The 576,716-nt window shown below is 46.0% G+C and overlaps 3 protein-coding genes and 1 pseudogene across 6 annotated transcripts; 1 reads left to right on the top strand and 3 right to left on the bottom strand.

Annotated features, from left to right (window-relative positions):
• Positions 1-109,318: 109,318 nt before the first annotated feature.
• RWDD2B (RWD domain containing 2B) lies at positions 109,319-222,653 on the bottom strand. Of its 2 annotated transcripts, none has more exons than XM_086934022.1 (5): positions 222,633-222,653; positions 145,990-146,220; positions 145,832-145,899; positions 124,742-125,107; positions 109,319-109,789 (listed from the first exon to the last, which is right to left on the bottom strand). In XM_086934022.1, exons 2-5 carry the CDS (start codon positions 146,203-146,205, stop codon positions 109,549-109,551), a joined length of 891 nt encoding a protein of 296 aa, XP_086790148.1. In that variant the 5' UTR covers positions 146,206-146,220; positions 222,633-222,653; the 3' UTR covers positions 109,319-109,548. The 2 variants fall into 2 exon arrangements, with proteins under 2 accessions (XP_086790148.1, XP_086790150.1); XM_086934024.1 differs by lacking the exon at positions 222,633-222,653 and adding an exon at positions 216,047-216,268.
• LOC147696930 (mitoregulin-like) lies at positions 153,364-153,727 on the bottom strand. The gene has a single exon (XM_086933259.1). It carries the CDS (start codon positions 153,567-153,569, stop codon positions 153,399-153,401), a length of 171 nt encoding a protein of 56 aa, XP_086789385.1. The 5' UTR covers positions 153,570-153,727; the 3' UTR covers positions 153,364-153,398.
• On the top strand, positions 216,297-567,874 carry USP16 (ubiquitin specific peptidase 16). 3 transcript variants are annotated; one of them, XM_086934020.1, is made up of 18 exons: positions 216,297-216,658; positions 275,619-275,712; positions 301,444-301,625; positions 313,879-313,982; positions 336,620-336,735; positions 350,827-351,023; positions 382,834-382,929; positions 403,743-403,876; positions 406,250-406,337; positions 416,955-417,039; positions 435,354-435,445; positions 444,547-444,603; positions 456,794-456,958; positions 485,781-487,101; positions 511,736-511,839; positions 527,198-527,284; positions 552,193-552,349; positions 567,499-567,874. In XM_086934020.1, exons 2-18 carry the CDS (start codon positions 275,652-275,654, stop codon positions 567,621-567,623), a joined length of 3,171 nt encoding a protein of 1,056 aa, XP_086790146.1. In that variant the 5' UTR covers positions 216,297-216,658; positions 275,619-275,651; the 3' UTR covers positions 567,624-567,874. The 3 variants fall into 3 exon arrangements, with proteins under 3 accessions (XP_086790146.1, XP_086790147.1, XP_086790145.1); XM_086934021.1 differs by having other exon boundaries at positions 216,591-216,699; XM_086934019.1 differs by lacking the exon at positions 216,297-216,658 and adding an exon at positions 216,931-217,019.
• LOC147696928 (homeobox protein Hox-A9 pseudogene) lies at positions 411,409-415,147 on the bottom strand (annotated as a pseudogene).
• Positions 567,875-576,716: the final 8,842 nt, after the last annotated feature.

Genomic DNA, 576,716 nt, shown 5'->3' with positions numbered 1-576,716 from the left:
AAGCAGTTGAAACAATACATGGGCACAGGTGTGAGGTGATTTTTTACACCGGGGGTAATTGAGTGGAGAAAACCCTGAAGGAGGTTAATTCTAATATGGTATTCTTTTTTTTAAATAATTCTTTTTATTAACAGTCATTGACATTTACGTACAGTACGAAGGATTAGGCAAGTGTGCTAACAGTGGTGACATACAGCATTCATTGAACTAACAGTGTTTCCCATTGGAAGCAATGGGGAAGGGACAGCATCAGGGTCAGTTCCACGGGGTGGGCTACACACATTCCCCCTATACGTATTCCATGGGTCCCAGATTTTGGACCATTTTCGAGGGCAGCCTCGAGCAATATAATTTCTCCCTGAGCATGCACCAATTGAGGTCTTTTTTCCAGTCAGAGAGCGTGGGTGCGTGAGCGGCATCCAAAGCTGTGCTATGCTCCTTATCTCTATTGTAAGCCCCACAGTGACCCAAAGTGTTTGGTGACTGTTTACATTTGTGGGTTCCCAGATGTTGAGAAGACATCTACTTACTTCCGGGCGGAGAGGAACTGCGAGAACCTCGCTGATTACCTCATATAGTTTTCCCCAGTAGGCTTGTATATAAGTACAGTCCCAGATGATATGAATGCATGTGCCCAATTGAGTGCAACCCCTCCCACAATTGCCTCCCCCAGCCACTCCCATGTGGAGTAGATGGGTCCCCGTCACATAGACCCTATGGAGGATTTTAAGCTGTATCAGTCACAGGGGCGCAGTGATTGCAACTATTCTTGGGGAGGACACTGCCTCCTGCCACTCCTCATCGTCAATTATCATACCGTCATTCACCCATGTTTCTCACAGTGCGTGGAGGGGGTCCTCCGTGTTATTTATTAATTTTTTAATATATTAGCAAAATGGTCTTCTCTGGCAAATGGCTGTCGGGTATTCTGTCTTCCAAGGGAGATGCGTCAGGGGGTGTGGGACCCTGAAGGAAGGAGCGATCCAAGTGCGTGACACACCTGTATGTAGCGCAAGCGTTCCGAGTCCGCTAGTTCATACTGCTGCTGCAGTGCGGTAAACAATTTGATCTTGTTCTTATCCCAGAGGTCTTGGACACGCGAAATCCCTTTAAGCTCCCATTTTTCGAACCCTTTCGATTTCCACAGGTCCCCCAGCTGCTAGAAATCCCACAACAGGGTGGCCAGTGTGAGCTTCATCCCCCAACCCAGTGACCCATTAGCAGCGTGCCACACAGCAGTAGAATTTTTAGTAGGGCCCGTGAGGGGATATCTGTCTGGCTTGGAATATAGCACCCGATTGAAGGTTCCCCCAGGAAGGAGACATCTGTCCATAGAGTAACCCGTGTCGTCTACGCAACCATAGGTACCATGATTTGTAGCTGCGAGGTGCGCCGCCCAATAGTATTTTTTAATGTCTGGTAGGCTAATTCTACCGTCATACCAATTGGGGGTAATTTCTGCAAAAAGATTCGCGGTTTACCGTCCCACAGGTGATTTCTTTGAAGCCCCTCAATTTTCCTAAAGTATGTACTGGGAACAGCATCAAATGAGTTTTGAAAAGTGTATAAGAATCTGTGTAGGGACATCATTTTAAAAAGAGCTGCTTTGCCCAACAGTGAGAGAGGAAGAGCTTTCCAGCTCGTTATGTCTCTTTTCAGTCTTTGCAGCGGCGGGAAGAGATTACGGATGTAGCAGAGCGTCCGATCCAGGGAGACGAAAATCCATAGGTATCTAAACCTGTCCAATGCGATTTGAAGGGGGCAGCCTCATGGTATCTGGCGTGGGTCGCCCCTGAAGACATAGAGAAGGGGTTTTTGCCAGTTTACGTTGAAACCGGAATATCTACAACATATATTCAGGATGTCAAAAACCGCAATCAGAGATTTCTTTGGGGTGGCACGGTATAACAGAATGTCATCAGCATAGAGGGAAATTCGGTTCCCCCAGTCCAGGGACCAGTGAAATGCACGGATGACCGGGTCCTTCCCGATCCAGGCCGCAAGAGGCTCAAGGGCCAAAGCGAACAATAGGGGAGAGAGGGGGCATCCCTGCCGTGTCCTCCGACTGAGTTGAAAAGTCTCTGATTTTTGTTGTTAACTACTACTTGTGCTAAGAGTGCACTATAAAGGAGGCGTATCCATTGTATAAAACTCGGCCCAAATTCCAGCTTAGTGAGTGTGGCAAAGAGAAATGACCATTCTAGGGTATCAAACGCAATAGTGGCGTCTAGTGAGACAATTATTGCCTATTCTTGTATGGTGGACGCTTTGCCCAAGACACCATGGACCCTGCGTAAATTCAGTGCCGTATTTTTGTGCAGCATAAAGCCGGATTGGTCCAGGTGGACTAGGCCTCCAATAACTTTAACCAGTCGATTAGCCAGCAATTTGGCCAACATTTTGGGTTCAGCATTGAGAAGGGAGATAGGATGGAATGATGGAATGATGGCCATTCCATCTTGGGTTTACCCTCCTTATGGATAGTGACGATAGAAGCTATCCTTTGGTCCAACGGCAATAGCCCCTGCTCTAAGCTGTACACGTACATAGCTTTTAAGTAAGGGGCCAGTTTGTCTGGCCTTAATTTGTATAGTTCACTGGGGATACCGTTGGGACCCAGTGCCTTGCCTGAGTTTAACGTGTGGATTGCAAGTGCTATTTTATCTTCGGTCAGAGAGCTATCAAGAAATTCACAGTCCTCCACCGAGAGAGAGGAGAGAGAGATGTCACAGAGGAGCTCGGCAGCATCACTTTCATTGTATAGTGCTATTGAGGTGTAAACGATTTGAAAGTGATCAGCAAAATTGTTAACTATTTCTTCCGGGTCCATGATGGGGGGCATATCTATTCTATGGAGCTCAGGGACCAGCCTGCTGGCCCATTCTTTTTTGTCAAGCCATGCAATTAGTTTTCCTGCCTTGTCACCCAGGTCGTAAAGTCTACCCATCTGGTCTCTCCCAAGTGTCTTGGCCTTTTCTGTCACCAAAGCTCTATAGCTGTCCTGTTTGAGGCGAAGCGTGCGTAGTGATATCGTCTGTCAGGTCTTGCTCCAACATGTAGAGCTCTGCTTCCGGATCTGAGATATCCGTATGCTTGTCCTTTTTATCACCGGAGATCAGAGACAAGGCCTGCCACGGATCACTGCCTTAAAGGCCTCTAACAGTGTTTGAGGCGTGTCCACCGTTCCTATGTTCTCCCCGAAGTAGTCGTCCATAGCTTTGAGCAGCTCTTTTCGAATTTTGGAGGCACGGAAATACCATGGATTGATGGGGGCGATCCTACCCACCCGTGTATGACTAAACACTATGTGTACCCCAAGTGGAGAGTGGTCAGAAATTCCCCTAGCCAAGTGTCTGATTTCGTGAATATATGCTATGTGTGATCCAGGGACTATGATGTATTAAAGTCTAGAAAGGCTAGCGTGCGCGCCGGAGTGGAACGTTTATTGCATTTTGTCTGGGTTGTAAGCTCTCCAACCGTCTACAAGTCCCATTGCTTCGAGGAAGTCAGGCAACCAACAGGATGACTGCCCAAGCACGCGGGGGGATGGCGATCCAAAGTGCCTGAAAGTACTGAATTAAAGTCACCCCCTAGCACCAGCAGACCCTCTGGTAAAGCCAGTAGGATGGCACTTATGTCTCTGAATGTGGTGGCCTGTAGACCCGGCAGAACATTAAATATTTGCTAATTTTATAGCTCATTCCATTAGAACCGCCTAGATCATCCAAAGATAGGGATGCTGGGTAACTTGCCACTGTTGTAACCAATTGCTGAGAGGTCATCCGGGCACTCAATGAAACTGATGCGGAGAGAGGGTGGAGGGAGGGTGTGGGTGGGTGGGGCTGTTTAATTGTTTTATTTGTTCCTTTATAAAATTGATAGTCATTGCGGGGAGTGCTCAGTCATCACTAATGCTTGAACTTATCGCAAGGTCGCCCTCCGGCATGTAAACCTGAACGCTGTGTATCTCTGCTCCTCCCTCGCTCTGCGGGCACCCTGATGTACACGTCTAAGACACCACACAATAAAAATGATTGATTCTAAAATGAGTGTGATGGATTGACCCTCCCAAATACCCGTGACCCCAATGTAGCGGCCCCGATCGTCAATCCAGGTGGAAGTTACTGTGAGAGGCAATGATTTCTTGAACATAAGCCCACTCCGCGTGAACTAGATGTGAAGCCAGCGTGGGCAATCATGGTGTAGCCATATTGGTGCATGGCCTTGCACGAGTTCCCAACTAGATGAGTTTCTTGGAGCATGACAACATCAGGCATATGCGTTTTGATATTTTGGAGCACTACGCTACGTGTTACCTTGTACCCCAGCCCGTTAACATTCCAGCTTAAGATCTTAACATTTCTGTCCTACTGCGCCCACATTAAAGCTTAAGTAGTTTTCTGTGTCTTTAGAGATTCCAGTCGGCCTGTACTGTCAATGAGAGAAAATGAAATCAATCATCCAGATAATACCCCACCACCCCAAACAAAACCCCAACCCAACAATCCCCACCCTACTTCCCTGCATTCTGGGCACCCAACTGCCCAATTAAACCTGCAGAGCGCCTGTTGCCCCAACTGGTAAACTAAAAGAAGAAAAAGATGGGGTACAGCACCCGTCCCGTTGCCACCGGGATGGGCTCCAGACCAAGAGAGGCTCCTCCAGCCCTATGTAGATACAGGATCTCGACGAGGATCCAGTCACTTCGCAGGTGCGATTGCAAGTCGGCAAATCTGGTATCAGTCACATTGCCGGACTGCGGTGCAGTCTCCACGGTTGGACTGTCCAGAGTCACGATCTACTTGGCTGTCTAGCCACTCCGAGATCATTTCTGGTTGATCGAAAAACCAAGTTTGTCCCTCTGCCTCCACCCTGAGTTTCACGATAAACAGCATGGCATATTTGAATCCTCGATCTCTAAGTCGTTTATTTACTGCCAGGAACGATCTTCTCTGTCTCTGTACCAGCTGAGTAAAGTCTGGAAAGAAAGTTATGTCAGCATTCTCGTAGCAGAAGGGGGCGGTCTTTCTTGCGTTTTGCAGGATGACATCTATGTCTCTAAAGTTCAACACCCTCGCTAGCAGGGGACATAGAGGGGCCCCAGGTCTCGGACTGCCTCCCGGCTCCCCGTGCACCCTTTCTACAGCAAAAAATGTGCTAAGTCCTTTAGGCTGTAAGTGTTTTGGGATAAGTTCTTCCACAAAGAGGTCCGACGTCTACCCCTCCGCCTTCTCAGGGACCCCTAGTATGCGCAAGTTGTTTCTTCTAAGGCGCCCTTCGTAGTCATCCAGCTTATATTCTGCAATGCGCACAGGTCCTGTACATTTTCCAGGAGGTGCGCTACATCTTCTACAAGACTCGCCACCGTAATTTCGACCTGTTTGATCTTCTCAGTGGCTTTGGTCAAATCTGCCAGGATGAGATTCACTTCAATTGAGAGTGTGTCCATTTTGTGCTTCAATGAAGTTCTGATCCCAGCTATAGCCTCCATAACATATTTTGGCGTCAATTCCTGGCCTTCTACTCCAGTTTCAGTCATCAGCCGAGCCCCGGGACGCGAGTCCGGCGGTGAGTCTTTAGGGACTGCGTAGCGGTCCAGCTTATTTGATTGGACTGTTTTTTGGCCCCTCAGACCGGTTGTTTTCGGCTTTTCAGAGGTTGCCATTTTGCAATTGAGGGCCGCGGCATGCAGGCCTCCACCCTCCTCCAGCACCCAAGTGCCTCGTGGATTGAGGGGCACTGCGTAGGATAGCGATAGGCTTTTTTTTTTCTTATCCCGCCCGATGAGTTAGCCAAGAGAATAGTCCCATATGGCCGGGCCTGTGAGTCCCACTGGTAGGGCAATCGCAGCCCAAGCCGACGTTACCTACTGAAGAGGCGGCAGACTGGGTACTAGATCAGACCTCCCAATGTCCAGCAGTGTGGGGGCCGTTCTTGCCTACTGTCTACGTCTGTCTTTATGGTGCAAGGGTGAGGGGGAGGGACGAGCACACGATCACTCAACTCCCGGTGTCGGGGAGGGGGGGGAGTCAGGCAAAGCACTGGCACCACAAATCTACCCCGATCTCCATCGCCGCCCCCAGGAACCTCCTTACCTCTCCGCCGTCGCACCGGAGGTGCGGGAATCGCCGCGTCTGCCTCCGGGCATACAATGCATAATCCAGTCTCAGCTGGAGATTCTTCTGGCAGTACACGCCCCTCCCAAGAGGCAGGAGGGCTCCACCAGTCGGCTTCAGGCAGCAGTGATCTTTTATTATAAGGGCCGCTCGAGGCTCCGGGGTCGCGTCGTCTGTCGGCCACCTCTCCTTGTCCCACCGCTGGTCACAGTGAGTACCCCAGGTCCCGGCTCACGAGGACGCACAGGCCTCACTGCAGTGATACTCGTAGTTTCAACCCCGGACCTCCGCATGACACTGGAACGCCCAGGGGGGAGTCCACACCCCTCCGTTTCTCAAATCTGGGATCGGGTGTCGGATCGAGGTGGCGGATAGATGTGAGGGAGTTAACGAGGATGGAGCTCTTGGTTTATGTGACCATCTCTCTGCCCCGCTTGGCCATGCCCCCTTAATTTGGTATTCTTGTTTGTTTTCCCCCTGCGAGGGACGCATTACCTCCAAAAAGTTAATGGTGAAGAAGTCACTGAAACCTGAAACCAGGGAGATGGACTGGGGGGGAACTGTACTGATGGAAGACTGTCTTACATTGGGCAAAGTTCTAAACCTAAATAAGCAATACAACTCCTTCAACCTGCAACTAGTGCTGGTGGTCATTGCTTCCTCAAGTTACAGTGTTGTCAGAAGTGAGATCTTTGTGTCAGCCAACGTGATGCAATCCACATTTATGAAAGATATGATCAAACAGCTCGCTGAAGGCCAAAGACATTTTAAGCTGGTAGGTAAACAGCAGGCTCAAGCAGCTGAGCAAGACCACAAACATTTACAAGTGGCCCTTAAAGGACAGGCCATCTTGATGACTACCAATTAACAAGTGCAAGATATGACCAGGTCCCATACAACCAATTCGATTGCTGGTGCCAGGATACACCCAAATGTTCCTTGCATAGTTTTGAATTATTACCAGGAAGGGGATGATCATGATTTTTTCTTCACTAAATTTGAGAGGGTAGCTTCTACAGCGGCATGGCCTCCATAACGATGGGGAGAGTACAGAGCACTGCTGTTGTTCAGGGCCTTACAGTCCGCTTACCAAGCAGCCAGTCCAGATAAGACACCCTCTTATGCCTATATGTAGAAAACCATATTGGGAAGAGTAGGAGGTGATCCGTAATTCTATAGGGTTAAATTTCGTAAAGAAAAATGTCTTGCGGGGGATATTCCCAGGGCACTGTATTACAGGGTACGGGACCTAGGGAATCAATGGCTACAACCAACCACTGCCACACTCACTGAAGCATTTGAGAAAGATTACCTAGAGCAATTCCTCGAGGCCTTACCCCTAGGCACCAGGGTCTGGATCCGGCAAAACCCACAGCTTTCAGTGTCTACTGCCATCAATTTGGCATGTGACTACCACCATTCCTCTGAATTTAAAATACAGTTCAAAAGAGGCAATACCCCTAATGCCAAAGGTACCTCTAGATTAGGGTCCGATTCCCAAATACAACAAAACCACAAAGTAAAACTATACCTGCAGGGAAGATGCAAGGGTCACCATGCTTCCATTGTGTTGAATGGTGCCATATAGCTCACAATTGTACCCAGAAACCCCAAGCACCTGAACCTATGGAGCTGGGATACACAGTGGACAGACCGGTTTTAAGTATGGAGAGCAGTGGAGAAGCCTATAGGTAGAGGGTCACAGTGGATAGAAAAGAGTTGATGGATACTGGATGTCACTGCACTGTGATTAAACAACAATTGGTCCACCCCTCTCAAAGGCAAGATGCAGAAAGAATCTCAATTACTTGTGTCCATGGGAATAACAAGACATACTCATTAGCTCAGGTACTGTTAGCAATTGATGGGGAACACACCCTGATGAATGTAGGATTAATCCCAGTACGAGCTGAACAGTTGTTAGTGGCCACGGATCTTCCCAGATTTCAGTAATTGCTTCACAGGCCAGAATGGATGGAACAGGAGAAGGGGGCAGGGGGTTTAAAAAATGCCGCTTTGTCAGAATCTGAGTTAGAAGTACATTCCCCCGAAAAAAAACTAAAGGGAGAGAAGAAGGGAGAAACAAAAAAATGTTACCGAGTATAATACTCGGTAACATCTCCTGTAGTTTCCATCCTAACTTCAGACCCTATCCTGAGAAAGGAATTGAACCAAGCGCCCATGAGGTGGACCAAAACCAGGTAGGTCTCTGTTTTTTCTTAAAGAAAAGTTTGATATACTGAGTGGTGAAATGTGGGGAGAAACAAGTGTAGCAATTACTGGTGCCGGGGGCTTTCTGTGGCAAGTGTCACACTTAGCCCATAGGGTACTGGGAGGGGGGCACTGTGGAAAAGATAAAACTGAAACCGAAAAATATCTCTTGGATATTGACTGAGAATGCACAGAGATATAACCAAATTATGTGCCTTCTGAGAGCTCTGCCAACAACCCACCTAGAGAAGCGCAGGCCCCTTTATTACTCGGTACTGCAATCTTTGACCATCAAATCATGCATGATATAAAATTCAATAAAACGATTTGTTAAAAATTACTGCCAATCGGACCCACACAAAAAGAACAATACATGAATATGTCAGCATAAAGGAGTAAACATCATATACCAGTTATCAGTAAATGAAACCAAAAACGTAATGCAATATATATTTATGTATCTATTACAGAGGGAGCATTCACGACGCTGTAGTTAGAGTTCGAATGTGAGTTGTAAAGAAAAGGCCAACTTTTATTTTAGCTACAAATTTGCAGCGCCTCAGTTAATCTGTACTAAACTTTCCCAAACAATTGCATCTAGGAGGGGAATGGGCTTTTAATGCCCACTCGTATTTGCGATTCTGAAAGGGTCGTAATAATGTGTATGAGTTGAAAAGACTTTTCTGACTTGTTAAATGGCTTTTGTACATCGTAAAAAGGCCTTTTCCTGTCACAAACCATGAGATTTTTGGTTTGCACGGATTGCGACAAGAAAAGGGGTTTGCATATCTTGCCTTCAGTCAGAAGCATGATATACCAAGAAGTCAGCTCCCTCTCACCCCTTCACAGAACATTGAGCGTTGATAACATGAACTGCCATCCCAGTACAAGTGCAGTCAGTCAGTTTTGTTACTTCGAGGGTGGAGTCATACAACAGGGAGAGGCTCAGCAATTTCCTTTCTCTTTTGTTATCAAATCTTTTTATTTTATGATTATCAGCATTGCCACATAGAAATCAAACTAGCAACGTTATCTCATCAGATACCAAGGCAACACGATTTCAGAGTTGGGTAAAGTTCATTTAAGCACCCAACTGACTGGCCAGCATTGCACAGTGCGTTATACAGCTTCATAAAGACAGCAGCATTTCACTAGGAGGGACTCATTATTCTTACACTACTAAGGTGGTGCCCAAATTTGGTGAAATTGTTAAAGTATGAGGGTGTTTGTTTATCATCAGGGATGACTGATTCTTTAACGAGCCTCGTGAATTTTTTTTTCACTCACTGAAGACGCGCAAGCAGGCGTTTGCCAAATAATACAAGCATTGGAAATGCAATAGGGCTCGCATTATAAAAGTAGGAGCTATTGGTCTTGTAAATGATTTTTTTTTGTGTTGATTTTTGAAATAGCTAAATGGATAGCTTTGTCATTCACAACGCCAATAGTTTTAACTTTTGTGAATGTGACACCTATCGCATTTGGAATGCAACATGTTTTGTATTTACGTGACTTTGATGGCAGCTCTTGTTGTTATGCCACATCTCTAGAGAGCAGGAGAGTGCAGCAGGGGAGAGAAGCACAGCCCTGCAAGCTGAGCGTCCTCCCATCGCACACCCATCTGTGGCTTGAGTGGTGTGAGTGTGAGGGTGAGGGGTGTGAGGGTGAGGGGTGTGAGTGTGAGGGGGATGAGGGTGAGGGGTGTGAGGGTGAGGGGGTGTGAGGGTGATGGTGAGTGAGGGGTTGTGAGGCTGAGTGTGTGTGACGGTGTGAGGGTGAGGGTGTGTGAGGGTGAGTTAGGGAGTGCGAGGGTGTGTGAGTGGGTGAGTCTGAGAGTTAGGGGGTGTGAGGGTGACTGAGGGTGAATGAGGGTGAGGGGATGAGGGTAAGGGTGTGTGAGGGTGAGGAGCATTGATGGTGAGAGGTTGCAAGGCTGAGGGTGGGTGAGTGTGTGTGAGGGTGTGTGAGGATGAGGGTGTGAGGTGTAGTGAGTGTGAGATTGTTGTGAGGGGTGTGAGGGTGTGAGGGGAGCTAGAGGGTGAGGGTGTGTGAGTGTGTGTGAGGGTGAGGGTGAGTGAGGGTGTGTGAGGCTGAGGGTGTGTGACTTTGTGTGAGGGTGAGTGAGGTTGAGTGAGGGCGTGTTAGGCTGAGGGTGTGTGACGGTGTGTGAGGGTGAGTGAGTGTGAGTGAGGGTGAGTGAGGGTGTGTGAGGGTGTGGGTGTGTGATGGTGTGTGAGGGTGTGTGAGTGTGAGTGAGGGAGTCGGAGGGTGTGTGAGTGGGTGAGGGTGAGAGTTAGGGTGTGTGAGGGTGAGGGTGTGAGGGTGACTGAGGGTGTGTGAGGGTGAGGGTATGAGGATAAGGGCGTGTGAGGGTGAGGGGTGTTGATGGTGAGAGGGTGCGAGGGTGAGGGGGGTGAGTGTGTGTGAGGGTGTGTGAGGTTGAGGGTGTGAGGTGTAGTGAGTGTGAGAGGGTTGTGAGGGGTGTGAGGGTGTGAGGGGATCGAGGGTGTGTGAGGGTGAGGGGGTGTGAGGGTGAGGGTGTGTGAGTGTGTGTGAGGGTGAGTGAGGGGGTTTGAGGGTGAGTGCGTGTGATGGTGTGTGAGGGTGAGGGTGAGTGAGGGTGAGTGAGGGGGTGTGAGGTTGTGGGTGTGTGACGGTGTGTGAGGGTGATGTTGTGTGAGGGTGATTGAGGGTGTGTGAAGGTGTGTGAGAGTTAGGGGGTGTGAGGGTGAGGGTATGAGGCTGTGTATGTTTATAAGTAATTTAAATGTGTCTTTTTTTTTAATATGTGTTGTATTAAATAAAATGTGATAGAGCTTCCCTTTTGAATTGTCCTGCCTTATGTGTATGTTTTTATGTAATTAAACTGTGTGTGTGTGTGTTTTAATATGTGTAGTGTTATGTGTGTGTTTTGTGTCTGTGGACTCCCGTATTAAATGTATTAATTTTAAAATGGCCGACGCAATGCGTCACCTTGACGCTTCCTACGTCAGCGTTCTAGTTTTTTTTTGTGTTGTCACTGTTTACTTTTGATTGACGTTTATTTGTAGCCAATCAGAGCGCTACGTTTTTGACGTAGCGTTCCGATTTGCTTACGTCGACGTTGGAATTCCCCAGAAGATCGAGAATCGTGGTGCGCGGAAGGCGTGTGCTTGTTCGTGTGCTGGTGCTGCGTCGTTTGACAGGTAAGATTTAATTTCTAAGTTATTTTGTATCTAATTTAATGTAGTATCTATAGTATGTATAAATTAATTCATGTTTATGAGTGTATTTATATAAATAGTGACATTTTTTGTTAGCGATTGTGCTATTTGTTATTTATTTATTTAAAGAAAATTTAAATCATTTTTTAACGTTGATATGTAATGTATATGTTAGCGACAACTCTAATTTCATTTTTTTGTAGCTGTTGTTTGTTATTTGACGTACATGAACTTTTTTTTGAACTTCTAAGGGCTATTTCGTTTCGAGTATATTTATGTATGCGGTTTACTTTCTTTTTTTTTTGAATACTTAAATGCATTGTTTAGATTTCTTTTGTTACTTTGAGTGGAATACTTTGTTGTAGTTTTGGAAGAATTGCAATTAGGCTGTGAAGTCTCGTGCTTTTGTGATTACGCACTTTGTTTGTGTTTTTGATTTTTTCTGGCATTGTTTAATGGTTTATTTTCCCTTACTTTAGTAAGTGCTTTATGTTGTGAATTTGTTTCCTTTAGCTCGCTTTGTCCACTTTTAAATTGTTGTATTATTTGCTGTGTATTCAGATGTTTGCCTATTTTGTGTGCATTTATGATCTTTGTGAAAGAAATGTTTTATTTTACAATCCCTTTCTTCATTTTTGTGTATTAATTGCTGCACTGTCCTTGCGTTGCATTAAGTTTTAATTTTTGAATAGCTACAAGTGTGTAATCCGATTTTTACGTATTAAAATAAATGTTGCCTAACGTTATTTATGTGTGGAGTTGGAAGGTGGAGTTGTAGTTGGAGGGTAGAGTTATAGGGTGGTATTGTAGTTATAGGGTGTAGTTGGAGGGTGGACTTGGACGGTGTGAGTGTGAGGGTGAGTGGATGTGAGTGTTTGGGGGTTTGAGGGTGTGTGATGGTGTGTGAGAGTGATTGAGGGTGACTGTTTTAGTATGAGTGAGGGTGTGAGTGTTGTGAGTGTGTGTGTGAGGATGAGGGGGTGAGGGTAAATGTTGCCTAATGCTATTTATGTGTGGAGTTGGAGGGTGGAGTTGTAGTGTGGTATTGTAGTTTTAGGGTGTAGTTGGAGGGTGGACTTGGATGGTGTGAGTGTGAGGGTGAGTGGATGTGAGTGTCTGGGGGTTTGAGGTTGTGAGTGAGGCTGAGCGTGTGTTGGTGAGTGATGGTGTGTGAGGGTATGAGTGTGATTGAGGGTGTGAGGTTGTGAGAGTGTGAGGGTGTGATGTAGGGTGAGGATGAGTGAGGGTGTGTGAGGCTGAGGGTGAGGGTGGGTGAGGGTGTGAGTGGTTGTGATGATGCCTATAAGTGATCATTTTTTCTCCGTGAATATTGTACACTTCAAATGTATTAATGTTGTGAAGCGTTGTTTTAGAAGCTAATCAAGACCTATGTAATGTTGATTGATGCTGTTGTTAACACTGAATCAAAAAACAAACACATCAGTAACGTTTTTTATATAATGCATGTAAAAAGTTATCATTTTTTTGTAAGGTACACATCAATTCGCACTGCAAAAGCTTGGCTTGCATTAACATAGATGCGCAGTGATTTTGTTTGTGTTTGCTCATTAGAGACAATGTTTACCTCCTTTTAAATTTCCGACTACAGATGCGCATTAATTGTGGCAAAGTATAAGTATGAAGCCACCTTTAAAAATTGTATTGTTTTTGTTGTGTAGTTTGAGTGGAATACTTTATTGTACTTATGGAAGAATTGCAATTAGGATGTGAGGTCTCGTGCTCTTGTGATTACGCACTTACTTTGTTTTGTGGATTCTTTCCACCATTGTTTAATGGTTTATTTATTTCCCCTTACTTTAGTAACTGCTTTATGTTGTGAATTTGTGTCCTTTAGATGTCATTGTCCCCTTTTAAATTGGTGTATTACTCGCTGTGTATTCAGATGTTTCCCTATTTTCTTTGGATTTATTTTTTTTCGTAAAAAATGTTATATTTAACAATCCTTTTCTGCGTTTTTATGTATTAATTGGTGCACTGTCCTCGCGATGCATTAAGTTTTCATTTTTGAATACCTACAAGTGTGTAATCCGATGTTTTGTTATTGAATTAAATGTTGCCTAATGCTATTTACGTTTGGAGTTGGAGGGTGGATTAGTAGTTGGAGGGTGGATTAGTAGTTGGAGGGTGGCGTAGTAGTTGTAGGGTGGAGTTGTAGGGTGGTGTTGTAGGGTGGTGTTGTAGGGTGGAGTTGGAGGGTGGACTTGGATGGTGTGAGTGTGAGGGTGAGTGGATGTGAGGGTCAGGGGGTGTGAGGGTGTGTGATGGTGTGTAAGGGCGAGTGAGGGTGACTGTGTGAGTATGAGTGAGGGTGTGAGGTTTGTGAGGGTGAGGGTGTCTGAAGATGAGGGGGTGAGGGTAATGGGGTGTGAGTGTGTGTGATGCTAGGTGTGGGTGAGTGAGGGTGAGTGAGGGTGAGTGTTGTGAGGGTGTGAGTGTGTGAAGGTGAGTAAGGGTGTGCGAGTTTTAAGGTTGAGTGTGTGACTGTGGGTGAGGGTGTGTGAGGGGGTGTGATGTTGAGTGATGGTGTGTGAGGGTGAGTGGGTGAGGGGGTGAGGGTGGGTGAGGGTGAGTGAGGGTGTGTGAGGGTGAGGGCGTTGAGGGTGAGGGTGTGTTGGTGAGTGATGGTGTGTGAGGGAGTTTGAGGATGAGTGAGGGTGTGTGAGGGTGAGGGTGGGTGAGGGTGTGAGTGGGTGTGAGTGAGAGTTGTTGTGATGATGGCTATAAGTGTTTATTTTTTCTCCGTGAATATAGTACACTTCAAATGTATTAATGTTGTGAAGCGTTGTTTCTGAAGCTAAGAGACCTATGTAATGTTGATTGATGCTGTTGTTAGCGCTGAATCCAAAAACAAAGACATCAGTAATTTTTTTTATATTATACATGTAAATTTTGTCATTTTTTTTGTAAGGTACACATCAAGCCGCACTGCAAAAGCTTTGCTTGCATTAACATAGATGCGCAGTCATTTTGGAGGGTGGAGTTGTAGGGTGGTGTTGTAGGGTGGATGTGGAGGGTGGACTTGGACGGTGTGAGTGTGAGGGTGAGTGGATGTGAGGGTCAGGGGGTGTGAGGGTGTGTGATGGTGTGTGAGGGTGAGTGAGGGTGACGGTGTGAGTATGAGTGAGGGTGTGAGGGTTGTGAGGGTGGACTTGGACGGTGTGAGGGTGATTGGATGTGAGGTTCAGGGGGTGTGAGGGTGTGTGATGGTGTGTGAGGGTGAGTGAGGGTGACGGTGTGAGTATGAGTGTGGGTGTGAGGGTGATGGGGTGAGGATGTGTGAAGATGAGGGGGTGAGGGTAATGGGATGTGAGAGTGTGTGATGATAGGTGTGGGTGAGTGAAGGTGAGAGTTTGATGGTGAGTGAGGGTGAGTGTTGTGAGGGTGTGAAGGTGAGTGAGGGTGTGCGAGTTTGAAGGTTGAGTGTGTGACTGTGGGTGAGGGTGAGGGTGTGTGAGGGTGAGGGGGTCTGAGGGGGTGGGAGGGTGAGGGGGTTTTGTTGAGTGATGGTGTGTGATGGTGAGTGGGTGAGGGTGATTGAGTGTGTGTGAGGGTGAGGGTGTTGAGGTTGTGGGTGAGGGTGTGTTGGTGAGTGATGGTGTGTGAGGGAGGGTGAGGATGAGTGAGGGTGTGTGAGGCTGAGGGTGAGGGTTGGTGAGGGTGTTAGTGGGTGTGAGTGTGAGTTGTTGTGATGCGCAGTCATATTGGAGGGTAGAGTTGGAGGGTGGAGTTGGACGGTGGAGTTGGACGGTGTGATTGTGAGTGGATGTGAGGGTCAGGGGGTGTGAGGGTGTGTGAGGGTGTGTGAGGGTGAGTGAGGGTGACGGTGCGAGTATGAGTGAGGGTGTGAGGGTTGTGAGGGTGGAGTTGGACGGTGTGAGTGTGAGTGGATGTGAGGGTCAGGGGGTGTGAGGGTGTGTGATGGTGTGTGAGGGTGACAGTGTGAGTAAGAGTGAGGGTGTGAGGGTTGTGAGGGTGAAGGGGTGAGGGTGTGTGAGGGTGAAGGGGTGAGGCTGTGTGAACATGAGGGGGTGAGGCTAATGGGGGGGTGGACTTGGACGGTGTAAGTGTGAGTGGATGTGAGGGTCAGGGGGTGTGTGGTGGTGTGTGAGGGTGAGTGAGGGTGACGGAGTGAGTATGAGTGAGGGTGTTAGGGTTGTGAGGGTGAAGGGGTGAGGGTGTGTGAGGGTTAAGGGGTGAGGGTGTGTGAACATGAGGGGGTGAGGCTAATGGGGTGTGAGAGTGTGACAGGTGTGGGTGAGTGAGGGTGAGAGTTTGAGGGTGAGTGAGGGTGAGTGTTGTGAGGGTGTGAGGGTGTGAAGGTGAGTGAGGGTGTGCGAGTTTGAAGGTTGAGCGTGTGACTGTGGGTGAGGGGGTGTGAGGGGTGTGAGGGTGAGGGGGTGATGTTGAGTGATGGTGTGAGGGTGATTGAGGGTGTGTGAGGGTGTTGAGTGTGTGAATGCGTCTGGGGAGGGGGGGAGAAATGGGAGCCAGGCTGTGTGCGTGGAGAGAGAGGGGAGTTGCTTGCAGCTGGGGGCTGGTGAACAGATGGCGAAGGCTGGCGAACGGAGTTGTGCATGCTCGCTTGGAGTCGTTGATTTTTGCAAGTTGCAGCCCGTTCCTTTCTGCTGTTACTCCATTTGTATCGAGTTCCGAGGCTGCATAGTTAAGACCAGGGCTTCAAACTGAGCTTGCAAAGGGAAGCCGCTTTGAAAGCCCCCTCAGCCCCCCACCCCATCAAGGCACACGAAACAGATAGAGGGCTGCCATTGTATTTTGATTTTGTTGGGCTCACCAGAATTCGAACGCTGCCGTTCACTACCACACATCTAGGGTAGTGTATTTTTTGTTTTCGGTACAAGGCTAATTAATGTGTGTTAGTTAATACAAATTCTTTTAAGAACATGATGCTTCCAACATGTTTTAGTATTCAATGCGAAGATGTCAAATGCGGGTTTAAGACGAGACACCGCCGTAAAACTGCAGGGAGAGAGAGGGGAGGTGCTGGCGGCTGGGGAGGGAGAGGAGAAATGCGAGCCTGGCTGTGTGCAGGGAGAGAGAGGGGAGGTGCTGGCGTCTGGGGAGGTGGAGGAGAAATGCGAGCCTGGCTGTGTCCGGGGAGAGAGAGGGGAGGTACTGGCGTTTGGGGGCTGGGGAACAGATGTCGAAGGCTGGTGAATTTTGTTTAAAAAATAGTCTGTTTCAGTGGGCAAAAAATGAGTTGTGCAGGTTTAAGGGTTTAAGACGAGACAAGGTTTAAGGGTTTAAGATGAGACACGGCCGTGAAACTGCAGGGAGAGAGAGGGGAGGTGCTGGCGGCTGTGGAGGGGGAGGAGAAATGCGAGCCTGGCTGTGTGCAGGGAGAGAGAGGTGAGGTGCTGGAGAGGGGAGGTGCTGGCGTCTGGGGAGGGGGAGGAGAATTGCAAGCCTGGCTGTGTCTGGGGAGAGAGAGGGGAGGTGCTGACGGCTGGGGACTGGGGAACAGATGTCGAAGGCTGCCGAATTTTGTTTAAAAAATAGTCTGTTTCAGTGTGTAAAAAATGAGTTGTGCAGGTTTAAGGGTTTAAGACGAGACACGGCCGTGAAACTGCAGTGAGAGAGAGGGGAGGAGCTGGTGGCTGGGGAGGGGAAGGAGAAATGCCAGCCTGGCTGTGGAGAAATGCGAGCCTGGCTGTGTGCTGGGAGAGAGAGGGGAGGTGCTGGCGGCTGGGCAGGGGGAGGAGAAATGCAAGCCTGGCTGTGTGCGGGGAGAGAGAGGGGAGGTGCTGGGGATGGGGATTGCCGTGGGAGGGAGCCTTGTCGCTTTCATGTGCACGCGCTTATAATGTCAATGCGCTTGCGCATTGGGCTTCAATTTGACGGGCTCTGCAAGGAATCGCCATGGAATCGCAAGTTGGTTAAAGTCTGTTTAAGCCCCCATAGTCTCGCAAGCTCAATGCGCATGCGCATTGACAGGCGAGACCTAAAAAAAAAAGCATTGGGGAGCCAATACGTCTTGCCTATACTATAGCTATTGGTAACATATTTTAGCCATGCTCTACATCAGTGCGGCTGCTGTTCAACGTGGCTAAAAGTTAGTGACGTGGGATGGGTTTGATTGGAGTACGGTAGATTGGGGTAGAGTGGAATGGGGTAGATTGGGGTAGAGTAGAGCAAGGTGGGGTGGGATAAAATGGGGTAGATTGGGGTTTGATTGAGGTAGACTAGAGTGGGGTCGATTGTAGTGGAGATGAGTGGGATAGATTAGAATGGATTAGATTGATGTGGAGTTGAGTGGAGTGGGGGACTAGAGAAGATTGGCATGGTAGATTGGACTGGGGAAGATAGGAGTGGAGTGAGGTAGACTGGAGTACACTGGACTGGAGTGGAGTAGAGTAGATTGAGGTAGATTGTAGTGAAGTGGAGTGGGGTACATTGGGGTATATTGGAGTGGAGAAGAGTGGATTGTGGTTAGGTGGGAGTGGAGTGGGATAGACTGGGGTAGATTGGAGTGGAGTGGGGTAAGTGGTGTGGATTGGAGGCGCATAGAGTAGAGTGGCGTGTTGTGTCATGGAGCGAGTGGTGTAGAGTGGAATGGCTTGGAGTCACGTGGCGTTTTGTAGAGTGGAGTGGCATGCAGTAGAGCAGAAGATCATAGAATGAAGTGGCATGGCGTAGAGTGGAAGGGCATAGAGAGGAGGCCAGTGATGTAGAGTGGAATGCAGTAAAATGGAGGGCCATACTGTTGAGTATGCATGGTGTGGCGGCGCACTGCCATTACAGACAATACATTTTCAATTGAAATAACCATTACATTTGCACAGACATACGGTTTTACTGCACAAAAATGATAATGTGTGGAAATGTCATCACCTACTGTAGTGATGTGTTTTGATCGTATTCAAATATTTTTCCATCACACTTCAGAATTACAAAAAAATGATTTGTTTGTACTTTCGTAATTCTGACATATAGTTCATTTTTATTGTGTACTAGTAAAAATAACATCCTACGCTCTCTCGTCTCACAGGGCTACTCAGCAGGTTTGTCACATCAATTCTCTCACTTTGAAGTCAGAGAAGGAAAAGTAAACACCAAGCTCCCTTGAAAGACAGAGCCTGACACTTGACCTCTGTCTTTACCGCACAGCAAATGTGACAACATAAGAACAAGATTTAAAGGCCTGTTTCCAGAAAGCGGGTACTTGGAAGGATACAGTATACAAGGGATGCTCATGGGAAGGGCAAACTGAAGCTGGGCAGCCTAAAGCAAATAAAGCCAGCAAATAGATAGAAAGCAACTGTGAGTTACAAACCACAAATCCAATAGTATGCATTTGTGAAATGTATTCCCTGGGTTGCTTTCAGAATGCCCACAAGAAGCCATAAGCAAACAGGCTTTGACCTAAATAGTTTGTGTTTAAGACAGAGACTTCCAGTAAAGGGTTTCCAAAGCAGAGTATATATATAAATATATATATATATCCACAACAAGATACCTGCTGCTGAAGGAAGCCACGCAAGAAGGTAATTGGTTTGTCACATTTATTGAAGGAAGGAAGCAGCGTGTAGAAAATGGCGCTAATAGCCAGAAAAGTCCTGCCTGATGCGTTTCGTGCCTGTAGCACTTCATCAAAGGCACTGGACTATGAAGCGGATAGCAAGGCAGTTTACGGCACCATTTTTAAACACTGAAGTCCCGCCCCAAGGGGGCGTGGCCACTCCTGTGGCCTGATGGTACTTGTGGTTACCAGTCTTTCTCGTTTAAGCAGTCTTGTCGTGTCCTTATTGAAAAAAAATTGCCCAAGTGGGTTGTGCAGCAGCAATCGCGTTCACGCTGCTAGCGTGAACACGACAACCAGCGTCTTCTCCCATTTGCCGAGGCTTCGGTTGGCATCTCAGCTGGAGGGCTGTCATCAGCCCTGGGGCTCCTCTTCACGGCTCAGGCAAGCCGCAATCCAGGCAGCTCACAGGAGTAACATTTGGCACTACATGGTCCATGAGGCCGCGGGTTCGGCCACGCCCAGATGGGCGAGACTTGATTCATCATAAAGTGGTGCCACAAAATGCCAGGACTATGCGGTATTCCAGTGCCTTTGAAAAAGTGGCATGGACACGAAGCACGTCAGGCACAAGCTGGATTGATTGTAGTGGTGTCTGACATTGCCCTCGCTGTACCGGCAATAATTGATGGCTGATACTTTACCTGTTGTGCGGCTTCTCCTTAAACAGGCAACTGTGAAGTTGGAGATATATATATACATATATATATATATATATCCAAACCAACTCCTCCTAACTGAAGATATATATAGCAAGAACGTCGTCTCCACATCCAATCTTCTGGACAAACGAAAACGGACCCAGGTAAACAATTTGCAGTAGTTTATTTCTTCAGTGTACCATGTACCGCCATGATGCGATTCGGGCCCAATGAGCCCTTGATCATATATATATATATATATATATATATATATATAAGTTCAAACGTTCAATTTCTCCTCACTAACAACGAAAAGAATGAAGGACGCTTTAGGATTTCGTAGAGGCCTGCTTTATTTCGGGTTACAGCATAACCGGTTTCGGCATTTGGCATTCGTCAGATGCTCCCAGAATTGCGTGCTTCTAAGGTTTCAATGGGCTCCACTAAAGATGGATTACAGAGGCCCGCCTTCTTCCGATCCCGCCCACTTGTGCCGATAACGGGGACTACCAGTCCCACAATGCTACTTGTTGGCAGTCCGGTGTTGGGGGAAGCCGCTGTGATTTTCTTGCTTTCTCAGCCTCTGCTCCCATTCTCTCAGCCTCACAACTTGCCTCGCGAAACAAAGGGGAGACACCAAAGAGTCTTCAGCGTCTCACCTGGATCTCCAGGCCCGCCGTACTCCAGCAGCTTTTGGCACCAGGCGAGCTGATGAGGCGGGTCACGGCTTTAGTCCAACGCCTTGGGTAAGTTCAGTAGTTGCCCTTATGTCTGTGTCCTGCTTCTTTGAGAGGGTCCTTCATTTGCTCAGGGGCAGAGCAAAATATGTAAGTTCAATTTCTCCTCACTAACAGCGAAAAGAATGAAGGACGCTTTAGGATTTCGTAGAGGCTTGCTTTATTTCGGGGTACAGCATAACCGGTTTCGGCATTTGGCCTTCGTCAGATGCTCCCAGAATTGCATGCTTCTAAGGTTTCAATGGGCTCCGCTAAAGATGGATTACAGAGGCCCCGCCTTCTTCTGATCCCGCCCACTTGTGCCGATAACAGGGACTACCAGTCCCACAATGCTACTTATATATATATATACCACAGGTTTGACGAAGATCAGCCTGCGCCTCCTTTCGATGGCGGGCCTCGACGGGGTTTCGTCTCACCCCAGTCAATCCAAGAACACGCTGTCTCAAACTCCTCACCAGACAACAAGTCGAGGCCCAGTTTGCATTTCAAAATGAATTTATTTAGGCAACAACACCCAACGCGTTTCGCAGCCTTCGCCGCTTGCTCACGAGTGACAGGTTGTGTTTTACAAATAAAGATATACACAAACAAACGGAAACTTAGTCATGTGACTTACAATAAAAAGTGAAATCAGACTCAAATTTAACATTGCTTTCATGTCAGATAATACACTGATACAATTGTTAGTTTTCATTGCATCACAATTGCATTCCAGTATTTTGGATTTACAGAAATAATTTAGCCATTTGCGAGATTCAGAACAGTCTTAACTTTTTCCGGACTGCTTGTCCCATAATTCATCTTGATGGGCTAGGAAAGTATTCCCCACTCTTTTATATATTTCGGACATCATTCTTCACTGAATTGCTTCATTCAGTGGAGTGCATTATATAGCACACAATTATTGTGGGTTGACATAGACAAAACGACTTCTAACGAGTTGTAGGTAATCGCATTTCTGATGTCTAGCCCCTGTGGGCAGGTCATGTACTTTGCTTGCATCTTAGTCCAACTCATTGACATAGTTAATAAAATATGCTGACCTCTTTGCACATTTCATTAGCATAGACATCAACAACCAATATTGAGGCATACTGATTGAGCCCAAGTGGGCTGGTAACCTTAAATCGGTGTTAAGTATTTCTCACTCTAATCATTACAGTTCAGCTTTCATTGTGCTTATTGCACTCATGTTCACTCTTCACTCTTGTGGCTTTCAAACGTATTCATACACTCTGGAATGCAACAGAATCTTGCGTGACCTGAAAAATGAGAGAGTATACCCATTAAAATTTAAAATTTAGTATCAACATTTTTGCACCTAATGTCATTACTTCATCATTAAAAAAGAAACATTCATTTCCATGATTTCATTATATTCAGCAAAATTCAATTTGAAAACTAAATCGACACTAGCACATTATTCCCCCAGGTGAGATGCCAGCCCTTCATCAGCATTGTGTCCTGATGGGAAGAGTGTCTGGAATTTAATTATAAACCTAGATTCTAATCTTCTCAATTCTCTCACCCGGTCACCACCTCTTTCTCTCTTAGGTATACAATCTAATACCACAAATGATAATAGGTTCGTGTTTTGGTTATGCTCATTGTAGAAGTGGCGGGCAATTGGATATTGTTTGTCGAGGTGGTTTATAGCCCTCAGATGCTCAAGTACTCTTTTCTTCGCTTTATGTATGGTACTCCCTATGTAACTCAAGTTACATGGGCATCTGAGGGCATACACTGCATATTCAGTCTCGCATGTCAGGTGTTTCAGGATTTTGAATGGACTGCTGCTGGCTGACAACTTCACTGATTTACAGTTGGTACTGTGTCTACAGGCCTTACATTTGCCACAAATATAAAATCCCTGTATCGGACTTGCTCTTTTAGTTGATAATTTAGGTAAAGTCGCCGGGCTTACCATGTCTTTGATTGATCTCCCTTTCCTAAAGGTGATTTGTGGTGTCTCACTTATCGCCTTTCCTAGGTCTGAGTCTGTTTGTAAGATGCTCCAGTGTTTTTCCAGGCATTTCCTCACTCCATATGCTTTATTGCTATATGTGGTTACAAATCTCACTTTTTCGCTGACTTGTGCTTGCTCATCGATAGTATCAATTTTTAACAGATCATCCCTAGTTCTCATTCTTGCTTTGGTGCAAGCTGTTGATATGTGTTGGTCGCTATATCCTCTCTCTTTGAATCGTTTGGTCATAACCCTACATTCATTTTCATACCCCTCCACTGTACTGCAGTTGCGTTTTGCACGCAGTAATTCTCCATATGGGATACTTTGGATTAGACTTTTGGGGTGGCAGCTCCAAGCATGTAACATGCTGTTTCCTGCTGTTACTTTCCGGTGCAGGGATGTCTCGATTTAACCATTCTCTACTTTCATCATTACATCTAGGAATTCCATTTGGGTCGGATGTACTTGGTGTGTGAATTTTAGGTTCAACTCATTGGTATTGAGACTCTCAACAAAGGTATCGGCTTCTTCTTTAGTACCTTCCCACACACAAAACACATCATCGATAAATCTTGCCCATTTTTTTACATGTTTGCCGTATAGGTCATGGGGTCGGACAACATGCTCCTCCCACCAACCTAGAAATAGGCACGCAAAACTTGGGGCAAAACAAGTGCCCATCGAAGTCCCCATTAACTGTCTGTACACCTGGTTGTCAAATAAAAAGTAGTTTTCCGTTAGGCATCTATAAATCATATCTATGAGTACCTCAGTGTGCATCAAATAGGAGATCGATCTCTCACCAAAATAGTGTCTACAAGCTCTTAAGCCCAATTCGTGAGGAATGCTAGTGTATAAACTAGTTACATCTAGACTCAGCATCAAGTAATTGTCATTCCACTCAAGGTTATTGATCATACGTAAAAAATCACCAGTATCCTTGATATAGGATGGTAGCGCTTTCACATATGGCTGCAGAAAATAATCAGCATACCTTGATGAGTTCTCCAGGCCAGATCCTCTGGAAGACACTATAGGTCTTCCAGGGGGATTGTCCTTGTCCTTGTGGACTTTCGGTAATAAATATAATACCAGCAATTTGGGAAACTTACAAAGTAGGTAATCATACTCATTCTGTTCTAGCCAGCCCTTATCTCTCCATTCTTGTAGTTTTTCCTGATATTCTCGGTTTGATTTTTCAAAACATGATTTGGAGCTTCTTTCGTATTGGTTCACATCACTTAGCTGCCTTAAGCCTTCTTTAACATATCTGTCTCTCCCCCACACCACCACATTACCACCCTTGTCAGATTTTTTGATCACTATTTTAGGGTCATTCTGTAATGTCTGGATCGCGGAAATCTGCTGGGATGTTAGGTTTCCTTTTGTGTTTGAGGGAGTATTACATAATTTCTTAAAACCGTTTTTTACTCCTCTTTCAAATACATCCAGTGCTTCATTTACAATCTGTGGCATAAATATAGATGTGGGTTTAAAGTGACTTTTGCTGCTAAGGTCTGTAACAATGTCATCATTAAGTAGGTTCAAAATTGGATCTCTATTGAAATCTACTTGATCCCCAAGTTCATTCAGCAAGTGTAATGTGTTAATGTCATTTATACACAGATTACTAACCTCATCTTCACATATATTGTCTTTCCCAGTGTTCACTTTCGTGGAAAACCATTTCTTAAGTTTTAGTTTCCTTGTGAAGTAGAAGAGATCTATTCTTGTTTGTGTATAGTCATATTCATTTGTGGGGACAAATGTAAGTCCTCTTGCCAAAACGTCAATTTCCTCATTTGTCAATTTCCGATCCGATAAATTCAAAACAGTTTTTTTCTTCATTTCTGTTTGCTCCATTCTTTGGTTCTTTTTTGCCACCGAGTGCGAGATCCTACCGGACTCTCCATTGTTCCTTTTGGCGTATCTTGCAGCCGTTCTACGCCTCTTCCTCCGCGTCCACGACCTCGTCCTCTTTGGTTGCTTGTTCCCACATTCTCTTGTGTGGTTAGCCTTTCCTGGGCCATCATAGCGAATTCCATTAACATTTTGTCTTTTACTGACAGATTCTGGTTGAGGGCAGACTCACTTGTAGTGGCTCTGGATTCTGGAGTTTTGTCCACATAGTTAACTTCTTCTTCAGCACTAGAAGTTTTTGCTGCTGTCGTCGTATTCGCTCCTTGGCCTCTCAAACGGTCGAATTTTTGGGCGAATGTTAGGATCTGCCCTTTTCATAATCAACAAAGTCTCTTAAGAACTTCCGTTGTTTCTTTTCCTTTATGCCTCTTTCGATTTGTTCCAGTTTGGCTTCAATTTTTGCCATATCTCTGTCGAACTCTTCTGCTTCGCAGAGTGCCTTTAATCTCGCTGTTACCTCTTCAATGACCTCAGTAAATTTCTCACAGTCGCGGTTAGCATATTTTACCAATAATTTCAACATTACCATTGAGCAATGGTGATTGTTCTCAGCCCACTCCTCTATCAAGTCAGGGTCTGGGTCGCTGAACGTTGGGGTAATAAAGATCCGGAGTCCTCGAGGCACTCTTCCTGCCTCTATATACTTTTGCAGTGTAGTGGCTTCCCACCACTTATTTTGCTCCAATTTCAGATATTTCCATAGAAGGTCCCATTGGGCTTTTTTAGACGTGTTACTGCCCGACGTGGGGTCCACTGTACTTACATCACTCTGTGCTAGTGAGGTCGTTTCAAACATTTTATTTGCTGCTTCATTACGTTTTTCGTTCCTTGATGTCGCCATTGTATTATAACGCACGTAGTGCGTATTCACTTTTTTTCTGCGGACAGCCGGTCAATTTTGTTTGTTCCATTTGTTTGTATATATCTTTATTTGTAAAACACAACCTGTCACTCGTGAGCAAGCGGCGAAGGCTGCGAAACGCGTTGGGTGTTGTTGCCTAAATAAATTCATTTTGAAATGCAAACTGGGCCTCGACTTGTTGTCTGGTGAGGAGTTTGAGACAGCGTGTTCTTGGATATATATATATATATATATATATATATATATATATATATATATATATATATATATATATACAAACAGAGTCCTGTGAGTTTGGCTCACCACGCGTTCTCCTCCTCCAAGTACAGATCTCTCAACACCAGAAAGTAGTGTATTAAAGTGTCTTTATTCTCCCCTCTCCATCAGCATGACGCGTTTCAGCTGTGTAACAACAGCCTTGATCACAAGGCCTCAAATTACCAATGGGGGTGTTTATGTACTGTGTTCATTATGGACAACATCAAACATGTGGGTAATAGATATAAAGGAAATACAAGTGCAAAAATTCACGATATATACAGTGATTAGAACAAAGTACTGGGATTAAATTTCTTAAATAGCAAAAACTCATTTTCCCAGAATCGCATGATAATAATGACATTAAGCAAATACTGCCAACTTTATGTACATAATGCTATAAAGTGCAAGTGCCTACAAAAGTTCTAATACTGATAATCAACTCATCTCTTTAGTGACTACACATGTTGTTTACTATCCAACCATGTGCACTTAAGAGAGAAATTATAACATAGATCAATCTATCTTCCTATGTCTTTGAATATAAAACAAACCCACATGAAATTATGATGTCACCTGAAAGTGCTAAAGTGCTCAAAATTAAAAAAGTGCATAAATTGGGTGCAATATGTACATAGTGATAATGCATTTTAGAGTGTGATCAATCACATATAATGAATCTAAGCAACTGTACATGCGCAAAAATTTCATATATATACACAGTTAAAAACACAAAGCATACCTGCTGTTGCTTCGAACCGACTAAAGCCATAGTGACTTATTGTCCTGTGGTACACTAAATTCATGTCAACTATTACCACACTCCGGTAAATGAGAAACAATCTAAAAATAAGAGGACTTTACCAATAAAAATTGGGTTTTGTTCTGTTACAAAGTTTGGAAAAAACTAACTAAATTCGTGAGACTAACATTACAGTGTACTTTTATGGTGGCATCGGGACATTCCTTTTATATCTCAAACCTTGACATTATGAATCAATCAATGAATATATTCTCCCCAATAGTGACCCTTAACCGCTGTATTGATCAGATGTCAACACTATTGTAGGTTACCAGTGATCTCTCAGAGGAAGACCTGTAAGTCCTCCCCCCTGTTTAACCCATTCGGTATCCTAGTGTCGAGTAGTACAATGTATTTACTCTCAAGCTGCCTTAAAAGTTTTTCTCGATCCCCACCCCGTATGTTCTTCGGTATGGAATCGATTACAAAATATTTCAGATGGTTCATATTTTTGGCATGTACTAGTTCGAAGTGGCGGGCAACCGGATAAGTGACATCCGAGTTAACAATGGCTCTTAAATGTTGCAGTATTCTATTAAAAACCTGCAACTTGGTGCTGCCCACATATTTCAACCCGCACGAGCATTCTAAAACATATACCGCGTAATCAGTGCGGCAAGTATATAACTCCCTAAGAGGTGTTGGATTGGGGTTGAATGGCGATCTAAATTCAGTGGTGTTGACCCCGAACTTACATGCCCTGCACGAAATGCACTTGTGAAAGCCTTTCTTATTTGAAACCCATATTTTGCTGCTCTTAACTTCCGGACTGCTTCTGACTAGAGAGTCTCTCTTGGAGGGGGGCCTCCTAAAAATAATGGGAAGGTTCTGTTGGAAGTAATGGTGCTAAATTAATGTCAGTTTGCAATATAGGCCAATGTTTTTTAAGAATGCCCCTTATCTTTCTTTCCTCTGTATTGTAGGTGATTATCAAACTGATGGTATTGTTTTCATTACTTAATGTGTTTTCCTCAACTGTGTCAGCACCCTCAACTGGATTCACCAAATATTCCTCCCTGTTTTTGCTATTAGCCTTATCCTTGGCTGCCAGTAGATCTTTAATATGGTAGCCTCGTTTCTGGAATCTCTGAATGGCCTCGTTCTGACAGATGACTAAGTCAGATTCAGAGCTACATATCCTGCGCATCCGTATAAACTCCCCATAGGGGTTACTTCTTATTAAGTGTCTCGGATGGGCGCTGGAGGCGTGCAAAATGGAATTGCCCGCCGTGCTCTTTCTGTGAAGTCTAGTTGCTAGGGCATTGTTCTGAACGTAGATGTCAACGTCCAAGAATTGTATGTTGGTTTTACTTATTTGACAAGTGAAGTTTAGGTTTAGGGTATTATCATTCATGGCTCTCACAAACTCCTTAGCTGACCTCTCATCACCTTTCCACACCAAACAGATGTCATCGATGAACCTCCAATAATGAATAATATTACTGGTGTAACCAGGGATGTGCCTGAGGACATGTTCCTCCCACCACCCCACGTGTAAACACGCGTAGGTGGGGGAGAAACATGCCCCCATGGCTACTCCCCTCTGTTGCTGATAAATTTCGTTGTTAAACAAAAAATAATTGTTAGTTAAACATAACATTATCATTTTTATCAGCATGTCATTATGATTTTTGAGACTGAGGTTACGTTGGTTCAGATAATATCTAATTGCATTAAGACCATCTGTATGTTCTATACTGGTGTACAAAGTACTGATATCAAGAGCCACAAGAATATATCCTTCTTCCCATTTGACCTCATTCAGTTTTGTGAGGAAATGTCCCGTGTCCTTAATGTATGAAGGTAATTCAACCACAAAATTTTGAAGGAAAAAGTCGACATATTTGGAAATAGCCTCAAGGAGACTCCCCTGGGCTGATATAATGGGTCGACCTGGTACAGGAGAAACAAGTTTATGGATTTTTGGAATGAGATAAAATGTCGGTGTTAACGGATTGTCTTTCTTCAAAAACGCCAATTCTTGTTTACTCAAAAGGCCTTCTCTTTTCCACTGATTCAGTTCCTTGTGTACTAACTCCTTTAAGTTGCGAATTTCACAGAAATTGCCTTTCCTGTAGCAGGAGATGTCTGACAAGTGCTGCTGTGCTTCTTCCATGTATTGGTTTTTGGGCCAGATAACAATATTGCCTCCTTTGTCGGCTTTATTGATTATTAGGTTGGAATTACTTCTCAGCTTTTTCATCAATGTCAAGTATTGTTTTTCCATATACTTGATTCTTTTGATTTTTCTGGATGTTTTAATTTGCAATCCCTTCAGATCCTCCGTAATCATATCATTAAAAAAGTCAATGGCATCTTTAGGCATCAGGGGAATGAACGTAGACCTAGCTTTGAAAGGGTTTTGCTGGGTGCATTGATGTTGATTCCTATTCTGTCGCATCTGTCCTGGGTAGAACTGGTGCCAAAGTTCTCCTCTAATGCTAATTCATGAGCAGTTTGTAATGCCCCAATATCTGCAACCTGAAATAAAGATGATGGTTGCGATGAGCTGCTGATGGAAGTTGCTCGTTCCTGTGCATTAGTAAGTTTGAAGTGCTTCTTCAATTTTAATTTACGAATAAATTTAAAGACATCTATTCTGGTCTGCACATAATTGTAAGAGTTCTTTGGGCAAAAGGAGAGACCTAATGATAATAATTGAATCTCAGCTTTAGAAAGGTCAACTTCCGAAAGGTTGATAACTGTGTTGTCAATGTCATTATCGGTTGATGATATATTACCGATTATAATCTCATTAGCGTTTGATGTCATCTGGTTGGAAATGATACTTTCTGTTTCTACCATTTCTTGCCCCTGCCTCTCTTTGCGAAGCCTCTCCCTCCGGCGTTTCCTCCTTTCGTTGCATTTGTGATTTTTGTGTTTTCGTTTTTGTTCCGTTGTTGCTGGGTTTTCGGTCGCAATGTTTTTAATCTGTCCTCGATTAAAAAACCCAGTTCCTCCGATGGTGCAAAATGAGTTGGTACACTTGAAGACCCCCCCCGCTGCCTGCTCATCTTCCGAACCCACGCTGCTTGCATTAGAACTAAGTTCAGCCTCTGAAAGACCTGCTTCACCTCCTTCATTTGTTGTTTGCATGGTGGGTTTGGGAATTAATGCCTGTCTTTTCATTGTATCGTATTTACGTGCAAACGTAAAAATCCTGCCCGTTTCGTAATCCTGTTTGTCGCGGGTGAATTTGTAATGTTTGCGCAGGCTAATGGTTTCTTGATGCTTGACTAATCGGGTATCTATGTCTTCATGATATTTTTTAATATACTCCTTATCCTTGTGCATATCCAATTCATTATTCAATATCTCAATCTGTTTCAAAATGTCATTCCTGTCAATTTCTGCATATTTAATTAAAATGCAGATCATGTTCTTCGATGCTTCCAAATTGTTAGTGGCCCATTCCTTCAACATAAGGGGGTTGGGGTTCTCAAATGATGGTGCTATGAGTACCCTTAAACCTCTTGGGATTCTGCCCACTTCCAGATATTTCTCAAGTGAGCGTTTTTCCCACCATTTAGTAGTCTCCGTTTTTAGCAGTTTTTCCAACTTTTTTAACTTGCCCTTTAAATCCATGTTAGGGTTGTTACTATCCGTGGTTATATATATATTCTGTGCATTCTTCACCACCACCAAAGCAAGAGTTGCTTCGTCGATTTCGAGCCCACGGAAGCGGGTTGCATTAAATCAAACTCCAAACCTTCCGTTTATATTCATAGAAGGAAAACTAAGCGGTGTGCGGTTTTAAGAAAATGTATTCTTAGCCACTCGAAACACGTTTGACGAGTGGCTAAAGAATACATTAATTGATATATTTTTTTATACTGATTTACTATATTGTTTTAAAGTATTTATTTTTATATATATTATTTTTTAAATTACATTACATATTTTTAATATAAATTGGATTTTTTTTTAAAATATTGAATTTGTAATATTTTTTTTATTTTATATATTTTTGTATTTATATATATGTTATATAGCAGGCAATGATATCCTATGGAAGGCAAGTTACTGGTAAGTACGGTTAAAATTACTTTTCAGGATCAGTACTGGGCTAAAAGATGCAGCACTGAGGTCTCTCCTGATAACAGGTGAGTACATCAGAATTCATAGTTCGGCTGATTTTAGAGGAATTTTTTAAAGTTCCAAAACTCCACACTTAGAAGAATTTTCAAGTGAAACCAGTCAATGTTAGCCTATGGAAGGAAATTCAAGTTACTGTAAGTATGGTTAGAATTTCTTTTCAGGATCAGTAGTGGGCTGAAAGATGGAGCACTGAGGTCTCTCCTAATAACAGGTGAGTAAATCGGAATTCGTAATTCGGCTGATTTTAGAGGAATATTTGTACATTTCAAAAATAGACACTTAGAAACTTTTCTGGTGAAAACCATGTAGGAAGGTGGATATCTGACTATGGTTGCCCCCAACTTTTTGCCTGGTGTTTTGCTGGTTTTTCGACTTAGTTGACCTGGGGCCCTGCTATTCAGGACTAGGCATGGGCGGAAAATCCGTTCCGCTCGCGGATTTTGCGGATTTTCGGGAAATCCGCAATCCGCGAGATTTGCGAATTTCCTGAAAAATCCGCAAATCCGCGAGCAGCGGATTTTGCTCGCACTGCTCGCACTGTTCGCGTGAGTTCGCGCCCCGCGAATAAGTGCGAAATTGCAGAAATACGATTTTAGCAAAACTGAAAGTAACTACTTACCAGGTTCAAAAGTTCAGGCTCATCATTAGTAGCCATTTCCTGTAGTGCTTCCTGAGGGGCCCCTCCAGAGTTCAGTTGCCAGTTGCAACTATTATGTGACCCTGCTCTGAACCTCAGAATAGTTACACATATGCCACAAAGGTCCTGAATTACAGCTAAGGGAGACAAGCAGGAGCCAGGCTGGAAGTTAAAATCCATTAATCAGCCCCTAATTCATTATTGTCAGTTGGGGCAGGGCAGGTGTTGTAACTAATTTTGCAACAATGAAAGCACTTAGCAAGTGCAAAAGATCACTAATCAGGGCGCACTAAGGAAGCAGGTGCCAGCTAAAAAAATATTCTGTGACACATTAATCAGCCCCAAATTAATTCAGGTCACTTGAGGCAGGGAAGGTGTGCTTTGCTTTGCCAAAAATAATGTACACTGGACAACCAGAGGGTGTGGTGATGAAACAGAGGGTGGCATGGGTGGGCCAGAGGGTGGCATGAGTAGTCAGAGAGTGGCAGTGGTGACAGAGAGTGGCAGTGATGAAGAAGAGTGTCCCAAACAGGTTGGACACGTAGAAACAACAAGTTCGCAAAACTTGCGACCCGACAGGTAAGTTCGCAAATTGCGAAATTGTAAAAACCCTCGCGAACTGGCAGAAACACGGGCGAACACAAAAAAAAAAAAAAATCCGCAAATTCGCGGGAATTCGCGGATTTTGCGGATTGCGAGTTTACAAATCCGCAAATTCGCGGATTGCCAATCCGCAAAATCCGCTCATGCTTATTCAGGACCCCAGGCCCACTGCTCTCTCTGTAAAATGGATTCCATGTACTCTAGGTACATATCTAATTGGATACTGAGTCACCTTATCAGCCCCTGTACAGTGTACCTTAGGTACCCAGGGCATAGGTGCACTCAGGGCCTACCACGGGCTGCAGCATGTATTATGCCACCCCTGGCTGGCCATCCAAATCTGACACAACTGGCTGATCAAACAGCTGGGGCAAGGTGGTGTAATCACCCTTTGCTTTAGATATAGTATCCCTATATCTAACCCTAAAATGGACACATATCTTCCTATCAGTCACTCCTATGGCAGGCCTTATCAATCCTGAAGGCAGAGTGCTTGGAATTATGTGAGATGGTGCTCTGGCATGAGCTGAGCCCGTTTGCAGCTTGCGGAACCAAGTCCTAATAGCTGTTCCATGATAACGCTATACCATATACTCTTAAGTGCATTATGAACCTCGCGGTCAAATGCTAACTTCGGCATAGCATTATCAAAACATGTCGAGTAAGGTGTCATACGAATTGGAATACTAACCCCTCGCCAATTCTGGCGACGGGGTTAGCATTCCACCCTTCTAGAGGGACACGACATGTATGTAACTGTGAACCCCGGTTAAAGTTAACTCGAGCCTCAGCATCACAAAATGGATGCTGCCACCACAGACACAAGTCTGACCTCCTGCTGCTGGGAGTCCTTCCAGCGAGGGAGGCTCGGACAAAGGGTTTCCTGCCTTGGGAGGTGCTAGCACCACCCCAGACAGGATTTTGTGTATTAGGTAGGACAGGGCTGAAAGGAATGAGACATGCCTGGGGCACACAAGGTGTCCCTGTGCATACACCGGTCAGAACCAGTTCCTGGGGCACTCCAGCCCCAGAGCTGGCGCAAGACCGGACACCCCCCTTCCTGGTCCCACCCAGAGGAGGGACCTAGTCGTAGTGCAGCCCCCTTTAGCGGAATAAAGGTAGGAGCTGGTCCCATTCCAAATCAGATTAATCTTGACAACTTCCACGAAGAAACTCTTGACCTTCGACCTCCTGATTACCAGAAGACTGAAGAATCTCCCCTATGGTCAGGGAGTGACCATCCTGCTTCGCAGGCACCATCAAGCTCCTGTGCGGTTTGCTGCAAGTCCTTCCATCCCGGAATCCGACGACTCAGCTCCACAAGACCCGGACCTCCAGACTCCTTTGACCTCTACCCACATCCACAGCACAGCTGGGACCCATGGGTGCGACGAGCAACGTGGAGACGGCCATCTTGAGAAACCTGCACAGCGCTTCCAGCACAACCGCCGAGGGATCCTCGAGTGAGTGCTTTAGGGTCTGAGAAGCCCCACACCGACGCAGCTCCTGCACCAAAGATCAGCCCCCCAGCATCCACGAGATCTGCGTGGGGCCCTTTTGCCTGGTTGCTGCTTGTCCTGTTGTCTGGTCACTTGTCGGCTGGCTCGTGACCTCTGAGACGACGACCCGAAGAATCCGACACTGCTGGTCTGGTCCCCCAGACTGGCCCTTGCTTCCTTGTGACAGAAAAGCACCCCGGACCCTCCTGGTCCGCACCAGATGCCATCTTTGTTCCACCGCGTGGCTTGCACTTGCCAAGGCCTGTTGACCAGATCGACGATCCAACACCGCCATCAGCAGCAGACTACGTGGGACAGCCCGTGCCTCCAGCCTGGTTGCGAAGAACAGCTCCTGGTACGCGCAGCTACAGAGAGAAGCGACCCTTCTTCCACCTGAACGCGGCAACAGCTTCTGGTTCCCTCCTGGTTCCAGCACCGTCACTGGCTAGTGACCGAGACTCTGTCCCCTTCCCTTTCAGGACTTCTTCTTTCAAGTTCCATCCTTGGAACCACCGGACTCCTCCATCTGGCTGCCTGCCAGCAACTCCTTGTTTCAGGCATCACCGGGATCAACGCAGCAAACCCGACACCACTTCAGCCCTATGCACCCGCAGCCTGTGGGTTAGGTAACTAAAGCTCCTAGGTGCTGAAGTCTGTGTTCACTATCCTAGTGTTCAGGTCCACTGTTGTTTTCCCTCCATCCAGCCGGGTTCGTCCGGAATCCGTAACTTTCTAAACTGTAGCATCCATAGATGTTGGTACGCATCCCGCGTGAGAGTTTCCACTCTGCACGTGAGTCCCGTGGGTCTCCTGCTCCTTACTTACCTAGTTTGTAGCGTAGTCCCAGCGATCCTCCAGCCTCTGGATCTCCTCACAGTATTTTCTTTCCTCGCATTCAATTGTTTTGAGTATATGGTTTGTCGTGCCCCTAAGGCGCACTTGTAAATATTGTGCGAACTCGTATTTCCTTTTTAGTATTGTCATGTGCTTAGCCCTCTGACCTCATAAAGAGTTCAGAGGTGTATGTTAGTTAATAAATATCTGTTTATTTTCATAACAACTTGTGTGGTGTCCTATCATGTGGTATTCAAGGGGTTATATGTGGTAAAACAGCTGGCTTCACATGCCAAGCCTAAAGACTGCTTTTTTCCACGCTACTAGGATAGCTGGTCTATAAGGTTGACTTTACAACCAATCACCATAAGGGTTGTTTGGACTGATACAAGGTGATCACTAGAACTAGTGAGCATCATATATCAGGCCAACTTCTCACATTGGTGTGCAGCGGTTGGGATTTGAGCTTGCTGTTGTTTTTACCAAATATAATCTTGAGATATCATTTGAAAGATCACATAAGGTACCATAGGTACATATAACAAGCTTAGAAATACTCTGAGTTCTACTGAACCAGCTGTTGTAGTAGAAAGGGAGTAGCACACCCTGACTACAACTCTTAGCAAGGGATCAATAGGTAAACCCATAGTGTAGGTAAGTGCACCACTTACACCTCACTAGAAAAGCATGTCTACCACAGGAGGGAACACAGAGGCCCCCCTTGTGGTTGATGACCTTCCACAGGTCACTTCCAGATATGCAGCCCTTAGTTTCCAGGAGATGAGACAACTGTGTACCTCCAGGAAACTAAAACAGGGTTCTAACCCTACCACTCCTTTTCTGATAGGTCTCTTAGAGACATATGATGCCAGAAGGGCTTCCAACACAGGCCCCTCTAATCCAGATGGGAGCATGCCCCCCTTAGAGGGAACCCTTGGTGATCCTGACCTTAACCTCCATGGAGCAGAAAGTGAAGAGGAGGAAGAGGAAAAGGAATTATCTGGGGACGAGACAGACAAAGGTCCAGTAGTAGTCAGTAGGCTCACCAGGACCAACTTAAGCATACATGAGAATGGAACTGGGGGACTCCCAGGCCCATCCTCAGGTAGGCTTAACCTTGGGAATAGACGAGTTAGGTCTCACTCCAGAGGCTCTAACAGATCTATTCACACCCATGTCTCTCAGGCATCTTCTCAGAGAGGGATGACATCCCCTCAGAGAAGAAAGCATAAAGCTAAGATAAGGGAAGTCAATCTGAGGATTGAGAGGGAAGAACTTGCCCTTGCCAAAGAAAGACTTGCCTTTGCCAGAGAGCAGAAATTGAGTGGGGCAGACCCCACTATTGGCAGCATTATCATTAGAGATAAAGACAGGAGTTTTGATACTAGACACCTGAGTAAAATAGTGCCCCCTTTAAACAAGGGGATGACATCCACAAATGGATGACTGCTTTGGAGAGGGCCTGCACTGTCCAGTGAATCCCCCAGAGTCAGTGGGCAGCTATACTGTGGCTCTCCTTTGAAGGTAAAGGTAGAGATAAGCTCCTCACTACTAGAGCTGAGGATGCTAACAATTACCAAGTCCTGAAGAATACACTGATTGATGGGTTTGGCTTAACAACTGAGCAGTACAGGTTGCTGTTCAGGGACACCCAGAAAATTCAGTCTCAGGATTGGGCTGACTTTGTTGATTGTGCCACTAAGGCTCTAGAAGGCTGGCTACTGGGAAGTAAGGTTACTGATTACACAGGATTGTACAATCTAATTATGAGAGAGCAAGTCTTAAATAATTGTCAGAACCAGTTATTACACCAGCACCTGGTAGACTCTGATCTGACCTCTCCACAAGAATTGGGTAAGAGGGCAGACAAATGGGTCAGAACCAGGATTAGGCCTAAGAACCAGGGTGGTGACCAAAAAAGAATCAACCAAGCCTCAAGAGAAGGGTGGGAATAAATCTTCTGATCAAACCACATCAGGGCCGCAAAAATCCTCTGAAAAGGGTGGGTCCCAGAATCCTTCCAATACCCAAAAGAAACCTTATTGCCATACCTGCAAACAGGTAGGCCATTGGAAAACTGACAGCAGTTGCCCAAGGGCCAACAACAATAAGGAGAACATACCCCCAAGTAACACTTCCAAGCCTCCTGTTACTACTAGTAGTAATCCCCCAGGTGGTGGGAGTGCCCCCAAGAATTTGGGTGGATTTACTTTGGGAGTTCCTGGGGACTCTGGCCTAACCAGGTCCCCTGACTTAGATACTCTTGTCTGTGAGACTGGCATGGGGTTTGCCAACTTCACAGCTTGTCACAACACTTTGGACAAGTACAGACAGGAGCCCCTCTTCAATGGTTCAAAAGTTGAGGCCTACAGAGACACAGGGGCTAGCATCACCATGGTGACTGAGAGCCTAGTCCCCTCAAGGCAACTTATACCTGGAGCCACATACCAGGTGACCAACATTGATGGAGCGCAGAGAGATCATCCCATAGCAGTGGTCAATCTCAGCTGGGGAGTTGTCACTGGCCCCAAGAGAGTGGCAGTGTCATCAAATTTGCCTGTAGATTGCCTACTGGGGAATGATTTAGAGATCTCAACCTGGGCTGAGGTAGAGCAAGAAACCCATTTTAAAATGGTAAACCTCCATGGTAAGGTTAGTGGGGCAGTGATAGCCACAGCCCCAGTCCAAGATGTCCTCCCTGAACAGGTCAGGAGGGCTGTGCCAGTCACAGCCCAATCTCAGACAGATTCCTTCCCTGAACAGGTTGGCAAAGCTGTGATGGTCACAGCCCATACCCAAACTGAGTCCCTTCCTGAAAAGGTTGGTGGAGTTGTGATGGCCAGAGCTCAAACTCAGACAGATAATAGTGTTGTGAAGCCTGAAACTATGGATCACTCCACTCAGACAGAGAGCATTGAGGAGGAAGAGAAATCTCCCCCCCCCCCACCAGACTTTAGGAACGGATCAGCCTCCTCAGGGAACTGATCTGACCCATTGTGAAGAAACTGCCCCAGAGGTAGTCAGGCCTGGCCTGGCAGAGCCCCTGATGTCAGTGGACCCTTCCAAGGTGGGACCCAGTCTGGAGCAGGTAACCTGCCCCTCTCTACCCTGCCTCAGTCAGCCTAGGGCTTTAGAGGTTAGGGAGGCCAGTGGTGGACCCCTAAGGGCCCCCTGTCCAAAAGAACTCCCCAATCAGCAGATTAAGGGCACTGAAGCTAGCAGGCCTAGCCAAGTGAAAATAAAAAAACACTCCTGAGGGATCCCCCTTAAACTTAGTTAGGGACCTCCCACAGATGGACACTGTTGGGCAGAGCCAAACCTGGGACCTAAAAACCCCAAACTTGACCTGTCCCTCCAGTAAGCCAAACAGAGGGACTCAGCCTCCAGCTTTAGGTAGCCAGAGGTTGACCCTGAGAGCTCACAGCAACTCAGTCCTGGAAAGAAAGGCACATATGGTGGATAGTGATTGGAGGAAGTTGAGCCCAACATTAGTGGAGCCTCACTTCAGTACTCCATCCCAGCACCAGCCTTTTACTTTGCCAAAACACACCACAGGTAGAGATTCCCTATGGTGGAGACCCTCAGATACCCTTAGGGTGAGGGATTGCTTAGTGGACCATGAGATAGGGGATAACCATGCCAGTGCGTATACCACCTCATATGGCCACTCAGGTAATGTAGGCTTACCTGGTCAAGGATAGCCTTATCTTCTTTCGTTTGGGCGGGGGGGGGGGTTATGTAGGAAGGTGGATATCGGACTATGGTTGCCCCCAACTTTTTGCCTGGTGTTTTGCTGGTTTTTTGACTTAGTTGACCTGGGGCCCTGCTATTCTGGACCCCAGGCCCACTGCTCTCTCTGTAAAATGGATTCCATGTACTCTAGGTACATATCTAATTGGATACTGAGTCACCTTATCAGCCCCTGTACAGTGTACCTTAGGTGCCCAGGGCATAGGTGCACTCAGGGCCTACCAGGGGCTGCAGCATGTATTATGCCACCCCTGGCTGGCCATCCAAATCTGACACAACTGGCTGATCAAACAGCTGGGGCAAGGTGGTGTAATCACCCTTTGCTTTAGATATAGTATCCCTATATCTAACCCTAAAATGGACACATATTTTCGTATCAGTCACTCCTATGGCAGGCCTTATCAATCCTGAAGGCAGAGTGCTTGGAATTATGTGAGGTGGTGCTCTGGCATGAGCTGAGCCCGTTTGCAGCTTGCGGAACCAAGTCCTAATAGCTGTTCCATGATAACGCTATACCATATACTCTTAAGTGCATTATGAACCTCGCGGTCAAATGCTAACTTTGGCATAGCATTATCAAAACATGTCGAGTAAGGTGTCATACGAATTGGAATACTAACCCCTCGCCAATTCTGGCGACGGGGTTAGCATTCCACCCTTCTAGAGGGACACGACATGTATGTAACTGTGAACCCCGGTTAAAGTTAACTCGAGCCTCAGCATCACAAAATGGATGCTGCCACCACAGACACAAGTCTGACCTCCTGCTGCTGGGAGTCCTTCCAGCGAGGGAGGCTCGGACAAAGGGTTTCCTGCCTTGGGAGGTGCTAGCAACACCCCAGACAGGATTTTGTGTATTAGGTAGGACAGGGCTGAAAGGAATGAGACATGCCTGGGGCACACAAGGTGTCCCTGTGCATACACCGGTCAGAACCAGTTCCTGGGGCACTCCAGCCCCAGAGCAGGCGCAAGACCGGACAAAGGAAAGGGGGTGTAACCACCCCCCTTCCTGGTCCCACCCAGAGGAGGGACCTACCCGTAGTGCAGCCCCCTTTAGCGGAATAAAGGTAGGAGCTGGTCCCATTCCAAATCAGATTAATCTTGACAACTTCCACGAAGAAACTCTTGACCTTCGACCTCCTGATTACCAGAAGACTGAAGAATCTCCCCTATGGTCAGGGAGTGACCATCCTGCTTCGCAGGCACCATCAAGCTCCTGTGCGGTTTGCTGCAAGTCCTTCCATCCCGGTATCCGACAACTCAGCTCCACAAGACCCGGACCTCCAGACTCCTCTGACCTCTACCCACATCCACGGCACAGCTGGGACCCGTGGGTGCGACGAGCAACGTGGAGACGCCCATCTTGAGAAACCTGCACAGCGCTTCCAGCACGACCGCCGAGGGTTCCTCGAGTGAGTGCTTTGGGGTCTGAGAAGCCCCACACCGACGCAGCTCCTGCACCAAATATCAGGCCCCCCTGCATCCACGAGATCTGTGTGGGGCCCTTTTGCCTGGTTGCTGCTTGTCCTGTTTTCTGGTCACTTGTCGGCTGGCTCGTGACCTCTGAGACGACGACCCGAAGAATCCGACACTGCTGGTCTGGTCCCCCAGATTGGCCCTTGCTTCCTTGTGACAGAAAAGCACCCCGGACCCTCCTGGTCCGCACCAGACGCCATCTTTGTTCCACCGCGTGGCTTGCACTTGCCAAGGCCTGTTGACCAGATCGACGATCCAACAGCGCCATCAGCAGCAGACTATGTGGGACAGCTCGTGCCTCCAGCCTGGTCGTGAAGAACAGCTCCTGTTCCGCGCAGCTATAGAGAGAAGCGACCCTTCTTCCACCTGAACGCGGCGACGGCTTCTGGTTCCCTCCTGGTTCCAGCACCGTCACTGGCTAGTGACCGAGACTCTGTCCACTTCCCTTTCAGGACTTCTTCTTCCAAGTTCCATCCTTGGAACCACCGGACTCCTCCATCTGGCTGCCTGCCAGCAACTCCTTGTTTCAGGCATCACCGCAGCAAACCCAACACCACTTCAGCCCTATGCACCCTGTAGCCTGTGGGTTAGGTAACTAAAGCTCCTAGGTACTGAAGTCTGTGTTCACTATCCTAGTGTTCAGATCCACTGTTGTTTTCCCTCCATCCAGCCGGGTTCGTCCGGAATCCGTAACTTTCTAAACTGTAGCATCCATAGACGTTGGTACGCATCCCGCGTGAGAGTTTCCACTCTGCACGTGAGTCCCGTGGGCCTCCTGCTCCTTACTTACCTAGTGTGTAGCGTAGTCCCAGCGATCCTCCAGCCTCTGGATCTCCTTACAGTATTTTCTTTCCTCACATTCCATTGTTTTGAGTATATGGTTTGTCGTGCCCCTAAGGAGCACTTGTAAATATTGTGCAAACTCGTATTTCCTTTTTAGTATTGTCATGTGCTTAGCCCTCTGACCTCATAAAGAGTTCAGAGGTGTATGTTAGTTAATAAATATCTGTTTTTTTCATAACAACCTGTGTGGTGTCCTTTCATGTGGTATTCAAGGGGTTATATGTGGTAAAACAGCTGGCTTCACATGCCATTCAGAGTTTAGCCTAAAGACTGCTTTTGTCCACGCTACTAAGATAGCTGGTCTATAAGGTTGACTTTACAACCAATCACCATAAGGGTTGTTTGGACTGATACAAGGTGATCACTAGAACTAGTGAGCATCATATATCAGGCCAACTTCTCACAAACCACACAATAGATTCCTATGGAAGGAAATACAAGTTACTGGTAAGTACATTCAGATTTACTTTTAAGGGTCCGTACTGGGCTCAACGATGCAGCACTGACATCTCTCATGATAACAGGTGAGTAAATCGGAATTCGTAGTTTGGCTGATTTTAGAGGAATATTTAGCTCAATAGTGAAGGAAGGGGGTGGGGCCTGAGGTGACATGTGTGCAAATACGCCCTGTGGCGCGTTTTAAGTTGGGGAATTAATTCCTCTTCAATCCTGAGGTCCCCTGTGGGTTACTAGCCCACCAGGTACCTCCAGTATGCACCAGGGAGCTGCGTTGCAGAGAGGTGTTCAGAGGCCACGCCCCCTTTTTACAACACTCTGCAAGGCAGCTCCGTGGCACTTACTAGAGGTACCTGTTTTGGAACCCCCCTTTTTTCTCGGCCCCCGCTTGACGAATCACCCCCAAACTTATAGGGAAGGAGCGGAGCGCCCCATCTTCTTTGAGAATTTCCCGAAGATTTGTCAACCGGCGCCAAAGTTATTCCAAATAGAATGTTGCGGATTTCCTATGGAAACTAGGTCCTAACTATAACTACCTACTGGCGACCGCCAGAAGGTAATATACATACATATATATATATTCACAGAACAAAAACATAGATTTTAGGAAAAGTTATAGTTGGTTGGACATTTCACTCGTACAAAACCAGAGAAATTCCCCCGTTATAGTTAGTTCAGCTAACTATAACGTGCGCCCCCGCAATGCACTGCTGATGACGTCACATATTACATCACTCACGACATGGTGAGAGGTAGACAAAGGCCATGCCCCCTTTCTCCACCACTATGCAAATGTGCTCCCTGGCACGTTGTAAATTGGGGGATTAAGTCACCTTGAATCCTGAGTGTCCTTGGGGTCCAACTAGCCCACCAGGTACCTCCAGTAAGCGCCACAGAGCTGCGTTGCAGAGAGGTGTAAAAAGGGGTGTGGCCTGGACAACCTCTCTGCAATGCAGGCCTGTAGCACTTACTGGCGGTACCTGGTGAGTTAGTTGGCCACCAGGGGCCCTCAGGATTGAAGGGGAATTAATTCCCCAACTTAAAACGCGACACAGGGAGTGTTTGCACACATGTCACCTCATACCCCGCCACCTCCCTTTACCACTGTGCAAACGCGCCCCGTGTCGCGTTTTAAGTTGGGGATAAAGTCACCTTGAATCCTGAGGGTCCTTGGGGTCCAACTAGCCACCAGGTACCTCCAGTAAGCACCACAGCCCTGCGTAGCAGAGAGGTGGAAAAAGGGGCTTTACCTGGACCACCTCTCTGCAACGCAGCCGCTTACTGGAGGTACCTGGTAGGCTAGTTGGCACCCAGGGACCCCCAGTATTGAAGAGGAATTAATTCCCCAACTTAAAACACGTCACAGGGTTTGTTTGCTGAGTGTTGCTGGGAGGGGCGGGGCCTTGGTGATGCCGGTCTTTTTTTAGGGCTCGCAAGTGAAGCGTAGCGAAAAGCCCTTTTGGTAGGGTTTCAAAAATGGACCTGGAAATTCCACACAGCTTGTGCGTGTTATTTCCTGGGTCCATTTTGACTGGGCTTTGCGTGCGTTCTGTTTTTGAACAGAACACGCAATAGGCCATAGGCGGTCGCGTAGCTCCGCCTATGGCCTATTTGTGTCTGTTACGCGCACCAAAGCCCATATGTCTTCAATTATCGCGGCCAGACAAGGCCGCGACAATTGAAGACATATGCTCGCAGTGGCGCACGCGCGCGCGCACCACTCGCGAGCGGCTTTTTTGGGGGGATCCATTTCACGGCAAAGCAACTAAACACTGACGTCTTGTTAGTACTTGGCAACAAAGGAAACTTTTGAATGTGATCGCTGTAAGTTGATGGCAATGAGCGAAACAACAGCTAGAGTGGGATGGGCTAATTCAACATGTGTCAACTTGCCGACCCCAAGGCCGCGCCCGACACCCACCTCACCAAGATAGAGACCCTGCGCTTCGCACACAACTCCATCTGGGCACTGCCCGAGATCCTGCGCCTGGCCGACCAGCAGGAACCTATCAGTATCGCAGAGGGACGCAGACTTCAACAAACAGACTGGCACTCGGTCCCATTACTTAAGCATTTGCATACTGCAAACACTCTGCAGTGGAGTGCACGTTCATACTGGACTCTGTGCGAGAGTGTCTTGCTAAACGTCAAGCTTCTTATGCACTAAAGAATGCGTATACACCTTTGCATAAGCTGCAGTAAGTGTGTTATGTGCAAAGTGCAGCACGGTATCGTGTCACTCAATGTGCAGTGATTGCGTACAAGGTTCATTGCACTGTTGATTGCTACTCCGGGTGCAGGGCAGACTATGCTCCTGTGTATGAGAAGAGATGTGATGAACGGTGTCCTATGCCGAATGCCACTTCGCGTGCATTACTGGTGCGTTAATATACCGTTCTGGATGTGCCTCTGTGCGTGGCTGAATAGGAAGGGACGAGTCTGTACTTTTGAATATACCCCTGAAATGCCTAATGTAATGTTAATATCAGTACTACAGATATGATGTGTAACGTGTCCCATTTTCCACTGCTGCATGGAAACGCAATGTGTGTATATTCAGTACTTAAATGTACATTACCGAATTTGTTGCACAAAGTCTGCAGGGCTTAGCGAAAGATAGATGTGACAAAATCCGTGACGTGTTAACAGACTTCATTTTCCAAACATGGGCATTCTCTATTCTCATATTAAAAAGCCCACCGCTATTGCCCTCCATGCATCCGTAGCAATCGGAGTAAAACCAGACAGACCCCTAAATCTGTTATCCACTGCTAGGCCAGCCACAGAAGGTTTGATGCTGACTCAGACCGGATGGATGGGTGGAATAAAAGCATGCAGGGTGGGCGAAGGAGATTGCACAGTTTATTATGGACTTGTAAAGCAAAACATCTTGTGTCAGAAAACGAGGTAACCGGGCCTCCCAACAGAAATGGCCTTTAAGGATGATAGTCCACTTCCACCTTGTTTTTTTTGGATCCATTTCACGGCGAAGCAACTAAAGAAAACAACCGCTGACGTCTTTTTAATACGTAGGATATTTTTCCGAATAAAAACAAGTTGAGAGTTGTAATTAGCGGTCATATCAGGGTCAGGCAAACACATTCTGTCACTTGCTAATGCGGGCCGACCGACTCATCGCCGCAGGGGACCCTCACAAGAGGGCGAACCCCTTAGTGCCACAAGATGGCAAGCGCAGCAGCCCTGTAGGTCGCCAGCTTCCTAGCTGCAGGCGCGTCACTTCCGGCCGGGTGGGGGGGGGTCTCTAGCCGGCCTCATTGTCCTCCTCTTACCTCGATGTTGGTCGTGCCCAGGATCGCCTTAGCTAAGGTGAGCCATTTTCCCACTTCGTGCCTGCTTCCCCCATTATGGGAGAGGAGCTGGGCCGGGCGGCCTGCATAGGAGCGGGCCGCTGAAGCTGTGGCAGTTGTAATATTATGGCGATGTGGAATTTTGTGTACTTGTGTTTTGGGGGTCGTTTTCTGGGCATGGCGTTAGGTACTCCCTCTCCGGGTGTCTAGCGGGGTAATCTTCTGGTCCTCTGCATTTATCGTTGGATGATTTCTGGAGAGTAGGGGTGGGGGTTTCTTTATTTCCTTTTCATACCGGCACTGGCCTCCTCGGTGCAGAGGAGTAGGGGGATGTTCTCGGCGACAGGCGGTTGCTTGCCCGGTTTCTCCCCCCCCCTCCCATTGATTAGGTATCTCTGCGGGTAGGGCAGCGGGGTATCGGCCTCACTTGCGGCTGCCGAGGCAGTGAGGCTGAAACTCCTTCTTCCTTGTGTCTCTTTGCCGGTGCCCCCATATGCTCACTGCTACACCCCACAGGTGGCAGGGTCAGGGGGCACGTAGTTTCCTGGACTAGCTCTCTCTTGGACTGCTGGTCGGACAAGTCGAGGCCCCGGGAGGAAAGGTCGACCCCGGGGCGGCCATTGCCCTTCTCCCTCAGTCCGAGGGGCTTTATGTGTTTTTAGGGACTTGTAGGGGGATACTGTGCCCGAGCTTGGGGATGGTGATGGCCTCAGTGCATGGGTAGTATGTTTTCGGCATGTCGGGAGCAGTTGCGTTACGGGGGTCCGGCGCACGTTGGTAATGGTGCCCGGGCGCGGCCATTTTGTTTCGCGTCCATTTTATTTAATGGGGACAGGCACGTCGGCATTCTCAGAGAGAGATCAGTGTGCACGGGGTTCAGGCTGCAGCCTTGCGGAGTCGCTTTTGGGCTTTTTAGTGGTTTGTGCGTGGTTGCTTAACGTTTGGCCGCCCACAGGGACACTGTTCAAGGAGTGCACGGACCTGCCCTTTGGGCCGCGCAATACACGGACAGCACCGGGAGCGGCGAGAGATGGATTTGCTCTCTTTATATATTGCCGGCCTTTTACACTGTATTTTTTTGTTTCGTGCCGCTTTATTCGGCTACGTCCCATTATGTCAGTGTTTCTCCTATGCACCTCTTGCTGTTTATGAGTCGTCTTTCTGCCCCCTTTTCTTATGTCCTTTTCGCGGGGCTCGGGATGTCTTTCTTTGGGAATTTACGAGCAGGGCAGGCTCTCTTTTCGCAAGCGGCAGATGTTCTGCCTTGCCTCTTCTCCAGGGACAAGTCTTTCGGTGTCATGTGCGGGGCTGTTCCCCCCCCCCCCGCGTTTGAGTATCCGACCCGATTTAGGGCCGGAGATAGACTTAGATGCAGTGGGGGGGTGGGGGGCCCAGGCCCTGATGATGAGGTGCAGCGTGCGGCTCACACACGGCTGTGCGGAGACAGCGTTGGAGGCCTCTCCTGGTCCACGGCTGCACACTTTGGTGTGGGTGTGGCAGATGGGCGCGTGCACCGAATTCCATACTGGGGAGCCAGGTCAAAGCGCAGAGCAATGCTCTTCCTACTTCGGGGGCAGGATCAGAGGTTAGGCGCTTGTTGGTACAAGCAGCCATTTTGGAATTCTCCTTTTCTTTTCGATTTCCTCCCTTTGGTGTACTCAGCCAGGGTTGTGGCGGGTTTTCACACCCCCAGGCCTGGGGCATTTTATGCTTTGCCCGCTTTGGTGGTGCCCGCGAGGCTGCGCCTCACGCTTCATCATGGCGTCACCTTCTCACATTCCGGGGTGACGGTCACGTCACACAGCAGGTAGCGCAGAGGAGGATGGACTTGGGGGGTAGTCCACTCGAGCCTGTGCGTGATGTTCGGAGGGTGTTAACTTCCATCCGGCGATCCGCCTAAGCCACAGATCAAGGGTATCCTTTTGGGGGCACGGTGCATGCCACATACGCATACCTTATGTGGGGGATATACTCGGGAGTACAATGCGCACCTTCTTTGCGCTGTATAAGTGCTGTCCCCCTTTACCGGTCACTAGCCCTGGGGCGTCAGGGGTAAAGTAATAGTGGTGGACAGGGCTTACAGCATTTAAATGTAAAAAACGGGCCTAACATGTGTGTACTTGCAGGAAGTGTGTACCTTGTACTGCTGCGGAGGACTGGCCGGAGGAAAGCTGAGCTGTGGATTCACGACGCCAGAAGCTGAAGGAGCAAAGTGGATTAAAAAACTCAGCAGAAGGAATGAAAAGAACGTTATGACAATTTCTTTTATCTTTCAGGAGTCAAAACAAAGCAGTCGGCGCAACGGACGATGGGATTGTCCTGGTGGCAAAGTTGTTGGGCAGAATCAGGTATATGGTTAAGGACCCTGTCTGGAAGGGGGCAGAGGGGGGTGGATTGCCTGCTAAAAGCGAGATGGAGCCGACAGAGGGTATGTCCGTAAGAGCGTCACGTTCAAGTGCACCAACTAACGTTGATTATTTCCCTCCGTAGCCCCTTTCGCCCTCGCTCGCTGAGTTTCCACCGCATCGTGCGCACGATGTATGAAGTAGCAAACAGTGTGTCACAAGATAAAAGTGATGTGTACATGTTACAAGAGAGTCCCAAAATAGGTTGAAGGATATTACTGCAATATATGGCAGACTCTCAAACCACAAGTCTCGTGGAAGACTCTTCCATAGTCAAGGAGAATAGAACTTGCAATAATAAGAGGTCCTCCATCAGATATTAGAGAGGGCACGTATCGCATTTGGAAGTGTCTTTATAGGAGGAGAACGTTGAGGTCAGTTTGAAGGCCTCGGGTGAGGAGGTGTTCCGGGGTAGAATGGTAAGGGAACGAGGTAAGATGTGATTAGCAGTCATTCACACCTAAGTGCAATGGTCAGTATCAGACTTAGCAGTTGGATTTTGGCTTAGTTTCAAGACACAATACTACATTTCTGCCTTTGGCGCTGGAAGTACGCAAGTGTTTGCCCCACCCAACTCCTTATGAGAAGGTAATTTGGTCAAATTAGTTCTCGTAACTGACATACAGGCTTGGCCTGGGTAGCGTGGGGGGCATTGATGGCCCCTGCATCATTGCAGAGAATATTTATTGGTATTGAGGGGGGCAGGGCTTCTAAGGGATATTACTGTCCCTGTTGTTGGGGAGCGCAGGTTATGCCCCATGGAACAAATACTTTGGTAGTTTTTTTAATTTACTAGGAAGATATTGGGGTTTCGCTCGGTAAGCAATGGCAGACTGTGGGCAAATCTTGCAACCTGCAGGGGAGAGACTCAATTCCACTTTCTCTTGCCTTTATAAGACCCAGCATTTACACAATTTTGTCATGCGTTTCAGGCCTGGTAGTTACTGCCTCCGGGATAGCATTTATTTCATTGCCTTGGCTCAGATGCACCTGGGAGCCTCACATCAGAGGCTGGGTAAGAGTTTATCACTCTATACTATTATGGGGCATGTCCTTTTGACATGTACTAGAGGTTAGTACATGTAGACAGTTGGCTAATTTACCCAAGCATATGTTACTAGCAGGCGATGCTTTGCATACACTTGATAGAGCTCATAGGAGTGCACTTACACTACGGAGTACAGCTAGCAGTTTTGTGTTAACAAGCTTTGGATTGCTCTAATCAGCTTTTGGTGAACCCCGTGATGTTGCTCTGCGAAAATATACCTGGTCATAATATAATACTAAAGTACTTATTTCCTGACATAGCAATCCGCCTGTTTCGCACAAGGGGGAGGGGCCCTTACATTTTTGCCCGCCTAGTGTTGTGGGGTACACACTTGTCACCAGGTAACTTGTTAACCCCACAAGGTGAGAGAGTCTGCCTGGACTTCCGTAAGTGCGACTAGGGCCCGCCACTGCTATTATCAGCAGCAAGTTCACTGGCGCTCTATTTTACAAGGTGGTTGGTTATGGTGCGTGGCACCATCCCTCTTTTGTCACTACAGAGTACTGTCTGGCTTTCAGAGAAGACCGCTAATACTGCCCCGGGGTAAGTCAAAAGCTTTGGTGACTTTTGCCTTGGTTTTATTGGTTTGCGTAAATACTGGTGCCCAGAATAGCTAGACACTTGTGGCACTTCGGCCAGATAGGGCTGTGTCTTAGCAGGAGGGCCTGCAATTGATATTGCTGGGTTTCACTTGTAGGGTCCGGACGTGGGCAGGAATAACCACAGTCTTATAATGAACTGCTGGGTTTCACAGGCAGTGGAGGGCCCTTGGCTAGGTGCACTAGTAATAGTTTGGCCCGAGTCACATTTAGTTAGTAGTTAGTCAGGACCTAGGTTGGGAGATCCTAGGCAGTATCTCCACGCCGGGAAGTACACAGTGACAAAATAGTACTGCCCAAGTTGCCCATCTTTACATATACATTTGTTAAAATTGTTAATATTGGGTCCAACGAGTGCCTAATCAGGGTGACGGGCCAAGTGACAGACATTATTATTTCCCGGCACCCCGGGTCTGGCTGATACATTAAGACTCTAACTGGTTTATTTCTCCGTACACAGGTGGTGCGTTGGCCATGTGGCGCTTGTTTCCTTACTTCACTTGAAGGGTCCGGTTGTGGGCAGAAAAATTCAAACATTTAACAGCTTGGGTGGACACGCAGTGGAGGGGACCTGGCTATTTTCACTGGCAAGCCTACACCTAAGACAGTATTTTAGGTTGATTATACAGGTATTAAAGTAAGGTTTCCCCTTGCAGTTTCACACACCAGGAAGCACAAGTGGTGAAGTATATGTTCCCCCCGTTACACAACATGTATATACAGTTATATAGGTTGCTTGTTGAAGCTTCATATGGTCCAACAAGTGCCAGGCAAAGGGGGACGAATTGTACAAGTGATAAACACGAGGGGATACTGTACACAATGTTAGAAGGGACATGCCTAAGCTACACGCATACTGGCCTTTTACTCATGTCAGAGGTTAGCGGCCAGACAGTGGGCGGTCCAACTTGGGTTTTTGGGTAAAGTTGCATGCATGCACCAAGAGTTGGATCCCCAAGTTCATCCCGGATGGACTTTATGTCCCTTTATTTAGCCAGGCCTTGGCTGTTGTGGACAGCTAATTTGTTGGTGGGGTGCAGTGCCCTATCGGGGCGACTAGTCAAGAGACGGACATTAATAGTTTCTCGTCATGATGTACTCGAAGGGAGATTATCTAAGTAGGTCACTACCAGCCTTATAACCATATGGAGACAATAGTGATATGCCTAAAGGTAAGCCTTGTGTTGTAGAAACGTGTTCCCAAGGGAGGTGCTTCGTCGGCCTACACAGGCAGGTGATTTCCGCAGGGACTTGCACTACCTAGGTGATCACAGTAAGGGCAAGCACGCACCAAGCGATGGATGCTCAAGTCCATTCGAGGCAGTCATTTCACCTGCTTATGAGCCAGGGAGCTAAGCATTGGGGGGAGCTGCCGGTTAAATTATGGGTTGCGGTGCAATAACCTGAGGAGCAAGTGGGGTCAACTTAATTTGGCTATATCTATGGAAGAAGGTTGTTTTGGCGGTCCGACTGCCCCAAATAGGGCCAAGTGTTCCGTTTTTATACGTCGAAGAAACTTGGACACCCGTTGCTATACCTCTTTTCCCAGGGCTGCTTAGTTCCTAAGGTGGGAAAGGGACTTTGTAATGCCCCACTAGGACAGGGATAGCAGCCCACACAAGCTGGAGCCTGAAAGGAAGAGATAGGTTAGAGACTAGACGGAGAGCGCTGTGCTCAACACCCCCTCACCAAGGCAGCGGGGGGTATCAGGCTGTAGGTGTCTTTGAGGGGCAGGGTAGGCCATTATAGGGCCGAAGTGGGTGACCCAGCTTTGGCGGGGACACAAGTTGGGTCCCAGCGAATCCACCAATAGGATGATAGCTTAACATATGACACACTATCTTATAGTTTGGCACCATTACTGGTTTAGTAGGTGGATAACAGGGTCCGGGCACCTGTAGGTTGGCACTTCACGATAGGGTGCAGTGTCTATTGCCGGACACCATCTCGTATTAGCTCAAACCAGTGTGTCACCATTGCGATAGGCACCAGGGATAATTTAATATTTATAAAGTTGTCTGGTCTATGTGGCAAGGTATGAAACAGGGATAAAGGCCACAATGTCCACACAGGCGATTAAGCCACCTATGGGGGGCAGGTAAACTTCAGTGGTAGGATATCACCCCTGGCTCCTGAAGCAGGAAGCTTGGCAGGGGAGGCGATGGAGCCTGCGCGCACAAAGTCTGCGTTATGCGTACATTAACTGGGCAGAGGAGACTTGGCCTCATCAGACATGAATGCTACACGCCTTCTTCTCTGGGTGTGTCGAGAGCGAGGGGTACACCTGCCCAGTATAAGCATGAACTGTTTCTTGCTGGTTAGGGGAGAGGCCCTAGATATAGCAGGATGTAAGTAGGAAAGCCAGCATTGGTGGGACGGACCTGGCTGCGTGGATTTTATGTGTGTTTAATAAAAAGTAGTTTCATACACCACTTCTCTTTATTTACCAGGAACAACGGTCTGGGTGTTGGGCCACAAGGGTGTCTCCAAGTTGGCTCTGTGGGCTGAAAGCAGGAAGTGGAATCATGGGTTTAGCAAAACTCAATTTGTTTGGCACGGATTCAATGGCTTGCGTTGGAATGGGGTTCTGGGATTTTGAAACAGGAATTACAGAGGAGCCCCCATTCCCCAGACTTGCTTGTACTGCACCTGGGAGGGAACGACCTGCCTATTTTAGGTAAAAGATTCCTGCTGAGGGACATGAAGGTGAACATTTCCAAGATAAGTAACTTATTAGGATCCTGCGAGCTGTGGTGGTCTGAGATCACACCACGCCTGTTTTGGCTCGGGGCACGCTCTGGGCAAGCGTTGGAAGTAGCGCGAAGGAGAGTTAACTGCGTTATGCGTAAATTCACTGAGCTGATGGGCTTTGGCTTCATTAGACGTGGGGAACTCCACGCCAAATCCACGGGATGCTTCGATGAGGAAGGAGTTCACCTCTCCAGGGTAGGCATGGATTTATTCCTGTTGGACCTTCAGGAAGCCCTAGTATCAGCAGGCTGTGTATAAGAAGGTGAGCTCAGGTGGGGGGCCCTGGCTGCGACGGTCGCCACATCCAGGGCTGTGGCGGAGTTACAGGATGATCCAGAGACGAAAGGTACTCAGGAGTACCCTATTCAGAAGCACAAAGCATGCTGAGGCCCAATATCAGGATAGACTTTAGTCAGTCTCTTCTTAATATTCTAGAGCCCTACTTCGGATCTGCCAATTTGACAGTTCTGGGTGACTTTCCTTTAGATAACCCTGATTCCAAAGATTCCTTAGACCTTTTGGACTCACTATCTGCATGTGATCTCATGCAACTGGTCAAACACCCTACTCATCAGGTGGGTCATATACTGGATGCGGTTTTCTCTAATGATGATAGGCTCAAAATAGACAATCCCATCCCACTGGCTTGGTCAGACCACTTTGCTGTTCCTTTGGAGCTTTCGGTCGCCTTGACGCCTGCAAAGACTGGTGTCCCTAGTCAAACCAAATTTAGGAGGAACCTTAAAAAAATCACGAGCACCTCGTTGGCCCGACTGATGCAAAATGACAAAACTGACCTTTTTGAGGATATCAATCTAGCCGCTTCGGAATTGTCCAAAGCCATTAGTGCAGCAGTTGATGTGCTGGCTCCTCTCTCTTCTTGCTATTCCGCGAGAAAGAAACCCTCTGCACCCTGGTTTTTGGAGTCTCTCAGGCTCATGAGACAAGGGTGCAGGAAGCAAGAAAGGCTTTGGCGGACGAGTTGGAACCTTAAGGAGAGGGAAAAACACAAGAAACTCCTCAAGGAGTACAAAATGGAGATCATTAGAGTTAAGCAAGAGTACTTTGCTAGCCTGACAATGGCTCTCTCCTCTCCCAGGGATCTTTTCAAAATAGTGGACTCGCTCTGCACGTTACAGATGCAGGACCCTGTAGTTAGCACCCAGGAATTCTGTGATGAAATCGCATGATTCTTCCACTCGAAGATTGCGGACATCTATTCGAATCTTGAATCACAAAGATCTGTCACCCCCTCCTCCGCCCGTCCCCTCTTTTCTGCTCTCGAAGGAGGTTTCTCCCACCACCTCTAAGAGTCTGTCAGAGTTTCCGCCTCTATCCTATCAGGAGCTTGACTAGCTCTTAAATAAGACAAGGTCGGGGTCCCCATTGGACCCTTGTCCCCTTAAAGTCCTGAAGGAGTGCAGAGACCCCTTACTCCCCTTTTCGCTGGACATCATGAATAGGGCTATGAGAGAGGGCACTTTTCCATCTCAATTGAAGAGTGCGGTGGTCAAGCCCCTCCTAAAGAAGCCTACACTAAATCCCGAGGTGCTTAAGAATTATCACCCCATTTCTTTGCTTCCAGCTCCGGCAAAGATGCTGGAGGCGCATCTCAATCAACATCTGGCGGCATTTCTTGACTCCTCGGGTCTCTTAGATCAATCCCAACACGGCTTCAGGAGACACCATAGTACTGAGTCAGCCCTTACGGTCGTACTGAATAACATCCGCATGGAGGTAGACCAGGGACATATCACCGTCCTGGTCCTTTTGGACCTCACAGCCGCCTTCGATACCCTATCTCCCTCGGTCTTAACAGCTCGCCTGAGGGAGATAGGGGTGGAAGGGGCGGCTCTGAGTCTGCTGGCCTCATTTTTGGACCAGAGGGTACAGAGAGTTAAGCTGTGAGGGTTCCTATCTCCATCCCTACCTGTGCAATGTGGGGTCCCACAGGGGTCGGCACTAAGTCCGACCCTGTTTAACATCTACATGACCCCGCTTGCCAGGTTGGTTAGATCTTTTGGGATGGAGGTAGTCTCTTATGCTGATGACACACAGATCTTGGTGTCCCTCTCCCATTTGGGTGGCTCGTCACCGTTCAACTTTAGGAACTGCATGGAAGCAGTGTCCCAGTGGATGATCTACAATTCACTAAAGTTGAACGGTGAGAGGACTGAGATCTTGGTGTTTGGCCCTAACAATAACATCTGGTCACCTGAATGGTGGCCGCCTTCGCTGGGAACCTGTCCTACTCCTACGGAGTCAGCACGGAACTTGGAAGTATTGATTGAACCCGCCCTCTCCATGACTTTGCAGGTTAACAGAACTGTTGCTACCTGCTGGGGCATCATTAAAATACTCCGAAAAATAAAACATTACCTGTCCCCTCAGGCGCGGAAGCAAGTGGTGGTAGCACTTGTCGCTTCGCAACTTGATTATTGTAACGCCTTATACATCGGCATGAATAAGAGCCTGATACAGCGTCTTCAGACTGCCCAAAATGCGGCAGCCAAATTTGTTCTGGACGCTCCCAGATTACCGTCATCAAAGGCAGCCAGGAAGGCCTTACACTGGCTTCCTATTGAAGCGAGGATTATCTTTAATACGCTATGCCTGACCCACAGTGCACTCTCTGGTAAGGGTGCGGGGGGTTCAAGAAACTGCTGCTACCCTATGTATCGGGCAGAGTCTTACACTCTTCTTCAAAGAACCTGCTGGTAATACCTCGTTTCGGTAAGAGTAAATGGGGCAGTAGGGCTTTCTCTTCAATTGCCCCTAAGTTATGGAATACCCTTCCATGTGAAATTAAATCTCAGTCTTCCCTTTTGCTTTTTCGTAAAGCACTGAAAACATGGCTGTTTGCAAGGGCGTACCCGTAGTTACTCTTCATTTGTTCCTATGGTTTTTCTGTTAGGCACCTTGATGCCTTCGGGCTTAGTTGCGCGATACAAGATTCTTTTCATTTCATTTCATCTCCCCAGGAGATCTGTGCTGTGGACCCTGGGGTGCGACGGCGCCCCGTTATCCTACGGGCGGTTGGAAACGTGGACAACCGGGTATCACTTGAACGCTCCGCCCCTCGTAGGGGGGGGGTGTGAGCAAGAGGGTGGACCAATGGTTCACCGGATATGGGAGGGGCTATCCTCTCACCACAACCGCTAAGCACCGTCTGGCCAAGGCCGTGGGGCTAATTGGCCTATCAGGTGGCAAGCTGCGAGGGGCGGCTTGCCTTTGGATCGTCTGTAAGATAACCCACCATGTTTTGGCATAAGATATGGTAATAAACCTGCAGCTACTTTTTCCCATCAACAAGTTGTCTTGGCTGTTTATTTATTGGTATACAATATGTTATGGGGGGGGGCTGGTGTGCGGGCCGATATTGGCACTATGCGGGTCGACCGACTCGTCGCCGCAGGGGACCCTCATAAGAGGGCGGACTCCTTAGTGCCTCAAGATGGCAAGCGCAGCAGCCCTGTAGGTCGCCAGCTTCCTAGCTGCAGGCGCGTCACATCCGGCCGGGTGGGGGGAAGGGGTCGGGGTACTTAAGGCTTCCCCCTCCCTTTAGGCGGCCTCTTTGTCCTCCTCTTCCCTCAGTGTTGCCCTCCCTTCTGCTTACCCTTCATCTCAGGAGGCGGGGGGAGTTTTGCTTTTAAAATCTGGTATTTGTGTTGCAGGCGGAGTTACAGGACGATCCACAGGTGAAAGGTACTCAGGAGTACCCTATTCAGAAGCACAAAGGGTGCTGAGGCCCAATATTCCCAGGAGATCTGTGCGGTGGACCCTGGGGTGCGACGGCGCCCCGTTATCCTACAGGCAGTTGGAAACCTGGACAACCGGGGGTCGCTTGACGCTCCGCCCCTCATAGGGGGGGGGCATGAGCGAGGGGCGGCTTGCCTTTGGATCGTCTGTAAGATAACCCGCAATGTTTTGGCATAATATATGCGAATAATAATGCAGATACTTTTTCCCCATCAACAAGTTGTCTTGGCTGTTTATTTATTGGTATACAATATGTTATAGGGGGGCTGGTGTGCGGGCCGATATTGGCACTATGCTTAGTATTACATGAAACTGAGTCGGCGGTAGCTTTGAGAGGCATTGCATTACAGGGACCATATTTTGTTTTATCTGCCCACTTAATCTAGACCAGCATAGTTGTAGAGATGCATATGTATTCAAGAAAGGCAGTGATGTTTGTGAGTGTACAAGCACGGGTTGAGATGACCTAATTTGTGCTGTAGTAAGATAGTGACACTCATGCAGAGTGTGCTTTCACTTCCGGGTCAGGTATTTTCACAGTTGGAACGATCATGGAGCTGAGCTGCTGTCAGGAATTACAGCATGGGGAGGTGGACATTTAACTTCCTGCAGGAACGTGTGTCCGTATGCAATCTTCCTTTCCTGGACACTTAGTGGAACAAACCACTGTGTGCATCTTATTTCGTGGCACAGGTGTGTATGTGTGTAATGTCATGTCATCATGTATGGGTTTAAACTATATTTAGTAACCAAACACCTACAAGTATGTGACTCGCCTTCCCCTGGTTCAACCTCAGCATTGTTGTAAGAGCCATAGGTTCGCAACTTTGCGCTTCTCCATAGATGATAACAGCCCCCTCCTCAATCCAAGCTTGTTAACATAAGCTGCAGGATATTCTGTGGGATACCAGTTTTCAGCCTGCTTCTGTTTTTTCCCTTGTGTTCTTTTTTAATTGTCTCCCCTGCTGTTACTGAGCGGGAGGCCCAGGTTTAGCGTTCCTTCTTCCATCTACTCCCTTCTTGCTCCTCCGGTTTCTGTTTCTCTTCTCCCTCATGGGGTACTCGTTTCTAAGCTGGAGGCTGTACAGGCGCACGCCAAATGCACCAGGTACTGGGAATTACAAGGCAAGATTACTTGTGTCTTATTGATACACACCCTGCTGTCTGCCTCCGAAGGGGGGCTTGGGGGAGGGCAGCCGACCCCTGAGAGGTCTCCTCCCCCGGGCGGTTTGGGAGATCTGGGTGGGGCCTTCCTTCTAGCAGTTTCCATTTGGGCTTCTTTTGGGCTATTTTTGGTTGGATTAGGAGCCCAGCCTATAAAGGGGCGGGGCTCCCTTTCTCGGGCACCATTTTGGGCTTAGGTGACCTGGTGGCCGGTTGTTTCCTTAGCTAGTTTTTGTGTCAGAGTTTTTGGTAGTTCTTAGTCTCTACTTTTGTAGTGATTTCTATTTGTTATTATGGCTGGAGAGGATTATCGTGTACTTGAAGCTATCCGTCTTCTCAGCGAGGCGGGTCGTTTGGACCTGGTGATAGGAGACCGGGTGCAGGCCGAGCCTCCGAGTCCTCAGCGGGAGGCATCGGCGAGGGTGTCGGCTGCGGTGGCGGCGTGTTTTTCACCCAAACGACGGAGACAGGACGGGGTAAGTGAAAGAGGCCGTTCTAGAACTAGGAGAGCGGGTGCGAGGTCACGCCGTGGGAGTGACTCAGGGTCTTCTGACCCGTCGAGTAATTTGGGCCTTTCTGTGGGCGGTGTGGGTTTGGAGGGTGAATTTCAAACTGTGCCGGTGGAGGTATCAACGGTCGATATTCGCGACAGGGAGGCCTCTGCTCCTGTTTTGCGAGGCCGTCGTGCTTCCAGACAGTGTGGTTGCACGCGCCGCACTGCTTCAGCCTCCGCGGTGCCGGTTACTGACGTCACTGGTGGAGGAGGGGCGGAGGCCATTTTGGATTTTGAGTTAATGGCGCCGCGACCGTTACAGGGCGGTCAGGTGCAGGTTGTGTCCGAAGTTGTTGCTCCCCAGAGTGTTATTCGTCAGACCGTATCTACAGCGCCTGTGGTGGTTACATCGGATATTGTGGGTGCTCCTTCTATCTCACAGCCTTTGTCTTTGCTGTCTGGTCCTGCTATTTCTGAGAGATCTGGTTTGGTTGTGAGTGGTACTACGGATAGGGACCAAAGTAGCCCCTTGTTGTTTTCCCCTACGGTTTCCACTAGGGGGGAAGTGGTTTCGGTTTGTAGTGGTTCTCTGGGCGAGGGTGAATGGGCGCAGATGGGGGTTTTGGAGGGGGCTGGGCGTGGGGATGGGTCTTTTCATGTAGGGGATTCTATTGGTGTGGGTCTCCCTGCAGCGAGGTTCCGTTCTTTAGGAGTTTTGGAGGGTTTACCTTCTTGGGGGGAGGGGCGTGGCGATGCCTCTTTTCGTCAGGTTTGTGGTGAGGGTGGTTCTTTTCCTAGTGTGTCTGGTGAGCTTCAGTTTCCTGGATTGCAAGTGGGTAGGAGGGTTGGAGCGAGGAGTGCCTTGGGGGAGCCGAGGGTTCAGGATCCTATATCTCAGGGTCCTGCTTCAGAGATTATACAGGCATTGTTGGACGTTAGTTCTGATGAAGACGTCTGCGGGCCTTCTCCTTCTCCTCCGAGGTTAAGTGCTGCATTAAAGAGGAAAGGCGCGGTTGGTTCTGTGGTTTATAGGGAGGCTGGTCAGGGTTTTGGTGGTAGAGTAGGTGATTTGTCTTCAGTTCCTGGTGTTGTGTTTGGTAAGGGACCCGGCACACCAGTCCGGCCTTTTTCGTTGCAGGTTGGAGTTCGCCCGGGAGCAGCAGACTTGGCAGGGCGGCAGGCAGCCCAATCACGCCGAGAAGTGCGGGTGGAGCCTGGCGCAGCACGTCCCATACCAACGAGGGATCCCGCCGTGGCCATCCCACGCAGGTTCAGCACGACCTCGATGGCCCCAACGAGGGATTTCGACATGGACGATTTAAACAGGTCAAGCGCGACCTTCCCAGCCTCAGCGAAGGAGCCCAACGCCTTTCATGAGAGCGGGTCATGCACGACCTCTCTTGTGCCTCGTGGTTTTCGTGATTCTGCATTATTTTTTCCAGGAAATCAGGAGGTTGTAAGTGGTAATAGCGGAGGAGCGTACCGGCGTGTACAGTCGGCCTCCCCGCCAAGGTCAAGTGTGAGGGCTAGTAAGGCCCATGGTCGTTCAAAAACGGTTGAAACAGTTCAGAATACGGTGGTTATACCTGCTCCTTCCCAGTTGGATGAATCATTAATTTTGGACTATGACGAGGACAGCCCTGAGGAGGGCGAGGTGCGGGAAGTGGTGTCTCGGGGGGGGGGCATTCTAATGTCTCTCACAGTGTGTTGCAGGCACCGGTGGTGCGGAGTCGTGCAGAGTCGTCAAGGCCACGAGTGCTCGGCCCCTCGGTGAGGGCTCCTCGGAGGGCGGATGACGGTTATCGTACGGAGTGGAGGACGGAATCCAGTCAGCCTCCTTTATTACGCCCAGGTGAGAATGTGGTACATTCTGTGCAACCAAAAATGGTGTCTATTGGGATTGGTGTGGACTTGGTCTCTAGTGAAAGTGACGGTAAACTGTACAAAGGTCGTATAGTTAAAGACCAAGGTGTGGGCACAAACGGTGATGATATAAGTACAAGCTCTAAAGTGGTTTGGGCACTTCTAAAAATGTGTTACACAGTAAAGAGCTGAAAATTAAAAAAATGCCGTATATGGGGGTTACTAAGCCCTTGGGGGCTCATTTAATGCTCAGCACTAAAGAACGTATTTGGAATGGTGAGTATGTGGAACTGCTGAAATTGTTACATAGGGAGGTTCGGGCCAAGGAAGGCTCTAAGGAGGAAGAGTATGAGCTGGCTAAGCGCCCTAAAGTTCCGTTAAATATTGAGAATTGGACGGCGGCCTTTTTAATATATGCCAGCGTCTATTGTGAGAAGTTTCCTGAGCGCTGTGTGTCCTTATTTAAATATATGGATGTAATTCGAAAGGCTCAGATTACAAGAAATGATTTCGCATGGGCTCAGTATGATGAGGAGTTTAGGGCGCGCATGGCTTGGGACCCGGAGGCAAAATGGGGGGAGTTGGACACCGACCTTTGGCAGCATACCATGGGTTCGTCTGCTAGTGGTAGAACTATTTTTACGGCTAGCGGTTTTCCTTTAGTTTATCGCCCCTTTCAGGCTCGTCCCACCCGGGGAGGGGTGGGAGCCAGTTCTACCACGCAGTCAACTACAGGCACGTGCTGGGATTTCAACAAGGGGGTGTGTAACAGAGAAGTCTGTAAGTTCCGGCACGAATGTTCCCAATGTGGCAGGAAAAATCACCCTTTGTCAAGATGTTGGGGTCCCAGGCCTTCCGGAGGTCCACAAGGTTCACAGCAGGGTGCAGGAGCTTATGTCGCGCCACAGCAACCCCCAGCTCCCTGGGGAGGGAAGTCATCAGCCGGTGCTGGGCCCAAAGGCTCGTACACCGGTTAATGTCATTAATTTGGCTGCCGCTTTGCAGGACTATGTGCCCGCGAGGCTGCGGTCGTTTTTGTTATCTGGTTTCCAATTTGGTTTTCGGTTGGGTTATGAGGGTCCTCGTTTGAGACGTTGGTCAAAAAATTTGAAGTCGGCAAGCGAGCATCCTGCTATAGTGCAAGCGAAGTTGGACAAAGAAGTGTGTGAGGGTAGGATGGCAGGTCCTTTTGATGATTGGCCTTTGGTGAATTTGATTGTGTCCCCTATTGGAGTGGTCCCCAAGAAGGAGCCTGGGCAGTTTCGGCTCATCCAGCATTTGTCCTGGCCAGAGGGTGAGTCTGTGAATGATTTTATTGACAATGACGCTGCCTCTGTGTCTTACTCTTCTGTTGATGTGGCTATGCAACTAGTTGTAACGGCAGGCCCTGCTGCTTTAATGGCAAAATGCGATATTAAATCTGCATTTCAACTGCTTCCAGTCCATCCTGAAGACTGGAGTCTTCTGGGCATCCATTTCCTTGGTAAATGGTACGTGGACAAAGCACTGCCAATGGGTTGCTCTATGTCATGTACATTGTTTGAAACCTTTAGTACGTTTCTGCAATGGTTTTTTACTCAACGAAGTGGACATGAGTTGGTCACGCACTACTTGGATGACTTCTTCTTTGTGGGTGCAGCGAATTAATTGGACTGCCACAATGCTCTGACAACGTTTCAGTCATTGATGAATCATTTGGGTGTACCATTGGCTCCCGAAAAGACCATGGGTCCTTGCGCGACCATGTCTTTTTTGGGAATTGAACTTGACTCGCATTTGATGCAAGCTCGTCTCTCCATTGAAAAGAAACAGAAAATGCTGGATTTGGTGGGTGCAATGTTGGGTAAGGAAAAGGTGTTGGTAAAGGAGATTCAAGTTCTGCTGGGGCACCTTAACTTTGCTTGCAGGGTGGTCAGGGCGGGCAGGACTTTCTATAGGAGGTTGGGTAGAGCGCAGTCTGGTCATTCCCTACCACATCATCGAGTGAGGCTGTCAGCGGGGGTCAAGGAGGACCTGCGTATGTGGATTTTCTTTTTACATTCCTTCAACGGTGTGCCTTTATGTCGTGAGGTGGACTGGTGTTGGGATGTGCAAATATTTTCTGATGCAGCAGGCAGTGAGGGTTTTGGACTATACTGGCAGGGGAAATGGTGTGCTCAGCAGTGGCCGGAACACTGGAAGAATGGAGGCAGGAGTATTGCCTTTTTGGAATTGTTCCCTGTTGTGGTGGCTGTTACGTTGTGGGGTCAGGATTTGGCCCACAAAAAGGTGCTTTTTCGCATTGGCAATATGGCTGTGGTTCAAGTGATTAATAAACAGTCTGCTAAGGACCCTCAAATCCTAAAACTCCTTCGAGTGTTTGAGCTGGGATGTCTGAAGTATGATATTTGCTTTCGGGCCCTGCATGTTCCTGGCGTGGACAATGACATCGCGGACGCTTTGTCTCGTTCACAGTGGGAGAGATTCCGTGGGCTTGCTTTGGAGGCAGACGAGGAGCCGACTCCCATGCCGGACCATCTGTGGACGGTAGGCAACACAGGGTTATTCAATTGGTTCTAGGCTCCCTGGCTCCTTCCACTAAATTGGCGCATGAGTTGGCCTGGAACGAGTTTTTGGCGTCGGGTGCCTGTAAGAGAGAGCTGGCTTGGCAAAGGTCTGAAGATGTTGTTCAGTTCATTTTGCGTCTCATGGACAGGGATTTATCCAGAGTTACCATTGCTGGCAAGCTGGCAGGTGTTTCATTTATGGGAAAGCTGTTGTGGGGATATGCCCCGTCGGCTGGGGAGTTGGGTAGGAGAATGTTAGAAGGGTGGTCTCGGGAGCGGGGTTGTGTTCGAAGCCTTCGGTCCCCTTTATCGTGGCAAAAACTGTTCCATGTTATTTCTGTACTGCCAGTTGTATGTACTGATCGAGTAGAAGCTTGTTTGTTTGCCACATTGATGGTGTGGATGTTTTTTGGTGCGTTCCGGGTGTCTGAGCTGCTGGGAAATAAAGCTTCTCGAGGTCTTCTGTGGGGGGACGTTCAGTTGTCAGTTAGGGGAGTCCATGTTTGGCTCTCTCATTCGAAAACGGATCAGAGAAGTTCTGGCAAAGGGGTTTGGTTGGAGGCGGTTTCCCCTCCGGAGACGTGCCCTTTACGCTGGGCTCATTGCTGGAAGGAACTGTCGGGTGGGGTTTTGGATCACCCGGTTTTTCGTCATATGAATGGTTCCTTGGTGTCTAACTATCAATTGCGCATGGTACTGCGTAAAAGTGCTGCGTCATATTGGCTTAGACGATACGCTGTATGGTACACACTCATTCAGGATTGGGGCGGCCACAGAGGCTTTTAATAGGGGTTGGTCGAGGGAAGATATCATGGGCCTGGGGAGCTGGACTTCAAACTGCTTTCAGCGCTATGTCAGGAGCGAATCTAGTGGAGCGCATGCGTCTTCTTCTGTTTTGCCTGTCTGATACTGTTTTCTTTTTCAGGTTCCGTGGCTGGTCCTCGCGCTGCTTTCCTAACGGTGTGGATCGTGGGCCATTCGTTCGTTAAACGGGCGCAAGTTCAAGCTCGACAAAGTTATTTTGGAACATTGTTAGGTTTTAATGACCGCTTATTTAACATTGTGTGGAAAGGTAAAGGGGGCATGTTGTGGAAAGAATTAATCCCTGCTCTCAATTCCTGGATGGTAGGTGGGGTTTGTCCTGATGTGCTGGTTCTCCACCTGGGTGAGAACGATTTGGGTTCAGTGAAGGGCGTTGTTCTTCTCAGGGCAATGAAGAAAGATCTTTCTTTGATACATAAGCAGTGGTCTGGGTGTCATGTTTTATGGACAGAGTTGGTCCCCAGGAGGGTTTGGAGGAACGATGTGAAGCCGAAGGCGGTCGATAAATCCCGTAGAAAGCTTAACTTGGAAGTTTCTAGGTTCTGTAGAGACCTGGGTTTTGGGCGTATTGTTCACAGCGATATTAAGTATGATGCAGTGGAATTTTTTAGAGGTGATGGTGTTCATTTGTCCCGGATGGGGATGGATTTGTACCTCCTGGAGTTGCGCGAGGTCTTGTCTCGTTGTTTGACGGTTCAGCATTTTGTAGGTGAATAGCGCGTTGGTTAGTTGTTTTGCTGTTTTTCCTTTCCCCCCTTCCTCTCCCTGGTTTTCCCCCGTTTGTGCTTGTGGGTGGGGGGGCAGAAAGGTGGGGTTCTTTCCCTACTCGGTCTTTCTCCCCACTGCTTTCTGGGTGGCGGTTTATTCTGTAATTGTCAGTTTTGTGACAGGTTTGGACCCGTTAGTTGTGAAGTTGGATTTTGTTGGGGGAAGTTTTATACAGGTTGAGGTTGTGTTCAGAGAATATGGGTCGGGGGATATGGATCAGTTGGTTTGTAATTGGGGTTTTGTAATTAGGATTTGGGTAATGTGATGTTATAATTTTATTGGGGTTTTGTATGGTTTATTATGTGTTTGGGTATGTACGGGTGGGGGCGGGTGTGATGGAGGGTGAGGGGTGGGGGCGGGGTTTGGGGATTTGAAAATATCAATAATATACTGAGTGTTTGGAGGGTCCAAGGGGAAACAGTTTATAGACACACTAGGTACCTTGTCCCCCAACTTATATAGCGAAACAACAATGGAGGTACCTACAGTCTGAATGAGAAAAAAGGACCCAAGTGGTGTCCAGCAAATGTGCATGCAGACCAGATGTTGATCTTACAAAGAGACAGTATTATGTCATGACAAAAAGAAAAGAAAGTAGGAGAGGAGAAGTTACAAAGTCTGTTAAGACTGGAAAATAGTACCCATCAGATTTGAAAATATAACAAACAAAATTGGTTATGGTTTTAGATTGTTAGGCTGTTGCCGAGGTTGTGGTATTTGTAAATGTGCACCTGTTCCAATAAAGCGGCCTTTTTCACACTCTATTGGTTGTCATGGTCTGCTCACTCTCCCCCACCCCTCTCTCCCAAGGGGGACTTGGGGGAGGGCAGCCGACCCCTGGGAGGTCACCTCCCCCGGGCGGTTTGGGAGATCTGGGTGGGGCCTTCCTTCTACCAGTTTCCATTTAGGCTTCTTTTGGGCTATTTTTGGTTGGATTAGGAGCCCAGCCTATAAAGGGGCGGGGCTCCCTTTCTCGGGCACCATTTTGGGCTTAGGTGACCTGGTGGCTGGTTGTTTCCTTAGCTAGTTTTTGTCCCTCCCTCCCTCCCTTAATTTCTGGGCTCTTCTTTTCTGCTTTTCTTCCTGTTTTAATTATTTATTTGGCGGCTGATTGTAACAGGTGGACATAGGGTTTTAGCTTTGTTTCTTTGTCGCTTGGGACAGGTGCGTGGCGGTTTATTCTGTAATTGTCAGTTTTGGGACAGGTTTGGACCCATTAGTTGTGAAGTTGGATTTTGTTGGGGGAAGTTTTATACAGGTTGAGGTTGTGTTCAGAGAATATGGGTCGGGGGATATGGATCAGTTGGTTTGTAATTGGGGTTTTGTAATTAGGATTTGGGTAATGTGATGTTATAATGTTATTGGGGTTTTGTATGGTTTATTATGTGTTTGGGTATGTACGGGTGGGGGCGGGTGTGATGGAGGGTGAGATGTGGGGGCGGGGTTTGGGGATTTGAAAATATAACAAACAAAATTGGTTATGGTTTTAGATTGTTAGGCTGTTGCCGAGGTTGTGGTATTTGTAAATGTGCACCTGTTCCAATAAAGCGGCCTTTTTCACACTCTATTGGTTGTCATGGTCTGCTCACTCTCCCCCACCCCTCTCTCCCAAACACACTTGCTGCTCTAAGAAAGATATGTAAGCATGCAACTGTAAAATGGCGGCTTTCAGCCTCCTTCTGTTTATTTTCTCCCAAGTTCTCTTTTTTTTTTTACTACGCCACATACATATAGTCATAACACATGAGTAAACGACATTATCATTTGCAATGCGCTGACTGTACTCTGGTACTCTCTGCCCTATCCTGACTTCGGACAGTAAGCTTGTGCTCTCTGCCCTATCCTAACTTCGGACTTTACTCTTGTGCGTTCTGCCCTATCCTGACTTCTGACTGTACTCTTGTGCTCTCTGCCCTATCCTGACTTCGGACAGTAAGCGTGTGCTCTCTGCCCTATCCTGACTTCTGACTGTAGTCTCTTGCTCTATGCCCTATCCTGACTTCTGACAGTACTCTCAGGCTCTCTGCCCTATCCTGACTTCTGACAGAACGCTCGTGCTCTCTGCCCTATCCTGACTTCTGACTGTAGTCTCGTGCTCTCTGCCCTATCCTGACTTCGGTCTGTACTCTCGTGTTCTCTGCCCTATCCTGACTTCTGACTGTACTCTTGTGATCTTTGCCCAATCCTAACTTCGGACTTTACTCTTGTGCGCTCTGCCCTATCCTGACTTCTTGCAGTACTTTCGTGCTCTCTGCCCTATCCTAACTTCGGACTGTACTCTCGTGCTCACTGCCCTTGTGCTACCTACCCTTTATCCTTTGTGCGCCCTCTGCTACTTGCCTACCGTCACATTCCCCCTCACGCCATCTGTCTCCTTCAATCTCTGCCCTCTGCTCACTGCCCACTCCTCCCGGTTATTTCAGCTCTCGGACTCTCTGGCATCTTCACTGTCCCTGTCCGGTCTACCCTCTCCCCGTCCTCCGTACCGGTTCTACCCTTGGGGCCTCTTCCACCTCCCCTCTCTGCTTCCACCCTTTATACCCTCAGGGTTCACTGTGCACTGTCCCTTCACATGCTCTCTGCCTCTGATCACTGTCCCTGTCCTGTCTGCCCTCCGCGCCTGTTCTACCCTTGGGGTCTGTTCCACCTCTCCTCTCTGCCCCTTGGCTCTCAGCCTTCACCCTTTATACCCTCAGGGTTCATTGTGCACTGTCCCTCACATGCTCTCTGCCTTCGATCACCGTCCCTGTCCTGTCTACTCTCCCCTGTCCTCCGTGCCTGTTCTAACACTGGGGTCTGTTCCACCACTCCTCTCTGCCCCACAACGGTCTGCCTCTACCCTTTATACCCCCAGGGTGCACTGTCCCGCACGTGCTCTCTGCCTCTGCTCACTCTCCCTGTCCTGTCTGCCCTTCCCCTGTACTCCGTGCCTGTTCTACCCTTGTTTTATGTGGCGGCTGCTGCTGAGCCATGTTCCAAGTATTGCCTTTTATCACAGATGACCAGGGGCCTCGTTCTTCTTTGCATCTCCCAGAAGTGCCAGGTGAGAAGACAAGACTTAGGCTCACATAATTAGTGGCTCGTTAAATTCTGGTGTGGGAGGGAGAGGAAGGGAACCACACCCACCCACACACACAAGCACACACACACAAGCACACGCACAACCCCCCACACACAACCACACACACATAAACACACCTAACTACACACACAACCACACACACACAGAACCACACACACATAAATACACACAACCACACCTAACCACACACAAAAACACACACATAAATACACACAACCACACACAAACACACACAATCACACACACAAATAAACACAACCACACCTAACCACAGACACAAACACACACAACCACACACACAACCACAAACACATAAATACACACAACCACACCTAACCACACACAAACACAACCACACACACAAATAAACAGAATCACACCTAAACACACACACAAACAACCACACAAACACAACCACACACACACACACAAATACACACAACCACACCTAACCACACACAAATACACACAACCACACCTAACCACACACACAAACACACACAACCAAACACACAAATAAGCACAACCACACCTAACCACACACACATACACACAACCACACACACACATACACATAAATACACACAACCACACCTAACCACACACACAAGCACACACACACAACCACAAGCACACACACAACCACAACCACACATGCACAACCACACACGCACAACCACACACGCACAACCACACAAACACAACCACACACACACAACCACACACACGCAACCACAAACATGCAACCACACACACAACCACACACACACAACCACACAGCATCAGTGCACAATTTCTACAGGCGCACACAGCACCAGCCATCAGTGCGCACATCAATTGTTAATGCATCCACAATTAACTATTGTAGCAATCGCAGTATGGCGCACTTTACTTTTAAACATATTCATTTAAAGCGCAGCATGCCACCATTGCTACAAAAATAAATGCATATTTTTTTGGCCTACAATTTATAGACTTTTGTTGCAATTGGTGTTGCTATATTTTTTTTCAATGTGTTTACACACATCTTTTTTGCTTATTCAGATAATAGTTATTGCATATCCCTTTCATGTTTACCTAAAACTTTTACGCGTCCTTTGCAAACAGCCACACATTTCACACTATCTCTAGACATTCCAGGCCCCACATACTGTGACCTTTTATTACTCCTACAAGATAACTATCTTTTATTGCCTTGTATTGTATTTAAACACAGAGGGGCAACATATCCGCACCTGTAGGAGCAAGGTCAGTAAGGGGTGGAGACACATTTAAAAACAACTGTAAATGTAAGGTTAAGAACAAGCTCTTGTAGCGGATGCCTTAGCATTTAGCTACCAAACTATCTGTCTGTGTGTCTGTATCTGTGTGTCTGTGTGTGTGTGTGTGTGTCTCAGTATTTATGTGTGCGTGTCTGTCTCTGTGTGTGCGTCTCTTTATGTATACTCCTCTGTCTGTGTGTGCGAATCTGTGTCTGTGTGCATGTATCTGTCTTGTGTGCATATCTCTGTCTGCATGTGTTTTTTGCTGTGTGCGTGTTTCTGAATCTGTGTCTGTGTGTGTATCTCTATGTGCGTGTTTCTGCCTCTCGGTGCACATCTCTGTCTCGGTGTGCGTGTCTCTATCTGCGTGTATTTTTCTGTGTGTGCGTCTCTATCTCTCTGTGTGCGTCTCTATATGTGCATTTGGCTCTGTAAGTACGTCTCTTCTCTGTTTGTGCATCTTTGTTTCTATGTGTGTCTCTGTGTGTGCGTCTTATACGTGTGTCAGTCTCTATATGTGCGTGACTGTGTGCGTCTCTGTGTGTATGTTTCTATGTGCGTGTCTGTCTCTCTGTGTGCGTTTGTGTGTGTTTGTCTCTATTTTTGTATTGGTGCATGTGTCTCTCTGTATGTTTGTCTCTGTGTATATGTCTACTGTTAGCCTCACTGGCAATGTAAACATGGCAAGGGAACGCTATAATACACATACTTACTCCATTCCCTAACACACACAGTACACAAGCCATCAAACATATCCAGCTAAATATAAACAAGGCCAAATTCTCTAACTCTAACTAATGCGAGACCTGTTGCATTGCAAATGCTTGTTTTTTTGTTGTTGTTTTTTTTTTAAGAAGGGGAGCTGTGTGCCCCCCCCCCCTTCCTTTCCTAATATATGGGTCCTGGGAACCCCATCCCCCAGGGCCTGAACCCTATTTTTTTAGAAATGGAAGGAGGCTACGTGGCCCCCCTCCCGGGGCCATATTTGGCCCCAGGGACCCCATCCCCTGGGGCATGGCCAGTGTTTATTTTTTTAAACCTATATTTGAAGAGGGGCTGCGTGGTCCCCCTCCTCAGGCCATTTATGGCCCCGGGGACCCCATCCCCCGGGGCCGGCCTTTGCGTGTTTTATTTAAAAAAAAAAAATAGACATTATGAGGGAGAGGGGCCGCGTGGCTCCTTCCCAGGCCACTCCTTGCCCCGGGGACCCCATGCCACGGGGACTCCATGACCCGGGGCCTGGCCTCTCGTTGGGGACCGTGGTGGGAGCCCCAATGCCCCCATGGTTCTAGCCGGCCCGCTGCCTCCTGCGGGAGCTGGAATTGCTTTTCCACACGGGGAGTTGCTGGTATGCAGCTCCCGTGTGGAAAAGCAATCTAGTTTGGATTTTGGAAGAGAGAACAGGTTTCCTGCTCTCTCTTCCAAAACCCAAACCTCAGTTTGCTATGGCAGGGCGGGAGCTGCCATAGCAAACAGCAGTGTCCCAGGGTGGGCACCCCGGAACAGGGCAGGAGCCGGGTCAGGGAGGTGGTGGTCCCCAGGGCCATCACAGCCTCCAGGAGGGGGGCCGCCCGGCTCCCCTCCCATCCAATCACAGCCCAGGGAGGTGGAGGTCCCCGGGGCTCGGGGTCCGTAACGGACCCTTAAATTTGCATTTTAGTACGCCAGGGAAGTTGCTTTGTGCCCCCCCCCATTCACAAATATTTGATAAAAGCCCCTGATGAGGCGGTCCCCGGGTCTTGGGGGCCTCCAAGGACCCCAATTAAAAAAAACAAGGCCCAAGGGGGTGGCGGTCCCCGGGGCTGTGTGTCTCTTGCAAATATTTCAGAAAAGCCCCGGGGGGTGGCGGTCCATTTCTCCATGCCCCCGGACTTTGCCCCCTCGTGTGCTAAATAATAACGAAGCGCTGTTTTTTTTAGTTTCGGCCGAAATTCGCGCTGGGTGCGCGTATCTCGATTAAAAACATTTTTTCTTTTTTTTTGGCCCTGGGGGTCCTTGTGGGACCCCCTGAGCAGGCCTAGGGGTCAGGGTGTTTATACCCTGCCCCCTTTTCTTGTGTTTCGCGTTTCTTTTTCTGTTTTCTTGTGACTCGGTTCTACCGAGTCACAAGATGGTTGCCAACACTTCCTGGTTTGGAGTGTTGACAGCCAATTAGAATAAACCTTGTGGTCAGGAGAGTCTACAGATCCACCGTGGCCATAGATATCTAAAGTTTTTTTTTTTTCTCAGCAATTACTAAACGGATTTACACCATTTTAAAAAAGGGCGCTTTCTGAACCAAGCACTACCTTTTTGCCTAATTGGTGTAATTCCGTTCAGCAGTCCCAGTCGTAGCCGTGCCTAAAGTTCCGTATGGGAAATTCATTTTTTGACCTCTTTTTTTGTAGTTTCTCAGGAACTACTGAACAGATTTATACCATTTAACAAAAAGAGTTCTTTCTGAAACAAGGGCTACCTTTTTGCCAAATTTGGTGTAATTCCGTTCAGCAGTTCGGGCTGTAGCTGTGTTTTAAGTTTCCTATGGAACATAACATGGAAAAAACACGTTTTGGGACCCCCTTTTTTCTCAGCCCCCGCTTGCTGAATCACCCCGAAACTCTCAGGATAGCAGCTGATCGGAACGCCCCATGAGTTTTGAACATTTCGCGAAGATTCATCAACTGGCGCCAAAGTTATTGGGAAAACAAAAAATGCTTTTCCTATGGAAACTAGGTTCTACCTATAACTACCTACTGGTGACCACAAGTAGGTAATATATATTACCTACTGGCAATAGCCAGTAGGTATATATAGTTAGGATTTTTTCTCTATGGAACTTTTGAAAATTCTATGTCTAATAACTTTGGCGTTTGTGGACGGAATTGGCTCAAATTTTCAGGAAAATGGCACATTTTGTTTCTGAGCAGCCCCTGAAAATTTGGGGGGGTTCCGTCAAGGGGGGGCCGAGAAAAAAGGGGGGTCCCAAAACGCGTTTTTCCCATTCATTTTTCCATAGGGCATTTGGCCTCACTTTTAGCTCAAACGGCTGAATGGATTTGCACAAAACTTGGCAAAATTGTAGGGACTGTTAGCCCGATGTGCCTTTGCTGGGTCTCAATATATGTGCTCCAGTGGATTTTGAGAAATTAACGTTTAAAAAAACAGATATATCTGTGACAGCGTCCCGGATAGCGCACCAGTTCGCGTACTTTTCGCGTAACGGAGCTTTGCGAAGGGAAGCTGATTGGCTCTCCGGTGTCTGTCAACATTCTAAACAGTCCGGAGCGGCCGCCATCTTGTCTCTCGGTAGGATCGAGAGACAAGAGGAGGCCAAAACGAAGGGGGAAATGAAGGAAAGGGGGCAAGGTAGACCCCTCCTGACCCCCTAGGATTGATGAGGGGGATATTAAAGTGCCCCGCGGGGCAAAAAATAAATAAATAAATAAATTGCGATTTTTTGTCGTAGAGGCGCAAATCGGTACGTGAACCGGGCAGCTAACCGGGCAGCTAACCGGCAGCGTAACGGGAGTCTGAGGAGAAGCTGATTGGCTGTCAACATTGTAAACAGTCTGGAGCGGCCGCCATCTTGTCTCTCGGTAGGATCGAGAGACAAGAGGTGGTGAAAAACGAAGGGGGAAATGAAGGAAAGGGGGCAAGGTAGACCCCTCCTGACCCCCTAGGATTGATGAGGGGGATATTAAAGTGCCCCGCAGGGCAAAAAAAAATAAAATAAAAATTGCGATCTTTCGCCGTAGAGGCGCGTCCCGGTACGCGAACCGGGCAGCTAACTGGGCAGCTAACCGGCAGCGTAACGGGAGTCTGAGGAGAAGCTGATTGGCTGTCAACATTGTAAACAGTCCGGAGCGGCCGCCATCTTGTCTCTCGGTAGGATCGAGAGACAAGAGGTGGTGAAAAACGAAGGGGGAAATGAAGGAAAGGGGGCAAGGTAGACCCCTCCTGACCCCCTAGGATTGATGAGGGGGATATTAAAGTGCCCCGCGGGGCAAAAGAAAAAAGAAATTGCGATTTTTCGCGGTAGAGGCGCTTCCCGGTACGCCAACCGGGCAGCTAACCGGCAGCGTAACGGGAGTCCGACATCTTGTGTTTTTCGAGCGTCCGGTTTGCGTACCGGGTAGCGTTCCGGTAAGCGTAACAAGGGGAAAACCAAGAGAAACAGTAAAATAAAATTTAAAGGGATAGATTTCCACCAAACTTGGCAAAATTGTAGGGACTGTTTGTTTGATGTGCCTTTGCAAGGCCTCAAGATATGTGCACGTGTGGATTTTGTCTAATTAAGGTTAAAAAAAAATATATATATATCTGTAAGCGTGCTCTGGCGCGCTTACGTTACGGGTTTTGTTTGCGCTGCAGAGACGATACGTCACGTTTATGCGATGCGTCATGAGGTGTCTCACGTGGCTACGTGATGGCTACGTGATACGTCACGTAATAAAGAATATATTTTACAGCTATAGATATTAGCTTTTAAAAAACCAATGAAATTCACTGAAAAAAACATAGGTTATAGACCATATATAGTTAGGAATTTGCATTTACAAAACCATGAAAATTCACTGAAAAAACCATTGGTTATAGACCATATATAGTTAGGGATTAGCATTTACAAAACCTTAATTTACTCGCACAAAACCATAGAAATTCGCATATATAGTTAGTTGCAATAACTATATATCGCGCACCCGCAATCCACTGCTGATGATGTCACATATTACATCATTCATGACATGGTCAGTGACATCACTGATGACATCACTGATGACAACTCAAATGACATCACTGATGACATCTCAAATGACATCACTGATGACATCTCATTTGACATTACTGATCACATCACTGATGATATCATTCATGTGATAATACGATGAACCTCTTCAGACTCTAATATAACCTTAGATACAATCAGTGTAAACAGACACTCACAGACTGTCACTCATCCATGCAGTTACTCACACACCTAGTCAGTCATGCAAAGAATCAATCACACCTCCATTTCCTCAACTATACAGTTATACACACCTTACTTAATCAAACATATACTAACACATATTTACTCTCTTATACAATCAATGATACAAGTTCACAATGATCCATACAGCCACTCACACATTCACTGGCTCTTATGCACAGTTATTTATATATGTCAACTCTTACATGTACTGTGTTTTACATATGTACTTACTTTGACATGTAGCACTGAGAAATCCAATCACTCACCAATACACTCATGCAGACAGTCAACCGCCCATACAGCTGTTTCCACATGCACTTTTGAACCCATACATCTAGTAAATCAACTGCTCACACATCTATGCACAGAGTCACACACCTCCCAGCCACCCCCACACACACACTCACTCTCCCATACAAATATTTGGGCAACCAATCAATAACCCATATAGTTACTCATATAGCTACTGATCAACACATGCAGCAGTTTACAGAACTACAGAAATATTGATGAACAAATTAAGACAGTTTAGTCACTAACCCATGCACTCAGTGAGACTCATTTAATCATTCTCTCATACAGTCAGTCATGCACCTACTAAATCCTTCATCCAAACACTTATACATCCACTCATTCTTCAATATGTAAGACATATTTTAACTTTACAGAAACATACAGTCACTGGATGTTGTCATCAGCAATGTCATTTGAGATGTCATCAGTGATGTCATTTGAGATGTCATCAGTGATGTCATCAGTGATGTCACTGACCATGTCATGAATGATGTAATATGTGACATCATCAGCAGTGGATTGCGGGTGCGCGATATATAGTTATTGCAACTAACTATATATGCGAATTTCTATGGTTTTGTGCGAGTAAATTAAGGTTTTGTAAATGCTAATCCCTAACTATATATGGTCTATAACCAATGGTTTTTTCAGTGAATTTTCATGGTTTTGTAAATGCAAATTCCTAACTATATATGGTCTATAACCTATGGTTTTTTCAGTGAATATATATATATATGTGTGTGAAAATATTGATGGTACACTATACAGTACTCAATGTGATGATTTGAATGACATGAGTAAAACTGAAATAGCAAAGTGGTGGGAAGGAACCTCACAACAGAATTATTTGGACAAAGACATGGTATCACGTGGATTACATATATACACAGTACCGTAATGCGAATCCCAAATCTCAAAGTGGCGGTAATACAGAAACCATCCACTTTTTAGAGAATTTCAGGATATTAAGGAGGGTCAGAAGATAATAAAACAAACACCGAAAGGAAGAAAACTCAAACTAAAAAAATGGTACTATCTGAAACAAAATCCTGAAGACAGAAGTAGAAGCTCACACATCACACATGAGGCCAGCAATTTGACTATAGGTGATATTGACATGTTTATCACATTTCTCGAGTTAGATACCTATAAAATTGAGACTACTGATCAAACCAACCTATCAGACTTCCTTAGAATCATTGGGTATCGTGTACAATCTTTCACCCCTAGTAATTTCCATCCATTCATTACATTTCTACTTCAAATGGCATATGACACAATTGACACTTTTCACAACAAAACCATAAAGGAAATGAAGAAATTGAGAAAGAATAACAGATAAAAGAATGACAATTTAACATACGAACAAAGAAAAGCTATTGCTACTCCAGCTAAAGATGAAAATATTATAATTCGCCCTTCAAATAAGGGTGGTAATATCGTTGTTTTACCCAAAGACTTGTACATCAAGGAAGCTGAAAAGCAACTTAACGATAGGACTGCAGGACGGGGATATGGAAATAGGCGTCCTGCAAGTCCAATTCTACCATTCAGTCTACGGGGTCAAGGACAGACAGGAACTCAGCCAACGTGAGCATCTTGAACTTCTCTTTCCAGAGGAAGTGTTTGAGGGCCCTGAGGTCTAAAATAGGATGCAGACCTTTGTCCTTCTTGATTACCAGGAAGTAGTGGGAGTAGCAACCACAACCTTCTTCTGGCACAGGGACCCTTTTAATAGCTCCCTTGGCAAAGAGAGTAGTAACTTCCTGGCAGAGAAGGGCCAAATGATCCTCCAACATGCAAAGGAATGATGGTGGCATTGAGGGAGGGGTAGTTTTGAAGGGGAGGGAGTAGCCCCTTCGGACTATGTGCAAAACTCACCTGTCTGACGTGATGGTGTTCCAGTTGGGGAGGTCATGGCAAATTCTGCCGCCCACTGGCCTCTGGTGGCCCTGAAAGGTTGAACTAGGAGGCTGCTGCAGGGGGCTATGGGTGGACTGTCCTGCCTGCTGGCCCCCAGACCTGCGACGCTGGGTCCCACATCCACGTCCATGCACAGGCTGGGCAGGTGGCGTGAACAGGTGACTAGACTGGGTCGACCGTAGCCACAAAAGGGGTGAAAAGCAGACTGTGTGGGACGAGAGGTCGCTGCGAGGCCCAAGGATATGGCCGTATCCCTAGAATCCTTAAAGCACTCAAGCGCGGAGTCTGCCTTATCACCGAAAAGGCGAGGCCATCAAAGGGCATGTCGAGTAAGGTGGATTGGACTTCCCCCGAAACACCAGACCTCCTCAAACAGGCGAAGCATCTCGGGCTACTGACGTGGTAACCGTTCTGCCCACTGAGGCGGCGGAATCCAGCCCACATCTGAGTGTGAATTTTGCTGCATCTCTACCCTCTGCCCCTGCACGGGTGAGAATGGCCCAGACTTCCTCCGGGCACTGTGGCAGCACTTGTACAACTGTATCCCACAATGTATGGGTATAACGGCCCAAGAGGCATGCAGTATTCACAGATAGCAGCGCTAAGCTGGCGGAAGAAAACATCTTCTTCCCAAGGTGTTCTAGCTTCTTGGAATCCCTATCTGGTGGAGCAGTAGGGAATGCGCCCTTAGAGGAAGAGGCTTGGACCACCAAGCTCTCTGGGGTCGGGTGTTAAGAGAGGAAAAGTGGGTTGCCCGGGGGCGGGCAGGGGTGTCTGCAATCATCCTGTCCACAAGAGCCCCTTTGCTGGGCTTGGACCAAGTGCCCAGAAGGACATCCGTGAGGGCTTCATTAAAGGGCAGAAGGGATTCCGAAGAAACTGCTGCAGGTTGAAGCACCTCTCTGTCAAGAGGTTAGTCCTGACTGCCACTGTAGGAAGCTACAGGCCCAAGGCCTCAGCCTTGGACCTGTAACTTCCTACAGCCCCTATGCAACACCACTGCAAATAACGCTCCCTCCTCCATAGCAACAGTAGGGGGAGAAAGCATGCCAAGGTCTGGGGAGGTAACCAGACCATTGGCGTCTCCCTGGTCCTCTTGCCAGTCCGGCTCATCAATCTAGTCAGATAAAAGGTCAACAGAACCCTGTCAGTTCTCCTCACCCTCTTCTGGTTACTATTCAGGACAAAAAGGAACACCAGGGATGCACAGGGGCACAAAAATATCGTCCGGCGCTGGTTGCGGCTCTGTGTCAAAGTCGGTAGTGAGGCTGGGGCCAGCGCCGGACAGGGGCACAACCGGCGCCAGGGGTGTTGTTGCCTGGATCGGAGCTGGGGAAGGTACTGTGAGGTTGACGTGTCAATCCGGGTCCAAGCCTGAATCCTAGAGGGCCCTCCGGCTCTGGAGCCGCTGGCATCGAAATCCCAGGGCCCTCAACTGAGTCCGTGGGGCACAAAGGTGCGCCGGCAGAGTCGGGCTGCCCAAAGATGCTGTGACGCGCTTTATTGAAAATTCTAACCTGGGCTGGGGACGCTCTTGCACCGGGAAAAGGCGGAAAGTGAGGAGCTGTCCCAGGAGCAGGCTCCGAAGATTGAGCTGGAGAACGACGACACTCTGGGTCCCGAGTCACGTCAGCCAACGGACGGGGAGAATGCAGAGTGACACCGCTTCATCACCTTCATCTAGTGCTTCGACTTACCCGAAGATCTTGAAGACTTGGAAGAGGAATGATGGTGATGGCTCTGCAACCGGTCCTGAGTCTTTCCTCTTGACCAGGACCTCGAACGACGCAGAGTCGACTGCTGGGCCTCCAAGAGCTTTCAGGACCACTCCCGCAAAGACTTAGGATTCATGGCCTGGCAGTCAGAGCATGACTTCGGCTCGTGGCTGCGCTCCAGGCACCAGAGGCACACAAGGTGGGGGTCCATGGGGTCCATAACCGACATCAGGTGGGTACAGGCTTTGCACGGCTTGAATACGGTCCGATGATGGGACATCCCTCGTACACCAAGAATCGAAAGACTCAAAAAAAATTCATCAAAAAATGAGGAAAAAACGTAGTAAAAAAATGGCTAAAGTGGTAGCTCTCTCCGGATCTGCACAAGGCTGACCGGAAAAAGAAATAACTGACGTCAGCTCGCTGAAACGGCATCTAAGTAGACACTGCAATGTTATTCCAGCAACCACGACGCCAACAATGGACGCGGAGTTGACCGACGGCACCTACCGACGCGCAGGGGTACTAATGAGAAAAATATTCTCCAGATCCAGTCTGACGCCTGGGGTAATTCTAAGGTAAGGAATCTATAACTATATTCTCTTTCAGATAAAATGTTATGTTTAATAGGACTCTGTATAGGCAGAAGATGGGGACTGCAATTGGAACCTGCTTTGGCCCCCAGCTTTGCGAGAATCTTTATGGGCTGGTGGGAGGAGCAGGTTTCCATCACAGATGAGACTGCCCAACTTATAGAACAGACCATATTATGGCTCAAAAACATCGATGACCTCTTCATTGTATGGAGAAGCCAGGAGAGATCAGCTAAGGAATTTGTACAGAAACTAAAACTGAACCTAAAGCTTGACTTCACTTGTAATATTAGCAATGGCAATATTGACTACTTAGACATCAATATTAAGGTTGTAGCAAATACACTGGTAACCATGCTTCATGCACTAAGTGGTGAACCCCACATGCTCAAATGGAGTATCTCCTCTCAGGAACTCCTTAAAGCCAAACGCAACTGTAGTACGGAAGAACTTTACCTACACGAGCAAACAAATATGGTCAAGAGATTCAAAGAACGGAGGGTTCCCTGGGTGGGTTCTGAACTAAGCTGTGGAACGGATCAAAACCATTAGTAGAAATCAGATTTTGTTTGAAAATAAAGTTAATAAATCGGTGACAAACCGATATGCATGATCACTACCTACAACATGAAATGCAAAGAAATAAGGAGAATACTGTAATCTAACAGAGACATATTTAAATGTGATCCCACTTTTGATAATATCCTTGATGATAAACCTAACATCACATTTAGGAAAGGATGCTCACTTAGGGATAGTCCAAAATGACATAACTACCAAAAGAGACACCCAAACCCAAGAACTGAAAGGTTTCTTCCCTTGCGGCAAATGCAAAGCTTGTCTCTACAATAAAAGTGTGAAGGAATTTGCAGTACTCAATATTAATGGCACCAAAAATCATGCAGTTTTTGACGTGTAGTACACAATTTGTTATTTACATTCTCACTTGTCCCTACAACAAGAAGTATGTGGCGAGTACTATCCATGCTGTCAAAAAGTGAATACTTGAACACAGGTGGGCTTTCAATAACAATGATCCCCATTATCCCATGGCTAGGCATTTTAAGGATTCACATTTCAGTGACAGGACTAAACTTACATATTATGCCATAGAGCATGTACCCAGGAACATCAGAGGGAGCGATACAACTACCATTTTCAGAAGGAAAGAGCCAGATAAATCATAAACCTGGAAACTAAATACTCTGGTGGCTGGAATACAGAAGAGGAAATCACAATACATCTCGGAGAGAGCTGATGTTCTAATGTTCAATTCTGTACAATTGGGTTATAACCTCGTATTTGTAGTTCCACCTCTCCCAAACAAAACCTCTTCCTCACTCCCTCGAAACCCCCAAAAAACATGTGGCGAGAGCATTAATTTACCTGGGTGCCGATCGCTCACTCACTTGAGATATTGGAATTGGAATTGGAATCGGTATTTATAAAGCGCGACTGTCGCTTCGGAAGAAGCATCCTGGCGCTGACTGGAAGGTGTGCGGAAGGGTGAAATTAGGCAGGATTAGATGGTGTCCCGCACATACTCGTCAGATAGGCTGAAGATCCATGTTTTCAGTTGTTTCCTGAATTGGCTTTCATATTTGTGATGTCATGCATATACGAGTATAAGTCAGGATTTAAGAGAGATGGGTCAACCCTCCTTTGTGTATAGTTTGGATTATAGTATGGGAAGATGAGGGTCCGCCCCATAAAAACTTTTCATTCCTTCTTAGTATTGATCTGTGATGAGACTAAAGATAGTATTGATCTGTGATGAGACTAAACAATACAAAACTCAGAGTATGATCCATCCCCAAACTCCCCAGATGGACTCACATCACTCCACACCTCAAGAAGCTACACTGACTCCCGCTTCAGAAGACATGCCAGTTCAAGATGTTGACCCATGCATACAAAGCCCTACACAAGGAAGGACCAGCATATACCACCAAACGAACAGACACCTTCAATCTGATTCCCTCTCCCTCGCATACATCCCCCGTTTCCGGCGAGCCAACAGTGAAGCAGCAAGCAACTGCACTGCCTTGAGACCCTCACACCACGTTTTCTAAATGTTGATTGATTGACTTTAATTTCCCATTTTTTATTAACCTGAGATTGGTTTTCAGCACACTTTATATATTGTTGGAACTTTTCTACCTATTTGGTATAATGTCAAAACATTACAAGATGGCACTGAGTTTGCACTCCGTTTACACAATGTTAAGTACTTCTTCAATGTTATCACTTCCTGGTTGAAAGGGTTGTATCCACAAGAGAGAGAGAGAGAGAGAGAGAGAAAGAATATATATATATATATATACTGCCCGAAAAAAAAGACTGTAAGCCCTTGAGGGATGGAGCATCGAAGCTGGAGTCAACCGGCGAAATAATCCCAAGTAAGCCACAAAATAGACTTACATATGAACAAGGCCACTGAGTTGGCCAAAATACATTTTGCTGGAAGTTTAGCTTTTCCACGTACAGGTGAATGAGCATCTATTTTGTGGATTGCTCGGAATATATAGATTTTTTATATATATTATATATGTATAACACAAAGAAATTAATTGTAAAACGGACCTCCCATGTTACACGCAATATATAATGTTCACAATCAATAACTGATCACAAATGTTGTGTGGTTTATGAAAACGCACAAGATCGCTACACTCCTGCCATAGCATGGGAGCTCTATAAGTACTGTTGGCAATGGCCAACTAAGTGGCAACAAAAAAAACTTACAGGGTGAAAACTAGATTCTAAGACAGCTCAATAAAAATTCTTAGTCTTCACAGTTAAGTTTTTTGGGTTACAGTTAGGACTCAATAATTGGTTGAACTTTATTTTTTTCTGTTCCTTTACGCCCTTCATGTAGTAGGTTAATCTACTGTGTCTCAGGGCACAAACCATAACAGTTTGGTCTATCTGCAGAGCAACTTGATATCCTTTAAACCCTCATACCTTGGAACACATAGTTCAATACCTTTAGAAAATGTTTCAGCTTATCTTCCAGGTGAAAGTATGCATGCTTGATTAAACAAAGTGACTCACTCTTATCGCAACAGAACTCTGTATATTTGCCAACAGTGCGGATGAAGAAAAATGCCTCCACTGTGAAGTTCCTACGATGGCCCATGTGCCTAAATGCGTCCATGAACAACAATGGCCTCAGGCTGTCAAATGCACATATTCTGATTAATTTAACACATTTATACAGCACACACTACTATAAATGTGTCTTGGTGCTTGAAATCCGTGCTGCCTGTGGAGACTAGGTAGATCAGTGGGTAGGACGACATCTCGACAGATCCTCTCATGGATAATTAAAGAGAGAGGTTTTGAGGAGAGCGCGAAATGTAACATAGTTGTTGGCATGTCTGATTTTATTCTAGAGGACATTCCAAGAAGAGGAGGATAGTACAGAACAAAACTCATTCCCCTTTATTTCCGATGTTGGCCTCTTCATATTGAACTCGTCTTTTCACTTAATCTTAGCTTTCTGGAGTGAACCAGAGAGTGCATTTTGGAGAATAGAGACCCAAGTTCTTCCTTTTGAAGACCAGATGCGGAGATTTATAAAGTATACTTGGTCCTCCACCTTTAGCAAATATATCACCCACTATCAAAGGCATAGATGCGCCTAAGCAGACCCCTGTACCAGACTGACTCATACATTTTCTGCAGTGGGCAATTTATTCAATAAATCTGTGAGAATTCCTGTTTATCGGTTATTAGTTTAGTCAAGACAAGCATTTACAGATCCAACTGAAATATCCAGAAATATGTTGCAGGACCTTCCTTACTTGATATGTTGCCTTAGTGAATCCAAGAGGAAAGAGGGGATCCTTGAGGGACCCCGCATATCAACATCCTTGGGGCAGCATCAAATTATATACATGTCTAGGCACAAAATTCTGCAGATTTGTAGCTTTGAACAGGTTTCTTCTTCCATGAAACAGGTCACAATAGCACCATAGTAATATGTTGAATGCACCCAATACCTCCATGAGCACCAGAAGAGCAAGCTTCCCCAATCAATCAGTAACCAAATGGAATCCTCTAGGTCTTGCAGTGCAGATTATGACCCATTAATGGGGCGGGACATACCTCCTCCATCAAGCCTTGGATCTCCAACCATACCTGTAGACGACAATGTGCTAAAGCAAGATACCTGCTGAGTTGAAAAGTCTTCGGTTCGTTGTGCCTTTAGAAAGAACTGTAAGCTGCATTCATCAAAGACAGAGAAATGCAGCACCCTATTTTGTTAGGTGTGTGGGCGCCAGAATTTGTGGAAAGTTGTTTTTTAGAACCAAAGGACTGGAATGAGTATAGTATAGTGATTTTTTTCCCTTTTTTTGAATGCTTAGGGTTGCAACTCGGCCTCACTACAATATAAAACCAAAAGCAAAGCACCAACAAGATCAAGTTGTGTAAGCAATGACTCCACCCCGAAACATCTTTTTATTCAAGTAGGAGTGGTTATGTTAATCACAGCAAATCATTTCAAGTAAGTATTCACTCCTGAGGACATCAGTTACCCGATCTTCCTTTTACCGGTATCTACTCCCTGGTGTTCCTTTCCTATGCCTTCCCCTAGACCATTGTCGTAGTTTGACTTCTCCTCATGGTTACCGTTTCAGGCTTTGGGCGGCAAAATATTAAATTCTGCTTCTGTTTAAGTATCTGGGTCCTGACAGTCTGTCACCCTGTATTTGGGGTGGGTTTTGAAATTGTACTTTGGCTCTCACACGGATGCACCTGTATCAATCAGAATCTGTATCCTTGTCCTCATTGCATCATCAGAGCAGGTTGTCTTCTCATCCCATTCACGCCTCCTCACAAGCTCAAGAATATGAACATATGTCTTTCGTATGGCTGGGTCTGAACTGGGGTGGTGAAGTGAGCTAAAGAAAGATACTGATCTGTGACTGGGGGCGTGTCTGAAAAGTTTCAGCGCTCTGCACATCATCTCCTGGTGTTTGCTTTGTCCGCCCTATGTTAGCAGGATATATGCCCAGACGTGTGTCCCTTGCTCACTTTGCCACTGGATTCAAGCTAGCCTGCCTGATGAGGGTGTTACACCGAACCCGGTCCCAGGATGCTTGTTTCCGGTCCAGGGAAGACCTGGCTGGGCAGTTCGGGCTCAACTGTTCCCATGAGGCACAGGGTCAAGCCTGATTTGTATATAGCTATGTCAGAACTGGGGTGACGAAGTGAGCAAAAGAAAGATGATGGATTCAACCCAGATCTGCAACTGGGGTTGAGTATCGGAAAAGTTTCAGTGCTCGTCCTTCGTCTTCTTGTGTTTGCATATGTCTTTCATCATCATCAAACTTTATTCAGATCATAAAATCATAACCATAAAAGTGGTAAAACATTTAAAATGCATCACAAACAAATAAAAAAGTTCGGCAGGTTCAAGTTATTATTTTCCTTAATTTATCTGTCACAGTTAAGAAACTAGCAACAGCATAAAAAGCATCGATAACCGGTAAAAGTTGAAAGCGCATCAAAGCAGGTCACACTTGTGTGAAATTTAGCCTCCCAAACAAAGGGCTAGAAACCTTGTGAAGGTTTTTTATAGTTTCTACAAAACATGATAAAGTGTGTAGTGTCCTGAATGGAAGTGCCGTCACACCCACAAGGGCTGAGTTGTCTGTTGGGTTCCGGCGGGTTTGTAAACCACAAAAGGCGGTGGAACATATTAAACCCAAAGCGAGATAACTAAAAACGGAGGTGAACATTTGAAACTACCCCTTGATACGACTGCATTAAAAAAGTTGTTTTCAAGATGATGTAGTCTCTTGTAGTAGGTTTAATCACCTCCTTCTGTTCCCTTATTGAACCTCTTCCCCTGATGTAGTTGTTGAGAATCCATGAGAGGTCCGCTTTCACAATCTTATGTGGGTCCACAAAAAGGTTATTTATCCCTATCTTACAACAGTGGCTCACATACTTCAGCCATGGGATCACATGCCATCTGTCTAAAAATGGACAATCTTACAGCACCATCATATTTAGTTTGGACTCAGGTGGGGTCCAGATAGTAAGCCTTCTATAAGGGGACACTGACTAATATTATAATTCAAATAGGGCAGTCCCAATTACTGGTGTTTGATATAAGAAGGTGTGCACTGGGGTTCGCCTAGCAATCTTTTGCAAAACTTATCGTCAATAACCTGAATGAATCAGCTCCCATGTAACTCTATACATCACCTCCATACATGGCAACTCCAACACATTTAGCCTGATACAATTATATCATGGCCTCTGAAACTTTTTTACCCAACCTGGAAGAAAACCCAACAGGCATTTGCAATGCATTAGGTGTCGCATTTACAAGAGTTATTTGTAAGAGTTTGAGCTATTGACATTGTAAATAACAAAAGCTTAAATTCTCGCAAATGCGAGACCTGTTGCATTGCAAATATTTTTTGTTTACAAGTGCCCCGTGCCCCATGCCCCGCTTTCACGTAAATAGAGGCCACGCTCGTTTCTTTAGATGAGCCGCGTCTAAAGAAAGGGGCACAGCCGCCATTTAAGTGAAAGCACGGTATAGGGAACTTTTACCCAAAAAAACATTTGTTAAGGTGACAAATGTTTTTTTGTACAAGTGCCCCACGCTGCGGTTTCACTTTAATCACGGCTGTGGATCTTTCTTTAGACACGGCTTGTCTAAAGAAAGGGTTGTGGCCTCTATATTAACGAGAAAGCACAGCATGGGGCACTTGAAAACAACAAAGAAAAGTGATTATTTCTTTTTTTTAAACACGCAGCCGTGTTCTGCACCACAAATAAACCAAAGGTGCAGCCGAAACTGTGGCATGCCATGCTATACAAAGAAGGTTTTAGGAGAGATCGTGTCTTGCCTATGCAGCCATGGCTCAACCTAAAAATGGCCCCTACTGTCCTCATCAGAGTGTATTTCTTGTTCATCAGAAGAAGACCAAGTACTATTACAGTCAAAAGTTGGCCCGATGTATGGGAAAGAGGGGACCCTTTCAAAAATATGTCCATCTGCAGAAAAACTGCATGGATTTTGTGGACTTGTGGACTATTGTCATAACACATGGTTTACTATAATTTGTGGACAAGTCTAAATCTGTCATAAAAGTGACAAATGAAATTATTAATAGCTGGATGCCTAGTGTGGTACAGGACAACAGGACACCATCGTAAGTGCATAATAGGGTGGGTATAAAACATGACCCCACCAAACGAGGAGTCTGTATTCCTCGATAATAGGGAAGATTCCAGCTCATTAATATATACAAGGTAAAAATAAATTGAGCCAGAATGCAACCCTGGTGCACTGCCCAACTAACTTTGAATGACTTGGTACAGGAGCCATCCATGTTCTATCTCATCAGTGTAGACATGTTCTGGTGCAGATCACTTAAAACGTACACTATGTCGGGTTTCGCCTACATTGACAGCATATTTGGCCATAGCTTGGCCCTAGTCACTCTGTTGAAGGCAGATGTAAGGTCCCTAAATGCAAGGTGAAGGTGCCCTGACCATGAATTCACTTATTTGCTTACAATCAAGTGCAGATTCAAACACTGGTCACTAATACTAAGACCCGATCTAAAACTGAACTGCAAGTCAGAAAGAACCCAATTTTCCTCTGCCCAAACTGAAAGTCTATTAAGGATCATCATCCCTACAACTTTGACAACTGTATCTATCAGAGACATGGGGCCGTAGCTTTGCAAGGCTGTCCTGTCATTCTTTTTAAAAATAGGGATGATGCCAGGTGAGGTGGACAAAACTTAGGTGGGCCCACCAGCACCGCTGCATTGATGCAATCGACCACAATTGAGGACCGGAATACTGGTTTACTTACAAAGAGGTCAACTGGGATCTCATCAGGGCTTGGAGCCTTATTTCTCGAGGGCCAGAATGGCATTGTTTACCTCCTTAATACCCACAGACAATGTAGTGAAAAACCACTCGGCTTGTTACTTCTGGTAAAGCGTCATCACCTAGAGTATAGATCACTTTGAAATGGGCCTGTCATAAATCTAGCGGATTGTGGGAAGAAACTGAACTCTTATGTGAGGTGTTAAAGAGATGGCGATTAACAGCTGCACAGCATTCAGTAAAATGTTTGATGCAGAGGCTGAAAGTAGATCCTACTAGGCCTCATCCTAAATTTCCTTTTTTCTCCTAAGAATTTGGGATTTGTAATACCTCCTGCAACTAGCAGTGAGGTTTTTATCTCTGGGGTTAATTTTCAGGGCCTGGTGAAGTGTTCTAAGGGCCGTGATACAATATTTGTTAAACCATCTCTGAGTAGCAAGGTGACCCATGAGGATAGCAGGAACAAGGAGTGGACGACCGTCGCAATCACAGATAAGGCCACTTTAGCCCGGGGTCACTCCGTTGGAGTAACCAGGCGCTCTCCAAGCTAAAAAATAATAATAATAAAACCTCCAAATGATTGTAAGATCCTCTGCGACACTGTTCTAATTCTGAGGTGCATGTTTCCCTTAAGTGTGCATATAAAGCAGCTTGGATCACTTTCGATCACCTTAACCTTCGACCTTGGTTACTAGACGTGATATCTAAAATGTTGGCCTTGCAAGTGGCTCTCTTAGGCAGGAGGAAACACAGCAGATCAGGATGATATGATTATGATCATAAAACCCAGGGGGTAGGGGGCAGAGACACCCACTCATCTTAATGTTAATACCAGTGAAGCGTCTTCGCCTAGATTATAGATCCCTTTGTAATGGGTTTCTCATAAATCTAGTGGAAAATAGGAAGAAACTGAACCCTCATCTGAGTGCGATTAACAACTGGCCAGAATTCAGCACAATGTTTTGATGTAGAGGCTGAAACTAGATCCTGTCTGGCCTCATCTTTAATTTCCATTTTCCTTCTTAACCTTCAACCTATGTTACTAGTTGCGAGATCTATAATATAATGTAGTAGCTGAAATAAGAGATAATACCACAAATACGACTCTGTCAGGACAAAAGATAGCAAAGTTTATTGAGGACCAACAAACAATGTATTAACGTACGGCACGGAGACATCAGCAAAGTCACTGAATGTCCAAAGATGTGATGTTTCTGACAGTCTTTATAGGCCCAAACCGCAAAGGATGCAGCATCATAACATATTTAGCACAAATTAAGCATAGTTCATTTGACCAATTATCAAAGCCCTAAGCAGTGCTATACCATTTAAGGTCCGAAACATACTGTTGCTGACCACGTGTCCCAAGTAGGCAGTTTCTGGGACTTTCCACTGTAATGTAAGATATCAGTCTGGTACAATTCCAGTTAATAATTGCAACATAATAGTAATTGGATAATCCACAGAGGCCTGTGTTATGGGGTGCACTGTCCACTGGCCCACTATTGCGTGATGCAAACTATGCTCTCAATTTTATGTGTACTTTCCAACCAATTCGTATCAAGAAATATTTCAAGAAAATGTTTTCAAAGATTAAACAAACGACTGTTGATCATCACATTGCACAATCATTGTAAAGTAATAACATCAAAAGCTAAACAAAAACAGAAATGCCATAAATCAGTTGTTTAGTTTTCCTTCTTCAAAAACGCTTTTATTCTTCTTTTTTCGTCATCAATTACGTTTGTTTGAAATCTTCAAACAACTCTTCAAATATCAACACATGAAGACATATCCCAATGCATTTCGGCATGCACCTTCGTCAGGGGTATGCTCTACAAATAACATTAAAATCTATCACTATACATAAAATGCTAGTGAGTTGTTTGCACTTTCTAATAAAATTAATTCATTATAGATCATTTAATCCACAGAATGTTTTAGCAGAAACCAGAGAATAACCAGCTAGGTTCTCACATGTAGTGTATTCCCAATTATCATGCTCGCAAAAGTGTGCAAGTGACTGAAAAAAACAAAAAAGTGTGAAACTAGAAACGACAAAGAACAAAACTATACCATGCACTGTCAGTGCCCAAAATAATATTCACCAAAAAACCGTGTATGTGCCCAGGTGTCACAAATCATGCCTCTAACTTATTCACACTCCTACCTTCACTGACCACAATCGAACGGGTAAGCGTGGTGTACCAAAATGATTGTTGACTTTCTTACGAACTTCTGCAAGGAAAGTAATGTCGTCCGTAAACCTCTAAGTTGCCATGTCTATTAGTAGGTTTATCCTGTATACGTGACACCTAATAGTCACTCACTTGTTTCTGAAGCTATGTCCAAATTTAATGACCGCAACGCTATTTCCTTTGTCTCTTCCCCTTTTCTGAAATACAATAATAATGACGCTAAATAAGCTTACTATCCATACTCCTGATGGAACTTAAAAAAGGTTCTCTGCCTCACTAAAACGCCCAGTTCTTACCTATTTTGTCGTATGCTTGTCCGAAAAGTCTGCCAAACGCTGCCCCAGTGAATCCGAACAATCTCAGAGTGCCTATACTTGGCGTCTGACGTCACCATAGGTACAAACACAAAAAACGGACTAAAAACCTACTCCCTCTATCCAAGATGGCGTGTGTTTACACACGCTTGTTCTAAACAAACTCAGATTGGATCTCATGACATAACTTCTCTCTCGTTCACTCAAATTCTAATTGGTACACTGGACTACTGTCTAAAAATAAATAATTTAAACCGTTAACGTGTGTGTAAGCTATTCTCATAAGTAATCCTGTAAAAATCCCCTAATATGAAATAAGTGCTTGTGAGGTTTTATGAGCATGAAATCTGATAATGCATAAATGTGATTGTGAACCCGTACAGAAAAAATCAAGTATTTAATTCAGTACATTTACATTATATTTACAAAAAGCAAATCATCTCTATCTTATCATTGAGTCCATAGGGAATCAGTGTCCTAAGGGACTTTATCCAGTATGTTTCTCTTTGTGCCAATAGTCTTGTTACATCAACATGTAACCAATCTCTCTAATACAGTAAATCTCAGCTGAGGTATTGTATGACCATGTTCTTGCCAATGTACAGCCAAACAAGATTTCATATTCATAGTAGGTATCATACTTTTGTGCTCGGTCATCCGCACCTTCACCTTCCTTGAAGTGCGCCCAACATAAACAAGTCCACATGGACATTTAATTACATATATCAGAACACTAGAGTTGCAATCAGATGTGTGTTTAAGTGTTATCCTTTTACCAGTTTGCAGATGTGCAAATGAGTTTCCAACCAACACGTTTCCACAATGTCCACAGTTCTGACACTTCATCATGCCCTTCTGACCTAGATCTTTTTCTTCATGTCTGCGACCTTTCAGAATTTCTTTAAGGTTCCTCGACCGTTCCGGCCTATTGTGGCAGGTTGTGGGTCATTACATGAGCCATTAGGGAAATATCTGGATCATTACATGCAACCTTTAGTGCAACAATGGTCAACTTTTGTAAAATACACCACTGACTGTTTAAAAAAATTGCAGAGAGTAACCTTCTCTGCTGATGATGAACTTTGGCTGTGTACAGTTGATGTATCAGCACTCTACACATCGATCCCACACATGGAAGGGTTAGAAGCAGCAGAATGGATGCTTTTGAGACACGAATACGAGGATTTATTCACTCCTCATACTGCACTTTTTTGTCGCACTCTTCGGTTGAGATCACTTGGTGTTTGCACGATTCTCACCAATTTATGTGTTAAGTGTTGTCTATGTTCAGCTGTCTTGATTAGATGTTGTGTTGAGAAATGTATTATTTTTTCCCCCTCCCTCATGCTCCGCCCTGTGTGGGGTACACCAGGGCGTATTGTAAGCAGGCCCAATGATGAAGCATGTCACATACCTTGGTATGTGAGTGAGGGCAGTTTTTTCAAATAGAGCGATTTGCCCTATTGGGGCCCTCTCTGTTTGTTGTGTATATATGTATTTTTATGTTACTTACTCTATCCACCCCTTTTGTGTGTACAGTTTAGGTCCTTGGGGGTTTGGGGTGGTAGAGTCTAAACTTATCTGACCCTCGCCCCTCTTTTGTGATTGAAATTAGCTTTTTATGCACAAATTACACCAATCTTGACCATACACCTTCTGCGTACATCAAACTTTCTACATTCCCTCCCATCTTAACCCCTAGGGGCCATCCAATATCATGTCGATCAACACATTAATGCTCAAATTATCCCTATATAATCTTATTAAACATTCTGGTACTGTGATCCATAAATCTCTTGCCAAACTGTCCCCCCAACAGGGAATTTGTTTAGCCATAATGATAGAATTACTAATCAACACATTTGCTCCTGTGTGAATGCTAAGCCAATGGGCGACTTGTTCTCTGGGTAAAATCTTCTGTTGCTCCTTCCTTTAGGTACTGAACATTCCCCAATACCACAACGAAAGGGGAAGCCTCGGGTTAAACCTCCGACCGTATTGCCAATTTAGCCCAGACCCAAGTTGCTTTAGCAATCTTGGGTACAATGCTGGAACATCACAAAGAAATCCCTGGACTGAGGTCGAAGGGGCTGGGGAAGAGTACCAACGTCTGAGAGAGGGCAAGGCATGTTTAGGAAGCCGGTGGGTTCTAATGCCATTTGCTCAACAGCCTGTGGTGGCAAAATCATATTCTGTGTTTTCCCTTCACACAACCCACTTACACTTGGATGAGTGGCAGGGTTAAGTGATGTGGTTGCGCCAAGATTTAAGGAATCAGAATATCCCATCCACATGAAATTAATAGCCACTTTTTCAATCGCCTGGAGAGGCATTCATACAAGCATGGGTTGAATAAAGCCTCAATCCTACCCAGCAGATTGTCCTTTAAGGCCTCGAGGTTTGTTGTATCCGCTGGTTTGGGCTCTCCACTAACTTTCTTACTTTGATTTAGGATAGTCTCTAATTTACTTGCAGCATCCTTTGGTCTTTTCTCCTCTCTAATATTTGATAGCAGCTCCCTCCTTTTTCTTTTAGGTTCTAGTGGGCCTGGGTCATGAGGCAAGGTATTGCCCATACCCCCTTCCTCCTCCAGAGGGCGATGCACAGTTATACTACTTGTTAACTTGGCACCCTCCTCAAATTCAATAGTATTGGACCCGGACCCTGGCCCAATGGCAGGATCTCCCGTAGGAGTTGGAGAGACTGTATTTAAGTCTGTGGGTGCTACAGCTACATTTAGGCCAAGGTTCTTCTTCAGCTGTAGCAAGTTATTTGATAATAGCCCCACCTGTAGCTGTCAAAAAACCCATAATTGTACTTTTATTACTGGCCCCTTGGCAGGTGGAAAGAAAGGTGGAACAAGGAGTAGGTGACTTAAGAACACCACTGGACCAAGCCTACCCTTCTTTTGGCCTTTTTCTTACTATTAATTTATTGTGAGGGGCTTGGAGACCTTGCATTGTGACCTGAGTTTGGAAATATGTCTTTCATTCAAAAACATCAATGCCCCATACAAACTGCATCACACTCTGTTGCCTCTAAGGTTGAACACTACAGTATTATCAGCAGAGACGGTCCACCCTAGAGTGACTAGTATGTCATGTAGTGTCTGACACAACAGAAATTGCTTAAAAGAACCCTCACACACCAACCTGGTTGGTGTCATGCTTCATCATTGGGTTCGCAGTTGGGCAGCCGAATGCCACCTGACAGTGCTGCGACACTTGATTACAGTGGAGCTGTTTTTTTGTGTGTGATGAAGTGGTACGAGTGGTGATGTTTAAAAATACCTCTGGGGGACTCACTATACCAAACTTTGCGCCATATGTAGGTGGCCCATTACAGGTCAGTAACGGTGAAATCCGTTAAATTTCACCATTACCGACCGGTATTTAGGCATTTGAGATGTAGGGAGTATTCAGTATTAAGGAATCGGTAAATACTGATTCCTTATTGCCTTGCATTTAAGGAATCGGTAATACCGATTCCTTAAATGCAATGTAGGTAGCACTTAAAACAGTGCACCTGTCCTCAGCCTTAAGGAATCGCTATTTACCACCATCTCCTAGTTGGTGGTAAATAGCGATTTCCTTTCAAAAAGCACTTTTTTGCTTTTTGAAGTGTGCCCTGTGGCACACATCCATGCCCTTAGGACATGTATGTGCGCCACATGTGCACACATGCACATTTCAGGGGTGCCAGTGGGTGTCCTTTGGACACCCTTGAAGTACTTCCCCTTAATACCGAATCTAATACCGAATTCCTTCGCATTCATTCCTATGGGCTTCCAAGCCCTTAGGAATGAATGGGTAGGGGATTCCGTATTACCGAATGGGTAATAAGGAATAATAATGATTCGGTATTTGTTACCGAATTATTCCCTACATATGAAATACCGATTCCTAAATACTGAATCAGTAAAATTCGGTATTTAGGAATCAGTATTTCCCTATTACCTACATTGGGCCCTTAATTCTTAGTGGACCAGGGTAAGGTTAAAAAAATAACATGGATAATCTTTTTGGACTATAAGTGTCTGAATTATCCTTAGGTCAGGTCGACATGTTTCAGCTTTATAAAAAAAATGTTGTAGGCTTTCTTCAGGACCTTATCAATGTGGTGAATGGTGAAAAGTAAAAAAGTGGGTGGTGAAAATTAATGACCACGTGTGTAACGCATTTTTACACACTCGCTAAGGTGTGTTTACCATGCGAATGAAAGCTAACCATAATTGTTGGTTTAGCTGTAAAAAATCGTGAGTCACTGGATTTCCATGCTTCTACGTGTCCAGGGCGGGCGGAGTGCATACTCGGTGCTTGTATTGTGGCGCTCCTCCGCTTCCGAACCTACTACGGCGTCCTCTGGACCGGAACGGAAAGTCCTAGATTATCAGTCTCATATTTTAACCATACACTGGAGTGTTTTCGTTTGGTGTAGTCTAATCTTGCATACCAGAAATGATTCTATTTTATCTTCTTTATCGTAAAATCATTGCCTCATGGATAGAAGTGCTCGTTTTGCGAGGGTGGTTGTGTGTGCCTTTAGTTGGCCTCACACCATGGCTGATTTGTGTTTCATGGGTTTGTGTTTCGCTATGTGTTCTAGTTCTTTTTATTTCAGTAGAAAGGGTTTGTTCTAAAAGTCACACCTCCCGTGCTCTGCCGCGGTCTATGGTGATAAGTACCTCTCTTATTTCAGTTTTAAAAGCGTCCCATAGTATCTGGGGGAGGTGTCCCGAGTGGCGTTTTTGATGGAGTAATCCACTATGGTAGGGTTTATAGTTGCCCTATTTACTGGGTCTCTGAGGGTCGAGTCGCCAGCATGGAGGACCCATATTGAGGGAAATGCCCTTTCTCCATGGTAGAGTCAGATTGGAGTGGTCCGAGATGGAGAAGTAGGATATTGACACAGATTCTAAGGTGGGGATTAGCTAAGGGATGATGAGGAGATAGTCATTCAGTAGTAGGTGGCATGAACATGGGAGAAAACAGAATAGTCCTTTTCACCAGGGTGGGTTTCTATTAGTCAACAAGTCGAAGGTCCACTAGTTGAGGGCAGACATTACACCTGCACCTTGGCAGAAAGTGTTTTTTCTGTCTAGTTCTGGGTCCAGCGCCATGCGAGGTACCACCCCCCTCCACACTAGGATGTGACCACTCGCAGAGCATAGCTGATCTGGCAGGAGTTTGCCTAAGTACTTATCCTGTGATGTGTTAATGACGCACAAGTTACTACTTGTGTAACAATATATCTGTAAGAGACATTAGTTAGTGATAGATTCCTTACCTTAGAATATCCCCAGGCGTCAGACTGGATCCGGAAAATTTTGCATAGCAATACCCCTGCACGCCGGCAAGCGTCGTCCGCGGCTCCGCGACCGTCTTCGGCGTCGTTAGCGCCGGAATGACGTCGGAGTACTTAGACGCCGCCCATGCGCGCTAACGTCAGTTCTGATACACAGCTTTTCCGCGCCAGATACGCAGATCCATGATAGAACCAACACTGGTGCCATGAAACTAGGGCCCTGAAAGGGGATGACCTTAACCCTAGATACTGGTTCGCACAACGGGGAGGATGGGTGGGTCGGTAAGGAATCTGTCACTAACTAATGTCTCTTACAGATATATCATTACACAAGTAGTAACTTGTGCATCTGAAAGAGACACGTTAGTGATAGATTCCTTACCTTAGAAAAGATACCCCAGCAATACCGGTGGTGGGTCTGCGAACCAATAATCACCTGGAGGACAGAAGGCCAAAGAAGCCATCCCTCCGGACTTGTCTGTCCAGGCAATAATGTCTTGCAAACGTGTGCAGCGAGGCCCATGTAGCTGCCTGGCAAATATCCTGCAAGGGCAATCCTCGGCCCAGGGCAGTGGTAGTCGCCGTGGCCCGGGTAGAATGAGCCCGTAGTCCCACAGGGGGTTCCTTCTTTGCCAAGGAGTAACACTCCTGGATACACAAGATGATTCACCGCGAGATGGTCCGCTTGTGCATCGCCTTTCCCTTCTTAGCGCCCACGTAACCAACAAAGAGTTGGTCATCCACCCGGAACTGGCATGTGCGATCCAGATAGTAAGAGAGCACACGTTTGGGGTCCAGACGGTGGAGCCTCTCTTCCTCTTTCGAGGGATGCGGAGGCGGAAAGAAGGTGGGCAAGGTAATGGACTGCCCGAGGTGGAAGGCCATGACAACCTTGGGCAGGCACAAAGGTCTCATCCGCAACACAACCTTGTCCGGATGAACAGAGAGGAAAGGAGGTGTAGAAGAAAGAGCCTGGAGCTCACTCACTCTCCTGGCCAAAGTGATGGCAACCAGGAAAGCATTCTTGAAGGTAAGAAGGAGGAGAGGACAGTTATGGAGCGGCTCAAAGGGAGCACACATTAGGTAGGTAAGTACAAGATTCAAGTCCAACTGGGGCATCACGAAAGGAACAGGAGGGAACATATGAGTGATGCCCTTTAAGAATCGGTTTACAATGGGGGACTTGAACAAGGAAGGCTGATCAGGTAGCCTTAAGAAGGCTGAAAGGGCAGAAAGGTAGCCCTTGAGAGTGCCCAGAGCAGAGCCCTGCTGGGCAAGAGAAAGAAGGAAGAGGAGAACCTCAGAAAGGGGTGCAGAGAGTGGATCCACAGCCATTGCTGTGCACCATGCCACAAATCTGTTCCACCTGCAGGCGTATACCGACTTTGTGGAGGGACGCCTGGCTGCCAGAATGACATTACAGACTTCGGGAGGCAAGTCAAATGGCCTCAACTGTCGCCGCTCAATCTCCAAGCTTGTAGGTGGAGACTGGACAGGTTCGGGTAGAGGACCGTCCCCTGCTGCTGCGACAGAAGGTCCTCCCAAAGAGGTAGACGAATCGGGGGATCGACTGACATGCTGAGTAGCTCGGGATACCAGTATCTTCATGCCCAGTCCGGAGCCACAAGGATAACCTGGGCCCGGTCGCGCCTGATCTTCTTCAGCACTCTGGGCAGAAGTGGTATAGGCGGAAAAGCGTACAATAGACCGCAACTCCACTCACGACGAAAAGCGTCCCCGAGCGAGTGCTGCCTTGGAAACTCCAACGCGCAGAACTGATGACATTGCGCGTTCTCTTCTGTGGTGAATAGATCTAACCAAGGCTCTCCCCACTGCTGAAAGAGGCCTTGCGCCACATCCGAGTTCAGACGCCATTCGTGATCCATCATGCACAGACGGCGGAGTTCGTCTGCCTTGGCGTTCAGGGAACCTGTCAGGTGTTGAACCACCAAGGTAGAGCCTCCTGGCATAGGGTCCACGATCCCACCCCGCCCTGTTTGTTGCAGTACCACATGGCGGTGGTGTTGTCCGTGAACACCTGCACTACACTCCCCCGGACAGAGGGGAGGAATGCCTTCAGTGCAAGTCGGATCGCCCGCAGCTCCAGAAGGTTGATTTGGAGCTGGGACTCCGCCAGAGACCAGAGACCCCTGATCTCCGCCTCTCCCATGTGGCCTCCCCAACCCAGGAGGGACGTGTCCGTCACAACTACGTGCTCCGGGTGGGGTAGGGAGAGGGATTTGCCACTGACCCAATCGCGGTCCGTGAGCCACCACTGCAGCTGTTTTGCAGTGCCTCCGAGATCAAGACATGGTCGGACAAGTTGCCCTGATGCTGGGCCCACTGAAACTTCAGGTCCCACTGCAGAGCCTGCATCCACCACCGGGCGTGATGCACCAGAAGGATGCAGGAGGCCATCAGCCCCAGAAGCCGCAGCGTTAACCTGACCGAGACCCGGGATAAAGGCTGAAAGATCGGAATCAGAGCCTGAATAACACGAACCCGCTGTTCGGGTGGATAAACCCGAAACTGCGCCGAGTCCAGAACCGCTCCGATGAAGAGGAGCTTCTGAGATGGACACAGGTGTGACTTTGGCACGTTGATGGAGAACCCCAGCAGATGCAGGAGATCGGCCGTAGTCTGGAGGTGGCTGACGACTGTCCGGGGCGAGCCCGCCTTCAACAACCAGTCGTCGAGATAGGGAAAGACTGAAACCCCTAACCTGCGCAGATGAGCTGCGACCACCGCCATCACTTTGGTGAACACCCGTGGGGCGCTAGTAAGGCCAAAGGGGAGCACGGTAAACTGAAAGTGCTTGTGGCCTTCTGTGAACCTGATGTAACGCCGGTGGGCCGGCAGGACGGGAATATGAAAATAGGCGTCCTGCAAGTCCAACGCTACCATCCAGTCTTCTGGATCCAGGGCAGCTAAGACCTGAGCCAGAGTCAGCATCTTGAACTTCTCCTTCCGGAGGAAGCCGTTGATGTTCCGTAGATCCAAGATAGGGCGTAGGCCCCATTTGCCCTTCTTGGGTACCAGAAAGTAGTGTGAGTAACAACCACACCGTACTTCTGGCCAGGAACGCGCTCGATGGCCCCCTTGGCCAAGAGGGCAGTGACTTCCTCTTGCAGAAGTTGCAAGTGATCCCCGTCACGGTGGAATTGCGGTGGCATGGCTGGAGGGGTCGCCTCGAAAGGGAGGGAGTAGCCCCTTCGGACGATTTGCAGCACCCACCTGTCCGACGTGATGGTGCGCCAGTGGAAGAGGTGATGGCGAACACTGCCCTCCACTGGCGTCAAATGGCCTGAAAGCACGGACTAGGAGGGTTTTGAGGCAGGTGCTGCGGGGGAAGGTGTGGACTGGCTGCGCCGTTGTCCCCGACCGCCGCCACGGCGGTTTCCACGGCCGTCACCGCGCTGTTGGACATTCTGCGGCGCGTGGCTGGCAGCACGTGTGGGGGCGCCCCTTCCTTGGCCATGAAAGGAGCGAAAGGCACCCGTTTGCTGGTGAGGGGCCGAGAGGCCCAAGGACTTGGCCGTAGCCCTGGAGTCCTTAAATCGCTCAAGCGCATGGTCTGCCTTGTCGCCAAAGAGGCGACGGCCATCAAACGGCATGTCCAGCAGAGTGGCCTGGACATCGGCCGAAAAGTTGGCGGACCTCAACCAGGCGTGCCGTTGAACCGCCACTGTCGTTGCCATCGCCCTGCCCAGTGAGTCCGTGGTATCCAGCCCATACCGGATGGAATACCATGCTGCATCTCGACCCTCCGCAAGGGTTTGGGTGAGTTTTGCCTGGACCTCCTCCGGACATTGTGGCAGCACGTCCGCGTCCCACAGGGTGTGGGTATAGCGGCCCAAGAGGCATGCAGTATTAACTGACCGCAGTCCCAAACTGAGGGACGAGAACACCTTCTTCCCGAACTGCTCATACCTCTTGGATTCCCGATCGGGCGGGGCCGTCGGGAATGTGGGAATGCGGTCTGGGAAGTGGAGGCCTGGATGATCAGGCTCTCGGGGGTGGGGTGGGGTGGGGTGGGGTGGGTGGACAAAAAGCAAGGCGGGCGGTAGCGTCTGGCCACGTTCCTATCCACAGGCGGACCTGTGGCGGGCTTGGACCAAGTGCGCACAAGAACGTCACACAAGGCCTCATTAAACGGCAGCTCACTGAAGCTTGCCTTCGGTTTAAGGACCTCTGTGAGGAGGTTAGTCCTCACGGCCGCGACAGGGAGCTCAAGGTTTAAGTCCTTGGCTGCCCGTATCAACACTACACTATAAGCAGCCCCCTCCTCCGTAGCCACGGTGGGAGGGGAGACAAATCCAGTGTCTGGCAAAGTGTCAATGCCACTGGCCTCCCCAAGCTCATTTGTCCAGTCCTGTGGTGACTGGCACTCCCGTGCCAGAGGGTCCTCAGACCCCTCCCAATAACCCTCGTCACCCATCTCCTGTAGTACAGGCTCAACAGATGGGTCCTGCTCATGGAAATAGAAATCTCCAAATGCCGTCGGATGCGGCGCCAGAACCGGACCAGGGGTAGGATCGGGGACGGCACCCATAGCAGGCGCCGGGGGTGACACCCTTAGGGCCGGTATCGGCGATGGCCCGGATCTGGAAGCGGATCCAGAGAGGGCCTGCGGCGCTGGGACCGAAGTCGCCGGGGCCGAAGCACCCGATGGCGTCGGAGCCGAAGCATCCGACCCGCTAGGACCTCCAGCCAGGGCCGTTGGGCCCGGAGGCGCCACGGAACCCGGCTGAGGAGGGAGGGACCTCAAGGCCATGAGGTACCGCTCGATCCCCTCAGGCGTCGCGTCTTGCCCAGGGACCCGAAGGTGTGGGGCAGACGGCGACCACTGCGACTTTGGCAGAGCCGCGTGGGTGGTGTCACCCGAACCCCACATCGTGCGAGCATCGGGGTGGGTCGGAGGAACGATGATGTCTCTACGACCTCTTATGCCTCTTACCTGAGGACTTGGATCCTGACGACCGATGACCACTCCCGGAGCTGCGAGGGCTCCGACCCCGCGACCTGTCCCTCAACCTCCCGTGGGACTGGGACCGGGACCGGGTGCGGCGCGGGGCCGACTGCAGGAGTTCCAGTCGCTTGCGAGACCGCTGTCGCCTAGCCTTAGTCGTCGGGGCCTGGCAGTCGGGGCAGGCGCAGTCGTCGTGGTCGAGGCCTAAACACTTGAGGCACCGGCGATGGGGGGTCTTTAACCGACATCAGTCGGTCGCACCTGGAACAGGGTTTGAACCCGGGCATCCCTACCGGCACCGTTTGAGTCCAAGACTCGAGTAGAGAGATGATCAAAAAGATCAAAAGGTTTAGTCAAAAAAAGACTAAGGGGGAGCTTCTCCGGATCTGCGCTAGGTGGCCCGGAAAAAAGAACTGACGTCAGCGCGCATGGGCAGCGTCTAGGTACTCCGACGATGTCATTCCGGCGCGAACGACGCCGACGACGCCGGACGCGGAGCAGCGGACGACGCCTGACGGTGTGCAGGGGTATTGCTACGCAAAAATTTCCAGATCCAGTCTGACGCCTGGGGATATTCTAAGGTAAGGAATCTATCACTAACGTGTCTCTTTCAGATATAAATGTTTGTGAGAGTGGTGTTGCCTTTGGGTAGAATCCATTTGATGCAACGTCCTTTGGAGTCACAGGTAAAAGAGGAGGGTTGGTGGCCAATATGTGGTTTACAGAGGATCGGAACACCTAATGATTTGGAGGTGGGTGAGTCTCGGTATTGGTGGGGGTATAGTGGGTGAAGTATGAGTTTATGGTCTTCCTTAAGGAGGCGATTCTCTTGGAGAAAGATATTGGAGTCTTGTTGGGGAAGATATCCCCATACTTAGTGCCTTTTGTTGCGTGAGTTGAGGCCCTGTATATTAAGAGACAGGACTGTGAGAGTGGGTTGCGTTATGTTGACAGGGGCAGTGGGTACGGTAGTAGTGTGTTGAATAGTATTGCATTTAGGGAGAAATTGGATGGTCAGGCCTTGATATGCAAAATTCGGTAATGCACCAGAACTACCACTTAATTTTATGTTAAGCACATCTATTTAGTCAGTTGCCGGGGGTCTTTTGGCAACTTTTACTAATCGCCTAGCATGGAGCCTAAGTTTGTAATTGTGTCAGTTGTTTAAATTGTCCAATTGATTTCATCTCTGTTCTTCGTCAGCTACAATTAACTTCACGCAAGAACCTGAACTTATGGAAGTCTGATATGGTTTAATTCAAGCTACACCCTCTTGACATTGCTACGACCATTGAGCCCTTCATGGCAAAGATCTTAAGTGGCAATTGTTTTTAAACTTGGTGTAATTTCTTTTTCTGTTGTGGATCCACAATAAACCCAGTCACAGTCTCAGATACCAATACTACAACTTTATCTTTGATCTGCATGTGCCTTCATTTTCCCCTTTTGCACCCGATTTCTCTTCCTGACCTCATCCACTCTTTTTAAGTTCATACCACAACCCTTATAGGCATATCTGAAACTTCGAATATAGCATCCGTCCTCTAGGAGACATTTTGGTGCTATGCAGGGTGTTCTTATAATTGTTTTAGAATTAGTCTCAGTGCATAGATGAAGCTAATGCCATGCCCTTATCTTTCATCCGCTACATGGTGGTTCATTCTCTGTTTTTCCAATTTTGGGATGTCTAAGACTGAAATAAATTATACAGCATGTGCAAGACTGCTGATTCACTCAAGGACAATTGCCACTGAACCACTGCACTGCATCTGAAATAGTCTGCTTCTTCTACAAAAATGCATGAACCTGCAAAACACTTCTTTCTTCAAAGGTGGACCTGTTAACCATATTTCTTCTTGCTGGCATTGATGATATGAATAAATATTGTTTGGTGGCTATTGGCGCACCTTAGAAGGAAGGGAGTTTTTAATTGCAGCCGCAAAGCTGTGAAATAAACTAAATGTTCTTCTGTGTAGTGAGCCATCCCTTAATAAGGTTTAGGAAAAGCTTGAAAGTCCGGTCGTTTTCAAGTGTTAAGTTTTGTAATTCACCGATGATTAGCACTGATGCTCTGTTCCAACTGTTAGGTTGGTGCCAAGATACTTTTGGGTGAATATCACGCCTTAGAAATGCACAAAAATGAAATTAAAAAAAGTATGTTGGTGGCTTCACTGGAAGCTTATGGATGAAATCCTTCACTTGGGTTAGAAGGTTGTTTTTAGGGACAGTGGGGTGCATGCTCCTTTTGGTTTCAGCAGAGGTGGTGGTACATAGTATGCTGGATTACATATGTTCTTTGGCTTGTGGATTATTCCACCATTACACTCTTAATCATATGACCACCACTCAGTTTAAGTGACATATTTGTTTAATGGTCCACACAAATTAGAAGTACTGCTTGGGCCCTCTTTTATGTCATTTTCAGTACATGAACATGCAGGATTGTTTCACTGCTGGAAGACTGGTGTTAGTAGGATCCAGTGCAGAAAGAGGCATTTTTTTCTAGTGAAAAATAAGCAAAGCCTCATCCTTCGTAGAAGAGGAGACATCAGAATAAACTGCCTAAAAATGGAACGTGTCAGAGAAGAGTTTTGAATTGTAGATGGACAAAACAGGAACTGGATATGGTGGTGAGTCGCACCATGAAAAAATGCACTTATACTACAAAGTCGTTAAAATGTCAGTGAAGCTTTTTCAAGCCCTGCTTGATGATCTAGGTAATTCCCAAGCACTTGTGAAAAGGGGAGAACAATGTGGCAGAGTAATGAAAGGTCAGGACCGTTTGTAAAAAGAGATATGGTAATCAGGGAAAAATGAGCTCAAAGTCGTACAAAAATCTTCAAAATAAAAATAGTGAAACGGCTATGATTATATGAGCTTGTTAAAATATATATATATATATCAATAAATGGCCTTTCATTTATCTTGAGTTTACCATCTTTCAATCAAAATCAAAATCCACATCCCAATTTTTAATTACATCATGGCGTTAATCAAACCATTTCTTAAAGTCCCCAGGAAAGGTGACCAAAACTGTGTTGAGCGTTTGTCATTTCACAACAAAGAGTTATTAAGCGATGATCCCACCAGTACTCACTTTAGAATATTTGGCAATTAAGACTATTAAGCGTTCTGCGAAGGACAGATCTCCAAATCTGGTATTCTGTGGACAGATCTGGAATCTCAAAAGATCACTACCAGACCTCTCCCAACCCTGTTCACGGTGGTGAATGTGGATCTTATACCAGCTATGTGAAAGTGAATCTATAACGCAGTATTTGTGGATAGGCCACATTTAACCTAACCATAGGGGAACCCAAGTTGTCTTTGTAATAGGACATGGAGCTTACTTTTCACCATGCACTGTGTATTTAACAGACAACAGGAACATTGAGAAAATATAATGTGCGCTTTCTTGTTACATCAGAAGTGAGATGACTATTAAGATTAAGATAGCATACACTGAATCCTTCTGGTAATAGATTACAAGACAGGTTGCATAGTCAATAAGTGATATAATATTTTCCAGCAAATAGAAAAGACATTATGAATATTTATTTTTATTGGCATTTCAGTATTTAGTCGCAAATATGTACATCTGCTTATTTAACTTTAGAGACGCGATGAAAACCTTTACTGGATCTACCAGATTTACTTCAGAAAATAGATTTGCATTGTAATAAATATACATTTCTTCAGAAATGTTATAAAAATAGACATTTACCACGGAAAACGATTTGAGCATGGGGGCCCATAGATCAACATTTTCCTTAAAAATGATCACTGGGACCCCATTATGGACTGGTGCCTTGCCACTTGTGCTAGAGCTACATGCTCATGCTTAATGGCAAGATGGAACTCAGACGCCATCTCCCTATCAGGTCGTATCAAATCTTGGGCACCCTGTTCTATATGGGCCTCACTCCCGGAAGTAAAAACTTGAGAAAAGTGAGCAACCCAAGTTTCAGCCGAAATTAAGCAGTCAACATTAGACGAGGTGCACAGACAAAACTAGGATCGAGTAACTTCTTCCCCAAAAGGTTTGGGATCTTTTTACTCTCCTGCTTTTAGGAACTCAGTCAGGGCTGACTCTCTAAGCTTAACTTTCCTAACCCTGATTGTGGCTTTGTAAAATGAACGAGCAGATTTATTATTTTCCCGATTTCTTTGGCAAGATTTTAGGGCCAATTTCAAAGACCTATAGGCTGCAGAGCAGGGTGAATTAAACCGTCGTAGAGTGGGAGAAACGGGGCTTGCCATTCAAAGTCAGTGATAAGGAAAATGATTGGCATGTCCTAGCAAAACTGTTTATTTTCACACTTGAGGGTATAAGTGGATAAATCATTTGTTCCAAATTTTAAGCCAATTTCGACCTCAAAAACAGGGTTGGGTTAACAGCATCCCATTTAATAAAGAGACCCGTTTGCAGAGAAAGCAATAGGAACTGGGTCCAAGATCTTGCCTACACCTGTCTGCTGACAATTGAAAGTAAACGTAAGGTGATTGTGGTCATTCAAAGAATTTGGCAATACTCTAAAGGCTGATATCAGAAAACTGTAAGGTTTCAACATTAGCACAAAATCAATAATAAATGTGGGTAGGGGAATCAAAACTGTGCACTCACTGTCAAAAAGAAGGCTGCTGATAAAAATCATCTTATTCATGGCGTCCTCATAAACTGTTCATGGTTCAACTCTTGATTGAACTGGTCCTCCAAACCACAGACCGGGGCCCCACAAAAAGGACACAAGGTACAGTTAAAATCACCCACCCATAACAGACAGCAGGCGCTCTTATTACAATTCAATTTTGCCACATGATAGACCAGCATGTCTACCACATCTGAAGAGAGATGGTCAAACAGGTTGTAGTAAAAGTTCACGATCATTAAGTCTACTGGATCTAAGCTCGAAAAGAACATAACTTTTGGAACCAAATGAGTCGAAAACAAAAGCTTTACCCTAGAACAAGAAATATTAAGTGGACAAATAAATGACAAGCCCACCCTTTGCTCTCCCAGCCAGGGATGGTCTTGCAGAGGTGCAAAAGGATTGAAAGCCATCCACATAAAAGTTCTTAGTGGCCCATATTTATTGCAGACTGATTATTTCAAAGCCCTAAATAAAAGAGACCCAATCTTATTAATTTAGAATAGATCCTTGCGGTATTCTATGCTAACAATTTGAACAATTTGTAGGATACGTGAAAACGGATGGTCTTCAACTTGGGTACTGTGTTTTGAGGGGGCCCCACTGGCGAGGAAAGGGCAACTGTATCCAAGGATATATGCAAAAATGGGGGCATAGGCCCTCCTTTTCTTTTTATATCAGATGTCAGAGAAGAAGTAGGAAAGGTTAAGGACTCCATGTGAGATACAAGTGTCTGCAGGGTCAGTTATAGATAGGAGATCGAGATTTTTGAATTTATGCTCTGGACTTATAATATTCCCTACAGAACTCTTTAACCCATTCCGTTCTTCCCCAGGAATCAGCAAATGAGGCCTAGGGGGCTCGAATTCAATAGAGGGGCCAGTCTCTATGGACCACAAGGACCCCCTCTCCAATACAGTATACGAAACAACCCCCTGCAGGCTGGGGTGAAGCCAGGCCAAACCAAATCCTCCAGGAAGGCAAGAGCATCAAAAGAGTCACAGACTTCTACATTAAAGGTTTGATTCTCCACCCCTGGTTACGAGGGACTCCTTTGGATGAATCTGGATAAAAGAACCTCTGGCCTAAAGAAATATCCTAACAGTTGAACCTAGATGAACTCTAAACAGCGAGCTGTGAGTAAAAGTACATTAATAATGATTAAACCATCTTTGAAAACTAAAGATTGATGCTAGTACAATCCCCAACGACTTCCTGCTTCTTTCCAGGCCCGATTAAGGGAATTCATCTATTTTTACCTCCTTAGAAAAATCGATGTGCCACCTGGATTTGACCCGAAGCCAGTGGGCTACCTTATTCTTTAAGGCCCAAGTGTGAGGGGCTAAAACTGGGATGTCTTGCAGCACTAAAACATATGGTGTGCGGGCCGGTGGCAGCTTGGGGAAGCTATTAGCCAGCCTATGGCCCGTAGTTTCCAGGTGGCCTGTAGGTTCCAAAGGTCCTTCCCCTTGATTCCAAGTCATCTCCCTTACTGTTGGTTTAGCTAGAAACTGCCTATCCTTGCCCTTGTCCACTAACTGATCCCAGGCCCTGTGCTTGTATTGGTTTTGTATCCTCGTTGATGGAATTTTAGACAGCACTGACGGAGGGCTAGATACTCTAGGATCCAAAGGCTGGGAGGTGAGGCAGCTGGGTCCATTATGATGGTTGCGCCATGGGAGCGTTATTCAATTTGGCCAATTCTTTCTCAATACCCTGTAGGCGGGTCAAGATCAGGTTCAAACTGCCTATCACCGAAGCCAAGTCACGGCTGGAAAAATCCTTGATGAGCTTGGGGGCATCATACCCCCCCCCCCCGCCCGATGGATTAGGGCCTGGTCTAGGGCTATGCACTGTATTTATTTGTCGCGAACATTGCCTCTTTGATTTGGAACCACTTTCTCTTGTCCGAATGGCCATTTATCTTAACACCATTTACAAGTTCATGGCATGACGATTGTGACCCTTCAGACGGCCTGGCAACCCCAGTCTGGGCACCAACGGTGTCAAAAACCCCTCCTGAGGTGCCTGGCCTCACCTCCGGCCTCTCCCTTGGCATGTTTGTGTCAATATCCGTACCATCCTCTACCAGAGATACCGCAGGTAAATTCTGTAAAGTCACTAAGTCACGGGAGACAGAAAGGGACAAGCGCTGTTCTGCAAGTTCAATTCCCCTGCTAATCACTCCTACCTCCTGCTGGAGCTACCCTGCGGCCCCGCCCCAGGGTAGCTCCTGGGGCGGGGCCGCAGGGACTAACTGTAGCCGATTTGCATTTTAGTAGGCACAAATTAGCAATATGGCCCTCAGTAGCGAGTTGAGCTGGAGTGTCTGCGCTTTGCCTGTGTCAGGCAGTCACCGCCACCACCACCCACAGGCATCCCATGTCAGCAAAGACCGGAGTATGAACCAAACGCTCTCCAAGTGATAAGTAGTGAGCTCTAGTAACTTGGGGGCAGAGTTTTAACTCTCCCTCCCCTGGTTACTGGCTGATCCGGTTGCTCTTCTCTTTGTGTTGATGTAGGAGGCCTTGGAAAGGATCTTGGAGCACAAAGGAGCGAGATACTCTGTGCGGATCCCCCCACACCCTGCTGCTTGCTGTCCTGTACTGACGAACCAGTCTGCTCCCGGCCGCACGCCCAAGACTCACATGGCTCCCCATGTGAACCAGACACAGAGGATGAGGCAATAAAAGAAGTGGGCTGTTAGTTAAACAGAGAAGGCACGGCGGATAATGGTTCGGAATACCAGGACTCCAGCACCTCGGTGACTGGCTGTAACTCCTCACGCCTCTAAGGCTTCCCAAGCAGCTACTCGCACGGCGTCCTTACAACGGCGACCCAAACTGTGGGCAGGCACTGCAGTGGACATTTTAAGGAAAATGTAGATTCCTGGGCCCCCTTGCTCACAAACGTTTTTTGTGCTGCCATAACTGGGCCTTTAATTCCCACTTGGAAAGAAGCAGTCATTGTGCCCATTTTTAAGAAAGGGGAAAGAAATAATCCCTTTTGTTATTGTTCAATATTCCTGTTGGACTCAACTAAAAAGATTTTCGTCAGGGTTCTCCTGGCTAGATTGGAAGATTGGGCCGAGACAGATAATATAATCTCAAATGTACAGTATGGATTTAGACAGGGGACTGGCATAACAGATCAGTGCTTAAATCTTTCTCTTTTAATCGGCAAATATGTGCAAGCTAAATACAGCACCTTACATCTGGCCTTCATGGACTAATCATGTGCTTTTGATACTATTTATCACTCAAAATTGTGGAAAATCTTGGTGAGTTTGGGGGTTGAAAAACCCTTAGTTAGGTTCTTACATCATTTATACTGGGATACCTCTGCGTGGATTTGTTATTCTTCTTCTGGAGAGCACAGTCGCCATAAACTGTAGTCAGGGAGTCCGGCAAAGCCATATTTTAGGTCCATTTGTATTCTCAATTTATATAAATGGACCTGAGTGGCACATTCTTTTAAAGAGGGCATATACACCGAGGGTGGAAAATCGTTTGATTCCCACTGGTTTGCAGAGGCTACTGGATGATTTTTACAGAATTTATGACCTCCTTTGATTTAAAGGTTAATCGGTCAAAGTACTTTGTTTTAATCTGTGGTCATTAAAGCACCAAACAAAAAAATTATCAGATAGAGGGATCAACAAACTTAAAAGTTGACAGTTTTAATTATTTAGGTGTTCCTTTTGACTCTAGGCTTAAATGGGGTCCTTTGTGATCATTAAGAACCATTCAATTTACAAGAGCAACTTAAGGAATATTTCGTTTTGCATCAAAACTTGGGCACAGGCCAGTAAAGGAGATGCTTGCTTTGTATCAATATAAATGCCTCTCAGTTGCCTCTTATGGGGCAGGGGTGTGGGGGTACTGCAATAGCATTAATTTGCAGAAATTGCAAAACAGCTTTCTGCATAGATTACTTTTAGTGCCCTTAGGCACAGCTATCTTCTTTTGTCATAATGAGGTTACTTTGACCTACTTAGAAGATCTATTAAGACTGGCTCCTATTTCCTTGTGGGATAAATTGTGGCAATCACATGAGCTGGGCCTCCCTGAAAATATAATCTCAGATTGTATGGCCCTTGACAAGTCTGCTTGTATTCCGTGGCTAGCCTACAAGGAAGCAATCAAAAAAGCCAAAATGGATTATTTCACAACAAGAATAGATGCGCCCAAAAACTTCTCTAAGGCGCTTTTTAAAACGGTTACTGTCCTTTCTAAACGGCAGCAGGGTAAACAGTTCACACCAGACCAATATTTCTGTAATAATATTGCAAACTTTTTTAAAACCACAGTACAGTCAGTCTGCGCCCAATTCAACTGAAAATAATGATAATACCACTGATGAGAATCTAACGGTCAGTAGCTTGTCCAGATTCTCGACTCCAACAATAGAGAAAGTTAATAATCTGTTATTACTGACCAGATCAGGTTCTCCTACTGACCCATGTCCTCCTGCCACTTTACACCTGGTCTCCGAACAGATCATTACACATTTAACCCCTCTTTTAAATGAGGTGAGTAGTTCTGGGACTTTCCCCCGGTTCTTTGAAAAAGGCATGCATTAGGCCTATTTTGAAGAAACCCTCCTTGGATCCCACTGAGGTGAAACACTATCGTCCAATATCTTGTCTACCAATACCGGCTAAAATCTTAGAAAAATCAATTAACATGGAACTAACCCACTACTTAGCTTGCAATAACCTCCTAAATTCCACCCAACATGGCTTCAGCCCTCGCCACTCCACAGAGTCCGCCCTAATTATGGCCACAGAGGAGATTCGTAGACAGTTGAATGGGGGAGGGGGAGAGGGGTGGGGGGTAGAGCCATCCTTATCCTACTTGACCTATCAGCAGCATTTGACACCGTTAACCATACGGTGCTAATGCGGCGGCTGAAGGCAATAGGTATCAAAGAGACGGCTCTAACCCTACTCTCCTCCTTCATGGCATCCAGGGAGCAGAGGGTCTGTTTGGACAATCTTAAATCAGAAAACTTCTGCCTCCCTTGTGGAGTACCACAAGGATCAGCTCTATCACCAACCGTGTTCAACATCTATGTTACCCATCTGGCCAAACTAATCAGAAAACACAGTTTCACGTTGATCTCATACGCGGATGATATCCAGATAGTTATATTTATCTCGCATAGGGTTGAAGTTACAGCTGTTTGCTTCCACAATTGTCTGAAGTGTATTATGGGCTGAATGAATTTAAATTTCCTCAAACTTATTACAGATAAAACAGAGGTCATAAAGTTTTGGCAGGGTCCATCAATATGGAATCAAACGTGGTGGCCAATTGAGGCAGGTAACTTCCCCTTTCCATCTACTAAGGCAAGAAGCCTGGGAGTAATGTTTGACAACCAGTTAAACTTGTAATTAATTAATTAATTGTGGGTTTGTAATGCGCTAGAATCGACTCCCGAAGGAGTATCTCTGCGCAGTAGACCGCTGGGGAACCCGTCCTGGCTTTCCCTGTGAGAGGGTCCCTACTGGGTATCTCCAAGGTGAAACCAGGCATCCCCGGCGTATGTGGGGGGCCGTTGTGGAGATGAGGCAAGCTAATGCCCGGAGTTGCCGAGTGTGATCCCTGGTTAGAGTAGGCACCGAGATGAGAATTATCGAGTCCGCTGACCCTGGTCCACGACCCTGCCGCGTCAGGAATTGAACCCTGGTCCCGGGTCGTCCTCTGCTCTTGGGTCTGCCGCTTCTAACCAGTGAGCCACACCACTCCACACTTTGCAGGACAGATCAATCACCTGACTTCCTCATGCGTCTTTCTATTGAAGATTCTGAGTAAGAACTTGCCTTTTATCCTCAGGACCTCAGGAAAACGGTAATAGGAGCTTTAATCCTCTCAAAAATTGACTACGGCAATGCATTATTTTTGGGAATCAAAAGTATCAGACTGCCAAACTGCAGTCATTACAGAATGCCGCATCACAAGTACTTCATAATATCCCTAAAGATCACTCCATTTCCGCTAGCATTAGGCAGCTTCATTGTCTCCCAATTCAACTGCGTGTGGAATTTAAAGCTCTTTGTCTGGTACATAAGGCGTTGTATTTTGGGGGAGCCATGGACATGCAGAAACTATTTCTCTGGTATTCCCTGTGACGGAATCTTAGATCAGCCAATACAGGGCTAGTTCAGATTCCCAAGATTCAAAAAGCCAGATGGGGAGGGAAAAGCCTATCCCACCGGGCAGCCAAACTGTGGATCAAGCTGCCGATTACAATCAGGCTACAGCCTAATAGGCTTCACTTTAAGGTAATGGTCAATGGCTATTCCCCCATAAATAAACTCTGATACTGAGCCCTGTTAATTGCGACACGTCACCCCTTGCGCCAAGACGCCTCGGCATTTGTGCGCTTTATAAATACGACATTCACCTACTTACTTTACTTACTTACATTAACAGTACTTTTTCAAGCTTAGGAGTTCCAGGTCTATTTACAATCCCTGAACTACTTTGCCCGCAACGAAAGCTTGGGTAAGGTCTTTATTTTTTTACTCACTGCCGTAACTTAAGCCAAGCTAATGCTCTTCGGATGTCTTCTCAGGAAAGATACCTCATTCTATCCCCTAATTTTGAGCTACAGTTGTTCTTAACTCGCAATCCAGACTATATCTGACTAGGCTACAGCTGTGCTCTTTACATTTTTTTTTTTGATTTCCAACAACAAGGTAGCTGGTTCGATAATTTTTCCATATTCCCTGGGACAATCATTCAACCCAATCTATTGTACAACTTATGCTTTTTCATTTCCTTTATAAAACGGCACAATCCTGGTTTTTAGTACCACTATTACGGCCTATGAATTTTAGATACTATAAACTGGGCTTTCAGTACCTACAACAGTTAGATTAAGTAGAAATGTGTTCTGCAATTCCTAATTGTATTAGAGGTGCACTTAGTGTCAGGATAAGATATTCCTGAATGAGCTGCTTCTTTTTTTTGAGGTGGTGTTTCAAATATACAGTTTTTGGTGTATTATGAACTGTTAGTTTAATGCACTTTGGAATTTTGTAGTATTTTATGATCAACATTTACAATTGTCTCAACCGGTTTTAAAAATAGTTAGACAAAGGTAGTTCAGTGTGCTGTACGTGCCAAAACAACTTTGATCCACACAAATACTAAGAAGTAAAACCTATAAGGTATATTTAACATATTTCAGTTTCAAAACCCAAAGACAGGAGACATGTGATTTCAAAACTAGTGCAAGATGTTCACCCAAGAATGCCTATTTGATACAAGTGAGGAGTCTATTTCACATACTAATTGAAAATGAAAGACTTAAAATGTTCTCTACTGTTGAAAATGTTGCATTCCTTCATATGAAAACAAATATAGGTCTGCCATCAGAACTGATTTGATCTAAAGGGTCTGATTTATCAGGCCACTTCTGCATGTGAAAGATATTCATAAAAGGTGACCTTGAGTTGTACATTCTTTTACAAATGAGTAAATCCTACTCAAGAGGTTGGAAGTGTGTGTTTCACAGCGAGGTTCCCCAAGAAAATTTGGGAATACTCACAAACTGGAACGTATACTCGAAGTCATCGCTGACCCCATTCCCACATCAGAAATCAATGAAGATATACTTGTGCCAAGGGCAGGAGCAAAGCTTTTCCTGGATGAGAGGTAACATCCCCAGTATGCCTGACGGTACCAGTAAAAGGGGTTGGTCCAGGAAGAAAAAATAATTCCTGGTGAATGCAAAATATAGCCCTATAGCACACTCAAGCACCTCACCATAATCAACTCAACAATGCGTAGACTTGCATAGTGGGGAAATGCCTCCAACAAAGCGAATAAAAGTAATGCACAAAACTTTCCCCGCATTACATATGGAAAGCTGTTAATGATGAGGCTTCGAACATCACCTGGAAATGTTTTGTGTAATCCATACAGTCAAATATGCACTCATGAGAGATTATTGAACTGTAGGTGCAGATTTACAACTTTCAGTCTGTATTGGCCCCACAGCATCTAGAAAAATGTAATCTGGACTGCATTAATGGGAGGTATCATCACTCCAGCAGTCTAACAAGACTAAAACAAAAGATTTGTACACCGCTAATCCCACCTTGATGCACCATCAAATAAATAATTATTACAATTAATTATTTATGAATAATTGTTGAACTGTTTGAGCCTCTCAAAATAAAAATACTTGCTCATCCTCTGTATTTAATCTTGAATTCATCTATTACGGTGGTATTGTACATCATATTGCCACTTTTCTTTCAAAGCAACTTTTCTTAGAATGATAACAGCAGGTAATAAGATGAAAATAAAAAATGTTCATCATATAAAAGTCTGATTTAAAGTTCTGTTTAGTACAATTAGGGATATGCTTTGCCATAAAAAAATATATTAAATGGATACATATTCTAAATCAGATTACTGCCCTTCAATTCCAAAATACATAGGAAAGACGTCAGCACATCCTTTTTCGTTTAAAAACTGATAAAGCTGTCCGAGGTCCATGTGATTTCCTCTAGTCCCATGCACATCAAATATTTTTTCTTCAAAATTGGAAAATTTTCTTTGCTTCTGAATTTCTATGTCATCAGACAGGCCATTCAGGGGAAAGTCTTCTCTGTGACGAATTAAAATTCTCTTCCATGTCAACCGTCGCACTCTGCAGGGGGGGGGAATAAACGTATTAAAATGTATACTTTTTCTATAACAATAATGAAACAGCATTTGAGTAATGTACTCCCAGTCTATAGAGAGAACAATCACTACCTCTAGATGTGTGCACTCTTAAAAGCAAAGGCTATATTGAACAAATCAGTCATAAATACTACATTCAAGGCAACAGAAGGGAAAAAATTATCACTTGCAATAAAAGACTGCAAAGACAAAACACACATTTTAGGGAAAAGGGATTAGGGAAATAGCACACATTCAAGAAGTTATAAATAAGTGAAATTGGACCACATGAAATCTAGCTGTTTTGCTGATGCATTTAATACAAAATTAAAATGCCCTAGGTTAGGACAAAAATACCTGGCTCCAATACCGCCCTTGCGAGTCTAGATGGTGAGGAGAACATCTATAAACCATCCTGAGCAACAGCTTCACCAGTGCTTACTTAAGACATAAATGCCACCATCTTAGGTTTGGTCATTAATTAAACTGTCTCTTGACTTAGTGGAAGATAATTTTCCACACTGGTATTGTAAGGAATGCCATAAATGTCCTAGCTTAAATCAAACTAAAGGTTTGTGGGGCTCAGAGGCGGTGGGTGTCATCCCCTTGGCTTCGATCAGGAGGCCACAACAGGGAGGAGCAGTGGGGAACTGGGTCCCCCGGGAATGGTGGTAGCGTGGCAGGAGATGGTGCTAGAGGGACATACCTGGCTGGTCAGGTTGGATTGGCATGAAACAGGGCACGCCTTGTGGGTGTGGAGGCTTTTGGTCCATGGCTCCACTATAGAGCTCGCACCCTTTGACGTTGCCCTAGGAGTGGCCCTGGAAGGCGGCTGTTGGTGGTTAACAACTGTCTGGGGCCCCTGCAAGGGTTCGCAGACCAGACTATTGTCTCTTCCCTGGGACTCAGCAAGTGGGTGGTGGGGGAGGGGGTTGCCTACCAGGCACTGGAATTACTCGCGAGTGAGCAGCGGTCTGTGCCCCCCCTCTTTCCTGTTAAGGCTGTGGGGGCTTGCTGTAGTGCCACTACCCTCTCTGTCCACTGGGGAACTGGTTGGGCTCAGTATGGGGAAGGACAAGCAACCCAGGGCCCAGATTTCCCAGGAGTGCATCAATACATATGCGAGACCCGCGGGATGGCCAGCAAGGAGTCCCCCCTGGCGGCCACGCCAGCGCTAGCTGATAACCCTGCTCTTAAACTCCAACCAATCCAAGACCTCTGATCATCTCTGGAAGGGAAAAAAGGCGAACTGAAAGTAAATGTCTCTCTGCTGTCGCAGGACTTACGCGAGAGAGTCGTAGCTCAACCATGGAGAACACTGGCCTTATATTAAAAGCAACAATCTCCGACTTCTAGAAAACCGTGAGCCAACTAGAAGTTCGGGTGGATGATGCAGAAGGTCGATCACCATGTAAAAAATAAGGCTACTTGTGGTATCTAAGGGTGCGGAGGGGATGTCCCTCACCCAACTATCGACCACATGGCTGAAAACCTGGGTACAGGGAAAGACGCTATATCCTGATTTTGCGGTAGAGAGGCCACACAGATCCATGGCACAAAGTTTGCCCCCAGGGACCCCATCCACCCCATACTCGCCCGCATCTTCCACTCAACGTGACGCTACGAGGCAGGGCCAGCGATGAAGGAAGCTGCTGCTTCGAACTCGGCACACATGGAGACCATGTCATTCTGTTCCTGATGCAGCAGACGGCCCGGAGACCTCCCCATTTATTGAGGCTATGGGTTTGATGGACACGTGGCAGCTTTCCGCTCAGGGGAACAGGCCTACACATTCTACTCCGGGGTGCACAGGGTCATCCCCCGTTTGGACTACTTTCTTATTCCAGCCTCAGAATTTTTTAGGGTGTGTGACTTGCACATGCATTCATGTGGTCACTCAGATCACTCTTTATTTAAATGACGGCTGCGAATCGGCCCAAGTCGTTCACAGCGGGGCTGGTGCCTGAATGCCTGGTGGCTGCAGGATGCCAAAGCCAAGTCTCATATCCACCCAGTCATACAAGGCTACATGGGCACCAGCGCTGGCACGGTAGAGTCCCCGCAGATTACCTGGGAGGCTCTGAAAGCCACCACTAGGGGCAAAATTATTGGTTACGTCATGGGAGGCGCAGGCACCGCACACAGGAAATGACAGACCTGGAGTCCAACATTTCAGAGTCAGAGGCAGCTTATTTATTTATTTATTTATTTATTCAAAGTTTTATATAGCGCGAACAAGATCCTTACAGATATCAGAGCGCTTCACATGGACAAGGTAGGGGCAGTAGGAATGAACAGAGATAATGGGAGCAGTGTAATAGTCATTAACATGGTAAAAATTATCATAACATACATAAAACATATGCATATACAATCAAATAAACAAGTAATATAAGACAGCACAAGTCGTTGATCACACTACAGGGGTGTTCAGGTACACCTTGGGTATGTGGATGGCTTATACCAGTGTTATAGTATATAGAGAACACTGAGTGAGGGCAACGGGAGAGTGGATCAGCGTGTATCCTATATTAGTCGGTAGACGAGAGTAGCGTAGTAGTGTCCCCATCAAGTAGAAGTATGGTGCCAAGGGACAATGAGAACAGTGGTACAAAGCAATGCAGAGTCACTGATCCAGCACCTGTGAGGTTCAGGAGATCTTGGCCAGAAGGATGCTTTTCACCTCTTTCTTGAAGAGTGTAGTGGAGGAGATAAGCCTTGTTTCAGGGGGGAGCGCATTCCAGATCCTGGGTGCCATTCCTGAAAAGGAGCGCTTGTATGTTTTCTCTTTCCGGAATCTACAAGGTTTCAGGAGTAGATTTTTTGTACTTCTATTGGATCTCGACCCTCCTGATATAGACAACTTTTGAGCGAGGTAGTTGGGTGCATTGTGGTGCACGGCTGCATGTGTCATAACTGCAATTTTTAGCTGTATTCTGGCTTCAAAAGGCAGCCATTTTAGCGATTTTAAGTCTGGGGATATATGCGAATGCTTTCTTGATCCAGTAATGAGTCTCGCGGCAGCGTTCAGGGAGGCTCTTAAGGGTGCTGTTGTGGATAGCGGTAGTCCGCTGAGGGTCACAATTCCGTAATCTATTCGGGGGATGACTAAAGCTTGTACAGCAGTTTGGAAGTCTTCGGCAGGGAGGAAGGGTTTAATTTTCCTTAGTGTGTTGATTTGGAAATTAGCTGCTTTTGTGGCTTTGCTAACGTGCTGCTGCATGTTGAGCTTGGCGTCGAGAGTGACGCCTAGGGATTTCGCCGAGTCTACGATTGTGGGTTGGACATTGAGTGCTGTTAAGTTATTGAGCCAGGTTTGGGTGATGGAAATTTTCGCCGGGGGTGAGATGAGTAGTAACTCAGTTTTCAGAGCATTTAGTTTGAGGTGATTAACGGCCAGCCAAGATTGAGTGTTAATAAGCGTGGAATTCAGATCTTTGATATCTTCAGGGGATTGTAGTTTTAGGTAAAGTTGTGTGTCGTCGGCGTACATATGGAATTCGACATTGGAAGCTTGGAGCAAGGTGGCGAGCGGTTCCATGACGAGGTTGAACAGTGTGGGGGAGAGGGAGGATCCTTGTGGTACCCCTAGATCTGCAGGCACAGGTGTAGATAGCACATTGTCGATCTTGAACTTCTGAGACCGGTTGTGAAGGAAGGACGAAAACCATTTGAGAACAGTTCCCGATAGACCCATTCTAGTGCTTAGCAGCTCCAGCAAGTTCTCATGTTTGACCGTGTCAAATGCTGACGAGAGGTCAAGAAGGATGAGGAGGCAGGACTCATTGCGATCAAGAATTTGGAGGGCGTCATCAATTATGTGTGTCATAGCTGTTTCCGTACTATGTTTCGCTCGGAAACCTGATTGATGAGGGTTGAGGAGGTCGTATTGGTCAATGTGTTTTGTTAGTTGGAGTTGGACACATTTCTCCAGCAATTTGGCCAGGGTGGGGATATTGGTGATGGGCCGATAATTGTTTAGGTCAGACGGATCAGCTGTAGGTTTCTTGAGTATAGGCGTGACTTGCCCCACCTTGAGGGAGTCTGGAATGAGGCCTTGTTGCAGAGAGCTGTTGACGATTTTGGTCCAGAGAGGGAGGAGCACGGGGATGAAGTCTTTTACAGCACTAGCAGGTAGAGGGTCTGTGAGGTGATTGGAGGGCTTTAAGGTGCAGAGCAGTTTGTGAATTGCTTCTTCCGAATAGGTATCGAAGAACATCCAAGTTGCCTTGTTTTTAGGTTGAGTGTTAGCCATTCTGGTGTGGTTGGGGAATCGGCCTACATCCATGATGAGGTCATTTCTTATGTTGTCAGTCTTTAGCTTAAAGAAAGCAGAGAAGGCTTCACAGTGTGGGGTGTCGCTTGTTGTGCTGTTTGATTGTAGGGGTTGTGTCTTTCTTTGGGTCTTGATTAGTTCAAACAGCTTTCTTGGCCTGTTTTTTGCTTGGTCCAACTGGCGGCTAAAGAAGTCCGACTTTGTGCGCTTTATTTTCCTGAAGTAGGCATTTCTCTTGTTCTTAAGCCTTTTGAGGTGCAGTGCTGAAGGGTCAGATCTCCAGGTGCGCTCTGCCATTCGCATAGTACGCCTGTCGTCATTGAGTCTGTCATCGAACCAGGGGTTAGAAATTTTGGTGGAGACTCTCTTCAATTGCAGGGGGGCGACTTCATTGACTATTGTCTTCATAGAGTCAAGGTAGTGGTCGGTCAGTGATTGAACATCCGAGGCACCTGAAGGGGGATGGAGGAGATTGCCGATGTGGGGAGGCAGGGTAGAGGGGTTAAGATTCTTCATGTCTCTTTTCCAAGTTTTGGATTTGATTGGTTGAGCAGGGTTAGGTTTAACTTTTTCATTTATAAAGAAGGTGATAATGTGGTGATCTGACCAATCGCAGGGTAGAATCGCCTCCAATTGTGTAGAGTTCTCTTTGGTAATGATGAGATCAAGTATCGAGCCTTTGTCGTGTGTTGGTCTATCGCATATTTGGGTGAGGTCAAGCGCATTAAGGAGAGTTTTGAGACTATTCACCACTGTGTCTTTCTGATCGTTCCAGTGGAGATTGAAGTCACCCAGGTAGACTTGGGTGGTCTGCCGGCCGGCATTGGAAGTGATCATGTCCATGAGTTGTTGGGTGAATATGAGATTGTCACCAGGCGGGTGGTAGATGAGATATACAGCACAAACTTGTTTGCCCTCGCTGGTGATGTCGAGGCAGAGGAGTTCACAGGAGGAGAGGGAGGGGGCGGTGCCTATAGTAACGGAGAGGTTGCTCCTAAAAATGCATGCAATTCCCCCGCCCGTCTTGCCAGGAGGCCTGTCCAACTTAATGATGTGATAATTGGGGGGGGACTAGTATGTCAATAATCAGGGTAGAGGTTTCAGTAAGCCACGTTTCCGTTAGAAAGGCTAGGTCCAGATCCCTAGCTGAGACGAGATCAGCGATGTCGGAGGCGTGTCTCTGGGCTGATCTGCAGTTGAGTAGGATGCATTTGAGTTTGGGAGAGAGAAGGGTGGTCGAACTTTCTAGTGTGAGGGGAACTTTTCTGAGGTTGTTAGGGACGGAACCTCTGTTGTTCAGTGTTGGGAGCCTCAGAGGGTTTGTAAGAATTGTGGGTATGGGGATGTGTGTGTTGGATATGTGTTTAACCGGACCTGGGCCATAAGAGCGCAGGAGAGAGCATAGGTCGCAGTCCGACAATGGGTTGAGGACACGGCAGGGGCGGTGGGAGTTGTTGCGAACGGGGATAGTCGGCCAGCGCGGGTGTCGTCGGAGGCGAGGGTATGTAGGAAGGGTGTGTCGTTTGTAGGGTAGAGGGATCGTGGGAGGAAGGCTGGGCTGTGGGGAGAGAAGGTCTTTGATTGCGTGGATATCTTTTTTGATTTGTAGAATATCCTCTTTGACTTGTTGGAGGGTGGATAAAGTCAGGTCGGGAGGTGCACTGGGGATGGTGTTGGTGGTGAGAGCCATTGGTGAATGATTGAGTAGTGCGTTGGAAAGCGGGCAAGGTATCGAGGGGGGGGGGGATATACTAGCGTTGTTGGAAGGTTCTGTGGTGCTAATGAGTGGTATGGCATTCAAAGTGTGGGCGTGTTTGTGAGCGATGGGTGTGGGTGAAGTTGGTGAAGCAGGCGGAGCGTGGGAGGCATAGGTAGTGACGTCAGTGGGAGACTGTGCCGGAGAGTAGAAGAGTGAGTGAAGGCTGAAGTCAGTGGGGGAGACGGGAGGGTAGTGAGGGCTGAGAATAGGAGGTGGGAGAGAGGGGGATGCTAAGGTAAGGGAGGCGGTGTGTTCTGTATCTTTTGTTGGGAGGGTGAAAGTGTCGTGGATGGGGGTGGGGAGGGAGAGGTGTCTGCCGTTGGGGGTATGGGGGGGGGGGGTGGATAAACTCCGAATGGTGGTGTGTTCAGATGGTGGCGTGTTGTGGGTGAGAGTTGTCGTGTCAGGTGTGAGAGACTCGAGGGAGGGAGTAGGGAGGGAGAGGGGTCTGCCGTGGGGGGGAAGGGAGAAGGGGGGTGGATAGACTCCGAGCGGTGACGTGTTCAGATGGTGGCGTGTTGTGGGTGGGAGTTGTTATGTCAGGGGGGGTAGGGATGAAGGGGGAATGAGTGGGAGTAAGAGGGGTCATGTTAGAGGGGAGGCTAGTATATGAGGTGGAGATAATTGTGACTGCCCTTGGGGAGTGTGGGGCATTAACAGCCTGTGGGCCATTTACTGGGGTGCTGGGGGAAGAGGTGTTGTAGGTGGGGGCTGCGACGTCAGGGGTGATAGTGCTGGTGAAATTCTGGGTGGGGGTCTGCGGCTTGGAAAGGTGCTCTTTGAACTTAGGGAACAGGTTGTCGAGTAGTTCCAAGTTCTTGTCCGTGGATTGAATTAGGACAATCCCGTTATTGTAGATAGTAATGGTGGTCCTGCCAGGGAAGAGGTGGGAAGGTGTGATAGAGAGGGTTAGGCCGTGAGTTGTTTTCTTGGTGGAGGAGACGGAGAGTAGGGATAGGAACGTTTTTCTCCATTGGGCTCTGCGAGAGGTGTGGAAGATGATATCGGTATTCAGGGCTCCATTGCCCGGTGAGAAGTAGGTGTCGGCAAAGGGTGTTTCAGGGTGCGACCTCAAGAAGTTATGTTTAAAACGTTTAGTGGCTTTTTTGGTGAGAGTGGAGGGGTAGTTAATTCTAAAAGTGTGCTTGCCGTTGAGCTCCATTTTAGAAAGGCTGTGATGGTGGGTGTAGGAGATAGGACAATAATAAAAAGCTGTCAGCCGCTAGTTACAATGCCAGGGAATGACTAGTTAGTGACCACGAATATGAGGTAGAGGTCAGTGAAATCCACGAATATGAGGTAGCAATCAGTTAAATGGACCCAAAGTAACACTAGAGAATGGTCAAAATGAATAAACAGATTGTAAGAGGTAGCATTGGTGTACTTCAGGAATAGAAAGTGAATGGGTGCAGCTTACAAGAATGAGCAAAATATATGAGGTAACAATCAGTGCATAATAGAAATAAAAGTGAGGTGTGTGCGGTTTACAAAAAATACAGCATACAAATAGGAATAAAATACTAAGGATATACTGGAACCAATATAGGTGCAATAGACAAATCTGAGATATAATATGAAGTATAATACTGCAATAAAAGTGCACGAGGTTATCAAATGAAAAGCATAGAGGGTAGAAACGAGCAATAAGGGAAAGCTAGTTAATGAGGGTGACTGGTCTGGGAAGGCCACCGAAGTGGTGGACTAGTCTAAGATGGCTGCCAAATAGAGAATAGGGAGGCAGGAGTACAAGTCCTTTGTCTGTTGTTGCTAGATGTAGCTAGTTCAGTTTCCCTTTCTATTAATGTGCGAGTTGGTCCATCTTCTATGTTGCTGCTTCCATGTTGCTGCTTGGTGAGGAGGAGAGAACCTTATCACAGTTTAGGTGACCCCTGACCGAGTTGGTATGCATCTTCATGGTCATCTGGGCAGTGGTGCGATTTATTACTCAGGTTTATAGCCCCCGCCATTTTTAACAAAAGAGCCTCTGCCACGTCGCCGAAAATGCCCTTGTTAGGAGAGAACTAAAAACTTGATCAGTCCGGGCAGAGAGAGGGCATGAATGATCAGTAGAGTAAAAGACTAATGTGTACACACCTTTTAGTGATTCAGGCGGCCACTCATAGCATAGCACCCCTGCACGGGCTGCCACTCCGTGCCTGTCGACTCCTGGCGGTAGCGGGGGTGGCGCAGGGAATAGCCGATGTCTCCCCTGGCTGAGAAGTCTGATCCAGCCGTCCCGTCCGTCCGTAGCAAGCCTTGATGTTCCCGGTGCCCGTCCCTTCACCCGGCTCGAGCCTGCAACCGGTGATGCTGGGAGAGGGAGATGGAGACCCCCGGGGGTGAGCTCCGGTCAAGCCCTGCGGAGCCGACCCTCTCGATGTCTGCAGGGGGGGGCGGCGACAAGCTCCTCTGGCTGTCGGGTCCGTGGCGAGCCCAAACCAGCGATCCGCTCTCACTGCCGCAGCCAGTGCCCGATGGATGTGTGCGCTGTTCTAGGCGCGACTCGCCACCCCAGACTCCCCAGAGGAACCACCACACGGGAGCCCTCCTCAGCTCCGGTGGTGACGGGCGGGGCCACAGATAGTTGGTATCCCTCCCGTGGGTAGCACAGCACTCACGTTCACGATGAGCTCCAGGCGAGGCCAGCGGTGCAGGACCCCAGTGGCGCCCTCACAGGTCCGGTGCTGTCCCGGGAGCCCTTCTCCGTTTCGCGTCCCTTAGCCGCCCGACCTCGCCAGGCGATCCCGGACTCCAGCTCCTCCAATGTGCAGCGCCCGAGCCGCAGCCGTGTCCACAGCAGGCTCTCCTTGTCCAGTGACCTCTTGGTCCTCAGAGGCTCCCTACATCAACAAGAGGTACGGCGGCAGTTGCTTCTGGATTAAGCCAGAACAACCTAGTTTGCTACACAGAACCGCATTTAGTATGGTGATAGGACTAGAAGGATTCTCCGCTGGCTCTTCTCTAACACAGCACAGAGCACGAATATTACAAACTTAACAGATGAAGAACCCGACATGCTGAAGGGACAGCAATAGTCCAGTATTTTACCACTTATTACACATCGCTGTATGCACAGATACCTGGGGAGCACTTGGAGGCCCTGAGGGACTTTGTGAGGGATTTGCCTATGCACCCCATCAACCCTGGAGAGTTACTCACTAGATGAGGATATTACTTGTGAGGAAATGAGGTTTGCCTTGTCTCATCTCCACCTGGGTAAGACTCCCAGGCACGAATGGCTTTCCAGTGGAGTTCTTTAAAGCCTACAAAGGGCTGCTCATGGAACCTCTCTGTGGAATATGTTTCAGCAGGACCAGGAGACTGACACTCTTCTCCCCGATCTCCGGCTAGCTGAAATAGTTGTTATACTCAAATCTTGGACACCGACCAGACAACTGTTCATCTGACCGCCCTATTTCCCACTTGCACGCGGAGGTAAACATTTGGGTAAAGATCCTTGCGAACAGGTTATGCTTCGTGATAACCTCCTTAGTCGATACGGACCAATCTGGCTTTATGCCAAATAGAGGAACATAAGAATATTGGACGGGTAAATAATGCACTGGCTTTGGCAGATAGACAAGCTGGGGCTCACATACTCCTGTTGGACGATTTCCACAATGCATTTGACTCTGTGAGATGGGATTATTTGTTTTGCTAGATGCAAAAACTCAAATTAATCTCCTGGCCATGACTGCTATACATCGATGTTTAGGCGAGAGTGCGAATAGTCTCAATGTCCGATCCATTTCCGCTGCACAGGGGGACGAGTTAGGGATGCTCTTTTTCTCTCCTGCCGTTTGCAATCGTAATAAGCTGCTGGTGGGGTGGATGAGGGTAGATGCAGAGTTGAGGGGTCTGGAGTTTGGTCCGGGGTTGTCCGACAGGATCACATTATATGCAGATGAAGTTTTGATTTTAATGGACGATACCCCTAGTTCGGGGCACTGAGTCCTCCCGATCCTAGGAGATGGCGGGGGAGGGGTAGGAAATCTCTGAGAGGGTTTTCAGTATCTGGGAGTGCACGTATATTGCGACCTCACCCGGGCCTAAGAACGCAATCTTCAACCCCATCTCGAACTGGTGTATTAGGACCAGGGTTTCTGGACGACCCTACCACTATCCATTCTTGGTCACTCAGCCATCTACAAAATGGTCGCTCTGCTCGTTTGCTGCATCAGTTGCATAATTATCCCTCTCCATTCTCCTCACTCAAGACGCTTGATTCCCTGTTGAGGGACTTCCTATGGCAGGGTCACACCCCACAGATTACCCTCCTCAAGTGTTATAAATCTCCAAACAACTGAGGTATTGTGACCCCCAACAAACTTTCATATTACAGGAGTCCTACCTCATTGTCATAAGAGAATAGTGGTTAATTGACTCAATGGACCCTGCCTTTGATACTGAACACTGGGCAATATAAAGGATTACTGTTCCCCATCTGCGTTATGGGGAATTTCTTCTGGAGCACCTTTCAGGGGCAAAAAAAGGGATTCTTCAATTTGGCAGGACTCCCACAGGGCCCTTGGATTGAAGGGCTGTTTGGAAACGGAAACCCCTGCTATGGCATGGGGCCCAGCTGTCATAGGTTACGGCCTTGGAGGGCTTAAAATCATGGCACTGGCATATGAAAATCGGGGAATGTCCTGTGGAGTCCACTATGAATGGAGCTGCAGAAGAGTCCAACCTACATCACTCACAATCTTTTTAGATACCTTCAAATGAAACATGCTTTCACTCAATATATTAGGGAACACATGGACATACTGGACCACACTCCTCTAGAGGCCAAACTACTTTTACAGGAACTAAATGACGACAAATTCTTGCAGGAATATCGAACACTAGTGAGCAACACATCAGGTTTATTCGATAGGTTAAGAGAGGCTTGGGTAGGTAACTTGGGACACCTTACGGATGATGACTGGTGAGAGACTTGCACCTCCTCCTGTGAGGCAGCGATAGCTACGCAGTTCCGCCTTACACAGTGGAAATATCTACATAGATTTTACTATACTCTGGAGAAATTATGGGATATGGGAATCTTGGACACACCGACTTATCTGCAGCGTTTGTGAGGAAGAGGAGACTTTCTGCATATGACTTGGCAATGCACCAGATTGTCTTGTCCCCATTTTGGGCGGGGGTGTTGGGGTGCCTTGAACGAGTGCTGGGCCGGGTCTTGCCTTGCGATCCTAACTATTGAAGAGATCGCAGCAGATATGTATCATGCTGCCCTGCTGTGGTTGGGTTTGGCGATAGCGGAAAGAGAGATTCCTAGGGCCTGGAAAGATACTGACACCCCCATAATCCCCCACCCCCAATCCTTGGAACAGTGGAAGCAGGGGTGCTATACTGTTGCTTGAGCATGGAAATTCCTATATGTGTATAATGCTAGGGGCTGTCCCCTCCCTCAAACTTTATAAAATATGGGCTACATGGGGCAAATACTGGGGCATTGTCCTGCAAGGACCACAGAACTCCAATTATTCCCTAGAGGAAGAACTTAAGGCTTATGGAGGATGTGGCTGAAGTGGAGCCACAGGGGTTTGGGAGGCATGTGGTGTCTTTTACTGGTCAGACCTGGGGAGAGGTTAAGTCTTATTTTTTCTATGTTTATCTCCACTATAGTGTCATTATTCCGGCACTCCATGTGATCCTCTAGGATATGTCTGGTGTGATAATTGTTCAAAACTCAAAATATTTGTCATTAAAAATAAATCACTTCTGATGTTTTCTTTTTTTTCCCCAATCAGTCAGCTCTCTCAGATACAATCTTTTAGAACCTTGTTGGCGAACTTCACAAAATAGGTTAGGATCACTGGCAATCTTTCAAGTTAGGTTTCATTTGTCTGTAGACGAGAACGCAGCAGATTAAATTGGCAGAGGATTTCAGAGTTACTCATCTCTTCTTTACCTTCTACACACGACCACTATTCAAATGAACAGGGTCACACAATTTGTGGTCAGATGTATACAGATACAGACGGTGGTGGGGGGGCGGGGGTGGAGCTAAAATCAAAACCTCTGATGAAACCTAAATGACTGCTTTTTGGAAATGATTTATGAATGGGTACAGCTACATTAAACTGACTGCTATTTGGAAATGATGTATGAATGGGTACAGCAACGCTAAACTGGGCTAACAGCTTAATCATATGAGTTTATGAGGTTGTTCTTTCAAACCAGTCAACTTCTCTTTTATAGGGCCCTGATTCTGTGCCAAAACCAGTGATGCAACTCTGTAACCCCCAGAGTAATATTTGACAACCAGTGGCCTTTCAGATTCCTGTATCACATTTGGGGTCAGTTGTACTATCGTCTAAAGTAAGGAATATGAATTGCTACTTACACCTTTTTTGATAGGGTACACATCTTGTTCAAAATGGGTTACTACTGCCATTAAGAAAACTAAGAGAAAACATATAATACACAAAAAAAGACAGCTAGGTGTATCTTAAAAGATAACCTTAAACAACATGTCTAGCAAGCTCTAAAGTGTATGCCCTTGGTCCGTATTAAATGGTCAATTCCATTCAATCAGGTATGGTAATGCACAGGACTCTTTGGGACAAGTGGTCTAGTACCAAATGGCAAGGGTATTGAGATTTTGCCTGAATCTTAAGATTAGCATTCTGAAATCAGATGATCCTTCAAAATTGCTCAAAGCAGGGGGGGTGGGGGCCCTGCCCACAGCACTACCAGATATTAATGAGCACCAAAGGATAAGAAAGGAGTTGATCCCATAGGGGGCCCATCCTTTTTTCATGTAACAATTTTGATATCACTAAATTAATGCAGCAAATAGTATGACGCGATCGAAGGTTAGTCAGTGTGAAATAAATATCTCAAACGTAACACAACTTCTAACTACGGCAAACTTACTTTTTTATACCCTACTGACTCTTCCGTTGAGTGACAGATTGAAGACTACAATCGGTCTCCCTGAACTTGTCATCAATGAATTTTGTGAATGACTGAAAGAAGCTGGTTTCATTTTAATGATCTACCGAGCAAGTAAATAAGTTTAGTGGCAAATGCAATGTATGTATTTTGCTTGGCATGAAGGGAACTTTTTAGTGAGGGTATTGTCCTTGCAACCCCCAATGTGCAGATGGTGAGCAAACATTTTGGAGGGATTGGGAGACAAAGGAATACAGTAGTTGATCTCCAGGAACCTCCTTTATGTTAAGGTCCTAGGTTCATCCACTTGTCCGTCCAAGTGTTCAGGCATCATCACCATTGGCACATCTGAGTTATCTGGTGCCTTTAAAAAGTGTAAAAATAAAAAACAAATAATCTGGGGGGAAGGCACACAAGTTGTAAATGAGACTAGGTTTTTCAATTTATAAACAACATTTTCAGTTGAACGTCAATTTAAGAGTCAATCACTATGGTATCGGTGGATGCTCAGACCAATGGGAAATAGTAAGGAAGGGGAGATGCAATTTGTGATCCTGGCACACAAATAGATGCATTAGACCAAGATTTACAGCTTCTTCTTCTTCACCTCCATGCACGCTGGCTTTGGGTAAACGCTTACCGTGCTGAATTAGAGGCAGGTCCTGTTCTCAAGATTCATCTTAACTCCATTTGATCTTGCAGTGCTGGAACAATAGTGCCATCCCAAATTACCATAAGTAGTGTTTGGCACATGTGACATTTAGCTTAACTTCCTAACTAAAATGGGGTGTGAGCCAAAAAGTGTTGCTAAGAATGCGGACTAGCAGCCATATGTAGATTATGATTCTAATAACTAATCCTACATTTTAATAGCAATGTATTTGAGCAACCTAAATCTCAAATAAAAGTGCGACCTTTGAAATAAAACATTTCTACATAGACTACATCACTGCATAAAAATTGCAACTTGAATTATCTCTTTTGCAGTTTTATCCAGTGCCATTTTCTACGAGACTAAAACACTTGCTCTTTCTTACTATCTAGGAAATGAAGCAAACTCTGTAAGTTTAGAATTTTTTTTTTAAACTGCCATAGGCAAACTTTTTCCCATCTATTTATAAAGCACAGACAGGGACAGATACAGTTTTATACATACCCATATTGTATAAAACAAAATCTAATGCACATTAAGAAGTTATACTAATGGTTTACAAAAAATGAGATGCAAAAGAAGCAGTAGACATGCAGCCAGAACATATACCCTACCCAAATTTTGAAATGGATTTTCACCTTTCTAGTGATTGTTTAGTCAGTTCCATTGCTTCATATTGTTTTAACTCACACATAGCTGAGTCATTACAGTTGTTTTGCTTGGCCACGGAGGTGAGACCACAACCTGAACCAGGTTTTCTTTTATATTTGCAGGTATCTACTTTTTTCCACATAGAGGTAGATATACAATGATCCAGTCCTGCTAGCAATTAGGTACTTCAGTGGGTCTTGCAAAGCTAAGATGTTTAATGAAGCACAGTCAATCTTGCCAAACTACAAATTTGGACTGCTACTGAAAATAAATCCCTCTTCTGGGGAAAAAAGGATTTCAATAATAATCCATCCTCTGAAAGTACAACAATTTTACATGACATCCAATATATGGCTTCATGCGGTTTGCTTGGCTTCTCATACTAAGCCAATACTCCTCAGAAATGAAATGCCTAAAATTAATAGAGCTGAGGATACATCTGAAAGGGGCCAGCAAACTCCTGTATATCATCAGCTTAAGAAAGGAGGGGAAATAGCGACAATGGTGTGTGTAGTAAAGAAGAAAAAGAAATGCAACTGTATGCAAAGCAATATGGCAGAGCATGGTTTAAGGACTGATATCCAGGCCCGCTTAAAAGTAACGCAAACTAAATTTGCCAACCAACCTAAAAAGCTGAAATGTATATTAATTTTAGGATACGTATACAGAAAAGTATAAATCAGATAAAGCAAACCTTGCCCAGAACTCTTCACATGAACTCTGCAGGCCTTCTATACAGACAACACCAGGTTTGCCAGGCATGCTAAATCCAGAAAGGCGGAGTTCCTTTGACCAATCCAAGATATTCTTTCTTTTGTGTTTATTATAGATGTGATGGCTGTAGATCCACATTCTTGTAAAAATGGCATCATTTGATGTTGTCCTCTGCGTGTCTTGTCCAGTGGTGGAGATGAGCTCCTTGCAAAGATAATCAACTGCGTGATCTTTAATCCACTCTGTAGCACTTAGGACACAAACCTCACCGTTGCAACAAGTTCTCAGGTATGTTTCAAGGTCAGTGTTCAGCAGGGCCTGCTGAGCCCGGGTAAGCAAAGGAGCTCTATGACAAAAACAAAAAATGCACGTCATTAACAAAATAAGAAGATCCTACTTCAATGGCAGCACCACCAAGTATTACATAACTGTGTTAACACTATCCCAAATTTCTATAGAATTATAGATGGGTAGCTAATGTTAACGGTAAAGGGTTTCAAATGACATCTCGAGTTTCCTATGAGGTTAACAGAAACCAGTGGTGAAACGGATCGCTACTTGTAAACAGTTATATATTTTGTATAGACCCAGTTTCCAATGTAGGTAAACCAGTGAATCTGCTGTTTAGGTGAAGCCACACACATATCGCTTTCCCACCCCTTCACTGCTCACTCAGGCTCTCCCCAAAAAACACAAATAGTTGGCCTTCTGGGATCATCACTCCAGCAACACCTACCACTGCCTCTTAAAAATGTATTCTATCACTTCTGTCCTGCCACTCGCTTCACCTTCCAAAAAAATAATACTTAGTATCCTTGCACTCTCCGTCATTCCCCCACAAACACATCACTTGGTGTTCTAACATCATTTCTTATGACTCGCTGAGCTCTCCCTCCAAACCAACCAACCAACCTTCCTGCCAAGGCTGTGTGTGCTCTCTACACATTATAAGAGAATAGGGAATCACCATAGCGGAAAGAAGTGATGGTTCTTGGTGACACTGGACCATCACATACATTCGTCCCCCTCTCTTGAGACTGGAAGGAAGCAGGAAGAAGGATGACTGCCTCCACCATTCTACCACCACCTACAGGTCTCTAGAGACACAGGTGAGGTGGAGAAGACAGGTGACCTCTGACTGTGGAAGAGAATATGTTTTGACGGTGGTCAATTGTTTATTGGTCTCCTTTTCAGCAATGTCTGTGATAAATATAAAAAGTAATGTAGCAAGCTTTGCTGGAAATATCAGGGTCAGCCATTTTTGTTTTTGAGGCAGGATCACTATTTTTATTTCCAATTAGAGAGAACAGTGCCAGTGGTAGAGGAGTTGTTAATAATGGTCATGTAAGTGGTGACCAGCACATCCACTGCCACGTGAAAATCTTTAGCTAGGCAAGGACCACTGGGAGGAGTCCGATTTAGTACCAATAAATGCAGATTTGACCTCATCAATGCCAACAGCTGGAAAGAAGGGACATTTTGGTATTGGACTTAGCCTTTTACTGATATTTTTATTCAAGTGTTTCACATTATTATGATAAATTGAAGGTGTTAAAAGCAGGAACTCTGAAAATTAATGTAGTTTTTTTTTCTAGGTAACCACTGCTTCTTGATTTTGGGACCATTTACGTACAGAGAGGAGATAGTTAAAGTGATGAGAGTAGTTAGTCCAGGTAAGTGGCAGGTAGTCCAGATAGATAACAAGACCAGTAGTAGAAATAAAGTTAATACAATGACCAGCGCTATGGGAAAACATTTGACCAATTGCTCCAAATCCAACACACTGCAAAATTCAACAAGGGCACTCCAAGTTGAGGAGGAAGGGTCATCAGCTTTAAAATAAAATCAACTAAAATGAACAGCTTTGATGCAGAAAGAGCTATTGGGGCAATAAAATTGGCCAAAGCATTGCTAAAATAAGTAGCAGGACATGGGGGTGGGAGAGCGACACACACGTAACCTAGTAAAGGATACCACACAGGTGGAAGCAAGATTAAATACCAGGAATTCAGCTTGTAAGGAGCCATTGAGCATAATTGGAGATAGTTTAAAATGATGATGAAATAAAATGTCCACACTGCCAGCTAGTTTCTTTTCCCAAGCAATATTTAGAATACTGTACTGGTCAGACACTGCCAAGGCCAAGGCTAAGGCTAAGTAATGGGTGGAAGTATCACAGATCTAGGTTCTGTTATAACTAATAAATTGCAATTCCCCATAGCACCACAAAAATGATTTCTTGTTATCTGTATTTCCAGCTTGTTCTATGTAAAGCGTTTACATTATATAAATAAAAAAAAGAAAGAAAAAAAATAAAAAATAAATCATAAATTTCCCCCTACGCCTAGGCAAGTGTATAGCGGCATTAAAATCCATGGAAAAAGAAGGGAGGATAAGTCTAAGGGAAGATTCAGTGCTTAGTAGTGTGTTCGACTGGAGTTCTTTAATCACCAAAAGGAAGGGTTCATAACCGGTTGGAAGTCTAAAACCTCTAGTTCTTTGCTTTAGGAACTGCAAAGAAGAGCAACATAATCTGTGGTGGAAACTTCTGAAGTTGCCTGACCAGAGGTACTGGCTGCTGCACCGTTGATTCAGTTGTGAAGGAGTACAGATGGGCCTGCCTTTGGCATGCCACTGGCACGTCACCTGCATACCCACTGCACAGATTTGCCATGGGAGCCCTATTGTATAGTTCTCTGTCCACAACATATGACTGGAGGAGCGAAAGCAAAAAAGAAAACTAGGGCTCAGTCTGGGGATTTTAAGATAGAAGGTAATAAATGCAACAAAGATGTGAGGATGGCGAGCAGGAAGAAACATCCTCTACTTACACCCACCGATACATCAATTCTGAAATCAGTACAAAAGTAATACTACCACTATCATGAATTTATTAACAAAAGAAATTGACTATTATTCATACAAGATTTGGTGCAACACTGCAACTACATAAAAGACTATCAATGGGGTATTTTAGAAAGTTCAGATATCGCGGGCGCACTGCCTCAATTCCTACGTTACAGTGTGTTGAGGGAATGGTCGATGCGTAGTGCGTAAAGAGCAGGCGGAAAACACCCTTAACCACCTGAAAAAAGTCAAAGACTAAACATAAATACACAGCTGTGCTCTCGCAACTACAATAATGTGTTACAACAAATAGTACAATGACCAATGTAATATGATGAACAGAAGCAGAATCTTTCGTGTGTTTCTTATCACAGCAAGGTGATGGTTTATTGTGTCCAGACTTGAGGAATGTCACAGTAAGCCGACACGTGTTTCGTCGTGTACAGTTGAGTCAACACGACTCTTCAGGGCTTTCAACTCAACTTGGTTGAGAACAGTCTGGACCTTGTAGTTGAGGTCTATGTAAGTGGATTTGGAGAGAGACACTAAGTCTTAGAACAGGTTAGTGACTGAGTAGGAATGGTATATCCAGTGGAGTCACGTGCAAATAGCAATGTTTGCCATTATATTCCGCCCTATTAGGTAGGTCAAATTCTTCAAGTGTTAGCACTGAATACGTGTGCGTATCAGGCAGTAACCGGGAGGGGATCCTTCTGTGGAAATGCTTCGGGAAACGGGTTCGTTTCCTCCTTAGCGTAGTGCCGTAGTGCGGTATCCCTCCTCTTTTGGTTCCCGGTCGGCGTCTCTCGTGTACGTGTACAAGGTCCAGACTGTTCTCAACCAAGTTGAGTTGAAAGCCCTGAAGAGTTGTGTTGACTCAACTGTACACGACGAAACACGTGTCGGCTTACTGTGACATTCCTCAAGTCTGGACACAATAAACCATCACCTTGCTGTGATAAGAAACACACGAAAGATTCTGCTTCTGTTCATCATATTACATTGGTCATTGTACTATTTGTTGTAACATTATTGTAGTTGCGAGAGCACAGCTGTGTATAAAAGACTATCAATATTTATGAATACTGCCTAGTAGTACAGTATAACAGTGCCAGCAAATGTCGGGGGTTCTAGTGAAGTTAGGGACAGAGCCAAGTAATATGGGGGAGTTTAATGACTGCAGGGGCAAGGGGTGCCAGCAAATGTCGGGGGTTCTAGTGAAGTTAGGGACAGAGCCAAGTAATATGGGGGAGTTTAATGACTGCAGGGGCAAGGGATTTCCACAAAAGGGGGAAAAGTTATAAACAAGAGCGTACATGACCACTGGGAGGAAGGTCAGACAGAAGTAGAGGACTGAAGCAGGTTGGAACAGGCAGTGAACTGGGAAGTCTGCAAAGGGAAAACTATATGATTACACTAATGCTCCAACGAGGGGTAGAAGGGAAACAAGACCACTATCATATATAATAGTTTGTCTTCTTCTTGGAAGTGATCTCTCTGTGAGGTGAAAAAGATCTTACAAATAGGCAAGAAGCAGATTAATCTCACAGAGTTCAAGGAGAGAACCAGCAACTACTCTGGAAAAAGGAACCCCAGGTGATTCTTTGTGCCAAAGGCACAAGTCTTGCGGTCTAACAGGCACCCTTGGAAGCAATGAAAATAAGGATAATAATGTAAACACACAAGAAGACACATGGAGAACAGAAGGAACAAAGTAACAGGAACTGGGCTCAGGGAAAAGATGGACAGGAATGAAAGTCAGGGACAGAACTGGAATACACAAAACTGAATATTTTGGAAACCTGCACACAACCTAGGACAGGAATTTGCAATCAGAATACAGAATTTAAGACAAGGAATACACATATACAAGAGAGGTCTGGACGTGTGCAATCAGAGCAAGGAACAAGGCAGACACAGGAACAAAGACAGGATTAATAAGAGATAGGCAGCAGACACGAATAGAAAATCAGAACAGGAACATGGAATCAAGTAACAATGAAACCCGAAATCAAAAGGCAATCCTGGAATATAGTAGAAGGGTCAAACTGAGGATAAGAAGACTCAGCAGTAAGTTCATTTGAAAGCCGCAGACAAAAAGAGCAGGAGGCTCAGGCGAGGAGCACAAGAGCAGGGAGTGAGAAAGGTGCAAGGAGTAAAGTAGGTGCAAAGAATCTGGGAATCGCCGATCAAGAGATGGCTGAACGGGGGCGAGGCTAACGCGCCGAGGCGAGATGGCGGATAGTCCGTGAGCTCCGCTGAGCTACGGGACTTTATCATATACTAGCAGGCCGCCCCAGCATTGCCCGGGGCAGAAGGGGGCTGGGGGCAGCATTTCAGGCTTGCGGCAGCGTTGCCTGGGGCGGAAGGGGGCTGGGGGCAGCATTTCAGGCTTGCGTGCACCCATGGCTCCCGCCCGTCCCTCCGCCTGTCCCTCGTTGCGCACCCGCGGCTCTTGGATGGTTCACTTACCGCGGCTCTTGGATGGTTCACTTACCTTACTCGCCGCTCCTCCTCGTGCTGCTGATTTTACCGCTCCACTGCTCCTCCGCTTCTCGCTGGTCGCTTGTCTGCCGCTCGCCGCTCCTCCCCGCGATCATGTCCTCCGCTCTTCCTCTTGCTCCTGAACGCCGCTCCGCCACGCGCCCTCGATGTCATGACGCAGACGTCGCGGCCGGCGCTTCTTTCAGGGGACTACTTTGTTTTGAAAGTTAATTTTTTTAATTTACGTTTTTTAAAAGTTTTATGTAGCCAATGTCCATCTACACACCCTGACAATTTCAAGGATGTATCGGGTGTGTGGATTGGCGATGTGGTTCCCGAGTTTACCTGGCTCAAAGGGTTGTGTTCTCTCTTTATAATAGTAGTATAGATATGGACCTCGTTCACCACCGCTAAGAGCCTACTTTTCACGTCTTCGGCTGGCGGAAACTGGTCTGCAGAGGGCGGAGACATCTTTTCAAGGTTTACCGATGTTTCGTCTTCCATTATGACGAGCAGCTGAGTTCCTCCGTTCTGGACGCGGGCGGCCGCCATTTTGTGCCCGCGCCCTCTCACAACCTAACTCCGCATCTTCATCGCCTCTTGTGGAGTGGCTACTTCACCAAGCACACGCTTTACAGTGCCGGCCAAAATCAGCTACATGGAAGGTATGGCGAATTCCATGCTGTTTTTCTTTGACGTAATGGCATGTTTCCGGTCAGCGGTTTTACTTCTCTGAGGAAGACAGTGTTGCTTTCCTGTTTTTTGGGCGCGGGTGGCTGCTTTATTATGCCGCTGAGCTCGTAGCCCTTATTTGCTGATTGTCTACAGAGAAGATTTTTACTGTGACACTTACTACTAGTTCCTGGCCATACCCTTGTATACTTTCACTAGATTATGGCATTATACCATGTTTTTGCTGACTTTTGCATACATATGTCTCTGGTTCAATGCCTACTTTTCAAATTTTTTACGGCGGATTTCTTTTCCGCTTGGATGCGGGCGGCCGCAATGTTCTTATGCCGCTGAGCCCATATCCTTTCCCAGCTATCAATAACTACTTCGCTGCTTGCTCATGGGATACCCCTCCAACCTCCAATTTGTACCACGCTGCCTCCCTATGTCAAGCTCTCCTCACGAATTGGCTTTGCCCGGGATGTTACTGCTCTGCCTGCTGAACTGCTCTGTGTTAAATGGTCATATTTTTGCTCCCCTTTGAGATACATGGTTGGTGTCTTGGGGAAGTGGATGTAGGACAGTTCTCACATGTGCTTATTCGGTTCCTTTCGTCACCTTTTCCTACGCCACAAATGCTGACACTACGCTTTTGGTCTGTTGTAGTTTATTACTATTGAGGGAGACACTGCTGCGCTTTTTATCCTGTTTCTTTGCCTGAGAGGTTGATTGTGCCTAATCTTCCATTATCTCCTGCAGCTGGATTTCTTCCTTGGCGTTTCACCATGGCGCATGATACAAATAATGTCAAGACTTCTCACACTGTAACAAAACCCAAACGAGTAAAAAACGACCCCCCTTCCCCCATTCATACCTCTCCAAATCCTATCCTGGACTCCATTTTGGAGGAAGTAAGGGGTCTACAGCCTTTCATGAGTGCGACCAATGAAAAGCTTAAACAAATTGAGGAGAGATGGGTCCTTATGGAAGGCAAGGTGCTCAACTTAGAGCAGCGTGTTAGTGATATACAGGATGTTGCCTCTAAAGTTCCTCTATTGGAACAAGAAATTCACAAACTAAAACTTCATACAGAGGACATCGAAAACAGAAACCGTAGTAATAACCTACGCATTTATGGCATTACGGAAAATGTTGAGGGTCAGATATGGTGTCATTCATACAAAAGTTTTTTCATGATCTTTTAGACCTCCAACCTGCGTCACATCCTCTTAACATACAGAGGGCTCATCGTCTAGGTTGTCTTGCTCCCAATGCCTCCACGCCCTGTGGCATTATCCGGTTATTCCTTGAATTCACTGAGTAAATGAATGTTCTTAAGGCTGTCAGGCTTAAACGACGTCTCCTGTGGTCTGGTCATAATATTTTCTTCTCCCAAGACCTCTCCAGTGCAACAAATGCCCGGCGTAAGGAATTTCTTAACCTCCGTCCTCTGATGAGACAGTTGAACATCCAATATGGCATCCTGCATCCATGTTTCTGTAACATTACTCATAATGGCCATACCCGATCATTTGATGATCCACAGAAGCTTCACGCTTATCTGCAGAGTGTCTCTTCAGCTACCATGGACACTAACTCTTGACATCTTCATGGTTTTTGAATGATTTGGGTTTGCCTTCGGCGATGCCATGGCTCATTTCCAACTCTTCTTTGTATTGATTCTTCTCTTGAGAATATTTTTGTTTCTCCTCTCTTCTTTGTCTCCCTTCTCTAATCTCCTGGCACTTGTTGAACCAGAGTTCCCTGAGGTGCCCTTTTTCTCAGGCTTTGTATGTCTATTCTGGCTTTGTCATGGCTTTGTTTTGTGTCCTCCTCCTTTTTGAGGTTCTACCACTTCTTCCTTTTCTTTGTCCGAATTTGCTCTTCTGCTGCCCCCTGTGGCGTCTCCTCGCCCCTGATGTCTTGGTTATCTCTTTCTTCACAGACCTGGCTTCCTTGCCTTGATCTGTCTTCTTATCCCTTTCCTGTTGCTCCTCTCTTTTCTCTTATCCTCCTACCTAGCTTTCTCCTTCTCTGTTTTCTCTTTCTTTCGTGTGCACTCTTTTCTTCGCCCTTTCTTGGTCAATCTATGTTTTCCTTCTTCTGGTTTTTATGTTTTTTGTCGTTGGTCACAATGATTTTGGATGTATTTAATTCTCTTAAGGTGTATGTAATGGGTATATTGTTCTTATGTAATGTATTTTTTTCTGTCTTCTCTTTTGTAGTTTTTCTCCTGCAGTGTGTCTACCCCTAGTGTATTTCCTCCTCCTCACATTCCATCATGTGTAATTTTGTATCGTGGAACGGCTGAGGTCTTGGTCACCCTGTCAAGCGTCAAAAGGTATTATCTCATTTATCCAAACTTAATTCACAAGTTGTTTTTCTTCAAGAGACTCATTGTACAAGTGTTGAATCTTCTAAGTTAAAAAGGCATTGGGTGGGTCAAGTGGTGTTCTCTCCAGCTGTTAACAAAAAAGGGGGTGTTGCTATTTTGTTCCATAAAGGGTTGTCGGTCCAAATTTTATCCTCTCAAAATGATGACGAGGGACGCTGGGTAATGGCTAAGGTTGTGATCCAAAACAAAACTTTGGTCTTATTAAACATTTAATTCTTATCTCCACTATTGATTGTCCCAATATTGTTCTTGCTGGTGACTTCAATCAATGGTTAGATCCATTTTCTGATAGACTTTCCTCAAGCAAATTTCACCCCGATAAGTCTCATAAGTGTTTTCAATCTGCCATTGCCTCGTGTCCCTTTTATGATGTATGGAAAACTTGCAACCTTGACTCCCTGGAATATACCTTTTTTTCAAATGTTCATCATACCCGCTCAAGGATAGACTATATTATGGTTAGTAAGTTTCTCCTCCCTTCAATTCACAAATCCGACATTGGTTCTATTTTTATTTCTGACCATGCTCCTGTTTATGCGGTCCTTGACCTTACCCTAACATCCTCTAGATTCAATCGGTGGAAATTCAATACTTTTCTACTGTCGGATACTGTTTTTGTAAAAGAAGTCACAGTGTTTATTAATGAGTTTTTCACGTTTAATGATCCATCAGACCCCTCTACACCTAATAACTGGGATGCTTTCAAAGCTGCCCTTAGAGCATTCACTATTTCCTATGTTGCTAAAAAGAAGAAAGCAAATAGAACCAAGTATGAAGACCAACTGAAAACTATTAAGCGGCTTGAACATTCATATTTCTCTTCTAAATTCCCTGATGCCCTTCAGAATCTAATTAAGGCAAAAACTGATTGAAGCATGCAATACCTTACTGAAAGTCAAATCTAAGTATCATGGGGGCACAAGGCGGGTAAAATGTTGGCTAACTATCTTAAGATTAAATCTGAACGAAAAACAGTTAGCCCTATTTTTAATGATTCTACTAATAAATTGGTTTCCTCTGATGTAGACATTGCAGAAGTTTTTCATAATTACTACCACACTCTTTATACGGATGACACACACCCTTCAGATGTCAACTTAACCTCTTTCTTTGATGGTCTCCCTCCTCCACCGTCTCTCCCGGGTGAATTTGCCCAATTAGAAAGAGCCATCTCCCCTCAAGAAGTGCTTTAGGCTATCAATGCTCTCAAAAAATCTAAAGCTCCAGGCCCTGATGGATTACCTGTAGAGTTTTACTCTACATTTCATGCCATCTTTGTACCCAAACTGCTCCATTTCCACTGCTAAGGCCTCTGGGTCTTTCCTTGAAGCTCTAATTATCATTATTCCCAGACCCGACAAGGATCATTCCCAATGTAAAAACTATCGCCCGATATCCCTGATTAATTAGGATTGTAAAATTTTTGCCAAAAATCTTGCTTCCCGTCTTGACTCCCTTATCCCACTTTTGATTAAAACGGACCAGGTTGGCTTTGTGAAAGGTAGATTGGCCACAGATAATGCCCGTATGTTTTCTAATATTATTTCCTACAGTAAAACCTTTAAAACTCCACTAGCGGCATTGTCTTTAGATGCAGAGAAAGCCTTCGATCGCATCAATTGGCAATTTAGGTTTCGTACTTTGCAGTGGTATGGGTTTGGACCTTCCTTTATCTCCTTGATTAAAATCCTTTATTCCTCTCCTTGGGATTGTATTTTTGTCAATAACCAGTTTTCTATATTTTTTCCCTTATCCAGGGGTACAAGACAAGGTTGTCCTCTCTCCCCGCTATTGTTTAGCCTAGGCCTTTTTTGGAGTGAATCCGTAATAACCCTAATGTTAATGGTTTTAAATTAGCCTCCATTGAAACGAAAGTCTCTGCATACGCAGATGATATCTTAGTCTATATGGCTAACCCAATCACGTCCCTCCCCCCATTCTTGGAAGAAGTTAGTTTGTATTCTGCCATCTCAGGATACAGACTTAATTTATCCAAGACGGAAGTTTTACCCCTAAATTCTACTTGTTACCAATTCATGTTTTACTCTACGGATTTTACTTGGTGTCCCTCTAAAATAAAATACCTTGGCATTTGGTTTTCCTCATCCCTTGTTGACACACTTAAATTTACTTTCGATTCCCTTATCAAGAAAATCTAATCCCTACTTCAAAGTTGGTCTCCTCTTTTCCTATCTTGGTGGGGTAGACTAGATACCATTAAAATGATGTTTACACTGTTTCCATGCTCCCCATAAAAATACCTAATTCTATGTCAGGACCGGAGGCTTCAGATTATGCTATATCTTCCTTCGCTTTATTAACATAAAGACTCCACAGCAGCTTAGGAAAAGATATAATAAGAACAAAAATGCTTTAAACATAAAGCATTGACGTAATGTTCAACAAAAAATAAACAACAACTCCCAAGAGTCTCTTTGCGTAACAATAGTCCATAGTCCTTTTACGCTGTCCATCATCACTATATAACCGGACTTCTCATCATCTTCCTCCTCTTTCTTCGCTGCTCCCGCAGCCAGATAAGTGCTTTTCTATTTGTTTCCTTTTCATTGTGATTGATTGTCTTGTGTACGATCTTTGGGGGACTCCTTGCATGGTTTATTTCCTTACAGAGTCCCCAGTTGCGGGAACGTTCTTCGTTCCTACACGACTTTATTCCCACTTGTGTGCGGTGTGTACATAGACCGCAAGGGGGCGGCCTGTCGTCTCGCCGACCCTCCGGCGCGCCTCCGCAGTGCGAGGAGCCACGCCGTAGGGTCTGCTTGCGCAGGGGCCGATCCTCGCGTACCCCTCTGACACCTGGTGATCCGGGTCTGTACTTTTGCCCACTTTTTGACGCCCTCTGGGGTCTGTATGGCGGTTCTGACCGCGTGAATCGCCTTCGGGCGAGATCTGTGCACCTCTTTACCCGTGTGTGGCCTAGCGCGCTTGAGGGGTACGTAGACCCGGTCCCGGCGAGGAGGGTCTGCGCGCTTGGGGGTTGGTGCAGCCCACCTGCCACGTCAGCTGGCCCAAAACGTGATCGCAGCCGCTTGGCCTGCCCACATTCGAGAACTTTCTCGGTTGCCGCCCTCTTGGGTGCCCCGCATTTGCCCTTGGTTCCGAGATGGAAGGGGAATACGATGAGGAAGCCTGCCCCTATCTGCAGGATGATGAGTTCTATCAGGCGGTAGACAACTCCATCTATCGTTGCGTGACGGAGGTGGTAGGGCCCATGGAGGACCGCCTTTCCGCCCGCATCGTGGAGGAGTGCGCGAAGCTGGCAGCGGCGCAGGTGCCTCCGTCCCCCGAACTCCCGGGGACGTCCGGCGGGTTGCCACCCGCTCCGAAGAGACCTCGTGGGGAGGGACCTTCATCAGAGGCCCAAGGCGTGGACAGGGGAGCTTTCGAGCGGCTTCGTGACGCCTTCCTGGCCAAGGCGACGGCGGTGCCCCCTGCACCCTTGGTGGACCCTGGCACTTCGGGCGACGTGTCTACTGCGCCCGCCTCCCCGATCTACGACTCTCCGGACACGGATGACGACGGGGAGTCGACCCGTTCTTGGCTTCCGACACCTTCAGCGAAGGAGATGCCCCGAGACGAGTTGGGCATGCTGGACCCGGACGAGATCGTCCACCCCCGTTCCGCGGCCTGGGCCCCGGGGGAGATGGTGGCGAAGTTTGTCGCGGGCAGGCTGCGCAAGCCCCTAGAAAAGGAGGCGAGGGGTTGCCTGCGTGGGGAATGCCCTCGGCCTACTCTGGAAGGGAAAGTGGCCATGACACCAGAGTTGGACCCCAAGATGGCCACCTTCCTGGCGAAATTCATGAAGGACCCCAGGAAGGGGATCGACCGGTCCTGGCGGGCTTGCCAGGACAAGTTGTTGGATGCGGTCGGGCCCGCCACGAAGATCCTCGATATGGCGGAGGAGGCTCGAGTGAATGGCACCGCCATTTCACCGGAGGTGCTCTCCAACTGGGCCCAGAGGGTGATCGTATTTTTGGGCAACGCCAACTGTGCCCTGTCCACGGAGAGGCGGCGTTCGCTCCTTATCAAGCTGGATCCGAAGCTGGAGGACCTGGCCTCGTCGGAGGCAGGTGCCGTGGCTCAGGGTGGCCTCTTCGGTGAGCCTTTCATCCGCGAGCTGGGAAAGTTCGTGAATACGTTCACGTCGCTGGACAAGGCTCAGTCCAGCATCAAGAAGGTCTTCCACCAGCGTTTTTCTGGAGGGGCCGGTCGCGGCAGGGGCCGCGCGATCGGCCGTGGTCAGCAGACCAACAACCGAGGACAAGGCTCCGGAAGAGGTCAGTACCAGACCTCAGCCAACTACACCAACTTCTACCCCACGAGGGGACAGCGCTATGGTGGCAGAGGGTTCAAGAAGAACTCCGGACAAGGAAATGCCCCCGGTAAGTGTACTTTGCTTGGATCAAGTTCCGATTGGGGGGCGGCTGGCAAGCTTTTACGGGGAGTGGGAATTGCTCACTGCCGACGTTTGGGTTTTGCAAACTGTAAGAGGTTTCCATATCGAGTTTTACGACCAGCCAGCTCAGGCGAGGCCCCCGCGCCCGATGGTTTTTTCAGAATCCGACGCGCGATTGATAGACGAAGAGGTCTCAGACTTGCTGCGCAAGGGAGCCATCCGTCTATCAACGCGCCACCCACATGGGTTCCTCAGCAACGTCTTCCTAGTGGACAAGACGGATGGGGGCAAGAGGCCGGTGATCAATCTCAAAGAGTTCAATGGGTGGTTGGTCTACCGTCACTTCAAGATGGAGGGGATCCACCTCCTTCGAGACGTGCTCCTCCCTCGGGATTGGATGGTACGACTGGATCTCAAGGATGCCTACTTGGTCGTTCCCATCCACCCCCCTCATCGTCGTTTCCTACAATTCCTGTGGGACGACAAGGTGTTCGAATTCACCGCCCTGCCGTTCGGTCTTTCTTCGGCCCTGTGGTGCTTCACGAAGGTCCTCCACCCGGTGGTGGAGTTTCTCAGAAGTCAGGGGGTCCGGATGCTTGTATACTTAGACGACATCCTCCTCATGGGGCAGTGCCCGGAGGTGTTGGCGGGCCAGCTGCGTCAAGCTGTCGGCCTGCTTCAGAGACTAGGGTTCGTCATCAACGGCTCCAAGTCGGTTTTGGTTCTCACTCAGCAGATCACCTTTTTGGGTTTCGTGGTGGACTCGGTACAGGCGGTCTTGAGCCTGCCGGGTCGGAAGGTCGCGAAGATTCGACACCTGCTTCGGCAGACGATCGCAAGGGAGCGTACGTCACTGCGTCATATCGCCAAGGTGGTGGGCCTTCTCTCGTCCTCCATCCAGGCGATTTTCCCGGGCCCGCTGCACTACAGGGCTCTGCAACGCTTGAAGGCGCAGCATCTGCGCCGTGGGATGTGTTACGACCAGTGGGTTCCCCTCACGGACGAAGTGAAGGAGGAAATGTCATGGTGGCTGTCTCACATGGAGGCATGGAATGGGCGAGCGATCTTCAGTTCGGCTCCGGACCTGATCATAGAGTCCGACGCCAGCAGGTCGGGCTGGGGCGCCCGGTGCGGGGATTTTTCCACCGGCGGCGCCTGGTCGTCAGAAGAACAACAATTGCATATCAATTGTTTGGTGCTCCTTGCGGGCTCCTTCGCAGTTCGCTGTTGGACCAAAGACTCGGTCAAGGCTTGTGTCCTGTTACGGATGGACAATATTTCGGCGGTTCGGTATGTGAACCACCTAGGAGGTCCTCGTTCCCGCGCCTTGGCGGATTTAGCGAAGGATTTCTGGGATTATTGCCTGTCTCGTCACATTGCGGTGACGGCGGAGTATCTGCCAGGCCAGTGCAATCAGGTAGCGGATTGGCACTCTCGGCATCTCAGGGACGCCAGCCAGTGGAAACTGGATCCGGAAGTCTTCCGGTGGCTACACTCCCTTTGGGGTCCCTTCTCGGTGGACCTCTTTGCGTCCCGTCTCGACCACCAGCTGCCGCGGTTTTACAGCTGGAGGCCGGACCCTCTAGCGGAGGCCACGGACGCGTTCTTGCAGGATTGGAGTCGGGAACAGCCGTTCGCGTTTCCCCCGTTCTCCATGATCATGCGAACGGCGGCTCAAATACGCCGCCAGGGTGCGGAACTGGTGTTGGTTACACCGCTGTGGAGGTCTCAAGTATGGTTTCCGGTTCTTCTGGAACTTTCTTGGGATTTTCCAATCCTACTCCCCCTGTTTCCTCTGCTCCTGACGAACCCGGATCAGGAACCTCACCCTCTCGTCGTGCAGAACACTCTCCGCCTCGTGGCGTGGAGGCTCTCAGGAGACGCTGGGCGCTCCCGGGCCTTTCGGGGTCGGCTGAGCACTTGCTCTCCAAAGCATGGGCCGACAGTACGACGAAGCGTTACAGATCCGCTTGGCTTAAGTGGATGTGTTGGTGTTTACGAAGGGATCTGGATACCGTGGTCGCAGGCCTTGTTCCCGTGCTGAATTTCCTGGCGCATTTGGCCGACAAGGGTCTAGCGTATAGGACGATCAATGCTATCCGGTCTGCGATTTCTGCGGGCCATGATAACATCGATGGCCACCCGGTAGGGGAACATCCTTTTGTGTGTCGGCTTCTGCGGGCTGTTCGCCTCGCACTGCCGCCAGAACCCAGGTACTCCATCCTTTGGGACGTCAATTTGGTTCTGAATTTGTTCCTGTCGTGGCCAGCCAATTCTTATCTGTCTCTTAAGGAGCTGTCGGCGAAGTTAGCCATGTTGTTGTGTCTGGTTTCTTGTAGGCGCGTCTCGGACGTGTGCGCGCTGGATGTCTCTGCACGCGTTTTTTCCCCGGATGGGGTTACTTTCACCGTGGGCCGGCGTACTAAGACGTTGTCGCGTTCCATTTCTTATCCAGCCTTTACTGACACTCCTAAGTTGTGTGTCGTGCAATGCCTCAAAGCATATGAGGACCTGACCTTGGATCTGCGCCCTCCGGGCGAGCGTCAGTTGTTGATTGCCCTGCGGAAGCCACACAAAGCTGTCTCCTCCCCTACTATTGCTCGGTGGGTGCGATGGGTCATGCAAGAAGCAGGCATCAATACTTCTCTCTTTGGAGCACACTCCGCCAGGGGGGCCATGGCCTCTAAGGCATTCTCGGTGGGTGCTCGTCTGGAGGACCTAATGCGCGCGGCGGATTGGTCCTCGGATTCCACCTTCAAGAGGTTTTATTTTAAGCCGGTGGTGGATTTGGCTCAGTTGGTGGTAAGTAAGCTTTAAACTAGCATAATCTGAAGCCTCCGGTCCTGACATAGAATCGAAATTTGCCTAGCTTACGTAACGGTAAGTTTCAATTCTATTAAGGACACGGAGGCGAGGATTATCCCACCCGGGCCACAGTGGTGTCTCTACCCACCCGTATGGCAGTAAGTAAAGCGTTTTCCTTTACATTGTCAGTACTGTGTTGTTCACTGACTGCTCCTCGCCTTGTTGTCGCATTCCTGGGCCACCTCGCTGACGCTGTTCCTTTTTTGACAGGCAACGACGGTGCTAAGCAGGACCAATGAGGCTCAAGCGTGATCTGCGCAAAGAAAGAGGAGGAAGATGATGAGAAGTCCGGTTATATAGTGATGATGGACAGCGTAAAAGGACTATGGACTATTGTTACGCAAAGAGACTCTTGGGAGTTGTTGTTTATTTTTTGTTGAACATTACGTCAATGCTTTATGTTTAAAGCATTTTTGTTCTTATTATATCTTTTCCTAAGCTGCTGTGGAGTCTTTATGTTAATAAAGCGAAGGAAGGTATAGCATAATCCTCGCCTCCGTGTCCTTAATAGAATTGAAACTTACCGTTACGTAAGCTAGGCAAATTTCGATTCATATTTTGTTCGCTTAAACTATTTGTTCTAAATTTCTATGGAATGACAAACACCCTTTGCTTTGCAAAAACTCATCCGTCCCAAGAACGAAGGAGGTGACAATTTTCCCAACTTCAAAACATACCACTCTGCCTTTGTCAGTAAACAATCCTTTTCTTTAGCTTACGATTTTATGGATTCCCCAATACCTAGATGGGTTGTATTTGAATGCTCTTTACTAAAAGACTTTTCGTTTCAACATACTGTCTTTATGTCCAATTGTTCTTTTTTGTCCAAACACCCAGTTCTAAAGCATTATCAAACACTGTTGCGTGACACATTCTCTAAGGACTTATCTCCTCTCAAATGTTTTTTATCATCCACTGTGTGGTATAATAAGTTTCTCAAATACAAGGGCAAGTCTTTATATTTCAAAAATTCGAAAGAGAAAGGTATTTTCTTTGTTCACCAATTCTTTTCCAATAACGCTATTCTTCCTTTCCCTGAGATGCAAAATATATATCAGTTGTCCACCTCGTGCTTACCTGAATTTACCCACATAACTGATGCTATACAATCTCACCTATTGACCCTTTCTTCACCCGACGATATCTTACCCTCTTTCTCTCCCTCATCTCCACTTTATCCTTTGTTTTCTCTTCAACAGCCTAAAGCTGCCTTTGTCTATAAAATACTGTTATCAAATGTTATTAACCGACCCAAATCATCAATTGAGATGACTTGGGAAAATGATTTAGATGTTTCGTTATCTGTTGATGTTTGGGATCATCTTTGGTCCAAATGATTTAAAGTTTCTATTGCTGCACGTATTACCCAATCCCTTTTTTAGGTTTCGCCTATTATCATTCGCTTGCGAATGTAATAGGTGAGAATTCAAGTGCTCCATCGACTCGTCAAACCACTGCGGTTTTTTTACTGTGCATGTGAGTCACGTGACCACAAAAGCGGGTCACGTGACCACACAAGCACGCGCATCTCCCTAATCCGCCTGCCACACTTCTCCTCCCCTCGCTCGCATTCCCGCCCCCCCACCAGGCTCTCCCGCCCCCATCCGGCTTCCCTCCGCGCATCTCCCTAATCCGCCTGCCACACTTCTCCTCCCCTCGCTCGCATTCACGCCCCCCCACCAGGCTCTCCCGCCCCCATCCGGCTTCCCTCCGGCCATTTGCCAGCATTGCGAGGCCATTTAACTTAAACTACATGTTTCGGGCTGCTTGCTACTAAACAAATAATCTGCCAACGTATAAAAGGTAAGATACCAGCCACCTTGTGCGAAGGGACTAGATCAATGATGTGTCCGATAACCAATAATTAAATAAAATGCAGGTTTACTTGTTCGCCTTCCCTTGCAGTGAGATGGTGTGCGAACGAACAGCACCCGCCCGTAAGCGAACTCGTCGTATTTTAGACAGTGACGGTCTTGGCTCACAACCTACACTCCCCTCTACCCTCCACCCCCCACCCCGCCACTCCACTCCACTCCCAGTCCTCCCACCAGCCGAAAATACTCAACTCGAGGAAGTGACAATCACGAACGAATTTATGATTAAAAAAACGAGTCAATTCCGAACAACGCGAACCCATTCTCTTAAAATCAGTCAGCAAAAACGCGTTTCGTGAAAACACACGGATTCTTGGAACAAACGATGTAATTTTAACAAAAAGAAATCGATCGTGAAAAAGGGTTTGGAAGTGTAAATTCTGCGGTAAATCGCCATTCACGGCGTCTGCACTGCCGACACCTAGATTGTCACAAAAGTTTGTTTTTGTGCCTTTGTTTAACAATTAGGAATCCCGGTGTTAAGATAGTTTTACCAGTTGTTCTTGAATATATCCCTTTTTAATGTATTTAATTTGCACATGTTTATATTTGGGTCAAGGAAAAATGAAATTGTATTTAGTATATTCTCACATGACAACTAAAAACAAGCACTGGCGTTGCCAATAGGTTTCGCATTTGGAAAGTTGGAGCTATTGGTTTTGTAAATGACATTTTATATTTAGATATTGTTATTGACAATGCCAATAACGATATATAAATATAAAATGTCATTTACAAAACCAATAGCTCCAACTTTCCAAATGCGAAACATATTGGCAACGCCAGTGCTTGTTTTATTTATCATAGAGCTGTTCTCACTCCTGAAAGTATTTCCAAGTTTTCACCTTCATCTCCTTCTTTATGCTGGTCTTGTTCTTCCGAAACAGGTACACTTAAACATCAATTATATGAGTGCCCTTCTGTTTTATCCTTTTGGAATTCGGTTTGGGATACATGTATGCAAATGTTTCATTGTTCTTCCCGTTTAACGTTTGTGAATGTATTTTTAGGTTCTACATCGGATAATTTAGATATTGTTTCATCTGAAGATAAGTTACTTGATCTTTTCATTGCTATTGCATTTAAAGTGATTTTATCTTGTTGGAAAGATAATTCCAAATTATCTATAGCTACTTGGTGGAATTTCATATGTGACGAACATAGGATTGCTGTTGCTTCCTCTTCTTCCATTTCTTTAAAAATTAAGTCTGATCTCCTATGGCTCCCTTTTGTTACTTACTTCTCTTCTAATCGTCCCAATTGACTGCCTGCTCGGTTTTCCTTCACATATATTTCCCCCGCCCCCGATTTACTTTTTCTTCCTTCATCTCCTCCCCTCTTTTTCCTTTCCCCCTTCTTTTCCTTTCTTATCTTTTCTTTACCTTTTCTCTCTCCCCATCATGGTTTCATTTGTATTTATATGCATTCTATGCCTCATGTTTCATCTTATCTTACTCACTGATATTATTGAATGGCTATGTTTTGTATTTGTTTTAAACTTAATAAAAATCTCTTAAACTGAAAAAAAGAGATGGCTGAACTAGGACTTGGAAAGGAAATGTGTAGCAAAACCAGGAACACAAAACAGGACCCAAGTAAGCCAGGAACACAGTACGGGTCAGATCAAAGAGAATGAAAAGTCCAGAAGGCAGGTGTAAAAGGGTCAGAAGAAAGGCAGCGGGATCCAGGACTCAAGAGCGGCAATAGCGCGCCACCACCAGGGCGTGACTAGGGCACGGTTTGGAGACAGAAAAGACAAGGACGATAATGCATCAGGGAAGTGGGACAGAAATCAGGACTGGGAAGTGGAGAAACTAAGAATGGTAAGTTCTGAGATGTATATTGTCATGAGGGACACCAAGTGGCAGAATCCTAACAGCAAATACTGTTCAGTAAAGGAACATGCATTCCCTTCTGTAAAACACCATGCTTGTCCATCAGTACAATAATATATGTACCCACTATTGATACAGAATTCTGCCTACCAGTGATTGGGAAAAGGAGCTCCGGCATTCATTTCCCCATCCTTGCATAGAGTATATAATCCTTTGGCTTTCAAATCAGTGTTTGGCATTCTTGTGCAAGTAAGCACTGGCCGAAATATTCTGTAATGCACTTTTTCACAAGGGAGATTAGATGGATACCATTGCTAATCCATGTATAGTGCTGCTGAATTGGGAAACGGAAGCACCTTCTCTGGGGTAACAGAACTGCTAGCCACTGAGCTACGACTTGAACCTGCATGCCACCCAAATACAGCTCCATTTTCTGAGGTCTTAGTCCTCCTCTTTGAGGGGATAATTTAGGACAGAGATTGCCACTCTGTTGTCATTGTCATTCCTCCTCCTCCCAGTTAGGATCTTGTCAAGCTGTTTAAAAAACGGACACCAAATATAACTTTCTATGTTGTAGAAACCTCTTAAGCCACAACTAGTTTCCCAAGGACTGTTCGGACGAGAGAGGTAATCTCCAGGATTCTAACAAATTCTGCAATGAGTTTAGTGAACTCATATTGTTATGCAAGAGTAGCTCTACTTATATGTAAAATGACTGAATCCCCAAGTATCCAAAGCAGCCACTGTTAGTGGAGGACTGGAAAGGCACTACTTTTGCCACACTTTCAATGGACAGAAGTAAACAATCTGTCACAATTAAGCTTCAGTCCTTATTTAAGTCCAAATCTATGTATTTGATTATTAGAAATAGGGGTGCAGCAGAGGCAGACCACACACTTCCATTCTAGTACCTAGAAAACTAAGGCTTGCCACCCACTGGTTCACAAAGTAATTGAAATGCAATTCATATCTCACCTTCTCATTACAAATTAGCTACACACACTAAAATAATTTAGTTGAATAAAAACATTCAACTACATTCAAGTCATAACTCTCTATGAAAAGTTACATTGCTTTCATATTTATAGCATATATCTACTAAATTTAATTTAATATAAATTATGTTACAAATTATCCTTAAAAAACTGAATTCTATTATTAAAGCACTAAACTACACAATACATTCATCTCATCCTTATCTTTCTTATTTGATAGAATTATAAGGGTATGTTGAGTTAGGGTGATTTTAATATGTCATTGGGAAAACCTCACCCCACTGAAGATGTCCAGGGGATTGTACACGGTTGGACCCTAACATCATATCAAGAGTGAAGCCAAAGTATACACAGAGAGAAAGCTGCAAATACAAAGCAATCATTACTCTCAGAAGTAATAACGGACATCTACCATGTTTACCTGCAATGTATTTTTTATTTGCTGTATTTGTTTTGTTGAAACATACAAAAGAATTATAGAAATAATATTAATCTTTTCAGCATGATTTTGTGGTTTCGGGACATGTCCGTAAACAGCCACAGGGGTGGGCATAGGTGTTTGCTTAACGTTTATTATTTCACTTATGAGGGGATGGTACAATTATGAGAAAGGGAACTGTTCCACTGCATAATCCATATATATATATCTGTACAGCATTATGTTGAAAGAGTTAACTGTACTGTACCTGACAACAATTTCTGGCAGTATTGTTGGGTAACGGAAGGGATAAGAACAGGACAAAGAGAAAATCTCCTACAATAAAAACAAAACACAAAATCTATCTTAAAGAGTAATCACAATACTTGGCTAAGATCTGTTTTTTGCATTTAACATGCGACTTACCTCTACGGTTTCAGAAACATCCAATTTTAAATATATTGTAAAATGGATTTTCGATGTTGGGGCACTTAGCATCTTCTTATCAACGAAGTCTCTGAGTTCTGCTAAAGCCAGCTGATCATTCACAACAAATTCATCTTCAGTGGGAAACATGCTGGCAAGCAGTTCAATTTCAGAGAGCTGGGCTTCGGCTTCTTCAACTGTCGACATTTTCAGCATATAGTATGAGGGTTTCTAAACAACAGATAAATACAAATGTCCTGAAACAAGAAGGAAATCCATCTCCTATACAAAGATCTCTGCCACATCTTATTTTACAATTGGCAGGTGCTATGTAATTTAATTTACTAGAGAACTCCATCTCATGAGGGCCACCATGTTCCAGTTCTGGATTTCATTTAACAACCCTGTCCACTGTGGGGGGTTTAGTTGTGTTTCAATTCAATAGATTACAATGGTGTGCTAATGGAATGACTAAGGAGATATATAGTGAGTAAATGGACAAAATAAGGTAGAATATAGTGCCACTAATTACATGAAATAATCTAATAACCTCATATACATGTCAACAGCAAAGTAAAATTGATAAAGATGATTGATTATTTAAAATCAGGATGAATCAACAAATGACAGTACATACATAAAAACCATCATAAAATATCGACTGAATTTTTCACAAGCAAGACACAAATCTGGCACCTTCACGTTGAACCTTTATATTAAGATGAAAATAGAATTGAACAGCATCACCCTCAATCTGTATTCCATAGTGTTGAGCTAGTAAGTCACAGCATAGATCTAAAGAGTGCGCTTCTGTGACCTGTGTTGATCTCCTAGGAAGTAGTTTGAATGCTGCTGTAGGTTATTTGATTTTACCTCAGTACACATAACAATCATTTGCGTCAATTTACGGTTGAGACCCTAGAGCCTGGCCCGGTTTTCATGAGGGCATGCAAAGTGTACCCTCTTTTACTGAGAGAGGATATTGGCCACTCTACCCAGGCTGGGGTAGACTGACAATGGTGGCAGCATCAATGTATAGTCAGGGTCAATCTGTACCCTTTGTGAGGGGTTGCCTACCAGCTCCCTCCTGGTAAAGTCTGTGCAATCTCCCTTACATTGGTTCTTTTTGCCTTTATCATGGCTGTTGGAACTGGGGTCACCAGTTCCCTGGGGGTAGCATGGCACGAGCGGGTAGGCATCCGAAAGCTTACGTGTAAAGTGACCATACAGCACACACATCCACTGAGACAGTAAAATGGGCACGCAATGACTGACGCCACTCCAGTGAGTATTAGTAAAAATCAAGTAACTTTTATATAGAGCAGAGTCAGGGTAATCAAAAGTTCATAGTATCAATAACTTATTTGTTTTCCTTCAGAATACATATGTTTCAACACTTTGTAATAAATACTCAGAGGAATAAATATTAAATATCAAATAAATATTGAATATTAGATAATCACAGGCCTGACCTTAGCCTTGCTTCTTGTCAGCACCTGCAAGGAATTCATTATAAGGACAACCAAATAACATTGCATCTCATTCAGGGTAACTTTGGCAATAAAGGCATGAATATCACCTTAAAAGCTTTTCATCAGTACATTTCAATAATCCTGTCTGGAAGGAAATAACGTTTCTTTGCACAGCGGTAAACATTTCCTATCTGCAGGAATTAAACAGTTCAACGCAGAGAAGAACTTTTCATTAGGTATGCATCAACCTTTCATCCGGTAACACTGGCTCAGTTCACTAGGCAAGTACTCCCACCTCTTCAGGTGTTCTAACATTCCTTCTGGCCAGAATAAACATTTGAGGAATCAAGCAATGATAATAACAATCCCTTAGCCACAGTAACCATTTGCCTCAGGGGATAACAGTGGGCTTCCATTTGGCTTCTCACCAAGCAAGGGTGAGCTTTCCCTTAGACACAGATAAAACATTTCATTAGGACAGAATTACCCATCTCATCAGGTAAGGATAACCTTTCATTAAATGTAGAACAGTTAGTTAACCAGGGTAAACCCTCTCAGTAGACAGGTACACCCCTTTCAATAGTTACCTATATGCCCTCAAGCATTGCAGAACTAAACAGGACTAAACAGTTCCCTATTGCACAGATAAGCATTTCCTCATGTAAGGGAAAACATTTAATCATAACCCTCTGGTTTACCCCTTGGAGGTAAAGCAATCAACTTTTTTCAAGGTACACTCCTGCAGGAATAAACATTGCATTACTCCTGAATAACATTTCCTTCAGCATGTCTAAACAGTTCATCATAGATAATCATAATAGATAATAATTGAAGACCCACCAACATCTCATTAGGCCGGAATGAAACTTGGCTTATGCAAATAAAGCAGTTCCTTACTTAGGAATAACCCATTCATGGGTATAAATACCCATTTTGGTAGGTAAGAGCGACCACTTCATTTCTAGGTCCTACTAAACCAGGCCAAAGTGAACATTTAAGACATTCCATTAATGGACTCCTAACCAGGGGTTAACTCAGAGCCCAACTATGGCACCTCCTCAACCTGGCATTAGGCTGAATTACAGCTCTCTGGCAGTAAGGCGATTTTAGACATTTCCTTAGATAACGGAGGGCATTCCTAAAGGCATTGCACTAGGCAGGATTAAACATTTAATTACCACATTGAGCCTATAGAACCCTGGTACCTAGGGATCAATCAAGAGGTGGCACCTTTTCATTAAACCATGAAGACCTGCTTAGGGCAGGTTGGAAGAACCAGTCCCTCAACGTGGGGTTCACTTTACTATAATGCAGGCCCCCCCCCCCCCCTAAAAAGGTCTTACAGGGCTCCGGCCCAGTTCAGGTGCTTTTATGGGCTAATCGGGGCCAACAGGGCCCAACTACAGTTTCTCCCAGGGAAGGGGCGGCTCATGGCCTCCTTCGGGGCCTTCCGCCCTCCTCCTTGGGGTTACCTTCTCTCTTCTGCCTTTCCAGGGCCCTTGCGGAGGTTTCCGGTAAGGGGAAGGGCTTCTACTCCTCTCTGAGCCCTCCCTGATGAGGACCGGCTGTTCCCGGGCATTCTGCAGCCTCCACGGCCCGGGAACCACTCAGAATGCGGCGCAGGAGGGACTAGGCCGCAGCGGCCAATGACGTTTTACCAAAGGCGGGGGCGCGGCCGGTGACTCGGCGCCCCCCTCACGGGACCTGAGAGGCAGGCTTTAAGTCCTCTCAGGCCTAGCGCGGCCTAACAGGAATTCCGGCGGCCCTCTCCTAACACCGGGGGCCGCCGCAACGGAACACACAACGGGGGCAGGAGAAGCACAGCGAACGCGGCGGCCTCCCCAGGGCTCCGGGGGCCGCCGCAGGGACTGCATGCGATCGGGCCGGGCGAGGCCCACGGCACCACAGCGGCGGGAATCGGGACAGCGGCCACAGGAGCCCGGGCTACAGCGGAGAGTCCCCACTCCCAATCAGCGCTCCTCAGGGCACCAACAGTCTTGTGTGCCCCACGCTGTGGGGGATTCTAAGCAAGAGCGCTCTGGAAGGTATCAGCGCTTTGGCTAGCACCACGTAGGGCACAGAAGCAGTCTAGGCAATAGCGCTTCCACGGGCACCGCAGTTCTGGGAGCTAGCGCTGAGACAGCAGTAGCGCTTGGGCAGTTTCCACAATAGCGCTCCTGGCAGCCACAGATCCTCAAATGACAGCGCTGGGAACTCAGGGTTAGTTACAGCACCAGCACTTCGCAGGCACAGAGCTTCTCAGGGGCCATTCCCATAAATAAGGCAGTTCAGGCAGCACGAGCAGGACAGGTAGTCCAGGGTGCTAGCGCCAGGGAATAGGAGCGCTTAGCCAGCAGGCAGTTTATTTAAGTTGGAAGCAAACCAGCAGATCAGACAGGACAGGCCACACGACAGTGGCAGGTTAGCGCAGGGACCCAGGTGGCCTCAGGGAGCGCAGGGGGGTGACTCAGCGCCAATACCTGGTTGATCCCTCAATAGTCCTGTAGGTAGAAAGGTTTCTTCTTGGCGCTTTAGGTTTCTTGCGCCTTTGTAAATAGCAGATTCTTGGTTCCTTGAAGGGGAGTTGAGTTGATGGCTGGTATCAAATCTCCTTAGCCGGTCACCTCAGGTGGACTCTGGGTTCCCCTCCTGCCGGGCCAGATCAGGGGGGTAAGTTCAGGATTCCTCAACACTTGGAAGGCAACACCTAAGCCCTGTCACTCCCAGTATCATAGGTCCCCGACTAGGCCCCACTGCCTAAAACTCCTGCGTAGGTTCTCCCTCTTCTCTCCTCAGTTCTCTCTGATAGGAAAGTTTCCCTCCCTTTCTTTATATAGGCCCAGGTCAGGTGACCACCCTCTAAGGCGGCTAAAATAGGCTCCACCCCTATTCTAGAAGGTGCCAGGAGCTTCCCTACCCTAACTGTGGGCAGGCAAGGCAGGCTGGAATAGTTACAATGTTTAGGGGTTCCAGCCAGCTCCTGGCTACTAGAATGCACCTGAAAAGACCACGCTGCAGTAGAAGGGGTCAGTGGCAGCCATGTTGGGGGTAGAGAGCACCTGCACCTAGCATTGATTTTAATAATACATAGGGCATCTCAACCTCACAGGGCCTATACAACTTTATTACGAGGGGGGGACATCCAGTATTAGGGGAGCGAAAATTTCAGGAAAAAGGACCAAGTCCAACACAACTCCGCTCCAGCCAAAATTCAGGGTAGACCAATCATCGCCTTGATCGCCTACAGTTTTCGTCCGCCAGATCGCACTTTTTTTGCGTCACGGATCTCTGCCTGACGTAAACATGGCAGCGGGGCATGCGCATTGTCGAAGTGCCGGTGAGCGCGAGGGATGGGCAGCGCATGCTGCTTGTTTATTACGGTGCCTTGCTTACCCACACCTAACATGGCAGCAGCTCGTTTTTTTGCCCTGTTCAACAGTGCGAGCAGACCTATTTTTGAGGGTTGTTGTTTTCGTTTCCCCTTCTAATAAAAGGTTATAATCTGCAAACTAGCTGCGTGGCCTTCTCGTTTATCAAGCGGGGGTGCTGTTGTATTATCGTTTGTCATGCTGGTGAACTGTTCTAAACCTCGGAATTCATTGCAGCACCTGGATCTTGTGGGAGGAAAGCGCTGCCATTTCTGGGCTTAATCCTGAAAATGTGCTTTCTACTTTTCTGCTAGGTTTATTCTCAGTGTTCATTATTTACTCCTTTCAGAAACCCTCTTGCTGTGTCCGTAATAACACTAGCACTTGCTGCCAAGGTCTTTAAAGCACTCCCCTGTCAAGTGCACTCAGGGCCAGCTCACGTCTTCAGTCTTGACGCGGAAACCTGACTAAAGACAACTGCATTGTTTGCTTCGTGCCTAGTCCTATGTATAGGTGCCTCTGCGATTCAGCAAAGAGGGTGCCACTAATGAAATGAGCCACTTTGAATGGTTCTGGCCTCTGTTCCAATCAATGTTTAGGAAGCCTGTCTCCCACAAGCGAGTCAGCGCGGTCCCATCCCAAAGGAGCTGTCCTATCCATCTCTACTGACGCCTTTAATCTGCATAAAAACACAGTCCATGGACACATTTTTCAACCTCTACCAGGCCCAGAGGGCAGCCTGCAGTAAATTCTTTAGCCTTGGCGGCTGTTAGTTAACCAAAGCACACGTTTCATCCCACATGACATTCCAGAGGGTATAATACTTCAGGCTTCCTGAGTGCTGGCAGTTATTTTTTTTTATTTATTTAAGAAGCGAGGGTATCGGAGTGCTTTACAGCAGATACAATGCAGAGATTTACAACAAACAAAACAAAAAGAAATAACACGTTAACATTGTAGTTGGAATTTGCATAGTAGCCAGGGAAGCCAGGGCACCAATCACAAGTGCTAAGATCCTTAATCTTAAGGTGACCTTTCCTCGCTGTGAGTTGCCGAAAGGTGACAAGCCATTTCAATCCCCTCTTGGCAGCACCACTTGAACTGCCAAAGGTCTGAAAACCTAAGAATTTTAAAGATATGTTTCTGCCACATCTCCTTATACAGCTCTGTGTAGTTAATTGTACTCAAAGTGGGAGGTGCAATATAGCCTTCTAACTCGAAATGCCGCTGTGAAATGTAGTTTTTATTATTGTACAAGAAAAAGGCCATCAATAATAGCAAACCAATTAACGCTCTTCAACTGCCACTCTCACATCCCGTCGCATGCAGCACATGTCAGCAGCTGAAAGGCTTCGTGAAGCTTACTTCACATGCAGAAGCTGTGAGACATCTAATTTTACCGACCTCTGGAGGATGAGAGCCCAAGAGGGCCGCGCTAGGATTTAGACTGAGAACTCTGCACTAACCCTGGACGTCGACCCAATTAACCGAGTGGTTTTTTTTAATGATATTTTGTTTAAGTTCCCATAGCACTGAAATTGAATTTCACCCGATTGCGTTGGTTGCATAACATTGAACAGTAGATTATAAACTCTCTGATATTTTAGATTTATTTTTTGGGCTGTGATTGCTCTCAAACCTATTAACTTAGCGCCCACTTAACAATGGTGTTTATCGCAAAATCGATAGTTTTTTGAACGAACATTTTGAACATCTTAAAGACCGTTCTGTATTGATATCTGGACTCCTATTCTATTCAGTATTTAACCACAAAGTGACAATGTTGTAGCATATTTGCGCACAATCCGTTCCAAATGACTATTAGTGTTTTTTAGGTCTCGTCTGTCGATGCGCATGCGCATCGAGCAAGGCGAGAGTATTGCGAGTTATCCACTCTTTATCCACACTGCAAGGAATCGTGGCGATTCCTTGCAGTGCCCGTGACTTTTAAGGTCAATGCGCATGCGCATTAAGCTTATGCGCATGCGCATTGACCTTAAAAGTCACGGGCGCGTGCATGTCCCCTCTCCGCCCCCTCCCCCGTTCCGCCCCCTCCCCTGTTCCGCCCCCTCCCCTTCCCGCCGTGTCGCATTTCTCCTCCCCCCTCCCCTCTCTTCCCTCCGGCTTGTTTGTTTATTTGAGCCGCACCGCCCCCTCCCGCCGTGTCGCATCTCTCCTCCCCCCTCCCCTCTCTTCCCTCCGTCTTGTTGTTATGTCTGATTTTGCCAACTAAGCAGTAGTTGGAAAACTTGTTTACTGCGCAGTCGTCATATTTCTCGTTACTGTAGTACAGTGGAAATTTCCCTGCCAACACTCTATCTGTTGTTTAAATCACAGAGTCCGTGCCTCTATCAGTCATCTTTCCCACCGGGGAGTTTCACTTTTTATAAAACCCTTGTCATATACCACAGACCAAACCTGTGACTCATGGGCGCAAAAAGTTACCAAAACCTGCCCGGAAGCATTAGAACACGTGCCACTTTAAAAACACTGCACTCCTCTGTCCTGCACACATGATGCACACTAAGGGTTTATTTACTTTGGGGAGACTCGCCTGTTTGAGCAATGTTTAGGAAAGGTCGAGCTTCTTCTGGGTCTCGATGAGTTTGTCATGCAGTCGCTTCCGTTTCCAGTCCAAGAACCTTCTACGCTGGCGGTTAGCTTGCCACCCCACCAGCACCCCTGAGGCAAAGGCGAGAGTTACGGCAAGATACAGGCTACGCTCCGACACATCACCCATGGCGGTCCCTTCTGTCTATGAGCCCGCCTACTGTCGCGCCGTGCGCCCCGGCAGCTCCGACTCCAAGGTCACCGAACACGGTTCTACTCAAACGGCTGTTTGTATACAAAGTAATAGCTCACAGCGCACAAGACATCCCGGAGCTCACCGCCATCTTGGAATGGTGCCGTTTACTTCAGTGGCAACGGAAGCCTTGTAATGAATTGCTCCAAAAAGTGAACATTTTCTTCCCCGGACCCCCCATCGCCCTTTAAAGACCCCGTGCAACTGGGCTATGGAGCAGCAAGCAGTCCTTTTCAGCTCAAGAATTAAGCAATCAGCCTTGTCCTGGCGACTTCATGCGCGCTCTCATGGCACAATATTATCCGTGGCGATAAAAATCACCCCGCAAACAGATATTTATTTTGCAGCGCCCTCGTTCTTCCAACAAACCCCCCTCCACCCCATTCGCTCTGCCTGGTAATAAGGTGGCTGTTGAAAAGAAATCAAGACAGACAGGCATTTTAACCGAGCAGATGAGAGCTGTCCTCAGCCCCCCTCCCCCTCATAAATTCTTTGTATGTGGTCAAGGAGATGCTGACGAGGTAAGGTCCTGTCGATGGCAGGGGGGAAGCAGGAGAGAAAGGCAGCCAGAGCCTCGAAGCAGAGGGCTGCTGCTGGCAGTGCAGCCTGCTGGGCCGGGTCACTCTGTGTTATCAGGCTGCATGTACAATGTCATTTTCCTGACGCCCCCACCCTCTGTATATTTGCCCTCCATTTTCTCCAGTAAGGATGAATGACAGCTTTACTTACAGATTCTCCAGCACAATATGATGCTTTTTTGACAGCCTGTCTTTCAGATGCAGCTGAGTCCGGAAATAGAGAAAAAAAACATGCAGTTCTGCTTTTTTTCGCTCCCATCTGCTCATGGCATGCGCAGTGTGCTAAAAATTCATTCTTTATGTATGTCAAATGCAGGAATCAGTCTTTGGCGTTGAATTAAATGTTAGTGATCGCGTTTCATTGCATTCATTTTTATGTCAAATGCAGCCGGAAATAAGTCTTAGTTTTTGAGGTAAATGATAGTGGTCGCATTTCATTGAATGCACTCCCTTTTCCTACATATCAACTTTTTCTGCATCCTGTTCATATGAACAGGCCAGACAGACATGGTTTCTCCTGTGGGCTCCCTCTGTCCCCTCCCAGCAGCCCAGTAACAGCTTCTCTGTTTATGAAAACAGTGCCTTTTTTATGCCTCTCCTAATCTACTAGGGATGGGGGAGGATAATGCCAACAATGCAACCCCTCACCCTAACTCACCCTCACTCACCCTCAACCCCTCACCCTCACTCACCCTCAACCCCTCACCCTCACTCACCCTCAACCCCTCACCCACACTCACCCACACTCACCCCCACTCACCCTCACTCACACTCACACTCACCCACCCTCACTCACCCTCACTCACCCTCACTCACCCTCACCCTCACTCACCCTCAACCCCTCACCCTCACTCACCCTCAACCCCTCACCCACCCTCAACCCCTCACCCTCACTCCCTCACTCACCCTCACTCACCCTCACCCTCAACACCTCAGCCTCACCCTCACTCACCCTCACCCTCACTCACCCTCACTCACCCTCAACCCCTCACTCACCCTCAACCCCTCACCCACCCTCAACCCCTCACCCTCACTCCCTCACTCACCCTCACTCACCCTCACCCTCAACACCTCAGCCTCACCCTCACTCACCCTCAACCACTCACCCTCACTCACCCTCAACCCCTCACCCTCACTCACCCTCACTCACCCTCAACCCCTCACCCTCAACCCCTCACCCTCACTCACCCTCAACCCCTCACCCTCACTCACCCTCAACCCCTCACCCTCACTCACCCTCAACCCCTCACCCTCACTCACCCTCAACACCTCACCCTCACCCTCACCCACCCGCACTCACCCGCACTCACCCGCACTCACCCGCACTCACTCACCCTCACCCTCACTCACCCTCACCCTCACTCACCCTCACTCACCCTCACCCTCACTCACTCTCACTCATCCTCACTCACCCTCACCCACCCTCAACCCCTCACCCTCACTCACCCTCAACCCCTCACCCTCACTCACCCTCAACCCCTCACCCTCACTCACCCTCAACCCCTCACCCTCACCCACACTCACCCCCACTCACACTCACACTCACTCACCCACCCTCACTCACCCTCACTCACCCTCACTCACCCTCACTCACCCTCACTCACCCTCACTCACCCTCACTCACCCTCACTCACTCACCCTCACCCTCACTCACCCTCAACCCCTCACCTCACTCACCCTCAACCCCTCACCCACCCTCAACCCCTCACCCTCACTCACCCTCAACCCCTCACCCTCAACCCCTCACTCACCCTCACTCACCCTCACCCTCAACACCTCAGCCTCACCCTCACTCACCCTCAAACCCCTCACCCTCACTCACCCTCACTCACCCTCAACCTCATGCTAAAGATTTACAAAAAAACCCATAAACAATTCTAAAAGCACTAACTCTAATGCTGCGAGACCTATTGCATTTCTAATGCTTGTTTCCCCCTAGTGTTTCTGGTTAATGCTGCCTATTTTGCATGTCTGATGCTGAATTACTTGGAATGGGTTTGTGATTGCGCACTGCCCACACCAGATTCAGATATCTTTGCTGTTATAGAACTTCCCATCCCCTCCTCTCTTCTTTGTAAGCTGCTGTCAGATGTGTTTTTTTTTTGGGTAGGGTCGTTTTTGATAATTTAATTATAAAGGGCGCCTTTTTGTCACAGCAGGCTTCGTAAGCAAAGCACATGGCGCGCATGCCTCTGTAAGGTGGAATTTCATCTACAGTAGGGTTTCAACACTGCATGTCTGTTTTAAAAGAAGGGATTGGGTCGTTCTTTGAAACATTTAATTAATTATCCACTTAACTATACTTGTATTTATTTATATAAAATTTGAAATTGCAGTTGTATTATCTCCTGTGTAAGAAATAGTCTTTTGTTACGGGATCAGATAGCGTTTTCCAGTGGGAGCGCGAATTGGACGAACTGCACTATCGCCCCCGGTCCCTTTATTGATCATACCAGAGGCGGATCCTCCATGGGGGCGTTTGGGCGCCGACCCACTACTTTCTCACCGTGCGAGAAGGCAGAAACAAATAGTAGAGAACTACCATTTGTTTCTGCCTTCTCGCACGGCGAGAAAGGATAAGTTCGAGTTCCTGCTCGAGACAGTGGGAGGGGTTACTCGAGGGAAGGGGGGAGTGGTTTTCCTCACTGTTGTAAATACAGTCTGTTTGGCAGCCTGAGAGGCTGTCCAAACAGACAGTATTAACTGTATTCATAACAGCGGGGAAAGCCGCTCCCCCCTGCCCTCGGGTAACCCCTCCCACTCTCCCTGTTCTCTGTATGCTGCAGCATACAGAGAAATCACGTGGTGTTAGGGAAGCCGGCCGAACCAATTGCAGCGCTGTGCTGTGGTGGAGCCAGAGGGGAGGGAGGCTGCCTGGCTTCCTGCATGACGAGTCTGATGAGTCATGATGACGATTCCGAATTCAAGAACTGAACGGCGGCGGGAGTCGGAGCGGACTTGGAGGCGGGAAGCCGGAAAGTTAAGGTAAGTAGTAAAGTTTCTTGACTATTTGACTTATGACTGTTTTATTATGTATTGAAATGTCTTCCGACCTTTTCACATGAAGCGGGAGGCCCCTCTCCGTTTCCTGCCCTAGTGCCCTTTGATGCTCACTTTCCCTCCGTGTCCCTTCGACAGTCTGTGGAGAGAGAGAGAGGTGTCGGTGGCCAGCTGTGGATTAGGGCGTTATGCAGAGGGTTAGACATTGTCTGGTGTGCAGACTCTCTGATGAGTGTTACCACAGAGCCCTGTAAAGCTGCGACAGCTGTCATCACGCCCCGCCACTTTCAAATGTCACCAGCCGCGACTGGATCATACCTATGGTGAACCACAGCCTGCAATTAAGTATTACATAAAACATTCCTGTGGAAAGGTAAGCGATTGTTTTTAAAAGATATGCAGTTATTAACTTCTCAACACATTTCGCCGTCCCGTTTTCATTACGTTGATATAGAGCACAATTTATGCATAGTCATGCGTGCACGAGCACATGGTGTATCAATAGATTGAGAGAGGTTTCAGACTCCTTCTTTTGTTTATAAAGTACTGACGCTGCAAATCCCAGCTGCAATCCATGCACTCAAGAGCTGATTTAAATTCAGAAGACTCGTTTTACTCCTTTCCTCTCTCTGTTTTTGGAGAAGAGCGGCGCTGTAACCTGGATTCGAGTAGAGGGGATAGGTTTCTCCACTTCTTTTTAGGGCTCGCGAAGCGAAGAGCCCTGTTGTATGGGGTTTAAAAATGGACCTTGAAATTCACACAGCTCGTGCGTGTGCATTTCCAAGGTCCAGTTTGATTGGGCTTTGTGTGCGTGCTGTTTTTTAACAGAACACGCAATAGGCCATAGGCGGTCGCCTAGCTCCGCCTATGGCCTATTGGTGTCAGTTAAGCGCACCAAAGCCCATATGTCTTCAATTATCATGCCCAGACACGGCCGCGATATTTGAAGACATATGCTCGCAGTGGTGCGCGCGTGCACCACTTGCGGGTTTAAAAACATTTTTGGATCCATTTCACGGCGAAGCGCTGACTTCTTGTTGTAATAATGTAGGCGGTTGAGCGTTGGAGCTCTGGTGCGCGTGTGTTTGCACATCTGGCAACACCGAGAAACAACAGCCTAATCGGAGTTCATCTTTAAAACGTGCTTCTGAAAGACGGATTGGGCTGGGGCAGAGTCGGTTGCATGTCAGGAATGTATTGGACACGAGCTGCCCTATAGAATCATGTACCTGCCCTGCTGCTGTATTGACATCCAGATACTACCTGCTTAAGTTAGAGTAGCCTGCACACTGTGTGAGGAATACTGTATTACCTGGGAGATTGTCTCTGCTGCCACTAACACCGAACCCCTCCGGAATATAAGAACGAGCGCGTCCATGAAAGTACCGTTGACCAGCACTATTGTTTCCAGTTGTTTCTAAAGGTAGGGGGGGGCGGTATCCCAGGGCTGAGGACAGATCTGCTGGCTTTGTCTTCCAGATGGCCTGGCATCCTCTTTCAGCTCAGCCCCTCGGCCGCCACGCTCCACTTAGCAGCACCCGGACCACTCAGGGTGTAGCCAAGAGTGTAGTGCACAATGCAGGCTTCGTGGGTGGCATGGGGTGCAGTGCAGGCCCCTGCGCCAGTGGGTGTAGGACAGGACGCAGCCTGCACCGCCTGTCCCTTGCCCGCGAGCGAGTTGCAGTGTCACCCCTGCTTTTATGTTTTTCGCGCGATCGCGATCACTTTCCTTTTGCTTGTTAGTTACAATGAGCATTGTGTGTTTGCCCGTCCTTTTGCCTTGTGTGCTGACCTCTTGTCTGTGTACTTTGCTCATGTGGATTATTGGATGTAGACTCGCTTATCAAACCATTTGAGGAGAGAGCTCAAAGTTTGTGTATGTTATCTTTTCATTAGTACAAACGCACCTTTCTATTCACAAATACATTAAGATGAGCTGAAGCTTGTTAGTTATCAAAGGAGAAGGGAGTGGAGCGACTTATGCTGCTCTGAAAAGTGAGGTCGGCGATAGGGTGGAGGCGCTACCGGGTATATTCCCTAGAATTTCTTAATATGTCATCCAATATCAGTGACGGTGCTCTAAGGTTAGGGAGAACCACCTACCTCACTAAATCTCTGTGGAAAACCAACAGACCAAAGCAAAAACTGTGCCCAAGCACACGTAATTCAAAGAAACATTCTTTTCAGAGTTATTGGTAAAAAGCACAAAAGTGAAGCCAACCAGTAAACTTTTTTCTCTTTCTCCTTCCTTTCAATCAGTCTTCCTGATGTCATTTATTCAGGTTTTCCAAGCCAACACGTGTTTCGTCGCCTCTTGCAATTTAGTACATGCAATTGTTCACGGCTAGATAAAACATATATTTACATTGTGTAAGATTCTGTTTTTACATATTATATCAAGCACAGATTTTGTGGAAACGTGCTCAGAGAGCAAAAAACGTCCAAGTGAAATTACTGCGTGTGTCACTTCGTGCTTATTCGAAATGTTCTAGATCGTGTGCAAATACTCTTGCGTGATACTCTTTCCATGCAAGTCAGTCATGGTGCCAAAAAACATTATAAAGCATGGTTCGTAGTTAACAATTCTCTCGAAAGGTGCGTGAAAATTCTGGTTATTGATGTGTTGGCATATAAACATATGTGTAATCCTACGCTCCCTATTAAGTCGGATCACACAAATACGTCACCCAGTGACACGTATGTGAGAAGAGAAACACCTTAATCTCCAGAACACAGACACCAATAATAGTGACTGGTGCCCATAGTATTTCAATATACAGATAGTCACTGTCCTGTATGTATTCTCAGTAAAATATTCTGTGAATACAGAAAAGGAAAATTCGTATAACAACAGGTAACCCCTGTTAAAAACCACAACCATATTAGCTGAAAGACTAGCCTTAATATACTATAACTGTCAAATGTACATACTTCCTATGTTTCCTGAACCCTTTTGCTTGACAGTATTTCTTGGCATCTTGCGGTCTCACTTCCCTTTCCCCGGTATTCCCTTTCCCCGGTATTCCCTTTCCCCATTATTCCCTTTCCCCAGTATTCCCTTTCCCCAGGGGTGGAGAGTTTTGCCCGCGCTCCACTGCTAGGTCTGTTTTACGACCTCTCATGGTTCCGACCTCTAGCACTGTCAACTGGCATTGTTTTATTGTGCTTGTGAAGTACAGTCTTTTGTGTGTTTGTTCAGTTCGTGCTCGTTCAGCTCCGTCTTTAGTTTACGAGTTGAACGACACGCATTTGTGTTTTGTGTTTGTTTTTGTGTACACCGCTCCGTTCTGTCTTAAGCTTAAGAGTCGGACGTGGTGTGTGTACTCCGTGCCACTTTGTCTTTAGCTCTATAAGTGGACCGAGTCAGTCATCTGCATCTCTGGTGGTCCAGTCCTGCGTGGTCTTCAGTTTATGAGTAGGACTGGGTGTGTTCTTACCACGCTGTGTTTTTTAGCATAGCTTGGAGGGCATCCCCGGGTGAGTGAGCCTAACTATTGTTGTAGCCAGGTACCCCTCTTCAGAATTACCCCCGTGGCTGCTCACTCAAGTCCTGACGCTCACGATCGTGGGGTAAGTGGAACTTCATGTTGAACACTTGTTTATTAATCTTGGAGGTTATCTTTAAAGTATAGCATTATTGTATGTTTGTTACAGCTTTCACCCGCCTTCGAGACTGCAGCTACAAAAGTCCAGCTAGGGGAGAGTTGGTATACTCCTTGGATTTTCCCCCCACACTTTTTGGGAGCAGTTGGCATTGAGTGTGTTTTATTTCCACTCGGGTCATTGCTGTTTGGAAGTGTTGGGGACTTTCATCTTCGCTCCTGTGGAATTTGTCTCCTCCCCATCGGGGGAGGAACCTTAACAGAAAGCCAAGCCCAGGAAAATATATTCCACCCGAGCGAAGATGAATATAGATACGACTCTCAGCTCTTCTGAACATGCACCCCTCCTAGCTAGTCAAACCCCTACAATGGAAGACATATTTGTAGTCTTAGCTGGATTACAACAGGAAGTAGCATTGTTACGTGCAGAAAACATTAAGTTACAGGCTGAAGTAACACAATTAAAATCACAAGAGTTAGGGGCAATTAGAGGATTGGGTGCAATTCCCAAGGGCAGGAGGAACTATATTCAACCAGCCCGTTTTTCTGTTCCGACATCCACTGCCAGTTTCCCTTCTGATGACACAAGTGTGGTAACTCCTGTTCAAGTTACAGTCCATACACCAAGTCCAGTCCCATTAGTATGCCAGAGAGATTTACAGGGGATAGCGCTAAGTTCAATAGTTTTATGACTCAATGTCACCTCCAGTTTATGTGCAAAGCGGCTACCTTCCCCGATGATGCTGTAAAGGCAGCGTTTATTATTTCATATCTAGCCGGAAATGCAGCCGAATGGGCAGTACCTCTTGTGGAAACTGATGATCCCTTGTTGTATAATTACAATAATTTTCAGGAAAAGCTGAGAAGCCTCTTTTCTAAACATACATACATGCAGGCTAGTGATAACGCCCTTCCTAACTTAAAACAGGGGTCCAAAGATCTCCTCACATATATCACACAATTTAATAGATTACTGGCAGAAACATATTGGCCCCAGGACATCATTGTTTTACAGAGGTCTATCTGATGAATTAAAGGATATATTGGCTGAAATTGTAAATCCACCTGAAGATTGTCCTTCTTTTATTGAGCTCACTGTGAAATTGAATCATCGTTTACAAGAAAGAAGAGGAGAGAATTATAGAGTAGGATTTCCCAAATTGGTGGTACAGAGATCCGACAAAAAAGAAATCAAGGATATGCCCGAACCCATGCAAATTGGTGGTGTGAGAGGTCCTATTTCAGAGGAATGAGGTAATATGAATTTTTATGGTCAAATTGTGTCCCCTATCGTAGACCCCAACGGCTCCATGTACGTGCTTCTAGTACATGTAAGTTCCCTCCGCAACCAGCTATGAAGACGCAAATACATTTGCGTCCAACGTTAACATGTCCTCTTTCAGATCCACCATGAATGGGTCCGATATTCAGTTCCTAAGTGCGCCTTGCCAACGTCTATACATGGTGCACTTTCACGTTTTTCTGGCCCTGGCGAGTTGGGCCTTGTTTTCTGCCATTTAAGCCTTTTTCTGCCTTCTGCCTCTGGAAGCTGCAGCCTGGACCTGCATCTGTATCCATGACCTTTTACTTACTCCCTGCGCGGCTAGCGGTGCCTGGCTCGGCCTGCTCGCCTGCCAAGACTGTATTCAGCCTTCAAGTTATCTGCTCCGCTCCTCGAAAAATACATTCCTGTCTAGTAGTTTAGGTAAACATCCTTTCCAGCTGCAGAGCAAAGGGCCCGGCCTTTCTGTCTCCATGCAAGTAATTCATAGCCTCCGTTACCATGGTAGGCCCATGGCCCCCTTGCTTTACACGTAGACACGCAGTCGCATATGCACGCATTAGCAGTCAGTATAGAATAGCCTCTGCCCGAGAGACCTTTTCCTTCTAGATAATACAGTTCCTCAAACACAAGATATTAGATATGATTTGGGATTAGGTTGTTCTGACACCCCAGACTTTTGTCTCCACATGTAGGGCTAAATGTCAAGTCCCCTTCACCCTCCAGTTACACGTCAATCACACGTCATGCTGCTGCGCGCGCATCTCTGCCACATGTTTTTGCTGACTCTGCAGGATTCTTCTAGGGATCCACCCACTTGTGACACCTCTATATGACGTTTCTAGTACACACCCTTGTGCACGCCTTCTGTTACGCCTTTTTCATTACGTGTATGTGTTCTTATCTCTTCTCTCAGCTGTTACGCCTTCTGCATTCAATACTACTGTATGCATTGACTATATATATGATATCCTGTTAATAAATCATTGTACATGTCCATTGCAATTCCCATCCTGAACCCTCGTGGTGATGGATCATGCTACCTGGTTCGAACCAATTCCTTTTTAAGGAATAAAACCTTCATAAACATCAGATGCCACGGACTCTGCCTTTTCATTTTGACTGAGTTATTCTTATTGAACTTTACCGCATAAATTCCGTATAGGTAATTAAAATTTACCACATAATTTGGCGCCCGAATAGGGACCCCTCCCCCACCTTACGCGCCGGCGGTGCGTTGCAGGCCCGGTCCCCTGCCACAGCGCTGACGGACAACTACGCGTACCCGCAGGATTTCCTGTATCTCCCTCAGGCCAACGGAGGTGACTGAGGCTGCGATCGACACCCAGACGAGGCGGTGAGGAGTGCGGAGGATCCCGACCAGAGCCTAGCTGAGAGAGCAAAGTCCGAGGTATCCGGAGGCCCACCAGTTCCGAGGTTCCGAAGTGCTTACGTCACGAGTCGAGTCGAGTCCGGTCCAGTCCAGTGTCGAGTTTCGAGGCCTTCTGTTCCGTGCTTCCCGGTGAGTACCGTTGCTGGGGACGCATCTAGACGAGCGCATTAATTTGTGCCGGTCAAGACGGGTTTGGGTACACAGACCCGGTCTGCACTGTTTAGCGGTGTATCTGTACTGTTTAGCAGTATATCGAGTATGCAGGTAGCTAGTTTTATTCTAATCATTATTGTTCAATCTAAAATGTTTTAGTATGTTTTAAATGTCGTGGTATGAGTGATTGTTCGATCTACATTATTGTGTTTACTGTATTAGTTGTGTCCAAGTTCAAGTAAGTATCAAGCCCCAAGTAGTACGACTGAAACATGCCGCTATTTTCCAGACTGAAACAGATAGGAACTAGAAAAGGGATTCTAGAAGAAGCAGTGCCTGTTCCACCTAGGGACACTCCAGGGCACTTTATGTACCACAAACATGGCCGAGATGCCATATTATATCTCGATTTGTGGGTAGACTATACCAAAGATTTAGCAGAGAATCAGAGATGGCCCGCTACAGGGACATGGGATGCCGAGTGCATCATGAGAGTAGAAGAAGCGTTATGGAAAAAGAAAGCCAGACAGTCACAGAAAGACGCCATTGAACTATGGCGTAAAGAATCGCACAGGCGCACAGAGAAAGCACTCAGAAAAGCAGACAAACATAGAGAGGATTCAGACAAAGCCCAAGAAAACTTATTAGTTGAGGAGGGGATACGAGTAAAACAGAACAAGTAGACCGACAACGAAACACTCTTATGAATGGTATGTATCCTCTGCTGGCCGAGGGTTTACCTAAGGCCATTCCGGAAATACCGAAGGATCTGCCCCCTCCATTGCTCCCGACTAAAGTACATCACAAGACCACAAAAGACAAATTCCTCTCTTCCTATTTAGACGACGTAGCTCCCACATATGCAAATAGACGTGTCCATGTACCACCCGATGACGGCACCCCACCCCGAAATAATAACCGACTTCCGCAACAACAGACTCCTCCTCCCGTTCCACATCCTCCTCCCGCTCCACATCCTCCTCCCGTTTCACATCCTGCGCCTGTTCCCCCAACCCTTCCGGCACCTATTCTCCCTACCATAAACCCACTAAATCCTTTTGGACCTGGCACCTCGGGAGGTGCGACAGGAGGTTTCCAAACGCCGCCACAAACACATAGATTGACTTATAGGGATTTAGCGCAACAACGTACACCTCAAACAGCTAATTACGACATACTTAAAGAGCCTCTTACAGACTGTAGATATGATCCAGTACCCGGTAAAGAGGACAGAATGATGCTCGCATCAGTACGGTTACGACGAGTCGCAAACTTTTTAATGTTACTACCAGGAATGGTTGATCATCTAGACAGAATATATCATTTTGTCCAAACGGGGGAAGGTCCTGAAAGTATTGGCGAGGCCATGGCTTACCAGAAAGTTGACACTCAAGGTATGATATTACGGTTTTTCATAAACTGCTTAATAAGAGAACAAGATAGGCCTGGTGTAGACCAGGAAGAAATGAAAGCACTTAATAAATGGGGTCAGAATATAGCAGAAGGAAAACATGATAAACAGAGTTGTATAGAAAACATGTATCGAAGGATCCGAAAAGCAGTATTAAAAATACACGAGAGAAGACAGCCTGAACCAGAAATAGATACAGATAAGAATGAATCCTCGGAGGAGGAGGAACAACCAGAAACGACAACAGGACAATCACAATTACCAGCCAGAGAAATGATAGCATATGTAGGTAAGGGAAGACCTTTTAATAATTCAATGCGACCGGTACGCCCAGAAAGTAAAAGAATTTTTCAAGCGGCCATGTCAAACCCAAAGACCCCTGAACATCTATTTCAGGCTACCGATAGAATACTTCAAGAACGAATGGGGTACCATGTACTCAATACCATGGATGAACAAGAATTGGCCAGGTCAGCAGTACAATGGGCTGACAATCCTGATAAATATAGTGATGACGGTTTAGCGCAGACTTTTTTAAACCTTTCCCCTGACGAACAGAAATTAGCTGGAATATATATGGTTCAGCATCTCATTACATTGTTCAAAGGCCAACATTCTGATCCAGGTCCCTTACCTGATATTTTAATAGAGCTACTCTCGCCACAATGGAGAGGTCTAGGTACCGACTTAATTAAAGTAATTCTAGAACACCGACACAGGTATAATACTTTTCTGAATACACAGTTTGTTCCAGCTCCATCCGTAGAGAGAAAAATGTATTACATAGACAGGCAGAATCCCTTGCGAGAAGTGCATCCAGTCCAGAATGATGATAATACCTTTAGACGCGTGTTTGTGTACACGCCCATAACTAAAATGGAACTATTAGAGATGAAGAAATTAGTGCCCAGTCACGATAAAGACCCTGCAGGTTTCCACCGTGAAATCAAAGACATGTTACTCATGGGGGATTATACCTATCCTGACATCATGAAAATATTGAAAGTATTAATGCCTGCCGGTATTTACGAGAAACTCAAAGAAAAAGATTGGGAGGTGGGAGAACAAAAGATTGATTGGACTGCATTAGAAAATGAAGAAAATCTTCGAACCCCAGGCACAGGGCTTGGGGACAAATCTAAAGCATTACCAGGATTGTTAGTACAAGTATTGCCACGTTTATTAGCTACTAAAAAGGAGGACTGGGATGCAATCTCAGCCTGTAAACAGAAACCCGATGAAGACACTAGTGATTTTTATTCCCGATTTGAGAAATGTTTTGGTATTAATAGTGGCCTGAAAGCAAGTAGCGAGTCATATCCACATCTTTTTGTAACCAAGTTGGTCGAGAATTCCCTGCCCCAAGTTAAAAATCGTGTACAGAAAGTCGAGAGCACATGGCAGGCAAATACGCCCATACAAATGTTACAAATGTTACAGTACCACCAGAATAGAATTAGAGAAGAACAAGAACACGAACAAAGACGCATGAAAGACACGAAAATGAAAATGTTAGTTGCTCAGTCAGTTCCAGCTGACGGTCAGAAAAAGGGCACGACACAGTCTAATAATTCAGCAGCTCCTGTTAAAGGGACATGCAACTACTGTAAACAGCCAGGTCACTATATAAACGATTGTGCAGTTTTGAAACATAATATACTTACTGGAAAAACTAAAGAGAGACCGCGTCCTCCTAGACAGGACCAGGTCCAACAACAAGTACCACAGAATATCCAGCCTATGCAAGCCTCACAACAGACAGTACAGACAGTAGCGGTACCACAGCCACAACCGATTGCCGCAACACAACATGCATCTCAGCAGATGTACCAGTATGCCCAGACTGATTATCCCGATTATCAGCGATACACATGAAACAGCCTAGAGAGGGAAGTTGGCTTGCCTCTTATTGAGGTTCCTGTAGATCAAGAGGGTCCTTATGTACACAGTCAAGTATTAGGGAAAGATAGAAAGTTTTTAATTGATACAGGGGCAAGCCGAACAACGATAAGTCACGACGAGGTCCCAGGGGCACCCCTCTCAGGCTCACAGAATGTTTCCCTTGGTTTTTCAGGCAAGCCTATTATTAATGAAGTATCGCAACCACTTCCCCTTGCAGTTGGTCCATTGACACGTACTACAGATTTATTGCTCACAAAGTCATGTCCAGAAAACTTGTTAGGTATCAAGACACTGAAAGCTCTAGGAGCTGTTATTTGCTGTTCTCCGGAAGGAGTAAGATTGTTTTTGCGTGACTTTAAGGGTCACTATGTGTTGAGAGATATTGATCCCAGATTACAGAATGTACCTGCACATTTATGGGCGCAAGGCCCCACTGATGTAGGTTGTATGCACATTACACCATATCGAGTCACACTCAAGCCAGGAGTTGTTCTACCACGAATTCGACAATACAAGTTACCCCCAGATGCTGTAGTGGCTTTACTGAAAATCATTGACGAGCTCATTGCACAAGGAGTGGTTGTAGAAACCAACTCGAATTTATGTAATTCTCCTATCATTCCGATTCTTAAACGCACCGATCCAAATGCACCACCAGTTTATCGATTAGTTATCGATTTGCGCGAATTGAATAAATGCATTGTACCGCAGTACCCTGTGGTCCCAGATATCTCATCTCTATTGACAGCTATTGATTCTGAGGCAACGTTCTTTACTGTAATCGATCTGAAGAACGCCTTCTTTAGTGTCCCAATTGATCCGGAAAGCCAATACCTTTTCGGATTCTGTTTAAATGGGCGAAGCTTCAAATTTGCACGTGCACCTCAAGGATTCACAGAAAGCCCCAGCATCTATAGCCAAGCACTGAAAAGACAACTCGACAGTATTCACATGCCTGACAACACTGCCCTACTTCAGTATGTCGATGATTTACTGATCACCGCCCGAAGTGAACCTGAATGTGAACTAGCTTCACTGACGGTTTTACATTTCCTGGCTGACAAGGGGCACAAGGTGTCCCCTTCGAAGCTGCAATTCTGTGTTCAGCAAGTGGTGTACCTTGGGCACTTGCTGTCCAAATGGGGGAGACAGCTAACGCCTGACCGCATCCAGTTAATTGCAAACATGTTACCACCCAGGACACAAAAGGAGGTGCGGGCTTTTATAGGCCTCACTTCTTACTGCAGACAATGGATCCCTCAGTATGCATTTCTAGCAAAGCCACTCATTCAGTTAACAACTCAGGAGGCAGCCTCTTCGACTGTCCTCCCTTGGACTCAGGAACATATACAAGCTTTTGACGACTTAAAGAAAGCCTTATGTCAAGCACCAGTTTTAGCGACACCATGTTACAGCAAGCCTTTTACACTTTTTGTCACAGAACGTGAAGGTACTGCATTGTCGGTACTCACGCAGGATCAAGCAGGTTCACACAAACCGTGTGCTTACTTTTCTAGTACATTGGATCCAGTAGCCCAGGCCTTGCCTGCGTGCTTGAAATCAGTTGCAGCAACAGCTCTAGCAATCAGACAAAGTGATTCAATAGTGTTAGGACACCAACTGACAGTACAAGTTCCACACTCCGTGGAAGTTCTTTTAAACCGAACACAGACTCAACACTTGACTATAGCACGACTGACAGGTTATGAATTAACATTGTTTCAGCCACACATAGAAATTAGACGTTTGAATACATTGAATCCGGCTACACTTTTACCATTAACTGAAACAGACCCATTGGCACATGATTGCATTGAAGTCATTACCATCACGACGAAACCCAGACAAGATGTGGAAATTGAAGAAATTGATGTACATAAACAGCATTCATTTCCCTTCTTCTCCCACTCCTCTCCCTGTGAGCACCATGAATACCGTAAATTATTGAACGTATCACTCTGCCAGTAAGAGCCCATACCCATATGCATATGTACAGCCATTCTAGGCACCACGGCCTTTTACCCATTGGAATCCCCGGCTTCCCTCCTGCGCGTATCTTAAACACCCTCTCTCATGCATAAACCATGAAACCCTCTCCCTCTGCGCGACCCTGCTGTGAAAGGCAACCCTTCTGCTTGACCCGCACAAACCCCCCATTCCCACTTGAAGAGGCATCCTTCGCCTTAGCTGACATAGCCCTCCCCAGCTGCACCTGACTGCCCCCGCTCTCTCATGTACGGGTCATAAGACCTCTCTCTCTCTCTATGTGACTCTGTCCCTGTGTCCACCCTGGCTCCCCCTCCCTTCTCCTCACATGGGCAAGTCATAAACCTTCTTCTTCTGCAAGACCCTGTCCTTGGGAGCCACGGCCGCGCCTGGCCAACACCTCCTTTCCTTCCATGAATGCCCCTCTGTTGACAAGCCTTCCCTCCGCGCTCGATTGTCCACGCGGCATGAATACCACTCCTTTGATGACCCCTTCCCCCGAGTCCGGCTGACCACACATGTCCGAGGCCATCGCCTGAGCCGGGAGATACCATTTACTGCCCTTATTGTATGAAGTCACTCCTCTTCAAAGGACCCACTATTGATCCTGGCCACCCCACCCCCTGGGCTATGATCAGGCGCACACACCCTAAACTGTTGACGGAACACTCAGCTGCGTGATTGCCCTCCCCTCTTATCAGCAGGTCAAGGGTCCCTATTGTGAACGCATGTGGGGTAGGATTGACACGAGGATCATGGGGTTGTATTTTCCTTGTTACACAATATCATGATTGTAATGCCAAGTGTTTTGTAAAGTATAAAAGACGGAGTCTCAGCTCACTTGTTAGAGCACCTCCTGAAAGACACCGTGTTTCGTGTCCGAAATGACTGGCTCTCCTCATGAGAAATAAACTCTGTTCTTGATTCCTGCTTCCAGCGCCCGTCTCTTTATTTGGTAACTATTCAACATGGGAACTAAGAGGCGGTTTGCGCCAGCGGCCTGGGCATCAGTAGTAATCTGGGCTCCTGTTCCACAATTGGCGTCCCAACGCGGGGTCCATCAGTGACATAAAGTCCAGTAAGAGAGATCCAGACGATGAGGTGAATATCTAAATGATCGGAGTATACCTGCCTTGAGAGGGCCCTCGCCCGGCTGCCGATCGAAAGAACTTCACCAATTCTGAACGGACCTCTCTCGAGTGACCTATTGTCCTGACTGGAATCCCACAGGAATGCTACATGGAGTAAGAGAACGATCGGGCGCTGGAGGAGGAAGATGAAGAACTGTCCGTATGGTCCGGTCCGGGTAAGATTAAGTAGGGTGTTTTTACGCCTGATTGGTAGGGTGGTTCTATCCACCTGATTGATTGATTGATTGTATTGGAATCGGTATTTGTATACTGATATTGTTGGTATTGGTTCATTTAGCTTTGAATGCTACTTGACATATTGGTTCTCTTCTTGAGAACGAGACATTCTCTGTTTGCAAACAGCGGCGAATAGGAACGTCGTCCCTCTTTGCAGATAGAGAAGGGTAGGTAATGCAGACTTTTGTCCCCGTTGTAATCCGTCATGCCTACTTTTCTCCCCACTGATTGTTTGAAATCGATTAATAATCGATTGTTGCTCTTTGAGATCTTCCCTGTCCACAAACAGAGACGAATAGGAATATTCTGTTTCCTTTATGGATAGCGAAGGGCAGGTAATGCAGACATTTGTCCCCGTTGTAATCCGTCATGCCTGTTTTTCTCCCCACTGATTGATTGGTTGCCTGGACATTGTTGTTCCAGGAATTGTTTCGTTTGAGGCATTTTCTACTTGCAAACAACGTGGAATAGAAATATTCTGTCTAGTCTTTGCAAGTAGTAAAGGGTAGGTTATGCCCCTTTGTGAATTCGTCAGTCCTACCCACTCCCCACTGATTGGTTATTTGGGGGGTAGCTCGCATGGTCCGCCCAGGAGACTACCCTTATGGAGGACATATGCTCCCCGCTCATGGGCCATTTAGTGGAAGTAGACCATCTGGTCCGTCCAGGAGGCTACCCTAGTAAGTGGAAGTACATCGCTTGGTCTGTCCAGGATGATACCCTAATGAAGGAATATATGTTCCCCTTTTTGATCGATAATCTAGTTCCAACCCGGACCATTTACTGGAGGGAACTCGTCTGGTCCGGCCAGAAGTTCCCCCTAGTGAAAAGGACACATAAAAATATGAAGTGATCACCGTTCCCTACTAACAGAAAACTTTAGCTTGAAACACGCTAAGGAAAAGAAGGAAAAGTAAAACGAAATCAGGCTAAGTCAGTAACCCCCTGATGAGCTTTTTGACTTCACTAAAAATAAGAAACATTAGAAACAGTTCGTAATAAGAAATATAAAATGGCGAAAAGTTTGACAGCAAAAATAGCCACGAGGTAGCTAGGCTCCACTGCCTATTCCTGCTCCCAACATGTCTGCCTCATTGCCCACCACGCCCAAATAACGGTCACACGAAATAGAAACAATTCAATAGGTACCTACCCCCATTCCGGAAGCTCCCGAAGTGCAACAGGTCCGCGGTTACGCCCATCCGGAGGGCGAGGCCTCGAGGCATGCGGGGCTCGCCTGGCCGCGGTCAGTAGGAGATGCTGGTGGGCAGGCGGCCCAAAGAATAATAAGGACCTCTCCACCTTTCCCTCTTCTGCCGCCCTGCAGGCCGCGGGGAGAGAGGGGGCTGTCTTGCCTCGGCCACCGACCACCCCTCTCTCTCACCCGATCCGGCTTTCGTCGAAGGCCGAAGCCAAAGCGAGGATGACGGCATTTCTTTGAGCTATAATGGCTGCAACTACACCCAACGCCTGACAGTTGCAGATAGTCCCGCCACATGCCAACGCCTGGATAGTTACAGGTAGTCCCGCCACATGTCAAAAAGGGGGGGGATGTCTTGCCTCAGCCACCGACCCCCCCCCCCATCTTCAATGGCTGGCACGGCCAATACCGAAGCGCTGGAGCCGAAGAACGGCGCGGGGTCGCTGGAAGGGGGAGGCGGCGCGAACGAGCCTCCCCCACCTCCCTCCAGGTGGAGGCTTCCAGCGGCACCCCAACGCTCTTTGCTTAAAGAGGGTCAACATCGAAAAGCGGTCTTTTGCCCAGGAAGGGCACACGCCCCATGCCTTCTCTCCTCAACCTTGAAGATTCTATGAGAGCCGGGGGGCACCCCGATCCCTCCGCATGGGCGCCCCCGCCCCCCCTCACTGGGAACCACGACATCGGTGCACTCCTGCCGGCGCCAGCTTCACTTTGGAAATGGCTAAGGTGCAGCCACGACAGAGACTTGTTCAGTTCCGGTGGAACACCAGAGTGACCCGGTAGGAAAATTGTTGCCGCCCTCCTCACTCTTTGACTGTTGTTAGACTGTTACCACATGATTCAAAACCTTTTGAACTACTAACGGAAGGTTCTGGCCCAACCACGAGTCGTTGGAGACATTCTGACTATGCTGGAACCAACCTGACCTCGCCCAAAATGGCGCCGACACAAAATGAGACTTTTTGAATAAACTTTGTTGCCCCCTGACTGCGCAGCTTTTTGTCCCGAGATATGTATGCAGTTTTTTGGATAATGAAAGTAGATATGAAGGATATTGAGTATGTGCTCGGACAATGAACTGACTTAGGGTGGGTACTAATTATGATTTGAAAAATGAATTGGTGTAATTTAGACAGTGAATGAGCATTGGATAATGAATTAATGAATAAATTGAAAAAGTGAATTCTTGACATGCATCATGCTTGCTCTGTAGGAAAGTTTAATACGATTTTATTGCACTGCTGCACTTTATGCAATGAACTGCCACCAACTTCGTTCTTCTTATGTACAGTTTCAATCTGCTCCGTGGCCGGTCCACTGGGTTGTAGGCCTGTATTTATACATCAACACTTTTTATTAAAAGTATTTTGACAAGAAAGCATAGTTGTAGCGGTTGCATTAATGAGTTTTGGATGTTTTGCTACTGTGAGCGAAGAATAAGTATGATGAAAGCTGAAGGTTGAAAAGGACCAGATATTTAGCAGCTACATTATGTGTCACAGGCAGCCGGAAAAGTGTTTTAGACGCCCTTAAAACGACACCACAGAAATACCACCTGACCGCCACCCTTGCACCCAACAAAAGGGGTTGCGACCAAGTAACTCATGTAGATACGCAGATCGTCAAATGATTATCTATCTGACATTACTGGTCCCTCTGGGCTTAAACGCCGAGATGGTAACGAAATGCAGTACGTGGAGATAGGTCGAGTAAGTGGTAGGTAAAAACATTTTCGGACTACTGCATGCTGATGTGCTTTGAATGCTGCCCCCCACCCCTTCTTTCTCCTCCCTTCTGCAGGTCACGTCAGAACGTCGGCTGAAGTGTGGGAGAGCGATGGTCGAACCACCGACGAAAAGGGAAGGAGGGAATATGTGCATAGTCCTTATGACGATGAGTTTTTTGAAAGACGTAGACTTAAACATGACTGTTCCTCCTTAGAACGTAGCGACTGGAAGGATGGACTGACATAGAAACTGGACGGGTACTGTATGACGAAAATTGACTAGAAATAACACGTTGGATAATGTAACTAGACATTTGACTAGGTAGGGAAAGGACGAAGAAAAATGTGTGGGTAAGGGTTACCACGGCACCACCCGTCTGGGAAGTTAGAAATGTTGCTGACGTTCAAAATGCACTGCCCCCTTTCTCACACTCTTATAGATATAGCCAAGCTGTCCGACTGTTCTCCCGATCAATACTTGCCGTTGCCTCAGCCTGGAGAACTTCCCACCAAAGGAAGGAACTGAAAAATGGTTTAAGATCCAACCATGGGTAAATAGCACGACCAGGTTAATTTCTGATCGACTAACCGAGGTGTAAGTATTGGCAATTGAGAACGCTCGCAGAGATAACAAGCGAGAAGGAAAAGGAGGGAAGGGTAGAAAGAGCTAAGCACATAGATAAATAGGATAGTAAAGATACGTAGGATATAATATGAATTTTGTTGGCCACCTGTTGTTTTCTGTTTTGTCGTGAATGTCTTATATATGTAATACATGTGCTGTCTTCCCTGTCTGAGTTTGTGTGTATGTAATGTACGGATTTATGTCTTCCCTCTGTCTGTATTTGCGTGTTACCTGACCTTTGCTGTTCTGTGTTGTGAGCGCACTAAATGACCTATTTTCGTACACGTCTCTCTCTCTCTCTCTCTCCACCCCCTTATCTCTCTCTCTCTTTCTCTCTCTCTCTCTCTCTCTCTCTACATGTCATACGTGTACCGAATGGCTCGTTTAGGTTGCGGACGACTCTCACTCTCTATGAGAGTCCCCCTATCTTCTCTCCCTCTTTGTGGTAAAATTGTGCCCCACCGGCACCAGTCTGATTGGATACTTATTGAACGCAAAGGTGTTCAGCGAAAATTGACCGAAACTAAAATGATTGTATCTCGCCATATTACTGCCTCTCCTTTCTGCAAAATGAATGAACTTGAATTGGCTGAGAAGGAAAGGACAGGTAAGACGACTAAGGTCCCCCAAATCTGGCCATTTATAGGGGAACTGTATGTCAATGGCACTTTATTTCTGTTCATCAGAGACGAACGCCAGCGCCTAGATTGACCCCCAACGTCCAGATTGCCCCACCCCCTTTGCACCCAAGCGCGAATACCCGAAGAATCCCCGCCCCACTTGATTGACCCCAGCTGCTGTCCCGGATATAAACATGATGACCATGAGTAACTGTCGTCCCTCGAGAAAAACCTGTTTTACCTGACTCTCGATGATGGCACCCCCGCCCTGTTTGAAAAGGTTAGCCAGCCTTGAAGGGAAATGCTCCGAAATGTTGAATATGATGAAATGCACAGTTGATGGGAATCCCATTTATCCCCACTTGAGTTATAAATAGGACGATGAATAAACATGGCATGAACTCAGTAGGAATGCTGACATATGCACTGCTTGGTAATAGACCTCTGACTGTGACCGATGAGCGTATCTCCCAAATGCGTAGAATTGAGGGAGGAATTCACATACGCAGATATCTTCTTCTGCCATTTCTCTAAAACCTTGTTTTGTACCTATTCAAAGATTCACGATCACCGAAGGAGAAGGGTCAGATGTGACGTACAGCCTGGCTGCAGATCTTGGGACACGTGTGACCTCGACCAAAGGTGGAGCTGCAGAGCAACTAGATACGGGACGAGACTGCAATTCCAACGTGGAAAATGAAAAATGACGGGCCGCCTTGAAGCCCTCCGTCTGCTAACCCACGTGTGCCTGGAGTCTCCGTTCCCCTTCTTTGGGCCCGATTGATGGGCCTGCCTGCTTGTTATCCTTTGCTCCCTTGGTCCCTTTTGTGTGTCCCAGGAACTCTGACCCAACTCCGCCCTCCCTCCTATCGACTATTTGAACCACACTCACCCTCTTTTCCACGTGACTTTTTGCCAAAGGGAAGAACTGCATTCAAGTGGGAATAGGGTGTTGCCACGGAAATATAGGTGCCGAACATAAGGCGCCGCCAAACGGATTGTTTAGGTGATGTAAATATATAATTTACCGTCTTAATTTCTATGCAGGTAAGTACTTAATCAATAATAACTCAAATCGGAAAGAAAGAAACAGAGTCCGTGGTGTTTAGAGTTCTTAGGGGTTTTATTCCTTAAAAAGGAATGGTCAGGACCAGTATATCATGTTCTTCCCACCACAGGGGTGGAAGAAGGGATAGAGCGCGCTACATTTTATTGACAGTACATAGCTTATATACTTAATTCATGTCATAGAAAACAGTATAGTAGGCGTAACAGCTGAGAGAAGACAAGATAACAGTATCCACGTGTTACTAGTACGTAATCAGAAGGCGTGGACTAGGCGTGAACTGGAGGTGTGTGCTAGAAACGTCACAAGTAGGTGTCACTAAGGGGTGGCACTAAACAGAAATGTTGCAATGTCAGCAGAAATCGGAAGCTTGGATGCGCGCGCAGCTGCATGACGTGTGATTGACGTGAAACTGGAGGGTGCAGGGGACTTGACATTTACACTGACGGGAAGAGACAGAAGTCTGGCATGTCAGATCAACTTGTACTTCTATCATATCTGATATCTGATGTTTAGGAACCATATTATCTGAACGGAAAGGTCTCTGGGGCAGAAGCTACTCTATACTGACTATGGATGCGTGTGTAAGCGCCTGAATGTCTGCGTGAGAAGCGTGGGGCATGGGGCCTTCCATGGGAGCATGGTAACAGAGTCTATGAATTACTTGCACGGAGACAGGTCGGCCCTCTGCTCTGCAGATGAGGGGGATGTTTACTGAAGCTAGTAGGCAGGAATGTATTTTCGAGGAGCGGAACAGATAACTCGAAGGTTATAGTCAATCTTGGCAGGCAGCAGGCTGAGCTGAGCGCGGTGGGCCGCGCTGGAAGTAAGTCAGAGTTCACAGGTACAGAGGCAGCCGGGGCTGAGGCTTTCAGAGTCAGAAGCCAGAAAAATGGCTCGATGGCAGAAATTCAGGGCCTACTTTGCCAGAGCAGAAAAACATGTAAGGTACATTACAAAAAGACGTTGGCATAGCATACTTAGGAACGGACTATTTAATCTATTCAGGGAGGGTCTGAAAGAGGACATGTTAACATTTGCGTCTTCATAGCTGGCACAGGAGGGAAGTTACATGCACTTTAAGCTGGTACATGGAGACGGTGGGGTACGCGCTAGGGAACACAACTTGACCATAAAATTGATATTTCCTCATTCCCTCCTTGTTCCCTACGGACCCTTCATGATATATCGATCCTCATGAATCGATCAGTTTGTTCTTGTAACATCATTTGCTCTTCTTTCTTTCTTTTACGTTGTGAGAGAAAACTGGAATGTTCAATACATGAAGTGGCACACAGTCCACAAATCGCTGGCCCACACTGTAAGCACAGGCAGCAACTGAATACTAGGACTAGGCCAATGCCTAGGAAGGATAGGATCTTCCATCCCCAAGCGGTTAACGTTGTCCAGAACCAACCGGACCAAGTCCAGGTGCCTGGATTCTGATGTATCTGATTTGCAATCTTGTGAAGACGTGTAATAGCTTGATATACAGATGGTGCGTTTTGTGGAATGAAAACACAGCAACTTGACCCGATGACCTTACAGGCTCCGCCTCTATCTGCCAAGATGACGTCAATAACAAGACGATTCTGAAGGACAACAACCCGCATGGCGGACTGCTCTTCGGTTAAGTTACCTAGGGCGGAGGCAGTTTCATTCACTACTGCTTCAAGTGTTCTAGTTAATCTGCGTATTAGTTTACTATTTTGGACAGGGCCTAAAAAGAAAAAGAATCCTTTATTAAAATCGGTGTACTGCTCCCATGCCGTTTCTGTGTAGTCGACAAGTGGGATATCTCTTCTGAGTCTATTCTTTACTAGATTCGCATTTCTGTGGTAATCAGGAGGAGCTAGGAAAACAGGTGGCAGAAGGAATGCAATGTAACAGGTACCATCCCAATCTGGAGGTAGGCGTATGTATGCGGTATGACCACAAACAAAATAGGAATGACGGATAGCTTTAAAGGACGATTTACCATGATCACTGAATTCGACCACAGTAGTGCATTTGCTATGACCTAAGTGTATTGAACCTTTCTTCCTGATACATAATTCACCAGTGACTGGTAATACTGACATAACGGGTAGAACTGGTGCGGCTTCGGATTCAACAGTGAGAATCATAAGGCTAATTGTGTAATTACCTAATCCATATACTTCATTTTCTAGATCAGTTCCGATTCTAGTGGGGAGTCCCTCCTTATCAGGGTAACAGACGTCGAGCAGGACCAAGTTCAGGTTTCCCCAAACCCAGCCCCCGTCGAAAACAGCAATATCAGGGTCTAAGGAATTAATTATTTTAAACCATGCACCACAGGAGCCATTGTGAGTGAACGGGTACGGAAAGAGGGGCAGAGCTCCCTTGTAATTCTGGTAGGGAGGGAGTCGGCCACATATCCAGCAGTCTGTAGCATTGTTAGTCTGATGGGAATGATGTAGCATACTAATGAATGTGTTGTTGCGCAGCGCAAGTCTGTAGGACAGTTCATGTGGAGGTAACTCACTAAAAGTGTGTTCAGCAGAGACATTGTAAGCAGATTGTTCACGCTTGAAAATAGGGTAGTAGATAGGGAGAAGTATACTGGCAACTATTATCAGAAGGCTTAGAAAAAACATTATTAGCAATGTCACTATACAGTGACTACGCAGTGATTTTCAGTATGTACGTTTCTTGAATTCTCTCTCTCTCTCTCTATCTCGATCTAGGGGATACATGTCAGAAACTATTTAACCGATTCACCTAGGGGAGGACTTAAACAATTAAACTGTCTGACTTGCTAGATCGGAGCTTAAGTCTGTATTCTTCTTGGGGAGTTTTCTCTCGTGGCAAAGTTTTAAAGTCACTGGGCCTTGATACAGTCTTTGGAAGGGGTGGATGAGCCTGGATCGGATTTCAGTTCATTACACAGTTTAACATGGCTCATGTGGACCCACCCCTTCCTGCCCTCCACCTTCACCGCTGTCCTTGTAGTAAGTAGAACGGTCTTCGGCGACTTCCAGCGGGGCTCCAACGGACTTTTCCGGTCGAAGTTCCTTATCAGAATCAGATCCCCTGGACGGACATCATGCGGCTTTACATCAGTGTTGTCAGGGAAGGCTGCAGCAACCTGTGAACTACATGATTGGAGTGCAGACATCAAGGAGGCAAGGTAGTCTGTCAACATATTGCAATCAACATCAGTAATTCTTTTCGGAATGGGCGTCCCCCACATATTCGGTGGTCTCCCAAAGATCACTTCGTACGGGGATAGTCCTGATCTCGAGTGGGCAACCATCCTCATGTAGAACAGTGCCACTGGTAGGGCGACTATCCAGTCGACCCCTTTCCCTTTACATATTTTAGCAAGTCGTGTCTTTAATGTCTGGTTATGCCTTTCTACAAGGCCTGCGGCTTCGGGATGTCGGACACAATGGAATCTCCACTGGTATCCTAGCAATAGGGAAACCTGCTTCATTAATTCGGATGAGAATGGCTGACCGTTATCTGAGTACACGACACGAGGCAAGCCGTATCGTGGGAAGAATTCACGAACCAACTGCCTGGCAGTGGTCGGAGCAGTATAATCTGGGACTGGGTATGCTTCGGTCCAACGGGACAGAGCACAAACTATTACGAGGACATATTTGAATCCTCGACAACGGTCCATCTGGATATAATCCATCTGGAGGACTTCAAAAGGGTGATCGGGAGGATGAAATCCACCTTGCTCTACAGGAACGCTTTTACCTGGATTGAACTGACAACAGATCATGCAAGTACGCACTTTCTGTTTTGCTGCTGCTCGTAAGTGTTTATTGCTCCAAAGATTTTGTAAACTGTCTAACATCGCTTTTTCTCCTAGGTGTGCTGGACTATGTGCTGTATTAACCATGACTTGAACCATAGAATCAGGGAGAAACCATGTAGATTTTCCCTTCGTCATCCAACCTTGATCTGTCTGGATCCCTCCTAGCTCAGTCCATTTCTTTATTTCATCTGGAGTAGCATGTGCCTGAATATCGATTACATCTAGTGTGGGATCCCTGACTGTCATGCAATTTGTCGGTCCTATTGTCTTTGTCATGTCAGTTGTCTGAGTGTGAGTCAATGCTGTATGTTTTGCTGTCTGGTCTGCCAGGTCGTTACCCTGGGAAACAGAATCTGTAACTTTAGTATGTGCTTTACACTTCATGACGGATATGCCTGAAGGCAGATGTATTGCTTCGAACAGTGCTTGAATGAGGGGACCATGTTGGATCTTGGCACCATGAGAGGTCAGGAAACCTCGTTCTTGCCATAACATGCCGAAGTCGTGTACAACTCCGAACGCATAACGGGAATCAGTGTATATGTTGACATTTCTGTTCTTGGCTAGAATACAGGCTCGGGTCAGAGCAATAAGCTCTGCTGCTTGAGCAGACAGTGTGTCAATACGATGTGTTTCTTTAACTTCGGTTTCAGTGGTCACTGCATATGCGGCCACTAATTCTCCTGTACTTGTTCTCATACATGAACCATCCACATAAAGTGTCAGGTCTGGATTTGTCAGTGGAACATCTGTTAAGTCTCGTCGGGGTTTTGTTACTGCATTAATGATTTCTATACAATCATGCGGGGCTGGATCTGTCATAATTGAAGGTAACAATGTTGCGGGGTTCAGAATGCTGCAGCGTCTGATTTCTATGTGTGGCTGGAATAGCGTCAATTCGTAACCTGTCAGTCGTGCTATAGTTAAGTGCTGAGTCTGGGTTCTGTTTAACAGAACCTCTACAGAATGTGGAACTTGTACTGTTAACTGATGTCCTAAAACAATTGAGTCGCTCTGTCTGATTGCTAATGCTGTTGCTGCTACAGATTTTAAGCACGCAGGGAGTGCCTGGGCTACTGAATCCAATGTACTTGAAAAATAAGCGCAAGGCTTATGTGAACCCGCTTGATCTTGAGTGAGGACAGATAATGCTGTACCATCACGTTCTGTAACAAAAAGTGTAAACGGTTTGCTGTAACATGGTGTTGCTAAAACTGGTGCTTGACATAATGCTTTCTTTAGTTCCTCAAAGGCTTGTGTATGTTCCTGAGTCCAAGGGAGGACAGTCGACGTCGCTGCCTCCTGTGTCGTTAACTGGATGAGTGGTTTAGCTAGAAATGCATATTGAGGAATCCATTGTCTGCAGTACGAGGTGAGGCCTATGAAGGCCCGCACTTCCTTTTGTGTCTGGGGTCGTGGCATATTTACAATTAACTGAATGCGATCGGGAGTGAGCTGTCTCCCCACTTTGGACAGCAAGTGACCCAAGTACACAACTTGCTGAACACAGAATTGTAACTTCGAAGGGGACACCTTGTGTCCCTTGTCTGCCAGGAAATGTAAAACTGTCAGTGATGCTTGTTCACATTCGGGCTCACTTCGTGCGGTGATCAGCAGATCATCGACGTATTGCAGTAAAGCGGTGTTAACTGGCATTTGAATACAATCTAGTTGTCTTTTCAGTGCTTGACTATAGATGCTGGGGCTTTCTGTGAATCCTTGAGGTGCGCGGGAAAATTTGAAACTTCGTCCATTTAAACTGAATCCGAAGAGATATTGGCTCTCTGGATCAATAGGTACACTAAAGAAGGCGTTCTTGAGATCAATTACAGTAAAGAACGTTGCTTCTGAATCAATAGCAGTCAATAGGGAAGAGATATCGGGGACCACAGGGTACTGTGGTACAATACATTTATTCAGCTCTCGAAGATCAATCACCAGCCGATATACTGGCGGTGCATTGGGATCAGTACGTTTAAGAATTGGAATGATGGGTGAATTACAGATATTGGAGTCGGTCTCTACGACCACTCCTTGTGCTATAAGCTCTTCAATGATTTTCAGCAAAGCCACTACAGCATCGGGTGGTAACTTGTATTGTCTGATTCGTGGTAGTACAACTCCTGTCTTGAGTATAACACGGTACGGTGTAATATGCATACAACCTACATCAGTTGGGCCTGTTGCCCACAAGTGATCTGGTACATTTCTCAATCTGACATCGAATTCTCGCACCACATAATGACCCTTGAAATCCTGTAGAAAGAGTCTAACTCCCTCCGGGGAACAGCAGATTATAGCTCCTAGAGCCTTCAATGTTTTAATTCCTAACAGATTTTCTGGGCATGAGTTCGTAAGTAACAAGTCTGTAACTCGTGATAATGGACCCACAGCCAAGGGTACTGGTTCAGATACTTCATTTACAATGGGCTGTCCTGAAAAACCAAGGGAAACATTCTGTGAGCCTGAGAGGGCTGCCCCTGGGACTTCATTATGGCTGATTGTGGTGCGGCTTGCCCCTGTGTCAATTAAAAACTTTCTGTCTTTTCCCAATACTTGACTGTGTACATAAGGACCTTCTTGATCTACAGGAATTTCAATAAGAGGCAAGCCAAATTCCCTCTCTAGGCTGTTTCATGTGTATCGTTGATACTCTGGATAAGCAGATTGGGCATACTGGTACATCTGTTGGGAAACTTGTTGAGTCGTGGCAGTGGGCTGTGGTACTGCTACTGTCTGTGCGGTATGAGATGAAGCATGCATAGGCTGTGTATTCTGCATGGGCTGTGTATTCTGTAAAGTCTGTTGCTGAACCTGATCTTGTCTAGGTGGATGCGGTCTCTCTTTAGTTTTACCTGTCGCTATGTTATGTTTCAGAACTGGACATTCATGTACGTAGTGACCTGGCTGCTTACAATAATTGCACGTCCCTTTAACAGGACCTGCGGAATGATTGGTCTGATTCGTACCCTTTCTGTTTCCGTCGGTATGTACCGACTGGGCTACTAACATTTTCATTTTCGTGTCTTTCATACGTTTCTGTTCCTGATCTTGTTCTTCTCTAATTCTATTCTGATGGTATTGTAACATCTGTAACATCTGTAACATCTGGGATGGCGTATTTGCTTGCCATGTACTCTCAACCTTGTATACACGATTTTTGACTGCTAACAGGGAATTCTCAACTAACTTTGATACAAAAAGATGCGGGTACGATTCGCTACTTGGTTTAAGACCACTATTAATAATAAAACATTTCTCGAATCTTGAATAAAAGTCACTAGTATCTTCGTCGGGCTTCTGTTTACATGCTGAGATTGCATCCCAGTCTTCTTTTCTAGTTGCCAGTAATCTTGGCAGAACCTGTACTATTAAACCTGGTAATGCTTTAGTTTTGTCCCCAAGGCCTACCCCTGGGACACGTTTATTCTCTTCGTCTTCTATCTCTGCCCATGCAATCTTTTTCTCTCCCACCTCCCATTCTTTTTCCTTTAGTTTCTCGTAGATGCCCGTGGGCAACAGCACCTTTAACATTTTCATGATATCATCATATGTGTAATCCCCCATCAGTAACATGTCTTTAAGCTCTCTGTGAAAACCTGCAGGGTCTTTATCATGGCTCGGGACTAGTTTCTTCATTTCTAACAGTTCTAACTTAGTCAGTGGCGTGTGTACATACACACGTTTCAAGAGATGATCCTCACCCAAAACCGGGTGTACTTCTCGTAAGGGGTTCTGACTTTCAATGCCACTCAGGCATTGCATGTGATACGTTTTCCTTTCTGGGGGCGGAGCGGGAACATATTCAGAGCTTATAAAAGTGTTATATCTATGTCGCTGTTCTAGAATTATTTGTATTAACTTGGTACTTAAACCTCTCCATCTATCCATGAGTAGTGCTTCTAAGGTTTCATGTAAGGGACCTGGATCAGAATGTTGGTTTCTGTATTTCGTTAGGAGGTGCTGAATCATGTATATACCTGCTAGTTTCTGTTCGTCTGGGGAGAGGTTCAGAAATGTCTGCGCTAGTGTATCATCATTATACATATCCGGATTTTCAGCCCATAATATGGCTGACCGGGCTAATTCCTGTTCATCCATTGAATTTAGTATGTGGTACCCCACTCGGTCTCGGAGTCTTTTATCAGTCTCCTGGAACTGGTGTTCAGAAGAATTCGGATTTGTTAAGGCAGAGAGGAAAACTCTCTTGCTTTCTGGACAGATACCTTTCCTAAGGTAAGTTCCCTTACCTACATACGCTATAGTATCTGTAGTCTTTTCTGGTTCTTCAAGCTCTTCTTCCTCCTCGGAGGAAGCCTTTTCTTTCTCTTTCTGGTGTACCTCTATCACTGCCTTTCTAATTTTCTTGTACATACTGGCTATGCAAGTGCCTTTATCGTGTTTTCCTTCAGCTATATTTTGACCCCACTTGTTTAGTGCATTTAGTTCACTCTGATCTGTCCCAGGCCTGTCTCGCTCTCTTATTAGGCAATTTATGAAAAAACGTAGTATCTGTGCTTGAACATCAACTTTCTGTCGCTCCATGGCATCCTGAATACTGTCAGGGTCTTTCCCCGTCTGAATAAACTCGTATATTCTATCTAGGCGCTCCTTCATACCTGCATAGCATAGCAGGAAATCAGTAGCAGATCTTAACCGTAGTGATGCCATCATCATTGTATTGTCTTTACCGGGTACTGGATCATATCTGCAAACTGAAAGGTTTTCCTTGAATATATCAAGGCTAGGAGATTTGAACGAAAAAGGACTCCGAAAGTCCCTGAGCTGTAACCTGCGTGTCAATGGTGGGGTGTGTAGACCCCCTTCCGCACCCCCTGAGGCGGAAGCTTGGGCATTATCTCTCGGCGGAGTCTGTACCTGAACTTGAATTTTTCTTTTAGTTGGATCAGGTAGAAGTGGTTTCGGTAGATCAACTTTAAGTGCGGGAAGTGGTGGAGGTGGTGGAACAGGAGGTTTCTGTTGTGGTACTGGCGGAATTTGATCTTGGGGCGGGTTACCACCCCCGTCCCTGTCGTTAGGCAGGGCGCGGACAGGCAGATTGGTGTAAGCGGGTGCTACATCCTCTAGATAGGAATTCAGGAAAATGTCTTTAGTAGTCTTATGCATTACTTTAGTTGGAACTAATGGTGGCGGCAGATTTTTCGGTATTTCAGAAATGGCCTCAGGCGAACCCTCAGCCGCGAGATACATACCGTTCACGAGGTTATTTCGTGCGCGGTCTACTTGCTCTGTTTTTACTCGGATCCCCTCGGTAACTAACTCGTTTTCTTGGGCCTTGTCCGATTCTTTAAGTCTGTCTTCTCTACGTAGTGCTTTTTCAGCACGCTTGTGTGATTCCTTACGCCAAAACTCTATGGCGTCTTTCTGAGATTGTCTGGCTTTCTTTTTCCATAGTACTTCCTCCACCTTCATGATGCACTCGGCATCCCATGTTCCGTTAACAGGCCATCTGTGTCTTTCGTCTAGGTGTTTAGTATAGTCGGCCCATAACTCTAGAAATAATATGGCATCTATGCCATGCTTGTGGTACATGAAGTTTCCTGGAGTGTCCCTAGGGGGGATAGGAATTGCTTCCTCTAGTATCCCTTTCCTAGTTCCTATCTGCTTTAATTTGTCGAAAAACGGCATCTTGTTTACTTAATACTGAGTGCTCAATCCTTACTACTTAATGCTGACTAATGCTGAATATAGCTTGTTATACAAGAACACAATAATGCACAAAAACAGTCACACTCATACCACGACATTAATCACATGAAAAGACGTTTGAGACATATATCACTACCCTATATAACGGATGTACTGCTAAACAGTACAGATACACTGTCTAAAAACAGTGCAGACCGGACTTGTGTACCCAAACCCGTCTAGATACGTCCCAGCAATGGTACTCACCGGGAAGCACGGAAACTGAAGGCCTCGGAAAACTCGACTGGACTGGACTCGACTCGGCTCGACTTCGGAAAACTTCGGAAAAACTGGTGGGCCTCTTGACACCTCGGACCTTGCTTCTTTCGGCTAGGCTCTGGTCGGGATCCTCCGCACTCCTCACCGCCTCGTCTGGGTACTGATCGCAGTCTTCGTCACCTCCGTGGGCCAGAGGGAGATGCAGGAAATCCTGCCGGTACGCGTAGTTTCCTTCTAACTGATGGCAGGGGACAGAGCTTGCAACGCACCAACCGGCGCGTGAGGTGGGGGAGGGGTCCCTGTTCGGGCGCCAAAATGATGTAAATATATAATTTACCGTCTTAATTTCTATGCAGGTAAGTACTTAATCAATAATAACTCAAATCGGAAAGAAAGAAACAGAGTCCGTGGTGTTTAGAGTTCTTAGGGGTTTTATTCCTTAAAAAGGAATGGTCAGGACCAGTATATCATGTTCTTCCCACCACAGGGGTGGAAGAAGGGATAGAGCGCGCTACATTTTATTGACAGTACATAGCTTATATACTTAATTCATGTCATAGAAAACAGTATAGTAGGCGTAACAGCTGAGAGAAGACAAGATAACAGTATCCACGTGTTACTAGTACGTAATCAGAAGGCGTGGACTAGGCGTGAACTGGAGGTGTGTGCTAGAAACGTCACAAGTAGGTGTCACTAAGGGGTGGCACTAAACAGAAATGTTGCAATGTCAGCAGAAATCGGAAGCTTGGATGCGCGCGCAGCTGCATGACGTGTGATTGACGTGAAACTGGAGGGTGCAGGGGACTTGACATTTACACTGACGGGAAGAGACAGAAGTCTGGCATGTCAGATCAACTTGTACTTCTATTATATCTGATATCTGATGTTTAGGAACCATATTATCTGAACGGAAAGGTCTCTGGGGCAGAAGCTACTCTATACTGACTATGGATGCGTGTGTAAGCGCCTGAATGTCTGCGTGAGAAGCGTGGGGCATGGGGCCTTCCATGGGAGCATGGTAACAGAGTCTATGAATTACTTGCACGGAGACAGGTCGGCCCTCTGCTCTGCAGATGAGGGGGATGTTTACTGAAGCTAGTAGGCAGGAATGTATTTTCGAGGAGCGGAACAGATAACTCGAAGGTTATAGTCAATCTTGGCAGGCAGCAGGCTGAGCTGAGCGCGGTGGGCCACGCTGGAAGTAAGTCAGAGTTCACGGGTACAGAGGCAGCCGGGGCTGAGGCTTTCAGAGTCAGAAGCCAGAAAAATGGCTCGATGGCAGAAATTCAGGGCCTACTTTGCCAGAGCAGAAAAACATGTAAGGTACATTACAAAAAGACGTTGGCATAGCATACTTAGGAACGGACTATTTAATCTATTCAGGGAGGGTCTGAAAGAGGACATGTTAACGTTGGACGCAAATGTATTTGCGTCTTCATAGCTGGCACAGGAGGGAAGTTACATGCACTTTAAGCTGGTACATGGAGACGGTGGGGTACGCGCTAGGGAACACAACTTGACCATAAAATTGATATTTCCTCATAGGGAACAGGACTGTGGTCTAACAGCAGAGGACTGACCGCACCCTGCAACGCGTAAGGATAGAACCGAGCTGGACCTATAGCTCCACCGCCGGTGCTCAACAGCGCCAACGAAAGTACACGGACTAGAGCCTACCAGTGATGGCTCACTGATAAAAAGACACTGTGACGAAGAAATCTTGTGTATTGAACTGAATTCCGCTCTCAACTACCTGGTCAAAACTGTTCATTGGTCACATTTTTAAGTCAGAAACATTTATGCTATGTAGTGTGCTTAATTGACAGGAACTCAACGAAATGCAATCTCCTATGTGCTGCATTCTGCCAAACACATCAACTGTCCATGATTATATGCCATATGCTAATATTGACAATGCTAATTCTGCGACCGCGCCTGTTTATATGTACCATCATCGATTATGAAAATGAACGCTGTAATGTAAAAAGGGGCGACTGTGGAAATTGAAGAAATTGATGTACATAAACAGCATTCATTTCCCTTCTTCTCCCACTCCTCTCCCTGTGAGCACCATGAATACCGTAAATTATTGACCGTATCACTCTGCCAGTAAGAGCCCATACCCATATGCATATGTACAGCCATTCTAGGCACCACGGCCTTTTACCCATTGGAATCCCCGGCTTCCCTCCTGCGCGTATCTTAAACACCCTCTCTCATGCATAAACCATGAAACCCTCTCCCTCTGCGCGACCCTGCTGTGAAAGGCAACCCTTCTGCTTGACCCGCACAAACCCCCCATTCCCACTTGAAGAGGCATCCTTCGCCTTAGCTGACATAGCCCTCCCCAGCTGCACCTGACTGCCCCCGCTCTCTCATGTACGGGTCATAAGACCTCTCTCTCTCTCTATGTGACTCTGTCCCTGTGTCCACCCTGGCTCCCCCTCCCTTCTCCTCACATGGGCAAGTCATAAACCTTCTTCTTCTGCAAGACCCTGTCCTTGGGAGCCACGGCCGCGCCTGGCCAACACCTCCTTTCCTTCCATGAATGCCCCTCTGTTGACAAGCCTTCCCTCCGCGCTCGATTGTCCACGCGGCATGAATACCACTCCTTTGATGACCCCTTCCCCCGAGTCCGGCTGACCACACATGTCCGAGGCCATCGCCTGAGCCGGGAGATACCATTTACTGCCCTTATTGTATGAAGTCACTCCTCTTCAAAGGACCCACTATTGATCCTGGCCACCCCACCCCCTGGGCTATGATCAGGCGCACACACCCTAAACTGTTGACGGAACACTCAGCTGCGTGATTGCCCTCCCCTCTTATCAGCAGGTCAAGGGTCCCTATTGTGAACGCATGTGGGGTAGGATTGACACGAGGATCATGGGGTTGTATTTTCCTTGTTACACAATATCATGATTGTAATGCCAAGTGTTTTGTAAAGTATAAAAGACGGAGTCTCAGCTCACTTGTTAGAGCACCTCCTGAAAGACACCGTGTTTCGTGTCCGAAATGACTGGCTCTCCTCATGAGAAATAAACTCTGTTCTTGATTCCTGCTTCCAGCGCCCGTCTCTTTATTTGGTAACTATTCAACATGGGAACTAAGAGGCGGTTTGCGCCAGCGGCCTGGGCATCAGTAGTAATCTGGGCTCCTGTTCCACAATTGGCGTCCCAACGCGGGGTCCATCAGTGACATAAAGTCCAGTAAGAGAGATCCAGACGATGAGGTGAATATCTAAATGATCGGAGTATACCTGCCTTGAGAGGGCCCTCGCCCGGCTGCCGATCGAAAGAACTTCACCAATTCTGAACGGACCTCTCTCGAGTGACCTATTGTCCTGACTGGAATCCCACAGGAATGCTACATGGAGTAAGAGAACGATCGGGCGCTGGAGGAGGAAGATGAAGAACTGTCCGTATGGTCCGGTCCGGGTAAGATTAAGTAGGGTGTTTTTACGCCTGATTGGTAGGGTGGTTCTATCCACCTGATTGATTGATTGATTGTATTGGAATCGGTATTTGTATACTGATATTGTTGGTATTGGTTCATTTAGCTTTGAATGCTACTTGACATATTGGTTCTCTTCTTGAGAACGAGACATTCTCTGTTTGCAAACAGCGGCGAATAGGAACGTCGTCCCTCTTTGCAGATAGAGAAGGGTAGGTAATGCAGACTTTTGTCCCCGTTGTAATCCGTCATGCCTACTTTTCTCCCCACTGATTGTTTGAAATCGATTAATAATCGATTGTTGCTCTTTGAGATCTTCCCTGTCCACAAACAGAGACGAATAGGAATATTCTGTTTCCTTTATGGATAGCGAAGGGCAGGTAATGCAGACATTTGTCCCCGTTGTAATCCGTCATGCCTGTTTTTCTCCCCACTGATTGATTGGTTGCCTGGACATTGTTGTTCCAGGAATTGTTTCGTTTGAGGCATTTTCTACTTGCAAACAACGTGGAATAGAAATATTCTGTCTAGTCTTTGCAAGTAGTAAAGGGTAGGTTATGCCCCTTTGTGAATTCGTCAGTCCTACCCACTCCCCACTGATTGGTTATTTGGGGGGTAGCTCGCATGGTCCGCCCAGGAGACTACCCTTATGGAGGACATATGCTCCCCGCTCATGGGCCATTTAGTGGAAGTAGACCATCTGGTCCGTCCAGGAGGCTACCCTAGTAAGTGGAAGTACATCGCTTGGTCTGTCCAGGATGATACCCTAATGAAGGAATATATGTTCCCCTTTTTGATCGATAATCTAGTTCCAACCCGGACCATTTACTGGAGGGAACTCGTCTGGTCCGGCCAGAAGTTCCCCCTAGTGAAAAGGACACATAAAAATATGAAGTGATCACCGTTCCCTACTAACAGAAAACTTTAGCTTGAAACACGCTAAGGAAAAGAAGGAAAAGTAAAACGAAATCAGGCTAAGTCAGTAACCCCCTGATGAGCTTTTTGACTTCACTAAAAATAAGAAACATTAGAAACAGTTCGTAATAAGAAATATAAAATGGCGAAAAGTTTGACAGCAAAAATAGCCACGAGGTAGCTAGGCTCCACTGCCTATTCCTGCTCCCAACATGTCTGCCTCATTGCCCACCACGCCCAAATAACGGTCACACGAAATAGAAACAATTCAATAGGTACCTACCCCCATTCCGGAAGCTCCCGAAGTGCAACAGGTCCGCGGTTACGCCCATCCGGAGGGCGAGGCCTCGAGGCATGCGGGGCTCGCCTGGCCGCGGTCAGTAGGAGATGCTGGTGGGCAGGCGGCCCAAAGAATAATAAGGACCTCTCCACCTTTCCCTCTTCTGCCGCCCTGCAGGCCGCGGGGAGAGAGGGGGCTGTCTTGCCTCGGCCACCGACCACCCCTCTCTCTCACCCGATCCGGCTTTCGTCGAAGGCCGAAGCCAAAGCGAGGATGACGGCATTTCTTTGAGCTATAATGGCTGCAACTACACCCAACGCCTGACAGTTGCAGATAGTCCCGCCACATGCCAACGCCTGGATAGTTACAGGTAGTCCCGCCACATGTCAAAAAGGGGGGGGATGTCTTGCCTCAGCCACCGACCCCCCCCCCCATCTTCAATGGCTGGCACGGCCAATACCGAAGCGCTGGAGCCGAAGAACGGCGCGGGGTCGCTGGAAGGGGGAGGCGGCGCGAACGAGCCTCCCCCACCTCCCTCCAGGTGGAGGCTTCCAGCGGCACCCCAACGCTCTTTGCTTAAAGAGGGTCAACATCGAAAAGCGGTCTTTTGCCCAGGAAGGGCACACGCCCCATGCCTTCTCTCCTCAACCTTGAAGATTCTATGAGAGCCGGGGGGCACCCCGATCCCTCCGCATGGGCGCCCCGCCCCCCCTCACTGGGAACCACGACATCGGTGCACTCCTGCCGGCGCCAGCTTCACTTTGGAAATGGCTAAGGTGCAGCCACGACAGAGACTTGTTCAGTTCCGGTGGAACACCAGAGTGACCCGGTAGGAAAATTGTTGCCGCCCTCCTCACTCTTTGACTGTTGTTAGACTGTTACCACATGATTCAAAACCTTTTGAACTACTAACGGAAGGTTCTGGTCCAACCACGAGTCGTTGGAGACATTCTGACTATGCTGGAACCAACCTGACCTCGCCCAAAATGGCGCCGACACAAAATGAGACTTTTTGAATAAACTTTGTTGCCCCCTGACCGCGCAGCTTTTTGTCCCGAGATATGTATGCAGTTTTTTGGATAATGAAAGTAGATATGAAGGATATTGAGTATGTGCTCGGACAATGAACTGACTTAGGGTGGGTACTAATTATGATTTGAAAAATGAATTGGTGTAATTTAGACAGTGAATGAGCATTGGATAATGAATTAATGAATAAATTGAAAAAGTGAATTCTTGACATGCATCATGCTTGCTCTGTAGGAAAGTTTAATACGATTTTATTGCACTGCTGCACTTTATGCAATGAACTGCCACCAACTTCGTTCTTCTTATGTACAGTTTCAATCTGCTCCGTGGCCGGTCCACTGGGTTGTAGGCCTGTATTTATACATCAACACTTTTTATTAAAAGTATTTTGACAAGAAAGCATAGTTGTAGCGGTTGCATTAATGAGTTTTGGATGTTTTGCTACTGTGAGCGAAGAATAAGTATGATGAAAGCTGAAGGTTGAAAAGGACCAGATATTTAGCAGCTACATTATGTGTCACAGGCAGCCGGAAAAGTGTTTTAGACGCCCTTAAAACGACACCACAGAAATACCACCTGACCGCCACCCTTGCACCCAACAAAAGGGGTTGCGACCAAGTAACTCATGTAGATACGCAGATCGTCAAATGATTATCTATCTGACATTACTGGTCCCTCTGGGCTTAAACGCCGAGATGGTAACGAAATGCAGTACGTGGAGATAGGTCGAGTAAGTGGTAGGTAAAAACATTTTCGGACTACTGCATGCTGATGTGCTTTGAATGCTGCCCCCCACCCCTTCTTTCTCCTCCCTTCTGCAGGTCACGTCAGAACGTCGGCTGAAGTGTGGGAGAGCGATGGTCGAACCACCGACGAAAAGGGAAGGAGGGAATATGTGCATAGTCCTTATGACGATGAGTTTTTTGAAAGACGTAGACTTAAACATGACTGTTCCTCCTTAGAACGTAGCGACTGGAAGGATGGACTGACATAGAAACTGGACGGGTACTGTATGACGAAAATTGACTAGAAATAACACGTTGGATAATGTAACTAGACATTTGACTAGGTAGGGAAAGGACGAAGAAAAATGTGTGGGTAAGGGTTACCACGGCACCACCCGTCTGGGAAGTTAGAAATGTTGCTGATGTTCAAAATGCACTGCCCCCTTTCTCACACTCTTATAGATATAGCCAAGCTGTCCGACTGTTCTCCCGATCAATACTTGCCGTTGCCTCAGCCTGGAGAACTTCCCACCAAAGGAAGGAACTGAAAAATGGTTTAAGATCCAACCATGGGTAAATAGCACGACCAGGTTAATTTCTGATCGACTAACCGAGGTGTAAGTATTGGCAATTGAGAACGCTCGCAGAGATAACAAGCGAGAAGGAAAAGGAGGGAAGGGTAGAAAGAGCTAAGCACATAGATAAATAGGATAGTAAAGATACGTAGGATATAATATGAATTTTGTTGGCCACCTGTTGTTTTCTGTTTTGTCGTGAATGTCTTATATATGTAATACATGTGCTGTCTTCCCTGTCTGAGTTTGTGTGTATGTAATGTACGGATTTATGTCTTCCCTCTGTCTGTATTTGCGTGTTACCTGACCTTTGCTGTTCTGTGTTGTGAGCGCACTAAATGACCTATTTTCGTACACGTCTCTCTCTCTCTCTCTCCACCCCCTTATCTCTCTCTCTCTTTCTCTCTCTCTCTCTCTCTCTCTACATGTCATACGTGTACCGAATGGCTCGTTTAGGTTGCGGACGACTCTCACTCTCTATGAGAGTCCCCCTATCTTCTCTCCCTCTTTGTGGTAAAATTGTGCCCCACCGGCACCAGTCTGATTGGATACTTATTGAACGCAAAGGTGTTCAGCGAAAATTGACCGAAACTAAAATGATTGTATCTCGCCATATTACTGCCTCTCCTTTCTGCAAAATGAATGAACTTGAATTGGCTGAGAAGGAAAGGACAGGTAAGACGACTAAGGTCCCCCAAATCTGGCCATTTATAGGGGAACTGTATGTCAATGGCACTTTATTTCTGTTCATCAGAGACGAACGCCAGCGCCTAGATTGACCCCCAACGTCCAGATTGCCCCACCCCCTTTGCACCCAAGCGCGAATACCCGAAGAATCCCCGCCCCACTTGATTGACCCCAGCTGCTGTCCCGGATATAAACATGATGACCATGAGTAACTGTCGTCCCTCGAGAAAAACCTGTTTTACCTGACTCTCGATGATGGCACCCCCGCCCTGTTTGAAAAGGTTAGCCAGCCTTGAAGGGAAATGCTCCGAAATGTTGAATATGATGAAATGCACAGTTGATGGGAATCCCATTTATCCCCACTTGAGTTATAAATAGGACGATGAATAAACATGGCATGAACTCAGTAGGAATGCTGACATATGCACTGCTTGGTAATAGACCTCTGACTGTGACCGATGAGCGTATCTCCCAAATGCGTAGAATTGAGGGAGGAATTCACATACGCAGATATCTTCTTCTGCCATTTCTCTAAAACCTTGTTTTGTACCTATTCAAAGATTCACGATCACCGAAGGAGAAGGGTCAGATGTGACGTACAGCCTGGCTGCAGATCTTGGGACACGTGTGACCTCGACCAAAGGTGGAGCTGCAGAGCAACTAGATACGGGACGAGACTGCAATTCCAACGTGGAAAATGAAAAATGACGGGCCGCCTTGAAGCCCTCCGTCTGCTAACCCACGTGTGCCTGGAGTCTCCGTTCCCCTTCTTTGGGCCCGATTGATGGGCCTGCCTGCTTGTTATCCTTTGCTCCCTTGGTCCCTTTTGTGTGTCCCAGGAACTCTGACCCAACTCCGCCCTCCCTCCTATCGACTATTTGAACCACACTCACCCTCTTTTCCACGTGACTTTTTGCCAAAGGGAAGAACTGCATTCAAGTGGGAATAGGGTGTTGCCACGGAAATATAGGTGCCGAACATAAGGCGCCGCCAAACGGATTGTTTAGGGAACAGGACTGTGGTCTAACAGCAGAGGACTGACCGCACCCTGCAACGCGTAAGGATAGAACCGAGCTGGACCTATAGCTCCACCGCCGGTGCTCAACAGCGCCAACGAAAGTACACGGACTAGAGCCTACCAGTGATGGCTCACTGATAAAAAGACACTGTGACGAAGAAATCTTGTGTATTGAACTGAATTCCGCTCTCAACTACCTGGTCAAAACTGTTCATTGGTCACATTTTTAAGTCAGAAACATTTATGCTATGTAGTGTGCTTAATTGTCAGGAACTCAACGAAATGCAATCTCCTATGTGCTGCATTCTGCCAAACACATCAACTGTCCATGATTATATGCCATATGCTAATATTGACAATGCTAATTCTGCGACCGCGCCTGTTTATATGTACCATCATCGATTATGAAAATGAACGCTGTAATGTAAAAAGGGGCGACTGTGGAAATTGAAGAAATTGATGTACATAAACAGCATTCATTTCCCTTCTTCTCCCACTCCTCTCCCTGTGAGCACCATGAATACCGTAAATTATTGACCGTATCACTCTGCCAGTAAGAGCCCATACCCATATGCATATGTACAGCCATTCTAGGCACCACGGCCTTTTACCCATTGGAATCCCCGGCTTCCCTCCTGCGCGTATCTTAAACACCCTCTCTCATGCATAAACCATGAAACCCTCTCCCTCTGCGCGACCCTGCTGTGAAAGGCAACCCTTCTGCTTGACCCGCACAAACCCCCCATTCCCACTTGAAGAGGCATCCTTCGCCTTAGCTGACATAGCCCTCCCCAGCTGCACCTGACTGCCCCCGCTCTCTCATGTACGGGTCATAAGACCTCTCTCTCTCTCTATGTGACTCTGTCCCTGTGTCCACCCTGGCTCCCCCTCCCTTCTCCACACATGGGCAAGTCATAAACCTTCTTCTTCTGCAAGACCCTGTCCTTGGGAGCCACGGCCGTGCCTGGCCAACACCTCCTTTCCTTCCATGAATGCCCCTCTGTTGACAAGCCTTCCCTCCGCGCTCGATTGTCCACGCGGCATGAATACCACTCCTTTGATGACTCCTTCCCCCGAGTCCGGCTGACCACACATGTCCGAGGCCATCGCCTGAGCCGGGAGATACCATTTACTGCCCTTATTGTATGAAGTCACTCCTCTTCAAAGGACCCACTATTGATCCTGGCCACCCCACCCCCTGGGCTATGATCAGGCGCACACACCCTAAACTGTTGACGGAACACTCAGCTGCGTGATTGCCCTCCCCTCTTATCAGCAGGTCAAGGGTCCCTATTGTGAACGCATGTGGGGTAGGATTGACACGAGGATCATGGGGTTGTATTTTCCTTGTTACACAATATCATGATTGTAATGCCAAGTGTTTTGTAAAGTATAAAAGACGGAGTCTCAGCTCACTTGTTAGAGCACCTCCTGAAAGACACTGTGTTTCGTGTCCGAAATGACTGGCTCTCCTCATGAGAAATAAACTCTGTTCTTGATTCCTGCTTCCAGCGCCCGTCTCTTTATTTGGTAACTATTCAACATGGGAACTAAGAGGCGGTTTGCGCCAGCGGCCTGGGCATCAGTAGTAATCTGGGCTCCTGTTCCACAAAGACTTGACAGACACCGCATTACCAGATCCAGACCTGACACTTTATGTGGATGGTTCATGCATGAGAACAAGTACAGGAGAATTAGTGGCCGCCTACGCAGTCACAACAGAAACTGAAGTCATAGAAACGAATTGTATTGATACCCTGTCAGCCCAAGCAGCAGAGCTCATCGCTCTGACACAAGCCTGTATTCAAGCCAAGAACAAGAAAGTTAACATATACACAGATTCCCGTTATGCATTCGGAGTCGTACACGACTTCGGTGTCCTCTGGCGAGAGAGAGGTTTTTTGACTTCTCACGGTGCCAAAATTCAGCACGGTCCTCTCATTCAAGCTCTATTAGACGCAATACATCTGCCTACAGCTATATCCATCATGAAGTGCAAGGCACATACAAAGGTTACAGATATTATTTCCCAGGGTAACGACCTGGCAGACCGAACCGCAAAATATACAGCTCAGAATCAGATTCACACTACTGACCTGACAAAGACAATAGTCACGACACCGACACATTGCATGACAGTTAAGGATCCTGCCCTAGATGTAATTGACATACAGACACATGCTACACCAGACGAAATAAAGAAATGGACTGAACTAGGAGGGATCCAGACAGAACAGGGATGGATGACGAAGGGAAAATCTACATGGTTTCTCCCCGACTCTATGGTTCAAGTTATCATTAACAGTACACAGTCCAGCACATTTAGGAGAAAAAGCCATGTTAGACAGTATTCAACACCTCTGGTTCAATAAACATTTACGAGCAGCAGCCAAACAGAAAGTGCGTACTTGCATAATTTGTTGTCAGTTCAACCCAGGTAAAAGCATTCCCGTAGAGCAAGGTGGATTTAATCCTCCCGATCACCATTTTGAAGTCCTCCAGATGGATTATATCCAGATGGAACGTTGTCGAGGTTTCAAATATGTCCTCGTAGTTGTATGTGCACTTTCCCGTTGGACAGAAGCATATCCAGTCCCAGATTACACTGCTCCGACCACTGCCAAGCAGCTGGTTCGTGAATTCTTCCCCAGATATGGTTTGCCCCGCATCGTATACTCTGATAACGGTCAGCCATTTTCGTCCGAGCTTATGAAGCAGGTATCACTCCTGCTAGGCTACCAGTGGAAGTTCCACTGTGTCCGACATCCCGAGGCAGCAGGTCTCGTGGAACGCCATAATCAGACCCTGAAAATTCGTCTTGCTAAAATCTGTAGAGAGAAAGGTGTCGACTGGATCGTAGCTTTGCCAGTCGCCCTTTTTTATATGAGAATGGTCGCACACTCCATAACAGGGCTATCCCCGTACGAGGTGGTCTTCGGTAGGCCACCAAATATGTGGGGGACGCCTTTGCCTAGAAAAATTACCGATGTAGATTGTAATATGCTGACAGATTACCTTGCCTCCTTGATGTCTGCACTACAATCATGTCGTTCACAGGTCGCTGCAGCCTTTCCCGACAACACCGAGGTGAAACCGCATGACGTTGTTCCAGGAGATATCGTCCTCGTGAGGAATTTCGATCGAAGAAGTCCGCTGGAGCCCCGTTGGCAGGCGCCGAAGTTGGTACTTCTCACCACAAGGACCGCAGTGAAGGTGGAGGGCCGCAAGGGATGGCTCCACTCGAGTCACGTGAAGAGATTTCATGCATTGCCGCCAGAGACTGACTCACCCTCCCCCTCTAAGGACTGTCCAGATTCCAGTGACTCTAAACTTCCCCTGATAGAGAAAACTCCACAGCAGGAGTATAAAGCGAAACTGAGGTCTAGCAAGTCAGACAGTTTAATTGTTTAAGTCCTCCCCTAGGTGAATCGGTTAGACGAGTTTCTGACATGTATCCCCTAGACCCCAACAGAGAGAGAGATAGACAGAAACAGCTCAAGAAACGTGCATATTGTAAATCCTTGCGCAGTCACTGCATTGTGACTTTACTGATTATGTTTTTTCTGAGCCTTATGATCATTGTTGCGAGTGTACTGCTACACGTATATTACCCTATTTTCAAGCATGCACATTCTTCCTTCAACGTTACTGCCGAGCACTCTTTCAGTGAATTACCTCCGCACGAGTTATCTTACAGACTTGCGCTGCGCAACAATACATTCATTAGTATGTTACATCATTCCCATCAGACCAGCAACGCTACAAATTGTTGGATATGTGGCCGACTCCCCCCCTATCAGAAATACAAGGGAGTTCTGCCTCTTTTTCCGTACCCGTTCACACACAATGGATCCTGTGGTGCATGGTTTAGTTTAATTAATTCCTTAAATTCAGATTCTGTAGTTTACCAGGGTAACTGGGTATGGGGAAACCTGAACACTGTTTTGCATAAAGTATGTTTCCCTGACAAGGAGGGTCTTCCCAAAAGGACAGGAACTGATCTAGAAAATGAAGTATATGGATTAGGTAACTTTACACTTAACCTCATGATTCTCAGTGTTGAATCCGAAACAGAACCAGTCTTGCCCGCCATGTCTGTACTTCCAGTCAAAGGTGAATTATGTGTCAGAAAGAATGGTTCAGTACACCTGAGTCATAGTAAATGTACTACTGTGATCGAATTCAGTGATAAGGGCAAATCTACATTCAAAGCTTCCCGTCATTCCTACTTCATTTGTGGTCATACCGCATATATACGCTTACCTCTAGACTGGGATGGCACCTGTTACATTGCATTCCTTCTGCCACCTGTTTTTCTAGCCCCTCCTGATTATCACAGGGACACTCATCTAGTACACAATAGACCGCAGAGAGATCTTCCGATTGTCGACTACACTGAAACGGCATGGGAGCAATACACAGATTTCAATAAAGGTTTCTTTCCCTACTTAGGTGCTGTCTTTAATAGTAAACTGATACGAAAATTAACTAGAACCCTTGAAGCAGTAGTGAATTAAACTACTTCCGCCCTAGGCAACTTAACAGAGGAGCAGTCTGCTATGCGGATTGTTGTTCTTCAAAATCGTCTCGTCCTTGACGTCATCCTGGCCGATAGGGGCGGAGCTTGTAGAGTCATCGGATCGAGCTGCTGTGTTTTCATTCCAGAAAACGCGCCATCAGTATATAAAGCTATTACCCGTCTTCATAAGATTGCAAGTCTGATACACCAGAATCCAGGCACCTGGACTTGGTCCGGTTGGTTCTGGACCACGTTGTCAGCCTGGGGATGGAAAGTCCTATCCTTCCTAGGTATAGCCCTTCTTATAGTATTCAGTTGTTGCCTATGTCTGCAATGTGGGCCAGCGATTTGCGGCTTGTGCGCCACATCATGTATTCCTCATTCAAGTTCACATTCAAAACGTCGTAAGAAGAAAGAAGAGCAAATGATGTTACATGAACAGATTGATAGATTAATGAGGATTGATATCTCATGAAGGGTCCGTAGGGGACAAGGAGGGAATGAGGTAATATGAATTTTTATGGTCAAATTGTGTCCCCTATCGTAGACCCCAACAGCTCCATGTACGTGCTTCTAGTACATGTAAGTTCCCTCCGCAACCAGCTATGAAGACGCAAATACATTTGCGTCCAACGTTAACATGTCCTCTTTCAGATCCACCATGAATGGGTCCGATATTCAGTTCCTAAGTGTGCCTTGCCAACGTCTTTACATGGTGCACTTTCACGTTTTTCTGGCCCTGGCGAGTTGGGCCTTGTTTTCTGCCATTCAAGCCTTTTTCTGCCTTCTGCCTCTGGAAGCTGCAGCCTGGACCTGCATCTGTATCCATGACCTTTTACTTACTCCCTGCGCGGCTAGCGGTGCCTGGCTCGGCCTGCTCGCCTGCCAAGACTGTATTCAGCCTTCAAGTTATCTGCTCCGCTCCTCGAAAAATACATTCCTGTCTAGTAGTTTAGGTAAACATCCTTTCCAGCTGCAGAGCAAAGGGCCCGGCCTTTCTGTCTCCATGCAAGTAATTCATAGCCTCCGTTACCATGGTAGGCCCATGGCCACTTGCTTTACACGTAGACACGCAGTCGCATATGCACGCATTAGCAGTCAGTATAGAATAGCCTCTGCCCGAGAGACCTTTTCCTTCTAGATAATACAGTTCCTCAAACACAAGATATTAGATATGATTTGGGATTAGGTTGTTCTGACACCCCAGACTTTTGTCTCTACATGTAGGGCTAAATGTCAAGTCCCCTTCACCCTCCAGTTACACGTCAATCACACGTCATGCTGCTGCGCGCGCATCTCTGCCACATGTTTTTGCTGACTCTGCAGGATTCTTCTAGGGATCCACCCACTTGTGACACCTCTATATGACGTTTCTAGTACACACCCTTGTGCACGCCTTCTGTTACGCCTTTTTCATTACGTGTATGTGTTCTTATCTCTTCTCTCAGCTGTTACGCCTTCTGCATTCAATACTACTGTATGCATTGACTATATATATATGATATCCTGTTAATAAATCATTGTACATGTCCATTGCAATTCCCATCCTGAACCCTCGTGGTGATGGATCATGCTACCTGGTTCGAACCAATTCCTTTTTAAGGAATAAAACCTTCATAAACCTCAGATGCCACGGACTCTGCCTTTTCATTTTGACTGAGTTATTCTTATTGAACTTTACCGCATAAATTCCGTATAGGTAATTAAAATTTACCACAGGAAGAAAAGTCAAGAAGAAGGAAGAATAACTGATCTCTATACTGTGGAAAAGGTGGGCATTTTGCAAGAGAATGCCCCATTTGGCCTTCTGTTCATCCAAGAAAGATAGCGAGTATTCAGGAAAACTAAAAAACTTGAGGAATAATGAGATCGATTCTTCAAGTTCATCTTCTCCCCAGATCTCACAATCCAACAAAACCTTAAGTAGACCAGTGAAACATTTCCTGTTAAATGTCACCCTCGTAATTTCAAATCAACACAGACATAACCTGTCTATACTACTAGACTCCGGAGCAACTGGAAATGTTCTTGATATACGGTTAGCTCATAAAATGCGTATCCCTTTCATGAACAAAAGCCAGCCAGAACCAGTTAAGTCAGTAGATGGTTCTGAACTATCTTCTGGTTTGATTAGTCATCAGACACCTCCCCTTCTCTTGGTATGTGGCAATGGGCATTCCGAACAAATATATTTTGATTTAATTGACACTCCTAACTTTGGAGAAATCTTAGGAGTACCTTGGTTGCAAGCCCATAGTCCTCAGATCGATTGGATAGAACGGACAGTGACACTAAAATCTCAATACTGTATGATGCACTGTTATCAAGAAGCCAGTGACAGCCTACACCCTTTATGTTGTACCGTCCAATCAGTAGCAGCCACATCGGTGATTCCAGATATCTATTCTGAATTCGACTCTGTATTTAATGAGCAAGAAGCTACTAAATAACCCCCACATCGTAATTACGATTGTCGTATCGATTTGGTACCAGGGGCTGAACTTCCCAATAGTAGGATATATGCTCTGACGTCGGCTGAAATAGAATACTTGAAGAACTATCTTGATGAAATGCAGCAAAAAGGTTTTATCAGACACTCAACCTCCCCTGTGTCCTCGCCTTTATTTTTTATTCCCAAACGGGAGGGCGGCTTGAGAGCGTGCCTGGACTATCGGGCCTTGAACAAAATTACCATTTAAAACAAATACCCACTGCCACTCATTCCGGTCCTTCTCGACCAAGTGCGAGGTGCAAAAATCTTCACCAAAATAGACTTGCAAGGAGCGTACCATCTTATCAGGATCAAAGAGGGGGATGAGTGGGAAACTACATTTCGTACTAAATTTGGATTATACGAGTACTGTGTCATGCCCTTCGGATTATGCAACGCGCCAGCTGCGTTCCAATATTTTATCAATGAAGTCATGCAAGAATTTCTTGATGTCTTCGTCATCGTTTAGATCGTTGATATCTTGATTTACTCACAAACCGAGGAAGAACATGTGATACATGTGAAGAGAGTACTAAAGAAACTACAAGAGTATTCCTTATTTGCCAAGTTAGACAAACCCACTTTTCACACGGATACCATTGATTTTTTGGGTTTTGTAATCTCACCCCAAGGAATACACATGGATCCAAAAAAGACTAAAGCCCTAGTGGATTGGCCCAGTCCAACTACAATCAAAGAGGTGCAATCCTTCCTGGGATTTGCAAATTTTTATAGAAGCTTTATTGATCACTTCTCCGATACCATCACTCCTATCACTAAATTACTCAAGAAAGGTACAAGTTTCCATGGAGGGAAGAAGCTGAAAAAGCTTTCTGTATCCTAAAAGACAAATGTATGTCTGCCCCAATAATTCGTCATGCCGATAATACTCTATCTTTTTTCTGGAAGCCGGTGCTTCTCAGTCAGCTGTAGGAGCTGTATTCTCGCAGAGAGATCCAAGTACTGGGCAATTACATCCTGTTGCTTATTTTTCAAAGACCCTACTTCCTGCGGAACAAAACTACACCATAGGCGAAAGAGAGTTACTCACCATCAAGCTGTGCTTCCAAGAATGGAGGCACTACCTGTTGGGATCCCCACATGTCATCACTATTTTTTCCGACCATCGGAATTTGCAATTCTTTAAGTCTGCTAAATATCTCACGCCAAGACAGATGCGTTGGGTATCATTCTTCAGTGAATACGATTTTATAATCATCTATCGACCCACAGCACAACATGGCAAAGCTGACGCTCTATCAAGAATGAACAGCCCTCCTGCAGATCACAAAGACAAAGTGCCCCCTATCATTCCTGAATATAAGATCATTGGAGCAGAAGAACATAACATCAAAACCTTTCTGGAACTATTAAGAGAACAATATGCTCTTATCCCCGAGGAAGAATGGAAGAAGAATCCTTTGAATTCTGTCAAAGAAGGGTTATATTTTCATGATAACAGGATGTACATACCCATTCCCTCCTTGCAAACTCAAGTGTTAGAATGGTGTCATAACAGTGTGTTAGCTGGACATCTCGGGAATGTCAAGACTGCTAGTTTATGTCAAAGATGGTTTTGGTGGGACAACATGAATAAAGACACAACTACCTTTGTCAGAACTTGCTCTATCTGTGCCAGGCAAAAAGCTTCTCATTGTGCTCCCACAGGATTGTTAAAAGTGATACCTACTCCTCCTAAACCGTGGCATACTAAAAGTATGGATTTCATAACAGAACTCCCCAGTAGTCAAGGGTATAACACCATACTGGTAGTAGTGGACATGTTGTCTAAAATGGCCCATTTTGTTCCTTTAAAAAAGATACCATCTTCTCAAGAGTTAGTACAGATTTTCCTAGCTCAGGTCATCCGTTTACATGGCGTCCCAGCTGTTGTTATATCGGACAGAGGCCCTCAATTTGTTTCTAAGTTTTGGCAAGTAGTATGTTCAGTGTTACAAATGGATCACAGGCTATCTACGGCCTATCACCCCAAAACAGATGGGCAAACTGATAGAACAAATCAGACTTTAGAGCAATATTTACGTTGTTTATTGAGCAGTTTGTCTACTACTTGGGTGGAGGCTCTCCCATTGGCAGAATTTGCATACAACAATGCAACACACTCACCTCTAGGGGTCTCCCCTTTCTTTTTTAATTACGGACAACATCCAGGATTTCTCTCCATCCCCTTCCCAAATAATCTTGACAATATCCCTGCATTAAAAGAACATCATCAACATTTAAAGGCTGTTTGGGAAAGTGCCATTCAAGAGTTGAATAAAGCCAAAGAAAATATGAAACACCAGGCAGATAAACATCGTCGAGCAGAACCACATTATGAGATAGGGGAAAAAGTAAGGTTATCTACCAAAAATCTCAGATTTCCAGGATCCAAGAAATTACAACCCCGCTTCATTGGTCCCTATCCCATCAGCAAGGTCATAACTCCAGTTACTCTAAAAGTGCAATTACCCTCGCACTTAAAGATTCATCCTGTATTTCATTGCTCCTTACTTAAGAAATACGTACCCTGACTGAAACCCGAAAAACCTCCTCCTCCTGTTGAGATAGAGGGTGAGGAAGAATTCGAAGTACACCAAATCCTGGATTCTAGGAGACAGAGAGGGAAGCTACAATATTTAGTGGATTGAGCAGGGTACCCTCCTCAAGACAGAACCTGGGAATCTGCAGAAGATGTTCATGCCCCCAGATCAGTAAGGACATTTCACAGATTACATCCGTCTAAACCAGGCCCCGGAGGGAGGCTTTTGAGGGGGAGAACTGGCAGGGGTGGTCGAATTCATTGACCCGCTATGACGAGTGTTCAGCATGCTGTTCTACTTGCTTAAGGATTTGCATGTTTCTTTACAGTCCCTAGTAGAGCTCTGTGGGTTCTGTTGTGCCTTGTTCGATAATTTGGAGAAGCTCCCTGACGAACTGAAAAGGAAGTCTCACCCGCGAATCCCCGCTTGGCTTACTGAATGGTTTAGTGACCACGCCCCTTTACTCAGCGTTCTGCTTTGTGAAGCTCTCATAGCGTTTTTGGTATCTGCTTCCCTGCCTGTTTAAGTTTCTGACCTTGTTTCCTGAACCCTTTTGCTTGACGGTATTTCTTGGCACCTTGCTGTCTTAATTCCCTTTCCCCGGTATTCCCTTTCCCCAGGGATGGAGAGTTTTGCCTGCGCTCCACTGATAGGTCTGTTTTACGACCTCTCATGGTTCCGACCTATAGCACTGTCAACTGGCATTGTTTTATTGTGCTCGTAAAGTACAGTCTTTTGTGTGTTTGTTCAGTTCGTGCTCGTTCAGCTCCGTCTTTAGTTTACGAGTTGAACGACACGCATTTGTGTTTTGTGTTTGTTTACGTCACGCTGGCCAATTGAGAGCTTTGTTCCGCTCTGTCTTAAGTTTATGAGCGGAAGGGGTTTTTCTTTTGAGCGTGTCTTTTATGTACACCCGCTCCGCTCTGTCTTAAGCTTAAGAGTCGGACGTGGTGTGTGTACTCCGTGCCACTTTGTCTTTAGCTCTATAAGTGGACCGAGTCAGTCATCTGCATCTCTGGTGGTCCAGTCCTGCTCGGTCTTCAGTTTATAAGTAGGACTGGGTGTGTTCTTACCATGCTGTGTTTGTTAGCATAGCTTGGAGGACACCCCCTGGTGAGTGAGCCTAACTATTGTTGTAGCCAGGTACCCCTCTTCAGATTTACCCCCGTGGCTGCTCACTCAAAAGAGAAAGAGAAAAAAGTTTACTGATTGGCTTCACTTTTGTGCTTTTTACCAATAACTCTGAAAAGAATGTTGCTTTGAATTACATGTGCTTGGGTATAATAATATTTGTTTTCGACTTTTGCTGCTCCTCACACATCTCAACAGAATTTTAAGATTACATGGAGACGTGTTTTCTTTAGCATGTTAGCGAATGTCTGCGCTCTATAAATACACATAAATATCAAATATCAAATGTTTTAGTATGTGGGAAAGGCTTTACTAATCTGCTGAAAAGTGCATTGTGGGTAGCCTTAACTGGCTGCTGACGGGAGAGTTAGTAACCTGTAAGTGATTTCTTTGAGGTGGACATTTTAGGTAAAAGAACATACAGTTCAAAAACATTTCGATTGGTCTATACCTTAAGACCCCAGAGGCAAGTAGAAAACCCTCCATAAATTGCATTATCTTAAAGGAAATATGAATAAGAGGTGAGGCTGCAGTTTGAACATGTTTCATTATTTTTAATGTAAATGTAATCTTTTTGTCCAAATCGGCGCTACTAGTAGCCATTTTTGACTTACAATCATGATACAGATGACCTCAAATGGGCTATACTTTAAGGGATTACTCCATATCCAAGAGGTGGAGACGTGGAGTCTCTGTTACTAAGAAAAGGTGCTAGTCTCATATTAAGATTTAACACTGTACGTTTGGGGCTCAACTAAATTTAGCCGCCACTTCAAAACATCTGCCACCACTGGCTTCACTTGTGAACATTTACCAACATATGTTCTGCATATATAAAGTGAATCTAGTACTCTTGGCCGGTTCCTGCATATATGTGTGCAGCTCAAGGTTACATTTTCCAGTTAATTGCTATGTGGCACCATTAAACCGTGCACAATACAAACTAGCACATTGAAAAAGAGAAACTACATTTCCCAACAACCATTTTGCGTTATGTATTTTTTTTATTTTACAGAGCTTTATACAGCGCGAACTTCACCCGAATCTGGTATCAGAACGCTTTACATAGCACTGTTGGCATTACATGAGGACACATTCATTTGTTGGTTAGGCACAGGGAGATTAAGTGATTTGCCCAGAATCACAGGATGTTCAGCGTCATTGTCGAGACTCGAACCCAGTTCCCCAGCAACATCAAGATGCAATTGGAAATGTGCGCATTGTACAATGGCTGTCACATTAATTGAAAAGACAATGGTTTATGGTGCCTGGAGACGCTACTCTAGTGGAATTGGCAAAATTATACTCACTGTAACTGAATTAGGGCGCAGAGTGCGCCTGAAGGCCGTGCGGCCGTTACAATATACCACTGACACACAATCTTTGCAGTCACACTGTTGAACTACAAGCCGAGCTTCCCTTCTAGATAAGGACCCTGCCGGACTTTCGCTGATAACTTTCAAATGCTGGTCTGTGCCACTTTCTCTCCAGTGTCTGCTGTGGTTTCTTGTAGGATAGGAAAACTAATGAAAATTCGGATTTTGGGAAGGTACCTAGGGTCATTTCCTTAACTTCCTTCAAAGTACAGGCAACACAACATCTAAGACATAGAGAGGAAATGCCAAAGTATGAACCTGCATTTCTTCGCCAATTAAGGGCAGAGATCTCCACGCACACACACCACCAGACGTCAGTGCACTCATTCACCAGGCACAAACACCACCAGCCGTCAGTGCACGCGTCCACCAGGCACACACCACCAGACGTCAGTGCACGCTTCCACCAGGCACACACCACCAGACATCAGTGCACGCTTTCACCAGGCACACACACACACACACACACCTCCAGCCGTCACACACCACCAGACTTCAGTGCACGCTTCCACCAGGCACACACCGCCAGACATCAGTGCACGCTTTCACCAGGCACACACACACACACACACCACCAGACGTCAGTGCACGCTTTCACCAGGCACACACCACCAGCCATCAGTGCATGCTTTCACCAGGCACACACCACCAGCCATCAGTGCATGCTTTCACCAGGCACACACCACCAGCCGTCAGTGCACGCTTTCGTCAGGCGCACACACCATTAGCCGTCAGTGCACGCTTCCACCAGGCACACAGCACCAGCCATCAGTGCACGCTTTCACCAGGCACACACACCATCAGCAGTCAGTGCACGCTTTCACCAGGCACACACACCACCAGCCATCAGTGCACGCTTTCAACAGGCATACACACCACCGGCCATCAGTGCACACTTTCACCAGGCAGTATAAGAAACATGACAAGCATATCAATAGTTAAGGAGGTTTAAGCTAAAGGAGCCAACCAGGATCTTGCCCCTCTCGAAATATCCTATCTACGTCTTACTAGCATATAGAAAGGGTGAAGAGGACAAAGAAGGCTCCCGCTTAAATCAACCATTCCCTATGTACTATGATGTGGTCACTACCCCTGCTAGGGACTTGCTATCTTTCTAAGCAGCCAAGCAACCCACAGAAATCTTCTTAATCTGCTGAGGTCACCATCAATGGCTGCAGTCCCATTGAGAGATCCGTCAGCAACAACCTGTGTGTTGTGAGGAGAAGCAATTTTACCAGCTGGGTGGAATGCATATGATGGGTACTTCAGTTACTCTGTTAGTTTGTGTTGAGGGGAGAAAATTGAATTTGACACTAGATGATTCTCCAGTATATGTTAGGGGGGACAAAAAACTATGGTAGGGGGGACCTGGGGGAAGTTTAAGGACCATGCTCTGGATACTCTCCCCACCGAAACATGTAAACAACAAAGGTACCAGAGGGTCTCAAGAAGTGTGCCCAAAGGAAAAGAAAAGCCAAACCATCCCTGACCTCTACAGAGATGCGTCACAGAGGGCTCTCAACAGGATGAGGAAAATACCCATCAGTCACCAAACGGATCCGCCCTTCATCATTTGGGATTTTATCCGTACCACCCGTCTGAGAAGATCGGTGCCACATTCAGAGGTCAACCCGGTGGTAAGGGGGTTCCTCAACAAATACCGGCAATGTTATTGTGGTATGCCTCTCGATGTTGTGAGTGGTCAAAGATGTGACTGGGGTGTGCAGTGTCGGGAAGTGTGTGGAAGTGAAGAAACCAAGAAAGGGGTGTATTAAAATTGGTTCAGAAAGAGCACAAAACCAAACTTTATTCTCTGTGTGCCTAACTTACCAATATTAAAAAAAGGGTTACCTAGGGCTGTCTAATGATGTAGACTGCCTAGGGTGGGCGTGGTCGACTAGTTTCTGCAAATAACGGACTACTGCGTCCTTGCATTCATCAGGACCAAGTATATGAATAAAACTACTGCACCATGTGGAATGAGTGAAGTGAAAACTAGCACCTGGGAAACAAAAGCAAGTGCAAATGGTCACCTGATTGCTCCGGGTGCCTCTTACAGTCTGTGATGATCACTAGATCTGTAAGGTAGGCTGGCCTCACCCCACCTGGTAGCGGCTCAGGGGAAGATGAAGCACCGCTCTCTCCGTCGGTACTCCTGGGCCGGCGTCCTGGCCGTCTGGGGAGGTGGGTATTTTCCTCATCCTGTTGAGAGCCCTCTGTGACGCATCTCTGTAGAAGTCAGGGATGGTTTGGCTTTTCTTTTCCTTTGGGCACACTTCTTGAGACCCTCTGGTACCTTTGTTGTTTATATGTTAGGGGGGAGACTTAGCCGAATATTGTAGGTGGGGGCCAGAGACAGCAATCTTTCTGCCTTTAAAAGACCCCCGAAATAGCCAAAGTAGTCAAGGAGTTATCAGTTGGTATTAACAAGACAACTGCTTGCAAATCAATCTCCTGGCAAGAAACTTTCAATCCTAAAATGAGCATACATTGGTAAGAGAGTCTCCCTCGTCTGTCTTTAAGAATTCAGATAGGTCATGAAGTTAACGTGTTTTGACCGGACATAGCCTTGCTTGGTCAGGGGTTGAAGCAAGGTACTTTAGGAAGTTCAGCAGGCAAGAAGTGTACTGACAGAAAGAAAGAAATTGATTAATACAGTAAGAAAAAAAGCAGGGGGGAGGTATAGCTGGAGAGAGGCAATGTCATAGCCTGGGTTCTGCGCTAAATACCAGCTGCAGTTAAAACAACCCAACAATCTTCAGAAGAAAACTGGGGAAGGAGTGTCCGAAATTAAAATCCCCTTAGAATACATTTCTCACACCATGGAGAGCACAGCTGACCGTATTACACCTTCTCTTATCAAACTGTCCAGTTCTTTTAGTCAATCCTGTTGTGTTCCAAGGCTCTTTTATTTCTAGGATTACACCGCTTCACTCCGATCCAAAACCACCCCCTTCTTCGAGCATGATTTACAGTCATCTCACTTTTCACCCATTCCGTGTTCAAACTTTACATTCCTTCTGCCCTAACCGCTCCATCCACAGGACGTTGTAAATGGCAAACACGCAGCCTTGGCCCCACTCTGCTTCTCAACCCAAAGTATACATCTTATCTTACTAATCCTATATATGTTATCTGTGTTGACTGCTACCATAAAACCTGTGGGGCTGAAGAATGAGGTAGTGGTGACCGACCTTCAAAAATCAGCAACCAGTGGTTCTCGAAAATGTGGCTATTCCTCCATGGCAGTGGCGGCTGGTGACTCTCGAAAATAGTGAGGCGTTTATAGGGTACTTTCTCCTGCTGCTACCTTAACATTGTTTATTTATTTATTTATGCAGTGCAGGCCGATTCTGAAATCCACCTGCATCACGCGCTGAATAGGAAGAGCTGAGCAATGCATGCCAGGCGGGTAAAGTGAAACTAAACACCATGCATCCCAGCCAATTATAGCACTGCTTTCATGGTGTTAATAATAGTAAACAGCATAAGTGCAGTGCAAGGATTGGCTGGGACGGGACGGGTAACCACAGTGCTCCATCTGAGAACGATGGAGCTGTGTATTTGCTTCCCCGCCTCCCTGACAGCTATGACTGGGGAAGCCTGAACTGTACATGTCGGGCAGGCCATAAGCAAAATACCAGTCACCCTGACATGCGCAGTTCAGTTAAGAAACCTTAACTGCTGGGTGCCAATAAACAACACCTACTAGTAAAACAAGCATTGGCATCGCCAATAGGTCTCGTTTTTATCTATCTCCCTCACTTACATTTTTGATTTGTTCACCCCCTCTGTGTTTTCCCATTGTTCTCTTGCAATTAAAAAAAATTGTAATGTATGTTTCCTTCCCCCCTGTACATGCCAGCCCACCTCCCACGCTTCTCTGTCATGGCATCCCCTAACAGTGACATCCCCTATTGTGTGCATATCTCTGTCTGTAAGTGTATTTTTTGCTGGGTACGCGTTTCTGTATCTGTGTCTGTGTGTGCAACTCTATGTGCATGTTTCTGTCTCTCCGGTGCGCATCTCTGTCTCGGTGTGCGTGTCTCTATCTGCGTGTATTTTTCTGTGTGTGCATCTCTATCTATAGATGTGTGCGTCTCTATATGTGCATTTGTCTCTGTAAGTACGTCTCTTCTCTGTGTGTGCATCTTTCTTTCTATTTGTGTCTCTGTCTGTGCATGCGTCTCTATACGTGTGTCAGTCTCTGTGTGCATGACTGTCTGTGTGTCTCTGTGTGTATGTTTCTATGTGAATGTCTGTCTCTGTGTGCGTTTGTCTCTATGTGTGTCTCTCTGTATGTTTGTCTCTGTGTATATGTCTACTGTTAGCCTCACTGGTAATGTAAACATAGCATGGGAACGCTATAATACACATACTTACTCCACAGATACATACAAACCTGCCATTCCCTAATACACACAGTACACAAACCAGCAAACATATCCAGCTAAATATAAACAATGCCAAATTCTCTAACTCTAACTAATGCGAGACCTGTTGCATTGCAAATGCTTGTTTATTTTTCGGGGATTCTTACCCGTACATCGCCCAACCCACCCATTTCCCTTCTTCTCACTTTCCCTGTTTTTTCATGGTCATCACCTGCCATGGTGTCTGATTTAATGATGCATTGCAGGGGGGCGTGTCCACGCAAGATTGCAAGCAGGCAGCTATATAAGAGGAGAGCTCCCCGCCCTAAACAAGCATTTGCAATGTATTCGGTCTCGCAATTGCAAGATTTTGAGCTATTGGCACACTCATAGGTTTGGTCTTCACTTGGTTTTCTTCTGGACAGGTCCGCAGGAGTTCAAGATTCTTTTTAGAAGGCAGGCAGTCCTTCCAGGGTTATGGAGGTCGCTGGCTGGAGGAAGAGTCGCTCTTCTGTTCTTCTGTAGCTGGGTCTGTAGCAGGATCTTTGAGGGCAGCAAACAAGCTGGTAGGCTGGGGCTAAATCATTTGGTGTCTTCAGTCTTCGCTGCTGCACGGCTCTTCTTTGTCCTCTTTTTCATAGATCGTCAGTAATCTGAGAAGTAAGGTTCAGGGTTGCCCCCTAAAAACTAATAAATACTAAATACTAATTTTAGGGGTGGTCAGATGGTAGCAACGACACAAAACACCCTGGTGCTTTCCAGGGGAGAGAACTAAAGACTATGGGGTATCCAGGGTGAGCTGGCCTCCAACCTATAATACACACAAAAAGAAGCTACGCTGAATGGAATTGTCGTTTTGAGGCTAGTGGCCAAAAAATGACAAGCACTAAGCCCTAATTAGTGGAGTGCTGAGCATCTCTAAAAATGTAAAGGACTGCCTTCACACACCATTAGGTGTCATGCTTCATCATTGGTAGTCCTCGCTCTCTAAAAACCATGTTTGGTAGAGAGCAGGCCTACACCTGGAGACAGGGAGGCACTTCTAAGATCTAAGAGGCGGCCTGTGAGAAAAGTGATTCTTAAAAACCAATGTAAAAACAGAAATACATGTATTCGCTGGGTATTTACTTGGTATTAAAAGCGAGGTGTGGGGATTGGGGGAAATAGTACTCAGTCACCACTGTGATTGTCGTCGTCAACATCTTTCTGCCAAATTGGCCCAAAGGGTCCATGGCATTCATCAGGACGAAAGAATTATGGCTCCTATCTCACCAAATCTGCTCAGATGTTACCACTGTGTAGGGTGACCTATGTCATCCTCTAACTAACTGGTATTCATTCACCTGTAAAACAAAAGTAAGATTCTTTCAGAATGATTTTAAGACCAAGTAAATACCCAGCGAATAAATGTATTTCGGTTTTTACACTGGTTTTTAAGACACAGGGTCAAGACTGATTTGCATATGGCTGGGTCTAAACTGGGGTGGCATGGTGAGCAAAAGAACGATGGATTTAACCCAGATCCTTGACTGGGGGAGAATGTATGATTTATTCAGCATTCCGTCCATCATTTGTTTACGTAGCAACTTTCTAAAAGTGGCATTTTCAGACTTGTGACTGAAAATCCAACTTTATTGTTAAACAGGGTTTTAAATTACAACTAATTTGAAACCAAACTTAATATTCCCACCTCATCCCAATCAAAAGTTATCACTTAATAAATGTAAGAAGACAACCCAATGTTATCCTATGGAGGAGGTAGACCTTGAAGTAGTGAAAAACTAATTTAAGAGTTTTCACTACCAGTGCATGTAAAACTTAAAAAGTACATATCCAACTTTTAAATACAGGGTGCCCTGCCCTAAGGGCGGGTTATTGCCTTCCTTAGGATGACTATTATGGCTCAAAAAGGAAGGTTGATGCCTGGTAAAAAGGTTATTTTGCCAGGTCAAATGGAAGTTTAAAAGTGCACAGAGGCTATAAATTGCGGGCACGAGACATGTCTAAAAAGGCTAATTAAGTGGGTGGCACAATGGGTGCTACAGGCCCACCAGTTGCATGTAATGTTTAGGCCCCGAGTACATGTAGTACCACTTTACTAGGGACTCACAATTAAATGAAATGTGCCAATCTGGTGTAAGAGAATGGCACCACGTTTTAGGGAGAGGGCTCAAGCACTTGAACACTGGTTAGCAGTGGTAAAGTGCACATAATCCTAAAGCCAACAAAAATGAATTCAGCAAAACAGGAGGGGGAAGCAAAAAGTTTGGGATCCTACCACCAGAGGGTATCAGGTTTAACAGCTATTTAAATGGATATTGCCAAATGCATGTGAAGTTATGCACATAATATCCTGCAATAACAAAGAATTCAATTAGAAAGTTCACCCAAAGCCTCACACATGCACAACATAGTACCAAATCTGTTTAGCTTCTGGAATGATGCTGCACCAGCATTACAATACGATACCCATGTCCAACATTACTAACACAGCACATTAGGCAGCCCACATACATCCTGAAGTTCACAGTACAGTGCCAAAGCCAATCAGTTGGTAGAGTGCTTCAATGAAAACAGCACATCCCAACACAGTTGGCTGCACAATGAACAACTGATCAACCTCCTTAGGACAAGTCACAAAATGCTACAGCCAGCGGTAGCTCCTCTGCAATGGAGGAGGAGCGTTGCCCCACTGACTCAGAGCCAGCATCTGAAAAATAAAATGATTTTTTTAAATCATTTTATTTTTCAGCTGTTGGCTGAGCTAAGCGTGTGCAGGAATGGGTGGGGCCAGGCCATGGGAGTGGAGTGCACGTATAAGTGTGCATGTCAGCTTGGCCAGCCGCATTCGGCTGGCCAAACAGACATGCACAGTTAGGTTTCTCCAACCCAGCTGTATTCCACAAGCACGTGGAGAAACAGCACAGACTCTGTGTCTGACTGAACGAGTGTTATACCAGCCCACTCAGGCCAATCTCAGCGCTGCTCTCATGCAGTTTGAGAGCATCGCGGGATTAGATGGGGAGTCTCTGATGATCCTAGATGTGAGGCGGCCGGCAGCATCAGGTACGTTTAAAAAAAAGTATTAATTCACCCCCGCTGCTGCCTCGCCACCCGCCACTTTTTATTGCCAGGAGCTGCGACTGTCTACAGCTCAGCCATCTGGCACCATCACTCCCTTACAGGGGCCATACGGTGAATGCCACAATATGTTTCAAAACCCCAGAGGATATCACCAAACAAACAAACATTCTAGAATTCCTATTGTTGGGGATTGTTAAAGATACAGAACTAAGCATAGAGAACTACTTTTTTCTACACTGCACAGCCCCTTCAATGCTCTAAATATAAGTAATCATTCATTTACATCAAACAGGAATCGTCATTACTGAACATATCATCTCACACACACTAGACAAAACAAGACCTAAGCAGAATGACTATAGTCAAAAATTATTCCGAAACCATTTAGAATAACGCTGTCAAATGTCAGAGTGCTGCAAGACCATGAAAATGGAAGAAGTGGGACAGCTATATAAATATTAGTAACAGAATATAAACCAATATATATATATATATATATATATATATATATATATATATATATATATATATATATATATATATATATATATCTTAAAATATAAAAATAGAACCCCTTCCTAGAAGTGCATAAAATAACAAAGCAAAGAAAAAACTTATCATAACTACACACAACTCTGTACCATAGTTGTAACAAATGAAAATAAACAGTTTAGTAGACTACTCCATAACGGCAATGACCAACAAATGGGAAAATGATTAAGGAACTCTGCAAAAACACACTTTCATACGCTAGATAGTGATTTGTTAATCCAACTTCAACATGCTCATTAACTCAAGCCCCTTCTTAGCTATGGGAGAAATGTATTTCATTTTGAAACTCCCATTGCATGCCATAATGGGAATCAAAACCAAAGGGGATGATGAACGGAGTGTTGAACATTGCAATCACTCACCCCCAGTCAACTGATCTGGGTTTAATCCATCATCATTCGCCCTAAGTTGGCAGAGTATGCCCAGACGTGGGTCCCTTGCTCACTTTGCCACTGAATTCAAGCTAGCCTGGCTGAAGACGGCTGACTAGCCAGAAACCGGTCCCAGGATGCTTGTTTCCGGTCCAGGGAAGACATGGTTTGGCAGTTCGGGCTTGACTGTTTCCATGAGGCACAGGGTCAGACTGATTTGCATATAGCCATGTCTGAACTGGGGTGGTGGAGTGAGCTAAAGAATGATGATGGGTTAAACCCAGATCAGTTGACTGGGGGTGAGTTTTTGATTTGCTCAAACGCTCCGTCCATCATCCCCTTTGGTATCGCATGCCCTAATGGGAGCAGGTGACATGGTGAGGAACAAATCTGTTCTTTTCAAGTGGGTGCGAAACTGCTGAACAAATGTTGCCAATATGTCACTTACAAATATGAAACAACTGTTTTTGTGCAATTTAATTTGTGTAAGAAAATCGTGAAACAACTAGGTTGGCTTTGTAACTGTATATTTTTTAGTACTTAACGGACCTTTGTTAACATTGCAAAGTGCCTACTTTTTAATCGTTTTATTTTTTTTTAAACCATTTAATTCTTAGTTAGACCAGGGGGTTAAATAATGTCTTATGTAAGGAACATTTGTGAAAAGGTTACATGATAATCAGTGGAGAAGTTTGGCTCAATGGTTAGAGCGGCAGACCTTGATGCAGAGCGCTGGCCAGGGACCAGGGTTCGATTCCCGCCTCGGCAGGATCGGGCTTAAATTCCTCTGACCGGATATTCTCGCCTCAGTGCCGAATCTAAACATGGGCCCCAGGCTGCAACTCTGGGCAATAGCTTGCTTAGTCTCCACAACGCCCCCGATACACAAGGGATGCCTGGTTTCACCATGGGATGCCCAGGAGTGGACACCTCACAAGGAAAAGCCAGGAGGGGTTCCCTTGTGGTAGGAGTACAAGCGCCGGGATGCTTATGGGTTACTGTTCGCGCTATACAAATACAACACATTTACATTACAGTACCTACTGAAAGGTTTAGGCAAATAAAAAAAATCGGCCAAGTGTTTATCGATGTTGTTATCGTACACGGCCCTCAAGGAAAGGCATCGCAGACGTAAACAATCTGCAAACCGAATGATTAGAACATGTTCACATGGAACCACCTGGTGGTTTGAACTTGAACACGTCTTTGGTGCGAACCATAAAACTGTGCACTGCAAAAAAAAAAAAAACAAGAGATCGGGGCATCTAAAACACCTCGGTGATATGCATATAAGAAAGAAGACGGCACATCCCATTAGCTTGTTGTTATTCAACCTAGATGTCTATTCATAGTAGAAAAACAATACATTCTTTATCCTATAATACTAATTTCACCACAGTTTATCATTTCTTTCAAATGTTTACCCTGCTGATTTCCTAATTTGTGTGCAAGTGTAAAAATGCTGAACATGTGAGAAGAGAGGTTAACATGGTCGTGTCTACACCTAACTGACTTAAATCGGTCACTGTCTGAGGGTGCACGCAGTGAAATTAGGTTGCTGACGGGTGAGCGAATAAGTGTGGCTGGTTCAAGTGAGTAATTTTAAGCAGGTGTCCTAATACGACGAATACGCGGACATGGTTAAAGAACGGGACTACTTACCTTTGCTTGCTGCTGCTGTAGTAAATGAGTTGGAAAGTCACAGTAATCGAGATTAAATTGGCTACATGTTCCTAAACAGAGCGCACACCAGCCTTCTTCGAGTCGCTCTTGTGCTGTTGTGGTTGAAACCGTTGACAGACGTCTCGCACTATCAGCCGGCCCGGCCCACCTTTACCAACATGGTAGCAACCTGATACGCTTCCTTCCGTTTACAGCCGTGATGTCACAACAAGCCTGCGGACGCCGTGACACGTGCGGAAGCGTAGTCACCATCAGAGAGACTGTTATAGTCAATGGCAGGCAAATCTATTGTATACCTTTGATTCTCTGCAACACGGACGAGAGGGAGCAGGCTATTCAGTCAATATGAAATGAACATGAACCCAAATCTGGCAAAGTGGCGTGCTGCCTGACCTTCGCATGGTAGCTACTAAAGACGTGGCGCTAGCGAAGCCAGTGATGAAATCGACCAGAAAAGGAGCTGCGCATAAACATACAGGGATTAGCATGTTGCAATGCCGCGTACGACGCAGGTACCAGATGAAGATTCTGCGGTTGAACAGCATTCCCAGACTAGAAAACAAGCGTAGAAGAGTGACATTTCTTTCATAGGTTTGTCGACACATTTATATTGGGTTCTACGAAATTAAAATGTATGTATATATATATTGATGTCGTTTATATCGGTTAAAATTGATTTGTTTAGCCACCTCTTTTCAAATGTTTAATTTCAAATTATCTTTTTGCTTTTTTAATATACACTACCGTTCAGTACTCATTACACAGAAAATATAATGTATCAAAATGGCCGACTTCTTAACAAGCAGCCCATTACTCTTTGCTGGGCACCTTTTCGCTGTATTTGCGTTTAGCGGACTGTCTTTGGGCTGGACGTGTGAAAACGCACTTAGAGGGCGGAGTAAATTAATCCGGATAGGGATTGACTTCACGATATTAGCCGGTAGCCTGTGAGGTAAGCGTGGGGGAGTTGGTGATTTGCGAAAAAGGAACCCCTTGGGAGTCTTTGTGTACCGAGGATGTGGCATTGTTGTCCTATTCGGTTAATGTATAAATCCGATGTATCACCTTTTCGGGTTTTTTTTTACGGGAAGGAGCTTATTGTAGTTTTTTGTTGGAATTTCTACTGTATGTTATTCAGCTTTCAGAGCTCGTATTATGCATCACTCGCATGACAAGTTCGGTTAGTTCTATCTTAGTAGTGTACATTCATTTTCAAACTAGCACTCATAATTTTCTTTTTGTCAATGCTGGGCTATATGAACTATCAAGAGTGACAGTTAAGAAGCCTCGCTAGTTGTCATCTTGCAACATTGTGGTATACCTTTTGTGGTCTGAGGATCATGTGCGCTGCTTTTGACATTGGACACATGAAGTGTGTTGTAGCCACAACATGAGACAGGGGTTAAATTTAAACATGAAGCTTTATTCATAAGCAACAAGACATCATCAGCGCGCACAGCGCCTTCAGTCAGCCGGGGAGAACTGACAGCTGGCGTGGGTCACATGAATTAGAACGTTCAACATTCCACGGCGTAGCGCGGAGTGGAATGACGTCACAACATACCCCCCTTTCCTCTACACGCAGGTAGGGAATAAAATAAAACAATGATAGGGAAGGGTATGTAAATGTCAGAAACAAAGAACATTAACAACAGATCATCCTACAATGAAATCGTGCAAATGCTGAGGGAGCTCCTAGCCCGTAAGGGTCTCTGGTAGGGTTGGGCTCCATGAAGATCATATGAATCATCATTTGTGTTAATTGGCCTTTGACCAGTGCTCAGGTTATCCCCACCGGGGCCTGGTGCCCTCACTTCAACACCTGTGCGAGCACTGTTGAGCAATTGCCGGTCATGGGCCAACATGTACCCAGAACATGAACTCTTGGTACCTCCGTTACTAACCAAGGTTTTAGGAATGCGGTCTCTTGAGCAGTACTTTGCTACCCTACGTAGATTCCACTTTTCCCCCATTCTCCAGCACAACATAGAATGGGTGTGCTTCCTTTACCTTGTAAGGTCCTCGAAACTTGCATAAACCTCTCACCCATCGTCCAGAACGAACTTTGACTCAGTCACCCACATTTATGCTGGGCACGTTCTCTTCCTTGACTTGCACTCTACAGGAAGCATGCTCAGGAATTCTCGCATCACAACCATCATCTTTCTTCCCTTCAATCAGTTCTTTGATCCACGGAGGCACCAGTTTAGAAGCTGGTTTCCTACCTCGCATGGCGACGAAGGGGACAACTCCAGTGGTAGCATTCTCAGTTGTGCAATAGGCCCATACCAACTCGCTAAGAGTCTCCTCTATGTCAAGGTTATTGGTTATTGCCAACCCAATTGCACCCTTAATCATGCGATTGGCCCTCTCGACAATCCCGTTGGATTGTGGGTTATACAAAGTGGTGAATGTATGTTTTATTCCACACTCGCTCAGAAAGTCTCATCTCACCAGAAGTCAGCTGGGTCCCGTTGTCCGTGATAAGAACAGTGGGGTGACCCTCCTCTTTGAAAATCATGCGCAAAACCTTAATGGTGGTTCGGGTGGTTATTTCAGGAAGTAAATAGACGATGAGCCATCGAGTATGCACATCAATTACTACCATCCCAAATCTTTTACTGGGGTGAACACCCGGCATAGGCCCAATAAAATCGAGGCATACACTGTGCCACACTACACCCGGATCATGGATTGAATTAGGGACGTCTCTTCTCACTTTCGCAGCACTCATTGCACCTTTCAACCCAATCTACCACCTCACCATCCATACCAGGCCACCAAAATTCGTTCCTCAACCGTTTCCTCGTAATGGTCTGGCCCATATGTCCTTCATGTGCCAAGTCAAAGAGTCTTTTCCGAATCTCAAATGGGGGAATTATTTTGTCTCCACGCATGATAACCTGACCAGCAACAGTTGACAATTCGTCAATTACTGCATTAAAAGGTCTAATGCTGATGGGCAGGGTGCTTTCCTTACGTCTACCCTTTGAAACAAGGTTCATCACATTCTTAAGAATTTCGTCCTTAGACATAGCTTCCTCCCACTCTTTTTTACTGACTGCGCCACTACTCCACTGGATTACATCCTCAACACTAGAAATGGCCCCTTCACTTTTTCTTTTTGATACTCCTGTCCTGTCTACATCTTCCCAATTCAAGGGCAGTCGTGACATGCAGTCAACCCGAAATAAACTCTACATCAAAATTGTACTTCTGTAGTCTAGAGGCTAACCTTGCTAGTCTGGCTGACTCCTTTCCTGTCCCACCTGGTGAAAGTATCTTCAACAACGGTTTATGGTCAGTGCGGAGTTTGAATCTACTCCCCCACACATACATCCTGAAATACTCAACACCCCATGCGGCTGGTAGAGTTTCCTTTTCTATCACAGAGTAACAGCGCACAGTGGTAGTTAGGGTACGGGATGCGAACACCACTGTTTTTTCATTGGTGCCGTCATGCTGTGACAACACAGCTCCTACACCGGTATTGCTTGCATCAACAGTAATAACAGTTTTCCCCTCAACATCAAAAGGAACCAAAATGCCTGTGTTGCATATTTCCTCCTTAATGTCAACAAAGCACTTCTCCTGATCATCCCCCCAACAAAATTTGATCCCTTTTCTCATGAGCACCTTTAGGGGCTCGGTCTTACTTGCGAAGTTCTTCACAAATTTAGAATAGTATTCTATTAGCCCAATAAATGAGCGTAGCTGGTCTCTGTTGGTCGGGACTGGAGCCAATTTTATGGATGCTAGTAAGTCTCTCTTTGGTTTTACGCCATCTGACGAGATGGAATGCCCCAGATATTCCACCTCTGTTGACAAAAATAAAAAAATTTCCCTGCGTAATGTCAGACCTGATTCTAGGATCCTTGCCAGGGCATCTTTCAATGCGGAGTTATGGTCACTCACACTCTTGCCAAATACAAGAATGTCATCCTGGAAGTAAATTACATTTTTAACACCTTTGAATACCTCTGTGACCATTCTCTTGAACACGCTCGCAGCCGAACATAACCCAAAGGGCATCCTCGTGAATTGAAATATCCCCTCATTGGTGATGAAGGCTGTGAGGTGTTTTGATGACTCATGTAAGCATATCTGATGGTAGGCATGACAAAGGTCAAGTTTAGAAAAGTATTTTGCCCCTTTAAGCATCACCATCAACTCATTTATGTTGGGCAAGGGAAAGGTGTCAGGGATAACATTCTGGTTCAAACTTCTGAGGTCAACACAAAAACGTAATATGCCATCAGCCCTTTGAGAAATAACAACCGGAGAAATCCATGATGAGCATTCAATTGGTTCTATGACCCCATTGGCTGGCATCTCATTCAACATTTTCTTTACTTCTCCCCTTACCATGATGGGAACCTTTCTGAGTTTGTGTTGCACTGGGACTGCATTACTTTTAATCTTTATCTTGTGTACATATCCTTCTAGATTGCCCAGCTGATCTCTAAAAACACCCTTACCCCCTTCTAGGATGTCTGCCACTGACAGATCATCTACCACCATGACCTGTTCTACAGCATGTGGGTCAATTTTGATATGGAGGTCAAATTGGTGATACCATCCTAAGATTGGAGGTCCTGATTCTGCTACGTATACCTTACCCCTCACTGACCTTCCTTGAAAGACAATCTCTGTTGCCATGTAGCCAAGTATGTTTATCTGTTCACCCTGATACCCCCCAGGATTTATGTCTTTTGGCATCAACTTCTTATTAGGCCACTCCTGTTTGTAGATTTTTTTTGGTATGATAGTATATAGTGACCCGAGTCAACCATCAAGTCAACCTTTTTATCACCAATGACAAACCCTGCCTTAGGCCTTTATTTCCTCCTATTGTCTACATCATGAGGCTCAGTGAGAAGAACTTCTCCATCCTCCCCACCACCACATGAAGATGGTTCAACGCACAAGATTCTATCGGGTTTGTAAGAGCATTCATATGTAGTATACTCATCTGATAACATTGCTACCTTTCCTTTGTTGTATCCCTGCACATTCTTTCAAAGTGACCCTTGCGGCCGCACTTTCTGCATTCTTTCCCAATGGCCCAACACTGCTTCGAGTCGGACGCGTGGTAAGCACTGCCGCACTTTCCACATACCTTATTCCCGTACCTGTTTGGAAATGCTCTACCCCTATAAGCATTCTTCACACCTTTAAACTTGGTTGAGGCAGCTACTTCCCCTTCACAACCCTCTACAACAGATGTTTCACGTTCACAAGACATGTTAACTTTGTTGTCCCTACGATCCATTTCTTTCATGCAAGAGTCTGACTCCTCTATAATTTTTGCAATGTCAATTGCATCCTTAAGAGAGGGGTCCTTTGCGGCCCATAAACGTTCCTGAGTCTTCCTGCTTCTACACTGTACAATAAGCTGGTCTCTGATCATTTCTTCAGTCATAGGGCCAAATTTGCACTTCAAAGAAAGTTAGCGAAGTCTTGTGGCAAAGTCGTCAATTGACTCTCCAATTCTCTGTGGCTGGGTATAAAACTTGTACCTTCTTAACGCTACATTTGTTTCCTTAGCGAATCTCAATTCTAGCCCTTTCCTTGCCTCCTCATAGACCTCCTCAATGGGTTGACCACGCTCATTATTAGCAACAGGCAAATATTAAAAAATATGTTGTCTTTCTTTGCCTAAGTTAGTAAGTAGAATTGCCTTTTTTCTGTTGCTGCTGTAGTCCAGCGCATCCAAGGCTTCCAAATAGTTATCGAACACCTCAATCCACTCATCCCACTATATGCTTGGATTCCCTGGCTGATTGAGAAAGTGAGGAGGCGTAGACACTGCAGATACGTCAAGGGCACTTACATCCATATTAGCGCAAATATGTGCTTCCTGTCAATTCAATTGTTTCACTTCTTGTCACAGTCATATACAAAGTTCAATCTTTAGTTAGATGTGTTTTCCAAAAATTGTGTTTAACCAGCATATACCACTCTATGCCATGAGGTGGCGCCGTTTTCTAACACATGCGGCACAACTCTGTAAACTGTGCCAATCACTCGTAAATAACAATTCCGGGCGAAGCATGTACCATCCACTTCACAAATCGTTTTTTTTTTTCTGCCACTTATTTCATGTTCAATGTACTCTGCTTTATCACACTTCCCTGGCACCAAGTTCAAATACCTCTTCACATGACAGCCTTCAGCTTTTGCTGCCTGCGTTTCTACTCGTGTTCAGTTTCCACAAGCTCACTGCGCGCTGTACTGATCAAGCTTTGTTTGTCTTCAGACAATATCTTTTAATTGCGCCTTTTGTCATAAATCTCTGTGCCTGATAATATGCGGCAGCTAGAAGCTTGTTTAGCGCTTCAGTTTCCTTCACGCCTTGGTGCTTTCAAGTGCTTTCACACTCGGGTGCTTTGATCTCCAATTAACACTAACTCGAAGTAATGCCCATCACAGCAATGATTAAGCGCTATAACTTTTCCTCTTTAAACGCGCTCAGCTGCTCACTGTCACTTCCACACAGCTAGATGCAAGGTGCGAACTCTGCCATAGAATACCTCTTCACTGCCAGCACAGTTGCACTTCTTACTTTTATTTCCTTCTTCCTCTTGCGCCTGGCTTTTCTCTCACTCTCTGTGTGAAGGTCCTCTATGCCATTCCGTAGTGCCTCATCAAGGTTAAAGCACTTCACCTTCCACGCCTCGTTATTCGCTGTCTGTCTTGTTGCTCGCTGACATCAGGCTGACCTCTTCGTCAAGAACATGTTGTAGCCACAACATGAGACAGGGGTTAAGTTTAAACATGAAGCTTTATTCATAAGCAACAAGACAGCGCGCCCACCGCCTTCAGTCAGCCGGGGGGAACTGCCAGCTGGCGTCGGGCGCTTGACTTAGAACGTTCGTCATTCCAACATTCCACGGCGTAGCGCGGAGTGGAATGACGTCACAACAAAGTGCCCTCAGCAGGACATATTCATACAGGTAGTTAGGACAGAACATGTACCAAATAATAAATTCAAGTGTGTTCAGCTGTTAATTGGCCTCTGAATTGAGGTAATCACATTTTCGTAAGGTGGATCTGGTACGTTTTACTTTGTCTTGTAGCACCATCTATATAGCACGTTCGATCCGATCCCTGAAAAGACTCAGAAATGCTTTGTGGAGGAGTAGACGCTACTCTGTAAAACAGTGGTTCTTAAGCTTTTGACATCTGTGGACCCCCACTTAATCATTACTGGGAACCCCCACTGAATCATTTTTAGGTCTCGCCTGCCGATGCGCTTGCGCATTCGAGCTGGCGAGAGATATAGGGGCTTATCCAGAGTTTAACCAAAGTGGCGATTTGTTGCAGTGCACGTGCGCTTTTAGGTCAATGCGCAAGCGCAATGAGTTAAAATGCGTGTGCACAGCATCAAATGGCCAGCCATCTGTTCCCCAGCTTGGTGCCGCCAGCAGCTCTTCCCGCTCCGCTCCGCCCCCTGCTGCATCAAAGCGTGCACTCTGACTCAGCCATTTCTCCTCCCCTTTCAGTTTCACGGCCGCCAGGCCGCGTCTCCTGTTTTTTTTACTTTTTCCCCCTACTTGTTTACTCTCTCGTCCTCTTCCTCTTGTTAACACAGCAGTCCATGCGGCAACTGAGGGCTAAAGACATGCTACAATTCTTAGCTCATTATCGCCCAATCCCTTACCCTGACCTTGCATGAATATGGCAGCTGCACACTTTTGTTTGGTTCTGCATATCAGCGCGGCACACCGCATTTTATGTTTACATGTATCGGCATCGGATTCTTGCACTGCTGGCCCGGTCGGAAAGTGTTATGGTAAACATGTTGTTCCTGCTTACATTTCACATGCTTTACCTTAAGCAGTCCACTCGGACCCAGAGGGCTACAGACACACTACAATGCTGCCCTCATTATTGCCCTACCTCCACCCCGTCCTTGCAAGAATATGGCAGTGGCCCACTTTTGTTTGGTTCGGCATATCAGCGCGGCACGCCGCGTTTTATGTTTACATGTATCCGCATCGGATTCTTGCACTACTGGCCCGGTCGGAAAGTGTTAAGGTAACCATGTTGTTCCTGCTTACATTTCACATGCTTTACTTAAGCAAGAATATGGAGGCTGCCCACTTTTGTTTGTTTCTGCATATTAACGCGGCATTCCACGTTTTGGCTTTGCATGTATCGGTGTCTTATTCTTGCTCTGCTGGCCCGATTGGAGTGTGTTAAAGTAATCATGTTATTGATGCTTAAATTTCAGGTGCTTTTCTTTCGTTCTGTTATTTAATTAATCCACTACAAATGCACACGTATGTATGCGTGCGACCCACCGGAGTGCCGAAGTCTGCCTGGGTGCATGTCTTTAGCGCGAGGAGTAAGTGCACAAAGGCACTCGGTGAGGAACGCATTTTTTAACAACACTCGAGCAGCACTCGCGTTCATCTGCCATTTGCTCCTTTATCGTCTGCCTCTTCCTTCCCCACTGCTTGTTGGACTCTGGTGTTGGACCTCCGAGTTATCATGGAATTCGCGCACTGTGATTTTAAGTATTTTCAATGATTTTAACCGCAAAACTATACACAACAAATGCAGCAATGAGTAACCACTAAATAAATGCACAAACGATAAATATTTCATTTATTTAAGAAATATATATTTAAAACTTTTTAATTTTAATGGGACGATAGCGTATTTCTAAATTCGGTTGAGGCCACTTGTATATTCTATATTTTTTTTTATGCACTTACAATGTCCCCATGACTCAATCGGAGTATACTAACTTAGCTTTTAGTCTCCTTCACATTGACAGAATGTTTAATAATTTTCAATTCTGCGTTATTTATATACACTTTATTAAACTGTTAATATTATTTAATTTTCTGATTAGGAACCTCTGCTGTAAGACACTTAAACACTGCCATAAGTATTAGGTTATGATTGTCTTGCTATCTATTTAGTAAAAGACACACAATTTGTAAGTAGTTTAACAGTGAATTTGCCATTTAATCTGTTATATAAAGTTGTCGGACACCTTTGTGCAAACTGTCAGTTATGTCACGCAGTATATAGCCCGAAGTGGCATTGAAGTCTATCATGCCATTGATCCTTCAGCTGATTAAACAGGTTGTCATGAATCGTTAGGGAATGACTGTGCTAGTGGACAGGTCAGATGAGAAGATTGCACTTGTGTCTGAAAAAAATCGTACAAGGAAGGAGCGTTTATGCAATTTGTTTTGAAGAGGATATGCATGCTGTCATGCAGGTGGCCTTTTTGGCAATCACACCAGTGGTCTTTCACGCCAGGGCCGGCCCTTAATTGGATTGACCGGAACAGCACCCTGGGCGTAAAGCAAAATGTTCTGTTTGTTGTGGGGAAGGGGGCTGTTGTGGTGTGATGGCTGGAGGTATGAGGAAGATGGGAGGAGGCCAGGGGATTGATGACGTGCTCACAATTACGCCGAGGTACATTAAGGGCTGATTACACACTCATTAATAAGTGGGATGGACGAGCTGCTGTTTGCATGGCATTAAGTCAGGCAGCTCCCTGCTGTGTCACTCGGAATATTGGCATCCCAGCCTTGTGCCCAGCTCACCCATGCCGGCCCTGATTCACGAAATCATGCCTGTCAGGGCAGTGCTCATGTCTGTGATTGTGCGAGGGTTATTACTGCAAGCATAACCCGATTAGTAATACCCATGGTTGTAGTTTCTGTCGACTGGCAGGATGTCCATGTCGGGGACTGCCAATCTGCCACCTGATTGGATTTTCGTGGAAGGTGTTCCGCCAAGTACAAAATCTGGCTAGCAAGGCTGTTGTTCCAAAACGTTCAAGCCAAATCTGAAAGAGTCTTTGATCTTGTTCCCCCTAAATGGTCGACTTACCAAACCTTTCACTGCAAAGGAGCCTGCCATTAGTTCCAGGCAGTTTATGTGAAGGGCTTGCTCTGCGGATGACCATTTTCCTCCTGTGCAGAATTCCCCACATCAAGCTCCCTAACTCGTGCCTCTGGCATCAGATTCTATTACATAATCGGGCTGGGCCCAAAGATTGCACGTCCATTCCAGGCTTCCATATGGGAAATCCACCATTGCAGTTCTTCCTTCGCCTCTTCTGAGAGGGGAATTGATTGCAAATAGGTCAGACCCTGTTGAAGATCTGTAAGCATTGCAATTCCCTGTAGTGGAGGGGGCCTGGAAAAATGGCCTGTATGGATGATGAGAGAAGACCTACTGTGCAGGCAAGTTGGCTCAGGGAGATCAAAGGCCAAGACAGAGTTTCTCTGAGCTCCTGCTCTTTTTTTTTTTTTTGGTAAGTTTGCAAGATGGGAGGCTTAGAGTGGATTTGCCAGACTTCGCCACAAAACCAGAAGTTGCAAGGTTTGGAATGGAATCAGGGAAGGCTTCTTCTCGCTGACCACAAAACCAAGAGACTCCAACAGATCGATATTCATCTGTAAATCGAATGACAAACGTTCCGGGCGATTGATCAAACTTTGTGCCCTTCAGTTGCAGACTTACCGCCGGTTGGAGGCTGGCTGTTCTTGGTCCCCCCACTTCCCCCTGAATTACATTACTCCAGAGCCACATAAAATACCGCAACCACCCCTGATGCGGATTCCAATTCCCAGGAGCCCCGTGGACGCACATTTCTCCAGTCACGGGACTCACCGGGAGGCGCTCAAAACAGCGTGAGGACTCCCGCAGGACGGGATGCGCTCGGACGTACCCAGGCCCGTCTGCACCCGTCTGAGACCGGAAGTGGCTGGGCTGGGCCACCCCCTGAGCTTTGTCCAGAGGTGATTATATGTGGTAAGAAGATTTTAATTATATCGACAACCATACTATTTGAACAATGGGCAAAAGAAAACTTAGACTGCAAGGGGGCAAATTAAACACAAAGAATGTACCCTTCACTAAACTACTTGAAAAATGCAGTGGGTCTCATTGATAGCGAGATAGTGCAAGTAGAGGAACAGTTAGCAGCTACAAAAACAGCACTAAATGTCGCCATGAGGGGAGATGTGATTGAAGGCGGGTGTGAACAACAAACGCATGTGTGTCACCTGAATGGAAAGGCGATAGAGTCTAATGTGGCTACAGAATTGGCTATATCAAATGACCATGATGTGGTAATTGTCCATGGACCGCCTAACCCATGCGTATTAACATAATCTCTGGAAATTTCAGTATTATCAAACTATACATCCCCAGGTATCTCCCCCCGCAAAGAAGAGCAAACAACTTATATTAACAGATATAAACTCCACAGAAAGTCAAAAGACTATTTCTATTCTAAGGACCAAATCAAATTCTAATATAAACTAGCATTTGCAATGCAATAGGTTTCGCTTTTACGCAAGTTTGACCTATTGGCATTGTAAATGACAATTGCTTTTATTTATGTTTCAAAAACCAAAACATAAATAAAAGGCAATGTCTTTTACAATAAAAATAGCTCAAACTCTCGCAAATGCGAGACCTATTGCATTGCAAATGCTTGTTAATATCGTTACTCCCTGGGAAGCAACACTGGAGCAATGAGGCCGAGTGTAGTGGGGCAGATGGACGGATGCATTCACCCATGCTATTTGAATGAAGTGGAACTGTCCACAGACATGTGAATAATGGCTTTTATTAGTACCGCTGCAGTAGAAGCTGCTAGGATGGAAGACTGATTCAGCCCTCCTGGAATAAGAGTCGGTGACTGGCACACACCGGGGCAACCCTATTTTATTGACTATGGGACATGGTGTGTCGCAGAGGGTGTCACACATATAGGCGGTCATCTTAGAGTGGCAGCACAAATCATTTCATGTAGTTCAAGTTGCCTGGAGGAACTCCCATCATCGTAAGGGACAGAGGGCCCCGTTAGCATGTAGATGGTGCGACAGCGTGCTCCGTGTGTGGTACGCCATGCCAGCAGATACAGAAGCCCCACCCTCTTCAACGTCTACATGAGACCTCTCGCAGCCATCGCACGCCAACACAACCTCAACATCATCTCCTACGCCGACGACACCCAGCTGATCCTCTCCCTCACCAGAGACCCCGACACCGCCAGAACCAGCCTCCACGAAGGGATGAAAGACGTCGCCGAGTGGATGAAGAACAGCCGCCTGAAACTGAACTCAGACCCGACGGAAGTCCTCATCCTAGGACCATCACCCTCCGCCTGGGACGACTCCTGGTGGCCCCCAGCCCTGGCCACCGCCCCCAAGCCAACAGACCCGCACGCAACCTGGCTTCATCCTGGACTCCTCCCTCTCGATGACCAGACAAGTCAACGCCGTCTCCTCTTCATGCTTTCACACCCTCCGCATGCTCCGCAAGATCTTCCGATGGATCCCGATCGAAACCAGGAAGACGGTCAGCCAGGCCCTCGTCACCAGCTGTCTGGACTACGGAAACACCCTCTACGCCGGAACCATAGCCAAGCTACAGAAAAGACTCCAACGCATCCAGAACGCCTCCGCCCGACTCATCCTGGACATCCCTTGACGCAGCCACATCTCCGGCCACCTGAGGAACCTGCACTGGCTCCCCGTCAACAAGAGGATCACGTTCAGGCTCCTCACCCACGCACACAAGTCTCTCCACAACCTGGGCCCCAAGTACCTCAACGACCGCCTGACCTTCCACACGCCCACCCGCCAGCTACGGTCCGCCAGCCTCGCCCTCGCCGCCGTACCACGCATCCGAAGAGCCACAGCCGGAGGCAGATCCTTCTCCTACCTGGCGGCCAAGACATGGAACTCCCTCCCCATCCACCTTCGGCTGACCCAGGACCACCTCGCCTTCAGGAGACAACTCAAGACCTGGCTGTTCGAGCAGTAGCGGCCCCCTTCCCCCAAGCGCCTTGAGACCCTTGCGGGTGAGTAGCGCGCTATACAAGTGTGATGATTGATTGATTGATTGATTGAGAAGAGAAGAAGGGTGTGGGAGACACAAGAATGAAGCAACAGTGAGACTATGAAGCTCAGATCCCTAATTTTGAGCAACATTTGCCCCTTATTTACTGTACCTGTGTTTGATGACTACTGGCCCATATGCTCCTATGGCTATCTCTGTGATACGTCATTGCCAAAGCCCCATGCATTACTGTGCCTGTCACTGTTTGAAGAGCATTCACCCATGTCTTGCCTTGGCTGCTTCTATGTTTAAAGAGCATTTGCTTATTGGCTGTCCCTATGTTTAAAGAGCACTCGCCTATATATTTTCTTGGCTGTCTCTATGTATAGCTAGCATTGCCCATATGTTGCATTGCTTACCTTTATGTCGAGAGAGCTGTTGCACATATGTTGCCTTGGCTGTTCCTGTGTTGAGAGCCTTTGCCCATATGTTGAGAGAGCCTTGGCCCATGAGTGCAGGCTTTGAACACAGGCAATTTAAACGTGAATCTCGGTTCTACTAAAGGAGGCTGCAGGAAAGGTGAAGGGAATGAAACAAATGAACAGAGGCGAAGGAGAGGAGGGGTAGACAGGATAAATGTACGGGGGACGGAAGCAGACCCCCGAGGGGAGGGTGAGTGGAACCTAAAGATTAAACTCTGGCGAAATAACTGCAGCTTCAAGCAGCAACAATGCTTGTTTTGGGAAAGTAACTAAGAGATCTGAGCTATTTCTTGCAAAGAAAAGGCTCTTTACGAAATACTTCACATCTCACCATCACTAAAAGCGCAGCTTTTTTTCACAGCGAGGATTCTTCCCTCCTCTGGCTTAGCCTCCACTCAGCCTGCTTTCAACCTCTCTCCTTCCCCAACACCTGGCAGCTCAGGTCAGATCAGAATTCACATTTATTGCGGTCGTTGAAACATTTGTGGAGATAAAAAAAACGTTCTGTTCCCGCCATTGTCCCGCACCTGAAGGGAAAGGCTGCCTTTTCTGTACACGCAGCAATGGAGCCTGGGGGTCTGCTCAGCTCCCCGAGCAGTGCCCACCTCCGGGCGGCTGGAGTCTGGGCGCTGCAGCAACTTTTAAAGAGCATTTGCTTGTGAGGTTACAGCCAAGAAAGCGCGTTCAGTCAGGGGTCAGGAATTACAGCAGGGCGGGTCTTTCAAAGTCGTGGCTGTATCAACACAGGCAATTGTTTCAGAGCAGAGCTGAACCGGGCCGTGGGAAGATGGAGCGGTTTCACAACAGTCCAGTGCCTGTGCTAGACCTGCCAGGCTGGGACAAGTCCATCAGGGGAAAATTACCAGACAGGGCGGTGCTGCTGTAATACCAGCAGCCGGGTAGGGACAGGGCGTTCTCTCTTGATTTCCTGTAAGTCGGACGATATTTCGGGGTGTTTGGCTAACGTGCTGCACAGGGAGGAAAAAAAAGCAATGGGCGCGCGGCGGGAAAGGAAACCAGTGGCGCGTGCACCACAGAGGAGTGGGGGAGGGATCACGGCAGCGAGGCGAACGCGCGCTGCTCCATGTGCTAGACACGGACTTGAATGGGCGTTGCAAAGGTGGGACATGCGCCCACTTTTACCCAATCCCGTGCCGTTCAAAAAAAAAAAGACGCTAAAGCCAATGGCTGGCGGCGAAAGCCTGCTCACACGCACAAGCATGTGAGCAGCTTTCAGAACCCCTTTACAAGAGGTCTTGCAATGGGCGAGAAATGCTGCGCACTGCAACGCTAGGCGCAAGACCTAAAAAAGGGAGGTAACAGAAGGGGGATAAACAAAGGGGGGTGTAACCCCGCAAAATAGAACATATCAGATATCGAGACTTTTGCAAGAGTCTTCCCGGTAAAATGGACTGTAAAGAAAGACGCTTAAGGTCTGAAATAAAACTGCTGAGGAATGATATGTCATCCGTAACAGATATGGTGACCAAAGTACTACCTTTAAATCCCCCCAATGTAACAAATAAGAATTCCCACATGACCATCCCAACTGGAAAACTTAACGGAAAGGTTATACTAATGGCGCTACCTCTGATGGGGGTAGGCAGAGGGAGACACCAGATATCGTTTTGACCCAGAATGAGAACTTGTCAACGCATGAAAAACAAAGCGTAAGAACATACGAAGATCATGAGCCTCATCAAATAGGGAGCTCAAATATGTTGCCGTTAAATAGAAGGACTGGAGTTTCTGAAAGCAATAACATTACTCAAGGGACTTTAAACCTCACTTCACAAGCAACACCGTACGTCATTATTCTAAATAACGTCCCAAAATTAGCAGAAAATCAAAGGGAGACGTATGATTTGTGGAAGAACAAAGTAGTTGGCTGCATCTACGGGAAAACAAATGTTGGGGTGCACATTTTATTTCGGGACATCATAATGTTGAGGAGGGTAAACTGGGTGGGTCCTTCTAGAGAAACATTTAATGGAGACTGTGTGGTCGTAAACTTTTGCAATAGTACATTGGTGGGTGATCTGCTTAAGGTACTCTCTATTGTAGATAAAGGGCATCTTGCAAATAGCCTCGAGGATATTTCCGCCGTCCCTTTTGGGTTTATACTATAGGCCGGAAAACAGATTTAGAATGACAAACATAAGAAATAACCATTTGGTAAATATACCCTAGACCAATAGGTATTTGCAGTTGAGACGATGTAGCGAATTAGATTGACATGGAACTGTAAGAGCAAATCATGGTGCTAATAACGATCAAAATCTACATCATATCTCACCGGAAGTTGTCTTAACGACACAATAACTACTAGTGGAAAAACTGATAGAATAGCCGTTTATAACTAGGGAGAATGAATATTTTAATAATCAAAATACAGACCAGGAAAATAGTGCCAGACCTGTATTAATAAGTAATGATGTACTGAATGAGTCTAGTCTGGGTAAAAACGAATCCCGAATAGTAGGTGACTAAACGACAGATGAACTCTCTGTAACTTCTAGTGGTTCCTTAAATGTAATGACATGGAATGTCGCTGGATTTAAAAAATAAGATTAGTGATGACGAATGGCTGAGAACCTTATATGGGTGTGCAGTTGTTTTTAATTCAAGAAACTTGGAGTACTATGCCCTTTTTCATTAATGGCTATCAATCCATCTGTACCAACGCCAGCCCCTCTGGGATGGGCAGAGTAAAAGGGGGATTAGCCACCCTAATAGCACCTAATACACCCCTAACTTTGAAGAAAACGCTTGTCTCATCACAATTTTACCAGTTCCTGTGTATTCTCTTGGAAGAAAAAGAGGCCATTGTCGTAATTAATTTCTATAATAACATCTTTGATAGAACTAAAAGTAAGGTAATCGAAACATTAGAAACAGATTTGGAAACATTTCTGAAGGGAATCGAAGGGGATTATATCCTAGTTTGGGCAGGAGATTTTAATTGTGCAAAGTGTGAATACAAAGTGGGAGAACCCTGTGGGTTCTGTGACGAGTTTAGAGATAGAATTACGCACTTTATCCATAATGTGTATGGGAATGTATTAAATAATGCCATACATAAATACGATCTAGCATTACTAGAACCTTCAAGTGAAGATGGAAATACAAAATTACCAACCTTCGTGGGGAATCGTTCTTCCTCAGATATAGATCACATTATTGTTTCAACAAATTGCTACGATCTGGTGGTAAATATACAAATTATTGTGAGTCTTTATAGTGACGATTATCCCCTAACCGTGTCACTAAGATTAAATATGACACTAAAAGCACAGGGAAAAATTATGGATATGAGTATTAGTACCCATGGGAACAATGGTACCTTAATAAAGTGGTCGAGAGTTAACCCAATAGCCTTTATGGACAATTTTTTGGGCAAAACCCAAAAGGATTTTAACATTTGTCTAGACTGTACCTCCCCTGATTCGACAATAATAACTGCCTTTTGTAACATCATTTGTACATTGCAGCTGATCTAACAGTTAAGAGGAGGATGAAAACAAGTGATAATAGCCCAAGATGGTTTAATCATGAATGTTCCAGACTGAATGGAGAACTAAAGATGGCATTAAAACAAATACCTAGGTATAGTGCTAGGATTAGTCAAGCGAGGAAAGACTATAAAAATTCTCTGATCAAAAGGAAAAGGGAGATACGCGAGTAGGCTTGGGAGAAGCTAATTAAAGCAGCTGAGGTAAACAATCAAGGTCTTTTTTGGAAAACAATCATCCATTTTTGAACGAGAATAATGTTGTACAAATCAACACTGTAGTAGCCCCCGAAGATTGAGTATCCCATTTTGAAGGTATTTTGAATCCCAAATCTATAAGTATAGCTGATGTGAGAACTGGTGATTTTATACAAGTGGAACCAACTGGCTTAGTACCTATAACTCCAGAAGAAATCGAACTTGTACTATGTAAAAGTGCCAATGGGAAAGCAGCTGGCGTGGACGGAGTGCCAATCGATGATTTTAAAAACAACATGGTTTTCTGAATACCCATTTTAATGAACGTATTCAATGCTATTTGTGGCGGAATAATACCTGCCACTTTGACTGAAGGTATTATTGTCCCTATTTTTAAGAAAGGGGACAGAGGGAAAGCAAGTTGCTACTGCCTGATATCTCTTCTGGATTCCTCCTCGAAAGTGATGGGCCGCATAATTTTAGAGAGGCTTGAAAACTGGTCTAGTGAGCAGGGCATCTTAACAGAGGCTCAGTTTGGGTTCAGAAGGGGCATCAGGACCGTAGAGCAATGTTTGAACTTAGATTTATTAATAGGGAAGTATACACTAGCAAAGGAAGGGGCGCTTCATTTATGCTTTGTTGATCTTACAAGCGCATTTGTTCTAGTCAATCACCACAAATTATGGCCAATACTGAAGGTTCTAGGGGCGCCGATTGATATAATAGCATACCTCTCCCAAACTTATAACCTCCTAACATCTAAGGTTTTTTTCGGGAAAGAGGGGGACTGCACACCAGTCTTCAGAGTAATGCGTGGTATTAGACAAGGGTGTGTGTTCGCACCACTCCTATTCTCCCTTTATATGAATAATATTGACCCTTTTTACAAACTTTAAATGCAGATGCCCTGAAAATAGGAACCCGTTCCAAGCCTGTTTTATTATATGCAGATGATGCTGTGTTATGTCAAGAACAGCAAATGGACTGCAACTCCTTATAGAAAAGTTTGCATTGTACATGACTAATATAGACTTAGTTACATTTAAAGAAAACTTTTATCATGACATGCAGGAGTACCAGATCGAAGACTAGACAGCACCATGTGGGTGGATCTTTTATAGATAGGGCGTCATCCTTTTCATACTTGGGAATGCTATTTAATAGGAAAGGTTCATAGAATACTCATATAGAACTGTGTAACATGAAATTTTCAATAAGCACGGAGAGTTATCTTAGATTCTCGACCAAGCGCGGGAACAAACCAATACGAGAAATCCTAGCCTTATATCGAAGTAAATGCATTTCGGGGGTCTGTCATGGGGCAGCAATATGGGGACTAGCGAATATAGCCCCCTTACAAACCCTTGAAAACAATTTCTTCAAAAGATTGTCCGCCTCGTATTTAAACAATATAATACATTTGGCTGGGCTGACCCTCTGGTGAAGGTTATGGGTTAAAGAGGAAACGAAACTTACAAAAGATTTAATAATGGATTGTTTAACATTGGACCGTAGTAGGAAAATACCATGGCTGGAACATATTTTTAAGCTGTTAAAATGTTGTAATATAGATGTTAACAAAAAGAACCCAACATCAATCATAGAGTTTAATAAAAGGACCTGAAGCTTAGACTTCCAGGCTTCACAGAAAATGAAAGGTGTAGGACTGCTAGTTTAAAAAATAGTGTTGCAGCATATTGTGAACATCCAACAATGTATGGTCTGCAATCTTATCTTGTGTGGGTAGGGAATATCCAACGCAGATTTTACTTAACCAGGCTAAGGTTGGGCATATTGCATCTTTTAGTATCATTCCCAAACATGGAAAAATGGTGCGAAAAATTACCGAATTGTTCCTGTGAATGGAGAACACCCCAATCCACTCTGTATTTTATGTTGTTTGGCAGGTTTTATAAGGAAATCCAGAACGCATTTTTAAAGCCCCTTTTTTTATCAAATACAATTTTCAATCACAAACAAGCATTTAATTTTGTAGCATGGAAAATACGAAAATCGTAAGTTCAGTGATTCGCTACGTGCAATCTGCACTGAGAAAAAGAAAGGATTATATACATTTGGATGGACTGTTATATGAAGAACTGAATGGTGATTTTAATAATATTTTATAAATCTTAATATATTTTGCAGTTATACTAATATGTATTTATGATCACAAGTGATACCAACTAAAAAGAATTGTCTCCTTACGCCCCCAACCCCTTTATGAAAACCTGGATGATGACTTTCAGAATGACCTATACATTTTTAATTACCCTACAAACATATGATCTTGTATTTATGATCACTAGCGATATCGGCCATTATGAATTACCTTTGTATGTTTTTAACCCCTCATGGATGTTTTACAATAGGCATTATGTTCCCTATGTATTTTATTTGTAGAACCTATTGCTTATTCATTTTCTGAATGAGCAGAACACCTGTTCCTTTCCAGCCTAACTTTACTCACCAGATGGGGCTAGTAGGTGCTAAAAATAGCTCGATCTGTTAAACCTTTGCTCGCAATTGCGAGTGGGCCAGTAGATTTTTCGAGGCCCGATGATGAGGGCGGTATTGGATCCTATAAGGAAGAGGGCTGTAGAAAAATTGTGGTGCAACCCCAGGGAATTATGTGGAATCCCAGAAGGGAATATGAGTAAGGCATTAATAGTTCTTGGAAACAGTACGCCTTCAATATTAAGGATAAGAAATAGCCACCTGGGACGTGTCCAAAAAGAATGCCTTGTTCGAGGTTGTCTGTAGGGATTTGGGTTCTTGATGCAATACCTAACCAGGTCCCCAGTGCCAGTGTTCTTTCTTGAACAATTTTCAATTGTTCCCTCAATTGGCAAAACCTTCAGCAGCCTTTGTAAGTCCCTAGTAAATGGTAGCCCTAGTACCTAGGGACTGAGGTACTAAAGAGGCTCCCTAAGGGCAGCAGCACAAATTGTGCCACCCTAATGGACCCCTCACTAAGCACCTGCAAGACTGCCATTGCACGCTGCGTGTCTTGGTGCAGACAAAAGTGAAAATACATGTGTCACATCCCTGTGTGCCATGTCCCTTAACAGTGCATGTGATATTTGTGAGTCACCCCCACAGCAGTCCTGACAGAAGTAAGGCAGGGTGCTGAATATTACAAGCTAGTGCATACCTGCATAAGAATATATTTCCCTGTGCTGGGCAGTCCTATTACAGCCAGTGCAAGTGGTCAGGAAAGTCATTTGAAAACATGTGCTGGACACCAGTGAAAACAAGTTCCCCAGCTACATGATGACTTCTTTGACAATAGGGATGTTTGGTATCAACCATATTGTATTGATAAACTCATACTGATTCCAATGATACTAATACATGCACCCAGAGGGCACCTTAGAGGTGCCTCCTGAAAACCTACCAGCCCCTGGTGTGCTCCATGTTTGGTTTTTGCCAGCCTCCCACACCGAGACACTGTTCTGACCTCCTAGAGTGAGAGCCAATGCTCTTAGGGGGTCCAGAACAAAAGCCTGTCCAGGAAGAGAGTGTTACACGTTCTTCCACCGGATGACCTGCGGATTAGCCTCCCCAGGCCAGCAAGCTGCAAAGAGCTGCCCCTTTTGGAATAAGAGTCTGGCTCCCCTCACTGGAGAGGAAGTCACCCCCCTTTGTCCAGGATCCCCTTGGCACCTGGACAGGCAGGAAAATTAGCTACTCTTAAGGAGCGTCGGAGGGAATTATAACCAATTATTAGGTGGTTGATAATTTTCTAAAAATAATTGAACACCTATGGGGGGTATGACTAAATAAAATCAGCATAGCCGTGCCCAGTAGGTAGACTTGATACCCATTGGATTAAGACTGTTCAAGTTTGTTGTGTGTTGTAACCAGGCCTTTTTGGTTTGTAAACTATGTGAGGAAAATAGCTAGTCAGGCATGTCAACTTCAGGTTAGTACCACCCCTAAGGTGGGCTAGTCTGGGGTGGACACAATTTCTCAGAAGTAGCCATCGTTGTGATGGCATACTTAAGAATTCTTGGATAGCGTTCCGGCAGGAAGTGTTCATATAGGGTGCATAGGGACCCTTACACTCTCCCAACTCCCAACATTTAGTATTTAGGGGAGTCCCTGGCACCAGAGAAACGGATCTTTATGACCTAAGAAGAGAGAGGACACAGAAGAGTCAAAAGCAGAGAGGAGAGAAGAAGCAGCTGACCTGGTACCAGCCTCGCTGGCCTGTCTGCATCCTTCTACGAGAACTGCACCAAAGTCGACTCGTCCTGCAGCTGTTGTCTCCAGAAACTTGGGAGGACTGCCTGCTTTTGGAATTTGGAATTTGGAATTTAAAACATTTGTAAAGCGCAGCGTTCACCATACGGTTTCTTGGCGCTATAGTAGTAAGACTAGCAAGGGCGGAGTAACCAAGCGCAAAAGAAAAAAGGGCGGTTACAAGGGAAAAGCCTGTCGAAATAAGAATGTTTTTAAATCTCTACGGAAAGATGAATATTGTGTGACCAAGCGTAGGTGATCAGGGAGGGAGTTCCAGAAGGTGGGAGCCAGAGTTGAAAAATTGGCTCCACCCCACTTTTTACGCTTAAAACGTGGAATTTGCAGAAAGGATTTAGAGGAGGAGCGGAGCTCTCTGGTCGGGACATAGTCTTGGATCAGAGAGGAAATAAAAGCGGGGGCAGTGCCCTGGCGAGCCTGAAAAACCATACAGCCGGTTTTAAAAAGGGAGCGTTCCTTAACAGGGAGCCAATGAAGCTCCTTTAGGAGGGGTGTGGAGTGGTGAAAGCGGGGGAGACCATATACCAACCGGGCCGCTTGGTTCTGAATCATCTGGAGCTTCCGCAGGCTGTATGCAGGGATGCCGTTGTAAATGGCATTGGCATAGTCCAGCCGCGAGATCACCAGTGCGGACATGATCAGCTTAAGTGCTTGGGGAGAAAAGAAACGGGAGACAGTACGGATAGTTCGAAGAGTAAGAAAACAGGAGGAAACAACTGAACTGATATGTGAGTGTAGAGTGAGTTGGTTATTGATTTTAACACCCAGGGTTTTAACTGTGGAAGAAGGAGTGGGGGAAGTGCCAAAAGAGGAGGGCCAGAAGAGAGAATTCCAGGGACTGGAAGAACCACCAGTGAGAACCAACTCGGTTTTATCCGGGTTCAGTTTGAGATGGTTGTGGTTCATCCAGTCCCTGAGGAAAATCATAATAGATTGGAAATTTAAGATAGAAAGGGGTGAGGAGGAGAGATTAAAGATGAGCTGGAGGTCATCCGCGTAATTGTACACGGTGACCTCCAGCTGCTGAAGTGCAAAGATTAGAGGAGAAATATAAAGATTAAACAATAAGGGAGAGAGAGAAGAACCCTGGGGGACACCACAAGTGACTGGTAGAGGTGTGGTGGTGAAATCCCCCAGCCGAACCGCCTGGGTGCGGCACCTCAGGAAGGAGGAGAGCCAGACCAGGGCTGAGCCCTCTATTCCCGCCGCCCTGACACGTGAAAGTAGGATGGTATGGTCCACCGTGTCAAAGGCGGCGGAGAGGTCGAGAAGCACCAGCGCCTGACGATTGTCGTAATCCATACCCTCCCTGAGGTTGTCCAGGACCGACACCACAATCGATTCGGTAGAGTGCCTGGGACGGAAGCCGGCCTGGCGAGAAGCTAAGCCTCCATTTGCTTCTACGTGGGCGCTGAGTACCGAGGTGACATGGCGCTCAAGCACCTTGCCCAGGTAGGGTAGCAAAGAGATGGGGCGGTAGTTTGCTGAGATAGAGGGGTCAGCACCGGGCTTCTTTAAAATGGGCACTATTGTGGCTGATTTAAGAGCGGGAATCACCACTCCCTGAGTAAGGGAGCTATTGAGGAAGGTGGTGGGGAGCTGGGGACAAGCATAGTAAATCTGTTGTAGGATTCTTGCCGGGCAGATATCTGCCGGAGAGCCCGACTTGACTTTCGAGAGTATCCCTAAGAATGCTTCCTCGGTAATGGGGGGAATGACAGTAAGATGGCTTAAAACAGTGGGGGAAGGAGGATCAACAAAAGTAGAGGAGGGGAGGGGGATGTTGGCTTTGATGGTTACAATTTTGTCCACAAAATAGGTATTTAATTGATCACAAAGGGACTGGGTAGGGGGAATTTGGGGTGAGACTCTATCGGAAAAAGCTAAGTCGTTCACTATGCCAAAAATCTCCCTAGGTTTATTTTCAGCTGTCATTATTTTTGTTGAAAAATAGATGGTTTTGGCAGCTATAATAGCTTTTTTATACTCCGTAAGGGATGTTAAATAGTGAGTTTTTAATGAGGGACAGTAATTTCTCCTCCATTGCCTCTCTGCCTGCCGTACGGTTAGTTTTAGATCTTTTAGGTGGTCAGTGAACCACCTGTTGGAATCCTTAGGTCGACGGGTGGAAATACGGCGCAAAGGAGCAACCGAATCACAACCTCCAGCCAGCCAGGTATTAATAGCGATGGCTTGTGAGTTGGATGAAAGACCAGAGAGGGTCGGACAGGAATTCCGAAGCAGGGAGGTCAAGGAGGGAAGATCAACTCGGTTCCAATTCCGCGCCCAGGTGTTTTTGGCATGTGGAACCTTGGACACCGAGTTGAGAAAGATGGAAAAAAAGATAAAGGCATGATCGGACCAAGGACAGGGGATACAGACACCAGGTAAACAGGAAGATTGAGGGACCAGACCTGGTCAAGTATATGACCGTGAGAATGTGTGGGGACGGAAATGTGAGGAACAAAATTAAGGGAAGAGAGAGATTCGGTAAATTCTTTAGATGCGGTGCATTCTAAAGGGTCCGAAGGCCAGTAGTTAAAATCGCCTAGCACCAAGACCTAGGCGTAGTTTACCGCCAGAGTGGCTAGTAGGTCTTGGAATGCTGGCAAAAACAGAGATGAAGGCTGGGGTGGACGATACATCAAAAGGCATGTGATGGGAGGGGAAAAAGAAAGGGAACGGACTACAAGGAATTCGGTAGGGGGGATAGGAGGAAAGGAGAGAAATTGAAAATTAAATTCAGACCGAGCAATTAAAGCCACCCCACCACCTATCCTGCCTGCAGGGCGGTCGGCGCGCAGAGCAACATAGGAAGGGGGGAGAACAGCCAACAATGCGGGAAGGGAAGAATCACAAAACCAGGTTTCGGTCAGGAGAAGTATGTCAGGCTTCTCGGAATCAAGAAGGACAAACAACTCATGGTGGTGTTTGACCGCCGACCTGGTGTTGAGCAAGAGGACAGATAATGAGGGAACAGGGGAAGAGGGGTCAGGCGTAAGAGAGCATGGCGGCATAGAGGCCGATGGGGATATCGTCAGTGTAGGCGTGAGTTGAGGGACAAGCCCTAGTGAGGCAATGTGACTGCGGACAGGCTCAGAAAGTGGCCAGTGGCCCTGGAGCGAGGTGAGCTCCTCAAAGGAGTACGATGTGAATTTGGCATGAAGACATGCCCATCGCCCCGTCCGGGCGCAGACGGGCTTAACTCTGGCACAACTCCGGAGCATATACGGCGCGCCCGCTGCGCTCGTCCGCTGCGCTGACACATGGGGGACGTATAAATAGGCTGTAATGCGGGAGGTGGGAGGAGTCAGGAGGGCGGGATAGGAGGGGAGTGAATTAAAATAAAAGTTACCGTCCGCCGCTCGTACTCAGCGGGACGGGCAGGGTGTAGGGCTGCTCGTATTCAGCAGCAAAAAGAAAGGAAGTTTAAAATAATTCTGCGCTCAGCGCGCGAGCCCTCTGCCCTCTGCCACAGGGCTTCAAGTCTTTTGATAAAGAACCAAGACCTCCCATGGGACAGTTGAACTGTTCCCTGCATCTCGCAGCAACTCTAAAAGAAAGGACTCCAAGGCCTCCAGAACCGCCAAAACCTGACACCTGAAGCCACCATTGCACCCGTCTCTCCAAGCCCAAGTCAAAGTGGGCCAACGGTGTCATCAAGGTCCTCCAGAGACCAATTCCATCATGGTTTAACCCCTCGTGGAACCTCTGACGTCCCCTGCAGCCTCTGCATGCAAGCCTCCCTCTGCTGCGACTGCTCCGGTAAGGAAAAACCTGACGTCTAAGGACACCTCTGCACCCGCCTCCCATGGGCTGTGGAGAAGAGGACCTAAGGCGTCTCTACATCCCAAGCATCGCGAGGCCTGACTGGTCTCCTAGCCAGAGCCAGCAGCCTCTTTACACAGAGTCCGATCTCCATAGAATAAAATTAGGCTCCTGATGCTGTTTAACACCGTGCACCTGGCTGCCCATGTGCCACTGGTGGAGTACTGTTGGTGCTCCCTTGGACTTTGCCAGCCACTCACCTACACTCCTGGAGATTGGTCCCGTAAGTCGCTATACTATACCCGTTTGCAGAACTTATTCTTCCTTCAATAGGATAACATTGCAAAACTCAAAAATTGTTCTGTGTCCACTTTTTGAACTGAAAATAATTCACATTTAAAAACGTTCTTACCTGAGCAAAAAAAAAATATTTTCTCTGATAGCCAAACATAGATAAATATACTTGCTATTTTTATAAATTGGTGTGGATCTCCTTCTTGAGTCGTGTATGTCATTTATTGATCATTGTATGTATTTGCAGGTATCTTGCACTCCTCTCTGTAAAGCCTAAGGCTGCTCGACCACACTACCCCTAATAGAGCATCTTGGGATCACAAGAGCAAGCCCCTGTCCACTTATAAGGAAACCCCTGGACTCTTTACACAGTATATCAGATTATTGGTCTATCGCATAAAGAGCCAGCTTTCTACACTGTCCTTACCTGATGAGCGGGTGTTCAGCTCCAGGCAGTGACTGTTATGTGAATTGCCAATGAAAAACAGCCCGTTCACTAACGCGGCCGATGCGCTTCATTCACCACTTGAAAAAGGGAACAGGTGAAATTGACGCACTGGCCACCAAGATGCAGACCGTGATTATAAAGATGCACGGGCCCTCTAGCGGCCAGATGACCATACAGCGCATTTAGAGGCTGACTATTAAGTGGCCTTCAAGGAGCGAGAACGTTCCTGGAGCCGCTCTGTGAAAGTAAAACCATTTTAGGTTAAAGTGGCAACGCCAACTATAGTGGAAAGTTTCCCGGTGTTAATATTGCGCGCAACATATGTTTTAGATGCTGACAAACATGATACTATAAGCGCAGTGGAGATAAACACTTAGGTGGAGCAGTGATGAAGGAGGGGATAGACTTTTTTTCAGGTTTCTTTCCCCAATGACTCATGGGAAATAAAGTTTAATGTTGAGATCTATATAATGTGTAATGGCTACTGCAGGGCCTGGCTGGGAATCCAAAGTAGCTCTGGCAATTTTGTTGGACCGGCCCCCACTCTCCAAGGGGGCGGGGGGGCAAGCGTGAATCACTGCTGCTTAACAAAACCACCCACCAGCACTGCTGCATTTGTGTCTGGGGGCTGATATTGCAGCATTGCTGAAAAACCACCCGCCTCTCTGAAACTGGCCCCCACCCTTCCAACCTTCTGGGCAAATGCCTGGCGACTGCTGCATATATTAAAGTAGAAAAAGTTGAAGCCTAATCCTCGCCCCCTATCCTTTGTTATGTTATGTTATGTTACTGGGGGTTTTGTAAAGCGCTCAGCTGCTCCGAAGAGCGTCCCGGCGCTATAGATCATTACACAAATACCAGCAACTAACAAGACAGCCAAAGCGGCACTAAAAATCACTTTGTTTAAAAAGTCTAAGGTGTTACTGGTTAAAGCCAATACTCCGACATTTTAGCATAAGTCAGTGTAACAAGGCTATTACTGCATGTTTGAGTGGAGTAGAGGCACAGCTTTCAGCTAGGTGTGTGAAATTCCTTGAGTAAGTAAAGTTATTGAACTCGAGCCCTGTGAACAGACAAAATGGTAGCCTCCTTGTCGTAAATCAACTCTTGCCTAAGAACAGCTGCCACTGAGTCCTTTTGTTGGAAGCTGATCCTCCACAGGGCACTTTACTACTGGATGCTATAAGACCAACGAGATTGCACTGTGCACTTTAATTTCTGGCCTACAACCTTTTTGCTGCAGTCCGGGTATGACTAGTGGAGAGTATGCATGATAGGCCTTTTGTTAACACCAAAGCACTTTACAAATTTAATGGGAATCCTCCTGGCCCTTGAAACCTAATTGAATTACATTTGTGGAACAATCTATACATTGAAATGCTCTTTTATGCTGGCCATGATCTGTGCAAATTAGATTTGTTAGACTTCTTCATGCTTCAAAGTGCAGTTTATGAATTTGATTTGCTTTTGAATTCCAGCAAAAGGGTGCAGTGCACTTTATTCACTCGGTCCTTACTTATTGACTATTTCAGCCCAATATGATTGCATTATACACTTTATTGACTGGCCCGTAGCTTTGTTGCCACAGCCTGACTAGGACCAGTGGGGACTAGGTGCGTCTCCCCGGCTACTGAAAAAACACTTTATTCATTTACTGGGAATCCTTTTTACTGAAACTCGGGCACCAATTGGTATACGAATTGGTTCTTTTAGGTCTGCCCGGACTAGGGCAGAACAGAATTGATAGGCCCTTCAATACTGTTAAGTGCACTTTTCTTTTTAACCAGGCTTCCTTTTAACTCTAATGAAATTGCACAGTTCACTATATAGGTGTTTCATTCTGGTCAGGATCAGTGTGAGCCAGAGGTAGAATTTATTTTTTATTTTATTTTACAGAGTTTTTTATAGTTCGAACTTGACCCAAATCTGGTATCAGAGCGCTTTACATAGCACCAGTTGCATTACATGAGGACACATTAATTTTTGTTAGGCACGGGGAGATTAAGTGATTTGCCTAGAATCGCAGGATATTCAGCATCATTGCCGAAACTCGAACCCAGTTTCCCAGATTCAAGGTCAACCGCCCTAGCCGTTAGGCTAACTCCTCTCCCAGGATACACTTTGTCCTTGCAAAATATATTTTCCGATTCTGATGAGAATTCCCCTTGCTTTTGTAGCCTGATGAAATCACTCAGAGCATGGGAAATCCGTCTTCTTAATTATCATCTTCTGCCACAGAGTCAGGCTCTGTTGGTGCCTAGCCACGCCTAGCCTTGCCTTGCCGACGGAGCCGCAGCCTGAGCAATCGAGCACGGAGCCGACCTACAGCCGACCTACAGCGTGTGAACGCCAGTCGCCGGAAAACAAACTGCACGAGAGGCGGCGTGTGATCCACGGGGGGTACTGAGCCCCGGACAAGTTTGGAGACATGGGTATTGTGTGTCTGAGTCACCCCTCAGCCACCTCTCAGCCCCGCGAAAAAAGAAAAAGAGTAGCGGGAGAGCTTGCAGGGGCATTGATAGGAGCCACCTGCGTTGCCAGGACTCATCGGAGGCACGCCAGACAGCGGTGCAGCAGCGGGGGGTCAGGTACAGTTTGGGACGTCGAGACAGCACTCAAGACAGCACTCGAGGAGCCAGGAGCCAAGGAATGAAGGTGCCATTTTGCACTTAGGCTACGAGAATCCGGGCTTATAATCGTCGTAGTAAGAAAGGGGATCAATTGCCCAGAACACACGGAGAAACAGGAGAGCCACCCTGGGAGAGGATAACAAGTGCGACAAGGCAGGCTGGTGGTCATAAGGCACAACAGAGGTAAGTGAAAGAATTAGCGTATTTACAAGTCAATTTTGAACAGTAACTGTGAAATTAATTACAACAGCATCTGAGATAAGTGTATTACAAATCTAATAGATGGCCCCGAAAAGAGGGCAAAAATTGCGCAAAGACGAAAGCCCAGGGAGGAGTAAGTTAATGGAGGGCTCAATGTCACTGGAAGAGAGCCAGGAAAGCCAGGCCTCCGTCATGGACAACAGCAAGGGGCGACGCAAGAAAAGAAAAGTTAAAAGGGTAACTTAAAAACGTCCCGCAAGCCAAAAGGGATTCCACTACAACTGCTAAGCGGAAAGATAACACGGCAGTCTCCAAATCTATAAAGGACTTTGTAGGGAAACACTGCAAATCTATAGAGCCAGTAATAAACCTGGAATACGAGGAAGACGAGGAGGAAAATGGCGCGGAGGCCAGAGAAAACACGGGGTAGAGGAGGAGAACCAGATAAGGAAAGAAATGGGAGAATACCCCGAAGAAGAACCTTCTGATACAGAGGAAGGAAGGGAGGACCCCATACTGATAAACCTTACCCTTCTGAGCCAAAATCTTCAAATAGCAGCGCCTCGTCTTTCATCATCGCCAAAAATGTGTTTGTTGCAATCCTCAGAAAATGAAGGGCAAAAAGGACATGAAAGTCAGAGCCCGAGCTATGTCTGGGGAGGTGCGCCAGATCAAGCTCTGCTGCATCAAAATGGTCAAAAAAACCTAACCCAGCAGGACGCTATAAGAACTGGAAGTCAAGCAAACCCAGAAAGAAATAACCCACAGGACTCGGTCCTCTCTGTAACACCCACATCTTCCTTGATGGAACTAATATTTTGTTACAGAAGACATTACAAGGAATTCTAGAAGTAACACTATCAAATAATGGAGGGTTGAAAGCTCAGAAATTGTTTTTAAAAAAGATTGAAGAGGAATTGGTGGGGATTAAGAGCCAAATGCCAAATATGTTAAGCCCAGTAGTTACCTCCCAGCCCACAGAAGAAAGCGTAGAGAATGAATTTGCAGAGGCAGACGTGGTAAAACTAGTAGCTACCCCTCAACCCATAGAACAAAGTATAGTGAATGAATCTGTAGAGGCATTAGATAATGTATATATCTCCAGACGCCCAATGCTGATAAAAAGGCGTGGTGTGTATGTAGTGGCCCCCACTAGGAATAGGGTAGGCAAGAAGCGGGTTCCGAACATATCAACAAAGAGAAAAGGGAAGAAACTGGAGGGGGAGGCACAGTCAGGCCTAAATGCATCCGCTCCGACCTATGTACAGATTGGACCCTAGCAATCGGAGATTAAAATAACAAAGACCCCAATAGTACCAAGGAAAAGGCGGAGTAGTAAGGAGTTGAAGGAGAAACCCCTAATAACTCACACCGTAAACCAGAAAGTAAGGATATCCTCAGGACAACCCAAAAGTGGCCAAAGAGTTGACAGCTCACAATCTCGAGAACCAGCGGGAGTGGAAAGTAAAGGGTTGCCCCCAGGGAGATCAAAGGGCAGACAGTTAAAATACGAAACTCCCAAGAAATTATTAGAGGTGGATAATAATAAATGGGTATACCTGGAACAGATACAGGCTGTGCAAAGGGGAAAGATGGTTCGAAAAATGAACCCCCTAAATAGGGCGCAGATTCTGACCGCATTCACCAAATGCAGTAGTCTGAGTGGGATCAGCACAAACGATCTAAGGCGAATTGGCTTTGTTGAAAATAAAAATGGTAAGGAAATTACAAAAGTGTCACTTCACTCGGACTTGGTAAAAATGGCAATTCTAAAAGCTACTAGTGAGATAACCCTAAGGGTAATACCAGAGAGGGAAGTAAAAGTCCTCTCAGGCAGTACTTTTTTAAAATGCCACACAGGTCTAGGGATGAGACAAGTGAAGTTATTTAGAGATAAGGAAGAAGACTGTAGCCGCATGAATATAGTGATAAATAATACAGGAAATGATGCCTCATGGGATAACTGGTCTCTAAGTCGAAGCTATGTGGGAGACCCCAGCGAGAGATATACGGAGGAAGGGGCAGAAGAGGGTGGCTTAAGTGAGGTAGAATAGGATGGGGGGGTGCCGCAATGTCTAAGTTTCTTAACATGGAATGTAAATGGCCTAGGCAATGAGTTAAAGCGAGAATATATAAAGGAAGTAGTAAACAACGTGGAAATTGCCTGCCTACAAGAGACTTGGACATGCGACGAAACTCCACTCATCGAGGGATATCTACAATTGAGTCGTCCGGCCACGAGAAAAAGGTTTGGTCACCCATCGGGGGGGGGGGGGGGGGAGGGGGGGGGGGGGGGGTTAATGACCCTAGTCTCAACAAAAGTATTGAGAGAAGTAATATCATTAAAAATTAAATGTAAATGGCTACAGGCTTGTAGAATAGAATTGTTGACCCTGGAAATGAAATACAAAATGTTGACTGTGATGAATGTATATATGCAGTGGGATAATGCAGCAGAGTATGAGAGTGAGATGGGACATTTTAAAGAGGATGTCGACCTTCTATTAGAAAAATATGCATTGGATGTACTGATAATTATGGGCGATTTTTATCGCAAGCTAAACCCAAAGAAGGCTGACCTCTGGAATAGAGAATTGTTAGAGGTATATGGAATAAACCATGCTAGCTTTCCAGTATGTGAGACCTTGAAACAGGAAACGGAATTAGTAAATTTTCTAGGAGGTAGGGGTCTCCTATGTTTGAATGGCAGAATGAAGACAGATTGCCCAGCAGGGAAGACCTTTAAAATAGGTTTACAGAATTGTCCAATTGATTACATGTTTATGCCAGCTTGGAATTTCCCTCTAGTACGGGAATTTAAGATAGATCAAAAAGAATTTAGTGACCATAATCCACTGTACTTAATGATATTTGGGGGAAGAAAGATGCCTAGAGACAAAGTGATCCCACAGGATGTCGAGTACCCTAAACGTGTAACGACACGACTCACTGAGGAATACCAGGAAAAACTGAAGGTTCTGCAAATTAAAGTTCGAACTGACTCCGCAGGCACACGCCGGGAGCATTTTAGAGGCTAATTTTTTTAAATTACTGTGATTTGTGTATAATTCTGTGTAAAACTAAGCTTACCTCGAGCCCACCTCAAACAGCCGAGAACGCTCTTTAGCGCCGGCTGCAACGATCAGCTAGACGCCATTCCGGCGAGACCTTGGGCCACGCCCATATTGCAGGCCACGCCCCCTCTGCCAGGAACAGATAAAAGCGCCAAAACCAAGCGCCGCCACAGAATCGAACTGACTCCGCAGGCACACGCCGGGAGCATTTTAGAGGCTAATTTTTTTAAATTACTGTGATTTGTGTATAATTCTGTGTAAAACTAAGCTTACCTCGAGCCCACCTCAAACAGCCGAGAACGCTCTTTAGCGCCGACTGCAACGATCAGCTAGACGCCATTCCGGCGAGACCTTGGGCCACGCCCACATTGCAGGCCACGCCCCCTCTGCCAGGAACAGATAAAAGCGCCAAAACCAAGCGCCGCCACAGAATCGAACTGACTCCGCAGGCACACGCCGGGAGCATTTTAGAGGCTAATTTTTTTAAATTACTGTGATTTGTGTATAATTCTGTGTAAAACTAAGCTTACCTCGAGCCCACCTCAAACAGCCGAGAACGCTCTTTAGCGCCGGCTGCAACGATCAGCTAGACGCCATTCCGGCGAGACCTTGGGCCACGCCCACATTGCAGGCCACACCCCCTACTCCAACTACATCTTGTGTTGTCACCGGAAGCGCAGCGGGAGCGCCGTTTGCGTGCCGAAGGCGCGCCTAAGGCTAGCCCGTCTGCGCCCGTCCGCGACCAGACGGGACCAGGGGCCACTCCCCCTGCCTCCCCCGCTCCTCCGGTCAAGACTTATAGCCCCACTGCTTTACGCTACATAGGAAGCAGAGCTACTGCCTTATGTACCCGCACTTTTGCACCCACATCCCTCCCTCCCTCTTGCTCCGAATGCAAACATTCTTTCCGAAACACCCTGGCTTGTCCCTCGGTACAGAAATATTGCATGTTGGCATTAAATTGTCGATCATTGCCAAAGCATAGCATTCAAATGTCCATGCTGCTAGATGAGCGCAAGCCAGATGTTATCTTTTTAACAGAGACCTGGCTCTCCACTCAATCTGACCCAGACATAGTCGCAGCTCTACCCAGTGGATACCACATCGTTAGATCGGACAGACCAGTAGGGATAGGAGGCGGTCTGGCTATCATTCTCAAAAACCAGTACCGTTGCCGCACCACAGCAGAAACCATCCCCGAGTGCGAAAGCATAGAATTCTGCATAGAGTTCAACGCCAACACTTCTTTCTTGGGCACCTTGATCTACCGTCCTCCTGACCCAACAAAACTGTTCCACAGGTCACTCCCAGAGATTATAGCAAAACGAACTCTATCCGCTGCTAATTATACAGTCTTAGGAGACCTGAATCTTCATTTTAACTCCCCCTCAGATAATATTGCTAAGGAGCTAATATACGACCTTGGAGCTCTTCAGCTGTCTCAGCTGGTCACAGCACCAACCCATGAGAAGGGCAATCTGCTCGATCCAATTTTCAGCAGCTGCAGCGATCTGACTGTTGATTATCCTGTCCCCCTCCCATGGTCAGATCATTTTCTGATTCCGTTTTCTTGGGCCACCCACAAGGTCCCCCAGCTACCCCCCGGACAACAATCAGGAAGAACTGGTCAAAACTCCAGCTGGAATCCTGGATGCACAGCCTGGACTCTACCCGCCCGCCCCCCTGCTCAGACCCCAGCATAGCAAACGAAAATTATGTCAGCTGGATCACTAACTCATTAGATACGATCCTCCCTCTCCGCAGATCCTCATCTAAGAGAATGCAGAAATCAGCGCCCTGGTTTTCTGACTCTTTAAGAGAACTAAAACGCTGCTGCAGGCAACGAGAGAGAGCCTGGCGTTTAGACTTTCTCCCGGATAAAAAGGCAGCCTACAAAGAGGCGATAAAAGCTTATAGAGATGGGATTAGGACGGCGAAAGCGACCTTCTACTCTGATAAAATCCTGGAGGCTAAATCGAAGCCCAGGGAAATTTTTCAGATAATAAAACACTGCTCAAGTGTCACCACCGCCCCCCCTCCGAGCAAAACTCAAGACCAATGTAACGAGCTTGCGGACTTTTTCTACAACAAAGTCCTGAAAATATATTCCACCTTTCAAACGGGAGCCATAGTTCCGGAGATAGCTGACCTACCCTCTCCTAGAATCCTCCCTCCCCTAGACCAGTCAACCCTCGAGCACTTCCCTCCCCTGGACCTCGACACCCTCTGCAAAATGGCACGCCAAGTTAAATCGGGCTCCCCGCGTGACCCAGCCCCACCAGAAGTTCTGATACAAGCACACGAAGCCACCCTGCCTGTTATCCTGGAACTCCTAAATACATCCATAGCCGCATGTGCGGTTCCCACAGCATGGAAACAAGCCATGGTGCGGGCACTGCTGAAAAAACCCAACCTGGACCCCGATGATCACTCCAATTACCGTCCCATCTCACTCCTCCCTTGGGCTGGCAAGGTGTTGGAAAAATACATAAATGTCCAGCTGGTCCAGTTTATTGAAAATCACTCCCTACTGGATGCATCCCAGACAGGTTTCAGGCCGAAACATGGCACCGAAACTGCCTTATTAGCGGTCGCCGAGGAATCCCGAAGGGTTCTGGATCAGGGAGGATCAGTGGCAGTGATCCTCCTTGATCTAAGCGCCGCCTTCGATACGGTCAGCTATGCCACCTTGCTGAACCGTCTCCGGGACATCGGAGTCTCAGGCGACGCTCTAAGGTGGTTCGACTCCTTCCTGTCCGACAGATCTTTTCAGATCTTCGACGGCGACACAATATCAACCAGCAAGCCTCTCAGCTGTGGAGTACCACAGGGCTCCTCCTTGAGCCCTGTGCTATTCAATGTCTACATGAGACCACTGGCTGGGATCGTTGAACCGTACGGCATCAAAATTGTGTCGTACGCCAACGATACTCAGTTAGTGGTATCATTGGCTCAAGAAAACATCAGTCAACCCCAGGGAGGTTTGCTGAGCTGCCTAGAGGACGTTAAGGAGTGGATGACCAGCTCCTCCCTTAAACTAAACGGAGATAAAACAGAGCTCATGCTTCTAGGCCCATCCTCGCCAATACCTTTCATCTCCTTGTGGCCCCAAGCTCTGGGCACCCCCCTACCCCCAAGGAAAGCGTCAAGAGCCTAGGAGTGTGGCTGGACAGGAAGCTTTCCTTTTCCACCCAGGCTACTAAGCTGTCCGCCACCTGCTTTGGCATCCTCAAAACTTTGAGGAAAGTCCTTCCACTTCTGCCTCTAGAAGCCAAGAAAGTGGCAGTACAAGGCCTCATACAGTCCCGCCTGGACTCAAACAATGCCCTATATGTAGGGGCTCCTGAGATGACTCTCCGGAAACTGCAGGTGGTGCAAAACTGCGCAGCACGCACCCTGCTGCAGATTCCACGAGCCCAGTCAGCCAGACCTGCATTAAAAAGTCTTCACTGGCTGCCAGTCAAGCACAGAGTGGCATTCAAGGCGCTGTGCATTGCGCACCGGGCCTTTTGGAAAACAGGACCCGCAATCAACAGCAACCTTGTCATCCCCTATCACCCAAATAGGAACCTCCGCTCCACTGAGGCTTTTCTGGCAGTGGTTCCTAGAGTGAAGAGAGCTAGATCCGGGGGCAGGCTGTTCCCACTGAATACCGCTAAACTTTGGAATACCCTCCCCCTCTCACTCTGTTCCAACCCGGACCTGCTCTCATTCCGTAAAAAGCTGAAGACCTTATTATTTGCCAAAGCCTCCGAGCTCTAAATCCATCACTCGGCCTGTCTCTCCGATTCCAACCTCAGCGCTTGGACGCCCCTGGGCAGCAACCGCGCTCAATAAATCTATTTCTATTCTATTCTATTCTAAAGTTGAATCAGAAGATTTAGAGAGTAGAAACTTGGAATGGTTTATAGAGAAGATAGCCCAAGTAGTTCAGTGTCTAAGAACAGAATTTAAAAAGGATAAAAAGAATAGCTCAAAACCCCCGGTCAGTCGAGTAAAATGGTTCTCTGTCGAGTGCCAATCTAAAAAAAGGGAGATACGGGCAGCACAAAGAAGGCAAAAAAAGAATTTCACCCATGAGAGACAGAATCGTATAAACAAGCTGAAAGCAGAATTTTAAAAAAATGGTAAACGATGCAAAAAGGTCATATAAAGAGAAATGCTGGTTAAACATGCTAGAAGCAATTGAAGAAAAAAATGTAAGACTATTCTGGAAAATGGTAAAGGCAGCGTCTGGTCCAACAGACGGAGAAATGAAATGTGTCGTCAGTGAGGCAGCTTGGGAGGAGTACATAAGGGAATTGTATGGGGCACGAGTCCCTCGAGGTCATGTAGAGCCCCGAAAGTGGCAGGCAATATCTGAAGATCTTAAATCAGAGTTTAACGAGAAGCAAGTAGAGCATATAATAAGAGAACTGAAGCTAACTCGTGCGGCAGGTCCAGACAACCTTCCCGCAATAATATTAAAGTCAGAGGTAAAGTGGTGGGCAAGATTCTTCGCCCAGATGTTCCATATAATACTATCAGAAGGCATAATGCCACTAAATTGGAAGGGCGCAGTAATCAGGCCAATCCATAAGAAAGGGAGTATGGATGCACTACAAAACTACAGAATGATTAACCTCCTAGATATAGGAGAGAAGGTATTTTCAAAAATTGTGTTAAATCGACTTAATGCATGGGTTAAGGAGTTTCAAATCGTACCCATAGAACAGGGAGGATTTAGGGAGGGGCACTCCACGATAGATCATGGCTTCACATTGTGGGCAATGGCAAAGAAGTCAACGGAACCAAACAGCAAGTTATGCTGTTGTTTCATTTACTTCCGAGCAGCTTTCGATTCAGTAGATCGGGACTGCCTATGGGAAACATTAATGAAGGAAAAAATTCCCAAAGACCTACTGACAATAATAAAGGAACTACACAGAGGAAACTGGGCTCAAGTAATCAGGGATACTGTGGGGTCATTGACACAAAAAATACCCATTGCAAACGGCTTGAGACAGGGTTGTGTTTTGGCCCCACAGTTATTCTCCATATTCCTGTCAGACCTACCTGCCTACTTAGAGGTTGAGGGTAGTGCAAGTCCCAGAATGGACGGAAAAAAGGTGCCCTGTCTACTTTATGCAGACGATCTGGTAATAGTAGACCAGACCACCGAAATATGCCTCCAAAGAAAGTTGAACGCATTTAATGTATACTGTGCTAGCAAATTCTTAACAGTAAACTTAGACAAAACATAAATTTTATGCTTTGGTAAAAAGGCAAGTAAGTTTAATTGGTATCTAGGTGATCTTAAACTGGAAACGGTCAAAGAATATTGTTACCTAGGGATATGGTTCGATAATACACTAAACTGGTGTACTCATCTGGAAGCACAAAAAGCAAAAGCCCATACTTCAATCTGTGGACTAAAAATGTTTAATCGGGATTACGGGGATCTGTAGCACTGCCCACTACTAAAAGCTTTTAACGCAATGATACCCCCACAAGTCCTTTACGGAGCAGAAATCCTTTATTTGAGCGGTAAGGGAGTCTGGGACTTGGTGGAAGGGAAATGCCTGAAGAGCCACTTATCTCTCCCGCAATCATCCATGGCCCAAGCTATAAGAACAGAAATATGTTACACAAAGGGGGTTGGACCCATGCAGTCACGGGGACCTGGGCGTTATGTAGTACATATAAAAGGGGGTCCCCGTAAGGATAGTGTATTGTGGGCATACACTGAAACAAAATTAACAAAGAAACAATTGAACAAACATAGGTAGCAATTTGGGATTTGATATACGTGATTTATTATCAAAACACAGCGTGATTGCTGATAACAATTAATGAATTAACTTATGCAAATTAACAAGCCCCAAGAGAAAGGGAAGGGAGGAAGTGCTCAGGGAGGTGAAAAAGAGTAAGGAATGTTACTAATAGTATTAAAAGGAAAAACATCCAAATTCAATGACAGTACAAATCAATTATAATACAAATGCCAAAAAATATTATTAAGGCAAAATTCCAAACATAGTCAGTACATCATATTCAACGGTCACAGCTGATTGCTTAATGGATCGGGGGTGTGCCGGAATCTCAAGAGAAGAAAGTCGACGTTTCGACCCCTTTAAGTAGGCTAGTTAAAGTCCTTAGGCGGGGTCTTCATCAGGACGACATACTGGAGAGGTGGGAGGGAAGGGGCAAATCAAGGGGTACGGCCCGGCTGGGCTCTGTACAAAATAAGGCCGCCACACCAAAGAGTCGTGGTCAGTCCAACAAGGTGGGAACATCAGCTTTAATTGCTGTTTTGTTGCCTGTCAAGTATATCTTTAGTACCAGGAATTAATTAATAAATATGGCGCTGCTTCGATCTCCAATAATCAAACGAAAATAAGGCGTGGTACCTATATATACTATTCAGTCAATCTCCGTCAGGCCAAAGGAGCGGAGTCGTAAACACACTGATTTAGGCAAAGCGAGGTTGCGCCAGCGGCGCTCGCGTGTTAGTTAAAGAGTCGAAGCGGGCAGCGCCGTCTCGGAACGCGGGGTTGGATCTCCAGCGTTTGTTTGTTAATCAGAGAAAGAAGCAGCGTGGTCTGTATCGGTGTGGTCATGAACTCCGCACCAGCCAGTGGCGCAACCTCGCTTTGCCTAAATCAGTGTGTTTACGACTCCGCTCCTTTGGCCTGACGGAGATTGACTGAATAGTATATATAGGTACCACGCCTTATTTTCGTTTGATTATTGGAGATCGAAGCAGCGCCATATTTATTAATTAATTCCTGGTACTAAAGATATACTTGACAGGCAACAAAACAGCAATTAAAGCTGATGTTCCCACCTTGTTGGACTGACCACGACTCTTTGGTGTGGCGGCCTTATTTTGTACAGAGCCCAGCCGGGCCGTACCCCATGATTTGCCCCTTCCCTCTCACCTCTCCAGTATGTCGTCCTGATGAAGACCCCGCCTAAGGACTTTAACTAGCCTACTTAAAGGGGTCGAAACGTCGACTTTCTTCTCTTGAGATTCCGGCACACCCCCGATCCATTAAGCAATCAGCTGTGACCGTTGAATATGATGTACTGACTATGTTTGGAATTTTGCCTTAATAATATTTTTTGGCATTTGTATTATAATTGATTTGTACTGTCATTGAATTTGGATGTTTTTCCTTTTAATACTATTAGTAACATTCCTTACTCTTTTTCACCTCCCTGAGCACTTCCTCCCTTCCCTTTCTCTTGGGGCTTGTTAATTTGCATAAGTTAATTCATTAATTGTTATCAGCAATCACGCGGTGTTTTGATAATAAATCACGTATATCAAATCCCAAATTGCTACCTATGTTTGTTCAATAAGAACAGAAATAGGCACAAAGTCTTGGGAGGTACAAGTACAAACTGCGGTAATCCAGACTTTGGAAACGATTGGAAGATACAGAAAGTCAAAAAGTTGCACAATGGTGTAGGAAAGAAATTCAAAATAGTGACCTAAAATGGGCAAAAGCTTGTAGGGAAAGAATGGTGCAGGTTTGTGAAAGTCTAAAGGTGGAGGTCAACCAGGAAACGCAACAATTAGTCTGTACTAAGAATGAGCTGAAATTTAATGCGAAGGAAGTATCCAGAAAGACTGATATGGGCTATCTGGCAAAGAAACAATCTGTATAATTTATGATGAACTCTTGGTCAAATGATAACTGGTTTCCCTACTTAGATATCCTACCAAATCGCTGTTATAGGCAGGAGATATTAAGGTTGCGGATTGGGATCTATCCATGGTTAATAAATAAAGATCTTAAATCAAAAATGTTAGATCATAAAGGGTGCCGCAGGTGAAACCTGGGCACCAAAGGAGACCTTGTGCATACCCTTCTTGACTGCCTAACATTACTAGAACAGCGGAAACTGTGGCTGCGCCCAATATTTTTAAAACACGATATAAGAACAAGGGCGCAGGCGGCCAACCTCCTATCAGAAATGCCCACAATTGACATTGCTATTGCCCTAGGAAAATACATAAAGGCGGTCCAGAGCCTTCTAAGAAGCCAGGAGTAATTTGTACGATTTTATGAATTTTAAACCAATGAACTATATACCTTATCTAAAGAAAATGAAAGTTTTATTATAAGTGCCATTTTATTGGTGTTGGTTTGTAATGTATAAGGGTGTGTAAGAGTTTTTAACTGGTACGCACTGCCTCCCCCCAGGCAGGCTGAGACCTGTGCGAGATTGGCCTGGTAGGCCCATTGAAATTGTAATATGCACTTTATGATGTCAGACAGCGCCCTCCGGGCTGTTTGATACTGCATAATGCCTTCCAATAGTTGGACTAACCTGATCTCCCCAGGCTATTGAGCACCATCCACATATCCTAAAACCTCTGTAGTATCCAGTACAGTCTATCCTGTGCTTTATGACTTTATGACCTTGATTCGATGCAGCATGTACTTTGTTAACTATACAGCTTTCCGAGACATCAGCAGGGCTCGACAAATCCGAAAAATTGTACTAGTCCTGCAGGTCTAGTACCATGGAAAATCCCCTCGACCTGACTGCAACCCACTTGACCTCCGTCTCTGAAAACAGAGCAAAAGTGACAAGATAACAAGATTTAAAGGCATCTTTATTGCTCATTCCCTTTATGAGCAATAAAAGTGCCTTTAAATCATGTTATCTTGTCACTTTTGCTCTGTTTTCAAAGACAGGGGACAAAAGTTAGTTTGACTTCCTACTCGCCAGAAAGGGCGAGTAGGACCTAAAAATAGCTCGTCCTGATCCATTCTCCCTCGCAAATGCGAGCGGGCGAGTGGATTTGTCGAGCCCTGATCAGGATCGGCTTTCGGGTGACCATTGTCCTTAGATTAAAGGTTTGCTAAAGTTGCATTTGCATAAATGGCGCCATGGCGCAAATTTCTCAATTCAGCAATTTTGCCATGAGGTGCTTCTAATTTAAACCATTTTGCATTTTATTCTTTGGACTAAAAGTTGTTCAGGCAATACTTTACTAGAATGGTGCTTATTTTCGCGAAAGTTTACCTATCGCACCATGATTTTATTATTGATCGGGAAAAGATGTAATGACTAAATACTTTTGATGTACTGAATTGATAGATGTATGCTTTGAATTGATCAATAGTGATATCATTGACTCTGTTCTGTTTCAATCAATTTGTTTTGCCAGTTGTTACGTTTTTAAATAACTAGGAACAATAAAACTTACCTTACTGAATAGTTTACAAACTTACAGGTGCGCTAGTTTATGTAACAAATATTTATGTTGATTTCAGTATAAAAGACATTTTGACCTAGAATAGTCAGGCGAGGCTAAGCTACTGCGTTGTTCTGTCAGATCAGTTCCTTAGACCGGTTTTGTTGGAATGTATTTGTCAGCCATTCCTCTGTTGACTAACTTCCCATCAATTCCAAAGCTGCTCCTTAAGCAAACTTTGTGCATAACTGTACATGACATTGATCAGCAGCCTCTTCTGTACTCTGTGCATTCAGTAGTACTGTCCCCATATTCATAGTATGTGTTGCCTGTTGTATCCATTTTATGAAAATTAAATTTGTTTATTATTCCTTTATTATGACACAATGTGCAGTTTTGTTTAGGCTCACGTTTATGGCCTATCTAGGAAAGAGCGATGCTGCACCATTCTCCTTAATTCCAGTTGGTTCTAGTGGTTTCTTATTCTTGTAGGTAGTGAGTTCCAGGGTTTAGCACCTTGAACAGAGAAAGGGGAACCATCTAATCGTTTTTATTAAAAAGGTGGGATGATTGGTTACGGTTCTAATCTAGGTCATGATGTCCTTGGCAGAGAATATATTTTGAACTGTATTTGTAAGTCTTGATCCATGCTATTAATGCATAGAACCTTTGAACTGAGATCTTGTGACTGTATATCTATGAAGTGCTTCTGATGCAGTAAAAATATAGATAAAAAATCCTTTATTCGGTTACATAACCATCACATGTAGTACATGCAACAATTTAGCTTCATTCAATATTCATAATACACAAATATACTCTCATAAAACGTAACTCCAGCAGAAAAAGTGCAGTGCCATTCCACTACAGCTGTTTTTGTCGGAATATCAAGGTAGTACCTCAAATAAATAGTCCTATATCTGCATGTATAATTTGTCAATTAAAACTAATCCTAGTTTCCAAAAATATATAAAATTCTTGATAATTTATAAAATATAATATTGTAAAAAGTGCTTTAAAATGGGTCTGGCCACCAGATACTAACTGTATAAATCACAATTTACCTAAGACTAATATGATTAAAATGCTTCCTACAGGACTGCCCATGTATTATTAACCTACAAATGTTACAATAATTTCTGAAGCTAATCCCGCTTTATCCAGATATTGAATAAAAACTGTCTCACGGAAAAGACAACCGGGACAGATGTGTCGGTCGCCAAGATTCGTTTTGCCTCACTAAAGTATGGTACTTCCAAGGTCCAGCAGATCGCACGCAACCATTTTCTAAGCACACCACGGTATTCAGGGCAGACAAACATAATATGGTCAAGAGTCTCAGAATTCATGCCACAAGCTGGACATGTGTCAGGCGAGGAAATATTCCAGATTTTGCTGAACAATCAAAGGTCCTCAGCTATGCCCTCTGCCCCCACTCTCACCGCACAGCCACGTTCAGCAGCTCGTGTAGGCCGCTCCCTCCAATTAGTGACCACGGGGCATCCGATACCATCAAGGTGAAACTCCATCACAGCAAGCGCCCGAGGGGACCTCAGCACTGAGAATGGCGGCACCCCTCACTGATCTGTGGCGAGATCATGTCAGTTGGTATGGGACCGTATGGAGCGGCTCTAAATTGTGGCCTCTGTGATCGGCACTCAAGCCATGACCCCGACGAACAAAGTTCTGCCTCTCCTGCCGTACAGGTGTCGTAGCATTACACTGGGCCCAAATTTCCTTTCTCAACTATGGTGTTATTGTTTAACTAAATTACTTCAACCCTCTATCTACCAGGTTCAACCTTTTGGTCCTCCAATGGATCTTGTTCTGTGCTGATAGGGACTGGAATATTAGGAGAATGGACAATTCTCCAATGAGGACCATGAATGGGATAGTTGTCATCATCAATATACTCTTATAACCACAAATCTTTGAACTATTATTTTCTTAAAACCCATATGTTTTACCCTCAATGTAATAATGGACCATTATCAGAATTTAGTTAAATCTTTAAGTTTAGTTTTTCAAAGTTTGGGATTAATGGCTGCTAGATTTGGCATCATTTGGCGTGTTTCCTGAGTTTTTTGCTGTCTCCCCTCACAGTGTTTTACTCTGTTTTTGCTGGCGTAGTGTTTCTGCATACGTTTCGCACTGCTGATCAGTGGTAAAGTGCAAGTGCTCTTGTGGTAGAGGATGTTATGGATTGGTGTTCCCATGATTGGATGGTTGGTTTTCTTGTCAGCCCCTAGTACAGTGCACTGAGTGAGCCAGGGCCTGTGAATCAAATGCTCCGCGTGGGCCTGTAGGACAGATTGTGCCACCCACGTGAGTAGCCCGGAAAAGGTACCTCAGACCTGCCATTGCAGAGTCTGCGAGCAGTTTGTAACTGTCATGTCAAATTAGCCCGTGCACACACGGGCCAGTCCATAACCTTCCCTTTTCTTACATGTCAGGCACCCCTAAGGTAGGCCCGAGGTACTCTGTGGGCAGGGTGCAGTGTATGTGAAAGGTAGGACATGCCCTGGTACGTGTGGCATGTCCTGATAGTGAATTAAAGCCCATTTCGTTTTTCACCATTGTAAGGCTACCTGTTCCCCAGAGGACAGAATGGGAAGTCTGTTTATAACATCTTATAAACATAACAGGCCCTGAGAACTAGGTAGAAAAATAAAATTTAGTATGCCTGAACTCAGAATCTAAAGATGCATCTTTTAGTGAAGGTGACCTTTACATTCTGTGTTTGAAAATACCCCTTTTAGAAAGTAGGTATTTTCTTTCTCATTCATCCTGTGTGCTTCTGCTGAAATCTGGATTGCCTGTCTGGGTTTTGGACGACAGATGGCTAGGAAGCAGGAGTGGCTTCCGATAGTCTAGGTAGGTCGGGAAAGGGCTGAATAGACCTGGACTGCGATGGGGGAAGAGGGAGGAGATTTCCTTGTACCTCAAAGGACCTGGACTGCCTCTGACAATGCTGTCTCTACCTCCTGCCAGAATATCACATCAGAGAAGGCAGAACTGGTTCTGGCTGGTTCTGGCTGGACACAGACACCCTCTGCCTAGAGGATCAAAGGATTTTTGGATACAAATACTGTGGCCCAGACCCCTGAACTTTAGAACTCATCTGGATCAAGAAGACTGTCAAGAAGAAGAGCTGAAGAAGCGGTGAGGAGGAACGACCGCTTTGCTGAGTGCTTTGCTGGGCTGACCTGCAGTGGCTGCTTCTGTCTTGGGCAGTGAAAGACCTGGACTAGACTTACTGCAACCTAATTTGTGAGTCTCTCTAAGGGCTCGAGGTAGAGCTTGCCCTCTGTTCACGAAGTCTCAGGAAACGCAAATACTTCAAGCTCTTCTGCCCGCAGCACTGGGGACTGTGTGTTTTGTGCTGCAACCAAGGAAAAGTAACTCGAGGAAGTCTATGACGCCGCTGCCGACTCAGTGTCCTGACGGCACCAAAAAAGGGCACTGCGAACCTGGTCTCACCGATGACACCTGCTGACGCCGCCATCGAGCCGCTGCTCGCACCGCAACCTGTGGGCACACCAATCTGCACCGCCTCACTTCACGCCGAAGCCTTGGCACCGCATAGAGCACAGCCCAAATGCCGCACTGCCGCCCTGGTCACACCGGCGCCACCTGCTGACGCCGCCACTGAGCCGTTGCTCGCACCGCGACCTGTGCGCACCACACTTCACACGGCCTTGCTTCATGACAACGCCTTGGCCTCGCCAACGACGACGCTCCATGCCGAAATAGACGCCGCTGCTTGCACCGTGATTCGAGGGCACCGCTCGTAAAGTTTGAGGGTTCTCAACGTGAACAGCCTCAAAACCCCACTTCGAGAGGTCCGAAGTTAGCATGCTCTTGCATGCTCTTGGCAACAGATAATAGGGTGGAAGAGGGAATGAGTTTCTCCCTGACCTCCTTTCTGCCTAGGAAGGTGAAGGGTCAGTGGAAGGTGTGATCCTCTCCCCTACACTGACCGCAGAGCGACTGCCACCAGTTGTCGGGACAGTTTACCCCACTGTTCTCCCTGACCCCCTGTGTTACTCACTGGTATACCCATGACGTGGACACCGGTCACAGCCCGCCTGTGAAGAACAAGATTTACAGGTTGACTGACCGGGTCAAGGCCATCATCAAAGAGGAGGTCTCTAAGATGTTGGCGTTCGGGGTGCTCGAGCCTTCCAGCAGTCCGTTGGCCAGCCCAGTGGTCTTGGTCCCAAAGGCTGCTGCACCACTCCAGAACTGCGGATTTGTGTGGACTACAGTGGGCTCAATGCCGTCACCAGGACTGACGCACACCCCATCTCCATAGCTGATGAGCTCATTGATCGGTTGGGAGCTGCCAAGTTCCTCAGCACATTTGATTTAACGTCTGGGTACTGGCAGATTGCCTTAACCGATGGGGCAAAGTAGGGGTCAGCCTTTTCAACCCCAGAAGGACATTACCAGTTCCGGGTGATGCCCTTTGGGTTGAAGAATGCCCCTGCCACCTTTCATAGGTTGGTCTACTAGGTGTTGGCTGGGCTGGAGGATTTCAGTGCCGCTTACCTGGATGACATTGCAGTGTTCAGTTCCAGCTAGGAAGAACACTTGCAGCACTTCAGTGAAGTGTTGAAGGCGCTGCAGAGGGCAGGCCTCACGATCAAGGCCAGTAAGTGCCAGATCCGGCACGGTTCTGTTGTGTACTTGAGACACCAGGTAGGAAGCACCCAGGTGGCGCCCCTACAACCCAAGATTGACACCATTCTGGCTTGGGAGGCCCCCAAGACCCTGACAGAGGTGAGGGCCTTTTTAGGACTCACCGGGTACTACTGGAGATTCGTTAAGGGTTATGGCACCATTGTTGCCCCCTTAACAGAGCTGACTTCCAAGAAAGTGATCTGGACTGAGTCCTGCCAGAAGGCTTTTAATGCCCTGAAGGCAGCCATGTGCACGGCACCCGTGCTCAAGGCACCCGACTTCTCCAAGGAATTTGTTGTGCAGACTGACGCTTCAGAGCATGGTGTGGGAGCGGTGCTCTCACAGCTGAATGAAGAGGGCCTAGACCAGCCTGTAGACTTCCTTAGCAGGAGACTACTCCCCAGGGAACTGAGGTGGAGTGCCACAGAAAGGGAAGCTTTCGCTGTGGTCTGGGCAATGAAGAAGCTGAGGCCCTACCTGTTTGGGACTCACTTCCGGGTTCAGACAGACCACAACCCCTCAGGTGGTTAGTGCAAATGAGGGGCGGGAATCCAAAACTGCTGAGGTGGTCCATCTCCCTACAGGGATTGGACTTTAGGGTAGAACACCGTCCTGGTACAGAACATGCCAGTGCAGATGGTCTGTCCAGGTTCTTCTGCCTTAGTCAAGGGAACTCCCAGGACGTTAGGTAGTTCTCCCTACTTTCAGCTGGAGGGGACATGTGTTAGATTTGGCATCTTTTTGAGTCTTTCCCCGAGTTTTTTTGCTTTCTGCCCTCCCGGTTTTACTCTGTTTTTGCTGGTGTAGTGTTTCTGTGTACTTTTCGCACTGCTGATCAGTGGTAAAGTGCAAGTGCTCCTGTAGTAAAGTATGTTATAGATTGGTGTTCCCATGATTGGATGTTTGGTTTTCTTGTCAGCCCCTAGTAAAGTGCACTGCGTGTGCCAGGGCCTGTGAATCAAATGATACGCGTGGGCATGCAGCACGGATTGTGCCTCCCACGTGAGTAGCCCAGAAAAGGTACCTCAGTCCTGCCATTGCAGAGTCTGCGCGCAGTGTAACTGTCATGTCGACTTGGCCCGTGCACACTGGCCAGTCCCTAAACTTCCCTTTTCTTACATGTCAGGCACACCTTAGGTAGGCCCAAGGTACCCCTGTGTGCAGGTTGCAGTGTATGTGAAAGGTACGACCTGCCATGGTGTGTGTGGCAAGTCCTGATAGTGAATTAAAGCCCATTTTGTTTTTCACTATTGTAAGGCTGCCTGTTCCCCATAGGACAGAATGGAAAGTCTGTTTATAACATCTTATAAACATAACTGGCCCTGGGAACTAGGTAGGAAAATAATATTTAGTATGTCTGAACTCAGAATCTAAAGATGCATCTTTTAGTAAAGGTTATTTTTTTTTTTACATTCTGTGTTTGAAAATACCTCTTTTAGAAAGTAGGTATTTTCTTGCTCAGTCATCTCGTGTGCCTCTGCTTGAATGTGGATTGCCTGTCTGGGTTTTGGACGACAGATGACTAGGAAGCGGGAGTGGCTCCTGATAGTCTAGGTAGGTCAGGAAAGGCTGAATAGACTTGGGCTACGATTGGGGAAGAGGGAGGAGATTTCCTTGCACCTCAAAGGGCCTGGTCTGCCTCTGACAATGTCTCCTGCCAGGATATCACACCAGAGAAGGCAGAACTGGTTCTGGCTGGGCAAAGACACCCTTTGGCTAGAGGATCAAAGGATTTTTGGATACAAATACTAGGGCCCAGACCCCTGAACTTTAGAACTCATCTGGATCAAGACTGCCAAGAAGAGCCGGAGAAGCTGTGAGGAGGAACGACTGCTTTGCTGAGTGCTTTGCTGGGCTGACCTGCAGTGACTGCTTCTGTCTTGGACAGTGAAGGGCCTAGACTGGACTTACTGCAACCTAATTTGTGAGTCTCTCCAATGGCTTGAGGTAGAGCTTGCCCCCTGTTCACGAAGTCTCAGGAACTGCAAAGACTTCAAGCTCTTCTGCCCGCAGCATTGGGGACTGTGTGTTTTGTGCTGCAATTGAGGAAAAGTAACTCAACGTCGTTGACGCTGCTGCCAACTCTGTGTCCTGACGGCACCGCAGAGGGCACCGCCGCAACGCCCCACTGCGACCATGGTCTCATCGACGGCACCTGCTGATACCGCCACCGAACCGTTGCTCGCACCGCGACCTGTAGGCACCGCAGTCCATGCTGCCTCGCTTCAAGGCGACGCCTTGGCCACAATGACGCTCCACTCCGAAATCGGCGCCGCTGTTTGCACCGTGGTTCGAGGGCACCACTCGTAAATTTACAAGACGCACGGCCCTCATCCAGAACCGCAGCCTTGGCCTACCGACGACAGCACGTCAGCAACTACAACGCTGTTACTTGCACCGTGACCTGCCAGCACCTTGACGAGCACCGCCTTCACCTCACACCGTGCCCCTGGTCTCACCGACGACGCCGTCTAACGCCGCCACTGAGCCGCTGCTCGCACAGCGGCCTGAGGGGCACTGCTGCACTTCACACCCCAGCACCTGTCGCCTGCCGATGCCAGCACTCCTGATCCCAACAGAAAGGAGCTCAACCTGCAAAGCGAGTGACTTCAAGGGCCTCAGCGCCTTGCATCTCTAACAGGTACTGTTTGCAGGTCTTCCTGACACCTTAACTGTTTGGATTTGTTTGCTCACGACCCCGTGATAGCCCCGGACCTAGCTATTGACATCAAGGAACTGTTATTAAAGCGCATTTTGATAACAGTAGATTTTTAAGTACTGTATTGTGGATTTTTATCGTTTTTGGTCTTGTATATAAAAATATTGGATATTTTTATAAAAGTGGTGTGGTGTCCTTTTGTAGTGCTTCTACTGTATTACTGTTGGTTATGTGCACACGCTTTACACACGACCTCTAAGATAAGCCTGGCTGCTCGTGCCAATCTACCAAGAGGGTGAGCAGGGGTTATTTTAGGAGTAACTCCCTTATCCTGACTGGGAAGAACGGTCCCTATTTGGACAAAGGTGCATGCACTTGCCAACTAGAGACCCCCATTTCTAACAATGACATTAGCATTTAAATTATTATAACATTCAGCACCAATATCAGATTAAATATGGTTTAGTAATGTGACATCCAGCTTTTTAATTTCACCTCATCCGAGACCGATCAGGGGGCAACCCAAGGTGTGAGTTGATTAAGGAGTATAAGGCAATCATATGAGTCTCATACACACAGCTTAGGAAGTTCAGCAAAGTTCAGAGTAACCAGTTCTGGTTGGTCAAGTCTGCAATAACAAAGTCACAGCAGCATATCATGAAACCCTTCAGCCAAAATGTTCAGTTTCAGCACCAGCACACCTGTCGGTAGCAAGTTGCAGTGTAATAATAGCAGTGCATAAATAGCAGAAACGTTGCATGTCCAAGATCGAGCCTATTCAAGATTGGGTGCCGCCACATCAGTCCAAAAATCAGAGCAATTATACTCCATTTGTTTCCGGGGTGACACCTCTTGGCATCACCACAAATGTCAGACCATTCTGTCCTATTGGTCAGTCTTGATTGGATGAGGGTGATGTAGCGGGTAAAACGAATACAATCTGGAAAAATTAAGTAAATCTGTTACGTAGCTTCCTTATGTCATGTAAGCATAGTCGTATGAACAATGAGACATTTCAGAGAGAGAGAAAAAACGCTATGATTCATCAAATACCCCTTTTCCAAGCAGCTGTTCTTGTGTATTACAAATATTGTTGCAATCTTACTTGATGTACAGAAGATGTCAAAGGAAACATTTAAGAGTTGGAATACAAATTGTAACTTTCCTGAATATTCTCACTGGCTTCATAATATTCAGTTCACGTTGAAAAAGAGCAAGAAATGAGGCCTTCATGAAATACAGCTAATACATGATAAGTTATGAGTTATAAATCTTGCATTTATAATAAACTGCCATTATTGATTTGATTTACCCCTTCCGTGCTCGTGACGGAACCACTCCGTCACGAGCCATGGACGCGCTGTGCTAATGACTGAGTGGTTCCGTCACGGCGGGCCACCCCGCCTACGCGGCATCAATTCCACGCCTGTGCGGCGGTTTAATTGAGCGGGCGGGCCGTGACGGAACCACTCCGTCATTAGCACAGCACGCCCATGGCTGGTGACTGAGTGTTTCCTTCACAAGCATGGCAGCCCCGCGCGGCCCCGCTTTCCCCCTAGCGCCGCGGCGGAATTACCGCCGCGGCCAAGGGGTTAAAAAGTAAATGCATTAAAAAATATTTCAATCAAATCATGATTAATTCATTTAAGTGTAAGGTACTCCTACATTTTTTTTGTCAATGTTACACATATAGATAAAATACATAGAAAACTCTTTACGTGAATGTTATTCAAAGCTCATATATGTTTAAAAAGTATGTTAAAGGAAGTTTCATGAAAATAGCTTTAACAAAACCTGTGTAGCACCTATTTTTATTTTGTCATTTTCGGTGCACACGTTATAATGGTGTCTTATTCTTTCACATGTAAATTAATCTATTTTGCATAAAATGTCTTGTTTTTAATATCACATTATCAAGTCATAAGATCAGTCATTAATAGTTGGTAATAACCACATCTATTGGGGTTGAGCATAAAATATAACATAGACTAATCTCCCATCTGCATGCTTTTACGATGCAGTGGATGAATCAAACTCTCATATCAGTTTCAAAAATGTGGAAATCCGAGCACGCATTTGTCATCATTTGCGTAAACTTTATCATAATCATGTCTTTGGTTATAGATGTTGTTAAGTGTAATCTCTGTTCTATCACTGGTACACCCAGACCAATCCAGTTTTGTGCTGCAAAGGATCATAGCAGTTAATTTGAGACAGTTGTATCTTGTTGGCGGGCTCTACGCAAGGGACATGTCTTCCCATGGATACTTAAATCAAAATGGAGAAAGTCTTTGATTGCTTTTACTTGAAATACCCGATGAACATGTGCTGGAATTGGTAGACCCAAGTCCTTTGGCACTTACATGGGAAACTGCCTCATTTAAATAGTTGGATGTTGGCGTGTGCCATACAGAGGCAGACCCAATAGCGGTCAACATTTTTAAGACAAGTTTCGACTTGTGACATCAAGGAACAAGTTGCCTCTCATAGCATTGGGCAGATTTACCATTGCCAAATGATAGCGCTACCAAGATTCCTCTACATTTTCACAACTTGGTCACTAAGCCTACCCAGACCCTTCTAATATCCGTAGCCCCATTTAGCTTCAAACTGACTTCCCTGGAAACCCACACAGTACAGAAAGCAGATTAAAGAATGCTGTGACATTCTAGGAATGTCCTAAAGGCATAATACAAAGCCTCTGGCTCTGGGTTTAAATGAATTAAAAGCAGTGATTCTGTGAAGCTATTAACTCTAGAATCATTATGTTGGTGCATCTACCAAGATATTCTTCAGACTTAGTCTGTGTATGAGGTTCATGTTCGAATGTCTGAGTTCCAATTTTGGTTCCTGCCGCCTGTAATATCTATTGTCTCAGTGTTTGTTTTCAATTACTTGCTTTAGCAACTCAATTGTCACACATTCAGATTTTGTATATCTGGGTGCAGCACGTGTCCTGCTAATTCTGACCACATTTTGCCCTGAAAAGCGTAAAGGACCCCATTGTAACTGTTTCTACTACATATTGTAATTCCCCATTGACCCATAATACATGCTCTTGATAACTTATGTGGCTCCCCTGACTCGTATGTATTGTGCAGGAGAATGTGTTGGCGTGTATTTGGTCAAGTATCATGTAGCAGCCTCAACTTGTGCAAGCTCTACCCATGAATATAACATTTTAAAAGGATCACCTGGACTTGCTGTGACTACCGGAATCAGTTAGCTCGCAGTAGCAATAAACTTGAATGATGTCAAGTAATTATTTATTTATTTGACAGTCTTATAGTTCAGCTACCTGAGGGGTTTCCCGGCCCAGTATAGAGGCAGATAACGGTGACCCAACAGACAGCTAGAAAAGCCAAGCCTTTAGATTCCATTAGTTAATGGACACCTATCTTTCACCCATATTTGTATTTTCTCAACCCCAGTTTCAGCAGATTCAGAATGTAATTCAAAGCTCAGTTGAATTATGGGGTAACTCTTTTAAAAGTTGAGGCTAAGAAATCCGTCTTCAACCGAATCAGGAATTCCTATCCGAACCAAGGGAGGAAATATTGCACTGACATCTCTGTATCAGTAATAATTGATAAGCATTTGTGTGTGGCTCCTAAACACTGGCATAAACCAACTTACCAGCTAGAGCTGAAGAACAGATAAGTTGAGGTTCATAAATCTCTGTCCACTTGCCTGGAGAAAGTGTGTGCTAGACATATAACAAAACTTGCCAAAGACTGTCGGGCATTTTATGTATGGTTATGAGTTCTGACACCTTTTGCCTCTTCGTGCAAATACCACAAAAAAGCCACTAATTTATTTTAAGGGTTTATTGTTAGCCAGTTTTAGCGCAGAATACATTGAGGGGTTTAATCTAAGAAATCGAAAAAATTGTAACCCAAGCACAGAATGAAAATTATGATAAATCAATATAGCACATTTTTCATTTTGAGGATCCTCACATGCATTATTTTTGGAACAAAGCTATACCGGTTATGAAGGTTCATTGCTAAATATAGTCATCATTCATTTGTATCTTGACTTTATTTATTTTCCAGTCCCCTAACCTCGCTAAGAGAAGAGGTGTAATTCTGGCTCTGTGTAAGAATTGTTAATCAGAAAATAGCCTTTGTGTAGTTTGTGAGGGCCCGCCCTATTCTCTGCTTCTCCTGAAATTGTAGTCCCACTCTTTCAGAGAGGGTTGCTATTGGCAGAATTTTACCACTCAAATTATTTATTTTCAGAAAAAATAACCTTGTGACGTATAGTGTCAGCCGGGAGGAATTATCTGATGATTCACTTATGTATTAATATTAAAGCCATTATGGTTTCTACTAAACATCAACGGTTTAAATGAGTATATGAGTTTGAAGCATGCTATTGGGATGCACTATAAATGTGACACACATCGGTGTGTGGTAATAAACATAATTGCTTCAACTATTGAGAACAATTAATGTCCTATATGTTTTGAGGCCTGTATGAGCAAATAAGCAAATGTACAACATGGGATGGGAGGAGGGGGCCCTATTCGGATGCAGGAAACTTTCCTAAAAGGATCTATTCTCCATTCCTCGTGCATCACCACTTGGAAGTTACTGTTGCCATTTGTCAAAGTTTGGGCCTACTGTGAACTATTCTTGTCACCGTCGCCTTGCCATTTGACACCCCCGTCCCTTCTCACCTATCATGTTTGCCAGCCAAGTGCTTGTGCCGATCTCCTTGCCAAGCTCCCTAATGTTGCTTGATCAACAGACCTGCCATCTAAAAGAAATACCTTGATCTATCTGATCCAACAGGCTAAACGTCCATATCAAATGGACCATTCTTGGGAAAACATTTTAAGAGTGCAGTATATGCTCATCTTTCCAACTTTACAAAACATTATGGCTTACTGTCAGACCAACCGTCTGGTCTCAGACCAGCCAGAGGCACAGAATCGGCCATCGTATCCATCGATCTTAAAGTCACAGTGGACAAAAATGAAGTAGCTGCCTTATTACGTCTGGATTTGTCTGCTGTATTTGACACTGTCCTCTACCACGTGATACTGCAAAGAATTCTCAATATCTGAATCCATGAAAATGCTTTAAAATGGATGTTCTTATAATCTAATATTGTATAAATGTCATGTCGCTTTTATGGTTTTCACATGGTATGAACTGAATAAAGTTTAACGAATCAAATTGTTTCTTATTTCACAGATAAAGTGTAGGCTTCCTACCCCCTTTCACATGACACCGTGGAGTTCCTCAGGGGTCCATAATATCCCCTGTATTATTCAACATCTACCTAATCCCCTTACCAAATCTAATTAAATCATACAAACTCTCCTGTTACAACTATATAGATGAAACCCAAATAATTTTTAAATTTGGATAGCCCAAAGACATCTACAATTCAAAACTAGATGAATGCCTTTGTGCCATAAACACATGGATGATGAATAACCATCTAAATCTTAATACCGCAAAGACCAAGATTATGATATGCAAAAAATGGCAAAACTTCCAGCCCTACCACCTTAGGACTTAAGGAACTTGAATCCTCCAGACAACATCAAGAGAAGTTAGAAAACATACGAGTAACCAGGGATTCAGACTTATCCTTGACACCCCATGCAAACAACATCTCAAAGAGTGCCTTCTACACAGTGAAAACACTGTTACATCTTTCCACAAGTTGCATACCTACATAACTGCAAGTCTTCTTCCTGCTCGTAATCTCCTAGCTTGACTATGCCAATTGCCTATACCATGGTGCACCTACATCCAGTGTACGCAAAACACAATTCATCCAAAATAATCCAACAAGCTGTCTTCCCCGCCTTCACTAAAGATAATGCGTGACTCCACTTCTGCAATTGCTCCACAAGTGACCTATAGCTACAAGGGCAATTTTCAAGGCACTCAGCATTGTCTACAAAGCCTCCCAGGGAAAAGGACCGCTAGACCTACAAGTTAAATTCAAGCAATATAGACCAAACAGAACACTTCTGTCTAGAATTGCACCACTTCTCATCATACCACCTTACCATAAGATATCTGTAGGAGGTACAGCTTTCTCAGTACAAGCAGCCAAGGTCTGGAACTCGCTACCAGATAGCATTACGAGCCCCCAGGAGCATATACACTTCTGAATACAGTTGAAAACGTAGCTATTTCCTACATAACTGTACCACCTGCTTCCCGGCAACAAGCCCAAAACACAGTTGCACCCTTAACCCGTTTGCTTCTTCTGTCGGCCAAATGCGCACGTCTGTTGGCCGACGCGGCCCCGCCCGCTTAATAGAACGCTCCACACCGGCGCAGAATGTTCAAAGCAGCAAACGGGTTAAGTGGAATTCTAAGCCTACAACCCACAAATTGTAAACAACTCAACCAGCAAACTGATTTCATTATGCAAATAAGCTTAAAAAGGCTGATCTATGGGCACCAATCCATTTAATAATGTCCCTTAAGCAAAGCGGGCTCCATATCCCACTGGTAGTTGCAGCGGTTCTGACACTTTCAAATCCATTTCCACCAAGTCCACATATCTTGTGCCGAACACTTAAATGGATGCCTATGTCATGAGCTTGTGGTGCTCACTCCTTGCTTAAGGGGCATTACTAAATGGTTTGGTGCCCATCACTGAGACTGGCACCTTTGGGAACATTACCAATTGTCAAGTGTGGCAACACAAGGGCGTATGAACTGACATAGTCATAATGAAGGGCGAATTCCAATACTTGGCGTGTTGAATTATATGGTGTGTCCTGCACTCATTGTGAGTAAATTCTCAACTGATGGTGTTAAACTATTTGGGACATATGTGGTAGTCAGCACTCTGCAATGGCGACTTGATAAACTGACCATTTCAAAAGGGAGTCCTCGCTTTGTGTTTATTAACAAACTCCTACTTAATGAGGGCGAGTTGACAGTGTTCAATGAAGCTGACATGAGTAAGGTGGCAATGCAGAAACGAAGAGATTTGGTGGAACATTAATGTGTGAGCCCCACAAGCTCACAACGCAGTCACCCGTTTAAGTGTTTGGCACGAGATTTGTGGACATTTGTTGGGGTAGTAAGCACGTTTGGCGAAGGAAAACGGGACATTGATTTATTGCACAACCCGCTGCATCCCACGTACGAGACGGGATTCACCATAGAGACCTTTCCCAAATGAGCTTCTCTCTTTGTTGGATATTTATCATCTATATACCCCTTACTACCCCTATGTGGGGCGCAGAAACGCTTGCCAACAGGATATATATATATATATCTATATATATATATATATATATATCCCGTCCCGACGTTGTCCGGGTATGAATTGCTGCCGGCCAGTAGTATATTGTTTTGTAGGATTTCGTTTTGATAGCATTTCTTATCTGTGAAACGCTCCGATATACAGTGCACTGCTGATGCGCTTAAGAGTGCGCGTTCAGTAGTGTGTGAACTCGAGTTTCCCTACTTTATTTTTCCTTGCAATATTATATAGCGCAAACTCGACAACATGGCATGAGCACAATTTAAATTACAGAAGAACACATTCATTTGTGGTAGGCACGGGGAGACAAAGCGATTTGCCTGGAATCACAGGTTGTTGAGCTGATGCCGAGATTCGAACGTAGCTCCCCCAGCTCTAAAGTTCGCAATTCTAGAACTTGTGGCGGGAGGTGTGTCTAAAAGTGTATGTCGGTGCTGGCCATCAATGAGAGAGACCTGTGCATTTTTCAAATGGGTGGTGAAAAATATGAGTATGTTGCTGGAGATATGGGCCGCCGTGCCACCAATGTACTCACCGGGGAGGGTAAACACCCATTATTCCGCAACTTTCTTTCCGCATACCATCACTCCGCATACTTTCATTACGAAAGTACCATGACTCCGCAATGCCAGTATAACGCATGGCATTACATTTTATATGCTTTTACCACGCATATATTTTACAACGAAATTCGTTGTAAATGCATGAATGGTAAGAGCATGTTTGTTTTTTTATGTTTGGATAAGGTAAGTATGGGTATAAGGGTATATGTTTTGGGGTGTTTGGGTATTTTAAAGGTTCAGATATAGTTTTGGGTTATGGGGTACAGGGGTAGTTTTAGGGTTTAGGGATAGGTACAATGGGTGCAGAATGTTGCAGCCAGGATGCTGGCGGGTGCCTCAAGAAGATCTTCGGCTAGACCGGTCTTGAGAGCACTTCACTGGCTGCCAATACGCGAAAGAGTAATCTTTAAATCACTCTGCATCACCCATAAGGCGCTTCAGGGTAAAGGTCCTCCTGTCCTCAGGAGCCTGATCTGCCCCTATAAATCATCTCGGGCTCTTCGGTCGGACTTCGGAAACCTAGCCAAGGTTCCCAGAGTCAGGAAGGTACGTACAGGAGGTCGCCGCTTTTCTGTAATACTGCAAAAAACGGGAACTCTCTCCCCAGTCTGATTCGTACAGAACCCTGTTATCTCAAGTTTCGAAAGGCCCTTAAAACATTTCTTTTCCCCAAGGACACCTAATTATCGGTACCCTTTTCAGTTTTTTCTCTGTTCTATTTTGTTAGCGCTGGGACGCTCTTGGGCAGCCATGCGCTTTATAAATCAAATTTCATTTCATTTCATTCATTTCATTTCATTCATAGGTTTTGGGGTACAGGGGTATTTTTAGGGTTCAGGGCTAGGTTTGGGTTTTGGGGTATAGGGGTATTTTTAGGGTTCAGGGGTAGGTTTGGGTTTTGGGGTACAGGGGTATTTTAAGGGTTCAGGGCTAGGTTTGGGTTTTGGAGTACAGGGGTATTTTTAGGGTCTAAAGCTAGGTTTGGGTATAGGGGTATTTTTAGGGTTCAGGGGTAGGTTTGGGTTTTGGGGTACAGGGTTATTTTTAGGGTTCAGGGCTAGGTTTGGGTTTTGGGGTACAGGGGTACTTTTAGGATTCAGGGGTAGGTTTGGGTTTTGGGGTATAGGGGTATTTTAAGGGTTCAGGGCTAGGTTTGGGTTTTGGGGTACAGGAATATTATAGGGTTCAGGGGTAGGTTTGGGTTTTGGGGTATAGTGGTATTTTTAGGGTTCAGGGCTAGGTTTGGGTTTTGGGGTACAGGGGTATTTTTAGGGTTCATCGGTAGGTTTGGGTTTTGAGGTACAGGGGTATTTATAGGGTTCAGGGCTAGGTTTGGGTTTTGGGGAACAGGGGTATTTTTAGGGTTTAGGGACACGTTTGGGTTTTGGGGTACAGGGTATATTTATAGGGTTAAGATGGGTTAGTGTTTAAGGGTGTTGGTATTTCAAGGAGTAAGGGTGGGTAATGATTATGGGTTGCAGAGGTATTTAAAGGGAGCAGGGTGGGATTAGCACACAATATGAGACATGGCATGAAGGGCGGAACGTACCACACTCCCCCAGCGTTTGTCACACCCCCAGCGCACGCCCACAGCACAACGCAGACACGCCCACAAGGGAACTACTTTGCTGGCACGGTTCTTTTACCTTTTAAATGTATATGGTGGGCGTCTGCATAGCCTATGTGCTTCTGCTGCAACTGTCCTTTCCAACGCTGTATTGGGTGTTGTGATTGGTGCTGTGGTTTCTGAGATTACCTGCCTCAAAGGTTTGGGCTCTCTCTTTATTATGTATGGATATAGATATATATATATATATATATATATATATACATATTTAAGTATTAGGTGGTAAAGGTAAATATCTATAATATATATTTACCGGCATGTTGAAGACTGCTTGTTAAAGGCTGCATTAAGCTGCAAGAATGAAGTTGGGAGTTAAATAACATCATCTACCTGGAATCTGGCAGTCTATTTCTGTTCAGGGCACAGATCAGTTGGAAACCCATTTGGGACTTTAGTGTCACAGTTCTTGTAATGAAGACCGATGTAGCAGTCCATCTGCGCGAACTTCTCAGCCCACAGTGTCTACCAAACATTGGGGACCATATGTGTAATGACTTCTTGTTGCCAAGAGTGGTGGGTGCACAAATTAAGCCACACGTAAGAGACTCAAGGGCTTCACCACTTGGAACTAGACCTCCGACTTGGGGACAACCAAAACTTCAGACTTTGGTTTTCTCTGGAACCATAACTGCCTCAATAATAGTTCAACTCGTTCTCCTTGGAGATCTTCTTTAGCCACTATCGTCACAGCAAAAAGGGGCTTTGGGAATCTAAGCTTAGCCCCAGTGAGTACACTAACCATCAAAGTTTCTGTTTCTAGGAATTTATTTTGTACACTCTTATGCTGAGTCTCTTCAATGTCCAGATGAAGTAAATGGTATTGTCTGAACTGGGCCATTATTTATCCAACTTTGGAGGCCAAGATGAGAAGTCTAGACCAATCCCACCCCCCGACCCACGTTTCCTTATTTAATGGTTAAAACCTAGCCAGAAGTTGTCTAGTTCAATACTTGTAACTCAATGTATTCTGGGAACTTACTTTGCGAGGTGTCAGCCTGTAGCACAGAACAGGTTGATAAGTGAGTTTCACTAAACAGGAGAAGGCTATGCATCATAATAGGAAGGGTGTGGAATCTTTTTTCCACGTATCATTTAACTCCAGTTTCAAAGAGGGGCTCAAAATAACTGGTAAATGCAAGCTGTCTTGGCAACCATGGTCCACGGACAGCTTGCGGGGCAACCCCTATCTTATGCATATGCTCCAATATTGATATGCTTAGTTCGTAACAGGTAGTGCAGAACTCGCACTCAAGACACATGCATACTTTACACATGCTTATAGGTAAGAGACTCCAGTTATGGTGTTGAGGACTGACCTTTACCAAGGCAGTTTACTCACATGGGTGCGATATAAGGGCCTGTACCACTTGTGTTCCCTTACTTTTGTGTATGGGTTTTTCATCTGGGATTAAATGACTATTCAGATGGTGATGTATTTAATGTGACAACTCGCATGAAGATCATCTGGGCTGAATCTCTAAAGTAAAGTTCTTTTTGTATTAATGTACATATTTGATCTGTATCTTGAGTTTTATAAACTGGTAGTTATAAGCATTCACAGTCTAGCGTTATGGGTACGTTTTATTTGAAGGCCAACAGCTCTTTCTAGGTTTTTAGATTATGGGATTTTCTAAGCTTGTGTGACCATTTGTTTGCTAAGTCATCCCTCCAAGGCCATAAGCCTTTAGATGGCATCTACTATTGTTCTGCTTAAGGTAACATTTATCTCTGTATGCAAACATTATTATCCTCTTCAGTATTATGCACAATGTAGTTTAGTTAATTTATGTATGTATTATATCACCTTGGACCGAAGTGATGTTTCTTTTGCCTCCATATAAAGTACTACATTTATTCATGAGAACAACTGTTTTTCTTCAAAAGTGCTTGTAGAAGAAACATCTCAAAACCCTGAATATGGCCAAGAAGCGTACCAAAAGCAGAGTTTCTCAAGCTAGTGACCCTACAGATATTTTGGGTGAGTTTTGTATTTTATTTTGTTCAATCCTTTAAAACCTTTGGTGTCATTATTTTGATCAAGCAACATCTTTAAAATGCTGAACTTGATTGCTTGGCTGTGTACGTCTTGTTTCATCTGTGTTCTTCATTGTGAACCATAAGACTTTACTTATTTTCTACTACAAACCTCGCTGCAGATATTGGATGGTTCTCTGCACATTATGAGTTATATCTCAAACATTCGATGGCCTTCATTTCCGTCAACAATGAAATCGGCTTGCTGTTCATCCGCACATATGAATCGCAGTAGAGAGTTTATTGAATTTGTTATATATTTTGCTCAGGGAAGTCCCACTCCATCCAGTTTGAGAACTGCAAGACTCCCACCCAATGACAATACTTTCTGGTATGCCTAAAGGCTTTATCTTTCCATTACTTATGTCCTCCTTCTTTGCTCTTGAACCTCTATATTAAGTTGTTGAACTTTTCGGGGACAGCGCAAGGCCTTTTTATACCACACTATGTAGCACTTCTTAGACGTAACTAATCCTCCTGATCTTTGGTTAAATAATGGAAGTCTGTTACTTCCTTTTTTAACTTGCTTTGAATTTCTTTTGTTAACAACACATACATATGCACACACTACACATACAATTAGTTACATGGCAGTAGCAAACATTATGCATTGGCATGCATTACCGAATGCACTAAGGTGATATGGAGAAAGATAGCCAGCATACACCTTGTTGTTGCTTATATTTAGTAGCCAAACTCTAGGTCACAAAACATTTTTACATGGTCGCATCTGACTTAAAGATAAGTTCAGTGTTGTTTATGATCATGTCATCTTAATATCTCAAGTAGTCTTTGAATTTCCTAGAACCCTCTTTGGACTGAGCAAATACTTTATAGCATTCTACCATGTCATTGCTGTATGTCAAGTTCCTTATGCTGCATGGAATCACTTTAATGCAGTTTGCCTCTTTGCTAAAAGAACTTGTAATACTGCTTAACTCTTCTGCAGTAAGTGTAAAAGGACCTAATTTATTAACGGCATACAAATGTTGTCCAGTGTCATATCGCTTACCAAGCGTTTAGAAGGTTGTTTACTAATTCATGGCAAAATATTTATAATTTGCCGCTGCTTAAAAGAAGCAGTAGTGTATCACAATCTGGGCTTCCTGAGATACATGAATGGTTAATATGTAAACTAGTGTCATATAGCTGTGCATGGGACTCCTTCACTGTAAATCCTAAAATGGTTCAGGTCAACACATTTTCGGTTTAACAAAGGCCACACTTGCTAACGCTCTGGCCTGCAGCGTTTTTAAGCCCATCAGAACATAATCTGGAATTGACAAGTGGTGAATACCGTACAAAGTGGAGTAGAAATGTGAGGGCAACCTGATAACCCTTAAGTACAGATTGTCATGTACCGAGTTGTGGTCTGACTATTTCTACATGCTGTCAGGTAGACATGATATTAAGAAAAACAAAGGTCCTCAGCAAAATGGAGTGACAAACTGGTATCATATAGACCACAATAGGCTGCTATATATTTTCCTTGCTCAGCCGGACAGGGAATTTATTATAAATCAATTCAAGTATTTTTTGGGGTAAATACATTTGGCAACAAACATTTCTTGCAGTAAGGCACAGTTCGGTACCGTACTGGAGAGGTAAGAATAGAGAGGAAGAAAGTGAAAAAATGAAAGGAAAGGTTCTTCAGGCCAAAAGGAGTGAGCGATCTGGGCACTGTTTAGAATAAGTATGAACAATGTTTCCCAGAGTAGTACATACAGACAAAAATGTACAATGGTCAACAGTATGTCTACTAAAAGGAGTCGACGTTTCGATCCCGTGCTCAAATTAAAATGGGATCATCTTCTGGACTTAACAGTATGATTGCCTGGTTAAACAATATATACGCCTGTTAGGGAAGAAAACGGGGGAAAAGAACACAAAGACAATACGTTGTAAGTTTCAAGAGATCAGCAAAGCCGCATTTATCATCATTCGGATTCGCAGTGATGAGGTGCCAGCAAGGGCGTGCTTTTATTTACAAAAAGGTTACAGTGATGTTTGGTGCATAATCACTGCTGTGATTTAAGCGGGGGTGTGGGATGGGAATTACTAGCTAGGGCCTCCGTGGATGTGAGGAGGGAGCCAGCGTGGCCAATTGCTGGATATGCCATTGGCAATTTTGAGGCTTCATGGGGGGCTTCCTGGCGCACCGAGTCGGCATCGGATGTTAAAATTAAGGAGGAAGTGAGAGTTTTAAGCTAACAGTAACGTGAAAATTCGGTGAAAACTATAAAGAGCCGGCAAGTAGGTGGTGCAAGAAGGTTCGACGGGTGAAAGCATACCTCCTAAGGGGATAAGTGAGGTCTCAGGGCGTACGCGAACACGGTGTGTTCAGAAGGGGCTGAGGAGCCCAGGTGGTGGAGCTCCTGGTAGGCAATGCGTATAATAACGCTGATGGCACTGAAATCCGAGACAAGGGTTACCGATACTGTGATGAACAAGTGCAAAAAATTGGTGGGAAATCACGCAAATTCATACCCAGGGTTCATAGCAGAAAAGGACTAGCTTTGTGTCCAGAGTGGACAGTCCTGGCTATGCCTGGGATGCCTTCTTGCTTAAAAAGCGGTCAGAAGATTAACGCGATCCGCTGAGGAGAGAGGTAGCATGGGTTAGTTGGGTAACTTGTACCGCGGGGATGGCCGAGCCTGCGGGCAACTCACTTACCAGTTCTTAGAACAACGTCTGAATGGTAGCTGGCCACGATGGGGCTGCACTCTGGTTGCGCGCCGTTTCGAGAGTCTAAGGTTTGCGGGAGCCATGATGGTATTGACTCTCGTTGTCATGTGATCACGTCACCTGGCCACGAGGCGAGGTATGTGCAAGGCACTGGGGACCTTCAATCTAGGCGGCGGCCATCTTGGAGTGGTAAAGGGATACTGAGAAAGCGGGTATCGTATTGTGCACATGAAGGAGTTACTGGGCTAGTGGGCTAAGAGCCGGTGAATATTTAATACCATTGTGGCGCAAGTGAGTGTGGTACGCTAAAAATGCTCATTCGATTGTGGGTGTTTTGGAGCACAGAGGAGCCAGGATGTCGATTAGTGAATTAAAGAACGACGCAGTGACTTGACGCAAGAGTGACATGGTAAATTGTGACATAACAAATTCCAACATTGCATTTGTAAAAAGGAAGAAACAGGACCATTTCTCTTAGAGACATTCTTGACTATGGCTGTGACTGGTCCATTTGCCATGTTAGTTCTTAAGCTGAAGCTAAATGGGGTTTTGCCCAGTTTTGCGCTCTAGCAAAGTTTTGGTCCTATAGAAGAGTTGTCCAGTCCTCACTTTTATTTAATCCGGTCTGGATGGTGTTGAACTGGATTATGGGCTTCAATTCTTCCCGATACAGGAGTTGAGCCAGGTTGCCACCTCTTTGTGGCAATTTGACGGCTTTGAGGATTGTCCACTTGATGTCATCTGCCGTGTGGTTCAGTTCTGAAAAATGTTCTACCAGAGGGGCATTAGGAGTACCACACCTGATGCGGCTCCTATGTTGGCAGATAGGAGTCTTTGCCTTTTGGGTTGTTTGGCCCACATACATTTTCGGGCAAGGGCAGAGTATTGCATAGATAACATTGCAGGTATTACAATTAGTCAAAGATTTCATTTCAACAGTAATGCCATTATGACTGAAATTGCGTGCCTCAATTGTGAAATCACAAACATTACAACAACCACATTTCACATGGCCCACCAGCGGTGGTAGTCCCCAATTAGATTCAATCGTTGTCTTTGGTGTGGGGGCCAGTAGGGCTGCTCTAATCAAGTTCTTGCGGAAGGCGAACAGAGGTCCTAGATTTAACTGTCTTTCACAATGAAGGCGAGCTGTTGACACGCCTGTACAGGAAGCCCACAGAACGTAACCCTCTCCTAAGCTACAACAGCAACCACCCTGGGGCTTTGAAAGATTCATTGCCCTATTCTCAATTCCTGAGGATAAGGCGCAATTGCTCTTCAAAAACTGACTACTTTAGGGAAGCCAATATCCTTGCAAATAAACTGAAAAGTCGTGGCTACCCCAGAAGGCTGGTTAAAACTGCATCCAAAAGGGCATGGTACTGCCCACGCGAGGTTCTATTAACACCAAAAACACGCGATAAGACTGAGAGGATAGCCTGTAGTACCACCTTCTCCCCAGTCTCAAACAAAATCAGAAAATCTATCCTAATGCACTGGCCAACAATAAATGCAGGTCTAATTAACCTAGAAAGACCTCTGTTCGCCTTCCGCAAGAGCAAGAACTTGAGAGACCACTTGATTAGAGCAGCCCTACCTCCCCCCACACCAAAGACAACGATTAAATCATATTGGGGACTACCACCGCTGGTGGGCCATGTGAAATGTGGTTGTTGCAATGTTTGTGATTTTACAATTGAGGCACGCAATTTCAGTCATAATGGCATTACTGTTGAAATGAAATCTTTGACTAATTGTAATACCTGCAATGTTATCTATGCAATACTCTGCCCTTGCCCGAAAATGTATGTGGGCCAAACAACCCAAAAGGCAAAGACTCGTATCTGCCATTATAGGAGCCGCATCAGGTGTGGTACACAAAGAGGTGGCAACCTGGCTCAATTTGCGTGATTTCCCACCAATTTTTTGCACTTGTTCATCACAGTATCGGTAACCCTTCTCTCTGATTTCAGTGCCATCAGCGTTATTATACGCATTGCCTACCAGGAGCTTCACCACCTGGGCTCCCCAGCCCCTTCAGAACACACTGTGTTCGCGTACGCCCTGAGACCTCACTTATCCCCTTAGGAGGTATGCTTTCACCCGTGGAACACTCTTGCACCACCTACTCGTCGGCTCTTTATAGTTTTCACCGAATTTTCACGTTACTGTTAGCTTAAAACGCTCACTTCCTCCTTAATTTTAACATCCGATGCCGACTCGGCGCGCCAGGAAGCCCCCCATGAAGCCTCAAAATTGCCAATGGCATATCCAGCAATTGGCCACGCTGGCTCCCTCCTCACATCCACGGAGGCCCTAGCTAGTAATTCCCATCCCACACCCCCGCTTAAATCACGGCAGTGATTATGCACCAAACATCACTGTAACCTTTTTGTAAATAAAAAGCACGCCCTTGCTGGCACCTCATCACTGCGAATCCGAATGATGATAAATGCGGCTTTGTGATCTCTTGAAACTTACAACGTATTGTCTTTGTGTTCTTTTCCCCTGTTTTCTTCCCTAAAAGGCGTATATATTGTTTAACCAGGCAATCATACTGTTAAGTCCTGAAGATGATCCCATTTTAATTTGAGCACGGGATCGAAACGTCCACTCCTTTTAGTAGACATACTGTTGACCATTGTACATTATTGTCTGTATGTACTACTCTGGGAAACATTGTTCATACCGATTCTAAACAGTGCCCAGATCGCTCACTCCTTTTTGCCTGAAGAACCTTTCCTTTCATTTTTTCATTTTCTTCCTCTCTATTCTTACCTCTCCAGTACGGTACAGGACTGTGCCTTACTGCAAGAAATGTTTGTTGCTAAATGTATTTACCCCAAAAAATACTTGAATTGATTTATAATAAATTCCCTGTCCGGCTGGGCAAGGAAAATATATAGCAGCCTATTGTGGTCTATATGATACCCGTTTGTCACTCCATTTTGCTGAGGACCTTTGTTTTTTAGGTCTCGCCTCTCAATGCGCATGCGCATTGAGCAGAGCGAGACTATAGGCACTTAAACAGACTTCACCCAACTGGCGATTTGGTGCTGTGCCCGTGCGCTTTTAGGTCAATGTGCAAGCGCATTGATCTAAAATGCGCGTGCAAAGCATCAAATTGTCAGCCATCTGTTGCCCAGCTTGGTGCCGCTCCACCCCCTGCGGCATCAAAGGCTCTCACGTGCTTTAGTTTCACGGCCGGCCGGCCGTGCGAAGTGCACTTCAGAGGCCGCTCTCCCTGCTCCGCCCCCTGCTGCGGCCGAGACGCATTTCTCCTCCCCCCTCTCCACAGCAATGCCCTCCGACTTGTTCTATTAGGCCGTTCTCTTGTCACATTCATTCAGACAGTCTCCTCATTTCCTCTTACCCAATAATTTTACTTCCGTGTACCGAACTTCTGCCGGTCTGAATGTTTGTAGATTATTTTGCATTGAGTTTGCAAAAAGGGCAAAAGAAGATAGAACAGCTACTCGTTACGTTGCAAGGGAGGCATGGGCATTCAGTTTGTTTCTAATTCTAACAGTACTTTCGATTTTTCTGATCTCTGTTTTGTACAGTTGATCGTTTCGACTTTTGGTGTCAGACCTTTGTTGTGTTTGGCATGGGATGCCTTTTTCACTAAGTCAGATACAAAAGGGAAGAGCAGCATAGTTCATTTTTGTGTGTAGCATTATATTATGTGTGAGTTCCAAAATCAGCAACAATAATACGTCGTGTTAATCTGTTAGCTTTATTCCATTTATGCAACTGATAGATCCCACCTTGCAGCAGTGACTCCATTCAGCTGGTCGCTTTTGTGAGTGTTTCTGTAAACAAACTTGAGAATGGCAGAGCTATGAAGATTTCTGTTCATACTGTGGTGCTGAAATAAACACTTTTCTAGCCAGCGCGGTATTTAAAGGCGGTAACGTTCGAGACCTCCGCAATTATGTATTCTCCTGACTTAAGTCTAGATGTTCATCGGAGGAGTCCAAGAATCTATTTAGAAGCTGATGCTTTCACTTGTGTATGCTGAGCTATGTGTAAGTCTCCAGTGCTCAGTGTGCAGCAGTCCATCCATGTAGGAGTAGGGCAGGGTCGGTCAGGGACAGAAAATAGGCTTGCCACCGAAATAACGAGCATTTGCAATGCAATATGTCTCGCATTACTGATAGCTTTAGCTATTGGCGTTGCAAATAATAATGACTTTATTACACATACATTATAATTTTTGTTTTATTAAGTCAATTTTAAATTTTGTAATTTTAATTCATTGATTACCTCTGTGATTTACTTACTGTCTGATTTTGGACATTTGTGACTTAGCGCTTGCATTAGGCTGGAATTGTTTTTTTTTACACCAACAACTGTACTAAGCCTGTGTTTTGTATTTTTAGTTGTTTTTACTATTAAATCTGCAAAATAAACGTGCCTGTTAGTGGGCTCGTTATGGATTATTTTATGATTGATCTCAGTTCACTTTCTGCTGTTTGTGGGTCACTCAAGACATCTACAACAGCTTGTGGGGTTTGCTCGCTGCTTGGGCTTTTGTTTTGACAGAGCTTGTGAAAGGGTATAATGGTCTCTCACGTCCTCTGCTCCACCCATCACATATTTATAGATCAGTCGTATTTCCCCTCTCTCCTGTGAACTTGTCCGTCACGCGGCTTTTAAATGACTCTCATTTACTTATTCCCTCTTTGCTATGGAGTATATAAATTTTATTTTAATGTTTCCATCATTTCACCTTTATTAATTGTGTGTCGCTCTATCTGTGGGTGTGTGTGTGTGTATGTATATATATATATATATATCTGTGTATCCATAGAGAATTCCGTGTTTGGTTTGCTATTCTGTCTTGTTTATGCCGCTGATGTTTATGTTTCTTTCCTCCGGTAATGTACTCATGACTGTTGGATATTTACATGTCTTTCTTATAGCTGTCCTGTTCATTTTCTATGATGTGTATACATGAGGCATTTAACTGTCATACCCATATTGACTCTTTGTTCCACGATGTTATACCTCTGGAATATTTAATGTTTCGATTCTGCAGCATTCTTGTACTTTATTTAATGTCTTGGGATGCTGGCCTCTTTAACATCTCCCATTTACTACTACTTTTGTTTGTTTTTGATCATTCTCTCTTATCTCGTTTCCACCTTCAGTGTTTTTTCCCCTCAGATATTTTAATGTCTCTCTCGCAGGTCTCCCCCTTCCCCCTTTCACTGCGTTTATGACCGTAAGATATTAGACTTCCCCGTCCCATATTCCTCTTCTGTGCTGTTTTTAGCTAGAGATCTGTTGGTCTCCTATCTTTTACAATTTTTTTTGTTTACTTTTTTTTTGGAATATATTAACTTCTTGCTCATGTCTCTCCACACTTTATACTATGTTTTTAACCCTTTGACAATTTAATGTAGCACTCCAAATGTTCGTTTTATCCCTTTGCTACTGGTCTCTGTCTGGCATTTTAAATACTCTCTCCCCTCTCACCTATGCAGCACGCATGCTCTGCATAGGAGGACCTTTAGCCGTCGCTCTTTTCTTTTTGGAAGCACATACTCATGCTTGTGGCGGCATCCACCTTGCGGGAGCGAGCAGGGGCGTGCCACACGCACGAGTATGTGCTTCCAAAAAGAGCAGACCGTGCACGCATACACCACTTCCGGGCCAGCAAACATACGTCGATAACATGGTTCTCACTCTCTCCTCCTCTATCCCTCTCCCTGCTCTCCTCTCTCTCTCTCCCTCTCTCACTCTCCTCTCCCTCCTTCCCTATCGTCCTCCCTCTCTCTCTCTCCCCTCACTCTCTCACTCTCCCTCTCTCCGTCTACCTCTCTCACTTTCCCTCACTTCCCTCACTTCCCTCTCCCTCTCTCCTCTCACCCTCTCCCTCTCTCCTCTCTCTCCCCCTCTCTCCCTCTCTTTACCTTCCCCTGCTCTCCTTTTTCTCCATCTCCCCCTCTGCCTGCTCTCCTCTCTCTCTCCCTCCCCTCTCTCTCCCCTCCGTCCTTCGCTCTCGTCCTCCCCCTCTCTTCCTAACCTCCCTCTACCCTCTCTCCCTTTCCCTCACTTCCCTCTCTCCCTTTCCCTCACTTCCCTCTCTCTCTCTCCCTTTCCCTCTCTTCCCTCTCCTCTCTCCCCGTCTCCCTCTCCCCCTCTCTCTCTCCTCTCTCCCCCTCTCTCTCCTCTCTCCCTCTCTTTACCCTCTCCCTGCTCTCCTTTTTCTCCCTCTCCCCATCTCCCATTCAGCACCACCACAGCATCACTCAGCACCACCACAGCATCACTCAGCACCACCACAGCATCACTCAGCACCACCACAGCATCACTCAGCACCACCACAGCACCACTCAGCACCACCACAGCATCACTCAGCACCACCTCAGCACCACCACAGCACCACCTCAGCACCACCACAGCACCACTCAGCGCCACCACAGAACCACCACAGCACCACTCAGCACCACTACAGCACCACTCAGCACCACCACAGCATCACTCAGCACCACCCCAGCATCACTCTGCATCACTCCAGCATCACATCATCACTCGGCGCTACCCCAGCATCACTCAGCACCACCACATTATCACTCAGCGCCACCCCAGCATCACTCAGCGCCACCCCAGCATCACTCAGTGCCACCCCAGCATCACTCAGCACCACCCCAGCATCACTCCGCGCAACCACAGCATCACTCAGCGCAACCACAGCATCACTCAGCGCAACCACAGCATCACTCAGCGCAACCACAGCATCACTCAGCGCAACCACAGCATCACTCAGCGCAACCACCGCATCACTCAGCGCAACCACCGCATCACTCAGCGCAACCACCGCATCACTCAGCGCAACCACCGCATCACTCAGCGCAACCACCGCATCACTCAGCGCAACCACCGCATCACTCAGCGCAACCACCGCATCACTCAGCGCAACAACAGCATCACTCAGCACCACCACAGCATCACTGGTTCAAATATGTTCTTTCAATGTTTCAAGCTGTTTTCAAGCTTTATTACAAATCACAAAAAGATGTTAATATTTCACTTCTGTTCTTGAATTTTCGTCACAATAAACACTGAACATAATCTTCACAAAAGTTAATTACAAAAGTTTAAACTATTGACATTACAAATTAAATAAATTATTTAAGTATTAATTATTTAAATAAATCAAAAACCATTGTTGTTTGTAATATCAATACATCTAAGTCACGTAAATACAAAACATGTTGCATTACAAATGCTATAGGTGTCACATTTGCGAAAGTTATAACTAGGCATTGTAAATGACAAAGCTATTAATTTAGCTATTTTAAAAAAACAAAACATAAATAAAAAAAATGTCATTTATAAGACCAATAGCTCAAACTTTCCTAATGCGAGACCTATTGCATTTCCAATGCTTGTCTTAATAACTGATACCCATGGTCCACAGCTACCAATTGGGCCCCCCTTGTTAACCTTAAAAAAAAAAAATCAGGTAGACATGAGCCATTATCCGTTTCACAGAATGTGTCTGACCCCACCACCCCTGATAGAATGTCCCCCACCACACCTCAAAGGATAATCTTGTCCAACAAGTTTCAGCACTTACCTTTCTAGAGAACAAATTTCCCGGCACAAACACACTCCAAGTCCCAAAGTTCCCTATGGTGCATGTACTTTCGTTTTACTGGTGGCTCATCTGTGGAACTATATCTATAGTTCTGTTAATCTTTGAAACCCATCTCTACTTCGGGGTGTAAAAAACCCTCAAATCATAGTTATCCTTTAAGCTGATCATCAGCTATGTTGTGGCAGCTTCCTGAGTGATGCCAATCTGGGTATGGATGTGTGCTCTAGAATCAAAATAATATAACTTCCCTAATAATTTTTGTAAAGATGGAAGCCGTAGTTGTAATAACTTTAATTTACTGTTAATTAAAACTCACACTATTAAAAACTTCCATCAATAAAATGTAATTAAACCTTGTTTTACATTTGTTATAAAACTAAGAGGAAAAAGGTATTGTACACTCATAAAATCATAAAGTCTCTATTACATTACTTTCTAAGATTGTAAAGTGAATGTGCCTCAGTATACCAAAGCGTAATTGTGACTTGGCAAGTGTCTTAGTGGACTGTTCCTTTATTAGATTGAAATGCTGTTGCTTGCTGTATTTCAGATAAACCAAATGGCTAGCTCTTGAGTCTTCTGGCTGTGGTATCTAAATACTTTGTTAGTCTGCAATTTAGCCAGATCTCTTCAGGATTAAAGCACAGCATCACAGCCTGTCTGCAACTTGTTATGCCCTTTTGTTTCCATAATACTCAAAGTAAGGAGCGCCTTATGTCCATCAGGTTTGGACAGATGCAGATTATATGTATTAGGTCTTCTTTCTCTAATCTGCAAAGACGGCAAAGGTGTTAGTCTGCTCTCCTTTTCCAAGGTGCCAAGTGGGGTAGTATTGGGAGGATGCCGAAGCGTAGATTTAAAAAAAAAATGTTTGTCGTCTGCGTGAGGCCCGTTTTCAGGTATTCCTGCGGTTTAAGAGCTTTGTAATCTTTCAACACTGTCCATGCATGAGGCCCCTTGTCCCGAGTTTCTTTGTCTTCTATGGATGATATCATTTTGGTTAATTTTGTTGCCACCTTTTGAAGCTTTTGTTGTCTGTGGATGACTCCCAGAGGTGTGTTAATCCCAGGTATTCCAGTGATTCTAGTAAGTACTTCCTGGCTGGTGAGTTCTCTCGAGTAGACAGTTTGGTCCAGAGGTGGGCGTTTAAAGATCCTTGCTTAGCACCTCTGATTTTGCGCCAGCTTTTTATGTAGGCACCTCTTCTCTCTACCGTTTGTCTCTGGAGAACAAATTTGAGGCGGATTTGAGCAGGGGAGACGTAGTTCGGCAGATAGGAGATTGCCCTATATGCTCTGCTGATTGTTTTGTTTAGAGCCGTTTCGTCTTTCCCTTGCATACGTTCACTGCTGTATGTGAGCATTGGCTTTAAACGTGCTCTGATGACCTGTAGGAGAGGATCCAGTGACCGGTCGGGGAGAGATTTCTTCAGGGGCTTCATTGAGATGTAGAATGTTTTGCCCTTCCGACGGATGGCCTCTAGTTGGGGCTTAAACGAACCTCTGCTTTCAAAAAGAGCGCCTAGGTATTTGTAGGTGGCTACGTGGTCTAGCCTCTGTCCGTCCAGGAACCATGCTAGTTTCGTTGTTTTATTGTAATTCACTGACATAACTTTTGATTTGCTTAAGTTCATCGTTAATGCATTGTTTATTGAGAATGTGTTGGTGGTGTCCAGGAGATGTAGTCCAATAGGGGACCGACTAATTAAGACCAGGTCATCTGCATAGAGGAGATTTGATGGCGAGATGTCTCCCAGCCGCAGGGCATGCGATTTGGTTTTCTCCAATTCTCCAGGAAGATCTGCAAGGAATAGGTTAAACAGCATGGGGGCTAGAACGCATCCTGGTTTTAGACCTTTGGTGGTATTAATTTGCCTTAAACGGTGCCTTCCAGATCCCAGTTTGATCTTAACCCAAGTGTTGGTATGTAGTACTATGAGCTGTTTCTGAAGCGGCCCGGGAATCCCCCATTTTTCCAGCTTCTACCCGAGTTGGCTGCGGTCTATGTGGTCAAACGCAGCGCTGTAATCTATGAAGCATAGAAATACCGAGCTCTTGGCTGTCTTTACCGCGTCCATCAGTAGAGTTAGCGCCATGATGTTAGTTATTGTGCCCTGACCTCTGCTGAATCCGGTTTGGTTTGCTGGGATGATGTGTTTTAAAGTTGCCCAGGATGTTAATTCCTCCAAAAAGAGTCCCGCGTAGTACTTTGCCTCTGTGTCTATTAGGGCAATGAGTCAATAGTTACTTGGGTTGCTCCTTTCACCCTGTTCGTAGATCGGACTTATTATTGATCCTCTCCAGGATGATGGACATATCACTGTTTCCCTAATTTCCTGGAATACTGGCGCCAGTGTATGCTCCAGAAGTCAGCGTCTCGCTTGTACATTATTGGCGGGATTCCATTGGGGCCCGGAGCACCTTCTTGTTTCCCCTTTTGATATTTGTGGCTTGATCCTAACCACTGTTGCTGCGTTTTTTCCCCTTCCTGTTTGAGGTTAGTTTGGAGCTTGTTGTTACTTCCTCCTCCAGATTTGTAATCTTGCGCTGGGGCTCGGTCTTGATGGGGTCGTCATATACTTCACGTTTATGTTTCCTGTTTCATTAGTGCTTGGATGCATCTTGATTGTCCGAGTTTATCCTCTGGGTGGGTCCCCCTCTGGGTTTTTATCATTGAAGTGGTTTGATAAATAGTGTGCCCAGTCGGATTCAGATATATGTGAGTTAATTCCTTTGTGGCCTGGCCGTTGGAGGCTATGGATTGTTTTCCAGAATCTAGCGCTGTTTTTCTGTTTCGAGTCGTACACAATTTTCGGCCAGAGATAGTCTTTAATTTGCCTTTTCCTTTCCCAGATCATCTTCTTTTGATGAGCCTTTAGAGTTCGCAACTCTTTTTGCAGGACTTCATCGTTCGATTGTTTGCGGAGCTGCCTTAGGATCTGGTTTATTTTCCGTTTAGGTGTTTTATCTCTGGTGTAATTACCTTACCGAATATGTAACATTATGTGTTTGCTTTGCGGGTTTTATGCTCTGTGGCAGATGTTGTTCCAAGTTCCATTGCAAATTCTTCCCAAGCCTCCAATGGATTCTTTGTTAAACTTGTTATCTGGTGGAAGATTGTTTTTGAGTTGAGTTATAACTCTTTGCTTTGTTGGTCTTGCACCTTATCCTTCTAAAGTTGGAGGTATACTCTGTTCCAATGCTTTTCCTTGCTTCCATGTCGTTCCGACTAGTGGCACCTAGTATCACTTTAAGTGGCAGGTGGTCACTATGGCCGTTTTCTCCAAACTTGAATGAGCTTATTATTTCAAACAATGGTAGTGTTGCAAGGGTGAAATCGAGGTGAGAGGAAAAATGTTAGTGCTGGCGGTGTGTCCTCTTTGAATCGACCATTTAGTACTCTCAGGTTTAACTGCTCCTGATCTTTCAGTAGTTGGTCTGAGCATCTTGTTTGCTTGTTTGGAGAGGCTGGGGATTGATTTGGTATTCCCGACGCAATGTTCAGTTCCTGTACTATTTCTTCTTCTGATTTCTTTCCAAAAAGGTGAAGATTGAAGCCGCCTGCCAGAAGTAAGTTATCCATTTCCTTTTCTTCCATGAATCTTATCAATTCGCTACAAGTTCTCTTGCCCCTTTTAGTCTGTGCTTGGGATGTATATATGTGTTTATTATGTACAGTGGTTGAGCCACCTGTTTGTTTTCAATTGTTATTACTATTGCTTGTATGGATCTAGGGGGAGTGATTTTTACTTTGATTTCTTCCATTGTTCCTATTGTTAGTTTGAGGCGAGTGACGCCAAGCCTTCTGAGCTGCGACCATAGGGAGAACCTCCTAATTGCTGGGTGGATTTGAGTTGTATATCCTTGCAGGGGTATCTCTTTCTCTTCCCAGGTTTCTTGGAGTAAGATCAGATCGAACGATTTTAAGTAGTTAGACGTTTTTATGTCTTCCAGTTTGTCACTTTGTATCTTCTGTGATTATTGTCTGCTGGATATTTGCCCAGTTTGAATCCGGTTGCTGAGTTGTGTAATGTTTTAGGTGTGATAGATTACTGTCGGGTCCTGGGGAATAACTACGTGCTCCTTTTAAAATCGATTTAACTATTTGTAGACTTTCTTTTTTTAGGGCTCGCCTGCTGTGCGCATGGCATAGCTGGCGAAGCTCTATAGGGGCTTAAACAGACTTTACCCAACTTGGCGATTTGGTGCTGTGCCCGTGGCTTTTAGGTCAATGCGCTTGCGCATTGACCTAAAATGCGCGTGCACATCACCAAATCGCCGTCTGTTCCCTCAGCCGCACTCCTCCCACACCTTTTGAAGTGAAGCTTAGCTTCACTTCAAAGGCCCCTGCTGCTTAACACCCTCTCCCCGCTCCGCCCCGTCCCCTGCCCGCCATGTCGCATTTCTCCTCCCCCCTCCCCACAGCAATGCCCTCCGTCTGGTTTTATTTTGTGATTATGAGTCACGATGACAGGCGCCCTGCCCGGCGGTGCGAGGTGTGATGCATCTGCCTATCACCACCCGAGCATCTTATCTGAATACATTCAATTGTGTTCTTGAGCTGTGAGTGGTAAGTAAAGCGCCTCGAGGGAGGCTCTGGTCGCTAGTCCTGCTTGAAGGGGGATGGGCGAACAGCTCGTGCTCTTTATGTTGCCCAGCAAGAGCCTGAAATGCTTCCCGTGTGCTTTGAGGAAGGTTTGGTGATTTGCTGCATTTATATAGCGCCTTCTACCAGATGGTCTGAACGTATGTAATCCTCGGTTGGAGAGTGGTGTGCCTCCCAGGTGATATCATTTTCTTAATTCTACATGGAGATGCATGTAAAAAAGGCGACGACCAGCCACGTTTACCCACGTCAATTACATACTATTGTCTGTCGATAGATCGACCCGTTGTCTGTCGTTGCAGTGAAATAAATTTGGTTCCATAAAACATAATTTTTGCAACAGCGGAACTTAAAACGCACTACCTTCACACATTTATGACTACAGTGTCAAAGTCCATTTTTTTACAACGGTACAGCAGAATTGACATGGGAAAAATAGTTTTCTGTCTCAGATTGCACATTGCAAGGACTGTTACACAGGGAAACGTGTCTCTAAAAGTCACATGGCCTCTGTAATGTGATTGTGCCGTTATGCACATTTAACACATTGCACCCTGGTCTTGGTTTAATCGTCTTTAAAAAAAATAAAACATATATTAATGAAAAATTCAATGGGATGAACCATACATGCAGGTAGAGCAGACAAGAACGTGCTATTTATCACCATTCGCAGCAACATGTTGACCTATATGATGGGAGGTATAGCGCTTCTAGGCACACATCCACCATGACATCCACCGCCACATCCACCACCACATCCACCGCATCCACCACCACATCCACCATCACCACCACATCCACCATCACCTCCACATCCACCGCCACATCCACCATCACCTCCACATCCACCACCACCACTGCATCCACCACCACCACCCACACCCACCACCACTGCATCCACCACCACATCCACTACCACCACCACTGCATCCACCACCACCACCGCATCCACCATCACCACATCCACTGCATCCACCACCACCACATCCACCACCACCACCACATCCACCACCACCACCACATCCACCACCACCACCATGACATTCACCGCCACATCCACCACCACATCCACCACCGCCACATCCACCACCACATCCACCACCACTACCACATCCACCACCACCACATCCACCACCGCCACCACATCCACCACCGCATCCACCACCACCGCATCCACCACCACCGCATCCACCACCACCACATCCACCACCACATTCACTGCATCCACCGCCACCACCACATCCACCACCACCACCCACACCACCACTACATCCACCACCACATCCACTACCACCACCACCGCATCCACCACCACCGCATCCACCACCACCACATCCACCACCACCACATCCACCACCACCACATCCACCACCACCACATCCACCACCACATCCACCACCACCACCACATCCACCACCACCTCCACCATGACATCCACCGCCACATCCACCACCACATCCACCACTGCCACATCCACCACCACATCCACCACCACTACCACCACCACCACATTCACCACCACCACCACATCCACCACCACATCCACCACCACCGCATCCACCACCACCGCATCCACCACCACATTCACTGCATCCACCACCACATCCACCACCACCTCTTCCACCACCACCACATCCACCACCACCACATCCACCACCACCACCACCACATCCACCACCACATCCACCACCACCACCACCACATCCACCACCACCACATCCACCACCACCACCACATCCACCACCACCACCACATCCACCACCACCACCACATCCACCACCACCACCACATCCACCACCACCACATCCACCACCACCACCACATCCACCACCACATCCACTACCACCACATCCACCACCACTTCCACCACCACATCCACCACCACATTCACCGCATCCACCACCACCACCACATCCACCACCACCTCATCCACCACCACCTCATCCACCACCACCACCACATCCACCACCACCTCATCCACCACCACCACATCCACCACCACCACCACATCCCCCACCACCACCACATCCCCCACCACATCCACCACATCCACCACATCCACCACCACATCCACCACCACATCCACCACCACATCCACCACCACATCCACCACCTCATCCACCACCTCATCCACCACCTCATCCACCACCGCATCCACCACCGCATCCACCACCACCACATCCACCACACCCACCACCATCACTTCCACCACCACATCCACCACCACATCCACCACCACTTTCACCACATCCACCACCCCACATCCACCACATCACCACCACATCCACCACCACCACCACCACATCCACCACCACCACCACCACATCCACCCCCTCATCCACCACCATCACCACCACATCCACCATCAACACCACTACCACATCCACCACCACATCCACCACCACCACCACCATATCCCCCAGATCCACCACTACCACATCTATATGTGTGTGTGTGTGTGTGTGTGTGTGTGTGTGTGTGTGTGTGGCTCTGTGTGTGTAGGTGCACCCACCACCACCACATCCACCACACCCACCACCACTACATCCACCACCACATCCACCACAACCACCACCCCATCCACCACCACCACCGCATCCACCATCACCACATCCACCATCACCACATCCACCACCACCACATCCACCACCACATCCACCATCACCACATCCACCATCACATCCACCACCACCACATCCACCATCACATCCACCATCACCTGTACATCCACCATGACATCCACCGCCACATCCACCACCACCGCATCCACCACCACCGCATCCACCACCACCACACCCATCCACCACCACTACATCCACCACAACCACCACCCCATCCACCACGACCACCGCATCCACCGCCACCACCGCATCCACCATCACCACATCCACCGCATCCACCACCACCGCATCCACCACCACATCCACCATCACCACCACATCCACCATCACCTCCACATCCACCATGACATCCACCGCCACATCCACCACCACCACATCCACCACCACCGCATCCACCACCACCGCATCCACCACCACCGCCTCCACCACCACCACCGCATCCACCACCACCACCACACCCACCACCACTACATCCACCACCACATCCACTACAACCACCACTACCACCACCATTGCATCCACCATCACCACATCCACCATCACCACATCCACCGCATCCACCACCACTGCATCCACCACCACCGCATCCACCACCACCACATCCACCACCACCACATCCACCACCACCACATCCACCACCACCACATCCACCACCGCCACATCCACCACCACATCCACCATCACTACCACCACATCCACCACCACCACATCCACCATCACCTCCACATCCACCATGATATCCACCACAACCACCCCATCCACCACCACCACCGCATCCACCACCACATCCACCGCATCCACCACCACATCCACCATCACATCCACCACCACCACCTCATCCACCACCTCATCCACCACCTCATCCACCACCTCATCCACCACCGCATCCACCACCGCATCCACCACCGCATCCACCACACTGACCACCACACTGACCACCATCACTTCCACCACCACTTTCACCACATCCACCACCACCACCACATCCACCACATCCACCACCTCCACATCCACCACCACATCCACCACCACATCCACCCCATCATCCACCACCATCACCACCACATCCACCATCAACACCACTACCACATCCACCACCACATCCACCACCACCATATCCCCCACATCCACCACCACCACCACCACATCCACCACCACCATATACCCCAGATCCACCACTACCACATCTATGTGTGTGTGTGTGTGTGTGTGTGGCTCTGTGTGTGTGTAGGTGCACCCACCACCACCACATCCACCCCACCCACCACCACTACATCCACCACCACCACCACCACCACCCCATCCACCACCACCACCACCGCCCCATCCACCACCACCGCCCCATCCACCACCACCACAACCGCATCCACCACCACCACCGCATCCTCCACCACCACCGCATCCACCATCACCACATCCACCATCACCACATCCACCACCATCACCACCACATCCACCACCACCACCACCACATCCACCATCACTACCACCACATCCACCATCACATCCACCACCACCACTAACCACAACAGAGCCAAATTTCTCCGAGTGCGAAGCCCTCCTTTTTGCTATATCCCTCTCTAGTAAAACAACTTTTAAAGGCATATTAATCTACCGCCCCCCAGGTTACAGATCGAAATTTCTTTCACTTCTAGATAAAATCATTGAGATGTCAATTGGATCCCCACACTTTACCATCTTGGGTGATCTCAATTTTTATCTAGAAACTCTTGATGACCCTGACACTGCAACTATACTTGGTGACCTAGAGGCAGTTGGCCTTCTACAAATCGTTAAATTACCCACCCATTCAGCAGGACATACTTTAGACGGTCTATTCACTAACAATAGTGAGATCTCTATCACTAAGGTTATTCCTTTAATCTGGACAGATCACTCTGCAATATGCTTCTCCGTTCCCATTAATTCCGGTTCCCCCTCCCAGACAAATTCTAGGTCTACAAACTTCAGAGACTGGAAGAACATTAACCTCGACCAGCTCACCCAGATAATACAGGACAGCCCGTTGCTAAATAAACAGGACCCCACAGCAGCTTCGGCCACTTACCTGGAAAACCTGAATGAAGCTTGTAACAAGCTAGCACCCATAAAAACCTCTCACCTGTACAGAAAACTTCCATCATCCCCTTGGTTCTCTGAATCACTCAGATTACAGCGTCAATACTGCAGAAACCTAGAAAGGCAGAGGCGTTGCCACTACAATAAGGCAGACAAGAGCACATACAAAAACACCCTTTCTAACTACAAAAAACTCATAATATCAGAAAAAACCGCCTATTATACCAACCAAATCAATAAGGCCAAAAACTCATCAGGGAAACTATTCCAGGTGGTAACATATCTGTCCAATCCTCTGCCACCCCGTTCAGAAGGATCCCAGGCCCTTTCAGATGCACTGGCCAAATTTTTCGAAGACACGGTCAGAGCCATTTTTACCACTTTCTCGCCTGACCCTTCTTCAACCGCTATCGGACAATCCGCTGCCGATAACGCCCCAAAATTTGCAGCCTTCGAAAACACCACGGAAGAAATCATCCAGCCCTTGATCGCCCGAACCAGATCTGGTTCACCTTTAGACCCGTGCCCTCCAGGCGTTCTCAATCTCATCCCAGAGGCTATTGCACCGTCGCTAACCACCATCTGCAACGCAATGTTTACATCCGGCACTTACCCTTCGGTATGGAAGGAAGCCATCATCAAACCTTTACTAAAAAAGCCCAGTCTAGACCCTTCCTTGCCGGCCAGTTACAGGCCCATTGCATGCCTCCCATTCCCGGCCAAGATTTTTGAAAAAATAATGAACCAGCAGTTGTCAACCTATATTCACAACAACACCCTTCTGGACGACACCCAGTTCGGATTCCGTCAGGGACACGGCACGGAGACTGCGCTCATAAAAGCTGCGGACGAGATACGATCCACAATGGATAATGGAGAAGCCGCAATCCTAATACTTTTAGATCTGTCCGCGGCCTTCGACACGGTCGATCATGCCACCCTGATCGACTGTGTCGCGGCCATAGGAATAAAAGACAAAGCTAAGGAGCTTATCGCTTCATTTCTGTCCAAGCGCCCACAAACGGTGAAACTAGGCCAATACACCTCCCAGACCTTCTCCTTGCCATGCGGTGTACCACAGGGATCCTCGCTAAGCCCGACACTGTTTAATATATACGTGTCCGACTTAGCGAGGGTCATCAAATCCCACGGAATCTCCCTCACACATACGCAGACGACACACAACTGGTGTTGTCCGTATACGACGACGGCACAGCTGTTGCCGCGAATTTCCAAACCGGAATGAAGGCAATAAGCTCCTGGATGTCATCAAACTGTCTTAAGCTCAAGTCTGATAAAACAGAAGTGATGACATTCGGGAGACTGCAACCAACCTGGTCTCCACAATGGTGGCCCCAACAGATGGGACAACCTCCAGAACCAGTAACTAAGGTACGAAACCTAGGGGTTATCTTTGATAACAAAATGTCCTTCCAGCAGCATGCAAATTCGGTGGTTTCATCCTCCTTCCACATTCTGAAAAGGATCAAAAAACTCATCCCTTATTTACCATCTTCTGCAGGCAAAACTTTAGTCAGTACACTAGTTTTCTTCAAAACTGACTATTGCAATGCCTTGCTTCTAAACGCACAACAAAAGGTCCTTAACAAATTACAGACAGTACAGAACGCAGCAGCCAGGACCTTGCTATCCATTCAAAAATTTGCTTCTGTCTCCCCCTACATCCGACAGCTTCATTGGCTGCCGGTGAGGAGCCGCATCAAATTTAAAGCCCTATGCATAGCTTACAAAGCTATCCACAACCACGGCCCACTATTCCTAAGACAAGCCTTCCGCCCGCTTGAACACCCAAGGACACTACGTTCATCCTCGGCTCACCTGCTAAGAGTCCCCCGCACAAGAAGGGCCAACTGGGGAGACAAACGTTTTACTGTTGCCACGGCCAAACTGTGGAACACACTCCCTCTCCACCTCAAATGTGCACCAACCCTGCTTAACTTCAGAAAGAAACTGAAAACCTGGTTGTTCCCAGCCTAACTCTTCCCATTCCGCCAGAGAGTTCTGCAACAATAGCGCCGAGACACCTTCGGGTATTTGCGCGCTCTAAAAATCGATAAAATAAATAAATAAATAAATCACATCCACCATCACCTCCACATCCACCATCACCTCCACATCCACCACCACATCCACCACCACCGCATCCACCACCACCGCACCCACCACCACTACATCCACCACAACCACCACTCCATCCACCACGACCACCGCATCCACCGCCACCACCGCGTCCACCGCATCTACCACCACCGCATCCAGCACCACATCCACCACCACATCCACCATCACCACCACATCCACCACCACATCCACCATCACCTCCACATCCACCATGACATCCACCACCACATCCACCACCACCGCATCCACCACCACCACCACACCCACCACCACTACATCCACCACCACATCCACTACCACCACATCCACCACCGCATCCACCATCACCACATCCACCGCATCCACCACATCCACCGCATCCACGCCCACCACATCCACCGCATCCACCACCACAACCACCACCGCATCCACCACCACCACATCCACCGCATCCACCTCATCCACCGCATCCACCACCACCGCATCCACCACCACATCCACCATCACCACCACCATCACCACCACAGCCACCATCACATCCACCACCACATCCACCATGACATCCACCGCCACATCCACCGCCACATCCACCACCACATCCACCACATCCACCACCACCACATCCACCACCACCACCACACCCACCACTTCATCCACCACCACATCCACTACAACCACCACCCCATCCACCACTACCACCACCACCGCATCCACCACCGCATCCACCACCACCACCGCATCCACCAGCACCACCGCATCCACCATCATCACATCCACCGCATCCACCACCACCACATCCACCACCACATCCACCATCACCACCACATCCACCATCACCACCACATCCACCATCACCACCACATCCACCACCACCACCTCCACATCCACCATCACCTCCACATCCACCATCATCTCCACATCCACCATCATCTCCACATCCACCATCACCTCCACATCCACCATCACCTCCACATCCACCATCACCTCCACATCCACCATCACCTCCACATCCACCATCACCTCCACATCAACCATCACCTCCACATCAACCATCACCTCCACATCAACCATCACCTCCACATCAACCATCACCTCCACATCAACCATCACCTCCACATCAACCATCACCTCCACATCAACCATCACCTCCACATCCACCATCACCTCCACCTCCACATCCACCATCACCTCCACATCCTCCACATCCACCATCACCTCCACATCCACCATCACCTCCACATCCACCATCACCTCCACATCCACCATCACCTCCACATCCACCATCACCTCCACATCCACCATCACCTCCACATCCACCATCACCTCCACATCCACCATCACCTCCACATCCACCATCACCTCCACATCCACCATCACCTCCACATCAACCATCACCTCCACATCAACCATCACCTCCACATCAACCATCACCTCCACATCCACCATCACCTCCACCTCCACATCCACCACCACTACATCCACCACCACATCCACTACAACCACCACCCCATCCACCACTACCACCACGGCATCCACCATCACCACATCCACCGCATCCACCACCACCACATCCACCGCATTCACCACCACATCCACCACCACATCCACCATGACCTCCACATCCACCACCACCACATCTGCCACCGCCACATCCACCACCACCACCATATCCACCACTTCCACCACCACCGCACCCACCACCACCACCACCGCCACATCCATCACCACCACATCCATCACCACCACATCCATCACCACCACATCCATCACCACCACATCCATCACCACCACATCCATCACCACCACATCCACCACCAAATCCACCATCACCTCCACATCCACCATGACATCCACCACCCCATCCACCACCACCACCGCATCCACCACCACCACCGCATCCACCACCACCGCATCCACCACCACCGCATCCACCACCACCGCATCCACCACCACCGCATCCACCACCACCGCATCCACCATATCCACCATCACCACCACATCCACCATCGCATCCACCATCACCTCCACATCCACCATGACATCCACCGCCACATCCACCACCACCACATCCACCGCATCCACCACATCCACCATCACCACCACATCCACCATCACATCCACCACCACATCCACCATCACATCCATATCCACCATCACATCCACCACCACATCCACCATCACATCCATATCCACCATGACATCCACCGCCACATCCACCACATCCACCACCACCGCATCCACCACCACTGCATCCACCACCATCGCATCCACCACCACTACATCCACCACCACATCCACTACAACCACCACCCCATCCACCACTACCACCACGGCATCCACCATCACCACATCCACCGCATCCACCACCACCACATCCACCGCATCCACCACCACCACATCCACCGCATCCACCACCACATCCACCACCACATCCACCATGACCTCCACATCCACCACCGCCACATCCACCACCACCACCACCATATTCACCACTTCCACCACCACCGCACCCACCACCACCGCACCCGCCACCACCACCACCACATCAACCACCACCACATCAACCACCACCACATCCACCACCACATCCACCACCACCACATCCACCACCACATCCACCACCACATCCACCACCGCATCCACCACCACATCCACCACCTCATCCACCACCACCACATCCACCACACCCACCACCATCACTTCCACCACCACATCCACCACCACTTTCACCACATCCACAACCACCACATCCACCACATCCACCACCTCTACCACCACCACATCCACCACCACATCCACCACCACATCCACCACCATCACCACCACATCCACCATCACCACCACCACCACATCCACCACCACCATATCCCCCAGGTCCACCACTACCACATCTATATGTGTGTGTGTGTGTGTGTGTGTGTGTGTGTGTGTGTGTGTGTGTGTGTGTGTGTGGTTCTGTGTGTGTGTAGGTGCAAATGCAATGTTCTTGGATTTTCGTCACAATAAAATACACTGAACATAATCTTCACAAAAGTTATTTACAAACGTTTAAGCTATTGCCATTATAAATTACAATAACTTTTATTTAAGTATTAATTATTTACAAAATTAAAAGCCATTGTTATTTGTAATATCAAGACATCTAAGTCACGTAAATACAACCCACATTGCATTACAAATGCTATAGTTGTCACATTTGCAAAAGTTAACACTATTGACATTGTAACTGACAAAGCTCTTAATTTTGCTACTTTCAAAACCAACACATAAATAAAAAAAGTGTCATTTACAATACCAATAGCTCAAACTTTCCTAATGCGAGACCTATTGCATTTCCAATGCTTGTTATTTCTTCTAGGAGCGGGGTGGTGTAGGCTGGTCTTTTTCCAGCTTTCTAGCTTTATTCCTCATTGAGAGAATCTGAGCGTTTCCCCCAGGATTTGATCTGCTGTCGTTTGTTTTCCAAATTGACTGTCATTTCGTGTCCATGTTGATCTGGGGAAGAGTGAAATTCAATTGTGAGCAGGTCTGTTGTGTAAAGATGGAAGCGCTTTAGTGGGAGATACTACACATGCATCGCTACCTCTTTTGAAATATGTATATTCAACTTCTCAAGCTCCGAAACACTTCCTGCTATTCTGCAAAGGATTCAAGACCCACCTCTGTACCTCCAAGTACAGAGAATGATCTGAATTGCATGCACCCTCAGATTAGCCATTCATATAAGCTATCCTCTATTGTAAAGTGATTTAAAATACATGTGAAGAGGTGGAGCATTATGTGAAACTAAAAAAAGTTGTTTGAATCTTACCTCTTTAATCTTTTGAGAGTAATATAAAATAGAGCGCTCTTTGATTCCATCAAGCTGAAGGTTTGACCCCTTTCCTTTATTTCCACTCTGGTGCATTCTAACCCTTTGTCATATCTGTAATATGTATATACATTTTCTTTTCAGAACAACCATGTACCCATCTTCGGAAGGGCCTGGAACAAGGAAATCTTAAGAAGTCATTACCAGAGGCACCATTGAACACTTGCCAGGACTGCCAAACGGACAATAAAGCAAAGGAGAAGAACATGGAGGAGGAAACGGTGGAAGTTCCCTCTATCTGGCTTTGTCTAAAATGTGGCCACCGGGTATGCAATGTTTAATTTTTTTTAATGATTTATTATACATATAGAACATAGATTACTGGATTAGAAACATGACAATTTTGTCTGAAATGGCAAGTAAAGGCTTGCTCTAACTTAATGTTAAAATGCCTATACAGACCGGTATTTGTCTTATTAAAAAGCTATTCTAAGTTCATTCATGGCACATACACTTGACTTTCTAATTGAAGATGTCTAAAACGAAGAAGATGTCTAAAACGAAATGCATTATTTAGCTTTTGTTTGCTACACATTTCTTGTAAAGATTGAGGACTAATAAAAGTTTAGTTTTTATTTGCTTATTCGTGCGGAATCACACCCAAAACCTTTAGAAATAGCTCATACATGTGCAAATTAACATTACGAACTGCGTCCCCTAACTTCTTACTCCAAATTTCGGTTCTTTTTTCGTATAAATCAGACATCAAGATAAGGAATGTGTCAAAATTTGTGCCATAAGAAGTAAATAATAGGTAGGATAATTTACTTGGTTTTCTTGATGCGAATGTAATCTAATTTTGAAGATGTCTTTTTTTCTCAAGGTCCCTCTACAGCTCTTGTAGTTTGTAAAAGTAGAATATTCAGTTTTTACAGTAGTGTCTTTCTGCTCAAACATGTCTATGGCACATGCTTGTTTGCAAATCTCTTGAATCTTTCCAATGAGATTTTCCTTCCTCATCCCAAGAGCTATCATAGGTTTGAGTTGCAGGATAGAAACAGAAGTATATTAGATATAAGCTCAGTAACATTATCACATTGGAGATACTGGTTTATGTGTTGCAGGGATTCTGCTCATGCACAGAACTATGCGCAGGAAACCAGGACCTCGGTGTATTGTGGTGTACCAAACAACCCACCTCCGTGCCCAGAATCCCGATCCAACTATCATTAGTGTCTCATTCGTTTTTTACTTGCTAAATCGAAGCTACCAATGATTAGACAACCTAGAACATGTGACTTAGGAAACTTCTCAGGAATAGTGGGAATCAAGAACACGCTTTAGTTCTAGCTCTCATACCAGTCCACAACGTGAGTAATCAGAGACAGGGTATAGTTTAAAATGTTTATTTTAACTAACGTGCTCTAAGATGCCGTACTTTCGCCAATACTAACAAACAGATGCATAAGAATAATACGATGAGCATTGTTACAATTCCATAAAACACAAAAGGGGAGTTCATATTATAAATGACAGTGGAAATTGGATTATAGTGCCGTTACCACCCTCCCCGTGCTCGGAGCTAGTTTTAATTAATAATATAAGAAGACCTCTAGGCTTTGATGGGGGACCCCATACCTCCAAGATCAGATGGAATGAATCACATCCCACAACAAGAACAGCTCCTTGGTGTTGGAAAGGTTGTCTCCAAGTGCCTCCTCATGCATGCAATGCAATATAAAAAGCACCAGAGTTTGAGTTTGAGCAGCTGCGTTTTCTGTTATGTCTAATGTGCGTGGGACTGATCAACATGAATTAACAGCATACATTGTTATTCGACCTTGGACGCGCTGTGCAGACTGAGGGCACAGAGCACGCCTAGATTTGTGAATAACAGACAGTTCTCATGTGAAAGAGCACAAGCAGGTTATTTACGAGAGCCATATAGTGTCGTGTGCAAAAGCGGCAAAAGCAGCAAAATGGCGTTTAAGCATATAACTAACTTATGCTGACATAGTAATGTCTGCAGTTCATCCCGTATCCTCACTACATGTGTTCAGTTGAGTATAAACAATGAAGAAACTTCTTTTTCAAATATAGTGAGATTGGAGTAACATCTACAACATAAAACGTGGGTATGGAGCTCATTCTCTGTATTGGTCTATTTTACACGTGTTTCTAGAATCCATCTTGATTAGATAAGAGATCAGCGTTACTAGTTGAGGGACTTTATGTGACTTGCAGTTGAGAAATAGGGGTGTGTATTCGTCAGAAAAATGTTTATTCAAACTATGTACCAATGTGTAGGAAGCTGGCTTTTTATTTAGTGTGCCAAAATGAGGTACACTATGTAGAAAGTCCAGACGACCCTTATTGGCTTACAGGGCTTAAATTAATAATCCCACATGCTCTCTTTTGTGGTAGTCTGAGCGAGCAGTTTAGGCTTACAGGGGTGTGATATCTACTTGTCCATGGGGCAGGTTGCTTCATAAATCTACTTGTCCTGTAACAAAATCCACTTGCCCCTTTGGTGCTATGTAGTGCAGTGACAAATTATGGCAGCAATCTCATTATATAAGAGTTCTGATATAGCCTCTGATTAATCCATGGCTCATACCATAGTAGTGTTTGAATACTTGCAATCCCCTTATGTTGTCACGTTTTCACCGATCTACGTACTAAGGCTGAAGGTAGTGCTAAGCAATAGTTCCAGGGTTAGAATGCCCCTTTGAATCTGTGCAAACCTACTAACTTGCATGTTGGAAGGGTTTTCAACAACTCTTCTCTATCTAATCTTTTCCCATACGGAGAAATGTTGGAAATTTAATCCTGACAATTGCAGACTTAAACCTTCTTCCAGAGTTGGGAAAAAGGTGGTTGGAGGGAAAGTGAACTTGCAAACACTCAGATTTGCCAATGAGCAAATCTACACATGCACATTTGCTCATGCTAAAATGCAGTTCACAAATATTTTCTAGGAGTACTATTTCTTATCCCACTTCTGTAAATTCATGGTAATTCACAAAGCTGTATAGCTGCACTTAAAGCAAGGACATATACCAAGGGAGCACTTTTGAGACTTTATTTAATAATTGGGCCCCTAATTTGGTCTGGCGTTGACCATGACCTTTTGCGTTTAATAAAATCCTTTCTGTGTCTCTCTCTCTCTCTTTCTCTCTCTCTCTCTCTCTCTCTCTCTCTCTCTCTCTCTCTCTCTCTCTCTCTCTCTCTCTCTCTCTCTCTCTCTGTCTCTGTCTCTGTCTCTGTCTCTGTCTCTGTCTCTGTCTCTGTCTCTGTCTCTGTCTCTGTCTCTGTCTCTGTCTCTGTCTCTGTCTCTGTCTCTGTCTCTGTCTCTCTCTGTCTCTGTCTCTGTCTCTGTGTCTCTCCCTCTGTCTGTCTCTCTCACTCCGTCTCTGTCTCTCTCTCTCTCTGTCTCCCTCTCTCTCTGTCTCTCTCTCTCTCTCTCTGTCTCTGTCTCTCTTTCTCTGTCTCTCTCTCTCTCTCCTAGCTTGACTGTGAATGACAGCATTCTGCTCTTTCTCAAGGAGCATATTGGCACGCAAAGTAGTTTTATTCAGTGACAGTAACTACTGTGGCAGTGCGTGCTTTTTGAGACCAAAAACAATTTTTGCTTTTGCCAATGTTTGTTACAATGATGAGGGCCTGGAAGCTCTCCCGCCAACATGGATTTACAAAAACCTGGGCAAAACAATTCACACATTGACAAAACTAAAAGACTGACCACCAATGTCAGACCTACTGGCTTTGCCAATGCTTTTTTATTTGTTTCTCATAATCTTATTGAAACTGGTTACACTGATTTTCCATTATTGAATATTTTTGGGAAATACTACCATGCATCAACACATGTTACTAAATGATGCTGCAAAGAAATGGTACCTGAAATTTTACAGTAGTTTAGTGAAATGTTTTTTTCCTGCTTTCATTTTTGTATGAACATTTTATTTTGAAAGCAAATAATCATCAATCTAGCTTTCAAGCTTCTGCAAATATTTTCATCAAATCGGAGAGCATTCTGGGAGCATTATACATCGCCTCATGTTGCTAAACTTTGAAAATGTGTATACACATTTTTATACTGGAGCCACTGTCAGTAGTGCAGTCGGAGATTACAACATTTACTTTGAGTGCTTAATAATCAATATTTTGACAAAATGGGGTAACCCTGTGTCCCTCAGAACCTGGGTATATGTGATTGACAAAAAAGTGGTTCTGTTGGGTATTGTACAATCTCTTTGGGTTAGGCTAAAGACAGCTCTAAAACACAAACAAGCAGAACTCTCTGATATTCAAAGTTTTTATATATATTAAAAACAAAGACCAATGAAATAGTAAAATGGAATTACTTCATTCCACTACATTACTAGCAAAAATAAGTGCAGTGACTGTGGTGATTCAAGTGACAAATGTGAAACATGTAGTGACTCTTATATACAAAGACGTTAAATCAATACACTTTGCAACAAGGAGGGGGAGGGGGAGGAGGTGTAGAACGATATATATATATATATATATATTTTTTTTTTTTTATCGTTTTGTGGCCAGTTTCATCATAGTAAAAGTTCCAAGGAAAGCAAGGAATTATTGTCCATATTCCTGGAATTATCTTGGCCAAAAGGAAGAGCGTCGACGTTTCGACCCAGGTTGCGCCCCAGTTGGTGGTCGCGGCGGGTCTTTATCAAGACAAAAGGGGGATGGGGAATGTTCAAAAGTTAATGTGTTCCAGAGGGTAGCTCGTTGGTCAACCCTCGATATGATGTCATCAGCGTGGGTGCCTCCGCGATGTGGAAATGGCGATCCGAATGTGAACGCCAAAAACGAGCTCTCTGAATGAAAGCGCTCGTTAATCGTTTCATTCAGAGAGCTCGTTTTTGGCGTTCACATTCGGATCGCCGTTTCCACATCGCGGAGGCACCCACGCTGATGACATCATATCGAGGGTTGATCAACGGGCTACCCTCTGGAACACATTAACTTTTGAACATTCCCCATCCCCCTTTTGTCTTGATAAAGACCCGCCGCGACCACCAACTGGGGCGCAACCTGGGTCGAAACGTCGACGCTCTTCCTTTTGGCCAAGATAATTCCAGGAATATGGACAATAATTCCTTGCTTTCCTTGGAACTTTTACTATGATGAAACTGGCCACAAAACGATAAAAAAAAAAAAAAAATATATCGTTCTACACCTCCTCCCCCTCCCCCTCCTTGTTGCAAAGTGTATTGATTTAACGTCTTTGTATATAAGTGTCACTACATGTTTCACATTTGTCACTTGAATCACCACAGTCACTGCACTTATTTTTGCTAGTAGTGTAGTGGAATGAAGTAATTCCATTTTACTATTTCATTGGTCTTTGTTTTTAATATATATAAAAACTTTGAATATCAGAGAGTTCTGCTTGTTTGTGTTTTAGAGCTGTCTTTAGCCTAACCCAAAGAGATTGTACAATACCCAACAGAACCACTTTTTTGTCAATTGCTTAATAATCAAGGCTTTCAATTCATGAACCATAAATAGAAGTTTGAACAGCATTAACAAATGGACATACATATTACTTTAACTGCAGACAGTGCCCTTCCCTGATCCATAATGTGGTACTGCAAACTGGCAGCCAAAGGGTTTGTGCTGCAGGGGGTTTGACCTACTTGTCTCAAGGACAAAATACACATGAACACTTGCTGCCCTTGACCCCAAACAATATGTCCTGGGAGTTGGCCTATAGGAATTCCACATTCCTGCGGCTTATCAGAAGTTGGTGTAGTTAATGTTAAGCATTTGTTGAACACACAGAGTCAATAAATGAGACACACACTCAAGAAGAAACTTGAGACCAATTTAGAAAAATACCCGTTATTTTATGTATATTTTTTAACACCAAGAATGTCATAATTGGTTAAGTACTTTTCAAGTTATCAATTTTTACAGGTAAACAAAAATGTCACACAGTATTTACACTGTAATGCTTTCTTACAGCGAATGAAACATACTGCACATGTAGGTACTTACAATCGTATTTCAAGGGTCCTCTTTATGACTTAAGGTGTTAAAGGGTCATGGTCACAAGATCCATCAGCAGTTCGTGTTTACCTGCAATGGAGTGTCTGGGTGCATAGGTGCTGGATGGATTGGTAGCTGTCGCCACACCATAGGCAAAGAACGGCCACCCGGAAACAGGCCGCAGAGGGGGTCTTGGGGGCTAGTCTGGGAGCTCGGTTGCAGAGGGTTTTGTTTGGCTGGGCCTGTGCGTCCCGCGGTTCTCGGTCAGACCTGCAAAAGAGACAAAACAGGACAGCTGGCCCACTCTCGGTGCTGGCCTATGCGACACTGATGTCCCTCGATGGCTGGCCGGTCTTTGCAGTGTTAGAGTTGGGATTGGACTTCAATCAATTGTTGGTTCATGAAAGGTGCCCATCACTCTGGATATTGATACAGGGCAGCTCCTCGGGGTCCTGGCATCTCCAAACTTAGTGGGGAGATGGATCTGACCTCTTGGAGCATGGTGACCTCCTTTTGGGTGGCTAATTTGTTAGTCGAACCGTTGGTTAGCAGAACTGTGAACTGGGCATTGCAGTTGGTGCCTGTTTACTTCAAAGGAGATGTTGATGGTATGGCTAGCTTTCCGAGGCTTTTGGAAGAGGCACAGCTGTAGGACAAGTCGGGTTGTCGCGATTGTTGGGACAGTAGCATGCAGGCAGGGTTTGGCGCCAAAGTCTACCAGTAGTCCTCACTTTTCGCTTCTTCTGCTCTTTTTTGTCGTCCTCCTTCTTTTCTATCAGGTGAATCTGAGATCTGGTGTCAGAAGGCCACTTAAATACTGAATTTAGGGGCGTTTAGGGGAGTGAAGGGTAGTAGCCAATGGGCTACCTACACTTGGGGTCACTATGCCCCCTATATGACTGCTTCCTGTGGGAAGTGGGCATAACCCTGTCCCAGAGTTCCTTATTCCACCAGTATCAAGATGGTGGATTCCTTCATTCGTGGAGCACATCAGGCAGCCAACCTTAGGGGTGTGACTAGCTTGGTGATGCAACACGCATACTTGCATATCTAATTTCCCACCTGTTCTGATGCCAGATGGGCCTCAGGGCACGAGGTGGTATCTCCCAGATCTGGAGGAAGCTTGGGTCGCATATCAAAGGCAGCAGAGGCTTTGACACATTTGCCTTGGTATGCAAATTAATTAGCCATCCCGCAGGAGGAGGTGTAAACACGTACAGCTAGAGCAGGCATTGTTTCTGATCTCTGAGAGCACAGGCTCTCACCTCCTGGGGGTCAGAAACGCGGCTATGGTGGCAGGCTCGAAGATTCCAGTCAGCCAGCACTCTGAGAAGCTGGCAGGTTTTCAGGGGGCACCTCTAGGGTGTCCTCTGGGTACATATCTTAATAAATCCACTACTGGTATCAGTATAGATTTATTAAGACCAGGTATTTGATAAAAACCATCATAGGGTTCTGTGAAGCCATCATGTATGCGTTTGGTGGTGGGTCCCTTAGTGTGCCACAATACATGCTGCAGTCCTTAGGGACCCTCTTTAGTACCCATGCCATAGGTACCATTTACCTTGGACTTACAGAGGTGCTAAAGGTCTTGCCAATAGAGGAGCAATAGAGCAGTTGCCTTGTTTTAGGGAAAGCGCACCAGCACTAGGGACCTGGTTAGCAGGAACCCTGTGCACTTCAGTCAAAATTGCACTAAATACCAAGCAAAAAGTGGGGGTGACCATGTAAAAAAGGGGCACTTTCCTACAGTGCATTTACTTCTTTTGTGTATTAGGTTACCATCAGTCTTTTGTCCTGTTCTCTTCCCCAACAGTTGATTCCAATTATAGGAGTGTTTTCGTGATTATTTTTTTCACTTTTTATAGCTCACGTCTGCCATTTGTGTGGTAGCTTGGCTCTTGCAAAAAGATATGCTACATGTACTATTGCTGGAAAAGGATGCAGTCACTTTAGAAAATTATCAACTTTTTGTAGTCCGTGTGGGCGCAGTGGGGACCTTCAAAACTCCTCTTTGGTGTAATATTTATTCAGTTAGTTCAATTAATGAAGAAACTACTCCTGTAGTGACACAATAATACATGACAGAAAAAAAGGTGTCTCTTTCAATGCTTACATTTCTTATAAATATGCCAATCTCCTGCAAAGGTCAGTAAACATTTTTGACATCTGCGTTCCAACCACCAATTCCATGTTGCAGCAAAAGACTGTGCAGACCCATAATTGACCTTGTTCAGACTGGATCAAAAGCTGCTAAATGCATACTGCTTGAAATGTGAGGCTCCAAGGTATTGGCACCCTTTACATAGTAAACTGAATTTATTTAAAAGTCATAAGAAACAATTCACATCAATACATACTCAGCTGGAAAAACTGTGGCGGGAGTAGTAGATTTCAGAATTTGTATCTGCAATGTTGGGCATGTTTTACTTGTAGGCTCTACGGTGAGAATTCTTTCCGAAGCATTCTCTCTGCTATCTTTAAAGGAGTTTCTTGTTTCCTTGATTTGTTTTAGAACAACTGAGATAGACTTGTATCATACAGCCTATTTTTGAACAATACATACAAAGTACTCTATGGTGTAAAGCATTTCTGTTCTTATATAGGTTTTTGTATTGACCCTAACAGCTTAGGTTCTAAGTTGTTTAGTGTATATACATTGATTTACATATTAGAGAGTGAGGGGAAAAAAGGGGTGCATCAGAGCTCCTTTCTTTATCTCAGCTTTCCATTCTTGAGACCCCTATCAATTTGAAGCACTACATTTATTGATTGAGTTTGTGGCTCTTAACCCCTTCCCTACTGGCCCGTTTCCGCCCCCGTGCGGTAAACAAACGAACAGGGGCGGGCCATGACGAACCCCAGCCGTCATCAGCACACGAGCACCGTAGTGCATGACGGCTGGGGTTCGTCACCAGCATGGAAGGGGTTAAACTCTAACCGGTGTGTGCTTTATCATTTCTGAGACTTGGTAGCCAGACTTGTTTGAAGGTCAGTTGCTTAAATCTATAACATACTTTGATACTAAACAACCCTTGCTGGTAATCGAGGTACCTATCTTCGGTAATGTGTTCCTGTGCTGCTCACTCCACCAGGTGCTCCTACAAGGGCAATTACCTTCCATTATGGGGACAAGGATGCAATTCTACAGGCCGTCAGGAGGATTTCCTGCATTCGATATGGCACCTTGGAAATCCTGCTATTCCAGAATTAGTCCTAACTTGTATAGAAGCAATAGAGGAGTTTTGATGATGTAAAAAGAAAACCCAGAAATACAAGTGAAAGATGTGCTCCTTTACCTGTCCAAGCAGAGAATTATCAATATTTGGGAATATTGTACACTGATCAGGAACTGGCATGGGAATGAGCTGTGGGCTGGTAGCAGAGTGCACACATGTTATGAAACTGCAGTGTGATCACTCTCTTGGAAGTGCTGAGCCTCTGGTCGGCTAGCTCGCACAAAAATATAACATTAAATATGCTCTTCTGTCCATATCAGATACCACAATTATGGTACTTTATAAGTAAGGCCTAAATTATCCCACGATCAGGAGAACGCTAGCCTGATAGCGCTTAGTTACATCCTAACCATTGCTTAATTGTCATGCCACTTGAATATCACAGCGTCTTTAAGAAGCCTCACTCGAGCTAACAGTTACCACTTATGTGCCACTATGTCTCAGGGAAAAAATACCCATTGGGGCTGCAATGGACAGGTCTTCCCAGGTGTTTGGCGAGGTAAGCTGAGCTGGTATATTACAGTAGATGTGTCTATCACTTCCCACTTATGTGTCACTATGTCTCAGAGAAAAAATACCTATTGGGGCTGCAATGGACAGGTCTTCCCAGGTGTTTGGCGAGGGAAGCTGAGCTGGGATATTACAGTAGATGTGTCTATCACTTCTCTATTGAGTGATGGGGATGTAGTGGCCTGCTTGACCCTCTCACCTCTGCCTGTGATAGGTGTTTGATAGGATTATGCCGAACCTCGACCAAATATACGCGTATTCCAGGATATAGAGACACCTCCTACATTGGTGTTGATTTATTAAAGTTTTTTTCTTTCTATTTAGTTTTCTTGGTCCCCTTATGGTTCTTGCTGTGCTGTGGTTTGGGGCATATTCTGAGCTGGGAAGCAAGGAGACAGGTGTGTTAATTATGTGCTGTTGCGTACTGTGTCACATTAGTCAACCATGGCTGTTTCCTGCAATTCCATTGGGGTCGTAGTACTGAGGCAGGTGACGCTGAAGGGAGCATATGGACACCAATATTACATTTTCGGATTGCTAGCATACAAATGTACATCCAAGTATGTGACTTTGTGTCCACTCAACTCCTTTACTTGGCATATCTATGGCCAGGTATGTTAAGCTCTTCACCCAGAATGTCACACTACGTTATGAGTTGATGCTCTGGCTCTTACCTTTATACATCATGGGATACAAGTAATTCCTAGAGGAAACACAATTTTTGGAGGACAAAAAGAGCAAAAAGATGGAGAGGACACATTTTATATCGTAACCTAATATACATGCTTCGAGGGGTGGGTATATGGATCATCCTGGTGTCTGTTTATTTCTCAATTAGCACTTGATCTGTTTGGTAGATATGCCCTGCTGGTTGGTTAATTTGACAGGGCCGATTGATGGTTGAATGCACGACATACATGCATTGTATGTGAATATAGTTTCCTTCTTGACAATATCCTATAATGATTTGGCCAGATGATTTAAACTGAGGGGTAAATGTATCCCTAGATGAGCACCATCCAGCAAGCCCCAGAAATGAATATCCCTATGACACTTGAGAGCACACCTAGGACATTGGACTGGCAGATAGATACATGGAGCGAGAATGGCGATTCTCAGATTAACATGACCAGAGAATCAGGATTTCATTAAAGACGCAGAGGCTGACATTATGCATGTTCTTTTATTGCATAATATTATTGTATCTCCGAAAGAGCAGATGTATGTTGAATAAACTTCCAGGGGAAGCTCGGCACCCCAAGTAGTCTTTCTTGTGGTCTTCACTTTGACAGCAACAACTATTTCCTAACTATCTAGTGCAGCACCTAGGGTCACGTCCAATTTTGTGAACACACTTATAAACGTTTTATTCCCTCAATATGTCAAACGTGTTCTCAGAGGTTGGATGGAGCAAAACAAACAAGATGATGGACGGAATGTTGCACAATGGCAAACCATTACCCCCAGTCACAGATCTGGGTTTAATCCATCGTTATTTTGCTCACCAAGCCACCCCAGTTCAGACATGGCCATATGCAAATCAGTCTCCCATGTGCCTCATGGGAACAGTCCAGCCAGAACAGCCAAGCTGTGTCTTCCAAGGACCAGAATCAAGCATCCGAGGACCGGTTTCTGGCTATCAGCCGTCTTCAGCCAGGATAGCTCGACTCCATTATAAGAATAAGTGGAACGTGAGGACAGAGAAGGATCAGATACAGTTCAGCATTTAAAAGAGGATGAGAGTTCTGTGCATGGGACATTTATTGATTCTTTAAATTCCAGTTCTGGATTTTTTATGGTTGATATTCTTCAAAGGGGCTTCTGTCAAGAGTTGCAATAAAAGAATATGCATAAAGGTAGCCTCCGGTCTTGTAATGAAATCATAATGGAGTCAGTTTGTATTCATTTTCGTCCCCAGCCTATATTATCTTTAAAAAAAAATGACTGTCTGTGTCTAGTGAATTTGGATCTAGCTTTAAGCGAGGGTCCTAACCATTACTTTACATTGATGGGGATTTTTACTTTGGATTTCCCAAACTAGGTTACAGGAACAATTTGCATACACAAAAGGGCAGTCATGAGGGTTTTTGTTACACAATTAACTCATAAATCCAACCTCTCAAAACACGTTTGACATATTGAGGGAATAAAACGTTTATACGTGCGTTCACAAAATTGGGCGAGACCCTAGGTGCTGTACTAGATAGTGAGGAAATAGTTGTTGCTGTCAAAGTGAAGACCCCAAGAAAGACTACATGGGGTGCCGAGCTGCCCCTGGGAGTTTATTTAACATACATCAGCTCTTACGGAGATACGATGTGGACCGCTTAATGCATTCTGAGGGCTTATGGGGTTTTAGAATGAGTGAAAGTTGTTTAGTCCCTTTGGGGTTTTGGGTTTAGGATTAGTAAGGCTTTTCATAAAATTATGTTGACAGTGCATGAAGCCTGAGAGGGAGGTTGCCTTAGGAATGTGTAACCATTTGGGGTGGGGAGGGGCCGGGGGGGGGGGGTGAAGGGGAATTAGTGGTGGGCCTACCATGATGGGGATTTGAGGTGGGCCTACCATGGGGGAGGAGTGATGTGCATCGTAGTGTATTGTTTTAAGTGCGTATGAGCACCAACAATATTAACTTTATTGTCTTTTTCTTTAATTTACAGAAAATATTTACTCAACATATAGTTATTGGGTAATATGTTAAGCTTAAAACAAGTAATGATTTAATGGCTATTCAGTTATAGTTTAAAATATTCTTTACACTTCGATTTTGTTTTTTAAATATATTTTGTGGCATTAATTGTTCTTGCAGGGCTGTGACCGAAATTCCCAAGAAAAGCACGCCTTACAGCATTATAACACGCCTCGGTCAGACTGTCATTGTTTGGTTCTAAATGTGGACAACTGGAGTGTCTGGTGAGTTTATCTCGGAGTAAGTATACTTTAAATGAGTAAGACTACTAAGGCACATAAGCCATGCTTTAGAATTGAACCATATCTTTTACATGGGTATGCAGATATATATGTATATAGTTAGAGGAAAATAAGTAGTTGATTTGAAATATGTGCTTCCTTTTCCTTGTAGGATCAGTTGTGTTAAGTTTAAGTGTGTGCTCTTGACATCATGTGCATTTACCCTAGGCTATTTAATATGGATATGTTAATTGAAGTGTATTCATAAAGTGTATTTATAAAGGGAAGATTAATTGAAGATGCTTAATAAAAAGAAGATGTGAGATGTTAAGGGAGTGGTGGACATGCGCACCTGTTAGTTGGATGAATTGGATAGAAAGTGAGAAGAGTTTGAAAAGCATGTTTGGGAGTCGATTTTAGTCAGAAAGGTTTTGGAAGAGTCAGAGTGTAGGGAAAAGCAGTGGTGTTATGGCTTTCTGTTTTTATTTTTTGAAAGAAAAATTAATATATACAGACATGCACACATGTAAATGTATTCATGTATGTATCATACCTCGTCCGGGGTAGTAAGCGCTACACTTATAAAGTTGCAATAAGGAGATGGATATATAGAAACACACATATACACATTATAGATCTGCTTAGGTACATTACATAGTTACATCTACCTACACATATGCATATTTACATATCCAGATAAGTGTATACATCTAATACATAAACATGCATGCATTCTCCTATTCATAATATATGTATTGACGTGTGTGTGTACATGTTTGTATTGGGCCTTATTCATATACATATGCACATACATTTACATACACACTTTTGCAGGTACGTTCCCATACAAAGCCTACATCCATATTGATTAATACAACAATATTTACATATCCACGGGGAAACATGGCGGCTGCATGTTAGCCGCTAGCGCCCGGAGCTCCTGTACCAGCGGCTAAGATGAGACCCGGGCGAGAGAAAATAGTTGGTATTTGATCTGAGGAGGAGCAGGGGTTCATTACCTAAGTGTCGGTGGTTCTGCTGGTGTGCTTTTTCGCTGTTCGCTCCGGTGCTCGTGTTCATCGTGTGTGGTGCGGCTCTTCAGTGCCGGGGAGACGCAGGGACGCTGTACCTGCCGGAGTACTTGCTGGAGGGCCTTTCCCGGCCTGAGCCGGTGTTTGGGATCTGTGGTGTGGCTCTTTCGCGGCGACTGCGGTGGAGAGAGACACTGTGTGCAGAGAGGAGGTGGGGAACCGTTTTCCTACACCCCCCTTGCATGCTGGAAGCCGCGCTGGAGCTCAGGAGGGGGCGCAAGGCAGTAGCGCGGGGCCTCCTCAGGGGGGGCAATAAAGCCAATATCACCAACTTTTTTCGACGCGGGAAGTACTTGGACGATGGCTGCGAGCAGGAGCAAAGACAGGAGCAGGAGGAAGAGGGAGTCGGCAGTAAGGTCAGAGAGGGTGGGGAGGGGGTTGCTGCTGGTGAATTAAAAAGAAGCATTGAAGGTGTATTAAGGGTAAAGGGGTCAGCTCCCTTATCAGTGCAGCATTTTGGTAGCTACCAGCCTCCCCTTAATACACAAGAGGTTACCTCTCCTGCCGCTGTAATCCCACAGATAGAAGCTGGGAGAAGACAAAAGAAAATAACAATATGGGCCACAGAGGGTCATAAGAAAGTTAATGCAAATATTAAAAAGAGCATTAAAGTTACCCCCGGAAAAATAATAATCGGTAGGGGTCCCCTTGACGCTGAGGTATTGCAAATCCCTACTGTTGCTGGGCTCTCCTCCTCCTGTGGAGTACAGGTCTCCTTAGCTGAACGAACCAAGTCTATTGGTAGTGTCTCTGCTTTTCAGTTCAACCAGGTGAAAGGGCAGTCTATTAAACCCAAGCAGTCAAAAAATAAGGCAGCTAGCAGCGTGGTTAAAGAAACTCCATCACTACGCTGTTATTTCAGGGTTCAGCCAGAGGTGTTAGCCATTGGCGCACGATCTGGACCTCTGGGACAGTGCTTGGCAAGTTCAATCTCCGCTATGCCATCGACTACGCCACTGGTCTCTTCTTTAGACACAGTCCCAGGGATTGGGATGGAGACAGCAGTGGAATCAGCCACAGCAACGGATCTAGTCCCTCAAGCAACAGGTCTGGTCCTCCAACATAGTGATTCGGGGTGCTTTCAGGAGGTATGAGTGCTCCCAGTGATGACCTGTTGGTTGATGTTCCAAGTCAACTACAATTGCTACCAAGAGTATCTAGTAACAGTACCGAAGAAGAACGAGAAAAGGAGTCTCTCCCGGCACTGCCAGCTTTATCTTCGCCCGTAGGTTTGGAGAGCTCTTCCCTACACTATGGAAGATATAAAGAAGGGGTTTGCAGTATCTGCAGTGAGCCAGGGGGAGAAAAGGAATTTCTGTGAATCCCTGGGAAAAAAAGTAGTCCTTATAAACTCCAGAACTGTAACACTAGAGGACGTAGTGGGCGAAATGAAAGAAGTTCTGTGCCAGGCAAAGTCGGAAATTGAACTTTTAAAGTCTGAACATTGGGAACTCCGCGATAGAGTGGAGAAGTTAGAGAACAACACGCGCAGGAATAATTTACACTTATTGAATGTACCAGAAGGCTCTGATATCCGGTCCTATGTTGTTTCTCTACTTAAGATCTCTCTACACCTTGAAGGCTCTGAGGAAGAGCTTAGCCGGGACATACAGAGGGTACACAGGGACCCTTTTCGGAGGAATCCCAACAGACCTAAACCTAGAAAAATCCTCATTAATTTCCTTACATTTGCCTTAAAGGATAAGATCTTGAATTTAGCACTAAAAGTTAAATCAGTCAGGGCAAAGGAATTTTCGTTTGAGATTCGGTCGGACCTCTCTAGGTGTACTCTGGAAAGGCAATGGGAGTTGGGCTAGAGGCTGGAAGGGTTTAAAAAGTTAGGGGCAGTAGCCCAATTAAAATTTCCGGCCTTCTTAAAGGTGATGCATAATAATAAAATGCACAAAACAAGATCGGTACAGGAAGCGGATGACCTCCTCAACACCTTAAGCAAAGGGGGTCAATAGTTGGCCTAAAAAGCGGACTTCAAGCAGATTAATACTGACATAAGGCAGACTGAGAGATGATATCTTCCCCCATATGGAGAAGTTAAAGTTACAAGAGATTTTAGATTTGAGAGGCTGGGTGGAGGTGTGAGGAGTGCTCCCTCTCTCTTTAATCTTGTCTGCTTTTAAGCATAGTCAGGGCCTCCCTACCTTGTATCCTCTTTATCTTTTAATTTCTCTCTGGGTATTTTGTTTTGTTTGGTTTATTAGGGTCGTGGCTCGGCAGAACCCTCAGGGACGCAATTGCCTGGACTCCATCTGTCCAGATAATTGGGGTATGGGTTCCCAGTGAAGGGGGGATGTAAGGGGTGGGCACGGGTAGGGGTTGGAGTCTGGTGTGGCAGGGAAAAAAACAAAAAAGAAATCCTCATTCACCGTTTTTTTGTGTCGCCTGTACTTGCGTCACTGTTTGGTTGAGAATTTTGGAGTTAGGCTGGATTGACCGTGGGCAATGGCTAGCTGGAATTCAGTCCTCGGTTTTGATGCTGGGCTTCCCGATTGACACAATATGAGTCCCATACAGATTTTGTCCTGGAACATTAATGGCCTGCGAACCAAACGAAGAAGGGATAGGATAGTACACTATCTCCAAGATTCATCGGCTCAGGTTTTGATCCTCCAGGAAACACATCTCCTGAAAGAGGAGATATTCTCCATTCTTAAAAATAAAAGGTGGGTCGGCTCATATGTATGCATGAGTCAGACAGCTAACATCAGAGGAATCCTTACAATTTTTAAGAAATCAGCCCAAGCGATTGTTCTACAGCAATTGGCTGACTCAGGTGGCAGATGGGTCATTGTTAAAGTTAAAATATTGGAGATCCTATATACGTTGGTTGGCTACTATGGACCCAACCAAGATGATACCGCTATTCTTAAGACCATCTTTTTCCATTTATTGGATTTTCCTGAGCCAATAATTATGGCTGGAGATTTTAATATAGTTCTAAATCCCAGCCTAGATAAAACTCCAAATAGCAAAGCTGCAGCCCCTTTAAAATCACGGGACCTCCTTTTAGAGGCAATGCAGCAATTTTCTCGTTTGGATATATGGAGGGAAGATCAGGCCTGCAGCTTGGGGTATCGTTTAGGAACCATAAATATCGGCACCAATCCAGAATCGATTACATGCTGATAAGTAACTCGTTGAGAAATAGAGTTAACAATATCACTTATCTGGCTAATCATCTTTCCGATCACTCAGGGGTTCTTTTACGTCTGGTTAGTCCATCAGCAGGGCCTATCCGTACATGGTCATTTGATCGATCTTTTCTTCTGGTGGAGGAAGAAAAAGTTTTACTATTACAGGAAACTGAAGTCTTCCTTGATATAAATCTGGGGTCCGCATCAATATTAAATGTGCAGGACTCTTTTAAAGCCTTTCTGCGGGGTCAAATCACCTGCAGGGTAAGCTTTAGGAATAAAATATATAAAGAGGAGGTATCTTCCATTGAGGGGAAGTTGAAAGATCTAGAAGCTGAACTATCCCCTAAAGCCTCGCCTGAAGCCCAGCAAGAATGGAGAGCCCAATGGGATAACTTAAAAGGGCAACTAGAAAGCATCCTTCAGTCCAGGCTTATCCGTAGATGGGAGGCTAGTGAAATCGCCCATTTCGAATATGGAGAGGGCAGGCAAACTCCTTGCCTGGAATTGGGCAAGAAACCACATTAATGAGATTACTAACGGAGATAAGATCTTCCGCTCGGACGGGGAAATCAGTCAGGCATTTCAGACCTACTTCCAAGAGATATATTGTGAGGATAAAAGGTTAGATGCTGCCAGTGTTCAAAACTGGTTATGGGATATTCCCCTTCCCTCTTTTGGACAGGGCCAACAACAACATCTGGATCAAGCCTTTACTCAAACTGAGGTTAGAGACGCCATTCAACGTTCGAAGTCCGGGAAAGCGGCGTGCCCTGATGGCCTTCCAGCAGAGATTTATAAGATGTTGGGAGAGAAGTTCATCCCCGTCTTAACGCAGCTGTTTAATTATGTGCTGGAGGCTGGTTTAGGGCTCCCAACTTCTTGGCCCTAAAATGTAGATACTAAAACCCGGTAAACCCCGTCAAGTTGTGGATCATACAGACCCATTTCGCTTTTAAATGTAGACTATAAAATTTTCACTTCTATTTTGGCAGCAAGATTGGGTCTTATTGTGGGGGATGTCCTTCATTTAAATCAGAAAAGTTTTGTTAGGAACCGGCAGCTCTCAGATCTCACGTATGAACTTATTGGTGCTATCGATATTCCCTTCCATTGGCAGCCATGACATTGGATGCTACCAAGGCCTTCGACAGAGTAAATTGGATTTACCTGTCGGAGGCCTTGAAGAAGTTCAATTTAGGAGGAAAATTCTGTCATATGGTGTAGTTGATTTACACGAACCCCACGGCTAGGCTGTTGGTTAACTGGAATATTACAGACTCTTTTAAGATCACAAGAGGAACCAGGCAGGGCTGCCCATTCTCCCCTCTTCTATTTGATCTTTACATCGAGCCATTTGCCCAAGGGCTTAGGGCGGATCCTAATATACAGCCATTCAAATATGAGGAGCGGGAGAGGAAGGTAGCCCTGTATGCAGATGATATCTTGTTTTTTTCCGCGGACTTACAGTCCGCTTTCCCAGCAGTCATCAGTTTGGCGCGGGAGTTTGGCTCTGTGTCTGGATATGAGATCAATGCCGCAAAAACCGAAATTATGACCTGGAATCTGGCAGATACACAGCAAGGTTACCAGCCTAGCTCCAAAATAAAATACCTGGGTGTCCATGTGGTGTAGGACATCACAAAGATTGCTGAGATCAACCCAGATATAGTGGCAAAGGAATGTAGAAGGCTTATGAAATCCTGGGCTTTCCTTCCATTGTCAATTCTGGAAGAACTAATCTGATCAAGATGACGATACTCCCAAAGATTATATTTCTTTTTAATTGTATTCCTCTTTATTTTGAAAAATCCACGATAGCGAAGCTTCAGAGTGACATTAATTCATTCATCTGGGCATCTAAGGCATCTAGGATTGCCTGAAAAAAGCTGGGGCGGAGAAGAGAAAAGGGTGGCCTGGCCTTACCAGAACTCCAGCTGTATGCTTGGGCTTTCCAACTCTCACATTCACGTATGTTATTGAGAATGCCCATAGATACTGGTGCGGGAGGATGTTTTTGGCTATGCTTAGCGGCGCCAAACTCTGAGGAAGGTTTTTTGTTTAAATTCGGGGACCCGAAGTTTAAAAAAAAAAATCAGGCAGAAGGTTCTTCAGGGGGTAGCCAAAACCTGGGCCCAAGTTAGGGGAGCAGTGGGGCTCGGCAATTTTTCCAGCTTGGCTCCCCTTTGGAATTCTCCTGGAATCCCAGAGTGCATAAGGAGCAGTCTGGCAAAACCTCTAAGTGAGGCAGGGTTATTGGTGTGGGGAGACCTCCTTGATGGAGGCACCCTTATCCCCTGGGAACATCTCCAGGACAGGGTCGGGGGAGGACTCTCTCGGTTTAAGCATTATCAACTTGCAAGTTGGGTCTAATCTCACCCACGGAGGCGAGCCATGGGGTGTGGAAGCAGTTTAGAACATCAGCTTGTGATAAAACCCCCAGGGAAGTAAGAAATTTCGCTTTGGTACCTTAACCTGCAGGAAGAAGTAGATGGTGAATTTAAGCGTGCTGAGGAACTATGGGGTGTGGGGGGGCTTTGCCCACACAGGACTGTGCTAAACTGTGGCAGAAATCATGTACGATCTTATATGAAGTTGATCTTATATGAAGTTGTGAAACCAGCCTGGCTAAGAAGAAACCACCTGTTCACCATCCACAGGGCCTATTTTACCCCCTATAAACTGACAAAAATTTCAGATCGGGTAGCAAGCAGTTGTAAAAAATGTGGCCTGGTTTCCGCCTCAGATATACATATGTTTTGGAATGTCCTTCACTTGCTACGTTCTGGCGGGAGGTTGAAGAATTTCTGACAAGTGTATTAGGCTGCGCGATCAATATAGATCTACCTTTAATAATATTTGGTCTCGCAGAAAACATCACTGGTCTTGCTGAAGCTCTACTTTTCTATTCTGTTCTGTTAGCCAGGAGGCAAATTTGTATAAAATGGACGGAATCTAGTCCTCCCACCTTTGCTGATTGGCAGTCATCAGTTTTGGCAGTCTCCAAATTGGATCTAGCCAGACAGGGTAGTAGCAAGAAGAAGGCATTTTGGAATTCTCTGCAACTTAGATGGGACTCTTAGACGTCGAGGTAAAATCGTGGTTTTCCTTCCCCCCCCCCCCCCCCCCCCCCCCCTAAGTCCTATGATTATGCTGTTAATACTCTTCGGGCTAAGCCGTGTGCTGCCAGGTATTGTGGCGGATTATCGGCAAAAGTCATCTTGCTCTTGAGCTTGGCGGAAGGGGTATCTCGGTGGATCCTTCATTGATACCCAGGGAGTGTCTAGTACTAGTAGGCGGGGCTCCATTCCAATAGCCTACATTCCTTTGTGTCATGAGTGTGAGCACAGACACCCAGGGTGGATTTTGAAGTGAGATTGACAGCGAATGAGGACAAAAAATCAACAACAAAATCTACATATTCCGATGCACATATTTATGAGATGGCTTAATATACGTACATTTCCATATATATAAAATAAGGATATCTGAAAGAAACAGGTTAGTATTAGATTCCTTACCTTAGGCGTCAGACTGGATCCGGAAATTTTTGCGTAACAGTACCCTTGCGCGTCGGTAGGCGTCGTCTGCGGCTCCGTGTCTGTCGCCTGGAGTACTAAGACGCTGCCTCCGCGTGCTGACGTCAGTTCTTCTTTTTTTCCGTGCCAGCAGCGCAGATCCGGAAAAAGTGATACCTTAGTCATTTTTTGACTAAACTTTTTCTTGAGGCCTTGGGCCTTGAGCTCCCCGTCGCGGCTGTGAGGACTAACCTCCTCACTGAGGTCCTTAAACCGCAGTCAAGCTCGGCTGAGCCTCTGCTGCAGTTTAATAAGGCCTTGACAGACATTCTTTTGGGCACTTGGTCCAGGCCCGCTACAGGTTCGCCTGTAGATAGGAACGTGGCCAGACGCCACCGCCCGGCCCCGGGCGACCCATGTTTCCTGTCCACCCACCCCACCCCCGAGAGCCTGGTCATCCAGGCCTCCAATTCCCAGACTGCATTCCCGTCGGCTCCGTCGAATGGGACCCTAGAGGTATGAGCAGTACGGCAAGAAGGTATTCTCCTCCCTGAGTCTGGGACTACGGTCTTCCAACACCGCATGCCTCTTGGGTCGCTACACCCACTCTCTGTGGGACACGGTCGCGGAAGTGCTGCCAGAGTGCCCGTTGGAGGTGCGGGCCAAACTCGGCCAGGCCCTTGTGGAAGGCCGGGATGCGGCACGGTATTCTATCCGGTGTGGGCTGGATACCACCGACTCACTGGGCAGAGCGATGGCAATGACGGTGGCGATTCGTCGCCACGCCTGGTTGAGGTCTGCCAACTTTTCGGCCGATGTCCAGAATACACTCATGGACATGCCGTTTGATGGCCGTCGCCTTTTTGGCGACAAGGCAGACCATGCGCCTGAGCGCTTTAAGGACTCCAGGGCTACGGCCAGGTCCTTGGGCCTCTCGGCCCCGCACCAACAAACGAGTGTCTTTCGCTCCTTTCGTGGCCAAGGAAGGGGCGCCCCCACATGTGCTGCCAGCCACGCACCGCAGACTAACATCCAACGCGGTGGCGGCCGTGGAAACCGCTGTGGTGGCGGTCGGGGACAACGGCGAGGTCAGTCCACACCTTCCCCCGCAGCATCCGCCTCAAAACCCTCCTAGTCCGTGCTTTCAGGCCCATGTGACGCCAGTGGGGGGCAGAGTTCGCCATCACCTCCACCACTGGCGCACTGTCACATCGGACAGCTGGGTGCTGCAAATCGTCCGAAGGGGCTACTTCCTCCCCTTCGAGGCGAGCCCTCAAGCCATGCCACCGCAATACCACCGCGTATCGGGGGATCATTTGCGACTTCTGCAGGAGGAAGTTACGGCCCTCTTGGCCAAGGGGGCCATCGAGCGCGTTCCTGGGCCAGAAGTAGGGTGTGGTTGCTACTCCCACTACTTTCTGGTACCCAAGTAGGGCAAAGGGGGCCTACGCCCTATCTTGGATCTAAGGAACTGTGAGAAGTTGGCCTGATATATGATGCTCACTAGTTCTAGTGATCACCTTGTATCAGTCCAAACAACCCTTATGGTGATTGGTTGTAAGGCAACCTTATAGACCAGCTATCCTAATGGTAGCATGGACAAAGCAGTCTTAGGCTAAACTCTTTTGGCATGTGAAGCCAGCTATTTTACCACATATAACCCCTTGAATACCAAATGAAAGGACACCACACAGGTTGTTATGAAAATAAACAAGATATTTATTACTAACAAAACACCTCTGAACTCCGGATAAGCCACAGCCAGTCACCACTGTCCGGATAAGCCACAGCCAGTCACCACTGTCTGCAATCTGGGTGTTATGATGGACAACAAACTCAGTATGGAAGCCCAGGCTGCGAAAACAGTGTCCACCTGCCCGGCCCTCATTCGCTCTCTTCGTAAGATCTTGCCACTCCTTCCCTTACGGGCCCGGGCCTTAATAGTCAGGTGCACCATTCTTAGTCGCCTTGACAATTGTAATGCGCTGCTGCTCGAGGCCCCATTGTGCTGTTAGACAGACTCCAAAGAGTTCAAACTGCCGCTGCCAAATTGGCCCTGGGCTGGCCAAGGAGATCTTCGGCCACTGCGGCAATGGCCGAGCTTCACTGGCTCCCTATGAAACAGCGAGTTGCTTTCAAATCTCTCTGTCTTGTTTTTAAAGCCCTGCATGGAGTCGGGCCTGGCCCCCTGCAATCTATGTTTGAATGGTACATTCCAACCAGAGCCCTCCGATCTACAACGGCCTGTCTTGTCAAAGTACCGAGATTTAAAAAGGTCAAAACCGGAGGGAGAGTTTTCAAAGTTGCAGCGGCCAAACTTTGGAATAGCTTGCCTCTGGACATCCGCCAAATAAGAGAACTTCTCCCTTTGAGGAAACGGATCAAAACCTGGCTGTTTCCTAAAGGTTAATTGCTGGCTATTCTATTGTTGTCTCTCAGTGCATCTATCTTAGGAGTTATCTCAGCGCCAGGATACCTGTAAGGTGACAGCTGCGCTTTATAAATGTTTTAAATAAATAAATAACTCTTTATGAGATCAGAGGGCTAAGCACATGACAAGACTCTTAAGAAAAATACGTTAAGTTGCACAAATTACAATGGTGCACGACAAACCATATACTAAGTATATGGTATAAGGAAATCGATCGAGGAAATGAAGATGCCCAGAGGCTGTAGGATCGCTGGGACTACATTACCCTAACCTTAGGTAAGTAGTAGGAGGCCCACGGGAAGCGTGTGCAGAGTGTGAACTCACAAGCGAGATGCGAAACAAAGTCAATGGGCAGAACAAATTACGAAAAAGGTAAGTAAAAGACAGTTCCAACTAGTTACGACTAAAACGACAGGATACCTGGACACTAGGAGAGTCAATCTACCCTTGAGCACCAAAATGCTCTCGTTACCTCACCCACGGGCTGCGGGTGCATAGGTGTGAAAGTGTGTCGGGTTTCCGCGTTGAAGTCTATGGAGCCTTGAAGAAAGATGCTGCAGGCGACCAGGAGGAAGATGTCCGGTGCGATCCAAGGGTGGATCGAGGAAGATGGAGACCTGAAAGCATAGGGGACAATGTTCAAAGTCACTAGCCAGTGACTGGAGTGGAACCAGGAAGGAACCAGATGCTGCTGTCGCGATCAGGTGAATAGTGGATGCTTGACTCTGCAGCCACGTGGACCAGGAGGTGTCTTCGACGAACAGGATGGAGGCATGAGCTGTCCCACGCAGGCTCTCGCTGTCGGCGGTGTTGGTTTCCGATTCGGCGTCAACAGGCCTTGGCAAAGGCAACCCACGCGGTGGGTGGAAAAGGCATCTGGTGCGGACCAGGAGGGTCCGGGGTGCTTCTCGTTTGTAGGGAAGCAAGGGCCAGTCTGGATCAACCAGACCAGCGATGTAGATTTCGTGGATCGTCGTCTAGGAGGTCACTAGCCAGCCGGCAAGTGACCAGACAACGCGTCGAGCAGCAATCAAGCAAAAGGGCCCCACGCAGATCTCGTGGATGCTGGAGGGCTGATCTTCTGTGCAGGAGCTGCTCGGGGCTGGGGCTTCTCAATCCCCAAAGCACTTTCTCGAGGATGCCTCTGAAGTCGTGCTGGAAGCGAAGTGCAGTTTCTCCAAGATGGCCGGTCCGACGTGTCTCGTCGCGCCCACGGATCTCAGCTGTGCTGCAGATGTAGGTAGAGGTCGGAGAGGTCTGGAAGTCCGGATCTCGTCGGGCTCTGTTTCAGGAAGAAGGATGACAAAGTGAACCGCAAGGGCGCTTGATGGTGCCTGCTTATGCAGGGTGGTCACTCCTTAGCCACAAGGGAGATTTCTTCAGTCTTCTGTGGAGCAGAACGTGGAAGTCCAGAGTTTCTTCTTGTAAAGTTGTTCAGGATTAATCTAATTTGGAATGGGACCAGCTCCTACCTTTATTCTCCTAAAGGGGGCTGTACTGTGACTAGGTCCCTCCTATGGGTGGGACCAGGAAAGGGGGGTGGTTACACCCCCTATCCTTTGTCCGGTTTCGCGCCAGAGATGGGGCTGGAGTGCCCTAGCAACTGGTTTGAAACGGGGTATGCACAGGGACACCTTGTGTGCCCCAGGCATGTCTCATTCCTTTCAGCCTGTCTTACCTCAATACACAAAATCCTGTCTGGGGTGGTACTAGCACCTCCCAAGGCAGGAAACCCTTTGTCCAGGCCTCCCTCGCTGGAAGGACTCCCAGCAGCAGGAGGTCAGACTCGTGTCTGTGGTGGCAGCATCCATTTTGTGATGCTGAGGCTCTGTTTAACTTTAACCGGGGTTCACAGTTACATACATGTCGTGTCCCTCTAGGGCGGAATGCTACCCCTGTCGCCAGAACTGGCGAGGGGGTAGTATTCCAATTCGTATAACACCTTGCTCGACATGTTTTGATAATGCTATGCCAAAGTTTGCAATAACCGCGAGGATTATAATGCACTTAAGAGTATATGGTATAGCGGTATCATGGAAACAGCTAAAGGACTTGGTTCCGAAAGCTGCAGACAGGCTCAGCTCATGCTAGAGAACCATCTCACATAATTCCAAGCACTCTGCCTCCAGGATTGTTAAGGCCTGCCATAGGAGTGACTTATAGGAGTATATGTGTCCATTTTAGGTTTAGATATAGGTATACTATATCTAAAGCAAAGGGTGACTACACCACCTTTCCCCAGCTGTGTTACCAGCCAGTTGTGTCTGCTTAGATGGCCAGCCAGGAGTGGCACAATACATGCTGCAGCCCCTGGAAGGCCTTGAGTACACTTATGCCCTGGGTACCTATGGTACACTGTACAAGGACTTACAAGAGTGACCCAATAGCAATTGGTAAATGCACCTAAAGTACATGGGTGTCAATTTAGAGAGACAATAGCTAGGCTGTGGGTCTGATTAGCAGGCCCACAGCCAGGGAAAGTCTTAAACCAGTGAAGCAAAAAGCAAAAATCTGGGGCTACCATAGGATTGCAGACCCTACTCTCCTACAGGAACGTCAACGGCTTCCTCCGGAAGGAGAAGTTCAAAATGCTGACACTGGCTCAGGTGCTAGCTCCTACAGGAACGTCAACGGCTTCCTCCGGAAGGAGAAGTTCAAAATGCTGACACTGGCTCAGGTGCTAGCTGCCCTGGACCCAGGAGACTGGATGGTAGAGTTGGACTTGCAGGACGCCTATTTCCACATCCCCGGCCTGCCGGCTCACCGGCGCTACCTGCGGTTCACTGTAGGCCACGAGCACTTTCAGTTTACCGTGCTCCCCTTCGGCCTTACCAGCGGCCCACGGGTGTTCTTTAAAGGTGATGGCGGTGGTCTCAGCTCATCTGCGCAGGTTAGGGGGTTTCAGTCTTCCCCTACCTCGACGATTGGTTGTTGAAGGCGGGCTCGCCCCAGACAGTCGTCAGCCACCTCCAGACTACGGCAGACCTCCTGCACCAGCTCGGGTTTTCCATCAATGTGCCGAAGTCACACCTGTGCTCCTCTCAGAAGCTCCTCTTCATCGGAGCGGTCCTCGACTCGGCGCAGTTTCGGGTTTATCCACCCGAACAGCGGGTCCGGGATATTCAGGCTCTGATTCCACTCTTTCAGCCTTTATCCCGGGTCTCGGTCAGGTTGACGCTGCGGCTTCTGGGGCTGATGGCCTCCTGCATCCTTCTGGTGCATCACGCCCGGTGGCGGATGCGGGTTCTGCAGTGGGACCTGAAGTTTCAGTGGGCCCAGCATCAGGGCAACCTATCCGACCATGTCCTGATCTCGGAGGGCACTGCGAGACAGCTGCAGTAGTGGATAACGGACCACGATTGGGTCAGCAGCAGATCCCTCTCCCTTCCCCAACCGGAGCACGTGGTTGTGACGGACGCGTCCCTCCAGGGCTGGGGAGGCCACATGGGAGAGGCGGAGATCAGAGGCCTCTGGTCTCCGGCTGAGTCCCGGCTCCATATCAACCTTTTGGAGCTGCGGGCGATTCGTCTAGCACTGAATGCATTCCTCCCCTCTGTCCGGGGGAGTGTAGTGCAGGTGTTACCGGACAACACCACCGCCATGTGGTACTGCAACAAATAGGGCAGGTTGGGGTCGTGGACCCTATGCCAGGAGGCTCTGCGCCTCTGGCAGTGGCTGGAACGTCAGGGCGTGAACCTGGTGGTTCAACACCTGGCAGGTTCTCCGAACGCCAGGGCGGACGAACTCAGCCGCCGGTGCAGGATGGATCACGAATGGCGTCTGAACTCGGACGTGGCGCAAGGTCTCTTTCTGCAGTGGGGAGAGCCTTGGTTAGATCTATTCGCCACAGAAGAGAACATGCAATGTCATCACAGAGAGCGAAATACTTACACTTCTGAGCAACATGAAATCTGGCTCCCCTCATGATCTTCTCCCTGCTAGGCTAACCAACAGCCTGAGCAGATCATTATGCCCAATCATTACAAAAATCCTCAATCTCTCTTTCAAAGAAGGTAAACTCCCGCAACAGTGGAAAGAGGCAGTTGTGAATCCGATACGCAAAAACACCACCGCTCCCTGGACGGAACTTTCCAACCTCCGCCCCATCTCTCTTTTGCCCCTCCTGACCAAGTTGGCTGAGAAATTTGTTAACACCCAGATCTCCAGTTTCATAGAAGCGACAGGGGGCCTGGACCAATCTCAATCTGGGTTCAGGCCCAACTACAGCACCGAATCTGCACTCCTCTCCGTGACCGATAACATCAAGATGTCACAGGATAGAGGAGGCTCGATGATTCTGGTGCTGTTAGACCTGTCAGCTGCTTTTGACACTGTATCACATAAAATCCTGTTGAACCGACTACAAGGAGTGGGCATTAGAGGTCAAGCGCTTGCATGGCTGGAAAGCTTCCTCTCTGGCCGCTCACAATCTGTCAGCCTGGGCCCCTATCATTCCATCTCCAGGGCGCTCACTAAGGGGGTGCCACAGGGCTCATGCCTAAGCCCCACATTATTTAATGTGTATGTGGCACCCCTTGCTGAGATTGTGAGGAAGTACGGATTCACACCAGTGTCGTACGCCGACGACACTCAACTCCTCTACCCTTTCCATGCCCCTAACTCTAATGTTAGGGAAAACTTTGCGGAAGGTATGAGGGCCTTCTCCAATTGGATGGCCTCCAATTACCTCCAGTGTAATGTCGGGAAGACAGAAGTGATGCTCTTTGGGAAAGCTAGCATGCTCTGGTCTCCTGACTGGTGGCCCCAGGATTTGGGACCTGTACCCTCCCCAAAACCAACCATCAAAAATCTGGGTGTGAAACTGGACCAAAACTTAACCCTAAAAGATCACACAAATGTAATTGCAGGAGCCTGTTTTCACACCATTGGACTACTCAGGCGAGTCTTTCCTCTTTTACCGGACACCTACAGAAAGACCCTGGTACAAGCCCTTGTAATAAGTCGCCTTGACTATTGCAATGGGCTTCTGATACAAGCCAATGAGGATGCCATCAATCGACTGCAGGTGGCCCAGAACACGGCGGCCAGATTGATTCTGAATGCCCCCCCCCAAGAACATCTTCTGGACCCCTGTTGAGAGAACTACACTGGCTCCCAATACGCCAACGGGTTAAATTTAAAATCTGCTGTACTGTCCACAAATGTCTATTTGGAAACGGCCCCAACTACCTAGCTCAACTATTACAGCCTTATAAACCCGAACGAGATCTACGGTCAAGTAACCAACTCCTGCTTAAACCACCTTTTATTAAAAAGACCAGACAAGGCGGCCGAGCCCTCTCCTCAGTGGGGCCGACATTGTGGAATAACCTGCCGCTCAGCCTCAGACAGACCTCCAATCACCTTACATTTAGGAAAATGTTAAAAACTAATCTGTTTATGGAGATATAACTAATGGCTGTCCCCTCTTGCATTCTCAGGTTATCTGTAAAGTAGTTTTCACCACCTGTTGTTGCAGTCAAAGCGCGGAGATAACCCAATCGGGCTCGATTCCTGCGCTATAGAAGCAAATAAATAAATAAATAAAATAAATCAGTTCTGCGCGTTGGAATTTCCAAGGCGGCACTCGCTCGGAGACGCTTTTCGTCGCGAGTGGAGTTGCGGTCTGTTGTACGCCTTTCGGCCTATACCACTACTGCCCAGAGTGCTGAAGAAGATCAAACGTGACTGGGCCCAAGTCATCCTTGTGGCTCCGGACTGGGCACGAAGGTACTGGTATCCCGAGCTACTCAGTATGTCAGTCGATCCCCCGGTTCGTCTGCATCTTCAGGAGGACCTTCTGTCGCAGCAGCAGGGGACGGTCCTCCACCCGAACCTGTCCAGTCTCCACCTCCATGCTTGGAGATTGAGCGGTGACAGTTGAGGCCATTTGACTTGCCTCCTGAAGTCTGTAATGTCATTCTGGCAGCCAGGCGTCCCTCCACAAAGTCGGTATACGCCTGCAGGTGGAACAGATTTGTGGCATGGTGCACAGCAAAGGCTGTGGATCCTATCTCTTCTCCTCTTTCTGAGGTTCTTCTCTTCCTTCTTTCTCTTGCCCAGCAGGGCTCTGCTCTGGGCACTATCAAGGGCTACCTTTCTGCCCTTTCAGCCTTTTAAGGCTGCCTGATCAACCTTCTTTGTTCAAGTCCTCTATTGTAACTCGTTTTCTGAAAGGCATCACACACTCGTTTCCACCTGTTCCTTTAGTGATGCTTCAGTGGGACTTGAACCTGGTTCTTACCTATCTGATGTGCGCTCCCTTTGAGTCACTTCACAACTGTCCTCTCCGCCTTCTTACTCTGAAGACTGCTTTCCTGGTTGCCATCACCTCTGCCAGGAGAGTGAGTGAGCTCCAAGCTCTTTCATCCAAACCTCCTTTCCTTTCTGTCCATCCGGACAAGGTTGTGTTGCAGACAAGACCCTCTTTCCTGCCCAAGGTTGTCATGGCCTTCCACATCGGGTAGTCTATCACCTTGCCCACCTTCTTTCCGCCTCCGCATCCCTCAAAGGAGGAAGAGCGGCTCCACCGTCTGGACCTAAAACGTGCGCTCTCATTCCATCTGGATCTCACACGCCAGTTCCGGGTGGATGACCAACTCTGTGTTGGTTACGTGGGCGCTAAGAAGGGAAGGGCGGTACACAAGCGGACCATCTCTCGGTGGGTCGTCTTGTGTATCAAGGCGTGTTACTCCTTGGTAAAGAAGGAACCTACTGTTGGGCTGAGGGCCCATTCCACTCTGGCCGCGGCGGCTACTACTGCCCTGGGTCGGGGAGTCCCCTTGCAGGACATTTGTCAGGCAGCTACGTGGGCCTCGCTGCACACGTTTGCAAGACACTACTGCCTGGACAGCCAAGTCCGGAGGGATGGCTTCTTTGGCCGTTCCGTCCTCCACGACTTTCTGGTGTGATTATTGGTTCGCAGACCCACCACCGGGGTTGATATTGCTGGGGTATCTATTCTAAGGTAAGGAATCTAATACTAACCTGTTTCTTTCAGATGAACAAGTTACTTACCTTCGGTAACGATATATCTGTAAGAAACAGTAGTTAGTATTAGATTCCTTACCGCCCCACCCATCCTCCTCATTCTGCGATCCGATATCTAGGGTTATGGTCATCCCCTTTCAGGGCCCTAGTTTCAATGGCACCAGTGTTGGTTTTTTAACATGGCTCTGCGTTTCTGGCGCGGAAAAGCTGTGTCTAAGAACTGACGTGAGTACGCGGAGGCGGCGTCTAAGTACTCCGACGACGTCAGCACGACACCGATGACGGACGCGGAGCCGCAGACAACGCCTACCGACGCGCAAGGGTACTGCTACGCAAAAATTTCCGGATGCAGTCTGATGCCTGGGGATATTCTAAGGTAAGGAATCTAATACTAACTACTGTTTCTTACACATATATCGTTACTGAAGGTAAGTAACTTGTTCTTTAGTTTGTGATGTTTCTATATATATTTAAGAAAAGGGGGTGGTGATGAACAGAGTGTCTGAATTAAGCAGACCACTCTTACCCAGTCCAAAGATCAGGGCTTGATCCATCACCGTTTTTTAGCTCACTGCACCATCCCAGCTCAGAACTTGGCTATATGCAAATTAGTCTGACCCTGGCCCAGTGCATCATGGGAACAGGGCAGACCAAACTACCAAGCCAATTCTTATACTGGGAAGGAAACAAGCTACCGGGGACCGGTTTCTGGCATTTCAGCCGTCTTGGGCCCGGCTTGCTTGAATCCTGATGGTGCAATGAGCTAGGGACTCACATCTGAGTATACCCTTCCACGCTTATGGTGGACAAAAATGATTCAGAAAAGGGGGTGGTGATGAACAGAGTGTCTGAATTAAGCAGACCACTCTTACCCAGTCCAAAGATCAGGGCTTGATCCATCACCGTTTTTTAGCTCACTGCACCATCCCAGCTCAGAACTTGGCTATATGCATATTAGTCTGACCCTGGCCCAGTGCATCATGGGAACAGGGCAGACCAAACTACCAAGCCAATTCTTATACTGGGAAGGAAACAAGCTACCGGGGACCGGTTTCTGGCATTTCAGCCGTCTTCGGCCCGGCTTGCTTGAATCCTGATGGTGCAGGGTATACTCAGACATGAGTCCCTTGCTCACTGCACCATCAGGATTCAAGCAAGCCGGGCCGACGACGGCTGAAATGCCAGAAACCGGTCCCCGGTAGCTTGTCTCCTTTCTGGTGAAGAATTGGCTTGGTAGTTTAGTCTGCCCTGTTCCCATGATACACTGGGCCAGGGCCAGGCTGATTTGCATATAGCCAGGTTCTGAGCTGGGATGGTGCAGTGAGCTAAATAACGGTGATGGATCAAGCCCTGATCTTTGGACTGGGTAAGAGTGGTCTGCTTAATTCAGACACTCTGTTCATCACCACCCCCTTTCTGAATCGTTTTTGGCCACTATAGATGTGGCAGGGTATACTCAGACATGAGTCCCTTGCTCACTGCACCATCAGGATTCAAGCAAGCCGGGCCGACGACGGCTGAAATGCCAGAAACCGGTCCCCGGTAGCTTGTCTCCTTTCTGGTGAAGAATTGGCTTGGTAGTTTAGTCTATCCTGTTCCCATGATGCACTGGGCCAGGGCCAGACTGATTTGCATATAGCCAGGTTCTGAGCTGGGATGGTGCAGTGAGCTAAATAACGGTGATGGATCAAGCCCTGATCTTTGGACTGGGTAAGAGTGGTCTGCTTAATTCAGACACTCTGTTCATCACCACCCCCTTTCTGAATCTATATATATTTAGACATGCACATAATTACATATGCATTCACACGTGCATACTCCTAACAGTGCCATCCCTGTTCAAATTACAGACCCATATAACTACATATGTACATGCTCATTAGATTTTCTCTATACTTAGACCTATATGAAAGTGTAAGGTACAATATACTTGCATAGTCCTGTATAAAGCAAAGGTAATTTATTTTTCTATGTATTTTTTAATGTATAGTTCATACTATTGCTGTACATTGTTGTGTCATGAGTATTGAGATCATGTTTAGAAAAGCCAGCTCTCGACTAGCGTTCTGAAGCGGAGATGATTCTCAGTGGAACATATTTTTAGTGGTAACAAATTCCGTAGCTCAGTGCTTGTACAGAGAAAGATGTTCCACCCATGTTTTTTTAACTTATATTCTGGGATTTTGAATCGGGCAGAGCGTAGGGTCTTTTGTTGGATGTATTTTATTATTTTTTTACTTTTATAAAAAGTGGTCCTTTGCCATTTATTACCCTGTGGGTGCTTTAAAGCAGCTTGGAAGAGGAACTTCAGCAACTGGTAACCAGTGGAGTGCCTCCAAGGTAGGGAAAAGAGGGGCTTGCGGCTTTACATGTAGTAGGAGTCTAGCAATAGTGTTCTCTGTAGTCTTCTTATAGTTGATAAAGGTGAACCATGATATAGCCCTTTGGCACAATCTTTTTTTGACAGTATAAGAGAGATCGTTGGGACTATGGGAGAATCCTAGGTGTGGCAGATGCATGGCATTGGTTTCTTGGTAAGAAAGCTTGATCTGGATAGTTTATCTATTTAGACATTCTCGAACAGCTTGGAGTCCATGGCAATTCTAAGCTTTCTTTCCTCCTTATACATTTTTGGTGGTGGTCCTAGATTATCAGGCCAGGTGCAGAAATGGTCATAAGTTTTCAAATTTGCATGTGTTCAATTTGAGATTGCTCTATGTCATCTGCTGGTCACCAGCCTGGAGGCTACTGAAGATTTTGGAGGTTCCGGTGTTCTTGGGGCTTTTACATTTTTGAAGTATCTGTATGTCATCTGTGTAATTATAGCTGGTGAACGCAAAAACATTGATCAATTCTATTAAGGATTTCTTGTGGATGTTAAAAATGAAGTGTTTGAGGATATAGCCTTGAGGAGCTTCTGCTTTTATGCAGGAGTATTTTTTTAAAATTCTTTTTATTAAAGGCTTACAGACCATTAACGGTAAACAGTCGCACCTGAGAGTCACTTCGTTACTTATGCAGGAGTGTGGACCACATTTGTTCTATTGTGTAGGTAAAATGAGATCTAAGTGAGAGAGGTAACTTCCTTGAGTCTCAGGATTAGTGTGTCATGAGGCAGCTAAATGGTCCAAGAGAATTAGTGCAGCAGCCTCATTCTGGTTCGCTGTGTTTTTTAAGGTTTTTCCATATGGAAATTAGGGCTGATTCTGTGGCTCTTCCTGGAAGGAATCGTTTTTGGAAGTCAGAGTGTAGGAAGTTTTATCAAGTTAATAGTGAAATCTGGGCAAGAGGTGACATTTCGCCTAGGAATGATCGTTTGCTATGGGCCTACTGTTGGAGTCTTGAGGGACCGAGTTTGTTTTCTTTAGTACTGGGCGTACTTATGCCTTTTTAAAATTCTTCTCCTGTTGTTAAGGAGTTGTTGATCAGTGTTCTGAAAGGCAAGTTCAATACTAAATCTCAGGAATGTGTCATCTACACATCATTTTAGCAACTGAACCCAAACTCTACCACCAGACATCGAATCAAGTTTTGTGTTATAGTAGATGGAGCTCGCTAGCAGTTTGATGTTGCAAGTTGACAATAGGTGCTCTGGGTAACTTTGGTATTAAAGGATTATGTGGACAGTGCAGGCAGGGCATGTTGAAGCCTGGCACTCCCCCGCGCAATGCAGCATCCAGCAGTTGCACTTTAAACAACATGTAAAGCAACATTTCTTGGGAGACACTGCCAGGGAAATGAGACAGATGGACTGAGTCTAAATGCAGGAGACTTGTTTAATTAGCTAAGTCGGGATGAAAGCACATCTTGTCCATTGTTGCACTGTTGCTGGGCAATGTAAACATAGGAGTTGTAATCAACCCCTGCTTATATAGTTGCTGCCACCTCTGCAAGGGTCAGCTAATATGCAGGATGGAATCAGTGCAATACTTACGAGGTGTTGAGGTGGAAGCACCTCTCTGAAGCTCTTATCTGCACAAGCAAAAATCTATTTTTTCTGCATGAGTTACAATGCCCAGTAGCTCCCAGACATGCTGATCTAATATGGGGAAGAAACTTTCAACAAGTAATTCTCTCTCTCTCTCACTTACATTATCACTCTCTCACTTACACTCTCTGTCTCTATCACTCTCACTCTCATATATTGTTTATGTCGCAGCCGTCAGTTAAAGCCTTATTTAGCTGGACCTAAAAATGGGTGCATTAAAATACACTTTACATAAATGTTTGATGTGGCCTGTAGTATATACAATGATTTGTACGAACCCACCTACTTGGTATTCTTTTTATTGAGACACAAGTGAACATAAAGCATACTGTTCCCTATTATAGGGGACATTCGTGTTGACATGAAATATGCTGCTTCTGCTAAAAAATTAGTAGTAGGATATATGCATGACTAGCATATGTGGGCCTCCTTCATTTACCAGGATGCCTCCCTTTCAGAGTTGTGATATAGGTTGGTTAAAGAAAAGCCCACAAGCAGCAGTGTTGGCCTTCCCCCAATATCCAGTTTTTTTTAAACCACATGTATAATAATGAGGGAAATTCTTTAGATTTTGTATTTTTTTGCTTTTCTTTTATCGGCTGTCGTTGATGTTTTTATGGTTTGTATTATGATGTGTGCCGCCCACAGAATGGTTATTCACTTATTAGATTTTAATAAAAAATAGGATGGCGATTGGTTAATAAAAAACTATTTAGAGTATTTGCATATATTGTTTCACGCACAGATATTAATAGAATTCAATTGCAGCTGCACCGCTGTTTAGTTTTAATAATATCTAGATTTTACAGGAATTATAGTCCTAGATAGTTTGTAGAATAGAAGTCAGTTACTGTTATTCAGAATTATGCCAACATTTTTACATTGTGCAGTTTTAAGTTTGAACATATCTTAATCAGTCTTTATAGGAAGTATTTTAATGCATGCATAACCGTCAAAATATAAATTAAATCACACCTCACACCTTGATATGTATAGATAGTGAACATCTTGTCCTACCACACATGATATCATATACTATGTAACTGCCTGACTTGCGAAAATGTGACACTGCTACAATTAATGACTAACTGTATGCGATGACCTTCCCATTTTACTTGTTTAATAAAAACAGTTAAAAATAAATAAATATATATATATATATATATATATATATATATATATATATATATATATATATATATATATATATATATATATATATATATATATATATATATATATATATATACGCTAAATCCCCACCGATTAGGGGGGAGGGGGGACACTTTGTTACTTAAATATGTCGGAAAGCATTTTGGAATGGACAGAAAGTGAGGTTTAAAAAAAGACAATTGCCATAAAAGGGTATTTTTCACTCTCTGTGAAAGCAGAACAAGAGCGCTAAAGAGAATATAAGCATGTTTCATTTCTTTGATTGTTTTTGTGTTCTTCAAACTCCCTTGGTGGATACAGGTGCTACTTGTGTGATGATGAAGTGCCATACAACAGTTCAACTCGGTTAGGACAGCTTGTGGATTATGTCCGTAAAGAAACCAATAAACAAACCCGTGTAGAGACTTCAAAAATAGGTAAGTACTGTACTAGAAGAATGTAACAAATTACGACCTAGTTCATTGCTCCTATAATCAAAGGCCTGGGTCACTTTTGTAACACAAATTAATGCATTTCACAATCATTGCAGCAGGTGCTTTGAGTAATCTTCCTTCTATATGTACTTTTTTCTTAGTATATTTTTTCTAAGCGTGTCTTTTTTCCATGTCCATCCTCGGGCAAAATGTATCGTCCTCTGTATTAGCTCATTCTATATGTTTTCTACCCAGCAATACAGAATGTTGGACCGTAATCTACAGTAATGTTTCAGCCCTGCATTACAGTTGTCAAATAACTAGATTTAAATACATGTAGGTTTTCATAATCGGAATGACCTCTGGATGCAGGACGCCTGTGGTCCTATACTAACAAAAACTCCTATTAACCATGCAGCTCCCTAAACAAACCACGCGAATATCGTAGTCATTTTGAAGAGGCTGTAGAGGGATTTTCCTTTTCCAGCCCCTGGCCATGAAAAAAAGCATGCCATCTGTATTTATGATATCAAAAACCTGCATTTGGATCTTTGTATTATACCTGATTAGTCCAGTTTTTCTTTATCATACAGTCTTCGAAAATATTAAGGTTGAGGCCAAGTTACACAGACTTTTTGCCATTATTATCTATATAATTAGTAAGAAAACTATTGGGAATGTTGATGTATTCTCAGAAAGCTGTACCACTTAGGGGTATTTCCAACATTAAGTGTCCCTCCCTTGGAAAGCACCTGTGTTTGAAAGGCAGCTTTAAACCTATAACTGGCCAATTTATAGTACTTGCTGATGTTTTACGTTTATGGGTTTTCCTTCATAAATATCTACTGATGTTGTAAATCAAAATCTGTCATTTTTACCTTCAGATATCTGTGTGCATACCATAAATTAAGCTTGTGTGCCCAAAAAGCTTTGTAAATCTGACCACTAAAGGCCAGTTTAATAGTAGATACTGCATTACTTCATACCATGTCCGGCACTAAGGAACACCTCTATGACCTTCATTTACTCTTGGGCAGAGCACTGCTTGCACCTGTGCCTAATTCCTACTTCCTCCCTGCAAGTCTCCTGCCAGATCTGCTGGCGGTACGTCCCCTTAATTTAAGGGGCTGTTGCACCTTGACAGGAGAATGGTGAAGATGGTGGCAGATGTTATCATGGTGGTACAAGTACAATGATGCTGATGTACCTAGTGGATGCTGCATTTCCTGTGATTACCATAGCTTCTCGGGGTGCAGAGGTGATGGAAGCTGTGCAGCCTTGTTAAAGGTTCAGTGAATGTCAAGGGATTAAATTGCAGGTACATCAAACTAGACTCCTGAATACCATAGAAGATCAGATAGGGGTTTCTGCCAGGTTCGAGCTGTTGGAACCCACCACCAACTACTTTTTTTCCTAATCACCCTTCCTCTGTGACAAACCATGTAAAAATTGACCCTTCAGTAACCTAACCAATATTTACATGGTGGGTGTTATGTGGGCTACTTCCGGGGAGCATGTGGTAATACCACCATTTGTCAGTTTCCTAGTCTCTTTCCCCATGTCTTGGAGGCAGGAGACCAGTTTTTTGCGGAGGCAGTGTCTCCCTGACAGAAACAAAATAAAGAGGCCTGTAACTTTTGCATTTAGAACCTTCATGTGAGTTAAGCTCAGGACCTAACCCGAAATGTTTTTTTGAGCACGAAGGTGGGTAATGAGTAAACAAAGGTTAGTCTTCATCTCAGTTGGAATACCGTTCCAGATGTATGCACTCTTCCATAGAAGGACTGTGAAAAACAACAGTATATTTTGATAGTTGACCTTTCTAGAAAGATGAGCTTCCTGGAGAGCACTGTCATACCGAATTGGCCAATTTGTGAGCCAGTAAGCTTTGGTTACCAGTATTGTGTGCACTGTGAAACTCCTTTTAAATATCCTTTTAGATCCAATCGTGCAGTCTGATTGGTGGGGAAATGTGGTCATATTGGTCATATTAAGTAATCCCTGACATCAGCGTTGTGGTACACAGCCTTCAGGTTGGCAACATGAACTTGAGGCATGGTATAGAGAAGGGTGAGCATAATTGTGCATAGATAAAACTAGAGATTGCACTACAGTGTTGAAGTGTGATTCTGGAATCCATCTTTTTGTCCCTCTCAATCCGAGTTTATGTTGTGTGCTCATTGTTTGTGAGTCGGTATGCGCCCCTAGATTAAGATATTTATTTTGCCCAACAGAAGTCCAAAGATTTAGTGCATTTAATAAGGCTTGTGATTCTGAAACATTTGGTGTGGATCAGATTCAGTTTTAGGTGGTCACTCGACATCCATGATTGTTTATCTTACAAAATCTGGAGAAGGTGTGTTATGCCATAAAGTGAAAATATTTTCATGTACAGCTGGTAGCATCACTATATAAATGGCAAGAGATGTTAAAGTGAGGCAAAATCCAAGAGAATCAATATAAAGATTGTAAAGCGTTGGAGAAAGATTTGAGTCTTGGACACAACTTGAATAAGAGAGGAGGTATCTGACAAAGTGTAGAAATATTTTTATGCACAGGGAGGTATTCTCTTTATCGGAGTAAATCCACCTGAGGACCGTACCATTCTGGATTTGCTGTGTCAAAGACTACTCAAGTAGTATGAGCAAGCAAAAAACCCTTCTACCCAAAATGTGGAGGGCTTAGTTAACAACCTGTAATATTGTATTCTCTGACAACAATTGCCTGAATATTATGTTTGCAACTATATATTGTTTGAACTATATTAGAACACAGCTTTCAAGTACTTTACAAGGAATGGCAAATTATTCACAGGCAAAATGTTTATCTTCTGGGTCTCTTCTTGTTTTTATTTTTTGATTGTCTTTCAGCAATGAAGTTACTTTCATTAGTTACACTTTTAGATTTCTATTAGGCATCTCTTTATAAATTGACCACACAGAGGTGGATTTCTGACCTAGATACAAGGAATCTGGTCATTATTGGGAGCAAAAGTAGTAGTTCTGTTTTGTGCTTTTCCACCCCAGTGGACAGGGAGAAATTGTCACATATTCCTTTCGGGTTGTTTACTACCACATTGTAGGCAGCATAACAGTTTATAGTTTATTAAATGTGACCATTTTTTTAAAAATAATTTTTGTGAGCCATCTACAGGTTCAATGTATTTGGAAGAGGAATTTTGATCTTAAAGTTATTCAGAGCGCTTGAGAGGTTTCCTTTTTTTATTCACATCATTGGTAGGCCATGAAGAGGATTGATTTTAGTTTTTGTCTGTTGGTCCTTGAAAAACTCTGAAGAAATTGTTACCAAGGATACATTAATGTGTTTGTTCTCCCTCACCTCGTGTTGTGGTGTTTTCAATAGTAGTAGATAATAAGGAATTAAAAGGTGATTTGAACAGTGTACAGGTGACTTGAGAAATTGTCATAGGAATAAGCTATGGCATTTATTATGCGATGCAATGGGATTCTATTCAGAAAATTATAATTTATTTATTGCTATTTATAAATCTTAGTTCATTACTTAGTACATCAGGCCCATAGTCTGCTAAGGATCTAAAGAAAGTAGCGTTATCATTGATAAGTGTACCCAATTAGTAAATCGTTATCTAGACCCCACTATTGGACGTATAGTTTGAAGAAAACTGACTGGAATCTGTTCATTCATGAGGTGGGGACGATGGGTTACTTCTGTCTTTCCCCGGACAGTTGAGTCCAGCGTAAATTTAGAGCCTCAGGAGTGAAGATTAAGTTAGCTGAGATTGTGGTTGATGAGTGTTTTTGCAATATGGAGCAGTCTTAGGTAATGTAGGAGAACTGACACATAGACTTTAAAATTCTTGGGGGAGGTTTGCAAAAATATATGCAAGATAACCATGCAAGTAAAGGGGTATATGTGATTACTTGGTGAAAGGGAGAAGCTACATAAACCTGCTGCACACAAAGCCGGTCAAGTGCATCATATCTCCTTATATAAGATGAAGCAAAATCTCTTCTTTTCAAAAGCATTTAAAAAATGACCCTCCAGCTAGAGCAACATGGTTTGCCTGCATTTGGAACAGAAAAAGAGCAAAACAAAGGTTATTTACAATTACTTGTGTTACAGGCAAGTAACTTTTATCCAGTATTGGGGTATCTTTCATAGATTCACATGCTTAGAATCATCCCCGCCGACGAGGTGGGAGTCTCACGGTACAATAAAACATATACATTATAGTCATAATAACATTATCCCACAGGCTACATTGTAAGGAAAAGGCACTACAATAGCCTATCTCAGTCCTTTTTGTAAAAAGAACCAAACTTGGAAACCAGGCAATCAGGCAGCAGCACCCTCTAGAACCATCCCCACAGAGAGGCAAACCCTCAGATTTTCTACCGCACCTCGTGTGTTAGGGAGTCTCCCTGAGCTCTACTCAGTTTTTTCCTTTGGCCTTTATTTCTGAGTGAAGAATATGTCTGATTCTAAGAAGAGCCTATTTTTGGCCTGATCTTCCTGTGGGAAGAAAAGACTTCACTTTGAAGACCCACATAAAGAGTGTATTTATTGCCTCGACCCAGCACACACAGTCAAAGACTGCAGAGTCTGCAGAACCTTTCCTGCAAAGACTTTGAAGGATCGTGAAGGACGCCTGGTGGTTTGGCTGGAGAAATTGAAAACATCTGAAAAGGTTTCTGAAGGTGAAGGAAGTCAAGTGTCCACCCCCATCTCCAAGAAAAGAGATAGATCTGGAGATCCTCCGGAGAAAATGAGTAAGACCTTAAAAACTTCATCTTCTGAAGCAAGTCAGTCCTCCTCTCTAAAAGAGAAAAAGAAAGTCTCTTCTGAGGAGAAATCTAGAGATAAGGTGAAGGTTTCTCAGAAAACGACCTCAAAATCTCTTCAGGACCCGCCGTCGACAGCTAGAACATCTTCGTCGACGAGGAAATCCCCACAAAAGGTGAGTGGATCTTCAGCGTTGAAGAAAGTTACACCGTCGACGAAGTCTTCGTCGACGGTGTCGTCGATGAGTCCCTACGACGTCGATAATTCACATCTCGTCGACGCCTGCTTTGTCGTTGAGGATCCCGGTGACGAAGCTTCCACAGTCGTCGACAAGCATCCCGTGGACGTCGAGCCCTCCATCGACGACGATACCGTCGACGAGGGCGATACCGTAGACGAGCCAACCATCGACGACGATACCGTCGATGACCTCACTGTCGACTATCATTATTCCCTCGTCGGCGAGTCCAATTGACGACGACTTCAACCATGACGTTGACGACCACATCGTTGACTATGTCTTTTTCGTCGACGACAACCATGATCACAGCGTCGACGATGCCAACTGTTACAGAGATTTTTAAGGCGTAAAAAACCCTCGCCTTTGCAATTTACGCCTATTCTGAGTTCAAAATTGTCGTCTAACAGGCAATTTTATCATGATGTGTCCCACATTTCACCTTTGCCTCCCTCCCAGCCATTATTTGGAGGAATCTGAAGATGATGATGATCCTTATGGGCAGGCACGTGATCCGTCACAGCTCAGGATAAAGTATCTAGAAGAGAATGAAGAAGAAGAGTACTATGAACCATGTGAGTCGTTGAGGGAACCTCAAGAAGTTTTTCATCAAGAACCAATGGTTCAAATGCCAGCAGCTTTGCTACAAGACCTCACAGCAATGCTTAAGGACTATAATAGTCGTTTTCCTCCGCCTCCACCTCCTCCTCCGCAGCAAGTTTCTGCTCCTATAGAGATGCAAACTGTTACACCTACAACACCAGTTTCTGAGCCCCAGGTGACAATACCTTCACAGCTGTTGCAAGATGATGCCGATAACACGCTAGCAGAGGACGGAGAGATTCCTAATTTGCCCACTACCGTAGATGAATGGGATGAATATCTGATCCCAGATCCTGCTTCACCGATTCCACCGGCTGCTGACTCACCTCCTGAGGACATGGGAGGGTTTCATGCCGTTATGGAGAGAGCATCTACAAGATTTCATCTGACTATGCCAGTGCAAAAGACTGAGTGTTTTTTGTATGATTTTAAAGACCTAAACAGAAAGACCACACGTTCTATTCCCATAATTGATCACATATGGGAAGAGGGAGTAAAGATCATGAAAACTCCATTCTCTATTCCTGCAATTCTGCCTCGGATTGACAAAAAGTACAAGGCGCCGGATGATGCTCCGGCCTGCCCTGCAGGTCACCCTAAAGCAGACTCTGTAATTTCTCAGGCAGCGCAAAGAAAGTCTCAGAATCCTTTCACTCCTATAACAGCTTCCCCTGACAAGGATGGGAGGCGCCTGGATAACATAGGAAAACGTTTTACAACCATGGCAGCCGCTACGGTCCGAGCTACAAACTGTTTGGCCATTTTGAGTAGATATGACCGACAATTGTGGTCAGATATGTCGCCATATATGGAATATTTGCCTGAGGACAAAAAGATAGAGGCAAGGAAGATCCTTATGGAAGGAGAAAGATCGGCTTCTGAAATCATAGATATTTCTATGGATATAGCGTCTCTTGGCTTTCGTCAACTCGCCGGAACAGCTACGTTAAGACGTCGGGGCTGGCTTAAATCTACGAGTTTTCGCCCTGAAATTCAAACTGAGATCCTTGATATGCCTTTTGATGGCGACCTCCTGTTTGGAAAACCTACATATGACCTCTACAAGATATAAAAAAGGACACAGATACTGCAAGATCGTTGGGTTCTTTACAGTATCGTAAAACGCCCTTTCGTGGAGCAAGGGGCAGAGGATCCTACTCCTTTCGTGGAGGTTACCAAAAGTATCAGCAACAAGGTAACCAGGGTCGTTATGGATACAATTATCAACAGCAACAACAAAACTACAGGAATCCTCCGACAGCTGCCTATAGGCAACAAATCAAGAGACGTCAATCTCAGGGCAGAGATTCTGCCAGAAGGCAGTGACAATCCTGTTGCGCCTGCACCAAATTCGCCACTACAATTCAAAATTCCAAAGATTTCTCAGTACTTCGACAATTGGAAGAAAATAACCAAGGACAAATGGGTATTGGATATCATAAAATTTGGACACACCCTGGAGTTCACCAAATTTTTCCCTCCTCATCCACCTCTAAAGAAAAATCCACCACATCTTTCTCTTCTCAGGAAAGAGGTGAAGGCTATGCTTTCAAAAGGGACAATAGAGAGAGTTCCTCATTCTCAAATAGGAAAGGGATTCTATTCTCGCTTTTTCCTGATAAAGAAAAAGTCAGGAGATTGGAGGCCAATCTTAGACTTGCGTATGCTGAGCAAGTACCTTCAGAAGAAATCCTTTCGCATGGTAACTCTCCAGGAGATTCTTCAGCTTCTAGATTATGCAGATTTCATGACAACCCTGGACCTCCAGGATGCATACTTTCATATCCCAATTCATCCCAAGCATCGAAGATTTTCAAGATTCACGGTGGCAGGTGCACACTTCCAATTCAGAGTACTTCCCTTTGGCCTACATTCAGCTCCCCGTGTCTTTACCAAATTCTTAGCTCCGGTAGCAGCGCATCTCAGACTGCAAGGTGTCCAACTATTCTCATACTTGGACGACTGGCTAATAAAGGCTCCATCCTTTCGCAAGGCTTATCTTGCAACAACAAAATGCCTGCAAGTGTTTCACTCGCTGGGTCTATCACTAAATGCCCAAAAGTCAAGCCTTTTTCCGTCTCAAGTAGTACAATTTCTGGGAGCAAAATTGGACACTCTTAAAGACAAGGCATTCTTGTCCGCAGACAGGATAGCCCGCCTTCTCTCTCTGGCATCAGAACTTCTAAAAAGAAAGTCTGCTTCAGTGAGAATGATCAAATCTTTCCTGGGGATTCTATCGTCAGCAATCCTGATAGTGCCTCAAGCAAGGTTGAAAATGAGGCTGTGAGAAGTTGGCCTGATATGCAGTGCTCACTATTCTAGTGAACACTATGTATCAGTCCAGCAACCCTTATTGATGATTGGTTGTAAGTCAACCTTATAGACCAGCTATCCTAGTAGCGTGGATACGTGCAGTCTAAGGCTAAAGACTCGAGAGGGCGTGTTAAGCCAGCTGTTATACCACACCTATACCCCTTGAACACCAAGTGAAAGGACACCACACAAGTGTTATGAAAATAAACAAGATATTTATTAAGAATCACAACAGCCCTGTACTCTTTATGAGGACAGGGTACTAAGCACAAAACAAAACTCTTACGAAAACACTTAAGTTAGCACAGTATATACAAATGCCCGAGGGGCACGGAAAACCATATACTTGAAAAGTGGAATGCGAAATTACTAGCAGGTAAGTACAGTACTAATAGGCTTTGGAATCGCTAGGACTTGACCAAAGAATCGTTAGATTACTTCTAGGAGACCCAGGGGACTCGGGTGCAGAGTGTGCACTCTCACGCGTGATGCGGGACAAAGTCTATGGTAGCTAGTAAAGACAAAGTTAGTGTTCTCGGGCGAACCCGACCTGGTAGGAGGAAAACGAAAGTGGATTCTGACCCTTGGATAGTGAGGCTATGCTGGGGCACCGAAATGCCGAAGTTACCTAGCCCAGGGGCTGCAGCTGCATAGGTCTCAAAAGACGTCGGGAATCCTCGTAGACGGACCAGGAGCCTGGAAGGAAGATGCTGGCAGGCGACCAGTGAAGAGAGTTCGAAGTGATCCAAGCCTGGATCTTGAAGATAGATGACACCTGAAAGCAGAGGGGACCAAGTTCGTGACTACTAGCCAGTAGCCAGGTGGCACCAGGAGGGCACCGGATGGTAGTCACCTCGACTAGGTGAGTGGGTGACGCTGTGCTTTGCAGATCTCACGGACCAGGAGGCGTTGTCGGCGACCAGGATGGAGGAGCGAGCTGTCCCACGATGGATGAAGCTGTCGGCGTCGCTGGACCCAGGATTGGGCAACAAAGCCTTGGCAAGTTCAAGCCCACGCGGTGGACCTAAAATGGCGTCTTGAGTGGACCAGGAGGGCCCGGGGTGCTCCTCTTTTGGAAGGGAGCAAGGGCCAGTCTGGAGCAACCAGACCAGCAGCAGTGATGTCGTCGGGCGTCGTTAAGAAGGCCACAAGCCAGCGGGCTAGTAGCCAAACAACGCGGTGAGCAGCAAAAAGCAGAAGGGCCCCACGCAGATCGTGGAGATGCTGGGAGGCTGTACTTCGGTGCTGGAGCTGCTCAGGCTCCGGCTTCTCGGACCCCAAAGCACTCACCAGAGGGTCACTCGGCGGGCTTGCTGTGCAGAAGTTGTGCAGTCTTGGCGATCGTCGGTCCCTCGAGGTCTCGTCGCACTCACGGTTCTCAGCTTGGCTGTAGAGGTGAGTAGAGGTCCGAGGTGTCAGGGAAGCCGGGTCTCGTCGAGCTGTGTCGTCGGATTCCTGAGGAAGGACTTGCAGCAGACCGCAGTGTTCTTAAGATGGTGCCTGCGGATGCAGGGTGACTACTCCTTAGTCACAAGGGAGAATCTTGAAGAAGAAATCTTGATGTCCTTTCGCAGAAAGTCGTGTCTTGATTCCAAAGATGATCTAATTTGAACAGGGGGCCCGCTCCTATCTTTATACTAAGAAAAGGGGCTGACCCGGTGACTAGGTCCTGCCTATGGGTGGGACTAGGAGGGGGGTGGTTACACCCCTCTCCCATGCCGGACTTTCCCCAGGCCAGGGGCTGGTGTGCCCCTGGAACTGGTTCTGACCGGCCTATGCGTAGTGAGCACCGGGGTGCCACTCAGCAGTCACCTTCCTGTAAAGCCCTGCCTACCCAGAATACACAAAACCCTGTCTGGGATGGTGCTAGCACCGCCCCGGACAGGAAACCCTTTGTCCAAGCTCTCCTCGCTGGAAGGACTCCCAGCAGCAGGAGGTCAGACTCGTGTCTGTGGTGGCAGCATCCATTTTTGTGGAGCTGAGGCTTCGTTTAACTTTAACCGGGGTTCACAGTTACATACATGTTGTGTCCCTCTAGAAGGGTGGAATGCTAACCCCGTCGCCAGAATTGGCGAGGGGTTAGTATTCCAATTCGTATGACACCTTACTCGACATGTTTTGATAAAGCAATACCAAAGATAGCATTTAACCGCGAGGATTATAATGCACTTAAGTGTATATGGTATGCAATATCATGGAACAGCTATTAGGACTTGGTTCTGCAAGCTGCAGACAGGCTCAGCTCATGCCAGAGCGCCATCTCACACGATTCCAAGCACTCTGCCTTCAGGATTGTCAAGGCCTGCCATAGGAGTGACTGATAGGAATCTGTGTGTCCATTTTTTAGGGTTAGATATAGGTATACTATATCTACAGCAAAGGGTGATTACACGACTTTGCCCCAGCTATCATGCAGCCAGTTGTGTCAAATTTAGGAGGCCAGCCAGGGGTGGCATAATACATGCTTCAGCCCCTGGTAGGCCCTGGGTACCTATGCCCTGAGTTACAGGGTCTGATAAGGTGGCCCAGTACCAATTGGAAATGTACCTAAGGTACATGGAATCCATTTTACAGAGAGAGCAGTAGGCCTGGGGTCCTGATTGGCAGGGTCCCAGGTCGACTATGTCAAAAACCAGCTAAAACACAGGGCAAAAAGTTGGGGGCAACCATAGTCAGGAGGTACCTTCCTACAGAGGCCACTTCAAGAGGAGCTGGACAGCCAGTGGCTTCAAATCTCGGGTTCGTTCGACGACCTAGTGCAAGTGACTCCAGTTATGAAAGAAACGTTTTCTTGGTGGAGGAATTCCAAGAATGTCTCCGTAGGGCTCACTTTTCAACCTACAATTCCGGATTATATCATCACTACAGATGCTTCCCTAGAAGGTTGGGGGGCCCACCTTCAGGACCTCATCATAAGAGGGAAATGGTCTTCAGCAATGGCGAAATGCACATCAATTTTCTGGAACTTCGGGCAATTTCATTAGCCCTGCAATCTTTTCTTCCGTGACTGCAAGGATCTACAGTTCTCATCAGGACCGACAACACCACTTGTATGCATTATCTAATCAAAGAAAAACCAAAGGTGATGATGGACGGAGCGTTGCTCCGTCCATCACCACCCCCTTTTGTACTGTATTATCTAATCAAGCAGGGTGGTACGAGGACCCGCATTCTGTCCCAAGAGGCTCAGAACATTTGGAAGTGGCTTCTCTTGCACAAAATAGCAATCAAGGTGGAGCATCTACCAGGAGCACAGAACACCTGGGCAGATGCTCTCAGCAGAACAACAAAATCTTGCCACGAATGGGAACTGGATCAATCTGTGCTGGACAACATTTTTCAGAAGTGGGGCAAACTGAATCTGGATCTCTTTGCCATTAAGAGCAACCGGAAGTGCCTTTTCTTCGCACGCTGAGAACCGGAGAAGGGTTCCTGGGGGAACGCATTCATGATGAGGTGGACGGGAATCTTTGCTTACTCATTCCCTCCCTTTCCTCTAATCCCGAGACTTTTGCACAAAATGAAGAAGGAACCATGTTGCATGATTCTGATTGCACCGAAATGGCCGCGTCAACACTGGTTCACGGAACGTCTCCTTCTCTCCAAGTACAAGCCATTCCGCCTTCCAATACAGCTGAATCTGCTATTAATGAGCGAAGGGCAGATTCTTCACCCTTGCCCAGCTCAACTGCAACTACATGCTTGGTTCCTGGACTCACAGATTTCCAGGAAGTAGAACTTCCTCAGGAATGCAGAGACATTCTAGACAGAGCCAAGAGCCCCTTCTACATTGCGGACCTATGCCCTAAAATGGAAAAGATTCTGTCACTGGTGCTCTAATAATAATCTACATCCATTGGAATGTTCTCCTGATAAGGTGCTACCTTATTTGTTGTCATTCTCTAAGTCTGGTCTAAAATTTGCTTCAGTTAAATTGCATTTAGCCGCTATTTCTACATACAGAAGGTCTTCAGGGATGGCGTCACTTTGTTCTAATTGTCTCATTAAACAGTTCCTGAAGGGACTTTTCAGAACTATCCCTCCTATTAAAGCTCCTCCTCCAGAATGGAGACTAAATGTAGTTCTACGGCAGCTCATGAAACATCCTTTTAAGCCCATTCATAAGGCTGATATTAAATATCTCTCATGGAAGACAGCTTTACTGTTGGCACTCACCTCTTCCCGAAGAGTTTGTGAGTTACAGGCGTTCACTATACGACAACCATATCTGAAATTCACTAATGATTACGTCCTTTTGCGAACTAATTCCACATTCATACCTAAAGTTCCAACTTCATTTCATCTCAATGAGCCTGTAGTGTTGCGGACATTCTTCCCAAACCCGTTGTCTGCGGCGGAGAAGTCATTGCATACTTTGGATGTCAAAAGATGCCTAAAGTTCTACATATCTCGAACTGTGTCCTTCAGAAAATCTGATCAGTTATTTCTCTCGTACGGTGGCCCCAAAAAAGGATCCGCTATCTCAAAAGCTACCTTCTCAAAGTGAATTGCATCTGCTTTTTAGTTCTGCCATTGCAAAGCAGGCCATCCATTGTCAAGCAAGCCAAGAGCTCATTCTACCAGGGCTGTGTCCTCTTCTAGGGCATTGTTTGCTGGAGTGTCCTTAGACAAGATTTGCCGAGCCGCAACCTGGAAGAGTGTACATACTTTCACTCTGCATTATTGCTTGGATCTGGCAACAGAAGCTGAATCAGCAGTTGGACAAGCAATACTACGAAACCTTTTTAGATGAGGTAAGCCTGATGGCAAGAATATGTTATACGTAATGTTGTAAAAGTTCTCTATTTGATATAACCATTATTGTGTATGAGTATGATTTGCTCTTTCTCACAATATAGAAATGTTTGTGAATGTTGCATTGGTTTGACATGGTATCTCTTGAACTTCTTATGATACCCACCACCCACTATGCATATAAGTGTTATTTACTGCTAGCTACTCTGATTCAAAGCATGTGAATCTATGAAAGATACCCCAATACTGGATAAGAAAACGAGTTACTTACCTGTAACTTCAGTTATCCAGTATTGGTATCTTTCATAGATTCACATGCGACCCACCCTCCTCCCCGGAGAGGCTTACCTTATCATAATGGTATACTACTATCACTAGTGCTACGAAAATCTGAGGGTTTGCCTCTCTGTGGGGATTGTTCTAGAGGGTGCGGCTGCCTGATTGACTGGTTTCCAAGTTTGGTTCTTTTTACAAAAAGACTGAGATAGGCTATTTTAGTGACTTATATGTTTTATTGTACCGCGAGACTCCCACCTCGTCGGCGGGGATGATTCTAAGCATGTGAATCTATGAAAGATACCAATACTGGATAACTGAAGTTACAGGTAAGTAACTCGTTTTCTTCCTAATGTTATTTTGTAAAAATGTCTGTATCGAAGTCACAAAGTCCTGTATTTCCCATAGTATAGAATCATTAAAAATGGTTTATGGAGTGCATGATGATAGCCAGTTTAGGTAAAACCAACATCAAATACCTAACACGTGGAGTGCCCAGTAGCCTAATTAACCACCTCCATCTCCCTAAAGCTCGCTTCCATCGCTCTCACTTCTCTTACACTTCCATAATGAAGCATTGTCAGATTTCGACTTCAGAAAACTGCTAACTACTTCGCTCCATTACCCTCTTTTTGTTTTTTCCTCTTTAAAACTGGTTCATGAAGAGTGCTTCCAGGCACTTAGCCCCACACGTGTGTTTGTCCGATAAAAATGAGATGTGATCAAAATAGTCTATAGACGGACATATTTTAATTCCAACTTTTATATAACTTTTTGAGAAAAATAAAAGCTACTTCAGGAATCCACGCATAAGTGGGACTATTCTCTGGAAACGACTTTGATGAAGATACCCATTATAGAAAACTAGGTTAACATTTGAGTAACTTTTTTCATTTTTTATGAACAAAAGTGATGCCGCTGGTACAGCATCCTTATCCATTATTTCCATTAGTGATTTACCAAGAACACTCTTTTGTTTGCCATTTTATAGGTACAATGCCAACTGTGTAGGCAATTGGTACCTTTGTGTATCTTTTATAGTCCTAATAGTCCATTTGTATAGCACCTCAGATTTTTCTAATCATGCTGTGACAAACGTGCTCTTCATCTTCATAATGCATAGCTTGATAATATTTTTTTCCCAGTTTTGAATGAACAACAGAAAAAGGAGCCTGAAAATAAAAAACTTGAAAAAGATAGCAAAAATGAAAAAGAGAAGGTTAAACATGTTATCGACGTCAATGAAGAAAAAGTACCTGTTTCTCTTGGTACCAGCGCAGAAGTGACTGTAAGAGGATTCAGTAACCTTGGAAATACATGCTTCTTTAATGCTGTAATGCAGGTAAGTTAACTTAAAAATAATGACTTTTGGAACTCTAGCATATTTTTTCCTTGCACGAGGTAATAGCTGGAGAACCAGCTAAAACGTTTTACTAGTCTATACATACTCATTGGTAACATGCACACCCGTTTCACTAATCGCATGGTTAGGAGAGGAACTGTGCTTACCATAAAAAAAGCAGTAACCTGGACAAGGAAAAGTGAGCAGAGAGAGTATCAAGGAGTAGCAGGGATGTGTTGAGTTGATAAGCACTGCATTGCAGCAGTAGGAAAGATTTTCATGAAATATTAAAATGGATAAGAAAATGGAAAAATTTGCAAGAAGAAATCATGCAAGACGAGGAGGCAGGAGCCGACATGAGAGTAGAAAGAGGACATCAGTCTTTCAACACAAAAGAAGGCTGTAACCATCAGGGCATAGAAAGGACATAGAAGCCAAAGAAGGTTCCATTCCAGATTGACATATTTGAAATTAGACTGTAGCTCCAAACATAAATGTGATTGACATGAAATCTGCTCACAGTGTGCAAGAGACCATCTATCGCAGGAGGACAGATCTGAGGGCAGAGGAAGGATGGTGGACGATGGATTGATGGAAAAGCTTAAATCATCTTTACCATTAATATTACTCTGGTAGCACTAGTTACATTTTTAGTACCATGACAGATGAGGTTCAACTGTGTGCAGTCCTTCATGGTCTGTCCTGAAATGAACATTGCAGGCTGAACTGCATGACCACATCCTCTTAGCAGGGCAACACAAATAACTTAGGCGTTATTAGCCCTCCTCACTGAATTGAAACTTGAGTCGCCGGGTACACTGATCTACAGGACTGTCACCTCATCATGCTTGTGCTTGTTAAGGTGAGTCTCTGAGAAAAACACAAACAATGGACAGAAATATATGAATTTGTCTAAAGCACTGGCTGCTGGTTTGAGTATCTTTCCAGATACTTACCACGTTTTTTCTTTTGCTATAGCACAAGTGGTTGAAACTTGGGCCCTGATTACTAGTAGAGCGAATTTAGATGCAGAGATACCGGATGGGTCTAATGAAGAATTCAATTAGTACCTCTATACCTCAATCCTCCTATTACAAGTTATTTGCTTGTCCCTGGAATGGGGGAAGAACTATGTAGACTAATTTTTCCCGGGCTGAATTCTGTACATAATTTCCTATTCCATCGGTATTAACATTCACATTTACCACATGCTTCAAACAGGTGGTACATTTTAGTGTAGGTGGGTGGTAGAATTGACAGAAAGGTTGGCGCTGGGAAGAAGACGAGCTAGCTTGGTGGGGTGGAAGCTTTACATGCTCCCTCTTGCCTTAGATAGTGACTGGGTTGGGCCCCGAGGACAGGCTGCTCTAGCAGCATATTCCAAAGCAGTTTTATATGCTGGATTTTCTAGCCTGCATAATCTAGTTAAGTGTTCACGTACTCTAGAAATCTGTGTGTAGGAACACTCTGAAGCTTATTATTGGACAAACTGGTATCCCACACAGACAAACTACCCCGTCCAGCTCATAAATTGAACCTTAGTAACCAGAGTGTCTGCTTATATCTCAGCTATTGTACTAGCACTCTGTGAGTAAATCAGCCAGGGCTGACAGATTTCTTTGAGAAGGCCCCATGGTCCCAAGAAGTTACACATGTTCTGCATTTGTTGCTGCTCATTCAGAGATGCCTCAAGCTAATTTTTGCTGGTATTTTACGTGTACTCAAATATTATAAAGTACCTGCATCTACCTCGCACAGGGCTTTCAGATTGAGCCATGGTAAAACTCATTGCGGGCCTGCACCCTGAAAAATGTTATTCTTTTCCAGTTGACGTCTATGTACTGTGCCAACTGGCTTGCCAGCCCCCTTTCCGCAGCAACAAATTCTAGAGGATGTTTGTAATGCCCATGAAACTAATTTCACCGACTAATTTTCAACAGCTGTCCACCTTCACATGCAGCATTCCATACTCAGCAGCAACAGCTTATCTCAATGGCATTGATAGCCTTTACAGTCGATGTTTGTTACCCTTTAATTGTCATGGGTGTTTCAGCCAGTGTTTGAATAGATGCCTGACATCTTGACGCAGTCATAAAAAACTCACTATTTGACCAGGCAATGTTGCCAAATTATAAAAGAGAGGTCAGCGGAGTTCTTCGTCCTCGTTTTTGGTGTTTATCCTTCACTTCCTTTTTTAGATCTGGGTGAAGAAGAACTCTGACACACAAGATGATGTGTGCAGTAATGTCTGATGTTTTTTCTTGTCAGATTGCAACATGATTCTACTCAATATTAATGAATCAGATCCTTCAAATTAAGACTTTTCCCAATGGTACTTGTTGGCATCTGGTATAGGAAGACTTGCTTGCAGTGCCCCTCATAATTTAGGACGAGTTTAAAAATGGACCCACTAGAGGAAAACCTAGCTCTTTCATCGGAAAGAAACTTCACCAGAACCTACTACTTTTTATTACCAATGTGTCGGCCACCCAAGCTTGCTGTGACCTTTAATGATGCAAGGGCTCAGAGTAGTTTATGTTCGAGGCATGTGGGCTGCTGAATTCATATCTTAGCATAGATCGCCGCCTAGTGTTGGGTCCGGATAATTGCACCTTGTTGTCTTGGAAGAGTCTTCGAAGTATCACGAGATAGGTGACTCATCCCCTGGACTACAGTGCGCATGGGCATCTTCTCCATCCTCAGATTGTTTTTTTCCACCATTAGGTTCGGATGTTATTCCGCTACTCCAACTTCGGAATCAAAACTAAACTACTTTCTAAGGCCAGAAGGCCTTCGACTTCGATGGTATTGTTCTCGTTAGGTACTGTTTGACTCGACCAAACTTTCCATCTCGATCCGGTCATCGACGCGGGCCGCTGGGCCTTTCGACGCCACGTGGGCCTGCTGTCGATAGAAGGGAGCCCGTTCAAAAGGTGCCCACAATGCCACTCCAAATTCCCGCATACTGACAAACATACAGTATGCAACAAGTGCTTATCACCGGAGCACAACGAAGAAAATTGCCCAGCGTGTGCCCAATTTCGTTAGAAAAAGAAGACCATCCGGATTCGACGGGCCGCTAGGCCAGAGATGCAGCGGCCGGCACCCGAACCGGAGGACATCTTCGATGATGAACACGACCTCCCAGAAGCGGCGGACTCAGATCTAGAAATAGTCACTGTTGAGGGCCAGTCGGACTCCGATGACCAGATCACTCCGGGGCAAACAGTGAGTATACAGCCCCCAACACCGCTTATCCCAAAACCTAAGGCTCCGGTCGAAGCATCACTTAAAGGCCTTAGCCGCCTTCCGGCTCTGCTCCGAAGCCCAAAACCAAGCCTTCTGATAGCCCAGGACCGAGTAACATTCTCCCCAAAAAGGTTGTCGAACCCAAAAGGGTGGTCGAACCGAAAGTCGTCCAACCGAAGAAGGTTGTCGAACCGAGGAAGGCTGCCGAACCAAAGGTTGTCGAACCGAAGAAGGTGGTCGAAACAAAGAAGGTCTCCCAACCCATAAAGGTTATCGAGTCAAAAGCTATCGATCTAAAGAAAAGCCTCGAACCAAAATGGGTCGTCGATCCAAAAAGAACACCCGACCCAAAAAAGGGCGTATATCCGAAAAAGAGTGTTGATCAACAAAAGCAGGATCACACCACAAAGCTGGTCGAACCGAAAAAAAGTCATTGACTCGACCAAAAACCTTGAGTCGAAAAAAGCTGTAGAGCATAAAAAACGTATCGAACCAAAAGCTCCAGTCGATCCGAAACAGGTCGTCGAGCCAAACAAAGGTGACGAACCGAAAAAGACTGTTAAATCAACAAAAGACGTCGAACCAAAAAAGGTTTCCGACCCCAAAGCAACAGTCGAGCCGAAAAAGACTCCAAAGGCCCTCGAGCCAAAAGGTCACAAACAAGTCAGTAAGACAAAAACACCTGTGTCAAAGCCACAGACAGTTGAGGAAGAACTCTTCCATCCTGATCCAGAAACTGAGGAACAATCTAAACTGAATATTAACCCTGAAACAGGAAAAGTTACAGTTTATTACCGGAAAAAGAGACCATTGGACACAGACACTCCTTCCCCTGTTCCTCCAAAGAAAAAGGACTTCGGGACATCTCCCTCTAGACCTTTTACTCCTCCTCCTGTCTATCCTAATATGCCTTTTGTGCCCTACTCTCCAACACACTCAGATTATAATGACGATGATAACATGGGGGAAGATCCTCAGGATGATTTTAATGAACCAGAGGATCCTCATGCACAAGATGACACATGGGAGGACCAGAATGATCCATATGACACACAACCAATCCCAGACATCTCCCCATACCCCACAAAGCCGTCTCCTACTGACGACGCCATAGTTTTCAACCAACTGCTAGATAGAGCAGCAAAATACCACAAGGTCGACATGCACACTGACCCAATAGAAGATTTTCTATTTGACACTTTTCCTACCTCTGAGAAGGTCAGGACACTTCCTACGCTAAAAAGGGTACTAAAAGACGTGCCAGACATATTCAAAGATCCAGCCAGAGCACGTGTACTCAATCCCAGGATTGAGAAAAAATATAAGGCGGCCCCTACAGACCCTACTTATATTAAATGCCAGTTGCCTTTAGACTCACTAGTAGTAGCAAACGCTCGCAAGAGAGCTAACTCGCTAACAACAGGAGATGCTCCCCCTCCTGACAAGGATTCTAAAATATTAGAAGCCTCAGGCAAAAGAGTAGCCTCACAGGCTGCTAATTCATGGAGGATTGCAAACACACAAGCTCTACTAGCTCGCTACGATAGAGCACACTGCGATCAACTTGAAGGTTTACTGCAACACCTGCCAGAACCTTTCAAAGCTCAGGCTAACGACCTCATACAGGAAGGCAAATTTATAACTAATGCTTCTATTAAATGTGCGCTTGACACTGCAGAGACATCAGCCAGGTCCATTAATACTAGTGTATTACTACGCAGGCACGCTTGGCTACGCATCTCTGGTTTTAATAACGAGGTGCAATCCACCATCCTCAACCAACCAGTTAAGCAAGACTTCCTGTTTGGCTCTGCAGTAGATACCATTTTAGACAAAATGAAAAAAGATACAGAAACTGCTAAATCTATGGGCGCAATGCAGTTTCAACAACATAGAAGTTCCTTTCGTCGCTCCTCCTACAGAGGCACCGCACGAGGCTACACATCACAGCCTTCCTCTACATACAAAAGCAACACCCAAAGTTCCTTTAATAAAGGCTCCAACAGAGGCGGTTATAGGGGCAACCATAATAAGGGCAGAGGACGTGGCGGCAATAACACCAGATCCTCCACTGCCGCCAAACAGTGACTTCATCACACTCCCTCCCGACCATCTAACACCAGTCGGAGACAAAGTCAAAAATTCCTACCAGTCTGGAACGCAATTACCACAGACAGGTGGGTGAGACAAATTATCCAGTATGGTTATTGGCTGGAACTCACTTCTACTCCACCCAACATACCACCCAAACACCGTCCTATGTCCAGAGAACACATCATGCTTTTACAACAAGAGGTAACATCCATGCTGGAAAAGGGAGCCATGGAGCCAGTCCTTTTTCAACACCAAGGGACACGAGTATACTCCCTATACTTCTTATTCCCAAAAAGGACGGGTCCCCCAGACCAATATTGGACCTAAGACCTCTGATCCAATACATACTCTCAGAGCATTTCCATATGATTACTCTACAACAAGTACTCCCGCTACTCCAGCAAGGCGACTTCCTTGCTACATTAGACCTCAAAGATGCATATTTTCACATACCTATACATCCAGCTCACAGGAAATACCTCCGGTTCACAATAGAAGGTCAACATTATCAGTTCAAAGTTCTCCCCTTCGGGGTAACTACAGCCCCAAGAGTTTTCACAAAATGTTTAGCGGTAGTAGCAGCACACCTCAGACGGCAACACATCCACGTGTTTCCATACCTGGACGATTGGCTCATAAAAGCCAACTTGTACGCGCAGTGTGCAAGCCATATGTCTCAAAAACTCCAGCTGCTACACAGCCTGGGTTTTTCAATAAATTACCCAAAATCACATCTACAGCCCTCCCACATACAGCAATATCTGGGGGGCTACAATAAATACCTCAGTAGCAAAAGCATATCCAAATCCAGCCAGGATAGCCAACATGCAAACTCTCATTCAAAGATTTCAGCCTCAACACTCTTTGCCAGCTTGAGTGTTCATGCAGCTCATAGGCATGATGGCGTCCTGCATATTCATTGTCCCTCATTCCCGACTTCAAATGCGCCCACTGCAAGAATGCCTAGCACAGCAGTGGAACCAAACTCAAGGACAACTAAAAGACGTAGTGTTGGTAGACCGGCGCGCTTACAACTCTCTGCAGTGGTGGAACCCACAAAACCTTTCCACGGGGCGACTGTTCCAAGAGCCGGTTCCACAAGTAGTACTAACAGCGGACGCATCACTGACCGGTTGGGGAGCCCACTTACTTCAATATACAGTCCAAGGGCTCTGGACAATCAAACAAAAGACACTGCATATCAACCACTTAGAGTTGCTAGCAATATTTCTGGCACTAAAAGCATTCCAGAAATACTTGTACAACAAGGCTGTGTTGATCCGGACTACAGAACTACAGAAGTGGGAGGAAGCTGAAAGCTAAGTTGTAACTATCCACCAAAACAACATAAACTGTAGGAAAGTACCCCTTTTTGACATTGTCACTCCCAATTCTTGCGGGTATTTGATGCAACTTTGACTGGAGTGCACTGGGGTCCTACTAACCAGGACCCCAGTGCCAGTGTACATTCCAAAAACAAAGTAACTGTGCAATTGTGAAACAATTGGCAAGCCTTAGGCACCCTTGTAAGTCCCTAGTAAATGGTACCCAGGGCATGGGTACTAAAGAGGGTCCTTGAAATCAATGGTGTTTGGTATCAAACATCTTGTTTTAATAAATCCCTATTGATGCCAGTAGTGGATTTTTTAATGACATGCACCCAGGGGGCATCTTTGAGGTGCCCATGAAAAACTACCAACCTCTAGTGTGCTGGATGACTGGTATCCACCAGCCTGCCTTCAGACACTTTTCTGACACCTCCTACCTCCTCCAAGCAAGATGGCTAGTCACACCATATCAAGGCAGGAGGCTTCTAAGGCCTCTTTCGCCTTTAATATGCGACCCCTGCTTCCCCTCAGACAGCGGAATTGCCACCCCTGCTAAGGGCCCATTTGGCACCCGGACAGGTGGGAAAATTAGCTAGTCAGGAGGCGTGTTCACTATCTGGCTAGTTACAGCCCTAAGGTGGGCTACCTGACAAATAGTGGAATTCCACCATCTTGGTTTTTAGTGAAATTAGATACACTGTACACTGTTGGGATTATGTCCACTCCCCACAGCAAGTGATCATTTAGAGGGTGTAGGCTCCCCAAAGTTAAGAAACTCATTGGCTGCTACCTTGCACTCCTTTCAGCACCCCTAGATTGAGTATTTAGTTGGCACTTCTGGCACCAGGAACCCAGATTTGACTGACACAAGAAGAAAAGGACAAAGAAGAGTGAAGAAACGAGAACTGAGGACCAGCTGCAGACCTTTGGCACCAAACCCTGCCTACCTGCACCTGTCCCAACAATCGTGATGAACCGACTCGTGCATTTGCTTTGCATCTGCTAAGAACCCTGGTGGGCTGCCAGCACTTTGCAAATTGCCAGCAATCTCCCTTGGAGTAGAGTTACTCCCCTGCAGCTTGCAGGCACCACATAGCAAAGTCCGGTCCAGGCGCTTTGTGTTGTGAAGCGGCAGTTCTGCGACACGCTTCCTGTTCTTGAGTCGCGCTTCCAGCTCCCTGCGACACGCAGTTCCTCAGAGAGTCCAGCACAACTGCAGGCTCTAACAAAGAACTCTTGGGGAGCGGGTGGGTGAAGTCTGTTGTCCCTGAGACTTCAGCAGGAGGCAAGTTCTTTTCTCAAGCCCTTGGAGATCCTTACAAGTTGAAAAAAAGTTAACAAAGTTCCTCTTTCCTTTCTTTAGCAGTCAGGCAACCACTGCAGGCCAATCCCCCATGCAGCACTTCAGCTTAGGGGTAGTCTCTCCTCAGTCTCTCTGGTTCCTATCCTCAGCAAAGGTTTCTTCTTGTTGTCCAAAGTGATCTAAAATTCTGGCGTTTGGGTCCCCTCTTTTATACACAGTTTCTCTTTGTTCTCTGAAGGCAAAGAGGCCTTTGCCTACTCCAAACCAGTTCTGGTCAGTCCTGGAGCACTCTGTTGACATGACTTCTTCTTTCCTTTCACAGTGCATGACAGAGATATCAGACGCACCACAGGAGGTGGAGCCAGCATTGTGGAGGGAAGGGACAGTCGTATTCAGGTCCCAGGTGCAACTCCTCCCTCCCATCTAGATGCAAATCTCTCTATTCACCACTGGGCTGACTCACCCTGTCTCCTGGAATCCCCAGCCCTTTCTCACTCAAACTCCAGACAAGGATTACACAGCCTTGCAGAGGCAGGCTTGGATAGGTAGACAAGAAAATACCTACTTTCTAAAAGTGGTATTTTCAAACACGAATGTTAAAACCAACATCACTAAAAGATGTGTTTTATCATTCTGAGTTCAGGCATACTAAACTCTAATTTCTACCTAGTTCCCGGAGTCACTTAGGATCATAAGATGTAATAATCTAACTTCCCATTCTGGCCTATGGGGAATAGGCAGCCTTGCAATAGTGAAAAACGAAAGTGGCTGTAATTCACTATTAGGACATGCCACACACATCAGGGCTTGTCCTACCTTATACTTACAGTGCACCCTGCCCTTGGGCCTACCATAGGGGTGTCTGACATGAAGGGAAGGTTTAGGGACTGGCAAGTGGGTGTACTTGCCCAGACAACATGGCAGTACCAGACTGCACACAGGCTCTGCAATGGCAGACCTGAGACACACTTTTACAGGCTGCTTCTGTGGGTGGCACAACCAGTGCGGCAAGCCCACTAGCAGCATTTGGTTTACAAGCCCTGGCCACAGGTCTGACAAGTAAACCAAATCAGCCAATCATGGAGTCACTAATCCATACATGAATTTACAATAGGGAGAGCATATGCACTGTAGCACTGATCAGCAGTGGTAAAGTGACCAGAGTCATAAAACCAACAAAAATAGGTCAGACAAAATACAGGAGGAAGGCAAAGAGTTCAGGGATGACCCTGCAAAAAGGGCCAAGTCCAACAAGTTTGTATAAATGTTTTAGTGAACATATTGCAACTGGAATGTAATCCGAGATCATGACTGAAATGTACAACAATGTGAATCAATTATACAGTTTATGATACTGAATAAATACATTGCACGAGATGTGGGCTCGGAATGACTTTCAGAGGAAAGGCTTTGCCACTTTTAATATACAGGCCACGATGAGGGGCAGGGGAAGACCATCGGCGGTGCGCGCACGCACCTGGGTGCTAAAGCTGAGCAGATTCTAACAAATTCTGAGGATGTACAATGTGTCCTCTTAACAATGCCAGCAAATACACAAATCACCCTACTTAATATCTACTCAAGGCCATCGCAGAATGGGCAGGAGTCTGGAGTCGTTGAACACCTGAGACAGTTTATTTTGACTCTCGACCCAGCAGCTGTCCTGATAAAAGAGGGAGATTTTAATTGCCAGTTTGAGCCTCTAACCAATTCAAGCTTAGACGGCCCAGACGATGAGGATATTCTTGAACCTCAGCCTCCACCAGTTAGAGCGTGGACGCCTCTGGTTCTACAAATAAAGTCGTTTACCCTGTCATCTTCATTGAGGGCATATAACGGGAGGACCAAATCGGATAGATCAGGCCTACCCACCTTCAATAGAGAAGGGCAAAATTCAATTCAGGATTACATTATGGTTGAAACCAGAACATGGGATAGGGTCCTGGACTTCCAGATCCACCCGAGAAAAGATAGTGATCATAACGCTCTAGTTATGACAGTCAACCCAGGGAGTTTTGGTCTGTCAAACCCCGTACCAGTGCCCAACTCAACACAATATTTATTGTCTCTAACTAATAACAGGCGGAGAGTAAAGTGGTCCTATATTCAGGGTTCTCCAACTAAATTAGCAAACATTTACCATCAGGTTCTGCCACACTTAAGAGAAATGGGCCTGGGTAATGGACACGCAAACAGGGATGGGGACAGGCCTCTAAAAATACATAAACAGCTGACTTCCAAATTGCTTGATGTGTTTAATCCGGCAGGAAGTCAAAGGGTGAATCCGGTCTCAGTTCATCCCTGGTATAATGCCAATTGCCGTAAGGCCAAAACAGAACTGTTAAGTGCTCTGAAGGCTAAGGACAGGTCAAAAATTAATCTATGTAGGATCAAGTACAAGCGGGTTACCCAATCAGAAAAGAAAAATTGGGAAACCGATAAATGGGATGATCTCAGGAATGCCCTTATGGGAAAAGACTTGAAAACATTTTGGGCAAAAGTCAGCTCTGGGGGGAGGGAGGGCAGACTAGCGGTAGAACCCAATATAGCCCCAGCAGTCTGGGAAGCTCACCTTGGAGCTTTGTATGCAAATTCAGGCAATGACGGTACTTCTACTTCGCTAACCAGCCTCCTCCATGAGTATCGATTGGAGGGGGTTTGGGAGATGACTATGCGAAGTAGAATCCGCCATCGACAAATTACTACCAAATAAGTTGCTCGGCTTAAACAAGCTCCCTGATGATCTATTCCGGTCAGAAACAAAAATTTGGGCACCATATTTGTGCGCTTTGTTCAATGCTATTTCAAAGGGCATGGACCCGCCGGACACTTGGCGTGGTGCCGAGATAGTTCAAATGCATAAAAAAGGTTGTCCTCTTTTACTGTACAATTATAGGCCCATCAGCCTGATAGATACCACCCAAAAATTGATGGGACGGGTTATTCTAGACCGAGTCCAGGGTTGGATTGAGGATAAAGAGATCTTCAGTCCCTTCCAGGCTGGCTTCAAGACGAGCACATCTACTATCGACCAGATATTCAGACTTCAGGTCTTATATTGGAAAACGGTGAGTGTGGAGAGTGGCAGCCTCTACCTCATCTTCGTTGACCTGAGGTCTGTTTTTGATCTGGTCCCTCGGGAAAAACTGTGGAGGGTATTGCTTGATCTTGGCATTCCAGCATATCTTTTGGATGTGCTGATGAGGCTGCATAAGGAGACCTATGCACAAGTAAGGTGCAGGAAGCATGGAGAATTTTCAGCACGCTTCCCGGTGAAACAGGGGGTGCGCTAGGGTTGTGTCCTGGTCCCCACCTTATTCTGTCTATATATTAATGGGCTTATAGACCATCTACTTGGAGTCAAGGATAGTGATGCCCCGAGGCTACTCTCGGGGAGAGTGCCCGCGTTGATGTTCGCGGACAACACTTTGTTGTTGTCCAAGACATCAACGGGCATCTGTCATGGATTGGCAGCAGCGCAGGCTCACACACGCCACTAACCTTAGCTCAGGGTGTCCGGCAGAAACGACTTCGGATGCTAAGCTCTCCTTACCCCACCAGACACGAAACCCACAGTGGAACGAAACACACTGTGCGCACACGTACCTAGCCGGGAAAGGGGAAGTGGATAAAATAAAAAATGGGTAGCGATGATTCCTTGGGATCCCCCGGGAGTCTGGTCACCAAGATGCTTAGGACAGCAGGAGAGGACCCACCTGATTAGGGAAAAGTAAGGAACACAGTCAACACTACACTTAAGGTGTCTCGGACAGTATATGAAGCAATTTGTAGGCACACCACTCACCGGAATCATACAAAACCCAGGCAGTGAATAGAGGACACCACAGCAAGCCTGCAAGGACTATGACTCGTTCTGTAATGAGTTCAGAAACTGTGGCCTGAGGTAGTCAGAAAAGGAAATAGAAAAATAGCGGTTGTTTAAAATGGCACAAACCGCTCTCAGTGTCAGCCACAAGATTGCTTCAGGGAACCCACAAGAAAACGTTCGTGGAATAATGTCTCTTTCTCTGTGTGGCAAGAACTGTCCTTGAACAAAACAAAACAAAACAATAAACAGTTCTGAGACTACGTCTCCCAGAAACCCTCACTGGAGAGACAGTACAAGGAATATTAGCGCAGCGCGTCTTCAGGCAGAACGCTGCCTAATATGAGTTGCAAGAACAAGCAATCGTCCCAAGAGTGCCCTAATCTAACTAGCTAGGGACCTTTAAACAACAAGGCAGAAAACGAAAACGAGCCCGTTTCCGTTTTTTTGAGTACTTATCAGAAAAGCGCTGACAGTTCCAAACGCTGGGTAATCACGGCTTCTCAAATCCAGGAATCTTCTAGCTTCTCGCTGGAATCTGGCGGGGAACACCTTCCGCCACTCCGATCCTCTCAACAAACAAAAATTGACAAGCACCGTCCATGAGAAGGGGAGGGGCTAATATGCCTTAGGTCTCATGGCTCTTCCTGCTTGCCCCTTGGAATGCTGGTCACTGTAGTTCACTCTGCCTCTTCTACAAACGTCCCCACACGCATACCATCTTCGGGATCTTGATAGTAGTACCATCCCTCGACCCCCGGGCACCACAATCGCTACAGAACCCCCTCTCGAGGACTGCCGACTCGGCGGTCGACCAGGCTTGCCCGGATGCAGGGCATGGAACCGGTCAACTAGTTCCGGACAGTGCAGATTCCCTAAGGGTTCCCAAGACCGATCTTCCGGGCCGTAACCTTTCCACTCCACCAAGTACTGGATCCTGCCCCTCACCATACGGGAATCTAGGATGGACTGCACCTCAAATTCCTCCTGACCATCCACATCAATAGGAAGCGGAGCTACCGGGAGCCTCATACTGGGAGGGCAGGGAACCAGGAGGGAGACATGGAACACAGGATGAATCTTCCAACCCACCGGGAGCAGGAGTTTCACAGCAACAGGGTTGATCACTTCAACTATACTATAGGGGCCCACGTATTTGGGTGTCAGTTTGGTATGCCCTTTAATGTGGAGATTCTTGGTGGAGAGCCACACCTTGTCTCCTACCCCATATGTCGGTTCGACCCTCCTTTTCCTGTCAGCGAAGCGTTTCTGCGCGGACTGGGCATCGGCCAGGCTGTTTCGTGCATCCAACAACACCGCTCTCAGATGGGCGTGGTGTTCGTGGATGCTAGGAACAGGGGAATGGACAGGCCACTCAAAGGGAAGGATGTGTGGATGGTACCCATGGAGACAAAAAAAAGGCGAACAACCCAGTGTTGAGTGCACGGCATTGTTGTATGCGAATTCGGCCATCCAAAGTAACACAGTCCAGTCCATATCATTCCTCAGAGAGAAACAACGAAGATATTGCTCCAGGGTCTGATTCAGGCGCTCCGTCTTTCCATCCGTCTGAGGGTGGTAGCTGGAGGATAGACGGGCATCAATGTTCAAGGTGGTACATAACGCCTTCCAGAATCGAGAAGTGAACTGAGAACCCCTGTCGGTGATCAATACACAAGGAAGACCATGGGCCCGGACTATATGTTGAAGAAACACTTTTGCTAATTTAGTAGATGTGGGGACATCCTCCAGAGGTATGAAATGGCCCATCTACGTCAAGTGATCGACGACAACTAATATCACTGTCATTCCATCACAAGGGGGCATCTCAACAATAAAATCCATGGAGAGAGTGTGCCAAGGCTGGGGAGGTATGGGCAAGGGTCTCAGTAGTCCCACCGGTCGAGCATGCACAGCTTTTCCTTGCGTACAGATGGCACAGTTCCTCACATAAGACCGGACTTCCTCTCTTAGCTGAGGCCACCAGAAGGAACGCTCCACGATAGCAATAGTTTTGTACATTCCCATGTGACCCCCCAGAACCGAATCATGAGACCAGGCCAAAACTCGTTGTCTTAGGGCATCGGTGGGGATAAACAGCGCAGCATCCTGGTAGGCGAGATCATCCTTTTCCGTGCGATGCTCTGGATCCTCTTGTATCCATTCAAGTACGTTCATATCTGCAAGGGCTATTTTCACGTCCTCAAGAAAGTTGTTTGACGACAGGAGAGCTACAGATCCCACGCTTGCAGTTGTTTCCTGAAGGATCAAAGGTGTTTCTATGTCTTCGGTCTTTCTCAGTTCTCCATCCTCCAGACGTGACAGCGCATCTGCCTTCCCATTTTGGGGTCCGGGTTTGTATTTGATAATGAAGTTATAGTCAGAGAAAAACAGAGACCACCGTAACTGTCGGGGAGTGAGGGCCTTAGCTGTTTTCAAAAATAACAAATTCCGGTGATCAGTATAGATCTCAACTGTATGTACTGCGCCTAGTAGATAATGACGCCATTCCTCACATGCCCTTTTTATAGCTAAAAGTTCTTTGTCTGTTATGGCATAGTTCACCTCACATGGCGTGAGCTTTTTAGAGAAGAAGGCAACAGGGTGTACTTGGCCCGTACTAGGGTGTCTTTGGGAAAGCACTCCCCCCACAGCATATTGAGATGCGTCGGTTTCCAGTATAAATGGTAGTTGTGAGTCAGGGTGACGAAGAATAGGAGCTTGAGTAAACTGCTTCTTCAGGTATTGAAAAGACGCGTCCGCATCTTTACTCCACACAAAAGGCGTATTCTTCCTTAACAAACAAGAAATCGGATGTATGATCCTGGAGAAATCCTTGATGAATCTACGATAGTAGTTTGCGAAACCGAGAAAGCTTTGTACAGCTTTCACGGTTTTGGGTGTAGTCCAATTGAGTATCGCCTCTACTTTACTCAAGTCCATTTGAAAGCCTTTCTCGTTGATGATGTACCCAAGGAAGGACACTTCCTGGACGTGGAACAAGCATTTCTCCAACTTGGCATAGAGAGAGTTACGTTGTAACCGGTCTAGCACAGACTTCACATGCATGACATGTTCGGAAAGAGTGGAGGAATACACCAGGATGTCATCGATGTAGACTATGCAATAGGTTTCTAGACAACCCCGCAGAACCTCGTCCATAAAAAACTGAAATGCGGCGGGGGCATTGCACAGCCCAAAGGGCATCACCCTATATTCAAACAGGCCCAGCTTCGTTCGAAATGCTGTCTTCCACTCATCCCCTTTTTTGACACGCACCAGATGATAGGCTCCACGCAGATCGAGTTTGGTAAAGTATCTGGCTCCTTTGAGTTGGTCCATGAGCACAGGTATCAAGGGGAGAGGGTACCGGTTTTTGATGGTCACGCGGTTAATGGCTCGGTAGTCGATACAGGGCCTCAATTCTGCGCAGTCCTTCTTTGGAATAAAAAACATAGGGGATGAGGCAGGAGATGATGAGTGCCTGATGAATCCCGATGCTAAGTTCTCTTCAATGTATGTTTTCAGATATTCTGTCTCCTTCTCGGTCATGGCATAGACCCTGCTACATGGAATATCTGCTCCTGGTACGAGATCGATTCTGCAGTCGTATACCCTGTGTGGCGGCAATTGGGTAGCCTGTTGTTTGTCAAACACAGGGGAGAACGACTGATACTCCAAGGGAAGTATCGTGGCACAACAGTATCGCTCAAGAGGACATGCAGCCGCCAGACAAAGAGAAGACGAGAGTTCGGTAGTGCAGGGAACCGAAGAAGCCTGAGTACAATGTTCCTGACAGTAATCGGATGACAAGGTGATAGTGCGTGCGGCCCAACAGACCTTTGGATCATGTAGAGTTAACCATGGCATTCCCAGGATGAGCCGAAACTGGGGGGCATCAATGAGATCAAACTGGATGTATTCCTGATGATTGTTTCCAATGTGCATCAGCATGGGACAGGTGTGGTAGGCCACTGGACCCGATGATAAAACAGTTCCATCCACAGCTTTCACCAACTCCGGTTTTTCTTTTTTCTCACATGCAATTCCGATCTTCATGGCAAACTCCTGATCAATATAGTTCCCGGTGGCTCCTGAGTCTACTAAGGCATCTATATTCAATGATTTCTGTGGGGTGACCCAGAGAATGATTTGAAGGTTTATATGCGCCACGGCAGGATGCAATGTGTTTGCAAGACATGGGGAGATCATTTGCGGCAAACAACCCAAGACAGAGACCTCTTCCTGGTTTGGGTTCTTCAGTTTTCCGTCGGTTGATCGGACTGTACTAGAGCTTGTATCCTTGGGACGGGGTTTCTGGCTGGAACGGTGTTCCGGGCTCTACAGTCCTTAATGAAGTGACCCCCTTTTCCGCAATAGAGACATTGCTTCAAACGACGCCTTTTCTCTTTTTCTTCCTGTGTCAGCGGTCCACGGATACCACCGATTTGCATAGGTTCAGGACCTTCGGAGGGTTTGGAACGTTCTTCTATCGGACCTCTAAAGCGAGGGTAGAAAGGGCGATTGTCTCCTCGTGATCTATCCCCTCTTCTCTCTAGGAGCCTGTGGTCCAACTGGACAGTCAAGTCAATGAATTCTTCACAGGTGTCGGGTAACTGTACCACTTGTGCAAGGACGTCTTTTAATTCACCACGAAGGCCTTGATAAAATAACGAGATGCATTTTGCAGGGGGCCAATCGGTCTCTACCACCAACCTGTTGAATGAGGTGATATAAGTCAGCAAGTCCTGCGAACCTTGACGTATGGTGAGTAGTTCCCTATCCAGGGTCAACATGTGAGATTTGCGATCAAAAAGTTTGCGCAACTCAACACAAAAAGCAGAATAATCGTGCAGCACTGGGTCGTTCTTCTCCAGCAAAGGGATGTTCCAGCTAGCAGCATTACCCCCCATATAAGACATCATAAAAGCTGTCTTAGCAGAATCGTCCTGAAATACCCCGGGCTTACATAAAAAATGTAACCTACATTGATTCAGGAATGTTTCAAACTTACGGGGGTCTCCGTAAAAGCGTTCAGGGGAAGCTAAAGGAACGCCTACGGTCTGCACCACATGAACGGTATGAGCGGCTTCAGCCGAGGAGGCACTAGAGGTGGCTAATTGAGGGGGAACAGAGAACCCACCCCCTTCCACTTCTATAGGTTTTTTTGCGCCAGGGGGAGGTAAGGTAGCAGGTTTAATATAAGGACTCCCTCCTGTTCCTTTCTGGACTAGTCCTGCGACTTCCCTTCTTAAGGTGCCCACTTCTTTATACAGGTTTTGATTTTCAGCTCTGGAAGTGGCTACTTCCTGTTGTAAGGCGGCCATGCCTTCCACCAGGGAGGCCAAGACTGCCTCAACATTCATCGTTCGGGCCGGTGTGTCAACTTGGGCTTGTCAATCTGTCATGGATTGGCAGCAGCGCAGGCTCACACACGCCACTAACCTTAGCTCAGGGTGTCCGGCAGAAACGACTTCGGATGCTAAGCTCTCCTTACCCCACCAGACACGGAACCCACAGTGGAAGCGAAACACACTGTGCGCACACGTACCTAGCCGGGAAAGGGGAAGTGGATAAAATAAAAAATGGGTAGCGATGATTCCTTGGGATCCCCCGGGAGTCTGGTCACCAAGATGCTTAGGACAGCAGGAGAGGACCCACCTGATTAGGGAAAAGTAAGGAACACAGTCAACACTACACTTAAGGTGTCTCGGACAGTATATGAAGCAATTTGTAGGCACACCACTCACCGGAATCATACAAAACCCAGGCAGTGAATAGAGGACACCACAGCAAGCCTGCAAGGACTATGACTCGTTCTGTAATGAGTTCAGAAACTGTGGCCTGAGGTAGTCAGAAAAGGAAATAGAAAAATAGCGGTTGTTTAAAATGGCACAAACCGCTCTGTGTCAGCCACAAGATTGCTTCAGGGAACCCACAAGAAAACGTTCGTGGAATAATGTCTCTTTCTCTGTGTGGCAAGAACTGTCCTTGAACAAAACAAAACAAAACAATAAACAGTTCTGAGACTACGTCTCCCAGAAACCCTCACTGGAGAGACAGTACAAGGAATATTAGCGCAGCGCGTCTTCAGGCAGAACGCTGCCTAATATGAGTTGCAAGAACAAGCAATCGTCCCAAGAGTGCCCTAATCTAACTAGCTAGGGACCTTTAAACAACAAGGCAGAAAACGAAAACGAGCCCGTTTCCGTTTTTTTGAGTACTTATCAGAAAAGCGCTGACAGTTCCAAACGCTGGGTAATCACGGCTTCTCAAATCCAGGAATCTTCTAGCTTCTCGCTGGAATCCGGCGGGGAACACCTTCCGCCACTCCGATCCTCTCAACAAACAAAAATTGACAAGCACCGTCCATGAGAAGGGGAGGGGCTAATATGCCTTAGGTCTCATGGCTCTTCCTGCTTGCCCCTTGGAATGCTGGTCACTGTAGTTCACTCTGCCTCTTCTACAAACGTCCTCACACGCATACCATCTTCGGGATCTTGATAGTAGTACCATCCCTCGACCCCCGGGCACCACAATCGCTACAGCATCCAACGCACCCTGGACGGCTTTGCCGATTTCTGTACAATAAGAGGTCTGGAGATCAACTTAAATAAAACTAAATTCATGATCTTCAACCCTCCTAGGTTGACTCGCCCGAATCCACTTTTGGACGGCACTCCCCTTGAGAGAGTGAAGACTTTTGAGTTTTTGGGCATTACCCTCTCGGAACATTTGGAATGGGATACTCAATTAGCAAATGCATCTCTAAAGTTAACCCAAGTGGCGGTGGGGGGGTACTGAAAATGCACAGAGTGTCTGAGTTCAAGCCAGCTGCCCCTGTTATTGAAATCTATAAAGTACAGGCCAGGGCGGCCACCCTTTATGGGGCTGAACTTTGTGGGCACCATAGGCCTGCCAACCTCATGAAGGTAGAGCATACATTCATGAGGAATTTGGTGGGACTTCCACTTAGTGCCCCTCCGTATGGATCTAGGGCTACTTCCCATTGAGGAGGAAGTGGCACTAAGGCCACTCATGTATTGGAAAAGGCTATGGACAGTCCCTGCATTAGTTTCCTATATAAATTAAATTAGGGAGGTTTGGGTAACTATGAGTAGCAAAAAAATACAGTGGCTTATCCACATTAAGGCAATCGGCAGTAGGATAGGAAGTCCCGGGCTTTGGGAAACTCCAGATGTTGCATGCCCATCAATAACTTGGGCAGATCTGGTTCGATACTATAGGCACCATAATCGAATATCTCTGCATGTAAGTTCTACAATCGGTCGTTTGACAATTGAGTTTCTTAGAGTAAAATAGGATTATAAAAAAGAAGAGTTTCTAGACCTGATCTACCCATCATCGGCCAGGAGATTATATATGCAGTTCAGGATGGGGACTCTCCCTCTTATGTCGTTTACTAGCAAATGGGACAGCCAAAAAAATACTGAGTGTCCAGCATGTAAACACAAGCTAGAAACTGAAATTCATGTATTTTTTTATCTGCCCTGCATATTATGCATCACCCAAACATTGGGTGTTTCTGATCTGTAGAAACTTAGGTTTTAGACATTGTTTTCAAGCTTTTAGAGTTTTAAAGTATGATACCCATCCCCCTATTGTTTTTGCCGTCTCACGTTTTTTAAACGGGATGTGGCACAAACGTAGAAGTTTTTTAAAATGATTATTGTCGATAACTCTATTGCGAAGGGATTGCTAAATGTATAGTTTTAACTTGCCAATAATGCTAAATATATGATTGTCCTTATATTGTTTTATGTTATTTATTAACTTTACTGTTGTTGTATGTATGTGTTTAATAATGTGCTTTTATGGTCCGTTGTGACCGAAATAAAGTTATCGACTGAATCAAATATACATGTTTATGAAACTGAATAAATACATTGAAGACAAAACAAATATTAAGTAACATGCAGTTAGTCTCTGAACATTTGCTTTGGTACGTTTCTAAGGTTTTTGGGCCTTGGATACAAGGCATAGCAACAGACCTTTTGCAGTGAGTGTAGCTTGAAAAGAGGGCTTTGGTTCCTTCCCTTGCCAACCAAGAATTTGTTGGCTTTCTTTGCAGTATGAGTTCCCTGCAACTTTCGTCCTTCTTCGAGTGTATTTTGGTTTCATTATGTTATGATTATATCAGTTGTCTCCTTGCACTGTTGATACTAGGGTCTTGCTTGCATGGCAGTGCATGATAAACAATTTTTCTCTCACTGTCTCTCTTTCTCCTCAGCCCTTCTTTCCTGCCTGTTCACATACATTTTCTGCCCCCATATAAAACGCTTGCCTTTATCGTGTTACATTTGCCTCCAGTGCTTGTAAAGTTGCAGGCGGCCATTGTTGAGTGTTTTTACCAAATCCAAGACGGCCTCCGATTCATTTGCTTGAATGCCTGCACGGCAACCATCTTGAAATGATTTTTCTGATTCTTTATATAAAGCATTCTAAGGTGATTAATTTGTATATATCTGGGTCGGAACTGAGGTAGCGAAGTGCGCTATAGAACGATGATGTATTCCACACCCAGATCTGTGACCAGGGGTGAGTGTCTGAAAGGTTTCAGCTTTCCGTCCATCAGCTCCTTATGTTTACTTTGTTCTCCTTAAGATGGCAGGGTATGCCCAGACGTGGATCCCTTGCTCACTTTGCCACTGGATTCAAGCTAGCCTGGTTGATGAAGGGTGTTACCCCAAAACCGGTCCCAGGATGCTTCTGTTTCAGGGAAGACCTGGCTTGGCAGTTCGGGCTGGGCTGTTCCCATGAAGCACAGGGTCAAGGCTGATTTGCATACAGCTGGGTCTGAATTGAGGTAGCGAAGTGAGCTAAAGAACGATGATGGATTCAACCTAGATCTGTGACTGGGGGTGAGTGTCTGAAAAGTTTCAGCTCTCCGTCCGTCATCATCTTGTGTTTGCTTTAAATAAATATTCTTGCACACAAAAAAGTAAGAAAATCCAGTTGAACTACAGCAACAGATTTTACACACCTGGAAATGTACATTTGTTAGATTTACACATGCAAAATAATTTTTACATATGAGTAATGTTAGAACTGGCTATTTCTGGTAGGCTAAGGCTGGCGCCAAAGCCAGGCAGAAACCACCATTCTAGTCAGGGCAAGGAAGTCACACGCCAAGATAACCCCTGCTCACCCCCTTGGTAGCTTGGCACGAGCAGTCTAGGCTAAACTCGGAGGCAATGTGTAAAGCATTTGCGTCAGCGCACAATAGCAACAACATACCAGGCACACCACAAAAGAGACTCCACACAAGGTTATTATAAAAATAACTTTTGTATTGTAAAAACACATCAGATAAAATCACACATATACATGGTGCCAATTGGCACGGGCAATATTCACATGGGATTATTCACAAGGCAGGGCCACAAGGGCCACTGTCACAATCAGCACTTTAGTAGTAATGAAATACTATCAGAACTTAGACTAAAAGAGTATAAAATCACTGTAGCACAAAGTAACAGGTATGAATCACATCCAGTAACTACTGGGAACAGGTAAGTACACACTACGCAACCCTAAACCCCTTAGGAGCATGTCACGCAGGTAACCAGGACCTCACTAGGACCACCTGTACTAGAAGAACAACCACCTAAGGATAAAATCCACTTAGGGGTATAAATCAGAACACATTACCCATGATGCATGAATATACATTCAGAGGAGTAGTAAAGAAAGAAAACACATGATGTATAGACCTACACATTCAGCGGTGTTTAAGAACAGAGCACATGATGCAATCAAAATACATTCAGGGGTGCAGCGCAAGAAGACACATGATGACTAAACATTCAGAGGTGCAGCGCATGAAAAGAAAGACACATAATGCATAAAACATCCAGAGGTGTCAAGAGTAATACCATAGCGCAAATATCACATGAGGCCTAAAAACCTTCAGAGGTGCAGGAATAACACATGATGCAAGAGATCACATTCAGAGGTGCAATAACCATACCATTGCGCAAACTCACATAAGCCACTACCTGTGGCAGTCCCTAGGCCAACAGCCTTGTTGGGGCTCAGACGCCCTGAGTCTCAGTGTCAGGGGTGCGCTGCCATGCAGCACCAGTCTTAGTACAAAAAGCCTAAACGTAGCAGGTGCCCACAAAGTGCTGGGCACCTGGAGAACAACAGAACTGCGCCAGGGCCCTCACTGGCCCTTAGGCGCCAACTGCGCCACTGCTGGAGCCACACAGGCTCTGGGCATAGCACACATGCCCCAGACGTTGGAGCCACAGAGGCTCTAAAGCACCATGCCAACCGTTGGAGCCACACAGGCTCTTAAAACAATGATGCCCCCATGAGCCTCACCGGACTCTAGACACGAGCTTCTCCCAGGCAGGAGGGGACGAGCACCGACAATATGCCCCGGCGCCCCCACTTATCTAACATGGCCCCCACGAGCCTCAACAGGCTCTACACACCGTTGGGGCGGCCCGCTGCCATCCGGGGCCGCCCAGAAGCAGTGCCTCTAAACCGGCACCAACACGAAGCAATGCGGGCCCTCAAGAGCCCCTCGCGGGCTCTGTGCTCACGGTGGGGCGACCCACTGCCATTCGGGGCCGCCCTTCCTTGGTGCCTCGACCGGCACCACGAGAACCCATCTGCTCCCTCACGGAGCAGCAGCATCACGGAGCCCCCCCCAGCCCTCTTGACTCACCGGGCTGTTCTCGGCGGGGGCTCCTCTTCGCCCGGTCTCCCTCCGTGGGACCGGGTCTCTTCACCTGCAGCGGGCGGGGCTCTCCTTCGCTTGCGGTGGGGCAGGCACCGACAACGTGCCTCGCGCCCCCGCCGCAAGTCTCCGCCTGCCGCTCCTCCTTTACTCGGGGCTCCCTCTGCACACGGGAGCCCCCGAAGCCGACCACACGCCTCTTCAGAGGCCGCCGGGTTCCCTCAGATCACGGGAGCCCGGCCGACCCGCCGCCATGCTTCTCCTCCGCCTCATCCCTCGTGCCCCCGGCCTCAGGGCGGCCCAGCCAATCACGTCGCGGCTCCTGCGACGAGCCCCTCATGACGCGAGGCCGCCAACCAATGGCAGCGCGGCCTCGCCGATGACACGACGATCCACGGGCCAATCCGGTCGCGGCCCCTTCGTGGTTTGTTCTCACCGCGGCAGATCGAGGTGGGCACTCGTAGATAATTAAATCAATGCAGGCAGGAATCCTCAGCGCATCCAGCGCTATAAACGAGCAGGAAAAGCGCTCCTAAGCGCTAGAAAGTCCAGAGAAGGCGCTCTCAAGCGCTTGGGGGAAATGAAGCGCCCCAGAGCTCTAGACAGCAGGCAGAGCGCTCCCAGGCGCTCAGGGGGAAGCACAGCGCCTCCAAGCGCTAGAAATCAACTCCAGCGCTCTCCCCAGGAAAAGGCAGCTTCTCCATGCTGCCAAGATCCCAGAGCTTCCCCAGGGGCAAAGCCAAGTCCCCCCTTCAGCCCAGCCCAGGCAGGGCAGAAGGGTCCCCCAGGAGTCCAGGAATCCAGGCATCCAGGGGCTGGGCAGCGCCCACCCCTGGTAGATCCAAGTCAGCCACAAGAGCTAGAACAAGAACAACTTGGAAGGAGACACAGCCCCTTCTTATACACAGAAATGCCTTTGAAGTACTTCGTGCAAGGGACCCCGAGTACTGGAATGTTTCTGGTTTTCGTCTTCCTGACAGCTTCAGGGCCAGAGGTGACAGTGAGCCGTCAGGATGGAGAGCCAGCAGGGTGGGCGGCAGTCACAGCCCGGCACCACCAGACGCTCTTTCCTCCCATCCCTGACAACAGATGGGGGCCTCTCATCTACGGCTGACTCAGACCCTCTCCTCTGGGGCCTTGCAGACCCTGCAGACCCTGTCCTACTCAAACCGGACAGTCCATCCACCAGCAGGTCCAGGCACTCCTGGGGAAAATCACCAGCCAATCACACGCCAGAACCAACTTACACAAATATACCAACTTCCAAAAGTAGTACTGCTAGACTAGGCACAGTCATGCCGCATACATCATTTTGCAGCATTCATTCTCACGAGTTCACACATATCAAACTCGACCCTGCACTCCCCACGCATCAGGAATCTACCATGGGCATACATATTCCCCATTCATTCCTATGGGAGGGCAGGCCACTCACCACACCTATACAGAGAGCTCAAGCACTTTACACTGTACCACAGTGAAAAAGTGCGCAGAGGCCTAAAATCACCAACACCAGGTTCCAGAAAGAGGCTAGGAAAAAGCAAAAAGTCTAGGGGTGAACCTGCCTAATGGGCCGGGTCCAACACGACCCCCTTCCAGCCAAAACGCAGGGTAGACCAATCACACCACTGATGGGCTTCACTGCTTTGTGCGACAAAAACCACGGACAAGGCCCCGCACAGCAGGGAGAGCGTCCAGTTTTTCGCCACTCTGAACCTACCTGGTTACCTCCAAACAATAACTCTATGACACAACTAGGATACCCTACTGGTATTCACTAGTCATCTACAGCCAAGACCATCCACATATCACAGGTCCTAACTAATCCACAGAGCGGGGGGCAATAACCCCTGGCACACAATAGCCATTCTCCACTCTCTCTCTCAGTGTAGCTACAACTACCACTGAACCAACAACCTAGGGTCCACACCCTCAAGCTGACCAGAGGTTTCGGGCAAGAATGCCTCACCCTACCTCTACTTCTGGGTTTTCACACCCTCACAGAGAAGCACTCACCAGAGCACAATTCTCCTACCAGACCAGGACCTCATTCCGTCACTGGTCTACCACCTGGAAACTATTTCACTCCTGAGGCACCAAGCACACAGCACAGTTCCTCTTCAAGCAGGTGTGGGGACACAGCACACAGCAAAGCCCCCTTTCCTCTACCTTAGTGGAAACAACAACTGCAGGTGAGCCCCAGATCACACAGCTAGGGCAGCCCCCCTCAGTCTCTTCAGCTGATCCACTTGGGCGGAGATTCCTCTTGACCTAGAAGTTTCCTAATCTCCCAACCTAAGACCTAAACCTTCAGGTTGCACCGGGGTCAGAAGTGAGGACACCGTCCCTCTGCACCCCCTTCCAGTTCCATGACTACAGGCCCAGTATGTCTCAGGCTAGACAGAGCACACGCCAGCGGCGTATCAGTGACACACTCTCCTCCAGTACTCCCTATCACAGGGTGATTCTCAGTATGTCCCAGGCTAGACAGAGCACACGCCAGCGGCGTATCAGCGACACACTCTCCTCCAGTACTCCCTCCAGGTCAGGCCACAACCCCAACCCGGCTTTCCCCCCTCCTCGGGGAACAACCTCCAGAGGCCCCACAAATGGTCAAGCAATCTAGACGGTCAAATGCTCCGCGAGCCAGGACTTCTGCACCCTCCACTTAGGAGCGGTACTGCCCAACACTAGGACCGCCGGAGTTCTGGTTACAGACACTCCCCGTCCTCTAGACACAGGAAGATCCTCCTCAAATGACCTATGTACAGCTTAGGCCCCTGACCTGGCACTCCCTTAGGGAACCCTCCAGGCCCTGAGATAGGGTTTCAGGCCAACGTGGGACACACCGCCCCACACTCACTCCGCCTCCACTGAGACAGGGCGTGAGCCCCTACACCCCTACCATCCTACTGGGATCTAGCTGGGCTACACATGAACCTCTTCTCCTACCCAGGATCATCAGATACTCAAGCCACTCCTTTTAGAATCACTCCCTAATGCAAGACATCTAGCACACTGCCAGACATCCACCGTCTTGTCCAGTTCCTTTGCAGTACCTCCTGCACACCACCAGAGGTACACCTCACGTGCAAGCTCCTTTAAAAAAAAACTCACACCAGCTCCTCCAGTTCAAGACACCACCCATCCACACACTCCCCCCCCCTCGGATTGGTAAGGCAGTTTCTACCACCCCTGATTCCTCAACCTGACCACACGTGACACAAGTACCAAACTCTGGGAGCGGGGAATGGGATTTCACACGCGCTGGACAAATTTAAGCTGCCACCACTGGATCCTACCACACTGGGGAATCCAGACACACACACTACACTCAGGGAACAACCACCCTCCTGAGCTAGTCATTTCTCCTCACACTCCTTCTCTCTCCTATCTACCCACACACACCCATGGGGATAGGATTTGGGATTGGACACTGGACCCAGCAAGGGATTCCTAATCTATGAGTACCTCCCCCTCTACTGGCGTCCCGCCCTGTCACTTTCTCTCATCTGCCACTAAACATAAAGCGCAGAAACACATTTGAAAATGACACTCGAGGAAAAAAACTCAAAAACAATAATCCCAGACATGTGACTATCTGAAAAAAAAACAATTGCAGAGTTTTGTAATGTAGCCAGTTGTCGCTATGGCGCTGCGCAAACACATGTCCAAATCCGCACCGCTGACCCACCAATGTTAGAACTGGCTATTTCTGGTAGGCTAAGGCTGGCGCCAAAGCCAGGCAGAAACCACCATTCTAGTCAGGGCAAGGAAGTCACACGCCAAGATAACCCCTGCTCACCCCCTTGGTAGCTTGGCACGAGCAGTCTAGGCTAAACTCGGAGGCAATGTGTAAAGCATTTGCGTCAGCGCACAATAGCAACAACATACTAGGCACACCACAAAAGTGACTCCACACAAGGTTATTATAAAAATAACTTTTGTATTGTAAAAACACATCAGATAAAATCACACATATACATGGTGCCAATTGGCACGGGCAATATTCACATGGGATTATTCACAAGGCAGGGCCACAAGGGCCACTGTCACAATCAGCACTTTAGTAGTAATGAAATACTATCAGAACTTAGACTAAAAGAGTATAAAATCACTGTAGCACAAAGTAACAGGTATGAATCACATCCAGTAACTACTGGGAACAGGTAAGTACACACTACGCAACCCTAAACCCCTTAGGAGCATGTCACGCAGGTAACCAGGACCTCACTAGGACCACCTGTACTAGAAGAACAACCACCTAAGGATAAAATCCACTTAGGGGTATAAATCAGAACACATTACCCATGATGCATGAATATACATTCAGAGGAGTAGTAAAGAAAGAAAACACATGATGTATAGACCTACACATTCAGCGGTGTTTAAGAACAGAGCACATGATGCAATCAAAATACATTCAGGGGTGCAGCGCAAGAAGACACATGATGACTAAACATTCAGAGGTGCAGCGCATGAAAAGAAAGACACATAATGCATAAAACATCCAGAGGTTTCAAGAGTAATACCATAGCGCAAATATCACATGAGGCCTAAAAACCTTCAGAGGTGCCGGAATAACACATGATGCAAGAGATCACATTCAGAGGTGCAATAACCATACCATTGCGCAAACTCACATAAGCCACTACCTGTGGCAGTCCCTAGGCCAACAGCCTTGTTGGGGCTCAGACGCCCGGAGTCTCAGTGTCAGGGGTGCGCTGCCATGCAGCGCCAGTCTCAGTACAAAAAGCCTAAACGTAGCAGGTGCCCACAAAGTGCTGGGCACCTGGAGAACAACAGAACTGCGCCAGGGCCCTCACTGGCCCTTAGGTGCCAACTGCACCACTGCTGGAGCCACACAGGCTCTGGGCATAGCACACATGCCCCAGACGTTGGAGCCACAGAGGCTCTAAAGCACCATGCCAACCGTTGGAGCCACACAGGCTCTTAAAACAATGATGCCCCCATGAGCCTCACCGGACTCTAGACACGAGCTTCTCCCAGGCAGGAGGGGACGAGCACCGACAATATGCCCCGGCGCCCCCACTTATCTAACATGGCCCCAACGAGCCTCAACAGGCTCTACACACCGTTGGGGCGGCCCGCTGCCATCCGGGGCCGCCCAGAAGCAGTGCCTCTAAACCGGCACCAACACGAAGCAATGCGGGCCCTCAAGAGCCCCTCGCGGGCTCTGTGCTCACGGTGGGGCGACCCACTGCCATTCGGGGCCGCCCTTCCTTGGTGCCTCGACCGGCACCACGAGAACCCATCTGCTCCCTCACGGAGCAGCAGCATCACGGAGCCCCCCCAGCCCTCTTGACTCACCGGGCTGTTCTCGGCGGGGGCTCCTCTTCGCCCGGTCTCCCTCCGTGGGACCGGGTCTCTTCACCGGCAGCGGGCGGGGCTCTCCTTCGCTTGCGGTGGGGCAGGCACCGACAATGTGCCTCGCGCCCCCGCCGCAAGTCTCCGCCTGCCGCTCCTCCTTCACTCGGGACTCCCTCTGCACACGGGAGCCCCCGAAGCCGACCACACGCCTCTTCAGAAGCCGCCGGGTTCCCTCAGATCACGGGAGCCCGGCCGACCCGCCGCCATGCTTCTCCTCCGCCTCATCCCTCGTGCCCCCGGCCTCAGGGCGGCCCAGCCAATCACGTCGCGGCTCCTGCGACGAGCCCCTCATGACGCGAGGCCGCCAACCAATGGCAGCGCGGCCTCGCCGATGACACGACGATCCACGGGCCAATCGGTCGCGGCCCCTTCGTGGTTTGTTCTCACCGCGGCAGATCGAGGTGGGCACTCGTAGATAATTAAATCAATGCAGGCAGGAATCCTCAGCGCATCCAGCGCTATAAACGAGCAGGAAAAGCGCTGCTAAGCACTAGAAAGTCCAGAGAAGGCGCTCTCAAGCGCTTGGGGGAAATGAAGCGCCCCAGAGCTCTAGACAGCAGGCAGAGCGCTCCCAGGCGCTCAGGGGGAAGCACAGCGCCTCCAAGCGCTAGAAATCAACTCCAGCGCTCTCCCCAGGAAAAGGCAGCTTCTCCATGCTGCCAAGGTCCCAGAGCTTCCCCAGGGGCAAAGCCAAGTCCCCCCTTCAGCCCAGGCAGGGCAGAAGGGTCCCCCAGGAGTCCAGGAATCCAGGCATCCAGGGGCTGGGCAGCGCCCACCCCTGGTAGATCCAAGTCAGCCACAAGACCTAGAACAAGAACAACTTGGAAGGAGACACAGCCCCTTTTTATACACAGAAATGCCTTTGAAGTACTTCGTGCAAGGGACCCCGAGTACTGGAATGTTTCTGGTTTTCGTCTTCCTGACAGCTTCAGGGCCAGAGGTGACAGTGAGCCGTCAGGATGGAGAGCCAGCAGGGTGGGCGGCAGGCACAGCCCGGCACCACCAGACGCTCTTTCCTCCCATCCCTGACAGCAGATGGGGGCCTCTCATCTACGGCTGACTCAGACCCTCTCCTCTGGGGCCTTGCAGACCCTGCAGACCCTGTCCTACTCAAACCGGACAGTCCATCCACCAGCAGGTCCAGGCACTCCTGGGCAGACTCACCAGCCAATCACACGCCAGAACCAACTCACACAAATATACCAACTTCCAAAAGTAGTACTGCTAGACTAGGCACAGTCATGCCGCATACATCATTTTGCAGCATTCATTCTCACGAGTTCACACATATCAAACTCGACCCTGCACTCCCCACGCATCAGGAATCTACCATGGGCATACATATTCCCCATTCATTCCTATGGGAGGGCAGGCCACTCACCCCACCTATACAGAGAGCTCAAGCACTTTACACTGTACCACAGTGAAAAAGTGCGCAGAGGCCTAAAATCACCAACACCAGGTTCCAGAAAGAGGCTAGGAAAAAGCAAAAAGTCTAGGGGTGAACCTGCCTAATGGGCCGGGTCCAACAAGTAACAATGAAATTCACAAATAATTTCAGAACTACTAATCACATCTGCATGTGTGGCAGCTTCTCTTGGGTACCCTTGGAAATTTCTGTTAACAGTTGAAAATGTACTTCAAACATAGGTGTGTTGTGAACTTCCCACTTTCTAGTGGTTCACAACTGAGTAGATATATTGAGCCCCCAGAACCTTACAAGTGTCCTTGGCCTATGTGAAGGAAAGGACCACGGAAGGGTTTCACCCTCCCCCTCCTTTGGGCTATAGCCCTAGGAATGTGGGGTATATTACAAATAGGACAGAAAATCTCTGCTTGGTTTAGATAAAAAAATATGATGCAGACCCCTTAAATCTGTGCGCACACACCTTTGTATTTAGTAATTATAAATGTTTGTTAATCCAAATTTACTCATATGCATTAAAGTAATCAACATAATAATAGATAACTCTGCAAAAATGAATACTATATGAATAAATACAATGTAAACCCCAAACATAGTATGTCCCACAGTCTTAATAGATTAGTCTAAACTCCCTTTTTTCCTTGTAGCACTATATTATTACACTGCTTTCTTAATGGTCTATTAAAAATACCTCCTGAATACCTATTATGGTCCTGTTGGTCTTCAGTATTGCGGCATTCGGGCAACTTGCATCCCAGTGGCTTAGCTCTCCTTCCCTCCTCAATAATTTATTGGAGCTTCTGTTAACTGAATTCCGTAGCATCTCTGTAGAGCTGGTGGGAGTACCGCTTACTTGAAACCTGTTTTTGTGCAAGCGGTAACATTTTGGCACTCACAATGCTTTCATTCAAAGTATCTCAATCGTTTGTGCACACTGCATTTGAAATCATTTAATTGTAGAACCGTTAGACCTGATGAGGTCGTTCTGCAAGAAAAGTTTGACCTCCTAGCTGTTGGTAATAAAACGTTCAGCAGAAATGGAACTTTCCCATTCAATCTGAGCGGTGTGGAGCTGAAGACTTGTGGCAATATTTACACATAAATTGAGAAATTATTATACTGAAGTTTATGCACAAACCAAGCAAGTGCTTGTGCTGAACGACCATGCTCATTTTAATGCCCAATGCCAACTCTGTGTGCTAAGAGAACACCCTTCTCATTTAAACCACCAGAAGACAGATTGGGTAGTTGAAACAAACCACAAGTGTGAACAAATTTCTTGTTTTTATTTTAGGAATCATACTCCACCTGGAATAGCTTTGCATGTTGATAGGAACATTTATTTTAAGGTAACGTTTCTGGAATAGTTTTCGGATTTTGGCATTTTTATTTCTCTGCGGACCCCCGCCCCGCTTTCTCTTAACAGCCGTCTCTGCTTTTATGGCAGTATTGCCGAAATAAAGTTTTTTGACTGACTGGAATAGTTTTGTTAAGCTTATTTGTATTCACCCAAAGATAGCATTAAAAATGGCTACACTTAAGATCCATTACAGCTTCTGCATAGATATGGTGGCCGGGGTTGAATAGAGCTCAGGTGCTTGGTATTGAAAGTTAAAGAGAAAGTGAAATAAATTATTTACTCTCCAAACAGCATAAGGGAAAGCATGTCGTAAAGCATGTCTATTATGTTGATCCAAAACCTATTCAATGGAGCTATTGGATGTTGCATATTTGCCGATAAGTTCTAAATTTTGAATGCTATGAATAATTTAATTATATAATGTTTTTATGTATGCCTGTATCTTTGCCTTGGTTATCTCTTTTTACTCTTAATAGAGATCCATACTTTCATTGGATGATTAACCATAAAATTCAAATCTTAATAGTCTGCTCTGATTGGCGAGGATTACGGTTAAATTCAACAACAGTTTTTATTTTTTAAGTTTTCAGGATCATATCCTTCTGAAGTACTGTTTACTTCCTCGTTTAAAAACTTTTGTAAAATAGTTACATTGTCTCAGTGGGAATATTTTTAGAGCACACACTTCTTTTTCAGACATCATTCAGTCTATTATACATTTCGAAATATTTATACCTATTCCAATATTCATTCTAACCAGTATGTTTACAAAATGCACATCTTTGCACCAAAGTTTCTTTTTTACACTTGATGTTGCCCAGCGACACTTTCTTGCGTGCTACCCTGCTAGTAGGTTGTGGGTTACACACAGTTAGTATTCCTAATGACATATGGTCTCTTGCTCACATTTGTTTTATTTTTTTGTTGTTGTCCAAGGATTTTTAAACTTGAGTCATTGTCCCCGACCCGCCACACTATGTCCCCTCCGACTCACTTTAAAGAACATATTAATACTTCACTAGCATGTGCATTTTGCTTGTTGTGTCTTTTTAAAAAAAAAATCTAGCTCTTCAAATGTTGATTCGACTCATTGGGTATAATTCTTGTTTTCTTCCCCCCATCAAGAATCTATCACAGACCCCTGTTCTGAGAGAACTTCTAAAGGAGGTTAAAATGACTGGGACAACAGTTACAGTGGAGTCATTGGATTCATCTCCCAATGTATGTATAGTGTTGTAATACATTGAAAATATTTAATTATTTATTTGAATTTTAAAACTGTGTCAATGTGGTAATGTTAATATGTATTCATGTTTAATGGAGTTTTCATTAATAGTGGTTGCTTGATGTGCAAAATGTAATTATTTGATTATTGTATGATGCAATATTGGATTTTAAAGAATGCCTGTCTCTGTTATTATTACATTGTAATTTACAAAGTGCATGGATACCTAAAAATGGGTTTCTCAGCGCTTGCCTACTTATAAGCATCCACTGCAAACTACCAATTAAAATCGATAGAAGAAATTAGACGGCATGCTGTATTGGAGTATGCACTTGAAGCCCTGCCCACTCTCCACTCATATTTGTCATTGGCTTGTACCATTGTCCTTTGTAAATGCTGGCTTCTGATTCATAAATAGGCTTGTTAGTCCTTCCTCCGTACTGCCTTGTCTGCATTTGTTCTCCAGTATTCAATCTTTCATAGATTCACATGCTTGTATCTTCCCCGTCGTCATGGTGGGAGTCTCCCGGTAAATAATAATCATAGCAGTAGAAGAAAAACTGCCTGAAACCATAGAGTAGAGAAACCAGAGGGTAACCTCTCCTCCTCATTATGTGGCCCAAACTACAGCCAATCAGCAACCAGCCCCAGCCTACACCATTCCCAGCAGAGCCACCATACCTCAGATTTCTAACCGCCTTCGTGTGAGAAGGAGTCTCCCTGAGCTCTGCTCAGTTTTTTCTCTCTCTTCACTGAACTTTTGACCTTTGTCAGCTGGATTCAGGTACTGTTTTTTCTTGTTGGAATTACTTCAGTCACGATGTCTGAAAGCTCTAAGAAGAGTCTTTTCAGAGCTTGCAGATCCTGTGGCAAGGCCAGACTTTTTTCTGAGGATCCTCACAAGGAATGCTTGTACTGCCTGTACCCCAAGCATATCCCTAAGGACTGCAAGTACTGCCAGAACTTCCCTCCCAAAACTCTGAGGGATAGGGAAGGGCGCCTCCTAATATGGCTTCAGAAAAGGAAGGTTCATGACTCCGAATCTGAAGGAGAAGCCATGGGACATTCCTCTAAGAAGTTAAGAGGGTCCTCTGAGGAAAAGGGAGATGTGAGGCAAAAAGCAGGAAAATCTAAGGAAGGTGAACCTTCTACTTCACTCCCTCCAACTCCTCTCAAGCCTTCCTCAGAAAAGAGGGCTCCGTTGTCGCTTCCGTCAACGAGATCTGTTAAAAATCCAGTCAGATCGACGACGAGATCGTCGACGACGGCGGCGAAGACCGTTCCGTCGACGATGGCGACGACGACCGTTCCGTCGACGACCAGGACCAGTCCGTCGACGACGTCGACAGTCTCGATGTCGACAGCTTCGTCGACGACGATGACAACGACGACTCCGTCGACGGTGAGTGTTAAGTCTTCGTCGACGGCGAGATCTTCGTCGACGAGCATCCCGTCGACGGCCCCGTCGACGACCCCGTCGACGGCGGATAAATCATTGAAGATGTCTTCTCCAACAAAAATAACGTCAACTTACATTTCTGTTAAAAGGATTGCTCCGTCGACGGGGGCGTTGACGAGCAGAAAAGGAGAGTTTTCAACGCCAAAGATATCACCTCTGCTACCTTCCACCATTCTAGATGGCCAGGAATCGGAGGAGGAAGGATCTTTTGGAGCGGCGTACAGTCCTTCGCAGCTCCATATTAAGCATCAGGACACTGATGAGGAAGATCAACAGGAGGACTATGCCTTTACAGACCGGCCGGTCAGGGGCCAAATGAGATATGAGTCTTTCCACCAGGCCTATCACTATGATGATGATGAGGAGGAAGTGGATACGCCTGCACGAGATGAGTCAATGTCGGTGCCAATCTCTTTAATATCCGACTTAAGGAGTATGATAGACAACTATTATCGTCGTTTTCCAGAAGATAATGCTCCTGCGGCCTCTGAGAAAAGTTCTCAACCTGTTAAAGAGGCGCCTATAACTCAACCACCTCCCCCTCCTCGGAAGGAGGTTCAAAACGTAATTACAATTCGTGATGACCTGAATGAGTCGGATCATGAGGAGGAAGAAGGAGAAATTGCTCAGGACGAGGAAGTGGGAGACGAATGGAACCAATATATTGCTCCAACGTCTCCGGCGTCACCCTTGCCTCAATCAAGTTCCCCTGCAGCGGATATAGCCAGCTTTCATGACCTGATGGAGAAAGCGGCTACAAGGTTCAAGCTTTCTATGCCAGTCAAGGAAAACGATTGCTTCCTTTATGACTTTAAGGAGTCCTCCAGGAAGTCGGTAAGAGCTATTCCTATCATTGAGCATATCTGGGAGGAAGGACTCAAATTGATGAAGAATCCAGCTTCAGTCCCAGCGTCCATACCCAGGCTGGACAAGAAGTATCGCGCTGTAGAGAAGGCTCCAGCATGCCTTATTGGACATCCTCGTCCAGACTCGGTGGTGACTCAAGCAGCCCAGAAGCGCTCCAAGAACCCGATGGCCACATGCGTGGCGCCCCCGGATAAGGAGGGCAAGAAGATGGATGGCATAGGAAAACGCTTTGCGGTGATGGCAGCGGCTTCCATCAAAGCTACCAACGCAATGGCTCTGCTGAGTCGGTTCAATAGACAGATGTGGTCGGACATCGCGCCTTTCCTGTCGCACCTTCCGGAGGACAAGAAAGAGGAGGCAACTACCATTCTTCAAGATGGAGCCAGAGCAGCGTCGGAGTCCATAGATGTGGCAATTGACATATCATCTATAGCTTTTCGCCAAATGGCCGGAGCGATAACCCTACGGAGGCAGGGATGGCTCAAGGCTACGTCTTTTCGGCCGGAAGTCCAGTCTAAGATATTGGATATGCCATTCGATGGAGAAAGTCTCTTTGGAAAACAGATTGATGAGGCGTTGCAGGGGATAAAAGCAGATACCGACACTGCTAGATCCTTGGGATCATTGCAACAGGGCCGTTATCAGTCCTTTCGCGGTCGAGGGTCTAGAGGACACTTTCAACAACAACGTTCCTCTTATCAATCTAATAGGTACCAACCGTATAACCAGCAGGGCTACCGTCAGTACCCCTCCACCCAACAATATCGGTCCTCAAACACTTCCTTCCAGCAGCAGGGAAGGAGAAAGTCCGCAGCCAGAGGAAAGCAGGACTCTGGGCGCAGACAGTGATGTTCCGCAGGCGCCTCTATTGCCGCTTCAGATCAACCAGTTCCACTACCTCTCTCAGTTTCTCCCGTATTGGCAGTCCATAACATCGGACAGATGGGTATTGGACATTATTACACAGGGTCACACCCTGGAATTCTCGCAAAAACCTCCAAATCGTCCACCCCTTTGCAGAGTTCATCAACGCCTAACGGCTCTCAAAGCAGAGGTCTTATCGCTCATTCTGAAAGGAGCAATAGAGGAGGTACCACCAAACCAGCGGGGAACAGGTTTTTATTCGCACTTTTTCCTTATAAGGAAAAAGCAGTCATCGAAATGGAGACAGGTGCTGGACCTCAGAGATCTGAACACATACATAAAAAAGATTTCTTTCCGTATGCTATCCTTGCAGGAAATTCTGCTACTGCTTCGCAAAGGAGATTACATGGTCTCTCTAGACCTGCTGGAAGCATACTTCCACATTCCGATTCACGAAAAGCACAAAAAATATCTTCGATTCATGGTGGAGGGGCGCCATTACCAGTTCAGAGTTTTACCTTTCGGACTGAAATCCGCCCCCAGAGTTTTCACGAAATGCATGGCCCCTGTAGCGGCGCACTTAAGAAAACAAGGTCTACAGGTGTTCCCATACTTGGACGACTGGTTGATAAAAGGACCATCGTTCCAAGCAGCGCGAAGATCTCTACAAAAGTGCATGGATCTCTTCCAAGGTCTAGGTCTTCGGATAAACAAGGAAAAGTCATCCTTTGTCCCGACTGGCGTTCTACAGTTCTTAGGAGCAATCCTGAAAACACAAGAATTGAAAGCTTACCGTTCAGAGGAAAGGATAACGAAAATCTTGAATCTGACTGCATCCCTAGCAGCAAAAAAGTTCACTTCCATCAGGATATTCAAATCTTTACTGGGAATGATATCCTCTTGCATTCCGCTGATCCCCAACTGCCGTTTGCAAATGAGACCGTTACAGGAAGCCCTGGACAAGCAGTGGGTCCAAGCCCGGGGTTCCTTCGACGACAAGCTGGTCATGACAAATCAGATCAAGCGGGCAATGTCATGGTGGGGTATCAGGAGCAACCTAACAAAGGGCCTCACATTCGAACCACAATCACCAAGCTACGTCATGACGTCAGACGCTTCATTGCGAGGTTGGGGGGCTCATCTGCAAGACCTGGAAATTCAGGGCCTTTGGTCTCCTCAAGAGGCGAAACGTCACATCAACCTCTTGGAATTGGAAGCAGTCTTTCTGGGCCTCCAGGCTTTCCTTCCCAGAATCCAAGGTTCATCGGTTTTGGTGCGGACAGACAGCACAACAACAATGTTTTACCTGCGCAAACAGGGCGGAACGAGATCAAAACCCTTGTCGATTCTGGCACAAAGAATATGGAAATGGCTATTGGGTCAGAAAATATCGCTGCAAGTAGAACATGTTCCGGGAGTGGACAACACAAAAGCGGATCTGTTAAGCAGGTCATCCGACATTTGCCACGAGTGGGAAATCAACCAGATCCAGCTGAACCGGATTTTCAAAGTGTGGGGCAAACCAGGTCTAGACCTGTTTGCGACTCTGAGCAACAAAAAATGCAGTCATTATGCCAGCAGGTTTCCCCAACAGGATTCGAGAGGGAACGCTCTTCACCTCAGATGGACAGGGATGTTTGCCTATGCCTTCCCTCCTTTTCCCTTAATTCCCAGACTACTAAGGAAAATGAGAGCAGAACCTTGCCAGATAATACTGATAGCCCCGGCATGGCCGAGGCAGTTTTGGTATACGGAGCTTCTGCAGTTGTCGGTAGAACCGAGAATACAGCTCCCGATAACCAGAGATCTGATTTCCATGAACAGAGGCCAAGTACTTCATCCGCAACTGACCTTGCTAAGATTGTCTGCTTGGAACCTTTTGAGCACGAATTCCGGTCCCTAGATATCACCCCAGAATGTCGTGAAATACTGCAAAGTTCTGTGGCACTGTCTACCAACAGGACATATGTAGCAAAATGGAAGCGATTCTGTAATTGGTGCATGTCTAAGGCACTGCATCCCTTAACGTCCTCGGCTGAGCAAATCCTTCCGTATTTACTACATTTAGCCAGATCAGGACTGGCACACTCATCTATAAAAGTCCATCTAGCTGCAATTTCCAGGTATAGAAGATCACCAGGATGCCCTTCCTTGTGGTCTAATAGGCTAATCAAGGAATTCTTGAAAGGGCTGTTCAGGAAGTTTCCTCCTGTCAAGCATCCTCCACCTTCATGGCAGCTTAACACAGTATTGTCGCAGTTGATGAAAGCTCCCTTCGAACCCATACACAAATCAAAATTACAATTTTTGTCATGGAAGGTGGCTTTGCTGTTGGCGCTCACGTCTGCCAGAAGAGTGAGCGAGATACAAGCTTTTTCTATATTGGATCCCTTCATTCAATTCAAGCCGGATAAGGTGATGCTAAGAACCAACCCTAAATTTGTGCCTAAAATACCCTCTTATTTTCATCTGAATGAACCTGTCATCCTGCCGACATATTTTAAGAACCCATCCACGGCGGCTGAAAAAGCTTTGCATACTTTGGACATCGGCAGATGCCTAAAATTTTACATTGAAAAGACTAAAAGCTTTCGCAAATCAAACCAACTGTTCGTTGCTTACTCAGGGGTCAGAAAAGGGCTGGCCCTTTCACGTTCCTCCATATCCAGATGGATTGCTTCCGCTATTTGCTTCTGTCATGAGAAAGCGGGAAGACCTCTCGACAGGAAAGTCTGTGCCCATGATACACGGAAAATGGCGACGTCTTCTGCATTTCTGGCAGGAGTACCCCTTCCAGACATATGTAGAGCAGCAACCTGGTCGACTGCTCATACATTCACCAAGCATTACTGTCTGGACACGGAATGGAAAGCAGATGCAGCAGTGGGACAGGCAGTCCTGCGACATCTCTTTAAATAAGGTACATGTTTATGACTTGTATTCTGCAAATTTCTGTTTACTGTATAATATGCTTTTCTCTTTACGCAAATAATTATGGTGACAATGTTTAATTGATCATGCCTTGGTATTGTGGAAAGTTCTTATGTAATAGAAGCAATTTATGGCACACAGCCCCGAGATAGGAAAGGGGTCTAGCCTGGAAACGCTCTAACTACAGGAACTGCTATCTAATCTGATACAAGCATGTGAATCTATGAAAGATTGAATACTGGAGAAAGAACTAGTTACTTACCTGTACACTATTGTTCTCCAGTATTATCTTTCATAGATTCACATGCGCCCGCCCGCCTCCCCGTTTCCTTTAGGTAGACCGCCTTTTATCTCTGGTTTTCCTGTATAGCTCACTCTTGGGCGGTAGGAAATCTGAGGTATGGTGGCTCTGCTGGGAATGGTGTAGGCTGGGGCTGGTTGCTGATTGGCTGTAGTTTGGGCCACATAATGAGGAGGAGAGGTTACCCTCTGGTTTCTCTACTCTATGGTTTCAGGCAGTTTTTCTTCTACTGCTATGATTATTATTTACCGGGAGACTCCCACCATGACGACGGGGAAGATACAAGCATGTGAATCTATGAAAGATAATACTGGAGAACCATAGTGTACAGGTAAGTAACTAGTTCTTTACCTCTCATAACGACTGGACCGTTTACTTGGCTTGTTACACGGTCTGTGTTATAAGTCATTGAGCACTATTTTGTTAATGGGGACAATTGCGGCTGCTTCTTGTATTTGCAGCGCGCCTACTCATGACAATGGCAGCAGCCGCTTTTCGGTTAAAGTGGCTGCCCCCTTGCGCTCCAGCTCTCAAGGTACAATAGCTACTTTTTGTAAAAAAAAAAAATTGATTACTTTTAAGATGAATGCGGCGTCCCCTTCAGGGACACAGCGTTTTCTTTCAAGCTTTTTAAAAAAAAACTTTAATGCAGAGTGCAGCGCCCAGTTCAGGGACACCGCGCTCTGTTTCTTCTTCTTTTTTTAAATTTTTTTATTTTTATTTTTTCTTTAACGGTGAACTTTGTTCTAGTTGAGCCATCTTGTTTCTATTTTTTTTCCAGATGTCTTGATTACATTTATACTTAACATATGTACATGCTTTTTGTATGATTATGAATCATGTATGCATTAGTAGAACAGCAATAATTATTTTCATAAACTTTAACATTGACCTCATCTAGAAAATCAGGTGAGATCATAACATTTACAATGCATTCTTCTCATTATGGTCCACAGCAATCTTTGAGCATCAGACATGCTGGGCCCTCCGCTTATAAACTATAACCCACATCTGATTAACCCATACATTAGCCCCACTATATAGAACAGCAATAATTGCTTTCATACTTAACTAGTACTTGTTTATGGTGGGTGCTCATTTGGGGAAAATCTTAGTTAATTCATGCCATACATCCAGAGCATTTGAAAACTAGGATCAGTTTCCACAAGTTTCATTCTAGCTCCTTTGGCCGCACACTATTCTACTACGTCTTTTAACCATCCACTGACCACCAGCGCCGTAGGACTCAACCAATGTAATGCCAGTCTTTTCCTGACTAGCAGTAGCGTAAAAGTCTATTAACTTTTTCCTTGTTGAATGCTTTGTACTGAAAGCCCCAATGCATAACAAGAACATCCGAGGGCAACACTGCATTGCTATTATTAACCTTTCTTTGTACATATGTGTCACATGCTCCCAGTAACCTTGGAGTCTGAAACAAGACCATGAACTTGATGACATGTCACTTCTACCTGTTCACATATGGGACATTGGGACATTGTGGGGACCTTGTGCTGTCTAGCCTGTGAAGCATAGCAGGTGTAAAGTATGTGTAAATTATATGGTTAAATTATATGAACCGAAATTGACTATCATTTGACTCCTCACTAATAAGAGTGAGTGCGTCCTGCCATTGTGTATCTTGGAAGGTTGTGTTACAGTCTGCTTCCCATGTATGTATGCCTTGCCTGCAGTTGGTGGTATTCTGGTGTCTGTTTGTACTGCTGTTTATGTGCAGGTTACCACTCCTGTGCCCCCATTTGTTTGCAGTATTAATCTCAGTGTAGCCGAGCTCCTCCATGCCTCTTCTTTTGTATCCCATACTCTCTGTGCTAGCCACTGGATTGCCCAGTAGTGCAAGAACTGACACTCACCCATCTGGAATAGGTCCGTTGCCTGTTTCCATGTGATTATGCCTTATGGTGTTGCGGATCCCTTTTGCTTGTAAGCCAGGAGCACACCTGGAACGATTTCCTTTGCCCCACGAGGTGTTTTCTTATTGCAACCCCTTCGAAGGAAAGGAAAACAGACTGGGGTGTCTCACTCTTCTCTATAACATGTTAGACTCATCTAGATCAAGAGTGTTATTTATTTATTTTATTTATTTATTTATTTATTATTAGTCTTGTAGAGCGCGAACAGCTACCCGTGAGGGTTTCCCGGCGCTAATTGACATATAGCATAAAATCCAGAGGGAACTAAAGCACAACAGACCAGATCTAAGGTAGCAACTATCTGAAGAAATTATTGGGCAAAAAGCCAGGTCTTAACGGCTTTACGGAAGCGAAGATGGCAGTGCTCCATGCGAAGGTCTAAAGGAAGAGAATTCCAAAGTCTGGGTCCTAGTACATAAAAAGAATGACCACCCATTCTAGTAAGCCTAAATTTTGGCACACAAAAAAGATGTTGGGAAGAGGAACGAAGAGAGCGTGCAGGAACATAGGGTTTGACAAGAGACTGGAGATAGGTAGGGGCAACTTCAATCTTTATCTTATGCATAAAGCATAGTGTCTTGAACTTCACTCGTTTGTCAAGGTTGAGCCAGTGGAGTTGTTTTATACGTTCGGAAATTGGATCGTATTTCCGACATCCACACAGAAGCCGAGCAGTGGCATTCTGGACTAATTGGAGACGGCGCATAACCTCCTTGGTCGCCCCCAGATAGAGCACATTACTGTAATCCAATCTGGAGGTCACCAGAGCCGTTACAACGGATCTCTGGGTATCAGAAGGCAGGATCCAAAAGATTTTACGCAACCACCTAAGAATAGTAAAACAGGTGGCTGCAACCTTGTTAGCCTGATCTTTCATCGATAGCTCCCTATCGATAATGACCCCAAGATTTCTCGCACGTTCAGATGGAATGGGTAAATCACCCATAGTTGATGGCCAATGTCTCAAGCTCCATAGGTCAGGTTTATTGCCAAAGACGAGCACCTCCGTCTTATCGCTGTTGAGCTTAAGGAAGTTACAGCTCATCCAGCGGGAGATGTCGCTAAGACCTGCTTGTAAAGTGGAAGGTGATGAAGGGTCAGCCTGGGTTAGGGAGAACACAATCTGAGAATCGTCAGCATAAGTGAAAAGTTCAAGACCAGAGTGATAGGCAACATGTGCTAAAGGAACAACATATAAATTGAAAAGAAGAGGACTCAGAATAGAACCCTGGGGAACACCATAAGGAGAAGAATAGGTTTCGGAAGTGGAAGTGTTAGAGAAGATTTGAAAAGTTCGATCGGTAAGAAAGGACGAAAGCCAATGTAAGGCTTTGTCACAGATACCGAAAGAGGCAAGGCTGCTGAGAAGGATACTGTGCGAGACAGTATCGAAGGCTGCACTGAGATCAAGCAATATCAGTGCAGCCGTTTCGCCTCGATCGAGCAGTTGGCGAATATTCTCAGTTACTCCCAAAAGAGTGGATTCGGTGGAGAAGCCTTGACGAAAACCGGACTGGGAGGGATGAAGAAGATTATTAGTGACAACAAAACGAGATAGGTGTAAATGAATATGCCGCTCTAAAACTTTCGAAAAGGCCGGCAACAGCGAGATCGGACGAAAGTTGGCAGCAACATTAGGATCAGCATTAGGCTTCTTTAGAAGTGGGGTCACCATTGCATGTTTCCAGTTTTGAGGGACCATGGCTGAATCAATAGAGGCGTTTAACAAGGTACAAATTGCCTCTAGTTGAGGAAGCTCCAGTTGACGTAAAACCGAAATGGGTAAGGGATCCATCGGTGAGCCAGACTTAATGCTGTTTAAAATTTCCAGGAGGGTAGCGGGTACAAGATTAGGCCAGGTCGTTATTAAAGCCTGAGAACGGGGAATGGCAAAGGATGGAGATACACTAGAAACGGATTTTTCCTGGGCTGTTATATCATTATAAATTTTATCAATTTTAGATGTAAAGTACTGTGCCAGTTCATCACATTTCGTGTTGGAGAGAGGAGGGGGTATAGCAACAGTCTGTGAGCCCGCAAGATCTTTTACCACCTTGAACAGGACATTTGACTTATTTATAGCTCCTGTAATCAGATTGTTAACATAGGTGGCTCTGGTGAGAGCACAGGCCTTATGGTAGAGTTTTAATTCAGCTTTATACGCAAGCCCAGTAGTAATAGAGTAATCTTTTCTCCAAGTTCTCTCAAGTTTTTTACATTGAGATTTATGAACACGGAGGGCTTCATTGTACCATGGAGCAGGAGAATTGTGAACAATATTTTTCTTATTGGAGAGAGGGAGGCAAATATTTATAGCCTCAGAGAGCCACGAATTTACTGAATCGGCAGAAGCATTTAGGTTGTCTAAACTGAGTGGGTATTTGGGCATAAGATCGTACAATGTTTTATTGAAAGCAGCTATGTCCAGATTTTTCCAGACTCTCTTTTTAAGATTCATCGCAGAAAAGGATGTCGTCTGTATTTTGTTTTGTGTTATAATAAATTTCACGAGGTAATGATCAGACCAGGAGACGGGCAAAGCAGGAAAGCATGTAATCTGTGAGAAGTTAGAAAAAACAGGATCCAGAAGATGTCCGCCCTTATGGGTAGGGCCCTTGTTAAGTAGGATTAGGTTCATAGCTGCAAGGTCAGTAATGCAATTGTCAGCGGAGTGATCATTAGGGTTATCCAAATGTAAATTTAGATCACCAATAACTAAAAAGTTACTGGAAGAAATAAGCACAGATGATAGATAGTCCAAGAACTGGGTATACCAAGAATTTACCGTGCCCGGAGGGCAGTAAAGTAAAAGCCCAGTAAGGGTGAATTTGGGATTTAAAATAAGCTTAAAAGACAAAGCATCACATCCGTTTAAGGTGATAGGGTCCGAACGACACTGATATTTTTTATTAAAAATAATCGCCACACCACCTCCCGTCCTTTTAGGACGGTCGTTTCGAACAATGGCGTAGTCAATGGGTAGCGCTTCGGCGATGTCAGGGCCGGAGCTCTCATGAAGCCAAGATTCAGTGATGAATAATACATCAGGCGCTTCATCTTGAAGCAGATCGAAAATGTCACGCTTATGTTTTGGCAAAGAGCGACAATTATGACTAATAAGTGAGAATCCAGGAGGAGTGGCTCCTAATTGACGTTGACTATTGCATAATAAAGGAATGTTTAGCAGAAAAGGACAATCGGGGCAATGCTGAGGAAAACAGTCAAGCATATCAAATGAATGCGTCTCGCAACCTTGCCAGAGATACTCTTATCTGCAGCGGTTATTTGTAGTTGTGTGATCTCTCACTCCGAGTCCCTGAAAGCAGTAGTTGCCTATAGCAATTGGTGTTTGCAGCGATTGGTTCTTTATTAAGTATAATCAGCCCACAAAAGTAGTAAAAACCGTTACTAGCTGAGCAGCCATAATATAAAACAAGAAGAATATTAGAAAACCCAAAGCATCTTATATCATACATCCCTACTATCTGTAAAAAATTACACTAATCTCCACCTCCTTTTATATCTGCTATCATCAGTGGTGAAAGATTAGTTCTGTAGTAGGGGATCTCTGTGTATAGTCATAATCTAGTGAATAATCCCGCCCAGGTGTGTGGACCCCGGCAATCAAAAATAATCTCTTAAGTTGTCAAATCATGCAGAAACTGCAAAGACACTTGAGAGAATTTAAAGACAAATAATGCAGCCTATATCCACAGGCTACACTGTCCAGTACTTCAACTAGAAATTCCACCAAAACAACACCACACACAACACAGCCTGCCCAGTTTCTACCATAGAGAAACTTGCCTCTACCAGTAAAAGACCCTGGAATGATAGAGAGGAAGGCATGGACAGACAAGCCCCATAGGCTGCCATTATGTGGCTTAAATAGGATACTGTGCCTTTAAGAGAACTTTCCAGAACGTTCTCCCAGAATGCACAGCAGGTCCCTTTTACTTTCAGTTCTTTTTTCCGGCTCCTGCTAACAGGACCCTGGCATTGAGCTCTCCCTTTTTTCAAGGGTTTATTGGATTTTTTGTCACTTTTTTGGATAAAAGTGTTTGAGTTTATATTCCTTGGTGCTTCTCTTGTCTCCTGTGTGTTGGTTCAGGCTTTTTAGGGCTCTAAAATGCCTGGTCTTTTCGACAAATGCCCAGCATGTGGAAGGAAGAAGGCCAAGAGTGATCCACACGACGTCTGCATCGTCTGCCTCCCTGAAGCACATATCCCTGAAGACTGTGACATCTGCCAGCAGCTTTCAGCAAGGACCCTGAGGGACAGGCGGAAGATTAGGCTTCAAGGCCTTGAAGAGAGACGACTGCAGGCTGCAGGTGGGTCTGGGCAGGCATGGAAGATTCCCTCTGCCTCTGCTGAGGCCTCTGGGGGGCTCCCCAGAGGCAGGAAGACCAGCAAACGGTCCTGGTCTCCGTCGGCGTCGATTGCGACGACGAGAGGGATGACGACGGTGTGTTCCCCATCTCCCCGGGGCTCCGGGTCGAGACGGCGTGAGGATTCGACGTCGAAGGGCTCGGATAGGCCGCCGTCGAGACCACCGTCGACTGCATCTTCATCGTTGTCGACGTCCGCGTCGACCTATCGACGTCGAAGAAGGAGCGACAGGCGTCGGCGCTTGCCGTCGAGGTGACACCGCCGGTCGCCGTTGAGACGACCATCGGCGTCGAGGGGATCCTCGACGTCGGGGACCTCGAGAAGGAGGAGTCGACGCTCGCCGTCGAGAATGGAACGGTCGACGTCGCGGAGGCGGCGTTCGGCGTCGAGGAGTGAAGAGGTCGACGTCGCGGAGGCGGCGTTGAGGAACAAGAGGTCGACGTCGCGGAGGCGGCGTTCGACGCCAGAGTCGCGGAGGCGACATTCGACGCCGGAAAAGCGACGCTCAGCGTCAAGAAGGAAGAGATCGGCGTCTAGGAGTCATTCCAACTCTCCTAAACGGCGCAGAAGGAGTTCTGGCGCCAGAAGTCAGGCTGGATCTAGTGGAGGGCGCAGGAGAAAGCGATCGCCTGCTGGAGGGGCTGGGTCGCAGTCCCCTCCCCCGAAGAAGTCACCGGGCTCGGTGTACTCGGTGGTATATACACTGCCTCGGCCTAAGTCGACCCCCCCTCCGGTACCTAAGGAGGACCCTCCCACCAACCCCCCTCTTCCACCAGGACGGCCACTACCACCGCTTCCACCGCATGGGCCCACCCCTCGGTCGGAGATACCTCCTGTTCCTCCGCCAAGGTCGGCGTCACTACCTCCTCTTCCTACACCACCTAAGGGGACTCCTAGACCAAGGCCCCAGGATGGACCACGGAAGACACCCCCATGGAACCTGCGGAGCGTCCACGTACCGGGAGGTCACGCTCTCACTCCAGGAGGAAGGAGCGATCGCGTAACCGGTCGTCCACGCGGTCGAGACACCGCCATAGGAGGCACAGATCTCGCTCTCGCACGAGGTCCTCAGGGACCAGGGACTACTCTCTGACTTTGTTGGAGTAGCCGGACACAAGGCTGTCTCCGGTTGATGACTTGGTGGTGTTTCATGATGTCCTACTGAGAGGCGCTGCCAAATTGGGCATATCCTTGATGGTGCCCACGCCTAAGACATCAGTCATTTTCGAGACACTGCACCAAAAACACCTGTCTCGTCCACTACTACCTCTGGTGCCGGGCCTGGAGGAACCGGCCATGGACCATTTCCTCAGCCCTGCGGTGACTAAGGCGGCCCCATCGAGATTGTAGAAAAAATACCGGGCTCCTGACTCGGACCCGGCTTTTCTGAGGATGGGACCTCCTCCGGATTCTGTGATTCTGACGGCGGCCCGCAAGCAGCATGCCACCACCCCGTCATCCACAGTCCTCCAGACAAAGAGTCTAGATGGATGGATTCAACTGGAAGGAAAGTATGTGGAACATCGGCGACCTCTATGAAGGCTGCGAGTGCCACGGCTTTGTTGGGACGCTACGACCGCGCCCTCTGGGACTCGCTCCAACAGTTTGCGGAACACTTGCCTTGCGAGAAGCGGGAAGATTTCTATGAAGTGCTAAACGAAGGGATGCTGGTAGCAAATCAAATTATCAGCGCTGCAGCAGATTCATCCCTCTTGGCGGCACATGGCTTTTGCCATGGGATTAACCAGCGACGACACGCCTGGCTCCGCCTTACGTCACTGAAACCATATGCGCAGCAAAGGGTGGCCAATCTTCCATTCTCTGGCGGAACCCTATTTGGGAAACATGGGGATGACTAAATGGCCCGCATGAAGGCGGAGGCCGAAACACTCACGGCTGTGGGTCTAGAGAAGCCCAAAGAAGCGAAGAAATCGTACCGCCCGTTTCAATGGCGGTTCGGTGGGCAGGGCCGAGGACGTGGCCAAGCTTCGGGACAGTCGCAGCAACAACAACAGTTCCGTCAGCCATTCCAGAAACGCCCGAAGGGCAGAGGAGGCCAACAGTCAGCACCAGCGACCAAAGGCCCTGAGCGCTTACTTCCCCCGGATCTGTTACCCACTCCGGTAGGGGGAAGCATTCAATTTTTTCTGGCAGAGTGGAGAAAAATTACTCAGGACAAGTGGGTGCTGAATATTGTTTGCAATGGATACAGTCTTCGGTTCACCAGCCCGCCTCCTGCAATCCCACTGGTCAGCTCGCAGTGTCAGCTGCGCGAGCTCCAGGCGGAGGCAGATATCCTGTTAAGGAAAAGGGCGATAGAAGACGTACCTTTGTCTCAGAGAGGAAGAGGTCTGTACTCCCGGTTCTTCCTGGTTTGCAAGAAGGACAAGAACGAGTTCAGGCCCATTCTGGACTTGCGACAGGCAAACAGATAGATTCGCAGGGAAAAGTTTCTCATGCTGTCGTTGCATTAGATTTATCCTCAGTTGCAACAGGGAGACTGGCTATGTGCTATAGACCTTCAGGATGCGTACTTCCATGTGCCCATTGCACACAAACATAGGAAGTTCCTGCGGTTCCAAGTCGGCGGCAATCATTTTCAATACACAGTACTCCCATTCGGACTAAAGTCTGCGCCGAGAACATTCTCGAAGTGCATGGCGGTGGTAGCAGCACACCTAAGGAAGAACAAGGTGTTTGTCTACCCGTACCTGGACGATTGGTTGATCAAGGCATCCTCCTCCTCGGAAGCTCGAGCACACTTCCAGAAGACGTACATTCTCTTGAACAAGCTGGGGTTGCACATCAACATGTCCAAGTCTGTCCCGACTCCGGTCCAATGCATACAGTACTTGGGAGCCTCCATCAATACGCTGTCAGCAAGCGTGTCTCTTTCGGAAGAGCGACGATTATCACTCCTTCGGAAGGCTCAGGCTCTTATGACCACTCCATCTACAACAGTGAGGACGGTGTCTTCTCTACTGGGATCGATGGCCTCTTGTATCTTTCTGACGTCACACGCACGGCTGCACATGAGACTGCTGCAGGAGTGCTTGGAAGACAAGTGGGATCAGAGGAAAGGATCTTGGGATGACAAGATACGACTGTCTCTGCATGCTCTTCAGTCTCTGAAGTGGTGGTGTTGAGCGGGGAATCTCCTCAGAGGGGTTCCCTTCCACAAGGACATTCCCACGCAGACTGTCGTGACGGCTGCTTCTCTCCAGGGGTGGGGAGCGCACTCCGGAAACCTACAGATTCAAGGAACGTGGTCCCCAATGGAGGCCACGTATCACATCAATTTCCTGGAACTCAGAGCTGTTCACTTGGCACTGAAGGCCTTTCTTCCGTCCTTTCAGACCAACTCTCTGCTTGTACAGACGGACAATACCACCACGATTTATTACCTCAACAAGCAGGGGGGCTCGAGATCACGCACTCTGTCGCAGGAGGCGCAGACGATCTGGCACTGGCTTCTGGCCAGAGGATGGACGATAACGGCTACCCATCTACTAGGTGTGCAGAATGTTCAGGCGGACGTACTGAGCAGACTGATTCAGGAAAACCACGAATGGGTCATAAACGACGAAGTACTGGGAGAAGTTTTCGCAAGGTGGGGAACTCCAGAAGTAGATCTGTTCGCCACCGCCGAAAACAGCAAATGGCGAGACTTTGCCTCCAGGTACTACCAGCAGGGGACACTGGGGAATGCGTTATGGATCAACTTGTCGAACAGCTTTCTGTACGCTTTGCCACCCATTCCCCTGATTCCGGCGGTACTCATCAAGCTGGCCCGGTCCAGGGCTCGGATGATACTCATTGCCCCGGAATGGCCGAGTCAGTGGTGGTTCACGGACCTGCTTCATCGGCCTCTCCTTCCTCACATTCGGCTGCCGTGCAGGCCGGACCTTCTCACAAAGTTCGGGGGCCAGATGTTGCACCCCAACCTCTCGTCTTTGAGTTTGGCGGCATGGTTCCTGAGATAGTGCAATATGGCCATCTAAATCTGCCCGAGGATTGCATGGACATACTGAAGGAGTCTAAAAGACCTTCCACTCGGACTTCCTATGCTTACAAGTGGAAAAGGTTCTGTATCTGGTGCCAGTCTAAGAACTATGACCCGACGACGTGCAAGGAAGACGTCATCCTTCCTTACCTTCTACATTTGGCGCAGTCTGGCCTTAATGTTCATTCCATTAGGGTTCATCTTGCTGCATTGACTGCCTACAGGAAATGCCCTTCACAGACTTCCTTCTTCCAGATCCCTGTGATCAAAGACTTTTTGGAAGGCTTGAAGAAAGTGTTCCCTCCTGTCAAGCTTCCTTCGCCTTCATGGGAATTGAATGTGGTGCTGTCCAGATTGATGAAGTAGCCTTTTGAACCTATTCATAAGGCTTCGTTGCAGCACCTGTCCTGGAAGGTGGCGTTCCTCGTGGCCATTACATCGGCCCACAGGCTGAGTGAAATTCAGGCGTTGTGTTGCCAAGAACCTTATACTGTATTTCATGCTGCTAAGGTTGTTATGCGTACTCACCCTAAATTTCTTCCCAAGGTTATTTCTGATTTTCATGTCAACCAGACCATAACGTTGCCTACGTTTTTTCAGAATTCTTCATCTCCAGCGGAAAGGTCTCTACATTCCCTGGATGTTAGGAGGGTGTTGAAATTTTATCTGGATAAAACCAAAGATATTCGTAGGTCAGACTAATTATTTGTCAATTATGGATCGGTCAGGACAGGGCTTGCTACCTCTAAGCAGTCCATCTCCAGGTGGATTGTGTCCTGCATACAGTTGTGTTACCAAAAAGCTAATAAGAGCTTAGGGGGTAAACCTAAGGCTCATTCCACCAGGGGAAAAGCTGCCACGAAAGCTTTACTCCGTAATGTTCCGATTGCAGAGATCTGCAAGGCGGCCACTTGGAAGTCGGTTCATACCTTTGCTAAGCATTACTGTCTGGACACGGACGCCAGGGCAGATGCTCAGGTTGGGCAGGCTTCGCGGCGGAATTTGTTCGCACAATAGTGGTGTTAATTTCTTCTCTCCACCGCCGCTTTGGTGTGGGGATGGGCTTGCCATTCTATTCACTAGATTATGACTATACACAGAGATCCCCTACTACAGAAGAAGTAGTTTCTGTCCTGTAACTCCAGTTCTATAGTATGGGTATCTCTGTTATAGTCATAAGCGCCAGCCCTCCTCCCCAGTGGAGATAAATAAGGAATGCTACAGGTCTGGCGTGCTACGCCTTCAAAAAGAACTGAAAGTAAAAGGGACCTGCTGTGCATTCTGGGATACTGGGAGAAAGTTCTGGAAAGTTCTCTTAAAGGCACAGTATCCTATTTAAGCCACATAACGGCAGCCTATGGGGCTTGTCTGTCCATGCCTTCCTCTCTATCATTCCAGAGTCTTTTACTGGTAGAGGCAAGTTTCTCTATGGTAGAAACTGGGCAGGCTGTGTTGTGTGTGGTGTTGTTTTGGTGGAATTTCTAGTTGAAGTACTGGACAGTGTAGCCTGTGGATATAGGCTGCATTATTTGTTTTTAAATTCTCTCTTAAGTGTCTTTGCAGTGTCTGCATGATTTGACAACTTAAGAGATTATTTTTGATTGCCGGGGTCCACGCTCATGGGCAGGACTATTCACTAGATTATAACTATAACAGAGATACCCCTACTACAGAACTGGAGTTACAGGACAGAAACTACTCCACCCCCTCTCGTTACTTTATGCCAAACCCTGTATTATCCTTGCATACCTTAAAAAGCTTTCAGGGCTGTAGTCTGATATCAGCTCTCCGGCATTCTCCCCAAACAACCAGTCTTTGTCTTCCCCTCTCAAATTCTGAGGTCTCGTTTTACCTTTCTGCTCAACGATTCTATAAGGAAAGTTGAGAGGGAGTCACAATGCAGCTTCATATAGCTTCATCACTGCACGAACAGTCCCTCATTTAGAGTCCTATCCGTAAGGTGAGCCATTGTATCAAAACATGCTACCCTCTACATTAGATCCATGCTCGCTTCATGACCTTGCAGTGTTGCTTACTTCATGTAGCTTTCTGAAAATCAGAATGGAAGATTTCCTCTTTGCTGTAATGCTGTTATTTGTGTTGTGCTACATTCAGCCTGTTTATAAGATAATATGGAGATTCCACATACTCTTAGCTATTATAATTCAAAATATTAGTTTTCTAGACCATAAGCCATTCATATACTAACTCTGAATGATTACTGCAGCCATGTCCATCATGTAATTATGCCTGACTTGTATGTAACATGCACATATCAATAGAAAAAGCCCTGTCTCTACTACTGCAGTAGCTAGCATGCCTAGAAAAGTTTTTTATCAATACATTTCAAAATTTTTGTTCTAAGGGTGATCAAGGATCTTTTTTCGTGTCCTAGAGAAATACTATTTATACTGTTGTCCTTTCATCATGATGGAATATGAATAACGTTTGAAGTTTACAAGTGGGAAGGCAATTTACAAGCACTCTTGGGGCCCGGTCTTAAAACTGTGCTGGTGGCACAGCTGTTGCCTACATCTGTTCTTCTAACGTGCTTTGATAGCTCCCTGTGTTTGTGTTCTAGTGAGTGAAATCATCTAGGAAAATATGCAGAGTAATATTTTGGCTGCATGTGGCCCTAGTATCCCCCCAGAATGTGGATATGGGAGAATCTTCTTTTTCTCTTGTAAAGTAGATTTTTGCTCAATTGCAGTAGAAATGTACTCTGTGGGAAAGAACCCCCTTGTACAGGCTGACTGAACCTCAGTGGATGGCAAATTGGTCCGTGATGATGCATTCTGTCTAAATTAATATGGGTCTAAAAATGAGTTGAGACCAATCAACAGCTTAAACAGTGGTTTTTATCATCGGTTAAGATTGCCAGCCTTTTTTTCTTTTTCAACTCTGTTTAGTAAACTTAGATAGTCATACAGCAGTTGTTTAATATAACTACAGTTATGACCAGCAAACCAAATAATATTTAGCTTACAGTGTTCAGTTCAAGCCAGTGACCCATTACAGTTCTTCACCATTTTCCTCCCCAATGGTCTCTTTCAGCGGGTTCCGCCCATTTGTACGATTGCCTCCCTTTTGTGCAATCAGAATTGGTTTCAGTGTTCTCAGACCATTCTGATAGGCCAGCTCCTTCCTGGTCTGCTTTTTCTTAAGCCAGGTGGGCTATGCAACAAGACTCTTAGAATCACACGCACAACCACACATACAACCACACATACAACCACACAAACACAACCACACACACAACCACACCGTCAGTGCATACTTTCACCAGGCACAGACACCATCAGTCGTCAGTGCACGTATTCACCGGGCACAAACACCACCAGACATCAGTGCATGCTTCCACCAGGCACACACCACCAGACGTCCGTGCACGCTTTCACCAGGCACACACACACACCACCAGCCGTCCGTGCACGCTTTCACCAGGCACACACACCACCAACCATCAGTTCACAATTTCTACAGGCACACACACCACTAGCCATCAGTGCACACATCAATTGATAACGCATCCACAATTAACTATTGTAGCAATCTCAGGATGGCGCACTTACTTTTAAACATATTCATCTAAAGCGCAGCATGCCACCATTGCTAAAAATAAATACACATTTTTTTGGCCTACAATTTACAGACTTTTGTTGCAATTGGTGTTGAAATATTTAGCAATGCCAATAGCTCAAACTTAATTAATGCGAGACCTATTGCATTGCAAATGCTTGTCTTAAGCCAGGTGGGCTATGCAACAAGACTCTTAGAATTCTGCAGCGGGAATTCAGCCTACTATTGGCCACTATTTTGCTGTTTGCAAACTCCAAAATATTGACTCATATTGGTCGACTGTTTCTACAATTTGCTGACATTTCTCCCATTCCTAATTATGAGACGTGAAACGACATAAGGGATATTGTCTTAGTAATGTTTGCAGTGGGTATTTGCTAATGGTACTTGAGGTGGTGATGAGTGAAGTCGATGTAAAATTTTTGTGTCCATTTTATGAAAGTTAGGTGGTATTGAAAGAAAAATAATAACTCTCTTTGCAGGAACCGTTGATGATAAAAGTGGAGCAGCTGCCAGGGTCTCTCACATCGTCGATGTGTCAGTTTCTCACTGATGTAGTGGAGACAAAAAATGGAACAGTCACACCTAAAGAACTCTTCTCTCAAGTCTGTAAAAAGTGAGTATCTGTTCATGACAATGTGATGAATCAATAAAGGGACACTTTGAGATATGGGCTTTATATCAATAGGATTATTTTTAAAAGTCACACCCAGTAGCACATCTACATATTGCTTGAGTAAACCTCTTTCTGACGCCAGATTATTTTCTCCTGACTGATAACTTTAGTTATCTGATTCATCGTAAAAAACATTACCTAACTTATGAATATCAACAGTTTGCAGACACTCATTTCAATTTGTTTATAATCTGAAAAAGTTAGAACGTATTAGCCATATAATGTAAAGTCTGTATCAGAATTCGTCTTTATTTATCTGTCAATTAAAAAAAATAAAAATCAAGATAACTAGCTTGAAGGAAGTAGCTCGGCAAAGTCTAATGTTTTAAACGTTACTGTTAAATACATTTGGATACATATTTGGTGCTACATGGGTCAATTCTACATTAATTGCAGTAAATGCATTTATATTTTTAATACGATACTGTCCCTAATTTGAAATTAAAAGAGGTAAAAATAGGGTCATGCAATCAGAAATCCTTCAGATGAAGCAAACTCTATAGAGAAAACTCATCTAAGTAATAGAGTTATAATTTGTCATAAAATAGATAATCCAACCATAAAACTGGTGGTTGGTTCCCTAATTAGAGATTTATGTTCATGAACTGTCTAACTTATATTGCTGTGTATTGCCGTACAGTGGAGCTTCTGTTTTATTCAGAGGGGCAGTATTAAAATGTGGTTCTTTGTCATTACAACCATTTTATGGCACAGAAAGAACATTGTGTTGTAAAACCACTCACAGCTATTCCAATTAAATTGCCAATTCTACTCCTAACTCTAAACTAATCCTTAAAACATAATCCTATAGCTAAACATAGTCCTATATTCTAAACCTACACCCTATTTACTTTCAGTTCTGTTATGTTCTGTATTTTGCATAATATACACTTTAGTAGAATATGTTTCTAATGATTTAAATTAGCTGTCTGTGCGGGCACGTTAAATAAGTGGGACTTGAACCCTAATATGCTGGGCCATCTTTATACTCAAATTTGTTGGACCAGTTGCTGGTATCTTTACCTGCAAAACGAAGAATATTGTGGTTGCTGAAGCGTGTATTAAATATATTTCCATGGAAGGAAAGCTAAAACAATTGTGTTAAATAGTTTAAAATAAAATAGTTATAGCTTGCATTCACAGCAATTGTTTTGCCTTTGTGATATTTTGATTCACAGTTTGTTAGCAGGTAGTTTATTCTTTGAGAATACACTTCTGCATCTGGAAACAAAGCCCCACACCCACCCAGCAGCGCTCCCATGGCTCGACTTGCTTACGTTCCTGCTGTTATACCTTATCTTTTGACTTATTTCGAAGGCCATATGAGTGTTCTTCTTAACCCCTTCCATGCGGCCGCGATTCCCCTGCTGTGCTGTAAACAACACGAACAGGGGCGGGCCGTGACGAACCCCAGCCGTCATCAGCACACGAGCACCGTAGTGCATGACGGCTGGGGTTCGTCATCAGCATGGAAGGGGTTAAGGTACACTGTTTACTTGCATTAGATCTAAACCCATCACTTTTTATGGTGATCAGACTATGTTAATGTTATTCATTCCTTGGCTTCGTGTAGACACTGCCTTGATTTCTTGAGGCAATAAGATCAATTATTAAATCATTACTGTCTATGGCCAAGTCATCCACTGGCACTGGTTTCCTTAAAGTCTGGCTTGATTTCATACTATTCTACTTAGTTTTTGTTCTCCCTATTACTCTGTACTAATGGGTTTGAAATCAGGACATATCAGAACTCGCCACAGAAGCACAAGTCCTTTTCCTCCATAGAAAGCTTTTCATTTCCTCTATCAAGATACATTTGAAATTGAGATATGAATCCATCTTATTCACTCTGAAAGCTGCTGCCTTGAATCACAACTAAATCAGAGGTGTGCTGATAGTAGACTGGACAACATATTATTTGATAAGACTTCATGCTTTCACAGCATTGTTAAGCATCCATTTTATTACTCTGTGGGCTAATGTAACCACTGGAGGGACCTGTGTTTGACTACATGATCACATGTTTGGATCCTTGCTGACCCACTCAGCCTTTCATCCTCTTGAGGTTGTTAAAATGAGTGCCATTGAGTTGGGTAACATCTCCCACTGAACGTTATGCGTGAGATTTACAAATACCCATGTTTTATGTTGTGTGTTTTTACGTATAGAAGCATGGTATGTCTTCAGTTTTTCTCAAGTGTCAACAAACAATTTGAAGTGTCCTGTCGTCTAAAAGATCAACTCTTTACAATGTATGCAACGTATGTTTCCAAATCTAGAAATGTATAATAATAATATATTTTATATTTAAAGAGCAGTACGGTTTAGAGGATATCAGCAGCAAGATAGTCAAGAATTACTGCGTTATCTGTTGGATGGCATGAGAGCAGAAGAAATCCAGGTAAAACATAATTTCTAAAGTAGAAAATGTTTCAGAGATAATGCTTTCATCACATACTCAAATAGGTTATTTTCCTATTCTCACTCTTCCTTTTCAGAGTAGTGTCACTTTTACAGTAGGTGGGTGATAAACTTTTATAAGTGGTTTATTGTAAGTTATTAGTCATGGGTGTTACACTTTGCACCTTCACTCCCTTCTAGTATGGGTTCGCAGAGGGTGTTTCAGTACTGCTGTATGCACATTGATATTGGCTCTATGTGACTGGCTCTGTTACCTTACACAATTATGTAGTCATTAAATAAGTGGCAACTTTTCTTAAGAACTATATCAGCAACCATTCCTGTACAAGGCAATTGGAACAGTCTTACAAGCAAATTGTCAGATATTTTATTTGCATCAACAGCAGCCATTATTATATTCATTCTAAAAGTGTTATTAGCCATAAAAGTATATTTAGAGTTTTGTTATAGACTAAAATATTATTAAACTTGTAAACTCTATTGAGCAATGTTGAGCCATACATCAGAATGCACCATTTAACAATGTTCTTTCATGAGCTAGGAGCTCACACTGGATCTGCTAGGTGTAATCCTTCTGATGGTCCTGGGAAGCTGTTCAATGACTGTAGGGTTCCTAAACCGAGTTGCTGGAGTTTTAGTTTGTGATTGCTCGTGGCCCTTTCTCTTGGACTGAGCAAGCTGTTGCGTTTCTGAGGAAACACTTAGTGAGGTGCACTTGGGCTAAAACAGGGGCACAGTTGTTGGAGTAGGTGTGGAAGCTCTGAACAAACACTGTTGTATGGTATTGGACAGTACCACCATTCTCTATCCAGATGGATGGCTCAGCCTGCAATGGGATCAAGTGCCACCTCCTCCCCCTTCCACCTGCTATGCAACCACTGGGTAGCGAGAAGCGATGCATTAGGTAGGTGCTGTATATTTTTAATAGGACAAATGTTGATACAGCCCTCATTACAATGTTTTACATTCTGGGGCATTGTGAGGACTGACCTGTCGTATGGGCTTTACGCACTAAGAGCGCTGATTTTGCTGGTATGGAACACAAAAGCCAGGCCAGTATCCGCTTTGCCCCATTTTTTTCAGTGCCTCAAAATTTAAAGAACCGTATCCAAGCAAGTATTTGCAATACTCCAGGGATGTTTGAAACTATACAGTTAGTCCAGTAATGCCCCAGTTGGCAAACAAAGACTGGGGTAATACTGGCATAGGTGTGATTCTTTACGTCATTGTGCTTTATGAAAATCAGCCTAGGAATGTTGCTCTACATTCTAGGGCACTCTGGAAACAATACAGGCTGTGGTGTTTGACGTAATGGGGATTTGTAGACAACAACTATGTGCTTATCTACTGGTGCATTGTAAAAACTCCCTAGAAATTGTGTTTGACTTGCGAAGCATTGTATGGGGTTTACATTGTAAGGCCATCTGAAAACCAGCATTAATATTTTGTAATAATCAAGGGCCTTCTGAAAGCCTTGTTGACTCTAATAGTTTACATGCAAGTATAATTTGGAGTTATTTATTCAGCACTGGAAAAACCGTATTGAGAAAACTGGCCTTGCCATCATATGTTCATTAACCCCTTCGATGCTGATGACGAGCTCAGCTATTACGTGCTTGGTGCACGTAATAGACACCAATAGGCCAAGTAGTTTCAATTATTGTGCCCAGACACGGGTGCGATAATTGAAAGCCTATGGCGGCGCAGGATGCTGTTTGCCGCTCAAATAAACTTAATCTGCGAACTGCTGGTTCCGCGAGGAATACAGAAGTGAGGCGATCATTTAGAAAGTTAGCAGCACGCTGTTATAAAGTACAGAAGAAACAGGTGGCGTTTTGCACTAGTTTTGCACTATGATTCTCAGACTTCCTTGGTTATGGTACAATCTGCACCAACGTTTGCACCGCCTGTGAAGGGTAAAAAGCAATAATCTCACTGACAGATAGTCACTATCACGCGGTCAGGCCAGAGGTTGGTGCAAATTTGCCCTGCACCATTACAAGTCCACATTCCAGAAATGAAGGAGCGAAATCTGTAAAATCCGGACCCGATTCAGTACTCCGTCTCCTGGATGACAGTCACCGCTTTTGAATATGACGTAATAACTGTCTTAGTTTTGTGTATAATAAACCGTGACCAGAGCCTGTTAAGAACATTATTGTTTTCAAAGAGAAAGTCCTCAAATGGGTACGTGCACATGGTAAATCCGACGGATTTCCAGTGCACAATTACTCATGTTGCACCATTCTATTTTTATTTATGCACATTTTGCAGCAAATAGAAGGCCTAAACAAGTGTACCAGGGCCCTATACGTGGAGTATGATTTGTAAATACTCCACAGCTTTACTGGAGAGGAAACTTGCGAACATATAGAGTACAGCATACTTCCAAATTAAAACTTTTCCAATGCAGTCTTTAGTAAAAGTTTTTTCAACCGTGTGACTGTGGCGTGACTGTGCTACATACCTTCATTAGCATTTGGGTGCCCCTGAAAGCAAGCTTTCTTATGAGGTCATCGTAAAATATACATAGCATGCAAAAATGTTTACAGAATTCAGATTTAAGCACTTTAGGCCTCATAAACGGTATATAACACATAAACACAATTGCTCACAACACTTAGTACTATTTAATTGTAGATGCAGTGCCATTTTCATCAACGGCAGCTCGTGCTGATACATTCAAGCATAGTTGGGGTCAAAATGGGGGGGTCTGTGATGAAGCCAGTAAGGCGCCCCCTGAGTTCAGGCAGTGCTGGCTGCCTCGGATAATCCCTGCTGTTGCACGAGTCACTTGAGTTATTGACTTTCAGCCCTTAAGCCGCCTGGAGACTTTTCTGAGCCAATGCGTTTGGCACAAAGTAGTACAGAGCTGATAGGAAAGCGTGGTGCAGCTCGGGCAAAGGAAGGCTGCTTTTGGAAATTAAAATCGCTTATCTGGGAGACAGTGTGCTCAGACCTGGCCCTGCAGCCTGCGATCCGGCGAGAGAGGATGGGTGGTTAGCATGCCTAGTTTGTGCTAAGGTCTTCGGAAAACAACTCAAAGTTGCAAAGTTTTACCCTTCAAAACTTTGTGTGAAAATGGTGACTTTTGGCAGCAGTTCATGTCGCAAATACAGAACGTACAGAAATAAAATGCTGCATACATTTGCCATTGTTTAATTGCAGTAAATATTACTTCGCAGTGCAGTGAAAATTGTTTTGCAATGCACTGAAAGCCTTTGCAAAGGGGCAAATTTAAATTTGAAAACTTCGCTTGCTTCACCAATCTTAAAATCATTATCTTTTCCTGCGTAAAATAGTTTGTAAACCTCTAATTCATGCATGAATGCGTGGAAGGGAGACTGGGATACCCACGGAGGTTGGGCACTCTGAAAGCTTAGCAAAGGTAACACTTCCAATAAAAACCACCAAACGTCATCAACTATGCAGGGTCTGTTCTCCGTGGTAGCGCGTGATTCCAGTTATTACATGTGTCACGGCAGTTCAGTTTAAGGGCATGGGAAACCAGCATTTGCAATGCAATAGGTCTTGTATTATGAAAGTTTGAGCTTTTGGTGTTGCATTATTTAGCAATCCCAATAGCTCAAACTTTAATAATGCAAGACCTATTGCATTGTAATTGCTTGTTGTATATGGGTAAAGGCCAGTGTACATTGCTATCTTCTGTGTTTGAACAGCCGCAATCTGCGGCAGAAAAAGGCCTTTTACGTACCCCATTCCACAAGTGACCATCATCACAGATACCTCTCTCTGCCACTGGGATGACGCATCTCTTTGATATGATAGTTAACGGTCTCTGGCCACCCCAGCATCAGGAGTTTTGCATCAAAAATCTTGAATTCCTTGCTTTCCAACCAGTCCTTAAAGCTTATTTAAGAGCGTTCAGGGTAAAGTAGTATTGATCAAGACCAACAACATGACCCCCATGTATTATCTTCAGAGACAGTAGGGCACTTACGCCCCAAAGCTGTCCGCACTGGTGCAGAAGATTTGGCATTAGGCAATTTATCAACAGATACACCTTTCAGCAGAATACCTCCAGGGAGTGGACAACTACGTTGGGGAACTGCTCAGCAGGATGCACCAAGAAATCCACAAGTGGGAACTCAATTTACAAGTCCTATACCCTGACTTTCAGAGGTGGGAACATCGGCAAATCGATATCTTTGCCATAAAAAAAATACCGCAAAATGCCAAAGCTTGGCCTCCAAGTTTCTACATCCATAGTCCATGGACAATTTGTATGGTTGAACTGGTCGGGGATATTTGCCTATGCTTTTCCTCCTCTCCTTCCATATGTAGTCAGCAAGCTACAACAAACACCTCCCACCCTTCTCCTGGTAGCCACAATGTGGGCCAGACAACTGTAGTTCTTCACCCTACTCAAGATGTTTGTCACTCTGCTTAAGAAGCTCCCCAACAGGCTGGAGCTTCTCACTCAAAAGCAAGGCAAAATTAGAAATCCAGACCCCAGGAAGTTCAGTCTAGCAGTCTGTCAAGGAAGGTCTTATTTGGTTATTTGAATGTTTTGCGGAGAAAGTATGGATGTTTTGAAAGAAGCACGAAGGCCTGCTCGCAGCAAAATGGAAAAACTTTGACCACTAATGTAACTCCAGGAGTTTAGACCGTCTTAAACTTGCTTTCCAAGACATTGGTATTTACTTCACCTTCAAAAATCAGTTTTCGCATTCAAGTCCATACACCTACATCTTGCAGCCATTGCTGCATAAATGCAGAAAAGAGAACATTCTTTGCTTTTCATTATTCATGTTGATAAGGCTTTTATGGAAGGCCTTAAAAGAGATTTCACATAGAGTGCTGCCTGTCCCACTATGGAACCTTAACATATAATGGGTCCCACCTTCAAGTCATTTTATTCCTGTCCTTTGCAGTGTTTTTCCTGGAAAGTAGCTTTCCTTCTAGCTATCATTTCATTAAGGCGCAATAACTTGCAATCCCTCACCTTGGAGGAACCCTTTATCCTAGTCCATAAGGGTAGGGTTTCTCGCAGAAGTGATCCAAAATTTCTTCCACCTTAATCAAACAATTCAACTAGCAGTCTTTTTTTCCTCTCCCAGACTCTGTAGCTGAGAGAGCTCTTCACACCCTAGATGTCAAAAGTGACTTAATGAACTACATTGACATAACGTAGCCTTTTTGCAAAACTCAACTGCTTTTTGTTGCCTTTGCTAAATCTTGTAAAATACACCCAGTTTAAAAATCTGCCATAGGTAGATGTATCGTTAAATGTATGTAGACATGTTACCTTTAAGAAAAAAGGGTTCTCCCCAGACCACATTCTATTGGGAAGAAGGGGGGTAACCATGCCTTTTTAGGGAATATTCCCATAGCAGAAATCTGCAAAGCAGCTATATAGTAACTCCATGCACCTTAACTAAACACCACTAAATTGATATTCTCGCCCGTCAACAGGCTAGAGTAGGCCAAACTGTATTAATAACTCTGTTTCAGACATATTCATCATCCACTCACAAGCCACCTCTTAGGGGAGTACTCCTTTACAGTTTATGCAGAGCATGTGCATCTTGAGCCACACATGCTACTAATTGAATATGTTACTTACACTGTAAGCACCTGTTCGTACCTTGTAGTGCTGTAGATCCACATGCACTCTCCTCCCAGGGTCAGTGTCTTGTTTGCACATCTCTTTAACATTAAATATTTGCTTTATTTTTAAAAGCCATTTGCATTGTCACCACTTTCTCACTATCAACCACTTCATACTTACACCCATCTGCTGTACGGAAAACGAATTATGAAGTCTGTACCCATGCACATTCCTAAAGGAGGTTTCAAATCATATGTTGTGACTCGTAAGAACTTCTCCAAAGAAAATTTACTTATAACGCCCGAGCCAAGCACTAGATCGTGGAGTATGCTGAGTATGTGAATTTATAGCACCACAAGCTACGAACAGATGCTTACAGGGTAAGTAACATATTCCTTATTATGACCTCTTTAGGGCTTTTCCTATGGAGAGACACCAGTCTCATGGCAGCTAATTTTAATGGCTCCTAAATACTGTCTGACACAGTCGATAAGCCTATGGAAGCCAATTCATAAAAGTAACAAACAAAGGTCTATGAAGGATGCGCTGCTGTTTATGGTCACTTTAACTACGAGAGTCCGTGAAATCCATACCTTCAGCATAAAAGAGACTTTTCTTAGATTCCACAAAGACCGGGTCACATTGTGAATGAAACCCCACTTTATTCCTTAAGTGCACTCCAATATTCATCCCAGTAATTAGGCAGATCTGAAACCTTGGCTCCAGAATCAAACCAACGAGGTAGAAAGAGCACTACACACCTTACACATTTGCATTGCTTTTATGTATTACGTTGACAAAACCAAAGACTTTCACAAGTCTCGATAGCTGTTGGTTGCATTTGGACATCCTCAAAAAGTCAGTCCCTTCCAAGAAAGTGATAGTTTAATGGGTAGCAGTGATCATTGCCTTCTGTCACTCAAAAGTAGGTCAATCTCGACAAGGCCCCTTAATGAGTCCTCAACCAGAAGCACTTAACTTAACAGCTCTCTTCCCATACGTATACTAGACATTTTATAGGGGTTTATGGTAATGAGATTTTAGCGTTCAGGGAAGGGTAGACTTCAGGGATAGTAAGACATTTTTTGGGTTTAGGGGTGGTAGTAAGATTTTAGGGTTCAGGAAAGGATAGTGTTAAGGGGCAGTAGGATTTTTTTAGGGCGGGTAGTACTAAGTGGAAGTAAGGAGTTTTTTGAGTTCAGCATAGGTAGGTGTGTAGGAATCGTAAGGCGTTTTTAGAGTTCAGGTAAAGATAGTTTTAAGGAGTAGTAAGGGATTTGGGATAGGTACCCTCAAACTCTAGTAAATACAAGCAGAGATTCTCACCTGCAGAAACTGGCAGGTACCACTACCTCATATCCTGGCCTCATTTACCTGAATCCCCAATAGCAATTTCAACAAAAGAGAGCAAAATGTGAGTTATGAGGTATCCTTGACTTCAACTTGTCGCTTATGTATGTATTTTCTTTTGGAGGGCAGACCTAACGAATCATCAGAGTGACTGTATATTAATTGCTTCTCTCTCTTCACACTTAAGCCCAGCCACGAGGTCATCGCAGCACCTTTGTGAGGTACTCCAAGTGTCGCAAACAACACCAAACCTCTCCCCACGTGTTCCACGTTATGAAAGCAAATTCTACCAATTATGCATAACCAAAGAAAACAAGCATTTACAATGCAATGGTTTTGCCTTTTTGAAAGCTAGAGCTATTAGCATTGCTCTTGACATTATTATTATTATTTTTTTTTTAACATAAATAAATGGCTTTGTCATTTACAATGCAAATAGCTTAATCTCTCGCAAATGACACACACAAACACCCACAGAGAGCCCCCCCCACACACACAGAGCCCCCCCACACACACCCACACATATCCCCCCTCACACACACCCACAGAGCCCCCCCTCACACACACCCCCACAGAGCCCCCCCTCACACACACCCCCACAGAGCCCCCCCAACACACAGCCACACAGAGCCCACCCACACAGAGCCCCCCACACACACCCACACAGAGCCCCCCCACACACTGCGAGCCATGGGCAGAGAGAGACACACACAAGGATTAGAAGGGGAATATAAATGCACAAACCTTTCATATAGACCCATTATGGACACACACATACACACAGAGTCACCAGCACACTAGACTCTGTGTATTCACAAACAATAATATATGCATTCAAATACGTAAGCACACGCGCTCGCACACAACCTAAACCTTACACACGCGTGGATCCTTACACGCACGTGCAGACACACACCCTCACGCCTAGGGACACAATGTGTGTAACTCGTGTTTCAATCCAGGGTCTGCATGAGTTTCTCCCGACAAGGTCATGCGTGTGGTTCAATGCATGCCTAGGCCAGTGCTGAACTCCCGGTAAGGGCAGTGTGGCAACAAATCGTGACGTGGAGATGTTGCCAATACACATGTGTATTGTGGCGAGATATGAATCTACGTCGCTTTGAGCGCGACAATGTGTCACCTTTGTGTCGAGTTGCATTGTCATCTAAATGTAAAGATAAATAAAGTGAGAGAGCAGGTTTGTTTTGAAAATGGCTTGCGGTGCCCCTCCAGTGTGCAGCAGCGGTAGGTGGGTGTGTGCACTTACTGGGGTCGGTGGCGGGCTTGTACCCGCTGGCCTCGCTCTCCGCAGCCGTCTCCGGGAAGGTCCCCTCTCTGCCCCCCTGCTTGTTGGCTGGGGAGGTCCCGTAGTCGGACAGTGAGAGCGTGTGGCTGTCAAAGGTGGTGCAGTCCCCGCGGCGGGCGCCTTGCAGAGGCTCGGGCTTGATGCCGCCGTAGTGCCTGGCCGAGGGCAGGCTGGGGAAGGAGAGGCCCGAGGGCACGGGCTCCAGCCAGGAGCGCATGTACCTGCCGGCCTCGGGCGCCTAGGGGTGGTGATGGTGGTACACGGTGCCAGCGCCTCCTGCTGGGTGCACGGGGTTCCAGAAGCTGCCGAAGACCGGGCTCTTGGACTGGAAGCTGCAGGGGGTGAACTTGGCGTGGTCCGGCAGCCGGCCCGGGGGTGCCAGTGGGCCCAAGGCGGCGGCGGCCGCCGCTGCATACCTCGACTGCACCAGCTCCTCGCTGTCGTGCAGCAGGAAGGAGTCCACGTAGTAATTGCTGAGCGGCCCCGAGGTCGACAGACTCTCACACGACAGACTCTCACACGACAGAGCGGGACCTCCAGTAAAAAAAAATTGAAACTGCATATTTCATGTAACAACTTGGAGGCAGCGAGTAGTACAGTCACCTAATAAGTTGGAGGCAGCGTGCCCGCCCATTGGCCGTCACGTGACTGCGCAGCAGAACAATAACGTATAATCAGTCCGCAGTCTATTAATGGGTCAGTGTTTTCCAGCCATCATTTTTTATAGCGGCAAAGCCATATGTTTTTTTTATATGCAAAAAGGGGATAGCTAGAGTTATACGGAAAAGTTTTGTTTGAATTGTGGCCAGCCGAGATTAAAAGATCACATCTAGACACGGCTACCCTTTTCCGAGCGGACAGAGGCGAAGAGGAGATCACGGGTGCCTTTGCCGGCGGGAACGGGCATTGTAGAGCAAAGCACGGGCACCAGCGGGAGGGGGGCGGGAACGGGGGCCGGAGACACGGAGAGCGGGAGGGGGGCGGGGGCGGCAACGGGGGCCGGAGACACGGAGAGCAGTAGAGGGGGTGGGAACGGCCAAAAAATAAAAGCAAGCACTCACCTAGACTTCTTCCGGGTGCCGTCAATGCCGGACCAGATTCGGGGGCGTTCCCAGCTTTCGGCTGACGTAGCGTGACGTAGCCAAAAATTCTCGGGAACGCCCCCGAATCTGGTCCGGCATTGACGGACAGGCCCGTCTTCCAATGGCTAGCCTCCATTTATGGAGCTAGCCAATGGAAGACAGGGGCCGTTCCTGTCTCCCCTACTATACTCATTAGGTTTTCGCCTGCGCGAAAAACCTGGCAAAACCTAAAAAGTAGCCATTTTTGTGACTACCTGCAATTGCTTCGAGGGGCTTTTCAGTGCTGTGAGGTCAGGTACAATTAACACAATGCAACATTAGGCAGTATAATATAATACAGGTAAGGGTAATTTGTTGGAGACATAGAAGTAGTGCAGTGAGCCAAAGAATACAGCAGTATGAGTGCAGTCATTGCTAAAACCATTGCATGCAGAGGCGAAGGAGAGAAGGACTGACAAATCTTGGGTTTCGTCTGAGTCAACACAAATGCTTCATTGTGGCTTTGTTGTTTTTCTAATACCTGATGGGGTTCTTCTTTAAAGTGAACCATGTTTGGGTTACAGCTACTGTATTCAGAGACGTATAACAAGCTGTTTATGCATCACAGATTTCAGGAACAGTCACTTGCTGTACCTGCCATTGCTGCATAACGGTCAACTAGGGGTTCATGCTGTTCTGACTGCCAATGTCAACACTTCGCAGCAAAAGCATAAGCTTAGCAAGTTTGCATTTCAGGAGACTTCTTCTGAGGTGCATATTAATATGATTGGATTTTATTTCTTAGACTACATTTTTTTCCCAGTTTCCAGCTGACGTGTTTTTCAGGCTGCTTCCTTACTGGAGAGCCGTAGTCCTCCAACTTGGCATTATCATCCTTGTTCACAGTTTGCCTAGGCAAAACTAGTTTTCTGTCATCATGCACAAGAATGACACTGCCGATGCTGGACAAATAATCTAGGAAGACATTGAGCAGGATATTTCTGTAGTATGTGAATAATACCGATCAAATGAAACTCTTCTCGGGTTTTCATAAGGTCTTAAGTGTCATAGCAATGCACTCAAAAATAACCTAGCAGTATATTAGGCTATATGGCAGGAATCGACAAAGCAATGGTTTGAATGTTTAGCTGGAAGGCTTTAACATCGTATAACCAGAAATGGCAAATGTTTGTTTCTTTTTCAGGCAGTGATGTGCACTGATCAAGCAGAACTGAAAGCTTCAACAAATATTTATATTGTCTATTGAAATTAATTGGGTATTAAATGTTTTTTTGGTCTTATTCCCAGAGACTAAAGACGGGAATAATGAAACATATGAAAAATATGGCTGAAATAATAGAGGATGAAGAGGAGATAAAGAAGAAAGCCAACGGTAATTTGTTTAATACTTTTTAAGTACGTAATTGAACAGTGCATACATTGTCATTCATTGGAACTTGGCCCCCACTAAGGATAGACAGGAAGGGGGACTAACGTAATTGACCTACAAAATCGAAAAAAGATATGTACAGTAAGTATATATACCTAGTGTTTAAGGGATTCTGGCATTTCCCATCATCTTGAATTGTCCTCCTCTTCAGAAATCAGAGTCCTGCATACCTTGAAATGACATCTTAGAGGTATACCGCGTTACTGCATCAGTGTACATTTGCTGCTACATGGTTGCTGCTATAATCGTTGCTAAAATTGATTTTAACTGCTCTTAGAGAAAGAAATATTTTGAGTGAATGTGGGATGTTAGACCTCGTTTTTAAATCTGTCACACTTGCACTTTAAAATTGACAAAGGGCACTGTTTTGCCCGTTTTTTGCACAGGGACCATTCGGCTCAGACTCACGAGGAGTCCTTCTTTTGTGTTGGGGGCTATTAGGTTGGCGCTCTAGCTACCAGGCTCAGGCTATTTTACCAAGCCTGATGCAAGCGTGCAGCGCACGCGCACAGCGGGCGCGCCGGAGGCACGACAGAGGCAAGCCCGTCTGCGCCCGTCCGCGCCTGTCAGACGCCAGGAGCCAGGGATGCTGCTGGCTCTCCCCTAGAGAGAACAGTGTTATCGGCTGAATTCATCCATGCCTTACGAAAAGACAGTTTAGGATGCTCTATGCAGAGTCAAGTGCCTTGTGAAGGTCCATTCAGCTGTTTGAACTGCAAGTTTTCCTCCTTGGTTGAGCTGCATAGTAATGAGCGGTGGGGCCCTGGTAAGTCCGTGGGGATGAGGGAGGAAATTGATTTGGTTATTATTTCTCTTAATTGTCGCTCTATGGTCAGACATTATGAGGATATTTATGTCATGTTGAAGATCATCAGCCAGATATCTGTTTTCTCACAGAGACATGGCTCACGATGGACTCAATGCCAACTGTACTGCTGGCTCTCCCAGATGGCTATAAAATTCTGACCTTGAACAGAAATTCTAGAGGGGGTGGCTTAGCAGTAATTTTTAAGGCTAAGTACACATGTAAAATCGAACAACAGGATGTAGAGGGTAGTGAATGTATTAGCTTTAATGTTGTAATCTCCCAGAAGTTTACATTCTCCGGCCTACTAATATACAGATTGCCCGGTCCCTTAAAAGCCTTCAGATTAGCCTGTGTGGAACAGGTTTGTCCTGGGATGGGCAAACTTTACGCTGGTGGGAGATTTAAACCTCCATTTTGAGAATCTGGAGGATCCGGACATAGTCAACTTTCTGGCAGATCTAGGGGCCTGTTATTTGGCACAATTGGTGCAAGGACCTACGCATGTAGCGGGCCATCTTTTAGACCCAGTTTTCTCAAATTTAAGGACTTTCAAGGTGTATAAACCTGATAAGCTATTATGGACAGACCACTATCTGATTAGGATAAACTTACAAATTGATTTGTCTAAAGATAGAAGCTAACGTCAGTACACACTCAAGCGGGCCTGGCATAAGATTAACTGGAATAATCTTGCGAATGAGCTTCATGTGTTAACCCCTAGGTTATCTGAGGACCCTTCGGAGGGCTATGCTGAATTCGTACTTTGGATCAGACGTTCTTTAGATCATCTAGCTCCGGAAAAGTGGACGCCTGTCCATAAAGCTAAGGGTAGCCGTTGGTATAAGGCCGAGTTGGCGACCCTTAGGAAACAATGTAAGGGGCTGGAACGTATTTGGAGACGGAACTATGATATATCTGCTAAAAATCAATATAGGTTAGCTATAAAGGACTATCAGGGAAGGATTCAGGTGGTTCTGGCCTCCTTCTATGCAGAACAACTAGAGATTGCCGAGAATAAGGCTAAGAGTATCTTTTCACTGGTCGCATCATTAACCGAGGCCACCAGTGGATCAGCCATTCGGTCAAATAAACAATGTGAGGACCTGGCTGAATATTTTATATCGAAGGTGGAAAAGATCTACAAGGCCTTTCCGGTGGTCGCACAACCATTAGAGCTGGTGCGGCTGTCTTCCGCCTCGCTGAACATGATTCCATCGATATCCAACTCAGATCTAGAAGCACTCTGCGTTAAAATTAAATCTGGTTCCCCTTTGGATCCCCTGAAACCAGCCCATTCCCTTAAACTACTTCCAATAATGTTGCAGCCGTTGGGTCAAGTTTTGAATGCATCCATTGCCGCCGGTTCAGTTCCTGTTTCTTGGAAACAAGCTAAAGTTTTACCATTGTTGAAGAAACCGAATTTAGATCCTGCAAGTGTTGAGAGCTACAGACCTATTTCAAAACTTCCTTGGGCAGCAAAGATTTTGGAAGCACATGTCAACGCCACCCTATCTGAGTTCCTATCCTCCAATAACATTCTTGATCCCTCGCAAAATGGATTTCGTCCTGGCCACAGTACAGAGTCAGCACTGTTGGCGGTGACTGAACATCTCTGGGCCGCCCTCGATGGCGACACTACATCTGCATTGTAATTGCTTGACTTGAGTGCCGCCTTCGATACGTTGTCCCACTCTATTCTTTCGCGACGCCTGGAAGAGGTGGGGATCCAGGGATTGGCGTTGAGTTGGTTGACCTCTTTTTTGGAGGAGCGGTCATTCTAAGTGAATATGCCCCCTTTCTCTTCGAACATCTTTAAGGTTAGAGAAGGTGTGCCGCAGGGCTCGGCCTTGAGCCCCCTGCTCTTCAACATTTATGTTATGCCATTGGCATTGCTAGCGAAGATCAGGAATCTGACCTTAGTATCATATGCAGATGATACGCAGCTGGTGGTAGCTCTATCTAGCACCAATGGCTGTGATACTGCCCCAGCTGCAGCGTATTTTCGAAACAGCCTAGCTTTAGTGGCGGACTGCTGTCAGCTAATTGTCTGCACCTAAATGCATCTAAAACTGAGGTTTTGATAGTGGGCAAAGATAGAGACTCTTGGGGCGACCTTTGGTGGCCTACCAATCTTGGTGCTGCCCCTATTCCAAAGATGGTAGTGAAGAATTTAGGGGTTTGGTTAGATGAGACACTCAGCTATCAAATCCAAACCAAGAAAGTGGCAGGAACATGCTTTGGACTATTGCGGAAGCTCAAACCGATTTTCAGATTTTTTGATGTTTCCACCCGTCAAATCATTGTCCAGGCGACAATCTTGTCACGCCTGGACTATGGATCGGTTCTGTACCTGGGATCCAATAAGTCAGAGATTAATCGGCTCCAGAGGGTCCAGAACTTGGCGGCCAAAACACTTTTGGGATTACCGACATCCAGTTCTGCCACGAGTGCCCTACGGCGCTTACATTGGCTTCCTATGCAAAGGCGTATTGAGTTTAAGGCCCTTTGTGTGGTCTTTAAAGCTTGGAGGTTGGCTTCTCCTGAAATTTTGAAAGACTTAGTCACGCCCTATGAGCCCACACGCCACCTCCGTTCCTCTGGCCATAACTTTCTGTTAGTACATTCGATAAAGAAAACTAGGGCTGGAGGTAGAGCTTTTAGGTTTAAGGCTGCTAAACTATGGAACTCTTTGCCATCATATATCCGTAGTATCAGCAGCTTACCTACCTTTTAGGAAGGCGATTAAGACCTATTAGGTTGCAAGTGATTCACCTGAGCAGTGGTTATGTATACCTTTGGATAAGCACCGGGAAACCCCCTTGCTGGGGTAGCTGTAGCGCTATATAAATTATCTAACATAACATAACATAACATCTTCAGAATATGAAGACCAGTAAAACATAAAAATTTACCCACTATGTATACAGTCTTTTTAGGACACATAGCTTACACAATGGCTATTAACTTCCATGCTAATCTCTTCTGTAAGTTGTAGGTCACAACTTTGAGTTCTCACAAGGCCAGCTCAGTTTTCCATCTTCCTTAAGTGAGTTAATCAAGTTCCATGAAAGTGGGTTTTGATGACTATTGTTTAATGCTCATGGAGGTGGCAAAAACGTGATATGAATGTAGATAATTCATCCTATCTGTTGTGTCCAACCAATATTTTATTCTCTCTTATTTGAGCATTTTACAGATTAGTACAGGGTCATGGGGCTGTTGGACTAATGCATCTTAGGGATAGACTGAGGAAAGGAGTAGATAATTCAAGTGATTCTCAAAGAACCTATTTTTTTAAACTGCTCGTTTTGTGCCCTTTCTAACCCACTGAACCTGACTCGCATTGGCTGGGGGGTTGGGGGTGGGAGGGGTTATTCGGCTTGTTGGTGGGTGGAGTCTGTTAGAGCTCCCAGCCCTCTTAAACCTGGCAGCAGCGCAGACGTGCCTGCACCAGAGGCAAGGGGATTTTTAGACCTTAACTGTATCTTGCACTAAAACGTGCATGTTGCATGTTCCTCTGCTTTATTGGAGGAAATTGTGTTTTAAATATGTTTTTTAAACTGCATGTCTCTTGCTTTAACTTGTTGAGCCTGGCTCGCATTGCCTGGGGGTGAGCCAATCGGTCTGTTGATGGACAGTGTCTGTTAAAGCTCCTGGTGGTAGTGCGGGCGTTCGCAACGGGCGCCCCAAAGGAGCCCCTAAGTCCAGCTCATCTGCGCCTGCCCATGTCTGTCAGGGGCCAGCCATTTTGGGCAAAAGTTGGTGTATTCCTCAAAGGATCTTAGAGCCTTATCCTCCAACTACCACCCTCTTGAGGTATCCCTCATCCAAATACTGGACAAATTACGCATCCTGCATCTCCAACAATTGGACCCCTCTCAGTCGGAGAGGTTGCTGACATATACTACTACTATGGATAATGGCCCTCTGTTTACGCCAAAAGCCTCAGCAAGAGATTTAAGCATTGCCTACCTAAACACTCACTCATTGGTGAGACGTCAACTAGAAATATGTTACCTTCTCGAGTCACAATACCCTGAAATACTGTTCTTAACGGAAACCTGGGTAATTGAGGACTCTGTGCCCTATATTCTAGCGGCACTTCCAGAGAACTATTATATACTTAATTCTAATAGACCCCAGGGGAAAAAAGGCAGAGGGGGGCCTGCTGTTATTAAAATGCTCCTCTCTTTCACTCAACTTAACCCTTTACCCATCCCTATGGTTGTGAATTTGGTAATCAAATTTGATTTATTCACTTCCTCTCTAATGTTTTCTCACGTGCAGACCCCCAGGCTACGTGCCTCTGATCTCATTACACTTCACTGATGCCTTATCTGCTCTAGCCACTGATTATGCAAAAATATTACTTCTTGAACACTTTAATCTGTGGGCCAATGAGGAAAACGGCGGCCACGTCTCTTTTGTTCTCACTGACTCTTTGACCACATTGAATTTTGATCAGCAGGTGTTTTTAGCTACACATAGTAAGGGCCATACATTAGATGAGGTCTGGTAGCTAAATCTTATTATATCTAACCTCATGTTGGGCCATGTACCTGGTCGGACCATTATCTAAACAAATTTGATATGAACAGTACCACATCAAGGAACTCCCCTACCTGCCCAGGTATCTTTCAGAAACTAAAAGTGTATTAACCTTAATTCCTTTTGTCACTCTGGCACAATCCCAACCTCCTCTTAGCGAGAGTCTAAAGGATCTTGAAGTAGCAATTGACTGGCTCAGAGAAGCCAGTGATACACACGCCCCATTGCAGAAAACAAAATCATTCTGTCACAATGAAAGATCTAAATGGAATACAGATGACTTAAAGAAAGCTAAACTCGAGTTATGCCAGGCAGAGCATAAATGGAGGAAAGTATATTCATCTGACAGAAAAAATTGCTTTGTCTTGCAGCTCGAAGCCTATCAGAAATTGATATGAGATGCCAAATTCACCTACCTCTCTTATGAAATCTTACAGTCCGAAAACAAAACTAAAGTAATATTTGATACGGTTACTGAACTTTCAAACACAAATCACTCAAATGTCCCAGTAGTCCCCACTAAAAATTGTGCGATGAGTTGAAATCTTTTTTCCATAAAAAAAAATCAGATGATAAGATAGTATCCCTCCAAGCCCTCTTACCAGGGCTAGTCCCTCGTAAGATGTGAATCCGACAAAATTCACAGCATTTCCAACAAACGCCAAGGATGGTTTCTTGATGTTGATCTGGTTCCCCTAGTGCGGAGGTCTTCAAACTTTTGGATGCCAAGACCTCCCTGTCAACATTTTGAGGTGTAAGGACCCCTCCTGACAAACCTTCAGGCAGGGATGCTGGAATTATGAGGCAGGTGAGGACCAAGTTACGCGACAGACTTGACTAAATTGTGTGGGAAGAAAATGTAAATGATGGTATGTGATGCTTCATATTTTGGGATAGCATTTCTTCATAATTTTGAAAAACATTTTTACACACAGTAACACTGAGGAAAGATTTCACCCCATCAGTACCTGTTTATAACCAAAATACAGCAATTGGGGGAGGAGCCAAGATGGCGACCGGAGCGGACGTGTGAGCTCCCGGCTCCGCCAGTCCTTGTGCCCCGTCGAACTATCCTGCCTGCTATCCTGCCTGCCTCATCGGCTGCTCAGACGAGGACGAAGTGCTGATCTCGCCCATGCTTGTCCGGACTCTCGGCTTGTCCGGAAGGCTGAGATACCCTGGTGCCGGTCCCGACGCCATTGCCCCAGTGCTCCTCGCCACCTAACGCCGGACCTCGGCGGAGTGACGACGAGAGACCTGCCTGAGGAGCGCCCGCATTTTGGAAGGGGCTGCTCTCCCTGGAACGGTGATATCAGTGTCCCGGGGCCGTGGAGTGTTGTACATCGCGCTTGCCACGCGACTGCTGGGACTATTGCACGGCGCTCCGGCTCCACTGTTACGAGTCGAGAGGGGACGACTCGGATCCATTGCGGGACTCGCCCACACATTGCTGCCTGCCCGCTCGCCTTAGCCGCCTGGATCTGTTGTGGTGGGCACCTCGCTGACGCCGCTGCATAGCAACTCGCGGCGGTGGCGGACGGAACGACTGCTGGATTATATCACACCCCCCCTGTTCCTGTGCCTGACTGGTGGGCACCATGGAAGTCCCTGCTGACCTGCGGGACGGGGAAGACCGTCCGCCATTGCCCCTTACTTGTGCTGCCACGGCCGCACCGGGGATTGACTTGCCAGCATGTTCCGACAATGGAGGCGGGGGGGGCACACTGCCTGCCCCGACCTACGGAGATGTCCTGCTTGCCCTACGTGAACTACGGGCGACACTGCGGCGAGACTCCCAGGAGCTTTGCGACAAGCTCGACGACTTCGCCCTGGACCTGGCGCAGATTCGGAGAGACTGCTTCCTGCATGGACGGATCGCTCCCTTGAGGGCTCCTGTTAAAGCTACGGTTCTGCCGAGTGTTCACAGTGAGACTATGTTTCGCCCCGCCACGCTTGGTGTTTACGGACGGTCGCATACCGACTCTGCCGGGGATACATTGTTCCCGCACTCGGCTACTGTATCACCACAATCGCTGCTTATGATGGAGGTGGGACTGCTGACTATTCTACTCCTGGTCCCCCTGCAGACTTTTTCATTGGAACTTTCGCCTTTTCCCCTGCTGTATTTGGTTTTTCAGAGTAATTTTGGGGCTCTATGTATTGTAACCGGAGCATTATTGGGTAGGTGGTGTCGTCCATTTTGTACTTGTGACCCTCCCCCTTCCTCTCTGCTCCCATCTTGTTCCTTTGTTGATGAGGGGGTCGACATGCATGGAGGGCTGTGTACTGCAGGGCGTCCGAAATCGGGTCAAGGCTAGATTGTTCGTCTGCTGCATTGTTCTCTTGCCTGATGGGGGTCGGGGTTTAAAATACTGTGTGGGGCGAATGTGTGGACCGCACGCGGAGTGCAAATTGACTTTTCCAGCTGGTTGGGAGTTATTTGATATCGTTTGGCACTCGCTCTTAGCGCCTCCTTTATGTTATTGCATTCTTGTTTGCGGCATAGTCGGAGCCACAATTGACTATCCTGATACCTAGTGAGCCATCGGCTCTGTTAAATCCTTTTTAGGGTGTCTGACTTGCCAACAACGACTATTGGGACGGGGGGTTGCCTGTGTAGGGTGGCGTCCATTTTAACTCTCTTTGTCTCTGCGCTGCCCGGGGCGGTCGTCTTGATTTCTGCTCTGGCTGGGGCGGGGTTTTGGGTGGGTGCCGTGGTGTATTGGTCGCTCGCGACTTAGACAGCACTAGGAGGTCCGGGTGTCGACTTGTATAGGCCTACTTGATGTGATTTGATGATGCTATGATTTCCAGTGTGGGCTGAACAGGGATTGGAACTGCACCTGTAAATGTTGTGCGCACACATTGTGAAATGTTTCTTCCATCTCTCCTATTGTAGCAATTTAATACAGCGCTGGTGCTTCTGGATTAGGTGGTTTTCAGTGTGGGGCGCAGTGGATGGCTGGGGTCCCGGGAGTTCTGATGCTAAGTGGGCTCCTCCCCCCACTTTTTCCTTTTGGGAGTGGCGGATTAGCTTGTTCTTTTCTCCCTCCCTATATTCAAGAGTGACAATTTTTTCTATTTTCCTTTTTCCTTTCTTTTTGTCTCCCTTTTTCCTTCTTCCGCACTTCTTGCTGTACTTTCTCCTTTCTTCCGACTTTTCTTCTTCCTAAATTTCGGGTTTATAGGGCGACAGGCACGCTGCTAGGGGGGGGGTAGGCCATAGCCTCTGCATGTGTGTAGGGTGGGGGGTTATATTTCATTTTTGTTACTTTCTATGGGACCTGTTTTATTCTTCTCTATGGTTTTAACTTTCTTACCCATGTTTGGGAGTGCTGGGTGTAGGGTGGCAGTGGTACTGTGACTGGTCATAGATGCTGCTCTGTAGCGTACTTATTGTGTAACCATCCTGCCTGGCGGGGACTTGATTATCGATCTTCGACTTGCTTGATATAGTTGCTACCGTCATGTCCCACCTGCATGGACTTTGTTCTTAATTTTCATTTATCGGTACGGAACACTACGGCCTGTCTTCAATAGTTGCATACAAAAACTTTAAAATTTAACCTACATTCATCCTGTGACACGGTGCTGCGATATCCTTTAGTCTTTCTTCCTCTAAATGTTTGCGTTTCTGCTACAGTACTGTGTCGCCGCATCGTATGCTATTGTGCTAACTGATTGCTCGTGGCCGGCCGGATGGTTGTAGGCCCGTATTTGTTATTCTTCCTTATGCACAATAAAGGTTTTCAAAAATTAAAAAAAAAAAAAAAATACAGCAATTAACATCAGAAAGATTTCTAGTCAACCTTTTTGAAGGACCTTCCACTCCGCAGGAATACGTGCTGCCACATTAGAAGCTCACCTGGCCCTGGCCGGGAGAAGCAGGGGTCCCTTAAAACCCTGGCAGTTTTGTGCAGAGTTAAGCTGTTTGCCCATGCTGCTTTCCTCTCACCCCCTCCCTTACATCCCTCTCTCCTCTCCCTACCCCGGATCCCTCTCACGTTGCAGACTATTTTCTTTCACCCCTTTTTACAACTTCCGAACTCTCCCCATTCATCCTCTCACTTCACCTTTAATCACTGCCCTCATCTCTACCAGTCTCTCGCATTTATCTCATGGCCTCTCTCACCCTGTCACCTCCCACCTCGTCTCTCTATTCAAATTTTTGTCTATTTGTATTTCACACCTCTCAAGTCGCCCCATTCATCTTTCACATCTCCCCTTTGTTCTAACAGAATCCCTCACCTTTGGCTCACACTCACTTCTTGCGTGTCCACACTTCTTTTGGCAATTTTCATTTCTCCTCATCCCTGACCTCTTCAATCAAATTCTCTCACTCCTTTGCTGCCCTCTCTCATCCTCTCATAACCAAGCATACGGGTCGGACCTATATGCTCCTCTCAGCCTGTGCCAATTTGCTCATTGTCCCCTAATTCAAGAAGGCATGAGTTGTCTGTCTCGCTGTTTTGGTGCATGCCGTGCAGTTATAGAACTTGCACTCTCCTTTGCTTCTCTCCACCAAGAATCTATTATCCTTTAGGAAGATATAATAACCTTTCTCTATGGTCTGTAGGTTACCCCATTTGGCTGGTTCTCCTCCTTCTGTGTGTTTCACACGGTGCAACTGTCTTGTTTGGTGCCCCACCCCGTTTCCTTTTTCTCCATGAATTCCCTCACTACCACTCACCAACAATGCACCTCATCTCTATAGCACCTTTCTGACAAACATTTCATTTTTTTATAGTGCTACTCATAGTTTACTTACACTCATTTCTGTGATCTCCATGGTACATATTCTTTGTAGCAGGCACATTAATCCTCTGCACTGTGTGGGTGACGAGTGCCCATGTGAGTGCATGGTGAGCGATGCAACAGTGTGAGAGGAGGGCGAGAGGAGTGACTGCAGGGTGAGTGAGGTGGCTGTACGAATTTGGGTGCGGATGCAAGTTTAGAATGGGACGAATGACTGTATGATTACTGATGGGCTTGTTTGAGTGACTTTCATATTGAGCAGTGAGGGGGCAGGTGAGTGAAGTGTCACGTGAGTGCAGGATGAGTAGTGTGCTTGTGTTACTGCGGGGTGAGGTATAGGGTGAACAGCCAAAGTGCATTGTGAGTGCAAAGGGATCACTGTGAGCGTAGAGTGACAGGTGACCTCAGGGCAAGTGGAGGGAAAACAGTGTAAGTTCATGGCGAGTGGCATAAGTGCAGTGTTGTCACTGTGAGTACAGGGTGAGCGGGTGAATGGTGTGAATGCATGGTGATCAGGGTGAGTGCATTGTGATCGCTGTGAGTGCACGGTGAGCAGTGTCCTCGTGTGATTGCAAGGTGAGGTACAGGGTGAACAGTGCATTGTGAGTGATCACTGTGAGTGCAGGATGAGCGGGTGAATGGTGGGAGTGCATGGTGATCAGTGTGAGTGCATTGTGATTGCTGTGAGTGCAGGGTGAGCGTGAAAGTGAAGGGCAAGAATGAGGAGTGAGTTGTCTGAATGCAGGGTGCATTCCCAGACACTTAGCATGTTATTGACGGCGGAGTAGGGTTTCAGATACAAGTTAAACTATTGCTATTATGGCATTAATCAAGGATCGAGGATGGAGGAAATAAGTAATGTGCTGATCCTGCAACAAACTTTAAGTCCAATGGTTAGGGTTGCCAGCAGATTATTTTGATGGCCCAGTTGGTACAAATATAAGAAGTCACCTAAAGCTGTATTTTAAGCACTTATCTGTACATACTTCGATCAGCAAATATAAATAGAAAGCACTTTTAATTGTGTGCTAGGGCTGCCTCAATGATCCATGACTGATAATTAACGAGAACAAAGACCGAAAAGTCGCATAATGAATGGATACATACTTTTTTATTTTTTAGTCTATTTTGTGTCAAGAGGAGGTATTTGCAGGCTCTTTAAACAACACGTCAGGCATTTTTCTTTTGACAACCGTACTTTATATTCCTTTTCATGAAATGCATTCTCACACTACAGCAGTAAATGTAAAATACAAATGTAAGGAATAGGCAGAGTGGGGACCCAGGGGGTACTAAAACCAGGAAGAAATACTAAGCCTCTGTAACCAGTTTACAAAGGCATGTAAATATGCAAATGATGTTTAAAGACCTGTGAAAAACTCCACCAGGCGTGCAGGAGATAAGACTCCAGACACTGCCCAGCCGAGCCCCCAGCAGCTCGAGTTACACTGCAGCAGCCCGGGATGAGACACAGGGCAGGGGGGAAGAGGGGGGCTGAAGCCCTGGGGCCTGGGCAGAAGTGTGACTGGGAATGTGCGACCCCCTTTGCATCGCTCCATGGCCCCCCTGGGGGTCGAACCCCACAGTTTGAAGACCCCTGCTCTAGTGATATTTGGCCCCCTATGATCCCAAAAAATTCCCTGCTCAAATTTCTCAGACCCAGTGATCTCCTTGTTCAACCTATCCTTAAGTTTGGGCCTGGTTCCCCATACCTTTAAGGAAGCAGTAGTCGCCCCCCTTCTAGAAAGTGGGGGAAGATCTATCTATTTTAAATAACTACCGATCCATCTCCTTTCTTCCCTACCTAGCCAAGATACCAGAGACTCGCATCACCCAATATCTGTGCTCCTTTGCAGAAGACCGTGCCTTCCTCGACTCTCATGAAGCAAACTTTCGACCATCCCATTCCACAGAATCTGTCATACTTTCCTTAGTGGATGGTATAAAAGAGGAAGCTGACGAAGGCTTGGCCCCGGCACTAGTCCTTTTGGACCTACTGGTGGCTTATGACACAGTGGATCATGACATCCTTATCAACTTTGTCTAGTCTGCCGGCCTGCAGGGATCGGCATTAAAGTGGATGAAATCCTTCCTCTCTGACCGATTTCAGTTGTTTCGCCTATTCACTTTTTGTTCATCTAAGGTCAGATTTGACGGTGGAGTACCTCAGTGCTCCTCTTTGACTCCCCTGCCCCATCACAACCCATAATTCAATCTTTACATCTGCCCATTAGTACTCTTCCTAAAGAGGGGCAGGGTGAAAGTATATAACTACGCTGACGACATGTAGCTTCTTTTTGACATGTATGACGCGCAGGAGTCCATAGAGACTTTCCAGAGCACTATGCTGTATATCTGTGACTGGATGAACTGTCATCAGCTGAAGCTGAACTCCGATAAAACTGAGATTATGCTGACTAAATATAAATGGCATAGCTGGAATCCCTCTATCTGCCCATTGTAGAAGGGTGCCCACCCTATCCCCCCAAAATGGTAAAACCTTGGGATTCTAGTTGTTGAAGATCTTTCATTGAAGCCCCAGATAGGCACAGTAACTTCGTCCTGTTTTTTTCAACTTCAAAAAAATAAATAAATAGGAAATACTTTTCCATCAAGGCAGTCATTCAGATCATCATTTGCCCTGTCATGTTGTGAATAGACCATGCAAACTCGCTCTATCTAGGCCTTCCTAAGGGTTTGAGTTAGAGGCTCCAGCTGGTCCAAACCCAAGCAGCAAGATTGGTTTGGTGTCTGCCTAGATTTTGCCACACAAAACCTCTGCTGGTTAAATTGCATTGGCTCCCTGTCGCTCAGAGAACCCTTTTCAAGACTGGGTGTCCCATCATTAAATCTTGATATAGAAAATCCCCAACTTTTGTGACCTACAGAATCTGGAATTATATCCTGAAGCTCAATCTTAGATCTGCACACCAAAGTTTATTAGAGGCCCCTAAATTTAACAAGAAGAGATGGGGGGAAACCAGGTTTGCATCCTTGCTCCTGGTGTCTGGTATTCTCTTCCCCGTAACGTCAGAGCCACAACCTCCTATACTAGTTTCAGATCTTTGCTAAAAACCTGGCTCTTTAGACAGGTTTACAGTTGAGTCCTAGAGTCTCCTCTTTCTCAGTGTTCCATGTAGTGCCATGAAACCATTTTGGAGTACATGCGCTTCATAAATATGCTGTAAAATAACTTAAAAAAGAGGCTAGTACCAACAAGAGACAGCACCACAGCCATTAACGAAGCCCTTCTAGCGTCTGTGGGGTTGTCTGTTGGCTAGCATCTAGCTTCACATCAGACTTTGACACAGTTCATCTGCAGACTGATTCCATTTTGCATTTGAATATCCTCAATCCAATACCAGCCAAGGCATTTCTATATTTTATCAGCTGACCAGCGCTACTGTCTATGGGATTTCTTACCTCTGCGTGTTGTGTTTTGCATCATTTCCTTTATAGGTTGTAATCATAATTTTTTTAATCTTGCATCTCTTGCCTTAATTTACAGAAACTGTTATTTATTTTCATTGTGCCTTTCAACTGTCAGCAGTTCTCACTTAAGACAGAAATTGGATAACCTTATGTACGTAGTTTGGCTTAATTTGTGAAGATTGTACTTATTTAGCCTTACATTATTTTGATCACCATTATGTCATAGCTTACTTGGATAATTATTCGAAATACGTTCATGAAAGCTTTGTCTTGTTAGCAACCTGTGAGGGCCAAGGAAGGCACCTTGAAGACTGACAGGTAATTGCAGATTATGTAGTTGCTTCCTCATTTTATGGGACAGAGGAGCTGCATTCAGGTTCTGTTTGGAAGTTTCCTAGTACAGGCACTATTTCAGAGAGTGAAATCGAGCAGACCTCTCTTTTGCACCAGAACATTTATTTAGCCTGTACATTCTGACTTATCTGTTTGCCAAATCACCCCCCTCTATTCAAGTCCACAATATTTATAAGGTTTTTGAAGGAGCTGTTGTACATGTACTGCCCCTTTTATTATGATCCTAGACCGCCCTTAATTTGGTTCTAATCTTGATGGGTTCTCTGTTTGATCTTATGTGTAGCTGCTAATTATGGCTTTTACTGTGCAAAACATTGTTTTTGGTGGCCATCACTTTGATGCCCCAGTTAATTGCAAGCAGTGGATGTCCGACCTCCCTCCCTTTTGAAAACAAAAGTGGGTTTTCTTCCGAAAGCTGCTATACCTGCCATACGGGGCAGTCTCTTACGCTTTCCATATTTTTCTCTCTACTCCATCCCACCAAGGATGAGAGACTTCCTAGACTAAAGCCTTGTAGCGCGGTCAGCTACCAGCAGGACGAATGATTTCTTAAATGGTCATATTTTTGTCTGGAAAGTATGAACCAAGAAGGGCAAAGCATCCCTGAAAAGGACCCTTTTTCAGTGCAGTGTGCTTTGTATTAAAATCAGCAACTAATGCCCTTGCCAAAAAAGAACCTCCAGAAGGAACAGTAGTTCATTTTACCAGAGCTAATGTGTCTTCTTTGGTCTGAGGGGCGCCAACCAGAAATTTGCCATCGGGCGACATTGGCAAAGGATGGCCATTTTACCTGATTCTGTGCTGCATGCCATTCTTATGTGACCATTCTTTCAGACCAAAAACCTGCGAGAGGCATTGCTACGATATCCATTCAAAAGGTGAAAAATCTGCAGATAGAAGTATTCCTCAGAAAAACAAGTTGCTTACCTTCGATAACCATGATTCTGGTGTAGTACCAGTCCAGCACGCCTCCCTGTACTGAGCCTGGCCGTAGTCTTCTCAATAATAAGATTTCAAGTTAGATTGTTGCACTGCATACCCACTGTTGGATTACTGCTGGCCTTGTTGGTCTTGAAGGGCTTTGAAAAAATGGACAAGGAACTGACATCAAGATGCCGGGATAGTGCTATGTGACTCCAGTGAAGTCATGCCCGGCAGACAACCTATAGCATGTTTGTGTTTTTTGCCTTAAGCTACACTCTCAAGGCAGCAGTGGCCGTGGCGGACACTGGGAGTTCAAACTTATTATCTCAACCCAAGTGGTAGAATTTGTGGAGAAAGTGCAACTCTCTCCCAAATGGTCCTGCAAGGACCATAAGCCACGAGGCCTCTTTACTATTCTAATTTCACTTTTCACCAAGTGTTTTACAAAAGAATTGAAAACTAACAATTGTGCTGTGAAAGTTCTGCCTTGATGTCGCTGCTCAAGGCATAAATACTAGGCCTGGGTGGTAAATTCCGTTCCGCTCACGGAATTTGGGTAATTTTGCTTGTTCGCGCTTTCAAAATGCATCGCGAACGGATGGAACAAGCAATTCCATGTGTTCGCTGAACTTTTGTGTGCTCGCAGAGATTTTTTACAGTTTCGCAGAGCTTTGCGTAGCGCGACTACGCAAATTCCGCCAAACCCTAATAAATACTAGGAATACCTAAGTGATGCTAAGACTAAGTTAACACCACCTACTGGTGCAGGAGAGCAATTGCAAAATTACCACATCTTGTCTGTCACATGGGTAAATTGAAAAGGTAAGGAATCTGAAGGTTGATAATGTCCACCAAAAGATCATTATCAGAGGTAAGTAACTTGTTCTTCGAAGTCCAAAGACCTCTCCATTGACTAAATACGGTTTAAAGAAAGTGGCAGTGATAATAAAAATAACTTGTTTTTATTGCGCTTCATACAGCACTTCCTCGATTTTAAGCTTTGTAGTAACAGATGGTACTATTACCAAATCTAATGGTACTCAATTTATTGCACTTAGAAGGATGGAATGTGGAGATGTTTTGCAGGATTCAAACTTGCAGCGTGCAGGACCCTAGGTGTCAATTGCAAGCATTCAACCTCCAGCTGGGTCATTGTCTTCTAAACGGTATAGAGCAAAAAATATATTGGCTTAATGGAATGACCAAAGTAATCTAATAACTCGTCAGCAGAATTGTGTACAGCTATGTACAACTGGATACTTCAACAAAGCACAATAAAGAACACCCACTCAATCATAGAAAGTGTTTTATCCCTTATTTAGTAAGGGAGAAAAGTATGCAAGATTAAGGGCAGAGGTATGAGGGTATAGGGAGAAGTCACAGCACAGTGATGTTGGTAGGTTACTACTGTATGAAAGGAGTCGAGAAGTAGGGAGCAAACATGGATATAGGTGCTAAAATACAGGCAGAGAGGTACAAGGGCTAGTAGGGGGGCAAGGTACTAGGTTTAGGTAGTTGAAGCCAAAAAAGGATATCCCAGCTTTGGGTGTAGGCATGGACTGAGGACCTATGGCCTAGGTAGACGTAGACATTTAAGGCATAGACAGAGTTAAAGGTGACCGATTAGGGATAGAGGTTGGAACAGAGGTAAAGGCACTAGAGTAACTGCAGGGCTAAATGTATTAAGTTATGGATGGGGATAGTAGTAGGAGTATATATGTAAGTGGAATAATGTTAGGGTTTGATCTAATATGGTATAGGTGGGAGTGTATGTACTAGGGCAGCGGTTCCCAAACAGGTCCGCGGACACCCAGGGGTCCATGGCACATTCAGGAGGGGTCCACAGACAGCATTTTTAAAAGCACTGCAAAGTTCCTTGTATAACCAGCAGTTTTCGGGCAACAATAAGTGTTGAGTTAACTCTGAGGATTAATGTACCTGCTGGATAGATATGGCAGTTGTATCTAGTCGCAGCTATGACCCATCTGTGGTAGCACGGATGGTTAATATGCCTGCTACATAGATTGTGTACCATGATTTTTAAAGAACCGTATTTTATTAACATTGCTCAATGGGTTACTGCTTTTGTCACAGAGATTCTTTTGTTACTCTGCAGTTCATGAGTTACAATCGTAATCTAGCACAGTGAGCTATGAACTACCATCAAAGAGCTGCATGCAAACTGCATGGTACAAGTTGGGTATGTTTTTTTTCCAGTCTTTCAATATCCTGATGCTGCTAAAAAGCTTTATTTGGGTAAAAATACATTCTTATTATTAAAGTCGGTGCTAACCACTGTGTTATGATAAGAATCCTGAGACTGTGTTTCTCCAGACCAAGCACTCTTAAAAATGCCTACCAGTATGGATGGCATGTGAATCCTACACCTTGTAGTCCCCTGTGCTTTATGTAACATTTTCTATACATGTGTACCTAGAGAAAGCTTCTCCAGAACATGTTTATTGAATGTGGTTTCGTCATAATAACACATAACTAGAAAATACTAACAAATGTGAGTACAGAGTCCAAATAGGTGGCTTTGGCTGCGTCTTCATGTTTCTACATGTTTAGTAGAGAGTCATAGTGATTTTTATTGCGGAGAAGTGGGTTAGTGTCACAAAAACGTTTGTTAAAGCAGGTTTCATCAGATAAGTTGGCACAATGGGGTTCATTCAGATAAATACAAATCATGTCAATGTTACCTCCAGTGGCAGTCTTGTGTTTAAGATTTTTACAGTGCTTACACATTGACATGGCATCATAAGAATCACTACAGCATCCAGCTTAGGAGAAAAACAGTTCAACAATACAACCTTCTCCTTGTAATGCTCAATAATTTTATGTTCTTTACCTGAGCAAAATGTTGGATCAACAGAACATTTGAAAAAAAAACAATACAACCTTCACCTAGTTTATGAACTTGACTTGCAGTAAACAACTGCCGTGCCTTTGCAACTTCTGACAAGCCTGTATACCGTTGTCTATAGGCACAAAGCTTAGCTACCTCATTTGGTGCCTCAGTTAGATAAGGCAAATTGTGTTGACGTAAAAGACCTTTTGTTGCCTTTATTTTATTTTAGCATGAAACTCATCGCACATTGTGACAAATTAACACACTAGAAAATAAAAAGTGGACAATGTTGTCAACTGTACTTTTAAATAATTTATCATGAGATAACATCCCATCTAGCATAGAGCATAATAACTGAAAATATTTTTGCTGAAATGTATTGATCTATTTTGATTATTCAGTTTGTAGTGAAGTATATTAACATAATAGCTGTAGCAAAGCATTTCTGTGATTGTGCTAGGTAATTGTGAAAGCGTGAACACATTTTATTGTTTGCCGTGTATAAAGGTGACTGTTGAAGTTGACATGTTCTTTTACAATGGCATTGTAAAATATAAGCTTCTCATGTTTTGTAATTGCTTTTAGAATATGAAAAGAGAAGAGCCATTCCCAACTTTGTGGATCGCATATTTGGTGGTGAACTCAGTAGCACAATAATGTGTGATGAATGCAGAACTGTGAGTACATAGAACTATATTGCTATTAGAACGTGATCAACAGTGTTTTCAGAGAAGTGGAAAGGAAACCATTGCCCGTGATCAACAGAAAAAAACTATCACTAGTACCAAAGAGAGGGACTGTGTGCTTGTGTTGCAGTTTTTGCCTTGTGGAAAAGCTTTTGCTGAATGCAGCAGTTCTCTGGTAGTTATACTGGCAAGCAATTGATCAAAGCTATTATCCTGATCTGTTTATTATAACAAAGGCAGTAGGCCTGACTTATTTATCATGAAAAGCATTTTTGAAAGCAAAGCCAATGGGCCTTCTCAGAGTCTATTGTCGTTATACTGTGTTGTAGTCTACAATTTTTTTCACATGGAATCTTTTATATGACCATAGCAGGAAAGTGCTTTGGGGTTGTTTACCCTGTAAGATAGTTCCTAGAGTAGAATATTTCTGTTTGAGAATCCTTGTTATGCCATATTAGGAAGGGTTTTATATTGTTGTTCCAGTGGTAATTTTGAAAATATTAGGTATTTTATTACTACAGAGAGAGGGTATTTGGCTCTGTTCTAATATTGATGCCCCGTAGAACAGACTTTGATTGTGTTGAAGTTGTGCATTTCTGCTTAGGAGTGCTTGTATTGCACTTATGCCTGGTGGAAAAGCTTATGCGTAACACAGCATACTTAATGGATTCAGAAAGTAGCAACGCTGCCTTCTAGCAAAATCCCACATTTACTGAGTTCACGACAAGACTGTTTTGAATATCTCTACTCTTACTACACAGTTTCAAGTAAATCATAAATGTTAACATCCGATAAGGACTGACGTCCCACAGGTTCCTCATGTTATTGAATTGATTATTGAACAGACAGGATCCATATAACTTTAGTACAGCATCCAGGGGTTGTTTGAGCAACTTTGGCATGACTGTCCCCATAGCAAAAACTCCACCCACTACTAGAAGTGATACATACATTTAGGGCCTGATTACAGGTTTGGTGGTGTGGCAGTGGGCTGCCACGCCATCGCCCTGCTACCATACCTCCAAACTCTCCAGCACTTTATCTGCCAGATTATGAATTTATTTGTTGTCTGGCGGGCAGTGCTTTGGCGGTCCTGTGGTGGTGACTTTCAAAGGCTCATATCTAAGCCTTAGAAAGGCACCACAATGGGAGCATTAAAGCACGTTCCTGCACGGCATGGACTATAAAGTCCATGCTGGCAGGAACTGGGAGTGCATGCAGACTGGGGGAGGGGGGCACCTTGTGCTCCCCTGCATGCATCCCCTGGCCCAGAGGCAACAGGGTGCCCTCTAGGGCCCCTTAGTTTCCTCACTTCCACCCTTTTCATGGCAGGCTCACTGCCATGAAAAAGGGTGGATGTAAGAAAACCGGTAATATGCTCGGTGATGCCGCAGCAGCACTGCCAGTATATTGCGGTCTCACACCGCTGCTGCACCTCAGAGGGAGTATGGATTCTTGGTGGTTGTAGTGGTACTTCAAACTCCAAATCAGTCTCTTAGATACATGAAGCTGATTGTGCTTCCGTACCATGCTTCATTTTATCTGTGCCGCAGCTGTCTTTGAAACAGATTTTGCCTGTGTCTGTAATGGAGCTGCACAATCTCAACAAACAGCCCAATTGCTCTCCATGATGTCGGTTACATCACAGTGGTGGATGTCCTCCGCCTCAAAGTCAGCTGGGACTTCAACTTAGACCCTAGCTTCACATACCTTGACTTGAAAGGTCTGTTGCCAGGTAATCTTCATTTGTTGTCATCTTTAGCAAAGATTCAGAAGCCCCACACCTCCCCTTCCTCCACAATTTGATCTGTAAACTGCAGAAGGGCATGGGAGAGAGAGCTTATGTCCCTAATGGTGCATGATAATCAAGTGCATGCACTCTGCCTGTGCATCTTTAGAGAATGATCTTCAAATAGAGATCCACAAACACTAGTTTATGCCCTTGGCGCTGTGAGCCTCCATCAGCAATGTGTTGATAAACACATCAGAGAACTTGGAGAGTCCACGCCCTTCGGTGGAGGAAGGAACAAATAGATTAGTTGACACTGTGTGGGCCCGTTACCCTTCAGTGAAGCCTTGTAGAAGTCTCAAGTGACTGTGAGAGAAAGGTTTCTGAGCCCTGTCAGTCAGTTTTTCTCTTCTCATCCTCAAACAAGTCTGTTAATTCAGGTACCCAATGCCAATCCACTTTTCTGCCACCTCTTAAAAAGTGAGAAAAAAGGAAAGACATTTTTGAGTGTTTTAGATTAGGTTTGTGGATTTGCAAGGCCATATTGGCCCTGGTTTGAAATGCCCTACATGTGTAGCAAGACACCAGTGATATGGCTGCTTTTAAGCTGTAGAAAATGGCACTACTATTCAGAAGTAGTGTTTAAAGGGAGCATGGTTTGATCTGTATCTGTGGATTTCATTGCCCAATCGAAGGGTTCCAAGGTGATCATCTGTAGTCTCTCATGGATGAGGACTTGGGGCCTGATTTAGATCTTGGCTGTATTATTGTCCCTCCGCAGCGGGGGTGCTATGTACTCCGTCAAGCTGACAACGGTCCGCCTGCCGTATTTACATTTTGTGGCAATGGACAGTGGTCTTCGATGCTGACAAAGAGTACGTCACTGCCACCAGTCCGTCAGGATTGCGCCGATCCGATTTAGATATTCCCATTGTGCTGGAGGAGTCCTGACAGAGTGAGGTTCATGGGGTGTGGAGACTGGTAAGTACAACGTATTTATACATCATTACACATTATAAGAGCAATAAAGTAATACACGTGGCTACAGAAAATATCAGCATATGATGCATAGGACAGTAGCACAAGTACCTTACCTTAGATCTCAGTGAAAACTAAGTCATTTGGTGTTGTGGTGGTGTCGGAGCAGCAAAGGAGGAACCACGACAATAGGGTAGGAAACTGAAACGGAAGAGGAAAACAGGAAAAGGGTACCTTTTTACCTATTTTCCTTTGATTTCGTCGACTCTGAGTTGGAGTACTGCTGCCAGCCTCTTCTGATTGTGGCACCATCGATGCAGGAGAAGATCCGCCAACATCTAAATTGGGTGGGCAGACTGCCAAGTTGGCAGGCCAGAAGACCACTGAAAAAGCGATGGTGTGACCTGTCCTGCCAAGATCTAAATCCGGCCCTTAGTTTGCCTACTATGTTCAAGTGAATTTCTTCATCTTCTCCTTCATGGTGAGAGCACTATTGGCAACTAGGCTAATTAATTGCAGCAGCTCAGTCCTTGGGTCTTCCAAAGCCACAGTAATCCTCTTAACTCAGTCTTAAGAGCTTCCAGTGCCCCAAAAATTCCCTTAACACTCTTAACAAATTCAGGTTCCTTGGGTAAGATAGCTATTTCAACAAAGTAAAATTCAAATCAAAAGATTATTGCTGTTCCTGAACAGGGAATATATCCGCGTAGAACAATTTTCTGATAGTTAAGTGCATTGGGAAATTTTACTTTCATTATAGTTTTCATAACCAGTTACAATTAAAAAGGTACTCCGAAACAAACACTATTCTGCTTTTTCACCTTCCCAAACCTATTTTTGAAAAGAAAATTAAAACTAAAGGTAACGGGTAAGCAACAAGCCTTGTACAAATGAAAATTGTACTGCCACTTTGACAGTCACTGCTTAAGTCCCTTTTTCTGTTCTTTGGTGCACAGATTTATGAACACTAATTCCTGCCTTTAAAGTGTTTTTCACTATAAAAAATCAGATTTAGAAGTGTTTATTTTTAACTCGCCTAATGTCTTTAGCTCACTCTGCTAGACATGTTGTGGAAGGACATTTCAGAAGGCGGCTTGAAGCACCGCCCCTCATTATCATTGGATGCCGTCATTGTTTATGGTAAACGGTGGCCTCCCATTGAAAATTAGGCTTCTTTGTTACCGCCCTTTCTCCTGTTCTAAAACAAGGCCATATAGCCCGTACCACCACAACATCAAGGGGCGGGTGTGTACTCCTTTTACTTTCTAATTCCAAAAAAGGACGGCTCTCTCTGACCTATATATTAGATCTCAGAGAACTCAATCTTTACATACAGTCAGCCCACTTCCACATGGTAACACTGCAACAGATACTGCCTCTTTTGCAAAAGGGAAATTTTCTATCCACTCTAGATTTAAAGGACGCCTACTATCATATTCCAATCCATCAGGCTCACCGCAAATTTCTCAGGTTTGTGGTAGCAGGTCAATGCTACCAATTCAAAGTGTTCCCATTCAGCGTCACCACTGCCCCCAGAGTCTTCACAAAATGTCTGGTGGTAGTAGCTGCGTATCTCAGAAGGCAAAGCATACATGTCTTTCCTTATCTGGTGGACTGGCTCATCAAAGACAGCACATATCAGCAATGCCTTCAATAACCATTCAGCTCCTTCAACAGCTAGGGTTTTCAGTCAATGTGTTAAAATCACATCTTCAGCCAAACAAAGTTCAGGATTACCTAGGAGCCACTGTAGATACTCAAAAGGCTAGAGCGTATCCCAATGCATCCATAATTCGAAACATTCAGGCGCTTATTCTCAAATTTCAACCCACTCAGTCACTCCCGGCTCGAGTGTTTATGCAACAGTTGGGGATGATGGCATCTTGCATCATGATTGTTTCCCATGCCAGGTTACACATGCTTCCACTTCAAGAGTGTCTAGCCAGTCAGTGGTACCAGTCACAAGGTCTATTAACCGATCTAGTGTTGGTAAGCGGCCGTACTCCTCGCTCTCTGCAGTAGTGGAACACACTAAACCTGTCAAAAGGGCGGCCGTTCATAGACCCGATTCCACAGACAGCTATAACAGTGGACATATCCCTTACTGGCTGGGGAGCTCATCTTCAACAACACACAGTGCAAGGGACATGGAGCCTACAGCAAAGGTTGCTTCACATCAATCAATTAGAACTCATGGCAATCTTTCTAGCGCTCAAAGCCTTTCAAGATCACCTGTCTGGCAAAGCTGTACTAGCCTGAACCGACAACATGACAGCTATGTATTATATATAGAAGCAGAGGAGGACACTCTCTCTGAAACTGTCCCACTTAGCCCAAGACATCTGGAGGTGGGCGCTACACCACAACACTTATCTCCTAGCAGAACTTCTCCCAGGAGTCAACATTCAGATTGCGCATCTCCTCAGCAAGCAAAGCTATCAGATACACGAGTGGGAACTTCACCCTCAAGTTCTCCACCCTTGCTTTCAAGCCTGTGGAGTCCTTCACATAGACCTGTTCACAACAGCCGAAAATGCAGAATGCCAAAGCTTCGCCTTCAGGTATCCAGACCCATTGTCCAAAGGCAATGCTCTATGGATGAACTGGTCAGGGATATTTGCCTACGCTTTTCCGCCTCTCCCACTCATTCCATCAGTGGTTCGGAAACTCAGGCAAACATCACTCACGCTAATACTAGTAGCTCCAACATTTCAACGTCAACCCTGGTTCACAACCCTGTTGGAACATCTCTCTAGTACCACTCCAAAAATTACATTTAAATCCCAGTCTCCTCACAACGAGCCATGGAGAAATCAGACACCCAGATCCCAAACAGCTCAACCTTGCGATCTGGCCCCTGAAGTCATAGAGTTTGGTTATCTCAACCTTCCACCAGACATTATGTAGTGTAGTTCCTATATTCCCAATAGGCTCTGCGCATTGGAACAATATACCCTATAGATTTGACATAGGACTGAGGTCAGTATGGCTCTATAGAGTATACTAAACTTAATTGTGAGGGCCAGCTAGCTCAGAGGTCACTAGAAACTTTCTCAAATACACAAGAAGGGAGTAATTTCTGACAACCACATAAACATGACCACTTTGTTTCCCTAGGACTGGAACACGATCTTCAGAGTCATAGAAACAATAGATAACTATTTTACTCAGTCAATCGTGCATGATGCGTTTCTACAGAGTTGCAGAGAAAATAGAGAGACGGGCTTTTCAATAAAAGGGGTTTATTGAACAGTCTTCTTTCTCATGCAGGAGAGGTGAACTGCTACAATCGTTAGAAAGAATGCAAAGTATAATGCCTACAGCATAAGCAGTAATATAAAATAATACTGTAACAGCATTGTCTAGAGCTATGACACATAATATAACATACATAAATAACACAGGCTAAAATACTCAACTGGTGCTTCTTAAATACGCCTACCCCAATTTACCTGACCTAGGTCTAGTACGAGGGAAGAAGAAAGTGTGGTCTTTAGCATAGGTTTAGTTTTGCCAAGAATTGCCAAAGGTTTCTCCTGGTTCTAATCAGCTCCATACCTTAGAATGAAGGAGGTTCGGTATCTCTGTCTCGTACTCGATTTCCCAACACCCCGCAAGTGGAGTCAGAGCTGGAATCTCTGCAGAGGAGGACAGCTTTCGATCAGTGCGTCAGCTGGAGAGTCGGCTTCCTTCGGCACTTGCTGTAGCGAGCAGCGTCGGGCAAGTAGGTCGTCAAATTGCCCCGAACCACCGTGCTTTGCCATAGCAAGTGAAGGTATATTTATACCTTCAAGGTGTTTAGGAATGCCACCTTTGACGTAAAGTCGGGCATATGAACGTCATGCATAATAAATGAGTTCTTGGAGAAATCAATATCCAGGCTAGGGGAGTCCCTTCTGCTTAAGAGTCTGGTTTTCCAAGAAACCGTTGTAACGTTTTGGTGAACGGATGGAAGTAGCCATGCCTGTATTTGGGTAGCATGGGCTATGCCTAAATAAGGGCTTGATCTCTATGCCTATAGAAGGGAAACGCAAATTGTACCTATATAAGGGCATGAATCAGGAAAATTCATTTGGAATCTAAAACGCCATCCAACAATTATTAGAAAGTCCAGAAAGCCTACCACAAGGGCCTGCTACGCAGCCAAGTGGAAGCGTTTTGTTATCTATTGCAATCGCAATCACATCAACCCTCTTGATGCTTCCATACAGAACATAGTGATTCCTATTACATTTGCAGCAGTCAGCATTGGCCTATACATCCATCAGACTGCATCTTGCTGCCATAGCAGCTTACATTTCAAATAGGCAACACTTATTGCTATTTTGAATGCCCGTCATCAAAGCATTCATGTAAGGGCTAAAAAGGGTAATACCACCAAGACTTCCACCTACCCCAGTATGGAATCTTAACATAGTCCTCACAAGGCTAATGGGTCACCCATTTGAAATCATGCACAAATGTGAACTACAGTTCCTTACTTGGAAAACAGCTTTCCTCATTGCAATCACTTCATTGAGGAGAGTGGGTGAACTACAGGCACTAACCATAGAAGAACCTTTTTCCAGTTACTAAAGATAAAGTAGTTCTTCGTACCAACCCCAAATTCCTACCTAAGGTTGTATCTGCATTTTACATCAATCAGTCGGTTGAATTACCTGTGGTCTTCCCTCAACCTGACTATTGCAGAACGAGCTTTACATACCTTAGACTTCAGAAGAGGTCTTTTGTACTACACTGAAAGAACAAAATCATTTTGTAAAACCAAACAACTATTTGTAGCTTTTGCACCACCTCACAAAGGCATCCTATCTCCAAATCAGTAATTGCTAGATGGATTGTTCAGTGTGTTCAGATTTGTTATCAAAAAAGCCAAAAGAACTCTCACAGGGGCTACTATGGCTTTCTTAGGGAATATCCCCATTACTGATATCTGCAAAGCAGCAACATGGTCTACACCACACACATTCACCAACCACTATTGTGTAGGTGTGTTAGCAAGACAACATGCTAATGTGGGTCAAGCAGTACTTAAAACATTATTTCAGACAACTCCAACAGTTATAGGATAGCCACAGAGTCTGGGAGACTGCTGTATAGTCTATGCAAAGCATGTGATCTACAGCTCACATGCCTTGAACGGAAAATGCTACGTACTCAGTACGCATCTGTTCATGGCATGTAGAGCTGTAGAATCGCATGCACCCACCCACCTCCCCGGTTACCTGTAACTGTTGAAGTTCTTTTTTTTACTAAACGTACTTATGCACAGACATCTCTTTTGTTTACTACTGCTCCATTCTATCACCCTCTGCGGGAAACAATCTGAAGATGGAGTCGATGACCATGCGCACTATCACCTAAGGCAGGAGTCCACTACCTCGCGACTAGGGAAAACTCCAGAAAAACAAAGTGCAAATTTCCGGACCCAACACTAGATGGCGATCTTATGACAAGCATGAGATTCTACAGCTCTACATGCCAAGAACAGAGACATACTGGGTAAGTAGCATTTTCCTTATTGACCTATCCCACCAACCAAATTGGACAGACTTCATCTCATTGTCGCTTTATCACTCATTGTATTTATGACATCAATGGCTCTTTGGGCTAGTGTAAGCACTCATGGTGTATGATTGTTAATATACCTCCAGATTCTCCAACCATCTCTAGTGTCAATGAATCGTTCTATACATACATTTGTATGAATTGAATTTTGTAGAAGGCTAGCCAAAGAGGTGGCGAGCCCAAATTAAATAAGGAATGAAACTGATTGGAATTAAATACCCTACAGAACCAATTGTGGTTTATGCCTATTGACTTCCCTGGTTCTGTGGGATACTGGATCACCCCATTCGCATTAATGCGACCTTTGCAGTAGTGTCAGCTTTTCACTATTGGGATTTCTAAGCATATATGTTTGAACAGTTGGTCAGGAGGCCTTGTGAACAAGAAGTGAGGCACACATTGCAATTTCAGCCCCCTCGCTTGCCCCATATCCTCGAGGCTAATTCGAAGATTTTCTTCTTTGCTGCTTGAATGGTGAATTGAAATAAAAATTTTAATGATACCAAAAAAGTGAGTAAGACTTAACCATTACTGTCCCTCACGTTAAGCAGCATCATATCCATCTCAATGCCTATTGATCTCACTTCGATCTTTCCAAAACTCCTCTAAGTGTTTCTTTACAAAAGTAGAAATCCACTTTTATAAGCTTGGCATTATGGATGTTACTCTTCCTCCACAAGATTTGGTTATTGGTGTTTTATATGCTATTTAATTATCGTCTGTAGCCAGAGCTCTGCCTGCTTCCTAACGTAATAGGAGGTAAGATATTTCAGTGTATAGGTCTATTAAAATAGATTTGTTCTTCCTTCCCTTTAAGGTATCCTTAGTTCGTGAGTCTTTCCTGGATTTGTCTCTTCCTGTTTTAGATGAGCAGGTGAGTACTGAGTGCGTATTGTAAAGTTTTTATCCAAAACTATCTATCATTCATGCAAAATATATTCAAAGCAATGTCTTTGCACAACTTTTTATTTAATACATCCTGTAGCCAAAGCACTTTACAGAGGCCGCATACTTGCATCATATCCTGTTGTCTAAAACAATAGCACCAGACCAAACTTATGAGGCTACGGCTCCATAACCTGAAACGTGTCATCCTTTGTGAGCTCACATATAGACCAGTGGCATCTGAGAAAAGTGTAGTATTCCCATGGTTGCCTGATTCTCCCACCTCTAACAAGTTTATCCATCCTCCCCATGAAAATACAACAGAGGAAACAGTTTTTTTTAAAACTTGCATTGAAATCCCATGAACTATATTTAATTACCTGTTTAATATTATTCCTTATAGAGTAAAGCCACCGTCACCTTTTCACCAACCACACAATATAAATAAAATATCTCACTAAAATCAAGTTCATGGCCCTTCTTCCCATGTATACTCCGAAAAAATATATCTTCATGACAAACATACAAAAGCTTTTCACTATGTGCGCAAAATTCAATACCTTTGTCCTTTTGTTTTTACCCAATGTCTGGAAAAGGAGAACCATCGAGACCATGACTCTCCAAGAGTTTTTCATGGACTTTGAGCATCAGAGGTGCTTGACATAGATAATTAGTTAAATCCAATATTTTATTTTCTCTGTTTTCTTACTTGGTTGTTTCATGGTTTTTTGTTATTGACAAACCTTCCTTTATGAGTCTGCCTTTTGGAGGTGCCATTAGCTCGATGAGCACAATGTGTACTACTTATATCTCCAACTGGATTACACAGACACAGGTTTGTGACCATTGTTTGACGCTTAAGCCACAAATAGATTAAATAATGAAAAACACAATGGCCCAATTGCATTATAGCTCAGACAATCGATCACGTAACAACTTTCAAGCCATGTTTAGAGGATCCCAGTGACTGCTCAGAGAATAAGAGTACAGTTGTAGGAGGCAGAGAAACTGCACAGGTGGAAACAATTATCTGACCAATGAAAGGGATGGTAAAACATTATTGATTTCACAAATCGTTCCAGGAAATGCTGACGCTAGTGCAGAAAAAAACGAAGTTGACCATGCTTTCCCCAGATCAGATGTTGTAATCTAAGATTTCAAGACTGAAAGATCTAAAATTATTTTCAAGCTCTAAATCCTCAAATACTGAAAACATAAAAAAACGAAAGCATAAGTTAAAACAAAGAGATTATACTTTTAAGAATGTGTAAGAAATGACATCTTCTAACCCTAAAGAGTAAGATTTCAAAGAGATGTTCTCATTTTAATGCTAAAACATCAGAAGATTACCTCTTAATGCTCATAGTATTTTGCTGAAAACCTTACAGGGATATCCTGCTTCTTACCATAAACATCAGAATCAGTAACAATAAACCATCAAAAAGGTAGCTGTCAAACACCCCTTCTGTAAGATGGCTACGACAATAAGCAGGTTTTCAAAGATTTCCTAAAACTCGAGCAGTTCAATTCTTCTTGATAATGTATAAGAAATTAATTCCATGGTTTAGCCGCAACAACAGAAAACATGCGCCCATCAGGCGAGGACCGGTAAAACAGAAGAACCTATAGCGGAGCTTGGTCACCAAATCTCCTTAAGCGTGAAGGACGATACTCCTCAAAATGTTTAGTCAAAACAGATCCACTGCTCTGCTAACAGCCTTGTGTAGAAGACATAAGGACTTAAGACATTAGAGAAAGAAAGCACATAATTGTTGAAAAAGGGGCTAAAAGAAGAGAAAGAAGTGTGTGTGTGTGTGTGTGTGTGTGTGTGTGTGTGTGTATATATATATATATATATATCTCTATCTATCTATATATATATATATACATAGATATATATATATATATATATATATATATATATATATATATATATATATCCAACAAAAGAAATGCTCAAGCCCAGTTTCTGACGAACGCACTATTATTTTCATTGGCGTAGGCACAAGGGTCACGTGGCGCTTCTGACACATTTCAGCATTCTGCTTTTATGAAAGGATATGCCATCACGGGTGCGCAGTGTCCCAGGTGCATTAACCTCATGCACGCTAGCGGAATTCTGCTCGCACGCTGAGATTTTGTAAATCGCATGTTACGTGACGAGCTGGGCTCGTCATCAGCGTGCGAGGAGGCTACGCCATGACGAGCCCAGCTCGTCATCAGCGTGGAAGGGGTTAACGAATTGTCTCACTCTTGATGTACTGCATCTTCCATAATTCCACCTCCAGCCCTGGTAAAATCACGGTATAAAGACAAATGTGGAATCTGACAACATCAATATTGCAACTGCTAGAAAGAGGTTACAAAATTCAACTGTGAGAACCCGTCTGCAAACATATATAAAGAGCAAGAGGTTGGATGCAGTGGGTAAAAGTGTGGAGATAGCTGTAGCCATACAGGGGCACATATCTAACTCCATTGCTCTCCTTATTAGATATGGCCATCAGCAATAGGAGGAAATGTGAGAGGTAGTGCAATACTTGATTGAAAGCAGTCCTGAATACAGGGCATAGTTGGTATGGAGACATGTATGACTAAGAGTATCTGACTTTAAGCCTGAGGTTCGTGTTGTGGTGTCTGATTCACTACTTGATGGATAATAACTGTCGGTGCATGATGGATCACGAATGGCGTCTGAACTTGGACGTGGCACAAGGCCTCTTTCAGCAGTGGGGAGAACCTTGGTTAGATCTATATGCCACAGAAGAGAACGCGCAATGTCATCAGTTCTGCACGTTGGAATTTCCAAGGCAGCACTCGCTCGGAGATGCTTTTCGTCACGAGTGGAATTGCGGTCTGTTGTACGTCTTTCCGCCTATACCACTTCTGCCCAGAGTGCTGAAGAAGATCAGGCGCGACTGGGCCCAGGTTATCCTTGTGGCTCCAGACTGGGCACGAAGATATAGGTATCCAGAGCTACTCAGCATGTCTGTCAATCCCCCGATTTATCTGCCTCTTCAGGGGGACCTTCTGTCACAGCAGCAGGGGACAGTCCTCCAAACGAACCTGTCCAGTCTCCACCTCCATGCTTGGAGATTGAGCGGCGACAGTTGAGGCCATTTGACTTGCCTCCTGAAGTTTGTAATGTGATTCTGGCAGCCAGGCGTCCCTCCGCAAAGTCGGTATACGCCAGCAGGTGGAACAGATTTGTGGCATGGTGCACAGCAAAGTCTGTGGATCCACTCTCTGCCCCCCTTTCTGAGGTTCTCATCCTTCTTTCTCTTACCCAGCAGGGCTATGCTCTGGGCACTATCAAGGGCTATCTTTCTGCCTTTTCCGCCTTCTTAAGGCTACCTGATCAGCCTTCTCTGTTCAAGTCACCGATTGTTAACAGATTCTTAAAGGGCATCACTCATATGTTCCCTCCTGTTCCTTTCGTGATGCCCCAGTGGGACTTGAACCTGGTTCTAACTTACCTGATGTGCTCTCCCTTTGAGCCGCTTCATAACTGTCCTCTCCGTCTTCTTACACTTAAGACTGCTTTCCTGTTTGCCATCACCTCTGCCAGGAGGGTGAGTGAGCTTCATCCGGACAAGGTTGTGTTGCGGACAAAACCCTCTTTCCTGCCCAAGGTAGTCACAGCCTTCCACATCGGCCAGTCCATCACTTTGCCCACCTTCTTTCCGCCTCCGCATCCATCGAAAGAGGAAGAGAGGCTCCACCGCCCAAAACGTGCGCTCTCTTACTATCTGGATCGCACACGCCAGTTCCGGGTGGATGACCAACTCTTTGTTGGTTACGTGGGCGCTAAGAAAGGACGGGGGTGCACAAGCGGACCATCTCTCTGCGGATCGTGTTGTGCATCCAGGCGTGCTACTCTTTGGCTAAAAAGGAACCTCGAGTTGGGCTGAGGGCCCACTCCACTCGGGCCACGGCGACTACTACTGCCCTGGGCCGAGGAGTCCCATTGCAGGACATTTTGTCAGGCAGCTACGTGGGCCTCGCTGCACACGTTCGCAAGGCACTACTGCCTGGACAGCAAAGTCCGGAGGGATGGCTTCTTTGGCCGTTCCGTCCTCCAGGACTTTCAGGTGTGATTATTGGTTCGCAGACCCACCACCGGGGTTGGTATTGCTAGGGTATCTATTCTAAGGTAAGGAATCTATCACTAACGTGTCTCTTTCAGATGCACAAGTTACTACTTGTGTAACGATATATCTGTAAGAGACATTAGTTAGTGATCGATTCCTTACCGACCCACCCATCCTCCCCATTCTGGGAACCGATATCTAGGGTTAAGGTCATTCCCTTTCAGGGCCCTAGTTTCATGGCACCAGTGTTGGTTTTTATCATGGCTCTGCGTTTCTGGCAAGGATAAGCTGTGTGTAAGAACTGACGTCAGCACGCGGAGGTGGCGTCCAAGTACTCCGACGACGTCATCACGGCGCCGACAACGACGTGTAGCCGCGGACGACGCTTACCGACGCGCATTGGTACTGCTACGCAAAAAAATTCCGGATCCAGTCTGACGCCTGGGGATATTCTAAGGTGTCTGCAAGTGGCGCTCTTGAGGGCTGTGTCGCTGTCTGGTGTTCGGTCATGGAGCTATTTCTTCTCCAGCTTCTGGCAGGTGTGCTTGGGGATCCGGAGGTCAACGGTGAACCAGGCGGCTTTCTTGTTGGTGTGGTTGGTTGTGGAGGTCTTGAGAGGGGCAAGGGTGTTGGCACAGTTGTTGATCCACTGTGTGAGGTTGGTTGCGGCGGTGTCTGGGTTGGTGGGGTCTGTGGGTGGTCTCAGGGCGAGGGTGGTAGTCAGTTGGTCCTCTGTGACCTTGCCCCAGCAGCGGCGCGGCAGCTGTAGGGTGCAGTGGTGCGTGATGGGTTTCCTGAAGGTGAAGTGGACGCATCTGTGATCGGTCCAGGGGGGTTCGGTGGTGTGGTTGAAGGAGACATGGGGGCTTGTGAAGGTGGGATGTCGGTGTTGGAGCTGGGGTTGGAGAGTTCTTTCACGATGCTGAAGAGCTCTTTGGAGTTGTGTGCGTTGTTGTCTAGGCGGTCCTTGTAGGCGGTCCACTTGGCCGTCCTGATGAGTTGTCGGACCCCCCCCCATCAGCCTGGGACGACTCCTGGTGGCCCACATCGCTAGGCACAGCCCCGGAACCCACGGATCACGCACGCAACCTGGGGTCATCCTCAACTCCACCCTCTCCATGACCAGGCAAGTCAACAGTGTCTCCGCATCCTGCTTCAACACCCTTCGTATGCTCCGCAGAATCTTCAAGTCTATCCCTATCGACACTAGAAAAACCGTCACCCAGACCCTCGTCACCAGCAGACTCGACTACGGGAACGCCCTCTACTCAGGAACAACAAACAAGCTCCTGAGACGACTACAACGAATCCAGAACGCCTCGGCCTGACTGATCCTCGACGTCCCCCGCCGCAGCCACATCACACCCCACCTGAGAGGCCTGCACTGGCTCCCCGTCAACAAGATGATCACCTTCAAACTTCTCATCCACGCACACAAAGCACTACACAGCCCCGGACCTACCTACCTGAACAACCGACTCAGCTTCCACACCCCACCCGAAGCCTCCACTCAGCCAACCTCGCCCTCGCCTCAGTCCCTCGTATCCGGAAAACCACAGCCGGCGGAAGATCCTTCTCCTACCTCGCCGCCAAGACCTGGAACACTCTCCCAACCAGCCTACGACAGACTCAGGACCTGCTGGCCTTCAGAAGACTCCTCAAGACCTGGCTCTTCGATCAGTAGCAGTAGGGGGAAAGAAAAAGGGGGAGGAAAAGGATCAGACCAGGTGGCACAGGCAAGGATGGAGTTGCTTCAAGGGGGACAAAGGAAAAAGCTAAAAGGGGGATAAAAAAAATAATGTCAGGAGGCGAGGGGAATGAAAAGGAAGGAGGGAGACCGCAGTGGGGGGGGGGGTCAGCACAGGGAGAGGAATTGTCCAACAGCAAAGGGTGTAGTTCAACAGCAAATGAGGCGGACGGGTCCTCCAAGATGGAAGACCCGGGAAACGAGCACCGTATGCAAAGTCACAAAATGGCGGGGGCAACTCACGAGAACCGATTTGCAAAACAACACAGGCACTGGAATAAAGGAGCAGAGCAGAGGGGGGCAGCCACAGGAGCAAGGAGGGAAAGAGATTGGGGGACCACCGAAACTCAAATGAGTCAATTAGATGGGCACACCCTCAGGGTTACTGGGCATCAGAGTCGTCGAGGATGTTGCCACGCCGTCTGTTCAAAGGCACAGTCTCTGGGTCGCAAGGGCAGCAGTGCCCCTCAGGCTGCACGCCAAACGTCTGTGGAAGTCTGCGTGGGTTGCAGAGACGCAGACCAGGAAGGCGCCCCCCAGGTTCAGACAGGAAAAAAAAGCCTGGGGGCGTCACGCTGTAGTGTTGAGATTCTCCCCAAAACTGCACCCCTGTACCTGGCAATACGACTCGCGGGTCCCGGTGCTCAGGAGGCGAAGCAGGCGGGTAGGCTGCGGGGGAAGCGGCAAAAGTCGAACCCGGATAGCATCAGGTTGGGAAACCTCATCCCAGTTCAGCAACAGTCAGCCACGGGGGGCTAAGCCACCGTCGCCCCTTTTGCTGTCAGCTCCGATGTATCTCCTCTTTTAACCAATATAATCTGGTGTGATTTTCTTGCTCTTTGGTCTTACATTGGGGACTGTTCAGTTAAGTCTGTGCAAAACCTATTCCTTATAATTGCCAAAACCCACTGATCAGAGGATACTGATTCCCACTGTTGTGGATCATTCCGCAGATGCACACCCCACTGTTGATTAGTTATCAGGGGATACAAGTGTGTTGTCAGTTTGGAGAGGGGACAGAACCTTCCTGACTGTGTCCTTTTCCTTTACCACTGACATGTACAGACTGCCTTTCGTTGTGCATTCACGGATGTTACAAACAATAGAGGTGGTACCACAAAAAAGCCAAACAATTAAGGAATTTAGGGCCAGATGTACTTGGCACTGGTCGCAATTTGCAATCAGTAGTTTTGTGACGAATGTGGTAATTTGTAAACCAACTTATATACTACGATCAGTTTGCAAATGACTGATTCCTAGTGGGTCGCAAGCAAACTACATCATGAATATTAATGAGGTACGTCACAAATGGTGACCCACTAGGAATTGCAGCCATCACAGGGATGGTGGCTTGCTGAGGTCAGCAGACCCCAATGTCTGGGATTGCTTTTTGATGAAGCAATTTTTTTGTTTAAATGCATCCCATTTTCTTTAAAGGAAAATAAGAAGTGTTAAAACAGAAGCAAAAAGAAGTTAAAGTAAGGGGAAGGGGAAGGGGTCCATGAGGGAGCCCTTCCGGTTTGCAAATGGCCTCCCAACTCCTTATAGGAGGTGGTAAAAGATTAATGTATTGGGACCGCCATTCAGTTGCAAAGCATTCATTAATTAACCAATTAACAATAATTATATGAAGGAGATGCCCAAAATGCATTCCTTCCAAAAACCAATAAGGACCTTGGTTGCAAACCCAACTTGCAATTTGGTAATGTTCTTGTATCAGAATTTGCGGTTTGTACGTACAGAAAACCCTTTTTGCTGCTGCAAATGGCCAGATTTTGCGATTCAGACCTTTTGGCAATGTACATCTGGCCCTTACTTCAGATACTTCCTGTAAGAAATGGGAGTATTAATCGAGGGGGTTTAGAACCCACCTCAAATAATAATCACAATCCGTGTCGCGGTGAACCACTAAAATCAGTAAATACACCTGTGTTTAACCCTTTAGTAGCTTGTCACAAAGCAGTCAGGCTTAACTTTGGGGCAATATGTAAAGTATTAATGCAACACTGAAACAGTAGTACAGTGAAAACACAACACAAGAAAAATCCCAAACCAATTTAAAGAACAGATAATATTTTAATAAGTAAAAGGACACCAAAATTACAAAAATCCAATAAGTAGAACCAGCGATGTGAATTTTTAAGTTTGGATTAAAAATAGCACCACAAAGCTCCTACAGCGATCATCTGGCTGCACAAGACCGAGTCAAAGTCAAAAGTTAAGGCCGACTGCAATGGAGCACAGGTCGGATACAGGGACCAGTCTGAGCAGAGGAAGTTCTAAACATCAGTGCCTAAGTCCTTTGAACATTCTGACCTTGTAGGTTTTTTTTATCTCAAGCGATCGGAAGTACAGCAGTAAGGTAAGTATGTATGTATTACTCACGTAGATGCATTCCACACGGAGAAAGCCTTTTATTTCACTTTTTTAAATATTACTACTAGCAATCCTTAGTGATGAATATATCTTCAGTATTGTGGGCATTAATGTAATCTTCTTCTCTGATGCAGCCACTATTACAACTCTTATGGTATTAGTACCTCAGGATGCTTTTGCTGAACATAAGGAGCTCTTATTACAGAAAAGTGTTTAGATCCCTGGTGTACATGGTACTTGACACAAGCCAAGCTGCCAGAAATGTATCCGAACACAGATCTCAAATCTTGGAGTCAATGTTGACTACACACATAGTAGCCGTGCCCTCTTTTAAAGGCTCCCCATTCTCAATAATCCTTGGGTAGTGATATCAGGAATACATCCTAGCTCTATGAAAGGGTTAACCAAAACTGACTGGATATTACTGGTTTATCTGTTATTAATAGTGAAAAGGAAAATAGCAGCAAATTGGCAAAAAGGCAAGCCACCAGTGAATGATTACAGGCAAGGGGTATCTGGACGATAATGGCTGTGGAAAGGTTGACAATGGACCTCTGGAATGGAAGACAGCATATCAGTAACATTTGAGAACCTTTGATAGCCTATTTAAGTCAAGATACACTTGAGTGCATTTGAGCGGTAAGATATTGTTAAGTGTCATTAGTATAGCGCATAATCACCAACGGTCTCATTGCTGGCGTTGTTCTGTAACTTTCTCACAAGCAATTACCTATCACAATGCCTACCTGGTCAAAGCTTATATTGTCCAAAAGCCTGTGTGAACTAAAAAGTCTTAGTTTAGTTTTTCCTAAATGGAAGGAGAGTAGCTTCCCCGTGCATACTCTCAGGCAGCTTGTTCCACAACTGAGGAATCAATACTGAGAAAGCTCATCCACCTATGGTGACTTTGTCAGACTGTGGACAGTACAACAGGCTTGCCTCGGACGATCGGAGGCACGTATCTCCTTAGGCGGTTCTTGAGTTTCCTCACTGTAGTAGTTGAGCAGGGGCCATGAGGTGCTGCAAGTATGCATATAAGTATGTCACTTTGCAGAAATATTTTAACATTTCTGCAGGAAAGGGAGGTAAAATTTGTGGGAACAACCATATTATTAATAATGTTTCTTACACTAATGACTAATATAATAAGAAAGTACAGACTCCGTGGTTTTAGTGTGTGCATGTACTTTTTACAAATGTATTTTAATATGTACGGCCTTTGCTCCCCCGTCCTTTCACACACAAGTCCTGATGTCAAGGTCTCTGTTGCCCTCACAGATCCTCCACCCCGTGCAAATCTCCAAGCTACCTTTCCATCCTTATGCGAACGTATCTGCACACAGTATTCTCTATGTCTCCATTTGCATACAAGTACATAGAACTTCTCATCTTATTGAATTCATCTACTGTGGCTCCGAGGTCCTGGCTGACTAAATAATGGGCACAGTTTGAAAATGCTTGCCATGTGGGTGCCAGCTGCTCAGCCCAGCTTTCAATTCTGCTGGCGTCAGATAGTGCCTATACTGTTGCCACTCTATGTAGATAGCTGCCACTAATGCTGCACCTCTCTCAACCCTGTCATCCCACTTCCTCTCTTAGATTCCAACCCACGTTCCTCTTTACATTGGAAATCAGGAAATTCTAGAAGTGGTGCATTTACTTTAATGGTATTAGGGATCATTTTCTAAAGTAGAACATGTATTAAATATTGTTTTTTAAACTGGCCAAATTCACAACATCCTTAATGGTAAAACACATGCAGACCCCAGCAAACCAGCTGCTGCAGCACAAAACAGTGATGCAAAGATGGACAGAAAAAAAAAATGAACAAAAGCACTTTGATATTTGGGCCTTCCATTACAGAGGCCTCTTTCTGATGATGTACCAGAGAGACTACAATGTACCCTCTTATTGAGTAAATGGACAAAACGTTCAACAGTGTATAAGGCTGTTTTTCCAAAACTTGATTCTGTTGACATTAAAAAGCAATGTACAAATTCTATCCATAAAATGAATTTGTAAAAAAAGAGGTAGAAATATGAATGATTGCCATTTGCTGGGAGTGTCATTTCAGTTCATGTTTTATGATGTTTATGGAATCAATTTTAGATCTATGAACCCAGAAAAGTCCAACATTGTATGAAGAATCTTTCCATGTCTAAGTCCCTTAAGGTTATCTTGTCATATTTTGCTGGAGCATATTTTTTGCAAATATAAAAAAACAATATACCAATTGAAAAATTAAATCTACCCTAATATAATTTACACAAAGCATCCCTTTGTTAGTACTCTTCACCCTAAATTGAAGGTACAAACATCTGATGTGCATATGAAAGCTCTCTGAAAGCACATTTGGAGTCATTTATGTCAACTAGAGTGTCTTAAAGAAGAAAACCGGTTAATTAAAGGTATTTGGTTGAAATCAGTTTGTTAAAAATAATTTTAGATTGTCTAATTTCAATTTTGTTTGCACTCAGGTAGTGCATTCTAGGCGCAAGTTCACACCAGGTGCATCATATCCTTTATTTCCAAATTTCTCAGTGATGGCTTGTGTTCCTTCATATTGCAATATTTTCTGTTCTTCAGAGAGAGTGTGAGGCATTGTCTTCAATCATCGGGTAATCAGAAGGGTGCTTGGCATCGAATTGGTGTAAAAGTTGTTGTCCCAGAGCCACAATACTATTGCACTCAATTGAATTGACTGTCTACTCACTTAAACCACATGACTCTCGCAGGTTACCTGGGTCTTAACCTCCAGCATTGAGGGGTTTAGGTAATGATCTGAATTTCTAGTCGCAACTTTACTTTAAGAAAAGAAAAATGATTTTACCACGAGGTAAGTGAATAATGGACCTAACATCATCAACAAACTAACCCATGAGTGTCTAGTATATTCTAGGCCAAAGAGCCAACCCCAAATTTAAGTGTAGCACTTGTCTGCTAAGCCATAAAAATATGTGTAATGCTATGGGGTGATTTTCGGATCAGCTTGCGACATATCCCAATGCAGTAATAGTCATCTGATTCAGAGGTGCTGAACAGAAACATACAATTGTCAGCTTCACATCTGCTGCATCTTGTGCTCTTAGTCAATAACTGTGATTTGGTTGTAATGAATTTAGAGGAATGTAAACAAAACTCATGGGGTGGGGAACCCACCTGACCAAGCAGGTACTCGCCCCTAGAAAATGATTTACATAATGGTGCTTCCAGAGATCATTGGAGAGATATCTTTTGTTGGAGTACATGGTTCATAGTCACTGGAATCTACAGTTCAGTAGTTCACTGGACCTCCTGTTGCTGCAGCGCTGGCTAATGGATTTGTACTCACAAAGTTTTCTTTGAGTGGTAGAGGGGTGCACGGATCTCTATCTTAAGAGCCACTCCAATGGACTTTTGATTGGTTGATCTAAAAGATTCTGAAGGGCACAGTTATCCCAGGGTGTCCTATTGCTGATTATTTGGCTCACTAGCTAGAGTGGGGGGAGACACAGGGCCACATAGAAATTTGCAAGAGTAAGGCAACACAGTTTCTCAAAACTATGCAGTGGACTTTAGTCCCCATGCCCTGCAAGCAAATGCATACTTAACTTGCCATACCATACCCTTTTTACCTTGCCCTCTACGTTACAACACAAACAAATTCATTTTCTAGATGTACTGTTTTGTTGGTGGTATTCTTGTGAGTGAGAATAAAGAGTAACTGTACCTAGACTTGACTAGACTTGAATTGGTTCATGATGACACCCTTCCAAGGGCCCTTGCTAGGACCACCTAATTTCTTTCAGGGCAATCAAGCTGATGTTGGAATTCCAACTTCTCTTGTAGAGGAGTATGGGTTGTAATCCAATCCTAGGCAATATTGATCTGATACAGTGGTTGTTCTTTCTGAAATCTATTTTTTTACATATAATTTACTCATAAATGCTGTTGATGTAATCTTTTTTTTTTTTTTTTTTTTTTAGACTTGTAAAAAGGGTCCTGTGCAAAAAATTGCACCAGTAGTTGCTGAAAGGAACAGTGAGGAAAATGATGACAATGAAAGCTATGTAAAGGAGAAAGACGAGCCATCTGGTACAAGCAAACACCTACAGAAAAAAGCAAAGAAACAAGCAAAAAAGCAAGCAAAGGTCAGTTGGTAATTCTTTGTTTTTGATTAAAACATTTCAGTCACCTCTACCATCACACACTGAATCTGCCTCGCCAGTAGCACCTTCTAATTCTTTTGCTCCACCAGCATCTCCAACTATGCCCAGTACATCCCTCCCTCCACCAGTACCTGCTCCTGGTTCCGCTGTGACAATACCTCTTTTCAGGCAGAATTGCGATATATAGAGCAATTTGGCAGTACAGCAACATACTGTCTCCTCTGCCACGCTATTATTGTTGTTTGAGAGAACAATGAGACCATCCATCAAGATATTGTCATGGCTCCCCAGCGTCCTGCCCAACACCCTTCATTTTTGTGTTTGTTAGGTTTCGCTGGGGGGCGGAGCCGTTAGGCTCCTCCTCCAGAGAAATCTGTAGTTTCTAGTATGGGTGACTTGAACACGCCTCTCTGCTTCATTGGCTAGCTCCATAAATGGAGGCTAGCCATTGGAACAGAGAGGCGTCCGTCAAAGCCGGACCAGACACGGGGGCGTTCCCGAGATTCTTTGGCTTTTGCCGACGTCACGCGACGCCGGGAACGCCCCCGTGTCTGGTCCGGCCGGGCCGTGCTTGCTGCTGGCACAGATTCAGGGGTGAAACGAGGCCCGCGGTGTTTCCCTGCGCCCAGGATCCCCCCTGTTGATCTGCTGGTTAGAAACGGTCTAACCGCGACCTGGGGCCCCGAAAATCTATTGCCGCCAAATCACCGTCGCGGCCCGGGGCCAGAAACACCCTCCAAAGCGGCCGTTCGTGACCAGGAGCTGCAGCAGCAAAGATCGAAGCCGCCGCGCTCCTATTGGCCCAGCAAGACGAGCCCCTCCAGTAACGCCGCGCTGGGATTGGCCCAGCGCCGCCGCGTCATCGCCGAGGCCGCGCACTGATTGGCTGCCGGCTCAGCATCATCCAGGGGCAGGTCCCTGGGAGCCGCGCTGTCAATGGCTGACTCCCGGGCGTGTGTGGAGGCTTGGCGTGAACGCCGCGACCGGATTGGTCCTCGGCGCCCTGCTTGGTAGGAAGCTGCGTGGGAGTGACGAAGCCGGGGAAGACCGACCCGACCTCGCCGAGGGAGCGCCGTGAGTGCCTCCAATGACCACTGTTGAGCACTGCACAGGAAGGTCACTGACTGTCCATGCATAATGGAGGAGCTACCATGGAACGAGCTGGTACTTTGAAATGCTACAACTCTGCTGTGACTGGTTCAATGTTAGCAGTGTTGGTCTTGCTTAATCATAAAATACCTCTTGATTTTTAATTACACACATTTTACGAAGTAGCCTTCATCTCACTTCCACGCTACTGAACGGTAGACAAGGCGGACTTCGATACACCATGTTCGCCCGACTAGAAGCTCGTGTTGCACCTGATGATACTGACCCTCCCTGCTTCCTACATGGGTGCAAACATCTTCAGCTGATGAAGGGTGGTACCCTCGAGACTAAGTGGTGATGTGTATCTGTTACTCTGGTCGCTTCTATGGAGTTGCTGCGGAGGCTGATGCAGGGAACAGGGATGAAGGAAATAGTTTTTTTGCGAACACCTCTGAATGTAGTATGCATGATTACCAGCAGCCTGCTGCATGAAACGATGTATGCATGATCCGACATTTAATACCAACAGAAAGTCATTGATCAAGATCCAAGCAAGAGTGACAAGAAATCCAGGGGATAGAAGCAACAGGCTCACCCAGGCCCCCTGTAAATAATGGGTACGGTCCACAGCAGGTCTTGGACAGATAAACCCATCTGCAGACACGAGCTAAAAACATGCTGAAATGGGACAGAAGGGTGAGACAGATCGTATCCGTACAACGATTACGATAAACTCTGAAAAGTTGTACACAGACAGACAACTCCCCTGGGGACAGACGGAGAGAGTGCACATACAACCCGGACCCAGAGCTGCGGTGGAGCAAGTGTACACTGCGCTAACCTGCTTAGCTCTGTGTCCGCCCGGCATGCAGGAGGGACTTGTACTGCGCACTCGGCAGCGCCTCGCCGCGCCAGCAAGCGCTACAGTCACAGCGGGCAGCGTGGCCTACTTCCGAACCGGCGGGCCCCTGACCCGGCGATCACCAGGCAGAGGAAAGGCGCGCAGGGGCCGCGGGGGGCACTGAACACGAGTTTCATCAGCCGCCTCTTGGCGCTTTATTGCTGGTACAAATCTCATTCACAACCGCGTGGGCGCTGCCAGCTGAGCCCCGGCACTGCTAGACGGCGGCGGAGACGGGGGGGGGCGGGGGTGTTCGAGTTCCCGGAGAGGCCGCTGCCAGCGAGGGCAGGGCGCAGCAGCACACTGCCCCGCACGAACACACCGACGCACACAGATCATCACAAGGAGTCGGGGCAGGTATGTGCAACGCCCGAGAACACACAGAGCCTGGCTGGCTCTAACACTCGCAGGGAAAAGAGTAAACACACACAGGCCAGTGCTGTATGGCCTAAACAGAAGGGCTCACAGAAACGCACAAAAGGAATTTCTTTCCGGGAATGGCGACGAACCGAGGCAAGCAGAATGTCCTGCTTCCTCTACCCAGCAATAGGGCCCAGCATTTTAAATACGCGCTATAAACGGTGTAACAAGGAGTGGGGCATGGGCAATGACAACCAACGGCGCTCTGGAAGCAGTCAGTGGTAGGTAAGAGAGCACCGTACACATCTCAGCCCACTGCGACTCGTTCAAGGTGCTGAGCCAGGGCGGATCGCTGGGTTTACCTGCCGAGCCTCGTGTTTCTGAAGCCGCGGCTTTCACGGGGTACGCACTCACTGGTGCTGGAAGATCCCAGGAGCACGGACTCCGACTCTGCACACTTCCCATTCGTAAACCAATGCTCATGAGCTCTCAAACTCGCCATGCCAGGGTCGAGCCAGAAGCACTGCTCGAGGAGCTGCAAAGCGCACGGGGCCGGTTCCAGCAGCTGGACTGGGATGAAGAAGGCTAAGCACAGAAAAGATGCAGCGGGGACCACCGCTCCTCAGGGCACGAGTTGATGCAGTATGTCAGACACCAGTCATAGGGCCACAGGGGCCACTGGTTCTCAGCGGTGAAGGCTGGGAGAGGTTTCCCTCGGATGTCCTAGGGTCCTTTCTACTATGGATCTGCAAACTGGGCCAGTAACGACCCCTTCAGCACCTGACTCTCAGGGGTAACACAATTGTCCAACCCAGCGCTTTACTTTAGTCATGAAAAGTACTTTCATTTACAAACAAACAATATACGCCACAGAAAAGGTAACTTTTACAAAACATGTACTGGCTCCTGTGCATTGTGTCCTGCCCCATCCCACTTCCTCTCCTGGGTATTTCCTACGACCCCCTCCATTTGTATGTCTTGGCAGCTCTCCCCTTGGGGTTAGAGTCTCTCTTAGACAAACATCAAGGCTTAGGTGTAGATTTCCTGGGAGTGAAGTTCATAGCGCTCAGTTATTTAACAAGTCACTGTTTACGATCAGTCTCGCTACAGTGCAGGTTAAGTAGCCTGCTTCCAGCTGCCGGTGGGGGACTACACAATGAATCTCACGTCATTCCCGCTGCTGCGAGAAGCACTGACTGGAGGCAGAACTTCTGGATGGCAGCAGACTCCACCGCAGGCAGAACTTCTGGATGGCAGCACACGCCGCCGCAGGCAGAACATCTAGATAGCAGCACACGCCACCGCAGGCAGAACTTCTGGATGGCAGCACACACCGCCGCAGGCAGAACTACTGGATGGCAGCACACACCGCCACAGGCAGAACTACTGGATGGCAGCACACTCCACCACAGGCAGAACTACTGGATGGCAGCACACTCCACCACAGGCAGAACTTCTGGATGGCAGCACACTCCACCACAGGCAGAACTACTGGATGGCAGCACACTCCACCACAGGCAGAACTTCTGGATGACAGCACACTCCACCACAGGCAGAACTACTGGATGGCAGCACACGCCGCCCCAGGCAGAACTTCTGGATGGCAGCACACGCTGCCGCAGGTAGAACATCGAGATCAGGGGTCTCCAAACCGGTCCTGGAGGGTAGGATCCATGCCAGATTTTTTGGATATCCCCATTGAGATACATGTAGTAATTTAAAAAATCTGGCATGGATCCAGCCCTCTAGAACCGGTTTGGAGACCCTTGATCTAGATGGCAGCACACGCCGCCGCAGGCAGAACATCTAGTGTGTGTGGGGGGCTCTTGTGTGGTGTGTGTGGGGGGCTCTTGTGTGGTGTGTGTGGGGGGCTCTTGTGTGGTGTGTGGGGGGGGCTCTTGTGTGTGTGTGTGGGGGGCTCTTGTGTGGTGTGTGTGGGGGGCTCTTGTGTGTGTGTGTGTGTGGGGGGCTCTTGTGTGGGTGTGTGTATTGGCATTGTAAATGAGAATGCCATTTATTTATCTGTTTTCAAAACCAACACATAAATAAAAAGTTTGCCATTTAGAATGCCAATGGCTCAAACTTTTCCGAAGGCGAAACCGTTGCATTGTAAATGCTTGTTTCCTTTTTGCCTTTGTTGTCCTCCTGTTGTGACGGTTTTGGTTGGTTGTGTTGGCCTTGGTAAAAAAAAAAAAGAATATAGATATATATACTCCAGATATAAATCTAAAACAACACAAGGGCTAAAAATATTTTCAGAACTAACCAAATGTGTCTAAACATGAAGAGCTTCCACAAATATTAACAATATTTTTGCAGGTATCAGAAAAAATAAATTATATTTAATATGGAGATACATAGAAAGTGTAAGGTACATTAAACATTTACCTTATGGCGGCTTCATAGTAGATGTTAAGTTAATACTGGACTACTACAGTGATATCTGATTGTATTTAATAAACAACACAGTCATTCCATCATTGTGTTCCTTTTATGTGTTTTCAGACAAAACTACCATTTCTGTAACTCTACCGTGTATTCAATTAGAACATTTACAGTTAAAGATGATCATATGTAGTAGTCCTCATGAGACACTGGGGAAAACAAGTCAATTGGATTGTGAAAAATCACCATAGATGTTGAGCATGTTCAACTGTCAGTGTATCTAAATAATTTGATGTATGTGAAAGCATAGAAGACAACAATATTTAGAGCAGGTTTTTACAAATAACATCACCCATGCCAGGCCACATAATGATGTCCACTGAACTAACTAATTACAACTCATGAGTACCATTTCCTAGACCAGCCATACAGATCCATATAGATAAGTATCTGTTCTAAGTAAAAATATTTACATGGACCTGAAAAAAAAAGAAGAAAAAAAAAATATATATATATATAATTGCCTATATCAAAGTTACATCATCATTGAGGAAGGAATCTGTTCTTTAGTAAAAGCTTGGCTTCTTTTTTGAAGAGGGCTGTTGAGGGATTGGTCAAGGTCTCAGGTGGAAGAGAGTTCTAGATTTTTGGGGCAATTCTGGAGAAAGCGCACGTGCAGGTATTCTTTTTGTTGAATTTGTAGAGCTTCAGTTGGAGGGACTTGTGCTTTGTGATGTTTTGTTCCTGCTAGGTAGGTTAGAGTGAGTATTGTAGTGAAGAGCTTTGAGTCATGCACACAATTTTTAGATGGATCCTCAGAGAGTAGTCAGTTCAGTCCTATGAGGCCTGGAGTGTTATGATCACTTCTTTTTTATCCTGGGATGAGCCCTGCACTCGTTTTCAGGGTTATCTTCAGAGGCTCCAGTTTTCCTTTCGATAGGCCGATGAGGGTTGCACTACCGTAGTCTTGTTTGGCAATCACAAGTATTTGAACTGCTGTCTTGATCTGTAGTGGAATGGAAAGGCTTTAATTTGCTAAGAGCATACAGTTGGTAATTGGCACCTCCGGTGGAGGTGCAGATGTGATCCTGCATAGAAATATATATTCCATCAATTGCAACACACTCTGCCGTACTATTTGTAGACCAGTGCCTCCGGTGTGCATGTGACCTGCACCAAACAAATTGTTTACCAAAAAGTCCCTACATCAGGAACCAAACCATAGCACTCACGGGTGAGAAAGATGCATTTATTTCTTTTTGGGAGAGGAGACATGCAGTCCCCCTTCCCAACCCATGTAATGGCCCTGGGGACCCCAACTCCTGGGACCAATATCTTTTTAATGGGGAGGGAGGACGTGCGGACCCCTCCCAGAGGCTTCTGTAGGCCCCGGGGGTACCATTCGCATTGTATTGTTTGTTTTAGAGGAACATGGCAGCAGTGTAACCGGCGGAACCCCAACCCTGCAAGGACACCGAGTTGTTCACTGCCTCAGAGAGAGCAGAAGAAGGCAACAGAAATCTAAACTCCTTGCCTGCACTCTCCTGGGCAACTTTTAATTTGTTCAAGCCACTGGGGATGGGATCCCTGGGTCCATGTAATGACTCTGGTAGTGAACCACATGGCCCCTCCCCTTAATGTCAGAATGTGTCTCCCTGGGAGATGGGTCCCTTAGGTCATGTAATGGCTCAGGGAGGAGGACCCATGCAGGTTCAACAATTATTGTATTTTGACTTGACTAGTGCAATTACTTTTATCTTGATCTTCCTAATTTAATGTTATCCAGGCTACGACTTATTGAAAATACAGCAGCTAGGCTTTTATTGATCAATCAGATCACTGTGTGCTTCTTCTCTCCCCGTAGCCAATGTGCTTTTTAAGGTGCTCTGCTGCTGTCCTAACATGCTCCAGGGAAGAGGTCCATACTGTCAGTCCCTGGCCTGTTCCGCCGAGCTGTTGTGCCGTTTGAGCGGAGGGCGGGACTTGCTTCCATTCGAGGAACCTACTTCCGTCCTCAATTCCGTGGAGGTCAGCGCTCTAGTTTTGTAGCAATTGGCTCTTTATGAGGCGCATGCTGCAGCGGACACGCGCAGCTGGCGCCCATAAGGCAAGCCAGTATGCGCCCGTCCGCGCACAGTGCAAGGCACTATGCAGGATTCACCCCGGACGGCCTAAGCTGCCCACCATTACAGTACTCCAGAGAAACTTTACAGCACCTTAAAACCATAAGAGAACCCTGCCTGAGCACCCCTTATGACCCTGGTCAGATTCAAGGGGAAAAGTATGCCCTCACTGCACAACGGTGCTATTAAGTCTTCCCTTACATCAAGCAAGATGCTGGTATACCAAGCAAACAATCCCTTACTCAAGTTCTAAGATGACTCGTTGCTTACTCATCAATACTAGATCGCTCATCAAAAATGCATTAGCATTTCACAACCTCATGAAGGAGCACCCTATTGATATAGCCTTCATCACAGAAACCTGGGCCAATCCTTCATCGGAGCCAGATCTTCTGTGAGCCCATCCAGATGGTTTTAACATCTATAGGAAAGACAGAGTGGGGAAAAGAGGGGGGGGGGGGTATAGCACTCATAGCCAGAAATTGCTTTAATATTCAGTTCAATGCTATCCCCGACTTCGTAGAAGGGGAAGTAGCCACCTTCAAAATAAAAGTTGATAACCAGAACACTTTTAATGGTACCCTCATCTATCGGCCGCTAATAGCTTCACTCAATTTTCTAAACTCCATAGGCCAGCTGCTTGAACCAAAATCAAGAATACTGAATTGCACCTTCCTTGGGGATTTTAATTTCCATCTCGAAACTTCTCCGACACAGATACAGATGCCCTCTTAGACCATATGGCCAGCGTAGGACTAAGTCAAATGGTCAAAGAAACAACTCACTCAGCAGGGCACTGCTTGGATGGAATCTTCTCAGACCATCCCAACCTTCTTTGGAATAAAACTTTACTACTTATTTGGTCAGACCAGAGAGTAGTACTGTTTAAAATCTGCCTACCCCCCAAAAAACCCATCTTTTTAGCTAAAAAAGCTCTCCGCTCCCAGCCCTGGCATAAAATTGAGAGAGATGAACTATGTAAGACACTATAAAGCTCGCGTAAACCCACTTTGGCAAACCTAGATGTGGCAGTGACAAACTACCACTCGTGGATAAACCATGCTGGACAACAATTAGCCCCCTAACTACACGGTACTCCAGCAGATGACCTGAACCCTGGTTCAATAAATCCCTGAAAGAGCAAAAACAGACCTGCAGAAAACTTGAAAGGAAATATAGACTTACTAATAATGATCAAACTAAATCAGAATATAGCCTGGCCATGCAAACTTACAAATAGCTCATTCTCAAAGCTAAATCCGACTTCATCAAGGAAAGCATTGAAGCATCTAATGGCTGTGCAAAAAAACTGTTTGCTACTGTAAAAAAAACTCTCCAAGCTCCCTGAAATCCAAAGTCAGGGCAACAGCCGCCAATTCTGCAACAAGCTTCCAAATGCCTTCCAACTAAGAGTCAACCAAGTCTTCAACGGCTTTACATCCCAAGCCAATTCATCTGCACTCATGGAGAAAAACAAAAGTACCAATTCATCCCATCAAACTAATACTGCCAGCCCCCCCATCCCTCCCCCCCACCCCCCACCCCCCTCATCACCACTTTAAATATGTTTCGGCCAATTTCTCTCGATCGTACTATTGAATTGATCTCCTCAGTTAAGTCAGGGGCTCCCTCTGACCCATGCCCTCCCAAAACCTTGCATCTGGCCCCAGAAATCGTGGGACCCACTCTCTGGCCTATCAGGAACCTTTCCCACTGACTGGAAAAAAGTCTCTATATTACCACTCCTGAAAAAGCCAAATTTGGACCCTGATGATCCCTCCAACTACAGTTTCCAGCTAAAATCATAGAAAAATACCTTAATGAAGAACTATCCACCTTCCTCACGGCGGGCGATATCCTGGATCAGTGCAATTTGGCTTTTGCACCCACCACAGTACGGAACTGGCCTTGATCACAGCCACGGAGGAACTCAGATTGAACCTTGACAAAGGTGGGAGTGCTGCCCTCATACTTTTAGATCTCTCAGCGGCATTCAATACCGTTAACTATGATGTGCTGGTCAATCGCCTTGCTTCACTGGGAATCAGGGATAAAGCGCTCACCCTACTCAAATCATTCCTGTCAAACAGGATACAATCCATAGCGCTTGATCCATTTGTCTCCCCAGACTTCACATTCCCTTGCGGAGTGCCTATGCCCCACTCTTTTTAATCTCTACGTCACCCCGTTGGCCAAACTGATAAAAAACCTTTGGATTCTCGCTAGTGTCTTATGTGGACGAAACACAAATCATAGTGTCTATCAATAGTTTGTCCGTAGACACAGCGCCCCAATTTAAAAGCTGCATAAGTCATGTTGAGAAGTGGATGCCTGCAAATTGTCTTAAGCTCAACTCTCCAAAAACAGAAGTCATGCTTTTTGGTAATTCACCCATTGTTTGGTCAGACAACTGGTGGCCAAGTCACATATGCCCTCCTCCTTCCCCAGCTGATAAGGTTAAGAATCTGGGAGTCTTGTTTGATACCCCCAGATCAGCCACACTACAGCAACATGCTTCTTCATTCCTAAAATCTTGAAGAAAATACTTCCTTTCATCCCACTCGAGCTCAGGAAAACAGTGGTCACAGCCTTGATTAGTTCAAGACTAGACTACTGCAACGCCCTTCTGACTAGCGCAAGCAAACGCAGTCTACATAAATTGCAGACTACTCAAAACGCCGCTGCCAAAGTTCTGCTCTGGCTCACTCGGTTCGACTTAGCCTCCAAGGCCCTCAGAGTTACATTGGCTGCCGATCGGCAAGCGCATCCAATTTAAAGCCCTATGTATTGCGTTCAAGGCCATACATGGTAAAGGCCCTCGACAATTATTGCAACTCCTCAGTCCCTACATACTCAGATCATCCAACAGGGGCAACCTTGCCATCCCCATTATTTCAGAAGCAAAATGAGGAGGCAAAAGTTTTTCCTACACCACCACTAAACTGTAGAACTCTTCCCACCAGCCTGAAAAATGAATATAACCTGCTCAAATTTAGGAAGCTCTTAAGACATGGCTATATCAGTAACATCATTTAGGAAAGTACTGTCTCCTGGGTGTCTCCAGCTCCTAGATACCTCCGGGTCACGTCGCGCTTTTTAAATTCCTCATTTTATTTTCATTTCATACCGTAAATAGCAGTCCATCACATTCGGAGTTTGCTTTGCTATTCCTCTGCCCGTCTAATCAGAGTTCCTTCTCTGAAAAAGGTCAGTCAAGGTGACTGTTGCTTTTCCTATCTCATGGCTAAATATTGACTAGTTTTCTGCTAAGCATCTTTTCTATAAAAAAAACTAAACATTTCTCATCCTTGTTATTATCTTCAATCACCAGGCCGCCACAAGTACAAATCCTATCTCAGTTCAATCGTGCTGACACACCAGACGGCATTTGGATGATGTGTGTGGAATAAATTTGATCTTGGCTTTCTGAGTACCTCCCAGAACTTTTGCACACAGCTGGCAGAGTGCATACAGTATCACACAAGGACAAGGTAAATTGGAAGGCAGACACATTCAACGCTTTCTATGGTTTAAAGGTTTTCAAGGGCTCTTTAAGGTCTAAATTTACTTTGTGGTTACCTGTCCAGCGTGTGGCTTAGAGGCAGATTGAAGTATTTCCCCCAAAGCAACACATAGCAATAGAAAAATCTCTTCTCTTTTTCACATCTGTCTTCTATTCAGGGTCCTATAAAGGGCTATATAAGCATTCGTAACAAATGGATTGTTTTCACCCTTTTGCTGATGAGCCAGCAATCTCTTACTGTCCTCACTTTTTATAAGTCATTACTCTTATTTTTGGAATTCTTGGAGATGGAAATTATTATGCTATTCTTCCTAATAAGATAATTGGTGTGGAGTCTTTCACTAACGTAATCAGTATTTATTTCTCTAGGTTCCGCCTCTCAAGTTTTCGTTTGCTCCAATAAAATAGCATACTCCTTTAGCCATCCACCAAAGTTTACATTTTTTCTTCATTTTGATGATTGATTTAGATTGTTTACATACAGAGATTCTATAAATATTTAGGAGTCAAAGAATTCCTGATTCCAGTCCCACTAAAAACTCATTGACAGACTTGATAGGGGAAATAGGTCAAACTCTATAGATTGCATGCAAGCATAAATAATGAAGCATACTTTGTTTACATACATCCCTCCTTCACCGCTTCATCAAAATGGGTTACTCTGAGAGCAAAATGCCTCAAAGCAGGGAACCAAGCCACTTTCAGGGAAAACATTGTTCCTTTTCTAGTCCGCAGCATCATCCCCCAATTCTTGTATCGACTTTGTCTTTGGAGCTTATCTTGGTGAAGTGGATCTGACGCCAGATTCTGCCCCAGAAGTGAAGCCTCTTGCTCCCTTTATGGTGTTACTAGTTCCTCGCTCTGACCCTGCACAGTTGGCAGCTTTCTTACAGGTGATGGTAGCCCTCTTATGCTCCACCATGACTCCATCTAGCATGCCTGTGGGCCCCAAGATACCTTCTGACTACCAGCCAGACTTGCGCTGGCATCTTCATCCCCACTGTGGGTCCACCACGTTCTCACTCTTCCTGATGTCTCATCAGTGGAAGTCCTTCGCCAGTTGCTTCAGCCTGTCACGGCACCACTGGCCCTGACTTTGGATCTGATACAAAACATAGCCGATTTAAAGGATAAATACATTGGTCAGCTGCAGAAGTTTTTTTTCTGATTTGGATCACATTCAGGTGCTAGACATTGTATATCTCAACATTGATAATAGCAGCGGTTTGGGCAGTCGTCTTCCCTCACCCGGACAGTTGTTCTCTGGCCCTGCAGAATGCCAGTTGTTCGGACATCTATTCGGAGGTGTACTTGAACTGTCCTTCCGGCTTCCAATGGAAGATGTTGCCTCATTTATGACTGTATTTCGCAAGGCCTTGGTGGTTGTTGAGTTGCCTTTCCTAGTGGAGGAGAACAAGGCTAGTGGCACAGAAATTCTATCACTAGATTCTCCTCCTTTGAAACGTTGCTCCTCTTCAACAAGGGGTTGATGGACCCGATTTTAGTCGCTTGGAAAAAAACAGTGTCTACCTTTGTAGTCAACTGCCGTGTTGCTCACCATCATCATCTATCTACTTAGGATCCAAACATTTTGACAGCTGCTAACGCAGTTTTAGAGTTTTGTTGTCCAGGCTTCCTCTTCCTCGAAGCAGAACCCTGACTACTTAATTTCTGCTCTAATGGGTTGGAAGACAGAGAATAGAGACTTTGGGAAGCTAATACCTTCTCTCAACAAGCTCACCTTTCCTCCTGGCCACTGCTCCCATGCTGTATAAGAAATAACGCAGATCATCCCCCCCATATCTCTCACAACATTTCGCAGAAGTTGCCTGTAGGAAGATGGCTCCTAATATAGTATACCAAAAAGAGGTGTGCTGTGTAAAGAGTCGAGGTAGCCCTAATAAGGGGGTTGCTCTAGCAATCTCAAGGTGCTCTATTTGGGGATAGTGTGGTTGAGCAGCCTTAGGCTTATCGGAGAGGAGTGTTAAGCATTTGTCACACACACAGAGTCAATAATGATCAACACACTCTAAAAAGAGATCCAAACCAATTTAGAAAAGAACACTTATTTTATATATATATTTTTAACTCTAAGAACTATGTATTTGGGATATCACTGTTATGTAAGTATACAGAAAACATTATTATTATTATAGGAGTTTATAAAGCGCCTGGTGACGCCTCCCGGCGTGTCCCCGCGCTGTGGAGAGAGTGTTGCATGGGTGGATAGGCAGCAGGCGGTGGCTAGATAGTGAAAAGGTAAGTTTTTAGTTGTTTCCTAAAGGATGTTTCGTTTTCTTCCTGTCTGATGTTCATGGGGAGGGTGTTCCACTTCTTGGCTGCCAAAGTACGAAAAGACCTGCCTCCAAGTCTAGCCTTTCTTGGACGCGTTTTTACAAGCAGACTAGTTCCCTTAGAACGTAGGGATCTGTGGGGTTCGTAGGGAGAGGCTAAGTCAGATAAGTAGGAGGGGGCTCTTTGATGAATGATCCGGTGGCACCATAGAAGTGCCTTAAATACTATCCTCTTGCTGATGGGCAGCCAATGCAGAGTATCCAAAGAAGGTTTCGAGGGGGCTCTGCGTGGGAGTCTTAGCACGAGACGTGCCGCTGAATTTTGGAGGACTTGCAGTTTTCTAATGTTTTTTTCGGAAGTGCCCAGCAGCAGCACATTCCCATAGTCTATACGGGAAGTGATAAGAGCCTGCGTTAGGGTTCGCCTGGAACTCAATGGGAGCAGATCCATAGTGCGGCTAAGCGTCTTCATAACTCCAAAACACTTTCCAACTGTTTTTTTGACATGACTGTCATAGGAAAGTTTGTTGTCTATCCAGACACCTAAATTCTTGGCCTCCTGACTAGGGGTAGGTACTGGTCCCAGACATGTGGGCCACCAATCTTGGGTCCATTTGGTGTTGTTCCCTCCTATTATAATCACCTCTGTCTTTGTTCCATTTAATTTGAGGCAGTGCTCATTCATCCATACAGCCAGCTTGCACATGCAGGATTTAAAATTATCAGCCTCAGAGGAGGGGGATTGAGACAGGGAGATCAGGAGTTGGGTATCGTCGGCGTAAGAGACAAGCTCTACGCCGAACGATTGGACCACCTCTGCCAAAGGTGTCATATATAAGTTGAACAGGGTAGGGCTCAGGGCGGAGCCCTGAGGTACCCCCTGTTCTAAGATCAAGCTGTCTGAAAGATAGGTCCCTCTTTGGACCTGAAAGCTTCTGTTGGTAAGAAAAGCTTTCAACCAACCTAGAGCCTCATTTGTGACTCCCGCTCTGTTTAGACACTGTAGCAGTATGGAGTGAGCTACAGTGTCAAACGCGGCACTGAGGTCCAACTTGATCAAGGCCATGGTTTTGCCCTTATCAGCTCCCTCCCGCAGAGTTTCAGTCGCTCTGAGGAGTGCTGTCTCCGTGGAGAAGCCCGATCTGAAGCCCGATTGTGAGGAGTGGAAGGTTTTTTGGGTTTCAAGATGGATCATAAGTTGGGCATTAGCTACTTTCTCAGCTAATTTAGCTAGATAAGGGAGTAGAGAAATTGGACGTAGATTCTCCAATATATCCTGGCTTAGGTTAGGTTTTTTCTTAATGGGGAACACTATGGCTTTTTTCCAGTCCGCGGGGAGAGTAGCTGTGGAGAATGATATTTGCAGCATGTGTGTAAAATGCGGCTCCAGGACCGGGAGACTAGCGGTAAGAATTTTAGGAGGTGCGGGATCACGTGGCGAACCAGATTTAATACTTTTGCAGATTTTTATCAGCGTTTCAGCAGGAGGTACAGAGAAGGCACAAAGGCGGGTTTGAGTGCCTATATGGTCTTCATTCTCTGTGAATTCAGTGCCAGATTTTATGTTGGTGGAAAAATTAGCTTAAATGTTGGTAATTTTTTCAGAGAAATACTTGGCAATTTTATTGCAGGTATCCACTGAATCATTCTGGGAGGTAGGGTTAGACTCAACTACAGAAATTTCCTTGTAAATCTGGAAAAGTTCTTTGGAAGAGTTTTCAGCTTCTAAAATGCGATTATTATAATAGGAGGCTTTTGATGTGCGTACCATTTTATAGTAATCTTTTTGTGTTGTTTTGTTGGTTGAGATATCACGGTTTTTCAATGTACATCAGTACAATGGCACTTGTATGACCTAAAGCGAAAGTGTTATCCTTTGGGAAAGAAACCTATACTGAATTGGGGCACTTAGCAGTGACTTAAATGTAATGTAATTATATTTTTGTAAAGCGCAACTTACATTCCACGGAGCATCTTGGCGCTGACCAATCATGTCTAGAAGGTGTTTGGCCGGGGAGCTAGTGAGGCACCAGTAAGACAGGGTCTGGTATCTCTAGGGATTGGGTTTAGACTAGGGCTAAACAGGATGTGTCTGTGAGTTTAAAAATCCATGTCTTTAGTGCCTTTCGGAAAAGGTTCTCTGACGGGATATGGCGCAATTGGAGTGGTAGTTTATTCCAGGCCCTAGCACCCAGCACTCCAAGGGACTTTCCTCCTTTCGTAGCTAGTCTAAATTTGGGACTCACCAGCAGGTTCAGGTTGGAAGATCTGAGTGAGCGGGAGGGCACATATCTTCTGAACCTTTTTGACAGGTAGGTAGGACCCAGCTGGTGATAGGACCTAAAGGTGATTACTAAGATTTTGAATAGCACCCTTTTGTGGATGGGCAGCCACTCTTAAAGGACTGTTCTTCAGGACTTAAGGTAAGTATGAGGCAAGGTCCCAGGCAGCACCAACAGGTCCGCTCTGGGGCAAAGGTATAATTCAGCACTGGGGTCCCCATTGAAGTCAATGGGGAAAGGTCCAGTTCCAAACAGGCTGCACGCAAGAACTGGGGGGCCAGTCCAGGTGATCCCACAGGAGGGCTCGGTCGTTTAGATGCTCAGGCACGTATGGACTCCACTCTTCCACTGGAACTCGGGCTGGTGGGCTCAGCTCCATTGGTGGTTTCTCCGACAGAATAGCACTGTGGGAGGCACTCGTGGTTGTAGAGGGCCTGTCCAAAACCAAAGGTGGCCTCCGCTTTTGAGGGCCTCTGGACCCCGTTGGTCCCTTCTCCCTAGGCTGTGGGTTTGGATGCAGTGGTGCTTCTTGGTGTCGGGTTTTCGCGGTCTGAGGTCTTGCGGTTCCTGCTGTCTGGCAAGAGAGGCTGCAGGTGGGGACAGGGGGGCAGGTCTGGTGGAGCCCAAATGGGGGCTCGACTCTTGAAGGTGTGCCTCAGGGGCACCGTCGGTTCTCGGCAACTCGGGCCAGGGGACTCGTGTGCAGTGCTGTTTGGTCCTGCGGAGGCGTGCTGGCAGAAACTCTTGTTTTTGTGCCTGTAAACATGAAGGGAAACAGCTCCTCTACTCCAAGGGAGATGTTGTTGGCCAGGTGAAGTCGTGGGTCACTCTTATACAGCTTTTGGAGGGGACACCACTTTCTGGATGAGCCGAATCTGTGCAGTTGTCGGGCACAGCAGGCAGGCCGGCAGGGTTGATGCCAAGTCAGTTGCTGCTTCTCAGTTCTCATGTTGGGGGTTCTTCTTTGCCCTTCTGTCTTCAGGCAGACAAATCTAAGTTGCTAGTGTCGGGGCCACCTAAATACTCAATAAGGGCGTTAATTAGAGTGAAGGGTAGTAGCCAATTGGCTACTTACCTCCCCTAGATGACCATTTGCTGTGGCGAGTGGACAAAACCCTGTCTCAGTCAGTCAATAAAACTTAATTTGGTTTGTTACAACCATAAAAGTATACACTTTACATATTATAAACCTTTATCAAAACACATAACATAATATATTATGAAAAAACTGAAGCAGCTCCTAATCCTTGCATAAAAAGTAACCCAGCTCCTTTAAGTGCCGATCAGATTTCTTCTTAAAAATATTAATATCACACTGGTTTCAATCATATATGCTCCATCCTTCTAAAATACATTACAGTACTATTAGTCTTTAAAATACACTCTCATATTATACTCCGTATCTGATGCACCTGTTACTCTATGCCCTGGAGAAACACCCTAATTTTACTCATAAATTTCCCCAAAGCGCAGGCTACATCTAATTCTTTCAATTCCACTAGAAGATTAGCAGCTTGCATCCTATTCATAATTCTATATTTTTTAAATATCGGGCATAAAATCTCTTTTCGTATATCTATAATCGACCTACAGTCCAATAAAATATGAACAATATCACAGTGTGTACCTAACATATTTACCATCACTATTTATCATGCGGTTTTTAACCCTGTTATTTCCATAACATGGGTTTATTCCCATTCTCACTTTTAGTACCTCACGTCTTAGGTGGTAGTTAGGTAACCTATCTAAATAGGGATACCGTTGTACTTCTGATTCCAACACCTGTATCATGTGGGCCACCGATGTTTTCTGCAAGAGATATTCTCGATCACCTGTTCGGGAGATGTCGGCTCCTTGAGACCTTAGATCTCTTTTGCCTATTATTGCATGACCTAGCTGAGGGCATAACTTTAGACCCAGCCTTCCATACTCTTTCTTCAAAGAGGCTCTTGTTTCTTTTGCCCATGACAGCTCACTAATGGCAATTTCACCTCTACACCACTGGGAGATCTTTTGAAACTCCCCTAACCCTAGGCGCTGCCAAAAGCGTATCGGGCCATGCTGGCAGTTACTGCCCAAGAGGTGAGTCCCAGCTCTAATCTTGGCGCTTGTAAAATTGATGCCTTTGGTAGCGAGAACAAGCTTTTCAGGTTATTGCCCTCTTCTTTATCCCAACATGTTTTCCCACTTAAAAGAAGTACCTCTGCCCCATTTAAAATTGTGCAGGAATCATTGCTAAGTAGGCCTTTATTAACGGCCCATCTGGCATTTCACCATAAACGCTGTTGAATCTTTTTAGACCCTTCACGGTAGCCAGTGCCCTCATTTTCGAAGTCTCCAGTTGGGTGGACCATTTCAGATTACTCGTAAACCATATTCCCAGGTATCTATATTCTGTCACCCTCTAGAAGAACTGGGCCAAGGCACCAAGGGAACCTAGTCCTGCTTTTACCAAAACATAATATTTTGGTCTTCTCCATACTCACTACTAGTTTTTTGTTTAAGCAGTATTCATTAAACACATTTTAATTTTCTCTAGAGACCCATCTCTGTCTGGTCCACAATCACCAGGTCGTCTGCATATAGCAGGCAAGATATAAGGTTAACTCCTACTTTTGGGCTGGCCCCTCTGACCGCTCCTAATTTCAATGGTAGGTCTGCAATAAACAATGAAAAAAGCAGGGGAGCCAGTACACACCCCTGCCTCAGGCCATTTCCAATCTGGATCCTCCCTGACAATCCTCCCTCCTCATCCAAGATTACCTTGGCCCAGTTGTCTGAATGCGGGCCTGTATAAAGGCTAGCAGGTCATCATGTATTTCATAGCCTACCAGGGTTGACCACAGCTGCTCCCTGCTCACAAGGTCTAATGCCGCGTGGAAGTCCACAAAGCAGCAAAAAAGATTCCCCTCTGCTCTATCGACTTCCGCGCGACCGCCCAGAGAGCAAAGCAGTGGTCCACCGTTGAATGCCCTTCTTTAAATCCACCCTGTTCAGGGGGTACCATCAAGTTATCTTCTGCCCAATCTTTCGGTAGCCCTAGGATTACTTTGGAGAATACTTTTTCCCCAATATCCAGAAGATTTATTAGGCGATAATTTTTAGGGGAATTTACATCGCCTTTTTTATGTATCGGTCTTATAATTGCCCCTTTCCAACTATCCGGCATAATTCCTGTATTTAAGATTCTCAAAAACATCTTTGAAAGGAATTCTGCCCACCACTCTGGATTGGTTTTTATAATAACAGCAGGTAGGTTATCTGGGCCAGCAGCCCGTATTACATTTAATCTGGCTATTATGGTCTTTATATGGCCTGGGGAGAACTGCCCAATAACTTCTTCCCGGACTCTTGGCAAGCTGGTTACTGGTGTTTCCCCCCTCTTGGCCATTTGCCATAGATTTCCAAAAAGGTAGAATGCCCACTTATCCTCTGGAACTGAGCATTGCATAGTCCCTACCCCTTTCCCTGGGCATTCTTGTATCACTTTCCAAAAGCCTTTGACATTTTTTTCTTCTATTGACTCTAGTAAGTTCATCCAGCATTTTTCTTTGAAAGATCTTTTTTTTCTCTAATGGTTGCCTTATAAGTTATCCTCAGCTTCTTAAGTTCTAATGATACTGCATTGTTGTAACTAGGCCTAAGGCGTCTTTCGTATTGCCTAATTGCAGCCTTTACTTTCCGGCACGCTTCGTCAAGCCATGGTTTGTTATTTGGATCTGCTTTAGCTTTACTTGCTGAGCTCTAATTTCCCCGTTTAATTTTTATCCTCAGGCTTTCTACAGGTTGCTTTATTTAAGAGAGTGAATACCTATACCCTTACTCTCTTGTTGTTTGATTTGTGCTTTATTCTATCCTCATACCAGGATATATCCTCCCCTGTTGATAAATTACCTAACTCAACTGATATCTGGAATGCACTCAGATTCTTTATGTATTCTTCGCTAATCCGGGTTGTAAGCCGCTTTGGATATTCAGTATCTACTTGTAACACTTTCTGTCTCGGCGGTACCCATCTGTAATGGGAAGTGATCACTACCTTCTACGCTGAATATTTCAAAGTGTTGTATTAGATGAAAACACCATGCCTGCATAAAAATATAGTCTATAGGGCACATTTGCTGTCCTACTTTAAAGGTATGCCTTGCTGGCCGATCCGTTTCTTTCCTGCCATTCACACATACCAACCACATTGCCCCCAGCAGCAGGCCAAGCTCCACGTCTTGTCTTGAAATGTCTCCACTGGTGAACATTGCAAACTCTATATTGTACGCTTTTAACAATTCGCTATGCCAAGCATCAGTTTTTTGGGGGTTTAATCTATGTTTAAAATCACCCAATATTAGGAGCACATCTCTTGGGTAGATTTCATATAAATCCTCTAAATCTTTTTTTTATGTGTTCCAACTCCACTTTATACTAATTTTTCCCCCTTTCTGTATATATACATTAATAATGCTTTGGCCACCTTCACCTGCAATGTTATTTGGGATCAGCACTCTACTACCTAATGCCCAATTACACTTTAATTCCAGAAGATATATATCCCTCACTATCCTTGTGGAAACCAACGTCATCTGACCACCTGATGCCCTACCTACTTGATTCATTCTTGCAGGCTTTACATGGTGGGTGAAACCTTCAGTAACGGGGGATTCGTCGCACAGCCAGGTCTCCTGTAAGCATAGAATATTGGTCTTCCCCCGGATGTTTTTAAAACCTTCCTGAGACCGTATTCTTTTGTACCCATCGACATTCCAAGACAAGATAAATAGGCTAGGCGACGACCCACATTCCTAATCAATATTACTCGGGTTCCCCTCTTCCTCACAATCCAGATAGGCTAGTTCTCTATACCTATTTCCAACAAGGGCATCTTCCTCCCCCCACCCTAACTTTTTAGGGATTATAGTAATTTCCTGGGCTTCCTTATTTCCCCGTCCCACGGTAATCATTTTTATTTGCTGTTCTCCCAGCCCCGCATGGTTTTAAAGGAATTGTTTCCCTTGGGTATCCATTATCACATCCTCTCTCTTAAGTAATCTAATTCCTTCCCTTGACATCTCAGCTTCCGCTTTTTCCATTGCGACTTTTATTAATGCTGAGTGGAGGAGGACCTTTGTTATTTCTTCTCCTTTTGTATTAACCAGAAATCCCACTTCTTTTAAGTCCTCTGTGCTAACATATTTCAGGCTGGGACATTTTGCAAATGACGAAAGTAGCTGAGAACGATTTAGCGGCTTTAATTTCTTGGCCCTTTTCCCCCCTTTCCCTGTCCAGTAGGTTCTACAAATAGCCAAGTATCCACGGTTCGGTTTGTCTGTGAACTTTTTAGACTTTCACCCAACCTTTCATCCCATCTATACGTATTGGCTTCTACTCTACTCCTAATCCCACTCCTACAGACTTTCCTCGGGGATGAATTACTGGGCCCTGCCCCTATAGATGTCTCCGCCCCCCATTCAGGTACAACCTCCTCCTTACCCCCTGGATTATTCCTCGGGGGGAGTAGCACACTCTTTGCCAGATTTTTCCCTCTTTCCCACCTACATTGTTCCACAAATCTAAAGGAACTTATTCCTATGTCCTCAAAAGTTAGCTTTTTTGTTTCTGGCAGCCCTGCCTTGTTTTTTGGCCTTAGCTCGGGGGTTACCTCCTTCTCCTGTTGTTTAGCTACCTGGCTTATGCATACCTTTTTCCCTTTCCTCCTCCTCGGGAAACACCTTCTTTCGCCATACCTTTTTAAAATCATAGGACAACGGGAAATATATATACTGTTGGATCCTCCTCTTTGGGTCTGTTCGCCCTTGCCACTTCATCCCCCTCGTCCACATTACTCACTACAGGTCTTACTAAAGAAGGCATTTGGCTTTTAATCTGCATCAGCTCCCCAATTATGTTCTTAAACTGGTTACTTTGTGACTTTAAGATTTCATTGTTTAAAACGGACACCTCTAGAATGCCATGCAAGGTTTTCTGAAGCATCAGAGCATTGATAAACTTGAGGCGCCCGTCACCTCCAGGCTATGCAGAGGTAGATCTGATCTATCAGTATGGACAGCATTAGCATTTAACGGACTTTCACTTACATTAGGTCTTAATTCTCCTTCAACAGACTCTTCAACCCGCTGGGATTTGCTCTGGATTTCATTCTGGATTTCACTTTCTTCTTCTTCCACCTCTACTTCAATATCCCGAATAATTAAAGACTGGAATAACCTAGGGGAGGGAGACAGGCGTGGTTCAATATACTGAATACTTAAAGACTGGAATAACCGAGGGGAGGAAGACAGGCGTGGTTCCATCAGGATCTCCCCAATATCAAAGTTTGTCTGATTCAGATATATTCATGATTTTTTTTTGTCAATTAGTGAGAAAATCATTGAAGAAAATGGTCTTATATTTGTGATTGGATTAATGAAAGGGTATGAGTGCGTATATGGTTGAAACAACAATGAAATGAAATACCATAGAGGTTATTTTAAATGATGTATAAATTACTTTTCTAATATATATGGAACAGCATATTTTTTCGAAATAATAAATGTATTTAACTTAACGTTGGTGGTCTCTGTGGTTATTGCAACAAATGCCCATGCCCCAAGCATTGTCATCATAGAACTGACAACTTAGAAATCTAAAGTTGCCTAGGATTTTTAGTAAATTTTGTGCACAGGCCAAGGCCTGCCCCTTGACATGAGTGAGATCCTGGACTTGTGCTGTAACCTGGAGCAGTACATCAAGCATGTGCTTGTTGTGCCGATAGTGGACGGCTGTCCCTGTAATGGGTTTAGCATATGGCACTGTGGTGGCAGTTTATTGTGTTTTGTGACTCAGTAGTTGTGGCCAGACTGTCAGTGTAGGGGAGGGCTATTACCAACACATGTAAGGTTACGTTTCTATGTGCTGACCCAGATCCAGTGGCTAACATCCAAAGTGTATACTCTGAGTATTTGTAGCCTATGGTACATGCATTGTGTGAATGGGTGACCCAGAGTAATGGAGGCCTGTGGGATCTATTTTGGATACTCTAATCCTGACCTATTGCATACGATCGAAGCAAGGGTGCTTTCCAAGACTATGAAAGTGTATAGCTGGAGGGATGAGACCTAGACACTGAAGTGGGAAAAAGGAGGCTACTTTGCAAATTCTGTCAGGCCTTTAGCTGAGACAACCATCTGGTTAGTCTCCCCATATAACTGTAATTTGGTAGATGGTGAGTGAGAAGAGTGGGACTGATGTATCTGTTCAGGATGAAAGATAAGCCTTAGCTAAGGCCAGCTACTTGTATTTTTTCCTGATCACTCTTCAGTGTGGCTGACTTCCAGGCGCAGAAAGTTCACTGCTATTTAGTGCCTCTTTTATTGGTACTCCAGTCTGGAGACTAACCTGCTGTGAGGAGCACCACTGCACACAAAACCTGTACCTGGGGAGCAGTATGAGAGGACCCTTGAAAGGGGAACCAACCCAAACAGGATGTTAAAGTGCAGGCATTGGACTGTGTAAATGTGGGACCCACTTTTTGTTCCAGTTCCTTTTTCTCAATGATCAAGGAAGGGAATGGTCTGCAAAGTAGTCATAGGACTGCTGTGCAACCACAGCTGATGTCAGCCTAACAACCAGTATCCCAAGGGTCCTCCCTTGCTGCAAGAGCTGATTAACCATCCCCGGGTGACTAGAAACTAAACGGTCTACTGAGAGATCAAATGGAGCCTGCCACACCTGCAGGATGAGCACCTGCCCAGGAGAAGCAAGAGGCAGTATGACAGTAGGTTGGCAGATGAGATGACTGTGGAGAGTCCAATGCGTGCATAGGTGGGAAAGTGTCCCAGAGTCTCCTTTGCAACTCCTGGTGGGAATCTGGAAGAGTGTGAGGTAGCCTGAGCTGCCATGCCCAAACTGTGAAGATTACTGCTTGTCCTGAGCCAATGTGTTTGAATCGTGGATCTGTGCTGTGTTCTCAGCTGCTTCACGTATCAGTGTCTCCGCAAGGAGTTATGCTGCTGCAGAAGAATTGCCGGCCGTCATCACAGAATGGAAGAGACTCCGGGTGACAACCACATGAGAACTGTTTAATATTGTGCTGTTACACTAGAGCATAGTGGTAACCTGCACCTGAGTTTAGACACACTAAGTAGTTAACCTGGGGTGGGAATCACCCTCACCAAAGAGGGGATATGGCTTAGTAGCGGGAGGAAGCACTAATCCACTCCAAGCATCAGGACACTAAATTGCAACCTATCCATATCATATGTGTATTATTAAATTATAGTGTGCATTAAAAGTACTTTTCTACTTGTAGCCTAAGCACTGTTTTGGACAATCCATTATTATAAGGATGTGTATGTGCTAATGCTGAGCTAGTGGTGTGAGAAAAAAATGGGGCTGGCTCTAATCAGCAAGGCTGAGCCTATATAGCAAATAACAAAAGAAAATGCCAGTGCTGATGATTTTTACTTGAGACTCCGACTAATCAACCACAAGCAGAAAATTAATTCCAGAGAGGGTACTGCTGTTTAGTCGCAATTTTATTTTGTAGAAAATCAACAATTTTGTTATAAAATTTATCTTTACATTAAAGAAGAAAACATTGAGAGAAATCAAGGAGTGGACGGACACATCAAATTGTATTCGATTGAACACATCAAACATTCAGAACTTCAGTCATTTCACATTCACAACACATTCAACACATTCAAACTTAACTCAAGCAAACTACATATTACTGCTGCAAGAGAGGAAAAATGATAATAAGAAAAATACAAAACTAGGTCTGCATCGATTCGATGAAAATTCGAAACAATTTTTTGAAACTAGTGCAAAACCATAAAAATTTTTTCTTTTTTAAACATTCATTATGGGTTGATACGCTTGGGTAATGTACAAAAAGTTGTAGGGAGTATGCAAGTAGACTAAACTCCTATACACATGAGCAGACCAATGGGATGTTGGGCCTACGCGTTTCAAATCCCCTTAATTCATCGGAGATTCTCATCAGGGCCTCAGGCAACACAGATATTACTATACGGAAACCTATGTGGGTCCAGGTGAACAAAGAACTTCTCTAGGGTACACGGCCGCTCTGTGAAAATCTGTGAACACAGGCGGCAAAGAAATAAGAGTGTCCAGGTGAACAATCTTCGAATGAAATATATGTGCCGCAGTTGAGTAGATCTTAGGGTGAGGCGTCGATATGAAAGATGGCATCATTGTCATAATGGGGCGGCGTGGAGTAATGTACTCCAGATCCTATGAAGGGTGGTCAAAATTACAGGCTTTAGACGGATTAATCCTGGCTGCAAGAGAAGGGTGGCAGCGTCAGCACAAGCAGTCTAAGTCGCGTGTGCGAGGGAAGCAAAATCCGAGGTTTTTTTCTCCGTGCTGGATCCGGGCGGCGTCGGGACGAACACTAATCACTCGTGCAGGCTAGAGCACCTTAACACTACCTCCCGGAGAAGCCTGTGACTGCTTGCCATTGCTACCTTTGAAAGCCAAATTCTGAAGGAGTTGTACTTTGCCCAGTTTGCAGAGCCATAGTAGGTCAGATCCGGGGATATCAGAGGCACACAACCTCAACCCCCACAAATGAGGCCAGGCAGCCCAGCTTGCCACGGTGCCATCCCCCGCCTTCCATCAATAGGGTCTAACACTAGTCCTTGTAGCCAAGCAGTTCAGCTAGTTCTTTGGGAGCTACAGGGAGCATGGTGGCTCCTATGGTCATCGAGGGCAACAGTAGTTCACCTCTTACTCCTCCTCCCCAGCCCCTGTTCCAAATCTGTATTTATCTGCCCTCGAGAAAGCACATGCTCCTTTAGTGGGAAGGATGTCAAATGGCACACTGACAGTCCATCACCTTGGATAATTGGAACCTCCGATTGTCCAGGAGATTACCTCACGTTCTCCCTGTTGCCTCTGTCACCTCAGATGACCATGCATGTCTTTTTCAGCAGGAGGTTCTTGCTTATGCTATTCTTGCTGTTTTCTTGTTCTCAAGAACAACAGTCACCTCTGTCTGATTTTAAGATCTTCTTATTCTGATTCCTTTTTTTTAAAGTTTTTTGTATTTTTATAAAAGAGACGTTGCATGTCATAATAAATCATTGTGACAGAGGATGCACTTTTCGACTCCTAGCTTTATAGATGGTTTTAAAATGGATTGCAATACGTTTGTGATACACTGGACACCCTTTGTGTAACGAACATACATGCATACATACCCTGCTCCCCCCGCACCACCATACCGTACTCCATCTGCCACTTGTCCCGAAAAATGCACTGAACTTGTCACCAGTCGCCTGACTAAATTGATGAATCCACAACCCTGTCTGCATGCCAAGTGTGGCGGCAGTGGCGATCTGCTGCAACATCTCTGCCCAGACTGAAAAGTCTTCCTGAACCTTATAATTACTTCTGCGAGCACCCATTCAGCCATATACCTATTCCATGCCTATAGAATAGGGCTTTTTTTTAATTTTTAACAACCATCTCTGCAAGCCTTCTCTGCACCAAGACTGATCTCAATAGCGCCAACCTATATTGCATCCTGCCATTTTTGGGGATTGAAATAATGCTCAGTTGGCAGTGTTGCAGGGGGACATCTAGTTTTATACGCAGCACGTCGCTTAACCGCTCAACCTACACATCTCCAATTTGGTGGTGTATTATTCGTGTAGCTCCAGATTATATGCACATAATTATGCCCCCTACTCTACATCTGGGGCACCCATCCAATCTACCCAGGTAAATTCTACTTAATCTTGTGGGTGACATAGAAGTGTAGTACAGCACATTCTCTGGCCTTCTTGGTCAGTCTGGCAAATTGTACAAAGTGGCCCAAGCCTACCACAAAGATCACTTGAGCGTCTGAAAGCGTGATGCATCTACCTCTCGGTTACAAGCCTCCCAACGTATTGGCCTCACCAACTGCATGCGCCACAGAAAGCTATTCTGAATTTCTTCTTCAGGATGGAGAAATAAAAAATGCTTTTTCTCGCAGAGGTCTTTTTGGGATGCATACTTTCATGTTGCAATCTTCCTTTTCTGCCGCGTTAAAACAACTACATTGGCTAACAGTAAAGAGACGTATTGAGTTCAAGGCTCTCTGTATAGCTTTTAAGGCTACCTGTGACACAGGCCCAGCTTTCTTTAAGCAGCACCTTTGTTGATATATCCCTACCGCCAGTTACGCTCAGCGGAGTCTTTTAATCTGATGATCCCTACGTTCAGGAAAAGTTCCTGGGGCAGGAGAAGCTTTCTGGTGGATACAGCCAGACTTTAGAACTCTCTCCCCCAGAGGTTAAAAAATGAAACTCACCTACTGGTGTTTAGGAAAGTGCTAAAAATATGGCAGTTTAATCTCCGGCTGTATTTTTAAATCCATCTGCATTTATACTAGGAAAGCTAGCCCCTTGACACATTTGGGCAAAATGTATCTCACTTTATAAATCTTCTTTTCATTTCATACCTGTTTTTTTTGTTTTCTACACCCACTATCACTTTGCAGTCTTCCCATTCAGGCTAACATTAGCCCCCTGAATGTCCACAAAGGTAATATCATGGTGCTGGGCAACTTAATTGGTCTTGGATAGCTATAGTCCCTTACTTCAATGACTGCCAGCTGAAGATGGGACTACCTGCAGGCCACAATCCCCTGTTATTAAAATTGGGGGTTTTGATCACCATTCTAAATTCACAATTTCAGACTTCCCAGTGCCTCATCTGAGGGGGAGCTGGCAACTGTCTCCGTCAAGACCTTTCCCCGGCTCCCCAACCCCACACCCCCCTTCATGGGAGTTCAGGAAATTCAGTCTATGATTCTTTTAAGTTTTGGGAGGGAGCTCTACTTCTGGAACATATAGTCCTCTGTCTCTTGGGCTTGCATCCTGCTGGTGGCCCGTGCTCGATGGCGCATGGAGGCACAACACTAGTGTCTCCATTAGGCCAAGACTTGGGGAGTCCTGATGGACACCATTCTGACTTCCCTAGATGCAGCCCAAAATCTACGGTGGTGGTTCGTGTTGGACCAGCTCACACACGAGAAGCACTTCTGCCCTATGCTGGTGGTGGCTACATGTGTTGCAGATGCGTCCTCCCTTAGTTAGGATGGTCATCTTGATGAAAAAGAGATCAGAGGCCTGTGGTCTTCTTTGGAGCAGAGATCACATAACAACCTGCTTGAGTTCCAGGCAATTGCTTGTCCTTCAAGACGTTCCTACATTCCATCAATGGTTGCTCGAGCCACGTCTTGATGTACAATTACAATATGACCCCGATGTAGTACGCCAATAAGCTGTGTTCGCTCATGTCTGAAAGCTATGGTATTGGCTCAGTCTTAGTGTCTAGCTTGTCATGAGCCATCGGGTGGTTTCCTAGAACATGTGGGCTGACAATCTCAGTTAGTACAGTCCTGAAAATCACAAGTGGCATCTTCACCTAGAGTTGGCTCAGTCTATTTTCACCCTTTAGAACACTACTTGGATAGGTCTCTCGGTCACTCACAGTAACGTTTGTTGTTCACAGTTCTGTGTGCTGCAGTTCTAGCTGCAAGGAGTTCTGGAGATATATTCTGTCTGAGGTGAGGCTTGCATTCCGTTCCTGCGATTCCTCATGTTGTGAGGAAGCTGTGTCAGTACAACCTACACATCTTAATTTTGTAAGACTGGCCACAGAGAATGTGGAATTTGGATCTGCTCTACTGCTCTCTATGCCCTTCTCTTCCCCTTTGGGTAAACCTCCTCTTGCAGTAGGAGTAGCAGGTCATGCATTCAAACCTCCAGAGCCTCCACCTTCATGCCTGATGCTTGAGCAGGGCAGTTGAGATCCCTTGATCTGCCTGCTGAGATGGTGGGTGTGATTTCGTCAGCTCATGACTTTTTTACCAGATCAGTTTATTCTGACCATTTTGTTTCTTGGTGCACTAAAGCAGAAGCTGACCAACTCAAGGCACGCTGATCTGATGTGATGGCTTTTCACTTTTCTTTGCCCAGCACGCTTTGCCGCAGGCACTGTTACTGGCTAGTTGTGTGCCCGTTTGTTTTTCTTTGTTTATCAGACCTGCCTTTTTTAAGTGTCCTAAAATTGTTTTTTTCTGAAGGTGTTGACCCCTTTGTTAACCTCCCACCCCCACCTTGTTATGCCTCATTAGGACTTTAACTAGGTGCTCGCAGTTGGATGGTTTCACCTTTGAGCCTATGCACAGTTTCCTCTTTAGCCGCTTACTTTAAAGGCTGAGTTCTCCATCCACATTCATTTGGTGTGGCGTGTTATTGAGCTGCAGGCATTGTCTGTTCGTTCTCCACTTTTTTTCCTGCCCAGCTGGTTCGTAGGCCCAAGGCTTTTGTCTTGCTAGAGGTTGTCATCACTTTTTACGAGGGTCCGGGCAACACTCTGCCAACATACTACCCACCCACTCAACCCACAAAAGAGGAGGAGAGTCTGCTCTGCTTAGATCCTCACAGGGCCCTTAGTTTTTAATTTAAGTGGACCGATGAGTACCAGACTAATTGATTATCAGGTTTTCCATGGCTATACTGGTACCAACAAAGGCAAGGTGAGTCAGCAGTGGCCCACTGGATCGTGTTGTAATGCAAGATTTCATAGCTTCCTTTTTGTAATGTTCATGTGAAATATCTAAAGTTTTGTTCTTTTGAAACCTACAAAGTACTTTTAAACACTCCAATTACTCAACTCTAAATTATGATTTTGTGTTAGCTAAATATTTTAATTTCCGCATTGTGAAAGCTGATTTGTGAGCATCCTCTCATCGTGATCTATCTTTCACTTATTTTGATAGCAGTTTTCTGAACTTTGACACAGTTTATCAATGTGAATATTTCTCTTTTCAGAACCAACGTAGACAGTTCAAGGTGCTTCAGCTGGGTGATCTTGCTACTGCAGAAGGTGATTCGGAAGTACACCAGGATGGTTATGTAGACCAGTCAAAACCAGGCTCTTGTTTAGAAAATGATAAATACAAAGACGAGTTGAAAGATCTAGTTCGAAGTGTAGAACATAGCTTGATTCTTATAAATAAAGAGAATGAGACTGATGCACTAAGAGCTGAAAATGGAAACTGTCAATTGCAGCCTAGTGTAGAAACTGTAATACAAACAGAAGACGCTTCACAAATCTTAGCTGCTACAAGTGAGGTTGACAAAAGCAACAACAGCCCTATTTTGGATGAATGTGCCCTGAGTTTAGGAGAAGGAGACCCACCTCTAGATGAGTGTCAGTCCGCATGTTCGAAAAAAGTAAACTGCTGTTTAGAAGGTGACTCGTTTTCGGGAGAAAAAAGCCCTACATGTTTGGAAAAAGTCAGTCCACATTTGAAAAGAACTCACCATTGTGTGGACGAGGATATTCCATGCAGTGGCAAAGGCTGCTCATCTTTAGAAGAAGACAGATCTCTGCTTTTAGTAAAAGGAAGCCTGCCATGTTCAGATAAAGTTGGCTCGTGTTTGGAAAATAGCCCATGTTTGAAAGAAAGCCACCAATCTTTGACACATAGCTGTCTGTGTTTAAGAGACAGCAACCAATGTCTCGAAAAGGACAGTCCGTGTCTTGAAGGAGAAAGCCCATGTTTGAAAGAAGATCAAGGCAGCACCAATTTAGACAAAAGCATTAATGTTCCAAATTTAGAAGAAAGCAACTCAAGTTTGGAAGTGATCGCGCCAGGTTTGGGCAAGAATATTCAGTGCTTGGCAAACGAAAACCTCTTTTTGGAAGAAGGAAACCCTCATTTGAATGAAAACTGCCTTACCTTGGAAGAAGGGAGTTCTAGTCTGGACAGCAGCAGCTCAAGTTTGGAAAAAGGCAGTCCAAGTGTGGAAAAAGGCAGTCCAATTGTGGAAATAGACAATGAAGCGATGAATGACTTAGTTAACGGTTTTGACAAACTACAATTGGGGGTGATGTGTAATGCTAGTGAAGAACATGAGAACACTAGCTCTCATATTTCAGAGACAAAATTATACGAAGTAGTAAATGAGGATCCAGAAACAGCATTTTGCACCCTGGCAGACAGAAACACTATAAATACAGACGAATGTTCTGTGGAAAGCTGCTTATATCAGTTTACACGTAATGAAAAACTGTGTGAGAACAATAAATTATTATGTAATGTGTGTACACAAAGGCACTGCAATAGGCGGAATACCAATGTGAAAGGTACGTAAAACAAGCAAAAACTGAGGCGAAAATGAATTGATCTTTATTGTCAAGTGATATATTTGTACACAATAGCAGTTGTGGGCTAAAATGGAGATGTGCATTTATACCCCTTTACCCACGGTTGTGAGCACACTTGAAGTCAGCTGGTGCCTTTAAAAACAACACTTTCGGTGTGGCTCGTGAAAAAAGAGAGCCCCATTTTTAACCAAATTAAAAACCTTTATGAAAGTTGTTCGTACCGTTTGAAGAGCCTTGAGTTATAATTTCTGAAGGTTCACTCTGGTCCTCCTTCAAGGAAACATAAACACATATCACCATGTGTGCTCAAAACTATGGGTGAAAGGACGTTAAAGCACCTCTAGCCTGCAATTGCTAATGCTTTACTTTGTGTGCCAGATTCTGCCCAATTATAATCTATCTTTGTTTTAAATGTGTCTTCAAGATCAGCCTTTTAAGTCAATTTATAAAAGGATGAATATTTACACCAGGTCAAGACTAAACCAGTTCCTGTTATGGAGTGTTTTTTTGTTTCTAATTTACTGTTAGTGAGATAGAATTTTTTTTTTTTTTTTCTGTATTGTCAGAATACCCCATTTCTGAAATTGACCAGCCCCCAATTTATAATGTCTAGACACACTCAGGAGACTGGATCTGGTCGCAGATTCACCAGGTGTTTTCCACATGTACTATGCTGTTATAACATATGGCAGTGGACTTATCTGGGGTACATCTAGAGGAAAAACAGGCAACTGCATGCTTCCTGCTAGAGCCTCTATATCTGATAGAGATATCTAGCTGCAGACTCCTTACCTTTGAACTTCCAGGTGTCAGGCTGGACCCGGAAGATATTTCTTAGCAGTACCCCTGCATGCCGGTAGGTGGCGTCGGTCGACTCCGTGTGATATCGTCTGCACTGTGTTTGTCTTGATGTCCGCATCATCATTATAACTGCCACTCCGGCACGCTGACGTCAGTTGTTTTATTTGTGCGCCAGCCAGCGCCGATCCGTGGAAGAGAGCTCCCCCTTTTTTTACAGACTTTTTGCAACTTGCTGTCGACTTATTTTTGTGTGTAGGAGTCAAGTTGAGTAAGAAGATGTTGGGGTTCAAGGTGTGTGGCGCCTGTCACCGCGCCATGTCGGTCACGGACCCCCACTTAGTGTGTCTCTGGTGTTTAGAGCGCTATCACGACTAGAAGTTGTGCTCTGACTGCCAGGCCATGGCGCCGAAGGCTTTGAGGGAGCGGACCCTAAAGCTGCTTGCGGCCCAGCGCCTGGCACCGCGGAGGTCGTCTCAGTGATTTCGAACCCGGTCCAGGTCTGAAGCGAGAGGAAGTTCCAAGCACCGCTCCAGTGAATCGAAGCCTTCTTCATCGAAGTCGTCAAGGTGGGGTAAGAGGCACCACAAAAAGCACAAGAAGTCAAAGCATGCTTCGACTTCACCCCACCTGTCTCACGATGCGGTGGAGTAACCTTGGCATCACAGGCCCCGCTCCATAGAGTGAGTGCCAGTTTTGTGTATTCTCCACCACCTTGTTTTTGGTGCTGGGCGGCTCCCAGCTCGAGACCATTGGGGAATGCCAAGGGACATATCAACAAGGGCCCTATCTCCACTTTTTTGTCTTTAAAAGCCAAAAAAGCGGAGATAAAACTATCGCCCTATTTACAAGTGGGTGCTAACATGCATTAGCGCATGTTAGCACCTGTTTTCCCAACGCCTCGCTTTGCATCTCTAATGAGATGCAAAGTGGGTATCACTGGGCAGTACTACATGTAAATTATCGCTGATGTGCACATCGCGATATTTACAAGGAGGGCCACGCATTTTAGCAGACGTTAGTTTTTGGCAAAAACTGTGTTTTTTTCGCTAAAAACTAACATCGGCTAAAATGCTGACTTACGTATACTTAACATTGAGGGTGGATTATGCTGATACGACCACAGGGTCGTATCAGCAAGGTTATCGCTGTTTTCCTTGGAACATCGCTGGAAAACCAGTGATGTTCCATTGCAAACACCGCTATTGCTGGAATAATTATCGCCATTGCACTTTGCATGGTTAATGCAGCGCTAGCATGGCGATAATTTCCAGCGAAAAGAAATTTCACGCTTAGCGCGGCCAGCGATAATTATCGCTGCCGCTTGATAATATGCCCCAAAGTGTTTTCACCCTGTTGCCTTGCCTTTCTGGGTCCAGGAGAAACCCCCATCCAGCTTAAAGAGTTTTATGATGCCATGTGTGCCATATTTGGGCGGTCTGACCCTGCCAGGGCGCCTTCGGGCCCTGCAGGCTCCGATAATGGAGCCTGTGGGGCATGTGGGGCAGTGGACATGTGCGTGGGTACCGCACATGTGGCTCCGACCCTGGCGCCACAACCTCCGATTGGACCTGTTCCTGGGTCTGGACCAGCGCCGGTCGCCCCACCACAGCAACCTTACCCCACGCCACGTCTAGCGCTGAGGTCCTCTGCGGCGCCGGCACCTCCCCACTCCTCATACCTTACAACACATAGCTGGTCAGGCATCCTCCGAGACTGGTGCCGACGGAGTCGTATGACACCCTGTCCTTCAACCTGCCCTATTCTGAAGGGTAAGGGATGGATAAAGAGGATTGGGAGGGGGCAGGATCCCCTAGAAAGCCAGAACCCAAGAGGAATGGACTGGTATGAGGAACTGGGTGATGCCAGTGGTTTGGACACCTCTTCAGACTCTGGCATGCTGTCTCTACCTACCTTGGCTACAGAGGAGGGCATATCATTTGCTATGGTGGTGCTGCGGAGGTTCCGGACCTGCAGCTCTCTACGGTGGCAGTCAAGATTAACGTCTTGACAGAGGTCCTGCAGCCTTGGGTCTCCTGCTCAGAACCCTTGCTGCCTTTTATTGAGGCTCAGGGGCTTCTATGAACAGGACGATTGCCTGCCGCCATCGCCCTGTGCCTGGCGGCCCACTTTACCTCCCCACCCCACAAAGCTTGGAGTTCCAAGCTTCCACTTCCCGTGGCGTTTTCCCTTCTCCACCCTCGGACATGAAAACCAAGAGACAGGAGAATTTGGACATTTTGGCATTGCAGTCGGTGAACACCACTTGCCTTTTGAGCAGGTATTCCATTGTATATGGGACACTGTTGCGTAGGTGCTGCCCAGGGTCTCGGAGGAGGACCTGTCTCTACTCTCCCAAGTACTTTCCGATTGGAGAGACGCAGCAAAATTCGCCATCAGATGTGGCTTGGGCACAACAGACTCGCGGGGTAGAGCGATTGCAATGACGGTGGCCGTCCATCGCCATGCCTGGCTGAGAACGTCTGGATCTTCGAGGGATGTCCAAGCTAACCTTATGAACATGCCCTTCAATGGTTCCCGTCTCTTCAGAGACCAGGCAGATTAGTGCCATGCGCTGCCACCAGGCCCTGAGCCTGGCCGAAGAGGGCAGATTTGGGTGCGCAGGCAGACACTGTGGCTGCAGGATGACTGTCCCTCCTCCTTGAGACACCCGATGTGGCTGCCGGCCGCATTGTGGCATTTTAGGCGTACCTGAGCACACCTGGTGAAGTGACTCCATTGACTTCTAGTGAGCCCAGGAGCTTGGGCTGTGGGAGTGGAGGCCCACACTGAGCGGCAGGGACTGGACCACAGAGCGCAGTTTGCAACAGGCAGATTTTGGAGGGATAAATGAGCCCTGGATATGTGTACACTGCGACTAGGAGGCTGTAACATCTCAGAAAGGGGTTCTGGCAAACACCTGATCACCCACCTTACTAGTGAGGTGACCAGATCAGCTGCCTCCTTTCATAGCAAAACAAATCAACTGCTACCACTACGTCTTACCCCAAGCATATAAAAGACGCAATCTGAAAAGAACTGCTGAACAAAGAGTCTACAAGAAGAACTGAGGAGAGAGGGGGACAGAAACACAAAAAGGGCATGGATATAGCTAAGAACCCTCCTTATACAGATCTGCACAAAGCTTGACTAAAGCTCCTCTTACACTCACTTTTAAGGAGGAACTGTTTGGCAAGCTCCGCAGTGATATTGCTGGATTGAGGGAAGATATCACTAAGGAAATAAAGAACATTAGACACGAATAGGTAGAACTGGGACAACAGGTCTTCATGCTGTAGACTGCAGGAGATTCTAGAGAGGAAGAATTGGAGGCCTTTTGGAGAGAGGTAGTAGAGTTTTGCGATCAAAACATAGACTTACAGAGGCACCTCGAGGACCCGGACGTTCAAACATACGTATCAAAAGGTATACCCAATAAGGTTGGAGCAGACACTATGTAGGTCTATGTCAGTCACCTTTTTCATCACTTCCTCCCTGGTCCTGTAACGGAAGATGTCCAGCTAGATAGCACACACCTAGTTGGGAAATCTTGACATAGGGAAGGCCCAGTCAGACGTTCTAGCATGTGGATACGATTTCAAATGGAAAGAAAAAATTATGTCTGCTGCCTGGGAGATCAGGTAATCACTTTTGAGGGGGCCACTCTTTACCTCTACCAAGACCTGCCTCCAATTACACTGCAGAGGAGGCACAGTTCCAAGCACACCTTATGAAGATAGGCATCTGGCACAACTCATATAGTACATACACCTTCAGAAGCCCATGAAATACTGCTTCTACAAGTCCCATCATGAGATTCCTCCCCTCCAACGCAACAGAATTTAGATTTAACTAATTGCTGTGGACGAGAAGGTAGGCCATGATCCCTTAAAATGCTCCTCACTTATACCCTCTCAGGATGAAATAACGCTAAAGAAAAGCATTCGTAGACAAACTACAATTGAGTGACTTAACCCAGAGAGACTGCTAGAGACAAGCTTCCACGTCTAGAGAACAAAATAGTGACCACTGACTACCCTTACTTGACCCAGGGTCCAAAACTGGCAAGATTTGTGAGGTACAATCTGCTCTAACACTTTTATATGCTTTATAGCTCAAATTTCTTATTGTACAATTCATCAGCCATTATTCTCAAACACACTCAATATAGAAAACATTTTTCAAAATATATTAATTTCTGTTAACCATTAAAACAATCTTGATGCAACGTAGGCTCCTGGATGAATAGCTCACCTAAACCAAGATTGCAAAGGATTTGCTTTGAAATGTGCAGATGCGCTCTGTTATTTCTGTGTGGATTAGTCTGATCTGAAACATCAACAAGCATTTACAATGCAACGGTCTTGCCTTTGCAAAAGTTAGAGCTATTGGCATTGTAAATGACAACATTTTTATTTATGCGTTGGTTTTGAAAACAGATAAATAATTGTCATTTACAGTGCCAATAGCTTAATCTCTCGCAAATGCAAGACCTATTGCATTTGCACCCACACACACATAGACTCACACACACCCACAGAGCCACACACACAGCGATACTCTACTCCATTAAACTCTGTTCCACTGATACTCTAAACCACTCCATTCGATGCCACTACTCTACGACTTTTATGTAACTCCTTCTATGCCACTTTATTATTATTATTAAACATTTATAGAGCGCATGGCTACCTTCGGGCATCCCAGCGCTAAACATCTGAGTAGAGAAACCGATATTTTTAAGCAGCTATTTGTTAGAATAACCCTGTTTTTAAAAGCTTCCGGAATGGTAGTCTGTGCGTCAGCGCGGACGTGTAATGGAAGCATGTTCCACCTTTTCGCCACATTATAGGCAAAGGATCTTCCTCCGCATCGTGTCCGCCTGATTTTGGGAACAACTGCGAGATTAAGGTAAAGCGATCTCAGATTCCTCTTAGGGCTTCATGCCACTTGACTCCACTCTGACAATCTACTCTGCTCTATGCCACTCTCCTCCACTCTGCTCTCCACCACTCCACGACACTCAACTCAGCTCTGGCACTTTACTCCACTCAACACTTCTTAAGTCTACGCCCTTCCACTCTCCGACACTCCACGCCACACTCCTTTACCCCGCTAACAGCATACACTATGATGTACAACATTGCTTTCCGTGCTTTAATGCAGTCTGGGCTAATGCGCTCTCGAAATGCTACAATTAAAACATTGGCAAAGCCAATAGCTCTTGCATAGGAGGGACCTATTGGCTTTGTCAATGTTTGTTTCAAACATACCTTAAGCGATTTTTCTAATGCATATATCAAAGCAGGCTCCACAGTAGGCTTCATGTAAGTGTTATTATTGTTACTTGATGAAACTACTATCCTCAACGGAGGCATCATTGTGATACTGGTATTTTGCACAAAATGCACTTGAATAGTAGCAGAAAGTTAGAGGTCATAGGTAGGGGTCAGAGAAGCACAAATTAAGAACTTCTAGTTTATAGTGGTAAATGACGGCATCTCTTATTTGGGCCCACGTTCCCTGCGTTTTGAGGTGAACATGATATTCTGTTTTTGTAAAATAATACTTGGCTGTCTCGATGTTGAAATAACCAGAAAGGTGTCGGATGATTTAGCGGGTATTAATTTTGACGACATCCGAAGGATGAAAGGCTAATTGGCCCTTCGGGAAGTCGGACCTGTGGTTTTCGGGTTAAACGCGTATTTCTGCAACGGGTGCTTTATTCCTCTGAGCCATTGTGTGCTGCGTAAGCTCAGTTTTATATCCGTATTTACCTGCACCGAGGAGTGTAATAAACTATTCTGGAGACATAACACAAGCTCTGAGGCAGCGTACTGTGCAACGTTGCTGCTTCGTGGAGTTTGAGGGCAGCTGTGACCTCATGGCAGGTAATGTGCGACTTGGCCTCACATTGCCTCCTGACACGTAAAAAAAATACCATTATCGAAGCCAGGCAGGTTATTGCGTTTCAGGAGCGCTCATCTGCAACAGGAAATTAATTTGAAGGAGTTTATAAGTCTAATGGCCTGTACATACCTCGTGCGCCTTGAGCCGCGCTGCGAGGCGCTGATAAGAGCCGAGCGGGAATTGTAGCGTCGGCTGGCGGGGATTAATATTTCACGCATCTTTGAAATTGTGCAAATATGGTTCCATATTAGCAAGGTGGAAACATTGTGCAAATGATGGAAAATACACTCCGCCTTGCATTGCCACTGCCTTTTTATTTCCTTAGTGTGTATTAAACAAGGGTTTACATACGCATTTGGTGGCCCACCATTACTAATGAAGGTGGACCTGGAGTAAAGAAATGGAAATAAAATGCACATTACAACCCCCCACCCCCCAAAAGCACGCCGTCTGGTTATTGTTGAGCCTGGCAGGGGGAGTCAAGGTGGTAGGGGGTGTCGGTCAATGGGGAGGGGGTGTTGGGTGATGTCTGGGGACACACGGGCTCTAGGACCTGGAGGGAGCCCGCCCTGTGCCACTCTCCCCGAGGCTGGCAGGCGTGCGCCTAACCTGCTCTCTCTCCCCTCTAGGCAAAGGGTTTGTGCAGAACATTAAGGTGTCATTTCACGAGTGTGCACGAGGGCGGGTGTGTGCTGGGTGTGTGATGGTAAACGGGCATCACCTCTTTTCAGAAAGGACAATGTGTATGAAAATGCTAAATAATTGTGTATGCGTATCCATGGCAGTGCAAGAAAAAAACATCCCAATAACACGTAATTTACACATCCGTGCAAGGGAAGCGCGTGTGCGCATTGGTAACAGCAGTGCAATTGTAGGATGTTGTCACCACAGTACGGTTCACTGTCTCGTATATTACATATCATAGTGATTTTACATACAGCATCCGTGACGTCTCGTCCAGAGTTTCTGACTTTGAAACTTGGGAAACCCGGTGGGAGTCTCGGCTTCTGTTCGACATCCTGTGATTCTGGGCAAATCACTCCACCTCCTCTTGCCTTTCAAAAAAGTAAACGCACTGCACAAAAAACATACCTTTGGTGCGTATACTTCAGCTGCGATGCTAAAATTCTGGCGATTGTTGTAGATTGCTGAAAAATAGGCAACAACCACAAATGCAAATCAAAACTGAACGCACCACTGAAAAAGCTACTGCCCGGGCGCCATCTTCGGAGGAATGACAAAAACAAACCTTGGGGAAAAAATAAACAAACGCCCACCGCTGTATGACATAAGAAAAAAGGGGCGGAGCTTAAAAAACACAGGAACGCCCACAAATCTGCTCCCAGAATGATTGCCACATCTCTCTTCCAATGACTAGCCTCCATTTATGGAGCTAGCCAATGGAAGAGAGAGGCGGGTTAAAGCCCCATACTGGAAATCAAAAATTCTCGCCTGCGCGACACTGCTTGCGCAGTGAACGCCAGGCTTCGACCTAAAAAGGAAATGCTTGGTGGAAAAAACAAAAAAAACACACACAATGCTTTTAATTCAACTGAGCTCTTCTTTAAGAACACTTCAGAAAAAAAGTTGCTTATAAAGAAATCACTTCTTTCCTGATCTCATTTTTGCACTTGTGCAAGCAAGTTGAAATACTTGTCTTAGACATGAAAACTGTCTACAAAGCGTTTGTCTGTGCTCGGTAAAACCAGATCTACTTACAGATCGCTGCTCTAGAATATGTAGCAGCCAAGACCTTTACATCGCGGTCATCACACCGCGATACCATTACAACACAGTTGTTACAACAACTGCGTTGTTACCATGCAAAGCCATTACTACGAAAGTCATTACATCGACTTGAAGTAGATGGCGTGCTAACATTAAGAATAGTATAGTTTAATACTCCAACACCTTCTCTACTGTTACATAGGTTGTAGTTGTAATAGTTAATTATACATTTCTAATGTCATTGCGCCATCTAATGCAAGTCGATGTAATGACTTGCGTAGTAATGACATTGCATGGTAACAACGCGGTCGTTGCAACGACCACGTTCTACTGCCAGGTAATGTAATGACTTACGTTGTAACAAGGCATGTTCGGTTTGCTTGAGGTGTTTTTGAGCCCTCCCAGCTATAATGAGCAACCCCTTTGATTTTCTCTGAGTCAAAAAAAATTAAGATTCATCAGGGATTCAGCTGTTTACCACAGTACAGTACATGGTACTAATTGAAGTTAAAGGAAGTGCCAATAGTAACTTCATAGGAGAATGTTATTTCTCTCAGTTGAAGAACTGGCATGGCGGCCATTTCCCACTGTGTAGGGCCAAAGGCCATGCTTAGTGACCTGTGTCCATTCAGGGTCTGGGTGCAGGCTGAGGTCAAAGACCATTGTCTGCACTTAGTTCCCTCTGAGCATGACTGAAGGACCGGCACAGAGAGGTATGCCCTCACTTGGAAATTGGACTCAGGACTTGGCTGAATGCCAAGTCCTGGTCCTAATTCCGTTGTACATGGACAAAGGCCATGCATTCGCAATGAGATAAACAAATAGGGCTGGGTGAAGTCTGTTTCTGAATGCTAGTTAGGCGAGAACAATAACGAACAGTACTTAACAATTCAGCATCTGTAATCGATGACGGAAATGTAAAAATAGCCATATAATTGATGTCAGTGGTGAGGTGATGTCTTTGATGATGTCATTTGTTGGGTGATATGAGATGTCTGTCATAAGAGAGTGCATTCAAAGTGAGTTACATGGTTTAAATCAGTTTTTTCAGAAACTTTGCTAGAGTGAATTTGTTTTTGATAATACAATGCATCCAACTCCAATATTGTTTATATTCCATCAAAAGCTCTTCCATTATTGTGAAGAACCTCTTGTGTACACAGCCAAGCCCTGAGCCCAACCCACTATGCTGCCAAAACCCTCTGTACTAATGACAGACTTAAGCCGGTCTTCCAAAAGCTTTCTTACCTGGTCCCAACCCTTAAACCAATTTTTAAAGTTTTCAATTCAAGACTTACGCCAGGATTTCTTTTGTTATTTATTTCATTCAGCAAACCTTTCTTGCTCAGATTTCTTTGTCCTTGTTCCACTGTCAGTATTCAGTATTCGTTGGCCAGGTGTAGGACTTCAAGTTCCTATTACAATATTTTGTCTTCATCCTTGATGCAGTTTTTACATTATCTTCTTCCAAACAGATTTATTGCAGATCAGTTCTTGTTAGTATATCTACAACACTATGTTTTATGTTTAGGTCTCTTCTTTTTTACGTTCTTCATTTGGAGACAGTTTCTTACATTAATTCAATGTGGAACATTCGATTTTAAAAGTTCTGTGTGAGCTGCCTAGTAACTACTTGATGAATGAATCCAGGCTCAACTAGCTAATCATCTGTTATAATTAACCAGTATCTCTTCTGGCAGTCTAAGGTTATGCCCTATTTCTGTGTCCTGAAGATATGAGGTCTCCATCTAGCTGCTCCATAGCGCATCAGGATTTAATCCAGGTCATTACAGAATGTGAGGGCCCAATCAAACCTTGGTTTTATGTCAGTTAAAAATGCATTGTGTGGCAATGACTATTACTCTTAATATCTGTGAACCACAAATCTTAATGCAGTTTTGCTGAGACAAGATTGTTATGATTGCGCACCCCCTTTTGTCCATATATTGTTGCTGCCTTTTTACAGAGTGGGGGGATTTCCCTTAATATTCCCTCTACCCTTGTGGCATGGTTGAGGAGGCACTGGACAATTTATATGTTAGAAGGGTGGTCTGCTTTTAAGGCTTCTTGTCTGCTACTATTCCCGCCACTGCCTTTGCTTAAGAGAATTGTAAAAAAAAGTAAAGTCTATGTTAGTGGCAAAAGCGAAGGCAATAGTATTGATATTTTCTAGACTTGAATGTGCCTGGGAAATCTGTAAAGGTACTACACTTCACAAAGTTTGTAGTTTGCAAAAGAATATTTTTTGATCCAGGATGACCGTGGCTGCTGCTTTTTCTGCTTTGTAATCTTTTTGTCATTGGCTTTGGAGTAAACTGGATGGCAAAGTACCAAGTTAGAAAACTAACGTACTAATTCACCCCTCCAAGGAGAAAAACTTAGAATATTAACTTACTACCGCTCAGTGACTCACTCCTCGGTCACCCTCAATGAAGCACAGCCATTGTACAATCCAGCTGTTCATCATTCATTAGGTACAGAAGATGTGATGCAAACATGAGTTTGATTCAAGTGCTTTATAAAACCGCACAGGTATGTTCAACGTGCTTCTGTGGTATTCCTGGGTTCTGGTGTCGTTAGGTGATTGTGGTCCCATATGTATCAAAGGCATGAGGTTTGTGACTAAAACTTCACAAATAATGTTACAATTTAAATTGAATCACTTGTTTTAGTAAACAGAGAAGTTTTTTAAAATTCTTTTTGTTGTATAAACAGGCTCAATACATTTGCAAAGTAGACATCAGCAGTAGGATGGTGATACAGATAGGACAATGCCACATAACATAACACATCATCAAATAAGCTTGCATTGGTAAACCAAGCCCCCCCTTCTGCCCCCCCCGCACCGACAACTAACCCGCTAGTCTCCCTCTCCGTAGAACTCTCCACAGTGAACATTTCAGCTGGTACTGTGATGGCACTGCACCCTCTACCGCCCGCTCCATCCTCCCCTCCCCCCCACCTCCCTTCTGTCTGAGTGCGTGGAGTAACTGGCAGCTCCTCTCTCACAGCTAATTAGATCCAGGCATGTCTTTAGTATCCACCAGTTCCCCTCTATATTGCCTCCACGCCGCCCACACCTTCTCCCACTTTTTGGGGCATCCTCTACTTTTATAAATTACTCTTTCGGCCCTCTGGCACCAATCCAGGTCCCTCTCCCGGTCTTCCACTGTTGGCACCACCTCACTCCCCCATAGTCTCGCTATGTTCTGCTTTGCAACCATGCTAGCTAACCAACCAGATCTTGTCTCCTTTCGACCAAGTGATGTCACTCGTAACTCCCAATATGTGCCATCGAGCTTCCAGGGGGACTCTCGACCGTACTACCTCCTCCATGATGTCAGATAGTCTAGACCAGTAAGCCCTGATCTTGGTGCAGTCCCATAATAATATATGGAAAAACGTGCCTTCCTCCCCACAGCCCTTCGGACAGAACTTTGAGTCGCCGTAGCCAATTTTATACTGCGTCGTGCGTGGGGTGTAAGAGCGGTGCAGAATACGGAGCTTGATGAGTTGAAACCTAGCTCGAATTGCTACCTCGCGCGGGCTTGCAGTGCCTCCCTCCAGTCATCGTCATCCAATAGCCCTTCGTCCGATTCCCATCAATGCCTATGAGGCTCCATGCACGAAGGTCTTTTAACTTTGCCACTGCTGGAAGAAAGTGCCTGGCCCACAATGGAGTCTGAGCTGTGAGTTTCGCCCCCCACCCCAACAACTTCGTTGCACGCTTCCAAATCCCTACCACTACAGCCGTTTGAGGTGGGAGAGACCTGTGGCCTCTACCCCTATTGTAGAGGGCTGCCAGATAGGTGCCAGTCCCGAGGACCATGCGGTCCACCCGATACGCCGGCTCCTCCAAAGGAGCAAACACCCAGCCATTAACGTTAATCAACTGGGTCGCCCAGTAATACAGCCGGACATCTGGGACCGCGAGCCTGCCTTCGTATATTCCCCTCTGTAATTTCATCAGGGCAATCCTCGGGCAACCGCCACTCCACAGCAAGGAGCACTGCTCCGACTCAACCGTTTGGAAGAAGTGTTCTGGTACCATGAACGGTGCGCTCTGTAGCACATAGAGCAGACGGGGGAGAGCCATCATTTTAAATAGAACCGCTCACCCCATTAGGGACAGAGGGAGAGTCCTCCAGTACTCAACATCGCCGCATAGGCGCTCCATCTGAGCCATTACATTCAAACGCATATAGTCCACCTCTGTCTTCGCGATCCAGATCCCCGGGTAGCGGAAGACGTCTTTCCAAACCAATCCTCCCCACTCACTCGTAAGACATGGCGTCGGACCCACTAAAACATTACCCAGGGATTTATCCCAGTTGATGCGGTATCCTGAGAAGGTACCAAACCGGTGGAGGACCTCCAGCAGTCTCTGAATGGAAGTCTCCGGTCGCTGAACATACAGGAGGACATCATCCGCGTATAGCGAAATACGCTCCTCCCAGCCTCCCCCCAGATCTATACCCCGCACTCGGGAGTCCCCCCGCACCCACGCCGCCAAAGGTTCCAACGCTAATGCGCACAGGGTCGGAGAGAGCGGGCAGCCCTGTCTCGTGCCCCGTCCTAGTTGAAACTCCCTAGACAATGCACCGTTAACCTTCTCTCTCGCCAGCGGGTCGGAGTATAGCAGTCTCACCCATGCTCGAAATTTGTCACCGAACCCCATCTTGGCCAGGACTGCATATATGTACTGCCACTCCATGCTGTCGAAGGCCATGTGAGCATCCAGCGAGAGCAGGGGCGCTGGTGTATCTGGCCGGCTCGCTGTCCTCTGTATCACTCCATACAGGCGCCTCAGATTAAGCCGCGTGCTCCTATGCGGTATAAAACTGGACTGGTCCGGGTGTATCAGTGATTGCACTACTGCTCCTAGTCTAGTGGCCAAAATCTTGCCCAGGGCTTTCGTTTCGAAGTTGAGGAGTAATATTGGCCTGTAAGAACTGCATCGGTCCTGTGGCTTATCAGATTTATGAATCACCACAATCGTGGCTGATCGAAGATCTTTCGCCAGCCGCCCTGCCTGTAGAGCCTCCTTGTACATTTCCAGCATATGGGGTGCAATTCTACTAGAGACACACCTAAACTCCTCCGCCGTAAAGCCATTGGGTCCCGGCGCCTTCCCCGCCTGCAAGTCACCCATGGCGTGCTCTATTTCCGACACTGTGATGTCGGCGTCCAGCATGTCCCTGTCCACTGATTCCAACGTGGGTAGCTGCAGGGGGGTCAAGAAATCCTCGCACTCTCTCGCACTCCGCTGAGTTTTTGACCGATAGACTGTTTCGTAGTAACCGGAGAACTCTTCCGCTATATCCACACTCGTGGTACTCATCGTCATGAGTTTGAATCCCAGGCACCCAATTACGATCCCTATCCCTCCTCTCCAGCCAGGCTATCATCTTGTTGGCTTTGTCACCCAGATCATACACACGCCTCTGGGTAGCTAGTGCTCGCGACCTCGCCTGGTCACAAAGCATATTCTTCATTTCTTTCTCCAGGAGGCGGCATTTGTGTCGCCTATCCTGCTGTTGTTCTTGCGTACCCTCTCCTTCTTTCACTAGTTCCTGAAGTTCCAATTCAAGTCTATCTACTTGGGCGCTTTTCTCCTTCTTCCGCTTGCCCACCTTTGCCTGCACAAATCCCCTTACTACAGTCTTGTATGCCTCCCACACTATGATGCGCGATCAAACTGAAGCGACGTTGTCCGTAAAATATTGGTCCACTCGTTCCTTAAACTGCGTCTGAAACTCCTGATCCTTAAACAGAAAAGGATCCAACCTAGGGGGTGCACTCCATTCCCTCCCAGGGCCTCGCAGCTGTACCTCCACTGCGGAATTCTCCGAGATACCCCTTGCCTTGTGACACCCACTGTGGAAGGAGTTCATGCCACTCGTTTGTGTGAATAGGTAATCTAGTCTATACCCCGACCCCTGTGCAGCAGATATGTGTGTGTATTGTCTGGTGTGTGGGTTATAGGCCCTCCAGAAGTCAACCAAGCCCAGTGCCTGCGCGAAATCTCGGAGGTGGCTCACCCTCCCTCTGGGGGACGGGCCCGGTGACCTGTCAATGTCCCCTGCCATCACATCATTCATATCGCCTCCTAGGAGTAGGACCCCAGTCGGCATGTCCAGTAGCAGTTTCCCTATGTCCGGCAGGGTGGTGCCTTGCAACCTCGGGGGGACATAAAGCGAGCAAATATTCATGGTAATCCCCTCACACTGCCCCGTAAGAGCTGCGTACCTCCCTTGAGGATCCAACCACTGCCGCCCTATTACCAGCGGGAGGGAGTTTCTGATTAGGATCCCGGCGCCCCTCGAGCCAGTAGTGAAACCGGCGTGTGCCCTAAGTGTGTAACCAAATCTGTTGAGTGCCTTATAGTGATTCCCTACCAAGTGCGTTTCTTGTAGCAAAACTATATCAGGGCCGTGCCTATGCAAATATTGAAGGACAATGGTGCGCTTGATCTTTTCGCGCAAGCCGTTCACATTCCAGGATAGGACCGTGACTGTCTGTGTCTTTGCCATGTGCATTAGAAAAATAAATCAGTGCATAAATGCAAAAGGATATGCAGAACCCTACTACCGCCCACCACCCACCTGCCTGCCCACCGTGCCACTGGAGCCATTGAAACTTGACATAAAACCAACTGTCCATTCATCAACCAACTTGCAACCATCCTTCCCCAACCCCTGGATCCCCCCCACCCTGCTACCCTGCTTTGCAGGCCAAACGGGCCCAGCATACGCCAACAAGCAGAGCACCTGTCGCCCAATCAACGAAAAACTTAGGGGTGAAGTGGCAACCAAAAGGCCATCCCGAGGGTACTGGCCGACCCCATGTCACAAGTTCAGGCCACCACTCAGTGTCCAAGTGTCTTGTTAAAGACCTGGCATTACATACCCCCCAACCCCCCAAAGACGCCCCCCCACAGTACTTTAGCAAATGTCCGCTGGGGGCAAGATGTCCCCCACCTCAGTTCTCGTTCTCTGCAGGCCATCAAAGCCTCAACTCACGGTAGTCAGATCCACACGGGAGTCCTCCAAAGGGGCACAGCTGTCTGAATATATCCTTGCGCCAAACCACTATCGTCCGAGTCAGCCCAAGTCCAGCGAGGCCAATAAACTGCGTATCCTGTCTCTGTCTGCTGTCCGAGGGCTGCCCTGTCTTCGAGCATCACCTCCCGCGGAGACCAGCGATGTTGTCCGGGACTGAGCCTCTGTATTCCGCCATCCTCCCTCCTGGCGCGAGCCATGCGAGGGCCGCTGCGTTTCTTCAATCCATGCCATGGCCTCATCTGGGGATGTAAAGAAGAAGGATTTGCCCTCAGCCAAGATCTTGAGGCGCGCCGGAAAGAACATCATTTATTTGAGGCGCAATGCTCGTAGTTCCTTTTTAACACCATCAAATGAACGGCGCTCCTGCTGGACCCTGTACGTGAAATCCGGAAAGAACCGTATCACCGCATTGTCTATCCGGAGGTCACCATTTTGACGTGCTGCCTGTAAAATGGCGTCCCGGTCACGGAAGTTGAGTATCCGGGCAATGATAGTCCTTGGAGGGGCCCCCGGGCGGGGGAGGGGGACCGGAGCCCTGTGCGCACGTTCAATAATAAAGAACTTAGAGAGTCTTTTGGGTTGGAGGTGTTTCAAAATGAGTTCTTCTAGGAACAGATCCATGCTTTGTCCCTCCATTTTCTCCGGTACACCTACCACCCATACGTTGTTTCTACGGGCCCTCCCTTCCTGGTCCTCCAGCCGTGCCGTGTTTAGCTTTTGTTGGTGGGTCAGATGCTGGACCTGCTGCTGCAATTGCTTAGTGGTATTCCGAAGTTCACCAATGTCTGTGGCGTTCTGAGTGGCTTTTGCCGACATTTTATTGAGGTCAGCCCGCTGTAGTGCCAACTCGATGGCCACCTTGTCAATCTTTGTCTCCAGTGTCGTTCCCAGTGACTGGATGGCTTGCATAATGGCTGCCAGCGACGGTTCAGACCCCTCCGCCACAGTTCCGGCGTGTGCATCTCCTCCTCCACCCGTCGGGGCCCTATATTTGTCTATGGTAATGGCCTGGGTGGCAGTGTAGGACTTGGGTTTGGTTATAGTCTTGGATGGGAGTCCCTAGGGGCCAATGGAGCCACCCCGCTTGCCAGAGCTCTCAGACTCGCCGCCCTGTGTCCGGCCACGCGCCCCGGCGCCATCATTCCAGACCTTTATCGCCAATCCATGCACGCCACTGGGGTCTCACCACAGGCCTTCTGCACACCGGCGGGCTCAGTCCAGATCCAGCAGCGCGCTCCGCCTCAGCCTTCCTTTAGTTGGGGGCAGCATCCAGCCATGTCTCCGTGTCCCACAACTGCCTGTCAGAATCCCCCGGCGCCTCCAGCCGCTCACCCCCTGCGGCACAGTCGGGTGTCCTCCTGCGACCCCCGGGGTCCCAGCGGGGGGAGGGGGGTCCCCAACCCCAGAGAGGAGCGGGGGGCGCCCGCCGAGGGCCGCAGCATGTCCCCGGTGCCCCCCCCACCCCCACTGGTTCCCGGCCTCGCCCGCACTCGAGGCCGGGGCTTCGCTTCTTCCACAGGCTAGGGCCAGGCCGCAGACGCCGGGCCGCACCGCTCCGCTATACGGGGGAGGAGAGGGACCGGAATGGTCTCTCTCGGCGTCGGAGCTCTCCCGCTGCCAGGATCTGCAGCTGCAGGGAGAGTGGTGACAGGTTGATGGCCGGATTTAGGGGGTCTTACGCAGGCCCTCGGAGGAGCCTCGAGACTACGCGGCCATCTTAGCCGCCGCCAGGCCTTGCACCCTCAAACAGAGAAGTTTTTAAAGAAATATTATGGTGGTCTGTTCGCTTAACTGTGGTAGCATTACTTCATACTACTGTGGTCTTGACTTTCGTGAGGTCACTATCTTTTTCAAGAAGACTTACTGGTCTGCTGTTTCTACTTTTTTAAGCATTTATCGAAATCAGGCTTTTTGTTTGATTTTCTTTACTCTGATGTTTTGTTAGTGCCCTGGCATGTCGGTGAGTTCTGTAGTGTTTATCCTAGGCAACTCACAGCCTCAGATCATCCTGTGACACACCTGACCTGCTTAGGCCCATCACTGGAGACTCATCCAGCAGCCCTAAGTCAAAGCTATTGGCTTTGCAAATGTTTATTTGTTTGTTTAGTATTTAGCACTCCATAGGAGTGCATGTGTTTTCTTGCTCTCTCTCTCCTTGCACACGGTGCAACCTGTGTGCTATCTTAATTACCCTTTCTCCTAATGCTTCCTGCCGTTCTCCCCATGTTATAAAGTTCTCTTTTTATTTGTTACGAGTGTCCGTCAGCTGCTAAGTGGTGGCAAGCTGATCGCTTCCCTTTGCACACAAACTTTTTGTTTTTACATTTTCGATTTATCACTCTAACCTTTCTATCCTCTATATTAGAACAGTAAATTAAAAGTGCCTGCCGTGCATCGAGACACATACCCACACATCACAATGTATGTGTACTCTGCAATCGTGCAGATGCCAGTTGCAAAAGGCATTGACATAGACAAATCCTGGACCTTTCCAGTTGAGACCTCTTGGCTTGCCCACTGCTTGTTCCAGGTTGCACTATACTCTGCTGCCTCCGTGTAGGTTTGCGTTATACATGTGCCCCATGCATACATTGATGATTTTGGATGATAAACAGTACTCTGATTGGTCCTGCTTCTCACTCAACTCCGTAGTTTGTTTTATAAACTTCACTACAACTTTTGTGCATACAGCGTTTTCCAGGTACAAAAAAACAAAAGCAGCATGAGATAAGCACCTGCATAATTCTTAAGTTCTTTATTTAATAAATTGTGTTTTGGACCGTTATTACACAAGTGTATAATTTCTGCCAAGAAACACTAAAGCCACAGTCCCTCGAGGGGTTGATTTTTTGGGAACACTTTAGATTAGTCCTAAGTAGGTACATGTCAGTGCACAAATGAAAATCAGTTTTCAAGAATTGTACTCTGGCTGTTTCTTATCAGTGCCCCATTAACTCTGACAGTTCTCTGTATTTGTAAAACTTTAGCTTCTGAAACTGAGTTCTTTTTTTTATGGATTAAATCTATTAATAAAACTTTGCTTAACAGGAAGTTGCACCTCCAGAACATCAGTCATCGCAACAATATCCTCCACATATTTTCTGTCTAATACACTCATAAACAGGAAACAAGAGAAATCATTTTGGTGTGTCCGGCAACAACGAAAAGCCATTTCCATCCCATTCTTAGCAACCTAGGAGATCCATAGAAACTAATAATGAAAAACTAGATACAGAACAAATCAAAGACTGTTGCTCTTCAATTCTCCAGAGGAAGCAGGAAGTAAAACCCTTGGTCTGGCATGAACGAAAAACCCTTCTCTCCAAGAACATCCCCATGTGACTCAGCTAGGATACTGTAACTTATGTTAATCCAGAATTCACTTTCTCGCTATTTAGAAATGGCCAAGACAAGTCTTCCTGCGCAAACACAAATTGTTTTTCCTAATTTCCTTGCAAAGGTCTGGCACGAAAACCCACCAATTTAGCCACGAGCTTCCTTCTAACCCTAAATGACATCTTTGAGGCAAGAGTAATGGGGTCTCAAATCCGGGAACAGAATTGAAGCCCCTCCCAATATTACCATTTTCTAGTAAATGGAAGACTTTAAATTATCATCTGTCCGCGCCGTCAAAAGCATGTGCACCATCACACTATTTCCTGCATCTGTTTTCTTCACGCGCTGCTAAGTAGCGATTCAGAACTCTTTCTTCAACAGCCGGCCATCCTCTCCAGTGTCATTCTCCAACAAGTCCTTTAGCAATCTCAAGAACCTTCCTTGTGCCTCATTTAATGTGCGAGGAAACCCCCAGTAGGTTGGGGAAAGTTTTCTTCATCTTCAATTTATCTAACGTATCGATCTTCAAGTTGACTTTGGTGATGCATCAGTTTTGCTACCCTTAAAAACCATTAGTTCCTTAATGGCAGAATCCATATTCTCCTGGCGTTCCAGTGTGGCCTGGACCCATTGTGATTTTCTCTTTTTCTCTTAAGCTCCACCATCTTAACTGCCCCTTCAGTGTTGTCAGTCTTTACTGCCATTTCAGTGGACCATGTTTTTTAGTGAAATCGGCAAGAATGTCATGCAGGGAACTACGAGAAGAACTTCCCAGAGACAGCAAGTAGTTACCTTTCTGTTTCCTCCAGTCCGTCATCTTGGCTCTCAAGTGTTCTCGATAGACGTGTCTATATATGTTACAGACTTCAGAAAAGTGACCTTTATTAGCCCCAGCAGGCAAGGTTGGACCTTGGATGCCTCAGAGTGTTCCCCTCCAGGGACAAAAGTGCAGGTGCAGTCCCATTTTTGCCCACCCGCACCAGCCCTGTTGAGACCGTTCTCCTCAGGGCACCTCTGCCCACCTTGACTCCAACAAGGGAACCACAGGCTTCCTGCTAACTCCCAGGTGTATTCAGCAGGCCCATACCCCCATGTGCCCATGTGAGGTGTTGGAGCACAACTGGGTCACCACCACTGGTGTAGCATGGTCTTGGTCATGCGGCCACTAGAGCTCTTGGGGCGGCAGGTACTGAGGTGGACTGGGCTTTCTTGCAAGGAGGGCCTCTGCAGTGGTGATGTGAGAGCAGGACACATCAAGCAATGATGATCATTGCATCAAACGCACTGCAGGTCCCTCAACTGGGTGCTGCTCAAGCAGCCATCCTGAAACTTCTTTTCGTAAATAATGTACATGTTAATTTCGATTAATTAGAACATATAAATAGCTAATTATGCCTAATTAGTTCAAAATAATCAAAAGTTTAACTGGCAAAGATACACAGCTTCTAAAAACAACAGTTCTGACTGTAGAGGAAGAATGAAGTACGGTATCACACTTTTAGAATTGACCTAAGGGATCTTGGTCCATTCATGGAAAATTACGAAGAGAGGATTACGTGTCAGCTTCCCTCAGCTTTCGCTTGCTGAGTCAGTCACTTGGGGATCAGCACATATTCATCAGCAATTTGTTGATAGTAATAATCAGTCAAGAAATAGGGAGTTTTCTTTTTCACACACATTTTATTGAACAACCATTTGTATGACACTGCATAGTGGGATTAGCACTAACGTTTTTAGGTCTCGGCTAGCGTAGGCTGCGCACATGCGCAGTCTCGCTGGCAAGATTTAATGACTTAGAGTAAGTTTCACTAGCGAGGTTAAGCCCCACCCCTCTTTTCCATTGGCTGGCGTCACCGTTCGTGGCCAGCCATTGGAAAAGAGGTCCCAGTGACGTACTCTTTTCTCTTTTAGCCCCGTCCCTTTCAGACTGGCTTCCTTGACTTACTGATGTGGTAAAAGGTTTCTTATCTTCTTTATTGGTCCAAACAGATGGCCCCATAAAGAAGATAAGAAACCTTTTACTCCAGCAGGAAGTCATGCCGAGCCCGTCCAAGTGGGACGCTCTAAAAGAAAAATGTCTTTAATTGTAGTTTAATCGCGGCACCTGTGCTTTACTTTTAAAATGTTACAAGTAAAGCGTGGGTGCCGCGATTATACCAAAATAAAAGAAATAGATGTTATTTCGATTTCTTGCATTTTAGTTGAATGGGAGGACAGGCATTTCTCACCCAGTTTGCAACACGCGCCCCTCTGTGCCACATCGGCTAGGCTCGGTGAGCCCAGGGCCCATGTGGGCTGAAAACGCCTCTTCAGTCTGCAACACCCACACTGGCCATATTTACCCAAAATATAGAATCACTCCCATCAGTGTCCTCCTGAGAATTTTTGGGACCCTGGGCCAGACATATGTTGGGCCCCTGTTCGGAGCAATCTTGAACTGTAGTGCCTATGTTGCCAATTCTGTGTTGTGACAATATTAAATATATATATATGAGACACTTAAAAGATAGAGCCAAAGTTAAAAGTAGATATAGGTGGTGCTGGCAGAAAAATCGACAAAGATAAGGTCGAGTCAGAGAAATATCACATTACCAGGGGACCCCTTGGAAGATGGGGGCCTGGGCAATTGGCCTCTTTGTCAATGCCTTAAAACGTCCCTGACTCTCGCTCTTCCTAAAATGCCTCGCAGACCTCTGACCCTCAACCGCAGGCAACAGGCTAATCTGCATTGCTGGGCACGATACAACAGTGTCAAACGGCTGTAGTGTGTGGAAAAGTGGTCCCTCAGGTGTCCTTGTGTGGGGTTCAGAGCGAACTCAGGCCTCCTCTGCTGTGTGCCAGCGGCCATACCACCCGCTCAGACCTACACCGGTATGTGCAGTACCAAAACAATCGTGAAGACGCCCTGCTTGTTACTACCCCTGTCCACCCTCGAGAATCCTACCCCGTTAGCAGAACACACTGCACCGCTCACCCCTCTAAACGGCGCACCAGGGCACGCTCCCCGTGCTACCCTTCACACAGGTTAACACTGCCGGGTGTCATTTCAGAGCACGGCCATCCTCTCCCTGTAAACCTCTGCACAGCAGCTCCGTCTGTGAACAGCCTTGCTTCCTAACATAAAATGTCCTACGAAGCGATCAAAGCAGAATAGCCCCGAAGTCCCAGACTACCCCTGTGCCCCAGACTACCCCTGCGCCCCTCTGCCCTCCTCCCCGGGTGAGAGCCTGGAGCGGGAAAAGCTTGTGTATAAAATGCCAGCAGTGAAGGGCTGCTGCAGATTCCAAAATGGCAGTCCAACAACAAGCTGCTGGACATGCTTCAAAAGCAGCGGGATCGGGGCCCTGGCGGTCACCCTGAGAGCCACGCCTACCCCTCTTCCTTGTCAGTATGCACTCAGTGACAGCCCCAGGTCTAGGGGTGCCCCTCACTGCACCCTATTCCTATTCCTGCCGAACCACCACTGAGCAGGCGAAATGACTGCTTCCCACCCAAACAGCCCACTCGTGCAGACAGATCACAGTGAACGCCCTCTCTGCCCCAATGCCCCCTCTGCCCACATCTCCAGCGTCACGATACCCAGTAGGGCGCGTATATTAAGGCTGGTGGCGATGTCTGCAGCATTCGCTGCAACGAAACAAATCTCCTGAGAAACTCGACCAGCAAAGGACGTGCGGCATGTCCCAAAGCGCTGTCCACCTACCAACTTGCACGGACCCATTCCCGCTTCGGCCTGTGTATGTGTGTCTGTGTGTGGCTCTGTGTGTGTGGCTCTGTGTGTGTGGCTCTGTGTGTGTGGCTCTGTGTGTGTGTGTGTGTGGCTCTGTGTGTGTGTGTGGCTCTGTGTGTGTGTGTGTGGCTCTGTGTGTGTGTGGCTCTGTGTGTGTGTGGGGCTGTGTGTGGGGCTGTGTGTGTGGGGCTCTGTGTGTGGGGCTCTGTGTGTGGGGCTCTGTGTGTGGGGCTCTGTGTGTGGGGCTCTGTGTGTGGGGCTCTGTGTGTGTGGGGCTCTGTGTGTGTGGGGCTCTCTGTGTGTGTGGGGCTCTCTGTGTGTGTGGGCTCTGTGTGTGTGGGGGCTCTGTGTGTGGGGGGGCTCTGTGTGTGTGGGGCTCTGTGTGGGGCTCTGTGTGGGGCTCTGTGTGTGTGGGGCTCTGTGTGTGTGGGGCTCTGTGTGTGTGGGGCTCTCTGTGTGTGTGGGGCTCTCTGTGTGTGTGTGGCGTGTGTGTGTGTGGCTCTGTGTGTGTGGCGTGTGTGTGGCTCTGTGTGTGTTTGTGTGTGGCTCTGCGTGTGTGTCTCTGTGTGTGTGTCTCTGTGTGTGTCTGTGTGTTTGTGTGTCTCTGTGTGTGTGTGTTTCTCTGTGTGTGTGTCTGTGTGTGTGTGTCTCTCTGTGTGTGTGTGTGTGTGTGGTGTCTCTGTGTGTGTGGTGTCTCTGTGTGTGTGGTGTCTCTGTCTGTGTGTGTGTGTGTGTCTCTGTGTGTGTGTACGCGACTGTGTGTGTGTGTGCGCAAATGCAATAGGTCTTGCATTTGCGAGAGATTAAGCGATTGGCATTGTAAATGACAATGCCATTTATCAGTTTTCAAAACCAACCCATAAATAAAAAGTTTGTCATTTACAATGCCAATAGCTCTAACTTTTTCGAAGGCGAGACCTATTGCATTGAAAATGCTTGTTTCTCCTTCTGTTCGGTGCATTTATTATTGATGGTAGTCTAAAGCATCAGACTTCTTTGCTAGCACAGGAAGTATGAATGACACCTTGCATACAGACACCCTGACCGAGGAGAGATGCATAAATCCCAACTATGGTCCCTAACTTGATCTCTGAAAGGCACAAAAGGGATCATGTGCCTATTTTCAAGAAACTCACAGTTTTAACAAAATATTTACTGATTCAGTAATAATTATAATAATAATCCACATTTGTAAAGCGCACAATCACCCGTAAGGGTCTTTAGGCGCTGGAGGCCGTCGGGAAGCTATTGTCCAGAGTCACATTGTGCGGGGCTAATCTGCCGCCGGTGCCGGGGATCGAACCGTGATCCCCAGATTCCAGAGTTAGTCACCCTAGCCGCGGCGCCACACCTCTTCCATGACTAACTTGTTGTTTGAGACTACCGGGGAAGTTTTGAGGGCTACTACTACCTAGGGGCATTGAGTCTTATTATTGGCTCTGGTCATTGAGGCTCATTACTACCTGGGATCTGTGTGCATTGGTGTGTATTTGTCTGCTGGTCTGTCTGTTCGTGCGAGTGTGTGTGTGTGTGTTAGCCTTTGTGTCCGTGGATATCTGTGGGTATATTGCTTTCTCTGCATTTCGGTATCAATACTTTTTCGTTGTCAATAGTAGTGTATATATTCTGTGTACATGTTCATAGATGAAACGAAAATTCTGCCCAACAGATTTGTCAATGCTTGTTTCTGTTGTTGGTCATATATACTACGTGTGCTAGGAAATATAATCCCCAGATCTAAAGTTAAAACAATTGGAGCTTTAAAGATGCACTGATCACGTCATTGTTCCTCGTAGCCATGGTGTCAGTCCAACAGCATTCATGGAGATTTTGAAAGTGGCACCAGTCAACTGATGCCGGTTTGCCGCCTGAAATCCTGTATTCAAATAAAGTCAAAAAAAGATATGCATTTTTATGAAAGGCTAGTTAGGCAATTAACTGCTGATGAGGTACTGTCTGTTTCTGATCTAATCTGTTGCTTTCTTCGTTTTTTTTTACCTGTAAGCTCATTTGTGATGGCTCCTAACTTATTGTTTGTTGTTTTCAGGTGAGAAAAATGAGAAGAAACATGCTTACACCAATGCCAAAAAGCAAATGCTTATTTCTTTTGCCCCACCTATACTTACTCTTCATTTAAAGAGATTCCAGCAGGTAAAGTTAATTGAACAGCTTTTTCCATTTGTGTGCATGTTACATGGCTGTCAACTTGCAGCATCTTTGAACATCTGCTCAGAGTTTTAGATCTAGCATTGATCCCTGGGTATTCTCACGTAGTGCAAATTCTCTCCATTAACCTTTGAATGAAATAAAACACTTTTTTATTATTCAGTACCTTTAAATGATTCAGTTGCTGTAATTTTCTCTGATTCTGCAGCCACATGAGGTGGTACATGCAAGCTTGGTTTCTCAGATCACAAGTTTACATGGAGCTTTTTGAGCAAGGAGTCACCCCCTCTTTGGTTTAGAAAGCAATATGATTTAATTCTGTTGTACTGTCCTGTAACCATGCTGTCCACCTTACTCTCTCTCTAATCCCTTCTGTCTCTGGGAAGACACTCACCAGTCACTAAAGCAGTGGCGGCTGGTGACATTTGAAAGTGGGGGGGGGGCGTAAAAGTTTGCAGTGAGTGACCAGCGGCGGGTGAGCGAGCCACTGCCATTAGGGGTAGGTAAGTGGTGCATTTTCAAGTATATTTGAGAAAGCAAGGTTAATAAAGCATGGGTGAAAATGTAGTTATGACCTCAATAAAGAGATTTCAGGAAGCTTGAAGTGATTCCATCAATTAAAGCCAATACCAGCTTCTAAGAACCCTTTACATTTGCAGATTGACCAGTTGCACACATTTACATTTCTTTCTGGGAAGCAGGCACACAGGCAAGAAAGCTTGTTTAGCTGCCTACCCCTCCTTCAGTTTCACAGCACAGAAGACTCATGCCTTACACTTCAGCTGAAGCATTTCAACTGTCTGGACAGTTGTCTTTTCATGTTGTGCACTTCTGATCCCCCCATATGACCACTGGATCACACAATGTGACAACAATGCTCCGCCTCAGAGTCAGGACAAATGAGACTCAAGCCTGGCCACAGCACAGGGCATGAGGTGTGGTCTCCATCTGGTCTTGTCTCTCCTTCGTTCGCACCCTTATGCAAACAACGTTTGGCAGCCGTACTAAAATGGGAGGGGGAGACAAGACTCCTGCGCTTTATTGCTCGCAGAGTCCTAACCCGCATTCGGCCTGTACAAAATATCAAGGTATGAAGCAAAAAGTAGTAACACCAACTGTGCGACCAAAATGTCCATTTAGATTGTACAGTAGATACAGAATATTGCATATACAGAGGTACTTTGCTTGAATTTTCATTTTTAATCCAGATATCACAATTATTTACAAGAAGCCAACCCTACCTTTAGCAGCCTGAACAGAGCAATAGAAACTTTCAAAGAGTAACTAAGGTTAGATAAACAAATGACAGACGTCAACAGTGTGGCAAATTTCAATTCGATAAAATGCTTAATGATGGCATTAAATCAAGCTGAAGAGCACAGAATGCATTGTGTTGGGCTGCTATTTTTTTAAGAAAGCATAAAGACAAAAAAGCGAACTCCAGCAACAAAACGGGCAGTGCCTTGATTAATTTTATTCGGTGATAGGGTTTTCTTGCAGAAGAACTAACTAAGTAATGGCATGCATTTCCATATCCATCACGGTACCTTTAAAATGCCCTTTTCTGCATGGCCATTCTTCCGCTAATGAATGCTCTCGTCTATTACCTTGACTATAGTTGAAGTTATTATGGCTCTATCAATCTTTACCTGTCTAATGAGTTTGCACATTTACCACACGATTTCCCAACGAGTGAGTCCCCCCTCTTGGTGGAATAAACCGTTATCCATCCAACAAGAAACATAAAATATGACAGGCCCCCATACCCTCAAAATGGATGAGCCGTGCTCAGCCAAGGCCCCTAATGACGAAAAAGCGTCCATTCATTGTGTTTATTATTAAAGCAATCATTACATTTGCCGCACGGTAACATAGAAAAATACAAGCTTCTTCTGATCTCGAAGCTTTTTCCAAGACAGACATAACATGCCCATTTTATTATATGATTACATGAATAAATAATGGGCTTCCTCTGACAATGGGAGAATTATTGCCGGCGCATAAATGAGAGAATAAGTTCCCCTGGTAACGATTGCAGTACTGTTTCACCCGTGCATTCCTACTCCACTCTTACCGCCAACATACATGTGATTTTTTTCACTCAATGAATGGAGATTCCTTACATTAAGCACAAAATTCGGGCACAATTTGACCTCCCAGTAATAGAGCTCGACTCATTATTTTTACATGAATACTTATACAGAGATCTTTTAATAACCACAGCCATATCCCTGGGAACCAGAATGAAGCAGGCTCATAATGAACTTAAACGACCGGCCTTCGCCTCTATTTATTACTGGATTAAACTTGCCTAAAGCCAAATTGCAACGCACTTTGCAATCCTTTTAACATTAAGCACGCCAGTGACAGCGAACGGGGTCTCTCCAAACTAAGCAAGGGTTATATCTCAATACATACTGCCAGGACACGACTGCTAAGATTCACACTTGCATGCTTGCATTGCTCTCTGACACGCACTTATTTAAATACAATGTGTCTTTAAATACGTGCGTATCGGAGTGCAATGAAAGCATGCAAGTGTGAATCTTAGCAGTCGTGCTAAGGCCTGTGTGCTAAGGTTCACACTTGCATGCTTGCATTGCACTCTGAAACGTATGTACTAAGGGTTGCACAGGGTGATCTTAGAGGCCGGAGGGTGGAATGTGGAGCGATTGCAAACCCTGAAATCAGATGACGGGCAGAGACTCAGGCCTCGAAGGCAGCTTCACAGAGGAGGCAAAGGATAATACCAGGGGCGGCTGGTGACATTTGAAAGTGGTAGGGCGTAAAGTTATTGCGGTATTGTAAACCACACTGAAAGGAAAGCTTTTGCCAACATGGGGGTCGCATTGAGTCGCAATGGTGCCAGTGAAGACGCTTGCAACAAAGGGCAGCAAAATCTGGGGTTCTGAAGTATACTTTGGACTGCGCCGGCCCCTCTGCAGATGGCAGCTTTAGTAGTGCCAGATCTTATGTCAACACAACAACTCAGAAGAAAAAAATTGAACAAAATGAATACACCAGAAAGGCCCAGAGTCAGCCCCATGGATCCTGATTAGAGTTAATGAAGCATACATACAAGTAAACATTCCATTTACTGAGATGAAGTGCGGACAGTAATGCAACAAGGAAAACGAACACCTCTACTCAATAGAAATAAGTAACACCTATAAATTTAGACTGCAACTGTAAAACAGCAAAATAATGTTTGGAAACTGACTGACAATAAGCCTAAATTAATGGTATATGATTAGCAGACAGCAGAGTGACACACATAAGAACACTGTACAGTAACTTCCATGGTGCAGCAGGAACGCGGTTCGTTGCCATTAAATGTAACAAACCTAAATCATCTTGCCATGCACCCTCGATTATATCTGGCTAGACATATTGTAAATATTGTCAGGGTTGATCAGTATAATCTGTGGAATTTAAGAAAAATGAAACCTTTGAGTCCCAAGCCAGATCTCAAAGACGTGGTGCACGCACTGGTTTTAAACAGAACTGATTAGGGAAACCTTCATAAATAGTTTCCCCAATTTAAAGTTCGCACCTCTCAAGGCATCAATACTTGTCTCTGCTCTGGCATCGGCTGGCTCCAGCCGAAAGAATTCCATCTCTCCAGAGCTTAATGAAATCTGCTGTCCCCACCTTAAGCAAGATATCCCTTCGAACTCGCATGCAGCATATACACGACGATTTACCAATAGACTTCAAAATACGTGACTAAGCTTATTTGTCAGCAGGTGCATGTTTTAACAGAAGCAAATAGCTTTTACAATTGCATTTTCTAAGAGCTAAGAGGACCCGGCCCACTTGAAGTTCTTTTTTCCGGCTCCTGCAAGCAGGACCCTGGAGCATTGAGCTCTCCCTTTTCAAGGGTTTATTGGTGATTTGTTTTCACTTTTTTGTCAAGTTAAGTGCTTTCTACGTACTTTGGTGCCTTTCTTCTTGTTTTTTGCACTCTTTTGATGTCAAATATGCCTGCATTGTTTGACAAATGCCCGGAGTGCTCCAGGAAGAAGGCCAAATCAGATTCCCATGAGGTGTGTATCCTCTGCCTTCCCTCTTCCCATGTCCCAGGGGAGTGTGTGATTTGTCAGGGCTTCTCTGGCAGGACCCTGAAGGACAGAAAGAAGATCAGGCTTCAGGGCCTTGAGGAAAGAAGGCTGAAGGCGCAAGGTGGGTCTGGAGGGGCTTCCTCTGTCCGTGCTGAGCCCTCTGGGGGGGCTCCCCAGGGGCAGGAAAAACAGCAAGTGTCACCATTCTCCGTCTGGGTCGATTGCACCGACTACGACGTCGAGAGGGATGACTACAGTCTGTTCACCGTCTCCCCAGGGCTTTGGGTCGGACCGACGTCGGAAGAACTGAACAGACCACTGTCGAGGTCTCCTGTGATGATTTCGTCGGAGTCGGAGTCAACGCCGAGTGATCGACGTCGAAAGGCCCGGCGTCGGCGCTCGCCGTTGAGGCGACACCGCCGTTCGCCGTCGGCGAAAAGGAGAAGATCGTCATCGAGGGGATCCTCGTCGTCGAAGAGAAGTTCGCCGTCGAGGCGCAGATCGCCGTCAAGGCGATGGAGGTCGCCGTCGAGGCGCAGGACGCCGTCGAGGCGCCGAAGGTCGCCGTCCAGGCGAAGAAGGTTGCCGTCGAGACGAGCGAGGTAGACGTCAAGGCGAAGGCATTCGCCGTCGAGGGGTAAACGGTCGACGTCGAGGAAAGGACTCTCGCCGTCGAGGGACCGACTCTCGCCGTCGAGGGACCGACGCTCGCCGTCCGGTCGCCGTTCTTCGACGCCGAAGAGGCGGGAAGGAGATCTGGCGCCATGGGAGGTTCGCCTACGTCCCAGGCTGGAAAGGAAGCTGATCACCGGGTTCGGTGTACTCCATGGTGTATACTCCGTCACAGAGGCCGGTTACACCCCCGCCTCCATTACCGAGGGGACTCCCTCCGAGGGACCCTACTCCTCCTCCTCTACCACCACTGCCTCACACTATGCCTCGACCTGCGGACAAGCCGCCTCCGGTTCCTCCGAGGTCGGTCTCGCTGCCCAGGCTTCCGACCCCTCCCAAGGGGACCCCTAAGCCGAAGGCCCCGGCCAAGCCGAAGTCGCCCGCCCCGGTGGAACCGGCGGATCGACCAAAGCTGAGGAAGTCACGATCACGCTCTGGACGGAGAGGAAGATCGAGGAATCGACGTAGATCCTCCACCAGGTCAAGACGTCGCCATAGGAGGCATGGATCGAGGTCCCGCACGGACTCCTCCAGGTCCAGGACCAGGACATATTCTCCGACCTTGTCGGAATCCCTGGGGACAAGGGTGTCTCCGGTGGACGACATCAGCCCGTTCCAGGATGTTCTCCTTAGGGGGGGGGTGCAAAATTGGGAATTACGGTGACGTCTCCAACACCCACGACATCCGTGATATTTGAGACGCTTCACAAGAAGCATTTGTCTCGCCCTCTACTGCCACTAGTGCCTGGTTTGGTAGAGCCTGCGGAGGAGCTGTTCCTCACACCAGCAGTGGTGAAGGCCGCTCCCTCCCGACTTCTGAAGAAGTACAGGGCCCCGGATTTGGACCCGGCTTTCCTGCGGATAGACCCGGTACCTGACTCCGTGATAGTGACGGCGGCCAGGAAGGTACATTCTGCCTCCCTGTCCTCCACCGTACCTCCCGATAAGGAAAGACGATGGATCGACTCGGCTGGTAGGAAGGCTTGTGCGACTGCATCCACGGCCATGAAGGCGTCCAGCGATGCGGCGGTACTAGGGCGATATGACCGTACATTGTGGGAATCCCTGCAACAGTTCACGGAACTCCTGCCACGAGACAAGAAGGAGGACTTCCAGGAGATACTTAAAGAGGGGATGCTGGTTTCAAACCAGGTCATCAGCGCGGCTGCGGATGTCTCTTTTGGCTGCCCATGGGTCCTGTCATGGGATCAACCAGCGGCGCCATGCTTGGCTCAGGCTCACATCACTCAAGCCGAAGGCCCAGCAGCGGGATCCAATCTGCCCTTCTCTGGGGAAACCCTTTTCGGAAAGCATGCCCATGATGAGATGGCCCGCATGAAGGCGGAGGCAGAGACCCTGACGGCTGTAGGCTTGGAGAAGCCCAAAGAAAAGAAGGCCTACCGCCCGTTCCAGAGACGGTTCGGTGCTCAGGGAAGAGGACGAGGGCAGTCTTCGGGACAGCAGCAGCAACAAGAGCAGCAGTTCTGGAGACTCTTCCAGAAGCGCCAGAAGGGTAGAGGGGGGACAGCAGTCCTCTGCAGCGAACAAGGGCCCGGCCGGGTCTCGACCCTGAGCGGTCACTTCCGCTTCATCCGTTACCCGCTCCGGTGGGGGGAAGCGTTCAATTTTTTCTGGCAGAGTGGAGAAAAATTACTCAGGACAAGTGGGTGCTGAATATTGTTTGCAATGGATACAGTTTTTGGTTCACCAGCCTGCCTCCATCAATTGCTCCGGTCAGCTCGCAGTTTCAACTGCGCGAGCTCCAGGCGGTGGCCGATATCCTGTTAAGGAAAAGGGCGATAGAAGACGTTCCTCTGTCTCAAAGAGGAAGAGGTCTGTACTCCCGGTTCTTCCTGGTTCGCAAGAAGGACAAGAACGAGTTCAGGCCCATTCTGGACTTGCGAGAGGCAAACAAGTGGATTCGCAGAGAAAAGTTTTGTATGCTGTCGTTGCATCAGATTTATCCTCAGTTGCAACAGGGAGACTGGCTATGTGCAATAGACCTACAGGATGCGTACTTCCATGTGCCCATTGCACACAAACACAGGAAGTTCCTGCGATTTCAAGTCGGCGGCAATCATTATCAGTACACAGTATTGCCATTCGCACTGAAGTCTGTGCCCAGAACATTCTCGAAGTGTATGGCAGTGGTAGCAGCACACCTAAGGAAGAACAAGGTGTTTGTCTACCCGTATCTGGACGATTGGTTGATCAAAGCCTCCTCCTTCTCGGAAGCTCAAGCACACTTCCAGAAGACGTGCGTTCTCTTGAACAAGCTGGGGTTGCACATCAACATGTCCAAGTCTGTCCCGACTCCGGTCCAGTGCATTCAGTACTTGGGAGCCACCATCAATATGCTGTCAGCAAGCGGGTCTCCTTCGGAAGGCTCAGGCTCTTATGACCACTCCATCTAAAACGGTGAGGACGGTGTCTTCTCTACTGGGGTCAATGGCCTCTTGTATCTTCCGAACGCCATACGCACGACTGCACATGAGGCCATTGCAGGAGTGCTTGGAGGATCAGTGGGATCAGAGGAAAAGATCTTGGGACGACAAGATACAACTGTCTCTGCATGCTCTTCAGTCTCTGAAGTGGTGGTGTTCGGCGGAGAATCTCCTCAGAGGGGTTCCCTTCCACAAGGACATTCCCACTCAGACTATCGTGACGGATGCGTCTCTCCAGGGCTGGGGAGCGCACTCCGGAGACCTACAGATTCAAGGCACGTGGTCCACAACGGAGTCCACGTATCACATCAACTTCCTGGAACTCAGAGCTGTTCACTTGGCACTGAAGGCCTTCCTTCCATCCTTCCAGACCAACTCTCTGCTTGTACAGACGGACAATAAGACCACGATGTATTACCTCAACAAGCAGGGGGGCTTGAGATCACGCACTCTGTCACAGGAGGCACAGGCGATCTGGCGATGGCTTCTGGCAAGAGGAATGACGATAATGGCTACTCATCTACCAGGTGTGCAGAATGTTCAGGCGGACGCACTGAGCAGACTGATTCAGGAAAACCACGAATGGGTCATAAACGATGGAGTACTAGGAGAAGTCTTCGCAAGGTGGGGGACTCCAGACATAGATCTGTTCGCCACCGCCGAAAACACCAAATGCAGATACTTCGCCTCCAGGTACTACCAGCAGGGGACGCTGGGGAATGCTCTATGGATCGATTGGTCGAACAGCTTTCTGTACGCTTTTCCACCCATTCCCCTGATTCCGGCAGTGCTCATCAAGTTGTCCCAGTCCAGGGCGCGGATGATCCTGATTGCCCCGGAATGGCCAAGGCAGTGGTGGTTCACGGACCTGCTTCACCGGTCTCTCCTTCCTCACATACGGTTGCCGTGCAGGCCGGACCTTCTCACAAAGTTCGGGGGGATGATGTTGCACCCCAACCTCTTGTCTTTGAGTTTGGCGGCATGGCTCCTGAGATAGTGCAGTATGGCCATTTGAATCTACCCGAAGATTGTATGGACATACTGAAGGAGGCTAAGAGACCGTCCACTCGGACTTCCTATGCTTACAAGTGGAAGAGGTTCTGTATCTGGTGCAAGTCCAAGAACTATGACCCGACGACGTGCAAGGAAGACGTCATCCTTCCTTACCTTCTGTATTTGGTGCAGTCTGGCCTTAATGTTCATTCCATTAAGTTTCATCTTGCTGCATTGACTGCCTACAGGAAATGCCCTTCACAGACTTCCTTCTTCCAGATCCCTGTGATCAAAGATTTCTTGGAAGGCTTGAAGAAAGTATTCCCTCCTGTCAGGCTTCCTTCGCCTTCATGGGAACTGAATGTGGTGCTGTCTAGGTTGATGAAGGAGCCTTTTGAACCTATTCATAAGGCTTTGTTGCAGCACCTGCCCTGGAAGGCGACGTTCCTCATGGCCATTACATCGGCCCGCAGGGTTAGTGAAATTCAGGCGTTGTGTTGCCAAGAACCTTATACTGTATTTCATGCTGCTAAGGTTGTTATGCGTACTCACCCTAAATTTCTTCCCAAGGTTATTTCTGATTTTCATGTCAACCAGACTATAACTTTGCCTACGTTTTTTCAGAATCCTTCATCTCCAGCGGAAAAAGTCTTTGCATTCCCTGGATGTTAGGAGGGTGTTGAAATTTTATCTGGATAAGACCAAAGATATTCGTAGGTCAAACCAATTCTGTATCAATTATGGATCAGTCAGGACGGGTCTTGCTACCTCTAAACAGTCCATCTCTAGGTGGATTGTGTCCTGCATACAACTGTGTTACCAAAAGGCTAGTAAGACCTAAGGCTCATTCCACCAGGGGCAAAGCTGCCACGACGGCTTTGCTCCGTAATGTTCCAATTGCAGAAATCTGCAAGGCGGCCACTTGGAAGTCGGTCCATACCTTTGCTAAGCATTACTGTCTAGACACTGATGCCAGGACAGACGCTCAGGTTGGGCAGGCTTCTCTGCGAAATCTGTTCGCACAATAGTGGTGTTATTTCTCGTTTCTCCACTGCCGCTTTGGTGTGGGGATGGGCTTGCCATTCTATTCACTAGATTATGACTATACACAGAGATCCCCTACTACAGAAGGAGTAGTTTCTGTCCTGTAACTCCAGTTTTGTAGTAGGGGTATCTCTTATAGTCATAAGTGCCCGCCCTCCTCCCCGGTGGAGAGAGATATTCATGTAAGGAATGCTACAGATCTGGCGTGTTACGCCTTCAAAAAGAACTGAAAGTAAAAAGGACCTGCAGTGCATTCTGGGATACTGCGAAGTTCTGGAAAGTTCTCTTAAAGGCACAGTATCCTGTTCTGAGCCACATAATGGCAGCGTATGGGGCTTGTCTGTCCAGGTCTTCCTCTTTATCATTCCAGAGGGGTTTTTACTGCTGATGCAAGGGAAATCTGGACAGGCTTTGCTGTTTGTGGATTTTTGGTGGAATTTCTAGTTGAAATACTGGACAGTTTAGCCTGGTTTTATAGGCTGCATTATCAGAGAGATTAACAGGCTATCCATTTCTGTGAACTTTTTCCTACGTATCAGGCATTTTGAATTCCGTAGGACATGTAGAAATTGAGGTAGAGGTACCATTTTTGCTATTGCAATACTACCCCTAACCGACAACAGTAATTTATTCCAAAAACGAACTGAGGCTTTCAGGCCCACTTAGACCCTTCCCTCACTGTAATCATATTGTTTCAGTTTTGTGTGCCAGCTGTATTTGCAAATAGCGACATTTCTCTGGCTCACTCAGTCCAATATTTTGCATATCTCTAATGGTCTTTACTGTAACCCTGCCAATGCAAACACCTGCTACTTCTGTTTTATAATTTAGACCCGAGGCACTCACAAATCTCTGCATCTCAGCCAGTAGTTGTGGCATGTGTGTCAGCGGTTGCTGCAAATAGATGACCATCTTCCACATACCGTGACTCAATGTGTTCTGAATCTCCTCTAATACACCACTGCCTCATTACAGTTTGCAGATGGACACCAAAAGGATCCTTCACCGGAGCGAATCAGAGGGAGTAAAGAGTGCAACCCTACCTTGTCCACCCTCTCAATATCCCACCTATCTGAAACATGTCCCCCAGATCTGACCCAGGCAGTGGGACTTGAGTATAGCAAGGAGACCCAGCCCTGAAAATTTGGGTCGAAGCCCATCTTCATGAATACTGTCCGGTCTATAGTTTTGAAGGCCTTTCGATATCAAAGACGGACAACACTCTTTCCAAGTTTGGGACCTGTACAGTATGTGTGTCAGACTACGGATATTCATAAGGGTGCTCCTTGTTGGTATTAAATCACATTGAATAATTTCCCCACATTTCATACACTTAGACCAGTTTATTTCCAGAGATCGTTTTAGTCTCCGATTGGCTGTTAGAAGGTGGTGCTCATCATATGGACTGATAAACATTGACATCCTGCACCTATGCAGAAATTATCTAAAAGTAAGTCACTTTTTAGGTCTCGTGACCTATCAATGCGCATGCGCATTAAGCGGAGCGAGACTATAGGGCTTTAAACAGACTTTAACTAACTGGCGATTTGGTGCTGTGCCCGTGCGCTTTTAGGTCAATGCGCAAGCGCATTGACCTAAAATGCGCGTGCACAGCATCAAATTGTCAGCCATCTGTTGCCCAGCTTGGTGCCGCTCCACCCCCTGCGGCATCAAAGGCTTTCACGGCCGGCCGGCCGGCCGTGCTTTCAGTTTCACGGCCGGCAGGCCGTGTGAAGTGCGGCCGTGTCGCATTTCTCCTCCCCCCTCCCCACAGCAATGCCCTCCGTCTTGTTTCTCTCTCTCTCTCTTCAGCTCAGGTACCTGACAATGACGAGCAGTTTGTGCCAGACTATCCGGCTGAAAATTGTAAGTACCCCATGACTCATCTCTCGTGTGTAACTTTGTGAAATGTTTTATTTAGACTTGAACTCGGCCCTTCGTCTGGCGTCCTGGGAGCAAGCTGAGGTCACTACCGTGACTGGCGTTAGAGAAATTCCCTAAATGACTGCTTTGGTGTTGCTGTCTCTGCTGGCAGGGCTGGGGCTGTCACCTACACTCCCAGAGCCACAGAGCCATCCATGGGCCTGAATTTTTTTGAACAGGCAGCTTAGCTTCCCAGCAGATCAGTCGATCTTTTTAAATAAGTACGGCCACCCCTAGAGAACATTACATTTTCAGGGAGCCGGCAGCTCTCAGCAGAATGACGAAAAACATTCGACCCGTCAGCGTTGTTATCGTATCTTATTCAAGAGATAATGTATGCCTCTCGGAGCGGTGAGAGGACATTACTGTGCCATAAACTCTGTATGAGATTGCTTTTCTCAGCCATCGGTAGGCGACCCAAGCAATTCTTTTTTTAGAACGCACTGCCCAAGACTACTTCGTTTTTTTACTGTGACGGTCCTCTCAGAGATGACCCACAGTATCCAGCGAAAGGCATACAAATATTAATTCTGGAAATGGCTGAAGTTGCCCAAGACAGCAATTGGTCAATTACGCTCAGGTTCATAAAAAGTAAAGTTGAGAGAAAATGGAGAAAAAAAAACGTTGCCCAAAACATGTTCTTCGAGGTTAAGTCTTGTGTGTGCTTGCTGAATTTATGAATTTGCCCAATACACAAGCCAACGCTGTATAAATAGAAATCGGCCACATTTATGCTTGTTTTTTTTAAATTCTCTGTTTGCTCATCATGATTAACCTGGAAGAACTAGGCTGGCCAGGATTTGGAAGCCAGAAAGGGGACATTGCACCAACATAGACGTGGGACTACACATTTGCAGACATCTTGGGGGTCACAGGGTGACTTCAGCGAGGGCATTCACCCGCATAGAATACTCAGGAGAGGGGCAATAAGGGAAAATCAAATGCAACTGTAAGAGTTCTTGGCACAGTTTTGTGGCTTCGGAGCACTATAGGCAGCAGAGGTTTCAGGCTTGCTGCGCTCATTTTTTTCAGTTTTGGGCTTCATTGCACAAGTACAGTGAAACTGCACGTAACATGTTCAATGCAACCGTTCACCGAGACAAATACATAATTTCACTAGTGCAAAAGAGCCGCGCTTGCAGGGACAGGCAGGCTACACTCGTCCCTTCACAGTGTAAGCGGGTGTGCCCGTGTATTGTTGAAGGTGCGAAGGCCTGTTCCAACCCCTGCGGTGACCTTTCTTCGCTTGTGACCTTTATCTTCTGCTGCAGCCATGGAGGGACCCCTGCGCAGGTTATTAATTGGCCCCCTTCATGGCCATTGTCTGTGCACTGGCTGACACTTCACACCTCTTTTCGAAAAGGGCACAGCACCTGTGGGCTGTGGGGGGCTCATGGTGAAACATCTGTCCCTCCCCCAAGTGATTGCACATGTCACTGCTTTTCATCATGCATGCCACTGCCATGCTTATTTTTTTTGCAGATTATACAAATGACATCATATGGCTTGCATGACCAGCCCACTGTGTCCTGTAGCTGTGATGTGCATTTATCTGAGTTAATAACCGCGTTTCACCAAAACAACCCTGTGATATGTATCAGAGCTCTCCTCACTAAAAAGAATAACACAAAACGTAAACACATCAAATGAGATTGGAAGTGAATGGAGCCCGAAAGCACACGGAGCAGCAATTAGCGTGCCTACACACAAGTCCTCTCTGTACTGTTTACAACTAAACAACGTCCTAAAAAGACAATGAAAATGTGTTTACCCTCGGCCTTAGTTTACAGAACCCAGAATTTAAAATCAAGACATATGCCATAAAGCATTCAACCCATAATGTAACACTCAACTTAATATCACAATTCCTGTACCAGGAATTGCATTTCCATACTAAATGACTGAGTCACTGCAATATGAAAGCACACAGAGCACTGACTCTCTCACTCACTCACTGGCTCTCCCACTCACTCACTCACTGACTCTCCCACTCACTCACTGACTCTCCCACTCACTCACTGACTCTCCCACTCACTCACTGACTCTCCCACTCACTCACTGACTCTCCCACTCACTCACTGACTCTCCCACTCACTCACTGACTCTCCCACTCACTCTCAACACATATTGCACTACAAATGCAATAGGTGTCACATTTGCGAAAGAAAAAGCTATTGGCATTGTAAATGACAATGCTATTAATGTATGTTTTCAAAACCAACACATAAAAAAGTGTCATTTACAATGCCAATAGCTCAAACTTTCTTCACTGCCTTTGCCAGTGCTTGTTGAATTGTCGCAAGCACAGTCCATTGCAACCACGGAGCCCAGCCATTTGAGGTGTTATTTTTTTCATACAGCCAAAGGGACCTAGATGTTGCTTCACACAGTACCAAGGCCCTTTCACCCCCTCACCCACTCATCCTCACACACCCTCACTCACCCTCACACCCTCAACCCCCCTCACAACCCTCTCACCCTCACTCACCCTCACACCCCTCACCCCCCTCACCCCCCTCACTCTCACACACCCTTACCCCCTCACCCTGACACACCCTGTCACCCTGACACACCCTGTCACCCTCACACCCTTACCCTCACACCCCTCACACCCTCACACCCCCTCACTCACCCTCACACACCCTCACACACCTTCACACACCCTCACAAACCCACTCACCCCCTCACCCTCACACACCCTCACCCTCAGTAACCCTCACACTCACTCACCATCACACACCCTCACATCCTCTCACCCTCACAAACCCTCACCCACCCTCACCCTAACACCCTCACTCATCCTCACCCTCACTCATCCTCACCCTCACACACCCTCACTCACCATCACAACCCTCACAACCCTCACACCCTCACCCTCACACACCCTCACCCACCCTCACACACCCTCACACACCCTCACACACCCTCACCCTCGCACCCTCTCACCATCACCCCCCTCACCCTCACACACCCTTACCCTCATCCCCTCACCCTCACACACCCTCACCCTCACACACCCACTCACCTTCACCCTCTCACCTTCACCCTCCCTCACCCTCACACCCCTCACCCCCCTCACTGCTACAACACATATTGTGTTACAATAGGTGTCACTTTTGCGAAAGATAAAAACTATTGGCATTGTAAATAACACAGCTATTAATTTAGCTATTTTCAAAACAAGCACATAAATAAAAAAAGTGTCCTTTACAATACCAATAGCTCAAACTTTCCTAATGCGAGACCTATTGCATTGCTGTGCTTCTCTCCCCTGCTGCACTTTCCTGCTCTCTAGAGATGTGGCCTAACGACCAGAGCTGCCATCTAAGTCACGTAAATACAAAACATGTTGCATTCCAAATGCTATAGGTGTCACATTCGCGAAAGTTATAACTATTGGCATTGTAAATGACAAAGCTAACAATTTAGCTATTTTAAAAGCAACAAATAAATAAAATATTTTTCATTTACAAGACCAATAGCTCCAACTTTTCTAATGCGAGACCTATTGCATTTCCAATACTTGTTTCTTTTTTTCGTCTCCTGTATTAAACTAACATTTGTTATTAATTTCAGTTTGCCTTTCTTTTTGAGAAAAATAAACAAAATGTAAACAGGGTAGCATCAGGTTACAGAATTATATTTTTGTTTAAAAGTGGGTTTTCTAAAGTAAGTGTGTGGTAAGTATGTTATAAAAAATGCTCCGGTATCCCGCTCGTCACACATAGGTGGGACTATTCAGTGTTTATGATTTCAATGATAAAGTCTCTGAAACAGAACTACGATTACAGGTAATTAACATTTTCTTATGTGCGCCGTTTTATCTCCCTGTATATGAATGCAATGGTGTAAATTCTATTGTGAAACATCCCCACAGCTAGCCAATGTGTATGAGATGGTGTTTTAAAAGATTTCAGTACAGCAGCTGGACCAATTTAAGCATTATAAGAAAAATATTAAATTAGGGTAGACTTAGACCTCATCAAAAGTAGTGAGAATAGGATCAACACGTTTTCTGAAATCTGTACAAAATTTATTGTAGAGATTTGCGTTATTTCCTTTTTTTCTAATCTGTATTCACAAAGTGAACAATATATATTGCTTAACATGTTTCTTTGTTTGAAAATATTTAAGCTGTAAACACCATATACAACGGATTTCAAGTTTCGTAATAAGTTGTCATTTTCTATCGCAATCCCATTTTAGGCTGGAGTAAATCTTCGAAAAGTGAACAGACATATAAAGTTTCCTGAATTGATTGATTTAGCTCCTTTCTGTACAGTCAAGTGCAAGGTAAGCCAATGAACTTCTTTGAAGAGGTTAGACGAGGTAATATCTGCAGGCATAGCCATAGAAGTACATGATGCTTTAACAGAAGATAGATGGTTAGCTATTGTAGAAAGGCAGGACAGTAGTTGCATACCGTAGGTCTGTGAGCAACTCTGATTACATGTCAGCGTTTTTATATGTTTCTTTTTCTAGAAAGGATGCATTACTTATGAAGCCGCAGACATAGTTTTACTGACCAAGCACAAACATAGGCAAAGATTTAATCTCCATTGACCAGTGCTTCCCAGAACCACAACCCGCTTTTTAGAACCATCCACCTAGCTTTAATAAACATGAATGAGGCAGGCCATTAAAAAAAAAAAAAGTTATGCAACTAAAGCACTGTGTGGTAGTGAACTGTCATTTAAAAGACAGCACATTTTTTTTTAAATAGCCACTAAATGTGCATATATATATATATATATATGTCCACACGATCCAACCAATGCAGGTCACAAAAACGGCAAGCACTCCGATGTTGAGATGGTATTTCAAAATGTATTCATTTCCAAACCCCCCCTTCACCCCTGACAGACGCGTTTCGCCAGCTAGCTTTGTCAAAAAAAAAAAAAAAATATATATATATATATATATATATATATATATAACTATATTGCACACAAATAATGTGTGGAAATCTGGTTTCAGTGAATATTTGTCATTCGTGCATCGCTCTGTACAATATCTTGATTTTATTTTGATCCCTAATAATGTTATTAAATGTTTCCAGCACACTTTAGAGTTACATCAAATGTGCTTTATTTTTTATGCTTTTCTAAGTGCCTAATGTGTACAGTTCATTTACAGGTATTTACTTTTTGTTGTGGGTTACAAAAAATGACATCCGACAGCCTTTCATTTTAACACTCCCCGTACCCAGCAAGATTGCCACATATTTCTCTTTACTTTTCTTTCTGTGAATTCAAAGTGAGAGGAGTTTGTAAACACCAGTCTCTGTGTTAAAAAAATAAGCAGCAATTTGTCAGAAGACCAACACTAATATTTGACCTCTTTCCTTGCTGCACAGCAAATGTGACCAGATGAATACAGAATGTAAAGGCATTCTTATTTATTGTTTACACTTTAACTACCCACCAAAAATCGGCCTGCGACCCACAGTTTGGAAAACTCTGACATAAACCTATTTTTTTAATTGTACTCTTACATCTCATCCTAAAAATATGTGGTGCTTCCTTTCACTTTAATAATAGGACTGCAACATTACTATAACAACCGAGTCCTTGGCTAATGCCAAGGTAAAGACTGTTGAGAATAGTCACTGGGAGGGGCACACGTACATTCAAGAGAGTTTTACAGACTTATTAGCCCCCACTGATTTACCTCTTGAATTCCTGTCAAATCGGTGTATCAGCTCAGTACTTGCCAAATCCAAATTATCCAGATATGGTCCTGGGAGACCTTGTATATTTTTTCTGGGAAAAATTATGCCATGTTGGAACTGGTAAACCGGGACATGGTGCATACCTGGACCCAAAAATGTAGAAGAGCAACAGAAAGTAAATGCAGCTAATGTACACAGAACATCGAAGGAATTGGGCCACACAGTTAAGCTCAGAAACTCCTTTCAGTAGGGATGGACGCACACAAGAAATCCACGCTATATATTTTAAAGACTTTATTAAACTAGATTTCCAAATGTAGTGCAGATAATAGGTAGATCTGTAACTATAACGAGAACCATAATAGAGGCAATGAAAACAATAAGCAAAATATTAAAGAGAATTTCAACATTGCAATGTTATTTAAGTAATTTATGGCATTGAATGATTGCAACAGTTTTTAACGCCCCCTTCCCTTTTAGCCCATAGCTACGCCATTTTAGCACCCAAAGTGTTCATTGGAGTTTCTTGAGCTGGTGTCAAGTCCACATACCTTAGCTGAACAAGCATGTTGGTTTTCTCTTGGTGTAGGTCTTATCCTGTCTCTCTTATTTTTGGCGTCCCTAAGCTGATAAGGTCGAGCTGGCCCCAAGGAGCCAATGTCCTTCACTTCATCTCAACTCCTACGATATTTCAGTCGACCAGGTAGCTGAAACTCCATCTCTGCCTAATCAATGTCTATACCATTCTTAAATACACTTTTTTGATAATTTTGAAAAGGGCAGGCCTCGTGATGAATGATGGAGAATTTAAGAATTAGCACATTAATCCTGCTGCACCTTCACTAAATTATATCACACATAAATCATATTCATACATATATATGAATAATTGATGCGCTGTCAAACAATAATAAAGCAAACATTACATGTTGTAAATGTGCAATCAGTACTAAATGCAGTATGCTTTTATAAATGAAAATGTGCACTCGGATACATGACAATAAAATAATATGAAATGCAGTAGTGGTGCATTGGCCGAAACCACAAAGATTACCTCACCATGTGTTGTCATCATGTGGAAAGTCATGAAGATAAATCTTGGAAACACCAAAAAAACAACTAAAATACCTATACATAACTGAAAAGGTTATTGTCCAACTATCTAAATACAGAAAAGTAACGTGGAATAGCCAAAATAGAGCCACGAGCTTACAGATGTAAACATGCATTTCATAGAGACGTCTAGCCACAGATTCCTTACCTTTGAATTATCCCCAGGTTCTAGACTGGATCCAGAAACTTTTCTACAGCAGTACCACTGTGAGTCGATAGAGGGAATCAACCGACTCTGTAATGACGGCGTACACCAGATGTGACATCAACACAGTCCATATAAGCCCTCCTCTGATGGGCGGATGTCAGTTTCTTCCTTTCTGCGCGGAGCGATACCTCGGGCCATTTTTTGGCCTACCTCGTCGTTGTCAATGAAACAGTGTGCTTTTTTCTTCAAGGTCCTGTGAGCTATGATGTCAGCACTGCACCCTCATCCTATTTTCATGTGGTGCCTGGGTGCGCACCTTGACTCCGACCAGTGTGACTCATGTCTTCAGCTTCAGTCATTGGCATTGCAGGAGCTCTGCATAACACTGTAATCGGCGTGGTGGTCAATGGCTCCTCTTCTTCCTCTGAGTACCACTCGAGGGCCAGCTCCCAAAGCCCTTCGTCCTTGCCAGGTAAGTCACGCCATAGGCGGTCGGTGCCACAGCCTTCCCTAACTTTACCATGTACACGCGGTGACCCCTACACGCTCCCTATTCCCCAGATTTCTGAGTCAGAGCGAGAATTTGTCCTGGGCCTTCTGGTGTTTCCCAGCACCGATATGACTCTGGTTCAGATGAGGGAATACCATCTCTTCCTTCATGCCTTTTTTGGTTCTCAGCCTCCCACTGGTGAGTGTCTTGGCCCCCAGGAGGTCAGTAAGACCTTGACTGACTCCAAACCGGCGAGACCTTCCTTGGTGTCAATGAGGCCCTCCGAATCCATGATGACTCCTTATCGGCTTTGATGCACAGAGCCCTTCAGGGTTCCCACCTGGGACACTAGTGTTGGCTAGGTCAGCATCACCAATCGCCCCAACTTTGTTTCTCCTCCCCGATGCCGAAGTGTTATCTCTTCAATGCCATTCGACGTCCGGAATGGCATCGGTGGAACAGTTCCTTTTGGGCTACTTACCTCCACTTTCAGAGGAGCAACCTGCTATTTTCCCCTCGGAACACAGGTGTTTTGGTGATGTCAGTGATGGCATACCGAACATTCCTCAGCCTCCTCCGGAGTTTCATTATGTGTCTGACCTTGGTGAGGCTAGTGACCTTGATTCATCCCTGTTCTTGGACTGTTTTCTTCTCCTAGCCTCGCTTTGGAGGCTAGCTCGGCTATTGCTGAGCTTTTGCGCAGAGTTGCTGTGGTTCTGGGGCTGCAGCTTCCTTCTGTGGAGGTGGCCATTTATTCCCATCTTGGGGTGTTTGATCAGGGCCAGATGAGAACTGAACCAGTGCTTCCCTTCAGTGACGTCCTTTTTGATAGTGTGTTGGGCACTTGGGCTAAACCCATTTCAAAGGCCTCCGTGGACCATCCTGCCCCTGGAGACCGCTCTCCCTTTTCCTACTCTGCGTAGCCTTGTGCTTCAGGCTGCTACACCCTCCCCAGACATCAGCTGTGCCTGACGTCCCTCCAGACAGGGAGCCTAAAAGTCTATGGTCTTGGTCAATATCTCTTTTCTGCCACCAGCTCTGCTTTGCGGACCCTTAATTCAGTCTGTGTTTTGGGCCATTTTCTCATGCACTGTGGTATTCGGTCTCGCTCCTTGTCCCCTCCATCCCTGATAACTCTCGAGACACTCTTACTCAGCTGGCTCAGGATGGCCGGCAAGCAGATTAATTGCTGATTCGTAGTGGCATGGATACTACAGATTCCGTCGGACGAGCCAAGGCCCTTTCGATGGTTTTTTGCCGGTTTGCCTGGCTACCCACCACTGGTTTCTGTGAGGCTGTTCAGTTCGCCTTGGTGGACATGCCTTTTGATGGTCCATATCTGTTTGGCTTTCAAGCTGACTCTGCTTTAAGCCGTTTTCGGGATAGTTGGACTGGAGCAAAATCTTAAACCCTGGTTGCTATACCGTTCGCCTATCTCCCATACTCAGTATGGCCAGAGAGAGTCTCCTTCATTTCCTTTCTGTGTGAGCCATTATAGGGCTGTGCCAATTGGCTTCTTTTTTTTCACTCATCCCCTCCGGTGACATCCAGTGTAGTGCGCCTTCCCCGGCAGATATTTTCTTTTCTTACATTTTTACCCTGTTGATGGTAGGTTGTGATCCCTAGTTGTTCTGGGAGGTGTCTTTTTCCCTGGCCCTGTTTGTCTCTACACTGGTGGTTGCACAGTGTTCTCTTGCTTTCTACCCTCATTTTGATTGGGGTGTTTTCATGATATTAAGCAGATGGGCTGTTACCTTGTTCCCTACTCTATCTGGTGCACTTCTTTCCTACAAACACAAGGGAAGGGGCTTGGGTTTTGGCCTATGGTGCACTGTCTGGTCCTAACCTAGGTTGTGTCCCTTCTTTCTCTCTTCAAGCGTTAGCACTTTTTGTGCTAGATTTTGCTGTACATGGGCAATACCTGCTCCTTCTTTCTTCCTTTTTAGGTCTCGCCTGTCGATGCGCATGCGCATCGAGCTTGCGAGACTATGGGGGCTTAAACACTCTTTAACCAACTTGTAAGGAATCGTGGCGATTCCTTGCAGTGCCCGTGAAATTCAAGCTCAATGCGCATGCGCATTGAGCTTAAATGCGCGTGCACATGCCCCCAGCCGCCTGCCTCCCCCAGGCGCACTCCTCCCACACCCCCACTCCGCCCCCTCCCCTGCCTGCCGTGTCGCATTTCTTCCGTTCCCTCAGCCGCACTCCAGGCCCCTTTCACACCCTCTCCCCGCTCCGCCCCCTCCCCTGCCCGCCGTGTCGCATTTCTCCTCCCCCCTCCCTTTCTCTGCCTTCCCTCCGTCTTGTTCTATCTTTGCGTATTTTCGGGCAATTATGTGAACTCTTGCATTGTGCATGCTTGAATGTTGTTAAGCAAGCTTGCTTTCTCGTTTTATTCTGCCATCACCAGTCTGCATTTCGCCAGAATTCAAGTTTGTATCAGTTTATTAATTTACATAGTTCGTTCTGTTCAAGTGGACTCTCCTTTTCCCTCGTTATAGCACGTACTTAGCAAGTTAAAGATGCGAGATAGAGAAACGCCATATTTTGGCAACAACAGGATGTGTGGCGTTTATTCCAGCTCGAGGATTAACCAAGCTTGTTTGGTTGGGGGAGGCCACCCCCTATCTAACATGACATGAAGACGACGTATGGCACTCCAGGCCCCTGCTGCTTTCACACCCTCTCCCCGCTCCTCCCCCTCCCCTGCCCGCCGTGTCGCATTTCTCCTCCCCCCTCCCCTTCTCTGCCTTCCCTCCGTCTTCTTCTATCTTTGCGTATTTTCGGGCAATTATGTGAATTCTTGCATTGTGTATGCTTGAATGTTGTTAAGCAAGCTTGCTTTCTCATTTTATTCTGCCATCACCAGTCTGCATTTCGCCAGAATTCAAGTTTGTATCAGTTTATTAATTTATATAGTTCGTTCTGTTCAAGTGGACTCTCCTTTTCCCTCGTTATAGCACGTACGTAGCTGAATTTAAACAGACTCGTTCTTCAAACGAGAATGTTGGAATTGCGTCACTTGTGACTGTTGCACACCTGGCTTGAGTCGTAAGGGTCACCGAGGTAGAGCCCTCTGCATCGGGGACGAGACTGGCGCCGCGCCTCTGGCAAGCTTTGTTGGTATGTGCTGTCGGAAGTTCAGACTGTGGGCGCTGCTTGATGCACAACCCAAGCAATACAGTACGCCCGCGGTTCTTAACCTTTTCACTTGTTGTCCCCCCACCCGAATCACGACTGTAAGCCTGGGTGCACTGCCTAAATATTTCTCTGTGAACCTGAAATTAATATAATCACACGTGACCAGTTAGGTTGTCGCAACACGTCATGCATGTGGTTTAGCTCGTCTCTTATCCTTGGTTGCCGATAAAACGCATTTTTGAAGGCCACTCTTCACTTGAAGCCTAGCCAAGCTAAATCGAATACAACACTGTAGGTTACCTTCAGCTCTGAAGGTGCTAGCATGCCGTTTTGTGCATTTCAAGTTTCATCCGTAGATCCTGCTCCTTCCTAAGTTTTTGATGCGACCCTCCTCTGCAGAACACTCTCCTAACTAAGCTAGTTGTTTCTGTGCTTATCTGTAGGGCCCTCTGCTTCCTAAGCTCGTTTCCGTGCTCATCTGTAGAGCCCTCTGCTTCCTAAGTTTCTTGATGCTGCTCTCTTCTGCAGAACCCTCTCCTAACTAAGCTAGTTTCAGTACTCCTCTGTAGCGCCCTTTCCTTCCTTAACTGTTTCAGTGCTAATCTGTAGAGCCCTTTCCTTCCATAGCTCATTGTTTGTGCTCATCTGTAGATCCATAAACAAAAAATAAAATGTATTTACATTTTACACACCAAAAGCTCAAACTTTTCACATCCACAGCCACATCCACCGCCACATCTCCCGCCACCAGATCCACCACACCCACCACCACTACATCCACCACCCCATCCACCACCACCACCACCGCATCCACCACCACCACATCCACCACCACATCCACCATCACCACCACATCCACCACCGCATCCACCACCACCACATCCACAACCACATCCACCACCACATCCACCACCCCATTCACCACCACCACCACATCCACCACCACCACCGCATCCACCAACACCACATCCACCACCAACACCACATCCACCACCACCACCGCATCCAACACCACCACATACACCACCACATCCACCACCACTTTCACCACACCCACCACCACCACATCCACCACACCCACCACCACCACATCCACCACACATCCACCACCACATCCACCACACATCCACCAACACATCCACCAACACATCCACCACCACCGAATCCACCACCACCACATCCACCACCGCATCCACCACCGCATCCACCACCACCACATCCACCACCGCATCCACCACCACTGCATCCACCAACACCGCATCCACCAACACCGCATCCATGACCACCACCACATCCACCACCGCATCCACCACCGCATCCACCACCACATCCACCAACACATCCACCACCACCACATCTATATGTGTGTGTGTGTGTGTGTGTGTGTGTGGCTCTGTGTGTGTGTGTAGGTGCAAATGCAATGTTCTTGGATTTTCGTCACAATAAAATACACTGAACATAATCTTCACAAAAGTTATTTACAAACGTTTAAGGTATTGCCATTATAAATTACAATAACTTTAATTTTAAGTATTAATTATTTACAAAAATAAAAGCCATTGTTATTTGTAATATCAATACATCTAAGTCACGTAAATACAACACACATTGCATTACAAATGCTATAGGTGTCACATTTGCGAAAGTTAAAACTATTGACATTCTAACTGACAAAGCTATTTTCAAAACCAACACATAAATAAAAAAGTGTCATTTACAATAACAATTGCTCAAACTTTCCTAATGCGAGACCTATTGCATTTCCAATGCTTGTTTCTCTGAGGCGCCTTGCGGACATACCTTGTCTGTCTCTTGACATGAGTCGCCTACTTAGCCCTCTCCTTCTCTTCTGTGCCTCTGCATGGCATAGTTTTATCTGCTTCTGCCTGACGCAGCGCTAGTGTTGCTTTTTCACTTTTGGTTTGCAGACGATCCCATGACCCATCCAAGCCAACCATGATGTTTAGTTGCTGGCCTGGCTCTTCTTCAGACATAACGTCTGCCCCTTTTTTGGGGTTTATGGCTATTTTTCATTTTCTGTTTCTTCTTGGACCTGGGTGCCTTGATCACCTCCTCCGGGTTGATTCGTGTGGAGGTTGTTGTTCCCTTGGAATCTTTCTGAGGAGTTTCCTTCGCTTCTTGCAAGCATGGCTACAGTTCCACCCCTTGTGGGGTTTGTTGCCCTTGTTCTGATGAGCAAATCATATACGAACTTGGGTGACGTAGAGATCCCCACTCACGATGTAACTTGGTTTGCTGTCTGGGCACCGATTATTTTGTGCAAACAAGAATCTTTTACTTTGGCCCCCATGCTTTCTTTTTTTTCTTTACCAGAGTTTTATATAGTGCAAACTTGACCCAAAGGTATTGTGTATCAGAGCGCCTTACATGAGCACCAGTAGCTTACACAAGGACACATTCATTTTTGTTAGGCATGTGATCTGCCCAGAATCACAGGATGTTGAGTGTCATTGCTTAGACTCGAGCCCGGTTCCCCAGATTTGAGTTCAACCGCCCTAACCGTTCGGCTCCATCCTACACGCTTGTTAGGCCGTGGGCGCTGCCTCTCTGTCCTTTCCTTCGGGTCTATAGACTGGTTCTTTAGTTGGACCTTCACTTATGGCGTTGGGCTTTGCATACTGTGTTCTCAGTTTTTTATCCACTGTTTCAGCCAAGTCCCTCCTCTGTCGGCAATTTTTTCTTTTAAGATGGGGACTATCTGATTCAGGCTACCCCGTCTTAGCTTAGTTCAACTAACCTCTTTTTGCAAACCTCCGTAGTAGTCTTATTAGTCTATTCCAGTGGGGTTGTTACTCCCCTACTGTTTGATTTTCAGTTTTCTCTCGACTGCTTAATTATAAGAGTTCAGTGGTAGTATTCTCGTCTATCTGCTCACTTTGTCTTCTGGGGTGTGTGATCTCCACACCCCCCCTTTTCCCTTTTATTCAGTGACATATGGCTGGTTGCCAGCTCACCGTTGACCCATCTTCAGCCAGGACTGATATTGTGGCTGTTTATATGTACCCTTCTTAGGCACATTGTATTATTCAGTGTAAATTCTGTATATATTTATACTTCTATATATTATACATTCTCCTTGCTTTGCCTTCGGACATCCCACCCCCTTCTGGGGATTCTGGGTTGGTTAGTCCCAGAGAGCTTCCTTCCCTCTCAAGTTGTTTCCTCTGCAATGAGTGGTCTGTGGCCATGATTGTTGTTATTGTCTGCAATGCTTTCTTAAACTATTAGTTTGTGCTCTCTGCATTGCTTATTTCTATGGTGGCTCAGAGCTGTTATTTATATAAAAGTTTTTTCAAAAAGAAGATTCTAATTGGGCACACTGTTTCCATAGCAGTTTCTATATGTGGCTCTGCGTTTTAGTGTGGAAAGTAGTCGCGGAAGAAACCGACGTCAGTGCGTCAGGGGAGGGCTTATATGGACTCTGTTGACGTCGCATCCGATAAGTTGCTCAATACCCTCTACTGTAGAAACGTTTGCAGGTCCACTCTGGCATCTATGGTTAATTCAAAGGTAAGGAATCCGCCGGAGCCGAAGGCGTCGCGGCCTACTCCATACCTGCCGGTCCCTGGGCAGAACGCGACGCCGGAGATCGATGCCTTCCTCACAGCCATGAAGTCGCTCACTCCTCCGTCGGGTTCTGCGGCGCCTTCGGGCCCCCCCGCTGTCCCGACTGGGAGCCCAAGCAGGCCGGGTGCTTAGGCCCCGGCGCCGCTGGGCCCCGCTGGATCCGGTTCTGGATCTGGGTCGTCCCCGGTCGACCTTAGGACCCCACCGGCGCCGGCCCCTAGGGTGTCGCCCCCAACGCCGTCCCCGGACGATGTCGTCCCTGGTCCCCCCCTCGACACGGTTCCGACGCCGGAGCGGCGCCGCTCGACGCCGCATTCGACGTCGGAGAAGAATTTTTCTTCTATGATCCGGCCCTATCATTTGACCCTGAGTACCAGGAGATGGGTGGAAAGGCGGATTAGGAGGGGTCTGAGGACCCTCTGGCACATGAGTGCCAGTCTTATCAGGACTGGGCAGGTGAGCTAGGGGATGCCAGTGGTTTGGACACTTCACCAGACACTGGTTTGTCTCCCCTCCTACCGTGGCTACGGAGGAGGGGGCTATAGTGTGGTGTTAAAGGCGGGCGGCCAAGGCCTTATCCCTTGAACTCCCCGTCGCGGCCGTGAGGACAAACCTCCTCACGGAGGTCCTTAAACCGCAAGCAAGCTCTTTGGAGCCTCTGTTGCCGTTTAATGAGGCCTTCTCTGACGTTCTTCTGGGCACTTGGTCCAGGCCCCACTACAGGTCCCTCTGTAGATAGGAACGTGGCCAGACGCCACCGCCGATGCCCCGGGCGACCCTTGCTTCCTGTCCACCCACCCCACTCCCGAGAGCCTGGTCATACAGGCCTCTAACTCCCAGACCGCATTCCCGACGGCTCCCCCCGATCGTGAATCCAAGAGGTACAAACAGTATGGTAAGAAGATGTTCTCCTCACTGAGTTTGGGGTTGCGGTCAGTTACCACCGTGTGCCTCTTGGGCCGTTATTCCCACTCTCTGTGGGACACGGTCGCGGACGTGCTGCCACAATGCCCGGAGGAGGCCCGGACTAAACTCGTCCAAGCCCTTGCGGAGGGTCGAGATGCGGCACGGTATTCCATCTGGTGTGGACTGGAAACAACGAACTCGCTAGGCAGGGCGATGGCAATGCCTGTGGCGATTCATCGCCACGCATGCCTGAGGTCCGCCAGCTTTTCGGCTGATGTCCAAAACACCCTTATGGACATGCCGTTTGATGGCTGTCGCCTCTTTGACGACAAGGCAGACAGTGCACTTGAGAGCTTTAAGGACTCCAGGGCTACGGCCAAGTCCTTGGGCCTGTCTGCCCGCGCCAGCAACCTGCTGCCTTTCGCTCCTTTCGTGCCAAGGAAGGGGCGCCCCCACACGTCCTGCCAGCCACGGGCCGCAGACTAGTATCTAGCACGGTGGCGGACGTGGTAACCGCCGTGGTGGTGCCCGGGGACAACGGCGAGGCCAGTCCACATCCACCCCCGCAGCATCCGCCTCAAAGCCCTCCTAGTCAGAGCTTTCAGGCCCACGTGACGCCAGTGGGGGGCAGGGTTCGCCATCACCTCCTTCACTGGCGCACTGTCGGACAGGTGGGTGCTGCAAATCATCCGAATGGGCTACTCCCTCCACCCATGCCTCCGCAGTACCACCGCGTGTCGGGGGATGACTTGAATCTTCTGCGAGAGGAAGTTACGGCCCTCTTGGCTAAGGGAGCCATCGAGCGGGTTCCTGGGCCAAAAGTAGGGTGTGATTGCTACTCCCACTACTTCCTGGTTCCCAAGAAGGGCAAAGGAAGCCTACGCCCTACCTTGGACCTGCGGAAGGTCAACGGCTTTCTCCGAAAGGAGAAGTTCAAGATGCTGACACTGGCTCAGGTCTTAGCTGCCCTGGACCCGGGAGACTAGATGGTAGTGTTGGACTTGCAGGACGCTTATTTTCATATCCCCGTCCTGCCAGCCCACCGGCGCTACCTGCTGTTCACGGTAGGCCACGAGCATTTTCAGTTTACTGTGCTCCCCTTCGGCCTTACCAGCGCCCCACGGGTGTTCACCAAAGTGATGGCGGTGGTCGCAGCTCATCTGCGCAGGTTAGGAGTTTGTCTTCCCCTACCTCGATGACTGGTTGTTGAAGGCGGGCTCGCCCCAGACAGTCGTCAGCCACCTCCAGACTACGGCCGACCTCCTGCACCTGCTGGGGTTCTCCATCAATGTGCCGAAGTCACACCTGTGTCCCTCTCAGAAGCTCCTCTTCATCGGAGCGGTTCTAGACTCGGCGCAGTTTCGGGTTTATCCTCCTGAACAGCGGGTTTAGGATATTCAGGCTCTGATTCCGATCTTTCAGCTGTTATCCCGAGTCTCGGTCGGGTTAACGCTGCGGCTTCTGGGGCTGATGGCCTCCTGCATCCTTCTGGTGCATCACGCCAGGTGGCGGATGCAGGCTCTGCAGTGGGACCTGAAGCTTCAGTGCGCCCAGAATTAGGGTAACTTGTCCGACCATGTCTTGATCTCCGGAGGGCACTGCAAGACAGTTGCAGTGGTGGCTCTTGGACCGCAATTGGGTCAGCGGCAGATCCCTCTCCCTACCCCAGCCGTAGCACGTAGTTGTGATGGACGCGTCCCTCCAGAGCTGAGGGGCAACATGAGAGAGGCGGAGATCAGAGGCCTCTGGTCTCCGGTGAAGTCCCGGCTCCACATAAACCTTCTGGAGCTGCGGGCGATCCGGCTTGCATTGAAGGCACTCCTCCCCTCTGTCCGGGGGAGTGTAGTGCAGATGTTGACAGACAACACCACCGCCATGTGGTACTGCAACAAACAGGGCGGGGTCGTGGACCCTTTGCCAGGAGGCTTTGCGCCTCTGGCAGTGGCTGGAACATCAGGGGGTGACACTGGTGGTTCAATTCCTGGCAGGTTCCCTGAACGCCAGGGCGGACGAACTCAGCCGCCGGTGCATGATGGATCACGAATGGCGTCTGTTCTGCATTCTGTCCATCAACTGTTGTTTTTGCATTTGTCACCTTGAATGGGATGGGTATGCTCAGACGTGAGTCTCATGTTCTCCACACCACTGGAGTCAAGCTATCCTGGCTGAAGACGGCTGATAATCAGAAACCGGTCCTAGGATGCTTGATTCCGGTCTAGGAAAGACATGGCTTGGCAGTTCGGGCTGGACTGTTCCCATGAGGCAATGTGTAGATATCAAGGACCCCCTGATTATAAAAAATACAAAATTCCTAGGTCAGGGAAAAGCTGGTCGATAGAAAACAACCTAGGCATTCATAATTAAAATACAGTAGTGAACAAAAATATACAAGGAAAGAGAGCTACCAGTGAAATCAGTTTATAATATTTATTAACATATGTATTAAACAAGGAAAACACACAATTCATATATGTAAAAAATTCATCATCATATATCAAAGAATCAACATACAGTAAAAAGTATATGAATCAATATAACACAAGATTATAAGTTCATTTACTACATAAAAGAGAGAAGTGGCATAATAGTTCTCGACGTGCGTTTCGGCGACCAGCGCCTTCTTCTGGAGGAGCCACGTATATTCTGAAAATAGATTTATAAAAAACATACAAGATAAAATAAATAAAATCATTACAGCAGATTCCTTTAATACAATGTATTTTATTTATTTTATCTTGTATGTTTTTTTATAAATCTATTTTCAGAATATACGTGGCTCCTCCAGGAGAAGGCGCTGGTCGCCGAAACGCGCGTCGAGAACTATTATGCCACTTCTCTCTTTTATGTAGTAAATGAACTTATATTCTGAAAATAGATTCATAAAAAACATACAAGATAAAATAAATAAAATCATTACAGCAGATTCCTTTAATACAATGTATTAAAGGAATCTGCTGTAATGATTTTATTTATTTTATCTTGTATGTTTTTTATAAATCTATTTTCAGAATATACGTTGCTCCTCCAGAAGAAGGCGCTTGTCGCCGAAACGCGCGTCAAGAACTATTATGCCACTTCTCTCTTTTATGTAGTAAATGAACTTATATTCTGAAAATAGATTTATAAAAAACATACAAGATAAAATAAAAAAAATCATTACAGCAGATTCCTTTAATACAATGTATTAAAGGAATCTGCTGTAATGATTTTATTTATTTTATCCATTATGTTTTTTATAAATCTATTTTCAGAATATACGTGGCTCCTCCAGAAGAAGGCGCTGGTCGCCGAAACGCGCGTCAAGAACTATTATGCCACTTCTCTCTTTTATGTAGTAAATGAACTTATAATCTTGTGTTATATTGATTCATATACTTTTTACTGTATGTTGATTCTTTGATATATGATGATGAATTTTTTACATATATGAATTCTGTGTTTTCCTTGTTTAATACATATGTTAATAAATATTAGAAACTGATTTCACTGGTAGCTCTCTTTCCTTGTATATTTTTGTTCACTATTGTATTTTAATTATGATTGCCTAGGTTGTTTTCTATTCCCATGAGGCACAGGGTCAAGGCTGATTTGCATATGGCCATGTCTGAACTGGGGTGGTGTGGAGTGCAAAAAAACTATGCATTTAGGCCCAGATCTCTGTACTGGGGTGAAGGTATGACATTTTTCTGCATTCTGTTCATCAACTGTTGTTTTTGCATTTATCACCCTGAGTGGGATGGGTATGCTCAGACGTGAGTCCCATGCTCTCCACACCACTGGAGTCAAGCTATCCTGGCTGAAGACGGCTGATAGCCAGAAACCGGTCCTAGGATGCTTGATTCCGGTCCAGGAAAGGCATTGCTTGGCAGTTCGGGCTGGACTGTTCCCATGAAGCACAGGGTCAAGGCTGATTTGCATATGGACATGTCTGAACTGGGGTGGTGTGGAGTGCAAAAAAACGATGGATTTAGGCCCAGATCTCTGTACTGGGGTGAATGTATGACATTGTTCTGCATTCTATCCATCAACTGTTGTTTTGGGAATTTCCAAGGCGGCACTCGCTCGGAGGCGCTTTTCGTTGCGAGTGGAGCTGCGGTCTGCTGTACACCTTTCCGCCTATACCACTTTTGCCCAGAGTGCTGAAGAAGAACAGGCACGACCGGGCCCAAGTCATCCTTGTGGGTCCGGACTGGGCACGAATATACTGGTATCCCGAGCTACTCAGCATGTCTGTCGATCCCCCGATTCGTCTGCCTCTTCAGGAGGACCTTCTGTCGCAGCAGCAGGGGACGGTCCTCCACCCTGACCTGTCCAGTCTCCACTTACATGCGTGGAGATTGAGCGGCGGCAGTTGAGGCCATTTGACTTGCCTCCTGAAGTCTGTAATGTGATTCTAGCAGCCAGGCGTCCCTCCACAAAATCGGTATACGCCTGCAGGTGGAACAAATTTGTGGCATGGTGCACAGCAAAGGCTGTGGATTCCCTTTCTGCCCCTCTTTTAGAGGTTCTCCTCTTTCTTCTTTGTCTTACCCAGCGGGCTCTGCTTTGGGCACTCTGAAGGGCTACCTCTCTGCCATTTCCGCTTTCTTAAGGCTCCCTGATCAGCCCTCTTTGTTCAAGTCCCCAGTTGTAAATAGGTTTTTGAAGAGCATCACTCATATGTTCCCTCTTATTCCTTTCATGATGCCTCAGTGGAACTTGAACCTTGTTCTGACTTATCTGATGTGCGCTCCATTTGAGCCACTTCATAACTGTCCTCTTCGTCTCCTTACTCTTAAGACTGCATTCCTGGTTGCCATCACCTCTGCCAGGAGAGTGAGTGAGCTCCAGGCCCTTTCTTCTCAACCTCCTTTCCTTTCTGCCTATCCAGACAAAGTTGTGTTGCGGACGCGACCCTCTTTCCTGCCCAAGGTAGTCACAGCCTTCCACATCGGGCACTCCATCACCTTGCTAACCTTCTTTCCACCTCCTCAACCCTCGAAAGAGAGGCTCCACCGTCTGGACCCAAAATTGTGCTATCATTCTATCTGGATCGCACACGCCAGTTCCGGGTGGATGACCAACTCTTTGTTGGTTAGGTGGGCACTAAGAAGGGACGTGCGGTGCACAAACGGACCATTTCTCAATGGGTCGTCTTGTGCATCAAGGCTTGTTACTCTCTGGCTAGAAAGGAGCCTCCTGTGGGGCTACGTGCCCATTCCACTTGGGCCACGGCGGCTACTACTACCCTGCTACGTGGGCCTCTCTGCACACGTTCGCAAGACACTACTGCCGGGACAGCCAAGTCCGGAAAGATGGCTTTTTCGGCCGTTCCGTTCTCCAGGACTTTCTGGTGTGATCATTGGTTCGCAGACCCACCACCGGGGTTGGTATTGCTGGGGTATCTATTCTAAGGTAAGGAATCTAATACTAACCTGTTTCTTTCGATGCACAAGTTACTTACCTTCGGTAACGATCTATCTGTAAGAAACAGTAGCTAGTATTAGATTCCTTACCGCCCCACTCATCCTCCCCTTTCTGTGAACCGATATCTAGGGTTAAGGTCCTCCCCTTTCAGGGCCCTAGTTTCTTGGCACCAGTGTTGGTTTTTATCATGGCTCTGCGATTCTGGAGCGGAAAAACTGTGTATAAGAACTGACGTCAGCGCGCGAGGGCGGCGTCTAAGTACTCAGGCGACGTCATCCCGGCGCCAACAACGCCGACGACGGACGCGGAGCCGCAGACGACGCCCACCGACGCGCAAGGGTACTGCTACGCAAATGTTTCCGGATCCAGTCTGACGCCTGGGGATATTCGAAGGTAAGGAATCTAATACTAACTACTGTTTATTACAGATATATTGTTACCGAAGGTAAGTAACTTGTGCTTTAATGCAACAGATGCCTCCTATCCAGTCATTTGTGTGCACTCCAAGGCCTTGCAGAAGGAAGAGGCCAGGATTTTGGCTGCTGAACTCAAAGGCCTTTGATTCAGTTCACAATTGGAGAGCTTGGAGGAGAGACCGGGTTCTCCACTTAACATTACCTTTCCTCCCCTTCTTCTAGACACGTGCAGCAGCTAGAGCAGCTGATAGACACCATCTTTTTCATTGATCATAAAAGTGGTAAGGGCCCCTTACCCTTCTGTTTCTGGCCTGATACCAGTGCTTAATTTGAGCCAGTCAGGGCCACCGGCACCCATTTTTGGGGACCTGCACTGTTCCTCAGACTTCTAGCAAGAGAGGGAAAAACATAAGAAACTGAAAGAAGAAGGAAGAGAAAGCGAAAGACTGAAAAGCAGTCCCAAAGGGAGAAAGCAGCGACCTGCAAGAGTGAGATAAGGGGTCAGGGAGTGGCTGGTAGTGAATTAAAGAGGCATGACATGGATTTAAGACTACGCAGCCTTGGTATTTGGTGCACTGACATTCAATTGCACTAGCTGCGGGCTTCTGGACAGAGCTTTGGTCACCAGCGCTCATTCTTTTACAAACTAAGCACTGCCTGACATTAAGTCAAAAATATATATAAAATCCTGATAAGGTGGAGAGGGGGTGGCTTCCATTGAGGTGCAGCAGAAGATTTGGATTTCCGGGGGCCTGTCTTGGCAAGGTTTGGTGATATGGCCCAGTGGTGTCAAAAGCTGCTGTTAAATTCTACAACATCAGTAAGGCAGAATACTCTGTATCCAGACTATTGGAAATGGCTATTTAAACATCTATAATGACTGCCGTACCCCACTATTAAGATGTAAGGATGACTGCCAGTCTTCCAAGATACCATTTTCCTGGGTATGACCCCACTTGGAGGCTACTTTTTAAGAATCTGTAGTAACAAATAAATATTTGAAATTGATCAGTAGCATTACCTGTTCAAGCTTGTTTCAAGATGCTCCTAAGCAAAGTGAATTGTTTAAATATGATGCATGATCTTTGCTGTTCTCGTTGAGAACCTTAAACGAACAGGGAGGCCCTGGGTAGAAGATGAGACTCAGATGATTGATATTTATGACATCCTTCTGTGTCCTATTTTGTCATAACTCAAAATGATAGTCCCCCTTTGTCAATAGTATTGTCTCGTTCCTACACTGAACTTCCTCTTCAACATTTCCTGGTGGATAGACTGAATAACTCCACCATTTTCCCCAAATAATTATTGTAATGTAATGAATGAGTCTACCAGTAAGCTGTCTGTTACTGCTTTGAAAGAAGAGTCCACAATCGCTTTTTATGCCCAAAATAATTCCTTCGTAAAATTACCCACATTTGGGTATAAAGAGGAGTATTGGTAATCTCTCCCTGAAATTATTTGTCAGTGTTCAAATACTCTAAGGCTACAGTGGCTCACTTGGAAATATGTCAAAGACTACCAGTGTGCAAAATAAGAGCATCAAGTAAAACAAGAAGCCTAGGTTGTCTTCAATATATGACTATATAGTTGAAGGGACCTGGTACACCTACATCCTGCCAAAGTGGCAACAGCCTACTTCACCAAGTTAGACTTTTCCAGGCATAGATAAAGGAAAAGTTTATAGTAAAAGTCGCTCACCAACCCCACAAAATAAGACTATCGTTCCTTATCAAGCCCACACAATACCAGTATGGTGTAGAATAAAAGCCTACCTCAAATATTGGAAGTTTGTAACCACAGATGTATGCATACTAAATATAAACAGGTGTATTCCATAGAGTTTGTAATGAAACCTCCAACAAAAGTCCGAAAGAGGCAAACTCTTTATATTTCCTCATAACGGAGCAAGGTCTTCATGGGGACAATGTTAGATCTGAGCTTTCTAAACAGACTATTAAAGATGCAGACATTTCAAATTATGACTTTATAGAATGTGATACATCTTTGAAAAAAGATTTTCTAGTAACAATCAATTTAAAGAATGCATTCTTCAACATATAACTCTGTTTCGCCGAAAATTCAGTTTGTTATCTATAGTATGTACATTACGATCTCAAGGTGTTGGTATTTGGCAAAAGTCTGTACCAAGGATTTTTGCAAAGTGATTCCCAGTGGTAGCAGCTTGTTTACGCCATGAAGCAATTCATATATATATCCATATCTTCTACTCGGGGACCTGAATTTCCACCTTGACAACGGCAACGATCCCAAATCCACTTCTCTACTCGACAACCTCACCAACCTAGAACTGAAGCAGCTCTTCAACACTCCCATGCCCAGAGCAGGCCACACACTCAACCCCATCTTCTCAGGAGGAACAAACATCCGCTTCTGCACACCAGCCACCCCCCTGGACTGACCACCACTGCCTCAATTTCACTTTCAACACCACCACCGCACCCAAACCTCCCCTACGCCCGCCACAAAGGAACTGGAACAAGGTCACAGAGGAACTCCTAAATACCACCCTCCTCCAGGACCTCCCCAGCGCCACGACCGACACCAACTCCAGAGCCAAGGAATTCCACCACTGGATCTCCTGCTGGTCCGACATGCTCGTACCACTTCGCCACCCCGCCAAACGCCTGACAAAAGCCGCCTGGTCCACCACAGAACTTCAAGAAGCCAGACGCTCTCCTGCAGAAAACCTGGAGAAACCAGAAAACCACGAAAGCTCTGAATGACCACAAGGGCGCCCTGAAGGAATACCACCAAGCGCATAAGAGACACCAAACGGACCTTCATTAGAGACAAGGTCCAGACCAACGCGACCAACACCAAGGAACTGTTCAAAGTCATACAGTAGCTCGCAAAACCCACCTGCGAAGCCACGGACGTCACACCATTCCAGGAACTCTGCGACAAGCTCAGCTCCTACTTCCATCTGAAGATTAAGGCCCTCTGCGACAACTTCAGCGAACCATCAACATACACCACCCCCCTACCCACCGCCGCCGATAAGCCGACCATCACGTCATGGGACCTCACGTCCGTCGAATGCATCACAGCGACCACGAAGATAACCCTATCTGGAGCCCCTACGGACCCCTCCCCACCGCACATCTTCCACAGGGCTGCAACCGCCATTGCACCCAAACATGGAATCACCATCAACGCCTCACTCAGATCCTGCATCTGCCCAGATGATTGGAAATGGGTGGAAGTAAAACCCCTCCTCAAGAAACCATCAGCGACCCAATGGACCTGAAAAACTACTGACTGTGATCTTGTTCCTCTCCTTTGCGGCCAAAGTCACAGAGAGACTCGTTAACACCCAGCTGACCACCTTCATAGAAGAGAACTCCACCCTGGACGCCTCCCAGTCAGGATTCCGTAGCAATCACAGCACTGAGACCGCCCTCTTCGCCACCACCGACGATATCTGCATGCTACTCGAGCAAGGACACACCGCAGCCCTCATCTTTCTAGACCTCTCCGCAGCCTTCGACACCGTCTCACATTGCACTCTCGCAGCCAGACTGCTCGACGCAGGAATTCAAGGAGCCGTCCTCGAATGGATCCAATCCTTTTTCTCCCACAAAACCCAGAGGATGCGTCTCCGTCCCTTCCTCTCCAAACCCATGGAAATCAACTGTGGAGTTCCCCAGGGATCTTCACTCATCCCCATGCTCATCTACATGGCCCCCTCGCCGCCATCGTCAGATAACACGGGCTCAGCATCGTATCCTACTCCAACGAAACCCAGCTCATCCTCTTGCTCACGAAGAATCCCGAAGACACCAGATTGTGCTTCCAGGAACGCTTGAAGAACATGGCAGCCTGGATGAAGGACAGCTGCCTGTAGCTAAACTTAGAGAACACTGAGGTCCTCATCCTCGGTCCCTGCACCTCCCCCTGGGACAACACCTGGTGGCCCTCCGCCCTTGGCGCCCGCCCACCCCTACTGACCACGCTTGGAATCTTGGCATCATCCTTGACTCCTCCCTCTCCATGAACCGCCAGATCAACGCCGTAACCTCCACTAGTTTCAACTGCCTTCGCATCCTCCGTAAGACCTTCAAGTGGATCCCCTCCGACTGCAGAAGGAAGGTCACCCACGCACTCATTACCAGCAGACTGGACTACGGAAACGCCCTCTACGCCGGAATCAACAACAAAACCCTCCTGCACAGACTCCTGAATGCCGCCACCAGACTCGTACTAGGGACTCCACGCCACAAACACATGACCCAACACCTACGAGACCTCCACTGGCTCCCTATCGAGAAGAGGGCCAACTTCAAACTCCTCACCCACGCCTACAAATCCCTCAACATCAGACCCAAATACCTCAACAAAAGATTATCCTTCCATGTATTCCATGTACCCAAGAGAAACCTCCGCTTCGCCGACCTCGCCCTGACGGCGGTTTCCAGATTCGCAGGAACAGAACAGGTGGGAGAGCCTTCTCCCACATCGCAGCCAAGACCTGGAATGAGCTCTCTTTGAACATCAGATGCTCCCCAACCCTGCACCCATTCAGGAAGGACCTCAAGACTTGGCTCTTCGACTGATCCGGATCTTCTCCCCCCGCCCCTCCTCCAGCGCCTTGAGACCCTCACGGGTGTGTAGTGCGCTCTACAAAACTCCCTGATTGATTGATTGATTGATTGGTATCTGGTTGGTAAAGGAAGACTTATTACAAGAATGTCAGATTTGTAGGCCTCGACTTCATTGTCAATATGAAGATGCCCTCCTCCCAAACATCCTAACAAAACATGTTAAGGGGCAGAGAACGACATACAGCATTGTACATCTAGATAGCTTAACAATCAGTGGTGCTCACTCAAAGTAACAAGACGCATATATGACATAGAATTAAAAACTGTTTTCTGGCATTGAAGTTTTTCAAACCTGTATACTGAACAAGGGAGATCAGACAGCAGAGCCAGCTATGTTTCACATAAACAACCAGGGAGGAACATTGTATTATCCTCCTTAAAGCTAGCACTAGAAATTTGAAACTGGGCAAAAGCAAGGAATATTATCACCATAGCTTATCATCTCCCAGGAAGAAAGAACATACATTGAGATATATTTAGCAGACTGGAAGGAGTGTCATGTGAGGGAGCTAATCAAGATTGTGTCATGACCTTATTTAATCTGTGTGCCGCTCACTCCGGAAGATTTATGTGCCACTGGTAAATGTTCCAGACATAGCCATTCAAAATCTCTGTGGAATGCTCTGGTGATAGTCTGGTACAATATATTTACTTAGAGTTTTCTCCTCATTCAACTGATTTCTGTAGTACAAGACAAGGTCAAAAGATCCACCAAGATGTTGACCACTATAGCACTGCAGTAGGATCAGCCCCCATGATGGTCACATCTAATACTCATGTCAAACACAAGATTCGCCAGACTACCAGCATGAAAGGCTATGGTGATAGTGAACCAGGGAATAATTTGTCATCCAGATGATCATTCCACTTGCAAAATAGGGGCTTCTGTGGCCTTTTTAGGTAACATTACTCTAGCTGACATATGTAAGGCAGCTACATAGTCTACACCGCACACATTTACCAGACACTATTGTGTAGGTGTGTTTGCTGGACAATAAGCTAATGTAGGCCAAGCAGTAATTAAAACACTGCTTCAGACAACTGCAACATCTACAGGTTAGCCACGGCTTTGGGAGTATACTGCTTTGTAGTCTATGCAAAGCATTTGCATCCACAGCACACATGCCTCGAACAAATTAGGTTTCTTACCCACTAAGCATCTGTTCTTGGCATGTGGAGCTGTAGATTCACATGCGCCTACACGCCTCCCCGGGTACCTATAGTTGTTGCAGTTCTTGATCCCATGTTCATACTCACGGACATCTCTATTCTACACTTTCCTACTCCATTCTCACCTTCTTGCGGGAAACAATATAACAATGGAGTCAATGTCCATGCGCACTATCTCTGCAACGAGGAGTCACCTTACCTCGTGACTAGGAAAGACTTCTTCAAAGAAAAACAACTTCATCCGGACCCCAAACTAGATGGCAGGAGTATTGCAAAGCATGTGAATCCACAGCTCTACATGCCAAGAACAGATGCTTACTGGATAAGTAACACAATCCTTGCTGCTTGCCAATCTGTTGGCATGAGGACCAGTCTGCATGCTGTAGCTAGATGCAGCATAAAAATAGCTGTAACTTAAAAGGACTCATAAAATCACCCAAAAACAGGTGATAAATGGACAAGTGGCAAAACAGCACTTAAATAGCAAACTTACCAGGCATAGTTGTAGCCTTGCCTAGTCTGGAGGAGCTAATAGTTAGAGCTATAAGTTAGAGTCCTTATAGTCACTTGCACTCCACAGCTACCACTAAACTACCATCTGTATGGAGGAAAGTGCAGGGAATGCTCCCCTCACTCCACACCTCGCCACACATATTCACTAAAGTTGCTCTTACCCGCCCTTCAGGCTGGCCCTTAATGCTCCGCATGCAGCCACAGCTGCTGCAGTTTCAACTGTGAGCTAGTTCCCAACGTTGCCAGCAAGTACCCCTGCTCATGGCTCGGCCTCATCTAGGTGGCAGGGTTTCATGACCTCATGGTCTGGTAGCACCACCACCTGAGAAAACTATACAGCAGCTACTGCCACGTTCTCCATTGGAAGAGTCTGGACTCCTGCATGATTTTGGCTAGCTTCATAATGTTGTTCTATAACTCGATAACCTACATTGAAAGGACACATTACTTTACTGGCACACATGTTTGGGTTTAGTTGACAGAGTTCAAGTCAAGAATCCAGTTAGGATAATCAGCACAAAGTGCTTCACTGAGTCCTCATTTAAGAATACAGCATTTACAAAAACAACAGTAGCTGTTCCATATATTTACACTGCAGGGGGTTCTCATCCAGGCCTAGCTGGGCAACTAGTTAATGAGGGTCTCTTCTGAAAACCAAAGAATCACTTCCTTAAGCATTCCTGTTAAGTGACCTTGTAACTCCTGGCAGAGGGGTGGAGTTACGTAAATCCCATCTCCATACAAGTGGTACCTATTCCATATCTTCCAGAAAATATTTCTTCTTCCAAACTCAGTTTGTGATGTGATGACCTTCTACATTTGTTATGAGTTTTTGTGGAAACACATTCTTTTGTGCATTTCAACAGCTGTTGGCAGTTTTATCTCGTATGCCTTTGGAGAATTAACCTCCAGGATATTACATTTATCCCACTGAAGACCACATTCATGACATCGATTAGTATGATAAGCAGGTTCGAGTCCCTTTCCTCTGACAAACCGTATGTGGTTTTTCGAAGAGCTTTGAAAGATATCAAATCTAAGAAATGACCCGCTGTGCTTGCATCGGCACCAGTAATTTGTCCCTCCCATGTTCTTTCTGAATCCTATTTGGGATGCTGAAAGGACACTCCAAACTTTGAGCTTTAGGTAGATTCTCAGTTTTGTGTGGATAAGAAGAAGCATGCAGAGTGTCTGACTGGGTGCCTATCACCTTTGTTGGCCCTCACTGTTGCAACAGGTCAGCAGGTTGGGTTGCCTCGCATTCTGGGTGGTTATGTAGTCAATGACATAGCGGCCCCTTACATCATCCTGGCACATGATTTAAGGTTGAAGGCAATGTAATTGGCTGTGTGGCATCACATCATATGTCCAGTGTCATCAGGCCATGCTCTTGTGTATATTAACAGAGCCTCTAAAGTTTCCCCTCTAGCTGCCTTCCTTAGTGTTCAGTTATGGATGATGTATACTTTTCCTCTGAGTATGCACATACTACTCCCTATGTTTACTGACACTGCTACATCCGCTCTTCTTCCAAATGATCCTCCAGCCACCTTTGCTATCTTTCTTAATATATGTGACAGATGGAAGTGAGAGACGGTAACTGAATACGTTGGATGCCTTGTTTGGGAGGGTGCCAGAGGTGTTAATGAATGCTAGAGGAGAGGAAACGTTTCAGGGTTCCCAATTGCTTATTACTAATTCTTTGATAAAGACGTTTCAATAAGTTCTCGTAACAGAAGTATGGCCATTGAGTTTAGAGCAAGGAGAGCTGTTGGGAGGGGGGGGGGGGGGTAGAATGTTTATTCAGATTCTACTTGCTTTTTTTATTTATCCTAATCTAAAATCTAAAATTTGCATTAATCAGATTTACTTTAGCACTTGTTCAAAAACCACAATGTATTGGCACAAATATAATACAAGGATCTACTACAACACATTTAGCTCCATATATAAGCAATGCACAATCCTTTATTCTTTTTCGAACTAACAGTGCTGTAATATGTTTGCTTCATAGAATGTTGCTGAAGGTGACACCAAAGTGTTGTATTCTTTGTATGGAGTTGTTGAACACAGTGGATCCATGCGGTCTGGACACTACACAGCGTTTGTCAAAGCACGTCGACCAAATATACGTTTGGCGGATCTTGTAATCCATAAAGTTGTTCCTAAAGGTAATTATGTACAAAAAGAACCATTATTCTGTTCTAATCAGTTAATTAAAATTGCTTGGAAGTCTATACTTTTCAGTGGGGACATCTAACACAATAATCGTAAACTTTTACAAATCTTTGGAAATGCACAAAATGTGGGATTAGAGCACCTGATCCCCTTCTGCAGATGCAGCAATAAAAGGAATTAACATTAGCCCATAGACGAGGTAGAGTTTTTGTTTGGCTATGCAGTCATTTGTTCGGCGGTTTGGAGCCATTGCAGACCCATATGATGTCTCCTGCCAGAGCACAGGAGCACTGCTGTTGAAGTTTGCCAGATCCAGTCTGGCGTCTGGGGATATTTCAAAGGTGTGGAATCTGCATTTCGAAATAACAATTAAAAGCACTTATTTACAAGGACACTGTCTATTATGCAGCAGAACAGTTTGTTTCCCAAGTATCTCCTGGGTGGCTTCGTCGAACAGTCATGGCCCGCTCAAAAGATACAGTATAATACAGCAATTGTGGCAGTAAAGATAGAATGTTTAGGTCAAGCTTGAACTGGGCTACCAGCTACCGATGGCGGGGAGGCGTAAAACATCCTCCGTCTAGATCTGCCTGCACAGCTGCATCCCAAAAATAAAATCACGTCACTGATAATGGCTTGGGTAAAAGGGTTGACTGGGGTGGGGTGTGACTACACAGTGGGGTGAAAGGTAAGGGTCTTCACTCTCTTAAGATTAGTAAATAGGATAACTACATCTGCTGTTTGGGGCTGACAAAAACAGGAGAAATACAGTGTAAGCTCAGACAGGTAAATTAGTGGTGGGGTCAAAAGGAAGTCAGGAACCTTCAGCCTTAAAATTACCTTGACCATCCGCTACTGGCACAGATAGCAGAGCCAGAATCATTAGGTCATAGCTACAGATTTATGACCAAATGAATCTGGAATATAACAGTTGATCTAAACAGATTTTGCTCTCTATGGTTCTTAATGTCCAGTCAATGTTTCAACTGTTCTTATCCAATATGGAACTTAAACAGCCATCTAGGATGTATGGAACTCTGTTTGCATTTCTCTTTTTTGTTGGTAGGCACACTGAAACATTGAAAGCATTTAAAATAGTATAGCTCTCTTGCATAGCCCAATGAACTATGCCCTTCTTATCTACTAAAAGAGAATTGGATAGTAAGATTGTCTGTATTAATAAATAACACCTCTTTTTAACTGATTAGGCAAATGGAAAAATAAACTGACTTATGACTCGAAGTATAGGTAGAAGTTTTAATACTGCATGGCCCAAATGCCAATAAGGAGAGAACTTTCCAAAACGTTCTGTGACCTTAATGAGTATGCCTTCAACCTCTTTCATCCATGGAGACATGCAATATCCTCATAATGTACAGCAGATAGTGCTGTATTCCATGGTTACATGATTTTGATGAAGGAGCACATTGTGTGCTTCTTATGCAGTCTGTGATATAGTAATTGGAGGTCACTGAGTTTTCTCATTGTCGTAGACGTAAGATCAAAGCTGTGAAGAGACTTTGAGAAATAGATGTCGGTCATAGACCCAGATGTGGTATGTCTTTGGTGCCTGGGTTCTGGTCACAATTGCAAGTCATGCAACAAGTGTGCCCACATGCAACCCAGGCAATCCAAGACCGTCAGGCAAGCACAAGAAGAAGGCACTGTTTAAGCATAGGTCCTGCTCAAAGTCACAATCGCAGTTTTGACCCTGTCCTGAGGTCACCTTGTGACAAATGAGCTTTCAGCACAAGGTATGACTGGGAGAACTAGAGATCTGGTACAGATTTCATCAGCAATGCTAAGATCCACACCAGTTCCTGCAACACCAGTGCTGATATAGACTCCACCAGTACTCATACATAACCCAGTGCCAATGTTGGCTCAAGCAGTGTTGCTCTAGGAAATATCAAAAGCATAAGCATTTGTCATACTGCCCAACTCTAATGTGAGACCTTGGCCTTCCAGCAACTCTCAGCAGAGGCTCCACTCTCTTTTTGGTTCTGATTTTGACCCCATACAAGAGATATATATTGTCCCTCAGGGCACTGATGATGATGATGAGGAGGAAGAAGGAGATGGATTACTCTCCTCTTATACTGATGATGCACTATATCTAGGTCTGCAGAATGCAAGTGGGCAAGGTACTTCCAGTGAAACGGAGCTTAATTCACCACATGGGTCACTTGCATGAGAACGAAAGCCTTGTTTGGTGTGGTGTTTCAGACGACAGCTGAGGTATATGCAGTTGCTTTGCATTGATATGAAAACAAACATTTTGACACAAATTCTTCGGTCAGAACTTACCTTCTGAGAGCATTTGTTAGCATTTAATAATGCTCGCACCGTTGCCTTGATAGTTACATGCCTCAGTCCATTTTAATGCATACCTGGTTCTTGTATTTTCTCGCATTAAACACCATTTTCCTCATTGCAGTAGTCCTATGCGCAAACTTCAGGCACTTTCAGGGCAATCGCTCTGTACCACGTTTTTCCCATGCAAGTTGGTGTTGAGAACTCTTAACAAAAGTCGTGATTAAATACCACATTGGCCAATCCATCACTCTTCCTGTGTTCTTTCCTCTCCCTCACCCCTCGAAAAAGGCGTATATAGAATGGACCTTAAAAGATCTTCTTTTATGCTGATCATACCATGGACCGTCAAGTGGACAATCAACTTTTTGTGGGGTTCTCTGGAGCAAAGAAAGGGAAAGCTATACAGAAGAGGATTTTGTCGAGGTGGGGAGGCTTCTGCATTAAGGTTTGCTATGCACTGGCCAAGAAGCAGCCCCCAGAATGTCTGAAGTTCCATTCCACCAGGGCTATGGCAGCTACTACTGAATTGGCTCATGAATTGCCTGTCCTTGGCATCTGCCAGACTTCAATGTGGACAACAGTTCATAAGTGCACAAAGCATTACTTCTGGGACAACCAAGTCTGGGGAAAGGACATTTCACCTGCTCATTCCTGCAAGTTGTTTTGGTCTGAGTCTCCTCCATTGACTCACCACCTAGGAAGGTACAGCTTTGGTATCTAATATATGTTGAGGAATCTGTGGTTAGAAGTATTCATCAGAAGAACAAGTTAAGTACCTTCAGTAATGCTCTTTCTGGTAGACATACTATCTAACCACAGAGTCCTCACTTACCTCCCACCTCCTCGTTCTATTGAACAGCCTCTTTTTATCACCCCAAAAAGTCCCAAGTTATTATTCAGCATACTGGTATCAATAGTTGTTCACGTTGTTTGTCTGAGGGAACAGAAAGGAAAAAGCAGGAATATGATATCCTCATGCAGGGGTGGTGCTTACATGCATCTCTGCTTTGTCACATCCGAGGCAGCACACTTGTTAAAAAAGTTTCCGGATGCAGCCTAGGGAGTATTCCAAGGTGAGCAATCTGTGGTTAAATAAAGTATCCACCAGAAAATGCATTGCTGGAGGTAAGTAACTTGTTCAACTAGGGATTAAATTAAGTTAAGCAAATTAGTTGGTGTCTTGACAGTTGGTTACTGTTTTTGAGTTTACCAAATCTGATCATAGAAAATTAAAAACAAGGTATCTGAATGGATGAGGACATTTTTCATTCCCTTGGTCCAATGCACATCCAAGGCCTCAAGTAGGCTCAATGTGCCTGAGTGATCTGATTGGCTGGTTGCATTACAAATAAAACTTACTGTTAAGAACTAAGCATCCCTTTACTCCAGTGATGTTGTGAGAAGTTCCTAAAATTAAAGGAAAGTCCTAGAGTTTCATTGTAGCTTTCTAAAATTATTCATTTACTTACATTTTACAAGATCTGTTTTTGCTTGTGAGTCATGAAAAAAAGAGGAAATCTGGAGAATACGGTGGACACATGGGATGCGTGATAAAAGCTTTCTGAGTTTGATGTGCATGGCCGAAGGCAGTGCGATGTTGTTTTTTTGGCATGTGAACTCAACTTGTGTAAGCCAGACACAGTATAGCTGAAATCCACGCACAGATGGATTCAGTGGGGCCTGAGCTAGACATATCCACACAGATCCAGCTGTGCATGGCTAAAACCCAGGCACATCTTCTTTGGGAGGGGGTAGGGCTGGTGCAGGGATTGGCTATAGGTGTTGGTGCATGCAGCTACTTTGAATGGGATGTGGTTGGTTGCCCAAATGTTCAGAGTAAACTTGCCTTTCCTCATGATAATAGATGTTTGTATATAAAATGCTTAGCTATTCTTTGAAAGCATCACAATTCAAGTGGTGTTATAGTTGCCATGCAGAATCTAAAACCAGCTATGTTAAGCTGCACACACCATCGGCTCTTCTCAAGACCTCGAACATGGCAACACTGATGACCTCTCCAATGACATCGATGACAAGGGTATTGTCTGATGTAGAGTGTGTGCATGAGAGGAAGAGCACAAGAGATGGTTAAATGCCACACTCTATTCATCAGAGGAACATAACTTAACCCAACGCCAGATGCAGTTGATGCTGGAAGAAAGGGATCAAACCATAGCTATAACACCTCCAAAATCATAAGTCTGGTAGAAGTGGATCTGTCCTGGGGGCAAGATGGCGTCTGAGTGAGTTTCACAGTCACTCACCTCCGCTCTGCGCCGTGCTCATCACCGAGCTGGATTACCAACAAACAGATGAACCGCTATCCGGCTGCAGGCAGAATTATTGAGAGATGAAGTCGACTGGCATAATCACAAAAAGAACGCAAAGAACACAAGGAAATCGAGGCGACACCGAGAAATGCGAGGTTTGACAAATCCTTCCTGGACACGGTGGTTTCACAGACCCAATGGAGCCCAGAGGCGTCGATGCGTGATAGCCTGCTCGACGTGCATGGAATCTCTCGCTCGGCTTCTGCTGTCAGCCTCTGGAGGAAGGCTCTGCCTGGATGCTGGCTGGGGTTGCTTAGCAACGGGGATAACCGAGAGAAACCGCAGGGATCATCGTACAGAGGCCATGGCAGCACAAGGAGGTCGCGGTAGGGCGCGCTTAAACACGCTGTGTAGTTCCCGCAAAGAGAGCGACCCTAAGACTGAGGTGGAAGCTAAGAAGGCAGACACTCTCACCGGTAAGGGGGCCAAGCAGGAGAAAGTTAAAGACAAAATGGAGGATCCCAAAAGTACTAAAACTACTGAACTGAAAGGTATGCTGCTGGGGGGCCCTGGAGAGAAAAAACAAGTTGCAATAACTAGCATGTTTCCCCTTATTGATAGCGATAAAGAGCTGGGGGCACTGGGGCTCTACAAAAGGACAAAAATATGGCTAGTCAGAAAGCAGCAATCACAGAAAATCCCCAGAGCTCCCCACTAGCTATTTAATCAGAACACGTGGAGGAGGGGAGGCCATCCTGGGGGTCGTGGGATGGGAATACAGTGCTAGATTCACTGGAGGAGCCAAAGAGAGAAGAATACTGAAGGGGATAGCCAGGAAAAGGGCAGTACCGCTACAGCAATCGGAAAGGCCAAGGAAGGGGGAACTGTGCCTGAACTGTCACAACAAATATCTAATGATGAAGGGGCTATCCCGAAAAAAGACATATGAGGCGGGATATCTTTCCCCAGACCCAATGGAGAAATTCTATTCCCTGAATGAAGAGTCAGCGGAGTCAGAGACTGGACTTTCCAGCAGTAGTGAAGGGGCGGAATGTGAGGATACATCCACGAGTAACTACAGCCAGCAAGAGGAAAAGAGAATCAAGAAAAGAAAAAAAACGGGGGTCGGAAGGGAAGAGGAACAGACATTAAAAAAAACTAGACGAAGAAGGAGAACTTGGATGGGATTATTCAGCAACTCAACTGCTATTCCCCAACAGCCCGAAAGGAGCAGGAAAGCTGGCAAAAGAACATCGTTAGCCAGGGGGCGCAGAAAACCCATGATGAAACTGCAGAACCTTCTTTATCAATGATCTTTCAGTCCCTGAGGTCTTTTCAGGATGAGATTAAGATCGAAAATCGCCACGCACTGCTTGCCTCAAAGAAACTGCAATTAAGTATAATGGGGTAACCCTGTAACCCTCAGAACCCAGGCAAGTAATTAAACAAGTAATGATGGTTCTGTCTGGAAGAGCATTTCAATTGATCTTGGTATCTAATACACAATATTGTTATGTATATCCCATGAAGGATATACACCGATTTACATAAATAAATGAATGAAGCACTGATCCCAGTGTATAGAAAGTAAATCTTTAGTATTCAATTCTCTCTTAAATCTTAATTATACAAAGCATTAGGTATGCTGTCCAATATACATACAACATATACTGTGAATAAACAAGGGGTGTAGGTTGTGATTTGTGACTGAATGTGACAAGTGAAAACAACGCATATACATAAAATGAAAGTTTCTCAAGGTATCCACTGTAAATCACAATAGTCTTAACGGATTAAATTTGTTTTTTTGTTCCTTGGGACTTTGTGCAGTCGGATATATAGCATAGCACGTCGACGTTTCGACCCTAGTGGTGATGTGCTGATTTATGCGCATCTAGAGCGGGTCTTCATCAGGACTGACAGCCTTATTGTTACGTGTGTGGTTCCTCTGGTCCTTTACTGATGATGGTGCTTGTCAGCCGACAAAGCACTTAGTGCTGTGAGCTCACTGCTTCTTATCTTGTAGATTCTACCGCACCAGCCGGTGGGGTTATTTTCTGGTCTGGATCACCTTGGCAATTGCTCAGGCATGTGGAAACCGACGTCCGTCTTTGTCAGGGATAGTAAAGTGGGGTTGACGAAGATACTGTGAAGGGGAAAACATCTCCTGGGTTCCCTTTTTCTTTTTGAGTGGTACTGGAAGTCAAATGTAGATATGTAGCAAAATGCGATTTCTTTTTCCATGCACACTAGGATCGGCTTTTCTTCTCTATCTTCCACTTTGTTTTCTTCTCTTTTTAAAAAAATGTATTTATATATATATATATAAGATTGAGCACAAGGTAAGGCAGCGGGGGGAGGGAGTGCAGACGTGGACAACCCAGACACTATCACACAGGCTCAGGATTGAGCCTGATTGCACTAAGAGGGGTGGGGGGAGGGAGGTGGGAGGAGGGAGGCTGCAAGCAGGGTGGCAGGGGGGTGGGGAAATGGGCCACAGGCACACAACAGGTGTAAGACATGCAATCAGGATAGATACATCATGGCGCATCAAACAGATCAAAGGTCAAGGGCGGTATGAGTGGTATAAAGGGATGGTATGATCAAGGGAGGGGAAGATATAACCCTAAATGGCTAAACAAAAAATTCTGTCTATCAATATATGTGGCCTTAATGACCCGAAGAAAAGGCAAAGAGTGGCGGTTGGAAAAAGAGCAACGGGCTAATATCATATGTCTCCAAGAGACACATAGGGAGGGATCGCAACAACATCTTCTTAAAACCCTAGGGTATAGACTGATTATAGCCACAACGTAGGCGACGAAGACAAGGGGGGTGGCCATCCTGGCAATGGGAGGGGGGAATACAATTTGTTAGATCAGCAGCCGATGGGCAATCACGGAATGCCAGTATAATAACGGGAAAAACTAACTGTATGTTCTATATAGGGTAATGTCAGCGATGATCCGGATGTATTGGAATTTATCACTAATGAACCGGTTCACTAGCCTCTCCCATCGATTGTATGTGGCGACTTTATTTTGAACTTGTCGTGTGATTGGTCATTAGAGTCTGGATTTGTATATAAAGGGAGAAAACCCAAGGTATATCGTGCCCTTAAACAATTGTGCATCACACACGGTCTGAGGGATTGCTGGCAGGCTTAACACCCTAAAGATCCTAAGGCTATAAGGTCGTCTCCAACCCACATGCCAAACTCGCTAGATTAGACTATGTATTTGTAACTAGTGTTATGATCTCAAGCTGCATAATAAATAGATTACCACGGTTCCTATCGGATCATAATCCTCTAATTATGAGTATTGACAGTGGAAGAATGAATGATGACCAGAATATTTGGACCTTCGAGAGGGCCCTGCTCCTAAATAAAGAGTACTGTCAACATATAAACACATGGATACCTGAATTCTTAGAGGATAACCTGGATAGTACCTCAATAGAGAGAGTTTGGGACACTTAAGGTAGGAATAAGAGGCGAAACTTTACGGTTTTCGTGAAAATCTAAAAAAGAGGCTAAACTAAAAATGGGGACATTGCAAAAAAAGCTGGCTGTAGCGGAGGAGGGATTGAAGGCCGGGATATCGAGGGGGCACTAAGAGTGGTGGAAGTTGCTGTGAGAAGTTGGCCTGATATGCAGTGCTCACTATTCTAGTGATCACTATGTATCAGTCCAAACAACCCTTATTGATGATTGGTTGTAAGTCAACCGTAGACCAGCTATCCTAGTAGCATGGACAAGAGCAGTCTTTAGGCTAGACTCTAGAGGGCGTGTTAAGCCAGCTGTTATACCATCACATATACCCCTTGAACACCAAGTGAAAGGACACCACACAAGTTGTTATGAAAATAAAAGTATATTTATTTAGAACACAACAGCCCTGGACTCTTTATGAGGACAGGGCGCTAAGGACAATACAAAGCTCTTAGGAAAATACTGAAAGTCGCACAATTTACACAAATGCCCGAGGGGCACGAAAAACCATATACTCTAAAAGTGGAATGCGAAATTACTAGCAGGTAAGTACTACTCTAATAGGCTTTAGGATCGCTAGGACTGGACTACTGAACCTTCAGATTACTAGCAGGAGGCCTAGGGAGATCGGGTGCAGAGTGTGCACTCTCACGCGGGATGCGGGACAAAGTCTATGGATGCTAGATTTCGTAAAGTTAGTGTTATCGGACGAGTCCGACTAGGTAGAGCTGAAACGAAAAAGGATCTGGACCTTTGGATAGTTAAGCTATGCTGGAGCACCGAAATGCTCAGGTTACCTAGCCCAGGGGCTGCGGCTGCATAGGTCTGAAAAGACGTCGGGAATCCTTGTTGCAGTCTATGAAGCCTGAAAGAAGAAGTTGCTGGCAGGCGACCAGGGATGAAGTTCGAAGGGATCCAAGCCTGGATCGGTGATGGAGGATACCTGTAAGCAGAGGGGACCAAGTTCTGAATCACTAGCCAGTGATTAGATGGGCACCAGGATGGCACCTCGACCAGGTGAGTGGGCGACGCTGGGCTCTGCAGTCTCTCGGACCATGAGGCGTTGTTGGCGACCAGGATGGAGGTGCGAGCTGTCCCACGAAGGTATCTGCTGTCGACGTCGCTGAACCCAGGATTGGGGCAACAAGTCTTGGCAAATGCAAGCCCACGCGGTGGACTCAAAATGGCGTCTGGAGTGGACCAGGAGGGTCCGGGGTGCTCCTCTGTTGGAGGGGAGCAAGGGCCAGTCTGGAGCAGCCAGACCAGCGGTGTTGTCGTCGTGGTGCGTCGTCAGGAGGGCCACAAGCCAGCAGGCAAGTAGCCGGACAACGCGGTGAGCAGCAAAGAGCAGAAGGGCCCCACGCAGATCTCATGGATGCTGGGGGGCTGGACTTCGGTGCTGGAGCTGCTCAGGGTTAGGGCTTCTCAAACCCCAAAGCACTCACTCAAGGATCCCTCGGCGGTCGTGCTGGATAAGCGTCGTGCAGTTCTGAAGATGGCCGGTCCCTCGAGGTCTCGTCACACCCATGGATCTCAGCTGAGCTGACGATGTAGGTAGAGGTCAGAGGTGCCAGGGAAGCCGGGTCTCGTCGTGCTGATCGGTCTGGTTCCGGAGGAAGGACGTGCAGCAAACCGCAGTGTTCTTAGTTGGTGCCCGCAGATGCAGGGTGACTACTCCTTAGTCACAAGGGAGAAATCTTGAGAAGAAATCTTGAGTTCCTTTCGTAGAAAGTAATTTCAGGATTCAAAGATGATCTAATTTGGAAGGGTCCCCGCTCCCACCTTTATACTAAAGAAAGGGGCTGGTACGGGACTAGCTCCTGCCCATGGGTGGGACCAGGAAGGGCGGGGGTTACACCCCTCTCCCATGCCGGACTTTCCCCAGCTCAGGGGCTGGTGTGCCCCTGGAACTGGTTCTAGCCGGCCTATGCGTAGTGAGCACCGGGGTGCCACTTGCAGTCACCTTCCTATTCAGCCCTGCCTACCCAGGATACACAAAACCCTGTCTGGGATGGTGCTAGCACCGCCCTGACAGGAAACCCTTTGTCCAAGCTCTCCTCGCTGGAAGGACTCCCAGCAGCAGGAGGTCAGACTTGTGTCTGTGGTGGCAGCATCCATTTTGTGATGCTGAGGCTCGAGTTAACTTTAACCGGGGTTCACAGTTACATACATGTCGTGTCCCTCTAGAAGGGTGGAATGCTAACCCCGTCGCCAGAATTAGCGAGGGGTTAGTATTCCAATTCGTATGACACCTTACTCGACATGTTTTGATAAAGCGATACCAGAGTTGGCATATAACCGCGAGGATTATAATGCACTTAAGAGTATATGGTATGCGTTATCATGGAACAGCTATTAGGACTTGGTTCCGCAAGCTGCAAACGGGCTCAGCTCATGCCAGAGCACCATCTCACACGATTCCAAGCACTCTGCCTTCGGGATTGTTAAGGCCTGCCATAGGAGTGACTGATAGGAATCTATGTGTCCATTTTAGGGTTAGATATAGGTATACTATATCTATAGCAAAGGGTGATTACACCACTTTGACCCAGCTGTCGTGCAGCCAGTTGTGTCAGATTTAGATGGCCAGCCAGGGGTGGCATAATACATGCTGCAGCCCCTGGTAGGCCCTGGGTACACCTATGCCCTGAGTTACAGGGTCTGATAAGGTGGCCCGGTACCAATTGGTAAATGCACCTAAGGTACACGTGTCAATTTAGTGAGAGAACAGCTAGGCTGTGGGTCTGATTGGCAGGCCCACAGCCAGGGAAGTCGTAAACCAGTGAAGCAAAAAGCAAAAATCTGGGGTGATCATAGGATTGCAGACCCTACTCTCCTACAGTTGCTAAAAAAACATCATCGATATCTTCACAGAAAAGGTGATGTGCAAGGCTTTAATGAATAGGGAGAATACGTACAAGTTGAGTGAACAAGTGGGGCATCAATTATGATTAAGAAGATTAAAGATCCAAAATACGGCCTTAGAAATGACCCTACAGAGATAAGAGCTGCATTTCAAAGATACTACCAAGAACTATATGAAGAAACCAGTGTACAACAAGATGAGATTGAGAAATATCTAGATCAGACTCTAACCTTAAAGCTGCCACAGGAGGATCAAGACAGCTTGGATGAAAACCACAGTGGGAAGAAATTTTACTGTCAATAAATAGTTTAGCCAAAGGGAAGGCAGCTGGGTTGGATGCAATACCAGCAGAGTTCTATGCTAAATTCTATAAACCACTAAAGGGGATTTTAGGTGACCTATTTGTACATGTCTTTCAAGGAGGGTACTCTCCGGGGTCATGGACTCGAGCTAAAATTTTAGTTTTTTTTTAATGAAAAATAAAGATGCCGCAGAACTTGGATCCTATCATCCTATCACCCTAATAAATTGTGAATCCAAAATATATGCGAAGTAGCTAGCCAGCCAACCAGTGCCAATTACTCACAAAATTGTATCAGGCCACCAGCATGGGTTCATCCCGGGGAGATCTACCACCGACCACGCATAGAGAGTGATTACACTTTTTGACATTACCGAGATGGCAGGAGACCCTATGGCACTCATATTATTAGATGCGGAGAAAGCCTTTGACAGGGTCTCCTGGCAATATCTATGGACAGCAATGTCAAAGAGTGGTATAGGGGAACAGTTCATCAGAGCTATTCGAATTTTATACACGTGTCCTGAAGCAGTAGTAATGGTGAGTGGGGCAGTATCAGGGAAAATAGACGTAACCAGAGGAACAAGACAGGGATGCCCATGCGCCCCTCTACTATTCGCAATTTTTATCGACCTTTTTATCCGCAGACTTGAAAATAATCAGGCAATCCCACCAATAAAGTTCCAAAATGGCGACACAAAGACCTTAGCTTACGCGGATGATATCGCACTGGTCACATGCGACCAAGGCGCAGCAATAAAAGTGATGGAAGAGAAGGCTAAAAACTTTGGGGAGGTATCCGGGTATAAGTTGAACCAGGATAAAACCCAGATAGTTCTCAATAATAAACTTACGAGTAGGGATGATCGGGTAGTAGAGAGTGCGACCTATCTGGGTGTTAACAAAACTGCCAATCTGGATAACCTAGTGAAGGTTAATCTGAACTCGCTAATACAACAAACTGATAAAGATCTCAACAGTCTAAAGAACCTATATCTAACTATTGAAGGTAGATGCAATGTGATAAAAATGCTTTTTCCCCAAAATGTTTGTCTTTTTTATGGACAATTTGTTTATGCCACAACTGTTCAAAGACAGATAACATGTTCTTTCGATTTATTTGGGGATATAAAAGACCTCGTAGGGTGCTTGGATACATCTCTCTTCTGAAAGATAGAGGCGGACTCGCCCTACCTAACCTTAAAGTGTATTGGTGGATATGATCTTGAAATACTGCAATTGGTTATTGACACCAAATGAGAATGATAGGTCAAATAGGGATATACCAACACCACAAGAACTTATCCTAGGCAATGAAGCTAGTCGGTATCTATGGCGACATGCATATAACTGCTACTTTAAAAGAGTATGCTTCAAAACCCTGGCAGGCATACATATAGCCTGGACTAAATGTGCGCTAACTCCTGGGAATTGGGTGGTTTTCTTACTACACCCCTCTATCCAAAAATAATCTCCCGGAGGTATTCAATGACGCGTGTACGAATAAATGGCTAAATGAAGGGATCACTCAATTTGGCTGTTTCTATTCTTCGACGGGGCTTAAATCATTTGAAGATCTAAGAAAGGAGTATACGCTAGATCATAGAGACTTCTTTAAATTCCTCCAAGGCAGAGATTTTTTAACAAAGAAAGGGGGCGGGCAATCTAAATTTCAGAGAATTCAGACCATCGAAATAATAAAAATAAAACAGTAAAGATCGGCGAAATCTATGATAGCTTGGTCACCATACTCCCTGATGATATGAATAAATTTGTCATGAAATGATAGGACAAACTGGGGACGACAGTAGAGTCATGTCTGAGATCTTATGAACTATCTCAATCTACATTAATGTTCGCTAGATTACAAGCCCAATATTATAAAACTTTTTTCCAACTATATTACACACCAAATAGTATAGCCAAATGCGGATCTGGTAAAGGTACAGAATGCCTGTGGTGTGCTTTGTACGAGGCCGATATTGTACATATATCTGCAACATGTAATACATTACAAGATCTGATCAGGGACATCTCTGGCTTTTTATCCGAAATTTTTAATGTAAGAATTGAAATCACAACAGGTGAAATAATGTTAGGTATAGATGGAGATATTCAACCAAATAATATGCAAGGGTTGATATTTATATCTATGGCAGTACTTAGAATATGTCTGGCCTCTGCGTGGCTGGATCCAAACCCACCAGTATTCCAAAAATGGCAGGCGCAACTGCTAGCTTCATACAGCCTAGAGATAGCTATCTGTAGAAGGAAGGGGCGGAGCAAAATGAAAAAGGGGCTGAAAATCTGTGACCCCCTGTGGCAGGGGATGCAAAGCCTAGAGTCTCGAGACTAGAGCCCAATCGTACAATTAAAAAATGTAATAGGAAAGGCTTTGACTATACTAAGGCGAAATGTCTTGTATAAAGCGAACCCTATATGTGCTATAACATACATATTTGATTCTCAAAATATATTGTAATGCTCGTGATATTATAAATATACCTGATCTTATGTAAATATTGAGTAAGACAATACCTGGGGGCGGGGAGAGAGGGAAGGGAAAGTATGTATATGAAAAATGCAACAATGAAGAATATTTAAAAAAATACAAATCTTAAGTCTGGAGAGCCCCCAACCCACAGCTTTCCTCTACAACCTTCACCCAGCTCTCATTCCTCTGAAAGCTGCTTAGCACAGCTTTGGCCATGTGTGGCTTCTTGGAATGTAAAATTTCTTGGACAGTTGGCCTAGCCCTGCACTTACCCCCAGTACATTGAGACCCACTGCACACAGCCTTTGACAATGGGCAGCATGGGTTTAGTGCATGGCCTAGCTTTCAGCCATGCACATTAGGCTCTTGGTGTAGGCCAGGACCTGCACTCGCACTGAATTTTTCAAGCTTGCTGTACATGGCTTTTGACTCTGCAACGCTGCTCTAGACGCAGGGTCTGGTTGTAGCCGCAACACACAGCCTTCGGGCGTGCATAGCAGGTTCTTGGCAAAAGTCCCTATGCCACTGAGCCTGCTGAGCTTGGCCTTCTATGCTGCAAATTGGGCTCCAGGTACAGAACGTAGCCACCTGTCAGCCTCTGCCCTTCTAACCACATTGCACACACCCTTCGACCATATCTAGGCCCTATGCCAGCTCCCACCCTGCAGCCAGGCTGTTTTGCATGCAGCTTTTGGCCATGTGAAGCCTGCTCTTTGCACAAACCCTATCATCTAATTACACTGTGCATGGGCTTTGGCTGTACTCCCCTTTCTATGCGAGCCTGGCTAGCCTTAATCCAGACCCGATGCCAATGAACCAGCTTTACACAGGCAAAGGCGGAGCACAGCAGACTCTTGATTGTACCAGCCCTCATGCCATTAAGCGTGTCGTGAGTTCCGGGTGGCTTTGCACAGTGCCCTCTTTGTGTAGGACTTTGACTAGGCCTTTACCATCCCGTTTGGCACCAGACCCACTGGAATCAAGTATTCGACAGTGCACAGAAAGCTATAGGAGAGTTCCTGGTCATCTGCATACAGTCTGAGTGTGCATGCATAATGAATCACTTTATGAATTAACCTTTTTTATTTGTTTTTATTAAGTTTGCAGATTCTAATCCGGCTCCGTGACCTTGGGCTGCACTAACCATTTAGTAAAAGAAGTGATTGCCTGTATATCAATGCATCGTTTCCTGAGGTTACTGTGCGAATGCAGTCTCAGATGGTGTGTAGAAGGGCAAAATTGATGTTCAAGTAGTACACTGGCTGCTAACAAAAGTATCTAAGCTCTTCCAGTGGCTCTTACCAGGAAATTAGTTGTTTTATATTGTGCTAGATAAAATGATTGAAATATACGAGAAACAAAGTATGTTTTAATTTTTAATTGCAGATTTTTTTTCTTACAGTTATGGAGACTGAACCAACAAAAGGAAGATGGTATCACATCAGTGACACTCATGTGCAAGATGTGCCTCTAAGCAGAGTGCTGAATTCACAAGCCTACCTCCTCTTCTATGAAAGAATACTGTAGTGGTTGCCTTAAAATAAATTGCTTTATGAACTGTTTTCTTCAATAGTTTTTCGATATGCATAAAAAAGAAAAAGTTTTAGAGCGCAAGACTTTTTCACTGAAACTGACCTAAAGATCTATATATCGGACGAAAGTTCTTTAAATTATGGTGAAATTAACAGCATTATAAAAAATAATCATGTCTGTTATAATTTTACTGTTATCATTTTATATTATTTGTTAAACTAGATTATTAAATACAATATCTTTGATTCCCTTCAGTTGTTTCCTTCTATTTATAATTGACGTTTTCAATTAAGTGTATGATTTTTTTTTTTTAGGTTAATCAGTATCCATACCAGAAACATTAGTATACAGAAATTGTTCATTTAAAATGGTGGGATGATTTTCATTAACATTTCTCAACAATCCTAATGTGTTTAAAAGGTTCAAAAATGTTATCTGGATTGTACATATTTGCTGATATCATTTGTTTCGGTAGATTTCTGTAATGGACGACTATCTGGTATTTAAAGCAATTTTAATACATTGGCAAGTTGAGAAGCAAACATGTTCTGTATGGCTATCACCGAGGTTAACACAGAGAAAAATTGTGAGAATACTTGCAAAGTACATTGGCATTTTCAGTTAGATTTCCTTTAGCTATAAATGTATTTCTTCTGTTAGCAATCTTCAATTGAGGACGAAAGGACTTTTCTTCGGCAGCACATTTTGGTGTTAATGCACAAAAGATCAGTGCCAGAGTAGCCCATCTTTCAATAAAGGTTGAGATGCTTGTAACATACATGAAAATCAGTTTGGGGGGGTTGGTTTGTACCGAGACAACCCAAATGCAATTGATGGGCTTAGGGAAAAGTATCCCGAGAGGAGATAAAGCAGGTAATATGACAGCTTCTAAACCCTAGGTGGTCTTCAGTCAGCCATAACGAAAGATACAGAGAACTGTTTAGTTAGGGTCCGTTTTTTTCTCCACCAGTGAATTTTTGCTATTCATAATGTTGTGAACTTTATTGGTTTGCCATCACCCCAGTACATTTTTACCACTTTGCAAGATTACTTTCACTACATGGCGCAACAATTTGTACTTTTAAATAAACCCAGCCAAGCTCATAGTGTATGCAGAATATTTCCCTACAAGTTTACCTTGTGGAATGCTCCGCTAGTCATAACTGCAAATGAACACTAATTGTTTTGTTTGAAGTATGTTATGCAGAACTATTTTGATAAACAAATTCGTGTGACATAAATTTTTGCAAAAGTCACACGTTTCACATGGATGTAAGTAGCAACGCGAAAAACATTGCACATTTGCATGGTTCCATAGACCTTTGTGAAAACTTAAGGAAAACAATTGTAGACCCCTAGTACAAAATAGCAGTTAACATAAAGACCAGTCAACCATTTTATTAAAAGAGTTCTGGGATGGAATTAGTTACTTACCTGTACACTATAGTTCTCCAGTATTATCTTTCATAGATTCACATGCTTGTATCTTCCCCGTCGTCATGGTGGGAGTCTCACGGTAACAGAATGACCAAAGCAGTATCGTAGAGAATAAAACTGCATAGAAAAGCCCATAGGGACTGTAGTAGTTGGTAACCAGACCTCCTCATTGTTTGATCCAAAAGTTAGCCAATCAGCATTGCTGCCCTGCCCTCACACTCCCCAGCAGAAGCTTCCTGCCTCAGATTTCCGTCCCTGAGTGAGAGACATGGATAAATACAGAGAAACAGGTTCTGCCTGAGAAACGGGGAGGTGGGCGGGCGCATGTGAATCTATGAAAGATAATACTGGAGAACTATAGTGTACAGGTAAGTAACTAATTCCTTCTCCAGTATTACATCTTTCATAGATTCACATGCTTGTATCAGAGTAGTAAGTAGTGCTCACAAAACCTGCAGCGTTTCCAGGATAGAACCCAGAAGGAAGTTCTGCAGTAAACAAAATTAGAACATGATCTAAAATACACAATTCAGATAGGAATAAAACTAAATTCCCCTTTTAATTATATTGTGTAATCTCTCGAAAGAAAACATAGAACCATCTAAAACGATAGCATATTATTTATATATATATATATAAACATATATCAATGCACTGAATAGAATATTAACAGATAAGCAAAGTATACCTTATTGAAATAGACGTTTCAGAACAGCTTGTCCCACTGCTGTGTCCTCTTTCCACGCAGTGTCCAGACAGTAGTGCTTGGTAAATGAATGCACACTCTTCCACGTCGCCGCTCTGCAGATGTTGGGCAGCGACACTCCTGCGAACAAGGCCATTGATGTCGCCATCTTCCTTGTGGAATGAGCATTCACTTTGGAAAGAAGCGGCTTTCCTGCTTTTTCGTGGCATTTCAAGATAGCCGATGATATCCATCTGGCAATACTCAGTCTTGACAGAGGAAGTCCTTTCCTTTGTCCTTCAAATGCGATAAATAATTGTTTGGATTTGCGGAATGTCTTTGTTCGTTCAATGTAGAACTTTAAACATCTAGCTATGTCCAAAGAGTGCAACGCTCTTTCTGCTTCAGATGAGGGATTGCTGAAGAAAGTAGGCAAAATAATTGGTTCGTTGAGGTGAAAAGACATAGGGACTTTGGGTATAAACGTTGGATTTGTCCGTAATATAACTCTGTCCTGGCGAAATTGTAAAAAGGGCTCTTCCACTGAAAAGGCTTGAATTTCGCTAACCCTCCTCGCCGATGTAAGGGCGAGCAGCAGGGCTGTCTTCCACGAGAGAAACTGTGTGTTTGTCTTGTGTATAGGCTCGAAAGGCGGCCTCATAAGTTGCACCAGAACTGTATTGAGGTGCCAGGGCACTGGCGGGTGCCGAATGGGCGGGAAAGCTCTAAAAAGTCCTCTAATAAACTCCTTTATTAGCCTGGTAGACCAGAGGGACGGCTCATCCGGCTTTCTCCTGAAACGTGATATTGCCCCCAAATGCACCTTTACCGAAGCATGCGACAAACCTGCCTTAGACAACAACAACAGGTAAGGCAGAATACCTTCGGGGGGTACCGTCAACGGGTGTAGGTTTTGACTAGCACACCAGTGGCAGAAACGAGTCAATTTCGCTGCGTATGTCTTGTTGGTTGACATAGCTGTGGCTTGCGATAAAATATGTCTGCAGTCTTGTGGAATGTTCAGATCTTGAAATTGCCGCTCATGAGGTTCCATGCGGACAGTTTTAGCGATTGTAGGTCTGGATGTAGAATGTGACCGTTGTTCATGGAAATGAGGTTCTGGAATGTCGGGAGTTGTACTTTGTTGCCCCTTGACATCTGTAGCAGTTCCAAAAACCATGCCTGCCTCGACCAGGCTGGTGCTATCAGAATGACATGACACGGTTCTAACCTTATTTTGCGAAGTACTCACCGTATTTAGGGAATCGGAGGGAACGTGTAGGCAAACCTTCCCGTCCAGTCCATGTGAAATGCATTTCCCCTGGAATCTTCTTGAGGGTACCTGGATGCAAACTGGACGCATTTTGAATTGTCTCTGGTTGCGAACAAGTCTAATGTGGGAGTGCCCCACTTTTGAAACAGTTTGGGAAGCGGAGTGTCGTGCAGTTCTCACTCGTGCGTCACGCTGGCTGTGCGACTGTGTGTTGAGGATGCCCTGTATATGCTGTACCTGAATCGAAATGCCGTGATTTAGCAGCAATTTCCAGATTCGTTGCGCCAACGCAGACAGTTGTTTGGATCTTGTTACGCCCTGCTTCAGAAGGTAAAACATAGTTGAGGTGCTGTCCGTTTGAATGAGCCGGATTCTGGGTAAGAAGGCTTGAAGTCCCAGAAACACCGCTATGAGTTCCAACATATTTATGTGAAGCTGTGCTTCCTAGTCTGACCAGAGGCCCTGAATCTCCAACTCTTGAAGGTGCGCGCCCCATCCTTGCAGCGATGCGTCCATTGTCATCACATAATCGTGATCCTGAGGCACAAAATGCAGACCCTGATTTAAGTTTTTCTGAACCTTCCACCATGACATGGCCACCTTCATACGGTGAGTGATGGAAATCCGATCCTCGAAGGTTCCTTTGGACTGAACCCACTGCTCGTCCAGTTGTTCCTGCAAAGGCCTCATTCGAAGACGGCAGTTTGGCACCAGTGGGATGCAGGAAGATATCATCCCCAACATGGATTTGTACATCCTCACGGAAGTGAACCTTTTTGTCAGAAGGGTCATTGCTAGACCCATTATCTTCTTCATCCGATCCTCGGAAGGATAAGCTTTCACTGCCTTGGTGCATATCCATGCTCCTAAGAAGTGGATGCCCTGAGCTGGAGTAAGTGAAGACTTCTCCAAGTTGGTCCTTAGTCCCAAGTGCTGGAATAGTCGAATGCAGCACTGAAGAGACCTTGTGGTTTCCCTGAACGATGGACCTGTCACCAGCCAGTCGTCCAGATATGGGTAAATGTAATGCCCTTGCAATCTTAAATGTACCGCCACCGGGGCCATGCATTTGGTAAACACCCTCGGGCCGATTTGAGGCCGAAAGGAAGGACCCTCAACAGAAAATGGCGACTCTCCACGATGAATCTTAAATATTTTCTGTGCTTCCGATGAATTGGAATATGGAAGTACGCATCCATGAGATCCAATGACGCCATGTAGTCTTTTTCTTTTAACATTTGAAGGATCTCTTGTAATGAGAGCATTCTGAAGGGAATCTTTTTTATGTATTGATTCAGATCCCTCAAATCCAATACCTGTCTCCATTTCAGAGTTTGTTTCTTTTTGATGAGGAAGAAATGCGAATAGAAGCCTTTCCCTCTGTGATGTTGCGGCACTTCTTCTATGGCCCCCTTCTGCAGAAGTGAATGGACTTTCTTCTGCAGCTCCTGACGATGTTGGTTGTGTCTGAGCACCGGGGGATGATCTAGTGGCATTTCTACAAACTCTAGGGTATGGCCTCTGCTTATTACGTCAAAAACCCATTTGTCCGAAGTTATGGACATCCAGTTGTTGAAGTATTGAGACAGATAGTGGTCGTTTTCCGGGATCTGCTGTGTGGGGAGCGCCGGCCTGAAATCATTGACGTCTGTTAGAATGTTGATTCTTCCCTCTATTGGAAGATTTGCCTCTAGACTGCTGCTGGTAAGAGGAGTTGGAAGGCCTGTACTGGCTGCTTGAATTGCATTGCCTATATCCTTGTTGGTTATAAGGCTGATATCTGTTGGTCTGATATGAAGGTCTCTGATTGAATTGACCTCTTGCACCTCTTTTACGAAAGGACTGGAACCGTCCTTGTTGAAGGGATCCCAGCGCTCTAGCAGTATCCGTGTCAGACTTGATACCTTGTAGCGCTTCGTCTATATGTTTTCCAAATAAGTTTTCGCCATCAAATGGCATATCTACAATCTTCGCCTGCACCTCCAGACGAAATGATGTTGCTTTAAGCCAACCCTGTCTGCGAACCGAAACTGCTCCAGCCATCTGCCTGAAAGCCATAGAGGAAACATCCATGGCAATGTCAATAAATTCAGCAGCTGACTTTGCTCCGTCTTTGAGGATAGCCGCTGCTTCTTCTTTCCTATCCTCCGGTAGTGCAGACAGAATGGGTGCCAGATCCTACCACATTTGTCTGTTGAAACGGCTAATAAGGGCCATAGCATTGGCTGCTTTAATTGTAGAGGCTGCCATGACCGCAAACCTCTTCCCGGCTCCGTCCATCCTCCGTCCTTCTTTGTCTGGTGGCACCAAAGAAGTAGCCACCGGGTTCTTAGAATTCCTCTGCGCCGCCTGCGTCACGACCGACTCTGGTCTCGGGTGTCCTATTAAACAGGCTGCAGCAGACTCTGGCGCTCTATACTTTTTTTCGATTCTTGGAACCGAAACCGCTATGGAAGCTGGTGTCTTTAAAATTTTTAAGCCCTCTTCCCAAACGTGAGGGATAATCGGGATTGAGCGAGTCGATTTCCTGGCATCATCCTTGAAATCATACAAGAAACATTCCGTTTCTTTAACTTCCATATCCAAATGAAATCTCTTAGCTGCCTTCTCCATGATGTCATGAACCGTCCGATGTCTTGCGGAGGAGAAGTGGTTGGCAGTGGAGTAGGTGACGGGGTCGATGGCAAAATGTACTCATTCCATTCCTGCCCCGTAGTATCATGTACAAGCTCCCCTTCCTCAGGCTGATCATCCTCATCGGAATCCATTAGATCATCCCGAATTGTTATCACAGGCGGTGATCTCACCACTTACTCCTGAGAGGTAGATTGGGTCTTTGGAGGTTGCGATGGAGGCACCGACGTTGATGACTGAGGAGCATTTGCCTCCGGGAAACAGCGGTAATAGTCGTTTATCATGAACCTGAGGTCAGAGACAAGAGACACAGGTATAGAGACTGACTCCTCTCGTTCCACCTCTCGTGACTCCTTTTGTTGCTCTTCATCCTCATTGTAATCACATGTTTCCTGGAAAGACTCATATCTAGAAGATTGAGCTCTGTCCTTAAAGGAAAAAACCTCTTCTTCGTCTGTGTCCTGGCTCTTTATCTTGAGCTGCGAGGGGCTGTAGGCAGCACCTGAGGACTCCTCTCCATCTGAATCTTGTTCCAATATTGAAGATGGAGGTAAAGGTGAAATCTGCGTCCACGGCGTGAATTCTGCAGATTTCCTGATAGTCGCCGAACCCCTTGACGACTGAAACGATCGAATAGAGATCATAGTCTTCGACTGTGGCGATTTAAATGCCTTTGCCGTTGAAAGTATGATCTTCGTCGACGGTGTCGTCGACGACATAGTCACCGTCGACGGGGCCGTCAGCACCAAAGCCATCGTCGACATCTTCGTCGTCGAGCCTTTCGTCGTCGACGACGTCTTCGTCGTCGACGGAATAATTATACTCGTCGTCGACGACGTTGTCGCCGTCGACGCTGCTTTAAATCCTGTCGTCGTCGAAGCCGTCAACGTCGTCGACGGTGAAGTCGTTGACGGGGCTGAAGATTTTTCCACAGATTTTGCAGTAGAAGCTAGGGAACTGGTCGACGGAGCAGACCCTGTCCCTTTCTGACCTGACAGCTTCTTGAGAGGAGTAATAGGGAGAGATGACGCTGCTTTTTCCCTTGATTTAATCTTTTTAGACTCCACTTTCTCCTCAGAAATAGAGGCCTTTCTCTTTTTAGGTGTCAGGTTAGAAGATTCCTCCCCAGAATCTGAGTCTGATGCAACCTTCTTTTGAAGCCACAACAGAAATCAAGCCTCTCTGTCTCTCAGAGTTTTAACAGAGAAGGTTCTACAATATTTACAATCCTTGGCCACATGCTTGGGATGAAGACAATTTAGGCAGCCCTTGTGAGGATCTTCAGAGAAAAGCCTGGCCTTTCCACAGGATCTGCAAGGCCTGAACAGCCTCTTTTTAGAGATTTCAGCCATTATGTAGAAAATAGGTACACACAATACCTTAATCCAGAAGACAAGACAGTAGAAGTAAAGGTCAATAGTTCACACAGGAACAGCAAAACTGAGCAGAGCTCAGGGAGACTCCTTTCTCACACGAAGGCGGTTGGAAATCTGAGGCAGGAAGCTTCTGCTGGGGAGTGTGAGGGCAGGGCAGCAATGCTGATGGGCTAACTTTTGGACCAAACAATGAGGAGGTCTGGTTACCAAATACTACAGTCCCTATGGGCTTTTCTATGCAGTTTTATTCTCTATGATACTGCTTTGGTCATTCTGTTACCGTGAGACTCCCACCATGACAACGGGGAAGATACAAGCATGTGAATCTATGAAGGATGTAATACTGGAGAATTGTAAATGCCATTTAAATACCGGAAATAAGTGTAAAAATTGTAAATGAAACAGAGATAGAGTCACTGTGACTGATACAAGAGGAATCATAATGGCGTTTTTCTGTACTAATTGCTATGCAGTAACTGATTAGACCTGATTCCTCCTATAGAGGCTATTGCCTTTATCTAGGTATGTGTAAAGTATTGAGTTGAGGGGTTTGGTATCAGAATGCAAGAGAGAAAGAATTGTATTCAATGTGTGCATACCAAAAAAGGCAGCAGACATCTCTGCACCCACTTTTGGTGGCACAGTTAACCTTTTTTAATGAATATTCTCATTTTTTATATGGTCAGATATGGAGGGCCATGGCTTACCTTTCTTTTACGCCTCTTCCCCATTTTGACACTGGCATAAGAGCGTAATTGACTTTAAATACAAATGTATGATCCGGGGCAACTGGAGAGGGAGATCAGAAAGCAAATGTTCACATGGAAGAGGCAACCATCTGGTATCATGTTCTCCATTATGTTGGAGTTAACTTTGAGAGGATTTTCACTCATCTACGTTTGTAGAACAAATGTATTTCTGGAAAGAACGGACCACTGATTCAACATCCTTGCCCAGATGAAGCAGCATCTGAGTGTTGTCAGTGATTACAATTGAAGTTGATGGACCAAATCAAGGTTGCTAATGGGAATCTATAAGCATGGATGGATGTGGGTGAAAAACGTTTATGTATGAATCACAGCTGCGATGGTTATTGTGTGGCTTTTTGTGTTTGCTATACATGCAAGTCTGGTATTTTTTGGGGAGGTGTTTAGCTCTGTGGTGTAGTGGTTTAGAAGAAGTTATGTTGGCTGGCATTAGCTGGACAGGAACAGAGTACTAATATTATGTTGAGTGTAACACCCTGTGTCAGTGATTTGGTGAGGAAAGCTGGTGTGTGTGTGTGGGGGAGGAGGGTTGTGTTATTATCTTTGTGGGTACTTGGGTATGGTAACACACTCATGCTGTGGGAACTTGATTGCATTGTGGGGACCTGATCCCATGTCCCCACAAGGCAATGTCTTCTAAATTATAAAAAAATAACTTCAGGAACATCTGTGTTAATTTTTATTACTTTTTAAACAATTTCCTTGTGGGTACCTGTGTTTCATCAAGTGTGTTTATATTTTTGTAAAGAGAAGTGTCTCATAATATGTGAGCACTCTAAGTCTGAAGTACTCAAAAAATAAAGTACAACAGATGAATTAAAGGTTTAGGTAGAGAGTAGATTCAAAATGCAGAAATGACGGTCACCAATTGGTTGACGTCAAAGAGAAAGGAAAAACAGGAGAAACCCTCCGCAA

This window comes from Lissotriton vulgaris, chromosome 8 (assembly GCF_964263255.1).
Source record: "Lissotriton vulgaris chromosome 8, aLisVul1.2, whole genome shotgun sequence".
NCBI classification, from domain to species: Eukaryota; Metazoa; Chordata; class Amphibia; order Caudata; family Salamandridae; genus Lissotriton; species Lissotriton vulgaris.
The sequence above is the reverse complement of the archived record's forward strand: the minus strand, read 5'-3'. Positions and strand labels throughout refer to the sequence as shown.

What these genes read in the sequence shown, in the direction of transcription:
- RWDD2B (XM_086934022.1), bottom strand. Translation starts at nt 146,205, where the DNA reads ATGCTGAAAATGTCGACAGTTGAAGAAGCCGAAGCCCAGCTCTCTGAA. An exon ending in CTGCCAGAAATTGTTGTCAG is followed by an intron (nt 125,108 to 145,831) that starts GTACAGTACAGT and finishes TTTTTGTCATAG; the next exon opens with AGCTCCTTTGCTTACCCGGG. An exon ending in TGTGAAGAGTTCTGGGCAAG is followed by an intron (nt 109,790 to 124,741) that starts GTTTGCTTTATC and finishes CCCCCCCTGCAG; the next exon opens with AGTGCGACGGTTGACATGGA.
- LOC147696930 (XM_086933259.1), bottom strand. Translation starts at nt 153,569, where the DNA reads ATGGGTGATGTGTCGGAGCGTAGCCTGTATCTTGCCGTAACTCTCGCC.
- USP16 (XM_086934020.1), top strand. Translation starts at nt 275,652, where the DNA reads ATGGCCAAGAAGCGTACCAAAAGCAGAGTTTCTCAAGCTAGTGACCCT. An exon ending in GTGGACAACTGGAGTGTCTG is followed by an intron (nt 313,983 to 336,619) that starts GTGAGTTTATCT and finishes TGGTGGATACAG; the next exon opens with GTGCTACTTGTGTGATGATG. An exon ending in GATAAAGAAGAAAGCCAACG is followed by an intron (nt 417,040 to 435,353) that starts GTAATTTGTTTA and finishes AATTGCTTTTAG; the next exon opens with AATATGAAAAGAGAAGAGCC.